This window comes from Mustela putorius, unplaced genomic scaffold (genome assembly GCF_011764305.1).
Source record: "Mustela putorius furo isolate JIRA1106 unplaced genomic scaffold, ASM1176430v1.1 tig00000873_pilon_pilon_pilon, whole genome shotgun sequence".
Lineage (NCBI taxonomy): Eukaryota > Metazoa > Chordata > Mammalia > Carnivora > Mustelidae > Mustela > Mustela putorius.
The window spans coordinates 4075423-4638301 of NW_025421504.1; the positions used below are offsets into that span (position 1 = coordinate 4075423).

The window sequence follows — 562879 nt, forward strand, 5'->3', positions numbered from 1 at the left end:
CAGGGACGCGCTGGCAGCTGGGGCACGCCCCGGACGAGCCATCCGTACGGGTGTAGGGGGAGCGAGGGAGAGACAGATGCTGGGAGCTGAGCCTGCCTCCAGCCGCGTTGCCTGAGCTCTCTGGTGCCTATTATTAAGGCACATTTGTTGAATAAGGATTTTCGTATGTACAAGACCTGCTTCTGAATCTGGATGCACCAGCATCGGGCAGCAGAGCTGGGAGGGAGTCGTCAGCCCTCCCCACTCAGACTTCTTTTGTGGCCCCCAGTATCCACCAGAAAGAGCCCAAGGTCGTGGTGTCCAAAGTCCCTAAGCTCAACTCCCAAGGAAAACACCTAGAAAGGACGCAGCGAGGTGAATTTGAAACGAGTGTGTCCAGGAACCTCACAGGCATATTTGAACTGCGGCGCTAGAGAAATAATCTGAACAGCTTCAGAGCGAAGAGACCACGTGCCAAGGACACAAAAGGCCCCAAGTTCACCCCCGCAGTAGCGGACTGGAAGACAAAAGCTCAATCCAGTCAGGGCGCTCCCAGAGCAGCGGTTTTCAGGGAGCGCTCGGCGTGCAGGCGAAGGATGAAGGCAGAGCAAAGACATTGTCAGGACGAAGCTCAGGAAACGCATCCCTCGGGCGTTTTCGGGAAGCCCCTGGGAGACACCTGATCTGGGAAACAGGTGCCGCACACCCCCGTGGGAAGGAAGCGTGTTCATGGACGGGGAGGGGGCTGGCACCCGGGGAGAGCAGAGCTCTGGGAGGAACGTGGGGGTCCATCAGGAGCTGCGGGAGAGACGCATGAAGCGCCTGCTGTAATAATCGTGGGGGACATAGAACCTAGTATGGTGTTAGAGAATTGAGGACGAAATCGTGACTGTGACCTCATCAGTCGTGTAACCAAATAACAGTATCTAATGAGGTATTATGAACAAATGTATATATTAACTCTAAGAAGATGGAGGACACGCGGAGGGACATGTAGACATAGTAACAGTATTTCCCTCGGTGCTGGGTTTTCCTAACGCCTCATGATACAATCCCAATAACCCAAACTCTAAATAATGATTTTAACCCACTGGATGCCATAATAGATGGACAGAGAGCAGGGAAGGGGGTGTCGGGGCGGGAGAGAAAGTGCGGGGACACGTCTTCATTCTCCGCCACGGGACGTTGAGGGCGACATCAAGGGAGATCACAGAAGCGCCTTACGGAGGGGTGAGCCAAAACCCAAATCAAAACGAGATGAAATAGGCTTGAAAAAGGGATCTCAGAGGCAAGGTGGGAAGAAATAGCGTTCAGACTGCTATAACAAAATACCAAAGAAGAGTAGCTTTTAAGCCACAGAGACAGACGTCTCATAGTTCTAGAGGCTGAAGTGTAAGACCACGCTGCCAGCAGATTTTGCTTCTTTCTGGTGACAGCTCACTGCGGGGTTCACAGACCTCCCTCTTAGCGTCTCCTCCAGCGGCAGAAAGGGTCTCTAACGGAAGAAACTAATATCATTCCTGTGGCTTTGCCCTCATGAGTTGGTCACCTCCCAAAGGCACCGTCCCTGGAGGGGCGTGGTTAGCCTTCCCACCTATGAATTTTGGGGGAGAGACAGGGTATGAAACTGGTGACTTTTTGCTACTTTCTTTTAAGATTATTTAACATTTAAAACAACACACATTCTTTAGTGTAATTAAAAGATAACTTCGAAAGTATATACATTTTAATGTTCTTAAGTATACAACTGGGGGGCTCCTCTGCCTTTGGCTCAGGTGCTGATCTCAGGGTCCTGGGATCGAGCCCCACGTCTGGCTCCCTGCTCAACAGGGAGCCTGCTTCTCCCTCTCCCTCTGTGCCTCACCCCTGTTCATGTTTTCTCCCTTTCTCCAATAAAAATAAATAGAATCTTTAAAAAAAAAAAACAATTAAATACAGAATTAACAAGAGGTAACTACCTTACAAATTATTCATAGATTATGCCAGGAAGGTAAAAATACAATCTGTAGAGAAAAATCCAGAGGACTTGGGACACACACACACACACACACACACACACAGAAAACAGAGAAACAAAGAAGACAAAAGCATTAAAACCAAATGTGTTTGTCATAACAATATAAGTAAATGAGTGTCTTCTTTTATTAAAAAAAAAAAACTTACAAGGATATGCTGTTTACCAGAGGTTCTTCCAAAACAAAAGAGAAATTAAATATTAAGGAGAGATTAAAATTTAAAACAGCAGGCAAACACGATCAGGAAAAGGCAAACAAACAGAAAACAGGGATTGGAACATTCTGACCGTCAGCACAGCACCAAGAGCGAAAGATACCAAAATGCGCCGCTATTTTATAATGATCAAAGGTAAGACCCACAGTGAAAAAATGGTTTCATTCGTCATACTGCAGATTAATATGGAATCAAAACCTATTAACAAAAAGTGTGCAAATACAAAAAAATTCAGAACAGCAGTGGTTGACAATATTTCTCTCCATTGATAGACGGATGGGAAAAAAATGGACAAAGTATTTTAATAACACAATTCATAAGGTTACAGAAATTTCTAGCCATGTCTATAAATAGATCAAGAAGAGCCCTGTGTCCTCCATTCCCGCTGGGCCCCGAGGGCGGTCTCTGTAACCCCTGGCATACACAGGAATAATGGTGCATCACTTCCAAGATTGGGGCCTGAAAGCCATCACGGCTTCTGGTCGGCTCCTGTTCTTTCTTTGTCCCTTACGTCACTCATTCCGGGGAAGCCGGCTGTAATGTGGCAAGGAGCCCACGTGGCTTCTGCCAACAGCCAGAGGAATGGAGCCATCGGAGAAGCGAATCCTCTGGCCCGAGTCATGCTTTCCCGTCACGGCAGCCTCGGCCAACATCGTCTCCTTGTCGAGAGACCCTGGGCATCACCTTCTCCCTTTGCTGGTCCTCAGTTCCTGAGCCACAGAAACTGGGAGTGAATGGTTGCCTGTCGTTGGACACTACTGTTTGCGGGTCAGTTGTTACAAAGCAGTAGAAGACTAAGAGATAGATGGGTAGAAAAATAGGATTTTCCATAATATTGCCTCTTTTCAAACATCCATGGAGAGGTCACCAAATTGATTATAGCTTAGGTCAGAAAGTGGGTCTTTTCAAACTGCTTTCTTTTCTACCCATGCACAGGTCACATCTGATAAGGAGTGTCTCTACCCAGATTAAAAAAAAAAAAAAGAAACTACTGGAGCGTGTGGGTGGCTCAGCTAGCTGGGCGTCTGCCTTTGGCTCGGGTCATGATCTGCAGGTCCTGAGATCGAGCCTCACGTCGGGCTCCCGGCTCAGCAGAGAGTCTGCTTCTCCATCTCCCTCTGCCTCTCCCCCTGCTTGGGCTTTCTCTGTTTTGTTTTGTTTTCAAATGAATAAATAAAATCTTCTTTTTTTTTTTTTTTTAGTATTAAAAAAAAATGAAAACTATTGCCAGACCCTGCGAGGAGGCATTATGATCGTCTGCAGGTCAAGACGATAACATCTGGCTCTCATATATAATATCCTTAATCTATTGGGATTTATCCTCTCATTAAGGATGGTTTTGTTTTAGAAAGATATGTGGCTTGACTTCACATTACTGCTGACGTAGCTTAAATATTCCGAATGCATAAAATTCTTTAACTCTTCCCATTCTTGCTACATCCAGTTTTCCGCCCAAGGGCACGACGGAGAGATGGTTATTTTTACCCTACTCCATCAGTATTAATGTGTTAAATCGATTTGTTAGCTGAAGCGAGCAATATATTTTTAAGGGTGCGTGTGATCTAGACACCCAACTATTTCCCAACAAATAGGAAGCTCTGCTCCGTTCATAGATGGAGACAAATCTGGGAACACGGCACAGAACCAAAGCTTATAGTAAAGCTCAGAATTACCGTCTATATGAATTTTGGACCATTACGTTGCTGGGGTTTACAATTGTATCAATTAGTTAAGGCACCCATTTTAATAGTTAATTTTTTATGTTCATTTTTGTTATTAATTCTCCGTCTTATTACACTGAAGTCCGATGTAGTCAGCAGTGCTTCCTCTTGGGGGGATCTTGTTGAGGTTTTCTTCATGGCATAGCCTAGAATCAGCTTTCGTAAATGTCCATGGTCGCTCGAAGAGAAAATACACCAGCCCCAGGGTATGGTTAACACACAGCTGTGGGCTCCGTCTAGAGCCGATTTTCAAACTCTGCTGCCTTACTTATTTCTGGTCTTACTTTTCCTGTGCTGTGGAGACGCAAGCCACAGTATGCTGACCGGCTTGCCCTCCCGGCCCCTGCCCCTGGCCCTCCAGATCTCACACCACGTTGTTCTACTCCCGTGGCCCCTTTGTGGCCCCTAAGGGCTTCTGCCCTTGAGCTGAATGCAAGCTGGTGTCAATATTATGACCCCTATATTTCTGGTTTTGTTAGGCTAATCTAGTATGCTTTTTCCTTCTTCTGTGTCTAACTTGACTGAATTGCTTTATTTCATATATGTCCCTTATAAATAGGTATAACTGAGTTTGTCTTCTGACCTGATTCTAGAGTCATTTCCTTTTAACCGGTGATTTATGTCATTTACATTACTTGGTGTAAATGAAATAGGCAGTCCTAACTACATTATTAAATTTCATTAGTCGGGGTGCCTGAGTGGCTCAGTGGGTTAAAGCCTCTGCCTTCAGCTCCAGTCATGATCTCAGGGTCCTGGGATTGAGCCCTGCATGGGGCTTTCTGCTCGGCGGGGAGTCTGCTTCCCCCCCCCCTCTGTCTGCATCTCTGCCTACTTGTGATCTCTGTCTGTCAAAATAAATAAATAAATAAATTTCATTAGTCTACCATTTTCAATGTTTTTCCTTTTTTTGGTTTTCTCTTTCTTACTCTAGGTCTGTTACAGTGTGTGTGTGTGTGTGTGTTTGTGTGTGATATATTTATATAGTGAGTATATATTTTATGTACATATAAAATATACCTATGCATATTTTATAAAATATATACAATATATTTTAATACATAATGAATTATAGTGGTATTAATAACATACAAAATACATTTGTGTGTGTATGTGTGTGTGTCCGGTTTTCTCTGTGACACAAGAACCACCCCCACCAGGGACACAGTAACAAATTCATACGTCATTTAAGATCCCCCCTCTCCCTCCAAGCCATAGCCAATGCCTGGCTCTTCAACATCTCTCTCAAATCTGTCATCTCCTCTTCAGTCTCTGCCTTATGCCAGATTCTTTTTATTTTTTTTTTTTTAAGATTTTATTGATTTATCTGACAGAGAGAGAGAACACAAGCAGGGGGTGTGGCAGCGGGAGAGGGAGAAGCAGGCTCCCCCCGAGCAAGGATCCTGATGCCAGGCTTTATCCCAGGACCCTGGATCATGCCCTGAGCCACCCAGGCACCCCCCCTTAAGCCAGATCCTTAATGCTTCTCACCTGGGTCATCACAGATCGTCCTAACCGGCTCATCTCCTGTCCTCATCCAGCATCAACACGGTCTTTGCGCAGCTTATAAAGAACGCTGTCTAAAACCATACTGTCCAATACAGTAGGCAAGTTTAAAGCAAAATTAAAAATGCAATTCTTCAGGGGCACCTGGGTGGCTCAGTGGGTTAAAGCCTCTGCCTTCGGCTCAGGTCATGATCTCAGGGTCCTGGGATCGAGCCCCGCATCGGGCTCTCTGCTCATTGGGGAGCTTGCTTCCTCCTCTCTCTCTGCCTGCCTCTCTGCCTACATGTGATCTCTGTCTGTCAAATAAATAAATAAAACCTTTAAAAAAAAATGCAATTCTTCAGATGCCCCAGCTATATTTCAAATTTTTAATAGGGTCTCACGGCTGCTGCGCTGGACATCTCCACCATAGAACACTGGAAAGGCTGCCGGAAGTTCCCTTGCACAGCACTGTTCTGGAAGCAGACTAACTGCATCATTTCCCTTCAGGAAAGTCTTCAGTAGCTCCGATGGTTTGCAAAAAGCAGCCAAATTCCTCACCATAACCCCCAAGGCCTTCCTAGCGTGGCCCTGCCTGCATTCTGAGCCATCTCCTGCCCATTTCCAGATTTCCTCCCAGCTCCACGGAATTATGTGCTTGTCTTTGACCACTGTGCACTGCTTCTCTCTCATGCCCTGATGCTCCCCACTGCCTCAGCCAAGTGCTGCCCCTTCCCCGGGCGCTGTCTCTCCGGCGTCCTTCCAACCTTCCCACCCCCGCTCCCACAGCCCCTGGGCCAGCTCTGCTCTGAACTAGACTTACGAGACGGTCATCTGTCTTCCCCACCACGTACAAACTCCCGAGAAGAGATCCTGCCTTTTATGACTTAGATTCCCCATAGGAAGCATATCACCGGCACGCAGAGGTTCTCCAAACAAACCTTCCTTAAATGAACAAACAGGTAATCACATGAATGGAGGCCAAGGAGCATGAGTGGCGCTCGAGCGTTCAGGGAGCAGTAAAGGGACTGGTTAATAACAGAGCCTGGGAGGTGGGCCGATTACACCTTGCGGCGGTTTTCAGTCTACACCGATGATCAAACTGGATGGATTCTGGGCTTTGAAGTCATGCACAATTGCAAAGAGCAAGTTCAATTTCCTTTGGGAGCTGCCGAACATTAAATTAACCTTTTTAATCCTTGAAAAGAAGCACAAACGCCGTCTGCACACTTTGTGGGCTCTGCAGCTGCCTGGGGTGGAGGGGGTGAACGCCAGGCTTTGGAGCATTAAAGAGAAAGCTATTAGAGCCGCGTATTTTTTAAAAGAGAGAGAGCGTACAAAGAAGAATTATGAGAAGCCCCCGAAATTACAAGTGTGGGTTACAGTAATTGCTAAATTACAGAGTTCCAGCTTTATTAGACACACACCCCCTCGGCTTCCACAGATTTCTAGGGCTGTCTTGAGCTGACAAAAGCCAAAAAGCTCTGTGGGAGATGTGGCAGGGAGCTGAGTGGGGCTAATGGGAGCCCCTCTTGTGGGCAAGAATGGGATGCAGAGATCTGGTCCAGGACCAGGCAGTTTGTGCTTTCTAGTGGTGAATTCCTTTGGTGGGGGGGGACAACGCACCATGCGCTGGGGTTTGGAGGGTGAACTAGGGTGTTCACATTTTCCTACTACGTGGAAGCAGACGTGGCCTGTGGCCAGTTAATTTGGAAGTCCTGAGATGTCTCCAAGGGTCTGTGAGGGGGCCGGTGTCAGCGGAGAAAGCCCATCATCATTTGCTCCAATCACAGCAGTCATGTCTAAGCTTCAAAGATATGTTCTGCCATCTTTGAGAACTACCACCCACCTCTGCACACCCAGACCCACTTGTTCAACAGCATTCCCCCTCCATACACCTGCCCCCTGCCACGCCAGCCACATATGAGCACACTCCGCCCACCTTTTACATAGAGACACACATTAACTTTATCATGCTGCCATCTTCTCTCCCAATCACTAAAGGGAAAGGCCTCATCTTACCCTGAAAGCCAGTAGTGAAATGGGTCTAATGAATGCAGCATCCAAGCCTAGAGCCGGCTCAGCTGTGTACTGGATGAGCTCAGCCCCTCCTGCTCATGACCTGAAAGAAGGGTCATATTCTTTTTCCAGGAGAAATATATTTATTTTGCACTCTCCTGGGTTTTTTACACATAACATTTGGGGTAAATAAAAAATTACATGCAAAGAAGCAGGAAAATGTGACCCATAATCAGGAGAAAAATTGTCAGTAGAAGTAGACCCAGAGATGGCTGAGAGGTTAGAATTACCAGACAAGGACTTCATGATAAAGATGTTAAAAAAATCTAGAGGGGGAGGTGGGCAGCATGTGTGAACAGGCCTGGGCAGCAGAATGGGCACCCGAAGGGGCTGCAAACACCTCACTTTCTCCTCTGCTGTCAGTTCTACCCTTCACCTTCTGGCTGGTTTTCATTCCTTTTTTTTTTTTTTTTTTAAATATTTTATTTTTAGGTAATCTCTCTGCCCAATGTGGGGCTTGAATTCACAATCCTGAGATCAAGAGTTACATGCTCCACTGACTGAGCCAGCCAGATGCCTCTGCTTTTCATTCCTCTTGACTCCAGGACAGAGAAGCAAGTTAAGGCCATCAGGTCAGCTTCAGCATGTTGGTGATAATGTTGGTGATGGTGATGATGGTGGTGACAGTGCTGAGGGTGATGATGGTGGTGATGACGATGGTGCTGGTTATGGTGGTGATGGTGATGGTGGTGACAGTGTGAAGGTGGTAATGGTGATGATAATGATGGTTGTGGTGATGGTGGTGATAATGGTGATGGTGGTGATAATGGTGGTGATGGTGATGGTGATGGTGGTGGTGATGGTGATGATGTGATGGTGGAGATGATGATGGGGGTATTGATGATGGTGACGGTGGTGATAATGGTGATGATGGTGATGATGGTGGTGATGGTGATGGTGGTGATGATGGTGATGGTGATGGTGATGGTGGTGTTGATGATGGTGATGGTGGTGATAATGGTGGTGATGGTGATGGTGGATGATGGTGATGATGGTTGTCTTCACCGGCTTGAGAAGATATAAGAAAATACCATAGACTGGGTGGCTTAAACAATAGAAACTTATTCCTTACACTTCTGGAGACTGGGAAGCCCAGGATCAAGGTGCTGATAGATTCTGCTCCTGGTGAGAGGGTTTTCATGGCTTGTGGGCAGCTGCCTTCTCACTGCTCCAATGGCCTCTCCTCAGTGCGCACACAGGCAGAGAGAGAGCTATCTTGCCCCTTCTTGTAAAACATGAATCACATCCTGAAGAAACCTAGTCACTGGCCAAGGGCCCCACCTCCAACTTCCATCACAATGGACATGTGAAATTGGGCAGGACACTGATTGCAATCCCAAACCAGGGGGCTCTCTCAATCCCGTTGCTTCCCTGTATCCTGTGCTATGGGGCACACGTGCTTGCTGGAGTACTCACCTGTGCACACGCAGACGCATGCTTCTTGCTCTGAGACCACAGGCAGCCCAGCGCGGTGACATCGAATATGGCTGTGTTGAGCCCCACTCCTCCCACGGAGGGTGGCAGCAGAGGAAGGGCTGCCCAAAGCAGCTTCCAGAGTGCAGGGCCCCCAGAGGAGGAACCCTGGGAGCAGGCCTCCACCACCGCCCTGCTGCACGAGCTGTCTCCTCATCGGGACAGTGGCACTGGCAGCCCCTGATGGGCCTTCTCCAAAGGCACCATGGAAGTGGGATGCTCTGTAAGCCCTGAAGGGCTGGACAAAGAAAGAGCAGGGCCTCTGCTACAGGGAAAGACTTTTCTCTCCCCTACAGATCCGGCTGCCCGGGGGAGCTGGAGCTCCAGACAGGACCGTGAGGAGGAGGGGTGGGGAAAGGCAGCAGTTGGGGAGCAGGAGGGGAAGGGAACTTCCTGCAGGATTCTGACCTGCCCCAGAGCCAGAGCAGGGATCCAGTGCCCCCCTTGGGTTAATCTGGTTGCAAATCCCAAGACTCAGCAACGCCCCCTTGAGGCCATGTCCGCAAAGCCCACAGCTGACCCTCTGGGAGGCACTGCTGGTCGTACCCCCACCCAGCGCTCAAAGCCCCAGTTGCAGCTGGCCGGAGGGCAGAGTGTTCGCTTCTCCTGGCAGAGGCCCCCCCGCAGCCCCAAGGCCCCGTTCTCCAGCGGGAGACGCAGAGATGCACCCTCTGTCATGCCGGAACATGCTGGAACCCTATCTTCCGCCATGAGACCAGCCTGTCCCAGACCCAGTGGGCCCAAGACACAGACAGCCTTTTTTTTTACATACTTATTTTTAAAATTGTGGTAAAATAGAACATAAAATAACCATTTTAGCCTTTTTTAAGTGCACAGTTTGGAGGCGTTCACATTCACACTGTTGTACGGCCGCCATCGTCATCCACCTCCAGAACGTTCTCTTTGCCCAAACTGAAGCTCTGTCCCCATAAACACTCCCTCCCAACCCTCTACCCCAACTCCTGACACACAAAGACGTTCTGAGGGCCATGTGTCCAGGAGCCACCCAGCCAGGGGCACCACCTGGGGCCACACCTCCCCCAGCCCCCTCAAGGGGCTCTGAGCAGGCTGCAGAGGCCAGGTCTGAGCCGTGCCCAACCCGGCCTGGCTGGTGAGGCTGCCCCTGGGGTCTCCCGAGTGCTCCAGCTCCAGACTCAGCTCTGCCTGCGTGGGTCCTCGACGCCTCCCCAATGTGGTCCCCCCCATGTGGCTGTTTCCTTCAGGGGACTTGGGTATTTTCGGGGGGCAGGCTCTACTGAAGTCATTACTCAGGGAGATGGAGGGGCCATGGAGGTTTCCCTGGGCCGGGTCTGGCTGATCAGCCTGATGCTGTTGTCCCCCCTACCAAGCACCTCTGGAGCGGGGAGGAGGGGGGAGAGAGGAGGGAGGGGGGAGGAGGGGGAGGAGGGAGGGGGGGGGGAGGCGGGCATGGTGGAAAACGGGCCGCCGTTCCCTGCCAGTGACACTCTCCAAGTAATTAGTTTTTAAATCAGGCAGACGGTTCAAGACCCACTCACTCTGGGCAGCTTTAATTATTCATACTCCCTCTTTATTCTCATTATTTACAGCCGTCCTCGCTGACGGGAAGGAAGACGCTTTCTCCCTGGGCTCGGGGCATCCATTCTGCCGCTCTCTTCTGTCGGGATCCGCCCCTCGGCCGGGAAACCGCGGCTGAGCGGCTGCCCGGGGCTCTCCACAGAACCGCGGAGGGCTGGCCAGGGACCCCTGCGTGGGGGACTTCGGGGATCAGCTGTCCCTGGAGGAGCCCGGCTGCCCTGGGGGGCGGCGCCAGGCAGGGGTGCGGCGGGAGAGTGGCTGGGGCTCACCCGGATGGGAGAAGGGAGGGTGCTGAGGCCAGCCTTGCAGGGGTGCAGGGAGGGACTTGGCTTGGGGCAGAATCAGCCCCCCCCCCGCCCTCTGCCACTTCCAGCTCCTCGGCCTCCTGATCCCCTCCAACCCCATGCCCCCCCCCCCCGAGGAAGGAGGCCCCTTCTGATGCCTACCCCATCCCGGGCCAGGTCCCCCATTATCCGACCTTTCAGGCCTGGAACTTCTCCCTCGGCACGTAAACCACGGTGACCGATGATCACGAGACTGTTTGGGCCTTCCTGTCCCTCCCAAAGCTGAGGGACTGATCAGGGTCATCTCAGACCATGAGTGACCCAGGGCAGGGCCCAGGGGCCATTGCCCCCTACCCCCCCTCCCCAATCCACCCCCTCTGGCCTCTGGGGCGTCCCCAATATATGATCAGCGAGAGGTGACCTGCCGGCGTCTCCCTGGCGGACCCAGTCTGGAGACACACAGCTGCGTACTTGAATCTACGTGGAAAAGGAGCTCAGAAATGAGCATTTCGGTAACGGGGTCCAAGCCGTGCTCTGTGCATGAGCCCTGAACTCCATGAGACCCTGACGGCCGGTGTGCACGACCTCACGGGGACGCTCTGCCCTCCCACGTGCCAAACGGCAGTAACGAGAGCCTCGAGGGGAACAGGCAGGAGGGTGAAGGATGGGTCAACGCGATCCCGGAGCCCCTCCTGGCTCTGCGTCTACACAGACCCTGACAGCGTGGGCTTCAGAACCGTCTCCAGCAGCTTCCTGCCACCAGGCACCGCTTTCATCTCTGAGGAGGACAGGGATGGCTTGACCCTCGGGCCCTCCCAGCGCGGCCCACGGACGGGGGTGAACCCGTAGCCGTCCACAGTGAGGCAGGGGTATGGGATGGGCTAATGTACTGCCACGAAAACCGCAGTCTCCAAGAAAACATAATGAAGTAGGAAAACCCTCCCTGATCGTGAAAACACCGGTTACAAAGGGGAGGGCTCGGTCTGAACTCAGTTTCGGAAAGACAGACACAACGAAGTTCGCCGATGCATTTATTTATTAATTAATTATTATTATTATTTTCCCCAATATGTTTTAAAGCACTTCTGTATCTCCTATCCATTAGCTGGTGGACTGGCATCAGGGGGTTTGTGTTCGCTGTTAGGGTGGTTGTTTTCTGGCTTCTGTCTGTTTTCACACTTTCGACAGGGAGCAGGTAGGGCCAATATGATCAGAGAGAAGCTGGGACGTCTTACTTTCTGGAAAAGGCCAGCGCCCTCGGAGTGCAGGCAGGGCAGGGGGTCTGCGGCCTGCCTGGGTGGGCGGAGGGGACCACAGCCTCCCTGGGGCTCTCCAACGACAGGCTCTCAGGTCTGGGCTCCTCACGGGGACAGCCCCACGTGCTGGCGTGACGCTGACGCCCGCAACCCTGAAACAGCTGCCTCTGCTTCCCCGGGCCCCTCCCGACTGGGGTTGGGGCCGTGCACACACCTGCAGTGTTCCAGGTGCTAAGGCAGGAAATGCATCTGGTCTGCCCAGAGTCCCAATTTCCACCGTCTGGGACACCCGAGCTGGGCCGGACCTTCTTAGAGGCCTGTCCCCCTTCTCCTTCCTCAGGGGGTTGGTGTGGGGGCGAGCGGGGGAAAGGGGGAAGGAGAGGGCCGGGGACAGAGGGCTCCTGCCTGGACCAGGCAGTCTCCTCTGGGAAGGATCCGGCCACCTGCTAGGGGTGCGTGGGAGCTGGGGACCCCTGCAGGGTGGTCCCCAAGACAGGATGCCTCCAAACCCCTCAGCTGTTGACATGGGGGTCTGGCCTGGTCGGCATGGCACCCCCTCGCCCTCCTGCCCCCCCCCACTTCCTCTTCCCAGTGCCCCTGAAACCAAATCAAGCAGGACACGAGGCAAAGCAGAGGAACCAAGATGAGAATGACGCCAGCCCCGCCCCCAGAACGGGCTCTAGGAAGGATGGTAGGTTTTTCATTTCCTTGTGGGTTTGTTTTTTCCTGGCATCTCCCACATTGCACATCTTCTGCTTGGTTCATGTCACGTTGAACAATAAGGGGGCACATCCCTAAATACAGATCTGAAGAGAGACCCTTTAGCTGATTTCCATCTGGTTTCTCCCCCTGGTGGGGGCCACCCGCATGGTTCCCCCGGGATGCAAGGGCATACACAAGGGAGGGTCTGGAAAAGCACCCCCTCCCCCTCAAAAACTGCCCCTTCACTGAATCCTTCTCCTGGCTTGGTCAAACCCTGCAGCCCAGAGCAGGGAATGTGGGACCACGGGACACCTGGTCACAGCCCCCTGGGGACATCCCACCCCCACAGGTGCTCAGAGCCAGTCTGACGCTCTGGCTGGCCGTGGAGGCCCCTGCTCACCCCAGGATATCTTGGCACCAGCCCAACTCCTTAAGAGCCCCTTGGGCGGAGGAGTCCAAGACCATGACCTTGATCGGTGGGAGGGGGCAGGGTGGTGTGGGGTCTCCACAGGGTAAGCAACTTGTCCGGCTCACCCAGGACCTTCTAGGTTTTAGCACTGAAAGTTCCAGATGCCTGGAAACCCCACGTGTCCAGGTAGACTGGGACAGCTGGTCACCCAGATGGAGAGCAGGGGATTTGCTTGCTTGGGTGGGAGAGCCCCCATCGCCACCGGCATTCCTGGGCTGCCCTTGGAGGGACGTGCAGGTGGGCTGGGCAGAGCCCATGTCCTGGTCCCCGTCAGCCTGGTGAGTGAGGGACCAGCAGCGCCAGGGACGGGGAACTGGCCAGACCCAGTAAGCCAGCCCCTGGGGGAAGAAGCCAGATTCCGGAACGGAGATCAAGGCTTGGAGAGGGCGTTGGGCCCTGGGGGGGGGGGGGGGAATCAGGCCCAAGAAAGCAGCTGCCGGACACGGGTGTCCAGCAGGTGTGAAAATGGGGGTGGTTTCAGTCTGGAGGAGGGAGAGGAGGGGAAGCCTCAGCGTCAAGAAGTTCAAGAGCGTCGCTGAGAGCTGGGAAGAGCCCTGAGATGAAGGTCCCACAGCTCCGCCCTGGTCTGATTCTGTCCTCCCGTGCCCCCCGCAGGGGTCGGCAGTGCCGGACAGACCCCAGACCCCAGAAGCCCGCGGTTCATGGGGCCTCCGCCCACTGATTCATTTGCACACGAAACCCACTGACCTTCCGCAGAACAAGCCGACCTTGAACCCACATCCGAGCCCTGCTGCGGGGCCCTCTGCAGCCACCTTGTCCCTGGGGCCCAGCGACGGAGGGGGGTTACTGGATGCCCTGGGTTGAAGAGCACTTGCCCCTGCCCCCAGTTCATGTCCTCAGACAGAACCTCAGAACTCGGCCTTATTTGGAGACAGGGTCTTTGCCGATGGAACTGAGGAGACGAACCCATCCTGAAGAGGGGCCCCCAAACCAACAGGGGTGCCTTCCGCAAAATCGGTTTCTCGTCTACAAGGAGGAAAGCCGGCGCAGGCCGGGGCAAAGGACAGCCTGCCGCACGCCCGCCACGGACATTCAGCCTCAGGAACCAGGACAGAATGATTTCCGCCGTTTGAGACGGCCCGGCTCAGGGTAGCGTGTTATGCCCAGAAAAGGGCTCCGGCCCCCAACACCCCGGGGCAAGGGGGAGGGCTGTCGTGCAGAGCCAGGCGCCCATGGCAGCCTCCGGAACCTCTCCCTCTCTTCGGGGCCGCGTTCTCCAGGAACAAGCCACTGGTAGGGAATTACTGTCAAATTCTGACCAGTTTCTACGGTTCGATCTGATAGGACAAAACTGAACTAGAGAAACTTTATTTCCGACAATACAGGAACGGAAGAGGCTTGCGGGGCCTCGCGGTGGGAAACTTCCCGCCTCCTTATCCATTCGGAAAGCTTTGCCCTTGGCTTTCCACATACCCGCGGGCTTCTGACCTCCCCGACACCGGCTTCCCCATCACGAGGTTGAAGAGCCCCCCGCAAGCACGCCAGGCCGGCTTTCTCCCGCGGGGAACCGCGCCTCTGGGATCAGGAAGAGGAGCACGTGCCCCCCCCCCGGCAGGTTTGCGTTTGGACATTTATTTCAGGAAATACAGTCTCAAGACCTTGTTATTTATACAAAAAGATGAATTTCTCAGGAGGCACATAGCAAAAGGCCACTGTGGAAACAGGTGCCGGTGAAACACCATTTGCCGAGATCTGGCTACAGAGAAGGAAAGCGAGTCCGGCCCGCCCGAGGCTGCCCCCTGCGCCCTCGCCCCGCCGCCAAAGGTGGAGGTTTCCTTCGCAGTCTGGGTTTTGGCAAAAACGTGGCAATTCGGCAAGTACACGGTTTCGCTAAGGGGTCCTTCCTGTCTTAGGTGGGGAGGGAACACACAATGCAAGGACATCGTACACACGCACACACGTGTGCGCACACGCACACACACACACTCCCCCGCACAGGCCTGTCTGCATCCCCTTCCCTCCCCTTGCAAGAAGCCAGCCTGGGCTGCAGCCCAGTGAGGGCCCACGCACACCTGCCTCCTGACCTCTCCCTCCTTGGGGCGGGGCGTATTTACGATGGGCTCTGGGGTGCGGGAACCCAGGCATATTTAGGGTGACAAAAGCTCCCGGGGTCAAGGTGTCAGAGCAAAGCCTGGCCCAGGAGGGCTGAATGGGTGTACCCCGGGCGGAGCATCTTAGGCCAGAGATATCCAGACAGACAGACAGACAGACAGAAACACTCTCGCAGTCACGTGGGGCGGTGCAGGCAGGCGCTGGGGTCACCTGGGCCGCTCTGAACGGCCCAGCCCCCTCCTTCCCACATGGTCACATCCTCTCCCTCAGCACCTCCACCGGATTTCACCTGCTGGGACCTTCCCCCAAATCACGGGGCGGGGCTGGAGTGGGGGGTATCTGTTCCCTTCCCCTGCATGCTCAATCAAAGTGGGGGGGGGTGGAGAGATGAAGACACACCTCCCTCTCTCCGATGTGTCCCCAGTGCCGGCGGCGGGGACAGCGGGGGAGAGAAGGCGGGCTCGTGGACGGCTGAGATAAAGGCACTTTCTGCTGCAGGACGGGCTCGCGGGCGGGCACTGCCGGGCCTCCCCGCTTCTAAGCAATTGGCAACTTGCATCTCATGGAATTAACTAGTCTCCCCTGGGGCGGGAGGCCAGGGGGGAGGATGTCTGAGTTACGGGTCTGAGTTATGGCCTGGGCCGGGTAGGGAGAGCAGGCAGGAAGGGGCTCCAGGCCGGCCAGGCCGCCCCCCCCCACCGACCCGCCCCGCCCAGGCCTGCCTTGCTCAGAGACTGGGGCCTGGCGCTGGGCCAGAGGCCCCTCTCCTGCCCCTCCCGTCCCGGGACCAGGTCCAGGCCCCGCACGGAGCGGCTAAGGACGCACACACGCAGGAGGGCGCATGTGACCTCGTTACTGGGCGGCGTGTGAAGGGGCGGAGAGCGACGCAAGTGGAGGAAATTATATAAAATAAAACGGGGCACGTGGGCGGGCCTGGGGGCGGTGCTGGAAAGGGCGGGGGAGGGGCGGGTCCCAGGGCAGGGTGGGTCTACATCTCCTGGGCCTCGGGCCCCTTTTCCTCGACGCCGTTGGCCATGGCGTTGCTGCCCTCGTGCAGACGCTTCACACGGTAGGCTTCGAAGTGGATGCTGCTGGTGATGTCCTTGATGTTCTGCATGTGCGTCCTGGGGGGGCATGGGGGGACACGGGCACTGACCCCACAGGGCCGGAGCCGGACTCCCACTGCCTGCTCCCCCAGCACCCCATCCCTCCTGCCTGGTTTTCAGGGGCCCCCCAGGAGGGCTTGTAAGGCCCAGCCAAGTGGGCCCAGGCTGGGGTACGGCAGGGGGCGTGGGGGAAAGCAGTTTCCACAGTGACCCAGACCCTCTCGGAACACCTATGTTCTAACGCACACGGCCCCCTTCTCTCCGTGCCAAGCCTGTGGCCAGTCCAAGGGTAGGGGCTGGGTGCACACTCAGAGGGAACAGCGTTCAAATGTCCTTGCTGCCACCAAGAAGCACCAGGTCCTGGGGCTACACCCTGAGCTGGAGTGCGGGTCGACCCTGCTCATCAGTCCTATGCCCAGGTTCCCCCTCTCTCACAGCCCAACAGGAGACTCGGAAGGGCCTAGTGGGTGTCTTGGGCAGTCAGGCTGTCCAACACAGTGGGGTCACTCCCAGAAGCCACAGTCCACCCCCCAAACCAAGAGCCGCCCCCACCCAGGGACGGCCACTTAATGCCTAGAATGCACCCATCTGCTAACAGAGAAGCCAGGAGCTCCTGGTACCACGGCAGATGCCCCCACTGTCTCATCACCCGCCCAGACCCAGCCACAAAGCACCTTCTCTAACGACTTAAGGGCGGCCACTCCCTATCTGAGCTCAAGGAAAACTAAGGGAAAGCCTCAGCCAGGTCAGAGTGGTGGGGTCAGAAGACACTGGGATGGGGATGGGGGACACGATCTCCATGCCCGGCACGAGAGACCCCCGGGGCCCAAGGCTGCACTGCCGAGAACCAAGCCTCTTCCCTCCCGGGGGCGGGGGGGTCTTCACACAGATTAAGAAGGATTTTAACTTCTGCTTCATTTCCACGGAGCTGTTTTAGACAATGGGCTTCCGAGGTCCTCCTGGGGGAGGACGGGTCAGCTACTGTCCAGCACCTCTGGCTGCTCCCCCACTGCCCGGACACCTGACTTCAGGCCCTCTCAGGGCCTTCGGGGGGCCAAGACCAACACCCCACAGCCCTCTCTCACCTGATGAGGAGGTCCCGAAGGTACGCAAACTCACAGTGGGTGGTGTTCTCGACTGAGGAGACAAAAAGAGCTTTAAGGTCACTCGAAGCCCCTCCCCCGCCCTGCCTCTCCCCTCCCCCCAGTAGTTCAGGAGCCAAGAGAAGCCTGGGTGGGTGGGTGGGTGGGCTGGTGGGGGTGGGAGTCCCCACCCCACAGGGGAGCACTGGGCTCCCACAGGCACCGGACTCTGCAGACACCCTGAGGCAGGCCCTGCCAGGCGCCCACCCCCCAGAGGGTTCCCGTCCAGCAGGGCCACTAGGGCCACTGCTCCTCACTGGGAGCTGGGGGAGGGGCATCTCCTGAGAAGAGCAGCACGTCCCAGGGGACCCTGAAAACAGGGAGTGGTGACAATGGAACCAGGCAGGGACCAAAGGTGGCATTTAGGGAACCTGGGCCCTGCTGGGCCTTCTCCCATGCTGGTCACCACTGCCACTGAGCTCAGGAACCCTACGCTGCCCGGCTACATGCCGATGCCCAAAGCACGGGCTGCAGGACAGCAGTCAGCTCTGTGGACGTGGGAGGACCGGCCCCCCAGATGCCTCCAGGTCCCCCCGAGAGGCAGTGTCCCCGCGCCCCCGAGGGCTCTGCTGCATGACTCATGTGTGTCATCAAACCTTCATGCACCCAACACACCACCAGGCCTCCCCGTCTGTGGTCTTGGGGCATCGGGGCTCAGAGCGCAGGGAATGGGCCTGTCTCCCCCATCGCCCCCAGGAAGCTGGGGAGAAAAAGCCCCGAAGCCCCAGGGTCCCCCCCTTGCCAAGCCCTGCGATTTTCTTCCCATGGCGGCCTGCCCACCACAGCCCGGCCCTCCTCCCACCGGCACGGGGCTGTGCCCGCACTAGAACCTTCTGCCGACAGACTCACACGCAGCATTGCTACTGACGTGAAGTGGAAAGAGCTGGCGGGAAGATGGGAGCCCCATGGCTGGGAGTGTGCGCGTGGGGCTGCTGCCTCTCCTGGCCTCTCTGACCCTCAGTTTCCTCCTCTGTAAGGTGGGACTCCAACGCCACCCACCTCCCGATGAGCTAACCACGAGCTCTCTCCCACCCCACCCTCCTCCTGAACACGCCAGGCAGTTTCCGAGGATGGGTGCACCGTCTCAGGACGGCGAAAACCAGGATCAAAGAAACAGGACCAGGGACTGAGGGACGAGGAGGACAGCGGGCACGTTCACCAGGCTGGCCGGGGAAGAGCACAGGGCGGCCCGGCCTCGGGTCAGTTAGAGCAGGCAAGGCCCAGGAGAGGAAGAGCCGCTAGCTCAGTGCGGGGTCCGGCTGGATGGACGCGGAGGGGGGGGGGAGGCAGAAATCTCCGGGGTGCTCACGAAGGCTGCGGGAGACCCACCACCCTGCAACGGTCCCTACAGGGGCCACAGGGCCATTTCTCACAACCCCAAGGTGAGCCTGTGGGCCGGAGTTGGCCACCAGGGGGCAGCAGAGGTGGATCCAGCCCTGGGCAGCTGTGTCCCCAGTCCCCCCCCATGGGCCCTTCTGATCCCACACTTCTCCACCCCCCAGAACAGGCACCTGCGCCAAGAGTTCCTGAAGAGCATGGGGTAGAGATGAAGAGCATGGGGTAGAGATGAGGTAAGCCTGACAGAGAGACCGCCCACGTGGCCGGGACCTGAGCGGCCGCAGAGACACCCCTAGAGGAGGGGAGGGCTGCGGAAGCGCAGATCAGAGGACGCTGGAAAACACCCTGCAGCGGGTCTGTGGGCCGCTCCACGCCTTGCCCAGGCTTTGGCAGGGCAGGGGCGAACCCTTGGGTGCCACAGCCTGGTCCTCTCTGCAGGAGGGTGCAGGGTCAGCCGCAGGGGTGGGAGCGGGAGGGGGAGTTAAGCAGGCATCGGGATAACGTATGTAAAATGAGCAGGCACAGAGGGAGGGAGCTCCCTGTCCCGTGTCGCAAGGATCCCTTTCTTAAGGGCGTTTGCTGCCCCAAAGTTTCACAAGTCTGAGACAGTCCGTCATTTTGCTAAGGTCCTGACACACAGCACCCATCTTAAGGATGGTGAAGATGAAGACTGAGGCCTGGGGGATCGAGGGACTCGCCCGGTGTCACGGGGGTGGGGGGTGGGAGACAGGGGCCCGGCGGCTGGTGAGCACCTTCCAGACCTGTCCACGCCGGGCCCTCAGCCACGGGAACAAAGACAACGTGGACCTTCGAACCTGTCCATTCTGCATCCTCTAATCTACAGAGGGAGACGGACAGAGCGGAGGGTGAAGTGGTGCCCAGAGCAGCCTGCCGCGGGCACCACCACCCAAAGGGGGTTCAACTGTGTCCCCCAAACCATGTCCAACAGCCGACGCCCTCGGCACCTATGAATGGGGACTACTTGGAGAGTTTTTTTTTGAAGATGTAATTAAGGTAAAGACCCTAAGAGGGGATCACCATGGATTTCAGGGGAAGCTAAGCCAATGACAGGCAGATGGCCTCCTGAGCAAGAAACAGAGACACAGTCCGAAGGCTGAGTGGGGACTGCCGACCGCCCAAGGGACACGGAGGATGGCTGACAGCCACCAGGAGAGGGGCCTGGAGCACGTTCTCCCTCAGGGGCTCTGAAAGGAACCAGCCATACTGATGCCTTAACTTCTGGCCTCCAGAACCAGGAGAAGACGTTTCCGTTTCAAGCCACCCAGTCTCAGTCATCCGTTACAGCAGCCGCAGGACAACAAGATGTGGGGTCCCGGAAACCTTGGCAGGGGGCGCGCCATTTGGTTCTCACAGCTGTTCTCACAGCGCTATTCCCAGCACTGTCCTAGGCCCAGAGAGGTGGAGCAACTTGCCCAAGGTCACACAGCATGGCTATGAAACACCAAAACCCAGAACTCAGCAGGACCCCTCAGGGCTCCTTCCTTTTCTCTCTGGATACTTCCCTGTCCCCTGGGAGATCGGGGTGAAGGCACAGCTCCATCAGCTAACGGCCATGGGCCCCAGACAAGCCACTGGCCCCCTCCCGGCGGCTGAGTGTGGCGATGCCACAGATGAGGCCCCGGGAGCACCCGGCTGGGGCCTGGGTGCCCAAGCTCCAGGCTGGCAGAAGAGGCTTGAGTTTTCTGATCTGGAGACCCCAGCAGCTTGACAATTACCTTCGATGGTGCCCCATTTGGTTTTCCTGCCAAGGATCCTCTTCCCGTTCACTTGGTACTCGTGGTCACTGCCCACCACGGCGAACGGGATCATCTCCTAGGGAAGGACAGGCAGCACAGGTCACGTGTGTGCGAAGGCCAGTGAGCTTCCTGGGCCCCGGGGAGGAGCTGCCCTGAGCCCGGGGCCCCCAAGAACGGAGACCCTTGGCCCGAGAGAGCCCCATGTGAACACTTGGGCTCTGACTCCTTCCGGCCCAGAGAACACGTTCCCATGGCTCAGGCCCATCCCACTCGCTTCCCCAGTCCCACTGGAGCAGTACGAAGACCCTGCCGTGGCCTCTAGCAGGAATCGGGGGCCTCCGGGAACGGCCAATGCACTCACTCGGAACTTCTCATTCACCAGCCGGTCCTCCGGGTCCTCGTCAAACTCCTTCTGGGGGTACACGTCGATGCCGTTGGACAGCAGGTCCGCGGTGATCTGGGGATCCGGAGGGGAGAGATGTGGGTGCCGTCCGCACAGCAGGCTGGACTGACCCACTGGGATTGGCCCACACTGTGACCTCCAGAAAGTGAGGGGGCCCAGCCTGGGGCCAAGGGCAGGCTCTACGGGGCTGGTGACCCTCATACTCCAGTTCTCAAGCCTCCCGAGTGGAGGAGGGGGAGCTGCAGGCCCGCCGGGAGCCAGGTGCAGCCGCCGGAGTCCCAAGCCGTCTCCCTGTCCTCCCTCTGTAGGCTGGCACACCCCGGAGACAGCAGCTCTGGGATGGCGAGTTGTCCCTCGAGCTCCACCTGGAAACCCTCTGTCACGGCGGGGCCTGGGTGCTGCCCGGGACCCCGCAGCCCGGCGTGCACCTGCCTGTGTCCGACTGTCCCCACCGTTTGCTGCCCCGGCTCCCCCACGCGCGGATGCGCCGCACACACCCGTCATTTCTGCCCCCGGCACCGACCCCCAGTGGCCCGCTCCCTCCGGCAGACGCGCCCACGGCGAGGGCACAGTCCTCCCCTCAGCCTGCTGGGAAAATCCCCGCACCCGGGGCCACGGCTGAGCACGGCCAGCGCTCTGGGGATGAGACCTAGGGGCCTCCCCGCTCATGCCCACCGGGGGTGGAGGCTCCGTGGGGCCCAGCGGCCTCGTCCTCCCGGCTCCCCAGGTGGCTCTGACGTGCGGCCTGTCGGGAAGCCGCAGGCCCGGGCGCACCTTCCTGCGGAGACGGCGGCCTGGAGTGGGACTGCGGCGGCGGAGGACGCGGCCACCTAACCCCGCCCGCTCTGGGCTTGCTCGCGCCCGAGGAAGGCTGGCGGGTTGCGTCCGACAGCCTGGCTGGAGGTGGAGAGCCCTACCCGCTGTTTGAAGTAGACCCTCTCCTCCAGGGTCAGCGTGTCGGCCTTGGCGATGACAGGGACGATGTTGACGACTTTGCTGAGGCGCTTCATGAACTCGATGTCCAGGGGCCTGAGGCTGAAGCAGAATGGTGTGGGTGAGCGACAAGCTGAGGGGGACGGACGGACGGCGACAGAACGAGGCAGGCAGGGCTGCCTCCAGCTGAGAAAGGGCCCTCAGGTGTCCGCGGGGGCTCCCAGGTGTGGACACACGGGTAAGGCCATGGCTGGCCAAACCCTAAGCAAGGGACAGGAAAGAAGAAGGGACATTCGCCAGAAAGAAGGGACACAAGGGACAAGAAGGAGGAAGAGGGCATTTACCAGACAGAAGCCCCGTCCTGGGCGAGGGGTCCCCTCGGAGGGGAGAGGAGGGAGTGGGGGAAGGAAGCCCCCAGCAGCTCTGGGCCCACCCAGCCAGGGCTCCAGGACAGGCCACTGCCCAGGGTGCCCCCCAGAGCCTGGCCCACTGGCTCCAGTGTGCCACCGCCCCCAACCGGAAGCCCGTCCTGGGAAGGCATGGGGACAGCACTGCAGGGACCCCGAGTGGCGGCCACCGTCTTCCACCGGGAGCAGAGCTGTAACCGCTCTTCCCGCACAGCGACAGGGGCCATCACGGACACGGCCCGGGCTCCGCGGGGGACTCACGAGTGGCCGGTGGCGGGGATGAAGTAGAGGCAGCAGTGCACGCGCGTGTCCGGGATGCGCTTCTTCCGGTTGATGTTGACCTCCTCCTGCAGGTACTTCTCGTACTGGTCGTTGATGAACTTCATGATCGGCTGCCAGCTGCCAGCACAGGCCCCGTCAGCCCGCCCCGGGGCACGGCTCCGGGCACGGCTCCTGCCCGTTCTCCCCCAACGTCCCAGCCCCATCCTCGGCCTGCCAGTGTGAGGACCCGGGCTGCGGGGCCGTCTGAGCAGAGACCACAGCCTCCCCGAGAGCTCCCCAGCCAGCCTCCCGTGCTGACCCTTGACCCCAGCAGGTGCGGGGGTCACGAGTCTCAGGGGAACCGCACGCTGGCCCAGGATCTGGGGGCCGCGGAGGGTTCAGCAGAGGAGCAGGCCGCGAGACAGGCCCCGGCGGCCGTCAGGGCGCTCCTCCAGCAGTGGCAACCCCAGGGGTCCTCACCAGTTCTCATTGTTGATGTGGTCCCCAAAGCCCGGCGTGTCGATGACCGTGAGCTTCATGCGGACGCCCTTCTCCTCAATATCTGCAGAATCACAGAGCCCACCAAGCTCAGGGGGAAACCCTGGACCCCCACAGACAACCTGGGGTAGGCTGGGTCCTGCCTGGGAGGAACCTGACCAGCCCGGCCCCACCAAGGCCCGTTTGGGGTGCCCCCCCGGGGACCTGCGACGATCCCCCAGGTGATGCACAGGGAGGACCGCCTCCGGCAGGGCCTGGTGACTGCTGACTTGGGCAGCTCCTACCCATGGGTTTTGCTGTAAAACTCAGTTGTCTCCAGGGGGCTCCCTCCAACCAGGGCCTACAGGGCTCCCGGAGACCATCCCTGACCCGGACTTTCAACCTGGCCACTCAGGATGCAGCACCCCACACCCCGTGTCAACACCCCCAGCCCCACCCCGGCACTCACCGTGCGTGATGGACTTGATCTCAATGGTCTTGGGGATGCGTTCCTCCGAGGTGGGCTGCACCGACTTCCGGCTGATTTTGGACTTGAAAAGGGTATTGATCAAGGTGGACTTCCCCAAGCCGCTCTGCCCTGGGGAGAGGATGAGAGCCGGTCAGTGGGCCCGGTGGTTCGGCAGTACCTGGGCGCTGCGCTGTCCCTCGGCCCCGCTCAGTGGGGCCCCAAGTCAGGGAAGGACGAGAGGCGGGAAGGGCTGGGATGCCCAGGCAGTGGGGCCTTGTCCTGGGGCAGGACCCAGAGGGCCCCCCAGAGGAGCTGAGAGGCAGAGCAGCAGCACCGGGGAGGCCACGTGGGGGAGCTGGGCCCCCTGATGCAGCTTTCCTCTTCACAGCTGGACACACTGAGGTCATGAGGTTTGAAGGAAAAGCTCCACAGAGCCCCAGGACCACAAGAGGGAGGCTCTGCAAACCTGCCACAGTCTAACCGCGCTAGGCCGCTGCACTGCAGGGTTCTGCCTGGTTTCCGGGGTCATCTAGGTTAGAACCGCCAGCACACTCAGCATTCAAGCCTGTAGCTGAGCGACCACGGGGCTCAGTGAGAAGCCACCTGGTCAGTTCTTGCTGGGGCAGGACGGGGCGGGGGGGCAGCCAGATGGGGGGCAGCTGGGTCTCGCCACCAGGAACAGGAACAGCCACTGGCCAGTGCCCATGTCCACAGATCCTGGCAGTCGAGGGAGCCCCCGGGGCTTCAGGCCGCCCCCTATGGGGCTCCCAGACCCCTGGGCCCCAGAAACACTCCTGGCCTCACTGTTTCCAATCCTCACATCACCTGAGGCCCGCCTACAGCAGGAGGGCAGAAGGCAGAGGGCATGGTGGGGGGAGGGGGGCTGGCCCTGCAGCCGCTGCCGCAGACCCCGGGCTCTGCTCACAGTGCTCCCCCGTCATGCGCCAGCCGCTGTCCTCAGGGAGGCTGTGTAACGCCCTTGCCTGCCCGGGGGGCCATCGTCATCCCGCCCGACGGAGGAGGAAACAGGCACAGAGCCCAGTGCGGGGATGGGAACCCCACAGCCTGATCCAGGGCCCCGAAACAACCTTCCACCTCAGGATCCACACCGGGAGCACCTCACAGGCACGACCCCGCACGTGGAGCCCCAGCACCTCACCCCTTCCCTGAGCTGCTCTATGCCACACTAGCCCATGGATTTTATAGAATTAAATTATACCGATTTTCCGACTTTGATAACCTGTCAAGAAAAAGCGTGAGCTCCCAGGATGCCGTAGGTGGACGTCGGGAACCCCTGGGCCCGGCTGTCCACGCCCCCCCCCCCAGCCCACTTGTCTGCGCCCCTGCCAGGTCAGGCCGGAGCTACGTCAGAGAGCCCGGCCACCGTGCCTGGTGTCTGGGAGACGCCAAACCGTCTGGGATTATCGTCCTCCGCTCCCCCCGGCCCCCGCTGCTGCTTCTGCGACTGCCACTCCTCTAGCGCCCATGGCCATGCAGGAGCCGCACACGGCATCGGATCTGCCCCTCCCGGGGGTCCCATCTTACAGATGAGTAAGCCCCGGGAAAGGGAGGACCAGCACCACACCACTGAGTGGGCAGGTGAGGCCGGGATTCCACGCTGGGTCCGCAGACCCCCAAACAGATGCCCGCCTGGCCCAGGCAGCAGAGCTCTGGTCTCCCCGCCCTGTGAGCAGAGACCGTGCCAGGCCCCCTCTGGGCCTCACTGCCGCCTGCAGAATGGGACACCCTTTTGACAGGGCGTCTGCGAGGACCGAATGGGGCCCCAAGGACTTCAGGAACAAGAGGTGGCCCAGTGCACCCCCACGTCTGGCCCCCAACCCGGATCAGGCCGGGCTTATCAGTGACCTGCCCTGGGGCCCATCCGGCTCTCCCGGGGCCACCAGGAAGCCTCTAGCAAGGCCTCCTGGCCGTGGGGGGGCTGGCCCCGTCACTGGAAGTCCAGGACGGAGCCCCGGAGAGGGCAGGGGGTGAGGCTGCTGGTCAGTGAGCTGCCGCCCTCCCGGCAGGCACACGGGCGCACGCAGGAGCACACACGGGCTCACGCTCGGTGCCACGTGCCATCCGCCCTGCGGGCCAGGTGCGCCCACCCCCGTCTTCCGAGGAGCGGACTGAGCCCCAAAGCCCGCGGTGTGGGGTCCCAGCGTGGGGCGCACACTCACCGACCACCATGATGTTGAACTCGAAGCCCTGCTTCATGGCCTTCCTGCGCATCTGCTCCAGGATGGAGTCGATGCCCACATAGCCGAAGTCCGCGGGGGCCTTCTCGTTGCGGGGCGCGGGCGCCTGCTTCAGCCCGGCGTCTCTGGGGGTCTCAGCCATGTCGCCAACACAGCCAGGAGCCGCCTCGGGGGCTGTGGGCAGAACGGGGGGAGTCAGGGGGTCTGACACAGGCATCTGCAAAGCACCGACCACCACCCCATTTCTCAAGCGGGGAAACTGAGGCTCAATTGCCCAGGAGACCCTTACAGGAGACCCCAGACCTAAAGGCCCCCCCCACCACAGCACCGGCAGAGCCCCACCCCTCCCCAGCAGCTGCCTACTAGCAGGTTCCTTCCCTCAGCTCCAAGGCAGAGCTGACCCCAGCCCTCCTCTTCCCAGCCTCCACCCTGCCCCAGGGCACCCACCTCCATCACAGGCTCAAACAGGCTCCCACAGGCCTCAGGACCCTCAGGGCCAAAGAGCTGAATGGTGGGGCCAGCGCGTGAGCCAGGATGAAGAACACCCGGCTATCATCCTGCAGCTCCCAGGTGAGGTGTGTTCAGTCCTGGGTCCCCGTAAAAAGACGGGGACAGAGTATGCCCCTCCTGGGCTCTGCGGTTCCCAGGCAACAGCAGGGAAGATGGGGCTCTGGGGCTCTGGGGCAGCTCCCGACCCCCACCCAGGGGAGGGGTCCTTCTCTCTGCCTGGCACCTGTGTGCCCCACACCTCCAGTTTTTGCTTCCAGGTCTGTGGACAGGCAGGCAGGACTGAGCTTCTAGAAATAACTCAAGCCTCTGCAGTTTGCAGATCAGAACCTCCCTCCCTTCCTGCCCTGAAGAGTCTGTACACCCAGGTCAGAGGCCTGGAGAAGGAGTGGCCAGAGGCACCCAGTGGGGACCTGAGGGCCACTCCCCCGGTGGAGCTGGTCAGGGTGCTCAGAACAGCATGGGTCCCTCCCAGGGTCTACCAGGAGCACATCGGCCATGTCCTGGAGTACCCCTAGATACACCACACGCGCCTATCCACACTTCTCCTTGGCCAGCCTCTCAGTCCCCCTGTGGCCTTCCCAGCCCCCAACCACTGAGGAGGACGGTGAGCTCCCTCCCCCTCCCAGGAACACACACGGTGCATCCTAACATCTTCCAGGGTCCCCCCCAGGGAGGGGCTGGCTGGTTCCCTGGGCATCAGCCTCGGAACCCCGCTCCCAAGTGTGCGCTGGGGCGGGGTGGGGGCGGGCGGGGGTTCATGCACAGGACACGGGGACATGGGGGTTTCCACTTCCTGGGGAAGCGACCAGACTCTCCCAGACAACCAAACCCCAGTGCCAAACCCCAGTGGGCCCAACCGGCTCGCACCTAGGTGGCCGCACCTCTGCTTTGTGGAAGTGTCAGAGGGAGGTGACCGCGGGGGGGCCCAGCACCCTCTCCTTCCGCGGCCGGGATGATGAGCTGACAGACTCCAGAAATCAGAGCGTGGGTGGTTTCTCTGCACAACGTCGCTCGACTTCCCCGTTTTCTCAGCCGGACCAAGCGCCGTGACTCCCCCTTCCCGGAATCGGGGACCGAGCAGTAACAGAGCCCACGGGTCCCTGCTGCCCACCGCACTCCCAGGCCAGGGGAAAGGCGAGCGCGACCCAGGAGACAGCAAGGACAGCCACGGGGCCTCCTCCCAGCAGCACCCGGAAGGCATCTGCCACTGCCCCCTCTTCAGAAAGACTGTCCCCAGCTCCAGCATCTTTAAATAAACAAAGACCAGCGCAGCAGCTGGCCTTGAACATGTGGCCGTGCGGCTGCTTCCTGGACACAGACATGGGGCCTTGTCTTGCAGGCCAGCGGCTGGGCCCGGCCCCACGTGACCGAAAATTGCTTCCAGCTGCCCCTGGGTCTGGTCGGGGGGGCCTGCACTGGCCCCGCCCACCCCCACATGCAGCCCTCATCCCCTGCCTCCGGGGCTCCAGCGACCCGCCCCCTGCCCAGGCAGAAACTCAAACCACAAAGCAAACATCCTGCCACCAGCGCCTGCTTCAGAAATTATCACAAAAACGCGACGAGCCCCATTCTTCCCCCAACCCCCACCCCATCACCGATGGAAGGGCCTGGCCTTTGCACAGGTGAGGGTTCCCTCCCGCAAGCCCCTTCTCTCCCGGCCAGTGGAGATACCAGCACAACTGCTCTGCGGGGCCAGAAGGCAGGACCCCGCCCGCCCAACCACGGGAGAAGCAGAGGCCCCATCAGGGCAACCTGCCCCGGACGATTTCTCTGAACCCTTGCTTTCCACGGAGAGCCACCCGGGACCCGGCTGCTCCGGCCACCTGGCAGGGACAGCAGAGACCGTCTCCCCCAGCGCCGTCCCAGAGGACTTCCAGGATGGAAGGACCCCAGGCCCGCGCCGCCTGATACGGCAGCCATGGGGGGCTACAGTGTTAACTGTGCTAAAATACACGGAACATGAAATTCACCATCACCTACGTTAAGTGCTCAGTCCCGTGGCATGAAGGACATTCACGCTGTTGTACAACCCGTCTCCAGAATGCTGTCTTGCAAAAGTGAAACTCTCTCCCCATTAAACACCAACTCCCCACCCCCCCACCCCATTCTACCTTCTAATCTGCAGGCCCAGGGAGCCCCGTGTAGAGGAATCTTACAGTGTTTATCCTTTCGGGGGCTGGCTTATCTCACCTAACATCACGTCCTCAGGGCTCGTGCACACTGTAGCGAGTGTCAGAACGTCCTATTAAGGTTCAGAGTCCCTTCTGCCTATCCGTCCCTCCATCAACACCTGGGGCGCTTCTGCGTTTCAGCTCTGGTGACTAGCACCGCTGGGAACACAGGTGTGCGAGATCTGGAAACCCTGCTTCCAGTTCTTCCGGGATTACGGGGTCACGTGGCATTAGTATTTTTAATTTTTTGAGGAACTGCCACCTGTTTTCACATGTGACTTCCCAGCACTGGGAATGCAGCCGGTCCCGCTAAGGAACCAAATTTTTCATTTTATTATTTCAATTACTTTACATTTAAAAAGCGACCCAGGGCAAAGGGCAAAAAGACACTGGATAGCAAAGAATTCTAGTTCCCATCTACTTCTTTCACAAATGGGGAAACTGAAGTCTGCAGAGTGATTTATTTTTTCCCTGAAACACCATCAGAAATAGCCAGGCCAACCTGTGACGACCGTCACTTCATTTACTCAATACGAAAGCTTCCTATTCACTGCTGGGCCATGTGCTACCATCCGTGTTCCCCATCACACACACGCCGTGAGCCCCAGGGAGCACGGCAGCCAGCCTGGGTGGACCCCCACGTCCGTCCAGAGCTGTACAGGGAGGGGACCCCCTAACAACACTCGTGGAATGACTGGGGTCTTGGGAGTTGTCCCCCTGGTGCGGGCTCGGGGGAGGAGGGCTCTGCGGCCCCAGCCTGGCCCACAGCCCCGCCGCGACAATGGTCAGACCTGCATCCGACCCACGTCCCCCAGCGACCCCTCCCTGGGGCCAGGGCCGCATCCTCTGTCCCGTGGCCCCGGCACCTGAATTTCTGTTTCATACCCGAACTTTGTGAAATGCTACAAACAGCAAAGGGATGTTCTTCACATGAAAGAAGTTTCACATTTATGTCCCAGAGGACCCCCTCTGCACCGTCATCAGCTAAACAGAACCAGGGGGAGTCCTGCTTTTTTAAAGATGTATTTATCCGAGAGAGAGAGACAGACCGCGCGCGTATGAGCAGGAGGAGCAGAGGGAGGTGGGGGGGGGGGATCCCAAGGAGACTCCACTCCGGGCGCAGAGCCCAACACAGCTCTATTCCCTGACCCTGAGATCACGACCAGACCTGAAACCAAGAGTCAGAGGCCCAACCCAGGTGCCCTGAGCCCCATTTTTTAAAAAAAAGGCCCCATCTTTAAGTGACTGCTACGCTCAGCATGGGGCTCGAACTCACAACCCTGAGATGGAAAGGGTCAGCCAGATGCCCCCAAAGAGCCCTATTTTTTAAAAGTGGAAAAGCCAGGTTCAGAGAGGTTAAGTCACTGACTCGTGGTCACACAGCACCACCTGCCTTTGCTCACTGTTCCTGCCTGCTTCTCGGACAAGGCAATGTGGAAAGACAGCAAACTGCTAGGACTTTCCTTCCCCTCCTCCAAGAAGGGGATGCCCGTTTTATCTCAGGGCCTGGGTCCTGGTGCAGCCTCATTCCCACCCCAGCGGCCCGGGGTCTACCTCCTCCCCTCGCCCCCCACCGCCCCTGTCGGCAGCTCTCTGGCCCCGGGTGACGTCACTGCCCGCCAGGCCACCAACCTTCACCGTGGAAAGAAGGCTCGAGACCACCCAGGCTGGGGTGACCCTACACACTGGCTTATCCCTTCCTCCAGCCTAATTATCCTCTTGGTTGTGGTAACATTTATATAACATCAAGTTTCAGGCATTTAAACCATGTTTCGGTGTCTGCTTCTGGGCCCCATGCCTGCTGCTGCGCACCATCACCGCCAGCCACCTCCAGAATGCGTCCATCACCCTCCCCAGGGACCGCGCCCACGGACCTCTCACTTCCCCTGCCACACCCCGGTGGCCTCGCATCCACCTTCCGACTGTGGATTTCAAAGGCCTACGGACCTCGCGCAGCCCCGTCCCCTGCACCCGGCTTCTCTCGCGGAGCCTGCGTGTTGCCGCAGGGGCAGGAATGGCCTCCCTTTCCACGTCTGCCTGACACTCCACTGTTTATCGGTTCATCCATCCCCCGACGCCTGCGCCGTCTCCCCCGTCTGTAAATAACGCTGCTGTGAGCACGGCCGTGCAAGAGCCAGAGTCCCTGCTCTGGGCCCCCGCAGGCATCCAGCCTAACTACTCACAGAACCCAGGGGACCCTCGGCGAGGCACGGTCACTGGACAGTCATCCGACCGTCAGAGCAATATAGCACTTCTCTGTGGCCTGCGTGGTGCTTGCCTCGGGCCTCGGGTACCGGCCATGGCTCCCCGTGGCTCTTAGCAGGGTCCCCACCCTGCCACAGTGGCACTGTCTACCTGGGCAGAAAACAGGCCCTGTGGCTCCTGACCACCGCCCGCCCACCGCTGCTCCCTTCTCCTTGAACCTGACACCGTGGCCTGCTCAGTGATGCCCCCCAACCCCTCGCCCAGAGAGTGGCCCTCGAGAAGTACCTACGACCTCCAGCAACAGAACGGACGGACGACCCACGGAACGTGAGCCATCAAGAGCAGTGGCATTGGCCACCGGTCCCAATCTGGAGGAACCCTGCCACCAAGAGGCTCCGTGTGTGACTCAGCCTGTGGCAGAAGGTCACCTACGTAGGGAGGAGTGCAGGACTCCCCCCGCCCCCACCCGGTGACCCCGCTCCTCTCTGCCTGCAGCCTGGAGCCAACCCCCTCCATGGCCTCCTGCCCGGCGCCACCAAGTCTCCCCTGGCTGAAAGGCAGCCCCCGGAAAGGAGCCCGCTATTGGGGTGGGATGCCTCTGAGGCCGCTCACACTGCAGCCCAGCTCCTGGGCGGCGGCTGCGGAGAGCGCACCAGTGCAGGCCTGCAAGGCCTGACTTGGAAGCCAACACCCAGGGGTTGCCCCAGCAGCCTGCCGCCTCCCTGGGGGTCTTGTTGCCTTGTTCTGCATCCCAGCAACGTCCCCCCAAGTTCCATCCTCCCCAGCACCAGACTCCTCTGCCCTGGGCTGCTGCCTGACTCTGCTCCCGGCAGAAGCAGCAGCCACGGGGGCCGGTCCCGTATCGCACGCAGCTGGCCCCGGGACAGCGCCCTCGGGGTCAGGCCCATGCCATCCGCCCAGCTCACCCCAATCCTCTCCATGCCTGGCTCTTAGAGCCCGGGGACTCTGCCACTGTTGTCTGAACAGGCCTCACTCAATCACCACCCGCCCACAGTGCCTGAACAGAGAGCGAGGCCAACCGGTCCGAAGACACCTAGAAGGCTACCGGACGGGCCCAGGCAGGGAACCAGGGTCACCAAGCAGATCCAGGTAGGCGCACTAGGGGGTCAGAGGATGGGCTCCTGGGGATACCAGGGCCCACCAGGGCCTCTTCTCTTCCCGCCCCAAGGCCTCTCCCAGAGAAGACTGCCCTCTAGCCGGTAACCTCCAGGCTCAGTGGCTGCTCCCACTCCCCACCCAGGTGCCTGGAGTCTACCCTCTGGGACCGCGCACAGCTCTGCAGTGCAGGCCGAGGGGACACGGGCAGACGCCTCTGGAGTACCCAAGCCCGTGGCCACGACACGGATGGCTGATGCTCCTCGTCCCCAGCAACGAGGCCCGGATGCAGGGCGGAGGGACGGGAGCTGCTCCTGCCCTCTGCCCAACCTCCCCCGGTGCCTGCAGCCCTGCAGGCCCTGGCCTGGGCACCTCGAGTCCCCGCAGTCCCCTACTGAGCCCACACCCTGCATTTGAGCAGTCTCCACAGGGACTGCGTTAGGATGACGTGCTCCCTCCCACGCCCCCCTCCACGGGACCCCGAGCCAGGGCCCTCAGCCGCCACATTCAGAGCGGCGCCGGCGCACACGGCAGGTCCAAGACTCGCTGTCTGGCATGAACGAGAACAAATGCAGGCCTGACGCTGATCACAATGGCCAAGGTCTCCTGGGGGCTCCCGGCGCCCCAAGCGCTGTTCCAGCCGTGGTCCTTCACGCACCGCAGCGAGCCTGCTCAGAGCAGGGCGACTCCACAGGCCAAGTCCTCCAGCAAAGACCCAGGCAGCATCTGCCGCGGGGGCAGGGATGGGAGGCCCGGAGCTCTCGCCCCCTTTCCCCAGCAGCTGCTGGGAGATGCCCACCCGATTGGGAAGGGAGTTCCCTGTAGGGAAGCCCCAGGCCTATCAAGGGGCACAGCATTTGAGCCCCCACAACCTGGGAGAAAACCACCTAAAGGCTAAGCCTGGCTGGTCAAGCTCCTTTAAAGTAATCGCAGGGCCCAGTATAGGAGTCCCAGAGTCCAGGGGCCTTCTCCAGGCCGCAGAACTCCCAGGGAAGGCGGGGGGCGCGGGGGGGCAAAGAACACAAGCCCTGACACAGCAGAGGCCCCACACAGAGGCCTGGGACGCTGCTGCTCTGCAAGCTCCCCATGGAGCCATCCCAGCAGAGAGCAAAATGCCCCTTCCCATCCCCAAACTCCACTTCCTGGAGGTCGCCCCAGGCTGAGCTGACCAATTCACAGGGGCCTCAAAGAGGCCTCCCCACTCCTGGCTGTGAGGGGCAGGGGAGGGAGAGGTGCTTGTTAGCCAACCTGGGGAAGTCAGTGGGGCTGGGGACCGGACAGACGGACCGGACACACGGACACACACACACACACACACACACACACACACACACGGAACTGCTTTGCATCTTAAAAAAATGGCTACAAACAATAATTGTGGAAGAAGATCCTGGACTCCTCGGGTCCAGCCCCTGGTCAGGCTCCCTGCACAGGGGGTGGCCTGCTTCTCCCTCTCCCTCTGCTGCTCCCCCTGCTTGTGCTCTCTGTCAAAAATAAATAAAAACTTGGGGGTGGGGAGATCACAGGGTCCTAGGGGACCAGAACCACAATACAGATTCATTCAACAAATGATTCAAGGCCAGGGGTCTCCCTCCCAGAGCTGCAGCGAGAGGGCCAGTGAGAACCAGCCATGTGCAGGGGGTGGGCAGGGAGTGTAGGGGCCTCGCCCCCTGCAGGGCTTTGGAAACAGGACCTCCTCCATTTCCTCTGCTCCTTGCTCCTTTCTCCTTGTCCCCCATTCACCCACCCAAGCCGCTACAAGCTCCCCATAAACGTCGCAGGGGAACTTCCTGTTCCCTTCTAAAGATGGAAAACACTGAATATAAATGACCAAATTTTGCAGATTTGTGCGGGCGGGGATCGAGGGCTGAATTTCAAAAGCACACACGCCTCATCTAATTCGATAAGTAATTCCAAATCAAATTACACTTCACACGTTGTACGAGGCAGGAAGTGCCTCGTCGTCGGGAGTCTGGTCGGGAACCGGGATGCCAGAAACCGGAGACTTCGCCCTCCGGCCTGAAACTCAGGCTTAGAACAGGAGCACAAAGGCTCGCGCCTCCGCAAGAAAAAAGGGATTTGCATATGCAAAGGGCTGCATTTTTCTCCTGCTCCGGAGCTCCTTCCCTTTTCCGAGGAGGAGGAGGAGGAGGAGGAGGAGGAGGAGGAAGAGGAGGAGGAGGAGGAGGCGGCGGCGGCGGCGGCCCCCGACTGCCGACTGCCGAAGACAAAGTTGCAGTCTCTGGTTCCCGTGTGGGGAGAGCCGGTGGGGGTGTGCATCCATCAAGGAAGATCTTCCAGGACGCCCTAGCCTCTGCGGACCTGGGAGAGGACCCGGCAGTGACCGTGCCATCCCCTTCTGACTCATTCGTTTCATTCATTCCTTCAAGGACCAGAGACGCCCCAAAGGCGGAGAAGGCGGGGAGGGGGTTCCCCCGCTCCTACCGTCCACCAAGGCTCCCGGGCTTCGCTCCCGCCGGACGCGTGGAAGCAAGCTTCTCCGCCGTCGTGCAGGCAGGAGTCTCAAATCTCGAGAAGCTCTTCGCTTCAGTTGGCCCGAGTCCGGCAGAGTCCGAGTTGGACAGCGGCCACCTCTCACCAGGCCACCCCACCCCCTTCTGGAAGAGGCCCTCTTCTGTTCCTGATTTGCAGGCCCGCCTCCCCCTCCCAGGGACTCTCGGCCGGGCGAGACATCCGTCTTTCTCCGCTCAGAGCAGGCTCCGACCTGCAAGCCGCCTGAGCTCCCTTCCTACAAGGCAGCCTGGAGAACTGACAGGCAGCCAGGGCTGGGATGAGCCCTCCGACTTCCTGTGTCAAGGATTTATTAGCCCATTTTCCAGCACCCACTGGCCTTGCAGGATCAGGGACTGTGCCCCCTGGCCCACCCACCCACCGGAGCCTCCTCCCACCCCAGAGAACCTTCCAGCATGACCGGGACCCCCGCCCCCAAGCTAACCCAGAATCCAGCCCCAGCCAGCCCGCCCACCGGGTCCGAAGGGGCCGGCTGACCACAGAGATTCCGTTAGTTCTTGGCAAATATTTGCCAAGTTAAAAAGAGAAAGAAAAGGTCCCACCCGCCCCCGTGGATGGATGGAAACCGGCCATTTGTCACAGCGTGGAATTTCCTCTTATCAGGGATGTCCCCCTAAAGAGGGAGGCTTCTGCCTCCCCTGCCCCTGCCCCCCCCCCTCCTATCAGCAGCACTGTCAGCAGATGCTCCCCAGAGCTGGGGGGAGACCGGACAGAGGCTGGGGGTGCTGCCTCCTCCAGCTGATGAAGTCATCTGAGAAAACAGAAAGTAGACAGGGCTCTCGGGCTACGAGGGGGCAGCCTCCCCACCCCCAGGGGCTACGTGGAAAAAGACATCAAAATTCACCTCCCCCTCCCCCAAAAAGTTACGAAACAAACCATGCCTGTGCAGTTCTGGTCAGGCCTGGGGTGAGTGGGGTGATGGGGGCGCTGGCCAAGGCGACCCCGTGCCCAGAGCCCCCTCCGGGAAGGCGGGCCGAGCAGGGAGGGGCACATTCCTGGGCCGGAAGAGAAGCCCAGCCAGATGACCCCTGAGGCAGGGGGAGGGACCGCTCATACCACAGGCCCAGGGGCTGAGGGTCCAGGAAGGGTGGGGGAAAGCAGGGGCGGGGTCGGCAGCCCCAGACCCTCTCGCACCAGGGCACCCATCCCTCTGTGGCTCCAGCTTCAGGCTGACAGGGGGCCGGTGGGGGGCGGGGGGGGCTGGACGCATCCCCCCTCCCACCCAGGGTCCTTCCTGCTCAGGAGGACGGGGGCTCTGCACACAGCGTGCTCAGGGCCCAGGGATCAGCAAGGACCCTTCCACGGCCCTCAGCCTACAACCCCGCGGGGCTGCTCAGACCCTCCACGCCTCCCCACCCCTGCCCCCTCCAGCCCCCGCTCGCCCACAGGAGCCCCTCACCCAGTGAATAAACCAAAGGAGGACGCTGTGATACTGGAGGGCCCACCCCTACGGTCACACGCTCTCCAGCCGGAGCGCGGGACCGGCTGCCAGCCCATCCCAGGAGTCCTGGAAACACACCCGACCCTTTAGGCCAGGCCCTTCCCAGGAAAAAGCCCGCTGCCCACCCTCTGGACAGACATGTCCATCCGCCCCGACACACCAGCAGGGGGTGGGATGCTGGCCGTGGGCGGAGTGCAGACACCCCTGTGCCCAGGTGCCGGGTCACACAGCAGAGGGGAAGCAGCAGGTCCGGTCCATCTTCCTGCCTGCGCTGTGGCACAAAGTCTGGGTACACTCTGGACCTGGCGTTTTAAGCAGACACAGCCGCTGGGCCTCTGCAGAGCCAAGTGCCTGGGGTACCTCCTCACCCCAAGTTGTAGGGAATGAGCTCTGACCAGTCCCCTTTCCTTTCCCTAAGTGCTCTCTTCTCTGGGCTTCCATGCCGGCCTCTGCTGCTTTGTCTCCTCTGTCTGAGCTGCTGGGGCTAAGGCTGCCCACCAGCCCCTCCTCCACCAGCAGAATCCGTCCTGGTCCCGGGCTGGATGCTCTCCCCCGTAGACTGCCTGTCCTCTGGACATTAAATGCCAACCTCTGTCCACTCACTGGTAGCCCTCACCACACTTACTGTGTGACCCTGAGCAAGTAACCTAACCTCTCTGTGCCTCCATTTCCTTATGCGTACACTGGAACAGTAACACTGGCCTCCCAAGAACATTGTAAGAATCAAAGATTACTGCCGAGGCAGAAACATGCGAGGCACCGACAACGCTCTAAGTCGCTGTCCGCGAAGTACAGGCCCCGCTCAGCTCCCCAGCTTCGGTACGTGGCCAGTCTCCGGAGCTCCTATCAGCTCTGCAAACAAGGCTCCTCAGAGCGGTTCTCCCCGCCCCCTGCTCCCAGAGAACCCCCCCTTCCCCTAGGGTGCTGAATGAATGAGCGGGGAGCTACTGCTCTTCCTCCAGCCTTCCTCTCTTCCCAGAACATCGTGGGGGGCCGGCCACTGCTCCCTGGCCAATCCAGGTGGCACCTCTCCCGCCCTGGCCCCCGAGGTGCTGGCCTGCATCCTTTCCCACGGGCTCCCCGGCGGCTTTCAGTGTGCGGCAGCGTGTGAGCTGGACGTTAACCATGTCATCCTCTAGAGGCACCAAACCCCCAAGAGGAAGGATGGATGGATGGATGTGCTTCCGGGGGTGGCTCCTGCCTGGTCAGGAAATTTCGCTCAGGAAATGGGGGTAGGGCGCCCACGGAGAAGGAAACCAGGCAGACACTTGGTGGCCTGTGACGGGGCCAGGGGCAGGCAGGCCCAGCAGATGGGCAGGGGCTCGGAGCAGAACACCTGGGACCACCCTGAGGCACTACCCTGAGTGGCTTCCCCAGCTACAGGCAGCCTGACAGGTGCCACAGAGTCAAGTGGGTCTCCTGTGTGCAGGGGACCAGGCCACCAGTCACTGGGCAACCCTGAAGACACGCCCCCTGGGAGCTGGCATCTGTCGGTGAGTTGCAGAACTCCAGGGGGACTTTTCCTGCTGTCCCTGAATCTGCCATCCAGCTGTTCTATGTGACACACCTCCAGCCCAAACTTAAGAGTGGCTGAACAACGGACAGAGCCCGGGGCTCAGACACAAGAGGCTGCTGGGCCACCAGAGCAGCAGGGACCCCAGGGCTTGGCTGTGCAAGGGCACTTCAGTCTAAACGCGCTCAAACTTGCTATCCCGCCCCCCACCCGGCCGCCGGTTTCTCCCTGGAGCCCGCGTTTACTGCGGTAACTAGCGGTGACTCTTGAAATGAGACCAACAGAACCAACACCACGGAAACCTGTCCTTACACAAGTCAGGACGGAAGAAAGCCCAGCCTGAAGCGTGCTGTCGGTGGGGTGTCCCGCTCACCCCGCACCCTCTGTGCCCCGGGGGTACCTGCCGAGGGATCGGAAACGAGTCAAAGAGTCAAAGTCAGCCTCCTCCGCTAGGTCGGCCGCCAGCACAGAACAAGGAGGCCTGGGGGTGGGAGCCTGTGCCCTCCCAGGTCCCTCAGCTCCAGGATCCGGGAAGGAGCCACATTCATATGGTAATTTCTGCCTGCGAACTGGCGAGAGGTGGAGGCCCCTCCAGCTGCGGCCCGGAGGAGGAGGGAAGCCGGCCCAGGGCCTCGCCGCCCCCTCCTGGCTTCCGCCCCCTCCTGGCTTCCCAGCCCCGTCAGGCCCTTCCGGGGCTCTCAGCTCGGGCTGTGGGCTGCGGGGGGAGCAGGCGCACCGGGCACAGGGCAAACGGACTTTGCGTTTTGCGCTCCTGTGCTGGTTTCACATGACAAAGGACACGTGTTTGTTTGAGCCTAACTTTTCTGTGTGTGGCACGGGGGCAGATGCTCCGGCTGCCTGCGCCCCCTCCCGGGGTCCCCGAGTCCCCCGCACCTCCACCCTCCCTGGAAGGAAGCGTCTGCCTGGGGCCACGGCTGGTGAGGTCAGGGGGAGCCTGATCTTCCAGGAAGAGGCCGCTCCCACACCCCATCCATTCCGTCCACTCCCCCAGCTTCCTACGATGGAGGGGGTCTGCGCAGCCCAGCCGCTCCCTCCACCCACTTCCTCCCGCTCAGGGGCTCCACTGCAGCTTCCCCATCGCCCCAGCGGGAGGACCCGCAGACCTTCTTCCATTTCCCCACGGGTGAAGAGAACCAGAAGCCAGCGGCAGCACTTGGCTACAGACCCGAATGGCTCTTCTGTGCCCCCACGCGGACCCCCAAACCGATCCCCAAACCCATCCCCAGGCCCAGCCACCATATCCCACGAGGCTGGCCCTGCACCTCTGGAAAATTGTCCAGACGTAGATTCAACATGTCACGGGGGAAAGTGCAAGAAACACGCAGGGACTGGGGGCAGGAGGCCCAGTGCGCCCCCACCACCTACCACGGGACGGGCAGGTCCCCAAGAGAAACGAAAACACATGCACACCAAGACCTGGGCACCTGTGTTCACGGCGGCGTGAGTCATGACAGAATGCAGGGCACCCCTGACGCCCACCCACAGATGAACAGGTAAACGGAGCACGGCGTGGCCGTCGTGTGGAGTACTGTTCAGTCACGAAAAGGAACGAAGCTTTGGCACCTGCCACAGTGCAAACCTTGAAGACACCACACCCCGTGAAAAGCCAGATGCGTTGGATTCCAGTCCTGCAGAATACGCAGAACAGGAGAATTTACACAGACCGACGCAGTTCCGTGCTGCCCGGGCCTGCGGAGAGCCTGGCTACAGATGGATAGAGTCTCTTCGGAGATGATGAGAATGTTCTGGAATCAGTGGCGATAACCGTAGGACGTTGCAAATGCATGAAACACCGCTGAACGGCACGCTCTGGGAGAGTGACCTTCATGGTGTACGGATGCCATCTCAACAAAGCTATTAACAACGTAACGGGGGCCCCGTGAGGGATCCCTAGTACACGAGCGCGGGGGCTGTGTCCACGTCCATGGGCGGCTCCCAGCACCACTCTGAGTCTGCAGCCCTGGGAGTGGGACGCTGGCGGGCTCCTCCGGGACCTCCCGCTGTGTGCTCCTCTCACCAGCAGTGCTCATGAGGACTCGCCTTTCATCTCGGTGTCCCAGCCTTGAACCTGTCAGCCACAGTGAACTAGGAGCACTAGGAGCAGGTCCCTTTAATACCAAAGGAGGCCCTAAGCCTCACCAGGAAGGGCAGGATGGCAGCAGTAAACGTGCAGCAACCGGGGGCCACAAAGGGACCACAAAGGGTACACTCGGCTCATCCCAGGTCTCTGGGCAGGAAGGACAAGGGAGAGCCCACTCAGCATCCCGGCTGTGGGGACACCGGTACCAGAACCAGCTGTGTGCGGGAGCAGCCGGACCTGGCACCGCCCCCCACCCTCTGCCCGACACACACACATCGGGCAGGTGCTCAGTCTCGCCTGCCGGGTCGGGCAGAGGAAGTGACTGCGGGAGCCCGCAGCTGCTGGGGCCCCCGGACTTCCGGAGCCATCTCCGCAGCATCCACCCCAGATGTGTGAGAGGCTCTCGGCCACTCCCTCCAGATCCCAAGCCCTAGGGACTCTGCTGGGAGGGAGACGCCATAAAAACAAGTCAGAGAGAGAATTCACTGAAGCCCCACTTTTATGGGGTGGCCCAGGCCCCCGAAGGAGAGGGGCCTGTGGTGGCTCAAGGTTTAATTATAACTTTAGTACTGAGTCTCCCGAAGCCCCGTGGTGTTAACTAGCTCTTTACTCCCCAGCTGTCCTTAGAGAGCCCCGTGGGGAGGAGGCAGTCCAGACCAGCCCCCACGGAAGGGCTTCTTCTACCCCCAACCCACCCAGCAAACCCTGGGACCCACAGAGAACCCGCCTCCCAGCCCTGACTCAGTCTCCCCCACAGCCCCGTGAATGAGCAGCAGATGCAAGTTTCTGCTCTTGAGCCAGAGGCAGAAAGCAAGGTACGGAGAGAGGCCGCTGGCTCATCCTCCCCGGGCTCCAGCTGCAACCCAGGAGCTGGCGGCATGAGGCTCCGGAGGACCAGGCCTGGGTCTCAGGCCGGGAAGTCTCTCTGCACGTTCCTGCTGAGCAGCGTCCAAGGCACAGCAGGAAGTGACAGAGACAGAGGTGGCTGCTGGCCCACACGCAAGGACCCAGGGAGACGGACCAGGCACGCCGGTTCCACCGTGAGCCCTGGGGGAGGCTGGGGATGCAGCCAAGACCTCTGGAAGGACGGCACAGGTCAGCTGAGGAACCTGTGCCAGGCGAGCATAAAGCAGGAAGCAGGCATCTGCGGAGAGGTGCGGTGTGGAGGGCGTGCACGGAGCCGGGCGGCCTGAGAACAGCACAGGGGACTGGCCCCACACCCCCTGCGCCCCTCCTCTGCCCTCCTGTCCCGTTTCTCTGGCTGCCCCGATTCTCAGCTGCTCTCCTCTGTGTCCAGGGAGCCCAGGACGACCGGTACAACACTTCCGGGCCCTGAAGGCTTTGCTGAGTCCCCACTGCCAACGAGCTGCCTTCCTGGGGACGCCCGAGGGTCCCAGGGCATCTCATCTTGGAGTGTACATACCACCAACCTAACTGGACTGGAAGCTTCTGGAAGGCCCGACTTGTGTGTCTCCCTACCCTGCTGGTCCCAGGGCGGCCACGTTGTTGGAACTCATGACAGTGGCTGTCACAGGCTAACGTACATCTCCGTGGCCAGGGTCACACGTTCTCTGATTTATGTCCGTTCACCCTCACGCCAACCCCGTGAGGCGGTGACTGTTATGATGCCTTCTGGATGCTGGAGCGCGGCTCAGAGGCGGCGAGCCACGTGTGTAAGGCCACAGCGTCCTCCAGAGGTGCACAGGGGGTGATGCAGGTCACTGGCCCCGCGAGGGAAACCACCTCCCTGAACATCCATCTCCTCCTGGAATTTGGGGCGCGAGCAGCCAGGCCGTCCCAGCGCATGAGCAGGGCAAGAAGAGGGGTGCAGTGGGGAGCCTTGGGAAACAGAGTACCCCCTAGTCCTTGGGAGCCGGCCGACGCCAAGTTAGCAGAGGTGGACACCCAGTTAGCCCCAGTGTCCACCAAATCCGGCCACCCCATCCCGTCCGACCCTCCCCTCGGCTGGGACACAAGGCCCGCTGGACCCAACCAGACTCCGCGCTGTTCCCTGCCTTCCACCTAGAGTCACCACATCAAGGGACGGCAGGCCTCACGCAGGGGGCTGTGCTCTCTTGGATCCAGCCTCCAAGGGTCCTCAGCCTGCTGGGGCCCTCGGGGTGGAGGGGGCTAAGAGGGGCTCACACTAAACCTGAGTAGGGGACACATGGGAAGGAGTCCCAGCTCCACTGCCTCCAATTTGGCCTCAGTGGGCCAAGCTACTGAACCCAAGGGGCCCAGTGACCAGCTTCTCGGGCCTGGGCCCTGGCGTCCGCCTGCAAGGGGGGGGGAGGACGGGTTTGTGCCCTGAGCTCTAACATCCCTGGCGTGCAGGAAGACCGACGGGGAGGCGCTCGCACAGTCCGTGCTGGGCACTGTTCAGATGCACAGTCCTGACCCGCAGGAAGCAGCGCCTCGGCCAGCCCGATGGGCTCCAGAGAGTTCCAGGGAGCAGAGGCTGCAGGAGGGCTGGGAGGGGGCATCAGCATCCACAAAGGCCACACCGGCCTTGGGGTAAGGGGGTCCCTGGGGTCATCTTGAAGTTCCTTTCTTCTGTAATAAATAAACTTATTCCTACTAAGCAACCCTACCTAAGGAAAGAAACTCTTACCCACCTAAAAATGCTTCCAGGATGACTTTATTGTTTCGCCTCAGTTTCCAGGTAGGGAACCTGGCGTTCTCGTTACTTAAGTAAACTCCCTAAGATGAAGACCGAGGGCCCCGGGGACCAGGCCCAGAGGTGACCGTCCGTGATCAGCAGGACGGCACCGGCCACAGGGACCGGCCCCAGCAGACGGACTGCCAAGTCCCGGAGCGACGGGTACCAGCCCCCGATCAGCAGAGCGTGGGGTCTGCAAACCGACCGCGGCCTCCCAGCCTCCCTCCACCCCGTGGCCTGGGTCCGCAGGGCTAGGCCAGCCCCCAGCCCACCTGCGCAGGAGAGTGAGGCCAAGAGGGAGAGAATTCCTGGAAGCGCGCGTGGCCCTGCCACGGATGTGCCGCCTCCCTCCACGGCTCTCCGCGCCACGCTGCCCACCCGCGGCCCCCCACCCACAACCAGCAGCCGTTCTCCCTCAGACTCCGTGGAGCCACTGTCACCGTCTTTAGTCTTTGGAGCCCACCACGGACAGCCAGTGACAGGGACACGACATGGATCCCTTCTCTGGTCCCCTACTTCCCCGGAACCAGGGCGCGGAGCGGTGCCAGGGTCATCTGGCCCAGTGCCCGGCCCTGGGGAGAATGCATTTGGGGCCTAAAAAAACGCTCCAAGAAGAGCTCACATAAGGACAGCAGGACTCGCCGCTGCTCGTGTGAGGCCCCCGGAGCTCGCTGCATGGAAACCGCGGAGTCCCGGGTGGACAGATGAACCGCTGCGGTCCCCCCGCGCTGACAGGAGTGCGTTCGTGAACTGAGCATCGTGAACTAAGCAAGACCTGGAGGCCGAGACCAAGGAAGCGCCCTCTCTCCACAGGCCCACGGTCTAAGAGACCCTAGACCGGACACCAACCTCCCGACCTGATGTGGCTGGATCCTTCCTCCACGAGGGAGGGTGAATTCACCTCCTGCTCTGAGCTAGGAAAATCTTATCTGCTGCCAGAGGCCTGGTGACAGGCACCTAGAACCGGGCCTGCGGGGTCGGGGGAGGTCTGCATTCCACTGGGGACACCAGCAAGGACACTATCCTGATGACCGGCCACTCCGTGCCTGGCACTCGCAGGGCAGGGCCGGGGCTGGCAGGCCTCTGGGGACACAGGTCCGGGAAGGGGAGGGCCTAAGCCAGGTGTGACAGAGCCCAGCAAGGAGCACCACAGGGGAACCAGCGGAGCCTCCCTGCCCAAGGCCAAGTGCGGGTCAGTGTTGGTGACTCACCCTGACCCAGAGCTGGGGCTCCAGGTGCAGCCATGGGTGGTCAGGAGCCAGCCTCTCAGGAGCTGTCCCCCGTCCCCAGGTTCAGGAGAGGGACAAGAAATGTCAGGGTGCCCTTGCCATGATCCAGCTACCGAACCCAAATCAAAACATTGAAAATTCGGCTGAGGTTGGAACAGCCAGGACGAGGGAGGGAGCGGACAGGCTGGCCTTCACCTTGCACACCCTCTGCACCGTGCTGCTGCCCCAAACCGAGGCCCAGGCCCTCCTCCCCGAAACCAGCTCCCGCCAGCTGAGCATGAACTCTGCTCCGCCCGGAGGCCCAGCGGCAGCTCAGGCCCCTCCACAAAGTCAGAATCAGAACTCAGAACCTCTGGGCCTGGCAGGGCTGCTCTTCTGCCCCCACAGGCCTAGTGGCCCCACACTTCCCAGAGGTGGTAACAGAGAAGGAGATGAGGGTAGCATGTAAACCCCACTCCTGCACCCACGGTCCAGGGACAGGCCACCGCAAGCAAGATATGCACCCCCAACCGCCCCGTCCCTCCGCCAACCCTGAAAAAGGGTCCAGATGAGCCGGCTGGGAGGGGGTGGGCTGGCGGGCCTGTGACTAGCCCTGGGCCTCCCCGCTCGCCCGCAGAGCCGGCTGCACAGCCCACCACCCTCGCAGCGGTTCTGGGCAGGCCTCCTAAGGCTCCACCGAGCTCCTGAGAACAGGCCCCGACCTGTCCAAGGAACCAGGCTGGCGCTCAACAGAGAAATCAAAGCTTGCCGCTGGAGGCAGAAGCCTGCGGATGGCGTCTTCGCCGAGGGCTGTGATCTGTGCTAGAAGCATTTCCCCAGAGCCTGGCTGCGGGGCGCGGGGCTCTCCCCACATCACCAGCCCTGAAATACAGTCCTTCTTCCTGTGCTCTCAGCCAAGCAGAGGAGGAGGGCGCCCAGAACCCTCGGGCCGTAAGGAAAAGCCACCCGAGATCCCGGTGGGCAGCGGGCCTGGGATAACGGAAGCTCCCCAGTGAACCAACAGCTTCCGAAAAAGGCACTGAGCTCTTTGACAACACAGGAAGCTGGGCCCGGCTCGAGCTGCCGGCGGCTCTCATAAGGATGGGGTCTTCCCCTTCTCTGAACACCCCCAGGGAATGCTGCTGTCCTATCTGACAATGACAAGGGCAGCTCAGGCAGTGGCGGAACAGGAAGTGGGGACAGTACGTGGCCAGGGAGGTGGGGAGGGGTGGTCACCCAAGCGGGTACAGGGCTTCTGGGGAGAAAGCCCAGGGTAAGCCCTGTCCTCCAGACTTGGGGAGGACAAGCTGGGCCAGGTGCACAGGGGATGGCCCAACGGGCCCCAACCAGAGCTGTCTTTGGCCTGGCTGGGTGTCGCCTTGTGGATGTCCCCTTCCCATCCAGAAGGGTGCTGACTCCTCGGTCCTGGAGCGCCCAGGGCCCCACACAGAGCAGGCCCCTCCCCACAGAGCAGCCAACCGTCGTCCCACAAGGTGCCATCTGGAGGAAATAAACACACAAACCGGTAGACACGATGGTGTCGCAGGTGCCACAACACAGAAATGATGGGGTGGGGGGTGGGCATGGGGACGCCTGGGAGGGGGTCGGCCTCGGAAGAGGTCTCCTTCCGCAGTCACACCTTAGCCCAAAGGAGATCCAAAGGAGGGAAGCAAGAATCCTACCCTAGGCACGAGGTCTCAGGCGTCTGAGGTCTCAGGCAGACGCCGGCTCTCAGGCCCCAAATGGTTAAACAAACTCAATCTTCTTCCTATTTCCTGAAAAGGGGCCCCCTGGGTTGCGGGGAGAGGCCCAAGAGGACTGACATTTATGTAAACACCCACAGTGAATGAAGTGGGGACTCCGCACGCACTTATAAGGGGTTATAAGGGAATAGAAAGGATCGTGAGCACATGGGGGCTCTTTCTCCCTCTCCCTCGTCCCCTAACAGGATTTTCCATGAGGGATCCAAACCAAATTCCGATCGGGGCGCTGTCTCTACAGCCAGAAACACACTGGCTGGGCGGCACATTTTTCTCCAGGAAAGGAATTTCAAACTGCTCTTTGGTGAGCAGAGATGCTCCCCAAACCTCTGACAAAAGCTGGGAAGACTCCCCAGCAGAGAGGAAGCGGAGGGACCAGGATGGAGTGCCTGGAGGCAGAGGGAGCGAGAGGCGGAGAACGACGTTTCAGCAACAGATGGCGTGGCCCCAGAGCACCTCGGCCCTCCCAGCACTGGGGCCCTCCGGACGCGCTGGGCCGGCCTGGGATCTGAGTCTGGGGCATTCCCCAGCGTCTCGGCTGGAAGGCTCTTCGGATGGCAGGTCCCCGGGTCCCCGTGGGGCTGCTTCCTCACCCCTGCTCCTTGACAAGGGGTGGCGGACCGCCCCACTCCCCCTCCAGCGCGGTGCACCCGTCCCAGCCCCCACCCGCTCGGGGAGCAAGCCGCACCCCCCACAGCGCCCGGAACCCAGACAAGCCGCCGCCGACTCCCCGACCCACAATACCACGTCGGATCCCGTGTTTCCAGCATCTGCCGAAGCCAGTCTCCCGCCCAGCCTCGGCCCCAACGGCTGACAATTGGTGCGGAACAGTTTTAGGAGGCGGCGGCCAACCCGAGCCCCCCCTCTCCAGCCCGGGGCCTCCTAGAAGTCAGGGAAGCCCCCTGCGAACGGGAAACGGGCTCCAAGAAACTCCCTGCCGGAGGAGGACCTAACCACTCAGCCAAGCTGGCCAAATATTTACAAAGAGATAGCTGTGGCCGCACAAAGCCCCTTTCTTCTGCTCCGCGGCCGAAAATCTGGGCCCCGCGTGGAGACCGAGCTCCCACCACCCCTCTCCCGGGGACCCGGGGCGGTCCGCCGGCCGCAGGCAGGGGGCCCGGGGAGGCGCCGCTCTGGGCCCCCGTTGCCCTGCCCTCGGGGAACCCTGGGGCGGCCGCACCACCTGAGGCCCCCAGCCACCGGTGCGAGGCTGCAAGGAACAAAGGGAGCGGAGAACTCACCCCAGCCGCGGCGACGGGCTGCGCTGGCCGCCTGAGAGCGCGGCCCGCCCACCGGGTCACATGGCTCCGAGCCGAGCAGAGGATCAAAGGGGCTTTGTGGCCGCGGAACAAGGAGCCTCCCAGAGCGCCGTAGAGGTAGGAGGGACCGCCTGAGAACCGAGGCTCGGAGGCAGGGCGAGGGAGAAGGCCCCCCCCCCCACCCCCGGAGGAGGCCAGGGGCGCCTGGCTGCAGGCCTGAAGCCAACCGGGCCGTGCGGGGTGCATTCCGTGCCTGAGAAACGCCAAGGAGCTGAGCCCCCCAGAGGGCTTGAGTCATCCCCAAAAGGAAAGGGCCATGGGGTCCGGGAAGGAGAGAGGGCAGGAGGCACTCACCTGGACACCCAGTCCAGCTGCCCTGGCCAAGAAGTTTGTGGGCCCGAGAAGCCTCCAGTCCCTCTCCTCCGACTGTCCTCCTGCCCAGGTAAGATAGGACGGGCGTGCAGGGCAGTGCCAGGAATCGGACACGGCCCGGGGGTGCCCCCTCTCCCTGCTGCCCCGCCCAGCACCCTTTCTGCCAGGTGAGCCCCTGATGGGTCCCAACCCCATCCAGCTCAGATGGCACAGCAGGCTATCGGGCAGGCCTCCCCCCAGGGCTGCAGACCTCCCCAGGAAAGCTGTCAAAAACCAAAGCTGGGGCTGTTCCAGGGTCTGGGCATGGGGGCCAGAGCACAGCGGGCCCTGTGTGCCACCTACTGCCCAAGGCCACGGTGACAGAATCACCCCCACGGGAGAAGCAGCACAAGGGGACCACGGGCCGGGGCTCGGGAGGGAAAGGTGGGGCCAGCCCAGCTTACCCCAAGCTCTGTCTTCTTCCTGGAGCCTAAGGACTCGGTTTCGGGGAGCTGGGCTGCAGCTTCTACAGCCTAAGGGCCCAGGCAGTGAGTCACCCCCCTACAGACCCTAGGGATGGGCTAGGTGGTCCCCAGAAGGAGGAGCTTGGGAGCCACCCTGTTTGGGGTGGGGCCTGGGCGCTGGGATCTGCCAGACCCATCCTATGCCACGACCTCTGACCCTGACTGAGTCACTCCCAGGCTCAGGGGGGGCCAAGGCAGCCAGCCCCAGACCTACTCCCCACTAGGGGAAAGCTCTTGCTGGTGTTGGGAAGTTGCAGGGGCAGAGGGCGAGAAGTTCAAGTGCAAAGGAGTCCTGAGTGACACCTGAGCAGGTGGCCACCCGCGGGAGGAACAACTCGAGCCCGGCCCCTCCCCCCCGAGGCATTCTCTCCTTCCCCGTCCACACTCGCCCCCATGGCTGGTGGGTGAGCCCCACCCCACCTTCCAAGCACCCGGCCCACTGGCCACACTGGCAGGCTGATCATGTCCAGCGGCTCCTCCCTCCAGTTCTCAGAAGCCAGATCTCCGTAGCAGCAGCCACTGGCAGTCCAGCCTGGCCGCTCCCACTCCAGATGGCCAATTTCCTCCCCAAGGCCTCCCGAGTCTCCAGGTTTGCCATAATGGCCTCAGGGAGGCTGGCCTCCCACTCCCTTCCCCTCCCCTCAGAGTGCAGAGCTGCTGCCCTGGGTCTCTGGGCCGGGGGCCAAACACAGGCCGCTTCCAGGGGAGGGACCCCGTGTCCAGAGTCCTTGCTCCCATCTCAGTGCTAGGGAGGGCGGTGCGGCCCTGAGCTGAGGGCCTCGGAGACACACCAGGCTCAAGGTCCCCCTCACTCACATCAGCTCTGGCTCATTACCCAACCCTGTGGGACCTGACCTTCCCCACCTGTGAAATGGACACGATCACCTTACAGGAACTAAAGCAGGACGCGACGTTCAAGCTGGGAAGACTGGCCACTCGGAACCTAGGCTTCTCTTTCCTCCAACAAGGTGGTTTCCGAGGACAGGGAAGAGGGAGGGCCCAGCCCCTCCAACCACCCCCTGCCCCGCCTGCTGGGCCCTTGCCACTGGGCCTTGAAGGACAGCTCCAAATGACAGCAGGAGCGACTCCTGTCCCACCCGGCGTCAAGGCTGACGCGGAACCATGGAGATGCCACCTCCCGGCTCCGCCTGTCCTGTGAGCGGGGCCCCTGCTTCCCAGCGTTCCCCTTGGAACCTCTCACCTAGACTTGTCCCCCAGGACCCACCACCCCCTTTCCTGGGCACCACATGGGCAACCTGCCAGCTCTCCAAGGCCACTGCCTGCCCTTCCTCTTCCTCTCATCCCTACAGACTGCTGGCCCGGGACGTGGCCTGGGGGCTTCCCACGTGTTTCTGGGTGCATCGCCCATGGGATGGGGGTCTCCAGAGCGCAGGAGAGGGAACCCCTGGGCCTCACAAGACGCTCAGCCCAGGGGTGGGGGGTGCTTTTCTGATGAATTAGTTCTGCCCCTGGGGCCGGCCCACACACAGCATCTACCAGAATGGCCTGGAGCCCACACAGCCGCCCACTGAATCCCCAGCAGAAACAGAAAGCGAGGCCCCATAAGCACAGCACATCTGTCACTGGCAGTAGCCACGTTTAAAAACGTAAGAAGAAACAGGCGACACTTAATGTATTTTACTTAATACAGCCCAAACAGTATCAACTCAACAGGTCACTTAAACCCTTTCTATTTTTTTATTTTTAAATTTTTTAAAAAGAATCTGTTCATTTGAGAGAGAGCGCGCGCACAAGCAGGGGGAGGGGCTGAGGGAGGGAAAAGCAGGCTGTGTGTGCAGCAGGGAGCTCGATCCCACGACCCCGGGATCATGACCTGAGCCGAAAGCAGACACTTCACAACAGAGCCACCTGGGGTCCCAAAAACTTTTTAGACATTTTACACTCTTCTTCTCCTTTCTGTACTGAGCCTCAGAAATTCAGTGTGCCTCGTGCACTCCCAGCAGCCCCCTGGTTTGGACCGGGCACATTTCTTTTTTTCTTCTTTTCAGGGTTTATTTATTTATGCTATTTCTACACCGCATGTGGGGCTCAGACTCACAACCCTGTGATCCAGGGTTGCACGCTGTCCCGACGCAGCCAGCTGGGCACCACCAGTCAAGGCACACTTCACGCGGTCAGCGGCTGCTGCGGCTACTGTGCCGGCAGTCATTGGAGTTTCTCAATCAACCCAGGGCTCCAGGTCCTTGGGGGGCAGCTCACGGAGACCCGTTATCTGAGCGCTACACCTTGATCTCCATGGTGCATGCGCAGCCACGTTTGGGGGTGCTAAGGGATACAGCTTGATGGGAGCCACAGTAGCCTCTACTGGATCTCGAGGACCGCTGATCCCTACCTCACACCGCCCCCCTGCCGGGGACATACTGGGGATGTGTCTCCCAGATTCTACTACCACAAAGAATACAACTTCTCCAAAGAAGTTACTCTGCTGTATTTGTGCTAAGCGTCAGTGAGACCACCACCGGTTTCTGGGGTTCTTTGTCTCATCTGGCTCACAGGTGCTCAGGCCAGGGTGAACTCCTGCTTCAAAGGAAGACCACCGCCCAGCCTCGCACCTGTCTCAAGCAAGTGATGAGCTGGACCGTTTGAGCGTACCCCCCTGCAGCCCGGACCCAGCAGCTTTTCTGGTGGAGGCTCCAGAAAGCCCGAGGTCATGCAGACTTCAGGGAGGAGAGAAGTTGTCTGGGGCCAACTGCAAAGGGAGACAGGGCAGCGTAGGGGGAAGCGCAGGCAGAGACCCCAAGAACGGAGAGCGTGGGCCGGCGGAGCTCCCGCAGGCCTCTCCCCTTCCGAGCTGGGGCATTCCACACTCTGACTTCCGTGCACCTTCGTCCTTCCAGTAACCAACTCGTCCTGCCTCTGTTTACCAGCTGCAAAGTCACACACAGGCACGCAGATCAGAAAAAAAAGTCTATAAAGAGCAGACTGGGGGCCGCCAGGATGGGTGGGGGGATGGGAATGGACCGCTTAATGGACATGGGGTTTCCTTTTGAGGGGATGGGAATGTTCTGGAACTAGATCATGGTGATGCTGCCCAACCCTGTGAATGTGCTAAGTGTTACTGATGGTGAATTTCTTGTTCTGGGCGCCATAAAAACAGACAGACCATGAAAACTATACTTAAAGGAAAAAGTCTAATGAGTCCTTTCCTCTCCGCAGGGCACTTTATCGTTTTATTTTGTACCTGGAGACCACAAGGGCCCCGAGACAAAGCAGGGGCGCTGGGGCACAGTGTCCCCTGCCTGGAGCCTGGAGAGGTCCCCTGACGTGGCAGGAGGGACTCGAGACGCAGAGACTATCCTGGGTGTCCTGTGGGACAGTTGAAGACTACGGGGAAGGTGACCACGTGACGATGGGGGCAGGGACTGGGTGCCGTGGCCACGAGCCAAGGCCCACGGGTATGAGGACATACCCTCCTGGGGCCTGCCCACGGCACGCCGTCCGTAGCCCAGTGACCTGATCCCAGACCAGGGCCTCTGGAACTGCAGGACAGTAGGTTTTCCTGTTGCCTAAGGCCACGGTAATTTGTGGTACTCTGTCACAGTGGCCCCAGGACCCTCACACAGCCCTGTAGTCCTGACTTGAGCCAGAGTAAGGTAGGAACTTCCACCTTCAATCGAGGAAACAAATACTTAGAGCTGGAGGAAACCTGCTCCTGGCCAAGGCAGTTCAGAAGCACGAACAGGATCCCTCCCAGCCCTTTGGAGGGGGGTCTAGCTCGGGTTTTCCAAGGCTGTCACTTTCAGGACATTCTGGCCCCCTTGCTGGACAACAGGCTGCCATGTGGGGCGGGGGAGGGGAAGGGGTGCCACGGTGTCCCTGACAAGGATGCCTGCCGGGGGCCCAGAGTGAGCAGCACCCGCCGCCCTCCCTGGGGACCCCCCGCCAGAACAGTCATCAGGGAGAGGCGGCAGCACAGGACAGGTGGCCTGCAACAGGTTTCTACTCTGAAAGGGGAAGGGGGACAGTTAGGGCAGGCTCCCACCTCCAAAGGGGCCACCTGGGAGGAAAGCACAGTCTGGGGGTGCCACCCACCCCGCCGCGCAGGGACACCCACGTGATGATGCCCGAGACCACCCCCTCGGGTGCAGGGCAGCGGACAGGAAAGGAAGTGGTCACGTGGCAGCCTCTCTTCCCCCCACCCCCACAAGCACGCATGCCCCAGCGCACCCCCGCCCCTGCTTTCTCCTGCCGAGCCCAAAGCGGGGTTGTAAACACGACACCCAGCCCTCCCACGACCTCTTTTCCAACCCGCCCTGGATGAACCCCCATGGGATGCACAGATACGGGCCATCAAAGGCCAAGGAATAAACACCCTTCCCTTGGCTCTGCAGGCGGTTGCTGGGCTGCCCTGCACACAGGGGCCAGGGAAGGGCTGGGTGGCGGGTCAGCAGCGTGGGGCCCCTGGGGTGGGCAGCCAGCAGATGCAGCCACACACCCCCAGGGGGCAGGGAGCCCACACACGCTCTTGCTGTCCTAGGGTGGGCTCCCAAGGGGCCCAGAGCGAGGTCTCAGGCAGGCCTGGGGGTCCGGGGCCTGCAAAGTCTCTCTCGCCACAGAGCAATGCTTAGCAGGCTGGCGGTTCGGTCATATCTGGTTGACATCTCTCTTCCGGTTCCTTTGCAACGCGACCGAGGACGGACAGTCAGGCTGCCTCCGATCTCAAAAACCAGGCCCCTCCCTTGGGCCCAGCTACGATCTCCTCCAGCTGCTGGCCTTCTCCCCACCTCTTGACAGTTTGTCTGCACTGCGGTCCCATCTTCCCAACACCTGCTCGCATCTTAACCTCTGCCGTCTGGCGCCCGCCCATCTCACTATTTAAACCAGCCTCCTGAGAAAATGCTCAGCACCAACATCCAGCTCCACCAGGCTGGCACAGATGAACGGCCCCTCCTTCTGGAAAGGCACTGCTCAGGGCGCTATCCTCCCCTTGTCCCCCAAGGCAGGGCTTTCCACAGCACAGAGGGGTCTCTTCTCCATCCCCAGACTCAGCCAAAGACGGTGTTCCCAGCTCAACCACCTCTCACAGCACAGGCCCTGCAGTCTCCCAAACCCCTCCTAAAAACCCCACCCCTGTTAAAAATCACCGCCTCTAGGAAGCCCTCCAGATGCCCTCCCTCAGACTCGACCACCCTTCCGTGCTTCTGGAGTCACACCCTGATCTGGAGCACTTGCCAGAGGGACTTACTCACCCCTCCTGGTCTCCTAGGTAGCAGAGGCGTGTTTGTGGAGCTCCGTGGCAGGAAGGCCCCATTTCCTCCTTTCTAAGAAGCCTGCGCCTCCCACCTCCGCTGTCAGGTTGCCTCTTCCCCTCCAGGGCACCTTAATACACATTTATTTCTCCCCTTGAAGAGCTAACATGTCAACAGGGTGTCTTGGAAATTATGTGATGATATCTCAACTCTCGGCAGCCAGCTCTGCTCCGCCTGCGGGCATGAGGGCCACTGGGGCGGATCCGGGAAGCCCCAGGCCCACTTCCAACCTCGCCCACCCTCCCTCGGGAACCCACGAGCCCCGGGGCCGCCCCGGTGACAGCCAGCCAGAATTCTAGATGCCTGGCCACGGAACAACCGGAACCCAAACCCTGCGCCAGTTTCAAAGACCAAGAGACCCCCAGCGGGCTCTCTCCGGGTGCCAGGAGGGCGGGCTGCCGGGTGGGGGCGCTCCAGGTTGGTGATATGTGCAGCGGCCTCCACGCCCGCCCTCCCCGAAACAAGGACGGAAACCAAAGCTCAGCAGCTGAGACAGTGGGATTGGGGGCGGGGGTGGGGTGGGCGGGGGCGGGGTGGGGGATCAGGGTTGCGCAAGGCTCTGAGACCCTGGCTGTTTGACCTCTGGAAACAGGTTCTCCATCCTAGCAACACATCACTACTCTAAAGAGGAACTTCCAAAAAATACAGAGGCGGGGTCTCACCCCAGCCATTGAGTCCACTAATCCAGGGTTGGTATTTTCTGAAAACTTCTCAGGGGACTCCACCGAGCATTCTGGGTTGAAAAGCACCGTGTGCGGAGCCTGGTCACTCCATCTGCCTTTGGCTCAGGGTCCTGGGATCCAGTCCCGCCCCCTCTGCCCCCCTTCCCTGGCCTGTGCGTTCATTCTCTCTCTCAAATAAATAAGTAAAATCTTAAAAAATTAAAAAAAAAAAAAAAGGCACCATGTGGGTCTGACAGGTGCAGACACATGTCTGGAATCTGGTGAGATCCCGGGGTCTCTGCCGAGAGCATTCTGAGCCAAATGTACAAGCGGCACGCACAGGATGAGGGGGAAGCTGGGGGGTCAGCAGCTCCTTCCACTGTCCAGAGAAGGCCACCCAATGGACAAGGCTCTTTGATTTCCATTAAGCTTTTCCACGCTGCCCGCTGTCCGGCTGGGACTTGGAAAAGAACAAGACAAAAAGGAGACCTTGGGAGGGGTCCAGGGGACATCACTGTGGCATAGTGATTCTGAGGAGCCATTTGAGCTCCTGAAATCTCTTAACAGTCTAAAAGCAGAACTTCCCAGAAGGACTTGGCTGTCACCAATCCCCTGCTCTCAGCAACCAGGCAACACAGACTTCATCACAGAAGACGGGAAAGTCTTCACACCAGACCTAAATAGACATTCACAGAACTATCTACTTCCCATCTATTCTCCTAAGGGCCACTTATCTTTCCAAAACGTGATTTGTTTTCCAGTAAGTGTTCTTACCCCTCTGGTGATAGCATATAAGCTTCATTCTAACTGCCCCTTTGCATCACATTTTTTCTGTAAACTCCCATACCTATGTGATTAAAGCTGTCTTTTCTTTCCATACTGTGGCTCTTGATATTTAATTGCCCCGGGGGGGGGGGGGGGCTCCTGCAGTTTAATTTGCAGACCTCTGGTACTGAACCTAAGAGGATAGAGAGAAAGTTTTTCCTTACCAGCACTCACAAAACAAAAACAAAAGCAACCCCTCTCTTCACTACAAATCCATGTTTCCCCACCCACAGCCAACAATTCAGACCCGTTTCTCAAAGTCTGTTAAAGCAAGAAAATTTGTTCTGCAGGATGCTTCCGTCCGAAAAGGTTTCCACAAATATATCCATTAATTGCTCCCCTCTTTTAATGTTCACAAGTATTTATTAGCACACTAAAAACTATATTCTGTAGAGTTTTGGGTTTTCTGGTTTTTTTTTTTTTTTTAAGTTTAAACTCTTTATTTCCTAAACTTGTCGGGCCATGGAACCACTTTGCACCTTTAATACTGATTCGTGGTCCCAGACAGAACATAGTTTGGGAAACACTGGTTTAGACTTCTCAGCCTGCCAGCCCTCTGCTCTGGTTCCAGGCCAGACATCAGATCGGTTCCAGACTCCTGGACAAAGATGGGGTGGGGCAGAGATCACAAGCCCCACAGGTTGGACGGCTTGCCCGAGATCTTGGAATAACAGTTTTAAACCCAAATTCCAAAGTTACCAGAGAACACAAAGTTACCAGAGAACACGTGTCACAGCAGCAGCATGTTTAAAGGCAAAAACTGAAAATGACGCGTGTCCGTGGAGGAGAGCACAGCGGATCGTGGTTCGGGGCCACCCGCCCGCGACCCTCCGGCAGTGAATATACACCCAAAACTACAGGCCCGGGGGGGGCGGGGGGGGGGCAATGACCTCACATTTCCAAACACAAAAAGCCGCGCAAGGATGCTAATACTTCATACCCCCAGTTGTCCAACGTGCACAAGACCACACCACGGTGCACAACTGAGAGGAACGCAGCAAGCTACATGCGGACATTCTAAGGCCCACGTGGGAAGGATGCGGGCGTGTCAGGTGGCAGGAAACACGGCTGGTTCCTGCGGCCGCTCGGGCCGGGCGGAGGCACACGGGTGTTCATGGTCCTTGATGGTTTATTAAAAGCTAAAGAACTCTTTGGAGGACCCCGGGGAATAACAAGGCGTGAGCTTCTCTGTGACTGACTGGCTCAAGGCCTGATAATGTCCCTGAGCCTCAGTTTACTCACCTGTAAACAGAGGCAACAAACCCATTTGCTCATCACCTGCTTGCAAGGTGCCTGCTCGAATTTCCTGCCCTCCCTTATGGGGTTCTGGGCAGGATGATAATGAGTTTACAGCCTCAAAGGGCTTTGGAAACCACATGAAGTGCCTTGCCGGGAGAGGGGGAGCCCCCCACTCCAGGCCTGTTTTCGTGACCTGGCAGAAAGCATCCCAGCCAAAGGAAACCTTGTTTTTTCCTTCAGGGCAGAGGCCTTGGTCTTGGGCCTGAGGTCTGCCGGCTGCTCAGGCTGACATGAGGCTTCCGTCAGCCCGGACCCACTGTTCGGGGGGGGGCCCTGAAGCCCCCCACCCCTTTAGCACCGACAGGGGCACAGGTGAAACCACCATTCGCAGCCACGGAGAAGCCTGTCTGAACTGGGCACGAGCCAGCCCTGCTCTTTCCTCTCTCCCCCCAGAAGCAGGAGCTCAGGAAATTCGAGGCTGTGAAGCAGCCCACACATCACCTCCGGCTGTTTATTCAGAGAGAGGACGCTGACCCTCCCGGGCTCACGCCACAAGCCCCAGCACCCCGTAGTGCTAGACCCTCCCCTTGCAGGGGGGCTGGGGGGGCCAGTGATCCCTCCCTCAGAGGAGCCTGTGGTCTCAGGCACCCCTCCCTTTGTATTCAACCCCCCCCCCCAACTGAGCAGCTGAGAGACTCTGGGCCAATTTCTCAAGCTCCTGGCAGGGGTCTTCCCAGCCACAGAAAGGGGAAAGGGTCCTCCCATCCCTGGAACCCGAGAAAGAGGCAGACAGAACGTGCACAGACCAGCACCAGCAGGTGCTCCAGCACCACGGACCGCCCACCTCTTCCCGGCACGGGCGCGGGCGTGGGGCCGGGAACAGCCCGGAGTGAGCATCTGTGGTCAAGATGCACGGGGCTGTGAGCTGGAGATATAAACAGGAATAAGCAGAAACTGCCGGTGCAGAGAGGCCGGAGCATCTGTGCTTTCCAACCCTAACGGGGCGCCCGCAGGATCTCTTGGGGGAATTTCTCTTTTAAAGGTACATTTAAAAAAGACAAGAAAAAAGGATGAATACACAATAGTCAGTGAAAGAAGGCAAAATAAAATACATTAAAAAGAAATAATGAAAGCATGCCGTCTAGTGCCCTTGGGTAAGCGCAAAACCAGGCACCATTCTTTGGGGAACAGAACATTTCTGTTCCCCGACTGTGACGGAGAGCACACGAATCCACACACGTGGTAGAAGTTCGTGGAACCACAGGTCAAAAAACAACGAAGTGCCCATGAAGCTGGTGAAAGCTGAAGGTCTGCAGCTGAGTTCACACTAGCTCACACTGAGTTCACACTAGCTCACGCTGAGTTCACACTAGCTCACGCTGAGTTCACACTAGCTCACACTGAGTTCACACTGGACCCCCGTCATTTCCTGGCTTTGATAATGACACGTCACGAGGGAAGACACTGGGTAAAGAGCACGGGACCTCCTTTCTATGACTTTTGCAACGTCCTGTGAGCCTAGAGTCTAAGACAATTTCAAAATAAAGTTTTTAAAAAGTACATCAAAAATGTAACAGGCTGTGAACACGGACCACGATAGACAAGTCGGAAACGGGGTACTGGACGCAGTCTTCCTTCGTCTCCTCGTGCAGTGCGTGTCGCCACAGTGCCCGGAGCCCAGGCTCTGTCCTGGGTGCACGGACCTTGGTGGCTCAGATCTCCATCAGGGAGGATGGCGAAGCCCAGCGAAGGGTCTGGCAACACCTGAGAACGGTTCACCCAGGTTGTTCCCAATGGATCCTAAAAGCAGCCCAAGCCTCATGAGAGGAGAAGGCAGGTGTCCCCGGCAGGGACACCTGCACACAGATGTCAAGAGAGGCCGAGGGGCAAGTGATGAGGCCGGAGGTCCCCACTGTGCTAAAGTGTCACTCCCAGCTGTTTTTCTTCTTCCGGGTCCCAGGATTGGATGATCATAGGGACTTGCTCAGCAGGTCTCCACTCTGCTCAGAAAGGGATGGTGTTTTGTGGCCAGAAAGAGTTTGACTCTTTCAAGCTGCTGGCCTCAGGGTGCCGATGGGGAAAGGCGAGCGTGGCAAGGCCAGTCAACGAGGTCTCCGGGAGCCCCGGGCAGTCTGGAGGCACCTGCAGGAGGTGAAGGGCAGCGGCGGTGTACAGGGGAGGCCCCCCTCGCCCATGCAGGGCACCTGGCCCTTCCCCAGCCTCAGCCAAGGCATGGGCTCCCGGCACTGTAAGGCGGAGGCCGGTGGCTCAGGCAGGGCTGTGGGGAAGGGAGCAGAGGCAGCAGGGGCGGCTCTTCCAGCTCCCCCAGGCCCACCAAGTCTGCTCCCTGACGTCCCCACGGAGGACAGTGCTGGAGGCGGCGAGCGGAAAGCCTGGTTTGAACTCCCTGCGTGCCCCTGACCCTGGCACTGAGCTGCCCTGGGGTCTCCCCTTTCCTCACATGCACACCAGGCAGATGAGCCCGAGTCCTTTTCAGCTACAGAACGTTCAGGGGGTTAAAAAAAGGCCACAAGAATGAGGCAGGCAAGCCAGCTCACACCCCTGCCTTCACCTGGAAAGGGGAACCCACTGCTCCACTGGATCCCCTCCGGCCCGGCCTGGCGGAGCCGTCCCGCCCACTCCGGAGCAGGGAGAGGCTGGGGGAGCCCAGCGTCTTCCGGGGCTCGGGACACATAGAGAATTCGCCCGGAATCTTTCCAGAAGAAGATTACCACTTCCTGACTGTATCAGCTTCCTGTTGCTGCTGTAACAAACCGTCACAAACTCTGTGACCTCCAACACGTATTTGTCATCTGACAAGGTTCCGCCTCTCTGGGCCTCTCCCTTCCTCCTCCCTACACTGAGGGAGTGGGACACTCCCGCAGACGCCGTTCTGGAGCCCAGCGGCAACCCCGGCCTAAGGAACACTTGGCTGGGGACATTCTCGACGTGCCATCCCACGCCGCGGCACCCTGGCCTTCTCCCTGGTGTCCGCCCACCCTGCAGGGGCATCAGCCGACTTCAGCGGCTTCCCGGGCCAAGGCGGCGGCCCGGAAGTGGCTTCTGCCCACACCCACCCCAGCCTCTGCGAGAGAGGCCGCCGAGCATCCGCCGAACCGCAGCAGCACAAAACAGGAGGCCGTAGGTGGCAGGGGCCAGGGAGGCCGGGCCTTTCCCTCCAGCAGAAGCCAGGGGAACAGAGGCACGTGACCCCAGCCCCGGGTTCTCAGGGCAAGGGGAGCCCAGGGCCAGGGAAGCGGCAGCCCCCCAGCTCAGCCATGGGGGGATGGGCAGGGGCTCTGGCCCAACAGCCCCCACCCCAACTCCCCATGGCTCCAGCCCAGGGCCTCCCCGCCCCCGTCCCCGCTCCGCCCTCCAGGGAGAAAGTGAGGCCCTCACATTGCCAAACCCCAGTAATGAATCCCACACTCATTCCATCCTCTGCTCCCTCCACCTTCCGGGCTGACTCCGAACAGCTGGCCAGCAGAAGTCAGGGGCCGGGGTGCCTGTGCCTGTGCGGAAGAGCTCGTTCTCACTGCCTCCCCCACCCACCCCTTCCTCTGAAGAGGCCTCCGGTCCTGCCCTTTCCCTGGGAAAAGCTGGAGCAGGAGCCCCAGCCCTGGGATTCATCATTAACCCTTTCCTGCCCGCCAACTTCCTGCGGCCCCACCCCCTCCCACCACGCTGGGAACCGGAGGTGGACAGCAGAGGCCGACCAGCCAGTGCCCGCACCTCGTACATAAAAACATACACAGTCAAAGCCAAGAATACACACCATCGGCCCGTACAGTGCTGGCTTTCCTGCGGCCAGGCCTCCCTCCAGGCTCTCAGCCCTGCCCTGGGGAAGCCGTGTGCGGATTCCGCAGGACACGGAGGGGCCCCAAGAGGTTCCTGCCTCACCGAGGACATGAAGGCAGGGCTCTGATGCCAACGTGTGCAGATTCCCACACCTGTGCTGGAGGCAAGCCTCAGACTGAAGGCAGGACAGGTATGCGGCCAAGGGAAGCCGTACCCAAAGGAGCCGACCGTGACTGATTGTGGTCATCAGCCCAAAGGCTGTCTGCACCCCTCAGACACCCCATCGTGCACTGATGTCTTTCTGGAACGACATGTGGGAGACCAGGCCACACTGACCAGGGACCCCTGCACCCTCCAGTCCCACTCCAAGGATGGGCTGTTCCACCTGCAGACAGGCCTGTTCGCTGGCCTGGGAGACAGGATTCCAGCTCTGCCACGAACCTGCTGGGTGACCCTGGCCAAGTCACTGCATCTCTTTTGGCCTTGGGTTCTCCGCAAGGTCAGAGGTCCAAGGAGGGTAGGGACAGGGGCTCTGGAGTCAGGCTTCCTGAATTCAAACCTTCTCTCTGTCGCCCTCACTAGCTGTGTGGCCTTGGGCAGGTTACATAACCTCTCTGTGCCTTGACTTCCTCCTCTGTGAAATGAGAATCACAGAATTGACTTCCCAGTGCAGTAGATGAGATGAAAGGAGATACACCAGGTAAAGCGTCCTATGGCCATGCAGAGTCCCCAGGAAGCCCAAGTCACCACGAAGGGACACCAAGACCACTGTGCCAGTCTTTGGGGGCCCTGTGCAGCCTTGGCAGCTCGAGGCCGCGGTCCACAGAAGGTGCTACCCACCCGCCTGCCTTCTCTCCCCTCTGACAGCAGCTGAGATGCTAGAGCCCAGCCCTTGTTCCCGGTAGGCCACAACCCTCAAAAGGTGAACAATGACCTCATCTTCAAAATCGTGTTCGTTCCTTCCTCCCTCCTCCCAACAAGCCTTAGCCTCAAGTGGAAGAGAGAACACCGACCCCTCCAGGCCAGGGTGGGGAGTCCAGGAATTATCTTCCAGAAACCAGGGGCTTGGCAGGGCTTCCGGCCTTCCCTGGGGGCTACCCCCCCCCCCACCCTGCCCCTCACACCACCTCCAGGTTGGGGGAAGGACAGGGCCCCCAGCCACAGCCCCCCCCCCCACTGTGTGGCCTTGTTCTAGGGAAGCGAAGAGAAGCTGCCCAGAGAGGCTGGGGACCTGGCCTGGGAACCCCAAGCTGAGGGGCCTTCCCCCAGCAGAAAAGGGAGAAACTCAGACACACGGAACAGCATCAATTCGGTGTTCTACGGCACCAAAACCTACACGCACAGGCAAAATGTCTGGTTTCTGAAGGCCAGCAGGCTGGGGGGGGCGGGAGGGGGATGTGGCGGGGGGAACCCGGGGGGGGGGGGGAGGTGGTTGGGGGGTGTTTGCGGGGAAGACCCAGGGTCGGGGGAGGCCCCACACAAGCTCTGCTCTCCTCCACTGAGCTGCAGGCGGAAGGACTTAATTAGTACCAGACGCGGAGCAGAGCGGAGGGAGAGCCGGGGGGAGGGGCAGGAAAGGAAACCAACCATGGGGGGCAGGGGGGGACCAGGAAAGAGCAGGGTGCACTCCCAGCCAAACCTGCAGGGAGGAGCAGCCAGGCCTCCCTGACCCCCCCCCCACCCGCCGCAGATTCCCCCCCCGCCCCCCGCGTTTTTGTATCTACAGCCTGTCCCCAGGACAGCTGGATCCGGCTTGGAGGGCCAGCTCAGCCAGCCCTCTGCAGCCTCAAGAAAGCCTGGTCAGTGCCTAGGGCCACAACTGCTGTTTTTCCAGCACGGATGGAGGGTGGGGGGTGGGGCTGGGGGGAAGGGGGACCACAGCAAGGTCCCCCTGGGCGGGCAAAACCGGGTCCTGCCTCACACGGATGACCCGGGTCGCCCCATCAGGAAGGAATGGCCCCGAGGTGCCCCGCGTCTACGCGGACACCAGCAAGAGTCAGGGGCCTCCTCCCTGCTCCCTCTGCTGAAGGAGGATCTCTCAGTTCAACCTCCCTTTCCCAGCCAACCCTCATTTAGTTCAGGGATGCACCTTCCTCTCTGTTCAGCCCTGAAAACCCCTCCTGCTACAGGGGACAGGAGCCACGGCGTCTCAGCTGGAGGTCAGGGGCTGGGAGACAAACCCTGGGATGAGGGGGGCACGAGGGAGCACACAGAGGGGCTTTGAAGCCGGGCCCCAGCTGCTAGCAGGGGTGGGGGGCAGGGCTCACAGGAGGGGGCCCTCCTGCCTCTGAACGCTGGGGCATCTGTGACCATGGGGCTGACAGCTGACAGCACAGTCACACCAGAGGACAAGGACGGCTGATGGGGCACCCTCTGGAGTATCCCAGAGCTGCCCGGTTTCTGGGCTTCCCACTTTGCGCTAAAGTACATTTTCGGGCCATGTGGTTTGGGGTTTCTGCCTCACGGCCCCAAAAGCACTGTGGGAGCAGCTGAGAACGCAGTGGGCCCATGAGGGGAGGGAGGGAGGACCCTCGGCGTCAGAGCAGGGAGGGTCTAAACTTGGGAGAACCAGGTCCCTGGCAAAGGGCCATCAGACACACAGCCTTCCCCACCCCACCCCACTGCCCCCTCTCAGAGCCAGGACTCCAGGGCAGGCTGCCTCCCCCTGCAGAACGGGGACTGAGCTCTGGGGACAGGCTCCCAGTCAGTCGATGTTCCTACAGTCCCTCCTCGACGGCTCCCAGAGAAAGCATTTCATCTACAGTCGTCAGCGTCCGGAGATCCAGAACATTCCCAGGACCGCAACTACGAGAAGAGGGAAGACTGAGAGCTTACGAATGGCAGCACGGTTCCCAGAGCTCCACACGCAAGCCCCTCGGGTCCTCACAGCAACCCGACTGGAACCCTCCTGTGGCTCTCCTCCTTCAACAGGTTAGGAAATGGGGCACAGAGGAGCTCAGCCACCTGTCCCAGGTCACACAGCGAGAAGGGGTAGGTAGGAGCCGGCCCCGTTCCCTGCTGGCCTCGTGGGGACCGGCTGAGGAGGGAGTGGTGGGGCAGCTGGGGCCGTCCCTGAGACCCTCGTGCTCTCCCCGGAAACCCCAGGATCTACCCCTAGTCCTCAGCTCCACGCCTGGCACCTCCAAAGGTGAATGAATGAAAGACAGCCTGACAGTGGACAATGGACAGTGGACGTCACAGATCACAATGGCAGGGCTCCTCGAAGCCCTCTGTGCGGATGGACAAAACCTTCTCTCACGGAGATCTCTGGAGTGTTGGTTTCCATAAGCCCATTTCACAGATGGGAACAAAGTACTTTGGCCATGCTGCCGAGGTCATGCTTCCAGAAGGTCGTCCCCGCCCAGCATTGTGCCTACACTCCTGACCACACCACTCACAGAAAATCCCACAGAATAAAAAGAGGAAGCATCCAGGGGGGCTCAGCCCTGGTCTGCCACCCCCCTCTGCTGAAAGCTCCCCAGCCTGTTTCCAAGTCCCCGTGGCCCCAAGATGGTCCTCTGACTTTGCACACTGTCCTAGAACAAGTGGGCCCAGTCTTTACAAGGCCAGATGCAGGCAGGAGGAGGAAAACCCCCCCAGGAGGGAGCACACTTACGTGTGGCAGAAAGAAGTGTCCGATCCCATTTTTGTGTTTTTTGGGTTTTTTTTTTTAACTCATTTGTATTAAGCATATGTTTAGAAAGACAGCTTAGGGGGCGCCTGGGGGGCACAGTGGGTTGAGCCTCTGCCTTCCGCTCGGGTCATGATCTCAGGGTCCTGGGATCGAGCCCCGCATCGGACTCTCTGCTCGGCTGGGAGCCTGCTTCCTCCTCTTTCTCTCTGCCTACTTGTGATCTCTGTCAAATAAATAAATTTAAAAAAAAAAAAAAAAAGACACAGCTTGGAAGAGATGCAACTATCAGTGAGCATATTCTCTTGAGTTTTCAGATTTAATTTTCTCTGCCATGAGTTGGCATAATTTTTAAATCACAAAAGATAAGGGTTGTTTTCAACCAGGAAAACAGATGCTTCACAGCTTCTCACCAGCCCCTATGAGGACATGCTGGCTCGACTGGCCAAGCGGGCGGAATGTTCCAAAGAGCTGTCAGCCAGGCCCGGGGTCCCCTCGCCTCCACGGGCAGGAGCAGGTCCAGGAGCCACCGACGAGACACACAGTGGGGGCTCCACAGGCCCTACCTCGAGGCCCCGTCCCGCTGGACTGCACAGAGGATGTGGGTTCAGCTGGAGTTTGTGTCAACACAACTCTGCTCCGTCCCCAGCCTGGTGGGGACCCCCCACCCCACCCGGTGTGACAACCCCAGGAAAAATGTTAGCAGGGAGGGAAGCCACTGTGGGCGAGATCGGAGACTTTCCAGGGAGAGACAGATCAAAAGCGCTGTGCCCACTCCTCTCCAAGGACCTGCAACCTCCACTGCCCCCTACTGACCAGTAGTGACTCAGGGAGGAAGATGGGGCAGCGTGCCCAGCCCAGGGAGGCTGCGGGCACACGGAGGCAGGGAGTGGGGCTGGGAGCACAGGGACAGGGCAGGAGGGGAGCCTCTTACCCAGGGCAGTTCCCATCTCCAAAAACCTCATGGCCCCCAATTCCTCTATGACGAAATGAGGCCACACGGGACTGGACACCCACTTCCCAGGTGGGCAAGTGGCTCTGCCCGCACAGCACACCCCACAGACTTCAGGTCTGTCTCCAAGCAGAGGAGACCGTGGCCACCAGCAAAACCCAGAAGCACCCTCCCCCAAGCCCAATCTCCGGATATGACGACCATGAGCAGCGGACAGTGGGCGAGGTCGGGGGGTGGGGCTCCATCCTGGGCTAGTGAGCTAGTGAGCCTCCCACGCAAGGCCAGCGCGGGGCCACCTCCGACGGGCTAGCCCCGGCAAGGCACAGCCACGGTCTGCCGGGCAAGCCTGGGGAGGCAAGCTGCGAGCCAAGGGGGAAGGAGGGGCGGCACACTCGGACCTGCCGAGGGCTTGGCCCCACGTCCACCCCAGGCAGGTGCCGGGACGTCGGAGGCGCCCTTTCCTCCTGTAGAACAGGGGACGGCATTTATGTCACAGGGCAAAGCCGGTCAGTGGCTGGCTCCATCAGATCACCCACAACTCCGCAGGCAAATGCCCACAGAGTGGGTGTCTGAAGCCTGGCCCCAAGGCTGCCCCGTCTGCTGTGTGGCCCTGAGGTCCATCAGCTCTCAGCGGCCCCAGGAATGACCTCCCTACCCACCAGGCACTGGCACGAAGCAGGCGAGTGAGTGGGTGAGGGCCCCTCCCAACCCCACCGCCCACCCCGCAGCTGGAAAGCACACCCCACCGCCCTCCCTCCTGTGCTCAGGCCGCCCCTCCCATACTGCTCTTTTGTCCTGTGAGCTCTTGCTGTGGGACTTGGGACAGTTCCCTAACCTCTCTGGGCTGTCCCTTCAAAACCAAGACAGCAACACTGGCCTGCTCCAAAAGGTCACTGAGGGGTCACCTGCGCAGCCAATGTCAACCATGCACCTGGGACACAGGCCAGCTTTCCCCGAATCTTGTGCCTGCTGCCCCCACCTGCCTTAGGGGTAGGGACTATTAGTCCTCCTCTTCCTGGATAAGGAGGCCAAAAGGTTCTGGAAAGCACCCAAGGTCACCCACCAGAGTGGGTGCATGTAGCTCAGAGCCTACGCTTTTATCTACTATGCTCATCTCCCCCAAAGACAAGGCACACATCGTGGTTATGCTTTGTCAACAGCCCCGCCCACACAGGCCACTGAGTCCGGTGGGCCGGCTGGGCCATCCTGCGTGAGCTCTGAGGCGAGGCCAGCCCACGTACCTTGTTTCCTTGCCAATGTCCCACCCTGGCCATGCAAAGGCCCTGGGGTCAGAGGTCCAGCTTAATCGCCAGTACCTGCAGTGTGACTACAGACAAGTGACTCAGCCTCTCTCTGCCTCCTGGGTTGCTGCGAAGGCCACCGGAAAGGCAAGGAGCACTCTGAGCCCAGTGGCCGCCGTGCCAGAATGGCTGGATAGCTGGCAGCCAGTCGTGGGGTGGGGAGGACAACAGTGGCAATGAACAGATCAAGCCAAAATGGCGAAGGAGCCCAGGGATGGGGTGCTGATCCGACAAATGAGTGCTGCTGGCATGACGAGCAGAGCTCCAGGCGCAACTGGGGCAGGTGCCTTCCTGGTCCCCCCCGCCAGCCTGTGCCCCTGGCCCTCCCCGTGTCCTGGTGCTGCCTGCCCCAGCAGGTATGAGTGGGTCTCCTGCCAGGACTGGGGCAGAGGCAGGTACGCACAGAGTGGGGACCCCCGCAGCCGGAGGCGGACACCGCCAGTGTAGAGCAGACATCTTCCCTGTGGCCTCAGAATCCTCAACACAGCGCTTCAAGCAGCCATGACCGCCGGGCCAGAGACAGCCCCATAACCAAAGCACACTCACGGTACCAGCCCAAAAGCTAGAGCCAGGTGGGCCAGGGAGGTGGGGCAGCCCGACTCGGTGGACGAGAGCCCCGGGCCCTTCTGCCCCTTCTCCACCTGTCAGTCCACCCACCCACGCTGGACTTGGTGCTCTGGAAACACCTCCACTCACCCTCTGCTTGGTGGGCTTAGGGCTGCCCCTCCTGGGATCCACCAGACAGCAAGCCACACCCACAGGTGTCATTCCCACCTGGGGCCTCTGCTCCGGGAGCTCTGCCTCCCTAGGCATGCCGGCCCGCGGGCATGTGGGACTCCCGCTAGGCACCAGCCGGAGGCAATCCACTTCCCGGCACTGTCTTCCTTGCTCCCGGCTTCGGCTTCGCTGCTTGGCAGCTGTCTGCGGAGGTCTGACAATACCCCTTGGCCTTCTACCCTAATCTCTGCCCCAAACAAACTTTTCACTTTTCCCAGGCCCACCAAACACCACTCCCTCCAGGAAGTCTTCCATGACTAGCTCCAGCTAGAGGGAACCTCCTTTCCTGCACTCCCCTACTGCTCAGTGCCCAACAGGCTCAACTGAGCATGGAGGACGAGCCTGTCCCGGGGACACGAGCCGCTTTCTCCTGCCCTCGTGCAGTGTGTACGCTGCATGTGGGCAGCAAGTGACAGATGTGTGCACACCCCCCCCCACTCACGCTCACAGCAAGTGACCCACTGCTGTGAGAGAGCCACTTTAGCTGGGGTGGCAGGGGATGCACCTCTCAGGTGGTGGCATTTAGGCAGGGACCCAAATGAGGCAGCCAGGAGAAGAATCAGAAAAAAGATGGCCCAGAAAAGAACAGAGTGAAATGTCCGTGGGGACAAGCCTTTGTGTCCTAGGGGCAGCCAGGACCGGGGGGGCAAGACGCCAACAACCGGGGAAGGGGGATGAGTGTCCCATGGACAAGGGGTGCCCACTGGGGAGGTCTGAGGCACAAAGTGATCTGAACCATCCGGGAACATCACTACGGACCGCCAGAATCACAGTGTCAAGCATCACGCAGTGACCCGTGGGAAGGCACAGGAGCCCTGCCCTGCAGGACGGGGGGGCGGCAGGGGACAGCAGGGGGCAGCGCGGGGTCGACGGTCATTTCCAGATGCAGCAAACTGCCTGGGACGTTTTGGAGACAGCAGTGGGGGGCAGATGATTCCACTTTCTCAGGCCCAGGCAGCTCTCCCAGGGTGTCACTGTTTCCTGACCAGGAGGCCTGAGGTGTGGGCCCTGAAGGAAATGGCCAATTGTGCTGGAGAGTGTTGTTGGGCTGGAAGGGGTGCCCTCCCCAGCCCAGGACCCTCCGCTCAGCCTGATTCACTGGTCCAGGTTCCCTGTGTGAACACAGAGCTTAACTTCTCAGCGGGGACTGCCCCGGCACGACCCAGAACCATCACGTCCCAGCTCCTCCTCCCGCAGATTCAGACCATCATGCAGGGACACCTGGCTCTGCCCAGGATCAAGTGGCCGGTGGCCAGTGGCCAGCAGACCCGGGATCGCCCCCGCAACTTCTGGCTCTGAGCCAGACAGACAGTCTCTCTCCTCCCACGGGCCACAAGTACAGTATAAATGCCTACCGGAGGACTAGGGGGGATGGTGGGTGGACAGATGGACAGGCGGTCAGGGAACTGACAGGGCCTGTGCAGAGCTGGGCCACATGGAGGGACCCCCACACACCGCACCTCCCCCCGTTGAAAGTGGAGGCCGCCCCTGTGTCAAGTGGGCGCTGGGCCAAAGTGAGCTCTGACTCCATTCCAGGGGAGTGGGGCCCCTCCCTGCAGGCTGTTCCTGGCACCCCGCCCTCCCCCAGAGCAGCGCCGGGCCTGCACCACATGACCCAGCCTGGGAAGACTGTCCCAGATGTGGGAGGTCGTACGGTGCGGACTGGGGACTGAGGACTGAGTGTGTGCGGGAGAAACCAGCTGCACAGGGAGCTGGTCTGGCGGCCTCCGGAAGCCTCCAGGCTTCGCAGACCAGACTCCAAGAGTTTGCTGCCATAGGCCCTCTCCCACTAGGAAGCAGACAGCCCCGACCCCGTACCTGTGGGCTCCAGAGCTCCAGGAGAGGACATGTGGCCTCGTCCTCGGGGTGGCTGCCCACTGGGAGTAAGACTCCAGCTGCAGCCCCTTCCTCTCCTGGCCCCAGTTTAGCGATGGGGACACTGCGCTGGGGCTGCCCGGACGTGCCAGGGACCTCGGCACAGCTGGCCAACCAGAGGCTGGCAAAGGGGCAGAGAAAGCAGGCCCCGAGTTACAAACCTGCTGGGGCTCTGGAGTCCAACAGCTGCGTGTTCAAACTCCAAGCCAGCATCTGCCACTTCCAGCTGTGTGGCCTGGGTAAGTTTTTCAACCTCTCTGTGCCCTGCTTCCTTCTCTACAACACCTAACAGTCAGTGAGTGTTTGCTAAGGTTGCTGCGCAGATGCGTCCCATGAAGCAGTTGGAGGAGAAGCTTGGAGTCCAGCACTTGGAGCGATCATGGTGATTAATGGAATCTTAATAAGGGCTACGAGGAGAATGACAGCCTCCCCACTGTGTCCCTAAAATGGAAACAACTCTGCTCCCAAAGCAGCAGAGAGCCAGCCAAGGGCAAGCTCCCAGGTCTGGCTTCGAGCCGCGATCCCCTTTCCGAACACTGCCCCCCTCCCCCCCCCCTGCCCCCAACCCCAGTCTCTGCTTGCTCGTCCGTGGGCAGGCCCCACCCTCCAGAGTAGCTCATGGTTGGCACCTGCTTCCAAAGCACATGTTGGGACTTTCCAGATCTTTCCTCCCCTCTCTCTGACCTTCCCCTACTCAGTTACCCCCCCACACACACACTTTCTTACTCACTCTCTCCTTTCAGGCCTGTTCAAAAACAAACGACGCAGGCCAAGTGTGTCAGCTGGCTCCCTGGAGAAGTTTCTGGGCAGAAGGAAACGCAGCCGCTCCAGGGGGAGTGGCGCTCAGAAGGGTTACTCACTGCAGAGCCACGATCTCACAGGCCGCGGGGTCATAGGGCAATGATCCAGGCCAGTCTGGCCCCCAACTCCCCATGAGGCACTAGCTAGGGGCCCCGGCACTCCAGTCTCTGGGGCAGGAGCCTTTGTCCCCACCTGGTCACATGGTCCCAAACACTATATCCAGGGGACCCCCCTGCCGAGGGCCCCCCCCAAACACCATGTGTACGACATGCTCAGAGGGGCTACAGCTCCTCACAGGCAACCACAGCCCAGTCCAGAGGCCGGTGAGGTCTCAGATCCTACAGCCGTTACTCGGGGTTGACCCTGGAGTGGGGTCCTGACCGAGACCCCAGGGGCACAGGTTGAGAACTGGAAGCCACAGGAAGGCGGTTCACAGCAGCGTCGGCGAGCTCCCCTCCCTCCCCAGGAGCCTGGGTCCGAAGGGCTGGGCTTGGGCCTAGGAAGCTGCATTTCAGACTCAGAACTCTCCAGAGCCTGGACAGAGAACTTGGGCCCAGAAGGCGAGGGAGCCGCGATCTGACAAGGAGCAGCCTTCTGCGATGGAGAAGCCTCATGCGCCATCAGCCTCCCCGTGGCTGCGTGCGGCCAGGGGCCTGCTCGTGAGTGGTGAGGATGGATGGTTTTCTGGGGGGGCCCCAGCACCCCCTGGGCCCTGCTCTCACCCCAGCTTCCCCACCTCGCATCCCCAGGCAGAACTCTGGGGGCCGGCTCCCAAAGCCCAGAGACCAGGAATGAGGACACCCAAGGACAGAAGCTCCCCTCCCAACCCCGGGGCCATGCTGACCCGCTGGCCCCCCAGAACGCCATGTGGCCTCACTCCTGTCCTGGTTCCCAGGCCGGGCGCTGACAGGAGTGCAGATCTGCGTTTCTGCCGGCTTCCCCACCTGACTCACTAACAATCCCGATGGCCTGGGCCACGGTGTGCAGGGAACAGGGACAGGGCCTGTGCTGTTGCTGGTAACACCCGCCAAGACCTGAGCCGGCTACCCACACACCGGCATGCAGGCCTCTGAAGCAAGCATGGAAGCTGCCAGTCCCAGGGAAGAAGACCCACCGCTCTCCCCTTCACCCTGGGGGGGGAGGGGCAGGAAAGCTCCGACCTGGCCCAAGTCGGCGCCTTGCTCAGCCCCATCAGGAGGGTTGGAGAAGTACCCCAAGCTCCAGGTACATCCGTGACCCAGGCGAGCCTGTGGAAGCCATCAGTGTCTGGGACAGACGACCCGCTCTGGGACCTGCAGGGCAGGGAGGGACCTGCTGCAAGGCCTGGGGTCAGAGCTGGCAGGAGGGACGCCAGCGTGACATCCAGTTTTAACTCAGCCTCTCCCCAACCAAGAAGGCGCAGCCCCACCTGAGCCCAGCAAAACCTCCCCCACTCCCAGCAGCACTAGTTGCAATTGTGAAGTCATTATCAATCCTCCCGGCAGAGCAGAAAGACGGAAGCGAGCAGTGGGGCGGGGCAAGAGCCGGGAGGGGCTGGGCTGCATGTAGGGTGGGCGGGGCGGGGCAAGGGCGGGAGGGGCTGGGCTGCATGTAGGGTGGGCGGGGCGGGGGCGGGGCTGCGCGGCCGCCCCGAGCTAGGGGGGCTGGCTGGAGCCGCGGAGAGCAGCCACGCGGGGCTCCCCGCAGCTGTGATCCAACGAAGAGGAATGGGGCTTCCAATCTGTTCCCACTCAAGCCCCTGACAAGCGGTATCTTATTTCAAAACCAAGCGCAGCGAAGGGGCTGGAGGAGGACGGGGAGAGTACCAGAGTCTCTCCTTTCCAAACGGGGTTTTCTTTCATCATCTCCTGGCGCCTCGCGAAAGAAAGCAGCAGAGGGAGGGTGCCAGCCCGGGCTCCTCCGCATCCCAGCCAAAGCTTGGGGCAGGGGCGCGGCTTCACGCACTGGCCCGGGTCCCCACGCAGCTCCACCCCCACCCCTGCTGCCCGCCTCCCGGGCCAGCTCAGAACCCACGCACTCCTGGGATGCTCTCCTGGGAATCGAATCCGACTGCGAGCAGTTGCCGGGCCTCTGGCCAGAGGCTGGGTGTCTCCCGGACTTACTTTCCTAATCCAGCAAATGGGATAACTAGAGAAACCTTGGCCAGAGGCTAGCCTTGTCACGTTGCAATTGTGAAGTTATTATCAATCCTCCGGGCTGAGATAAAGGTTTCTCTAACTGCAGTGACTCTGGATGGAGAGTCTTCCAACACCCGAGTCCCATCAGTTGCAATTGTGAAGTTATTATCAATCCTCCGGGCTGAGATAAAGGTTTCTCTAACTGCAGTGACTCTGGATGGAGAGTCTTCCAACACCCGAGTCCCATCAGTCCCACCCAGAAAGCGAGGTGCCTGGGCCAGATAAAGTGCCTGGGGGGAAGGGAAGAGGGAAGGAAAAGCGAGGCCGGAGGGGCGGGAATGTGCCAGAGGGAGAGGGAAGAGAAGCGAGAGGGAAGGGGAGGACCCTCCGGGAACAGTGCCGGTGACCGTGCGACAGGAGGAGCGCTCAGACTGCACGCCCCCCCAAGACTCCTCTGGATACTGAGGGTCTGAACAAAATCTCCATCACTGGAGCCAAGTGTCTCAGCGGTTTGCCCGCACTGGTGTGAGGGATGCAACCCAGGCTTCTGTTTAACATGGGGGCACCGCCAAGGCCAAGGTGGCTGGGCGCCCTCCCCTCCCACAGAGAGCAGAGTGCTAAGAACTGCCAAGAACAGGCACGCATGATAAGCAAGGCTTTGGGCAGAGGGAGACTTGCTGCCGAATTAAATCTCAGGGCATTCGGCTTCTCACTCACTGAGCTGGGCTGCCTCCCCAAAATGGAACGTCCACTTCTAGCGTCGGCCCTGGTAAGCCACAGGCAACGGTGTGGATGCAAGGTGGGCCCCTGCCCCACAGTGCCTGCACCCGCCTAACCAACTGCTAAGACCCCCACCCAGCACCCGCCACAGAAGAAGGTGGGGCCCAGCTAGGAGGCTTATCTCCTGCCCCCGGGGACAGGGGAGGAGCCGCCCTCCTCCACCAGCCCTGCCCCACCCCAGAAACCCACCACCCCTTGACCCTCCCTCCGCCCCCAGTCTGAACTCACCCGGGGCAGGTGTCAGGGCCTGAAATCCAGGCAGCCGAGGAGGGTCAGTGGCTTGGGGGCCTTGTTTTAGGAGATGCCTCAACCCTCAGTAACCTGAGCCCCTGTGCCGGGGGCCTGCTGCCTCACCGTGCTGTCCTTCCTATCAGGCACCAAGCGGACATTAGTCAGCAGGCAGGCAGGGAGCCACAGACCTAAGGGAGGCCCAACGGATTAAGGCGGGGGTTGGGGGGGATCACCCTGTGGAGGAAGACGGAGGCCCTCTTCTCCCTCTCGGGCTGGGATACTGGACCATGCAGAGACAAAGACACTGCCCACCAGGCAGGAGTCACACCGTGCCTCAGGCATAGCTCTGGGGTCACCAGTGACAAGTGGAGCCCGTGGGTGTCGCCTCCCTTCTAGCTCAGTTCCCCGATGATAACAGGCTCCCCAACCTGCTCCCCAGCGCCATGCACAAGAGGAAGCTGACACCCCAAATTCTGCCAGACCCACCTCAGGGGAGGAACAGAGGGAAAAACCAGTGTAGACCTCACACCCTCTGGGGCCCCACAGGGTCTCCTGTGTCTGCCCGACCACAAGGGAGGCAAGGGCTGAAGTCCCGGTGCCCACAGATGGACAAAAGTGGTTCTTTTGTCGGCGGTGTCACTGTCGGTGACAGTGACTGAGAACAGAGGCTTCCCGGCTGGACCCTGGAGTGCAGGGTTTTAGGGACGGAAGGCCTGGGAAGCAGGGAGCGGCTGCCCGGCCTCATGGTCTGGGGTTGGGGGGCGGAGGGGGAGGTGCTGGCCTTGGCCCACACAGGCCCCAGGGCAACCCAGCACGGGACATAGGGCCCACGAGTCTCAAATGATGGTGGAGCCGGGCTGAGCCAGGGCTGCCTGGAAAGCGAATGTGCCATTTCGCCAGCTCGAGATGTCCCTCTGCTCCTGGCAAAGCATCTGGAGACTGCTGGGGCAGTGAGGGAAGGGGGAGTGGCTGCCTCCCCACCATCAGCAGGAGGGGCCGGCCCAGGCCCAAGCTCTGCACCTGCAGCAGAACTTCCAGGGGAGGCCAGGCTCTGCCATCACCACGGCATCCAGCCATCCTCTCCAGGAACTCAGCCTGGCCCACCAAGCCGGCCAAACGGCCTCGAGGTGTCGTGGGGGCTCCAGCACCTGTGGTCTCGCTGGTGCAGCACACCATCTTCCTTAACCTTCACGGCCAACACCTCAACACCTGGGCAGCAGGTGCTCTCACAGGAGCGGGGCGGGGGGGAGCCCCACTCAGGGGGGGGGCTCAGGTGACCCGGGGATGGGAGGATTTGAGCCTGAGATTGAGATTATTTCAGAGTAGAGAATAAAGCCTAGGGACATCCCAAAAAAGCCCCCAAATGAAAATGAATATACACACACGTTTTAAAGGAGTACGTTTCATAAGGGCTCGAACCCACCACCCCGAGATCAAGCCCTGAGCTGAGATCAGGAGTCAGAGGCTTCACCGGCTGAGCCACCCAGGTGACCCTGACCCTATTTCTAAGCAAGGTTCTGAACGGGCACATCTAGAATGACCTGGCACCGTTTAGGGCTGGAGGAAACGGTGGCAGGGGTGGGGGGCGGCAGCTAAAGGGTACGGGGCTCCGTCTGAGGTGATGGAAATAGTCTAGAACTGGACACAGCCATGCCTGCACCAGTCTGCGCGGGCGTGCCCTTCCCATGAGCCCTTCTGATGAGCGCACCCCATGGTCTGTAACGTGGATCTTGATAACCTGCTTTGAAAGAAATCAGCGAAGCTCCTGCCGGGAAAGTGAAAGGCACCGGAGAGCTAAGGCTCACTCCGGGAGATGCCGTTTTTCGCACACACCCATCCATTCCCCCAAACACATGCCTCGATCTACACAATCCTGTGCCCCGGTGTGTGCTGTAAAATGTGTTTCTTACCAGGAGCTGCAGCCCAGCAAAGCGTGAAAGGCGCTCACTGGGCCACAGCAAACTCAGGATTCCTGGAACACACCTTCACCTGCCTGGACCACTCTGCCCCCTCCGAGCCCGGGGTCCCCCAGCACAGCCACCAAGAGGGCTCGGCCGGCGTGGTGGAAGCTCTCTCCCCGGGGGGCTGTGACCTCTGGACTGGTCACTCTCAGAACCCGTCAAACAGCACTGCTCACGGGTCGGAGGGAGCACCCCAGCCAGCGGCCATATCCATGCGTCTCTGCGCCTGACCCAGGGCAGTAGCCAAGGAGCACGGAGCGATGCGGCCCACACTATCACCCCCGAACCCTCGGGGAGGGTTTAAGTGGCTTAAAGGATGATCTGGAAAAAACCTTGTTGAGGTTTTAAAAAGGAGGAGGGCCCCTCTGAAAGTATCAGGCTCAGACGGTTTCACTACGAAATTCTCTAAAAGTTGTAACGGGAAGAACACTGTGCTGCTGTTACAACGTTCCAGGACACAGAGAAGAAAGACACACAAATTATTTTTCCGAAGCCAGTGGGATGCTGACACCAAAACTGATAAAAATAGCACGCACGCAGGGCGCCTGGGTGGCTCGGTCGGGGAAACGTCTGCCTTGGGTTCAGATCACGTTCCCAGAATCTTAGGATCAAGCCCCACATGGGGCTCCCTGCTCCGGGGAGAGCCTGCTTTCCCCACCTCCCCTCTCTCTGCCTGACTCTCTGCCTACTTGTGATCGCTGTCAAATAAATAAGTAAATCTTTAAAAAAAATTATATAGATATATCTATTTATCTATCTATCTATATATCTATCTATCTATATATCTATCTATCTATCTATATATATATATATAGATAGCAGGCACAAGCACACCCCACACATGTCGGGTCAGGCCCACGTGTGTGTATCTGTGCAAAACCACACGTCCCCACCTCGCTGTTTAAACCCCAATAAATTCCAGTAGATTAATGACTGCAGTGCGTAAAGCACGAAACCAGAGAAGTGCTAGAAGCAAACCTGGAAGGCGTGTTTTCTATAATCCTGGAACGCAGAAGGCCTCCAAGCAGAGCACAGATCCCAACAGAGGGGGAAAAAAAGGAATGCGCTTGACAGCCTTCGGATTATTTAAAACCCTCTGTTTGGAAGTCCACACTATAAATAGAATCCAAAGTCAACAACCGGGAAGAAGCACTTGTACCAGCGACAGAAAACAAAGGTGCACGAGGGACTCTTTGGAAGAAAAGTCAACAGCACAAGGACAAACAGCCCAAGTCGGGCTAAGAAGGGCAGGAAGGAGCCGCTCAGGGAGAAACCAGGACCTGTAAACGTGGGAGAAGATACTCCCCTTCCCACCCAGGAAGACAGAGGAGATTAAGTCCCCGTCGGACAGCTGGCCGGGGCCGGGACCACGGTGCACAAGCCCCAAAATCTGGTGTGACTACTCCGAGGTTGGTGTGGCGCCACACACAATTTAAATGCACTGGCCCCGTGGTGCAGACGTCCCCCCTCCTGAAGTCAGGCAGTCCCGGGCACACGAAGAGGAACACGGGGCAGATCATCGAAGCCTCACATATCCCGGTGACCAGCAGGGCAGGACAGAAGGACCAGAGGGACCCGCTGGGCACGAAGACAGCCCCAGGATAATGGAGAAGTAATTGTAGGGTCTGATTTCACTTGAAACTTAACATAGACTCCTCTCCAGGGGCACCGAAGGACAGTCCCACATGCAAACCCCAGAAGGCCACACGACGCGCCCCGCTGCTAACACGGGCTGCCCCGGGGAAGAAGGGGGAGGGGGGTGTCCAGAAGACAGTCTTCCTTTCCAAAGTTCCTGGGATCATTATTTCTTCTCTTTGAACACTGGCCGCGCGGCTCTTTGGAGCAAGAGTGGAAAAGCTGACCAGGGCTCCGGAGCGGACAGGCCTGCGGAGGGAGGGGCACCGCGCTCCCCGGCGGGGCCCGCGCTGGTCGGCTTCACCCAACAGCGCTTTCATTCTAAGAGGCTGCGCGGGAGGAACCTGCCCAGTGCACAACCGAGAAACCAGCCACAGGGGCCGAAGTGATCGGACGTGCGTGGGGCAGCCGGCAGGAGCCCAGGTGGCCTGAGGACGATCCCACACACAGGTGGGCAAGGCCTCCCGAGGACTCCTGCCTCTTCACCTTCTATGCTTCCACGCTGGAAACCCTGGGCGTCCTTTGGAAACGAGGGAGGTGGCAGTAGAGGGAACGCGCAGGGGAGATCGCCGCGTGGGTTCCGTGCCCCCTCTTTAAAAAAGCGCGTCCCCTTTTGTCCCTGTCCCACCGCTCAGGGAACTGGAAGCTCAGTCCCAGGCACTAGCGGCCTCTGCTCCCCCGCTACATCTGGAATTGCAGGGGAGGGGCACCTGTGATGCCCACAGAAAGCCCCGGGGTTGGGGAAAATCGACCAGGGGAGAGGAAGGCACATCGAACCCAGAGGAAAGCCTCCGGGCCTGCTTCCCTGCAACCTCCCATCCCCGCCACGGCACTCGGGCAGGCCCCCACAGGTCCCCGCTGGGCCACAGCAGACCAGTGTGGACCAAGGGGCATCCTCCAGGCCAACCATGAGGACCCAGAGTCTGGCCAGGGCTGCCCACCCTCCCGGGCACCAGGTGGGGGTCTGAGTGTGCTCCTCCAGCACTGAATGTGTCCTCTGTCCGTGCCGCACGGAGCGTGGCTGTCTGGCACGGGCACATCCCACAGACAGCGGCCCCATTGTGCAGACCCGGGCTCCCAGCAGCTGTCCCGGAATGAGCCCGCAGGAGGCCTCACCCAGCGCCATGTGTCGGGAGCCTGGGTTCCGTCCTGGGGCCAGGCTGGGTGGTCAGGACCAGAGTCCCCGAAGCTGAGAAGCGCTGAGACCCGCCTCCAGCGCCTGCCTCCCTGCCCTGCCCTCCCCCGCAGCTGTGCTGAGCTCCTGGAAGGCATTCGGGCGGTCCGCAGCTGCTGGCGCTGCATTCCCTGCACGGGTCCTTCTCACCCCTGGGCTGGGCTGGGCTGGCCTGGGCTGGGCCGACAGCCGGCCGGGGAGGCGGGGCCTGTGTCCAGGCAGCAGAGGCAAGTTCTGTCCTTGCTGCCCCCCTTCTCTGCCTCACCTCAAAGGTCAGACCCCTGATCCTGGCCTCCTGCACCCCCGTGCGCGGGGACGTCCCGCCTCAGACCGGGAGGGGCCGGCTGCTCACTCCTACTGGAGGAAGGGGGAAGAGACCCAATCCCGAAAAGTACGGGGGCGCCTGGACGCTCTCTAGGGCTGAGTCAGGAACGGGGGAGCTCGGAGCACAGGGATCCTTCCAGGTAAGACCGCCTGCGGGGGGCACATCCCTGCTGGAGGCGTGGCCTTGTTCTGCCAGAAGAGAAACACTCAGGGACCGCTGGGCGGCTCCGTCAGTTAACAGGCTCACTCTTGATTTCGGCTCAGGTCCTGATCTCGGGGTCCTCGGATCGAGTCCCACATCGGGCTCCCTGCTCAGCAGGGAGGCTGCTTCTCCCTCTCCCTCGCCCTCTGCCCCCTCACCCCCTGCATGCAGACATGCATGTGCTCTCTCTCTCTCAAATAAATAAATAAAGCTTTAAAAAAAAAAAAAAAAGAAAGAAAGAAAGAAAAGAAGCGTTTAGCTCCACACAGAGGAAATCCTGCCGGCCAAGGGCCCAGGGCTCGGTGAGGTACGACCCCACTGCTCTGCTTGCTTGATCACACACAAATGAGTCCCTCAGCATTTATCAAGCTCCTGCTGTATGCCATGTGCTGGAGGAAATGTCACCAGGGAGTTCATGGCCCAGTGTCAGGCCCAGCGTGGACCCTAGTTAGAGGGGTGTCCTATAAACAGGGCGGGGGGTGTCTCGGGAGGCTTTGCAGAGCCTGGGCCTTTCCTCCCCAACCGCACAGTGGTCACCCTCTCACCCGCCTCCCCACTCGGGGCCTGGCACATTCCCGCGCATGTCACTGGCCAGCCCCCCTCCCCCTTCACACTCAGTACACACCTGACTCTCTCTGCCGCCTCTGCCAGCCCCCTCCATCCCCGCATCCCTGCCGGGGGCCCCAAGAGCCCCGTGCTTGCAGCCCTCCATGTGCCCCGCAGAGCTGACACCTTCTCCCTTCTGCCTCAGCCCCTAATGCAGGCCTGGGGCACCCGGCACCCGGGTCCTCCCGGGAAGGAAGGCAGGTGCCCCCTGTGTGCGCAGACACCGCGCCCAACGCCACAAGCTTGGGGAGCCCGCGGCCCCTGCCTCAATGTTCCGCCCCCAGCCAAGACCATTTCTAGACGCTTAGTCAGAGAGAAACCCTACTGAGACACCTAGCGAGTCCGCCTCCCCCCAATTCACACCCACCATCCCCAGCCACGCCCAGCCGCCCCGGGGGACAGGGTTCCCACCCCACCTCCTCAGGACAGAGGCCCCAACCGCTCTCGTGGGACAGATCAAGAAACTGAGGCTGGGGGCAGGTGAAGGGATGGCTCAGAACCAGCAGGCCTGTGGGGCGGAACCAGGACCGGGGCAAGAACTCAGCGGGAGCCGGTCCAGGGCGCTGGGATCCCCACCCTGCCCAGGCAGCCCCCGCCTCCCCCAGGGCTCCCAATTAGCATCCCGAGATGGCAAAGCAGCAGCCCAGGGACTGAGCAGCCTCTGCCCGCCTTATAAGGCAGCCTCGGGGGAAACTTGGCCGTTGTCAGCCACGGAGCCAGAGGTGGGTGGTTCCCAGGGGGAGCAGAGCCAGCAGCTCACGGCGTGCAGACATGGTTCTGGGTCCCGGGGCCCAGCCCCACCCAGAGCCACCCGTGCAGGGGCAGCGGGAAGGCAGGGACCTGGGCGAGGGGACAAGGCCGTACTCAACCAGAGCCTGAGAGAAGCGGGGACGACCAAAAGGTGACAAAGAGGGTTGGGGGCCAGGGTCAGGGGTCAGGGGGTCAGCAGCCTCAGAAAACACAGACCCCAACATGCCAGGATGGAGGTCAGACCTGTGGGTTCTTGGTTGACCAGGAAAGGATCTGCTTGGTCCCTGCAAGGTCCCGTGGGGATCCTGGGGTCCCTGTGTCTGCCTGCAGGGGCCACAAAAAGCCATCGCACCTCTCCAACCCTACATCTGGGTTAGTCAAACCCGTTTTTAAAAGAATCAAACCACCAAAACAAACAAACAAACCCTGAAAAAAAAGCAAACAACAGCTTTACCTTTAAATATCCCAGAACCTAGTGGGGGGCATGGAGGGAATTCTAAGAAACACCGAGCAAATGCTGGGAGTGGGTATCGCTGGCTATAGGTGAACTGTAGATTCTAGCTCCTAGATTTTCTGAATTTGAAAGAAAAGGTATTGCTAAGAAACTATTTTCACGTTAGAAGTTTAGCGGAGGAGGGGCACTGGGAGGCTCCAGCCTTTGGCCGGAGTCATGATCCCAGGGTCCTGGGATCCAGCTCCCTCTGCCCCTCACCCTGCACAAGCTCGTGCAAGCACACACCTCTCTCTGTCACCGAAATAAATAAAATATTTATAAAAAGAAAAAAAGGAAAAAGAAATCTAGCATAGGAAAAATTTTTCTTGCAACACAATCAACATTCCAAACCAAACACAAGATACCACACACACAAACATACATGCGCACACACACACGCACACGCACACATACACGCATAGGCAAAAAGACACAGGAGTCAAAAAAAGTGAGGCTACTTTTGGCTAGTAAGAGGGCTTTAGGGAAGAGGTGCCATTTGAGCCGGGCTCTGAAGGATGCATAGGAGTTCAAAAAGCAGTGCGGTGTAAAGGAAGAAAGTCAGGGGTCAGGGGTGGTCAGGAGATCAGAGGTGAGAAAAGTGGGCCTATGGAGGCTGTGACAAAACCAGAGCAGGAAGAGCCCAGGGAGCAGGGGTGAATCCACTGTGGAGGGCCCCACAGAAGCGGAAAAGGAAGACTCTTGGATGCAGATTTCATCAGTGCTGTGCCGTAGGGGGCTCCATCTGGGAGCAACTCGGCTGCGGTCCCCGAGACCCTGTCCTGCACCAGCCCAGAAGGCAGAGGAGACACAGAGTTCCTGCCCTCCCGGATCCTTTACCCCTACGATGCAGCTGGCCTTGGGTGCCAGGGACAGCGTGCCCACGGGGGGGGGGGGCAGTCGGGGTGGGGCGCATCTGTGAGGGGGCGGAAGGGGATGGGAGAGCTAGTGGAGCAGGAAAGACGGATGCAAAGCGAGGCTGAGGAACAACCTGAGGGTCCCTGAGGACAACCTGAGGGTCTGTGGCTGGATGGACAAGACAGGCTGTGACCAGAGGAGGGGCAGGGGCAGGGGAGAAGATGCAGCCTCCGAGCAGGGGGCCCCCGGATGCTGCTGAGACAGATTCCAGAACCACACCTCCATGGGGGAGGCCCTGCCCACCACTGGGCTTGCCCGGGACTCTAAGACTGGACATCCAAGGCCCAGGCCATCAGGGCCAAGTCCTCCGGCCCACAGTGGGCACGGCTTCCTTCTCCTCACCCGACGCCTAACCCCGCCTTACTCGGGGGCTCAAGGACCAGAGTCACCCGCAGTGCTGCCCGAAGGGAACAGAATCCCCCCCAACTGAGTCATCTGAGCCCCCCACTTCCTCCAGCGCCCCCCTCATCGCCCCACCAGCATCCCGCCCCTCGGCAGCCATCTAACCAGATCTGTCCAGCCTGAAGGTTCTCAACCTGTGAGCACGGGTCTTAGAGAGCCCCTTCCCCACCCAGCCGATGAGACGCAGCAGGTCACGGCACAAGCTTGTGCTCCTTGGCAGGATAGCCCCCGGAGCCCTGTCTGCTGGGCCCACCAGCTGCTTTCGGAGGGGCACCAGGGCTGCTGACTGCAGAGCTCTGGCGCTGGGTTTGTGTTAAACATTCTTCCATGGAGAAACTCTATAGTTTCTCTGAGCTCCAGGGTCCCGGGCACCTCGGGACAGCTGCCTCAGCTCCCCTTCTTGGCCTGGTTAAATCCTACTTTCTCCAAGGCTGGCTCACAGGGCTTGGGCTCTGGGAAGACCTCCACTGCCCCCCTGATGGCTCCTGGTGGCGGTAGCCAGCCTGGCTAGCCCCAGCAGCCCCGGCTCCCAGCATAGTCTCTGGGCCAAGTGGGGCCCGAGCCACATCAGTGCTGGAGAAAGACATTCTTGCACTTCTGAGGCCGTGCCCCGCCTGTCCTGCTGACCCAGGGCAGTACCACCCTGGGCAGACCCCCTCCTGCCCCTCTCCCAGAGCCAGACCGCCTCCTCACACATCCAGCATAGGCCACCATCAAGATCTGGACACAGACGGGGGCACCAACACCTCACCCCCAGGAGGGGGTCATACCTGGTGGCAAAGGCCCTGGTCAACAGAAGACCCCTCCCCACACACTGGACATGCCTTCATGCCAGCACCACAGCATCTGAGTGGGTGGGCGTGGCTCTGCAGGGTCATGTCTGGGGAGACAGGAAAGTGGGCTGAGGCCCAGCACTGCAGGCAACGCGGAGTCTCGGCCCGTACCCCCATCCCCAGCTGCTCCCACCAAAGCGTGAGGAGCACGCGGAGCCTCCATCCAATGCGCCGCCCCGTCCAACGCCAAAAGCCATCCCGGTCCCTAAGCCCGTGGAGCACGAGAAAACTTGCATTCACAAAGGAAAACCAAGAAAAACTGAAAACAGGATGCAGACGGGCTAGCATGCACCCACGTTCACAGCATCGTTCCTAATAGCCGAGGAGCAGCAGCAAGATGGGGTCCACCCACACGATGGGCTAGTAGCTCAGCCGTAGAAAGTACAGAAGTGCCAACACGTGCGACACTGCAGATGGCCAGCAAGGACACAGTGCTCGGCGAAGTCGGCCAGACACAGAAGGACGAACACGGTCGGATCCCACGTCCAGGAGGTTTGCGGGGACGGAAGGTAGATGACCGGGCGGGGGGTGCCCAGGGCTGGCGGAGCGGGGCGGGGAGTTATGCTTGCTGGGGAAACAGCTTCAGCTGGGGAAGGTTCTGGAGGCAGATGGCAGAGTCGGCTGTGTGACGGCGTGAGTGGGCTCGATGCCGCTAAGCCGCTCACTTCACGACAGCTCAAGTAGTCAATTCACGCTACGTTTATTTTACCAAAATGAAAAGTAATAATCAAAAGCCTAGAATGTTCTGTTTATCCGACCCAAAGAATACTTACTGGACGTTTACTGGGTCCTGTGCTTGGAAAGGGTTTGCAGCCCTGCCGGTTCCTGACCGCTGAGGGGCACAGAACACCGTGTCCCAAGGCCAGATGTTCCCAAGCAGGCCCCAGCGAGCTCCAACTTCCCACGGAAGCACAACTCCAAGTTTGGGCCCTTGGAGGACAGCAGCACCCAAGCCCCTGGCTTCCCTCCCTCACTGGAGGAGAACCCCATGCGGAGCTGCGCGCAAGTATCACGGGGCTCCCTGGCCCAAGGACCCCTTCCCAGCGGCCCCAAGAATCAGGGCACAGAGATCAGGCGTTCTTGTTTCCCAGGCCTCCGGTCACGACCCTCCCTCCCTAAGAGCTGGAGGAGGACCCTCCAGGACAAAACCTCGGGAGGGAACGAACTCCCTCCTGCCACGCACGGCAGCCCACAGTCCCTCCTGAGCAGGAGCCTGCCTCCCCGTGGCCCGGGAACCAGCAGCACGTGAGAGCCCATCCTTGGGTCCAAACCCATTCTACCCATGTCCCGACGAGAGCCTGCCGCTGCCCCATTTCCCAAACTTTGGGATCCCTGCCATTCGCAACTCTCCCAGCAGAAGCTCTACACCATGGTGCATTCTGACCAGTACAGGGGGCCCCTTGAGCCCCCAAGATTCTGCCTGAAGTCCAACACAAGCCAAGCTTCTGCCGCATTCTGGTCCAACCCCCACGCACGGAAAAGGCCGCCAGTGCCCCCGTCGGGCTTGGGACCCCTGCCCTGGTGTATTCTTGGCCCCCCCGGAATCCTGTCTCCACCACCTGCTACCCATCCCTCCCCCCACAGCCAGACTCCAGGCGAAGCCAGCTCCCACCCCCACGCACCGGAGCACAGAGGACACGCTTTTGCTACTCACCCTCTTGGCTCTTCGGGAGGGCCTCGACCACGGGGGGCTGGGGCTTGGGCTCCAGCCGGCTCTGCAGCTGAGACACCAAGGCGTGTTCTGAATTCTCCAGGGTCTGGGGTGGGAGCGGGGAGGCTGGCCCCTCGGCCGGTTTGGGCACCTGGATCTCGACCCTCTTGGGGGCCGCATCCACAGCAGGAGCTGTGGGCATCTCGGGGATCTTGGAGGCAGGGCTCTCCATCCTCCTGTGGGCTGACTCCTGGGGCTTGACTATGGTGATCTCCGTCCTCCGAGGGGCAGGCTCCGGTGTCTTGTGGCCCAGCGCCTCCGCTCGTTTGAGCCCGAAGCGGGACGGCCCGGCAGCGCCGGCGCTCTCCACCTGCTTGGACGAGATGTCGATGGAGATCTCTGTGCGCCGGGACACGGGCTCGGCCTTAGGCCCTGAGAGCTCGACCCTCCGCAGGGCAGCCTTGGGGGATCGCTGGCTGAGGGAGTCTACATGGCGGGCTGCGGGCTCGGAGTTCTTCACCCCCAGGTCCTGGAACTTCTGGGTGGAGCTGGCCACAGTGGCCCGGAGCACGGGGGTCTGGACCCTCCGGTGCGGAGTGGAGTTGGGCGTCTCGGCCTCCTCGACCTCAAAAGATCTCTTCAGGGCTGGAAAATAGAGAGGGGGGATGTGAGGATCGGGCGGTTGGGGAACACGCTGCTAAGGTAGTGGGCAGGGGTGCTGGGCAAGGGGCCTGGGAGACTCCCGCAACCTCTTGGGAAGAAAGGGAACAGCCCCACTGTCCTAGGGGACCCGGGCACCAGCAATCGCGCCCACTGGAGGAGAGGGAGCAAGAAGGCTGGAGTCTGCAGGACACCAGCCTCTCTGTCCCCCATGGCCACGGTGTCCACATGCCAACCATGTTTTCTATAAAGATGTTCTGGCTCAAGGGGAGCTTTGATGTCTTCCTTGTCGTCCTTCACTTGTCCTCACCTCCACCCAACACAGACACCACCAGACAGCAACTGGGCAGGGCAGTGCGGGCAGGGAGGGGGTGTCCTCAGTCACACCAGCCACAGCCATAACCTGCAGAATCGTGACGGCAAGGACACCACCGCAACCCGCCACCAACAGCGGCACGGAAGCCCTAACACAGGCACCGGGTTTACTGTGTACATTGATGCCTTCCGCGACCCTTTGCTATAAACACTGCCGTTAGCTCCCAGTAGAGATGGGGGAACTGAGGCCCCAATGCTTAGGAAATGTGCCAAAAGGTAAGGAGATAGAGCAGCGGGGCCAGAAGACGCGTCTGTCCAGCTGCGAGGCCCGGGGTTCCGTCCGCTTGGCTGTCCCGTTTCAGATGGCGTAACGGAGCCTTGGCATGGTCCGCAGCAGCCCACTCTCTCTGTCCTCACCCCTGGCTGCATCGGATCCCGCACTCGGCTACCTGCCCCAGCCAGACCTCGGCCCCCGGGGGGGAACCTGGCCATCTGACTCCCACTATGCAGCCCCATGCTCCTGCCCGGCCACCCGCCACCTCCGCCAAGACCTGTTCTAAGGCCAGGGGACAATGCCTGGGAAGCCACCAGCCATCCCCACAGTCCTGGGAGCTACCCTCCCAACAAGAACCAGTCGCTCCCGTTACCACGATCAGAGCAGGAAGGGCCCACGTGGCAGGAACACTTGCCCGCGTCTTCCCGGCCCGGCCCCCAGCAGGCTCGGCAGCCCATAGTGTCTCTCCTACCCCTCGCCCCACCTCGCCAACACAGCTCCCTGAGCCCGGATTTCCTGGGACCCCACGAAGCTCCTCCCTGGGCCCCCAGCTGGCCTGGGTCCCAACAACGACAATCTGGGGCCATTCTCACCGCCGTTCCCCCAACCCTGTGTCTTCCCTCCGCCAATTTCCAGCATAGTCTTGTCTCTTCCCAGGGACGGTGTTTCCTCCAGAGACCAGGGCCGGGCAGGTGGCTGAGTGGGTGGGTGGCCTGGGAAGCACGTGCTCATAAGCACAGATAGAGCGAGAGAGCGAAGGACGCCCTCGTCCCCAGCGTCTGGCTGCCGTGCTCCCCCACCGCAGCACCCAGCCACACCGCTCTCCGCCCTGGGCACACCTCCTTCTCGGGACACAAAGGGCACAAAATCCCAAGTTGCAAAGCTCAGCCATCCCAGAGGTCCCGCGGGGACAGACATGTCACTGGTCCGAGGAACCTAGCCGATCACTGAGCGCTCTGTCCGGGGATCTGCCTCCCGCTCAGCTCTGCTGCCACCGGGCGACCCGGGCTCCCCACGCGCCCCACGTGGCCAGAGCTTCAGACTCGGCCGGAGAATCTGGAAATCTGCTTTCCTGTCTGGGCCATCCGATCTGTGTATGCGGGCGCAGAGGAAAACCACGCTCTTCAAACACAGAGCGGGTCAAACGGAATCCCACCCAGGTTGCAACTGGCCTGGGGCCCCAGTGAGTGACCTCCGGTAGAGAGCGTGGCCAAGGGCACTGGGGTCCCGTGCCGGGTGGCAGGGGTGTGTCTGAGATGCCACAGCTCTTCCCGGGGGTCTAGCCCCTAAGAGAACCACGGGGTGCAAACTGCTCGTTCCAAAGGTGGCTGAGGTGACAAAGGACGGGCCAGAGTGTCTTAAACTGGACAGAAGTCCAGAGCTGAACACCTGGAATCGGGACCTTTGGGGTTCCCTGGGGCCTCAAGACATCTGGTCCACCCCCCGCCTTGAGAGCACTGTCCAAACTGCCCCCCCAAATGTCTGTGAGCTCCCTAGAGGAGGGGTCTGCACTCCCCCCACCTCAGCACAGGCATTTCCAGTTGTCCCTGGGGTTAATCTCTGGGGCCCGAGATGGAGAACAGGAATCAGGTGGGGGGGGCCTTTGCCCAGGTTTGCCCCAGAACGGGATGACCTCCGCGGGAAGCCCACTGGAGGTGTGAGAATAAATTTCTCTGTGAGAAACTGTGAGAATAAATTTCCATGGTTTGAGCCCCATAGTCCGTGCTAATTTCTTACGGCTGCCCCAAGAAGTGACCACAGGGACCGCTGGAGAGCTGAGACCTCTGGGCTCTCCCGATGGTGCTGCCACCTCGTCCTGCACCCCAGCCCACCCCCACCCCCATCAGGGACCCAGGAGAAAAAGCCACCTCCTTTTCCTCTTCTGGAATCACACAAACCCTAGATGGTAGGAGCCATCGTCGGGAGTGACCCCGCTCCAGATTTACACTGGGAAATTTGGTGATGGAACAAGGTCATCTTTCAGGGCAGGCTTCCCAAGGGACGCCCTGTACAAAGCTGCCTCCCCACGGAGGATGTCCTGACACAGGCAGCACCCAGCTGGGAAAAATTAGCAGACTGCCCTGAAGCTTCCTGCCTTGGAATCCTAAAAACACAGTCTGGGTCCCAGGCACACACATACAGTCCCCCGTCCTTGGGAGCCTCTCCACCAGCTCCAAGGGAGACAGGTGTGACGTCCCCCAGTGGCAGGTCCCTCTCCCCTTCCCATTGTCGGGGAGGGAGCGATCCTGCCATCCATCCCCACGGGGCAGGAGGCGCCCCCGCCCCCCTGCTTACACAGTTCCCAAAACAAGACTGCTCCCTTTCTCCCTCTTCGGTATTCAAGTCCCCCCCAAGGCCAGGCTCAAACCTCAGCTGCTCCCTAAGGCCCCCCCGCCAATGGGCACCAGGAGCCTGGAGATGGTGGTCCGTGCACCTTGGCCTGCTGCTGGGAATTCACCCCCAGGAAATAATCCGAAGCAGATTTACACATGGGGACGTTCGCATCAGCGTTAAAACAGCAAACACTGGAAACAATCCGGGTTTACGTAGATGTTCTAAACCCATATGCCGAAGTCCTGCGCAGTCATCAAAATCACGGTTTTGCAGATGAGAGATGTTGAGAATATCAAGTAAAAATAGCAGACACGTGCCCAGATCAGGCTGCGTCGCACACACACACACGTGTGGTGCACACGCACGCTCGCGGAGGACGCCCGCTCTGGAGGGGGCTCTCGTGGGGGCTTTTCTCCACAAGGCCTCCTGCCTTTTCCCAGCACGCCTGCCCCACGTGTGGGCGGCTTAACACTTTCAGGAAGTAAGACCATCAACACTGTTTTTAAAAAACAGCCCTTGCTGCGAACAGGGGAGGCTGTGGGTCATCACACGCCGGCCCAGCCCCACTCCTCCTGCCCCGAAGCCCAGCCCTCTCCAGCCCACTAACCACCTCCAGGCCCGGCCGGCGCAGAGGCCGGGCCGCCTCTCCAGATGCTCGGGCGTCCGTGCCCGTGGGGGTCGAGGCAGGAGCAGCCCGGATCTGGGCCTGTTTAAGGAGGAATGCGGGGCACACAAGGAGCCATTGTGCAGGCCCCTTCCGACCACAGGCTGCGGCGAAGCTTTCCCGCTTCCGGGTGCACAGAGCAGCCCGTGTGGGGAGGGGGCATCGGGGCGATCATGGAGCCCTGATCCAGCGGGGGGGGGGGGGGGGGGACAAATGTTATGCAAGGAATGTCAGAGAACAAGGTCAACCCTCAAACCCGAACCCAACTCCCAGGGGCCAGAGCGCTGGGGACGCCATGGATCGTTGGGTCCCGTTCTGGGCTCCGGCCCCAGGACCGTCGCCCCGGCCAAGGGAGCCTCTTCAAGGTAGTGGTGGAGCAGGTTCTGTCCCTGAACCGGTGGCCACCCAGAAGCCCCGGCCGCGGCCCAGGGAACCAGGCAGGGAGTACTGCCCTCGTCCCTGACCCGAGCCTGTAGGGCAAGGCCACAGGGAAACGCCACCCCGGAGGTGACAGCTCGGCATCAGGACACCCAGGGCTAGCCGAGAAGCCCTGGTTCTCCTGTGGGGGCCGGGCCCTGGCAGAGGCCCCTGGCTCTGGGTCAAGAACTTCAGCGGAGCCTTGGGGAAGGACAGAACGGGGTCTCGCCGCAGGGCAGAGGGCCCGGGTCGCCGTACTGTGCGGGACCGACAGCGCTCACGCAGACTGTCACATCAGGGCCTTGGGGAGAAGGAGCCCACAGGGAGTGCACGACCTCCGTCATCGCGGAGTCTCTGCTTCCTCGGCTGTCCTCCTGCGGCTGTGACAGGATGACGCGATGGTGCCTGTGACCTAACCATCCCTGTTGATCACGTGTGCACTGTGGGTGGGTGTGTGTGCACGCAGGCACGTGGGGTGCGGTCCCCCCATGTGCTGCCAAGGCTGCAGGGCCCTTACCAATGTCCCGCAGCCCGAGGGCCTGTCCTGGTGGCCTCCTGGTGCCCATGCCCAGAAGGCAGGATGGGGTTAACACCGCTCTCCTGGCCGGCAGCCTTTAGGCAGTAAATGGAGGGCAAATACCCCAGCTGTCCCCCTTGGGACAACTCTGGGGTGCACGTGGCAGGGTCCCCCAGCACCCCCAGTGGGAACCACCTGCCTAACATGTGCTTGGGGCTGCCCCCTGCAGGCCATGCCCTGCCCGGCCTCCTCTGCCAGGAAGGCACCTGGGATTACCCCCACTTGGACCCCGGTCTCGGGAGCCGCCTCCAGGCACCTGGTGGAGGGGAGACGGCGAAGGGGGCACGTGGGGAAGGGGAGAGGAGTGTGTCCTCAGGAAGCCAGCCAGGCCAAAAGGAAAAGTCAGGGTTACAGCAGCCCAGGAAATGAACACGGAAGAGAAGGGGAGCTCTTGCAACCGCCGTGGCCACCTTCTGCAGATGCTGAAGCCACCTCCCGCCATTTCTCCCCTGCTCTGAGAAGGGGAACACGGGTTCCCTGGAATCGTCTGGCCTGGGGAGAAGGAGCCCCTCCTCCTGTATGAGGCCAGCGGCTCACCCCGGGCCCCTCCTGCTGCTTGCTCTCCCTCCCCGGCCTCAGAGCCTCGCTGACGTCCCCCTGGGGCCAGGGCCCATGCATCCCGCCCACCTAGGACATCCCAGCTCACACCTGCTGTCCCAGTGTCACCAGAGAGGACACCTGTTCGCTCCCAACACCGTGCCCCTTGGGGCAGAAAGTTCTCTGGACGGCCTCCCTTCGGAGGGCTCATGACTGGTTTCACCCCTCCTCCACCAGGCAGGGGCCTTGGGGTGACAGCTGTCCAGTCCGGGAGACCCAGCAGGCAGCCGGGGACAGCCGTGGAGCAACTCCTCCTGCGGGAAATCTCTCTACACGGAGCAGAATGATGACACAGGGGCATGGGGCCTCTTCTCCCGGAGGAAGGCCTCTCCGTGCACGCTCCTGCCATCTAGGCCAGTACCCCCTGTCCCCCTGGGCCCGGTGACACCAATGGCATTCCAGGCAGGTCTAAAAGTCCTCTAAGACGCTGGACCACCTTTCTATCTTGACTAAAGTTACAGGAACACGTGCACACGCAAACGATTCTTGCAGACGGCGGGCGCTGCAAACCAGACCTTGCTCTCAAACCCAGGGAGCGCAGAGCCAGGGGACCCAGCGGAGCAGATGAGATAGGGCAAGAATGTCCTGCCCCGGGGTGGGGAGAGGGGACGCCAGAGCTCCCTGGGCGGAGGAGGGGCCCAGCCTGGAGGCGGGGAGCGGACACATGACCTCTCAGGCCTCCTCGGGTCAAAGGTTCTCAAATAAATGGCAGCCGGGGAGGGCAGGAGGGAGCCCCGGGGAGGAGACCAACTTCAAAACCCGAAAACCACGGGCCACAGCTTCCAGGGCCTCAGAGGTCACAGAGCCCAGAGCCCTTCAGCCCCGTAACCTTCCCACGCACCCCAGACATCCTGCAGGGGTCTCCAGGGGGTCCTGTCCCAAAAAGAGACCGAGCTGCTGGTTCCAGGTCAGAGCATGGCCCCTCTCCCCGCAAGACGGTCCCCGCCACGGACTCAGCCCTCCCCCCTCCTTTCTACCCGCACCTTCCAACCGCCCACCGCTCCCCCAAACACACCTTCCTCCCAACCCGCAGGCCCACGGAGGCCCCCAAGTGCTACCTGGGATGCAGTGCTGGCCCGGCAGCCCCTGACCACAGAGCAAGGACAGTCCACGAAAATCACTCTGCAAACAAGCCCTCCCGCAGGGCCCGGCCGTACCCCTGGGAGCGTCTCTCCCGTGAGCCACCCGCGCCGCAGACCAAGACCCTCGCCGCACCGAAGACATCTGGGTTCCACGGGGGAGGCCGAGCTGCCGGACGACGGTCAGGGCGGGGGGGCCAGCAGCCTAGGGGTGCTACTCCTCTGTTCACGGCGCTCAGCCCAGCAACCTGGCACCCAGGGGAGCTGGCTGTTCCCAATCTGCTGGGGTGGAGGAACCCCCTCCCCTTCCTCAACTCGCTGACTACTGGTGGAGATGGTAAATGTGCTTTAAAAAAGAAAATGAAGGAAAAAACCCCAGCTCACTACCAGGAGCCACCCAGCCCAGGTGGAGCCCTCCATTAATCACGCAGGCAGTTGAGGGACGCCAGGGGGACAGATGGAGCCCTCGGGGCGGGTGGTAAGCGGGTGCTGCCCAGGCCAATGGGAGCTGCGGCCTAATTACAGGGGACGGTGACCCCAGGGAGCAGGGGTCAGGCGCCGGTCAGAGTGGCACCCAGGAGTCCAGCTGCTCCCCAGGCCTCCGGAGGAATGGCGGGGGGCGGAGGGGGGAGGGCGCAGCCACCACAAAGCCCTACCTGCGCTAACACGGGCTTGTGGGTTCACGCTCTGTCACACAGAGCGGGGAGCGGACTTGGTCTCTATCCTCGAGGACAGGAGGGGTCTGGAAGGGGAGGGGCACAGCAAATGAAAAGAAGAGGTGAGTCCACAGCGTGGAAGAGACCAGAGCTGGACACTGAGAAGATTCTGGAAGGGGCCCCCGGGAGCAGGGAGCACTCTCCCGGGGGGGGTGGGGTGGGGGGTGCTGAGTCAGGCAGCCTCCAGGGCCCCTCCTGCTCCGGGCCTCACTGGGCTCTCACCAGGGACGGCAAGCTCCTGGTCAACTCTACACATGCATCAAGAACGTGGGGAGACCCCTGGGCAGGTCCAGCAGGCAGGCCATGGGCAGCGGTTCGGGAGGATGGCAGACGGGACACCACACGCTCCTGATGCCTGGACACGGACGGCCCTTGGGGCCTGATCTCCGGCTCCCCACCCACCCATCCCACAGCAAGCCTAGACCACTGTGCTGCCCTTCAGATGGGTCACTGGTGGGCTGAAGAGGGGTCCCCAAAAGGCACGTCTGTGTCCCAGCCCCCAGGACCCATGAAGGGGGACCTGATTTGGAAATAAGGTCTTTGCAGATGTGACTAAAAATCTCAAGATGTGGTCACTGTGGGTACTGGGTAGGTCCTCAAATTCATACTGAGTGCGCTCCTAAGAGACAGGAGAGATCCCGCTCCGGGCAGAGCAGGCCCCAGCATGCCCAGGCAGCTGGCACGGGACCCTGCGGGATGTCCTCCCTTTGCTGCCTCTGGGGCAGGTGGTGCGTGACCCACATCTACCTGCCTGCTGGGCTGCGAGTGGGCCAAGAAATGACCCCCTCCAGGGCCGCACCCCATAAAGAGACACCCCTCCATTCTGCTTCTGGCCTGCAGGAGCAGGAGAAACAGAAGCGTGGCCTACAGCGAGCTCTAAATCCTGTGCCAGAGCCCCTGGCAGACCACAGCCACTGCCCAAAAGAGAGAATTTTAGCTCCACTGTCAACCAGCAGCTCAGTGTGGGAAGGGCAGGGGCAGTTCCACTGAACCCGGGGCTGGGAAGGCGGCCTGGGCTGCACAGATGACCCCTGAGGCCTCAGTGTCCTGGTGACAGACCTGGAAAAGGGCAGGCTGAAGAGTCCCTTCCAGCTCCGGCACCCGAGGACCCGAGGACCATTCTGAAGTCGGCCACCAGCTCCGGCCACTCTGCTGCTCCCGGACCGACCAGCCAACTCCACCATCAGCAGAGCCAGAGGGGCCCGGCCGGGGACAGACAGGGAGGGCCAGCCCACCTCCTCCCCAGGGCTGAGGTTGAGGACTGAGGCGTGGCTACATTCCTCTGGGGCCAAAACCACAGCTGGCAGCTATGCCGGTGAAGCTGGCCTTCCCTCAACCCAGCGGCCCAACCGGGAGCAGGAGAAGCCAGTGGGCACCCATCTTGCGAGCCACCGTGGGAGACGGTATGGAGTGATTTTTTTCTTTTTGATAATAACTTGCAGAGGTAACAACATCCATCGCTCTTTTCCTGACCCTAAAAACAATTCATAGACAATGTCGAAAATTGGCCAGACACAAAGGAAACAGAAGAAAAGAACATCGATAAACCCATGACCCAGAGAACCACGGTCAATATCTTGGCCAAGGTCCTTCCAATCCTCCTGCTGCGCACATCTGTGTGTGTGTCTCGTGGGCAGGCTCGTGCAGGGGCACGCTCTGAGCAGCACACGGGTCAAATCCCTACTCATTCCAGCACCACGCTCTGAATTCTTTTGTACTTGCAAGGTCCTGGTATCTGATCATTCTCCATGCAGACCTCGGTCAGAATCGTTTCTGGAGCTTATTAAGAAGTCAACTGCCAGTCCTGGCCTCCTGGAGGTTCTGAGTCAGGAGGGCTGGGTGGGCCTCGTGCCCCAGCGTGCATCACAGGGGAAGGGGAGGGACCTTACAAGCTTCCTCTCTACCACCGCCCCCTGCTGAGAATCCTGCAAAAATCTTAAGAACCAACCATCAGGGCGCCCACTGCCCACTCCTCCCCACAGCCGGTCACCCTCCTGGGGACAGGAGTAAAGCACGCTGGTGTTTGCTGTGCCCCCTTCCAAATTCCTCCATTGAATGCTACCCCGGTGTGATGGTATGAGGCCGCGGGGCCTTTGCATGTGCTCAGGATGTGGGAGCGGACCCCTGGGGAACAGATCAGTGTCCCTGTAAGAGAGCCCTCCACCCGGTGAGGACACGGGGAAGACGGCCGTCTGTGAGCACGGACCTGGCAGCATGGTGATCCTGGATCCCCAGCCTCCGGAATGGCAAGAGATGGACGCACGGTTTAAGTCCCCACCCTTGGGCTTTCACGACAGAGGCCCAAACAGACCAGCACAGTCCCCATCTCCACCAGGGCCTCGGACACTGCCTGGCACGTCCTACACAAACCCACAAAGGCCCATCACTCTGAATTTCTACCAGCCGATGTCGCAGAGTGCTTACTGTAGGCCGGGCACGGCTCTGAGGCCCATTCAATCCTCGTGGTCACACCAAGACCCAGCAACTTTATTCCCCCCCAGTTTCACCAATGATGGACAGCCAAGGCCCGGAGAAGCAAGCAACTGGCCCAGCATCCAGGCAGGGCGCCAGGGAAGCCAGACTCCAGCCAGCATGCTAATCGGCACACCACCACCACCACTCTGACTCCAAACCCCACCAGCCCCCATCCCAAGAGCCACACCCTCAAGGGGGGAGAGCGCCTGCCAGCCCCCCACGGGCACTGCACTGAGCCCCCAAACCCTCACCACCTCTCCCAAGCTCCCCCTCACCCTGTAACGTGGGCACTAGGAATCCCATCTCACAGGAAGCGGTCACAGAGCTGCAGGGCAGCGAGGCCAGGACTGGAGGAGGGGCGCCCCCCACCCCAGCCCAGACTGCCGGCTCTAGACGCCCAGCTGTCCCATCTTCCGCTGATGTGTGGCCTGGGATTTCCATCACAGCCTGGCAGGGTCAGCCCGTGGGTAGGGTGGTGCCAGGGAGGGCCAGAGGACGGGACTCAGCAGTAGGGAACGCTGGCGCAGAGGCAGGTACAGGTCAGGAGGGCCTGGGTCGGCCGTCCAGGGTGGCCTGGGGCCAGGGGTGACCCGAGTGAGCCTCAGCAGCCCGTCCACCTTGCTGGACTCGGGGAAGCCTGGAAGACTGAGTGTAGGAAGTGCCCAGCCCCCAGTGCCGGGCATGTAGTAGGCGCTGGATAAAGGAGATGGTTATGGAAACTAACAAGAAACGGGCACGGTCAGAGGAAGTGCCTGTGAGCAAAGGGGGAACAGCTGGAAGGGCCGGGACTTGGGTCAGAAACAAAGAATGCGGCAGGGCGGGAAGGAGGGACAGAGGGAGCCCGACAGCCGGCTCTGGGACAGCTGTTTGCCGGAGCCTGGCTTCATCACCTAAGTATTAGGAGAGAGGTACATATCTGAGTGCAGGGCAGGGGAGGACTTCCTCCCTCACCAGGGTCCCCGTCCCCCGGCTGCCCCGAGACTCCGTGTCCCCCAGGGCCAGGGGCTGTGGTGGGGACAGCCACCCAGGAGGGAGAGGACGCGACTCCACCTCCCTCCTCCGAAGACGCGAACGAATGACGGCCTTCCCCCATCTCGCTCCCGAGGGGCCCCAGCCCTGCCAAGGCTTTCTCTCGCAGCTTCGCAGAAAAGCCAAGCAGGCCTCCCTGAGGGTTTGTGGAGCAGGACTCCGACAAAGCTCGCCACCCAGCCTGCGCCCCTGTGAGGCGAACGACTCAGCTACCTCGCTGCTCCCAGCGGGATCCCTCACCACCCACGTCCCTCGTGGCTCACCCAGCCTCCTGACCAGGAGCAAAGACGGAGCCCGGGTCCTCCTTGTGAGCACGGCCCCGAGGGCACCCCCGTCCCATGCCAGCACCTCTGCCAGGTGTGGGCACCACAGGATCCCCCAAACTATGAGCTGGGAGAATCACAAGAGAAGCCGGCCCAGCGCCCTGTGCCTGGAGACCCTACCTGGTGACCTCCCACCCGGGACTCTGGTGACATCCTCCTTCCTCCAGGAAGCCTTCCTGAACCTACCCCTCTCTTGGGCTCACGCCTGGACCCCCAGAACCTAGAACAAAAAGGGCGCCCGCAGACAGCTGTTGAATCAAAGGAATGAGCCAACGGCTTCTCCCACCCCATAGATCCTACCCCCCGCCCCGCCACCCACCCCAGCACTTCTCAAGCTGAAGGAAAGCCAAAACCCAGCCCCTTCCCAGAGCGTGCCTTCCCCTGACTTTTTATTGGGGACAGGAGGCAGGGGACAGCAGAGAAGACCACCCCTCCATGCCTGGCTAGGAGCCAAGAAAACTTGTATGCTTTTACTGTAGATAATCTCGGTCTCCAGGGGACATGGGGCAGGGGCCCAGCCTACCACTCACAGGGAAACTGCCCACCCACATGGAAAGGAGGCCCAAATATCCCGGCTCAGAACCAACTGCCTGCACGGAGGGAGGGAGCCAACCCAGACCCAGAATGAGACCCTGCCTGGGACAGTATAGAAATCCACCAGGTTGCTGCCCACCAACGGTCAGAGCAACAAACATCTCCAGGTCAGTGTCTGGGGGAGGGGAGACGGCCTGGGAGGGGGCAGACGGCCAGGTGGCCCATACTGGAGACATCTCTCTCTTCCCACCAAAAAGAATGATGCTGTCTGTTGCCTAACCTCCCACGGGCAGAGAGGGGGCGGTCTGTGGCCCAGGTGGCTCCCTTCCTCAATTCCAGGGGATCCTCAGCTGTAGCCTCCCATGGGGAGGTGCCAGGACCCCCAGACCCTGCCCCAGGGAACAGCCTAAAGCCTATCAGCAAAGGGAGCCCACGCTCCTCGAAGGGCCAGGGAAGGCTGTGGCCTTGGCTAGGAGACCAGATACACAATCATCAAAAAAGACCTGACAAGGCCTGCAAAAGAGCTCTGTGTTCCAGCCCCTCCTTGGAAAACTGAGGAAGTGGGGCCCAGAGGGGAAGGAACCCCCCCTTAATCCAAATAAGCCCCAGGCTGCAAACCCCCACCTCCCCATGCTCCCCCCCCATTTGTACCCAGGGAACAATCATTAAACCCCAGCCAGCCAGATGGGCCCTTGGAGACCAAAGGAGGAGTGGAAAGGCCAGGAGGTGGGGGTGAGGTCGCCGCTCTGCTTCCCCTTCCCCATTTCCCCTGGCTTTCCCAGGAGGCTGTTCCAAGTGTTTGAAGGCAAAGGCTCCCCACCTTCGGGCCAGGGCACAGGAAGCTCTAAGCCATGGGTGGGGAGCACACGTTTATGCATTAAGGCCAGCGCCCTGGGTTTTCTGGATTTTGCAACTTGGCCCAGGGGAGGGAGAGGGCCAGAGTCCGTAGAGGCTCACCCTCCAGGGAAGGGCTATTAAACTCAGGAACATGGGAAAGAGACGAAGACAAGGAAAAACACCAAAGGCAAGCAAGAAAAGAAGTAGGCTAGAGCCTCCTGCCAGGCTCGCCAGCCCTGGTTCCTGAGAGAGCCCTGGGCTGGGCGTGGGCACTCCACAGACATCAGACATCAGAGCCGTCCTCTCGTCCCTCCGCCTGAATTTCTGGGCACTGGCAGCACTTTTAAAAATGACAACAAGCTTGGGAGCTTCCAGAACGTCTCCTGGTCCAGGCTGACCGGAGTCTCCAGGATCTGTCCCAACCGAATGACACAGCCCCAGCCCAGAACTGCCCCCAGGCGCCAGGGGTGTCTAGGGGCCCGTGGCTGGGTCTGTTTGGCTGGAGATTACAAATCCTCAGGCTTCTGGGACCATGTTCCAGAGAGTTCCGGACCGTTTGGTCTCATTAGCAACTCAGAGAGCCTCCAAATTTGGGAAAAACAGAGAGGGCTTTGGAAAGAAAGCCACCGTTTGACCATTCCTCCTCAGTGCCTTTGAAAGCACAAAAGCTCGTTTCCTGACTGAGTCTCGGGGATGAATAAAAAAAAAAAAAAATGAAATCTCCCGGGGCCTCCACCCTCTGAAGAATCTCCCACGGGAGCCCCCCGCGGACCTGCCCCTCACCACCCCCCCATTCTGCACACCCCAGCCCCATCTTTGAGGATACTCAGCACGTAGCCCACTGTTCCGGCCACAGAACAGTGAGCAAAGGGGGCTCTGAGCCCAGCACGAAGGCCTTGGTCTAGCCAGGCAGGCAGGTGGGACTCCTTCCTGGGTTTTGGGGCCACCACGGGTCCCTGAGTCTGGTCCCCAGGTCCTTGCTGCCAAACCAGGGTACACTCCTATCTGCACCCCAAGGACTCTTCCGAGCAGCAAACTGGCCCCACAACAGGGTTGCCAGGCCGGTAAACCCAGCATGGTGCCAGTGATGGTCCCGACTGGACTGAGGGGGTCCTGGAGGTCAGATCTCTGACTGGGACCTCCCACGACCTCTAGGCACTCCAGGAGAGAGAGGACAAGGGAGTCCTGCTCTGCTTGGCCAGCGTCTGTGGCCCACAGCACCAAGTGGCAGGCTGAGGCCACCGGCATGGGGCAGAGAAATCCCTGACTCCAGTGGGGCAGGCCCACCATCTGCCATCCATGTGGCCCTTGGTGTCACTGCGTCACACATGGGCCACCGTGTCACTGCCCCCACCGGCAAGATGGCCACCTCCGGAAGTGTGGCCTGAGCAAGTGCCCCCGACGTGCCAGACACCGGGCTGGCTGTGCCCACGACTGGCGCTGGAAGCCTGAGCTCCAGGCAGGGAAGCTCCAGAGCCCCCACCCCCTGCCCAGGTTCCCTGGGCCCTTGGCAGGCAGGGGGGGCAGAGCGCACAGGCTCCCGGGGCCCAGGCAGGGCACCTGGCTTGCCCCTGCTGCCCCCTCGTCTCTAAGCTCACAGCCCACACACATGGAGGACTTGCCAAAGGGCCGCTGGACCAGGAGGCAGCCCCATGTGTCCACCGTCCCCTGACCCAGGCTCCCGCCTCACTCACCTTTCAGGGAGGTGGGCCGCCTGAGCCCACCACCCGACTTCAGTCAGGCCGTCCAGCGCCAGCCCGTGGCCCCACATCGCTGATGCTCTGGGTTGGGGAATGGCAGGGGAGGTGGGGTGACCTCTCCAGGGAAGCAGCCCCACAGCCCTCATGAGCCCAGCTCTGCCGTGACAGGGACAGGTCTGTGGCACCTCGGGAGAACTCTGCCAGGCTGGGGGACTGGGGGGTCCTTTGGCTTGGCCGGCAGCCTGAGCATCTGCTGACCTCAGAGGGGGCCCGGGAGCTCCGCAGAAGCTACAAACCTCACTGTCAGCCTCACCCAGGGTGAACACACAGGGCCTTGCCTGTGGCCCTGGAACACCTTCCATCCCCCAGACCCCGACATCTCCGCGTCTGCCCGTGGCCACCCATCCCTTGCAAACACTCCCCCAACTCCACGAGTGGCAACAGCACCCCCCCACCCGCCCTCCCAGGAGCAGGCCCTGTGCTCGGTGCTGCCAGCCACATCCACCTAAATCCCAGGACAATCCTTGCAGAGAGGGTCAACTCTGGCTCGAGCTCAGAGACTTCCCGTGCGCCACACAGTGTTCAATGGCAGCGGGCTCACCCTCCTGAGCCCTGCACCAAGGGGGCTCTCGGCTGCCCCAGCCCTCAGCTTCTGGAAGGCCCTCCCGCTCTGGAAGCAAGCTCTGCCCACCTGCCTTGGTCCAAACCCTCCCGGAGATCCCTGTCCTCCAGAAGCCCTTCCAGATGGACACCCTGCAGCGTGAGACAGGCCCCCACCTCCCCGGCCCAGGTGGGACACTCTGCCCAGGATCCCACGACACAGGTGCTCCTGCCACCCCGAGCATGCACCCCAGCTGTCCTACCTGCACCGAAGCCCAGGCTGTGCTCGGTCCCCTGCTCAGGCCACCCAGAGCACCGGGCCCCTGCTGTGGGGGCAGCTGGATCCTAAGGAAGCTGCCCCGTCATCACTGCGGAAGAGGCATCAGCCGAATCCCCAAGGCCCGGCTCCTCCAGTCTGGCCGAGGGACCTCACCACCGTCTGGCTTCCCCCTCCTGCCTCCAAGGTGCCACCAACAGGGAGGAAGTACTCCCGGGGCTCTGCGTGTGGCTGAAAAGCAGGAGGCATCACTCGAGAGGCCCACTGGCATTAATTAGGGACAAGTCTGTACCCATCACCAAGCAACAGGCCTTGTCCTTCTGGGAGGAACGGGGGCCCTGCATCTAGCAGGCGAGGGAGCGCCCGTCCCAGAGGTGTCTGGGCTCCCAGATGAGTGGGCTTGTCTGTGTGGCCCCATCCCTGCCCCCAGGAGACCCGCTCCCTGCCCCCGACCCCAGGCCCACCAGCCTGCTCTCTGGGGCGCAGAGCCTCCAGGACCCCTCTAGAAGGGTCCTCCAAACAGACAGCAGAGGGTCTGGAAGAACAGGCAACACCTGTATGCAACAGAGCTCAGGTGTGGGACCGGAGTGCCGAGGTTCTGGGCCAGACGGCGTTCCCACACACATCAAGGACTTTCAGGATTCTTTCACCGCAGGCAAACAGGGTTCCAGCAAACAGCGCCGAGGAAGGCAGGCCCGCAGCTGGCACTTGGAAGGGCTTTGTTACACAAAGACCAGACTTGTAATAGCCTTTGCGATAACAGATCTGGCCTGCTCTTACCCAAGAACACGCCGTCCAACGGCTCCATGCCTGCACCGACCAGGGGTGGGATCAGGGAAGGAGTCATCTGTCCCAGGCCCATCTTCCCAGGGGGTATGGGGGGGGGGAATCAAAACTCTAAAAAATTCAAATGAGCAAAAATACAAAACTCTCTTCTCTCCCCTACACAAGGATTCGCCACAGAGCCCCAAGGTCATCCTTCAAGGGAAGGCCAAGGCCAGTGTGGGACGTTCAGGCCCATCAAGACCACTGCCACCCTCTCAATGCCTGGTGGGAGATGTGAACCTGACAGACCCCCATGCCTCCCCGACGATGGGACAGAGCCAAAACAAGAACAGCGCCCCCCAAGGCAGGGGACAGATGTGCCCAGGAGTGGGGCATTGGTAGATCCATCCACACACCCACACACACATCCACCTGGGGCAGCTTCCTGTCGGCCCTGCAGGGCCGCGCAGCTCCGGCTGGGACACCCACCCTGCACCCCACCCCAGGTGCCTTCCCCTCTGCCCCGCAGGGCATGCCACCCTGACCTGGATACTCCCATTTGCTCCAAACCTCCCAAGACCCCCAGGGAGGGCCCTCTGGGCCCCTGCAGGGTTCCACTCTGCGAGCACTGCAAACCGCCCCCAACAACGCTGTGGCTGGGAACCTGCCGGGCTTTGGTGGTGGCCCGGGGGTGGGGGGGCGCTTCTGTTCCACAACAGTGAGTACACACGTCACCAGGCCCCAGGACTCTGGGGGTACAGCAGCAGCTGTGAGGCTGGCCGGCTCCTTCCTAACCCTTTTTTTCGTCCTACCTTTCAGAAACCTGGAGAAACCCCACGGACCCAGACCAGAGCTCCTCCAACTCTGCTCTCGACACTCCGGCTGCCGCCCCAGCAGAGTCCCAACCCCGGGCAGGCGCGCCTGGCCTGGTCCTCTGCTCCGCTCCAACTGGCCCCTCCCTGTGCCCCATTCTCCCGTGGACCAGCTCATTCCGGCCTCCCCCGCTTCTGCCTGCTGCGCGGGACCTGCGTGCTTCCCCCTCCCTCCTGCAATTGATTCCGACTTTCCTAAGTTCTGCCTCCTCCATGGTGACCTTTCTCTGCCTGGGCCCTGCCACACTGTATCTGTCACCGCAGCTTTGGGTCACGCCCTGTCCTCCCTTGCGGACGGCCCCTTCCCCACCTCTGAACAATCCAGGCCCAGCACCCAACACCCAATACCCAACTCCACCCCGAGCTCCTGGGGCACGTCAGGGAGGCCCTTCCGGTCCCTGAGCTGGATGAGCAGGGCCCTTACACACCCTTCCAGCCAAAAGCCTGGGGGGGGCTCGAACCCCCGACCTGTTGCCCTTCAGGACCCTTTCAGCTTGTCAGAGCACACAACAGAGCGACTGGCGACCACAGGGAACTAGAGGGTCCCAAAGAGTGAGAAATCTCCCCCTGGAGTCACAAGGCTGCCCACTGTCGCACCAAGCTGGTCTCAATGCGGCCATTGTCTCAGACCAAATGAGAGGGTCAAGAAGCCGCCTGGGAGAGCGGGTGGAGGCGGCCAGCATCTCCAGATGGGGCCCGCTGGGGTCAGGATGGAGTTACACACGGGGACCTGGAAGCAGAGGTGCGAACAGGGCCGGCTACAGGACCACGCCATCCCCAAATCTCCACTCCCCCTCCTGCCTCAGGGCTACCCCGGAATCCTGTTCTTCCCACCTCCCAACCCCGGCTTCCCGCAGGACGCTTCCGGGCCAGGGACTGCAGGCCAAGCTTGCTGGCACGGGCCCCAGGGAGGGTGTGACACAGCGCGCGACCTGGAGAGGGCAGTCGCCTCCAGCCCCGCGGGTTTTCGCACTGGGACACTTTGGAGAGGAGAGGCCCCGAGAGCAACTGTGGGAGTCTCAAAAGAGAGCCACACGGGGCCCGCAGAAGGCGAAACACAACGAAGGAGACGCAGGGACACTCCAGCAGAAGCACGTTACCCAAAAGGTCCCAAGAGCAGAGCAGAAGCCGTCACAGTCCTGCAGACCACAGCCTCCCTTGTTTGGCGCTCAGGGTCACAATCACAGAAGTGCAGCCGCCAGCAAGCCAGGCGACCGCAGGCCCGTCCCCTGCCTGGGTGTGCCGGCGCACTAGACCCCAAACACTCTCGTCTCTTCACACCCCTGCCTGGGCCAGCCTATGCCCAGCCCAGAATCACGGCTGCCCCGGCTCTGCTTGGGATCCAGCCAGACTCTGGTCCCCAGAAGGCCCCAGAGATGCTGCCGACCCCAGCAGACCATGTGTGCCTCAGAGCTCAGGGACACACACATCCTGTGTGTGGGGACGGGGGTGGGGGCGTGGGGGTGTTAGAGGACCTCCTGGCTCGGCCTGGCACCTGGACACCTAAAACTTCTTCCAGCCTAGCAGCCCCAAGGCCAGGCCCACCAGACGGCTCGGCCCAAGGCTGCCTGGGAGCCCCCTGCAGGGGCGGGGGCTCCAGGTCCCAGCAGAGGCAGGCCCGCCCCTCAGAATTCCGGGCCCAGAAGCGCAGCGTACTATTGTGTGCGCTTCCCTCCCGACCGCTTTATTTACTCCCCAGGACGCCAGGACCAAAAGCCACGGGCCGCCGCGAGGGCGCACGAAGGCGCGCGCACACACACGCACACACACGCACACACAGGGCTGGGGAGCCCGGCGCACTCGGAGGGAAGAGCCCCCAAGTCCCGGCACACTCCGTAAACCCCGAAGGGGGGAGGGGACCCAAACGCGCTCCCCACCCGCACGCAGGCCCCTCCTCCCCCGCGCCGCCCGACTCCGGGAGACGGAAGGGGGTGTCCCCGGGCTTGGACTGGGGGGCCAAAGGGCGCCCCCCTCTAGACCCCACCGGCCCCGAGCCGTGTCCGCTCAGCGGCCTCCCCGGCGAGGATTCGGCTCGGTCCGGCCCCGAAACGGGTGTGGGGGAGGGCGGCCGCGCTCCGGGCAGGACGCAGAGGCGGGTGACCCGCTCCCCGCCCCGCCGCAGGGCCGCGGGGGCCCGAGGGCCGACGGGCAGCGCCGCAGGGAGGGGAACGAGCGACGGCCCCGAGAGAGCAGCGAGCCCCGGCCAGTACCGCGGGCGCCCCGCGAGCCCTCGAGGGGGCTGTCGCCGTTCGGCAAATACAATAAAAGGAAGGAAGCCGGGAGGCAGCGCGGGAGCCGCCGAGGCGCGCGGGCCCCCGAACCGGGTCCTCCACGTAGGCGGCGCGGGACAAGGGGCGCGCGGCGGGAGGGCGCCCCTTCGGGGGGTCCCGCCCGCCCCTCCTCGCGCCCGCGGCGCGCCCGGCACCCACCTTCGAAGTCCGAGATGATCCCGTCCAGCTGCGCGTTGACCGCGGGGTCGGACATGGTGGCTGGCGGGCGGGGCGGCGCGGCGCGCGGAGGGCGGCGGCGAGGAAGCGCCCCGGCGGCCCGGGCCCTGCGCCCGCGCTCCCGCCGAGCAGAGCTGGCCGCCGAGCCCCTCGGCCCCCGGGCTCCGCTGAATGAATGGGGGAGGCGGGCGGGCGCCGGGCCTCGGCTCCCCGCGCCCCCGCCCCGCCCCGCCCCCGCCGCCCGAGCGGATCAGGTTCCCGCACCCGGCCCGGCCTCCCCGGCTCGCACTGGCTGCTCCGCCCGCCCGTCAAGGCCCGGGCCTGGGGGTGGGGTGGGGGGGCGGGTGCTGGGGCCCGCGCCGCCGCCGCCGCCGCCGCCGCCTCCGCGGGGACAGGCCGAGTCCTGGGCGCCCGACCCGGCGCCCCGCTCCTCCCCGCCTGGCCCGCGCCGGGGGACGGCGACCGACGCGGCTCGGCCCCTCCCCCCCGGACGCCCCGCCGCGGCCAGATGTGGGCGGATGTGGGGGCCGGGCGGCGGCGCGGGGGCGGCGCCGAATGTGGGGGGGAGAGATTCCTCCCCTTCCCTGGGGCGCAGGGTTCCTCCAGCGGGAGGTTTTATTTACGCAGCCAAACAAAGTTCACCGCCGCCGCCGCCGCCGCCTGCGCGCGCTCAGCGCCTGCAAGGGTTAAGCGCCCGAGCTGGCGGGCCGCGGGACCCCCGCCTGTGGGCCGGGAGCCGCGGAGCGAGGGGCGAGCGCCGGAGTCACATGGCCCGGGGGCGGGGGGGGGCCCTCCAGCGACTCCCCCCACCCACACCCGTATACCCCCGGGGTCCCTTGCTGCACCCTCTGAGCCAGGTGACAGAAAAAGTGCCAGCAAGGAGCAAGGAAGGAGCACCCCTACCCGAACAGCCAGCGGAATGTGCCACCCGCAGCTTCCACAATAAGGTGGGGGGGGGCTGCTTGGTGGCAGCGGGCGTCAACCTCGGCCTTTCCCCCTGTAAGGCGGCGATGTTTGAAGGAAGGAGTTCGGAATGGGGAGAAGGGGGGCTTGCCGTCTCCCCTGTACCTCGGGCCTGGTCTTGCCCTCCAAGACAGCCGTTTCTACAGGTGCCCATGGGTTGGCAAACACTGATTAAATTCTGTCATCTACAAGGGAGGCAGGCAGGTCCTCCAGGCTGGGTTGGAACCGTCGAAGCAAAAGGACCGAGCCCCCAGGAAGGGCTCTCCAGGGCTGGCCCCCACAGCGGAGGGGCCTTCCTGTCCCTTCCGGGGCTCGTCAGTTAGGCTGTCTGCTCTGGCCCGCTGTCCCGCTCATTACCTTAGACCCAGAACATCTGCCCCAAATCAGGCCCTCAAGCCCAGTGAGAGTCCCCGGCAGGGACTAGACCCTCCTGGTGAGGCTGGCAGGAGCTGGAGGGCTGTCCTGGGTCTCAGGTTGATGACTGCCACTCCCCTCTCAGCCTCCACACCCCTAGTCTGGAAAGATCCCGAAAGGGCAGGGGATGCAGAGGCCTGACTGACATCCCAGTCCCTCCCCATCTCTTCTGAGAACACAGGGTTGGGTGGCTTTATCAAGCAGCTGAAACCGAGTACTTTCTTTAAAAAAAAAAAAAAAGTGGTCACTCCCTCCCTCATGCTTTGGATATTTTGAACTATTTTCAACTAAGTGAGTTTGTGGACATGGAACTGCAAAACCACAGACACTTCGGATGCGCACACACCCTCCTCTGCCTGGAGCCCGGGTTTCAGCCAGGGAGTCAGCGCTGCCATCGCGGGCACCCCAACAGCCTTTCCAGCGGCCCCGGCACATCCTGCTGCAAAGCCAGCACCGGGCCTGCTGAACAGCCAAGCTCTCTGGGCCACCTGTTCCGCCCAGTACTGGGCAGCTGGGTGGTCCACTGCCCCTGCAAAGAGGCCTAACTACACAGGCCCCTGGGAAGGTGCTGGTCCATGGCATAATTCTCCCGTGTGCTTATACAAAGCCCCTGGGGAGTGCAGACACACCCATGCGATTGTTCCAAAGAGCTGGCCTGGAGCTCCCCCAGATTAGCATAGAGTCAGCTTCTATGCATTCTTCGTGTCCCCTTCTTAGAGCTGAACAGATGTGTGCTTATCTCCTCGGGGAGCCCAGCCCTGGTGCACGCCTCCTCGCCAAAGGCTCCCCTGTGGGAACCCAAAGGACAATGGGCAGGAGGGAGCCAACTTCCACGGCCAGAAAGTGCCCATCCGGTCCACACCCCTGCCTTCGGCTTAACCACCACGGGCCACCGCTGCCCCTGGGCCTTGACACCTCCAGGTAAGGAGCGGTCCCCAAGCTCCCTCGGGAAACCATACCCAGCACTTGGCCACACTCCCAGCCAGGAAGTTCACCCTTGTATCTAACCAACTGCTCTAATTGTACATCATTTATTTCCTCCTTTTTGTCTGTCTTCAGAGGCGATGGCAAACAGCTGAGCACCACCCTTCACATAATAATCACCTTCTCCAAACCCGAAAACAATCTGGCCGTGCTCCGGCCTTCACTTTCCCCGCAGAAATCCTGCACCCAGTTCTGTCTCAGCCCGACCTTCCATCACCTCCGATGGCTCCGTCCAGTCTGCAAAGTAGGCCTTATGGGGAGGTGAGGGGTTCCCAGCCCCCTTCTCAGGGCAGAACAGTCAGGGCAAAGGGTGGGGAGGCGGAGGGCAGGCTGGGCTGGGGTGCTGGGCAGATCAAGGGAGCCATAGCAGAGAGAGGAAAGGGAGCTTAAATTTGGCCAGAAAAACAGAATAAGGCGTCCGCATTCTGTGATGGCCACGGAGAAGGCAAGACTATAAGCCTGGCCCAAGGGGAAAGAGTGATTAGAGGGGACACCGGAGGGGACACCCACCTCCCAGATTCCCCCAGGAGAACTGCGGTGGGTGCTTCAAAAACACACACATCCTCACGAACTTCAGAATGGGACCCGATTCGGTATGAGGATCTCTGCAGATGTGATCACCCTGCAGAGAAGATCACCCTGGATTAGGACGGCCCCTAAATCCAAGGACAAGTGTCCCTGTAAGAGGTCAAAAGGAGGAGATGCAGAGCAGCCATGTGAAGTTGGGGGCAGAGATTGGAGGGTGTGGTCACAAGCTGGGGACACTTGGGACCCCAGAGGCTGGAAGAGGTGAGGAAGGATTCTTCCCTCGAGGCTTCAGAGGGAGTGCGGCCCTGCTGACACCTTGATTTCAGGGTGTAGCCTCTAGAACCACGAGAGAAGACATTTCTGCTGTGTGAAGCCCCAAACCCGCTGTAGATGAGGAACGCTGTTGTGCAGGTGGTCATCCTGAGGGGATTGTGGGGCTGGGGACATCCCAACAGCAAGCAGCAAGTTTTAATAATCCTTGACGGGCCAGGGGTAGATAAGAAAGGTCTAATATGAAGTCCAGTTTTAGACTTTTCTGGAAATGGGCAAGACCAGGCCTGGAGAGAAACCCCATGGGTCAGGCCCCGGTGGGATGAGCCTTGGGAAAGAGGGAGTTAGGAAGTGGATGGGCGGAAACAGCCGTTTGGCTCAACCCCTGCATCCATGACCCGGGACTCCATGCGGGGACAGGAGAGCAAGGGGAGGACAGTGGCTCTTTGCCCGGCTGCTCTGAGCCTTTGGACAGGACACCCTGTTAAGTGGACCATCTGTTTCCTCAAAGACCAGGACAGGCGCCCATGGCCTCAGCCCAACCCACGCATGGCGCACAGTAGAGCCTCCATGAGCTCCAGAGCCTTGGATCCGTCGGCTGCCCGACCCTCCACAGCCCCCAAGCTCCCTCTGTCCGCCACCTTTGTAAACAGTCCCTCCATCAACCTAACGGCTCAGTCCAAGGGCCTAGGCATCAGCCTTGGGTCCCCTCACTCCTCACCCCACGGTCAGGCCATCAGTGACTTTCCATCTCCAAAGTGGAAATCTGTGGGTCCGGCTGCTTCTGACCTCAAGTGCCCCCACCCCGGGTCCAACACCCTCCAGGGGTGCATGCTGCCTAATGTCTAAAGGAATTTATATAAATGGAGCAGATAACTTAGTTTTATAATGTGATTTGTTTCTCATCTAACATGATTTGTTTCTAATAGGGTGATGCCAAAATGCACACAGAACATGAGGCGTAGCACTCAAACCGGACCTCGGCCCACAGCGACATGCACTGAACACATCAATCCCGGCCATTCCCAGGACTGTGGCTGTCCCCCTGACTGACACTTCTTTCCACCCACCCCTGTCTCCCCGTGTGCCCCCCCAGCCCCCGCAGTCTCCCCTCTACTTTGTGTCTCTGTGAACTCTGCAGCTCGAGGGAACCTCACACGAGTGAGATCATAGTGTTTATCCTTCTGGGTCGGGCTTAGCTCACCGAGCTCACGGTCCTCAAGGTTCGTCCGTGTGGCCAAGTGTGTCAGGATTTCCTTCCTTTTTAAGGCTGATGTTCTGCCGTAGGCCCACTGCACATTTTGTGTACCCATCCAGCCGTCGATGGACACTTGGGTTGCTTCCACTTTTTGGCTGTGGGGAATAAGCGGCTGGGAACCCGGGCGTGGGCCGGTCTCGGAGGCCTGCGCCCCCGCCCTCGCGCATCTACCCGGAACCCCAACTGCTGGACTGTACGGTAATTCCACAGCACTTAATTTTAAGCAATAATTTACATATAACTTACTTTTTATTGTATATACATTCCCCAAAATATGAATTACGTGTTCGTATGCTACGTGATTACATTTCTCACGACGGCTGTGTTTAACAGCCGGCTCACAGGGTACCCCGGAACTGAACAACGGGCTGCCGCTCCCAGCCCCCCTCTCCCGCTGGTGGTCCGGCACAGCCTCCCCAGCCGGGAGCTTGCTTCCACGCTGGCCCCCTCCATCCGGATCTCAGTGACGCTTCAAGATCACATTATGTCACCTCCCGTGCCCTCGATCCTGCTCAGAATCAACTGCAGACGCCTTCCCTTGGCTGCCAAGGTCCCACGCGCCCGCGTCCATCTCCACCTGGTCTGCTCACGGCCCGCTCCTTCACACCGTCCTCTGCCTCAGGACCTTTTCCTCTGCGGCTCCCACTGCCTGGGCAGCGTCCCTAAGGTGCCCCCCGGCTGGCTTCCTGTCTGTCGTTTCCATCTTAAATACCAGTGCGACCATCCCAGGGTCTCCCAGGAGACCTGAGACAGTTGCTTCCTCGCCTCCCGGCGCGCAGAGGACTCCTCAAGAACCTGTCAAATCCCTGGGGAATGACAGCTCAGTTTCCTTCAGAGGACGGCCGGGTCACGGGGACTCCTGACAGAGGATCAGCTCACAGGGGCACGGGGCGCATTCAGGATGCGTGCAGACTCCCCGAATGCCCGCCAGCCACCAGGCAGCCCCAGCATTTGGGACGACAAGCAGGGTGCCCTCCGCACCCCAACCAAGGCACCGGGAACCCCTCTCCCTTCCCACGGCCCTGGGACGCCATCAGGGTCCGACCACCGCGTCTCTCGAGCTGCCGGGGTGTGAAGCTTCCCGTGAAGCCCGTCTGTGGGTACAGCTGACATTTCACGAGCCCGCATGCCACAGAACACCCTTCCTCCATCTGCCCGGCTGCTTAAATGCAACCATAAGGTTTCACTTCAAAGGGGAATGCCGTTTTCTTAGCACATGATTAATCTGTTCCCCAGACTCCCCAGCCATCACCCCAGCCTGCTTTGTTCAGAAAATTTACAGCAAACTCTGACCACAGCAGCCCTGGCCTTATCTCAGAGGCAGGGAGCTTTTTAAACAAAGTATTACTCCTCTAAATTCATGCTTTCGGGTCACAGAAGGAAGCTGCTGGCCAGCAGGACCCGCGCAAGCTCCTGCTCCCTGCTGCCTGGCTGCCGGCCTCCGGCCCGTGACCCGCCCAAGCCATCCAGCCCCAGGGACAGATGCTCGGGACCCCAGCAGCTCGCCACTCCCATGGCCACAGCCGGCTCCCAGGGGGCTGGCAGCCCTGCCTGGCCTCCCATTTTCTGTTTCAGTTGTAAACTTTCCTGCAGGGACATGAAAGCCACTGGGACCACCTTGCAAGGTGGGGGCAGCGGCTGTGAACCTGGGGATGGGGCTGGGGTGGGGGGCGGGGACAGAAAACTGCTTGGAAGTTGTAACCCCCCAAGGTGATTTCAGGGGTTCTGGCTTGGGGTCCCGCAGCTGGAAAGGGGGAGGAGGAGAGCGGGGGCTCACGCCGTATCCCTGACTCGTGCCCTCTTCCCGCAGTCCATTCCTGCTGAGTCTGCTCCTACTCCAGCCCCCAGAACAAGGCTTCGGAAGGGTCTGGAGTGCCCAGCCCGCTGGCAGCGAGCTGAGGCCAGAGGTACAGAGGGGGGCCAGGGCCACACTGCATCCCGTCCAGAGTCATGCAGGGGGCAGGAAGGAGGGGCCGGCCTGGTATCCACCCAGCCTTGAAGCAGCCAGTGGCTGGGCCTTACCCCGTGGCTGCCAGGACACCTGGCTGGGCCACATACCCGAGAGGACAGGCTGTCCCCTCGGTGTCCTGCCCTCCTCGCTGCCTTTCCAGAGCAGGCACCCTGGGCTCCAAGGGCTCAGGAGCTGGCAGCGGCTCACACCGCCGCAGCGTGGGGACAAGAGCTGAGTCACCAGCCTTCCCCCAGCTCCACGTCAGCAAGAACAGCAGCATCTGAGCGGGATCCGAGCGGAGAAGAAAGGCCAACAGGCCCTCTGTGGCCGAACTTATTTTTAAAGTCGCCGCAGTAACCGAGGTGACGTTGGCCCCAGGGAGCTGCCCGTCCGCCTGCCCCTTTGGACTCGGGACATGTGCCCGAACAGTGCTCCTGGCCCCGCCCCCGCCCAGGAGACAGCCAGTGAGCAGGTGGGAGGAAGAGCCATGGAGGCTCTGGGCGGCAGCCTCAGTGGGGGGGCAGGAAAGGGGGAAACCCCACCCCGCACCCTCTCACAAGAGTCTTCAGGGCTTACGGGGGCACATACAGCCCTTGCTGGGATCTCCCTTCAATGCCTGCCCCCTACATGCCCTTTCGCCTTACCCTTGAACACCTCTGGTGACGGGGAGCTCAGTGTCTTTCAATGTTGCTTACTCTGTCTTTGTTCAGTTTGGGCTGTTTTTGTTTTTGTTTTTTTAAGATTTTATTTATTTACTTGACAGAGAGAGATCACAAGTAGGCAGAGAGGCAGGCAGAGAGAGAGGAGGAAGCGGGCTCCGTGCTGAGCAGAGAGCCCGATGCGGGGCTTGATCCCAGGACCCTGAGATCATGACCTGAGCTGAAGGCAGAGGCTTTAACCCACTGAGCCACCCAGGCACCCCTGTTTTTATTTTTTAAGATTTTATTTATTTGAGAGAGAGAGAGAGAGAGAGAATGAGCGAGAGAGGACTGGGTAGCGGGTCAGAGTGAGCAGAGAGCCCAGTCTGGGACTCAGCCCCAGGATTCTGAGATCATGACCTGAAGGCAGTCGCTTAACCAACTGAGCCACCCAGGCCCCCTAGTTTGGGCTGTTTAAAAGAGAGAGAATGGTAGAGACAGAGGTAGAAAGAGGGCAGGGGGAGGAAGAGACTATAGCTTTTGCCCATGGAAGAAGGTTATCAACTTTACTCTTTTCAATCATAGAAAAGTGAGGGGCGCCGGGGTGACTCTGTCGGTTAAGTGTCTGTCGTCTGCTCAGGTCATGATCCCAGGGTCCTGGGATCGAGCCCCGCATCAGGCTCCTTTCTCATCGGGGAGCCTGCTTCTCCCTCTCCCACTCGCCCTGTTTGTGTTCCCTCTCTCACTGTGTCTATCTCTGTCAAATAAATAAAATCTTAATAAAAATCTTAAAAAAAAATTTAAAAGTAGAAAAGCAAGCAAAAACCCTCAGAAGAGCGGAAAGAAGATGCCGAAGTAGGGATTCCCAACAGCCTTTACAGCAGCCTGGAACTCGGGCATGTGCCCCTCCATTTTGAGGAAGGGGCTGCGCCACAGACCCCCCAGGGAAGGCTTGGAGGAGGGGCCCCCAGGGAGACATCAGCTCCCAGGCGTCCCTAGCAACGGCAGAAACCTGACTACCGAAGCTTACACGGGAAAGCTCTGGGGCCTGGAGGAGAACTGGTTTCCCATCAACGGGCCTCTGTGGGGAAATGTCCCCAGAAGCTAGTCTGTAAGGCCGGGGCGGGGGTAGGGGGGTGCTCCAGAGCCGGAGACAGGCCCTAGAAACGGGAGCCAGGGGAGGAGCAAGTGTCTAGGCACACCTGGGCTCCGTGCCCCTTCTCATCCGGCAACCCCAGGATCGCGGGTGCTACGGAACTCTGCTCAGGGTTCAAACCCAGGCTCAGGGTGGGGGGGGGGGGAGGCTGGGTGCCTCGGCCTCTGTTTGGGCCAGGCCTCTAAGGGCTCAGCGGGAAGCCACCCATATGTGGGGACAGTCCTGAGCAGGCAGGTCCCCAGGCCCCTCTCCTCCCCCACTTGGCCCTCATCCTCATTTCTACTGAGCAACTTGGGCCGTGCCTCGCCTGCCCCACACCTCCGGGGAACGATGGGGAAGAAAGAAGAGGAGCCGGTCAGCTCACTCCAGAGACCTCGGGAGCACGACATCTGGGGACAAAGGGCCTGACATCAGTAGCCAAAATGCAGAGGGGGGCGGGGGGGGCTCCCTGTGGCCTGGATTCTTCTGCCCGTCCCTGCCCGCCATGCACCGAGAAGAGGCTGTGTACCGCCGGGTGCATCCCTCAGCCCGGCGTGGCCCCTGGGGGAGGGCACCCACGTTGCCTCACTCTACCTGAGATGCAGCCTCTGGGTCTGGGCCCAGAGCCTTGGGAACAGATGCTCTGCGCTGGAGGGAGGCTGGCCAGGCCCCCTCCCCGTGAGCCAGCACTGCTTTCCCGGGTAATGACATGTCCCCACGACCAGGGCTGCCGGGGCCAGCAGGCAGCCAAACCAACCTCAATGAACCATTTGTCCCTCGTGTGAAGTGACCTCAGGGACGGGGACGTCATGGGTTTGCTATTACCACAGCCCGCCTGGCGCTCGGGGCCCCCCACCCCCAGCATGAGTCACTCGCCGAGATGACAAGGCTGGGCTGAGGGCCCTGACCAGGGGGATGCCAGCTCTGGCCAGGCTGTGAGGAGAGAGACCAGCCCCAAGGACAAAGGCCTCCCAGTGCCAAGGCCCCAGTGGGGGGTGGGGGTGGGGGGTGCAGAGGCTTCCCCTAGACCGTCTGCATCCGGGGCCCACAGAAGGCCTCTGTGTGTCTCTTTGGTTCGCTGGGCACCTGGGCAGCCATGCTCCTCCTGCCCATGTCGGGACAGAAAGTCTTCCAGGAGACTCCTGCAGACGGGGAGCTGAGGGGGAGGACTGACCTGGAAAATGGCCAGAGGGAAGAGGAACAAGACAGCCCACGGCCTTTAAGAGCCAGCGCCCCACGCCCCCAGCATCGCTGGAGTGGCCCCAAGTCAGAGACAGGTTTGGGGTGTCTTTCATCACTGCTGAACGCCCAGCCTCCCTCACGCGCTTGGCTGCAGGCTCCAGGAAGAACCGTTCGGGCCCCAAGCGGGCCTCCCTGCCCAGGGCGTCTGCTCCTCCCAGCCTAACCCAGAGTTGCTGACGGGACCCCATTTCTAGGATGCACATCCGACCTTCACCTGCAAAGGTGCTGAGAGCCGAGCAAGGCCCCCAAGGCTGTCCTAGGCCCTCCATCCCCAGGCCCTCTGCCCCTGCCTCGCTGCCCCTCGTTCCCGGACAAGCCAGTGTCGCGCTCCGCCTGGTAGCCATCCCCCTCCTCCCCCCGACCTTGGCTGCCCCATCCTTTTTTTTTTTTTTAATTTTTTTAAACAGGCTCCATGCCCAGTGTGGAGCCCAATGTGGGGTTTCAACTCACAACCCTGAGACCATAACCGGAGCCGAGATCAAGAGTCGGATGCTTCACGGACTGAGCCGCCCAGGCGTCCTTTGGCTGCCTCACTCTGGAGCCCTCAGGTCCTCGGCTCGGACGCCACTTCTGAGAAGCCCCCCAGGAGCCCGTGGGAGGAGGGACTCTCTCCCGGACCCTCCGGTGGGTTTCCCAGGGACCAGGGCAGCCTCTGACCCAGACCATTCACTGGAGAGGGAAGCCAGCAATCAGCCTGCGGGGGGGACAGTCCTCTCCTGCCGCAGGGAAAGACACAGCCAGAGAAAGAAGGAGGCGCAGAGCACCCCCAGTCCGTCCGCCTACTGTCCTGCTGGCCAGATGGGCTCCCTCGTCAGAACAGCTGTTCTCCAGCAGAGGGAAACTTCCCACCCCGGGGGGCAGGGCGGAGGCGTGCCAGAGGGGGCCACGTCAACACGGGTCTCAGAGACCGTGGAGTCTGGGTCTCTGCAGCTTGTTCCATCCACATGCCCGCAGACCTGGCCCCGGGCCGGCCGACCTTGCCCAAGTGAGCGCACATCTGGAGCAGCACGGCCCCCCGGGACTGGAGGGGGGGGGGGGCAGGCGAGCCGAAGCCGCAGCACCCGCGGTGCACAGACCAGCACACAAACCCAAGCGGAGCCTTTGGTACCAGGGGCGTCGTGTTCACAGAGGTAAACGCGGACATTCCAGGCCCGTGAATCACCCGATGTCAGCCCGTCTCACAAGCCCGAGGCCCACCCCGCGGCTGGAGTGAAGGGAACGGATGGAGCCCACGTGGCACATGTGGTCTTCTGGGCGAGCAGGCTGGGCAAGGCCCAGGACTGAGTGGTTCCCACTCGATGATGAATGATCTAGATCATCTGTCTAGGAAAAGTCCAGCACGGTCCTGTCGGGGACCTCCGACCTCCAAACACACATCCGCTTTCTGCAGAACCACGTGGCTTCCCTGGCGCCCATCCCCCATCCAGCCAAGCCGCAGGTGCCCGGGACACAGCAGCACCACACAACCACTGTCAGTCCCGCCGGGCTCCCGAATCTCCCCACTCAGACCCGCGACCTTAGTTCTGCGTGGGAGGCGCTGACATCCCGAACGGTGACCCCAAGGCAGAGCAAGACCTTCAAAAGGAGGGAAACGCTGTGCAGCAGGAACCCCCTATTAAGACAGAGATCTGCACTCAGACCTTTCAGGAAGACTTTGCTTAAGAAAGGATGAAAGAGGAGTGCCTGGGTGGCTCAGTGGGTTAAGCCTCTGCCTTCGGCTCAGGTCAAGATCTCAGGGTCCTGGGATCGAGTCCCGCATCAGGCTCTCTGCTCAGCAAGGAGCCTGCTTCCTCCTCTCTCTGCCTCTCTGCCTATTTGTGATCTCTGTCGAATACATAAATAAAATCTTTTTAAAAAAAAAAAGAAAGATAGAAAGAAAGGATGGAAGATAGGGCAGAGGCCGCGTCCGGAGGGCTGGTGAATGTCTAGCAACCCACCCAGAGGCGGGGAAATGCCTGATCGATCACATTTGCCAACTGCGGTGATGGAAATGACCCCACCGTGACCAAGTTCAAGCCACCAAGAGGACATGACTGGATGCAGAGTGGGTACGGGGCGCACCCACCGCTAGCTGACGTGGTCGGACAGCCGCAGCGGATTCATTCTGGGGGGACGGGTGAGATGCGGGGGCCGGTGGGGTTCAACAGGCAGGCCCTAGCCAATCGCCTGCCCACTGTGGGGATGCGGAGCAGGTCTCCGGGGCTGCTCGGTGCTCAGGGAGAAAGACAGCTGTAATGATCGACCGACCATGTCTGCCCTGACCTCAGGACAGGCGGCACGTGTGCCAAGACACTTGCCATTCTCTTGCCCCTCAAGCTCAGCGCAAATGTCACCTCCTTGATGAGCTGTCTCCCAGTCTCACCTTTCCCGGGAATGATCCCTGCCACAAGGCTGGCCGTCACCCTACATACCAAGTGTGGCACGACCCTCGGTGCCCTCCGTAATATCTACTCTCCCTTTCTTCCACGGTGACAAAGTATCAGCTGGACATATCGGTGCCCATTGAAAGAATACATTTCCCAGGTGCCCTTGCTGCCAAGAGTACGCATGTGCCTAGTTCTGTCCAGCGAGAGGGGATCTGAAGTGTTTAACTTTCAGGACACTCCTGCCCTTTCCCTCCCCCAGCAGGAGTGCAGATGTGATGGCAGGAGCCACAGCAACCATCTTATTTCACAGGATGGACGTGTTGGGCCGCCCTGATTGCTTACATCTGGATGGGGAAGTGGAAGAGAAATTAATTTCTCTCTTGTGTCGGCCTCTGTTATTTCAGTCTTTGTTACACAGCCAGACAGCTCCCTGGCTGATAGGGCATCTGTCCCTCATCCTGCCAGTCTGAGAGCTCCTTTGAAGGGAAGGCAGAGACCTGAGCTTTACGCACTAGCCCCGGGCGGAGTCTGATACAATCACAGCAGAATGAAGAGTCTGGGCCCCCCCCCGGGTTCGTTTTGTTTGCTTGTTTGGGCATTTGAAATTGGAAAATAAAGGTTTGAGCTTGACAGAGCACATACACTAACATAAGTCAGAGAGGTCACCAAATCAATACATGCCCAGAGTAGGCTTGGACCGTTCTGGAAAGTTCTGTGTTGAGATAGACCTGGAGAAAGAGAGTTCTGTTCACCAACACCAACAGACAGAACAGACAGAGCAGAACTGGCCACTCCAGGGATGAATCACAGCCTAAGACCATCAGCAGGAGCCGAGGCCTGGGCTCTGGGTCGGACTGCAGGGCGCAGACCCAGGGTGACCACTCACCAGGCGGCAGGGCCGCTGGCCAGTTGCTCTACCTTTCTGAACTGTCCCTGATCCCCCCAAATATTAGGAATGACAATCCCTACATCGAAGGGATTCGTGACAGCAAGTGTCAGGCACGAAACAGGAGTTGGTCATTGGTAGTGCTCGTCACCTCTAACACACAGGCGAACGCCGTTCATCCCTGAACCCAGAGAAGCAAGATGGTTCCACACAGCTGTTAACGACAGAGCCGGGACTGGAACCCAGGCTCCATCCAGCTCCGCCCACCGTGCTCTTGCTGGGGAAGGAGCAGCCCTGGACGAGTATTCGGATTGGGCAGGTGGTCAGAAATTCTGCAGGTGACTCTGGGAGCGTCTGGCAATGATTCTGTAGGTCATCAGGACATTCGTGACTTCCTCGGAAATGCACCAGGAGTAACAACAAAGTGGACCTACGGGCGGATGGAAGGACGGGCAGGCGGACAAAGAGGTGACAAAGCAAAGTTCGGTATCGGGGCGGAATCGGAGGGACGGGCACGTGGGTATGGACCGTAAAGTGCTCCCCACTGCGCTCCATGGGGACCACTCCACAGTCCGTGGAGGGAGGAGAGAGCTGCAGAGAACCACAGCAGCTGCCGGGGCAGGGGCAGACCCCCACGCAGAGTCCGCGCAGGAACGCAGCCCTGTAAGCGCGGACGCGCCTTCTCTCTCCTCCTGAAGACCGCCAGAGGGATGCTTATTGAGCACGATTGTGCCTTGGGAGTTCAAAGGCTCTTGCTCAGTCCTGACCTGCACCTGGAAGGTTCTGCAGGGAGGTGTGGGCCGGCCCAGATGACCACGCTCCTTATGCCCTTCTGCACCCAGTGCCTGGTGTGGGACAGATGCTAAGCGAACGTCAGCCCCTGCCCCCACGCCTTATCTGCCTGCCCAGAGTTCCCCCAGCGGCTGGGTCCAGCCACGCAGTGGACAATCCTGGACTTCTGGCCAGCAACGTCTCCAGCTCTGCTCCAGTCACCCCACAAACATCCTAAGTCATAAATAAAGCACTAGCGCATGTCACAATAGCTTCCCCTCCATGGCGCCTACCCCTCTCCCCCACAGCGCTCTGTCCTGACGGCCAACCCTTGGTCCAAGAGCCCCTTTCCGGGGTTGCGTCTCCGGCGGCTGCGCCCAGCCCCCGGCAGGCCAGAGGTGGATGGAGAAGCAGGCTGGAGACTGCAAACCGTCCTGCTCAGTGCCTGGCCGGCAGGAGCCCCCCAGGAGGGGCAGCCCCTCTCTGCCCTCCAGTCCCCACTCAGAGAACCAGAGAAAGGACTGGAACGGAGGTGGCCCCTGGGGACGTAGTCCTGGCGGTAGTGCATGGCAGAGCGGGGAGGAAAATGGAGGGGGGAGGGCGAGGGAGGGGGAGGGGGGGCAACAGCCAGAGGAGAAGAAACAAGAACAGGAGAGAAGCAGGAGGGCCAGCACTTCCCCAGGGCGGCCCCAGCGCCTGCAGCCCACGGCGTTCGTCAGGTTCATGATTACTGTGGCATCCCCCTTTGGCCTCGGAGAAGCTGCCGAGACGTAGCCTGCCCATCCCCCCATCTCCCCACGGGCAGCAGAGAGGCAAGGAAGGCAGGAGCCTGTCCAGGCCCCGGGGATCGGGGCAGTTGCTGGGAGACATGAACTAGGCCTGTCCAATGCCCACGTCCATCCGTGTGGGTGATCAACAGGATCAAGGGCAGCAGGAGCTGTGGCTCTGAGTCCCTGCAGAAGGCTCTCGAGGCCAGGGGACCGGGTGCACAGTACGTGTGATGCTGGGGTCGGGGGCAGGGGAAGCGGGCGTTCACTAACTCCAGCGGAGCGGGGGTGCTAACGGGGCAGGGACGCTACCCACTTCTGCAGAGCGAAGCCGCCCGGGCAGCGCCAGCTCGCTCGCCTAAGCCCAGAGTCCCTGTTTGGCGCAGTGTTGCATCTGCGTCCAGGAACGCCCCCACCAGCAGGGAGACCCACCCCACCCTGTATTACTCTTACTCCAAGACCCAGACACTGGCTCTCCCCTGAAGACGGATACTCAGAGCCCTGGCACAGAAGGAAGGGGCCCGAGAGCTTCTAAACACACCCCCCGTCCCCCAGGGCCGGTGTTTATACGGGTCCCCCACCAGCCCTCCACCATGGAAGGCCCTTCAGAGGCCGCAGCCCCTGGGCAAGCAGCGGTGGTCTCCACCCACAACAGCACAGGTAGAAGGCGCACAGGACACACACAGGACCCATGATCCACGGGCAGGCTCTTTCCACCACCGTGACCACCCTGAACAACCGCCACAGCCAGGACAGCAGGCAGGACCCCCTCATTGGCCAACGTTCCAGAGCAGAGTCTTGGCAGCCCCCCAGGGGGCTCGTGCTGGAGGGCAGGGGCAGGCCTGTGCGTGAGCCGTACGTGGGCAGCTCTCCCCACACATGTGGCTGACAACCGCCCGCGCGTCCCTGCCAGGAATGTGGCGGCCAGCCGGCCAGCCACGGGGCGCTGGTAATCCCCAGCTGCTCCCCTGACGCCACTCAGAGTCGCCGTCCAAGGCGGAATGGAGAGGGTCACTGTTTTCAAGGTCACACACCCCAAAGGGAGGCACTGGGCCAGGGAACGGAGGCAGACACTTGGGCCAAAGCCATCGACTCTCAGTCATGACGGTCCAGGGGAGGGGGGCACCCATTCATTGGGCATTTTATTGAGCAACTATAATGAACTGAGCAGCACAGCCCAGCCAAAGAATCAGCTCATGGAAACACACCCAACCCTTCCCTGCGTCTGATGTCATAGGAGGAACTTGGGTTTTTGGAGGCACAGGGCCCTGGACAGAAACCCCAGCTCAGCTAAGTTATCAGCTGGTAGAATCTCGACATCTCCGGGCTTCAGTCTCCTTGCGAAATAGCAAGTCTCAGCAAGACCATGGACGGTGTCTGCAGGCTGCCCTGGGCTGGGCGGGTGAGTGGGCAGCACACAGGACTAGGGCAAGTCCTCGTGAGCACGTGTGACAAGCAGGCATCATGCCTGTGCCACCCTGTGCCCCACTGGGAACGTCCACACAGTGATCCATTCATGCCCGTCCTCGGGGGCGGGGGAACGACAGCAGGAGGCCACACGTCCCTGCAGCTGCTTCTCCCAAAGCTTTCCAGAGGCTCAAGTGTCATTTCCTTCCCGGACAGCTGCTGGGTCCCCGGATCCAGGGGCAAGCCTAGTGGGCCCCACAGCCCACAGAGCAGTGAGCGGAGGGGCTGGCAGGAGGGGGACTGAGCCTGACCAGTCACCTCCAGGCAGTGAGGGGTCATTCAGGTCTCCCTCTGGGCTGGGCAGGGGCTCTAGGGGAAATCCAGTTCCTGGGAGACAGGCCAGACAGAGGCGTGAGGCTACAGGAATGTCCTTCAGTGTCTGCAGCAGAACAAGGCCAGAGAGAGACTCGGACCCGACCAGGACCCTGGCCACTCCGAGACCCGCTTCACATCCGAGGAGAACAGCTGCCATCGAGTACATGTGTGCGAGTGTGTCTGGACGGGTTTGTGTGTGTGTGTGTGCACGAGGGAGCGAGGCAGGCCTCGGGCAGGTCCCTGTAACCCCATGCCTCAGTTTCTTTATCTTTAAAACGGGGATAACATTACCTACTGCAAAGGGTTATCATGAAATTGAAATGTGTTCATGCTTATAAAGCGCTTAGAATAGTACAAGTGTTACAGGTTTACTAAACAAGTCAAAAACTAAGACACGTGTTATTCCGTGCTTACACAGAGCTTGGCATGCGGCCAGCTTCCGTAGCTGGTGTTCTCGACGGATCTCGGACCCGGCGGGGGCGGGTGGGCGGCAGAGGGGGGGGCTCTGCACCAGGGACCCTCGGCCGGGGGTGGGGTGTGTGTGTTCACACGTGCAACACCAAAGCATGTGTTCATCCGCATATGTGACAATCCGCACACGTCTCCCCAGGCCCCTCTGACACCCCGCTTAATTACGACATGTGGGATCAGGCAGGTAGGCCACAGGGCGGAGACTCCGTTGCCATAGGAACCAGAGACCGCCAAAGACAAAGAGCCGGGCTGGAAGCGTGGCAGGATCAAGCCTGGCCTGATCCCCAACTGTAAAGACAAAGCAGAATGTGTGGGGCCTGAGCAGAAGGCCCCTCCCGATTCCAGCATGTTCCCCACATCGCCACACCTTGAGCGTTAAGTTCCCATCAAGGAACAGACACCTTGGTAGGAGCCTCAGACGCCCCTTCTACAGCTTTCCTGAACAATCTCCACACAGTCCCCGCTTGAATACTTCTAGGCATGGGGAACTCACTACTTTGTGAACTGGCCTGCTCCATTGTCAGAAAATCCAGCTTGTGGGCAAAATGCCTCTGTATGTGACGAGTCAAACTACACTTTCTGGGACCTGTCAGGCCTCCAGTCCTGAGGGTACATTTTGGAGGAACTCAGACTAAGTCCTTTCAGACCAGTGACTGTAGCTCTTTTTTTGTCCCCCCAAGTAATCTGTACACCCAAGGCGGGGCTCAAACTCATGATCCAAAGATCAAGAGCCACACACTTGGCTAAGCCAGCCAGGCGTCCCGGCAGCTCTTCTCTTTCTGTGCCTCCTGTCCAGACAAACCCGCAGCACCCTCCCCTCCCCTGCCCTGACCCCCTTCAAGCCCCCCCACAGCATCCAGGTACCCACACCCCACACTAGGGCCCTCTCTTGTCCTACACATCCTCCTTCACGACTGAGGCCCAGAGAGGCCCCCTCTGCAGAGAGCCTGTGGGAAGCTGAGCTGTATTCCCCAAAAAGGTACGTGGAAACCCTAATGCCCAGAACCCCGAAAGCGACCTTATTTGTAAATGAGGGTTTGCAAATGTGATGGAGTTAAGAGGAGGGAATCCTGGATTGTGGGGGGGGGGTGCTAAACCCCTAAACCCACGAGCTGGTGTCTCTGTAAAAGAAAGGAATGGCTTCTCTGAACACACAGACGCTCGGGGGAGACAGCCCTAGGGAGCCGGAGGCAGAGACGACCGTGGGGTACCGGCCGTGGGAGGCGGGCGGCCACCGGAGCCCGGAGAGAAGCTGGGAGAGGCTCCCGATTCTCCCCAGGGTCTCCAGAAGGAGCCAGCCCGGCCGGCGCACTCCCAGCCTCTGCAACCATGAGAGGAGTGTGTCCGCTGTGTGAGACCGGGTCTGTGGTCCTTTGTTATGACAGGGACTGAGCAGGAATGGCCCGGTGGCCGGTGTCCCTCCCTCCTGCAGCTGGTTTGTCCCGACTGCCAGGTCACACGGCTGCTCGCCCCGAGCTCCATCGGTCAGTGGGTTCATGCAGACCTTCCCACGCCCCACAGGCCAGGCGGCCCCGCGCCCCCAGAGCATCTGTGGCGGGGGCCCCCCTTTCCCACTCACAGTCAGCCGGGGTTGGCGGGGTGGCCTGGACCCTGTATTCGCACAGGCTGCCCAGAGCACCAACTCAGCCGCCTGCCCTCCGCCAGTGTGGGGAGCCCCTGGGCAGCGGGGTGGGGGGCGTGTTCTGGCCGAGGTTCCTCTCAGGGGCAACCCCGTGATCCTGGCCTAGAACCCCCAAGCCCCCCAAAGCTTGGGACAAGAGCCCCCCGAACAGGCCCGCAGCTGCTCTGGACGCCCAGGGCCGGACCTGCTCTTTTGCGCACCGACGGGCCCCACCCCCACTTTCTGCTCAGCAACAAAAAGCACAGTTTTGTGCCAAAGGTGGGGCCTGAAGTTTCCCAGAGCCCGGTTTCCTGCCAGGCCTAGGTACAATCTGTAGGACTGCTCGCCCCTGCCTGTCTGTGTGCGTGTGTGTGTGTGTGTGTGTGTATACACACCCGTGTGCCCACGTCCACACGTCCCACCACACGCAGCACAGGGCCGGGCGGTGGGGGCAGGTTCGCAGACATTCTTCCTGGTGATCAGGAAGATAGCGAAATGGAAATGAAGGCGGAGCACACACACACACAGACAGACACACACACACACACACACACACACACACACGACCCCCACGGGACGTCTTTTTCCTTCCTTTCCGGTCACCTCCAAGGATCCCAGGCCTCTTGAAACAAGGGTAAACTTCAGATGTGATGGAACCGGTGTCCCGGGCATTGCGGAAACCTCCCCCGGGCCTTCTAGGTGTGGACGGCGCGTCTCCCGGTATCTGTCACATCTCCTGTCCCCACCCCCGTTTCCTCCTCTGGGCTCCCCAAACCCTAGGGCTGCCTGCTCTGAGCCCCACCTTCGCACTTGGGTGTGAATCATTTCCTCCGCACGCACACAGACACAAAGGTCGTGGGGGGGCCGGGGGGGGAACAAGGGACAGGCTCCCTTGGGCAGCACAAGGGAAGGGGCTCCTCTTCCCGGCTCCCGGGGCCCTGAGCAGTCCGGTGCTCGCCCTTCATGGCCTTTCTCTGGCACCCAGGGGGCCCCTTCCCGTGCACCTGCTCTAGCTCCCAGCCCACCGCCCAGAAACTTCCTGTGGACCAGCTCCGACCTGCCCATGCCCTCCAGAAGCTTCTCTGCCACCCATGAGCTGCTTCCACAGACCAGCTCCAACCACACTCTCTGGGAAGAGCGTTTCACCCCCAGGAGACCACAGGTGTGTGCGGCAGCCACACTTTCTCCAGCAAGGCCTGAACCCCAGACCCCGTGAGGCAGGGCAGCCGGGGCTCCTGGGTCTCCCTGTCCTCTCACATACTGCTCCCCAGCTCCAGGGCCACAGCGGCCCCCTGAGCGCGTGCACCTGTGTGTGTGTGTGTGCGCGCGCGCACGTGCGCAATGAAATCTCCCTAACACAAAATTCACCGTTTTAACAATATTTAGGCCTGGGTTTCTGGGACGTGGCCTCTGCCTCGTCACTGTGCAGCTATCAACTTGCCCATCTCTAGAACATTTTGTCTTATCAAACTGAAACTCTGTGCCCTTCAGACATGAACTTCCCATTCCCCTGGCCCCAGCCCCCCAGCCGCTGCCCCTGACACATGCGTATCTGCAGGAGACCCGGCCCTTGGTTCTTTGGGGGATCCCACAAGAAGTGGCTGTGCTGAAGCACGTGGGAATCCTGGGTTTCATTTTTTGAGGACCTTCCACACTGTTTTCCACAGCAGCCAGCGGCGGAGCACGAGGGCTCCGATTTCCCCACATCCTGGTCACCGAGTGTTACTCTGTTTTTTGGATAACGTGAGTATAAAGTAGCAGCTCCCTGATGTTCTGATTGGCATTTCTGTAACTTTTAAGGACACTGAGCATCCTTTCCTGGGCCTGTTGGCATCTGTGTGTCTTCTCTGGAGAAAGGGCCACGCCAGTCCTTTTGTCCGTTTTTTTAAAAATTGGGCTGTTTGGGTTTTTGTTGTTGGATTGTATGAGTTCTTTATATATTCTAATTATTAATCCCTTATGGATATATGGTTTGCAAATATTTCCACCCACCCTGCTTCCATGGATTGTCCTTGCTCTCAGTCAAGGTGTCCTGTGAGGCACAGAAGGGTTTTTTTTTAATTTTGATGAAATACAACTTATCTGTTTTTTCCTTGGTTGCCTGTTGCTTTTGGTGTCCTAGCCAAGAAACTGGGACCAAACCCAACGTCACACTGTGTTTCCTTCGAAACTAGCTGCTGCTGCTTCTGCTGCTCTGTGTTCTCCAGAGTCTTGTTCTTTTTTTTTTTTTTAATATTTTATTTATTCATTGGACAGACAGAGATCACAAGTAGGCAGAGAAGCAGGCAGAGAGAGGAGGAAGCAGGCTCCCTGCTGAGCAGAGAACCCGATGCAGGGCTCGATCCCAGGACCCTGGGATCATGACCCGAGCGGAAGGCAGAGGCTTAACCCACTAAACCACCCAGATGCCCCTCCAGAGTCTTGTTCTATTCTTTTAGCAGCTAACCAGCTTTTACCTGCTAATAATGCTGTAGGTTACATTTTGCTGTTCAAATTACTGGTGTGGTATGGTTTCTGTTTCCTGCCTGGGACCTGACACATACATCAAAGTGAGTAGAAGGAAGGAAGTCATGAAGATAAGGATAGAAATAAAGGGAAAAAAAAAAGAAGAAGAAGAAGAAAGCATTCCTTGAAAAGATCTATAGATCAGGGCACCTGGGTGGCTCAGTGGGTCAAGTCTCTGCCTTCAGCTCGGGTCTTGATCTCAGGATCCTGGGATTGAGCCCCGCATCATATCAGGCTCTCTGCTCAGCAGGGAGCCTGCTTCCCTCCCTCTCTCTGCCTGCTGCCTGCCTACTTGTGTTCTCCCTCTGTCAAATAAACAATATAATCTTTTTTTTTTAAACAAATATAATCTTTTAAAAAAAAGATCTACAGACCAATAAGCTCATAGCTAGACTCATGAGAGAGAGAAAGAAAGAAAGATAGAGAACGTAAATTACCGGTATTAAGACTGAAGGGTTATCCCTAGGAGCCTACACTGAAATGATAATAAGGGAAAATTACGAACTTTATATGAATAAGTGCAACAACTTGAAATGGACAGATTCCTTCAAAATACAACTTACCAAAACTGACACAAGAGGAAGTAAAAACCTTGAATAGCTCTCTCTACATATCAAATGCATTTAATATATCCAATTAAATATTAAATTCATTTAACATATTTAATACAAGTATTTAATTTATCATTAAAAAAAAAAAAACTTTCCAAGAAGAAAACTCTAGGGACAGATGGCTTCCTTGCTGACTTCCATCAAACACTTAAGAAAGAAATAACACCGGGGTGCCTGGATGGCTCAGTCATTAAGCATCTGCCTCAGGCTCAGGTCATGATCCCAGGTCCTGGGATCAAGCCCCATATGGGCTCCCTGCTCAGTGGGGAGTCTGCTTCTCCCTCTCCCATTCCCCCTGCTTGTGTCCCCTCTTTTGCTATCTTTCTCTCTGTCAAATATACAAATAAAATCTCTTAAAGAAAGAGAGAAAGAAAACCAATCTTACGCAAACTTTTACAAAAAATGGAGAGGTGGGTACACTTCTGAACTCATTTCATGAGGCTGAAAGAACACGGACAACGGCATTACCAAAACAAACTAACCAAAAAAACACCAAACCAATAATATCCCTCATGATCTACATAAAAAATCCTTCACAAAAAATTAGGCAAATCAAATCCAGCAATGTATGAGAAGGATTGCATACTGTAACCAAATAGGACTTATGCCAGGAATGCAAGCTTGGTTTAATATTCAAAAATCGATCATTGTAATTCACCCTATTAGTAGAACAAAGGAGAAAATAATGATCTTTTCAATAGATACAGAAAGAGTACTTATCAAAGTCAACATCCATCCATGCTAAAAACTCCAGCAAATTAGGAACAAAAGGGAATCTCCTCAGTCTGACAAAGAGCATATTTGGGGAAAATCTATAGTTAACATTCTAAGCTCCGGCACAAGACAATGAAGCCTACCCGCTCATATTCAATATGGTACTGGCCAGTCTAGCTAGTATAATAAGGCAAGAAAAACAATTAAAAGAATCAAGATCAGGAAGAAATAAGTAAAACAAATACTGGGATAAAAAATGACTTTGAGGGGCACCTGGGTGGCTCAGTGGGTTAAAGCCTCTGCCTTCAGCTCAGGTCATGATCCCAGGGTCCTGGGATGGAGTCCCACATCGGACTCTCTGCTCAGCAGGGAGCCTGCTTCCTCCTCTCTCTCTCTGCCTGCCTCTCTGCCTGCTTGTGATCTCTCTCTGTCAAATAAATGAAATAAAATCTTTTAAAAAAATGACTCTGACAAGGTCACAGGATATAAAATGTATATACAAAAATCAACTGCATCTTATTATATATCAGCAGCAAACAATTGGAAATGAAACTTAAAATATATACTCAATTGACAACAGCACCAAAAAAGTAAAATTGTTAGAAATAAATTTAACAACTGACATGAAGATCTTTTCACTGACAACTACAGTACAGTATAATTCTATAGAGACTGAAGAAAAGTGCCTTTAAAAATGGAGACAGACTTGAAAGAAATAATACATTATATGTTGGTTTACAAAATAAATAAATAATAAAAATGGAGACATACCACGTTTATAAGATTAGAAGAGCTGGTGTCATTAAAATATCAATTCTCTCTAAATTGACCTATAGATTCAATGCAACCTCAAAATCCACACAGCATTTTTTAATAGATATTGACTAATTCTAAAATTTATAAGGAAATTTAATAGACTGAGAACATCTACGGGCACTGGGCAGACTCAGTCAGTAGAGTGTGCAACTTTTGATATCTAGGTCGTGAGTTCAAGTCCCACGTTGGGGGTAGAGATTACTTAAAAATAAAATCTTTTAAAAGGGTGCTCAGGGTTAGGGCCTGGGTTAGGCCGCTGCCTTCGACTTGGGTCATGACCTCAGGGTTCTGGGATCGAGTCCCACATCGGGCTCTCTGCTCAGCAGGGAGCCTGCTTCCTCCTCTCTCTCTCTGCCTGCCTCTCTGCCTACTTGTGATCTCTCTCTGTCAAATAAATAAATAAAATCTTTAAAAAAAATAAAATAAAAAATAAAAATTTAATAAGAACATCGAAAGCAGTGGTTTGGATATACTAGGAGGGCTTATCTCAAGGCTTATTATAAAGCCGCATTAATCAAGACACAGTGGTCTTGGCCAAAGCATAGACAGAATATCAATACAATAGGATAGACTCCAGAAATAGAACCACATGTACAAAGTCAATTGATTTTCAACAAAGGCACCAAGGTACTCCAATGTCTTTTTAAAAATGGTGCTAGAACAACCAGGTATCCATACTGAAAAAATAAACCAGCTAGCAAAACCCAACATAATGAACCTTAACCCCCTACCTCACACCACACACAAAAGATAATTTCTAAACCAAATATAAAAGCTATAACATAAAGCTTCTAGAAGAAAACACCGAAAATACCTTTGCCACTTGGGAGCTGGCAAGGCCTTCTTATAAAGAACACAGAAAGCCATAACCACAAAGAAAGAAATTTGTTACATTAGATTACATCAAAATTAAAATGATAAACTTTTGCTCATCAGAAGAGATCTTCAAGAAATGAATATTCAAGGCACAGAGCAGGAAAAACATATTTATAATACACATATCTGACAAAAGACCAGTATCCAGAAAGAATAAAAGTCAAGCAATGCGCTTTTAATATATTTTTAAAGCTTTTATGTATTTAATTGCCCCCTGGGGGTGGAGAAAGAGAGAGCATCTGGCAGAGGGAGAAGCAGGCTCCCCACTGAGCAGGGAGCCCCATGCGGGACTCAATCCTAGGACCCCAAGATCATGACCTGATCTGAAGGCAGATGCTTAACCGACCGAGCCAGCCAGATGCCCCCACACAACCACTTTTAAAATTGGCAAGGGGTACCTGGGTGGCTCGGTGGGTTAAGCCTCTGCCTTCGGCTCAGGTCATGATCCCAGGGTCCTGGGATCGAGTCCCGCATCATGCTCTTTGCTCAGCGGGGAGCCTGCTTCCCCTGCTCTCTCTGCCTGCCTCTCTGCCTACTTGTGATCTCTTTCTCTCTGTCAAATAAATAAAAAGTAAAAAATAAAAATAAATAAAATAGGCAACAGATTTGAAAAGGCACTTCACAAAGAGAAAATGGATGAGTCCCCTGTAAGCACACGAAAACGTGCTCTCTGGCACTAGTCGTCAAGAAAATGCAAACTGCAGCCCTAACGAAACACCACAACACGCCCACGCCCCCCCAAAGGACGGAGTCGTAGAGTGACAGCACCAAATGCTGGCAGGGATGTGGAGCCATGGGAACTCTGACAGGGAGGCGTGTAAAAGCCACCTTAGGAAAAGATCTGGCAGTTTCCTGTAAAACTAAACTCATACCAACCCACCCTTTGGTCCAATAATTCTTTTTTTTTTTTTTTGTAGATTTTTATTTATTTGACAGAAAGAGACAGAGAGAGGGGGAACACAAGCAGGGGAAGTGAGAGAGGGAGAAGCAGGCTTCCTGCTGAGCAGGGAGCCCAATATGGGGCTCGATTCCAGGACCCTGGGATCGTGACCTGAGCTAAAGGCAGACGCTTAATGACTGAGCCACAGGCGCCCCTGGTCCAATAATTCTACTTGGTATTTAGACAAGACAAATGGAAGCTTATATCCCCCCCCCCCCGTATAAGATCGCTCAGAGAAGGGGTGCCCAGCGGGCTCAGTCGGTGGAGCATGCAACGTCTGATCTCAGGGTGGTGAGTTCAAGTCCCACGCTAGGGGTAGAGATTACTTAAAATTTTTTTTTAAATATTTAAAAAAGAAAAAAAAAGGAATGCTCATCGCAGCTTTATTTATAAGAGCCTCACACGGGAAACATTAAATGAACACCACGTAGCAATCATGGGACAAACCACGGCAAAAACATAGATAGATGGAAAACAACACACAAACTGGCAAAATTAATCGATAGTGGAAAAAGCCAGAATTTTGGCAGCCCTTAGGCAGGTGGAGGTAGAGACAGACTGGCAAAGAGCGTGGAGGGTGACGCCCCGCAGCCCGAAAGCAGTTCGGACGCACCATGGACGTCTCGGTCCAATCTCAGAGGGGTCCACCGAACTTCTGGGCGTTTGGCGATGCATCAGTTTTACCTCCAAGAGAGAAACAGAAACTTCAACCAATACTGGAGTCTAGCTAGGGAGACGCAAGCTGAGGTGTCTGAAGGGTCACGTGTGCGGGTATCGGCAACTTACTCCGACGTGGAGCCCCCAAATCGCAGGGGTTTTTGGGGACACGGTTGATTTGCATCACAGCATCCCGCGGTGGACGCAGGGGGATGCTAGAATTCTCTCATCTTTTCTGTGTGTTTGAAATCTTTCGCAGTCAAAAGTCGGAAACATGTCGAAGAGACTGAGCCGTCTCAACCACAAACAGGGAAGAAGGATGTGGCCAGAGCCCCTCCCCCCCCCCCAGGCAGGAAGACCTCAAAGTCCATGGCCTCGGCGGGTCTCTTTCTCCGCGGGGGTCCTGGTTCCCACACCGGCGCCTCCCCGGCCTCCCCGGCCTCCCCGTGATTCGCATTCTCTCCACCCGCGGAGAGCAGCCCCGGGAAGAGGAATGAAGGCAGGGGTAGCCTCATCCCGCAAATCGGGTGAGCGCAGAGACCGGGCAGGCGCTGGCGCTGGAGGGCCTGCACCGCCACCTTCTGGGGGAAAGGCTTTCCGCAGCCCAGTCCGGCTCCTCCCCAGGTTTGCAGCCTCCTCCTTCCCCGGGCCCCGCCCGCCCCCTCACTGCAGTAATGGGGGCACCCATGCCCAGACAATGCACGTTTCCAGAACCCAGGCCCCACTGTCCACTCCTCCCCAGAGAGGTGCGAGCTGGGGCGGGGGTGAGGGGGACACTATGGGGCGTTCCCTGGAGTATCCCCCCCACCCCCTGAACCTTCAACACACAGAGCAGAGGCACAGCCCAAGCCCCCGGTCCACGGTCGCCCCCCAGCCCCATCCTCTCCCTCGGACATGGTGCCATAGGGATCAGGACACGCTCGCTGAACGAGGATCCTGGAGCTTGGCAACGTGCAGATGTCCACCATCTGAAAGCCGTACCTGGCTTCTTACCAGATAATGACATCCTGGGCCATCTCCCCCAGCCCCACAGCCCAGAGCCCTGCATCTTTGAACAGAAATGCCACCTGGAAAGGGCCCCATGGCCCCTGGCAGGCCAGCCAGGCGGATGGCGGGGGGGCCACCCGCGTGCTCTGCAGGAGCAGCAGGGCCAGAGAGGGACGCGGGCCCAAAGCGAAGCCCCGGGAAGGTGAGGTCTTGGGCCTGGGAGAGCCTCCTGCACTCACCCACCATGCCTGTGCCGCCCCTGCTCGGGCAGCCCGGGGATGGTCCCGGGGCACACAAAGTAGCAAGCAGGGCTTGACCGAAATGTTCCCCGTGTGGACCAAGGACACACAGGCACCCACTGTCCACCGTCCTGTGCGAGCAGCTCTTGAGTCTCCATCCCCTCCCAAGCCCTTGCCAGGTGAGCTGGAGAGACAGCTGCTCAGTCCCTGCCAGCAGGAGGGGTGCTGGTCCCCAGCGGGCACGTGGCGCCAAGCGGGGCTCCCAATAACTCTGCCCAGGGACACGGGAGCTGGCGGGACGGGAAGGAGCGCGCTGCCCCTCCCACACCTGCTACCGCGCGGGGTCACCTTCCCAGGACTCAGGCGGCCAAGCCTCCCCGCAAGCAGACACCAGGCCACAGCTGGCGTCCTCCTAGCTGAGACAGCGCAAGCCTCCCTACTCAAGTCAGCGGCCGCTGGGGCAGGGCTGGGCAGCGGGTCAGGGCATCTGAAGCCTCATCAGCCACCCGGGTCCCCCCACGAATCGGAAGCCCTCCCTCTCCCACCGTGAAGACCAGCTCTCCCCCTCCAGGCCTCCGGCTTCCGCTCCCAGCCCGCCGCAGGGGACATAGCAGCCACCGGGCATCCAGGGCCCGTAGCTCCTTCCACGGGGCACCCCACAGGCCTCCCCGGCACCATCTGACCCGGCCCCTCCCCTCACCTTGATGACCCAACCTCAGGGTCTTTGCATTTTCTGTTGTCTTTGCCTGGAAGCTCTTCCTCTGAACGCTGGCCTGGTGGAGTCCTTCTGGTCACACCAATTTCAGCTCAGTGTCACCTCCTCATGGGGGGCCTCCACTAATCCCCCAACACACACACACACACACACACACATACACACAGCCTTTGTCTAGAATCATCTGTCGGTGGGCTCACTGGCTAGCTGCTTGGCATCTGGTTCAGACAGAGTCCCACGGGAGCAAGGGCAGTAACCTCCTCGCTCCCAGAGGCGGAGAACCTAGGCAAGCACCTGCACATCACGGGACCTCAAGAAATATTCAAAAAGTGGGCTGGTATGAACAGGGCTTCACGGCACTGCAAGCGGGACCCCCACTAGGGGTGACAGGAGGGGACCTCCACAGATTGTTGGCGGGAGGGGGTAGGAGAGCAGGCGGGAAGCACAGGGCGCGGGTTCCCGCCACCCGCACCCCGCGGCCCGCCACACCCAGCTGCTCCCACAGACCCACCCAGCCCCGAAGCATGTAGTTTCAGAGCTGGTGCCTCTTTGCTAATTTCCTAGGGGTGTGTTGGTTTGTTTACTCAGCTTTGCTCAAGTCAGAGGTTCCTCATTTGTTAAAGGGGAAAAAAAGAAAAAAAGGAAGAAGGATCTGAAAGGTCTAAAGGCAGAAGTGTTGTCCACTGCGAGCTGGAATCCGCGTCGCTATCTGTCCAGAGTTCAAGCTGTGGCCAAGACACTTCTCCAAGCTCAGGCCACTTGTCAGGAGGAAATCTCCCCTGTTTCTCGGTCGGGTCCCACCCTGCCCTTTGCCCGGTCACATGCCCAGCCCCAAAAGGAGCTGAATCCACAGCCAACCCTGTCAGCGGAATCCGTGTGTGGCTGGTGAAGGCGTGCCCGGTGCTGGAGGGCCTTCGGGCAAAGGGGTTTGAGCAGCAGCCTCAGGATGGAAGTTTCTGTCGGCTTGGGAAGGGAAGACAAGAGGGGTGACCAGCTCTGAGCAGGAGGCGTAAGTTCGGATGGCAGAGGCCACATGAGAGGATGTGGGTGGACAGGCTTCCTGAGGAGCATGGGGACAGACCAATGGACACTGAGCCCCACACCCTGCCACACAGACAGCCAGTGTCACATGCAGGCTGGGCAGGGGAACCACAGAGAATTACAGAAACATCCATACCGGTGGAACCCAGAACACCCCAGGCTGGCCTCCCCTGTCAGCCCAGAAGGGCCGGGCTTGGGCTGCCCCGGGACGTAGCACATGTCCAGCCATGTTCCAGGCCAGAGCTGAGGCTCTGATGGCCAGCCTGGGGCGGGGAGGGATTCAAGGCCTGGCCCAGCCCAGGATTTCCCCACTCCCTGCCACCAAGAGGAGCCAGCCTGGGTGTGAGAAAAGAAAAGGAATGAATCGGGAGCCTTACCTCACACCATATACAGAAATTAATTCAAAACAGATCAAAGGTCTCAACGCCAGAGCCAAAATTATACAACTCTTAGGAAAAGTCACAGGAGAAAAGCTTTGTGACAATGGGTATGATACCACAAGCACTGACAACAAAAGGATGAATAAAAAAATGGGATTTCATCAAACTTAAAAACTTCTACACATCAAAGAACGCCATCAACGGTGTGAGAAGGTAATTGACAGGATGGGAGAAAATACTTGCAAATCGAGTATCAGGTAAGGGATTAATATGCAAGATATATAAAGAACTCCTATGACCACCAACAACAAAAAACAAATGACCCAATTAAAAACTTAACAAAGGACTCAAAGAAACAGTTCTCCAAAGACACACAGACGCCAACAAGCACCGGAAAGGGCGCTCACCGTCTCTAAGCAGTTAGGGAAGCGCACGTCAAACCCACAGGGAGATACCACTTGCCATTCATGAGGATGGCTATTACCCAAAGTAATAAACAAGTCAATAAAATAGCAATGTCGTGGAGGGGGTGGGGGATTTGGAACCCTGGTGCCCTGCTGGTGGCAATGGGAAGTGGTGCAGCCACGGGGCAAGCCGTACAGAGCTTCCCACCAAAATTAAACATAGAATTCCCACATGATCCAGCAACGCCAGCAACGCCGTGTCTGCGTGTGGATCCAGTATGTCTGAAAGCAGAGCCTGGAGCGGATATCTGCACGCCCCTGTTCACAGCAGTAACTGTCACAACAGCCCCAACGTGGAAACAGTGTAAAGGTCTAGCCAAAGATAAAAGACGACACGCAATGTGGTCCATCCATCGAGTGAACCTCATTCTGTCTTACACTAGGAAGGAAACTGACACCTGCTACAACACCACAACCTCCAAGAGATGATACTAAGTGAAATAAGCCAGGCACAGATGGACAAATAGTGCACGATTCCATGTCTATGAGGCACCTGGAATCAAGTCAAGCTCACGGACACGGAGAGTAGGGTGGTGGCGGCCAAGGGCAGAGGGAAGGGAGAACGGAAAGCTGATGTTCCGTGAGAGCAGAGTTTCACGCTGGAAGGTGAAGTTCTGCAGACGGATGGATGGTGGCCCAAGTCTGTGCATCTCATTAAATGCCACTGGGCTGTAGGCCCCCAAATTGTTAAAACAGCAGTTTGTGTGTTATGCATATTTTCCCCCAATCTTTAAAAAGAGTTCAGAGTCCAGCACAGAGTTCCGGGGATCCCGGGCCCCTGGCAGGCAGGACCAGGGAGCTCCAGGGAGGAAGCAGGGGCCGTCTCCAGGCTCTTGGAATTCCAACAAGCCTGAGCCCTCCACACCCCACCAGGTGCACATGACACAGTGGCAAAGGCTAGCGGCCACACCAAAATGTCCAGAGGGGGACGACAAGGAATCTGGGACATGGAGTCTTCCGTGGATCCAGGACACCTCAGGATCAGAGTGGGCTGAATGGTGACCCCTCCCCCCAAAAAACACATGCTCACTTGGAACCCCTGAACATTGTCCCATTTGGAAATAGGGTCTTGCTGATATAATTAAGTTTAAGATCTGGAGATTCAATCACCTAGGATTATGCAGGGACCCAAGTCCAGGGATGAGTGTCCTCAAAAGAGAGCAGCAGGAGAGCTTGGGGACACAGAAGGCTCTGTGACAACAGGCAGAGACTGCATGATGTCCTACAGGCCAAGGACCACCGGGGAGCGCAGCAATTCCCAGAAGCCAGGAGAGGGGTACAGAGCAGCAGCTCCTTCACGGCGTCCAGAAGGAACGAGCCCTGCCGACACCTTGAATTTGTACTTCCAGCCCCCAGAACTATGGGAGAGTCCGTGGCTGCTGTTTCCGGCCACTCGGTCTGTGGCACTTGCTTTCAGCAGCCCTGAGAAACTCCTCCAGGGGCCAAGTCCCTTGCAGGTCAGAGCCAGAAGAGGAAGGGGCCCAGGAAAGCTGCTGGCCACACTTCTCATCTTGGAGATGAGGGAAATAAACCTGGAGAGGACACAGCGGGGCCAGGCAGCTTGGGACCTGCAGTGTCTGTCCAGGACCAGGGTGACAAGTACCTGGGGGAGGGACAGGTGAGGGGTATCCAGCCCCCTGCCCTCCTCATGACAGCGGATACCCGTGAGAAGAGCAGACCCCCACCTCCTAGATGAGCGTGCTGTGCCTCACTGTGCCGGGCAGACGCCCAACCAAGGACCAGCGCTCCAGTGACAGCGCAGCCCTCCCAGGACCCCCGCCGACGACCGATCAGGAGCCTTCCACACTCCCTGCCTGCAACTCACCCATGAGGCCTGTTCCCACCCTCCCTGAGACCCAGCTGAGCTAAGTTACAGCTCCCCAGTGGAAAGTTCCCTTCTTGGAGATTCTCTCCCTGCTGAAATACAAGCGCTTGGAATGAGATAAAACTGCTTAATTTGTAAAAGCCACAGAGCCGGTCCAGAACAAGGAAAAAAACCCGACCCTTGGCTGGAAGGAGCGGCCTTCTGTGTCTCAGTGTCTCAGCGGCCAGTCGCTGCTCCATGACTCATCCCTGCCCTGCTGACAAGCCCTCTGGCATCTTCCCGGGGTGGTGGGGGGAGGGGCAGGCTCCAAGAGGGCCGGGGCTACCCCACTGCCCAGGAGGAACCCAGATCCCAGACTCACAAACCTGGCAGGAGCCCAGCGCTGCCAAGAGAAGGAGCGAGCAGATGGAAGGGTCCTGCGGCTGCCTGCACCTGCCTTCCCCGCCCCCCAGCTCCTCCTGGACAGCACTGGGCAGTGACTGAGAACCGGCCACTTGCGTCTCAAATACCAGCCCAGTGAGGCCTGGGCAATGGAAGGCCTGTCTGGAAGCGGTTGGGGGGGTGGGTGCTGGGCCAAGTGGGACATCGTGGCCCCCAGCCCCGCCTCTGCCCGCTGCACAGGCGGGGACAAATAAAGTAGTCACAGCGCCTTACAGCAAGACAAGGGGAGAAGGAAGGAGCCTCCGGGAACCCCGCAGAGCAGGCTCAGAGGCCCACGGGCTGTGGGGTGCTGCCTGGGGTCATACCGGTCCAACCCCTTTACATTTGAGACTAGGAAACTGAGGCCCCGGGCCACAGAGGGACAGGATGGAACGCATTTCCCGGGGCGGGGTGGGGGGCTGCTTAAGAGCCAAGTTACAATCAAAGACCACGGCCAAGGTCTGAGCAGTTCTGAGGAACATGTAGGGTAAGGACTTGAGGCTTTCCATCATCAACAAAGCTTGGAAAGAAATAAGCAATTTTCAGCGACAACACATCCCTACAAGAATTTCACCGAGAGTACCCATTCCTCCTCAGGCACGTCCTGAGAGAAAGTCCTCTTTCCGTCCCTCACGGGCAGTCCAGCCGAGGGCAGCGGTGCCTAGTGTGGCCATGAAGGCGCAGAGCTGACCGTTTTCCAAGGCAGTTTGGTTCAGCTCATGAAAAGCTGCTGGGGTCGGGCTAGCCCAGAAGGTTCCAAGAGGGCTGTCACTTCCCAAGGGTCCCCTCCCCCACTGTGTGTCCTGGCTCTCCGCTTCCCTGGGTCACCCATCAGGGCCATGCCTTGGTCAACTGGGAAGTGAAGGCTGGACCCACGGCCACCGGGGCCCTGTGAGCCAGGCTGGTGAAGCGACCATCCTCCCGAGCCGCACAGGGACCCCGTGAATGTCCCTCTGCACAGGGAACTCAGGCTCCACAGCCCTGAACCAGCTGGCCCGTGTCGCTGAGTCCACACCTTGCCTCCCGCGGGTCTCTATGGCTGCCCCACATCCTGTGGCGGTCCCAGTGGCACAAATACACACACACACACACGCACACGCACACGCACACACACACACACACACGGCCACTCAGCAGCTCTCTTCCCATCAGGATCTGCTCAGCATACAGAAGGAGCCTCACGACGGGCCACCCTTCCCTCTGGTCTCTTGGGGAGCTCCTAACACACACAGTGGCAAGCAACAGACGAGGGCTACGGCATCTGTGGGGTGACATCCTGAGGCTCACCAGGGTCAGCACAGACTACCTGAAGCCCAAGGAGAGCCCAGACCTCCCCAGGGGACCCAGGACCCTCACGGGGGCCCGCAGCAGGCAGCGGGCGCAGTAATGAAGGGGAACCGACTCATGATGTCAGACACTGATCGAGTCACAGCGTGTGCCATCGCCGGCTGAGGGGCTGACCCAGGACAGGGGGCCATCAAACCGGGATGACTCAAGCCAGAGCAGCCGCCTTTTTCTTCAGATAGGCTCTCACACCGCCCCCGATGGCTCTGTGCCCACTCCTTGGGGGCCGCCAGTGAGAATGGCTCATCTAGAAGAGGCTGGATGCCCCAGGAGAGCAGGGATGGGTCCAGACCCTCGAGGCCCCTCCAGCCCAAGGACCAGCCATCTGCCCTCGCTCCATGCCCTGAGGTGACACCAAGATGTTTTAAACAGTTATTCTGCTCCAGAATCTGAGTAGAGCCCACATCTGCTGGTCATCCTGGCCTAGAGCGTCCCTCAGTGACCCTAGAAGATGTCACTCCCCCTCCCCGCTGCAGGGTTCCCAGGTGACTGAGGACTGAAGTGACACACCCAGCTCCAAGGGGGACTCGCTGCTGCTAATGACCCAAGCCTCTGGGCGAATGGGACCAGCTGTGTGTGCTGTGCGTGGGCATACACACGCGCACACACGTTTGCACATCTCTGAGCACCGGGAGCTCCACCCCTGCAATCGGCTCCTGGGAAGGCACCAAAATGCTGTTTCAGGGAGGAGACCCAGGCGGCCTTGAAGACGGACTTTGGCTGGCAGCTGAAACACAGCCCACACAGTGGGTAAAGCCACCAGCCAGGGCCCACATGCCATCAGCCCAGACCCCAGCAGGCCGCCCGCCCCCAACCCCCCGCCCTTTCCTGGAGCCGCCACCGGTCTGGGCATTTACAGCGCCTGGAGCAGCAGAAGCGGCCGGCTGGGGACCGAGCTGGGGACCGAGCGGAACGGCGAGGGTTAGGAAGGCAGAGCCTCAGTGAGAGCCAGACCTGGTGGGGCTCCGCTCTGGGCAGACGGCATCCCACGGCCTCAGAACAGTCCAAAGGAACAGAAGTACGTCCACACGAATGAATAAAAGTGACCCCCGGGGGCTGATTTCCCGAAGCAGCGATATAGCTCTGAGTTAGGGGAGGGGGCTGCGGGGGGCCTACCTGTGATCCGGTCTCTCTCCATGACTACGGGTCTATTTAGCAGCAGGCGGGAGTCCCGGCGCCTTTCCAGAGGCGTCTTCCCCTTCTCACCCCCGACGCCCTCCCTCCTCCGGCCTCCTCCTCCTCCTCCTCCAAAAACACTCTTTGTCTGGTCTAATTTCTTCAATCTGTTGCAATCACGAACGCATCCAAATTACCACATTTCCATGTGCTGATCATATGTTTGTGCCCCAAACTGAGGTAGCATTGTCTCTGTGGATCGGGAGGGAGAAGAGCCGGAGGCCGCGCGGGACAGGAGGCGGGACGGGGGGCGGCCGCGAGGCTCCCGCAGCCCCGGTCCGGCCGGCCCGTCTGGGCTTTGTGCGCGCGCGGGCAGGCTCCGGAGGCGCAGGGTGCAGCGGGCGGCTTCCGGCCTTCTCTCCACCCCCTCCAGCCCCTCCGCCAGGCCTGCTGCTCCTTTTTAATATCCACTTGGAGAAGCTTAACTTAGCCTCTTGGAAACCAGCTCGCAGTCAAATTCCTGGCGACTTCCAAAGTCTTTCATTTTCCCCGGCCCGCGAGGCGACGTTTCCTCTGGCCGAAGCGTTTGAGAAAAGCCCCGTCGCGGCCTCGCCTTCCCTTGCGGCCCGGCCCGACCCCTCTCCCTGCTGGGCCCCCCGAGGAGGCAGGCGGCCAGGGAGGGCTCCAGAGCACCTGCCCCAACGAGCCCCGTGGAGTTGTCCCTGGGGCTGCCGGGTGACACAGGCCACAGGCTTGTCCCCGCCCAAGCTGGTGGGGGTGGGGAGATGGCCCGAAGGAGACTTCCTGGAAGGTCCCAGTTACTCATGAGTCAGTGAGTCCCCAGCGGTCCCCGGGGAGGGAGCCTGGCTCCACAGCGCGGTTCCCCATACTCAGCACTTCTCTGGGAGGGGCCCCCCAAGGCCTGGGGGGGGGGCTCAGCTGTTTCCTACTCTTCCCCTGGACTGGGGAGTGGGTGCTGCTCACCTGGCAAACTCGGGGTAGGGGGGACCAGCACCTGGTCAGAGTTGGGGGGTGCTGTGCACGCACATCAGCTGGATGGTGGGGACAAAGTTCCGTCCCCTCCTGCCCGGGACAGGACCTCAGTCGCAGTCTCCTATGTAGCAAGGGTGTCTCCTTGGTAGCAGGGGACACCAAACAGGGACCACCTCCCCATTCCCACCCCCTCCAAGCAGAGCCTGGAGGACAGCCCCAAAAGTGGCCTGCCTGCCGAGGGAATGTGCGGACAGTGTCTTAGCCCAGGGAGGTCCCACGAGCTCAAAAATGGCCCCCAAAGATGTCACACACCCTAATCTCTGCAAATGGGACTTTATCTGGAGAGTCTTTGCAGGACCCAACAAAGGGTCCTGATTAGCCTGGGTTAGGAGGGGGAGCCCGCGGTGCAGTTGGGTGCCTTCGTCTCATGCAGGAGGGAGACAGAGAGAGGTCTACAGAGAAACGGACGGGAAGACAGAGCAGAAACCTGATGCCCCCACCTTTGAAGGCTGGATGCAGCCCCCAGAAGCAAGAGGCCAGGAAATGATCCTTTCCTGGAGCCTTAGGACGGTGGGGGGGGGGGGCGGGGGCGCAGCCCAGCCACACCTGGATCTCAGACTCCAGCTCTAGAATGTCGCAAGAACACACTTCTGTTGTTGCGACCCACCGGATCTGTGGCGATGGGTTCAGGGCCCCCAGGGAACACAGACAGGCCCTGTAAACCCGAGAGCCCACCAACAGCTAACAATCCTTGAGCTAGGACAATGGCAATCACGGAGAATTTGGGGGGGTTATCCATTCAAATCTCTTCCCCGATTTTGAAAAAAATATTCCTCACTGGTTTTCTTGAATATAAACATAATATGTGTTCACTGTATTGAATTTAGACACGACAGAAAAGATACAAAGAAGAAACCCCTTTAATACGCGTGGGACGGGGCACGCCACAGGGCAAGCCAGCCCAGGAGGGCCCCACAGACAGGTCCGCTGGTGGGAATCCGGGGTAGGCCAGGCTTCGGGCTGGCCATGGGCCGCCCCCCACTTCCTGCAGGCGCCCAGGGCTCTGTCGTCGTCCTCACGGCTGAGCACAGCTCTGACCCTCGGTGCTTCCCCGGCAGTTTGGCTCAGTGTCCATCCGCTCCCCACCCCCGCCCCATGCCTAAAAATCCAAGCATTCTGGCCCAAGCAGGGGAGCGTTTGAAACCAAAAACCTGGCAGCACCAATTGGCTCCAGTGAGGCCCGTGTTAGTCAGGAGCCAGCTCAGAGGCCAGGCGCAGAGGTAGGGTGAGGCCAAGCCGTGGGAGAAGGCAGCAGCCAACCCCCCAGTGCTCATCGAGGCTGCGTCTAGGCACCAGCACTGTTCACACCCAGCGGGGGAGGGGAGCAACGGGCCTGGCCAGGCCGGGGGACCTGCATCCCCCAAAGTGGGTTCCCCACGTGGCTCTCTCCTCCCCTGACGAGGCTCTGTGGTTACATAAACTAGATGCAGGCCTTAGATGCCTCCGGCGCATTTGCATAGTAAATGCGAGAGCCCAGCCGTCCCTGTGGGGGGCTGGCTTCCTTCCACCCAGCACTTTCCAAATTGGACCAACACCTGCCACCTGGGGGAGGCAGGACCCCCTCCCCCCACCGTGGCCACAGCCTTGGGAAATTGCCCCCACACCCAGCCAGCCTGTGTCCTGGGGTGGGCACTGTTGCCCCACAGCCTCTTCTAGACAGTTTCTAAGATGGTATCTCTGTCCTTTACCCCCCCAACAGATCTGCACACACCTCCCCCACCCCCCCACACACCCACCCACCCCCGCCCCCCCGCCTGCAGACTCCTGACCACCATCCATGTCCCCATCCCCTGCGAGGGGTGTGTAGGGGAGAGGGGGAAGAGTTGGGGGATGGCTTGGGGGATGGCTTTCTCGTTAAAGGCAGGACTTGGGGGGCCCTCCAGGAAGCACAGCCACAAGCCCCCCGCACCCCATGGGGGGGTACACACAGCTACGAGGCATCCCCGGGTGCCCCGAACTGCCCCCACCAGGCCAGGAGGACGACTCCCATGATGCGCACAGCAGGGGCCCCTGGACCAAGGTGGCCTCGTTCCCGGGGTGTGCGTTCTGAGGAGGGGCCGTGAGGACACGGGGACAGAGGAGCCCGGCGGAAAGGAGACTTCCTGAGGCCCTGGGCTCGGGCTTCCCACCCGCTCTCGCCGCCCCCTGCTCCACGCAGACGCTCTCGAATCCTCCGTAATCTGCTCCAAGCTACGGGAGCTCTCACTCTAAGAAATGACTTTTCCGTTCGTTTCCTGCTCAGCCCTGACTCCAGCACCGAGGTCGGCTTCCCTGAGTCGACGACGAAGGCGCTCCATCCGGCGGCCTCCCACGGCCCCTCCCGCGGCCCCCCTGTCCCCACCGTACCTGCCAGCAGAGCGGGCACCCCCCCCCCCAGCCTGGCCCAGCAAGCCAGGCCCAGCGCGAGGTTCCGGGCTGGGGCTGGCTACCTTCCTCTCAGGAACCCTCTCTCCACTCTTTCCTGAGCAGCAAGGTTCAGCTGTTCCTAAATAAATACGACCCAGCTACTCTCTGCCTTGGGAACGGCTGCGGGGTTTACAGGTGCGAACAGCCCGGGCCGGCCCCGTGGCTGTGGGAGTTCTTCCAGAACGGTGTGGAAGGGGAACCAAGACCATGGAGAGGGGCGGCCCAGGCCCGGCTGAATTCCGCCACAAACAGGTCTCGTGCTCTGTCACCCATCCTGGGCAGGGCCGGGCCGGAGCCAGAACCTTGTGCCTCCAGGAGAACCCGCAGCCCCTAAGGCACGAGGGGACGGCGGAGCGCCGAAGCCCGGATCGGGAGCATCTGCCCCGCAGCCCCTCTCCCCAGATCACTGAGAAAGCCCACGAAGGGCTAGTGTCTTCCCCTTCCTGCCGAGAGCCCAACGCTCTGCCCGCTCGCTCACTCGGTGCCCAACACGTGCTCGCAGGAAGAACAATGAACCTGAAGAGCCAACGGGTCGGCTCTCCCGGCCAGCTCGGCCCGACAGAACGTTCTAGGATGACGTCAACGTGCTCGATCTACCGCCTGCAATGTGGGGGCCACGTGTGCCCACGGCCGCCGGGCTGCGCTGCTCCTAAATCCTCCTCCCCAGAGACGCTGCATTCTCAGTGAATTTCTTCACCGGAACACGAAGAGAAAAGCTACTTTTCAGCCAACGCAAAAGAAGGCTGACTTTTCTATTTTAAACTCATTCTTGGGCCCATCACCCCAAGCTTGTCCTTCCCAGTTGAATGCAACAGTATTTGCGGCCTGCGAGCCACGTGCCGTAAGAACATGCAGCCCTGTGGGCCGGAGGACAAAGAAACCCCCAAGGCCAACGCTGGGGATGAACAGGTTGGGTCAAAGTCAAGACCTTCAGAAGTACGAAGGTACAGGGACTGTCCCGGCACCGTGGCCGGGGGGAAGCCGGGACGGCCTCCCCGTCTAGGAGGGAGGACGGGGCAGCGAGAGCCTGGAAGGAGAGACAGGTCAGGCTGGGAAGCGCCTTGAACACCGTCCTGTGCTTTAGTTCATCCCGCGCTTTGGAAAAGGCAACTAGGGGTCCTTTAAGTAAGAGGCCATGACCAGGTCTGTTTCGGGTAATCACACGGATGGAGCCTGTGCGCGCAGGCGGGTCTCGGTAAATGCCACTGACCGCCGACGGGGCCAGGGGAGCGTCCGTGGGGAGAAGGGCGAGGACGCGGGGGGCACTGATGCCTGACCGCACCCAGGTCACTCGAGGGCAGGGGCAGTTGAGAAGGTCTCGGTGACCTGCTGACCTGACGGTGCTGGGGGGGCAGCGGTCAAGGTCGACGGCTGAGATTTCCTGCTTGAGGACCTCCGTGCACGGCCAGGCTGAGACCCGAGAGACACCGAGGAGGAGCGGGTGTCCGTGGGTGGGAAGAGCGGCACCAGCGAGGGGTGCCTGTGGGAGCCTCGGGCAAGGCCCACGGGCAGCCAGACTCTGGCGGTGTCTTCCTTGACCGCCGCCAAGCCACACTCTCCCCGCCCCGGCCCACATGGCTGGGACGCCGGCAGCCGGGCCCTGCGTACAGCCGGGCGTCCTGAGCGCGAGGCGGAGAGCTCCCCGGAGCCGGGAGCAAGGAGACGTGTGCGAGGCTGCACGGAAAGACTGGGGGAGGGCGGGAACCCGCACCAGGGATGCCGTGGGGCCACCACTCGTGAGGCGTAAGGGCAGAGACACGGCCCAGACAGCAGCGTTTCAGGGAGACCCTTCTGCGGGGAGCGTGCCGTCCACCCAGCCGGACCCAGAGGATGTGCACGGGCTTCCTGGGGCTGCTGTCACAGATCGCTATGACAGAGAGGCTTAAAACAACAGAAGTGGATTGTCTCCCCGTTCGGGAGATGGAAGCCCAAAATCAAGGTTAGCAGCGGAGGCCGAGCTTCCTCCAGCGGCTGCGGGAAAAACGCTTCCTGCGTCTTCGAGCGTCCCTGGGCTTGCGGCCACCTCCCTCCATCTCTGCCTGGGTCCTCACGTGGCCTGCTCCCCTGTACCTCTCCCCTTCCCGTAAGGCCCCCCGCCATCGGCCTTAAGAACCACCCTAAGTCCAGCAGGATCTCATCTCCGGGGCCTTCACTGACCGCGCTTCTAAGAGATGCATTTCCCAGTCGGGCCACTTTCTGAGGTTCCGGGTGAACAAGAATTCTGGGGGGACGTTAGTCAACCCCCTACAGCAGGGATGAGGCCACCCATCTCAGAGGCACTGGGAGGAGGAAGAGCGGGATACGGAACACACCGGATGTCCGGGCACAAAGAGAGGCTCTGAGGAGTCCCAGGGGGACAGTCGGGCAAGGCTGGAGGGGCCGGCCGCGGGAGGTGAGGAAGCCGGCCGAGGGGAAACACTGTGCAAGCTGTGGGAACCAGGACAAAGGTTGGCCAGAGACAGTGGCCTAGAGGCAGCGACCCACAGAGGCCGCTCGAGGCTTGTGGGAGAACACACCGGAAGGCCACTTGGGAGGTCAGAGTGTGGGCATCCGCCTGGGGACACACACGGGTGCATGGGGACACGTGAGGATGTTTCCAGCGGCGCCTAGGACAGAGGAAGGCTTCCGCCGACCTCCAACAGCAGGCCCACACCAAGGAGCCATCGCCCACGGGCAGTACACACGAACAGGGCTACACGTGCCGGCGAGGACGATCTCAGAGACATCGTGTCGCCTGAAAAAGCAAAGAGCACCTTCGAGCCGACGCCCCTCGGACGGCCGACAGGCAGCTGCCGGTCCGCAGGGGGAGACACATGTCGTCCAGACACACAGCACACGTGCGCTGGCAGTGACCAGGGAGTCACCCTGGCAGGAAAGGGCATGGGGAGGGTCCCCCGGGTGCTCACACCGCACCTAGAACATCTTATTTCTCAAGAGGGCTGGTGGGCACACGACTGGCTTATTTCCTTCTTTCCAGTGTTTTTACAGGGTCTACCAATCCCATTTTTCCAAGAAGGGCAGAAAGTAAGGTCATAGGAGGGTGGACCGTGGGCACGGCTTGAGCTGGTGGCCTGTGGCTTCTGCCAGCATCAACCTCGTGAAGAGCCTGAGCTCACAGAGGTTGTGCTGGGATACCGCCCCTGGCCCTCTGGAAGGACTAGGGGTCTGGGGTCCCGGACGCAGGAGGCCAGGCCGAGTGTGCGACAAGAGGGGAGGGCGGGTGGCGGCTCCAAACAGGGATCCTGCAAGGGTCAGAGGGACCAGGGCACTGAGAGGCTGGGGGTCCAGCGAAGACCCCCATCGGGACCCCGGTCTTAGCCGCGGGACGGCTGGGATTAGAGAAGGAGCCAGGAAGACAAGGAAAGGGTGTCCCGAGGCAGAGCCCAGGCAGGCCCCCCCAGAGAGGATTTCGTGTGTCAGCAGGCGCTCCCAAGAAAACCCAGATCGCGGGCGCACAGCTCTGGGCTGCAGCAAATTATGCCTTAGGCTTCCAAGCGGACCGTGGCAGCGGCTGCCAAGTGCTGACAGCACAGAACTGGCCAGTCTGAGCCCAGGGAAGCAATGGCCAGAGGAGACTGTGTCCACATGGCCCAGGGCGCCAGTCTCCGGACACCTCAACCCCAGAGCTCAGCAACCTGGCCCTGGCCCCGGCACCAGGCGAGGCCCTTAGACCTGGCCTGGCTGCTGGAAGAGCAAAGAAGCAGACCAGCTGCGGGGCCCCAGAGGAAAGTTCCCCAGAAAGACAGGCCGGGCCGTCCAGTGGTTAGTAGCCCGACGTGGCTACAGGGGGCGGAGCTCTTGCGTAACCGCGGATGTGAATCACTCAGACGCCCGGAGACCTCCAGCCGGGCGTCACCCTTCCCTTCCCACACCCAGCCCCGTCCTGCACCACAAGGGGCCTCAGACACAGCCGGGGGGACATCGCGGCCTGTGCATCCACAGGCCCCTGATACTCCCACCCCCGTTCCCTGCCAGGCTGCCCCTCGGCTGCCCCACAAGCCCGGGGGTGCCCAGCCCGTGGGCAGGTGACACCTCAGACGGACAACCCTCGCGGAGGTTTGTTGCCGGAGCCCCCTCAGTTCTGCAGGGCGTGGGAAGCAGCAGGGGTCCGTGGCTGCTCAGAGTCAAAGCCTCCCACCCCTGGGCTGCCCGTCCGTCCCTCCGCGCCTCCGCGGGGCAGCCCAACAGCATCCACACCCGCCTCGGTCCTCTGTCCTCTGTCCCCCACACACACGTGGCCTGCTCCCTGGGCCAGGGCTGCCTCCCTACAGAGAGGCGCCCCCGCTCCCACGAGGCCCACCTCTGGCAGACTGTGCTCAGCAGGCCTGAAAGCCACCTGAGTCGGAGCCATCAACGACCAGGCCTCCCTGGGCGGCAGGCAAGCCCCCCCCCGCCCTCCGCTCACCTCAGAAGGCCAGGTGGGCTAGAGGGCTGGGCCAGAAGAACCAGGGGGGGGGGGTCACGGCTGAACAAGCTACTCACCTGGGCCGGTGGGGTCGCCGAGCTTCCGGAGACGGTTGCTGGAGGTCCGCGTGACTCCTAGAGACAGGGGCAGAGGGCAAAGGTCACACCGGGCCGCTGGAGGGCGGTTCGCACGGGAGATAACCTCACCCATGCTCTGCAGGGGGCTCCAGGACCAGGAACCAGTGGCCCTGGTCCTCCCCCCGTGACACCCTGACCCAGCTGCCACCCTCAAGGACAGCCACTGCCTTCCGGACGCCGGCGGCTGGCGGGCACCAGGCCGAGCCTTTGGCGCAACGTTTCCCGCCCAGCTCTCACTCCCCGTCTCACCGCTGCCTTTCAGCTGGGCTGAGCCACGTGCCTGGGGCCGCACAGCTACTAGCAATTGAGCCCATCAACCTCCAAAACCCAGGCTTGGCCAAGTGGCTCCTCCACCCCGACTGTCCGCAGGACGGTGAGAGTGCCGGCGCCCAGTCAGGCTCCAGCCACCCCCGGGATAAAGCTGGTCGACCCGCATCGTGAACTGAGATTTCCCTGCACCCGGGGCCCTGACCCAGCCCCTCTGCTCTGGGGCGGGGCAGAGCCGGACTGGATTCAGGAGCGTGAAGGATGAGCGGGTCCCTCCCACCACCGCAGGAGGGGACGAGGACAGAGCCCCAGGGGAACGCGGCCCCGTGCTGCAGGCGCCGGGTCCCGACACGCAACCCCCGGGTCCGGCGCGTGCTCTCCGGAGAGGTTTACAGCAGGCAAGTCTGGACTCGAGGGGATTTGGGGAGCTGCTAAGCCAAGCAAACCCGGGGCTGCCAGGAAGGGGATCCACGGGAGGGACAGGGAGCGCGACTGCTGCTCCAGAAGCGGGCTCCCTGGGCAACCAAGCCATCTCTTGGAGCTGTAGGGACACCCCACTTTGGCCAGCAGAGGCCCTCCCTACACACAGCAAGAGGAGCAGAGAAGGGGCCTGGGGCTAACCCAGAAACCTCCCGGACCCCCACCCAGAACGCCGGCCTCAGAGGTGCCGTCCTCCAGAGAGGCCCTTGGAACATTCATTCATTCCACAAACCCACTCCTCAACGACGGGCCACGGAGAGGGGATGCAGCCGGCATTGTTCCTAGCGGTTCCAGAGCTCCCGGCGGGCCAACCTGCACGGCGGGCTTCGTGCCCAGCTCCCCGGGGACTCACATGCTCTCCACGTCCGGAGGACAGGGATGGACTGAGCACCAAGAACAGAACGTGTGCGGCTCGTCCTGCAGGGTCTAGTGTTGACAGACACCAGCCGCCAAGCCCAGGTCTCTTTCCAGGGCTGGGGAGGACCCCAAGATGCGTCCCAAATGTTGAACCCAGACGCCGTGAAACAAGGCCAAGGAAGGCATGCGGCAGGAGACCCAAGAGCCTGAAGCGACCAGCGAGGCTTTGAGGAGGCAGGGAGGGCCATGCGGACCCTTGCAGAAGGCTCGGGGGACGCTGGGCGGTCATAGCCACGTCCAAGCACCGAGGCTCTGGGATGGTCACGAACTCATATCCGTTCCCCACACACCCCCACCGGGCAAATGCTACCACTGCCACTTCAGAGCAGGGAGGCTCGGACATCCCCCGTCTCCGACAGAGCCCCCCCCACCCCACCCCAACACCCCATGTCATCTGACTGCAGCCAATGGCATTCCTCGGCCTCCAGGATGACACAAGCCCGTCCCCCACTGGTCTGTTTCTCTGGTGAACCCCGACGATCACAGTGACCTCACCCGGCAGACACACAGGCCTCCCTCCACCGTCCCCGCCTACTCGGACGCACGTCTGCTCACGGCCGAGCGGTGACTGTGATCCCTCCTCGGACGTCCAACCAGAGCACAGGGACTCCAGGCCAGCCCTGCCGGACAGGAAGCCTGGGCCACGGCCTCAGGTCTGCTCGGGCAGGTCCCACCTTGGACTTCCAGAACAGACAGCTCTCTTAAGAAAGGGAGAGGTTGGGCCTGAAGTGGCTTTGGTGGGCTTCCCAGGGCAGGGAGGGGCGGGAGGGGACAGGCCCTGCTCCTACGGCTGCTGAGGCCTGAGCACGGGCATCCCCGGCCTCCGCAGGCCTCCCTTCCACGATGGCTGTCACCTCTCCCCTGAGCGGAAGCAACACAGCAGGAGAATCACCATCTCATCATCACGCCCTCACACACACACACACACACACACACACACACACACACGAGCCACTCAGAGGTCCCACTGCCGGGCTAAGAGCGGCACCAGTGAGCCACGCCATGCCCGTGAATCCAGCGAGTCCCCAATATGGAAACCGTACGGGGCGAGGAACGGACAAGGAACGGGCCCAGCATTCCTGTGGACTGACTCACTTCCGGCTGCGACTCCCCCTGGGCCGGCGGGACGCCCACCCGTGCCCCTGCCTCTGTCTCTGGCAAAGGGGTAAAAAAGGTCCCATTCTGGTTCCACAGCCCCCCCCCGCCCCCCAAGCTCCCTTCTGGGCTCTCTGCTCCCCAAACCTGGGCTGAGGCTGGAGCCATGGCCAGGAGGAAAACAGCATCTGTCTCAGATTTCTTGGGTGGAGTTTTGTTTTATTTGTGCTGTTTATTTTTCCAATTTCCCAAAACACATGGCTGGTGCCAGGCAGCCCCTGGCGCGGAGAAGACACCGGGCACGTTGGTTCCCAAGCCGGGTTGGTGGCGGCCTGAGGTTCCCACCCTCGCACAACATCCCCGCCCAGCGCAGCCAGCCCACTCCGCCCGGCCTCCGCCGGGGAGGGACACACGGCCAAGAGCTACCGAAGCCCAGCTCCGTGGACCTCATCGCTCAGGCCCGCGTCGGAGTCCAGTGAAGAGGGAGCTGGAGAAGCCTCCAAGCCGTCTAAGCGCTCAGTTGCTCCAGTGGAGAATTGAGTTATTTTCATGTGATTTTAAAATAAAACATATTCTGAAGGAAAGGAGGCGATTTGCAATTTGGCTGTCTGGAGGGAGTTCCCAGAGGCCCGGGAGGCAGGGAAGCCAGCAGTCCGAGGAGGAGCAGGGTTCAAATCTGGGGTTCGCCAGGGACTAGCTGCCACCCTGCACCCCAGGAAATACGGTCCCCGTGCCAGCGCCGGCTGCCTGACCCGCCGCCCGCAGACAGAACGGAGCGCACGCGCACGGGTGACCGAGGTTAAATAGGGCCACACGCCGTGGGCACTCGGCACAGCACCTCGCGTGAAGTAAGCACTCAATAAATTATATGATTATCACTAGTAGCATATTAATCATAATCATAATTTTAAAATGGTTTTCACGGTTATCATTCCCCAGCCACACACGCCAGCCTGAACCCCGGGATCTACAAATTGGAATCGACAAAGCCTGGCTGCCCCGAGCCGATGCGTTTAAACAAACTGAGTTTGTGTAAGACCCGGAGGGAACAGTCATGCTTGAGGAACCCAGGATCTGGGCGCTCTCCGAGACCCGGGCACCCCAGAAACTCCAAGGCTGGGCACAAAGGCCATTTCACAGACAGTCACGAACTGCGCACCCATGACACACACCGGTGAATTGTAACGTGTTAAGCCCCGAGCCCTGGAATCTGAAACACCCTTCAGGTGAGTTGGGTCAGCGGGAGCAGGGGGCAGAAAGCAGGACTCACGCCTGGCCGGTGTCTTTCTTTTTTAAGATTTTTTTTTCTTTTTTTTAAGATTTTGTTTATTTATTTGACAGACAGAGATCACAAGTAGGCAGAGAGGCAGACAGAGAGAGAGAGAGGGGGAAGCAGGCTCCCCGCTGAGCAGAGAGCCCGATGCGGAGCTCGATCCCGGGACCCTGGGATCAGGACCTGAGCCGAAGGCAGAGGCTTAACCCACTGAGCCACCCAGGCGCCCCCCCCCGCCCCCCGCCGGCCGGCATCTTAAAGGGGATGACAGCGCGGCATTCAGGAGCGGGAGAGAAGATGCCAGACCAGGAGCGGTGGCTCCTCGGTCCTCGGTCCTCGAGAAAAAGGCCGTGATCCCGGGCAGGGCTGGGCGAAGGGGGATGGCCTGGGAGGCGTTTTCCCATAGAAACAGCCTGTGGGGAGGGCCGGCAGAGCCACCGTGGCAGCAGCCCAGGGGCAGAGCCCACCTCCAGGGCAGACACCCTCACGCAGGGGGAAACCGCCCAACTCCCCTTCGCCACGTGGCCCCAGGGCATCCCTACACCGCCCCCGCCCCCGCATAGCAGCCCCGCCCCCCCGTCTGGTGGGCATCCCCCTGGGCCTGCAACCTGGGGAGCGTGCACAGGGGAGACAGGGAGGGGGTGCAGTGGGCACGAAAGCCCTGCATGTCCTCCTTCCAGCCAAGTTTTTATGATGGGTCGGACCCAGTAAATTCTAAGTTCGAGATGCTTAAACAGGCCCTGAGACATCTAAGCACACTCCCGAGGTCATGGGTCATTATTAGCTGTGAGTTTAATAACCACGCACAGCCTCGGGGCCACAGTGTCTCTGCCCAGGATCCGGCGGCTGTCCCCAGCCCCTCTGGGGTCATGCACAGCCGAGACGTCCTGACCCCGGTGGACGATGACACACACACACGCACACCCCGTTCTGCTCTGTGCCAACAACAAATGAAGTCTGGCCAGTACCTTCCTCCAGTCAAGAAGACACCGTGTTGCAGGCAGAGGCCGCTATGAAAATTCACACCAACGTCCATTTTCAGTAAAGAACAGAAGAATCCATTTTCAACTTTTGTCTTCGAACCTCTGAGTCCGAGTCTCTCAGGAAAGGACAGGGAGGTCCCAGCGACCTTGGCCCGGAGCCGCGTGTGCCTCCACCTCTGAGCCCAGGATGGGGGCCCCCGGGACGTACAGTCTTCACCCCCCTTTCTCCACGGCTCACGTGCCCACAGGAGCTGGGAGGGGCTCCCCCAAAGTCAAGGGTCGCAGTGGGAGAGTCAAACTCGAGGCTCATCGTGCAAAGAGCCTAAGATGAGGCCATGAGCTCCTCCGTCTTCTCCCAGCCGCCGCCCTCGGCCTTTGCTGCCCGCAGAGGCGAGCGCCGGACGGACGCACTGGGGAGGTGGGGACGCCCTCCTGATCACGTCCCAAGCGCTGACCGCGTCCCTGGGCAAGCGCTGTCTCTCTGATCCTGAGTGTCCGCGTCTACGCGGAGCAGACTCCTGAGTGTGTGTCACCGAGTTTCCACTGCCCCGGGCACTGGTCAAGGACTACGGAATACAACAGTGACCCGAGGGGACCTAGGCTCTCCCGGCGGTGCTCACGGCCTCCTCAGGAGCCACCCCGGGTGTCCAGCTCACGCGTCGGGAAGGTGCCGGCAGTTTAGGCACATGGCGGGGGGTGGGGGGCTCTGCTCTGCCCAATCCAGACAGCAGCCAGGGACCTCCCCCACGACATGGTGCTGACCAAGGTCCCACAGAGCCCTTTCCACAGAGCTTCACCAGCTGGGCATCCGGACTCTGGGCCCCACCCCTATAAACTACACGGCCATATAAAATACACTCAGCTGAAAAAAAAAAAAGAAAAGAAAATACACTCGGCTAAACCTGAATTTCAGGTAAACAACAGATGATCTTTAAGCAGGAGGCTATCCCTCCATTCCTCACCCCTCCGAGGCTCTCCTTGGCGTGGCAGAAGAGCTATGGTCCACGGGACGACCTGGTCCCCAGGTCTGCCACCCAGTGCGGGGGGGGGGGGCTTGGAAGGAGCCTGGAAGGTGGGAGCAAGGGAGAAATGGGGTAGATCCTGCCCGCCTCTCTGCCTTGGAAGGTTTCTCTGGCCCCTGATCTTGTCTCTGCTGAGTGCGGCAGCTTGGGCCGGGCAGGCCCACCTTTGCCCCACTACTATCAGGTGACAAAGGACTAGGGACACCACCTCCTCCCTCTGACCCTCTGACCTGGGGGGGGGGGGTGGCTTCCTGCGGCTAATCTGTAGCTTGTCTCCAGGAAGCCAAGGAACCTTAAGCTCCAGGCCCTTGGCTGACAGGAGAAGGGCCCTAACAACACAGCCACGGGGTGAAACGCTTTTGTAAAATTTGCAAAATAGAAAATATCTTAAATCCGATCTGGCAAAATCACTGTCTGGGTCCACTCTGCGTTCCTGCCCATCACACTTCTCCTGCGTAAGTACCAGTGGAGGGTGGGGCTCCCACCCAGGACAGGTTGGATGGAAAAATATGTCGAGTTTGGACCCGGCTGGGGTATACTGACGTGGTTCACCGCCATGTCTGTGTTTGCTCAGGGGACTGCTGACCACCCCAGGGTGGCCGTCCAGCTACACGCCCTCCGATCTGTGTGCTCTGCGGAATCAGAAGGGGTAAGATGTGAGCACGACCTGAGCGCCTGGTGGAAAGATGCGGGCAGTGGGGGGAAGCGAGATGTGGCATGTGTGAGGCCAGGAACGAGGCCGCGGAAAAGTCCACGGAAAATCATTGTTTTAAGCGGAGAATTCGATTCTCTTCCACGGTGAGTCAAAGCGAAAAGCATCTCTGGTTAGTAATAAACATACAGTTACAAATGCTCCACAGTTTCCTATTTCATTCCTAAAAGGATGTCTCTAAGGAGACATTATCTTCAAGATAGACTTGATCAGAATCCTTGTGTTTGTAGGACAAGAATGGGGGCGGGGCCACAAACTGTGTGAGGTCACACTTCTTTTAAAAAGGGGAGCAATATTCTTTCTTTCTTTCTTTCTTTTAGGATTATATTTATTTATTTGCCAGGGAGAGAGAGAGCACAGCAGGCAAAGGGAGCAGAAGAAGAGGGAGAAGCAGGCTCTCCACCGAGCAGGGAGCCTGACGTGGGACTCGATCCCAGGGCCCAGGGATTGTGACCTGAGCCGAAGGCAGAGGCTTCACCAACTGAGCCACCCAGGCACCCCACAAGTATTCTTTTAAAGACTTTTTTGGGGGACGCCTGGGTGGCTCAGTTGGTTGAGCAGCTGCCTTCGGCTCAGGTCATGATCTCAGCGTCCTGGGATCGAGTCCCACATCGGGCTCCTTGCTCGGCAGGGAGCCTGCTTCTCCCTCTGCCTCTGCCTGCCACTCTGTCTGCCTGTGCTCGCTCTCTCCCCCCCTCTCTCTCTGATAAATAAATAAAATCTTTAAAAAAAAAAAAAAAGACTTCTTTTTTTTTTTTTTTTCAATCTGAGAGTGTGTGCGCTTGAGCCAGGTTGGGAGGGCGGAGCACAGAGGGAGAGGGAGAAGCAGACTCGGATCTGAGCAGGGAGCCCCACTCGGGCTCCATCCCACGACCCTGAGATCACGACCTGAGCTGAAACCAAGAGTCAGATGCTCAACCGACTGAGCCACCCAGACGCCCCTGAAGTCCCACTTTTTCATGCATCCCAACTACCAAAAGGAAAAGAACAAACTTTGATTAACCAAAAAATGAATGACCTTTCCACTCCCCCATGAGAAAGTGATGTTACCCAGTCATCGTGTAAAGAAGCGATCAGAGTTCGTAGCCAAAACTACAATAGGAAAAAAACCAGGGCTTTGGGGAAAGCATTGGTAGGTGATTGGTAAAAGCATTCCTATTTTTTAAAATTTTCTGGTACTTATTGGATTTGCCAGCTGTTTAAAATTTACGATTCGGGGGCACCTGGTAGGCTCAGTCGGGGGAGTGTGTGACTCTTGACCTCGAGGTTGTGAGTTCGGCACCACGGTGGGGGCAAAGCTGACTTTAAAAAGAAAATCCTTAAAAAAAAAAAAATAAAATCTACAATCAGGTGTTCTTTCTTTCCTCAGTCTCAATGAGGAATCACGTGCATGCTTTTCAAGGGCTGTAGAGACACCACGCAAGCCGGATCTGCCCCCAGCTGCTGCTCTCCGTCCTCCGTGTTAGCAAAGACCCGACACTGAAGTCCTGTTCCAAGTCCTCGAGCGGTTTCTGAGTCCCGGTCAGACCCCAAAACACACGCCGGGAACGAGCCGTGCCCGTGACAAAGATGAGATTAAGCACAGGCCAGGGGACCTGCAGTCTCGAGAACGGAGAAGAAGCCATCACAAACTGCTGACCGCCGCAGGAAGGAGAAGGAGGAAGGGCCCCCAGAATGCGCAGAAGGCTTTGCCGGTCTCTGGGTCCCGCCGCTGACCGTGCCCCAAGTCACCGAAGAGCCAGACGTGCTTCACTCTGGCTTCGGATGGTGGCGGGAGTGGAACAGCAGGACACGCCTTGGGGAGGGGTAGGGCCGGGGTACAGAGGCCCTGGCGGCGCGGGCTGTGCAGGCAGCACTGCTGACTGACCCCTGGAGCCTGGAGTTCCAGAAGGAGTCGCCGCACAAGTCACCAGGTAGCAGAGGGAATGGTCACCAGGAGAGGCGGTCAGTCACCTGGGGCGACTGGCCCCAAGATTGGGGCATTCAGGCTGGCTCAAGGAAGTCGGGGGCCACCTCCAAGGTACAGATACGTCCACCTGCAGGGGACCACAGAAGGGACGAAGGGAAGGAGAGCCCCAGGGTGGGAACCCTGACCTCGCGCACCAGCCTGAGGCAGGAAGCAAGCCCTGTAGGCAAGACGGTTGATCTTTCATTGATTTTTAATTAAAAAAAAAAAAAAAGTTTATCCTCATAGAGCAGGTAGGGGGAGCCCCAGAGTCTCCTCCTCCCCTTAGGGGGACACCGATGGGGGCCCCCACCCTCAAGACTGTCTAAACAGATTCACTTCCCAAAGGCCCCACTTCCACATCCCAACCCCCTTGGTGGGGGCCTGGCTCCACCGCAGGGATCTGGGGCCGATCTCCGGAACGAGTCAGTCCTCCAAGCGGACTGATGCGAGCAAACGGCATTTTCTGTTCATCCAGCCTCCCTACAGAACGCCGCGGGAAGAACACTTGTCTGGCCCTGGAGGCCATCCCAGGAATGAGGGGAACAAGGAGTCATCGTGTGCAATGTTTCATTCAGCTAATTACCTGGCGACGTCCTGGTCTCCCAGCAGCCCGCGTCCCCCAGCCGGGAGCGCGGCTGCTGTCACACCTGCAGGTCAGCTCAGAACCCTCGGTTCGAGGGACGGGGACCCTCCCTCCCCATCCCAGCTGGCAACAGAGGGTCCGTGTCTTACGAGGGTGGTTAAGTCCGTTAAGGAACTCCGAAGAGCCAGGAACGGAGCCGTCCACGCATGAGATCTGATTCCAGGTGGAAAGAGCAGAACCAGAACCGGGGGTGCGGGGTGGGGGGGGTAGCGCATACCTCTGGGGAAATACGTGCCACCCCTCCGAGGATCAGACGCTGTGCCCGTGGCCGAGGGCGCACAGAAAGCAAGGTCACGACTGATGGGACTGAAGAATTCACTTTCCTGTTCACACGGGCAGCAAGCAATGAACAAAACGACCCAGGGGGGCGGGGGGGGGGGCGGACAAAAGAGAAAAAAGAGAGGCACAGTGTATAGAAAGCTCTTCTTTACGAAAGCAGACCCCCCAAACGGATGCGAAGGTCTGGCAGCTGGAGCGGCGCCCGCTGGGGGGCTGCCCCACCTCGGCCCCTTGTGCCAGAGGTGACGGGACACTGCAGCCGCCAGCAGTCGGCCACCGCCCCCTCCCCAGCCCCACACGGCCGCTGCCGTGTGCCCCGGGAGGTCACGCCACTCCCTGTGTCCCCCGCGGCGTCTACACTGGCTCTCCTGTATGCAGCCATCCGACCCCGGCTCCCCGACACCCACCCATTTGAACCTGCGGCCACAGAGCCAAAGTCACGGTTCTCTTAGTGCGTTTTGTGAACCCCAAATCCCACCCCCCCCCCGGTGGATTAGCCCAGTCCTTGACAGGCTGGAAGACAACAGGGGTTGGAGTTAACCCACTTCCAAGTGGCTTGGGTTACAGGAACATTCTTCTCCCACTGGGCTTGGGTCCTGGGGGGTGGGGGGGGAGCGCGGTCCCTGGGAAGTCTGTGAAAGCCCCAGGACGCGGGTCAGATGGAGGTGCGGGCCCAGCCCGAGGCAACCTGCCAGCCTGCCCCTGCCTGGCCCCTCCTGGTAACCACACTGCCCAGGAGCAATCTCCAGTCCCGGCAGACAGTCACTGCCGCCTGCCTTTCAGCCGCTGCCCCAACATGCCTGGCCGGGCCGGGCCGAGGGGCCCTGGCTCAGCTCTCAGGGACTCGCACGGCTGCAGGACCATCCCCTGGTTCCCAGGTGCAGCCCGGAGGGCCCACGAAGGCCGGGGCACCACCCAGGTGTCACTGCACGTCCCTCAAGAGCAAGGCCTCTCCGGGAGGCAGAAGGAGGACCGTGGACGACCCCCGGCCCCGTCATCCTGTCTCGGCCCCACTGTGAAACCCCAGGCCAGCAGAAGACCGACTCTCCAAGGGGCATGAGCCAGCAGGACAGAGGTCTCCCCAGCCCTCCCCTCCCCACCCAGCACTTGGTGGGGTCCGCACACGCCACGTGGGGCCTGGAGCCAGCAGCCCTTGGAGGATGACCGGTGATGTGCGTTCCTGCCAGAGAAGGCAGGTAGCCTGGGCCCGAGGGCCACCCTGGGACCCAGATCGTCTTCCTCTCCCTGCTGCTGCTCACCTTCCTGTCCCGGGGGGCCTGCAGGCCGCAGGCAGTCACACTTCAGAGAACCAGGTCAGATTAGGCCGGGAACAAAGCTCAGTTGTTGCGAAGCTTCCAAAAGGCCACTGACAGCAAGATGCCCGGGGGCCACCGCCCCCTCCGCCGCCAGCAGCTCAATGCCCCCCTTCACGCAAGCTGCAATGGACCTGGGCCCCGGCGGGGACAGGGAGATAAGGCGGAGAGAAACTGGGCTGGGACCAGAGGGCCACACTCAACCTAGAGACCCAAGGCCAGGCCACCCCTCCAGAGCGGCAGCGAGAGCCGCCAGAGGGCCGGAAGGACGCTCAGGGCCTGGCACTCAGTGGCACTCTGGGAATGAGTGACTGAACCCACAGGGAGAGTCCGAACAGGCCCGGAAGCTTGGGGAGACAGGCACCCCACAGCTCAGCCCCCGGTCCCTCCGGGAGGCTGGGTCCCTCGTGTGCTCTGCGCTGGTCCCCAGGGGGCTGCACCACCACTCACACCCACGGATCCCCGCCCAAACCCAGACCCCCAGACCACACCTCAAGCTGGGCATTCCACGATAATAGTTCCAACAGAGAGAGCCAGGAACCCAGCAATCACCTCCAGCCCTCCCTCCCCCAAGGCCACTGGCCGGTCCGCCCAGGAACTGGCGCTCCTCGCCCCAGGCTGGGCCCTGGCCGGGCGCGGAGGCTTCCTTATCGAGCACATCTTAGACAAACAGCACAGCCCACGCAACACTGCGCACGGACAAACAGCAGTGCAGAAACAAGGTCCCACCCCCAGGTCCCATCCACGAGGGGGGCCTGTGTCCGAGGGCTACCCCGGGGGGGTTGGGTGGGGGGTGGGGGACAGACTTCCTCCCGCTAGCGGGGTCCCTGGGTCCTCAGGTGAGATGCCCCCTGCTGATGCCCTCCTGGGAGGTGGAGCACGTGCACCTGGTGCGCGGGCTCTAGGCCTCTGCTCCCGAGGGGCAACCTCCTGTCCCCTCTGCACCTGTCCTGGCTCCAACCGGCTACTTGGAAGGGGGTGGATCTCCAGGAAGCAGGGGGGCGGCCCCCAACTCAGGTGCATGCCCCTGGACTCTCAGAACCCTCTGCGCTGGCGGGGGCGATGCTGCCGGGCAGGTGACCGCGAGCCGGGGTGAGCCACAAGGGCGGGTAGGCGGACCCCCCGCGCCTGAGCGTGTGTCCCCGCCTCGGCACCAGGCCAGCAAGAGCGATGGCCCCGGGTCTCAGGCTCGGCCAGCTTGCTCACGACTCGGGAGGCTTCCGGGGTCCACGAGTCCCACGGTCCTGGGCACAAGCCCACAGCGCCACAGACTAACTGCTGCACAAAGCTGCTCTTTCTCGCTGAGACCCCGAATGAGCCAGAGACAAGGGGCAGCGAGGATGGGGGGGGGCAGAGAAGAGGAAGAACCTGCCTCAGCACCCCTGCCCACGCTCACCCGGCAACCCGGGGTTAGCTCACTGGGGAAGTGTTCTCGGAGGTTCCTCTCCCTTCCTGTAAGTCAGGTCCTAGGGCACTGGGTGTGAGCGAGGCCACACTTTTCCAGGGGCAGCCGCAGACGCAGTCTCTGTCAGGCCCTTCCCCTGGGGTCCAGCCTCCTCCCCAGGCCTCTGGAGCTACCCAGGTCTCTGGAACCTCTGGTCGGCCAGGCACCCCTCTGGGAATATCCCGAAAGCCGACCTCTGACTAATTCCCAAGTGCACCCATAGACCAACCCCCACGCCCTGCTCTGCATTTCTGTGGTTCGAGGGTCTCAGGGAAGCGCCTGTGCCCATGAGAACTCCCGGGGGAGCCAGCGACACTGAAAGGCCAGGGCCCCGTGACCCGGCGTGCAGAGAGAAGCTCAGAACACCAGGAAGCAGAGGGGGTCGGACCGCGGCTGGCTCTGACGCCGAGGGGCCGAGGGAGAAGCCCGGGCCTGGGTCTCTGAAGCCGCACGGGACGCAGGGAAGATGGGGAGCTGCTGGGCTTCAGACGGCCTTCTCGGCCTTCCTGGAGTGGGGACGAATGAATGATGAAGACAGTCACAGCCGCCGAGGTACCTGGCAGACATTTCTAGGCCTATCACCCGCAGGGGCTCATGCAATCGTCACAAGTCAGCATCAGCCCCAAGCGAGATCAAGCACCTGCCCCACGGCGGGGAGGTGCAGCCTGCCTTCCAAGGACCCCACAGTCGGCCCCAGGCCACACTGCCTGCCCCCGACACCCGCCCTGCCCCCCACAGAACAGCAGGGGAAGTGGGTCCAGGGAAAGCTTGCCGACCGCAGCCCCCCACCCGGAAAGCCCTTTGCTATTCTCCCCCTACTCTCCACCTCTCGCTTCTCAAGGCCCAGGTCTCAATCTGGCCTCCCGGCACGCCCACGGTCCCTCCTTCCAGGGCATTCGGTGGCATCTGGAGCCCGTGGCTCAGATCGGGGTGGGGTGGGGTGTGTCCCCCCGCTGGCGTCTCCCCTGTGAGCAGGCAGCGAGGACCCCCGTCTTTTCAGCATCTTTGTACCCTCGCAGTACGTGCCCCACACACGGCACGAGTTCAGTGAACGCGTCCAGAACCAAGACACTTGGGATCCACCCAAAGCAGAGCTTAAAAATTCTTCCCGTTTCAGGGACTCATGAGTGCTCAAACCCAGCTCTACAAAGGACCCCCTTACAATCATTCCATTTCTTTCCGAGCCCATAAATAGGTCCAGAAGCAATAATCCCATTCAGTCCAGGCAGAAAAGAAAAGCCTTCTTGGCTGTCCTTGGATGTTCAACCCTTGGCGGCGGGGTTGGGGGGATTTTTAACACCCTCTGGGCTCTCCTTAATTTCAGAGCACAGATGCTACATAGGGGTCAGTCTGACTTCTGCAGAGCACCCCTCCGGAAAAGGGCGCGCCAAGAGAACGCATGCTCAAAATGAGGCCAAGAGGCCAGCCCGCCCCTGGGCCAGGCCCCTCCAGTCCACCCCACACAAGCGCAACCGAGGGACCCAGCCCGCCTTGGACTACTGCCAGCAGGGAAACAAACTGGAAGGGGTCCAAGCCCTCGCTGCTCCCATCCTCCAGGGTCCCGCCCCGTTAGGTAAACACAGGAGCCGAACAGGCCGCCTTTACAAGAGCTGGTTCCTACTCACCCCATTAAACCCTACTTCATCTTTCTTTTTTAAACTTACCTGGGGGGAGGGGGAGAAGGCGGAAGGAGAGGAGCTCAAGCCTGCTTTGGGGGCCCCCTGGCATCCACAGAGGATGGTCTCAAAGTCTCCCCAGGAAGAGGCCAAGGACCTATGACCTGGCAGGACCCACCTCGCCCCCGCTGTCCAGACCCACCAGCAGGAGGTCAAGCGCAATGAGCCCAGGGCGAGAGCCAGCAGAGGTCCCTGGGCTGCCGCTGGGCCAGCGATCCCAGGGAGAGGGCCGCACACAGCAGCAGTGCCCACAACCATCTCAAGTATTTGGAGCATGCTAGGGAGGAAGGGAGGCCAAGTGCCAAACCCCAGCATATGCCACCTGGAAGCCCCCCCACCCCCCCGCTCCATCAACGCGCCCACGCTCCTCAGATAGAGCTGCGCTGGGGGTGTCGGGAGGGCCGTGCTGTTTGCAGCTACGGGGTAAAAGTTGAAATTCTAAGCCACTGATCCAGAAGGGTATTTTCAGGGAAGTTCTGAGTAACCCTCTTTGAAACAAGTTATTCTTTATTACTCATTTCAGTTCCTGAATGTGGAAAGCAGGCAACTGAGAAATGGCCCAAAGGCAGGGGGGTGGCCCGAATGGCCGCCTCAGCGCCAGCTAAGTCCCATGATGCTGTCCTCTTATCAAGAAAAATCAGTTCCTGAGTCCTTGGCAGAAAACTTCATGTCCAAATAGATTACGGGGAGGGACACAGTTTGCAAGGTGAGCAAAAGAGAAGATTCCACTTATTATCTGAGAACTGAGGAGGACACGGATCCTGCCAGGATCCCTTGGTGGGGGGTGGAAGGGGGGGAACCACAAAGGGGAAAAAAAAAGGAGAGAGATCTGGGTTACCCTTGTCTGTCCTCCCGTGCTTGTGACCTCCGTTTACCCATCTGTGAAATGGAACTTCAGCCTGACCTGTGCGAGGGCACACCAGCCGGTGAAGTTAGGGTACCAGCACCTGTTGGGGGGATTGCCCCCAGACCCACCGGATGAACCCCGGGTACTAAGCCCGAGCCTTGCTGGACGGTCCCCTTTGGCAAACTTCCCGTACTCCCGCGGGTACAGGGGTAACAAACAGTTCCTCTGAAGAAAGGATGCTGCCGCCTGGACCACCACCAGCCCTGGAGGCTGAGCCCCAGGAAATCCTCCACGCCACCACTCCCTGCAAACACACGCATCCGCACACCGCACGCCGAGGCCCGCACACCGGGACCCGCACCCCGGGATCCGCACGCCTGGACCCGCACACTGGGAGGGGCGGCGCCTGGAGGGGCCCACGCAAGGGCCAGGAGGGCGAGCAGGAAGTCCGGCCGGCCTGGGGCAGCGGCCCCCAGGCGGCCCCTCCAGACACCTGAGCGAGCAGTGGCCGACGGCGGCGAGGGACCCCGAGCCAGGCCGGGAGCGGGGCCAGCGTGCGGGGTCAGAGGCCTCGAGCGCCGGGACTCTCCCCCGCCCCCCGCACGGGTGGTCCCGGACAGGCGCGCGGGTCCCGCGGCCTCGCAGCAAGGGGCAGCACCGAGTCCGCCGAGGGGCTCAGCGCGCGGAGGTCCCTGGATCGGGTCCCGTGTGGGGGCTGCGGACACCTGCCCCGTGCGGACGCCCCCACCCCACGCCGCGGAAAGCCTGAGCGGGAGCGCAGCGGCCCGCGACGTCCCCCCCGCCCGCCGCCCGCTCGGCTCAGGTGGGGAGCGATGGTCCCGGGACACCGACGCCCCCCCGCTCCGGCCGCGGCGCCCACCTGAGTACGACTTCTTCATGGTGTCGCCGCTCCCAGGAAAGTGTGGCTGCGAGGCCGCGGGGCGCGGGCTCCCGGGTCGCTAATCCCGGGCCCGGAGCGCGCGGGAGGCAGGGGCGGGAGGAGGGGAGGCCCCGCCCCCGGCCCCGGCCCCGCCCCCGGCCGTGGAGGTGCAAGCCCGGCCCCGCCCCGCGCTGCACCTGGCGCTGCCCCGCGGCCCCCGCCCTGCGCCGGCTCCCCGCAGCACGTCGGAGGGTGGAGGCACCCTCGGGCCCCGCCGCCCGCACCGCCCACCCCCACCCCCGGTGCGAAGGGCTGGTCCCAGGCAGCTCCTTCCCTGCCCCGAGTCCGGGCGCTGGGGCCCCAGGTGGCCGCGGGGGCGGGGCGGTGCCCGGTGGGCCAGCCCCGGGGGGCACAGCCGGCCTCCCGCTTCGTCGCCCGGAGCAGGGCAGAGTGGGCCGGGTACCTGTCTGTCCATCTAGTGGTCAAAAGGACAGCCTGGACTCCTCTGATGAGCCCGGGGGGGGGGGCTCGGTTTCTGCGTCTGTAAAATGGGCGCGTGTGTCAGCTCATGTCTGTTGCCTCTGGGACACATTTATCCGCTCTGTGCCGGGTACCGTGTGGCGCTCTGAAGAGCAGACGCCGGGACACGCAGCTCTCCGACCCGTGCAATACAGGCCGCGGCGACCGCGCGCGCTCCCTGGCAAAAGTTGTACGGAAGAATTCTCTGCTTTTGTATCCTTAAGGAAATTTTCCGTAATCATTTTTTTTTTAAACGTACAGAGGAGAAAGTGTTGCATTTTGTCTAGAGGGTGATGCCAAAGCAAGGTTTTAAAGAATGAGTAGGAATCTGCCAGGGAGCCAAGGCTCGCGGAGGCGCGCTGTTCCAGGCAGAGGGAAGGGCGGGGCGCAGCCGGAGGCGCGATGCATCAGGATCACAAACTCACTCAGCTAGGCGCGCGGGGCCCGCCCTTCCAGGTTTGCCAGCCCCGGCCCCAAGGTGAAGACCGGAGCGGGGGAGGAGATCCGGGCAAACTCTCCGTGAGGTCTCAACGCTGCCTGCTCCTGGCCGCCTTCCCCAGCAGCCCACAGGAGCAAGTATGCTTAGCGTCACCAGCGCTCTCTTCCCTCCTCTCCTTGATGTTCCGTGGGGGTCCAAGAAGCATTTTTATTTCCTGCCAGAGAGTGGGAAACTCGTATAAATGAGAACTCAGGTCCGTGCGGCTGAGAGGGTGAGTCCTACCCACCTGCTCCCCTTCTTCAGAAATCTGTCCCGTCCAGCCAGGTGACCTTCCCCAACCCCTCATTAGAGCCGACTGGACCAGAGTGGACCCCGGACTCTTGCCCCGGCCAAGCTCCCACTCCTTGTCTACAGAGGGGAGGCTGAGGCAGGGCTGGGGCGTGAAGGACGGAGCAGCCCCAGGCCAGGGCGGATGGAGGGACGAGCAGCGGCTGCCGCACACCCCACACACCGCCCCCAGTCGTCACTTGCGCTAGCACAACACCCCTAATTGCCACGTGTGCAAATTCCACTCTGGTCCAGCTTCGTTCGGATCCAGCCCCTATGCACGATACGACCCGGACACTGAGGCCTCTGGTTCCCAGAGCCCAAGGACCTCTCAGGAGTCCGTCCAGTTGTTGGCTTGGTTCATTTTACTTAGCGATGCCCAGACGCACCTCCATCCTCAGGACAGATGGATCCTGGAGTCAGGCGGGACCTTCGAGGGTCTGTCGCGCTAGCCTCTTTCTCGACACTCACCTTCCTGCCTGTGGGTCATCGTTCACATGGACCTGGGCACCCAGGAACTGGGAACACCTGTGTTGTCGTGCTGCTGGACATCTCACATTCCCCAGACTCTGAAGGAAGTGAGGTGTTCTCGATACGCGCTGATATTCGAGATGCATGAAGGTTAATTGTTAAGCACAGAAATTTTATTTTCATTCTTTTGATGTACAGCTCTCTGATAAAACGTATAACAAAATTACCTGCCTTACTAGAGTATTCCGAACTTTCTCGTGGCTCAAGACTATCTTCAATGACACCTTTAACGGTTACTAACTCATATACTGCTCTGTGGCTTCTTCAAGAAACGTCCCCAGACCCCCGTGCCCGCCACCTTTTAAAAATTCTTTTCCAGGGCACCTGGGTGGCTCAGTGGGTTGAGCCACTGCCTTCGGCTCAGGTCATGGTCTCAGGATCCTGGGATTGAGTCCCGCATCGGGCTCTCTGCTCAGCAGGGGGCCTGCTTCCTCCTCTCTCTCTCTGCCTGTCTCTCTGCCTACTTGTGACCTCTCTCTGTCAAATAAATAAATAAAATCTTTAAAAAAATAATAATAAAAGTAAAAATTCTTTTCCAACGCTCAGCTCCCGTGTCACCCAGGGTGTGGCTTATGACAAGCCATAGGACTCTGAGTCCCAGTTTCTCCTCCTATAAATGTAATGACAGTATCTTACGTAGCTTGCGAGGCAGATGTATTGATTAGAAAAGCAACCTAAAGGGCTACCTTGGGGGCTAAGTTGATTAAGAGGCTGACTCTTCATTTCGGCTTAGGTCATGATCTCAGGGGCCTGAGATTGAGCCCTGTGTCAGGCTCCACGCTGGGCTGGGAGCCCACTTCAGAGTCTCCCTTTCAGGGCACCTGGATGGCTCAGTGGGTTAAGCCTCTGCCTTCGGCTCAGGTCATGATCCCAGGGTCCTGGGATCGAGGCCCACATCGGGCTCCCTGCTCAGTGGAGAGCCTGCTTTCCCTTCTCTCTCTGCCTGCCTCTCTGCGTACTTGTGATCTCTGTCAAATAAATAAATAAAATCTTTTAAAAAAGAGAGAGAGAGAGTCTCCCTTTCCCTCTGCCCCTCCCACATAAAAAAATAAAAGAATATTTTATTTATATTAAGTGCCTCACTTGCTACTGTCACTAAACCTAAAATGTGTGGCACTGGCTGGGAGTGGGCAGTGGGCAGAAGCCGGAGAGACCCTGGGGGGAGTAAAGAAAGTGCTACTGGGGGCGCCTGGGGGGCTCAGTTGGTGAAGCATCTGTTTTTGGCTCCGGTCATGATCACAAGGTCCTGGGATTGAGCCCTGCATGGGGCTCCCTGCTCAGGTGGGAATCTGCTTCCCCCTCTGCCTCTCCCCTCCCACTAGCACATGCTCTTGCTCTCGCTCTCTCTCTCTCTCAATAAATAAAATCTTAAAAAAAAAAAAGGGGGGGGAGTGCTATTGCCCCCTGGGGGACAGGAAGTCTTCACGAAGTGGCGGCAGAAAGCTTAGCGAAGTCGGCGCCTGCAGTGGTGGACAAAACAGACGGAAAGTGCGCTCGTGAACTTGACGGTCTAGGTAAGGGGCTTTCCGGGTGGAGGCAGACGTCTCTGCCTATAATAAAAAGAAAAAGGGGGACAAACTAGGAGCAAACGACTTGTTTCCAGTGGAACTGGGAGGGAACGGGAAAAGCCAGAACCGTGTCCGCCGCCAGAGAAAGGTCTGCAGAGTAGGAAAGGACCTGAGAACAAACCAGTCCGGATGGGACGGTCAGATCCTCCGGGAAGACCTCGGGAAAAATGTAAAGGTGCTTCCTAAACTGCTTCCCGCTACAGAGGCACTCGGAGGGTCTTGCCTTGGCAGACCCTCTCGTAAAGAGATGGTCTTCCACGGGCTTCTCCCACCGCATCCCCACAGGAGGACAGGGACAGGCGTATCTAAGTGGCGCTAAGGGAAGGCAGCCGACTGAAAAGTCTCCGTGCTGTCTGACTCCATTCTAGGACATTCTGGAAGAGGCAGAACGACAGAGGCAGTAATGAGGGGCTGCCATGGGGTAGACGGGAGGGGATGGGGGTGCAGGTGGAGCCCAGGGGATTTTTAGGGCCGTGAGACTTGTGCATGCGGTGCTGCCGTGGGCTGTCCTGTTCATCCCGTGTTTGTCCAGACCCGCAGAGAGCGCGACAAGAGGCCTAATGGGAACTGCGGCCTTTGGTTACTAATCGTGTGTCAGTATTGGCTCAACAGTTGTAACCCAGGTGACGAGGGGATGCTGGGGGTGCGGTGGGGGCAGGGCGGGGCCCTTGGGAACGCTCCCCTTTCCTCTAATCTAACAACTCTTTACACACAAAGTCTGTTCTTTTTTTTTTTTTTTAAGTTTTGTGGCTGGGGTTTTTAATGCAAGGAGCCAATTTTTTTTTTTTAAAGATTTTATTTATTTATTTGCCAGAGAGAAATCACAAGTAGATGGAGAGGCAGGCAGAGAGAGAGAGAGAGAGAGGGAAGCAGGCTCCCCGCTGAGCAGAGAGCCCGATGGGGGGACTCGATCCCAGGACCCTGAGATCATGACCTGAGCTGAAGGCAGCGGCTTAACCCACTGAGCTACCCAGGCGCCCAAGGAGCCAATTTTAAATGAACACACAGGCAGCCCCCAAGCTTTTAAAGGAATTAGGCTTGGACTGACCAGGGATAAAGACTAGACAAAATGAAAAGAGGCCTTTGCATTCTCAGCCTTTTAGAAGAAGAAGTGGGGGGCGGGGGAGCAGCTATTCAGTTGCAAACTCTGCTTTCTTAGAAAGGAGGAAGCATGACTCTGAGAACTGCCCCAGGTCGGGAGAGCCCCGGAGCAGCCCTCCCCTCTCCCAGGCCCATCCGTACCAGGTGGCCGGAGCAACGGGACTGAAGCCTGCACCTGGAATCTGGCCCACAGCACGTGGAGCAGATGTCCGGGAGACGTCTTGGCACGTGGGAGCACGCGAGCTGCTGCGGCCCAAGGTCGGGCTGTGTCCGAGAGTATTTCCCCCAAACCGGCCACAGTCCGGTCCCCATCCCCGCTGCACACTGGGACCTTGGCGTTCCTCCCTGCGTTCCTTCCGTCTGAACGTGGGAGGGCTTGTTGTACAATTGTAACCCTTGAACTTGAGCCACTCCAGACTTCCGTGAGATGCAGAAACCAAGGCACACGGGAGAGTACTGGTCACCTGCTCGTGCAAACAAATCGTAACAAACTTAGTGGCTTAAAATGACACATGTTTAACATCCTACGGATGGATTCTGTGCGTCAGGACTGGGTGCGTGGCTCAGCTGGGCTCTGGGCTCCAGAGGGTCTCACAGGTGGCTGTCAAGGGGCTGATTGTGTGGGGGGGTCTCCTCTAAAGCTCCCACTAGGGAAGGATCCCCCTCCAAGTTCATGGGATGGTTGCCAGAACTGAGCTCCTTGGAGGCTCTTGGAAGGTCTCAGTTTGGCACCAGCTGGTGCTACCTTGACACGTGGGACTCCCCGACACAGCAACTTGTCCATCAGCAGAAGACAGTCTGTGGGGAAGACGGAAACGGTGACCCCGTGCTCTGGTCACGGAGGTGGCCGTCCTGAATACCAGGAGGGAGGCAGACGTCTTGGGGACCATCACAGGAGCAGCCTGCCCCCAAGAAGGCCACAAGGAGAGATCTGGCCGGCAGACCTGGTCTCTGGGTCTTGCCAGCCCGGGTCCCAGCGAGGTGAGCGTCCCCTCGCAGCCCGTCCCACGCCATCGGCGGGCCTGAGACCTCCAGCTCCAGCCACCGCCCAATGCCAGCCGCCTCCGCTTCCAAACCCACAGCCCCTACTCACCTTTTCTTCTCTGCCTTCTGTCAATGTCTTGCCAGTCCTTTTCCTGGACATCCCACCCAGGTTTCCAGGCCCGAGGGGCCAGCCTCGGGTCCGATAAGCCGTCCAGGGGCATCACTCTTGTCCTCTGTCCTGAGTGGATCCCGGTCACACCAGGTGTGTGGCCATCTTGGCTTCCTCAGCGCAGCTCAGCGTATCTGCTGCTGACTGTTCTCCTACTTGCGCCATCCCTGAGCTTGAACTTGTCAGATGACTGAGGCTCTGCCGCACGGGCAGAATTTACGGTCAAGGTGTGGCTATTCTGACACTAGCATATGCAATGTGGGAGTGTACCCTGCTCGCACCTGTCCGGAAAGCACTGTGGCAAATACGTGTCAGGAGCTTTGTCCTCTTAAGTACATTGTTTTTTCGTTGGCTGATGCAATGTATAGTTCTTGATTACTCACTATGGCCCCTTCCCTCTAATGCTTCGAGCTGGGTCAGGAAAACCGACATTAGCCAAACCAACACAGAAGATGATGCAATCAGGGTAGACACTGAAAGCTTCACATCTGGTCTGGGGTCAGGGAGGGCTTCTTGTAGGAGGGGAGACTGGGCTGAGATCAGAAAGATGAGCAAGGATTAACCAGGAGCAATGGAGGGTAAGGAGACGACAGGCAGAGAACAGCCTGTGCAAAGGTCCTGTGGTGGGCAGAAATGTGGTCCTTGCAAGGAACTGGAGGACGACACAGGAGGCTTGAGCCCAGAGAAGCTGGAAAAATGGTGAGGAAGCAGGCCTTCCAGGCACAATAACAACATGGATCTTTATCCTAAAAAAGAATGGGAGGTCATGGGACAGTTCCAAGAACGAAGGAGTGGGGCTGGCGTGAGCAGACCGGCCCTCTGAAACAGCAGCTCTAGATGGACTGCAAGTGACAGGAGGGGGGGCCAGAGTCCAGGGGGAGCCTAAGGCAGGGTCCCAGGCGAGGACGATGATGGGGGCAGGGGAAGGGGATGGCAAGACTCAAAGAGAGAAACTGCAGCGTATCAGGAAGGAGCCCCGGAGGTAAAGTCACCTGGGCCTGGGGTTGGGCTGCATCAGGACGGCTAAGAGAGAGGAAAGAGAGACGGACGACAGGCTGGGCTTCAGGCACGTCGTGTTGGGGAGGCTTTTAGGCATCCAAGGGGAGCCGTCAGCTGGGCCGTGGTGTCTGCGTCTGGGCCTCAGAGGCAGGTCTCGGCTGTCAAGTTCCCTCCCAGAGTCCGCTGGACGGTGGAGGAGAACAGACAGACACATGGACAGCAGGTGCAGGCTGGACCTTCTCGGCAGCTGCCGGCAGTGCAGGCAATTAAAGCCAGTATTCAGTAACAGCTTTAGTGTTCGAGAAGTCACAGCCCCCTTCTTTGGTGGAGGAGTACACACAGCCTCGGTCAGACTCCAGAAAAGTTCTGGAACTAGATAGGGGGCTGGTCGCACGCCGTGAAAGCGTCCAATGCCACCGACTTGCTCGCCTTATGTGGTCTTTTTATTTTATGTGATTTTCATCTCAATAAGTTATTTTTAAGAAATGATGGTCACGGGCTGGGCTCAGTCGTTGGAGGGGAGCATGCGACACTTGACCTCGGGGTCATGAGGTCAAGCCCTAAGTCAGGCACAGACTTTACTAAAAAATAAAAAGAAGGCTTCAGGGCTGTAGCTACACAGAGATCTTGTCTGGAAAACAGAAACGTGACGTGTATAGTAGGAGAAGAACATTAAAATATAGGAAATGCCGCACCGGAGGCTAACATTAGTGCCCGCCCATCGTGGGATTATGGGTAACTTGGTTTCTTCCTTGTATTTTTCTGTGTTTTCCATGACAAAGGCACTTTGCTCTCTCATCTGAGAAAACAGCCATCCACGCCGTGGGCGCCCATGGACAGGCTCGTGTCAATGGATATCCTTAGCTGTGTCCACAGACACCTGTCTTTGAGGCCGGCCTTGGTACACTTTCCCAGCTTTGCCTGACTGTCAGATCTTTTACACTCAAACTCATCATTATCAGGACCTCAAGCAAGGTTTTTTCTACCTTGCGGCAGTCTGGACGGCTGACTTTCAAAGCAACTTTAACCTTCATTTCCAGGGAGGTTTTCTCGTGAGCCCATTCTGCAGGACATGCGACACAGAGTCCGAGGTCACCCAGGGCCCCCATGCTGGGATTTCCCTCCCCACAAAACACGGCTTCTCCTGAGGCCGCAAAAGCCAGCGCTGGGCCCGCAGATTCTCAGTCTGAATCCGCCTCTCGTCCAGGTCGGGCTGCAAACAGCAACTGAGGCTCCGCAAGGCAGATCCGTCCTGGCCCCGGGCTCAGCCACTCCTCAGAGAAGGCGTTTCCCTCCTCACCGGCACCCGAGGAAGGGGGGCCCTTCTGGAAGACTGACCTGGCACCACGGACGCCTCCACTTCCCACCCCTCTCTCAAGACCCATTCTTGGGGCGCTAGGGAGCAGCCACTGTCCATCCCCAGGATGCATTCCACGATGCTCTCGGGGCTCCTCGTTATATGGAGAAGGGCTCTGAGGTCACTAAGCGTCCACACTTACATCAAACAAAATTAATAGGGCACAGGGCGCCTGGGTGGCTCAGTGGGTTAAGCTGCTGCCTTCAGCTCAGGTCATGATCCCAGGGTCCTGGGATCGAGTCCCGCATCGGGCTCTCTGCTCAGTGGGGGGCCTGCTTCCTCCTCTCTCTCTGCCTCTCTGCCTGCTTGTGATCTCTGTCTGTCAAATAAATAAATAAAATCTTAAAAAAAAAACAAAAAACTAACGGGCAGCATTTTGCTGTAGGACTTCTCAGAGCCTTTAATGTGCTCATGGATGTTGTGAGGCTCTGACCAGAGTTACAGTACATAGCGTTTCCCAAACTTAGGACACCAGGACTCCTTTGTTACAAGTGCCTTGCGGGTTCCCCGGGACATGCTCTGGGAAAGGATGCTCATGGGAGGGCCATTGGTCCGTGGGGGCGGGGCGGGCCAGACTCCGCCGCCAGCTGCGCGTGAAGGCCCGCTGACCCTGGGCCTGCTCTCCCTTGCCCTTGTCACTTCCGGCCGGCCTTGCCCGCTCCTCCTCTCCCCGCCACTGCCCTCCAGGAGGAGGAGCCAGGATGAGCTTTCCGATGGGAAAATCGCCAGGCCCCGTGGCAAGGCGGGAAAGAGCCTGGCACCCTCGCCGACACCGCACCCATGCTTTCGGCGGGGGCTGGGGGGTGGAGGTAACGGGAATCCCCAGCAAGGTGGAGAGGAAAGCCAGAGGCAAGCCCGCCTTTGGAGCTCAGCCCTCTACTGGCCCAGGAGCACAGCCCACACCTCTGTGCCTCTGCTCATGCCCCCCTGTGCCCCACCTCGCCCTCGGGCCTCAGCACCCCGGAGTTCCTCCTCCTCCTTCTCCACGGGGCGGGAGGACCTGCGGGAAGATGCTAGATTCGTCTCTGTCCCCTGGCATCGCCCAGCGAGCTTTCAGAGCTCCCCACCAGGCCCTGGGCCAGGCCCGTTGGGTCAGGAGGTCTGGCTGTGGAGCTTTCCCAAGTGCTCCCTGGGCTCAAGCCACCGGCCTGCTGCAGGGAAACCCCAGGGCCCGGGTGGACATCCCAGAGCTCCACGTATCACCGGGATGGGCCCCTGCAGGAGCGAAGTCTGTGCTTCTGTTTCCTCCCCGTCGCATGGCGAGAACGTCTGCTCCAGGCTGTGGTGGGGCTGCGGTGTGACAGGGGGCTCCTCCGTCCCCAGGTGGACGGTGAGTGAGTGAGGGCAGGAGCGGCCTTCCCTCCCCCGGTGCCATAAACATGGGACCGCGGAACCCCACGCGGGACACGCCAGGCAGAGAAAAGCCAGGTGTCTCCACTTCTCATAAGAGCCATCATGTCACAGTTCTCCAGAGTAAGTGAATCTTAATTCGCTCTCATTAAAAGCATAAGTAAATACAAGGCCTGCCAGGGGCTGCGGTGCAGGTGCCGCGGGTCACAGAGCTGGGGCGGGGGGATGGGGGCAGGCACCCTCCGGCGCTCTGGGCACACTCCGCTCAGCCCTTGTGCTCTGCGGGTGTCCCTCGGTCAAGTTGCAGGACCGAACACAGAACGCCCCGTGAGATCTGAACATCCAGCTGAGCAGCAAATATTTTCTGTAGTATGACTACATCCCAAGTAGTTTTTAAGACATAAAGGCATACCTGAAAAAAATTATTGTTTATCTGAAATTAGTATGTAACTGGGCATCCTGTACTTTTGCTTGCTAAATCTGGAAACTCGGGCCTCAGCCCCAGGACCTAGGCTGGCAGTCCTGGAGAGGAGCTTTGACCATCCCCCAATCGGGTCCCAGACACCAGGCTGGGGGCTGGGGCCATCGGAAGCAAAATGAGACAGATAAGAACAATGCAGAGATGTGGCTTTCTTGTTTCTGTTTGCTTTTTTTTTTCTTTTGTAAAAGCCTAAGATGTTCAAAGGACTGGTATTTCTTCTGAAATTTTCCTTTCCTGTGTAGATGCTCCCCTCCCCTGCCCAGCCGCAGCCTGGACCTCTCAGAGCTATTCCCTGAGGCCTGGCTGTGCCCTCCCTGTTATGGCTCTTCCTAGCTGGGAACCTTGGAAAAAGCACTTAACCTCTCTGATCTTTCATTTCCTTACCCACGGAATGGAGACCATGACCTTCCCGAGGCCACAGGCTTGCCCAGGATTGGATGGAGGCCACCCTGCTAAGTCCCTGTACAGAGGCTCATCACGTGATCACGTAGGATGTGTGCACTTTGCCGTGTCGTGCTGTAATTCAATAAAATAATTTCTAAAAAAATTAAGTTCAGTTAGCAAAGAGGCTTCCAACAGAAAGAAGCTTACCCCATTTACCTTACAAGGAGATATTATTGCCTCCAACTTTGAAATGGGAACACTAATTTATTTTCTGTTGCCTGCACTCAGCTGGAAGGGTCCGCCACTATGGAGGGGGGAAAATGTGCAGCTGAGCTCACATTTGGGTCATCTTGATGAGGTTTCATTTTTAAAAGTGAACCTCCAAACCCATTATATTCCAGGAAACTGAAAATTTACACTGGTTTTCTATTTTTTATGGATTTATAGTAAAAGGAAATATTTAAAGCTTAAAAAAGTAGATGGCACTTCAAATTCAATTTTCCAAGTTATCTCCTATAGCAAAGGCAGATAAACTGTAAAAAGAGAAACTTAAGAGACATAACCGGAAGAAAACCGAAGATCCCCATCCCCAAGGAACAGACACTGAAAGGAGGCGGGGGCTGCGTCCGGGCTCCCAGCTGTGTGCCCAGAGAAGTGGAAGGGAGTAACCATAGTTTCTGAGTCATGACACCCATGGACTCAGCAGCTGCGTCCGCAACATCCCCCCAGGAAACGGGCACTCTGAGCCAACAACACATGGCTTTATTGTTCTGCACTGGGGCCCCCCAGCAGGCCAGGTGGAGGCAGCTGAACAATGGGGGATGGCTGGGTAGTGGAAGAGATTGGAGAGACAGAAGCATCGGCTCGAGATTAACCTACAAACCTGATCCCCAAGACATGCGCAAAGTTAATACTGATAAAGACAATCAAGAAGATCACCCAAGCAGATATAAAGATCCTCCCGGTGAAGTGGAAATAATAGAGGAACCTGAAAATGACCTGAGCCGAAATCACGAGTCTGATGCTTAACCAACTGAGCCACCCAGATGCCTCTGAAAATGATTTTCAAATGAAGTGTTTAAGAACATCAAAGAAACATCAAAGAAGAGAAAAAATTATGAAAGCAAAACCAGCTTAAATGAAACAGAACCGAACCGTCATGATAAAGAATCAACTGGCCCTCCTGGAAATGAGAAGTAGGAAAGTTAAAGCTCGACAGACAGGACGTATGTTTTGGACACACTGAGGAATGAGGTAGTTGGCAGACATCATGCAGAACGTGACCCAGAAATAGACAAACGAAGCAGATAAGAACAAGAAGTTACAGGCAAGAAATGCAGGAGCACAGAGCAGAAGTCCCAGAATACATCTCACAGGGGGTTCAGAAGAAGAGAATGGAAGGAAGGATACAAAAAATCATGTTCTAAAACATAACTGCTGAAAACTCTTAGAAACTAAAAAAGAAACGTGCTGTACCAGATAAATAAATACCCATTCATAATTAGAGACGCCTTAGCAAACCTGCAGCCCATCTGAGGACACGGAGAAAAGTCTGGAATGCTATCAGAGACAAAAAGATCATCCACAGAGAAATGAGAATTCAGCAGGTTTCTTGCAGTCTGGAGCAATCGGTCCAAGGGCTGCAGGAACCCAGCTCCCATCCTAGAATCCTGGAGCCAGCTAAGCTCTTACTCAGCAGTGAGAACAAAGCCCATTTTCAACATGCAAACTGTAAGGAGAGAGTTCCCTAACCACAAACCGTCCCCGAAAATTTACCGAAGGGTGAACTTCGGCGGGAAAGAAAGTCAAGCCAGGAGGGAAGAGAAGGCAGCAAGAAACAAGGGTGAACACAGAACCCGTGCCGGTTAATTTAATTGTGATCGATAATGAAAATCCAGTAACTGATTCGGCGTGTTAAAGAGTGGAACTGAAATTCTAAAAGTAAGAATGAAGCCTGGGGTCGGTGGTGGGGGGTTATGTTCAGTGGGAAGCTCAAACTCCCAGAGGAGAGAAATAACGAGTAACTTTCAACGTTGCTATAAAAATTTATAGTGAGGGACGCCTGGGGGGCTCAGTGGGTAAAGCATCTGCCTTCAGCTCGCGTCATGCTCCCAGGGTCCTGGGATCGAGGTCCCCGTTGGGCTCCCAGCTCCCTGCTTCTCTCCTTCCCTCTGCCCGCTGCTGCCCCTGCTTGTGGACGTGCGCTTGGTCTCTCTCTCTCTGTCAAATGAATAAAATCTTTAAAAAAAAGTTTTAATAAAAAAAAAAAGAAAATCTTAAAAAGAGAGAGAGAGAATGCGAAAACCTTCTCAATCCAACCGAAGAGAAGAAGAGGGGACAGACATGGAAAATAAAACCACGAAACGGAACGGCCGAGGGAAGTCCCACAGCCAACCCTGCCGCATGATGGGAACAGGAAGGTTAGCACACACGATTCTGGGTGTTGCTTACAAATACGTCTACAAGGAAAAAAAAGTATAAAATTATAAAAGCAAAGACATTAGGACAACAGTTAGCTCTGAGGAAGGAGAAAGAATGGGGTCCCAGTGGATACAGAGGGGCCTTCAATTTAATGTTGTAGCATCGTGTTGTTAACACTTATGGGGAGAGAGGGTTAGGAGGGTGTGACTCCCATGTGACAGACGCTCACCTTTGCTAACGTAGGCGGTGTGACAGGTCTCTGCTCTATGGCTCTCCATTTTTCTGATGCTTGAAATAGTTCATCTTTTTTTTAAGATTCATCTATTTGAGAGAGAGAGAGAGAGTGGCGGGGAGGGGCAGAGGGAGAGAAATCCTGTATCAGGCTCCCCGCTGAGCGCAGAGCCCCACGAAGGGCCTGATCCCACGACCCCGAGATCATGACCCAAGCCGAAATCAAGAGTCAGACCTTAACCAACTGAGCCGCCCAGGTGCCCTGAAGTATTTCATCTTTCCGGTGTACATTCAGGAGCCCCGAAATATACCCTCTTCCCTGAGTCCTACCTGCACAATTCCGTGACCCTGTCAGGCTCCAGTCTGGGGCCTGGGGGGCCAGTGTTCTTCCTGTCATGGCTCTCGGGAAGGGGCTTCCAGCCAGTGAGTGAGAAGTCAGGAAGATGGAATTGGGAACCACACACAGGAAGCCCACGTCTAAAAGGACCACAAAGACAGACCCTGTAGGCTTCGCCTTCTCTGATGTCCCTAGAGCAGTCGGATTCCTTGAGACAGCAGAGTGGGGGCCGGGGGCTGGGGGTTCATGTGTCATGGGGACGGAATTTCAGTTCTGCAAGATGGAAGAGCTCTGGAGACTGACGCGGGGACAGCTAGACAACAGAGTCAGTGCCCCGGAGCAGGGTGCTGAGAAGGGGCTACTGTGGTAAATTTCGCATTATGTGTATTTTACCACAATAGAATAAAAGGACCCCGATTCACTGTCCAGCCCTGGGAGCAGTCGGAGACGGCCAGCACCATCCTCCTCCCACACCAGCTTCTGGGGCTCCCAGGACGTCCCGCAGACTCACCGGCCGCGGGTCAGGACCTGCGCCCGGGGGTGGGTGACGGTGGCGGCAGCTGTCTGCAGTGACGGCTCATTTTTCTAAATGCCCGTTCAACGTTAAAAGAGATGAGATCTGCTTGTCCCCCCCACTCCTGAGATCAACCTGGGCCTCCCTTCCCCGCCCCCGGGCAGCCCCTTCCAGCACCGGGACAAACACGGATGCAGCAGAGGGACCAACTCAGGCAATCCTGTAACTGGACTAAATCGCCTTGCGCCATCCTCCTGTCCTGGAATGGGGACAGTCCAACAGCCCCCAGAGACCACAGGGCTGCCAAAGGGTCCCTGCGTGGGGCAGATTTTGCAAGACCTTAATTCACACATCTTCTCTCTGTATTTCCCCAAACCCCGATTCTAAGGTGTCAGGGATTTGGGGCAGGGCATGAAGCAGACAGAAGATGGTGTCCCCTCCTGCCTTCCAGGAAGAGTTCTTCTGGCTCTGGGTAGGGGGAGCGGCAGGCAGAAGGAGAGCAGGAAGCAGGCTCCTCGAGGAGGAGGGAGCCCAACGAGGGGTGTGATCCCAGGACCCTGGGATCATGACCTGCCCCTGGGGTCTCTCTGCACTGATTCACCGCAGCCCCATCACAGTCCCATCCACAGGTGGGGAACGTAAGCACAGAGAGGTGAAGTCACCTGGGGAAGGTCACACAGCCGCTCAGTGGGTGAGCCTCAACTCCATCGCAGGCTCTCCAGTAGCCCTCTACTGGACTGTTCTGCATGGCATGCCCAGCACCCTCCCTGAAATGTGCAGGCTTCCTCCCAAACCCCAGAGCATCAGAGAGAGCCCGCTGGACGTGCTGGAACCCAGTCACAGGGAGCCCGGCGGCTCCTGACTCGGGTCGGGGGAGGGAACAAAGGTGCAGTTACTCTGCCTGGCTCTTTGCATTTGAAGACTTACTCACAGGCCGGGCTTCCTGGAAATCGGTCCCTGGGCACCTCACCTCAGGGCACAGGTCCCGGTAGCTCACCTCACGGCCCCGGGCCGGGCAGCACGCTGAACTGTCTAGCCAGCCAGCGGTGACTCAGCCCTCGGAAATTACAGGCTTCCGTGGAACGGTGGGTGCCTGTCGGGGAAGGCCGCCCATGTTGAAGAGGCCAGCAGGACCCAGCTGGCAACAAAGCCTGCGGCCTGGGGGTGGGAGCAGGGCCCGTGCCTGGGGAGCCACAGACAGGTCCCAGCAGGAAAGATGCGGGGGGTGGCGGGAGGCAGCCACCAGGACTGGGGGTGGGATCAACCCTCCTGGCCCAGTCAGGTGCCGCCTGAGAGAGAGAGAGACCAGCCCTGTGCAAACACCCAGGCTTCAGAAACCTTCCAGGGCTCTGCCTCGCTGCAGCCCGGGGCAGGACTGGACAAGGGGCTCTCGTAGTCCTGGGCCCCCCCAGCTCATCCCAGGGCCCGGCCGGTGGAACTCACCTGTGTGCGACCCGGGCCTCCCACTGCCCCCTTCCCCTTCCTCACAGCACACGGAGGGATGCGGAAAGGCGATTTCTAGGGAAAGTCAGAGAACAGGAAGGGAGAGAACTGGCCCCTTCCTTCTTGCCCTCATCCCCCAGGGCTGCCCCGGCAGAGGGGCGAGAAGGCAGGGGTAGGGGATCGGGGAGTGCTGATGGGTTCCTCCGGAACTGGGACGTGCACTGAGTCCGTCCGAATTGCCTAGGCCTCCAGCTTACGGCGGGAAGACAGCGGCCCGTGGTGCCCGCAGCGCCCCTGGAGGTGTGCGGTCCCCACCCCACTCGCTGCTGAAGGAGGCTCAGCTCCCGGGCCACAGGGAACGGCGGTCTGGGCGGGAGAGGAAGGGGCTCCTGTCTCGAGAGGCCGCTCAGAAAGGCTGGCGCGTGCATCCCCACAAACCCCTCCAGTCCCCGGGGAGACCGGCTGCGGGGCGTGGGGTGTGTCTTCCAGGTGTCTCTGCTGGGGCTTCTCCCCTGTCCCCGTCTCTCGGCGGCTGTAGCTGGGCCGCGGTCGGCTGTCGGCCGGTCCCCCAGCCAACAGCGGAGAGCAGATGCGCGGCGGTCCCGCTGGACGCCGTGGGGACGGCCACTCCTGAGTTCCCCGGCTGCAGGGCTGTGACGGGAGCTGGCTGACCTGCCGTCCAGCCCGGACCTCGTGACTCTGGCGTGAGGCACTCACCCTGCTGTTCACAGGGGCCTGTGGTCACCGCTTCCTTCCAACAGACCCTCTGTCACTCAGTCTTCGTATCAAGGGACGTCGAGTCTGGAAAAGAGGATGTGGACGTGTCTCTTCCCGCCTCTCTGCTAAGGACCCTACGTGCCCTAGGGGTGATACCAGAGGCAACCCACAAGGGATCCCGAAGAGCAGAAGGGGAAGCTGAGGTGGCTGGGAGCCCGAGACCGATCAGGAACAATGAGCCGCCAGGCGCCGTAGGACCTCCTGCCTGCACCGCACCCCAGACCCAGACACGTGCTTCCCAAGCCCCAACCCAGCAACAGAAGGCCGCACGTAGGCTCATTTTGTCCTGGGCCCAGGGAGAGGCCCCTAAAACGGCAGGCATGCCGGGCACAACCCCAACCATATTTGGCCAGGCAAGGGCTCCCCTTACTCACCCAGAGACACCCAGAGCCCAGGGAAGGCGCCCCACCAGAAGCACGGGCCCAGAGGTGCTCTCTGGTTCCCTCCCACCGAGCGGCATGGGGCGGGCAGGCGGGCGGCCCTGTGTCCCCGCCCGGCCCTGGCTGTGAACCAGCCCCGGTGCTGGGAGCGCGGCCCACAGAGGTGCTGCAGGAACCAGAGCCGTGAGCCATCCGCCTTCAGTCTGGCCCAAGTCCCCTTCAGGAGCGACGGGGGGAAAAGACATCCTGTGACGGAGGAGACCAGAGGAATTCTGGCGAGCAGGCATATCCACGGAGAATGGCTTAGAGGAAGTTCTTCCAGCAGAAGGAAATAATAAAAGAAGGTATCTTGAGCCTCAGGAAGGAATCGGGGATGATGGAAAGAGCAGAAACGCGCTTCAGGACGACAGATGTCCGTCCTCGGGAGGCTTCCGAAGCGGATGTGTGGGAGGTTAGGGCCGACCCGGACTCCGACACTGAAGAGGGGAGGGTCACGGCCCCCACGGGTGCAGCTGCGTAAGTTTCCACGCGAAATGCTAACGCACCCGTGTCGGCCCTGGGCGGTTCGCCGTGGGGGGGGGCATGCCCACGTGTGTGCGGAAACGCACACAGAACCTCAGAAACACCCTAAAACCCCAACACGGGGTCCTAAAATATTGCCTCGGGTGGGCAACGAAAGAGAAGCGAAGGAAGGAGACCCTGATGCCCAGAAAACACAGCAAAAAACCCTCAGACCCTCTAACGGCGGCGCTAAGCCTTAAACGGGGGCGCGGTCTCGACCCACTCACGAAAGGCAGAGGCCGTGGACCGGAGGGAAAACGCGGGACCGGCCAGACACCACTCGCAGCCGCTCTTCAAGCCGGGTGAGCCTGGAGACCAGAGGTAAGAGTGGGAAAAAGACGCGCCGTGCCCACGATTCTTTTAAAGCACGCATGGCTGTATTCATATGAAATAAAGTCGGCTTCAGAGCCGACAAAATTACCAGAGACCAACAGGGACGTCACATGACGACAGAAAGACGAATGGACAGAGACACAGTCATCCTTCCGATGCCCCTGCGTGCGCCAAGCAGCGCAGCCTCACAGCTCACGGACCGCGGCGAGCGGGGCTGAACGCACCAACGGGCCCACGGGCACATGCGGGGACTCCCGCCCCCGTCCCAGTCTGCGACCGATGGGGCGAACCCACTGAATGCCGGCCAGGCCGAGGGGGATCTGACGGCTCCATCCGTCCTGGGGTCCCACCTACAGACCTGGGAGACTCCACCCAACAGGAGAAGACAAATTTTTAAAAAAGATTTTATTTACTTATTTGAGATGGAGAGAGAGAAAGAGCGCACGAGCAGGGGCAGAGAGGGAGGGAGACGCAGGCTCCCCGCGGAGCAGCGAGCCCAATGCGGGGCTCCATCCCAGGACCCCGAGATCATGACCTGAGCCGAAGGCAGACGCGGAGCGACGGAGCCCCACAGGCGCCCCAGGAGAAGACACATGGTGATCAAGTGCCCAGGGAACATTCTCCAAGACCTGCAGGTCCTGAGCCACCAAAGAAACCTCAACACGTTTTTTACCACGGAACTCACGCCGGACACATTCTCTGACTGTCACAGTGTCCAACTGGAAAATGAACAACACACAGACACGAGGAAAATCTCTAAACGCTTGGAAATGAAACAACACGCTTCTAGATAATCCAGGCTCAAAGAGGAAGTCTTGAAGGAAATGTAAGCACGGAGCCGAGTGAAAATAAATACACGGCGGGCCGAGGCGTCCGTGCCGGCGTCCAGGGGGCACTGCACGCGAGCCGGAAGGAGGAGGCCTCAGGTCAAGTAGAGACGCGGGCAGACGCGGCACAGGGTGCTGAGACGACCATGGTGACGGCCTCCCTACCCCAGGGGCTTCCGGCCCAGATGGACACAGAAGCAGAGACACAAAGACCACACGTGCAGTGACGTCGGGGGCTTCCGTGGGGGATAATGACAGGAAGCCAGGAGAGCACCGGCAGCATCAAATCCAGACTCGGGAACCAAGGAAGGCTTCCTGGAGGAGGCAACAGTGACCTGAGTCCTGGCAGCCGAGGGGAGAGCCTCACTGGGGTGATGGCACTCTGTGCTTGGGCGGGGGGGATTCCTCCCAGTGTGCTGAGAAGAAGAAGAATGTGGCCCATGAGGGCACAGTCGGTGAGGGGCCAGGCAGGAGGGGCCTTCCGAGACCTGGATGGAGTTTGGGCTCAACCCTGAGGTGACTGTGTTTGCAAATACTTCCTCCCCTTCCACAGGCTGCTTTCACTCCATCAATTGCTTTCTGAGCTATGGAACCCCAGATGGGAAAGCGTTCTGTGCTTAGGTGTGGCCCACCATGATAATCTCCCCATTTCAAGGTGAGCTCCCTGGCGCCCCCGAGGGCACCTGCTAACCTGTTGGAGCCATGTCTAGACTGGCACTTGGCAGCACAACCAGGAGCAGCTGACGGCACGGCAGGGCTGGGAGTCAGGACACCTTGGGACTCTGCCCCCGCGCACTGAGTGGAGGAGGCTGATGTCATTCAGCCGAGGCCATCGGCTGAGCCGTCCTACCGCAGTTAGACGTCCTACCGCATTCTCTTGGCCATAATACAAGGTAAGTTCTGGGCTGAAAGAGCACAGTGGGTCTGTCCAGAGCCCTGGGGAGGTGCTGGAGCCTGAGTCCGATGGGGAGCTCTGGCCTCTGGGAGCAGAAGGGCAGGATCCGACCTGGGAGCGGCGCAGGAGCCCAGGCGTGCGGCCGATCCCTGGGATCCCGGCACCTGGGGGCGTCAGTGGGGGCCACCTCAGAGGGCCATGGTGCAGCTGGTCCCACATGGTTTAGGAAGAGGGTGGGGGAGGGCTGGGGATGGGAAGCGCCGGGTGACAAGTCAGTGGCCTTGCTACAAGGGACATGCGACCAGCTTCCAGGGCTGCCCCCAAGCTGACAGACAAGGCTTCTGGCCACCATCTGTGAGCACAGCGGATGTGGGTCCTGCCACTGTGCTACTCAGAGCCTGACCCAGCATCTTCCCAGGAGGAGCACTTCTTGAAGAGTCCAGGGAAACACAGTAAGAAAAAGGCTTTTGGTACATCCTCTGACCTCAACCCTTCTTCATAGCTCTCAGACCCTCATAATTAACTCAAAGTTATGCAGTTAAAGGTTTGGGTCATTACACTAGGCAGGCAAACAAGATACAAGTGACAAGGAGCTCACAAACTGGGGGTGGAGGTCGGGGGGAAGGTCAATCTGGTCCAGGTAAGCAAGCTGGCGTAAGCAACTAAAATGGGGAATACAGGTTGCTAGCTGAGCACAGAGCAGGAGCACCCACCCGAATGTGGAGGGGTCAGAGAAGGCTTCCTGGAGGAGGTGGCCTCTAAGTAACGGTCCTCAGGTTAGGCAAAGCAGAGAGAGCCATAGGGGACTGGAGCCAACTAACCTGGGCCAGAATCTCAGGTCCTCTACCTACTGGTGGCAACTTCTCTGGGCCTCAGTCTCCCATCTTTAAGCTGGGGAAGGAACAGCCCTGGGTGCCTGCAGGAGGACTGCTGGGCAGTGACCCCCTATTTGGTGGAATGAGGCTCGGGAAGATCAGTCCTGGAGGGAGCGTCCTACTGAACATTTCTGAGCGTCCACTGAACATCCAAGCCCAACTCGGGGGGTTGGATGCCTATGCATGCTGCCCAGGACTCCAGGCCTCTGTCTTTCCTCAGGGATTCCCAGGATGTCACAAGACAACCCACCCCCACCGTGGGTCCGGGCGGGGGCGGGGGTGGGGACGGACCAGGTCTAGACAGCCCTCCCTCCTCGGGCCAGGTCTGGATGGCTGACCGCGTGCGTTCCAGCAGGTGGCGCTGTGGCCCATGGGAACTTGGTCGGGCTCCTCCGGAGGGCGGAGCTGAGACCTCCAAGAGGAGGCAGAGACAGGGGGTGGGGACACACAGGCCCACACGTGCACAGACGCACGTGCACATGTGCACATGCACACACACACACATGGCATACAGACACATGTGCACCTGCACACACTACACACGTACATATACATGTGCACATGCACACACTACACACGTACACACACGTGTGCATGTGCACACACACTACACACATGCATACAGACACGTGCATATGTGCACACGTGCATGCACATACTGGTGGTGGCACCAGGGAAGCCTGGGGTGGCAAGCGAGGTTTCTGGGTATGCAAGTGCCCTATGGCTGGCTCCTGCACCAGGCACATGGGCAGGCGAGAGCTGGACGTCTGTGAGCAGCTTTCTAAGACCAGGGCTCTCCCACCGAGCGAGGGCCGCTGGAGAGGGGAGCTTGGGACCGAGTTAGACACCCTGGAAGAGCCCTTCCAGCCCGGTTCTGCTTGGGGGCTGCAATCCTGCCCTCCACAGACAGGAGCAATGGGTGAGGCGCCCCCGGCCGCCCTCCCGTCCCGCCTGGGCCGTAGACCATCCGCTGCGGCCTGCTCATGAGTCTCGCTGGAGGTCGGGAGGCTCTCTGCCCTGCACAGCTGGGCAGTGCGGTCTCTGGGCTCCTAGGACCACAGGTGCCCTCACCACCACCTCCCCTCCCTTTCTGGCCCCGACAATGACGCCTACAAGCAGCCTGGCCTGCAGGACCGCACGGGACCCCAAGAGGCATTCATTCATGAGCCGCCCCAAATGCCGTACGTCCCGAGGGGTGTGCCGGGCAGAATGACGACCAGCCCTGGGGGGGCCCCCTGGTGCCAGCAGTCCGCAGCCTACACTTCAGGGCTCCAGTAGGCCCAGGGAAGCGGCAACTCCTGGCGGCTCATCTGTCCCCGCCACACACACCGTCTCATGCCGCCTTGGGGGACAGGGTGTGCGCTGCTCAGCTGGGAGCCCTCCCGTTCCCAGGCACTGGCCTTTCTGCAGGCACCACCCAAACGCGCTGTTTCTGGGCTTTTCTTTTCTATGTCCTGCAGCGAGCTACCCTACGGGCACCAGTGTCACACGGTGCGTCACCTCCCAGCGCCTCCCGACTGGCCTTTGCTCTCCCTGCCCCCCCCCCACCCCGTGTCCTTCCTGCCAGGCCAATCTGTCCCTCTAGTGTCCTCCTGCTGCTGGAGACCACGAGCTTCAGTCCAACTTGGTGAGAGCTGGCGGCAGAAGCCTGGGCTGGGGGTCCCGGGGGCCCGGCCCGAGCAGCCCGCCGATTGGCCCCATCACCGTCCATTCTCACTGCTCTGATTAAGTCAAATCCCCAGGGACGCAAAGGCCTGAAGTCGCTTTTAAGGAACCACGTTGACAGAACATCATTCACGTGTGACATGTCAGCCATAAGCCATTCCCGCCAAAGGTCTTCTACTCACGCCTCCTTCAGATCTAACAGCCTATTCCCAGCAGCACTGCTGGGAAGGATCGGACAAACCCCACAGGGGGACACTCTGCAAGTCACCGGGCCCAGTCTCTTCCGAGGTCCATGTCATTAAAAACCCAAGGGGGGGTGGGACTTGCTCTGGATGACAAGTGACATGAGACACTTGATCAAGGGCCGGGCACTGTCCTTTATCGGGTCCTGGTTTGAAGAGCCAGCTGTGAGGACATCTGGGGGTGACGGACAGACCTGAATACAGACCAGGCGTTAAGTGACCTCAGGGAATTATGGTGGATTTTGTTGGTTGTGATAATGGCCTTATCTGAAGAAGAAAAATGTCTCTGTTCTGGAGACATGTATATTCAGATACTTTAGATGGAAATGTCACAAAGACAGTAATTTATTTTAAAATGATTTCGATTTTTCCAGAATGAAGCAAGCGCGTCAGAGCGTTAGCGCCTGCTAAACACAGGTGCGGACACGGGGGCATTCAGAATGTTACTCTGTGCTTTTCCTTGTGTTTGAGATTTCACATAATGGTTCTCAAACTTAATAAAAACCAAGTACAGATCACCCGGAGGACGCAGGACCCAGGATAAACGCACAGTGGCAGCAGTAAAGAGAACTTTGTGGCTCTTACCCAGGGGGAAGGGGAGTGGCTGTGTTGGAAACGGCACATGGGTGCTCATCTGAGGACAGAGCCCTTGAGGCCCCCGGGGGGGCCTTTCACTCTCTCAGATGCACATGTCCCACCAGAGAAGCTGCCCAGGGTGACCCAGGCCTTACACCGGCCCAGAGGATTCTGGAACCGTGGGGAGGCCGCTGTCCTCGGGAAACAGCTCCTCACCCCAAGACCTTGGCTTTCTTCATCCCTTTGCTGCACCTGCTGGAAGGCCAGGCAGCCGTCCACCTGCCGAGGCTTCTGGCCCAGGTCAAGGCAATCCTTGAATCACATGCCCCTACAGACCAGGCCTGTGCCCCAACTCCCCTGCAGTGAGTTTGTTCTGTTTCTGGAAGGAAGCTGTCCTTTGAGGCAGGTGGAATCTTCTGGAGCACAGTGCCATACACCGTGGGCTGCCTCCTGAGCGGTTTCTGTCGAAGAGCCTCTCAGTCGGTTCCCAAAGGTCTGGAGGGGCGGGAGCCTTGCATGGGGAGGTTCCTGGTGATGGCGGCAAATGCAGCGGGCTGGCCGGTCAGTGGGTTCTCCCAGGCCACCCTGCTGTGGCTGCAAGGCAGTCCTTGTCCACAGAGCAGGCATGGTGACTTATCCCCACGACAGCCACCCCTGAAACCAGACATAAGGACAGAAGGGTCGCGGGTGTCTGTGTTAGGACCGTGCGTCCACCAGAAGGCCCAGAAATGCTGGACCGTGCATGAGCCCGGAGCGGCCCTTCGGAAAGGCGGGGGCTACCGCAAGATCCCCAGTCAAGGTCATGTCTCCAGGGGGCAGTGCTGAGTCTGAGGGCCAAGTTCACAGGCTGTTCCCCATCTAACGTAATTCAGAGACAGACGTCAGAGGGTGCCGACCTCTACACGGTGGCTGTGCTCGTTAGCTTCTCTCTCAAACATCGGGTGACCCCCCCGAGGTAGCCTGCGCCCCTTGCTGGGAGGAGCCCCAGGTTTGGGGTCCCTTTCCCCTCCTGGGGCGCATCCAGGCCGCAGCTGTAGGGCCGGCTGCCCGTTCTCACTGGGTGTCTTCCCTCGGACACCAGACCCGTCTCCATCCGCTGGGAGAGCATGTGCAGGACAGCGTGGCACAGCGGAGAGCCCGCGACCACACCGGGCCGGGCTGGGTCCCAGCTGCAGTCGAGAGCTCTGGAGGTTTCAGGCCGGTTGTGATCACCTCCGAGTGTGCAACTGTGAGACCTCGAGTCAGCCTGCCATCACTATTATTATCTGCCTCCTCATCGCGGCTAATAGTTCTAGAACCTTCCCACAGATGGCCAGGCCCGATGCATGCGAGCTCATTTCACCTGGAGACCAACCCTCCCGAGGTACAGAGGTCTGGGAGCCTCCCCAGGGCTGACGACCGGGACCCTGGGTTTCGCTGGCTCCCTGCAGGAAAATGGGCCACAGCGGGGCCATCTGTCTCTCGGTCGGTGGACGTGTGGCCAGTGGTGCAGGAAGGCTGCAGTCAAGGGGCAGGTCCCACGCCGCAGAGCCCGGGGCTCTCAGAGGTGCTGGGACAGAGACAAGACGCCCCCTGCCCCGCCAGGTGGCTCTGTCAGGTGGCATCCCAAGGGAGGCAGGAGACTGGCTGAAAACAAAACGATGTTTGCCCCTTTGAGAGTTAACATCCCTCCAAGCTGCCTGTTGCGGGTAGGAAGGCTGTGTTCTCTGCGCAGGATCGGGTGGGAGCGGGTCTGGGTCAGGGCCCCACATTCAAACGCTCTCGGCTCTCTGCACCGCCAGCGAGGTTCATTCATGATCTCCGCGATTTCCAGGGGAGAGCCGGACCCTAGATGAAGTCCCATTACACCGTTTGCTAAAGACGCGCTCATCACGTCTGCCACTGCGTTTGCGATGGACCAAGCACCAACCAGGAGCCCAGGGCACGAGGTCAAACCCCCGTTCCACCACCACGGACTTGCTGTGTCACTTTGAGCAAACGTCTTAAACTCTCTGGGCCTCAGCTTCTTCCTCCCAGTCGTCAGAGTGTTGGATTAGAACTGTGATTCTCACCAGGGACGGTTTGACCCACCCAGAGGACAACGAGCAACATCTAGCACCGTAGTCGGCTGTCCAAGGAGGGGGTGCCCGTGGCATCTAGAGGGAAGAGGCCAGGGAGACCACCGGACACCCCGCAGTGCACCGGGCGGCTCGCACAGCAGGGGACTGTCCCGCCCAGGACATCCACAGCGCAGACATCGGGAGACCCCGGAGCAGACAAAGCCCCGCCCATGCCAGGTCCAGACTGGGCTACGGGGGCGACGGACGGACATGCCTTATTGGGCTGGATGCAAACTGGGGGAGTGGAGAAGGTCCACTGTCCTTTCTCCATGGTCCTTCCAGAGAGTCGGGTGACACCTCTCAGGAGCTTCCCCTGCTCTGGGAAGAGCAGAGAGCTGGTCAGGGCTGACGGCCGCGAGGCCAGAACGTCCCATTCAGGGATCCCCGGAGCGTCGGTGACGGAGGCCCCGCGCCCTGCTTCGGTTTGTGCATCTCCTTCACGGCGGCGGCCGCCGGCTACCTGGAGACGGGCTGGGGTCCCTGCAGGCGGCCCCTGCGACGCTCCTGAAACGGAGCCGCGTCCACTGGGTGCTTCCAGAGGCAGAGAGAGCGACAGTCCGCCTTTTCTCCTAACGACAACCTGGGTGCCTCGTTCCGACGCGCGCTGGGAGCCAGAGCCGGCGCCCCGACGCCCGTCCGCAGCGGGGCCGGCTGGCGTCCGGGCACAGGAGGGCCGAGAAGCGTTCCCCGCGTGCAGCTGGCCTCCTCTCTTGTGACTTCCCAAACCAAGCAGCTTCTTGGGAGGCACGCTGGAGTGTTTAAAAATGAGGCAATAAAATAAATCACTTGTTCTCGGAAGACAGCCTGTTGGCCATTAGGCTGCGCGTTTGTGCTGCGTGCATGCCGGCCTGGAATGCTGACGGCGGGGCCGGGGCTGCCCGCCATGTGCACCGGCAGCAGGGTCACCCCCCACCCTCGGCCCTGCCCCGGGGACGCGGGCCATGCGAGGGCGCTCTCGGCCAGCAGGGAAGGTGTGCAGAGACGCCCGGCGCCGAGCACTGCAATTTGATCCTGCAATATTTCAACACTCGGCACAGTCTCACCGCCTGCAGGCAGCTGCCCAGCTGGCCCTAGGGCTCCCGACCACCTCCGCCTTCCTGCCTGCAACAGCCAGTCCCTAAGCATTTCTAAAGAGAGTTTTTGTGGTTTTTTTTTTTAACATTTTATTTTTAAGTCATTTCCGCACCCAGCTGGGGACTCGAACTCAGAACCCTGAGACCAAGAGTCGCAAGCTCCACCGTCGGAGCCTGTCGGGCGCCCCCAAGAGGGCTCTAAAGAGCTGGAAGTGAGGGTGCCTGGGGGGCTCAGTCGGTGGAGCGTCTGCCTTCGGCTCAGATCAGGATCCTGGGTGCAGGGATCGAGTCCCACATCCGGCTCCTCCCCGCTCTCATGTTCTCTCACTTTCTCTGCCTCCCTCTCAAAAAAATAAGTAAATAAATATTCTTTAGGGGCACCTGTGTGGCTCAGTGGGTTAAAGCCTCTGCCTTCGGCTTGGGTCTGATCCCAGGGTCCTGGGATCGAGCCCCGCATCGGGCTCTCTGCTCAGCAGGGAGCCTGCTTCCTCCTCTCTCTCTGCCTGCCTCTCTGCCTACTTGTGATCTCTGTCTGTCAAATGGATAAATAAAATCATATATATATATATATATATATATATATTTTCTTTAAAAAAAAAAAAAAAGCTGAACGTAAGTTTTGTTCTATGGCTACCAAGTCTGGAGAACCAATTAGGCCTAATCCAGTCCTCACGTCGCTCCTCACACAGAACCAACATTGGACGCGTCAGGGGTGTGAAGGTAAAAAAACTAAAACCATCGAAGTACTGAAGAAAATGAAGGAGAATTTCACATGGGGAGGTCCTTTCCGAGCAGGGTGTAAAACCCAGATGCTCTCAAGGAAAGGAAGAGAAATCTGACGTCACAGAGATTAAAATTTTCTCCTTGAAAACAAGCAAACAGCCCAAGCCCCGTGACAAACAAGACAGCTGCTCCCAGCACAGTCGGAGCTAGAGCCGCCAGCCGGTGGCCTCGAGGGACCCACGGGGCCTTTGGGGCCTGGCCGCCCCACCCCCACCGCTGGCCTCACACCTCTGTCAGGACGAGCTCCTTCCCTCAGGGGTGACTCAAACCCTGACATCACGGAGGCGATTCCCTCCCACTCGCATGAGGTTCCTGAGGCTCAGGCAGCTCCGCAAGGCAGCACCACACCCCAAGGTGACACCGACCCAGGCTGACCTGGGGAAGTGTGTCCCCTGCCCCCGCCAGAGGGGACATTGTCTGTTGGCCGGAGCATCCTCGGGGGCTCCTGAAGGTACGGGCGGTCCCGGCACCTGGTGGACTGAGGTTTCCCTGCCACAGCCGTCCTGCTGAACACGTGCCTGTCCCACGGCCTCTGCGTCAGTGCCTCTCTCGTTCTAGAACCTTTCCCTGGAAATCTGCCAGGCTGGCTCCCTCACCTTTGGGTGGGGCCTTTCCTGCTCACCCAGCTGAGGACGGCGACCCCCATCGCACCCCATCACCCTGTCCGTCGTGACGCTTACACTCCCCTGGCACAGGTCACCCTGCGAGACGACAGGAGAACGGAGATCACCTTCGTGGTTTCGAGCAGGACGTAATAGAGGTGGCGGCCGCTCATGGCTGGAAGTGGAAAGGGACCCACTGGGACTCCCACGTGCAGGCAGTGGCCGCTCGCCCGGCAGCAGTGGGCCTTCTGGCAGCTGGCGCTGCGGGGTGAGGCCTGGGAGCGGGACACAGTGGGCGGTCATCCCACCAAGCCAGCCCCCGCCCCAACCTCACGAAGAAGCTTCCAGTCAGAGGCCATGAGGAAAGGGAACAAGTGAGGGTCCGGCCCGTAGGTCTGCCCGCTGCGCCCCCAGGACCAGGCGGGGAGGGCCCCGGCGCCATCCTGAGCCTGCTCTCCCTGGCCAGCCCTTTCTGCCTAGCTTCGAGGTACCCCATCCAAGCCCCCCTCAGGCTGGGGGCCACCGGGAGGGCTGAAGCCGGAGACTCTGTGGCGTATGGGGAGTGGTACTTAGGCAGGAAAGTAAAGATAAGGAGAGACGTGCTGGAGACAGAAGGATATGGAGAGGAAGACCCCCAAGGGGCCACGGGGCAGCTCAGAAACAGTACGGCTGGGCACAAGCCCCAGGCGCCTCCCTGGCACCGGCGCAGGGACCCCTTTGCCAGATGCTTCTCCAGAGCAGAGGGTGTGGGCCGGGCCAGGCATGGGCTGTCGCAATGCCTGACACCCCCCAGCTCTGAGCCTCTGCGAGCTAAGCTAAGGTAGGCAGGTCCAAGGGCTAGGAGGAGACTCTGACTCACTGAAGAACTCCAGGGGTCTCTGCACATACGGCCATGGAGCCTTCTAGAAGCAGAGCATACTGTGTTCCTCTGAGGCTTGGCGTGAACAGACGGCCGGCACATCCCACCTGGGGGCAATCAGACAGTGAGTGCGGCCCGAGGGGCAAGCACCCCACAGACTGGCCAGAGCCCCCAGGCCCAAGGAAGCATCAGCTCCCAGGACTGAGCGCACCGACCAGGACGTCCCTTCCACACATCTCCGAAGGGCGCAGAGCTCTGTACCGTTCCTGGCGTGCAGAGCGTCAGCACAGACCCAGCATACCCGCCCACCAGCGCCAACCCTGGGGGCACGTGAGGGCAGCGACACCCCTGCAGGAAGAGCTTGGGAGCGGCTCCCGGGACAGGGGGCCGGGTGGGGCTCAGGATTCACGCGGTGGGGAGGGTCCCTCCCCCGGCCTCCTTCTGGGGTGGGGCAAGGCAGTCCGCAGAGGCTTTCCGGCCTCTAGGAGCAGGGCCCAGCATCCACCATTCTTTTAGGGGTCCACAAAAACGTTTTAATTTTAATTTCTTCTAAAAGAAGAAGAAAACAATGAGTCCCTCCATGCTGGGTCTGTAAGGAATCCAGGCTGGGTCACACCCACCTTTAGACCAGCCCACTCGGGAGTCTACTCCTCCCACGTCCGCTCCCCTGACGCTCTGGGGGCTCCCGCCCTGTGCCAGGCACTGTCCCGGGCCCTGACGGCACAGACCCACGAGAACAGCAAACATCCCACCTCATGAGCCCGCGGAGCTGCGCCTCCCTTGCCTTCTGGCTGGGAGAGACCCTGACAGAGGTGACGCATGGGGCATGGGAAAGAGAAGGTGCCGGAAGGGGCCCGCGACCCCCTCCACAGCCCCTGGCTCCAACAGACGTTCAACCCACCAAGTCATCCGTCCCACTCCACAGGCGTCGGAGCAGAGGGGCAGTCAGGGGACATGCTCGCCCCCACGACACCCTGCCATCCTGTGGCCATCGCATTCCTTCTCGGGAAGAGGAAGAGAGCCGGCCGTCAAGCTTTCTTATTTCGCTTCTAACTGCAAGCTGTTCCTCCTGGCGTCTCCTTTAGGGGCGCGTCTTCCACCCGATGTCCAGTGTGCTCCCTTCCCAGAGGACCCTGGTAGGCAAGGCACAGGCACTGATGTGTCCTTGGCGTGGGCACGGAACTCTGCACCCTTGCCCTAAGCAAGACCAGGACTGTACGGAACATGCCGTGTTTGCAGAGCACTTGGGATTGAACAACACGGTCTCATCATCATTTGCTTGTTGTGTCTTCAGGGACCCCGATGAGACGGGCCTGCCTCTTCCCATTTCACGGTAAGCGACGGCAGCAAGATGGAGGTCTCCGGACTTGGCCTTCACGGTGAGAAGTGGCGCTCGGGGAGGCTGAGTGGCTTGCCCAGCGTCCCCCAGCCTGCTGGACTCGTAGCCACCTGCTCAGACACAGCCCTGTCCCCCCTCCAGGCTTGACCATCCGCAAGCAGCAAGAGCTGAAAACAGACTATTCTAGACTTTGCCGCCTCCGCTTGAACAGCCCACGATTCTATTCTACATTCAGAAAATAAGCCTATTGATGGAAAAAGAAAAACCCCAAACCAAAACACATAGACATAAACCAGAGAAAGAGGATTCCAGATTAACCAGCTTTTTTGTTTTTTTTTTTTTAAGATTTTATTTATTTGACAAAGAGAGATTACAAGTAGGCAGAGAGGCAGGCAGAGAGAGAGGAAGGGAAGCAGGCTCCCTACCGAACAAAGAGCCCGATGCGGGGCTTGATCCCAGGACCCTGGGATCATGACCTGAGCCGAAAGCAGAGGCTTAACCCACTGAGCCACTCAGGGCGCCCCAACCAGCTTTTTTTGTAAATGTCAAAGGCTTTGCAATTCTGGGGGTGTGGAGCACAGTTCCTGTATTAGTGGGGGTTCTCCAGAGAGCAGGAATCAAGGGAACGCATTCGTAGAAGGAGATCTGAAGTAGGGAATAGGCTCGCATGATTAGAGAGACTGACCAGTCCCAAGACCAGCAGTTGGCACCTGGACACTGGAGGGCTTCGTGGTGTTTTCTGGTCCAAAGGCCAGCAGGTTTGAGATCCAGGAGACAACTTTTTAGCCCAAAGGCAAGTTTAGCTGATATCCCAGTTTGAAGACATTAGGCAGGAGGAATCCTCTCTTCCCTTGGAGGGGGCAGCCTTTTGTTCTATTCGGGCCTTCAACTGATTGGGTAAGGCCCACCTGCATTAGGGAGCGCAGTCCGCTTCAGTCAGTCCAGCCATCTAACTGTTACTCTCATCCGAAAAAGCACATCCCCAGAAACACCCACGATAGCATTTGACCAAGTATCTGGGTACCGCCTGGCCCAGCTAAACTGACCCATGAACTACGGCTCCCCTTCTGAGAGATTTCAGGAGCCATGAGGGCTGGAGAATGTCCAGCCTCGGCCCTGACTTGCAGGATGGAGCTGGAGAAAAGTTGTCGCCACCACCCCACATGGGGACAGAGAATGCACGTCTGCTATGAGGCCACAAGGTGGCAGCGGGGGAGGCCCTTCCCTGGCCTGAGGAGCTGGGAAGGCCCTCGGCTTCATCCGGCTGGAAGGCAAGGCTCCCCTTGGGGGCTGACCTTGGGTGTGACTCTGGCTGCGGCACCAGGACTGTCAGATCATGGGTGTAGATGGGGTTCAAGTCCATGGAGACCCACACTGCTCTACAGCCGGAGCTGGGGGCGCCCTCCTCCCTGCAGACGGGCCGCCTGCCCCTCGCTGGTTCCCAGAAACAGCCCGAAGAGCAGGCAGCACACGCTCTGTCCTTCACGGGTCATAGGACACAGGGCGGTTGGGCTGGTGCGCAGATTCCCAGTGATTTGCATACCCGAGGCTCGTGACTGTTTCTCTGTGGGTGTCAACATGGGTCCTGGAGACGGAGTTCTTAAACCCAAAGGCAAGGTCAGAGCAGGACACTAGTCTAGCTGCTTCTACTGAAGAAGCACGGGCAAGGGGCAGGGCTCTCGGGGACCAGCCTGACACCATGAGAACAGCTGTGCGGTCCCCTGCCACCAGGGAGAGGGCTCCGTTTCGCTGTCCCACGCACACAAGCCCGAGATCAGACGGGAGCTGCTGTCCCCAGCTGCTCCAGCCACGGCTCCGGTGACGAGGACAAAGGAAAGAAAGCCCGAGTCCCAGCAAGAGAGCCGCTGTGACTCCCCCCTCAAGGCAAATTACCTGTCTGAAGTCCTAACCCGAAAATACCACCACCCACAAACCTGTTTTCTAAAACAAAACACGGAGCCAGAGAAGCGCCTGAGTCCGACCAATGACTCACGCCCAGGAGCTGCGCGATGGCCCCACGTCCATGGGCCTGTTGAGACACCATGGGGATCTGGGGGGGTTCTCACTGCGATGGTTGGGTCCCAGCCAGACACATCCTTATCACTGGCCGAGACTCCCGGATCAACCACGCGGACGACGCGGTTGATATGGTGACGGAGAACAGAATCCTCCGCATACGTTGACCGTTTCCTGCCCCTTTTAAAAAGTCTGATTCAGGGCGCCTGCGTGGCTCAGTGGGTTAAGCCTCTGCCTTCGGCTCAGGTCATGGTCTCAGGGTCCTGGGATTGAGCCCCACATCGGGCTCTCTGCTCAGCGGGGAGCCTGCTTCTCCCTCTCTCTCTGCCTGCCTCTCTGCCTACTTGTGATCTTTGTCAAATAATAAAATTATTTTTTAAAAAATAGTTTTCTGATTCAGACACAGTGGTAGCAAGCATGTACCACCCCATCTGCGGGCTCGCTGGCCTCGCCTTCAAGCAACACACTCCCAGGACCCCGGGATCATGACCTGAGCTGAAGGCAGAGGCTTTAACCCACTGAGCCACCCAGGTGCCCTGAACCCCCCATCTGCGGTCTCCCCCCGCACCCTGGCAGCCCCACCCAAGGGGGTGCAGCCCCCCGACTCAAACGTACCGCACGGACACCCACAAGCAGTGCTGCTGGCTAGAAATTTCCCGGCTTCCTTTCTTCCCCTAAAAATCCCAATTAGTCTATTTCTTCCCCCGTAAAGCTCAGCCTTTGGAAAGCCTGATTTCGGCCCGGCTGCCTCCGTCTCGCCGAAGTGACCCCCGGTGCTGTCCTGCTTCGCCCACCTTCAAGCCGTGTCCCCTTGGACGTTCCTTCACCTCTGTCCTTCCTGATTTGTACGATTTTCCCCTTCTGTGCTTTTCTCTTAGAGCCTTATCTGCTGCATCTTTCACTGCGTCCTAGTTCTGTCTGAATTTCTGAAGTGATTTCATTCATTTCTAATTCTTGTCACTTCGTTTCTGGGCTTTTCTAATGCATTCTTTCCTGTCTTGTCAATTCTCTTAATGTCGTTTAGTTCCTTAAAAAAAAAAAACAGAAACAAACGCAGACGCACACCCAGAGGACTGGTGGTTGCCAGAGGGGCGGGGGTGACGAGGGACAGACTTCCAGTCACACAGTCGGGCGGTCCCAGAGACCAGAGGCCCGGCCCGGGGATGTCGATGAGGCCGTGGCGACAGGGCCTGCACCAGCAGCGGCCACCCCGGCCGCGGCGAGCACGGAGGCAGGCACAGAACCGTTGAGTGGGTAGCTGTGTCCCCGACGCTAGCGCAACATCGTGCGTTCAGAGGAAACCTTTGACGTTTGTCTCTCTTGCAGGAGCATTTTTCTGGCCTTTCCTGGTCTATAGGATGCTCTGCGCCCGCTCCACTTCGCATGGACTTGACTTGGACGCTTTTCTGATGCTTATTTTTATGTGAAAGTGGATCGTAAACTTCCAGAATTGAAAGGGGCTTCAAGAAAGCGTCTGAGATCTCCAGAGCTCCCTCTCCTGCTGTTCTGGGCAAGGTCACAAGAAAACCCTCCCTTCGAGGCTGCCGGAGCTGCCGGCGCCCGCCCAGCTTCAGCCTCCTCTCCCTCCCTCACACCCTGTCCCTAGGTTTCATCCCACTCCTGGCGGGTTTCCCTCAGTGCGGGGCCCTTCCCAGGGAGCCCCGCAGGCCGCACTGGAAGCTCCACGGACTGATAGCTGCGCCGCACACACCGGCCGCGGGGACCCGGGCTTCCACACCAGGAGGAGGGCTTCGCAGGGCCCTGCTCCCCTGTGTCCCCCCCCCCCCCAAACGACGAAACGCTGATGAACACGGGGGCTCGGGACTGTGCTGCTCTGGGCCGATGCTCAGGGTTTGCGCAGGGGTCTCAGCACCTGGTCGGGCAGTGAATGCTGCCCATACAGGGCAGGAGGGTCGTGGTAGAAAATAAATAACAAATGTTGCCATTTTAACCCTTTCTAAGCCCGCAGTTCAGACGGCTGCTGCGGTCCTGTTCCCAGAAACGCTGCTTTCCGAAGCCCTTTCATCAAACCAACCCAATTCACTGGGGGGGCACCTGGGCAGCTCAGTAGGCTGAACGTCTGCCTTCGGCTCAGGTCACGATCCCAGAGTTCTGGGATCGAGTCCTGCGTCCGGCTCCCTACTTGGCGGGGGTCTGCTTCTCTCTGTCTCCCTCTGCCACTGTCCCTACTTGTGCTCACTAGCTGTCCCTCACATAAATAAAATCTTTAAAATAAAATAAAACAGATTCATTGGTGTGTCATGACATTTTACTGAGATCACCTCTGCCTAGACCGGAGACCTGAGAGGCGCCCGACGCTTGTGCTCAGGTATGAAAGGGCGTGACGCGTTTAAGCAGAACTACATATTGGAGGTTCGGCGACCCAGAACACTGACCTTTGTTCAGGACGCCCCACTTGTTGCCTCGCTCTGAGACAGCCAAGAGACAGCAGCAGGCCACCCAGGCTCACCCGTTTCTCATGCCGTCCTGGTCAGAGCCCGAATGACACCCACTGGCCGGCAGGCACATGCCCGACCCGAGGGCCGGCGGAGGCCTCCGCGCCGAGAGGGGCTGCTGTGCGCCCTGCCCTCCCCCCAGCAACACGCTGCGGTGGGAGGCACGCGGGGGCCCCTGCGGTGGGAAGGATGCGGGTCACCTCCCTGGGCTGCTGGCAAACGCACCGCTCACGTGCGGCCACGGACGTGCGGCCACGTCACGCCCCTGCTCCGTCCCCTCGGCCGGCTCCCACACACCCTGACCAGGAAAGCAGACGACGACGGGGCAGGTCGGCACGGTGTCTGTCCCGGGCTCTTCTGGCCTTGCCACCCCTACACACAACCGGCAAGCAGCGGGCGACAAGGGGGCCCAGGTCCCGAAGGTCCACACCTGTCCATTTTCTTTTTTCTGAAGCCACGTGATTCGAGGATCCGTGTCATTACTGAAGAAACAGTGTCTCGGGGAGCCTGCCACCAGCCATGTGTGGGCTCACAGAGTCCAAGGAACACTTGTCACAGGAGCGAGCGAACCGTCGGCTCGGGGTGGCATCTGCGGGCCGGCTGCTCACAGCCGCCATCGGTCTGCAGGACCGCCCACGCGGCTACAAATGGTCCCGCACACGTGGGGCTCCACTCTGGAGCTTCTAGAACCCAGCCCCCCGGATCCAGATCTGTCCTCCACCTCTCCCATCTCCAAGGGTCCCATTCTCCAAAGGACGCTACGGCGTCACGTCCTACAGGAAGAAAGAGACATGCTCGTCTTTAAACAGTTCACATTTATTATCGATAACAGTAAAAAAATCTTTTAAAGACTATCAATATTGTATTACCAAAGGTGAGGTAATATGTTTACAAAACATTTACAGAATTTGATATGCAAATAATGGATTGAGGAAGAGAAGTGAGTTAAGACACTAGTAACATTGGGGAAACCAAAAGAACCCTTAGAGCAGAAGCAAGGCGGAGAGGAAGAAATGCAGGGCCGGGTCCACGAGCCGCGGCCCCCTCGGAGGAGAAGCAGGCGCCCGTCACTCGTGAGCAACCCTGCTGGCGTCTGCGCAGTGATGTGCTTTGAACTCTTAGAGACGCGTTCGACTCTCTGGGGACAAGAGAGGGCCACTTCTGAGTCAACTTAAAACGGACACGTCTTCGGACTGGGGGAGGGAGGGATGGCTGCGACTCAGACAGTTCTACAAACATCCCTGGGCTGAGCTGGCCTGTGGAGGGAAGCGTGTTCTTGGCAGCTGTCAGCAAAACCGCCGTCTGAGACACACACAGAGAGAGAGGGAGAGAGAGGGAAGGCACCACCTTCAGGTCCTTACAATTCAGAAGCAGGAAGCACTGATCAGAAGCAGCACAGGGGCGCTACCTAACCCTAACGTGCTTTCTGGAAACAAGGCTTTAGGCGCCGTGCTGAACCTATCTTTTCAAACAAAGGGAACAACTCCAGGCCAGCAACGACGGAGAAGCCCCGGCTTCGGTGCGCGGGCGCCTCACGGGCCTCACCGCCTGGGCGCTCCTCCAGAGCCCGCTGGGGCTCACCCACGGGGCACCCACGCCCTCCACACACTTGTCCACACCGTGGCCACCCGCCGCAGGCCCCGGGAGCAGATGGGAAGCAACGCGGCCCAGGCTTCCGTGCCTCACGTGCTGCTAACAGCCACGCGGCTTTGGGCTCGTATCTTTTAAAAACACAAACTCTTCCGGTAACACCCCCACCACGTCACATCCTTATCACAAACACTAACCCGACGCAACATCCAGACAGATTCGTAAATGACCTGCTTTTCCCATAAAAAGCTGAAAAAAACACAGACCAACACGAGAACACCGTGCTTGGGAACTGGGAATCCAAAACAGAACACAAAAGGCAAACCAGCTCATATTCTGATCTGCTTCTACGAAGACTCCCTTGTAACTAGACCCCACTCTCCACCCGCCCCACTTCTCACCAACACCCCCCCGACGTCCACCCCACATCCCCCTCCACCCCAGCCACACACACATGTGCCCCCCACGCACGGACACCCACTCCAAAACCCCCCACTGTCACACTTGCACACGTGCCCCGCACTGCCGCACTCGCACCCACATGCCCCCCACACACTGCCACACTCACACACAAACCCTGGCACACTCACACATGCATCCCGCACCACTGCCACACCCACCCGCCACGCCTGCACATGCAGACACAGCCCCGCACGCCGGCGGTTTCCGTCTATGCGGGAGGGGGTCCCCGTCAGCCCCTCGCTCTCCCGAGGCGGCCACGCAGCGAGAACACTCATCAGCTCAGACGGACACTGGACAACTTCAAACAGCCTTCTAGTGACTAGGAAAACCACGTGGGCCCTGATGCTACCGAGCCAAGAGGAGGCCGAGGGCACGCAAGTCTCGAGTGAGCTTAGAATGAGCAGTTGCGGGAAGAGCGACACCAGAAGGAAAAGGGAAAGGACCCTCCCGCGCGAGGTCACACACAGGACCACCCTGCTCTGGAAGTACAAAAAGATGTGGAAAGGAGGAAAGAGAAGCTGTTTAATGGTGGCGGTGCTCTCCTGCGGCTGTGGGGGCCCCCGAGAGCCCCGGGCCCCACCCGCACCCACCACAGGACAGCGGGGCACCCGCCCAAGGGACCCGAGTGGGCTGCTCCCACAGGCTGTCCACGAGCGCTCCCCACGGGAGCAGTGCTGCTCGGAGGACAGGGGCCTGGTGGGTCCCTCGAGCCGCGGGCCGTGCCAGGGACAGCGGGGGGCAACACCGTGGCGCGGTGCAGGGACAGGCCAGCAGTTCCTGCTCCGTGTAGGAAGGAGGGCCAGCGCCGGAGCACGGATGGTGCAGCGATTCATCCGCTAATGGACAGGGTGTGGAGGTGGCTGGAAACATTTTTTGCATCAACATTTGATACGAAGTCAACCTCTTAATTGTATACAAACTACTTTTCTTTCGAAAGAGCCCTTGTGCTCTGGTTTGCTTTTGCGCACACTGTGTACAAAATCTATGGCTAAAGAGTGCGAGTTAAAATGACCCGTCGAGACGGTCTGGGCTCAAGGCCTACGCCTGCCATCTGGAGAGCTATCTGCTACCTAGAGGGTGAGGAGTCTGCACAGTGTGGCCGCCGGGCGGGTGGCGGGGCGCGGCGGGCTGTCCGAGGAGGCGCGCTGTCCCCTCCGCGCCCTGGGCACGGGCGCCGCGGCACTACCTGGAAATCATGGAGCTGGACTGAGACTGGCTGGAGGAGGTGGTGGCGGCACTCAGCTGCGAGAACCCACTGTGGCTGGACTCCAGGCTGGTCATAGAGCCTCTGCGGACGGCACAGGGAGGGGAGAGGCGTGAGGAGCCCACGGCAGGCTGCCCCGCGGGGCACCCCCAGCACTCACGCGGCAGGCCCTCCCGGAACCGCGGCTGCCTGCCGGCTGGGCCCACGGGTCCCCCGAGCCCCCACCCCCCAACCCCCTGTGCTGCTGCGGCCCGGGCGTGGGGAGCCCGTACCGGAAGTCCTCGGAGCCGATCACCTCGGTGTAGTACATCACTTTGCACTTGTGGGACGACACCTGCAGGGAAGCCAGCACGTCGTCCACCCGCGGCAGGTTGGTGGCGGCGCACGCGGGCATGCTGTGGAACCTCCACTGCAGGATGTAGAAGCCCGGCCACCTGGTCACGTGCGAGCCCTGGAACGAGTCGGGGGGCGCGGGCTGAGAACTCCCTCCCGAGACCCTGCCTGGCCCCAACCCCAGCGCGCACCGCCCGCAGCCCTCCCCGAGCACGAGCTCGCTGGACACAGCCGGCCGGCTGGCCCAGTGGCTGGAGAGTCAACTATGTGCTCCTAGGCTGGTTCCACTCGGGGTCCGCGGGACCTAGGCCAGGCCCCTCCCAGGTGCTGCGTGGCCTCGGGGAGGGACTCCCGGTGGGCGTCTGTCCACCCCCAGGACTTGCAGCTTCGGGGGAAGGAAGCCACCACAGCAGCAGGGGCCGGTGGGATGCGATGAGGGAGTGTGGGCGGGGACCCCTCGTGCCGCCTTCAGAGGCTCCAAACACATCATCTGACCTGGCAGTGCTCTCTCGGACCGGCTTCCGATGATATTACTAGAGCATTCTGGCTAACAGAATGCAATCTAGGGCAGAATGTCAACCTCTGAAAATTATCTTCTTCACTAATTCTGGAGCTTAAACTGTTTATTATTTTTAAAACCCAATAAAATACTCTCTTTTCCTCTACTTCTCGGCCCCCCACTGACAGGCTCCTCCCTGAGAACTGTAAAGGCAGCAGAATTATGCATCTATCACACAGGCCAGAGCACCTGAGAACCACTGCTCTTTGCATAAGGACTCAACATGACCAGCCACGATTTGAAGAATGAGCTGACAGAGCATTTCCAAAGGAATGCGAGGGCTCAGTGATGACAGCTCCCCCTCCCCCAGCACGTGCTGGGCTCCCTGCTGTTTAGGGTGACTGTCCTCTCGGGGAAGGCTGGATCCCAGCTGTCCACGGGCACAGAACGGCTTTCCCTGCCTTCCACATCACTTCTGTGAAATTAATTTCTCAAGAAAACTCAGGCACTTGAGCTAAAAGTCATGAATTCATCCCAGAACCCTTGCTCAGGTCTGAGCTCCCTGTCTTCGGAGCCTCCCTGGGCTTCCCAGGTCATTGTGACCGTAACCAGCACTGCACACAGCCACAGGCGCTCCCGCAGACCGACAGCGCCAGCCACGCAGGATGGCAAGGCGGCAGCAGACCCCTCCCTTTAGAAGACAAAACCCCGAGCTGTGGAGGGCCTCGGACGGCCTACCTGCACGCTCTCCCCTTCTCTGCAGATCAGAGGCGACTCCACCATGCTGTAGTCGCGGCCCAGCTGCCAGACTCGGTCTATCAGCTGCACATTGTTCCCTCCCGGGGAAGTGATGCTGTGCGCCCCCAGGGAGTCCTTCTTGGGGGGCTGGGGCGACCTCTTGGAGTGGTAGATGTTGAAGACGATGTCTCCTTTGCACACGTCAAAATCCCAAGTGATCACTGAAGAGGCATCCACGATCTGAATGAGAATCTGAAAGCAGAGTGCGCGTTCAGCACGAGCCCCTGAGCCCTGGGCCGACACAGTGCTCGTCTCTGCGGGGAGCTTCTGGACGCAGCCGTGTGTGTCGTAGGAGGGAGGGAGGCCTGTCCCGTCAGCCCATCGGCCATCTCTTCACCCGCACCCACCGTGCTGCCCACCGTGCTGCCCCCAGCTTCCCCTGCTCTCCCTCCTCCCAGCCCTCCTGCTCCATGGCACAGGCCGAGCTCCGTGCCCCCCTCAGCTGCACCCGCAGCCCAGACTCCCCGCTGCACGACTCTTAGCACCGACATGCCGGCTCCCGGCCGTAGAAATGCTGTAACAACACAGAGCAGACGTGACTCAAGGTGGTTCAGAAGTGGTTCCACGGACTGTTCTAGGCTGGCGAGCACGAGGATGTCCCAGAGAAGGTGGGAGCTGAGTAAAGGGCACGTGGAGGAACAGAAGGAAGCGCTCCAGGCAGGGGCAGGGGACAGACTCACAAGGAACAGTGGCAGCCAGGGCCCGCCAAGTGGCCTGGGGCAGGGGAGGGCTGTGGGGACTGAGCACCCACCTCAAACTCCAACCTCCTCACTGCGCCCCAGGCAAGGTTCCCAGCAGGGACTGATCAGAGTCAGACCTGAGCACGTTACTGGGGGGGCAATGGGAGGACTGAGCGCGGCGGTGAGAGCTCAGGCGGTGGCGTCCCCTCCTCCCAGGGCCACCCGGCTGGCGCTTTGCCCATCAGGCAGACCCCACGATTCCACCACTGCAGCTTCTCAGCACAGAGCCACTCCCTCAGGATCTCCCTAAACAGAAGATTCCACGGGGCACGACAGTCCTGTCTGGGTGCCGTGACGGTCCTTGCGCAGCACAGTGGCTCCCCCCGCGCCAAGCTTTCCCCAGACACGGCCCCCTCTGCGGATCCCCCCAACCTTCACCGCGGGGACAGAGTTCAGCCCTTATTTCAGGGCTCTTATGGCCTTCACTCGTGTTTTACTTAACCCCCAGAGCAGGGCTTCGCATTCCGATGTAGAAAACTTCCACCTGCCATATGCCCCACGACGCAGGAGAACCGACCCCGCCAGGGAGCTCCCTGCCACAGACCACAGACCACAGACAGAGCGAGTTACCTAAGACAAAGAAGAACTCCGCCCGCGCCAGGCCTCTGAATACGGAATTACCAGAAATAATCCTCAAAAGACACAGCCATGAAAAATCTGAGATTTCCCCACCGAACCCACGCGTGCGGCAGACTGGATCTGCCCCTGCCTGTTCCAACACGGCAACAGCAGCTGCCTGCGCCACACGCAGCCGCGCGGGGACAGACGCCAGCAAGGACGGATGGCAGGTGGCAGTAAGGGGTCAGCCTGAGCGCAGGGCCCCGGTGCGCTGAGCCCTGGCTCGGTGCCCCGCACCGCAGTCCGGAGCAACCACCCCCAAGGCACAAAGGGCGCCACCCAGAGCTCAGGAAAGGCACTCGGTCGTGAGCCCTGAGAGCCCAGACCGCCCGCCACATCCCAGGACACACAGCATCAGCCGGACACACAGTCCTCTTGCTTCCGTCCCTAACGTGGCCGTAAGAAGGGAAAACAGAGAAGTGCTACTTCTCCGGACCCTGCCCAACTTACAAAAAACGGGCAAATTCTTCCACAAACAGAAATAACTGAAGCCCGGTCACGAAGAGACAGACACGGAAAGCAGCCCTGCAGAGTCGTTAGCTGGCCTCAGGTGCAGAGTCCGCGTCCCACAGGGAAGCCTCCCCCACCAGCCACCCGCCCCGCGCCCGCGAGACCCTGGCAGAGCAGAGGTCAGGAGGCCTCGCCGCCTTCTGGGCGCAGGTCCCTCGAGAGACGCCTGTCCCTCAACGCAGACTTTCACCACAACTAAAGGTTTGGGAAAAAAAATAATAAACCCTAAAGGCCAAGACCAGAAAAAGCATCTGATGCTTCTGAAGGCGCTCTTGCTGGGAAGACGCGCTGAGGAAGGTCCCTGGGGAGACAGGGTGGGTCCCCGGCCCCCGGCGCGGACGGCGCACCTCGTGTGGGGCTCCTTTGAAGACGCTTGCAGACTGGTAGATGGTCTCGGTCCAGAGCCGGAGGTCCTCGTTCTCCAGCTCCTCCGCAGTCCTGTACAGAGACTTGGGGACCAGTCCGCCCTCAGGCACCTCACACTGCAAACACAAACACAGCAGTGAACACTGTGCACATGGAAGGGGCCCTCTGAGAACCAATGCTCCGTGGCGGGCCACGTCCCGGCAGGTGCAATGACCCTGGCCGCTTGGGAACGGAACACGCTGGCACCGTCCCAATGCCAGCTGCAGGGCTGAGCAACGTGACTTTCTAAAACCTCTTAGATCTACGTGTACAGGCTGACGCCAATCTCCCAGAGAATTTACATTACTACGTAAGAGGGACGGGACTCCATTACTAATGCTGCTTCGTGGAAAAATGACAAGCAGTTACACAGCACTGTAAAGAGAAAACACGATGCTAAGAAATGTTTTGTTATCGGGGCGCCTGGGTGGCTCAGTGGGTTAAGCCTCTGCCTTCGGCTCAGGTCATGATCTCAGGGTCACAGGATGGATGGAGCCCCACATCAGGCTCTCTGCTCAGCGGGGAGCCTGCTTTCCCCCTCTCTCTCTGTCTGCCTCTCTGTCTACTTGTGATCTCTGTCAAATAAATAAAGAAAATCTTTAAAAAAAAAAAAAGCTTTACTCTCAGCAACTACAGGCAGGTGTTTATTATAAACTTTGACCACTAATATATAATCAACAACGAAAGCTTTGTTGCATAACCCAAGTCAGATCAGTCCACGACACGAGACAGAAAGTAATTAAGCAGAGCCTCTTCTGAGTCCGCTTACACTGGGCTAGGTTAATTAGAATCTCTATACTTCACGTATTTCCTAGCTGACCTTGATCTAGTGACTCAACACTGAGGTTCAGAGAATCTCAGCACCTCCTACACGGCCTGGGAGGCGGTGAGCCAGAGGCAGCCTCTGTCAGATGGACCCGCAGGGAGTGCGGGAGAGCCCGGCCCCCTGCATGGGCGAGGACGACTCTGACCGTGGGGAGCGCATCACAGTCGGTCCGGCGCGCCGTGAGTGAGGTCTCCCTCTGCTCCAGCTCACAGTCAGAAGGACCAACCACTTCTGGACTGTTCCTAATGTAAGTCGTCTGGGGGGGGGTCTCTCCACAGCTGACCTCCTAGGTTAATCTCCCGGCCCTCGGTCAGGGAGGGTCCTGAGGCTCCCCAGCCCCTTGCACCGTGCTGTGCCGATGTCTGCCATTCCTGACGCGGGACCGAGGCCCTGAAAGCTGAATCCAAACTCCTCTAACCAACCCGAAGACTCCCCTGAAAACCCGGTTTGTTAGCTAAATACGCGTATCCAAGCTAGTGTGTACACCTCTCAAAAGGACAACTTTATTTTCCATAGGCTGATAGAGATCCTTTCTCTAAGGACAACCAGGCTGCCCTCTGGCTTTAGCTGTCAACAGAGGAAGCCACCTGGGCCCCTGCAGCCTTCGGTCTCCCTCACCCTCACGGGAGTCGGTCACGCCCCGGGGGCTGTGGTGCTCAAGGACCCTCATCACAGTCCAGGGCAGAGAGGCGGATGTGGCCACCCGATAGCCACGCCACGCCACAAATCCAAGCCCCCAGATGACAGGAGTAGTTCTCTTAGCGTGTCCCCTTCAAAATGTCCTCCATATTTAATGTCAAGGGGGTGATCTGGCAGAACCACGTGGAGCTTTTCAAAGTGTTTTTATAAAACGCACAGCTCCTTAGAACAGTTGTAAGAGTCTGAGCTGCACAGAACTGAGCAAATAAAGGTGCGATTACATTAGGCTCTAAAACACATTCTCATTATATTTAACAATGAAGAAATACACATGTTGCCAACAATTACCAAAACGGGTCTATGTGGTTTAGCCCTGGGTCAGAGAAATGTCAGCCAAACAAAGAAAAACAAAACAGAACAAAAAACAATAATCCAAACTGAAAGTCTGAAAATCGTTTATACCAACCAACAGCCACCTTTCCCACCCCCGTAAAGCCGCCGAACGCAGACCGGCTTGCCCCGATCCGTACCATGCACTCCCCGCTCAGGAAATCTGGGATGATCTCTTTATCGATGTAGTCCAGCAGGCCTCCGGGGCCCTGGTAGTCATTTCCTGCATAAATCAGGAATTTCCTTCTGGTGTTGTCATCAATGAATGGACTAACCTGCAGGTAATGAGAAAAGACCGTGCAGGCATTTCGCTCTGCTGTGTGATTTCCAAAGATTAAAATCACCCTGCGACAGTATGAGTGGGGGGCGGGCAGGGAGCCCGACACACTTTTTCCGTAACGTCTATTTGTGTGACAAAAGGGCTCTCAGGAGCTCTTCGCCCCCTTCAGCGGTTTGAGAGGGCCTGCATGTTTCCACATTTGCTATTTCCTGACTAGTTAAGAAGAACAGACACAGGGACAGGAAAGCCAGCCCAGGCGCCTCGTAAGTGGCTCCCGGCTTGGGCCGCGGCGCAGCCACACTCACCAGCGTCCAGAGGACCGGGAAGACGCGGGGAGCGCGCAGGATGAGGAGGCGGCCGAGCGTTTCGGGGTAGTTGGCCTCTACCACCTCTATGATGCGCAGCAGGGCCTTGACGCCGGGTCTCCACAGGTGGCGCATGTTGAGCCCCTCCAGGTCCACCAGGCAGGTCCACGAGCTGTGGGGGTGCAGATGTGTGAGCCACGCACTAGACACGCACACGTGCAAAACCCATCCTAAGCGAACTTCTTGACAGTACGAAACCGCCGTTTAGAGCCGTTGCCAAAACCAGACCAGTTTCTAAAACATCAAGCGCCAGGAACTGCGCTTCCAGCCCGAGGCCCGCAGCGCACGGACCCATGGGGGAGCCCCGTCCCGGAGCAGCAGCAGGTCCGCGGCTCGCTCACCGCAAGGACCCACCTGGACCCACGCGCGACCCCGTAGACAAGGCACCCGATGCACTGGGCCCAACTCGCCGGGCCACGACAGACCGAGCAGGCCACGAGTCTGGCTTCTGACGCCCGGCATGCCTGAAGCGCCAGCAGCTCTGCCCTGGCAGACACGACGTACTGGAGCCAACGCTGCAGCCGGGACAGGAACCTCGAGACTCCCTCCTGCCAGGCGGCACCACCCTCGCAGGTCCCCCGCTGGGCCTTCCTATGTCCACCCCCACGCCGCCACCGCACATTTCCCAAACAGTTCACCGTAGCAACAAGTGCGGCCCAGAAATGCAGATCCTCGCAGCCCGCAGCTTAAAGACAGAGCCGACCTGCGGCCTGGGGCTCCCAAGGACCCGCGGAAACCGGACAGGCCGACCCACTCAGACTGAGGGGACAGCAGTGCCTCACTCAGGGCAACAGATATCAAAATCCAGCACCCACCCCTCCCAACCGACCCAACTGCATGTATGGCTTTCGGTCTCCCCACCTTCTGGAATACTGCAGACAACGGGAAGCCATTTAGATTTGGTTCTAGAAATCTAAAAGCCTAAAAATCAAACCAGATTTTGGCCCCACAGTCAACTAGAGATATTTACCCCACATTCTCAATAAGCTGGAAGGGAAAACGAAATCAGCATCTACCTGATGGGCCGACCGAAGACTTCTGTATTTTCTTCACACCGCCTCAGCCCCTCTTCGTTTATGGAGAGAACCTGTGTGTGAAATGGCCACAAAAGCCCACGATGAGTCTAAGTAACAGCACTGAGTCAAGCTATGAAACAAAGTGACAATCACACCGCCTGCTGAGCAGAGAGCCCGATGCAGGGCTCGATCCTAGGACCCTGGGACCATGGGCTGAGCCGACGGCAGACGCTTAACCCACTGAGCCGCCCAAGCGCCCCTGGTTGTTTCGTCTTTAATTTAAGCACATCCTTCTCTTCGTAACTGCCCGCGCTGCAGAGGCTGAAATGGGCGGGGAGCCTGGAGCTCGGGGGGCAGGAAGGAAGCATTTATAATCGTCCAGGTAAGAGATGTGAAGACCTGCGGGTAAGGCGGCGCCGGGCAAACACTGCGAGAGGCTTGACCTGAGAGACAGCTCAGGAGGGGAGGGGAGGGGTAGGACCAGGAGGACCCCAAACTCAAGTCATCTTGAGTGGCTCTACAGATTTTGTGTTGATGCTTCCCTATGAAAAACATTTTTATAACTTCCATGCCCTCTTTTGAAATTTTAAAAATATATTAACAGATTGGCCTGTTTTTAAATGGGAATTTTATGTTTTAATTATCATTGCTTTGAAAACATACAGTTTTTACTACATCAGTCACCGCACAGTGCTTGATTCGTTTTTGCTGTGCTGTTCCACGGCTCACGGCCTGCGCCTAACGCCCGGTGCCCCATGCAGCCCGAGCCTCCTTAATACCCATCACCGGCCTCACCCATCCCCACTGCCCCCCCCAGAAAGCCCGTTTTTTCCCCGGAGTCCACAGTCTTTCGTGGTTCACCTCCCCCTGTGATTCCCCCCCTCACTCCCCCCTCTGATCTCCTAATGTCCTCCACGCTGTTCCTCACGCTCCACAGATGAGCGACTGGCCTAATGGCGACGCTCTCCATGCTCGCTATCGCGGTGAGGTCAGCTCGCTGCTGGCGGGGGGGGGGGGCGACCTCCCCAGCAGGCACTTACGTAGCGCAGCAGAGCCTCCTCCCCGAGGGCTCGCACCAGGCCCTTGGTGTCCATCTGCCCCAGCCGGAGCACGTACAGCGGCCGCCCGTCTGCAGGGGGAGAGCAAGGGAGCATCAGCCGCGTTGCTGAAGAGAAGCGGACAGGGCCACCCTAGGAGCCTTACTGAGGAGCCCGCCTTCCCACTCAGAAGCCGCGGCTGGCTGTGTGTGGACAGGAGCGCCCCCGCCGCTGCCCCTGTGCCCAGGATAAGACACACCAGTCCCATCTCAGCCTCTCATCCGGCTCTAGCGACAGGTACTGACGGGGTGGCCGCTAGGCCTCCTCACTTCAACACCAGACGGCGGAGCAGAGCGGACTTTCAGTGCGGGGGTGGGGGGGCGTCCACCTCCGAATATCCACAGAAACTTTTTTTTGTGATAATGGAGTATTTTAAAATTTTGTTTCTTAAAGAAAACACTTTTTTTTTTTTTTTTCCATTTCACGAGTTAACAAAACGTTAACGTCTAGATCTTTTTTAAAAAAGCCAGCGTCCCCTGATTCCCACCCACAGGATCAGGACCAATGAGGACTTCCAGGACATTTTTAAATCCGCCCCAAGTAGCACACGTTGGCTCTACGTGTTTACAGCCCGGAGGTGTAGCAGATGAAACCCGAGAGGAACCCCCTCACTTATACAAATGCTCTGTCTTCACGGGCTAGTGACACAGAGGGAGAAAGATCTCGGTGGCCACAGTGTCCCCTGGAGTCCACTGAGACTCCCGACACTCAGTGCCACAGGGGAGTGGCAGAAAGGCCAGGAACGGCATCTGCTACTGACAAGCCACTGCGACTTGTCTTCTGAGACTGGAGGGTCAGCCCTGTCATCTTGACAAAGAAGTCCAAATTTTCCTTGTATTTATCACTCGGCCTGGGTCTAGATCTGTTCTACTTAAAACAGAAAGGTCTTTGTGCTCCTAAATCTTGTTGAAAGGAAGATTTATAAAAGGTGTCTTTATAAAATCTATAAAAGGTGTATTTATAAAATACATTTGTTAATGTTTCACTATCAAACTTTAATCTTTGAAGGGTGGGCAAGTAGAATAAACATATGTCGCTAGGATAAACAAAGAGCTACAATTAATCTGGGACAGTACAGAAGATGAGGTCCGGAGAACAGACAAATGCGAGCTGCTCTGTTTTGGAAGAATCTGCTGGGGGGGGGGCGGCAGTTCCAGGGCCATCCGTGTGCCTGCTCTACACCCCGATTCCATTCTGTCCAGCTCCGAACCAGCGAAGAGTGAGCATGACCCTGGCAAACGCCGGCTTTCCTGCGAGGCGCGCCATGGAACGCGATCCCAGAGAACTGCGCTCGGCTTAACCCACCCTTCGTTTTAGGGGCATCGCTTCCTTGGCTTGTGTTTTGCTTCCTGCCCAAAGCACAGCTGAAGTGCCTCACTGTTTTGATATAGAAAATCTGGCTACATACTGTCCTAGGTCTTGTAGGGACTGCAGTTAGTTAACGTCCCTTTACTAGCACTGTGCTCCTGAAAGCGCTGCCCTCCAACACGCCAGTTTTTTAAATGAGTCAAAACAAAGTCAGAGGAGGTGAAGAAACTTGGTGGCCAAGGGGCCACGAGCCAACGGAAGGAGCAGACCGCCCGCACCTGCTGCTCTATGGGGGGCTTCGGGGGGCTTCCGAGGGGGGGGTGGAAGGGCTAGACGTATGGATGGACCCCACTCTGTTCCCGAGACGGGCCCCTTCGACCGCACGCAGTGTGGCCTTGAAGCACGTCCAGGACACCCAGCCCACCTTTGTCGTGGTGGTGCCAGCCCCCCGCGTAGTAGTCCTGCAGGACCTGCGGGGGCCTCCAGGTCTCCAGAATGTAGTCCACCTGGTGCTGCTTTCGCCAAGTCAAGGACTGACACAGGATCTCTCTGGCTTTGTCGATATTGAAGTCCCGGGCACGTAGGAACCGGAGAATATGCTCGTCTTTCGGGATCTAGTGAGAGGAAAGATGTTTCTAAGCAGTGTTAAAAGTTGCTAAGGGGAAAAAAAAGAAACCAAGTTACTAAGGGAATAACACTCTAAAACTGTCACTTTTCACCAGAGGGAGCTGCATTATCACACTACTTAAAATTAACCGTTACTAGAGAAAACCTTCCTCAATGCTTTAGAAAATCGGTATCGTTAATCGGAATAATCTTTATCGTGGCCCATTTCAGTTTTGGCCAAGTAGAGCATAACTCGTTAAACATCAGAGGCTTCAATCCACAGGACTGACGGAGGGTTACGAGCCGGGCGCACTTCTCCACACTTTCAGGCCACTAGAACAAGCGTGACGATACACAGTGCTGATGGTGGTCGGGCTGGTGACATTCGTAACGCACTCCTCCTCTAAAGTCTGCTACCGTGCAAGGTGGCCAAAACCACGTCGGAGTCTCCTCTGGCCTGGCCGTCTTCCTCTGCGGCCACACGCTCGCCGCTGGTCCACAGGGGACAGGAGGGCGGCGGGAGGGGAGCCTGCCAAGGGCCGCACTGCCGGGAGAGCACGAGGCACGGAGGGGACGTCGCTGCCGCCCACACCAGGCTTCAAAGCCTCACCCCAGTGCTCACTCGCCTCAGGCAAGTGACTTCACTGCTCCGTGCCTTAGGTCCCTCCTAGGACAGAAACGCCACCACCTCAGGGAGGACCTCATTGAGATCGTGAGAGCACCTGGGCCAGGCTGAGCGCACCACAACTGACAGCTGTGATGACAGGTGCTGTGGTCTCGACAAGTGACCCTGAACAGTCCTCAGAACATGGCTCTTGTAACCTGGGCTGATGGCTCACAGAACCCGAGCGCAGGCCCGCTCCGCGCAACCCCAGCTTCCCTTCACTACGGGACGCCAGCCCCCAGCCGGACACGCCAGTCTGCCTGTGCTGGCCACCAGCCCCCTATCGGTATGAAGCTTGATAGAAAAACCGGATTTCTTAACAAGGCTAAAATTCTACCAAAAACCTCAAAATGAAAGCTCAAACACTTCTGGTCTTGGAACCATCTGTGAAATCCTTCCAAAGCTTCTGAAAATTAAACCATCTGAATCCTTGGGGGCGCCTGGATGGCTCGGTCGGTTGAGTGTCTGGCTCTTGGTTTCAGCTCAGGTTGTGATCTCAGGGTTGCGGGACGGAGCCCCAGGTCGCGCTCCTCGCTCAGCTATTCTCTCCCTCTTCCCCCCCATCCCTCCCCTACTCTATCGAAAATAAATAAATACATAATCTTTTAAAAACCTGAATATTTGGAATATAATATTGCCTTGTAACTTGACCTATAATTGTTTTTAAGGGAGACCCTCCTCTGGTAAACCTCGAAAAGCTCAGCTGATCGTACACAGCAGGGCTTCTCAACTCGCCAGGAGGGACTCGGATGCCACATCCAGAAATACAGATCCCCTGACACTGGGACTGAGAGGGACAGCCCCAGCTACGGCAACTGGGAACGTGTACTCTACGAAACTATGAGCAGGACCAGGTCCAGAGCAACAAAGACAGCACCGTGCACAGGGGGTGTGGGTTCTCACTTTGCCCTTATGGGTCTCCTGGAGCCACTGGCGAAGTCGGATCAGGCAGCTCTCCTGTAGCGGGGTCAAATCACCCAGGTACCTCTTGATGTAGTCCGCATCTAGTTTGTCTGCAACAGAAGTTATGGACAACACTTACATAGAGAACACTGGAGCGTGGAGGCTTCCAGACTGGTCCTGCTCAGCAAAGTTAAGTGTGGTTCCTTGAGTCGCAGAACTCAACACCACCCCAGGGACTACAGAGCCAAGCCGGCATCCTGGAGACCCTCGGGGAGAGTCTATAAGATCAAATCACTGACCGAGCCCCGGGTCCAGCTAGTGATTCAGTTACATTCCCTGATCACTACATGGTCAACTCTCTTTGCAAAATTACAACACTACTCACGACAGGAGAAAATCTGTAACAGATGATGAGTGACTATTTTAATTCAAACTTATATAAAGAAGACCTACGTGACATAGAAGTATGAAATAAACCAAGCATGTAGACTTAAACCTATTCTGAAAAGAGCTACTGCGCTCAAGAATACAAGAGGGGCGCCGGGGTGGCTCAGTGGGCTAAAGCTGCTGCCTTCAGCTCGGGTCATGATCTCAGGGTCCTGGGATCGAGGCCTGAGTCAGGCTCTGCTCAGCAGGAGCCTGCTTCCCCCTCTCTCCGCCTGCCTCTCTGCCTACTTGTGATCTCTGCCTGTCAAATAAATAAAATCTTGAAAAAAAAAAAAAAGAATACAAGAAATCTTCTTCATGATCGGGTACCTAAAATACAGCAAACGCTCATGAGGTGGAAAAATAAAATGTGTCCCCAAACCAATTTAAGTCTCCGCCACCTGCGACCTACTGAATGGCAAACAAATCGCACAGTTTCGCTATAGAGAAGAAAGCGTGGAAAGAGAAACCAATACTTCAACAAAACTTAGGAGTGGTAGAATTTTCTTGGGCGGTTTCACAGTGGGCATCACTCTGAGAAATAAACAGGTGTGTGCGCATGCACGTGTTGTGTGTGTACACGTGTTTAGCACAGCACACCGGCTACGTGCAGACCCCAGAGCCAGCCACCTCAGCTCAGTCCCAGTGCCACCACCCGCCAGGTGTGTGACTCTGTGCAAGTTACTCAGCATCTCTGGGCCTCAGTTCACTCATGCAGAAAATGAGGGTAATATGCACTTTGTAGTAAGACGAAACCACGGTCAAGTGCGTAAATTTTCATTCAGTGCTGACCACAGGTTCTAGCACAGAGTATAAGGTGTTTGATGGTGACACAGCTGTGAAAAGGATTAGTTGCTACCTTTCATTCACTAAAGATGCCCTCAAAATAAACACATTTCCTGGTATCAAGAAAAGAATAACGTGATATAACCCTTCCTGCCCATTAAAAAACATTAAAATGTTTCTTCATTCTAGGAAAAAAATAAAAGGTGGCCAAGGGACTAATTATCTCCACGCGACCTCAGGAAACAAGCATGGCTGGAGGAAGCCGAGGGGAAAGGACTCGGCGGAGTCCCCTGGCCTGGCTCGCGGGACGACCCTCTCTCCAACGCACCGTCCGGGGTCCCCGCCGTGGGCTCGGGCGGCCCGCTGGGGCTGCTGAGGGCCTCGCTGCCCAGCCCCTCTGCCTGGGCAGCGTCTGGAACCACAACAGCTAAGGACGCTGCCTGCTTCTTGCACGACGAGGAGGCCTCGGAGGACGGGGCAATGGAAGGCGGAGTCCAGCGGGGCACGAACGTTATGCCTTCTTCTTCCAGCTGACGAAGATAGTATTCGATGATTTCTTTTCCCTTTAAACAAAACCAATTTTAAGGTTAGCGTATATTCGACATTCAAATCTTTCCATCTCCTTCAGGTTTTTAAAACACTAATAAAAACTGAATTGCTACAGAATAAATCTATAAAAAGAAAAGTGAAATGCCTTTGTGTTTTTTGTTTTTCATAATTGTTTTACTTCCTTTCTCCAAAGGTCTAGAAAATCATATCTAAAGATACAGAATTTCTTTTTAGGACGAGTTAGAAGCACTGATTTATCACACTTGTACTCAGCGTATGCTTTGTGTCTCCATCCAAATTCGAACACCTTGAGAAGAAAGCAGGCCTTCCAGAAGCTCTCAGAACCCCACATGGATACACTTCACAACCATATTACACAGCAACACTGAGCAGCGGGATAAAAACGAGAAGGAAATGGGGGTGCCTGGTGGCCCAGTTGGTTAAGCATCCGACTCTTGATTTTAGCTCAGGTCGTGGTCTCAGGGTTGTGAGATCAAGCCCCACATCAGGCTTTGGGCTCAGCGGGGAGCCTGCTTGAGATTCTCTTTCCTTCTCCCTCTGTACCTTCCCACTGCGCTCATACACTCCCCCAACCCAATCAAATAAATAAATCTTTACAAAAAAATGAGAAGGAAAGTTTTACCACACAGATAATAATAATCCGACGGCTGGGGACCCTCAGGAGATTCCCCGGCAAGCGTCCCCTCGAGCAGTGTCTCCTTGAGCAGTGTCTCCTGCCCACAGACCCAAAGGCGGCAGCTGGGGGTGCTGCACGCCGGCGGCTCTGCCTCACCCAGCCCAACTTGACTCCACTGGCTGCCAGCATCATCCGAGCCCCCACCCTACCCTACACTGCCCTGGAACACAAGGCTCAGGGAAAAGCCAAGTACTTCCTTGTCTTGAAACAGCGGGGATCCCTGAACGTCCATTTCCAGCCTTCTGAAAGCACTGCCAGCTCGGAGCACCTCAGAGGCTCTTGCCTCCGCTTTCCATAAAATCCCAATGTGGACTCACTTTTTTAATGTTACTGGTGTACTGTTTCATTGCAATTTTTTCCACTGTACTTTCAAAACCAAAGAAAGATTTAATATCTAAACTTGCAGACTGTTCAAAACAAGTCCAATCTTCATTTTCCGGGTGAACCTGTAGATAAAGGAGAGACAGTCCCATGAGAGACAGTCCCGTTAACTATGCTGACAACTGACAAGGTCATCTGCTCTTCAATCAACTGGCAAACAAAAGAAAACATTTTATTTGACCAATAATGTTATTATCATGAAAGCACTAGATGGAAAAATGTACAGAAAGCTTCAAAATCATGAAAAGACTTAAATAATATTCTAAAATACTCTAAAAAAATTCTTAAAATGACTGTTCAAAGGAAAGCTTCAGGAGCGCCTGGGTGGCTCAGTGGATTAAAGCCTCTGCCTTTGGTGCAGGTCATGATCCCAGGGTCCTGGGATCGAGCCCAGCATTGAGCTCTCTGCTCGGCAGGGAGCCTGCTTCCGCCACCCCCACCGCCTCCTTGTGATCTGTCAAATAAATAAATAAAATCTAAAAAAAAAAAAAAAAACCAAAAAAAGGAGAGCTTCCTTTTCATTCTTGGTTCACCCGCCACCGTATTTACTGAGCAGTGTTCTCCATCATAAACAAACCAAAGATCCCGGCCTTATGAAGCTGACGGTCTGGAGGGGGGGAATGGCAATTAGCCGTAAACGTACGAGGTAAGAAATTCTGTCATTGTTGGAAGACAAGCGCCAAGGGAGAAAGGAACAGGTGAAGCAGGCTAAAAGGACCGGGGTGTGTGTTGGGTTGGGGGGTGTGCAGGGAGGCAGCAGAATTAAACAGGGTGTTCAGACTGGCTTCATCCAGAAGGGCAGACGGAGCACAGACTGAAGGGGGGGCGCGTGTCAAGCAGAGACGGGGGCAGAGTGCTCCCAGCAGAGGGCGCGCTTGCAGCAAAGGTCCTTAGGGAAGCACGCCTAGGAGATGGGAGCCCCAAGACTGTGCGTAGGCCTGTGCACAAGGCAGGCAAGATGGTAGATGTGTGATTAAAAGAAAATGCAAGGCCTTATAAGCCACTGGAAGGTCCCTGGGCTCCTCCTCTGAGGGAAATTCAGTAACACTGTACAAAGTATGCCATGATCTGATATATGTTAAAAGGATCATTTTAAAAGGATGATTCAGCGCTACAGATATGCTGTAGGAAGGTTTGAGAGAAACAGACAGACCCTAGATCTTCTAATAATCTGGTAACAGAAGTTATTGAAGACCGGGCGGCAGATAAAAGCCCTCAGCCTCATCCTAGAGGAATGCATTACAGGTACCCCCTCCCCAGAGTCTGCATTCCACCACTTTGCTTTTCTGAAAGATCTACATATTTACCTAGTTTTGATAACCAAAAGAAATCCAAAGAGGATTTCCGCTTTTAGGAAAAAGGGCAAAAAGCAAAAACAGCATTCACTGTTTGCTTTGCAAAAGCTACTAGAGAGCAGCTCACACCCCAAGCCCAAGCCGTGAGATGGTCGCCAAGGTCGCTCCTGGAGAGCCACACTCGGCATCCCAGCATCAGGACCCCGGAGCCTAGAGCCGAGTCTCTGAGCATCTGGGCTTTATCTGCATTTACTTAGTGCATTTGTTAGCAAGATGTGTCCTAAGGTCTCAGAAAACCTTAAAGAGGTTATTTTTTTTGAGTCTAGGAATGCTAACAAAGTTTTCCATACAAACTCATGGTGATTTGCTGTTTCGCTTTGCCCCATTTCGGCGTACGTTCACAGGAACACTCTACTTTCAGAAAGCGGAGGAAAACTAGCTCGGGCCCTTCCACATATACTTCTAGAGTGTCAGAGTGGCGCCCGAGGGAAAGGGACACATTAAGGTAACATTTAAAGACAAATCAAGGCATCACCAGGCTCCCTTAACTGCTACGATAACGTAGTCCATTCTGCAATAAAGCACACCCGCCACCTTGCTGATCCCACCAACAAAAAATGAGGGACCACAGCTGCTGCGGAGCCACCCTCCGAGACGAGGCAGCGGATGGCGGTGACAAGTGGGGGCCAAGCAACCCTCTACCCAGAGTGTGGCGGCCGCATTCGTGTCTGTCCCCGAAGGCCAGTTACTCACGGTGTAGCAGCAGTGCTCATTGATGATGACCCGATTAGAAAATGTTTCATTGTGAGCCTCAATGTGCAAAGTTCGTTCCCGAGAATTCAGTGAGTTTTTCTGGACAAAATAAACATAATCAACTCCCGCAATCTTTAGAGAAAACAAAATGAAGAGAGAAAGGGCTTATTAATAACACCAAATGCAACACGGGCTTTGAATATAAGTTCCTCTAGTTTGGGGAATGGCCTAAGGTGTCCCCACAGGCACCTTTTTAAGCAGCCTCGGTGCGTCTATGTCCAGCTTACAGCGCCGTTCTATAACGTGAATAGCCCCATCTTCACTCTTGAACTCATTCACAGTGTCACTGTCCACAAACATCGGGATCAAAGGACATGTAGGAAACCTCCTTTCATAGGCCTGTAAAAGAATTTTTTAAAAAAGAAATTGAACAGAGACGCAACACTGATACTCTCCCTGGGAAAAAAAGCATCTCTTAATACATGTCAACATGTTACATCAGAGCCATCTTCCTTTTTACATTATTAACCTCTGTTCAAAAAGAAAAAAAGACATTCTATGTTCATGGATTGGGAGAATCAACACAGTAAAGATGTCAACTCTCCCCATATGGATATAGAGGTTTAACGTAATTCCTACAAAATCCCGGAAAGGCTTTTTATTTTTTAAGCTACAGACAAGATTATTTTAAAACTGTTAAGGAAAAGCAGAAAAACTGAAATAGCTATAACGATAGAAGACTATATTGGGAGGAGCCACTTTTCATGATATGGTATCAGCGCCAACTACACAGCTACAGTGATCCAGCTCTTGGCACTGGCTCTAGAGGGATAGACCCAGAGATCGATGGACAGAGCAGAGAGCCGTAAACCAACACACAAATATGCCCAACTGACTTTTGACAAAGGTGCAAAAGCAATTCAATCGAAGAAGTATAGCCTTTTTTCCCAACAAATATTACTGGAAAAATTGCACACCGATAGGCAAGAAAAAAAAAAATGGACCTCGGGACTAAAAGTGGACCTAAACCACATACATGCCTTATATAAAAATTAAGTCAAAATGGATCAAGGACTTAAGCATTTTTGTAACCTTCTTGAAATGACACCACCATAAGGGCACCTGGGGGGCTCAGTCAGTTGAGTGTCCGGCTCTTAGTTTCAGTTCAGCTCCTGATCTCAGGGTCATGGGATTGAGCCCCATGTTGGGTTCCACACTTAGCACTGAGTCTGCTTGAGATTCTCTCTCTCTCCCCCTCTGCCTCTCCTCCCATAAAATAAATTAAATAAACTCTTAAAAAAAGAAAGAAATGACACTACTGGAGAAATGGAGAACAGATGAGTGGTTGCTGTGGGGTAAGGGCAGGGGGTGGGGTGTGACCAGAACAGGATAACAAAGAAAGCTGCTTGGAAACTGTTCTGTATCTTCACTGCATCAACATCAAGCCCTGGTTCCCACGATGTACCAGAGTTTACTAAAATGCTACCGGTGGGGGAAAATGGTTGAAGAGCAGACAGCATCTCTCCGTCTTATTCCTTATGAATAATGTATTATCAATATATCGTGAATCTTCAATTATCACAAAATTAAAAACTTAATTAAGAAAGAAAAGAAAATTTTACTTGTTATATAATTCATCCAAGCTTTCAGAACATGCACTCAGGCATCTGAGTTTGCCGTGTGTGTGTGTGTGTGTGTGTGTGTGTGTGTTTATTCATCTGTGAAGGTATCTTCGCTGAAGACCTTGCTACATTCACACTAAAACCTAAGCCGCCCAGCATCTCACAGGGGTGTGTGGGCGGGAAACCACTGGACTCAGGATGACAAGTGCGGGGCTGTAAGAAGGAGAATAAAAAAGAAGCCCAGGGCCCGGGCATCACTCCTCCAGCAGGCGGCCTAAAAATGTGGGGGAGGAGAGGCTGACTTCCCACCTCAATCACAACCAAGCACAGACTTAAGAACTGTACGGTATTAAAAAGATGAATGAAAATCTGAAGGCAACACAGACTGCTCTGATCTCCCTTGGACTAGGCGCGAGTGGTCTGGGGCATCAGCAAACTAACGAGAGTGCTGTTTCTGCAGAAGTTTCCTGATGGGCCCCATGAAGACGCCTGATGTGTGAACAGAAGTAATACTCTGATCACACCTTTGCTAAAACTCCGTAAAGCACCAGAGCCACCCGCTAACCCTCCTCCAGCTGGTTTTCACTAGTCCTGCTGCAGGTGACCCGCAAGCCCTGTCACCTCTCCTCCCCCTCCGTAACACCGCAGGGTTACAGCAGCCGAAACCTTCGGGCTGTGCTGCCGCCATCTCTGTATTCAGCAGATCCCATGCTAGCGGGTGTGGGAGGGAGGAGAAATGGAAGCAGCCGGTTCAGGAAAGGGAGTCAGGGTAACGCAAAAGCATGTCCTAAGAATAAGCAAGTGCATAAAAGGCTTCAGGAGAAAGAGAATGCCCTCAAGCTTTGGAGAGTTCGTGGTCTGGGAAGGCTGCACGGAAGAGGAAGCGCTGACACTGGTCTGTTCATAATCAGCAAGGAGGGGAGAGATTTCCAGGAAAGAGAACCCAGGAGCGCACCTCAAGGGAATGTCGGGATGCAAAGAGGCACCTAAAGCTGGCGGGGGGCGGGGGGGGGGGAGACGGTGGGCTGCAGTGACACTGTGACAATGCAGGTCTCTACTGGGACTGACCACATGGCCAGGCCTGGGGGTGCAGTGCTGGTCGCCCTGGAGCTGACCGCCTCTGCACGGGATAGAGAAGGAAGGAACTGGACCATGTGATGAGAGTTGCCTTCTCAGAAAATTAATGACAGTCTTGCGTAGGGCAGTCTGGAAGGGAGGCCAAATTTATGTGGCCACCAGTTGTATTTGGTTTTTTGGATGTTTTTACTTTTTTTTTTTTTTTTTTTTTTTAAAGATTTTATTTATTTATTTGACAGAGAGAAATTACAAGTACACTGAGAGGCAGGCAGAGAGAGAGAGAAGGAAGCAGGCTCCCTGCCGAGCAGAGAGCCCGATGTGGGACTCGATCCCAGGACCCTGAGATCATGACCTGAGCCGAAGGCAGCGGCTTAACCCACTGAGCCACCCAGGCGCCCCTGGATGTTTTTACTTTGAGAGTCAGAAACATTCTTCGTATTTATCTACTTCCCTCCTCCACTCAAATACGTTCTGAATCCCACTACTACTATAGTCTTGATAAATCACACAGTATTTGTCTCTTAATGCATTTTAAATAAACAACATTTAAGAAGTTTATCCAAGTGTTCAGATAACACCACAGAAAAGTCTCAAGGAGGCCCTAAAATTTGTTAAAGCACTACAGACATGAATTCTAGAAAAAAAATTTGTTATCATTTGTTCTACAGCCACTGAAAACCATCTAAACCGACTTCCAAACTGTAATGCATCAAACAAACAAATAAATCTGGCTTTGTACACTGCAACACCCTGACATACTGAAAACCCAAGAACACTAGGGCTTCAAACAAAACAATTCTCTTTAACCCACTGAGCCACCCAGGAGCCCCAAAACAATTCTCTTTAGGTTACATAAAAAAGCAAGCACTCGCCAAGAAACGGCATAAGCTAGGGTCTCTCCTACCCAAAGGCCTATTAGATCACTTTCCAAATACCCACAACAGCTTTTAAACTCCTGAAAGAGAGTGGCCGGCGCAGGGCATTTCCCACACAGCTTGGCCCATGATTCAAAACACAGTACAAACGCTGCGTTCCAGGTAAAGCCATCCGGCCGCGGAGATGCCTGTGCACAGACGCTCACGCGCACCTTAGGCGGCAGCCCTGCAAGCACAGGCCGGAAGCACCCACCTCCCTCCCTCCACGTGCTCCTGCTCGCTCGTCTGCCCCTGTCTGCCCCGGTCACCCTGCCCCAGACCCGTTCCTCAGCCACAGAGCAGACACCAAACGCCATTTCTCTTGGCATTGCCTAAAACAACGTCACTGTTGGATAAACGTTCTTTGACTTATGGAATAAAACCTTACTAAATAAACCAACGAATCCAGCTTTTTGTTTCTGTGCTCACCTAACCTGGGCCTATCTTTCAAGAGATATATATAAGATTAAGGAATTCTGTATACCATTGGCACAGAAAACCCTAACTTTCTAGAAGCCTGCAGAAAGCCTTTAAGTCTCTGAAATTGCTTACAGATCCCAGATTCCAGGTTTCCAGTACCAATTAAAACCTACTAAGCTGCTACAACCTCTGAAAAATAGCAGCGCTCCAATTTAATTACAAACATTAATACATGTTCTAGTTTTAGCCACAGAAGGGCCTAGAAGCAATGACATCTCAGCAGCCACGAGAAACATGGCATCTAGATTGTGGTTTCTAAATACCACCCCTACCACGGAGGAACGCACACACCGTGAAGTGGCCGATGACAGGTCTGGAGGAAGGGAAGGTCAAGGTGAATCTGCAGAACTTATCAGAAATCAAGGATGTGCTCGGGGAGACAGGACAAAAGGACACAAAACCAACCTGCAGGGGTTCCCCTCCCCCAACCCTGGGGTCATTTGAGCACCAGAAAGAGAAAAGACAGTGAAGCTTTATAAGCCTCAGAGTAATACTCAAGAAAAACGGGCAGGGGAGGAAATCATGCGGGAAATTGTCACCCAATAACCACCAGAGCAAACGACACAACTGGAGAATCCCAGCTGTGCAAGCACCAATCCTCGGTCACGGGTGCAGACAAGGACCCTCAAATGGCACTGCCGGGGGTGGCTGTCAGATGGGGCATCGCAGTCTCACACAATCGTCCCAATCGTCCCGCAGTCTCACTCGCGAGGGGACAAAGGGGCCTTTATGCAGAGAGATCGAGCAGACGCCACCTGGACTGAACAGTTCAACTCAGGACCCACAAGCTGACAGGCCAGGTGGGGAGCACGCACAGCAGGTGTGGTCCTCACAATGAAATGGTGAGCCTGGAGCTCATCGCGAGGAACCAACCAGACGGGGCCAGGCTACAGAACACTGCGCAGAACCACCAGCCTGCACTCTTAAAAATAAATGGAAAAAAAAAATTAAATGAAAAATGCTAATGTTTGAAAGATAAACAAAAAAAAAGCAGAGAACGATCTAGAATAAAGGCAACTAAAGAGACAAGACCACTGAACACACTGGCTCTTTGATTAGAATAAAATAGCTGTACAGAGAACTTAAGGAAATGTGACCACGCATCACACATGAAACAGTATCACTCTGTCGCTGTTAAACCTCTCCTTGTGATGATGGCGACTGTCAGGCAGAAGTTCTCTTCTTAGGCAATACGTGCATTAGCATTTAGGTCAACAGTGTTACCATATACACAACTTGACTTTCAGATGGTTCTGCAAACATATGCCGTGTGTGTGCATCTGTATGTGAGTGTGTGTGTGTAAGAAAGCAAGCAAATGTGCTAACTGATCTAAGTGGAAATGTATACAGGTATTCACTATACTTCCTCAAGTTTTTTAAAAATGGAAATTTCTCGAAAGGAAAAGTTGGGAAAAATGTTAACAGGAGAAGGCACCTTGGGGGGGCCATGTGGAAACCAGCAATGCTTCTGTACATAACTGACTGAGGACGACACCGTCATACCTGAGACGTGGAACTGCACAAACCTGAGGTTTGCTCAGGCCCCGGCCCAAGAGCGGCCGGGTGTGCAGCCCACCAGGGACCCGTGCCCAGGGTCCGTACGGGGGCCCCCTGCCCAGCCCTGCCACCAGAGCTCTGAGACCCAGAGAGCTCCAGCTTCTGGCTGTTTAAGAGAAGACAGCAGTGGGAATGTCTGTGTGAAGCTTCCCTATTTTTAAAACCTTGTTTGGGCCAATGAGCCCAAGCAAACAGGCCGGCAAGTCTTCTCTCGGCGCTCAGAAGTCTCTCCGGGAGAACGGAGCGAGAACCCAGGCTTCCGCTCGCACTGGGTTCAGATGACTACCCGAGGGGAGCCGCAGGGATTTCCAAAAGTCTTCTCTCTCGAGACTGTCCGCAGTATCAAGTCACTTCCTCGCACTCAGCATTTATCAAACACAAAAATCAAGAAAGGCTGAACAGGATTAACTCTTCCAGAGGGAACTTCTCCAGAGAGCGAGAGAAATGTTCTTCGCTATCTCTTAAAAAGGAAAAGTTGCTTTTGCCAGAGAACTGTTACCATCATTCGCTCAAGCTTTTCGTTTAACACAGCGATTGTCTCACTAACAAAACAAACCCAGGGCCCGGCCCATTCGCCCCTGGAGGAACGCGGCCTTCTGGGTGCCTCAGCTGCCTCCCGCCTTCCTACACCCACTCTTCCTCTTGCCGAAGGGATTTCTGAGCCTGTAACTCGGGAGCCTGGCAACAGTACTTTCAGTTTTTAACCAACCTTTGGATGCAATTTGGAGATGTGAGAAGCTTGTACTGTGCTGAAGAAAACCATATTTTAGTGAAGACATTTCAACTTGAGAATTAATGAGCTTAACAGCACTACTCTGCCAGGAAAACCCATTTAAAAGAAATTCCATTTAAAGAATCTAGCCTTAAATTGAACTACGTCCGTACACAATCTAGCCAACAAACTAAGCCAGCTGCTGTCCGTGTAACGACTTGGATATTCTACGGCACTGGACACGACCATCAAACTCACTTAGACACATACCTGGTTCTACCCCACGAAGACTCCATAAGGGAAAAAAATTAAATAAACGTGGCTGAAGTGTGTGTCAGAAGTCACTAGGGCTCAAGGAAGCAAATATAAAAGCAAAGTGACCCAGGTCCCTCGGAGTTGGGATTCCACACTTCACAGACTGTGGGACGGGCAGGGGCAGGGACAGGCAGGGCCCACCATCGAAGCCCCGCGTTACGACCCCAGCAAACACAACAGCGCAGGGCACGGGGATGGGGCTGCTTGAGAGACGAGACAGGAACACACATCCTGTAGACAGCAGCGGGAGAGAAGACAGGGAGGAGGGGACAAGTGTCTAGGAACTGTACTGGCGCTGCGCCGCCTGAGAGAGCCCGGGGGAGGGGCTCCGGCCCGTGGTGAAAGGCCCGCCCCGCGTGCACCTGCAGAGCGGAGCAGAGCGCGCACGGCCCGGGGCGGCCTTACAGACCTGCTTACAGAAGGGAGGTTTCTCAGAAGCGGGCCGGGCCCAGGCCCAGGAGGACCCTCCGAGAAGCGCTCCAAGCCCTAGGTCTGGTGCTGAAACTCAAAAGCATACCAACAGCTCGGCGAACTATAGATACGGAAAGTGTCCACTGCCCGGGAGCCTGGGGCCCGACCCTCTCTCCTCACAAGCCAGAGCTCAGGTGGGTGGTGGGCTCCGCTACCTCCACGACTGCTTCTGTTTCGTCCACAGAAGGGGTTCCGAGTTATGGGCTACTTGGAAATGCACGTGTTCATACTTAACAGGATATTTACAAACGTACATTTTTGAAAGGGTGAGCCCTTTTAAAGAAAAGCTGTGGTCCTGGTTGTCTACGTTATACTTTATTCATCCAAATTCATTTTTGATTTTTCAAAGGAGCCCAAGGGCATGAGCAAGTGCACGAGGGTAGCACAGAGCGCACAACCAGGGGAAGGAAGCGCTGCGTTTACAGCCAAATCCTTGTCCCCAACCACTGTTTTCAGTGAGAGCCACGTGTCCAGCCACGGCAGACTGGAACACCGACCGGGAACCTCAAACGAGAACACACCATGGCTCCACTAAAGCTAAAAAGAAATCTGTAAAAATCTGGTCAATCCAAGCCATCTCCCTCTGAGATCAAACACATTTGAAGTTTAAATTATGGATTTCATCTGAGAAAACCTCAAATCCCATGGTTCTGATCACACCTTCTTTCCAGGGACCATTTAGTGTGAAGGCGTGACTTCAGCCTCCAGGGCTGTGAGCTCTAAGGATGAGGAGGGCAGGGAGATGAAAGCCCCAGTAATCAGGCGAAAGCACTTGGATTCTCTCCCAGGGCCTCCCCGTTGGAGTAGGAGTGCGCTGCACTGCGGAAGGCACAGCTACAGCAAAGAACAGATGGCAGGCGCGCCGCTCCCAAGTGCAAATGGTGGAGACCGTTTCCACCAGAAGCACCTTCTTTTTGCCATGCCTCTCTCCAACACGCGCCCTCACCGCCACCACACCGTGACGGAAACCAGCCATATTACTGTGAAAACACACATGCCATGCGGCGCTCCGGAGAAGTGTGCAAATACTGCGAGGGCGCGTGTGCGTCACCGGTGCCCTCGCTCACATCTCCACTCTTGGGCTCCAAGAGTTCTTCGCAGGAAACAGTATTGTGAAAGGACAGAAGAATTTCAGAATTTCTTTTAAAATCCATGTATTTTCAGTTAGAAAACAGCACATGGACGCAGGGCATGGAGCCACTGAGCGCGCCAGGCCTCCAACAGGGAGCAGTCACTGCGCAGTGCCCATCCATGTCCCCTGCCCGCAGCCCGCACCGGGCTCCGCTACACCTGCCCTTTCACTGGCCTTCAGACGACCAGCAGTGACAGCAGCGGCACAGTTCTCCGCGGCCTGGCAAAGAACTGCGTGGTAAAAATTACCCACAATATTAAAAAGACTTCTCATGTAGGAAGTTTCATTCCAGAGAAGTCATTAATCTTATTTAACCATACTATGATCATTTTAAATAGCGTCAAAAAACCACACAATGGTAGGGTATTTTCTGTCCTCTTAAAGTATCTGGGGCAAGGGAGACCCAACCGGAGCTTAACGCCACTCCAAGAGACAGTGCTCTTTGTCACAGACCTGAACAAAAGGTGGCATGGGAGGGCCCTCACCAAGGTGCCTGGCAAAGGAGGAGTGACACGAATTAGCGCTGCAGGAAGTTCTGCCCATTTTAAGATTTTCTACCATAAATTTTCCTAACACTTTGGGTCCTAGAAATAAACGCTAGCACATGATCCGCCCCCCCCAAAAAAAATTTAGTGAGGAAAGGACCAAGGAGCAGGAACAACCCCAGCAAGAGCTGGGCACCCCCAAGTGCCCCTGCCCTGCCCCGCCCCACAAAGGCCAGTGAGCCCCAGGCTGGATTTTATCCTGCACACACAGCACTAAGGATCCCACTAACCAGCTGTTCCTGGTTCACAGCGCAGAAATGACTAGAAGTCACTATTACACAACAGGCAGCAAAAGTCCCAGAACTTCTCAGCATCTGAACCATTGCTCTAAGAACAAAACAAGCAGGAAGACAAAGAATTATCCTTAGAAGAAAAGTAATCATGTAAATCTATTAAAAACTTAGCATGTTTGGGGCACCTGGCTGGCTCAGTCAGTAGAGCATGTGACTCTTGATCTCAGGGTCACGAGTACAAGTTCCATGCTCAATGTAGAGCTTACTTAATTTAAAAAAAAAAAAAAAAATGAGAGGGGCACCTGGGTGGCTTAGTCAGTTAAGTGTCTGCCTTCGGCTCGGGTCATGATCTCAGGGTCCTGGGACCGAGCCCCGGATCGGGCTCCCTGCTCAGTGGGGAGTCTGCTTCTCCCTGTGCCTCTGTCCCTCCCCCAGCTCACAAACACGTGCGCATGTGCTCTCTCTCTCAGAGAAACAGATAAAATCTTAAAAAAAAAAAAAATAGCATATTTACATTTGGCTAAAGCAAAGTCATCAACTCATAACAGCAGGATAGTTTCAGGTGTTCCTGGTTAAAGACAAACATCAAACCATTTCTTCTCTCCATGAGGTGTGCAGCCAATCGTACAGCGGAAGTCTTGATTTAGTAAGGTCTTCTAGAATCCTCTATCTTACAGTATTCGTAAAGTATTCCTTTTAAGAATTTCCAAGTAAGGCTACCTGGAAACTTTTAATAATGCAATTTAACAGACTGACACGGAGCTCTCGAGCTTTCAAACCCAAACTCCAAGTACGATCTAGCGGTCCAGCCTGCTTGATTAACTGCGCCTTCTGCTTTCTGGCCTGGATGAGAAAACTGGGGCCCGCCCGCGTTCAACTGTGTCCGGTTCCTGCAAAGCCCTCAAGACTGACATCTCCCACAATAGCCCGGGGTGATTTCAGTTTGTTTGCTGTCTTAAAGATCATCACTGATGCCATTTCTGATTCTTGGTACTTAGGCTTGGTCACAGGGAGCTCGACGTCAGAGGTTTTCCCAAACTTCCCTTCACAGCATCCTTAAAATCGCAGTAACTTCTCCACGGTGCCCCAAAGCCAAACGAAATACCATTTATTATAAGGGCCAAACAACTTAAAAAGCATGTGCGTCCTAAGAACTCAGTAACCATCTGAAACAATAACACATTTAAGTTGAGGGAAAACGTGTTTTTGCTTCCTTCCTAAATACCAAGGATTACCTGGGAGCCTGTGTACTTGGAATCACAGTGGACACTCGTTCTCGGATTTCCTGCTGCTCACTGTTCTCAGGTGGCAATGGCTTTTTAGCACAGCAGCCAGCGAAAACCCGGCTCCACAAAGATCATCACACCATTAAAAGAAATTCAAGGGGCACCTGCGTGGCTCAGTGGGTTAAAGCCTCTGCCTTCGGCTCAGGTCATGATCCCAGGGTCCTGGGATCAAGCCCTGCATCAGGCTCTCTGCTCAGCAGAGAGCCTGCTTCCTCCTGCCTCTCTGCCTACTTGTGATCTCTCTCTGTGTCAAATAAATAAATTTTTAAAAATCTTAAAAAAAAAAAAAAATTCAAAGGTGCCCGGGAGTCAGTTGGGTAGCTGCCTTCAGTTCAGAGCGTGATCCCTGGGACCGAGTCCCACGCCAGGCTCCTGGCTCAGCGGGGAGTCTGCTTCTCCCTCTCTTTCTTGTTCCCCCTCCAAATGTGCATGTGCTCTCTCTCTCTCTCTCTCTCTCTCAAATAAATAAAATTTTAAAAAAGAAAAAAAATGCAGTGTGATCTAATCTTAAAATGTGAGCCACCGTGGGCTGGAAGCTGGCACAGTGTCCAAGAAATGATGACTATCCCCGTGTTTCCTCCAAAATTAAAAATATCTTACAGCCCTGTGGTGCTCTGGGGGCCTCAGAACAGTGAGAGAACCGTGGCTCCCAGTGCTCTGAACTGTACCCATCCGCTCACAGATTCTTCTGCCTGTGTAAAGAGGCGGCATTCAAAATCTAAACAAACGAGCTCCATCCAATTCATCATCCTCCACTGTCACACTTTCTATCAAAAACAAAGGGCCAGTGTTTCTAGTAAGTTTCCAGTGTCTGCACAGAGACCTTTAAAAATCGGAGAGAGGGGCAAGAAAGCTTTCCCGGGAAGTGAAGGGCCAGATAACAAATATTTCCAGCTTCACAGGCCAGACAGGCTCCGTCGAGAACACGGCGCCGCCACCAACACAGGAACGAACGAGCACAGCTGTGCACCGATGAGACTTGACTTACAGACACCAAGAAATGAACTTCATACACTTTTTACATGTGAGGAAACGTTATTCTTTGGGATTTTCCCTAACCATTAAAAAATGTAAAAAACTATTTTCCCTAACCATTAAAAAATGTAAAAACTATTTTCTAGCTTTCTATTTTAGAAAATAGGCAGCGGGACATCGTCTGCCCACTCCTGATCAGAGATTGTAACAGGTTCCAGTTAATTATTTTCTCACAAAAATTCAAGAGCTATTTAAAATGCCAATCAGTCCAAACTGTGAAGGACAAAAAAACTTTACATAAAACAGGAAGAACTGTAAAGCCAATAGATTACCACTTACCATATCTGTATTTATATTCATCTAAACCATTCTCCATTTGATGACAGAATTCCAACAAATACTCATCTAACTTAAATACACAAATTTGACTACATACATTTCACCCAAAAAACAAGTGGGGAGCAGGGGGGAAGAGGGAATGAGTTTGAATAGCAAGGAAAACACCCACCATTCCAATCACTGAACAGAGGACTCCAAAACCATCCCAGGAACCAGCAGCCCTAACCACACATGGCTATGTTCCTCGGGACACCTGGGTGGCTCAGTCGGTTAAGTACTTGCCTTGGGCTCAGGTCATGATCTCAGGGTCCTGGGATCGAGCCCCACATGGGGCTCCCTGCTCAGCGAGGATCTGCTTTTCCCAGTCCCTCTGCCCCTCCCCACTGCTAATGTGTGCTGATAAATAAAATAAATCTTAAAAAAAAAAAACACACAGTTCCTCAGTCTCAAAAGCCACATTTAAAGTTTAAGAAGTTGCTCTGCTATTCTTGGCTGACTTTCAATGCATAACTGAATCCTGTAACAAACGTTTTGACCTGACTATTCCACCCCTTTGGCCTAGTTAAAGTCCTGAGAATGTCTGCAGGGCTGTGTGGCAGATGCCCCAAATCCCAAGTCTTATGATAAATTTCTTCTCTCCACAAAACCCAGAGAGTCATTCATACTTATTGATAAGCTAATTATATTAGTCTGAGTTCCAAATCTGTTTTATTAATTAGGCTTTGTTATTTAAAGCCTTTTGTCCAGGTGCAGACCAGAAGGCTGTAACCCTATTTAACAACCTCTGGCAGCAGAGGGAATTTCTTAGAAAACAGGCAACCTCTGAACCCACACACTGATCACAAAGGTAACTTAATATCCGTTAACTCCTTCAAGGACAGCCTATTGGGGCGGCTCAAAGCTCTCTTCAACCCCGCTGAGGCTGCCCCCCCGCCCTCAGCCCCCCCAATCTTGCTCTACTCTCCCCCAGCTTGATCCCTGGTATTCCTTCCCTCTCTAGGTCCCAAGAGTCTTAGACCTAGTTTTGTTTTCTGCCTAGAATGTGACTTTAGTAACTGCTTCTCTTTTTTCCTTTTGTGGACACCCTAAAAAGTATCCCTTTTATTTTCTAGTTCATGAACATTAACCCAGAGTTTTAAGATAAATTATAGGAAAAATAAAAAATAAATAAACTACAGGTTTTACTCTTGATTCTAACAGATCCAAAAAGCTCAGAAAAGCCCTACAGAATTAAAAAGTGTTCTTTTTTTTTAATGCCAATGTTTTCGGCTGCAATATATAAAAATAAACAAATTGTGCTATGCCCACCCAATGAAACACTTTTCAGCAATACAATGTAAAGAACTATTTATTTATGCACGCATGAATGAATCCAAAATAATTATGGTGAATCAAAGAAAACAGACCAAAAAAAGTACATGTGAATCTATTTCTGTAAAATTCTAGGAAATGCAAAGCAATTTATACTAACAGAAAGTAAATCAGTGGTTGCCTGGCCGTAGGAAAAAGGAGAAATTACAAAGGAACAAAGGACTTCTGGGGTGATGGACATATTAATTATCTTAATTAAGCGATGGTTTCAAAGGTATATATACATGACAAAACTTATCCAACTGTACATCTTTAAAATGCACAGTTCAGTATTCATCATTTTTACCTCAGTAAAGCTAAAAAAATAAAAATAAAAACACAAGTATATATAGGTTTAATTGACAGGCCAACTTAGGGAAGCATTTTCTAGCAGTGCCCAGGATTTCCTGATAAAGAAACCCGATTCCATCAGCCAGCACCGAGCAGGCGCAGCTCAAGGGCATCCGAAAGGGAAGCAGCGTGGAAGGCTTTGTTCGTATTCGTCAAACACTGGAAGCAGACACGATGTCCCATAAATGGTGGATAAACAGACTGGGCACATCCACACGATGGACTATTATTTAGCAATAAAGAAAGATCAGCTATCAACCCACAGAAATACATGGAAGAAACTCCAATGACTATTGTTTAATGAAACAGCCGCATCCCCTAGGATTCCAACCACATGACACTCTAGTAAAGGACAAGGAAGGCCACAGCCAAAAGCTCAGTGGCTCCCAGGTACTGGAGCCGAGAAGGGAGAGCGGAGTGCGTGGAGCACAGAGGGTTTTTTGGGCAGTGAAACTGCTCCATCCGATACTGTAATGTGGACACATGACATTCTACACGTGTCCACACCCACAGAATGTACAACACAGACAGGGAATCCTAATGTGAATTACAGACTTCAGTTAATAACAATGTCTTACTATCGGTAATACATCAATCAAAACAAACACACCATACAGGATGTCAATAATGGGGAAGGGGCGCCAGAACGGCTTCGTGGGTTCAAGGTCAGACTCTTGATTTCAGCTCAGGTCCTGATCTCAGAGCTGTGAGATCAAGCCCAGCGTTGGACTCCACGTCACTGCTTGGGATTCTGTCTCTCCCTCTGTCATATCTCCTGCTCACGTGAGCATGTGCGCCCGCCCTCTCTCTCAAATAAATAAATGGGAAATTATAAAGGGGTATATAGAAACTTGGTAGTATCTGCTCAGTTCTCTGTAAACCTTAAACTATTCTTTTTTTTTTTTTTTTAAAGATTTTATTTATTTGTCAGAGAGAGAGCGAGCGAGAGCGAGCACAGGCAGACAGTGTGGAAGGCAGAGTCAGAGGGAGAAGCAGGTTCCCTGCAGAGCAAGGAGCCCGATGCGGGACTCGATCCCAGGACGCTGGGATCATGACCTGAGCCGAAGGCAGCTGCTTAACCAACTGAGCCACCCAGGCATCCCAACCTTAAACTATTCTTAAAAAAAAAAAAAAAAAATACCTATTAAATATGAAGAAAAGGAGCAAACACCTATTAACTGTGCTCTAAGAAAACAAAAAAGACGAACTTCTTTTCAGAAGGACCTGGAGAAATTCACACAAAACACTCTCTCCCTTCCCGAGGGCAGGTGCTGAGGGGGCACGGACAGAAGGCAAAGACCTGTGCCAACACCACACACCATGGGGGAAATGAGCTTGAGAACAGACTCCCAAACCCCGGCCTGCGTATGCACCATAAAAGGTTACCGAGATTAATGCGTTCACTAGACAGGATCTTTCTATGAAATGTTTCTCTCTATTCTGAAATGAGGAAACGGGAGCCCAAGAGGAGCAAATGTTCCCGGATTTGAACCCAGGTCCGCCCCACTCCTGACGCAGATGGCCTGTCTCAGAGCACAGACCCTGGGAAGAGAGACTGGATTCAAATCCCAGCTCTGCCCTCAGCTGGAAGATGGCCTTGGGAGGTTACTAAATGTCCTCGTCTTCTCTACTGTACAGAACTGTGGCCGGCGAGCCCCGCAAAGACGCAGAGAGTGACAAACCACGGGGAAGGACTCGGCCGCCCCACAGTCGCAAGCAACAAACTCGGCGATGCACACGGAGAGGAAGGATACCTTTCTAACACGAAATTTGTTGACATTTAACTTTTCTATCATACTTCGAAAATGCACCCCTCAAAAAAATCCATGTGTTCACCAGACTAAAATGATAAATATGTCCCCAGTGGCCCTAGAAACACAAGATGCAAATCTCATGAGGCTCTGGTGGAAACCAACTGTGTCAAGTTTATAAATAGCCAACATTAAAAAAAAACAAAAAAAACCTCTTGGTATAAATACTATCATACATGTCTCCCACTTTCTATAAGGAAAAGAAAAGTCAAACAGAAGCTAAACAGAAATAATCTTTATTTCATTTAGACATTGCAGATAAAATACTCCCTCTGTAATATGAAATAAATGTAAGACATAAATGGGTTTAGCTAGTTAAACCACCAATTAATTAGCTAAATATACAACATTCAGTTACTGGGAGCAGAAAACACAGCGCTGAAAGTAAACATAACCGGAGCCGGGAAGAGACTTTTTTGTAAAATGCACAGGGGCTGGCGGGGGCCAGGTAACAAGATGTTCCCTGAAAAGGTTTCGGTTACAGGCAGCCCTGAATCCGGCCTGCTGTCAACGGTATTAACGTTTTCCACAGAATTAGGAAAAACAATACACCCGGAAGGGAAAGGACGCATATTGGGAAACTAATTGCCCAGCTCCTGCGGCCAGAATAACTGTAAACATTGCCCTGCTGTTCCCCGGGGTGAGGGAGAGCCATCCCCGACCCCTGCCCCACTGTCCCCAGACGAAGTCTTCCCTGAGGCATCTCGCACAACCGCTGACCAAAGACAGGAGGCCACACCTGTGCTTATGGACTCAGATGGACTGCTCTGTTTTATTTATTTTTTTTTTTATTTTTCAAATGGTCTACTTCAAACTCAGAGCACCAGCAACTTCCAACCCACCCCGCACCCCGGCCACGTCCATTACCGAGTGTCTGACTCCGCGACTCCCCAGGGTCCTTTCCCTCCACTCCGCCAGCACGTCCCCCCAGGACTGCGGCACAAACCAGGGAGCCCCAGCAAGAACCAACGCAGAGCTTTGGCTCCGGAGTCAACAGACCTTGATTTGAATGCCACTGGTGCCCACCCACGAGCAAGAGGCTTCTGTTAAAGAGAAAAGCTGGGGAGACAGGGCACTGGGGAGAGAAGTTTTCCTGCCCAGCAGGGAACTGGGTCAGACAAAGATCAAAGGGAGAACCCAGAGGAGAAAGGAAGAGGAATTTTAAAGCAAAGGCCATACGCCCCTGGCCCTGTCCAGAAGCAGGAAAGGCAAGGGTGGGGCGTGGGCGGCTGGCTGGTGGGATCCAGATTGGTCTAGAGGTGAGCCAGCACCAGCCGGGCCACCCCTACATGCTGGCGAGTGGTCCCACAGTCACTGGGCCAGGCAGCCCGGTCAAAGACTACCACTGGAGGAACAAATTCAACCTCAGTTTTCTCCTTTGTACAATGGAATCAGAGAACACCTACTCCAAAAAATACACCCTTCCAGTTGTAAGTCAGTCAGTTGGTGGTGCGTGCGACTGCTGACCTCAGGGCCAGGAGTTAAAGTCCCACGGTGGACCTAGAGCTTACTTAAAAGGGTGGGGGGGGGGAGCACCCAGGTGGCTCAGTCAGTCATTCGGTTAAGCGTCCAGGTCAGGTTCTCAGGTCCATGAGATCAAGCCCTGAATTGGGCTCCACGTTCAGTGGGGAGTCTGCTTGGGATTTTCTCTCTCTCTCTTTCTCTCTACCGACCCCACCACCCCCATTCACCAGCGCCTGGTCTCTCTCTCTCTCTCTATAAAATAAATAGATAAATAAATAGCTCTTTAAAAAGAAAAAAAACTGGTAATTCCTGGGGCTGTAATGCACAGCACAGCGATTATAATTAATAATACTGCACTGCACATCTGAAAGCTACTAAGAGTACATCTTAAATGTTATCACCAGAAAAATGTGTAACCATGTGAGGTGATGGATATTAAATTAACTTATTGTAATGATCATTTCACAAATATGTACATATATCAAAGCACTGCAGTTCACCTTAAACTAATACAATGTTGAATGTCAATTATATCCAAAGAAAGCTGGTGGGGGCCCTACCCAAAGAGTAAGTGTAAGCAGTAAATGAGATACTGGCAGCATCCTCCATTTCTTCTGGGTCTAACTTAGATCTGTGGAATTAACACAGTGCATACATTATTTTTTAAGATTTTATTTTTAAGTAATCTCTGAACGTAGCGCAGCGTGGGCCTTAAACTTACAACCCTGAGATCAAGAATCACATGCCCTTCCAACTGTTTAAAACTTTTAAAGTTAAAAATTCGATACAGTTGTATTTGAGGACCATTTACAAAACAATAAAAAATTCCTTTCATGAAAAACAAACATGACTTTAAGAATCACGAACATATAAAAGGACCCCCCCCCACACCTTTCCACAGTAAGGTGACACTGTCACAGTGTGTACACGATGTAAATTTCCACGGCTCTAAGTCAGACCGAGGTCGCGACCATCCCTCTTTTGCACTCTCGGCCGCGCCGATCCAACTAAAGGACAGTCAAATGCACAAACTACCACTACGGGCTCAGTTCGCCGCACAGAAGGGCCGCACGCAGGGGTCAACAAGCCATCCGCTGAACCCCCGCCCCGCCTCGGGCTATTTTCAGCCTTAGGCTGGGTTTTGAACAAACCCAACTTAAGGGGCCGGCTGCCATGGATTCAGGCCAAGTGAGCAAAATCGAACTCCAGGTAAGTGCGTACCAAGCCTGAATAACACATGGGCGCCTTTTGAGAGAGAAAAGGTTTTTGGACCTCTGGTGTTGACCAGTTATTTTTATTATTATGTTACTTAAACATGTACAAACTAGGTAAAAGCTCATACAATTATAAAGCCCACGACATACGTTTACTAGGAAGGACGATCACTTGTTGGAGCCGACGTCTCCTTCAGCGCAGACACGAACTGATGGCCGGGCACGGTGCGTTCAGACCTGCGGGCCCGCCGGGAGGGGCTGCACATCCACCCACCATGCCCGCTGCTTTCTTCAGTTAAATCTTTATTTGTACAGCTCCCTGTCTGCAAGGTACCTTAGCCTACACTTGGCTCAAATACATCTACGTATTAATTCCACCGCAATTCTTTTCGCATTTGCTTTCAACCGTTAAAACAGTATTACTGGGGGCACCTGGGTGGCTCAGTGGGTTGAGCTTCTGCCTTCAGCTCAGGTCATGATTCCCAGGGTTCTGGGATCCAGCCCCGTGTGGGGCTCTCTGCTCAGTGGGGAGCCTGCTTCCTCCTCTCTCTCTGCCTGCCTCTCCGCCTACTTGTGATCTCTGTCAAATAAATAAATAAAATCTTAAAAAAAAAAACAGTATTATTGGGCACCCCCAAATAACCCTAGCAGGAAACCACGTTCTGTCCAATAGCACTTAGCTATGTCAGGCACCCAGGTGATCTTGGCCTTTTTTTTGACCGTCAAAATAAAAAGCATATTAGCCAATCCCGGATAGAAAATTAAAGGACACGACAATGGACCCTTGAACACAAGTCTGAACCATGCAGGTCCACAAATACACAGATTTTTTTCAATAAATAAGCTACAGTAAGGTAAATGTATTTTTTATGACTTTCTTAACATTTTTTCTTTACCTCATTTGATTGTAGGAATATGGTATATGACAGACACAAAATCTACATTAGTCAACTGCTTATGTGACTATAAGGCTCCAGCCAACAGCGGGCTATTACTGGTTAAGTTTCTGGACTAGCAAAAGTTATATGCAGGTACGCCTGGCTGGCTCAGTGGCTGGCTGAGCATGTGCCTTTGGCTCAGGTCGTGATCCCAGTGTCCTAGGACGGAGCCCCGCCTCAGGCTCCCTGCTCGGCGGGAAGCATGCTTCTCCCACTCCCCGTTTGTGTTCCCTCTCTCATTGTGTGTCTCTCTCTCTGTCAAATAAATAAATAAATAAAATCTTTTTTTAAAAAAAGTTATATGCAGGGGCGCCTGGGTGGCTCAGTGGGTTAAAGCCTCTGCCTTCGGCTCAGGTCATGATCCCAGGTGGGATCGAGCCCCACATCGGGCTCTCTGCTCAGAGGGGAGCCTGCTTCCCTTCCTCTCTCTCTCTCTCTCTCTCTCTGCCTGCCTCTCTGCCTACTTGTGATCTCTGTCAAATAAATAAATAAATAAAAAGTTATATGCAGATTTCTGGGGTGCCTGGGTGGCTCAGTCAGTTAAACAGCTGCCTTCAGCTCAGGTCATGATCTCAGGGTCCTGGGATCAAGCCCCATGTCCGGCTCCCTGCTCAGCTAGGAGACTGCTTCTCTCTCTCCTTCAGCCTGCTGCTCTGCCTACTTGTGCTCTCTCTCTCTGTATCAAACATATAAATAAAATCTTTAAAAGAAAGTTATAAGCAGATTTTTAACTGCACTGGTGGGAGAGGAGGGTCCAGGCCCCTAACCCCTGTGTTCAAGGGTCAACTGTGGATAGAAAAAAACCAGGGTAGGCACATCTTTTAAGTAGATCTTTATACTTAAGATAACCGCCGTCAATAAATCTTGAAGGTCGAATGTTTCACAGGCCACAATTACTAAAGCCCCAGGCAAATAAGAGTGTCTGGAGTGCTATGAAAGGTTTCTCTTCTCTCAGGTTTCATGTGCAATCACATGACTGAGCCACGCAAGATCCAATGGCCTCCGCAACACACCACGACTTACCAAAACCATTCCTAATCCATAAACTGTTCTGTCTTATCAATGGCAAAAAGAGTCTATAGGTGGCAACAAAAATAGCAATTTTGCATATTCCTCCTCAAATCAAGCTGGATTTGGCAGAGTACTGTTTGACTTTCCAGAGTGTAAAAAATAAACCCATGGACTTCAGAAAAGCATCTGGTGTTCCAGGGAATCGCAGCTGTCAGCTTTGGAAGACGCCATGTGTTTGCCCACATAAAAGAATGTAATGGGCTGCGGAAATATTATCCGGCTTCATGAACCAGAATAAAAACTCCATCATCAGGAGGCCGGAAGCAGGAGCTGTATCAGCCCGACGGGAACATATCTGTCGCGCGCTCTTTATTGGAGGCCTGATGTGCAAGTCACACCGCCGAGGCCTTCCAGCGCCCGCTTCCCTGCTCTCTCTGCCACTTCTTACCCCTGACGATGGGAGCCACCATTGTACTTTGGGGGCTCTACCCCTGCTGTTAGGTGCTGGTCTTTCTTCAGAACCCAATAGCAACGGCAGCCACGAGACATAAATTACAGATATACTTTGAATAGACGGGACCAAAATCAGGGGTAGAATTCTTCAAGGATCTAGAATCCATTAATACAAAGGACAGGGGTGCCTGGGTGGCTCAGCGGGTTAAAGCCTCTGCCTTCGGCTCAGGTCATGATCTCAGGGTCCTGGGATCGAGCCCCACATCGGGCTCTCAGCTCAGCAGGGAGCCTGCTTCCTCCTCTCTCTCTGCCTGCCTCTCTACCTACTTGTGATCTCTCTCTCTCTCTCTCTCTCTGTCAAATAAATAAATAAAACCTTTTATAAAAAAATACAAAGGACAAAAAACCTAGAGAGAGCCACTTTTTTTTTCTTGACATTATAGTCAAAAACTTATAAAGATCTTAAAAGTGCACAGTAAACACAACAGCCAAAAAGTAGAAGCAACCCAAGTGTCCGCTGATGGATGAACAGAGAAACAAAACATGGTATCTACATAAAATAGACTATCCAGCCTTAAAAAGGAAATTCTGACACCTGCTACAACATGGATGACCCGTGAAGAAATGATGTTGGGTAAAAAGCAAATCACTACAGGACAAAGGCAGGATTCCGCTCACATAAGGAACAGTCCTAGTTCTATTCAGAAACAGAAAGTACAAAGAGAGGCAGGGTGTCTGCCAGGGGGTGGGGGATGGGGAGCTGGTGTGTAAGGGGCACAAAGTTTCCGTGTGGAAAGGTGAAAAAGTCCCACGGATGAATGGCAGTGACAGGTGCATAACGCCGTGCACACACTTAGCTGAACCGCACACTCAGAAATGGCTCACATGGCAGATTTTATACAACTGTCTATTTACCACAATAAAATAGAGTCCAAACCTCCTCCTCCTGAAAATTAGGGAAGTCACACAAATAATTAGATTAAGACGAGTGCAAAGAGACGCATGCTGTAACTTTGGGATCACAGTACAAACTCAAGAACAGCGGCCTGGAGAAGCACAAAAAGCAAACCAACAGTCTTTTTCTTGGCACACCGAATCCTTCAGAAGAAAACAGAATGTAACAAGGATCTCTATGAAAGACAGCCTGTCGCAGGATCTAGTCCTTTCCAAAAATGTAAAAGTTATAACTGAAACCAACTTCCTTCCTCCTATTCCATTTGCTACAAATTCTAATTAAGGAGCGCTAGGCCCGTGCTTCTCCAACCTGCGGCAGTATCAGAACCGGCCACGCCGCTGAGCCGGCTCTCAGAAGATCCTGATTCGGTAGAGAATCAGAACTTAGAAATGTCAGAATTTGCATTCTACACCAACTTTGTGTTAAAAGTAAAATGAAGACAACAGGTGTTTGGCGAAGAGTTCTAAATATTAATAGCATAAATCCTGCAATACAACCAACGATTTCTTAAAGAAGTAAATGAATTTACTTCTTAGAATTTACTTCTTAAAATCTGTACCTTACAGGGCGCCTGGGTGGCTCAGTGGGTTAACCCTCTGCCTTCAGCTCAGGTCATGGTCTCAGGGTCCTGGGATCGAGCCCCGCATCGGGCTCTCTGCTCAGCAGGAAGCCTGCTTTCCCCCCACCTCTCTCTCCCTGCCTGCCTCTCTGCCTACCTGTGATCTCGGTCTGTCAAATAAATAAATAAAATCTTAAAAAAAAAAAAAACCTAAAAAAAAAATCTGTACCTTACAACTTTTAGGCTGGACTTGGTTTTTAAGACATACACTGGGATAAAGCTACGAAAAAGAAGAGAAACACACACATTTATGATTAGGACTACCTAATATTACTGAATAACTTATTCCTAAAGGAAAGAGAGTCATATAATAATCAACCTTTCAGGTTTAAACCTGAAGATATCTAAAAAAAAAGAAAAAAAAACACACACACACAAACTAGACTACCATATTACCAGAGTCAACAATTTTTTTTCCTTTTTTTAAGGATTGTATCTATTTATTTGACACAGAGAAAGATCACAAGCAGGCAGAGAGTGAGGCAGAGAGAAAGGAAGCAGGCTCCCTGCCGAGCAAAGAGCCCGATGCGGGGCTCCATCTCAGGAGCCTGAAATCATGACCCAAGCCGAAAGCAGAGGCTTAATCCACTGAGCCACCCAGGCACCCCAGAGTCAATAATTTTTTTTTAAAGATTTTATTTATTTATTTGATAGACAGCGATCACAAGTAGGCAGAGAGGCAGGCAGAGAGAGAGGAAGAAGCAGGCTCCCCGCTGAGCAGAGAGCCCAATGCAGGGCTTGATCCCAGGACCCTGAAATCATGACCCAAGCCGAAGGCAGAAGCTTAATCCTGAGCCACCCAGGTGCCCCAGAGTCAATAATTTTTAAGTGAATTTTATGTTCTATAGGAGAACCAGAGAAATGAAATTCTTTTATATTTGGTATTCATCACTATGGGAGAAAAGTCACTCAAAACCCCAAATGATACAGAAACCAGGACACATTTTTTAGTCAACTATAGCGATTGTAAACTTCACTGAATATGGACGCTGTTTTACCCACAAATTGTGATCTGAGTCAAATTCCTTCAAAACATAATTCGAGTATAAATAGTAAATACGTCCAACCAAAAGAATATGACCCAATGTGACCTTCCATCAAAATGTTCACTACCAGAAGCAGAAGGATCACAGGAACACAAGCGCGGATCCAAGCCTGGTTCTTCAGACAAGTCTGCTTCAGAGAGCTCCCTCCACGCTCGCGTTACAAGCTGCAGGTAGAGAGACCGGTGAGGTGACAGCAGCCCATGAGAGCAAAGAGAGGGAATCCCACCTGGAAGAAGTGAGTCCGACCAGCTAGAGCCCACCAGGTGGGAAAGAGCGAGGGGGACACCCCCGGGCAGTTCACAGAAAGGCCCAGAGGCCGCGGGCAATAGCAGCACGCTGACCGAACTCCAACTGGTCCGACAGAGCTGGCCCTGCGGCAGCCGTGGGGGGCTCCTGCGGGGAGGTGAGGCTGGGGAGAGAGGCAGGAGGAGACGGGGAAGGGCCCCGGGCACCAGGCTGGGTACCAACTGCAGCCTTGCTTCGAAGGTGCGGGGCAGACACTTCAGAACTCCAGCACGGAACATGCTCGGGTTTGCAAGCCCCTGGCGGCAGCCCAGGCAAAGAGCAGGTGCGTGAGCTGGGGTCAGGAGTGCGAGTCCAGAGGCCCTGAGGACGCCAGGAACTGTCGTCGGAGAGGAGCCCACGTGACTGGAGACGGGCCGATTCAGAAACAGTTCGGGTGGGGTGGCTGGCTGGCTGGGTCCGAGGAGCCAGCACGCGTGACTCCTGACCCTGACCTCGGGGTCGTGAGTTCAAGCCCCACCTGGGGTGTAAAGATGACTTAAATAAATAAAACTTTAAAAAAACAAAGGGTGGGAGGGAGGGAGGGAGAAAAAGAAAGACGAAAGGTTCAGGAGACATTCTGAACAGGGAGGGTCTGGTCAGCGCTGAGCCTGAAGCGTGAGCCGGGAAGGCAGCCAGGGACGCCTGAGGTTTCTGGTCTGAGGGCAGAGCAGGCCACGTGGCAGTGGCACTCGTCAGAAGCAGATCACAGGAAAAGGCAGAGCTTCCGAGTAGCATTTTACTGGGGTTTTTTTGGTTTGCTTTTTTGTGTATTTGTTTTCTGTTAGGCTGTGTTCTTTGCACAGGCAGGAGGAGGGAGTGGATTCTGTTTCAGAGACACTAAATTTGTCTATAGTCAAATGGAGATGTCCTAGCAGGCAGCTGGCTGGGAATCTGGAAGCTCCTGAGTGGGAGTCTAGGCTGAAGATAAACTTTGAGAGCTTCTGTTTATAAAGTAACAGCTGAAGCTATGGGTTTAACTGAGGCTGCTCAGGTGAGAGGGAACTGGATGGTTCTAAGACAGCATTAACTACCAATTAAAACACCATGATGTTTATGAGGCCCAGAAAACACGAAATATATAACTGGTGGTCCCCAAATAGCAAAACAAGTATCATCAGAGGAGTCATCTGTCTGCCCCTAGAAAGGCATGGAAATCGGGAGAGAGAGGCGAGATGGGTCAGAGGCGCAGGCCGGAGAGTCCCACATGCAGCCTCTAATCAAATATCCAAGATACTGGGGCACTTGGGTGGCTCAGTGGGTTAAGCCTCTGCCTTCGGCTCAGGTCATGATACCAGGGTCCTGGGATCAAGCCCCGCATCAGGCTCTCTGCTCAGCAGGGAACCTGCTTCCCCTCTCTCTTTGCCGGTCTCTCTGCCTACTTGTGATCTCTATCTCTGTCAAATAAATAAATAAAATCTTTACAAAAAAAATATTCAAGACACTGACACACCGCGTGCTTATCAGCAACTCCAACTGTGCTCTGAACATTGCCGGTGTGGAAACACGCAAGAGGGCCGTGCAACAGATGGCAAGATTTCTGAATGGAAAAGGAATTCAGCACGCATCAAGACACATAAAACAGTTACCTTATAGAGAGTAATAATGATATATACATAAACTTTTCATTTTTTTTTTTTTTTAAAAAGGCCAGTTCACCTAACATCGGATTGGACCCAGCAAAAGAATCTGAATGCGGCACATGGTCTCGGTTTCAACATGTAAGTCACCGAGAACTACACAAGACTGTTTCCCTCAGACACGCCCCCTCCGCCCCGACCTCACTAGCCCCCAGCCAGGCCTCCACCAGCACCCTCTGCTCTCAGTCAGACCTGCCAGGAGATGAACTCCTTTCAAGTGCTTTCTGTGTGAAAAATTAGAACCAATGAAGTAGGTTAAAAAGTAACTATGGATAGACCCAGTTTAATGGGAAAGAATATTCTGCATCTTATTTGCAATTCCACATTCTTGAAGAGGGTCCCTGGGGCCAAAGAGGAGCAGCAGGTTTTCACCACTGAATCAGTAAGGCCGATCGCCATCACCAAGCATTTCAGCCGGAGCTGCTACGAGTCGCTGACCTGATTCGAGGCTCCATCTGCTCCTATCCGCTACCGCGAACAATTAAGTCAGCCAAAGGTCAGGGGGACGGACTGGACGATGACCCAGTTTCTCTTACAGAGTGAGGGCATGAACGGAAACAAAGGGAAGGGAGAATGTGGGAGAAGCGTGGAGAGTGAAGACGCAGAAACCAAGATTGATGGCTGACCTGGAGCAGGAGCCAAACAATTTCTGAAAAGACATCGTCCCAGACAGTCAAGGTAAGTCTGAACACAGTGTTTTTGTTAAATATCATGAGGACATGGTAATCGTGTTTACAAAAGAAAAAGGTTCTTATTGGTTAGAGACACATGCTTCAGGAGTTAGCGATGAGTTCACAAGATGTCTGAAATCTACCTGAAACACACCAGGCAAAGAAAGGGGGGGGCACAGATGATACCGTAGTCAGGGCAAAGTGCTGTTCCCGCTGGCACGGGGTCATGGGCCCGTGGCACTAACTGGACACTCCATCCTCTCTACTCAGATATGCTTGAAAATGTCCATAATAGGTTTCGGGGGTTTTGTCTGGTATTTTGTGTTTTCAGGAAAACAGGTAAATCAAAGAGGCAAGGAGCTGAGTCAGATCCTGCTTTATTTCTCCTTAGGATATTTCCTACCGAACCACAACTATCTTCACCCTAGCACATTAAAAATAATCTGAAATGCATAATGTGTCGGCAAGTGGGTGTAAGAGAAGGAAAAATGCCTAGTTCCATACAAAGTAGCATGTAATGAAAGTGTACTATAATTGTCCATTTCCAAAACTAAGTGAGCCTGACTAATTACACCCCAGCTTGTATTAAATGCAACAGGACTCACACTATGGCACTCCAACAGCCTATAAATGAGAAGACTCCAATATCTCCCCACTGAAAACTGACCTTAATACGCCATCAAGGAAACTGGATCATTTCCCTCCACTCCTGGACTTGAATAAATTGCTGAAAGTCAGCTACCCAAAATACAGGACACTGATTATTCACCTCAGAGTAAAAACAAAGCCCACTGCCCATCAGGCTGCCTGAAGATACAACCCCGCCCGGATCAATGAGAGCACGTATTTCAGTGTCACCACGAGAAAATGGGAAACCAGAGTCAGGGATGCTGAAAGGCCCAGGGATGAAATCTAGGATGCGAGGAAGAAGATGTGCTTCAAGAAGAACAATGAGAGGCACCTGGGTGGCTCAGTGGGTTAAAGCCTCTGCCTTCGGCTCAGATCATGATCTCAGGATCCTGGGATCGAGCCCCGCATGGGGCTCTCTGCTCAGCGGGGAGCCTGCTTCCCTCTCTCTCTGCCTGCCTCCCTGCCTACTTGTGATCTCTGTCTGTCAAATAAATAAATAAAATCCTTAAACAACAACAACAACAACAACAACAACGAGAGAAGGGCCGATGACACTTAAATCTAAAATGCCGCTCAAAGCCCTGACCTGACCCTGACCTGATTCAGGTCAGAGGGAGAAATGGTCAAAGTGGGACAGGTGGCTCAAAATTTCTTCAGGAGGATGCACAGGGCTTCAGGAGGCAGGCGGCTGCCAGGAAGAGTGAGCAAGGACAAACCAAGTCTGGTTCCAGCGAACTTGTACCCACCCCTCCGCCCCAGCCAACCTGAGCAATGAAGGAAGTGGGGTGGCTCGTGTGGCGGGCCACCTCCCCAGAAAGCACTCCATTTCTAGGATTTCTACACACCTCGCTCTCACCCCAAAAAGACCAGCCTCGGTTCAACTCAACATGGGGCTCTTCTCACTGTAGCTGCCCATACAAGTCTACCTGGGGTCCCCAGGCATCCCCTGCTGTTTTGATACAGGAAACTTGAATGGACAGAATAAAGTCTAAATATAAGTAGGAATTCCTGTTTAATCTAAAAGAAATCTTAAAAATAAAAGAAATATACACATTCAGAGAAGTCATTTACTTACGGATTCATTTCACTTCGCGTCTGGAGGTAGGGAAGAGGGGAGGCCGCGGGAATCGCTAGGCCCGGTCTTCCCTACTCTCCTTTCTGGGGGCCAATTCCTCGGCACCACAGCCCGACACCAGGTAACCGGCCTAGTTACTGGGCCCCGAGCTGGTCTGTGGCAGGACTAGATGGGAACCCAACTCACAGCAAATGTCTCTCATCATCTAGTCTCAGCGGGAAGCCAGGAGACGCCCGGGGAAAGGGGCTAAAAACACCAAGGATGAAACAAACAAAAACACGAGAGAAAAGAGCCCGAGCAAATGGAGTGGGGGTGGGACACTCAGTGGCGACTGCTCACCGCTCACCGGCAAACGCCTTTTCTGTTTGTTCAACCTACAAAAGTGCGTCACTCGAGCTACCAGTGGGGTGCCAGTCAACAGCAAACCCCGGGGAGCAGGGGAAGCAGCTGACCCCGACGAGCCCGATGACAAGACGTGGGAAGAACAGGAGAGAGGCCCGGGCCACTCCTCAGAGGCCGGGGAGGTGGACGAGGTCAGCAGGACCGGGACTCCCACAAGCGAGATGGGGAGAAGCAGGCAGGGAAGGGGAGGAGCGAACTGTCAAGAGGGTGCGCGGGCCGGAAGAACACCGGGAGGCAGCCGGAACAGCACGGGCCGTATTTAAAAATCCATGTTTGTGAAGTAAGGTTAAGCAGAGAAAGGAGGGCAGGGCGGCCTCGAGGAAGAGCACGGGACTTTACAGCAGGTGAGACAGTAAGAGGTCACTCAAACGGGACTGCCAAGTGGACACAGCGTCTGGCAGGAGAACACGGGGTGACCTGAAGGCATACACGATGGAACAAGCAGGAGACAAAGGGACAGAAATGCGGGACCCGAGAACACAATTGGAGGCTGTGTCTGCTAGGCCACAGATGGCAGGGGACAGGGGACCCTGGAAGGCGGCTGGTGCTCCTGAAAGCGGAGCCCCGGGCACACCGTGCTGGCATGGGGGATGGGCTCCACCAGGGCAGAACAATAGCTGTCCTGGGGCCTGGGGCCGACAGGGATAAGGGGCCGTCCTCACTCCACTTGTGCGCGCTGGCGCCGAGCTCCCTGGGCCACGAAAGACAGAGGGCAGGCCTTTTCCCAGCAACCCAGAGGTGCGGGGCCCTCTCCCAGCCACCCTCCCACACCCTCTTCCACCTGCTCCCAGCTCCTTCACCCCTCCCGAGTTGGCAATAAGAGGCCTGCAACATCAGAGGAGGAAAGCTGTGCTTGAAAATGTTTTGTTTCAAAACTGTGTTTTCCGGGGCACCTGGGTGGCTCAGTGGGTTAAGCCTCTGCCTTCAACTCAGGTCATGATCTCAGGGTCCTGGGATCGAGTCCCGTGCTTCCTCCTCTCTCTCTCTCTCTCTGCCTCTCTGCCTACTTGTGATCTCTCTCTGTCAAATAAATAAATAAAATCTTTAAAAAACAAAACAAAACAAAACAAAGGGGCGCCTGGGTGGCTCAGTGGATTAAAGCCTCTGCCTTCGGCTCAGGTCATGATCCCAGGGTCCTGGGATCGAGCCCCGCATCGGGCTCTCTGCTTAGAAGGGAGCCTGTTTCCTCCTCTCTCTCTCTCCCTGCCTCTCTGCCCACTGGTGATCTGTCTGTAAAATAAATAAATAAAATATTAAAAACAAACAAACAAAAAAACCCCACTAAAAACAAAAAAAGCTGTGTTTTCCCCCAGAAATGTCAACATGAAACTCACCTGTGAGTGCATGAGAGTCCTCCCTGCCATGCTAAGCTCCTGCTCTGTGGGATCCCCTCACTCTGCCCGGGTGAGGCCCCAAATCTTCATTGTCCTTCAGGGATTCACTATGCCTCCCAGCAGTCCAGGAAGAGACTGGACAAGCCAGAGGCAGGCTGGGGAAGACGAACCTTCCGAAGCCCCTGCAGGCTGCCGGACGACGGACTCAGGAGCAGATCTCGGCCACTACGTGTGCCTTGGGCTCCTCACCCTCCAAGGTGAGACAGGGGCTCTCAGGCCATTTCTCCACTCACTAAAGCACTAACACGTTATTTCTGGGCAAACGTCTCACAAAAGCAAGCCCTTAAAATGCCCTAAGGGCCCGGGGGGGAAACTACCCTCCATCCTGCTTGTTTGCCATCTAACTCAAGAGTCAGTGAAAACATCAACATGATTTCTTCACGCTACGGGTACACTGATCCCAAAAGATAAATTTTTCATTAAATCAATCAAATGCAATTAACAAATAGGAGGCCCCCCTATCGCTAGTTACACTGGGCAATTTCCACCTAAGCCATTTTCTGGCAATACGGAACTTAGTCACTCTCCCTGCTGACAGCCAAGGCCATGGGTCAACTGACTGGCATTTTCCCCAACCGTCTCCTCCCCCCAGGGGCCCCCCAAAGCCAGACTTTGGAGGCTCAAATCCATTCCCCAGGCCGACCACCTGCCCAGCACTCCCACCACTACCCAGCCCTCACTGTGGTGCTCTCTCAAATCCCCTTCCCTGGAGGGGCGTCTGGCTCAGTCAGAAGGGCATGGGACTCTTGGATCTCTGGGTTGAAGGTTCGAGCCCCACACTGGGTATGTTTAAGCTTTAAGTATATTTAAGCTTACTTAAAAATAAAATCTTTTAAAAAAAAATTTTTTTTTGTTCCTGCTTGAACTCTCTCCACCCTGAAGAACTGCACAGAATATTTCCAGACTAAATCTATTATACTACTGTTCCTCCTCACTGAAAAAATAATAATAAAGCAAGGTAAATAAAGAAAATTTTATGACATACAATTCCAGTCCAAAAAGAGGCCAATGACACCATACAAAAATCACTAAGGACTTAAAACATTCTAGCTCCTGTCTAATTCCGGAAGGAGAATATATTTCATTTTCAGATTATAAAATATTTTCCAAACCCAAAAGAAAATGACTACTTGCCTCAAAACAAAAGCAATTAAAAAATGAGTTAATTTTAAAAGCCTATGGGGATGGTTCAGAACTTCAATTTCAAATTCTCCCGTAAATCCACGCATAAGATGGGCAGGACAAACGTCACCATTTTGAAAATAGTCAAGTAAGGAAAATAAGGAAGTTGATCATTAGACAGTTGAAACTCCTCTTTATGAATCTAATGTCTGCAGAAGACACAAAAAAAAACTTTGCCTCCCACAGTCAGAGTTACACTGAGCTTTTAAGATCTACTGAAAGTTTTGGGGCGCTTGGGTGGCTCAGAGTGTTAAAGCCTCTGCCTTCGGCTCAAGTCGTAATCCCAGTGTCATGGGATCGAGCCCCACATCAGGCTCTCGCCTTGGTGGAGCCTGCTTCCTCCTCTGTCTCTCTGCCTGACTCTCTGCCTACTTGTGATCTCTCTCTGTCGAATAAATAAATAAAATCTTCAAAAAAAAAAAAAAATGAAAAAAAAAAAAAAAAGATCTCCTGAAAGTTTTACAAAACAGAATGCACTACTCCTGGCTCCTGTGCCCCCTGTGGACCTGGCCCAGCCCAGCCCCTGGAGCAGTTCACAGCCTCACCGGGGCCACTGGGCCCCCGCTGCTCCCCACACCTCTCCCCCAACTCCACCAGCTTCTGCCACCACCCCGGGCGAATAACCCACAGGCTGGCCAATAACCTACAGCCTCACTCCGGGGTAGGGGGGATGCCCAGATCAAGCCTCTCTAGAATCTGAACTGGGAAACATGACAAGACTCGGTCACTTAGAAACTGAAAGAATGCAGTGTTCGAGAACTTGCGACCAGGCCGAGCTAGGGCTGGAGGGGCTCTGAATAGCTAAAAGGACAGAAGAGCTGAAGCACAGGGGAGGGAAAACCAGGAGTGGGCCAAGCAGCCGACTGGCAGGAGAAGAAGAGAGGCTCCCCACTATAGAGCAAGGCCGAGTCCCGCGGGGTGAAGTTGCAGGGACAAGTGCAGCCGAGGTTCCCAGAGCTGCCAGGAACCACCTTCCAAGGCAGGGTTCTTGGAGCTCTGCCCAGCCAGTTTGCATTCCTGCATTTCCGTGCGATTCCCATCACCCCATCACACCCCATGTGTTCCCACGAACAATACCCCTTCTCAGGCTCTCTGGAGTGGGTCTTTGCTGCATACGACCAAAAGCCAAAGCAGCACGCACAACATGCAAACAGGAAACAAGCCTTTCTGATAAGCCAGTCACAGAAAATACTGAACAGTCCTAGTATTTAAGGGAAACGCGGAGGCGCCTGGCTGGCTCCATCAGTCAAACACAGGACGCTTGATCTCGGGGTTGTGAGTTCGAGCCCCGCACAGGGTGTAGAGATTATGTAAAAAATGAAATCTTCAAGGAAAAAAGAAAGGAAATGCAGAACTAAAAACTCCACCCCCATGCCAAAAGAAACCCCCCCCAAAAAACCTCACACAGACCGAGAAAAGGCACAAGGGAACTTTCCGAGGTAATGGGTGGAAAGGTGCTATATCCTGACAGAGGTGTGGGTCACTCGGCCATCAAAACTGATCAAACTGGTCACCTAACGTGACCATTTCACTGCATGTAAATTACGTCTCAGTTTTTAAAAATTCTCTAAATCTAAATCCTTGCGAGGGCTTGCGTTTTGGGGGTTATTTTTCAGAACTATATTGCTCTGGATAGATCTCACCAACGAGGCTGCCCAGAAGCAGCCAGATGCAAAAACACCTGAGTTTCTAGTTAAATATAGAACAGAAACAGCCAACACTCATCAATGGCGTTCCGGGTCAGAGCAGCAGCTAACTCTGAGGTGGGAGGGTGGGGGCAAGCGGGACTCCTCGCTGGGCTGGTACGTTCTGGATCTTGATCTTGGTCCAGTTGGGCATTTCCACCCTTACATTCAAGACCAAAGCATTTCCTGTACTTAGGCTGTATTACACCTTAACAGTAACACAGAAAAGAAAGAATACCCAAGAATAGTCTAAAAGTGAGTGAAAAAAATTTGTTTTGCTTCTAGTGAAATGCTTATTTTCAGCCAAACTCTTCAGATGAATAACAAAGAAAATTAAGACATGAGTTAACCCGTTGGTGGAGTTCTGCTATCCCACATGAACTTGACTTCAGGGGGAAAAACTCATTCAGCAGAGTCGTTAGAATCATCAAATTAAACCCCATCCCATAGTGCTCATTGTTATATAACTGAATTCCGACAACCAGAACAGGCTTCTGAACAAGCAGCAGAAGGAAGAAAAGCCAATCTCCACATCCCTTTTCTACTTCAATGAACAAACAAAAAGAGCAAAATCCAGAAGAAGTCAGAAACCCACTTCTGTGTTTTCAGAGAGAATTAACTCAAATTCACATATTAACCAGAGGTGCATTTAAAAAAAAAACAAAACACGCGGGTTTTCATTTTTAGAGATTAACGGTTTAAAAACATTTCAAGAACTCTAGATCCGGATCATAAGCATAAAAACAGAGTAAGTAACAGCAGAGCAATGAAAACAAATTATAAAATTAACACCTGTTTACAGATCATCCCATTTGAATACTTAAAAAAAAAGCCAAAGACTAAATTAAAATGTCAAGTACTTACAGCCATAATTAATTCAAAGGGGTGTTTATAGACCCTCACCGGTGACTGGTATTTCTGCACCATGATTGTAACACAATAGCAATCCTCTCACACCTGCAAAACACAAATATATATGATTTAAAAAGCCATGATTAAGTCTGGAAAAAATTACATGTGCATTTACTCATCATACCAGTCTAACTGTAGAAAGGGATCTCAATAGGTCACATAATTCCCGACACACAAAATCCCGAAGAGGACGCGTGGACTGTACAAGGAAGGAGAAGGTGAAAAAACAGTAAGAAAGGGCGAAGGAGTCCAAGCATCACGAGGGAAACGGCTCTGCTCCGCCTGCCCACCCCTCCCCCCGGGGCTTCTCCAGGGTCTGGGCTGGGTGCAGGATCCCGGATCTTTCCAGCACTGAAACGTTACGATCCAATAATTAGTTCCTGAATCATTTTCCCCTGCCACAACTTCTACAAGAAGCTAAATAAAAGTGAGGGCACTTCAAGATATTAAGTCTGGTGACACACAAAAATAAAAATGGGGGAAAAAATCCTACAGTATCTCAAATTATGGAATACTCCTCAAAAGCTAGCTTCAAAGTAAACTTGTCAATCCCTGTTTTTTAACTGCGTAGACTACAATTTCAGAGGCCTGTCTTCAAACGGACAGCAACACCAAGCACTCCGGCTGAGCGTACCTCCAGCCTCAGCCTCCAGCCTCGCTGATGACTGTCAATAATCACTCAATGCTGCCTACTTCCCAGAGAAAGGACTCCTCCTACAAGATAACCTATTCCCACTTTGGTGCCAGTCTACATGTATTTTTCTGAAAAACACACGTTTTTTGGAGTCCTCTGTGTGACTTGACTTTCCTTTTTTTAAAAGTGAGGAAAAAGGGGCACCTGGGTGGCTCAGTGGGTTAAGTCTCTGCCTTCAGCTCAGGTCATGATCTCAGGGTCCTGGGATCGAGTCCCGCATCGGGCTCTCTGCTCAGCAGGGAGCCTGCTTCCTCCTCTCTCTCTCTCTCTCTCTGCCTGCCTCTCTGCCTACTTGTGATCTCTCCTCCCTGTCAAAGATAAATAAATAAAATCTTCTTTAAAAAAAAAAAAAAAGTGAGGAAGAAAAACTAAATCCAAAGAGCCTACCTGTCCTGCTGAGAATAATCATTAAGGATGTCACTTCATGCTGAATCCGGTCAGAGAATATTCGAACCTACAAAACGGAATATCCTCAAGGCGCCCAAAGGCTAGCTGTAATAAAAAAAAAAAAAGGAAGTAAATTTTATTTCAGAAGATTCTTATCTCTATCACCAGGTCTGGCACTCTCCGGCGTGTTTGTTCAGCGTCTGTCTCCCGGCAGGAACAGGTTATGTTGGACAACCCCGGCAGTCTGAAAGCTGCTACACAACTACTCCCCATGACCTCAAAGCAGTCGTTTGACTTCCTTCGGACTGGGTTTCACCTCTGTAAAATGAGGTTTCGGGTGAGATAATCTCGAAGAACGTCCAACTCTGAAATCACCGCGTTCAGAGCCAAACTCCGGAGTCCTGCGCCTCCCTCCGCCCCGCACGAATACGGGGTCTGGGACTGGCCGGTCCCGATGCGCCGGGACCGCGTTCTACTCCGTTCTGCAAACCGGAGCAGGCTGGTGCACGGTTCTGAAATGGGGAAAATTAACTTCAGGGCATCTCCCGGAGACGGGGAGGCTGGTTACGGGGTGTAAAAAGGCATGCGGGGGTTGGGGGCGACTTGAAAAGCAGATCGCTCGGTGGAGACGCTCTGGCACCCGTTCAGGATTCCACCGCCCGGAAGGACCCAGACTGACTACGCCGGGGAACCTGCCAGTTCCCGCGCTTCTCGACTCCTGCCGGCGCCCGGCTTCGGATGCTCGGGTCCGGAGAAACGTCCTACGTGGGACTCCGGAGTTACCGCGGCCGGGTGGCATCCCGGACCTGGGCGGCCTCTATTGCATGACAATCGGGGCTTAAAAATGAACCAATGCCCGGAACCGGGGGGTCCGCCGCGCGCACGCGGAGGGGCGGCCGGGCCCTCGGGCCGGTCCGGAGGGTCCAGCGCCGCGGCTCCCGCGGGCCCCCAGCTCCGGCCAACCCGGGGGTGGGAAGCCGAGGGCGGGCGTGGACCCCAAAGTCCGCTTCCCCCAGGGAGGGCTCCCGGAGTGCGACCGCGGGGGCGAGGGTGGGGGCCTCCGGGGCAGCGGGGGCGGTGGGGCCCGCTCCAGCCCCGGCCGAGGAAGCAAAGGGGCCGCGGAGAGCCTCGCGGCGCTGGGAGGGGCCGGGCCGGGGGCGCGCTCGGAGCCCGCCGCGGAGACGCGCGCCTACCTCCTGTCAGAAAGGCCGGGCCCGGGGCGCGGGGCGGCGGGGGGCGCTCATGCTGGCGGCTCCTTAGTGCCGTCGCCGTTCCACTGCCGGCGGCCGCAGCTCCGCCGCCGGTTCCGGGGAGTGGACCGGGGCGGGGGGGGGGCGGCGCGGGAGGGGCGCGGCGAGGCTCGAGTGGTTGTTACGGGTGACGGGGAGGGCGGGGCCGGGCGGCCGGAAGGAGCGCGCGTGCGCGAGCGCGGCCGACGGACGGAGGCGGGCGCGACGACCGTTGCTAGGGGAGGGGAAGGAGGGCACCACCCGGGCTGAGCCGCGTTGCGCAGGCGCCATCTCGGGGGCCGGCGGGCGTGGGAGGAGCTCGGAGCGGGCGCCGGCCCTGACGCACCGGCTGGTCTCCCTAGAGGCCGCTGGCTCCGCCCTGTTTGCGTCACGGGGCGGGGCGAGGGCGAGGGGCGGAGCGAGATGCCAAAGGAGGTCGCGGGCCCGGGTCCCCGCCCGGCATTCTGGTTTTGCGGCTTCCCGGGGGCCGGGGCCAGGGCGCTGCCCCGAGGTCTGGCCGGCGCCTCCTCATTTTTTGTGCACTGCTCCGGAGCGGCAGGCCTCCCCCTGCGGTGCCCTGACCACATTCTCGCCGAGTGAGGCCGCCGAGGCGGGTGCCCGGGCTCGGGAGGGGCAGGGTGGAGCCGAGCGTCGTCCTGTCCACGCGTCCGGACCCCGCGGTGGAGCCGACGTGGGGCCAGGCCGGCCCCCCGAGACCAGGGGGGCGGCGTTCCGGCGGGACAGCGCCGTTCCAGCCGCAGCTCCGAAGCGCGAGTGTGATGCACGCGGAGACGCGGTCCCGGAGGGGCGAAGGACCAGGGAGGGCCGCCGCGCTCGTCCGCCGCACAGCCAGGCTGGCTCTGCCGCCCACGGCGAGTTCCCCGGCGGTGTCCCCGCTGCGCCCTCCGCATGAGTCACCCTGGGCGGCCGCACGTCGGATGCACAGCCCATTTCCGGAGCGGCTGCGGGATTTCCTTCGGGGCCAGTTGAGCCGCCGCACGGGAACGTCGAGGACGTCGCTGACGACTTGGTCACGCCTCGTTTTTCGCAAACCATCATTTTCCAGCTGGAGCACCCACACCCCTCGCGGCGCTCAGCTCCGACCGGCTTTCGCCTGTTTGTGAAGATCCCACCCACCTTCGAAAGATGCTTTCAAAAAAGAGACATCCCGGGAATGACGAGCCTCCTGGTGGGAGTGAACCGCAGCTCCTAGGAAGTGGTCTTGGTGAAAACTGACCGGATCTGATAAGCCTATAGGTGTAACCACCAATGTACAGGACACAGAGGACAGAGGAACAGGCCAAATGATACCATAGGGAAAACAACTGCCGGAGCGTCAACCCTGCAAGACAGACATATTCTTTATCAGATAAATTCCAAAGTTGGGAAAGGGGGAAGGGCCTACAAGGGGCTGGGAGATCACCAAGCTGTACGCTTAGGACTCCTACACTTTTGTCCGTATATAGTACACTTCAGTTAAAACTTTTAAAGAAAAAAACAGACCTGAGACATCAGCCTATTGCAGTATATGAACTTGATTTCCATCCTGATTTTCACGAAGTGCTATGAAACCAGGGACCTTAAACACTTTGAACATACAGTGATACTAAAAAATTACTAATTTTTAAGGTGGGATATGATATTATGGCTAACATTTTTCAAAGAAGCCCTGTCTTTTAGGGACACGCTGAAATATTTTGGAGCAAAATGATGTATTATCCAGGATTACCTCCCCTCCCAGGGGAGGGAGTAAAGGCTCAGATGAAATAAGACTGGTCCTAAGTTGGTAATTGATCATTGTGGGATTGTGTCCACATCTGTATATGTTTGTAATCACCAATAACAAAACATTTTTTACCCCTGAGGCTGGCAAATCAAGACATAATTACAAAAGAGGTATTTGAAGATGTCTCAAGAAATAGTAGTATCAATCCTACAAGAACAGACTCCCAAGGAATCTAATTTGAAGGAAACAACCCTTGTTTAGATGTATAAATTATGGTATGTTTGTTTTTAAATCAGTCTTACTGTGCAAGTGTCCGAAACCCGTAAGAAAGTCTACTGAGGGACATACTACAGAGTTCAGTGAAAAGGACCAGTCCCCGTCTTGTTAGCACATGTACGCAGAGCTCTTACTGTATGGCAGATCCTGATGAGTACGGTATGGCATAACGATGAGTACAGTGTGGAAGAGCAAGCAGAGAAGTGAGGGGACCAGGGTTGGCGGTCGGTGACCAGAACCCCCAAAGTAAAAGTGTCATGACAAAATAGAAGTGTATGTCCCCCACCTGTGAACTCAGCCCAAGTCTGGTATGGTGCCTCCATCACCAATATCAATGGCCAGCTCCCACAAAGGACCATCATCATAACGGGTTGATGAACCAAACCAAGGCAAAAGTGACTGAAGCAACAACAGCAGGGGAGAGCTCCACTGGACCAGAGTCAGCCCGGAGACACTCTTGGTCCATCAGCTAGGGGAGGTCAGGGGTACATTTCAGGGTGTAAGGGTCTTGGCTTAAGTGTTCAAGGCAGGCCTCTCAAAGCTGAGACCTCAGAAGGACCGGGCCATTTTGTGATGTAGTTGTTAAGGCCTGGTGGACACAACCAGCAGAAGGTCTCAAAGATTCTAGTCTTGATAAGGGAACAGTTGTCTGATAAACAAGCCGTTTGCCCTGCTGAGCAAACTATCCTCCTGAGGGGGTCATTTGCCAAGATGAGCCACCTTTTGTTAGAAGATCTTTTTTTTCATGAGTATCCTGAAGCAAATGGTGAAGCTCTTTATTGGTTACTTATCTGCCCAGGCAAGAATTCTCTAGATAAATAGTCCGTGTTGACACAGGCATCCTGAGTTAAGCTATATGGATTCCTGTGGTCTCATTCCTCATCATCAGGACCATGGGTCCCTTCTGTCTTGCTGCCCTGCCCTTATCTCAACGTCAGCTCGGCCCCCAGCCAGCAGGTAGGAGGAGAGGGCAAAGAGGACCAGACCCCTTTCCTCAAAAGATACCTCGTCGATGCAGTGTGTGTGCAAACACAGAGCAAAGGGCAGGACTGATGGGCTGGCACGACACTAGTGGGGATGACAGGGTGTGGCCTCCCCCGTCTACAGCAGCACCCCTGCTCTCTTCCTCAGGCTCTCTTGAAAGTCGTACTACGAGAGTGTTCTAAGACACCCTGAGTGAGGCCCCAGGTCAATGGGCATTTTTACTAGTAAATCCTTGCCTATCCATCGTCACCTCTCATTTGGTAGCTGGAAGCCTTGATGGGTGCCCTGGGATGGAGACCGAAGATTCCCAAGTTCTCGCATCCACAGAGTGACCCTCTGGTTCCTTTGGTTTCTCAGCTGAGTTACCACGGGGCCGCCCCTGGCTGATGTGGTCAGGACATGGTATCAGTGGCCTGTTCACATCTGCCTGGGCACCGACACTGAGCCAACAGGATTAACCAGAGTTGGGGACACTGTCCCTGCTCCCTACAGCCACATCTTCTCCATTGCTCTTAGTGCACTTTCAGGAATCAGCCCAAGGAAAGCATGGGAAGTTGGTGACACTGAGAGGATTGGGGGTATAGGTTAAGGGGAGGGTCATGGCAGGAGAGACACTGGGAGGCAGGTGACAGTCCTAGCTCAAATTTCAGCCTGCAGAGCCCAACCTCTTCCCCACCACAGACACAGCAACGGGAAATAAGGTCTGAAAGATCTCTTTGAACGTAACTAAGAGTCAGGGTCAATTAAACATCAAGGCTGTGTGAGAGGCCCAGTGGCTCTTAATCTTATTCTCCAGTGGCTCGCCCCACCCTGGCATTTGCCCCTTGAATGTCATCGATCTGTCCCAGGGACATGTCGGCTCTCCTCCTCGTCTGGAAGAGTTCACCTTCTCATTTGATGGTAAAAGACAGCCTCGCGAAACATGACAGATTCTCCTGACATGGGCCATCTGGCAAAGTTTCCAGCCTGGAAAAGTATGGACAATGTAGCTCACCCTACAGGCACAATTTCCTGATGGGAGTTCTGGCAGTCTTCCCGTGGCCTTGAGCTAATACCATTGCATCATTCGCAACCTGGGAAAACTTCCGGCCGAGAAGCCAGAACTGCAAAAGTTATCATCTGACCTTACACATTTCTGAAATACCTCATTTCAATCTGGAGAAGGAATGTTCCCCTTTCCTTAATTGGTTTCGCTGCCAAAAAAGCCTTCCTTCTTCCAGGGCCCTCTTCGTGCTGCTGGCAGAGTTCCGTTTCCAAACAACACAAACACAAAACTCACACTTGGGCTCGAAAACTACACTGATGACAGAAATAAATGAAGCATCAAACGCTGCCATCTGAGATCTTCTATAAACCCTGTCCCCAGCTTTCCTTTGTCCAGAATGATTTTTCTTTCCATCTCCACTCTGTCTGTTCATTTATTCATCCCTTTGTTAACTCGGCAAACATTTATTCAGCTCTGTAATTTATTCCGACACCACATTAAGCACAGGAGTGTGGGAAGATACAGTATATAAAAGCAGATTTGCCTTGCAAGTGCTCAGCCTGCTGCATAGGGCAGACATGGAAACAGGGACGCTGTAGCTGGTAAGTTCTGCAGCCTTCCCTGAAGCCTTTCCTGTCACCTGTTCTTTTTCTATAATGCCTATGAACTTGGCACTTCCACTTAAGGCATACCGCCTTCAATGAGACTGGAAAAGAATCGGATCTCATCAGATTGTGAGTCGCTTGGGTCCTGGGACTGTATCCACTCATTTTCTTCTCCTTGTCATGGTACCTGCCATTTTCCAGAACCCTATTAAATACTGGATGGGCTGAAGTCACGAGCCTTACATTAGATCTGCATTCTGAGTGCATTAAACACACCTCTCTGTCCCATGGACTGAGCGGAAGCATCCTTGGGGGTGGTGCTCTCCCCACCCCGTTCTGTCCTCTCTGTCACCGAGCTAGGACACTGAGCCTAGGGAAGCAGCCGAGCGAGAGAATTGCTACCCTGTGGCGAAGCTTGGCGCTCATCCGATGAGATTTAGGGCGACAGAGGATGTGACCTGAGGCCTTGCGGCTTCCAGCTCAGAGACCCACAAATAGCCAAACCAATCATACTTCTTTGTAGTTTGTTTGTTTCGCAAAATAGAGTCCTCGCTTCTGCGACCCCGATGCAGCTGCGTGGCACTTCTCTGGCAGGCCAGATCAGGACTTAGCAAGTCAGCGATCGCTCCCAGACTGCTCCTTGCTGGTTGTACAAGATGGAGGTGGGGTTGGCCTGGCAGGTGCAACAGAGTGCCAACAAGGGACAGGCCGAAGGTCACACAGCAAGATGACGCCGAGTTAGGGACAGAAGCTGAGCATCCTAAATGAGATCCACAGTGCATTTTCCCCAAGGCTACAGAGGGAAGAGAAAGGCCTGCTCCACTGTCAGTCCTGTGAGCAGAGAGTGGACCTCACAGAGAAGAGACAGAGAGGGCCCAGATCTCTCCCACTTTCTCTTTGACATGGATGAGAGACAGAGCCACTTCGGACCCCGAAATCTCCTGACACCCCAAAGGCTTTTGGCCATAGTCTGGGGGAAAGGGGTGTGTGTTTCCGTTTGATTCCTTATTGGGAGTGCAACGCCCAGCCAGACATCCCGCAGCTCTGCCTCCAGAATGTTCTGTGACCTCCCGCCGAGAGCCACACATCTGCTCATTTCACACCACGCTGAAAACCCCGTCTCTCAGCCCTTCCCACCTTGGCAGTGCCTGACTGGACCATCTCTGTAGCCCAGAGCACCTTTTGAGATCTTTCTCTTCCAAAGGAGAAAAAAAAAATTTTTTTTTAGATTGGATGTTCATGGGATTTGATGTCAGAAAATGCATCTCCCAGGGTTGTAAGGCTCAGATAAGACAGTGTTCGTGAAAACACTTTGTAAATAGTTAGCCTCTGTGTACATGCTTCCCGTAGCCAGGCATCTCACAGCTCTGCCTCCGGAACATTCTGTAACCATAGATTATTTTTACTCTGACTACCCCTTCGGTTGGTTACTAGTATCATCCTCTGTTTATTTAGATTAGTCCTTCCCCATCTGAAATTTCCCCCAAACAGAAGAGTAAAACAGAGAGTGCTGATCAAAAGACCAGTCCTCATGTGAACGGCTGGAAGCAGACTTACCCCTTTCTTGGGGAACCACCTTCTCCTACATAGCGCTTGAAGGTGTCAAGGAACGTAGGCGGACACAGTTGTCTTGCTTAGCAGGGCACGAGAGCCCCGGCCACCCGCCTAGTTCAGAGAGAGCCCACCCCACTCCAAAACACTAAGGTGTGAATGCATAACCTTTCCTAAAAGGGACCTCGCCTCCCAACCCTGCCTCACATGGTGGCCTCTGTCAGGTATGGTGCTCTTTTGAGGCACGACCCGAAGCTGCCCCGGGACACTGGTGGGGGGTTTCCTGCAAACCCAAAACCAAGAGCCCGTGCAACCTTCCTCCATACCCCCAGGGACACAAGTTACACCTTTGAACTTGACTCAGCAGGGAGAACAGACTTTTTAACTACCAGGCTCAGGAAGCGCCCGCAGTCTGAGGACAAAGACGTCACTGTCCTTGGTAACCAAGGCTGGCCTCTGTGTTCGGGCTGACCTTGTTCAAAAGTTTGGCACATGCACCTGTCACAGGCAGATGTGCAAAGGACTTCTCTGGGGACCAGCCTCTTGGCTGCTCAGGAGAGTCTTCTAGGAATCCCTGTGATGCGGGCAACCTGAGTTTATTCCATACTCAGGGAAACCGAGGCACAAGGAGGCCAGGTTGTTCAATCGCTACAAAGAATTGAGAACTTCGGAGCCAACCGTGTGTCTCCTCCCATACAACATCTAAATACAGCTCCTCGGCCGCCGACCAACTATATTAGGCAAGCACACCTCCTCATCAATCCTCAAAAGAGCCCATTTTATAGATGGGGACACCGAGGTACACTCGGGAGAAGTAAGTTCCAGGGCAGAGACCCTAAACCCAGCCCTGACTCCAAGGCTCGTGGGGGTGTTCCCACTGCCTTAACTTCTCTCTGCGGCCCTCAGTTTCTTTGCACCTTGTTCTTTCCTCCAGGTCCCCAGCTTCGAGATTTGTCTGCCCGGGTGTGCCACATGAGAAGTCCATCAGCCGTCAGCACATCAGGCTGTGGAACGCTGGACTCACAAACACCCGACCGGTGCAGAGGCGCGGACATTCTCGGACATTCCGCCTAGCAAGCGAACCAAAAACGTCTCTGGCCCTCAGGTCTTTCCATATGGGCCCTCAGTAGCAGTTCAAACTATCTTGACTTATAAATTCTTTAAATAACAAGTGGCAAGACCCTGTACGACTTTTTAATGTCCATTTATTCTTCCAACCGTCTGTTCTGAAATTTACAATCGTGGAGCTCCTTGAGTGCCTAACACACGACATAGTGGAGGGAAGGGAAACTTCCCAACTTTGCAAGCAAGGGATTTCGTTCAAGCTTTAGAATGCTGAGTGAAGGGGCACCTGGGTGGCTCAGTGGGTTAAAGCCTCCGCCTTCGGCTCGGGTCATGATCCCAGGGTCCTGAGATCGAGCCCCGCATCGGGCTCTCTGCTCAGCCGGGAGCCTGCTTCCTCCTCTCTCTCCCTGCCTGCCTCTCTGCCTACTTGAGATCTCTGTCTGTCAAATAAATAAAAACAAGATCTTAAGAAAAAAAAAAAAAAGAATGCTGAGTGAAGTTAAAGGCACCCTTAACTCGGCCCCCCAAAATGGGGAAATGTCTTTCTTTTCCTTTCATTCCCCCCTCCCTTTTTTTAGTAATCTCTACCTAGTGTGGGGCTTGAACTCATAACCCCGGGATCAAGAGTTGTGTCCTCTCCCGACTGAGTCAGCCGGGCATCCTAAGAATAAGTGGATTTAAAGAAAAAGTTGGGGGACGCCTGGGTGGCTCAGTGGGTTAAAGCCTCCGCCTTCGGCTCAGGTCATGATCTCAGGGTCCTGGGATCGAGTCCCGCATCGGGCTCTCTGCTCTGCAGGGGGCCTGCTTCCTCCCTCTCACTCTGCCTGCCTCTCTGCCTACTTGTGATCTCACTCTCTCTCTGTCAAATAAATAAAATCTTAAAAAAAAAAAAAAAGAAAGAAAGAAAAAGTGGGGCTCCCGGATGGCTCAGTCGGGAGAGTATGTAACTCTTGATCTCAGGGTTGTGAGTTTGAGCCCCATCCTAGGTATAGAGATTACTTGGGGGAAAAAAAAATAAACTTACAAAAAAATAAATCCACTTCTTTTTACATTCTAGCAGCCAAGACTGCAAGGACAATTCTAACCTTAATGCAGAAGTAAAGCTTCTTCTCTGACGGAAGACGTTGAAACCATTGGCTTAACTTCCGCATCTCTTGCTTTCAACAGTTGAGAAACTCTGCCCGTGGAAAGGGAACAAGGACTTCCCAGCAGCTGAGTCAGCCCCCCTGAAAACAAAAACAAAAACAAAAACACAACCCTGAGGAAGTTTATGAAAGCAGGAAAACCCGAGGGGCCTCCAAGTGGTTTCGGCTACCTCGACCCTCAGATTTGCAGCGCTGGGACCTGGACCCCTTCCAAGACCCGTTCACTCACCTTGGCCAAGTCTTCAACATTGAAGGAGGCTGCGTCAGGTAATGTCTGCTGAAAGCTTGGCACTCTTCATGGCCAAGGACAAAATTTAAAGTTGAGCCTTGACGCCCTGAGACTGGGACCTTCTTAGCCAAGCCTGGGAGCCCCCATCAGTGGTCTGGCTCACGTGACCCAAGTGAAAGTTGTACCTACAGAATTTCGGGCCCCACAACTGCCAGGTAGGTCCCGTTCAGTGCCTGGTGTTCCCAGAGGTCAAACAATTCCCTGGAGTAGACCCAGCATGGGCTTTTTGTTGCTGTTGAAGCCATGATGATCTCCTGTTATGAGCAGCCAGGTTTCCTAAACACAGGGACCCAGCAACACAGTTGATACCAAAGCCCTCCACAGCGGGTCCAACCACACAGGGTAATTTTATTTTATTTTATTTTTTATTATTATTTTTTAATATATTTTTTTAAGATTTTGTTTATTTATTTGACAGAGAGAGATCACAAGCAGGCAGAGAGGCAGGCAGAGAGAGGGAGAAGCAGGCTCCCTGCTGAGCAGAGAGCCCGATGTGGGACTCGATCCCAGGACCCTGAGATCAGGACCTGAGCCGAAGGCAGAGGCTTAACCCACTGAGCCACCCAGGCGCCCACATTAACTTTTAAAAAATTTTAAATTACCCTTGTGGGGCGCCTGGGTGGCTCAGTGGGTTAAGCCTCTGCCTTCGGCTCAGGTCCTGATCTCAGGGTCCTGGGATCAAGTCCCACATCGGGCTCTCTGCTCAGCAGGGAGCCTGCTTCCTCCTCTTTCTCTACCTGCCTCTCTGCCTGCTTGTGATCTCTCTCTGTCAAATAAATAAATAAAATCTTTAAAAAAAGAATAAATAAAAGTTAATGTAGTGTTTTAAATAATCAAATAATATCTGCCTTCGGAGACTCTCCACATGGCACCCATGTCCCCAAGTCTTCACTCCTAAAGCCCGCTTTGTTCAGGCTTTTGCCCTTGTCCACATTCTCGGGCTCCCAGGGGAAACTGGGTGCTGCCCCAACGAAGGCATCCCTTCTGCCAGGGACTGTCACCCAGTCCTGACCAATGAGACCCACAGGACAGTCTGCCAGGAGGTTCTGGAAAGGTCCCTGCACTGTGACAACGGAGATGCACAAACAGAAGTCCCCTATTTCTGTCTGTGGACACTGTTGTGTCCAGGGCCGGCTCCACGGGTGCTGTGTGCCCGAGGGGAGCCAGCGTGTGCTGGGGAGGATGCTGGGACCACAGGGAGGAGAGGAGGAAGAAGCAGAGGGAGTCTTTGGTGACAAGCCCTGGTCATGTGCGGGGCCCTCCCTTGTGTGCTAGACATCAGGTCCTACAAACACATCAGCGTTGTCACTGGGCCATCCAGCTGGATGAAGGGTTTTCTGGTCCTTGTGGCTAAAAGCAACCTGAGCCCATTCTCATTTTCAAAACATGTTTAAATGCACAAACACATTTAAAATTAAAAACCACGGGACGCCTGGGTGGCTCAGTTGGTTAAGCAGCTGCCTTCGGCTCAGGTCGTGATCCCAGCGTCCTGGGATCGAGTCCCACATCGGGCTCCTTGCTCGGCAGGGAGCCTGCTTCTCCTTCTGCCTCTGCCTGCCATTCTGTCTGCCTGTGCTCGCTCTCGCTCTCTCTCTCTCTGATAAATAAATAAAAATCTTTTTTAAAAAATTAAATTAAATTAAAAACCACCTATAATCCCACCACACCGTAATGACCACAGTTTATGTCCTGGTGCTTCTCCATCACTCTTGGGCAGTGTTAATTCTGATGTCTAATTACATAAGGAATCCACTTGCTTCTGGTAAAAAATTCCAACAGTGCAATTGCCTTATGCAGAAAGGAAAAAAAGCTGCTGGGAACCCTCTGCCCCCTCATCCCACCACCACCGCAGTGGTAGACCCTTTGCAGTGTGTTTTCTGAAGGGCGCTCTGCTCCTGACTGATGAAGGCCCGCACGTACATAAACTGTAGAGTGCCTCAGATGCGGGCAGGAGAAGGAGAAGTTAAGAGGAGAAAAGAGAACAGGATGGGAGCTTCCACTCCCTTCTGCACCTAGGGCCGGCCTGGGCAGAGTAATAGAGTGGAGAGATCCTGGGTTTTGAGCAAAAGAATCTGGGTTCAAATTCATGAGTCACCGTCGAAGGCTGTGTGGCCTTGGGCAGGTCCCTTAACCATTCTGAGACTACGTGCTCATCTGGAAAACGGGAACAATTATGCCTAACAGAGTTTTTGTGAGGGTTGGAGATCATGCACAAGGTAGAACCATTATTCAAAATATTTGTCAATGTCCTATATCTTTTTCTCGACACTTCTACCTTATGCTGAACATGCCTTCCCCTGCCCTCTGCTGTCCTTGCTCCATCTGTATGGGCCGGGGGTTCTCAGCTATAGACAGCAGAGTCTGCCACAGGTGGCTCAAGCCGAAGGGATTTCTGGAGGGGCAGAGAGCTCACAGAACTGTTGAGATGGCCAGAGATGCAGGCCCTGGGCCGGCTTCCGGGAACAACCGACTCCCCGGATCATACTGAAGAACCAGCCCCCAGCGTCACCTCCCCAGGATCGGGAAGCTGCCAAGGGAGGAGGATGTTGCTGCCTTGGCTCCCGCCTCCAGAACCGGGCTGGCCCTGCCAACGATCCATGCCAGCAAAACGATGCCCTGTCCCCTGTCTCCGTGTAAGTCAGTTCTAAACCCAAGTCTCCTGCAGGAGCACACAATTAGTGGAATCGAAATCACACCTCTGAGCCCCAGCGGGGTTTATGTGTCTACACTGGAAAAGGGATACCTACAATCTGGAAATCTGAGTACAATCAGGGCATGGAGACAAGGTTCGAAACCCTTCGGGCAGCCTCACAGTATGGTGGGGAGTAGATCAAGGATACGTGCTTGGGAGTCATGCACCTGTGTCCTGGTCCGTTGGAAATGGCTTTGCATGTGACCCAGTTAGACCGCAGCTGAGCTCGGCCGCAGGCGAGGCAAAGCCAGGAGATGGATGGATCGGGCCATGCCTAGGGGCACAGGTTTTGATGGGTCCTTCACATTCACACTTTTAAAAACAGGCTCAGGACGGGGTTCAGGACATACTACCCCCAATAACGGCACCTTGGCACGTTAAATAGTGCATCCTGAAGGGACTTGAGAAGACAGCTGAAGCAGAAAGTCCGTTCCAACCTTTCCCTGCTTCTCCCCTGACTCAGGTCCTAAAATCCTGCCACGAGAGGTGCCCTCCCTATACCCGGGGCCACAGAGCATCCTTCACTTCGATGACGGGGGCATGCCAGGAGAAATGCCAACCAACAGGCCTTGCTGAGCTTCCCCCAGATTACCACCCCTACCTCAGATTCTCTGACCTGTCCCATCCCTCCACGAATGTCCACTCAGCGTCAAACCCCGCACAAAAATGCTCAGGTTTGGGGCACCCAGCTGGCTTGGTCAGTGGAGTGTGCAACTCCTAATCTCAGGGTCCTGAGTTTGAGCCCCACGTTGGGGGTGGAGATGTCTTAAAAATCAAATCTTAAAAAAAATAAAACTACTCAGGGCACCTCGGTGGCTCAGTGGGTTAAAGCCTGTCTTCAGCTCAGGTCATGATTCCAGGGTCCTGGGATCGAGCCCCGCATCGGGCTTTCTGCCCAGCAGGGAGCCTGCTTCCTCCTCTCTCTCACTCTGCCTGCATCTCTGTCTACTTGATCTCTGTCTGTCAAATAAATAAGTAAAATTTTAAAAAAGACTTGTTTTGGGGCACCTGGGTGGCTCAGTGGGTTAAAGCCTCTGCCTTCGGCTCAGATTATGATCCCAGGGTTCTGGGATCAAGCCCCGCTAAGCAGAAAGCCTGCTTCCTCCTCTCTCTCTCTGCCTGCCTCTCTGCCTACTTATGATCTCTGTCTGTCAAATAAGTAAATAAAATCTTTAAAAAAAAATAAAACTCAGATTTAACTGTTTCTTCAAGCCTTCACTTCCCATCCCACAAAACTTCTATTAAATAACTAAGTGTGTTTCTCTCCTGTGACTATCTTTGTTAGTTTCATTTTCAGACCTAGCCGGGGACCCTCTGGGAGTCCAGGAAAGCTTCCTCCTCCCTATGTTTGTCCATTCCAATCTCCAGTTGATGGACTCTGGGGCAGGGTCACAAATGAGCCAACATCATTTTCAGTGCAATAAAAGAAAATATTGTCGGTAAGGGGCAAATGGAGTCCGAGGGTCAGTGAGGCCTGGGAAAAGTCCCCACAGTCACGTTCCTGAAACTGTTCCTGTTTTTCTAAGCGGTGGCCTCTTCTCTGGCATGGGATCGGAACATGTCTGCATAGGCGTGAATTTGTCTGATACTCCTGCCTTTGCACCACGGCGAGGGGCCCGGCAGGTGTGGCTGATGTCGTCCAGGGATCACACACTCAGCACAAGGACGGACCGTTACTGTGGAAAGGGCCCCCCCCCCCAGGACCAGCCGGACCGGCCCTCTTCTTCAGGGTGATGTTCTTAAGGACCGGCCCGTGCAGATTTTTGCACCCCCTCAGCGTGAATGAGTTCATCAAACCCTCCTTCATTCCGCAGGTGGACACAAGAGAGGCTGATTCGAGTTGCGCCAGGGAGCTGGCGTCCCTGTCCACCGCTGCCCGCCGTCCCGCAGGGCGTGGGCTTCGTCGAGAGCTTCTCCAGTGAAGACGCTGATGTGAGCCTCATCGTTTCAACTCCTGAAAGCAGCTGCTGTTTGGGGCGTCTGGCTGGCTCAGTCGGGGGAGCATCCGACTCCTGATTTTGGCTCAGGTCAGGATCATAGGGTGTCGGGCCCCATGCTTGGCGTAGAGTCTGCTTGAGATTCTCTCTTTCTGCCCCCCCCATACACAACACACACACACACACACTCTCTCTCTCTCTCTCTCTCTGTGTCTATGTCTCAATAAATAAGTAAATAATCTTAAAAAACAAACAAACAAACGAAATGGAAGCTGTTCATTCCGGGGTAGGACAGAAGCCTGGAATCCAGCCATAACCCCTAAGGAGAGGTGCCTAAGTGACCTTCTAGACTCTTTTCCTTCCCCCATCGCTGCACGCAGAGGCTCATTTTCCTGGATGTCACTCTAGCTCTTGGGACTCTACACAGGAAGACGGCACCACCAGCGCTGCCTTCCTGTTGTGGAAGGGGACGGGACGGTTACTGGAAGGTACTAGTTATTGTTTTCCTGTTCTAAAGCCCCCGGGAGTACCTGGCCCGCCAAAGCCTGTGCTCCCTGCACATCATGCTGCGTGCTACGACCGGGGCAAGGCCGACGGCAGGAAGCAGGGACCGGAGCTTCTAGATGCGCCGCCCGCATGCAGGTACATACACGTTAAAACAATCAGACGGAAGAGGTTCCCACGCCTGCGCAATGATACCTTGACTGAGGAAAGGTGACCTGCCCTGGCTGGGGCCAGGGCTCTCCTTAGATCAAATGCCATTTCTGGAAGAGCAGCTGGAAATACCCTGTGCTTTGTTACCTTTGGGATTGTCTTCCATAACAGAAAAGTGTTCATTGTCCCTTGGAATGTGCAGGGCTCAAAGGGACAGTCCAACACGGGTGACAGACGGTCGGGTTGGCGCCTATCTCTGCGTACGCCTGTGACTCAAGGTAATTATTCATAAGGCCCCCCTGTCACTCTCAGAAGTGACCCGGTTGGATGGTAAATTTTAAGATCATCGATTTGTAATTGTTGAGAAAGGGGGAGACAACGCCTCTCTGTGGGGACAGACCCCCTGGAGAGCCCGCCTGGGTCCGAGGCATTAGGTTGATGGAAGAAGCAGCTTTTCTAAACCCTTCCGAAGAGCTGTCTGCTGCACCCACCCTTCATGGCTCTGAGCAGCCAGATACCCCAGCTCCCGAGGCCCCGGGATGCCCTACCAAAGCCAGGTGGACCTGTTGGCCTTCTCAGCACTCCTGGATTGGAAACACCACCTTATGCCTGCCCTCCAGTTGACCCTGAGCTGACCAAGATTAAACGCTGGTCTTGCTTCTTGGCCTCCAGGCCTCAGGCCTTCTGGTCGTAGGTTCCAGAAAGCATCAGTGCCCCATGCTGGTGCAGTGACAGCTCCTAGGGAGGCCCATTCCACCATCCTATGCAGATTCTCGCCTAGGGAGATGGGACTGAGAGGAAGTGGCTGGGCAGGGGACTTCGGGGAGTCTCAAAGACCTGACACCCCCAAACTTAGTCCTTTGCCTCCAGCTCCATGGTCATGAAGGCTGGTCTAACCCCTCAGCCCTACAAGGTTTCTTCCCGCAGGAGGTAGCCAGGACCAACAGGAGGATGGGTTTTCCTGAGCAATCACTGGGGACAGGCCAGCTCTGTGGAGAACATTCTCATCTAGGGCCTGATCTGTGAAGTGACTCTGTAACTCAGCAGCTCTGCCTAAACGCTGTAGAACACACCGATCACCATGAGGCTGTCAAAACATTCATTTAGCTGATGAGAAGAGCTTATTAGGGCTTTTAAAAATACCAGTCAGGGGCGCCTGGGTGGCTCAGTTGGTTAAGCAGCTGCCTTCGGCTCAGGTCATGATCCCAGCGTCCTGGGATCGAGTCCCACATCGGGCTCCTTGCTCCGCAGGGAGCCTGCTTCTCCCTCTGACTCTGCCTTCTACTCTGTCTGCCTATGCTCGCTCTCGCTCACTCTCTCTCTGACAAATAAATAAAATCTTTAAAAAAAAAAAAAATACCAGTCTTTCTGGGCGCCTGGGTGGCTCAGTGGGTTAGGCCGCTGCCTTCAGCTCAGGTTAGGATCTCAGGGTCCTGGGATCGAGTCCCGCATCGGGCTCTCTGCTCAGCAGGGAGCCTGCTTCCCTATCTCTCTCTCTCTCTCTGGCTGCCTCTCCATCTACTTGTGATTTCTGTCAAATTAATAAATAAAATCTTTAAAAAATTAAAAAATAAATAAATAAAAATACCAGTCTTTCACAAAGATGTTGGTTGGGTTTCTTCATGCACCCAAAATTGTCTTTGCGCACAGACTCGTTCACTAGCATTTACTGCAAAGAGGAGAGAGGTGAGAGAGAAACAGAGGGGTCAGCGGTGTTCAAAGGACCCAGAGATCGCCAAGTGTGGCATGAAAAGGACGCTGACCATTTAATTTTGTAAAGATGGGGTGTCGGCCTGAAGTCACGGTCCCCAAACTCTCCCTACCCGCAGCCTCATCCCCACTCACACCCACACTGTCCATGTGGGTGAATTCTACAGTGAAAGACTGAGTATCCTGCCAGGCGGGTCATCAGAGGAGCCAGAGGGTAGGTCGTGGAAAAGTCTGGAATTCCACAGTTGTTGAAACGTGCTGTCGCTGTTAAAAAAGCGACAAAACAAACAAACAAAAAACCCCAAGCTCGTAGCAAATTTACGTCCCTGTCAGTTCTCAGACTTATAAAACACAATACAAAAATAGCGGAAAAAAAAATACCCGATTTTGGGGCACCTGGGTGGCTCAGCTCATGATCCCAGAGTCCTGGGATCAAGTCCCACATGGGGCTCCCACCTCCAAGGGGAGTCTGCCTCTCCCTCTGACCTTCTCCCCTCTCATGCTCTCTCTCTCTCTCTCTCTCAAATAAATAAAAAAAAAATCTTTAAAAAAAAAAAATACCGAATTTCGGTTTAACTCTGCCCCAAGAGCCCAGTCCTCACGCTGCTGCTTGAGGATGTCGTCTGTCCCAGGAGCACGCGCCTTTCTCCTTGCTGCCTCCTCGGGAACTTTGAGCCTCTCCTGCCTGGGAAGGCTTTTGTCCCAGGATCTGCTCTACCAAATCCGGCCCCATCCCTCAGGGCTCAGTTCCCCCATGAAACACCCCGATGTAATGGTCAGAATTCACTCCTCCTTCCTCCGGATTCTGGGTCGGCTTTTGCTCATACTGTTAGTCAAGCTCTCAGAAGATTCTTCCTTGGGCGGCAGTCCCCAGGCTCACCAATCCCTCCTCCGGCAGCACGAGCTCCCCAAAATGAGCTCTTGTGCATCTTTACAGCTTTGTGAATTTCTGTAGGGTTTGTAAAGCCGCGGAAGTCCAACTCTTCCATTTCTTTCATTTCCCATCCTGCACAACGATCTGGCTTCAAAGCAGCCCTTAATGGAGAGGATTTTACATATAAGTGCTCCTGCTTTATTCTGCCAAGCACTCTCAGATACTTGGAAAACATCTCCCACGACCTCTCCCAGTGCTAATTTTGTTCCCTTTCATTTAGGAAACAGTGACTTGCTTTCTGGGTTTTGGAAAGCAAGAGAACACGCTGCTTTGGTGGCCACAACTTGCAGGCTAGTCAGAGCTCACAACGTCCCTCTTTGGGGAGGGGGGCAGCATTCCAGAAGGGCTGTAGCCACAGAGTAAAGGGCCTGAGAGCCGTTCCCACCCAGCCATCATACACAGAGTCCAGGGTCTGGTTCCCAAAAGGGTCTGAAACAGGTGGAGTCCTTGAGGGAAACCCCCTCGCCCAACCGCAGCTGCCAAAGGCAAACCCAGAGGACTTGGGGCGTTAGGCAGACCATACAACCACGGAAATGCTCTGCCTGACATTCCCCACGTGAAAAACCCACATTTGGATTTAGCAGTTTATTGGTAGCTGGTGGACATCGGACCCAGGAAAGAGCCAGAAGGCCATAGTGTTCTGGAGTGACCGATTACGGACGAAACAAAAAAGCTGGGACTTACTTCATGCTTTGAAGATGGTTCCTAACTCCTGGATCAGAAGTGGGGATGGAAGGGTGCCTGGGTGGCTCAGTCCTTACGCCTCTGCCTTTGGCTCAGGTTCTGATTGAGCCCCACATCGGGGCTCCCTGCTCTACAGGGTGCCTGCTTCCCCCTCTCCCACTCCCTCTGCTTGTGTTCCCTCTCCCTCTCTCTGTGCCAAATAAATAAATCTAAAAAGAAGAAGAAGAAAAGGGAGAAGGGGGAGGAGGAGGAGAAGTAAGAGAACACGGTGGATCCGCTCCCAGGACCCCAGGATAATGTCACTTATCACAGATACCCAGTGGGGCCACACAGTATTGTAAAAAAAGGTGTCACTTGGGACGTCTTGGTGGCTCAGTCGGTTGGCCGGTGTGCCTTCGGCTCAGGTCATGATCCCAGGGTCCTGGGACTGAGTCTGGAGTCGGGCTCCCGGCTCAGTGGGGAGCCTGCTTCTCCCTCTCCCACTCCCCCTGCTTGTGTTCCCCTATCGCTGTCTCTCTTTTTCAAATAAACAAATAAAATCTTTTAAAAAATAAAGTAGCATCGGGACGCCTGGGTGGCTCAGTTGGTTGAGCAGCTGCCTTCGGCTCGGGTCATGATCCCAGCGTCCTGGGATCGAGTCCCACATCAGGCTCCTTGCTCAGCAGGGAGCCTGCTTCTCCCTCTGCCTCTGCCTGCCATTCTGTCTGCCTGTGCTCGCTCTCTCCCCCCCTCTCTCTCTGATAAATAAATAAAATCTTTAAAAGAAAATAAAAAATAAAGTAGCATCAAAATTTTAAGCAGAAAAATCTGTTTTTCTGGATAAGAAGAAGATTGTTCTACAAGCCTGGAAGGAGCATGTGAGTTTCCAGGGGGAGTGATGACTGGTGGTGGGTCTGCTCAAGGCTCAGGTGCTTAAAAAAAAAAAAGAAAAGAAAAGAAAAGAAAAAGATTGATTTATTTGAGAGAAAGAGAGTGAGAGAGACAGAGCATGAGTGGGGGAAGGGCAGAAGAAGTAGCAAACAGCAAACTCCCCACTAAGCAGGGAGCCCGAGCTGGGGCTCCAATCCAGGACCCCTAGATCATGATCTGAGCCGAAGGCAGATGCCCAACCAACTGAGCTGCCCAGATGCCCCCTAAGTGCTTTTAATTCATCTTTTTTGAACTTACACCATCCGGTGCTCAACACGGGGCTCGATCCCATGACCCTGAGATCAGGACCTGAGCCACAAGCAAGAGACTGACGCTCAACCAGCAGAGCCACCCCGGGGCCCTTGCACACACGTTTCCAACTGAGAAAACAGGACCGAACTGTACATAAGATTTTAAAGTAATTTCCACCGAAGTATAGCATTCAAACAAAAATCACAGACCCTCAGGTAGTAAGTGGGTATCATGAAGAGACATGCCTGTGTGGCCACAGCCCCAGCCAAGAGCTCTTCCAGGACTGCGCCTCCCAGATGCCCCTCACCCCCTGCCTGGTCTCCTTTCCCACGGAGCTCTCACTCACGCCCAGCGAGGAGCACAAACTCTAGGCGTGTTTTCACATTTGCAGCCACTGATGACCTGCCCCGAGAAGGTAAAGATAAGGACCAGGTCCCACAAGCCCCCCCCCCCGCCTCCCCAGAATAACGGGCTTTCTGACTTCCGTCACCACAGAGTGACTTTTGTCTGAGTTGGGACTTGGTGTCGGTGGAACCAGCCAGTGTGCAGAGAACTTTTCGCTCACTCACCACAATACCAGGAGCCCTTTCCATGCACAGCCCTCCCACAGTCTGTTTACTCGGTCCCCCCCTTTCTGTCTCTGGTCGCCTGCAATTTCTGGTTGAATTTGAGAACAAAGGAGCGGAGACACATCAGGCTTCTCTGAGTCACAGAGGCGGGCCTGCCGGTGGTCAAAATCCACTCACAGGGCCCCGGTCCTCGTGCCTGGTTATCACACCCCCGCCTACCCCCACCCCCAGCAAGTGGCCCTTCCAGCCACTTCCACTTCCGGCACTGATGGAAAGGACACTGTCCCCTGATGAAACAATTGTTTTCTCACAGTCCCACGACCCACAATACGGCCCCTGCCGGTCCCTGCCGCCAGGCAACCGAGGAGGCATTTCCTCCCGGAGCTCCGGCAGCCGATCTAATTACCCCAGCGGGTAAATCACCGTGCAGAGCTCCGTGTCCCCAGACAGGAACTTTTCTCTCATGGGTGCTTTGGGAAACAAAGAATGTTCCTGAATGCAAACCAAGTAAACAAGCCCACACCTCTATTCTGGGTAACCGGACAAAAGTTAAAAGCAAAGCAGTTTGCCTGCAGTGGGTTCCCACTACTGTGTTTGCAGGGAGTTAGGAAGCACGGGGTGGGGGTGTGGGTGGTGGGGTGGTGTGGGGGTCGGTGGTGGGAGGGGTTGAGGGGGAGCCCAGCATATCCCAGGGAAAATGTTCGCAAGCCGACAAATCACTATGAAGGATGACTCTGCTTTCCAATAATGTGCATATTAGGAGATCGGCATTTCATGCCTTGGGGGAACACAGTGGAGACGGGTCCGCTGGGCAGGGGTGAAATGGGGAGCCAGAAGCAGGTAGCGGGTGAGGTCCTCGTGGATCATCTCGGTCCTCGTGGAGCATGCACAGCAAGCGGTACATGCTTCCAGGGCCGGACAAAGAATATAATCACCACAGAAAGTGAATGGAAGGTAGAGCTTTGGACAGGGAGTTTGAGTTCACTCTCCTTCAAAGGGAAGCAGGTAGAAACTCTGATCGAACACCCTTTGCAACTGTGTCCCAGAATTTTTTTTCTCGGGATGACCGCAGTTCTAACAGAACCGAGATGACAAGTCATTTGGGACAGAAGAGGCCACTCGTGCACACGACGATCTATAAAACCTGCGTCCCCTCTGTCTGGCCCTGTGTCATGTCCGGGGCCGAGAGTGGGGGTAGGGGGCAGTGAGAGCCGCCTGGTCCCAGGACACCCTCCCTGCCTGTCCCTGAGATGCACAAGTGACCCGGATGCGGACCTCGGGCTGTGCTGACACTTTGACTGGGCAGCTGGGGACTCGGGCTGAGGGAGCTGGGACAGCTGACTGTGTGGGCCACGTCACCCCCAGACCCCAATGCATGTCGACCTGACCTGTGTGCCGCTGTTGCCAGAGGTCAGGAAGAACCCCTCTCGCTGGCTCTCGGTGCTGCCGGGCCACTGGGGCTGTGGGATCAGGGGTAAGGGGTCCTGAGGTGGCAGGTACTTTCTGCCTGTTCTCTCCCCTGGGGGTCTACAGGGTGCTGGGCCGAATGAAGGCATGGATGCTCCCCCATGGGCAGCCGGGTTTCCCCAGGACAGAAGGGACTCCTCCCTGGTAGATGACAGCTCCGGGGCATAAATGAGCGTGGGTGGCAGGTGCAGAGGCTCACAGGAAGTTAGCTGTGGGGTGAGGCGAGGGCACGGGGGAAGCTGGGAGGGACTGGAGGCCGGGGCTGGCTTCTTGCCCGACTGGAGAGTGGACCTGAGTAATTTCAACTTCCCCTCACTTGGGAGGAGGGAAGCAGAGGATTTCCTTGACGCCCAGCAAAATTAGATAAGAAGAAAGCCAGGGAAGACGCGCAGAATAAGAGGCATTTTTTGTTTTTGTTTTTGTTTTTTGGTACTGTCCGATTTTCTGAGTTCCCTTATCTGCCTCAATGCAGAGCCCCCGGAAAGAGTCCAAGTGTCAGGGCGCCTGGGAGGCTCAAGTGGTCAAGTGTTTGACTTCCTCTCAGGTCATGATCTCAGGGTCCTCGGATCGAGTCCCACATGGGGCTCCCTGCTCAGCAGGAAGTCTGCTTCTCTCTCTCTCTCCCTCTGCCCCTCCCCACCACTTGTTCTCTCTCTCTCTCTCTCTGTCAAATAAATAAATAGAATCTCTAAAGAAAGATTACAAGTGTCATAAATGCCCTTCCCATGCTAGGATCACAACCGGAGAAGACTGACTCCTAGCAGCTGAGGAGAGCAGTCCACACCCAGAGGAGAAATCAGCCTTGTCACAGGACTCTCACATCTACCACCTAAAGGCTCACTCACCTTTCCTAAAAGTCTTGCTTTCCTGCAAGTGGCCTTCTCCCCTCCTCTCCCCCTCGCAAGATGGTAGATGAGCTCTGGATTCTAAGCCTCCTCCAGGCACAGGCTTCTGTGAACTCCACTACAAATTTGCCTTTTTCTTGTGAAACTGTCTTTGTCCGTTTAATTTGCAGGACTCCAAAGACAGCACCTAAGAGGATAGAGGAGTTCATATCTCTTTACTACTGGAAAAGAAAAACAGTGCAAGGACAGTTGTTAAGGATGGTGAGGCAGGCGTGCTTGGGTGGCTCAGTGGGTTAAAGCCTCTGCCTTCGGCTCGGGTCATGATCTCAGGATCCTGGGATCAATCCCCACATCCGGCTCTCTGCTTGGCGGGGAGCCTGCTTTCCTCTCCCCTCTCTGCCTGCCTCTCTGCCTACTTGTGATCTCTCTCTCTCTCTGTCTGTCAAATAAATAAATAAAATATTAAAAAAAAAAAAAAAAGGATGGTGAGGCAGCTCCATCCGGGACCCTCATGATAGGCTGATGGGAGTGGGGACCAGGCGCTGGGATTTACAGCAGGGGAGAGAGACTGGGCAGGGACAGGTGGGGATTTAAAACCAGGGAGTGGGGCACCTGGGTGGCTCAGTGGGTTAAAGCCTCTGCCTTCAGCTCAGGTCATGATCCCAGGGCATCTTTTGCTCAGCAGGGAGCCTGCTTCCCTTCCTCTCTCTGCGCCTGTCTCTCTGCTTACTTGTGATCTGTCAAATAAATAAATAAAATCTTAAAAAAAATGTTTAAAAAGTAAAAAAATAAATAAAACCAGGGAGCACAGGAGCGGAGCAGCAAGCAGAAAACCACTACGAGGCAACGTCAAAGGTGAGGCGGCTTCTGGCTAAACCGACCCAGCAGGATTCTGGCTAAAGACAGGCCAAGGGCCGGTGGAGGATGCGGAACCGGGTCAGACATCCAGAAAGTACAGGGGGGTGGGTCTGGTGAAACTGACTTAGCACGGTTCCTGCTAAAATTGGATTTTATACGGAAGTCCATGGACGGGCCTAGGAGCCTGACTGAAGTTTGCTCAGCAGCCTTGGGTAAGAAAGCTGTCCATGAAGGTAGAAGAAAGCAACGTTAGGCATTCGACCACACTGTGAGGAACCCCCACGCAACCCACTGAAGGAACCAAAACACAGAAAACACCATCTGTGATAAAGCCAAGCAGTTGCAAGACAATGGGTCCTCCTGTGCGTTTGCTATTAGGTGACAAGTGGGACTGTCCCCTCCCGGGACACTGAGAGCATTATCCTTCTCGCATTTAAAAGAGGAGGCTCTCTGGTCCTAGGGAAGACATTCCTGACTTGTGAGATGGGCCAGAGACTAATTTAGCCCTGACACATATTAGCATATCTGTGAGAAGAGCCAAGAAAGAAAGGGAGAGAGGGTGGGGAGGTTCATCCCCTGTTTCCTACTTTTAAACAATGGCTTATTTTTACAGGATCTCAGATCTTTTTTTTCTTAATTGAGATATAATTGGCATATAACATTATAGGAGTTTCAGGTGCCCGGCACCATGATTCAATGTTTGTATAGACCGCAAAATGATCACCACGCCCGTCCCCCTTCCCCGGTTTCCACGGGGAGGAGACCTCCAAATTCCTGTTTGCATTTCGCCCTTCCCCACAGTATAGGATTCCTGAAGCCAGACTCCGGAACACCAGGAATGTCCTGGAATTCTTCCTTTTTCCAGCTGCTTTTCATCACCCAGGTTCTCTGAGACTAGGGAACGAGGACCACCGACAGCAGCCTGGGGTGCAGCAAAGAAGGTGCCCTTCTTGGCCCGAGAGTCCGAGACCTCGCTCGTGTGCCCGGCCCTCCGGAAGGGACAGAACCAACCGTCCAACTGCGACCCGGGGCTCCTGCTTTTCCCATGGGAAGCCGAGGTCCCAAATGTGACACATTTGGCATCGGCTCTGGATTAGACAGATCGAATCATATCCAAGAAGGAAGAAAAGAACAATTCACTGACGATGCACCTAGTTCCTTCACCAGGAAGAGCAGGGGGAGCCTCACTGCACCGTTGATCACTGCCAGGGAGAGGCTGTGCACAGGACCCACCCATCCATCTATGCCAAATTTTTTGTAAATTGGGATGGACTCTGCAAACTTACACATGGAGGTCAAATCTTAGTGAGTGTGTGTGGGTTTTTTAAGATTTCATTTATTTATTCGACACAGAGAGACATAGTGAGGGAGGGAACACGAGCAGGGGGAGTGGGAGAGGGAGAAGCAGGCTTCCCAAGGAGCAGGGAGCCCAACGCAGGGCTCCATCCCAGAACCCTGGGATCACGACCTGAGCCAAAGGCAGATGCTTAATGAGTGAGCCACCCAGGTGTCCCCAAATCTTGTTTTTTTGGCTCCAGAACCTGGTGGGAGACCTTGAACAAGTTGTCGATCTGAGCACCTGCTTTGGGGCTTCCCGTCTACCTCCTGCTGTTACCAAGAGCGAAATAAAATCAAAGTCTTAGGATGTTCACCAAAAGGCATGGGCTGCGTTCGCTCCCTGAGCAGCACCTGGAAGTGTTTCCACGGGAAGGAAGCACCAGTCCACAGGCGTGAGTCTGCCTCCCGTGGCCTGTGGGCCCAGCCTCTGCTCAGAGAATGTGTGTTGACACGAGTCAAAACAGCTACGGAGGAGAACAGACCCCCCCCAAATACGCCTCTTTGGCATATTACTTTAAACTGGCTCTTTTTAAGAAACTGCGTCACAGGAGAAGTTCTTACCCTTTTGAAAGAGACATTTCATTCTGAGGGAAAGCTCCATGTGTGCGGGCGTCTCCTGAGGTCTCCGGAAACTCATCAGTGGGAAAGGCGTGGGCCTAAACCCTCACAAGACCCTCACCCTGTCCTCAGTGCTTTTGCCGATCGCTTCCCACCACAGACCCCCACCCCCACCCCCACATTCCCTATGCCTTTAGCGGGAGGTGGTATTTAAGGGGATGGCTTTGGCCATTTTGGGGAGTAACTCTGTATTTCCTGTCATGTATATAGGAGGTGTGCCTGTTATTAAGCAACTGTTTTTCTCCCACTAACCTGTCTCATGTCAGTTTAATTATCAGCCCCGCTGAAGAACCACAAGGGGCAGAAGGAAACCTCTTCCGCCCCCACAGCCTCACAGGGTGACCTCAGCTGACACCTTCTGCGGCCAACTCCCTCCTGCAGCCACCCTTCCCACCCCCTCCAACACATGCACTCCTCCCATGAAGGAAGTTTCCTTTGTGCTGAACTCTTCGGGACAGGACCCTGGTCACCGTATCCCACCTGGGGGGGGTGTGGCTCCCCCCACCCCAACAATCATCCTTAGTAAGATGGTCTGTTCCCTAAGTCTGGATTTGTTTTTTATTTAACACTGGGCGACAACATGGCAGAGGCCTCCGTGGGGAGTCCATGGACGTCGGAGTCAGGCAGCATCAGGTTCCGGTCCCGGCCCACCTTCAGTTGCGTCCTGCCACATGGCCTTTGCACTTGCTTTTCCTGCCACCGAGAATGCCCTGCCCTCTTTCCTCCTGGCCCACGGCCTCCCGTGATTCAGCTTTCAGTGCAGATACCACCCATGAGGCCTGCCCCCTCTGCCAAGCCAAAGAAGGAGCCCCAGCAGCCCTCAGAGCAGGGACCGTCCCTGAAGGCTCTTTGTGTGTTCTATGTGATGTTTTGGTTTTATGGGGGGAAGGGGCCTTCCCTCAACTAGAAAGCCGGCTCCAGGGCTGTGGTGATGGTCTTGTTTCTCCCCTATCCCCAGGGCTTAGCGTGGTATCCAAGTGTGTGACCCACATCTGTGACTGAGAAAGTAGATACTAGCCTGTGACCCCGGGCCGTCCTCAATGAGCCCACGACCCCACACAAAGTGAGAGGTTCAACGAGGTAACATTTGCAAATTACTTGGCACCTCCTCGACCTGTCATAAATTTTGCTTACTATTCTCAGTTATACAATATTTCCTTTTCTCTCAAATTTTAGAGAACGTTCAAATTAACCTCAAAAGGACTAATGAAGGTCAGGTTAGGACAAAGATTCTTTGTCAGACTCCTGGACCGTCTCCTAGGCCTGTCTGTGCACTTCCTTATAAAATCCAGTTTTAGCAAGAACTGTGCTAAGTCAATTTCATCAGAACCGCTTGCCCCCCCTGAGCTTCCTGGATGTCTGACCAGGTTCCTCATCCTCCACCGGCCCCGGGGTGATGTCTGATGCCCTGGCCTGCCTTCAGCCAGAATCCTGCTGGGTCGGTTTAGCCAGAATGCCCCTCACCCGTGACATTTCCTCCTAGTGATTTTCCGTCTGCTGTCCCACTCCTGCTCCCTATCCCTGCCACATTTGGGACGGAACCCCATCCTATCCTGAGCTCTCTTTTCCTTTACTGCACTAGTTCTGAATAAAAATCTGTTTTTACCACTTTAATCCAGCTCTGGTTTTTGATAGCTGGGAGGTTTTTAAATGACCTTTCATGTGACTTTAGTTTTATTAGACAAACAGTAAAGAGATGCTTACCGTCTCACAGACCCCCCACCGTACCGATGTATGGAACGGCCTCACTGAATGCAGCTTAGATACTAGAGAGGCCTCGGTGCACAGAAGGTAAGAAATCATTACCACCCCATGCCGTGCCGTGTCGGGAAATTCTTCCCTAATATAGGAAGCCGGCTCATGAATACGTGTAGCTACCGCTAACAACCACAATTTGGGATGTGTCAGACAAATTAAACCTGCACCCAAGTCTACCGCCAATGGGAGGTGCACCAGGCCACCAAAAATGCCCTCCCTTACTCCTTAAAGTGTGGTCCCTGGACCAGCAGCACCAGGGAACTGGTGAGAAATGCAGAATCCCAGGCCCCACCTCAGCCCCACTGTACCAAGATCTGCATTTAACAAATCTGCCAGGGATCTGCCCGTGCTCGTTGTTTGGAAAGTGCTGAACTAGGCAATGCTTTCCTTTATAGTTTTTTTTTTTAAAGATTTTATTTATTTATTTGAGAGAGACAGAATGAGAGCGAGCGAGCATGAGGGGGAAGGTCTGAGCAGGGAGCCTGACATGGGGCTCCATCCCAGGACTCCAGGATCATGACCTGAGCTAAAGGCAGTCCCTCGACCAACTGAGCCATCCAGGAGCCCCTTGTTTATATTCTTAAAACCAAAATGCAACAAGATGCATTCTTAAGCAAGTCAGATAGGATGTCGAGGTCAAAGAGAGGATATAAAAAACTGATCTAGGGGCACCCTGGCTGGCTCAGTTGGTGCAGGATGCGACTCTGGACTTTGGGCTTCTGAGTTTGAGCCCTATGTTGGGTAAAGATTACTTAAAAATCAAATCTCCAGGGATGCCTTGGTGGCTCACTGGGTTAAGCGTCTGCCTTCAGCTCAGGTCATGATCCCAGGGTCCTGAGATCAAGCCCCGCAGGGCTCCCTGCTCAGTGTAGAGCCTGCTTCTCCGAACTCTGTCTGCTGCTCTGCCTACTTGTGCTCTCTGTCAAATAAATAAATAAAATCTTAAAGAAAAAAGTTTGGTGGGCACCTGGTGGTGTTGTTAAATGTCTGCCTTTGGCTCAGGTCATAATCATGGGGTCCTGGGATCCAGCCCCGCATCGGGCTCCCTGCTCAGCAGCGAGTCTGCTTCTCCCTCTGCCTCTCCCACTCCCCCATTCGTGTTCCAGCTCTTGCTGTCTCTCTGTCAAATAAATGGATAAAATATTTTTTTAAAGATTTATTTATTTATTTGACAGAGATCACAAGTAGGCAGAGAGGCAGGCAGGAGGGGTGGAGGGGAAGCAGGCTCCCCACTGAGCAGAAAGTCCTACACGGGGCTCGATCCCAGGACCCTGGGACCACAGCCCGAGCCGCAGGCAGAAGCTTTAACCCACTGAGCCACCCAGGCACCCTAAAGAATAAACTCTTAAAAAAAAATTGGGGGCACCTGGGTGGCTCAGTGAGTTAAAACCTCTGCCTTCAGCTCAGGTCATGATCTCTCTGCTCCGCAGGGAGCCTGCTTTCTCCCCTCTCTCTCTGCCTGCCTCTCTGTCAAATAAATCAAATCTTAAAAAAAAAAAAAAAAAATTGGCCTAAACTTGTCTTGGGACAGAGCCTTTTTCTGCCTGATTAAAATTCTGGGGAAATTGGCATCCTTTGACATAATTTTTAAGGAATTTCCCGGGAAACCAGTTACCTACCCACCCAGCTCACTGTCAGACCTTCAGCCAGGATTCTTTTTCTCCTTGCCCTGACAATAATCCAACCTTCATATTTTCCTGTAAAATATAAAACTCCTAACTAAAACTGAACTTCTGAATTGGCTTCTCCCCTCACGCAGGTGATTTTAACAAAACCCAACAACATTCTCCTGACGACACTGTCTGAAGTCTTCTTTCACACATCTAAGGACAAGCAGAATGGACACATGACGCCATGTGGTTGCCCTTGTGTAAAGTCAGGCCGAGAAGCTCCGGGGCCCGGCCCGTGGGGACAAGAGCTGGTGACCAAAGAATGCTCAGCCAGAGAAACAGCAGGAACGAGGGGAGAACAAGAAGGAGACGAAGAGGGTCTCGCAGGGCGAAGCCGGGAGGACGGGAAGCATCGTTTCCTGCAAGACAACACAATGCGGAGCCGAACAGAATTCACACAGGATGACTGTACTGGAGGAAGGGGAAACAGAGGGGGTCTGTGAGCACGTGGCCCGAGTCCCCCAGAATGGAAGTCGACGGGCGAGGCTTAAGACGATGAGCCAAAAGCAGCAGCACAAACACGATGGTGGGAAGCGGGAGTCGAGCGCGCCTGGAAGACCGAGCGAGGGGAAAGGCTGTCCGAGAGCAGGCCCGCAGGAGCCGGGCAGGGAGCCGCTGTTGGGGCCAGCGGTTTAACCCTGAGCTTTCAAACTCGTGCATCGTGGGGGCACCCGGGTGGTGCAGTCGGCTAAGCATCCGACTCCTGATTTTGGTTCGTCATGACCTCGGGGTTGTGAGATCAAGCCCGGTGTCGGGCTCCAGGCTGGGCTCCAGGCTGGGCTCCAGGCTGGTCGTGGAGCCGCTTAGCTTCGCTCCCTGCCCCTCCCCCACATCTCTCAAAACAAAAGAACTTGTGTAGTTACTTTAGGAAAAAAATTAAAAATGAAAACAAACACCAAGCAGTGCTTACGTGTATGTTAAAGCAAACGGAGGAAGGAACCCCTCTATTTCATTTAGACTTCTTTTTTTTTTTTTAGAGATTTTATTTATTTATTTGACAGAGATCACAAGTAGGCAGAGAGGCAGGCAGAGAGGGAGAACCAGGCTCTCCTCGGAGCAGAGAGCCCGATGCAGGACTCGATACCAGGATCATGACCTGAGCCAAAGGCAGAGGCTTAACCCACTGAGCCACCAGGCGCCCCTCATTTAGACTTCCTACGATTTTTTATCTCCTCCGTTAACTTTCAAAGGGGTGTGGCAATTTGGAACAGAGACCGCACAGGAGTGATGGGGATTTGGGGACGCTTTGCCCATAAGTCTTCGTGACGGATGACAACCAAGTCAAGGTTTCAAAGGGGCACGAAAGTGGGGAGTTTGACTTTAAGAAATGCGTTCCGCGGGGACAGCCCAGGGAATGGAATACGGAGCCTCTAGTGGAAGTCAGTATTAAAAGCCCAAGTCTGGTTTTAACAAAGAACATGTTGTTCAAAGAAAGTTAAAGTCTTATTTTAATTCCATACGATCATCTGAAGGTTTTGCTGACGGGCCGCAGGTCGAAAACAGTGTTGCATAACTGGGACACGCTGGCACAGCTGCCAAGCCTGAGACACGTGACCTTCCCCTGACTCACTTGGCTCCATCTTTAATTACACTTGCAAGAAAAGAACTGGTTTTCTGCTGCAGTTGCATAATTGATCTGAAAAAAATATTGGAACGAAGAATCACTTTTAAACACAGTCATTATGTGTAACCACGTAAAACCAAAACAGACCCCTGCCCTGTGAAGGTTAGAGGAGAGTATACTTTGTTGTCTTCTTGGTAGTAATTTAAATGACACAGATCTACTCTTTGTTGGAAAAAAAAAATACAAAAAACAAGAAGTACATGGTTTCTAGAAGTGGAAGAGGCCAGAGAACAGACAGTGGGTGAGACAGGACGTCCAGGCGGTCTCTGGCTTCATCTACAAGAAGAAAGGCAACAGGCTGTCCCAGGAACTTCTATCCAAATGTCTCTTCCCAAGTCCAGGTTAGTTCCCTGAGGAACAACATGGTTACGGTTCAACAGAGGTGAGAGGGCGCCTCCCACAGCTGCACACTCCCTCTGCATCGATCACGGGTCCCCGCACTGGGCCAGTCTGTTAGCCCAAGAACAGGAAAGACTTCGAAGGCCAATACTCGGACAGCAGGGGAAAATGGTCCCTAAAAGAGGAGAGAAAACTGTGAGCTACTGACTCCTATCTGGGAGTAAAAGTGAGACTTTGCTACGAGGCCCTGCAAGACCAGACACCCAGCCACCTCCAACCCTCCCTAGAAAGCCGCCTTGGTCACCCGCTTTGCCCGCTCCCCCTGCCGGGACGCGCTGCCAGACTTGGCGTGACTTCCTCTCTTCCTTTAGGATGCGGGCCCTTCCCCGAGCAACCTGATCTGAAGCGGCAACTCCACAGCTGGCTGCATGCTGGCCCCATCTTCCTTTCCTCCAGAGCCCATCCCACGCCTCTCCCCTTCCCTCGTGACCTCTCGGAGGGTGACCTCTCAGAGGGTGGCGGAGTTGCCCGTGCCTGGCTCCCCAGCCCAGCCTAACTCGCCAGGGGTCGGTGCTCAGTTAAGCACGTTGAATGCATCAGAGGGCGGTCAACGAGGTTCCCAGACCCGGGGACATTTAGTACTCCACCTAAAAAGACACTTTGAGATCGTAACTTTTTCCAATCCAACAGCACCTTTCGAGCAGACGAGGATCGGCAGCCTGAACCACAGGGGCTCTGCACAGATCTGGTTCCGTGTTGCTATATACCTTTCAAGGGCAAGTATAAGTGACGTCCTCCCGAGAGGCGCTTCTAAACCCTTACCATGCTGTCTGAGGCCTCGAGGACTGGTATACATTGCACCCAAGTCCTTACCAAGAAAGATCTCTCACGCTGACTAGAACTGGTCCCCCGGAGGGAGTGTGGACGGAAGGTTGCGTTAGGACATGCTCTCGTGCTCTTCTCCCCAAGTGCATGCCCTGTGCCTGGGCGGGGGCTTGGCTCGTCTGCGACATGACGAATGCTTCCCAGGAGCTGTGTGCAGTGGGGACCTCTTGGCAGAGTCCTAACAAGGAGCCCAACCCTGCAGATTGAACTTCTGGTTCAATCTGAATTTCTGGTAAAATAAGGGCTTGGCGAAATTAAAAAACTAAAAGTGGACCAAGTTACAAAAGCGAACACAGTGGCGCATCAGAACTGCGTCCTCTAGTGGACAAAGAGAGAAGTTCAAGACCATGCAGCGGGTAACTGTTTTCTTAGTCCCTTTGCTGCAACAGGCCTTTTGTGTTCCATGTTTTAACATCAAAAAACATTGCCTCTTAGGGACTGTGCATTTCATTACCCACTGCTATTATTAAAAGGCCCAGTTCTTCGAAAAGACTGGACTCCTGCCGGCCTCAACCCTCTTACATAAACCAGAGGAACAAAACCCGGAAACGCTGAAGCCTGTCCGTGTCCTATGGGCAGCCTATTTTAGCTGCGTGTTCTGTGGGGGAAGCAAGTACACCATCGCCGCGCCCAGGCCAGCTGCAACCGAGTGACCGAGCAGGAGACAGCTGGGGAATATTCTCAGGTAGGGCCTCAGCCAAACGCAATCCCGAGCCCCTCTGGTGGATTCGGGCTTCCCTCCCATCACCGACAGAGCCGCGCGCACCGCACCAAGGTACAGGATGGATGGAGGCTGTCGTCTTGGGGTGCGGCCCCAGAGGAAAGGGGCAGAAATTCAGTGTGAAGCACCCACACTGGGGAAGCATCCGGAGGGGTGAATAGAAGAGGGGCTGCGGGGAAGACTGCAGGATCTCAGCCCACATCCCTCGGAATCAGCGGCTCTCTTCGTCCTTCTCCTGTTCTCCCAGGCTCTCCTGCCCTAGAGGTCTCAGAGCCACATGGACGCACCGGGGACACGCGGGCACCCTCCTCTGTTGTCGCCAACACCAAACGAGAACGAGAGGCCCCTGTACACCACAGCTGACCCCACCGACATGAAGCACTCCCGTGCCATCATTTTCCGTGCTAGAAACACGATGTTCCTGCGGGGGGTGTGAGGGGCGGGCAGCGAACGCTTCTGATTCATCTATCGGACCAAAAGTTGAAGAACCTCACTGAGTCAGTCTACAGAGCCCCGCCGCTGCTCCACGACACACTGAGGCCATGAGGCCCCGTCCATGGCCGCTGTGCCCGAGTGGACGCTCACATTCCAGAGACACCCAGGAACAAGGCAGTGACCCGGATCCAACCTGTTTTTTCCAGAAATACCAATACGTATGATTTCCCCCAGTTCACGTATCCCAACACAATGTTAATTTGGGCAATTATCACGCTTCCTCTAAGGTCCAGCATGCAGAGGAGGGCAGGGCCCGCCCTGGAATTATGTGCTCTCGTGAGTGGCCCAATCGTGAACACGGACCGGGTGAAAAAGCCAAGAGGCTGTAGCAAACCCGCCCTAGCTCCCAGGGACCCTCCTGCGACAGACGGCATCTTGGCTGCTGGGACCCACTGCATACCAGCGCTCTGGAAGCTCGCGGCCGGAAACACCATGAAACGCCCTGAAAATCCGAGAGTGGGCAACAGCCAGTCTGTCAGTCTGCCGTGCTCACAGGTGCCCACCTTTGGGAGTCACTGTCCCGTGGTCCCCATTTTACTAAGAAACAGGGAAGCGACCGGCCTAAGGGGACACAGTGGGCCGGGGGCGGAGCCAGGATGGGAAAGGCCCCTTTATGCCCAGCAGGTACTTCTGCCCCTCAGGGCTGACAGGCCAGCTGCTGTCCCCCCGGGGGGGGGGGGCTCTCAGACTAGGGGTCTGTGTGACAAAGACCACCAACGGCTTCCCTGGCAAGGTCTGATGTTACCGTCTTGGCTCTGCAGGCACTCGTGGGGCAGCCCCTCCCCTCCCAGAGTTGAGCCGGACCAGAAGAGGGTTGGGCCAGGGGATGCTGAGGCAAGATTATTCACTAAGTGCGGCAAGAACAGACACCAAGAGGTCGACAGGCAGGAACTCTGGGTGTGGCACTAGGCCTGAAGGTCAGGATAACCTTCCCAGACTACATAAAACCCGTGCAGGTCATACCCTGTCACGTGAAGACAGCAGGAAATAGAGGAAAGGCTTTTCCTTTCCTCACATCGATGCGTGGTGAGCATTCAGAGAGGAAGGCCGATACGTGGTGAGCATTCAGAGAGGAAGGCCGGGAGAATCCTCCGGGGAAGACGGCGCCCGCATGGGGCTCGAGACCCAGCTGAGGAAGCAGAGGTGGGCAGCGCCCAGCAGCTACCGGCAACCAGTTCTGAGGCCAGCAGCCACTTTCTGGAAACCTCTATCCAAAGTGAAGTCTGCACAAGGTGAACACGACCCTAAACTACGCTGGCCACCCCTTCCTCCTAGACCACGGAGACAGAGGTCACCTCCCTCCACGTGCCCCCCCTTCTAGACAGCCCAAGCTCCTCCAGGATGAGCAGTGCCCCCAGCGCCCACACTTCCTACAGAGAAGCGCGAACAGCTCAGTCTCCTCAGCTGGGAACCGTGCTGCCGACTGCATCTCAGCAGCAGAGGTGACACACTGCGGGCAAGGTCGGTGGGGGCAAAGACCATAGAGTACACGAGAAAGTCTCCTTGGGGACGGACCCCTTTTATTTGTATCCATACAAAACAGGGTCTTCAGCAGGTCGGCATGCAGAAGCTACATGGCTAAGTTAAATGAAACCCAAGAAAGCTGGAAAGTTCAAGCCCCCAACAATTACACTTCAGGTACGTGGAAGCAGGCCGGAAAGAAACCATTCACCCCGCACACAGATCTTCCCGCGAACTCACCTGCAAAGAAAGTACACTCTGTCAGTTTTCATTCTACCTTCGTAGGCTGTTAGCACCACAGAACACCCCCCCCATCTTACCACCCAGAACACACTGCAGAAGATGCCCTGCAGTGACCCCACCTCTACCGGCCCCTCCTCCTTCCAGGTCTGCGGGCTCCGTGCGGGGCTGGCCACCTCCTCGGTAGGTCAGTGGAGGCAACCACAGGGATTTCCTACCCCCCCGCCGCGATCATCCCGCCTCAGACACCTGCCTGCATGGAAGCCACAATGAAGTTGGGCTCTGACAACGCCCCGAAACCCCACCCCAGCCTCTGTGTTCCTACATTCTCTTCCCTACCCACAGCCACATGCTTCCCCAGATTGGCCTCAACTCACAAGCTGCCCACATACTCAGGCACGTCCACCCCTCCTGCCCTTTGCCACATGTCATCAGCAGGTAACAGCCTTTATGTCCCCACGGGGTCACATGCCTTTATGTCCTATTGGCTATGTCCCTTCCTGTGGCTCCACAGCACTTACCATGCCCACCTCTCTAGATTCTAAGCCCCCTCTCCCTGCCCCGGGTCACAGAGAGCATGCCCGGGCCACTGCAGGCACTCCTCCATCCGTGTGCTCAGGACCACCCAGGAGGCCAAGGGATGGAGTCACTTCGCGAAGAGCACACCGCCTTCCAGCCAAGAGCACAAAGGCACTGGTAGGTATGAGCTCGCCAGAAGACGGGAGGAATCTCTGAAAGGCAGAAGCCCTCCGCCTTTACCCGGGAGGGCATGAGGTGCAGGAGACGGGAGTCTCTGTGCGTCTGGATTCCAATAAAGGGGCTCCTACGTCTCCGATACCCGCTAGACCTGTGTTCTCTAACACCATGGCCACTGGCCACACGGGGTTACATACATTTAAACTAAAATGAAAACCCTAGTCCCTCGGCAGCACCCGCCACCCTGCCAAGTGTCCGACAGCCACACGTGGCTTGTGGCTGCTCTAGGGGACAGGGCAGACCTCGACCATTTCCAACACTGCAGAAGCTCCACTGGACGGCACTGTGTTGTACCTAGCGTTCTTGTGAGATTCCAGACGTTAGCGCCTCATCCTCTTGAAAAGCAGAAACGTTTACGACCCAGAATGGCCCCCGTGTAACTAGGAAAGACTAAAATGCTCCTGTGAGGGGCGCCTGGATGGCTCGGTGGATTAAGCCGCTGCCTTCAGCTCAGGTCATGATCTCAGGGTCCTGGGATCGAGTCCCGCATCGGGCTCTCTGCTCGGCAGGGAGCCTGCTTCCTCCTCTCCCTCTCTCTGCCTGCCTCTCTGCCTGCTTGTGATCTCTGACAAATAAATAAATAAAATCTTTAAAAAAAAAATAAAAATAAAAAAAATAAATAAAATGCTCCAGTGAGCCACAGGCCCTGCAGGGTCCGGCCCCTCCCCAGTTTTCGGCTTCACCCCACACCATTCCCCTTGCTGTTGGGGTTACAATGGCCCTCCTCCGGTTCCAACACTGGCCACGTTTGCTAGCTCGCTGGGCCTTGGCCCGTGCGGCGCCCCGGCCTTCCAGAGAACTCCGGCTCGTCCTTCAGAGTCCAGCTCGGGAAGGCCGCCATCAGCTCCTCGTGATGCAGCCGCTAACTGGACTGCCCTTTCCTTCGGGGTCTTGGCCTCAGCCTGAATTACGCCCTCTGCAGGGCCATCCTCTGATCTCATCTCCCCAGCGGGGCCGACGCTCCCCGAGCACGGTGGCCTGGGCTGCCCCGGCCGTCTCCGCGCGCGCGAACCCCGGGATTGGCGCGGGGCCGGGGGCTCCACCGCGCGCCGCGGGACCAGCGCTCAGGCTCCCGGCGTGCGTCTGTCTGCAGTATCATACATGACCACCAAGCTGCTGCTAGAGTGCTCACACCTGTTACTGCAAAGCCACACCCGGGGGACACCGCTCCCGGGAGTTTTCTCTAGGTCAGGCTCGGGCTGCCTGCTACAAGGCTGCACCCACTGCCGCGCGGGTTCAGCAACGCAGGAGCCTTTCCCCAGACCGCCGGCCTCGAGACCCTCCGTCCCGCCGCGTGACCCCCGCCCCGGGACTCCCGCCCCGCCCGCGGCCTGCCTGCGTCTCGCCGCCGGGGGCTGGAAGCTCTCGTTTTCTGACGAACCCCGGGGAGAGAGAGCCGCACGGCGGGCTCCACGAACCGGGGGCTCACCCGCGGCCCCCGCGCCCCGCAGAGCCCCCGCTCGGCCCCCGGTCCGGCCGCTCCCGGCCGCAGCCCCGGCCCGGCCGCCCCCGGCCGCAGCCCCGCCCCGGCGTCGGAGCCTGAGTGTGGCCCAAGCCCCCTCCGCCTCCCCCGTCCGGGGCCCTGCGACCCAGGCTGGGGCCGGTGGCGGCGGAGCCCCCCGCGTCACCCCGCGGGCCGGGGCCGACCGCCAGCCCCGCGCCCGGACTCGCCTTCCTTACCCGCGAGGAAGCGCGCGCCTGCGCTCCCTCCACGCCCCCTGCGCCGAAGCCGCGCGGCACACGCACTTCCGGCCGGAAGTGACGGCGCACCATAGAGGCGGGGGCCAGAGAGTCGCCCGGGCTTGGAAAACGGGTCCTCCAAGGTCGTCTTAAAGGGGCTGAAGCCGGCGGGTCCTACCCAGCCGCGATGGGGCCCCTGCTTTCGAGCTCGTCCAGGTTGTGACACGTATCGGTGCTTCGCTTCTGGTTAGGGCTGAATGGCATCCCACGCTAAAAGACCGGGGTTTTGTGTTCCAGTCAAGAGGCCTGTGGAGGTGCCAAAGGCGGCCCCACTTGGGGCACATGGTGACTTGCTCCAGTCACTTGCTCCAAAAGGCAAAAGCCGCCCGCCCTCTGCTTTCCTTCTGGCCTCTCCAGCAGGGATGGCCCGAGCAGCCCGCACAGGGGTCGCACGCGTCCCGAGTCTCCAGACAGAGTGTGTGGTCTCGCGGGTACAGGTGACAGAAACCCAGCCCGAGTCGCAGTAGAAAGTGCACTTACTCCTTCGGGTGCCCGGTGTCCCCCGGGGGCTCCAGAGCCCCATCGAGCGAGCGACGGGGTCGGGGTCGAGCCTCTGGAACTCTGGCTCCACCCCCCGCCCCGCCCCCCTGCTCTCTGGTGCAGGGGGTGGGGGTGAGGAGGGGCACAGAGGGGACAGCTCCCACAGGATGTCCTCTGCGTGGGTGAGGTCAGAGGGACAGGGTGTAGTAGGGCTGGGATGGAAAGCACAGTTGCTCCCGTGGCTGTGCGTGCCCTAGTCCCCGGACCCCGCATGTGTCACCTCACAGTGCAGAAGGGCCCCTGCAGATGAGATGAAGCTGGGAACCCCGGGATGGGGATATGGTCCTGGACTGTCCGGGTGGGCCCGACGTCATCACAAGGGTCCTTGTAAGACGGAAGCGGGAGAGTGAGACAGAGAGGAGACGTGACCCTGGAAGCTGCTGGACTTGAAGGTGGGGAAAAGGGGCCACGAGCCAAGGAACGCAGTAGCCTCTAGAAGCTGGAAAGAGCAAGGAAGGTCTCCTCCGGAGCCTCCGGAGCCTCCGGCAAGAATCAGTCCTGCAGGCAAATGTGATTTGTCACAATTGGCTACAAGGGAGTTTGCAAAATGTACGGTCTTTTAACTGTGTGCTCCTGTTGCCCGAGGGAAGGGGGAGGTGACTCTGGTCTCTGCCCCCTGGTGCTGTGCAGGGGGTTTGGAGGCTGGAGGAGCAAAGCGCCAGGTGACAGCTGGTGCCCAGGAAGCCTTGCTTTCGGAAATCACAGATGTGCTTCTCTGTGTCCTTCTTTTCCTCAAAATGTCCCCTTCGAACACCGGGCACATTTGTACCTGTAACAGGAACTCTGCAAATTGGCTGTGATTCACTGATTTGCAAGACCCGCTGTCACTTTGATGTAGCAAACGAGCTCTTAGAGTAGTGGCTTGTCTTACAAGAGTCACGATGGTGGGACAGGAGCAGTGCCCAGGCTTGGAGCGCTGCCTAGTAGTTCAGAGTGACTCCCACAGCTCATCTTAATGAGGACTCTTCAGTCTGGTGGCTCAGAGAGGCCCAGGAGGACCTGGCTAAGCCCTGTCACCACTCAATGGCTCTCAGTGTCCTTGCTCAGAGGCCAAGGGATGGCAGCAAGCCCGGGGTTCAGCAGACAAGGGCTGCCTTCTGTACCCACCTTAGGAGACTTCCCTTTGGGGCCCAGGGAGTCCTGGGTACTGTTCGCCTTTGAACCTGATGCCCCCCCAGCACACCCCTTTTCTGAGGAATGAGCATCCTGCCCCGGATTTGCAGCTCTCCCAGGGCTGAAAACATGTTCTGGAAGCTGACACTAGATTTATTTGCTCATTCTGCCTTCTGTGAAAGCAGCCAGTGGGAGCTGGGCCCCCACATGTGCCCAGATTTATGCCCTTGCCAAGCAGATATGGGCAGCCCCACAGCCCACCCATCTTGGGGTACATGCTTTCCTGCAGCAGCTGGTGCATTAGTTTTAAACCTATTTATTTAGCCGGGCACTCAAAGGGCTTCTGATTACTGCCGCTCTGCGGGGCTGCCGGAACCAATTTCCTGAGGGTGATGGATTTCTTCTCATTTGCTGCTCTCAAGCTGGGGGTTCCTTCTGGGTGTTGGAGGAAAACATTTTCAAAAGATGCCATCTTCCCGGACCATCCCCCAGGGTGGGGTTGCAAGGGGGTTGTCCTGGGCTGCCACCACCTGGTGCTTTCTGCACAAAAGTAGGCAAGTTTCAGGACCCCTCACCCCCCGAAGCCCCACCCCCCAGAAGCACTGTGGAAGCCAGGCTGGGCCTGGGTGAGGAGCGGAGAGGGAGGATGGGGCAGAGCTGGGGAGGGCAGGGGTGGGGCCCAGGGGTAAGTGGAGTGTGGGGGTGGGGGGGGGAGGAGCCGGTCTTCTGCTCCTGCTTGTTTGTCTTCCAGACAGGGGTTCTTTGGAAGTACAGCAGAATCACCTAAGAGCTTTAAGGAGCCTGACACCAGAGACCGCCCCCCACAAATACTGATTTTGTGGATCTGGGGTGTGGCCTGGGAATCAGAATGTTTAAAAGCTCCCCGTGGATGGGGCAGCCTGGGTGGCTCCGTTGTTAAGTGTCTGCCTTGGGCTCAGGTCATGACCAGGGGACCTGGGATCGAGCCTGGTCCGGGCTCCCTGCTCTGCAGGGAGAGTCGGCTTCTCTTTCTCCCTCTGCCTGCCACTAGAGCTCTCTCTCTGTCAAATACATACAATCTTAAAAACATAAAAAGTGAAAGCTCCCGGGTCGTAGTTTGCTAGATTGAGATCCTCTAATGATGAAGTTCTAGAACCTAGGTGAGGTTCGGTGGGCTGAGGTCCGGAGCCGATGACCAAGAAAGAATTCTTGAGACATCTTTTGTGCGAAATGATGGTTTATTAAAGCAGGGGGACAAGACCCGTGGGCAGAAAGAGCGGCTGCCTCGGGTGGTGAGAGATGGCAGGTTCTGTACCTTGCGGTGGGGGGAAGGGGAGGGGAAGGGAGCTTTCAATGGAGCTTTCATATGCTAAAGAGGGTCTACAAGGTGCCGGGATACCGGAGGCCCTGCTGCTTGATCCATGTTGTCTTTTGGCCGGCCAATAACATCAAGATAGTTGGGAGATTCCTGGTGGGATGTCACAATCCTGCTATCAAGCGTCTTTGTTAGTGAGATTTAGGTTTAGAAGAGATTTAACTCTATTTACCTTTCCTTCTAGCTCAGCCTTGTTCAGTTTTGTTTATGGAGGAAGGGTGACGTTAGGGCTTGAGAACTGAGTTATTTGCCTCTGGAAATTGTGCTATTGATAAGGTAACTTCTTTGTTTGTAGATCTCTAGGACATTTGTAAACCAAGGGAGACTCCTCTCTTGTAGGATTGTGATCTCTGCAAGTTAACTCTTTGTTTCTCGCTTCTGGCAGTCAGGGGTGCCTGAGGAATGTCACACACATTACCGAGGGGAGCTGGTGGAGCTTTCCGTAGGGTGTGGGCGCAGCCCCCTCCCCAGGGCCCACCTGGCTCTGGAGGAGTATGTACGGGAGGCTAGTTTACACCTCGGAAAAGGAGGGAAGTTAAGTCGTGAAAAATGGAGATAATTTTTGTCCATACAATGCAAATGCATTTTGTCCCACAGAGTTACAAGCGGTGTCTGTCCTCGGGAGAAGATGCCATCAAACCTTCTGCGTTGGCGCCCTGTAGAGCACTGAGCGCTGTGGCTCCAGCCAGTGAAGCCGTCCTGGCATTCCTGATTGCCTGCACGCGAGGCCGACTTTCACAGTCTCTTTTCAAGTGGTCTTAACATCTTAGTGGTTTCTTCATTAATTAACACGTTGGAAAAATTACTTCTGCAAACTCATTTTAGATGGGATACTCCTGTTTTTAACTTGTTTGGGAAATTATCATTTAGCCCCCCTCAGAGATTGTGGGGTGCCCCCTTCCTCTCGGGTACCTTACCCGCCACCCCACTATGGCTCCATCCTGTTACATGATCTGTCTCCACGTGCTTGTTTCCCTGAATGCATCAGGCCCATGAGGGCCTACATTTTGCCCTGCTGGTTAGATCCTATGATATTTGTGTGCCCTGCCCCTGGCACGGGTCAAGTGCACTCAGGATGTTCAGTACAAGGTTATTTATTTGACAGAGAGAAATTACAAGTACACTGAGAGGCAGGCAGAGAGAGAGAGAGAGAGAGAGAGAGAGAGAAGGAAGCAGGCTCCCTGCTGAGCAGAGAGCCCGATGCAGGACTCGATCCCAGGACCCCGAGATCATGACCCGAGCCGAAGGCAGCGACTTAACCCACTGAGCCACCCAGGCGCCCCCCCCTTTCTATTCTTGATACTGTTTGTCTTTTTTCTTGCTTCAGTTGGCTACAGTTTTCTTTTTTTTTTTTCCTTTTAAGATTTTATTTATTTATCTGAGAGCGTGTGCTCGGGCCTGCACCTGGCGATGAGGGAGCAGGCGGCCGGCTGAGGACAGGGCAAAAGCTGGCACCTCGCACCCCCTCTCCACCCGCTCCCCTCCGTAGTATGTGTAGCGTTCCTCGGGCACCCCTGACTGCCATAAAACGATAAATAGTTAACTTGCAGGGATCGCAATCCTGCAGAACAGGAATCTCCCTTGCTCTACAGATGTCCTAGAGACCTAAACAGGGAGTTTATCTTATCAATAGCACAAATTTCCAGAGGCAAATAACTCTCAGTTCCTGAAGCCCTGATGTCCCCCTCCCCACCATAAACTGGAGGAGACTGGGGTAGAAGGGAAGGTAAATGACAGCGGGATCAGAGCACCCCACCGAGAGTCTCCCTTCCCTTCACACCCCCCCAACGGCAAGGTACAGAACCTGCCATCCCTCAAAAGCCGGGGCAGCATCTCTGTCTGCCCACGGGTCCTGTCCCCGTGCTTTAATAAACCACCATTTTGCACCAAAGATGTCTCAAGAATTCTTTCTTGGTCATCGGCTCCAGACCTCAGCCCACCGAACCTCACCTAGGTTCTAGAACTTCATCAATGGCAGGGGGTGGTGTGGGGCAAAAGGAGAGGGAGAAGCAGACTCCCCGTGAGCAGGGAGCCTTATGGGGGGCTCAATCCCAGGACCCCAAGATCATGACCTGAGTCACCCAGGATTTCCTGAGATACCAGTTTTGAAAGCAAAGAAAGTTTTGTTATTGGAAGGGCAGCTGGACGGACCAGAAGTCAGGGAGTTGTTCCCAAAGCTGCCTTGCTTGCCTTGCTGAGTCTAGGACAGCTTATCTACATCAGAGGTGGGTAAGGGGACTCTTGAAAGCTTAAAGGAGGGGGTTCTAGAAACTCTTCTGGACAACGAGGCCCTATTTGGGACCTGGTATGAGCAAATACATCAAGACGAATGTCACCTTCTGGTCCCCATTAGGTTTCTACAACCAGTGCGTAAACAGGGAGTTAAGGGTAAAAAGGCAAAGTTAATGATTGACCATGCATGAGGTTAACAGGTGCATAAAACATAATTAAGTAGGGACCAAAACAGAACGTGGAGCTGAGTTAATAATGCAACTAATACGGCTTAGGGTCTCAAGACAGGTCTAGGAGCCAAGCGTCTGGCCCCAGGGATAGATAGATAACAGCACCAGAGCAGTTACGCGTTCAAGGTAGAATCCAGATGGTCTGTGCGTCTTTACGTCAATGTCCTCAGCTCTGCTGCATATTTCAGGATGTTCATAGCAAATGTAGGGGGAAAAGGGTAGGAAACAGCTGGGGGAGAGCCCCCTGGGTGTGGGTCCCCCAAGGCCACGCCTGCCTCGTGAGGCTCATCCTGGTAGTAAACAGAGCCGGACAAACTGGGGGGGGGGGTGGTTCGACAGATGCTGATTTTGACCTGTAGTGAGTCAGAGCTGCCGGAGCTCACAGCTGGGAGGCTTTTAATCTTGCAAAACAATTTTGCAGTGACATAAATTGTCTCAATTCTGTCCACTTAGAGGGAAAGTGTTTTAACCTCATGTCTTAGGAGGCTGGGTCATAAATGAAAAACACTGGTCTGGACTCCGGCAAATCCGATTTTTAACATTGGGTCCTATTACCCGTGAGCTGGGCTGCCTTGGGCCAGTCACTGAACCTTTCTGTTTCAGTCCGTTCCCCCGTGTGTCGTGTGGCGTAGTTACGTCTCCCTCACACGTAGGGTTAACGGGAACCCGGGCTTGAAAACCTGCTGTGCCTGGCACAGATGAGTTCCCAGGAAGGGGTAGTTTTTATTCCTCTCCGTATGGAAGTATTTGATTGTATTCGATTGTATCCGGACCCAGAAGGACAGCGTATGTCGGGAATTGAGCCCCGAAGACCTCTCATCAAGTCCAGTATCTCTGATATGTGGCTGTTCATGGGTCCTCTCTGTCCACCCCTTCTCAGCATCTTTGATTTTCACGGGAGCTTGACAAGAAAATCGGCTCTGTCTCCCGGTGTTCCACAACATGTCAGCATCGCGCTGTGATTTGCTACATGTCTTGTCTCCTGGCGTCTTTCTTTCAAAACAGCAGCCAAGGGCGTGAGGAGCATGTACGTGTTTTATAAATTCTCGCTGCCTCCTGTCGATGGCTTGGCAAGCTTCCGATTCCGTGAACGGGCCTGCGGCGATGCCTGCGCCCATTCATCACCCTCTCCCGTGCCCACGGCCGAGACTTCCCGGCTCCGACTTCCACCCACTTCCAGCCGGCCCCATCTCTCACAGCAGCAGGCTCCGGAGAGGGTCTGCTCCTTCCTGCTTCCCTGAGGAACTGGCAGGGGGTGGGGGAGGTGGACAGTAGAGTTCCCTCCCCCCTCCCTTCCCCTCTGGCCTGTAAGTGCTTCCAGACACACGCGACCTGTTTCTAGTCTGACTCCGCAAGCAGTTTGTTCGGAAGGATGCCTGGCTGGGGAATGGAAAGGAATGGTCTTGGGGATTTTTCTTTGGGATTTTTCTTATCCACGATGGAATTCCTAAGGAATGAGTGCTCTGGCCAGCTCTGGCCCCAGGCTTTCTGCTTGTCCCCAGGCACTGACTTGTTGTGTGGCTCCTTGAGACGGTGCCCAGCAGTGCTCAGGCATAAATAACCCTTGTGGCTGGAGAGCGCTGGGAAAATCGTCCTGCCTTCTTCCCCCTCGAAGGTTTTCCCACGCTTTCTTGTCTTTACTGCACCTGCGACAGTTTGCCCAGGGTAGAACTCAGTGAGGCAGGAGGACAAACACAGACTCGTGAGTCAGAGGGCCCTGAGTTCGAATCCAGGGTCCCCACCTGTGGTCCATGAAGGAGATCTTGGCTTCCCACTCTCCACGCACTCCCTGTATCAGATTCAGACCCTGCTGTTCCTGGGCCTGTGGGTTTGGAGTCCCGCCTGCTGGAATGGGCAGCGCAGGTGACTGTGGGGGAAGGGACCCTGTGGCCCCAGGTGAGGCCTTCAGCTGATGGAGGAGACAAAAGTAGAAAGAAATGTAGGGAAAATGAGGTGACCTTAGCACCTGCAGCCCGTGGACAACTTCCTGAGGCAAGCAGCGTGTCACATTCCTCCAGAAAACTCCCACCTGTTTTAACTTTACTTATTTATTTTTAAAGATTTTATTTATTTATTTGACAGAGAGAGAGCACAAGCAGGGAACTACAGGGAGAGGGAGAAGCAGACTCCGATGTGGGGCTGGATCCCAGGACCCTGAGCCGAAGCTGGAAGCTTACCCTACTGAACCACCCAGGTGCCCCCCACCCCCCCGCCAAGTGTTTTCATATCTGTGCCTTGCTAGAAGGAAAAACAACCTTAGCTTGGCAGTAGCCAGGCCTCCGGGGTCCTGGGAGTCTTGTTTAGCAGATCAAAGTCCGTTTGAAACTTTGCTTTGTCTTGATGTCCCCCAACCCCAAAGTTCCGGGGCAGCACACGGCAGCAGCCCTTTCTGCCCACAGATCCTGTCCACTGGCTTTTATAAAAATCACCCTTTTGGTGCCAAAGACATCACAAGAATTCTTTCCGGGCCCTTGGCTCTGGACCTCACCAACGTTCCAAAACATTATTTCTGCTGTATTTCCTCTGCCCGCCCCAAGATGGACGTGCCCTGGCTCCTGCTGGCCCCAGACGGGTGCAGACAGAGCCCCCCCCCACCCCAGCCAGCCTGCAGCCCAGAAACAGCCCTCTCCAACCCAGAGAACTGCGAGTGAGAAAAATCAACGTTGGCAGGGTTTGGCTAACTTCTTCTTTAAAGGACCGGCTGCTAATTATTTTAGACTGTGAAGGCCAGATGGTCTCTGTTGCAGCCCCCTCAGTCCGAAGGTGTAGGGCATAGCAGCCACGGACAATCCGTACACAAATGAGGGTGGCCGTGTCTATAATAACATTTTATTTATGGACATGGACATTTGGAATATTCATAGATCTCTCATGTCACAAAATAGTCCTCCTGCAAATTTTTTTTTTGACCACTTAAAAATATAAAAAACATTTTTAGCTTGTGGGTCTTAGGGAAATTGGTGTTGGACGGGACCTGGCCCTCTCTTTTTTTTTTTTTTTTTTAAAGATTTTATTTATTTATTTGACAGAGAGAGATCACAAGCAGGCAGAGAGGCAGGCAGAGAGAGAGGGGGAACCAGGCTCCCCGCTGAGCAGAGAGCCCGGTGTGGGGCTTGATCCCAGGACCCTGGGATCATGACCTGAGCCGAAAGCAGAGGCTTTAAACCACTGAGCCACCCAGGCGCCCCGACCTGGCCCTCTCTTGCCATCCTTTGCCTACCCGCCCCCTGCCCCCAGCAGGTCACTGAGATCCGTAAGATTTCTTTGATATACAGAGAAACAGATTCATACACCATCCTAACGACGCGATCTTAGACACCCTCCCCAAATCTCAACTTTTCCATCGTAAAATGGAGGCAAAAGTAGACTATTTCTCTCAGAGTAAATGAAATAATATGGGAATTGCTTGATTATAAGTGTTTAATCTATTGTGATTTTATTCTGTGTTCCAGTGGTTTGGGGTGGGGAGGGCGCCAAGTGAAGGAGGGTTTCCACCCCCAGCAGAGCACACAGTGGGACTCCAGGGGCTAACTCTCAGCATGGACGGTCTGTGAGAGACGGATGGGGGCCAGGCTCCTAGCTGGGGGCTTGCCGAGCCCCAGTCTTCCTGTTCTGCTCTGAGGACAGACCAGGGCGTGGAGAAGGCGTCCCCGGGAGAGCCCAGCTCGCGTCCTCTGGAGCAGTGTGCAGGCAAACGTAGGAGCTGCCGTCCACGTCCCACCACTCCGGCTGGGGCAGCTGGTGATGCTGGGCAAGTGGGTTCTGGGATGCCGCTGCCCAGAAAGAAAGGATGGGGGTTCCCCCAGCCCACATCTTCCCAGGACTTAGGACGCACTCTAGAGCTCCTCACTGATTCGTCCGGTTTTTGTGACTGACCATGACACAGAGGACAGGCAACAATCGTGAACCGCCTGGGGCTGCCCCACAAAGGGCTACGGGCCCAGACCGTTGGCATGGCCTGGGGGACATGCGCATCGTTTTGGAGGGTGTTCTCAGCCATGGAGATGTCCAGTAGGAGTCTGGACATCCCTCTAGGGAGGTGGACAGATAAGGGACCTGCCATCTCCATGGAGACCACCTTGTGGGGCTGGCGCTCCCTGGGGGGTGCACGGAACCAGACCAAGTTCAGAGAGAGCCAAGCAGCCGGCTACCTTGGGGTGGGGGATGGGACCCAGGGTTCCGAACTGGGCGGAGGCTGTGGTTTGAAGCCAGAGGGAGTTTCTAGTAACTGTGAGGGAGCAGGAAGCAGTGGGACCTGCCTGAAATGTCAACAGGAGACGGAAAGCAGAATTTAACAGAGTACGGCTGGTGGCATTGATCAGAGAACATGTAACACCATTCTGTGTTTTTATGTTTATTCCCTGAGGCTGCTCCATAAACCAGTTACGCATCTGACTGCCGTCCTCACGGCTCCTCTCCACCCCGTCTCCCTACTCCCCGCCAGTGGGAAAATCTTGCACAGGGCTTCAGCCTCTTGCTGGAGGAGGGAAAGAGAGGCAGAGACAGGAGCCAGATAGGGCCGGTGGCTATCGGCCAGGACGCACTTGGGCTCAGCATGTGCTACTGATTTCCATCTCCCCTGAGCTGGTGAGTGCGGCTCTCTGACCGCCAACGAGATTTTACTCCAGGTTATAACCTACGTGGGTGATAAAACGTGGAAACCCAGCTCAAAAGACAGTTCACACTTCTGAGCCCAAAGGAGCCAAACGTTTGCAGGGCTAAGCAGAGAGGGCAGGACAGAGTACACGGGAGGGCAGCGTCCTCCAAGGCCAGTGGCAGGAAGAGAAGAGCAGGTGTAAAGACATGAACGAAGGGGCACTGTCAAGCCTAGGAAGAGCCCTCGCGACGACGGAGGGAATGGAGAGCTAAGGGAAGAGGGGACAAGGTTCGTGTAGTAGGCAGAGGCCTCGCAGGACAGCGTGCGGTTGGAACTGCTTCTGCTACAGCCAGGATCAGCGTCCGAGGGGCGGCTTGTTGTAGAAGCAGGATCATGGGCTTTGGGGTCTGACATCCTGCCTCCCGCTCAGTCTAGCTGTGTCACCTTGACCTGGATACCTACCCTCCTGCAAAAGTCTTCATCTCCTCCTCCACGAGCTGGAAACGACACCTGTCTCTGGGCTTGTTCTAAGGATGAGATGAGAATTCCGTGAGCTCCCAGGACGGTGCCCTGTGCCAGGGAGAGGCCAAGGCGCCTCATTTCTCTTTCCCCCCTTTTCCTTTGAATTCCACAAGAAGGTAGCTGCGGCCGGGAACCCAAGGATACATTATTTCTTCAGGTAAAAAGGTTTAAAGTCCTTGTTGGCGGGTTGCTTTGGAGGCCAGAGATGGTGTGGCAAGATCGTGGGTGTGGGCGTTGTAAAGCAGAGATTCCCTGTCACGCCCACCCTGGAGGGGAACGGAGCCCCAGGGGGGCTGTGCCCTTCCCACGGTGCCACATCCAGCCCTCGTGCATCTGTTTGCTTGGAGGAAGGAACGATGGGGTCAGGACCGTGGGGACTTTGGGAACCAACGTGGCACCAGCTGGTTGGAACAAAATAATTTCCACGTGGACCCATCTCCTGTAAAACGGACACACAGGGCCCCCCACCCCCGGCTAGCTCAGTCCATGGAGCATGTGACTCCTGACCTTGGGGTCCTGAGTTCGAGCCCTACGCTGGGTGTAGAGATTACTAAAAATAAATTAAAATTTAATACAGTAAAATGAAATATGGGGTGCCTGGGTGACTCAGTCAGGTGGGTGTCTGACTCTTGGTTTCAGCTCAGGTCATGATCTTGGGGTCGTGAGATCGAGCCCCGTGTCCAGCTCTGTGCTAGGCTGGGAGTCTGCTTGAAATTCTCTCTCTCCCTCTGACCTCTGCCCACCTCCCCACTCAAATGAATAAATAAATCTTTAAAATAAAATAAAATAAAACAAAAATGAAATAAAACAAGACACACCAGCAAAGCTGATTTCTAAAGGGTTATGAGTGAGCCAGGTTTTCTGGAACGCCTCCTCAGCTCTCGAAAGTGTCGCTCGCTGTCCGCTTGAATCTGAATCACCTAGAGCAGCTATGAATGGCCCGTAGGTGTCTAAGAGCCCGATCTTGAAATCATCTCCTCAAGCTGCAAGGACATCCGTCGCCTCTCCTTCCGTGTTTCGTGGTTACAGCCAGAGAGACAGAGACAGAGAGAGACAGACAGGAGGAAAGGAGAGACAGACAGATGGCCGGGGAGGGAGAGGGAGAGAGCGAGTGTGCGCGCTAAGGAAGGATTCTCCAGATAACAAAATACAGATTTTTGCCCTTGTGCGGGTTCCCATGTCTCAGGCTGCCATGGATGTCGGTGCAAACACGGTCATCCTGTGTGCCCAGCGCCAGCCCGAGTATGGTCACCTGTCACCGCTTTGTGTTGACCAGCTTTCTGCCGCATGCTGTCCTTTAGTCGCCGTTGGAGGGAGCGGCATGTTGAAACCCACACCTGCGTACGTGATCGCTCTCCTTCCTGCTGGAAACGCTCCTGCAGACAGAAGGCAGTGGGACCAGGGGGAGGACCAGTACGTCCCAACACGGTCCCTCCGCCTAAGTGCCCTGACGGAGCGGTCCTGGAGCAATGATGCTAGGCGATCCTGTGACGTGGGGGGACCATGGTACCACCTGCTGGAGGCAGAGGGAGGAGATGCAGCCACAGAGACCGTGGGTGCTGCCAAGGCTCGGCCATGGCCTCGTGGACACACTTCTAATCCACCGGCCACGCCTTGCTGATGGGTCACCAAGCATCAGAACAAGCCCAGGGACAGCGGTCTACAAACATGACTGTAAATGTTTGGTCTACTGTCTGTTCACGCCATAGAGCTTGGGTTCCATGAGTATGGGGAAAGATTTGTTTTGCATTATTATATCCTCAGTAATTAGAGCAGGGCACAGAGTGGTACGGAAGCTTTGGGGAATGAAGGAAGGAAGGAATCAGCAGGGAAGAAAGTGAATGCTCCTGAAGGTCCACAAGACGCTGTTACTCCCACGTTTCCTCCGTAGATGCCAGAGTTTGAGAACCACGTGCCCAGGGATCGTGGCCCATTTGGACACGTTCCTTCATCAGCTCCGATGGCTTGGGTGGTGTCTGAAGTCTCCAGGGCTCAGACCGTCCTGAGGCTGCCTGCTTCCTCCATCCCCACCCCCCCAAATTGTTCTGGAAATCTCCTTTTTCTCATTTTTGGGGGCAGAGATGAAAAAGGACAGGGGAAGTTTAGCCTCCAGGTCCTCTGATTGGCTTGACGGGTTCAGAGGAAAAGGCACTTCTCCAGCGGAGTGCTAAGGCTGGCTTGCAGTCCCGTTGGTGAAGGAAAACACAAAAGCAGCCCTTGGCATTGAGAGAGTCTGCAGGGCCTGAGGAGGGAGTGGGGTACATGCTTACGGATAAAGTATGCTTGGGGCAGTCACCACTTCCCCGCCCCTTGGCCCCTCAGCTTTTAGGGGGGAGCATGGGGACAGGGTGGCAGTCCCCTGCCTCCCCCCCACCTCGCCCAACCTCGTGGGTCCCCCACGCCAGCTCTGCACAGTGTCTGTGACAGCCTGTGTCCCGGAGCCCCCTGGCGGGCCGAGAGAGGGGTTTATCAGCACAAAACACTCCAGCCGCTGGTGGGTTTTATGGGATTCCCAAACCGTAGCAAGTGGAAGAATGCGTTTCCCCCACGTTTCCCTCAGGAGAGAGAGAGAGAGAGAGAGAAAATGAGGTTGGGAGAGATGAAAGGCTTTCTTTTTTTTCTTCCAAAAATTGGAACCTCACTTCAGATGAAAATAATACGTCTTGAAGGCGGTGATAAGATAGAGGTGAAAATCTCCCTGCCTGTGTTTAAGACAGTGCCTCCTGTCATCTCCCGGCGCCCCCCGTCAAGTGGGGACCGTGTTCCCTGCTGATTGAGAAAACCCCGAGTCAGAACAGAAGCTATCTTTAAAACATGGTCTCTGAGAACATTCACCTATTTTTAAAAGTGCTTCATTTCAAGGCTTCAACACATCTCCTTCCTTCCTTCCTTCTTCTTCTTTTTTTTTTTTTAATAATCCGTGAGGCAGTTGTGGGGAGCAGATAAAATACGGCTGCCAATTAGTGCTGTGTCTTCCTCGCTCGTCCAACGGCTCCATCTTTTGTTAAGCTGTAAATGCATTTTTCCGAGCCACTTGGCTTCTCGGATGCTGTGTATTTCATTTCCCTGGAACATTCTCGTAGATCAGGCGCTTTTAAACTAGCACGTCATCAGAGCCCCGTGCAACGGCTCAGGGAGTGGGGCCACGGGGCCAGGACCCCAGGTAGGGGTGAGGGCAGCCCGCTGTCTGGCTCCGTTGTCGGCTCGTACCGGCTCCTCCAGGCTGGTCCTGGAGGGACTGGAGGTCTCAAACATCTTCCCCTGGTCAGCACAGCCCTGACCACTGCCTTTCATCTTCCCCGAGGCTCTCGGCCCAAATATGTCGTTAGCATACAAAAGTGGCTCACCACTTGACCCAGAAAAGCCTGACTTTCTAGAACATTCCTTCACACTCAGAACAATCGTATGGACGCTTGCCCCTCCAAGGTCTGCCAGGATGAGTCTGGAGTGCGGACATCTTCCGAGCCCTGCTGACCATGGGGGATAGCCCGTGGCTCAGGGGCTTGAACTCTGTTGTGTTGACCCTAACGCGAGCTTGACAGCCGTCCAAGGGATGACAGCTGGTGCACGACGACCTGCAGGGCTTGGGGGATGGCGAGAGAGGGTGGCGAAGCCTGGGGACGGATCTGGGGACACTTCACGGGCTAGGGACATCTCCGTGGCCTTGTAAAGACGGGGAACAAGGGAGCCGAATGTGGGAGGTGAGCAAGCCGGATGTGAATGATATTTTGCGGCAGGAGCGGGCAAACCCAGCGTGGAGGGCCCCAGGTAGGAGTGCAAAGAAGGGGACCTCGGACACACGGAGCTTGTTCTTGACCCCAGGGTAAGGGGGGAACCCAATGGTATGCGACCTGCCAGAGGCTTACTGCGGAATGAATGGTGTCCCCCCCCCAAAAGACATGTTTAAGCCCTAATCCCCAGTGAATGTGGGTCATTGCATTATTTGGAAAGAGGGTCACTGCAAATGTGACCGAATCAAGAGGAAGATGTGCTTGGTGAGCGTGGTCTAGAGCTCTGTTCCAGTGTGACTGGTGTTCCTGTAAGAAGGGGAGACGCACACACGCACGTGCAGACGCACATGCACACACAGACACAGGGGCAATGCCGTGTGGACTGCCGGAGCTCCCGGGAGCCAGGAGAGCGGAGGCACGGACCAGTCTCTCTCAGGGCCGCCGGACGGAAGCCAGCCCGCTGACTCCTTGGTTTGGGACGTGTGGCCTCCAGAACGGGGAGAGAATTTCTGTTGCTTTCACCACCCCATTGCGGTCATCTGGTACGGCAGCCGCAGGAAGCTGACACGCCGGCCTTCCAGAGTCTAACCACAGCTGGGAGGTGGATGCTGGCTCCTTTCCCAAGACGCTCCGAGCGAGCACCAGGGTCGGGATGGGAACCCTGGCCACCCGACTCCCCAGAGGGCCAGCCCAGGGCAGAGATGGCTCCGTGCCTCTCCTCTCCTGCGGCGACACAGACCCGTGCCAGCGCGTCCACCTCTGCGACGCCTTCCTCCCCTGTGGGGCCAACCTCTCCCTTCCCCATCCCGCTGCCTTTGGCCACACTGGCCTCCGGCGGGCGGAGGGGTGCAGCCCTCCACCCGAGGCTGAAAACCCTCCCACAGAGGGGATGGGTCAGGCTCCCGCCACCCCCTATTCCTCGCGCAGCCCCCTCTGCCACCGGTCACACCAGGCCTATTGCTTTCCAGAGAGCTGGCCCTGGGTTTGCCCAGCGGAGACTGAGTCGTTTAAAGGTACCTAGAGTTCTGGTCTCTGTTCTGGAACACTCCTCCCTGCGGTAAGCCTGGGAGCCACTAGATGGCAGGAAAGACCAAGCCTGGACTAGTCTCACAGCCAGGGGATGGGGGGGGGGGGCAGGGGAGACCCAGAAAACCCACTGCAGGAGAAGGAAGGGCACTCCAGCCACCTGTGCTCATGAGGGACCCAGGAAAGGAGCTCAAAGAATCAATGGTGGTGAGCTGGGGCCTTGGATTGGGAAGGAGGTCTTTGGGGGTCCACCTGGTTCCTCCATTTTGAAGCAGGTGGCTTTCCAGAGCCCCAGGCGTTCTTCGCAGGAATTATGGAGTCCGGGGCCGCTCGCCAGACTGTGCGCATCTGTGTGTCAGGCAAGGAGACCCAGGGAGATGGGGGGAGCACGGCCGGGCAGAGCAGAGGCTGCCGGGGTGCACGGGCCTGGGGGAGAAGCCTGGCACCTCTATCTACCCGCTGTGACCCCAAAACAGGCCACTTACCCTTTCCTCACCTGTGAATTGGGGAAACGGTGACAGCGTCGCCCCGGACAGTGTAAGGAAGAGAAGCCCAGTACTTGATGCCCTGTTTAGCTCAGAGACGTTAGTGACACCGCCAACTCCATAATGCTTGCTCTCCTTGTTTTGGTTTTTTATTTTTATTTATTTATTTATTTTTAAAGCCATCTCTACCCTGAATGTGGGGCTTGAACTCACAACCCCAGAGATCAAGAGTGATGCGCTCCCCGCCTGAGCCAGCCAGGCGCCCTCATGTGTGTCATTCTTCATGGCACAAGGTTATCTTCGCAGAGGAGTCGGGTGTACGAAAAGCAAACCGCACTGAAACCGACTCACACAGGAAGTCCGGCTTTGAACTGTAGTGGGGTCAGCCCGGCCTCTTCCTAGAACTTCCCATGGGTGGCTCAGCATTATCTGAGGATGTGCTCAGGCTCCCTCCCTGAATGTCAAGGAGGAAGGACCCTGGGTACTGGGGCCCCCGGGGAGGTGTCTCCACCCGCCTTTATCTTCCCTAACTGTAAGGAGTTGTGTCCTGAAGGGGCCCCCCAAGGTCAAAGCCAAGAGAACAAGCCTCAAACCAGACATTGGTCTAAGGACCAAGCTGAGAGTGGGAGCCATTGCGTGGAGCCCCGTGGGAAACGAATGAGGCCAGGCGGAAGGTCTGGAAGGTCACGGGGCTCGGAGCTCGGAGGGCCGACTGGCTGGGGAGCAAGCCTAGAGAGGAAACATGGGGAGCGGCCGCCTTATAGGTCCTTCTGTGGCTGGTTTGGGTAGCTGGTTAACGAGGCTGGGCGGATGTGGGGGTCAGGGGCTCGAGAGTCTGGTCGGAGGCCTCTGTGTCCCTTCCAGGAGCAAATCTGCCCAGAGCGCGGACTTTCAATGAACGCTCTAGGAGAGAAAGAGCCAACAAGTAAAAGCCCGAGGCATCCTGGCCTTCATTCACTTCCCCCACGGCAGGCAGGACGCCTGCGGGTTAATTAGCTCCTCGGATCCTTGCAAACCTCGGGGGCAGAACCACTTACAATCGCCAGCATGTGTCACCACCTTCGGGGTCCCTGGGCCCAAATCATGACCAGCCCATAAGAGGCTTCGCGGGCTCTTTGGACCCGGGGTTGACAGTGAGGAAGAAGCAACAGGGAAGGTTAGCGAAGACATTTTAGTTCCTAAAAATAAGTACGACCATAATAGCTACCATCTGTCAGATGTCTACGACGAACCAAGCATTTTGTGTATGTTACCTAATTTAATTCACAATGACCTGCTCGGTGGGACAAGCAACAGCGACTCTCATCCCTGCAGATGAAGAAATTGAGGTACGGAGGGTTGGTGGCAAGGTTTTAAGTTGCAAAGATTGCTTCAGGCACAGTTCCACTTCCCCTGAGTATCTTCGAGGGGCCTTAGGGGAGATCCCATGAGCATGGCTCCACAGGTAAGACGGTTTGGGCAACACTGGGTTAAGCGCCGTGAAACGGGGCTCCGTGCGGCAGGATTTTCCCTTCCACTGAGCCCAAGCGGATCTCTGAGAAAGGAGGGTACGGAGGCATAACAGTTCCAAAAGCTGGTGGGACTTGGGTTCCAAAGGACACACTTTGGGTGACGCTGCTCCCTTGGAATCGGGAAGACTGACACTCACAAGGCGTTAGCAGAATAAAGGCTCCCCAGAGACATCCTCCCTACCCTGGAACCCGTGGAAATGTTAGTTTTGTGGTGCGCAGGGAGAGACTGACCTTGCCCAAAGAGAGATGTGGCCTTCGGCTTTCGCCCTCAGCTCCCAGGACATTACCTCTGAGCTCTTGGAAGGTCCTGTCTGCTAAGAGTGTCTTTGTTTTCTGGGGACCTCGGGCCAGCCAGACAGTGTATGATAACAACAAGTTTTAGGGTTGGGGCCTTGGGCCACATGGTACTAACTTGACCTCTGGAGAGGCTGCAGACTGAGGCCAGCCCTGTGGACAGTCAGCTATATTGACATGACCAAGACCCACTGAAAACTGTGCACACCGAGACTCAGGGGAGGGTCCCTGGCTAGCAGTACTCCACGGGTGCCGGGAGAACGCAGGGCTGTCCACGTGCCGCTGTTGGATGGACACCTGGAAACTCACCTCTCCCAGGCCCCACCCCACCAGCCTCGTCCCATTTTTTTTTTTTTTAAAGATTTTATTTATTTATTTGACAGGCAGAGATCACAAGTAGGCAGAGAGGCAAGCAGAGAGAGAGAGAGAGGAGGAAGCAGGCTCCCTGCTGAGCAGAGAGCCCGATGCGGGACTCGATCCCAGGACCCTGAGATCATGACCTGAGCCGAAGGCAGAGGCTTAACCCACTGAGCCACCCAGGAGCCCCCCATTTTTTTTTTAACCTGTGTCTTCTCACTGCAAAAAACCATAACCGTGCGTATAACAGATTTTTTTTTTCTAAGTTCTGTGAGTCTTTCTAGTGAATTATCAAGCCAGAAGGTGGTCTTGGGGACTCCCAAACTTTGCACATGGCAAAAAGGACTTTGTAGGTATAATAATAATTGGAAATATTTTTTTAGTTTTTAAAATTTAATTTTTATTGATTTTTAAGCTTATTTATTTATTTGTTTATTTATTTTTTTACAAAATTGGAGATCTTAACATAGATCAGTTTGGATTAGTGGGGGGGGCGGAGGGAATCTAATCCCACGAACCCTTCAAATTGGAGAACTCTTTCCAGCTGAAGTCAGAAAAGGAAGCAGAGAGAGTTTGTGGATGGTAAAGACTCGACCTGCCATGGCTGGGGGCAAGGGGGGCACAGGAGGAAGAAAACGAGCATCCTCGAGGAACCAAGACTGGCCCCAGCTGACAGCCAGCAAGGAAGGGGGACCCTCAGTCCTACAAGTCCCAGAACTGAACTTGGCAATTACCCGAACGACCTTGGAAATGATTCTTCCCGAAACTTCCTGATCAGAGCCCAGCCTGACTGACACCTTGATTTTGCCCTTGTAAAACCTAGAGCAGAGAAGCGAGGGGAGCCTGAACATTTGGCCTGCGACCTACTCCATTTCTTTCCTTTTAAAGTGCCAAGTTTGTGGCAATTTGTTACAGTAGCCATAGGAAAATTAACACACTCACCCAACATGGATTCTTTCTGTTCCTGTTTTCTGGACTGACTTGCAGGATCTTTGGTCGCCCTGCCGTCATGCCCCATCTGTAGTGTCTCCAGGGTCTGTCTCGCTCTGTCCTGGCTCCAAGGGTGAGGCGGGAGAGCCAAAGCTCAGAGGGCCTTTTGAAGTTGTCTGTATAAAATAGGGTCTTTGAAGTCTGGAGGGAGAGGCAGGGAGGCAGGGAAGATATGCTTGGCCCCACAAAAGCTATTTTGGATTCCAACACAAAGATTCCAAATCTAGAATCCTTCTCTAGCGCACAGACTGCATGGAAAATTAAAGTTGCTTAAATATAATTATCTGGCTTTATGCTGAGTTAAAGAAGCCAGACACAAAAGAACTCATTCTGTGTGATTCCATTTCTGTGAGGTTCTAGAAGAGGCACAACTAATCTTTGGTGACAGAAATCAGAACAGTGTTTGTCTTGGGAGGTAGGGGGGTGGGGATGTTTGGGGGGGGTGGGGATGGACTGGCACGGGGCAGGAGGGAACTTTCTGGAGGAGAGAAATGTTCTGTATTTTGGTAAGACTGTGGGATACACTGTATTTGTCAAAAGTTACCCAGTTGTATACTTAAGATAGACACATTTCAATGTACGTAAATTATACTTGGATTTAGAAATTAGGAAAAATTAAAATAGTTGCTTAGAAAAAAAATTAGTCTTGTGAACAAACCTATGTCATTTAGAGGAGAGATGCTATAGCCTTACAGACAAGGAAAACACATTTCTCTCCGGGATCTAAATAATACACTTCAGCAGGCAGGATTGGCTCTGGGGTCCAAGGGCGACTGACAGATGGTCTGTTTCTGCTGCTCCGTCCCCAGTGGGTCCAACTGGGTGGGAAGTTCATCAACGTGTCATGGGCTGAGAGAGAATGGGAGATTCTGGTGTGTGGTTTAGGTCTGCCCGAAGCAGGGGCTGGAGCACAGGATGTTCTGAGGTGCCTGTCAGGTGGGTTTGGGGACACCCTCCACCACCCAGCTGCCATCTGTGTGCAGGAGACCCTGGGAGAGTGTTTGGGGTTCAGAGGAGTCCCCTGGTGTTGAGAAAACACTTCCTTAAGCACCAGGGTGTTAGAGTGTTGGGTGATCCCTACTGACGTTAAAGGTTGGGTTTGACCTGGCAATGCCTGCTGACCTTGGTGGGGGAGGGCAGTGTCCTTGGGAGGGGGCGGGTGGAGGCAAAGAGCTCTGGTGGTCCAGCCTGCAGCTCCTCAGAGTGCTGGTTCTAACCACAGGAAGGGGAAGGGGTATATCTGACCTCTCTTGCCAGGAGGTGGGGTCCCGGGCTCTGGCAGGGCTGAGGAGGGTTTGGTAGGGTTGCTGTGTGGATGCCAGGAAAGTCTGGGTCAAGGCTGCAGGCTGTGTGCCTAGACGAAGCCCAGCCCCCACAGGCAGACCTGGGGAGCAGGACCATTCCCATCATCAGTCCTCAGGGGTGGATGGGCAGAACTCCAGAGGGGGAGTCAAATTGGAGGTTCGTGCTGACAACTAGCAGGAAGGAGTCAGGGAGGCAGAGTCTGGACAGGTCCTGAGACATCAGAGCCTTTCACAGGTGCCGGCAGCCATGGCAGGCGGGCAGGGTCTGGCAGGAGCGCTTGAATCTTTCCAAATGCGCGTCCTACTGAGAGCAGCTGGTTTCCGTGTAAACTCATTCCACTTCCCTTTTTTAACCTTTAGATCTAGGGGTGCATTCGTAAATTTTAATTACCGACTCTTTGGACCCAAAGTTAAAACAGCCATGATTTATAGACCTCGCAATTTCTGCGGCGTAAATACTCCCCCTGTGGCTGATTCCAATCTATCAGCATGAACAGAGTTAGGCGATACAATTCACCTAGTGTTTCCACCTCATGGATACAGCAGACTTAAATAACCTCAGGAGCACCGAGAACGGTAAAATGGGGTAGTTAAGAAGGTGATGAGCTTGAGCTTTTGTGATCTCTTTATAGAACCCAGGTCACTGTCAGTTTGCATAATTTATATTTTTTGATAATGGCTTCATTTAACAATGGCTTTGCCAGAGTCCTGAACATTTCAGTCTTGTGAGCAAGTAGGAGCTGACTCCAGGACCGCACCGTTAGACCAAATCCCAGAGACATACAAGCCAGAGGAGCTCCAAGCTGGGAGTCTGGGCAGTAGCTAAGCCACTGAGAAGTGTGACAGGAAGAATGCGGTTTTCAGCAAGGCTCTCCGCCCCGGGAGCACACAGCCCTGGGAGAGGCAGGAATGGAACAGGCAGACCCTCAGCAGGGCATTGGTCTGGGAAATGCGAGCTTACTTTCCCTCGGGGCCCTCCCACTCATTCTCTGTGCATGATTTAATGCTTTGTATCTTTGTGCCCTGACTTAGGATTTCTGTCCGCCTTCCGGCCCGCCATGTGAATCTCAGTGTCTGAGCGTTAGTTGGAGGTTTTTAAGCTCCTGGATGTCTGGTTATTGATTCTTGGCCTCAGCTGGACACTGACATCATGCGCAAGACTTTAAAAAATTTGGAGGCCTGGGTTATAGGCTATCCCTAGTAGATTCAGAATTTTTGGCTCTTGGGTGTATCCAACAATGGCTGGTTTAAAGACTCCTTGGGCGGTTTAGTGTGCGATGATGTCGAGTGTGGCTCGTATCCGTCAGTGCACTCAGACACTGGTGTCCTCTGTGCGTCAAGTCCCTGATATGACCCAGACACTGGGGAAATAGGTGAAGAACCCCTCAGCTGAGGAACTTATAGTGCAAGTCCCGAGGGGGAGAACAGGCCACCGAGTGGAACAGTCCTGGTGTCTATTCTCCAACACCCACTGTGTCTGCAGCAGAGATGCAAAAATCGGCCACAGGTTCCTTCCATCCCTGCCTGAGTATCTATCCCTTTGCAACGTGACTTTGCCAACCCTTCCATTCAGAAGGGTCCTTGACTTGGTCTAGACTTGTGATTTGCTTTGACTGACAGAATGTTCCAGAAGCAGCATGTGATGGAGTTTAAGCAAACCACAGGGTTTGCAGGTGCTGTCTTCCACATGACTGCCCTCAATTCAGACACCAGCTGCAAGTTCAGGGGCTGGCTATGAACTTGACGGCCCCCACAAGCAACCTCCAGTTGGACAATTCACTTAGAATGACTCACAGAGCTCGAGAAATTGTTATCCTAGGATTACGGTATTATAAAAACAAAAGCATACAAATTAGAACCAACCAAAGGACAAGGTGAACAGCAGTAGGGGTCCAAACATGAAGCTTCCGGTCATCCTCCCCATGGAGTCCTGGATGGTGTAACCCCTCCTGGTTATGATTTATGAGCGCACATGAGAGTATTGCCAATGGGGGAAGCTCGCAGAGCTTTGGCTTCCAGAGTCTCACTGGAGCTTGACTTCCCACCACTATACGCTGACCTTCAGTCACCAGCTCCTCTGGGCATTCTAAGTGCTATGGCATGTCCCCAAACCCACCATGAACCACATGGTCAACTCCCAGGGACCAAAGCCCCATCAAGCAAGTGTCCAGAGATCACCTCCCAGTAGCTGAGGGCAGAGGCCAGACCTCTCTCTGGGTGAGGTTTTTCTGAGCTTAGACCTCAAGGGACCATCAATTTCCACTTGTGCCTTCTTGGAATGTTCCTGTCACCAGGCTGGCCTCCCTGAGGGTGGGAGACCATGTGGAGAGAGATGCCACGGGACTGCCAGCACCCAGTGCCAGACGGGATGAGCGATGTCCTGGCTCTGTCGGCCACCAGATGACCGCACCCACGGAAGTGACCCTAGGCTAGGCTGCCAAAGAAGGTGTAGGATACACCGTTCGATTTGAAATGTATGTAAACAATGAATTTTTTTTAGCATTAATTATTACCCAAGACATACTGATCCTAAAAAAAAATTATTTGTTGTTTCTTTGAAATTAAACTTTAATGTGGCATCATGCATTTTTATCTACTAAATCTGGCAGTCCTGTCAAAGGTGAGACTGTAGAAGACCCAGCCAGCGGAGCCCAGCCTGAACTGTTAACCTGTGGAGTCACGAGCAAATCAATGGTAACTGTGTAGGATGCTATGTTTTGGGGTGGGGGGGTGTTTGTTCATCCCCACCAGGATTCTCAAACTTCACCACGTGCTAGCATCATCTGGAAAGCCTATTAAGATGCCACTTGAAGAAATTAGTAGCATGTTCAGGTCTCACCTAGATAAAATGTTTTTACATAAAAACACGTGCTTCTCACGTATACAATCTTAGAGATTTGTATTTAAGGCATCTTCACTTCCTTAGGAAATTGGAAGTTCATCTTGTGTTGAACGGTGGCTAAACCCTGGGAATTAGACTAAGTATAGCTAATGAAATAGAGTTTTAAAAAGTGCAGCCTGCTGAGAGGTCCACCCCCACAGCTTCTGATTCAGCGGCTCCGGGATGGGGTCCAAGAATCTGCATCTCTACCAAGTTCTCCCTCAGTACTGAGGCGGCTGGGCTGGGTACCACTCCTGGACCACCAGGCAACCCTGCTTCTGTGGCCGGTGATTGGCCCAGGGAGGAGCATGTGACTCTGTCCTGACCAATGAGTGCTGAGGAAGTCTGTGGATGTGCTTCTAAGAAAGGGTTTCCTGCCTCTTTTCTTCCTTTGGATGCTGTTCTCTGGATTTGGTGCCTGGAGCTGCCTCAGCCGTCTAGTACCCCTGGGGTGGGGGTCCCAGCCTGGGGCCAAGGCCAGCACCCCGGGGGAGAGGGCTGCGGGAGAAAGGGGCCGAGACCTTGTAACATTGTTGATCCGCTGACATGAACCTGCTCCCTGCCCTTCCCCCGCTGCTCTTGCTCTGGACACAGCAAGGTCCCTCATGGATAAAACCAGGTGGAGTTAGGGCCCCTGTGACTGCAGCTAGAACACCCAAGCGGACCTACCTACCTGCAAGCAATTGCCAAACGGCGAGGCAGATGCCAGAAGGAAGCTATACCCTGTATCTGGGGCGGCTCACTTAGGTGCTTCGTGAAGATTCTCATGGACAGAGCTGGACGTGATGTGGGGGTCAGATGCTGGCCTGTGAGGTGGGAGAGAACGCTGGTCTTTCTCCCTGGGCCCAAGGTCAGAATGGCCGGGACCACCTGGCAGCCGGTGTTAGGAGTGCTGTGTGCACCTGCCCGGGGCAACCAACCCTGGGATCAACCTAAGGTTTCAGTCGCCGATGCCCCAGGATAGCAAGAGGTTGAAGAGGAGGGGAGGAGGGCGAGGGGGGGCTCTTCCGGCTCTTCGAAGCTCCCGTGGAGTGGGATGGAGGCGGTGGGGCTGCTTCCCCACTAATTTCATGTGGGGGAACAGCTTTACAGAACGTGAGGAGAATTAAAAGGGATTTGCACTCCTGGGTATGCCTTAAGGAGACCAATAAACCCTCGGTTATTGGATTAGCATCGCTGGGGCAGCGGCTGATCCAACTTTGCTTGGGGTGCTCAGGAGCAGGACACTAGAACTGCAAAAGCGCTTGGCCACTGGCCAAACCCTACCTCGGGGCTGCGAGATTTTTTGTTTTCTTTAGCACGTGATCTAAAAATAAGAGAAGTAAGATCCAAAGTCCCCAGCAAAGGCCATTCAGATGCCGCAGCTTGACTGAAGTCCTTTCTCTGGCAGATACAGGTCCTGGAACCAAGCGAGGGAAGGGGGAGCAGAGGACGATGAGCTGGGTGCCTGGGTCGCACGAGGTCAGAACCTCGGTTGCGGGGCTCCGGGAAACGGGAGGTGAAACAGGAAGAAGTCATTTGACCATAAAGGGGTCATTTGTGTGAAAGCCAAGCTTGAAGTCGTTACTCATCAGTGAATCAGGAGTCACGAGTGTGACTGTTTTTTTGTTTAAAAATCGAGCTAAAACTCACATCATGTCAAATAACCAGCTTAAAAGCAAACAGTTCGGCGGCATGGCCTACACTCACAATGTTGGGTGACCACCGCCTCTAACCAGTTCCAGGACATCGCAGTCGCCCCAAAAGGGCGCTCCAGACCCACTAGGCTAGTCGCTCTCCCTTCCCCTCCCTAGCCACCACCAATCTTCTGTCTCCATGGATTTACTTGTCCTGGAGATTTCATAAGAATGGGATCTTACAACATGTGACCTTTAATGTCTGGCTCCCTTCACTTAGAATTCCGTTTTCAAGACTCGTCTATATATTACACATCAGTATCTCAATCCTGAATACGATTATACCGGAATAATATTCCATTGGATGGATATTCCACATTTTGCTTTTCTTTGTTTGTTTGTTTTGGATATGCCACATTTTAAAAAAAGAGTATTTATTCATTTGAGAGAGAGAGAACACGAGTGGGGGGGAGGGGCAGAGGAAGAAGCAGACTCCCCGCGGAGCAGGGAGCCCGACGTGGGGCTGGATCTCAGGACCCTGGGATCACGACCTGAGCCAAAGTCAGACGCTTAACCAGCTGAGGCACCGAGGCACCCCTGGATAGACTACATTTCGATTATCCGTTCACCTGTCAATGGACATCTGGGTTGTGTCCACCTGTTGGCTCTTACGAATAATAATGATTGCACATTCTTATTCACGTATTTGTTTGAATACCTGGCTTTAATTCTGTGGGACGTGTTTTCCTTTATTTTAGGACATGTTTCTAGGAACTTCTTCGAGGCTAAGTCTAAGCGTACAGGCACACACACACGCTCACACATGGGCCCGCTCCTGCTCGTGCCCACACACACATCTGTGACGCCAGAATGTTAGCGCTCTTACACTCTCAAGTTGCTACACAAGCAGTTTAGGGACTGGAATGAAATGAACCCTGTGCGTCGGCATCGTGCAGGCTCCACACTTAGTAGAAACAGAATTTCTTCCTTGGGAATGGCCAAGTAAGTGCTAGTACAATTGGAATATGGAATACAATGCAGCCATTAAGACAATCTTGCAAGACGGATGCCCCTGGGTCACGAGACTCTGTTCCGCAGAAAAGGCAGGAAGCCAGAGTCTAATATGCGATGTGATCATTATTTGGTTAAAAATCCCCGTGCACAGATGAAAAGCTGCAAGAAAATGCATGATGGGACTCTGGGTTTTATTTCCTTTCCTTGTAATTTTGTATTTTACAAATTTTCTGCATTGAAAACGTTAGGAGGATTAAATGAGTTAATGTATCTAAAAGACTTAGAATCGGGCTCACCGCAGAAGAACTGTAATAGAACTCTGCTCTCGTTATAATGATTTCTGCTTAGAAATAGACCGTCTTTAAAGACAAAATTATTCTTTCCACCCTTCCTGAGGATTGGAGTGTGCACCTCAGAGAGGGCAGGGCGGGTCTGGGGGTCCCTGGGGGGCGGGCGGCGGCTGGCCCCACAGATGTGGGAAGGAAGGCAACCCTTTCTGTCCTGGGCAGTTGTCCCGGGACAGGGGGAGAGCCTCACCCCGTTCCATGGCACCTCTGAGATCCCGTATCCATTCTAGAAACTCTGCAAAGAGGTCTCTCAGCAGATTGTTGCTGTGAAAGGTGTACAGTTGCATCGGGCTGGAGTCCAAGGGGACACCTGAGGGTGGCTTTGGTCCCAGGGGAGGTATCGTTTCCAGGTATCCATGGGGCCCCAAGACAGGTTTCATCCTCGAATACCTGGGATTCTGGGAGGAAGGGGGGCCAGCCGGGGACAGGAGGGGATGTGCTTTAGCCCTGGCCTCCCACCACCCCCGTCAGGTGCCCGCAGGGCGCCCCCCCAGGCGTCCAGCCGCTGTGCCTGCACGGCTCTGCCACAAGGCGGAGCTCCGGAGCTTGGATGTGCTCGCGCTGAAGAAGGAAAATCCTCTTTTTAAGGCGAGGGGCGATGCTTTAGCCGCAGCCACAGATCCTTCCCAACACCGGGCGCTGCAAGCAGGGGTGCCGAGCGGCTGAGGGGGCGCTGAGGAGTGGGTTTGGAGTAATTTCTCTGCCTGGCCTCAGGGCAGGGCCTGAAGGCGCAAGGCCATCGGCAGAGGATGTGTGCTCTCCCCAGAGAGCAGCGGCCCGTGAAGGGGGCTGGGAGGCGGCAGGCAGAGGCTTCGGACGCCCAGCGAGGCCCGCGGGCCGAGGGGGTCAGGGCTGGCCCCTCCCAGCCCATCTGTGGGGGTGGGGGCCGGCGGGGCAGCAGCTTCTGCGGTGAGCAGTGTGGTTGGGGCCCCTGAGGAACATCTGCTCCAAGTTAAGGCCTGGCTGCTGGGGCTCCCCAGGGCCTCTGCCGCGCTGTAGCTGAAGACCCAAGTGTGTGTGGGAACGTGTGTGAGAAGGTGTGCACGAGTGGGCCCTGCGCGTGACTGCGCATCCCGCGTCCGGACACCTGCAGGGCACCGGGCTGGGGCCCGCGGGACGTTTCCGCCTCCGGCTTAATGAGCTGAAACTGGATCTCATCCCGGCCAGCGGAGAACCGGAGGACGGCCCAGAGCTGGTGACACACGCGCGCGCACGGTCACACACACAGTCCACTCACAGACGCACGCACAGACACACGCGCTTGCGTACACGGGCGTGCGCAGACACACTCAGATGTGCACACACGAGTGCATACACAGGCACACACAGACACGCACACACGCTCACCGGCGGTCCACTCACAGACACATGCACACACACGCAGGTGCACAGGTACACACACACCTGTCTCTGGTAGGAAATAACGCAACAAGACACTCCAGGATGAACAAAAAAATGTCGAGGCTCCTACAAGCCAAACCTGCCGGCTCCTGGTTCCCCGTAATCAGCCCCATGGAGCGAGTCGTGACTGAAGCAGAAACCCACTGATTTGCCTGCTGACAGGCCACGGAAGGGCCCTAAAGTCAATCGCTCTTGGTGGCTGTGCTTTTCTGGCCACTCACCGAGTTGGGGAGCCGGGTCCCTGGGAGGAAAGAAGCAGAGCTGGCCTTGGCCAGGCTGAAACCCGCCCCCCCCACCTCTCGCCTGCCTCCCGGGGCCAGTGACAGAGAGTGGGGGCGATGTCCCCCTCCTGCCGGCTTGCAGAGCTGTCTCCTCAGCCGAGCTCTGCTCAGTGGTCTGCAGAACCTTGAAAATAGAGCTGGGAGCTATCTGTTTCCACCCTGGGTGCTGGGGGCACCCCCCCCCCCAACACACACATACCCGCTGGCCCCCAGCCCGGAGGCTCCTCTGACTTCGGGCTGAGACATCTCCCACCCTGGATCCACCTTCCTCTTTGTTAAATTCTGGGACCCCCACCCCCGAGGTCCGTCTTCTCTGGTCCCTCCTTCTTGCACACTTCTTTTTAAGGAACTTTTTTTTTTTTTTTCTCATGAGATTTGCCGCTTCTCTCTCTGCACCCACCTCGTGCGGGGAGGAGGCTTTCTGCAGAGAGGAGGAAGGAGAGCTTCCTTTGCGTGATTCCAGCCGGAGCCGGCGTAGAAGAGACGAGCATCCACCCTGCAGAGGTTTGTAGGAACCAGGTGTCCTCTCGGGTCTGACTCCAGGACGGAGCTGGGACCCTGGGGTGGAGAAGGGGTGCGGAGGCAGAGAAGCCAGAGAGCTAGGAAGAGACAGGGGGGTGTTGGGGAGAGAGGGGGGAGGCCGGGGAGAGAAGGGCTTCCCAGTTAGATGTTAGCCCAGGGGAGTGAAGGAGTATTTGCACTGGGCCTTCGGGACACCATGAGGGCCAGCACGCCCCAACCCCGAGACCTTCTCTCCTTAGAGCTTCTTCACACCACCTGGGCCCCGATGCTGCAGGGACAGCATGCAGGTGACCCGCAGGCAAAAGTGATGCTGCTGGACACGGTCGGGGACTCTGAGACCCCAATCCCAGACCAGTGTCCAGATGCACCAGGTGCCCCCTGTCCAGGGTAAGGGGCGAGGTGCGGATGGCAGCATCATGTCAGTGACAGGGGCCAGAGTGGGCAGAAAGGGAGAGATGGACGGGGCCACCCAGGGCCGTGGGGAGGGCAGGACAGCACAGCTTCCAGTATATCTGCTCTGGGCAGCCCTTGGGAGGGTGAGAAGGGGTCCCGGCCCTTCAGCAATAGGCCTGGTACCCACCGGAAGGGGTGGCCCGGACCTGTCCCATGGACAGCTCAAGCCCTCCTCTTTAGGTTTTCCTCAGCACTCAGGATAAAGCCTGAACTTCAAATACTTGGCCCCGAGACTGTCCTTCCTCGTGACGCTGCTGCCCGAGCAGCCCATGTGTTCAGGCCCGCGGCTCAAGTTCCCAGAGCCCGAAAGAACAGAGTCAGAATTTGAATGCGGGCCTCTCTGACTCTGAAGCACTGTGATCGTGACCTTGTCGATGGTGGTGGTAGCTGAGGGCTAGGGGGACACTTCCCAGAGCCAGACTCTGCTCCTCGCTCCTCTGGCCCTCACACAGCCAGTGAGCCCAGGGCCATTTGAACCACTGTTTGTTTGTTTGTTTGTTTAAGTTTTATTTATTTATTTGACAACGAGAACCCGCGAGAGACATGAGTGCACAAGCCAGAAGCAGCAGGCAGAGGGAGAAGCAGGGTTCCCGCTAAGTAGGGATCCCCTGAGGCAGGACTTGATCCCAGGACCCTGAGATCATGACCTGAGCCAAAGGCAGAAGCTTAACAGACTGAGCCACCCAGGCCCCACCGAACCACTGTTTTATGGGCAAGGAAATGGAGTTAGGGCTCTAAATGAGGACTGGACAGTAAGTATTTCAGGGAGAGGGAAGGGCATGAGAAGCCATGATGGTATTCTGTTGGGAGATATTGTCCAAGCAGCAGCATGCCGGGGGCCATGCCGGCTCAGCTCTATGGAGCGACCCCTCCCACAGTCATCCCTCACTCCAAGAACTCCCGACGCAGTAGGGCACAGGGTAGCTGGCGCACTATGAAGGTGGTGGGGGTGGGAGCTGCCGGTGGGGTAACTCACGGGTCATTTTGAGGAATTTGGACATTCTCCAGAAGCCCTAGGACCCCTCGAACCAGGGGAGGGACGATCAGCAGATGGACAACTTCTCCCGTGCCCCTCCCACTCCGGCGCGCTGGGGAGCGCTTGTTCCTTCTGTAGTAGGAAGAACAAAATTGGCATTTAAGACAACACTAAATGAAACCCAAGCACTCCCATTTCTGTCCATCCCCGAGGAGGGTTCTGGTATAAAGCCCATGTACGGCCCTTAGACAAACACCTGTTCTTCCTGTCCTGCGCATCCCTAAGTAGTTGGCTTTAGCTTTCTACTGGTCCATGGAATTACTCAAACAAACAAATTACATCCTACCAGGTCACCTCAGCCTTTCAATATTACAGTGTCTGTCTCCCACAGCCCATCGCCACGCTCACTCTGATCCTGAAGGCAGCCTCTGTGTGGTGTGCGGTCCCACATGGCCTGCAGGGTCCTCTCCCCAGGCTCGGAGTACACGTGACTAATAAACTGCGGATAATCATCTGTCCAGGGCTGGGTGCTGTGTGTTTAGTCCTCCCTCCCCGACAGGGTCAGGAGGAGGTGATGCAACATGTGTGTTTGGTTTTGCAAAGATGCCTTGATGGGCCTTTGCGGTGAAGACAGCAGGTGGGGGCTCTGAATGAGGCGGGGCTGCACCGAGAGAGGAGAGTGTCCCTGGGACTCTGGCCTGAGCAAAGGGCAGAGAGTCCCGGGGAAGCAGAGCCGTGGGCGAAGGGTCCTGATGGGCCCCGAGTACGCTGAAGGAGGGGCTGGAAGAAGGAGGGCGGGTGGAGGGGGGAGCGGTGTAGACATTTCTCGAGTGGGTTCTCCAAGGAATTCAAGAAGAATAGGGGATATTCACTAGCCATAATAATCAGAGCTTTTATAGTGCATGGCCGTGTCAGATGTTTTGTTTTGTTTTGTTTGCAGGAAGAAGTGCATCTAATTTTCAACTTTGCGCTCAGAGTCAAGTGTTTTTCCCATTTTGTGGATGAGGAAAACAGAGGCTGGAGAGGCCAGTCCTTGGTCCACAGACACAGACTAGTGGGTGGTGGAGTCTGTCTTCAAACCCATGTCTGTGAGGCTCGACCCCTCACCGCTGGCTGTGCTGCCTGCCGCAGGCGACAGGGGAACAATGCCATGTGGCCAAGGCTGACCCAGGGTCCCAGCTGGCCCACTCTCTGGATCTCCTCTGGCTCTTTGTTCTTCATTTGCATAGACTGGGGAGTAGCCCTGGAGAGATGCTCCTCGTCAGGGATCCTGAAGTGGAGTCTCCTGGAGAGGAGACCCTGCCTTGAGCAGTTGGAATGGGCATTATGCTTGGGTCCCTGGGCCCCTGGACTGCCTGCCTGGCTCCTTTTCAGGGACAGCAGGTAGTATTCAAAGTGACAGTTTAAACCAACAGGACTGGCAAGACAGGGAGGCAGGCTGCAGCTCTGGCTGCAAAGCTGCTTCTTCTGTTCAGCTGACAGGGTATGTGGGGAGGTGGAGGAGGCTGGAATTTAGCTTTTGTCACTGCCTTTTGGATAAGCTTAGCCTTGACGTGGCTGACATCACAGCACAACTGAGGGAGTTTTCTATTTGCACAGTTTTCAATTTATCTTCTGCTTTTTTTTTTTTCCTAATGCTTTGAAGAGGTTTTAAGTGCCCATCAATAATACTTTCCAAATGTTCACAGATGTTGGGTAATTGATTGGGGCTGGCATCAGAGCGTGAACAAGGGAGGAAGGAGAATGCCTGTGAGGCATCCTTAGCATAGTCAAGCATGCTCTAACTCCCTCTTCACCCCACTAATGGGTTAATGTGGTTAACCAGGGCCAGAGTTGGGGTCCCTGGTGGAGTAGACTAAGCACCTACTTCTCTGTTCTTGGTTGTCTTAGCAAATGTTCTTTTTTCTGCTTTACTTTTAAGTGAAATCCAATGTGAATGTTATTGTGCCTGTAGTTGAAAAGATCAATAATAACAAAAAATCGCAGCCCCAACCCTCGGTTCTAGGACAGCCAATTACAGTGTTTTCATCTCTCATTTCTGCATTTTGTCTCCAAGATTCTAAATGCTATGCTTACATTGTTATTTTTTATTTATTAAGTTTAGATATTGTCTATTTATTTCCTACTCTGGTAGGTGAGGATTTAGCTCTTTTATACTTGAATTTCCACCCCTTATTCTTTCCCAAACTTTCCCAATATGGTTATATTGCTTTTTTTTTTTTTTTTTTAGTTAAATAGTGTTTGTATTATTATGCCTATCTAAATATTGCTGTTTTCTTTCTTCTACAGCCTTTTGTTTTTCCCGGTGTTAATCATTGCCTCAGGTTTTTTATTTGTATAGTTTTCAATTTCTCTTTGATAATATTTTCCCAAATGCTTTGAAAAAAATCTCAGATGGTTATCAATAATATCTTCCAAATGTTCACAGGCATTAGGTAATATATCTGTTCCATTCTTTTCTTGGAGACTTCTCTTTTTGCTCTAATCTGGATCCATCCTTTCCACCACTGTCCCCCTCTCCATAATTCTGAGACTTCAACATTTTCCTGTGCTTAGTTTCCTGTTACTTGGATCCCAAGTTTTTGTCTAACTTGATTTATGTCTTCGTTTTGCTGGAGCACATCCTCTGAAGCTTTCATAGAAAGGGTAAGTGGGGGTAAGTGTCCTAGTGACTCTGAAATCCTTCTATATAGAAAGTCCTACTCTGCTCAGTCCTCCCACTAACTCCTTCCATAATCCAAAGAGACAAAGTCACTTAGAACCAAATGTCAGGCCAGAGTCAGGTGAGTTCCATGTGTCACAAGAGGAGGACAAGCTATGGGTCCTTAGCCTCCAGGGGAGTCTGCGTCCTGCATCTGCCCAGGATTCACCCCAGCTGATCTGGCCTTGCAGATAAATTCCTGTCCTCCCAACCAGACTACTCAAGTGTTAACCTATCACATGATTTATATCCTCTCTAAGATCATATGGAGTGAGCTCCTGTCTTGGACACCAACTTAGAGGTCCAGTTTTGGGTGGGCCTTACATACTCAGCAGCCACAGGCTTTTCTCTATAGCCTGATGTTCTTTTTCTGCAGAAAAGAATACTCCCTCCCACCCCTACACAGCCTACTTCCCTTCCTAGGCCTGTATTTACTGTGTGTCATAAGGCAGTTCAGGTGGCAAGGCCTTGAGCTCAGAGTCAGAGACCTGTAAACCCAGCAATCATGAATAAGTCATTCAACTCCATTTTATAGATGGGGAAATAGAAATTCAAAAATTCATACTTCCCCATGGTCAAATAAGAACATATGCAAAGGGGTTTTTATGGTGTTTAAGCATTACACAGAGTTTGGGATTATTATTATTATTCTTGAAAGAAATCAAGTTATTCCCAGGGGTCCAGTCTATCAGTTAATTTGTCAAGTTACTGGGATTTTCAAGGTCAATTTTACCTGTGGGCAGAGTCTATGCAGAATTGAGTGACTTTCGGGACACCTGAGTGGCTCAGTCAGTTAAGTGGTTGCCTTCAGCTCAGATCATGATCCTGGGGTCCTGGGATCAATCCTTGTGTCAGGCTCCTGCTCAGTGGGGAGTCTCCTTTTCCCTCTGTCTCTACCTGGCACTCCCCCTGCTTGTATACTCACTCTGTCAAATAAATAAATAAAATCTTAAAAAAAAAAAATAAAAAGAGTGACTTTCTTAAAGCCAGAGGGACCCAGAGTTTCTAGGAACTCATTTTAAAGCACAAGGATAAAAGTATTTAGAGCAGCAGCACAATGACCGCTGAGCATTAGGCTTACCTGGGGAGTTTGAAAAATGCTGCTGCCTAGGCTGTGCCCCAGCCCCATTAAGTCAGAGTCTCTGGAGCAGAGTCCTGACATCAGTGTTATTTAAAGCTCCCAAAGAGTTCCAGGACACCTGGGTGGCTCAGTTGGTTAAATGTCTGCCTCTTGATCTCAGCTCAGGTCTTGATCTCAGGGTCGTGAGTTTAAGCCCCACACTGGGCTCCATGCTGGGTATGGAGACTACTTTAAAAAAAAAAAAAAGAAAGAAAGAGGGCGCCTGAGTGGCTCAGTGGATTAAGCCTCTGCCTTCAGCCCAGGTCATGATCTCAGGGTCCTGGGACCGAGCCACACATTCGGCTCTCTGCTTTGCAGGGAGCCTGTTTCCACAGCCGCCCCCCCCCCCAACTGCCTGCCTCTCTGCCAGCTTATATCTCTCTCTCTGTCAAATAAAGAAAATCTTTGGAAGGAAGGAAGGAAGGAAGGAAGCAAGGGAAGAAGAAAGAGAGAAAGAAAGAGAAAAAAAGCTCCCAGAGAGTTCTAAATGCAGTCAGAGTTAAGAAACCCTTATATCAAAGGTTCCCTTAAGGTAGTGATTCTCAGCTCTGGCCGGACATTCAAATAAGGGGCAATTAGAAACACTGATGCCTGCTGGAAACTCACCCTGGAGAGTGACTGACTTGCTGTGGGGCAAAAGCAGCCGGGTGATTCAAATATGAAGGCAGACAGAGGAACTTTGCTCTAAGGTGGTTATCACCCTCCCCTTCTCTGAGACCCCCAGGAATTAGAGGGCAGAGGCTGAGTGTGGGTGTCTTGTGATCCACGGAGCTTTCAGATGTAAAATTTGCTTTGCCCAGAGGAGCCACGGGGAGCTGACGTTACCTCTCTACTGCTTGTTCTGCCTCCACAACTGCCACTGGCATTTCTTTCCAAACCATTTCTTCTGCTGTAGTCCCTGCCAGTGCACCAGACCTTGCAAACCCAGAGGTGATATACTACACAGCCTTCCAGCCCAGGAGGGAAATGCTCTGTTGGCAAAGTGGGAGGAGTCAGGGCTGGGGGGGATGCCTCCCAAATGTGTGCCTGCAGAAGAGTCCTGGGTTGGTTCCTTGGTTCCTTTACCCACTGTAGTGGAGAGATCAGCCTGGAATCTGAGGATGCTCAGAGATCACACACAGAACATCTCACCCCATGAGCATAGCATGATGGGGGCTGGTGGTTATTGAGAGTGGAAGACACCATTTCAGATTAAGGAATCTGGCTTTGTCTTCTTGCGGAGAACTTTCTTACTCTCTGAGCCATAACTTGCTTATTGCTTCAAGGTACATGGAGGACCCTCACAAAGGGTGTGGAAATCCATTCATCTCCTGGTCCACAGAGGACTGAAGCTTGCTGCAAAACAGGAGGATTTGGGTTCCTCTTCCTGGTCATTAAGACAACAATATCCCGGGGTGGTCCTTGCAAACTGTTGAATTCACCATCCCCGAATTAATGGCTAAGTGTCAGGCACTGTTGGGCTGCTAGAATTCCTAGATGAAGGGTACCGTCTTTGTCTTTAGGACCTTCCCCAGGTGCCATGCTGGCTGGAGCCTGGACCCAGTTCAGCACAGAAGCAGGTGGGTTCTCTGTTGGCATTTTCACTCCCTCACTCTTGACCTCAGACTTTGGACAGCAGTTTTTCTCCCCTGTCGAATGGGGTAATATTTTTTTGACTTAACAAGATTTTGTGAGGCTCACACATGATAGTGTGAGTGAACTGGCTTTGAAAAGCCTTTCCGAGGCACATAAACACAAGGGATTATAGGGCGAGGTCCCACGGGCTCGGTGGTGCTATGAAGCTGTGTGCACAGCCCACGATCCCCCATGGAACTGGAGACTGTAGAATCCATCGCCTTTGGAGGTTCACTTTGTTGTGTGTGCACAGAGAAGAGGAACAGAGGTGGGGGGGCTGGCCTTTGCCTTTCATGGCAGTCTGGGAATTTGAAACACTCAAATCCATCATTCTTAAAAAGCTTTTTATAGTCTTTCACAGGCTTACGTCTCTGCAGATCCGCACATCACAGGTACGCAGCTAGACAGGGCTCGTTAAATCATGAGCTAATGCAGGGGCTAATTAAATGCTTCTGACACTTGTTACCATCTGCCGAGCTGGAGTGAAGTCTGAAAGTTCTGTGTGTTTTATTAAAGCCTCAAGTCACCACCACCCCGTGGGGCTGCGCTCTCGTGGTTTGAGCCCCAGCACGAGGGAAACAATATCAGAAGACGGATTCGATCCTTAGCTGATTTCCATTTTAAGACACAAGCTGTGGGGATTATTACAAAATTACTTCAGTTAATTAAAAAAAAGAAAAGCTTTGAAGTAATTTACTTGTGTTTATGCATTTTGTCCCAGAGTGGTCTCTGCGGATATACTAAATTCCGGGACTGTGTGGCTTTCTCTTACTGCCGACTGCAACCGGAGAATCTGTGAGATTAATTATTAACATTGATTTTTCTTGATCTTTCAGTAACTCAGAAGAACCCTGGTTAGTTGGCCTTGGTAAACTGATTGGTTTCTACAAAGTAGCCCCTCTACTGCTCCCCTAGACATGCAAAATGTTCATTTCCACGGATGAAGGGAGGAGTATGGGCTGTCATCACGTCCCCACAAACTGCCACGCTCCCTCTCTGCCCAAGCCTGTTTTGTTCATTGACTTTCAGGTTCAGATTCAGTTCTAGGAGAAAGGAATAAGGAGCCTTTTACTTAAAAAGAGGGCGTTGTCTACTCTCTCCTTAATGATTTGTAAGGGTTCTTGATATATTCCGGACACGACTCCCTTGTCAAATATACGTGTGCACACCTCTCCCTCCACTCTGTGGGTTGTCAGTCCTTAATAAGCAATCAGTGCCTGCCAGCCTCACAAAAAGGAGAGAGAACCACACATTACAGAGCAGTGGTAAAGGCTACTTGTAAAGTAGTCTTACCAGCCCGTCAAACCTGAGTCTGACCAAGCTGCTTGATCTAACAACTGATCTACAGGAAACATGGGGGATGGGGGGAAGCTGGCAAACCACAGCATGGACGGGGTGTAAGACTCAGCTCCTGGGAATCTCTACAAGACAGGTGATCCTCTTTTTCAGCTAATAAACAAAAAGGGTGGATTATAAGAAACTGAAGAACCATACCAACCAATTACAATGTTCAGAACTTATTTGGATCCTGATTACAATAAAGCTGCACAAAAAAATATTAAGACACTTGGAGACATTTGAACACTGGATATTTGATATCATGAAGAAATGAAGGTTATTTCTCAGAGGCGTTGTCATGAGGCAGTGGTCTTTTTCCTTTGGTTTTGGGAGTCCTTGCCTTTCAGAGATGCCTCCTGAGGTACCCATGGATGAGGTTGAGGATTTGCTTAAATAGAATCTCACAGGAGGGCAGTGAGTGGGGGATAGGATGAAAGTAAATTCACCAAGGGTTGATCATTATTGAAGCTGGGTGACAGGTCCACGGATATCCACTGCAATGTCTCTGTGGGTGTATATTTGAAATTTTCTACAGTAAAAAGGATTTTTAAACAAGTGGTTTGCTTAAGCCAGGGTATGAAGTGAGACATCACTAAAGTTTTGAGAGCAGTGAGTCCCTCCTCACCCTGTGATGTGATTCTCTGGCTTCACGTGCTGCTGATCCTTAAGAGCCAGCCCCATGTGCTGCCCCACTTTTGACAGCTCCCTTCACTGCATGAGGATGGTGTGAAGGCTTCCAGTTGCCTAGCAATAGCTGGCAGCAAATCGATCCCCCACTCGGCAGCACAGCAGTTGAATATTGATTATCTGGGTGATTTGGAGATTTGACTCTCGGGATGAACAAATTTTTTTCCTGGGTAATTGATCAGGGCCATGACAGGGGGTGAGCAAGAGACATGGAAGAGGAGGGTTGCAATCAGGTGGAGAGACTGGCAAGAAAGGAGTGTTTAGGGCAGAGAGTGGAGAGCCTAATGTCAGTAAAGTCAGTGATGTCCGCGAGCACTCCACCCTTGAGCTCTGCTCTCCAAGACCCGCCAGAAGGGACCACCGTGGATTCAGCACCTCCACTGCTGGACAGAGCCTCAGGGAGTCCAGGTTTCTGAAGGTCAGCCTCAACGCGGCACATTCCCTGAGTGCTGGGATGGACCCTGTTACAGCTGGCTAACTCAGATGGTTAGCACACAATGTTACGGAGGCCAAAGTCCCAGCCTGGAGCCTGGCATTGACCAATGACTTGAGCAGTTGAACTAGGTTTGCTCTGCTTGTAGCCATATTGATAAACAATAGGAGGTAGCTGTTTTCTGGGAAGCCTGGTAAGATAATGGGCCTGACACCATGTAATGGGACCCTCATTCTTGGCAAAGCTACTGCAAGTTTATGCTCTTCTTTGGGGATGATCAGCAATGCCAACTGCTGCCAATTTCATATTCAAAAGAACAGCTGGGGAGAATGTGGAAGGAGAGGAAGCCTGCCCCCTTGAATTAGCCGACTATTCTTGTCTAACAACCAATTGCAAAACTCAAAGGCTTACAACAATAAGCATTTATTTTCCCCCATTTTTCTGTAGGTCAGTGGGGGATTTGGCTGAACTCGTTTGGGCTCAGCTGGACTCGGTTCCAGGATTTGAGTGGGGTCTAGACCTGCTCTGTGCGTTCCTGTCCTCACCGGACCTGGAGTTACTCAGGGCACATCCTAGTCATAAGAGAAGGCAGATGACCTAAAGGGCAAACCTATGCTCATCAGTTTACTTCTACCCTTTGCGCATATCATGTCTGCTAACATTTCATCGGTCAGAGCAAGTCCCAAGGTCAAGCTCAATAACAGTGAGGCAGGAAAGTGTGCTCTGCCCACAGTGTGCACAGTGAATACTTCCCGAACAGTAATTTAATTTACCTGAAAGGTGGTCTGTGTTATAGCTAGGACAGTCCTGAGAAAGACAGTGATGGGAGGGGGAAATCAACAGGATCCATTCCAGTTAGCAATGGCTTAGGCAGGGTCTGTCTCTGGACCTCTTGCCCTCCATGGGTCCCTGAAAGAGGTAGAAGCAGGTAACTAACATGGGAGTCCAGCAGCTGTTGACTGCCCACATGGGGACCCAGGGAAACTTGGAGGCTGGGAAAATGTGCCTGCAGCCTTTCTGAGCTGAGCAGTCTTGCAGCATTAAAAGTTCTCCTGTGTGTGTGCGCGTGCGCACGCGTGTGTGTGCATCTCTCTATTTATAGACTCCTGAGGGGGGCAGGGATAAGTAAGGCCTCCATCAACATCAGGCAACGAAGGCAAAGGGATTGTCAAGTCTGCCAAAGATGTATCAAAGACGCAGTGGTGTTTGCACAGAAATCTCTGGCGTGTAATAAAGGCTGGAAGAGCAAGGAGACTGGAATTAAAACACAGGCTGGCTAGTTACTAAACACAGTGTTCCCTGGGAGGTGTTAGCAGCTGTTTAAATTCCAGAACACGGAATGGCGTGTAATTCTGTCTTATTCACCTAGCAACTACACGGCACCCCGGCTGGGCACTGACAAGGAGCAACCGGACAGGCAGACCCATCTGCCTCCGACAGATTCCCAGGCTGCAGCAAACAGCAGGCGGGCCCAGAGAGCCCCTGGCTGGCTCCCATGGCTGAACCTCAGAGAGCGGGAGACGAAGCGAGGGGAACGGCCTGCACACAGAGGAAGCGGCCGGATGCTTTTCCTGCAGGTGGAGGATCAGGGACGAACGCGGCGTCGCCCCTGGGAATGGTGGAGGCGGCTCCCCGCAGCACGGAACGCGAGCTAAGTCTGGAAATACATTTAGGCCAACGAGAGAGTAGGAGGGTGAAGACGAAGCGAGCGGCCGCAGGGAGTCCGTCGAGGCCGCGCAGGACGCAGCGCGCGCCGTCCACATCAGCCCGCCGAGACACCGCAGAGGCTGCGGACAGGAATCATCGACTCGCGCTGGGGTCTGTGCGGAGGGCTGGAGGCAGGGCGCTGGACTCCACCGGCATTCATCCGGGGCCGCCCGCGCAGCAGCCACCCCCACGAAGCCCTTCCCTGGAGACGGCAGACACGCAAGGGCAAGCTCAAGGGCACGGCTCTTGGCACAGCCGCCTGTGTCACGCCTGCTTGCTTCCCGTTGGCCAAAGCAAGTCACACGGCCAGCCTTAGGTCGAGGCCCTGGAAGTACATCTTCGCTTGGGCGGGAAGAGCCACCGAGGCACGTCGCAGAAAGGGCGGATCCGGAGACCGGGACATGCGTGGGCCGCAGCGTCGGAGGGACGTCTGCAAGCAGCTGGACCATTCGCCGGAGCGCCGCTCGCGCTACGGGGTCCAAGGAGAGGGCACTGCGGAGACGGGGAGGATGTCCCGGCTGGGACCTCGGGGGCCGGGCAGGGAGCCGGGTCTGTCCGCGTGGGCAGCGGGGGCCCGCCCTGGCCCACACGGGCTGCTGCGCCAGCGCTCCGCAGCCTGCCGGCTCCAACGATGGACAGTTCTCTCTCTCAGCTCTGGAGGCCGGGAAGGCCACGGTGAACAGACTCGGTTCCTGGGAAGAGCCCGGTCTCCGGCTCGCGGACAGCCGCGTCCTCACGGGAGGGACAGAGGGGGACAGAGCCGGCTCTCCGGGGTCGCTTCTTTTAGGAGCCCTACTCCGCCCGGAGAGCCCCGCCCTGCTGACCCCATCTAAACCCGGCCTCCTCCCAGAGTCGCCATGCGCAGACAGCAGCACACTGGGGGTTCGGGCTTCAGAATATGAATTCGGAGGGGAGGGGACCCCAGGGGAACCACAGCAGAACCTGTGGAGGGCTTCAGGCTTCCGTGAGACGACCAGGTCTGTGTTTTGAGAAGTTGCCCCAGGGACCGGGCAGGAGAGATGTGAAGCGGAAAGACTAGTCGTGATACACGGTGTGTGTGTGTGTGTGTACCTGTGAGTCTGTGTGCACACGCACCCGTGCATTCCGTCCTGTTTGAACACGTCCGGACCAGCCTGTGGTCGTAAGAAAAAAACCAGGAAGGCAGCAGACGCGATTTTGAGAAATCCGTTAGCAGTTCTGAAGGCAGGACAGGGCGACTGGTGGGGCGCGGGGTGTCAGGTGATGGGAGTGGTCAGGGCAGAGCCTCCGGGCTCCAGCCGGGGACTGTGGGCACCAAATCTCTCCTGAGACATCAGGAGATGCTGATGTGAGGAGGAGGAACACGAATGTCTGGGCATCTCCATCATCCTTCTGGGGAGCAAAAGTGTTGGAAGGGGGGTGCACAGTTAGGGCTCTCTGTGCCCCAAACGTGCCCAGTCCCCCATAGGCACTCGGGAAATGCACAGTTGATTGGGATTGGCCTGGGCATTTGAATCTGGATTCTAGGGAAAGCGCTGGCCTGGAGTCACAGTTTGGGGGGAGGCGGGGGGTCATCCAGATCCAGGTGGCCACATGACACCTAGAGACCCAACTTCTCTGCAATATTCCTTCATGGTCTGGTTGATCGGAACAGCCATTATGCTGGTTGTTGTTTTCTTTTCCTTTTCCTTTTTAAATAAGCTCACACTGGGCTTGAGCCCACCACCCTGTGATCAAGACGTGAGTTGAGATCAAGAGACCACAGGTGTCCCATGATGGTGGTTGTTTTTTTTCTACATGTTCTCCCCAGTGTCGAGGACTTCCCATCCCCCAGCGTGGCCCTCCAATCCTGCTGCAGGCTGTTCCGTCCAGCCCTCCAGCCTGGCACCCCTGCCACCTCCCACCTCGCTGTGACTCCGTTCCTCCTTTAGGCTGTGCCTCCTCCTACCCCCTCCGGGGCTTTACTCACAGCTCTACATGCCCATTTTCTCACTTTCCATGTGCTGGAATGTCCTCCTCATTCAAGGCAACCTTCAATGCCACCTACTCCAGGAAGCCTTCCATGTCTCACCACTCAAAGGCCACCCTGCCTCCTCACCCATGAGATGTAAGACCTGTGATTACGACCCAATAGTAAGGTGTGTATTAGATGCTGCCTTGATACTTTGAGCCTCACAAGATCACGATGGCCTGAGTTTGGTTCCTCGCACCAGGTACCCCCTCCCACCTCCCCCAGTAGCTCCCCAACAAGCCCCACCAACTGCACTTCCCACGGTCCTCAGCCTCATGGGTTCCCTCTCCCTGCTGCCTGCAGAATCACGCAAACAAGCCAATTACATCCTCCATGGGAACCAGGGGCCACCTCACCCTCTCGTTACTATAAAACCAGCCACCCACGGCCCCTGGATCTTCACTGCTCCTGAGTGTGGGCCCCCGTGAGTCCCTCCATAGTGGGCAAGGCCCTTCCCTAGCCCAGACCATGCATCTGTCCAGTGTCAGGTGTCCTGTGCTTGGCCATCTCGCACTGCTTATTGTGGGGTTCCCTCTGTCACCATGGGGTGCATAGGAACGGTCAGAATCTCTCCCTCCCTGCTCTGGTGGGTCAGGTTGATTAGGCACATTTGGCCCTTCCCACTCTTTCCCTCGAGGTCAGGGACAGTCTGGCTCCATCTTGGCGGCCCCAGGACCATGCTTGGCCCCTGGAGTCAGCTCCAGGAATGTGCGTGGACCAGATGCTTCCTTCCCTCCCCTGTTCCATCCCCAGCTCTCCCAAAGCCTCTCCTCCAAGTCCTCCTCCCTCCAAGACTCATTGGACCAAGCCAACCCTTATAACCTGATCTGTCTTGCTTTCTCAGTGTTCTTTGTCCACACCTAGGCTGAGCCTGGGAATTCTGGACAAACGCTGATAGACCCCACAGCAGCCCTTACAAAGACCGCCTCCAGAATCAATACCCCAGGGCCATTTAAATATTGTCTGAAACCAAGCCAGTCCCCGGCTCATCTCCCTCGCTCGCCTCCAAATGATGTTTAATTTCTCTCAAAATGAACTTGCACAGTGTCACACCACATTACGGCACCTTGGAACATCCCCATCCCGATCTGCAAGCAGCTGACACGCCGAGCTATGGCCCTGCTTCCTCTAAGGACATTTTCCCGTAATGTAGCTGATTAAAATACAGCTGACTGCGGGAGAGGCAGCGGCGCTCCAGCCCGCCGGGGTGAGCCGGCGAAACGCAGAGATAATGAATAATGGTTTGTGGCAAAACTGATAACGTTCCCGCTATTATATCGACTGGGGCTGCGGCTTCAGTTAATCGTGCTAAATTGCAGGGCCGGAGCTGTGTTCTGCCGGGGGGCCGGGCCGCTGCCCTTCCTCTTTTGAAAATGTCCATTTGTCTGAAGTTGGGTTCTTGTTGCTTCCTCCTGTCACTCCATTCAAATGAGCCGGCTATTTTTGCCGCTGGCCGCCGTGGGAGTGTGAGTTTGGAACGCAGTAGAGCTGTGCGTTCCATCTGCTGGCGTGTGCGCCTACCTCTCGCGGGGGTGCGCGCCACGTGCGCTGGGTGCCCCGCACATGAACCGGCAGCCTGTGGTCCAGAGGAGGAGACACAGCCCCTTGAGGGCTGTGGCTCTGCGGTCGGGCTAAGGGTCGGTTTGAAGCTGGCCTCCTGCCCTTTGTAGCCATGAGACCTTGAACCCGAGATCCCCTTGACTATAAAGGGGCGATACCCCTGTACACACGTTAGGATGTCGTGGCGTTAAATGGGCTGCACAAGGGGACTGCTGAGCACTGTGCTTGGTACCGAGTGAGCTCCTGCTACGTGGGCTTTGTCGCCGGGAGGCCTGTACAAGGGCCGCGGGGAGCAGAGGAGCAATGACTGCTGCCTCAAAGATCAGGGCGCGGCTTCACGGAGGAGGTGACCCGGAGCTCAGTTTTGTAGGGGAGAGTGAGACTGTGGGGCCAAGTCCTCGTGGATGGCCAGGGGCTACCTGGACCCGTCTCCTCCACCCGCTCACGCCCAGAGCAGCCCTAAAATACAGAGGTGCCCACACCCCCAGAGACAGCTTCTGGCCCCCGACGGGAGTCGCAGCCTCCTGCCCAGTGGTCAGTGAGTCTGGGGCTTAGTCCATGTGGCTCCTGGGGCCCCAGCAGGATTGAGTCGGAGTCCCGGACACATCCCTCGCTGGTTTGTCTTGTGCTCCTGCCTCTTGGGCTGTCCCCGGATAAATGACACACATCTACGTTCCGGGCTCGTGTTCTGCTTTCGAGGGAACCCAAAGGAGGGAGAGAAACACACTCCTCGCCATCCTACCCCCACGAGTCCACTCTTCGCCCGGCCAAACCTCGAGAAGAGAAAGGTGGACACAGAGCTTTCTCTGAGACACACACGGTGAGCAGGAGCTGTGCGTAGAGGAGCAATTCCAGCCCCCCCTTCCACTCCCACCCTGCAGAAAAGCCGGGGCTCCGAGCTCCCTGGAGTTGTAACCGGGGTAACTCCCCAGTCACAGTAAGCCGCCCTCTGCCTCACCACAGACGTCAGCAGCAGGGGGATGAGAAGGCTGGCAGCTGGCCCTCTGTCCCCAGGGCCCTTTATCAGCTCCAAACCCACCAGAAAGCGCCCCATGGGCCTTCTAGATGGGCTGACTCACCCAATGCAGATTCTGGTTGGAATCCAAGTGTATCCACTAGCTACTGCTGCAGGAAGCCTGAGTGAAATCCAGCCCTCCATGGCACTCCACGCGGAGCACTTACTTTGGCTCCCAAGGAATCTGTGTTTGGTGGGATGTCTCTGCTGCCAGGGGCTGGGCTTGGCGGACGGCAGCTGGACCTGTGTACACCTGCTGTCAGTTGGCAGGTGCCTGGAGGCTGACAGGTCAAGGACAGCCATGGCCGGTCTCCTCATCACCGCCGTGCTCCCCCAGGGTTGGCCCGGGCTTGTGCTCAAGATGCCGGCAGTGTCCCAGGAGAGAGCAGAGGCCGAGGTTCGGAGCTGACATTAACTTGGCCCCAACCTTGCGGCTGAAGCAAGTCAGGCAGCCAGCCCAGATTCAAGGGGTGGGGAAGGCAGTAGACTCCCACATTTTCACAAAGAATGTGGGTAGGAGGGGAGGGTGGAGGAGATCTGTCTACCCACCAAAGGGGTGAAAAGCCGGGTCCAGTCCCTGCTCTGCTCCTCTTAGCTGTGTGTCACTGGGCTGGGTGCCAAACTTCATCAGCAAAAGGAGATGAAGGCCACCATGGGGCTTGCTGGATACTAGGGACAATTCATTCATCAAACCAGTGTTTACTGAGTGTATACTATGTGCTAAGCATTCTCCAGGTATGGGGATGGTGCTGTGAATGAAACAAAGATATGTGTAACTTGCTCTGCAGCTGAGGAGACAAACCTCAAACAAGCGGAACAGCAAGTAAGCTGAACAGAACATTACAAGGTGCTAAGCGGTGTGGCAAAGCAGGGCGGAGAGGAGTGGGGGGTTGGGGAAAATGGAAAGGACATACCCTGAAACAGGCTGTCAGAGCAGGCTTCCCTGAAATGGTGACACTTGATCCCAAGGCACAAAGGCGATGAGGATGTTAGCCATGTGGGCAAGAGCATTCCAGGCAGAAGAATGAGCCAGTGCAAAGGCCCTGAGGCAGGAGTGTGGCCGGTGTGTTTGAAGAATGAGAAGGAGATCGGTGTGGCTGAAGCAGAGTGAGGGAGGAGACAAGAGCACAGAGGTGACAGGGCACGATTGTGAAGAGCTTGGAAGCCTCCAGAAGGACATTTACTGGGTGACATGGGAGCCCCTAGAGAGTTTGGCTGCTGTATGTGAGAAAGCTCCTGTTCTCTGTGCTAAGAGTGCACCATGAGGGCTGTCACGAGGTGGCATCCAGGACCCATGACAGTGACAGCCAGGTGGGGCCGTGGTGGGAGCTGGGGGGCCTGGGAGGAGCGCTGGTCCCCCTCTGAGTGTGTTTTGAAGTGGGGAGCCACGGAATTCCTGTGCATTGGCTAAGGCATGGGAGGGGAAAGGGAGTCAGGAAGAGAAGAGTACCCTGCCCGGAGTCCTTGAACCTGCGAGCCCAGACAGAGAGGAAGCAGAAGATGTGCTCAACAGGTGCCCCGCAGCAGGGGGAGGGGCCTGGGTTTGAGTCCCACCGTTACCACCACCCCTCCGCCTACTGGCTGTGTGTCCTCTAGCAAGCCACTGGCTTCTCTGTGCCTTTTGTAAAGTGAGCTGTTAATGATGCCCTCGTCGATGGGGCACCACGAGCACACGGGGCTGATGCCTGCAACACTGAGCAGAGGCCTCACTGAGAACTTGGAAATGGAATCTGGAATTCCAACAGGGAGGGCCCCAGGGTCCCAACTGGCCCTTCTCCTGGCCTGGCAGGGGCCCCGGGAGTGGGAGTCCCTCTGAGCTGCCAGCAGGCTCTCTGCCACTCTCTCCCAGGTTCCCTGGGGGGCAGGGTCCTACTTTGGGTCAAGGGACCGCTGAGGAGGCACAGAAATTTCCCTGGGTCTCTACCAAGTACTTACCACCGCCAGGCCTAGACTAAGCCGCTCTGTGCACCTTGCAAATCGTGCCGGGACCTGGGGACCCCAGCCCTGGCATCGCCCCTCTCTGAAGACTCCCTCCCGTTCTCCACACCCCCTTGGTCCCCTGCCCAGGCCAGACAGTCTCCCCCAGTGGTCGAGGCTCAGTCCTGCTCCTGTAAGGTGACTCATTAAATGGACAGTCGAATGCAAATTGGCGTGCATGCTTTTTCGTAAGGCTTTTTATATAAGTAAGTGGCTAAATCAGGAAAACATCTCTGGGCAGACCATCTGTCTCAATTTGAGCTTTGAGAAATATGGTCACCTAGCAATGTTCCCGTGTCAGACACTAAAAACGCGAGCCCAGGCAGGCAAGGGAACATCACTTCTGCTCTGAAAGTGGGTGGCTGCCCTCGGCTTCATGGAGCACGAAGACCCCCCCCCCCCAACACACACCTCAGGCCATAGCAGCTGGGGCTGGGGCTGCGGCTGCCCGGGTGGGGGCCAGCTCCAGTGGGGCAGCACCTGGGCTGGGCCCTCGTGTCCGCAGTGGGCTACACGGGCATGTGCAGACACGAGTTTAACTGCCCTAGTCTCTTTTCCACATCTCTGTGGCTCTCGTGGGCGCCCCTTCCACACCCCACTGGGCCCTTATGAGGCAGCAATCGGGGGCCGCTGCTAGAATGGCACCTAGAGACGATGCAGGCAGCTGGGGGGTGTGAGAGGGGTGGGGTGGGCGGGGTGCGGTGGTGAGAGCCCGGTGTGGAGGTACGGAAGGGCCCCCACAGGCGGCCCCTCCTGGGAATGCCACAGAAGAGGTTCTCTGGGCCGAATACTCATCATTGTTTGACTTTTGTGACCTTTTTCTTCTGCTTGTTCTATTATTTGAATATCGATGAGGGCCCAGCAGGGAGCTGGAAAACACGCAGGTGTGCAAATTGGAAGGAGCGCTGGTCACCATGTGCCTTCTTTCCACCCCTGCTCGGTCGCAGAGAAGGCGGCCTCGGGCCCAAGTGTGTCCTCACAGGGAGACAGAGCTCCCAGGACCTAGGCAGGTGGCTCTCTGCGTTTCGGGATCTTTCCCTGTTCTGGGCTTGAATGCGCGGCTTGGTTCTGCGTGTGTGTGGCCCCCCCTAGTGTGCGACCCCCCTGCTGTGTCGGCTCGTGGCTGGAACAAGAGAGGGGTATGTGCCAATGGCGGGCCAGACCTGTAGCCACGGGGACCGGGGACCGATACTCACTCCCGAGGCTGCTCTTCCGCGGCCGGTTCTCTGCGTGACTGACGCCCAGCTCCACGCCATGCCTGTGAGAGTCCGACACCTGCAAACGGTGCTGAGCCCTGGAGCTGCAGCTGCCCATGGCGGGTCCTCCAGCTGTGGGCTCCCCCCGGGGGACAGGGACAGGTGTCACCAACGTTAACCGGTGCAGGGATGGTGGAGGAGTTGAGGATCCAAAGCGGGCGGTGAGGTGACCTGGAGGGACCGGCTACCACACTTGGGCCTGGAGGGACGGAGGACAGACATGGAGCTCCCAGGACCTCAGGACCAGGGTCAGTGGTGGGGCCACGTGGAGAATTAGAGCCACTCCAAGTCGGGGTGGCTGGAGGAAGGGGGCGGGGGAGGCTCTCCCATACTCCCACCCTCCCCTTGGCCACCAGTGGCCTGAAACCAGTCGGAAGCCCACGGGTAGGGCAGCCCCGGCAAAGCCGGTGGGGGCTCAGACCCCCAGAGCTCAGCACCCAGAAGGCGAGGAATGGCTCTGAGGGTGCACAGCCAAGACTGACCTGGCCAGACATGGGTAGACTCATGACAAAACTCAGAAGGTCCCAGGACAGCTTCCTAAGGCGGCTTCCTAAGGCTGTGGGGGGAAAAGTGCCACGAGCCTGGGGATTTAAAGCCATACACGTTTCATGTCTTCATCGGGAGGTCGGGGATCCAGCACCAGTCCCACTGAGCTGGGACCGAGCAGTCCGCAGGGCGGCAGTCCCACAGGAGTCGGCCTTCTTGCTTTCTCGGCTTCTAGAACTGCATCCCCTGTGACCCTTCTCCTGTCTTCAGAGCAACAGAGCGGCCTCTTCTCACCTCGGTCTCTGCCGAGGTTCCCCACGCCTTGTCTTTCCCCTGTGGTCGAATCTCCCTCTGCCTCCGTCTCAGGAGGGCTCTCGGGATTATACTTAAGGCCCATCCAGAAAATCCCGGATAATCTGCTCATCTCAAGATCATTAACTCTGGGGCGTCTGGGTGGCTCAGTCGTTCAGCGTCTGCCTCCTGCTCAGGTCATGATCCCGGGGTCTGGGATCGGGTCCCGTGTCAGGCTCCCTGATTAGTGGGGAGTCTGCTTCTCCCTCTCCCCCACTCCCTGCTTGTGTTCTCTCTCTCAAATAAAATACATAAAATAAAAAAAAAATAGATCATTAACTTCATCCATTGGCCCAATCCCTTTTGCCACAGAAGGTCATGTTCACTAGACCCGGGGATTAGGAACTGGGTATTTTGGGAGCCATAACTCAGACTTTCCCCGGTACCAGAGCGGACAGCCCCCGTGACGGTGACCTGCTGCTGGGTAACAAGTTAGCCCACCCGTGGCAGCTCCCAACTGCGGATCTTCATTATCTCGGGTTTGGGCAGGTCCGACGTTTGGGAGGAGCTTAGCAGGGTGGTTGGGTCTCACGGTCTCTCCGGAAGTTGTGGTCAGGCTGTCAGATGGGGCGGTCAAAGGCACTCCAAGGTGCCTCGGTCACGAGGCTGCTGGCGGGAGGGGGCTTCTCCGGAAGGCTGCCCGAGTGTCCTCCCCCACACCCAGTGTTCCGAGACCGGGAGCACAGGCCGGGAGCCTCAGTGCCTCTTGGAGCTGGCCTGTGTTCCTGTGCTGTCTCCCACTGTGACAGCACTGCCGAAGAGGGGCCACCTCAGAAATAACCCTTCCTGACAGCTGCGGAGGCTGGAAATCTGAGATCTGGGGGCCACAAGCCCAGTTCCACCTGAGACCTCGCTCCTCGGCATGCAGACCTTGCCCTTGTCTTCACACGGTCTTTCTTCCTTCCGTGCTTTCCTGGTCCGGATTTTCTCTTCTTATAAAGACACACGTTCTAGAGGGTAAGGACTGCCCTTGTGGCCTCATATTGCCTGATCTTAAAGGCTTCTCTCCAAATACAGTCACATTCTGCTGTGCTGAGGGGTCAGGAGGTCAACATGTGAAGTGAGGAGGGGACCCCACTCGGCTCTCAACATAGCCTCGGAGGTTCTGTTTCCAGAAAGGGAACGTCTTCTCTTGGGCACACGGACTGATCCCCCTGCAGGGAGGGCTGGGGGGGCACCAGACAAGGTGTGAAGACCAGAAGTGGGTCTCCCTGGGGACATCTCAGAGGGGAACTCTTAGTAGTTCTTGAATGTGTCTCTAGGGCTGCTGTGTGTGTGTGTGTGTGTACAGGCACGTGCACGCATGTTCTTTGCCCACGTTGTATAGAACGTATGAAGCCGTGGTTCTGCACCTTGCTCTCCTCACCGAGCCGGTCTCCAGGAGCTAGAACTCGTCGGCACGAGCTGCTGCCATTTATTTAACTCTGGACATTCACATTGTTTCCACTGTTTTGCCATTGCACAAATGGTACAAATATTCGTGTACCGTGTCATCCCCTGCACGCTGGCGGACTTACAGGGGACGTGCCTGCTGCTGGAGCCCTGGGCTGGAGGCTCCAAGCCCGAGACTGATGCTCTCCGATCGCAGAGTCGTTCTCCTGGATCTGCTCCCATCTGTCCTCCTGCAAACCCCCCGCCGCACGACCCGCTCGCCCACTGCCTTGCTGACAGACACGGGCTGCCGCAGCCATCACCCGACTCCCTCTGGCTAGTCGGGTTGGTAAAAAAAACTGGTATCTTGGCATCGATTTTTTCTTTTTTCTTTTAAAGATTTTATTTATTTATTTGACAGATCACAAGTAGGCAGAGAGGCAGGCAGAGAGAGAGAGGAGGAAGCAGGCTCCCCGCTGAGCAGAGAGCCCGATGCGGGGCTTGATCCCAGGACCCTGAGATCATGACCTGAGCCAAAGGCAGAGGCTTAACCCACTGAGCCACCCAGGGCCCCCGGGCATCATTTTTTTTCAATGGAGGTAAAAATCATGCAACAGAAAGTTGACCATTTAAAAAAAGGGGGGGGCTTCATTTTTTGGAGTAAAATAGAGCAGAAGGTACAGGGGTACAGTTGTACAGAAGGTACAGCTGGGCATCCCCCCACGTGCACAGGCCCCCCCCATCAGAAGGCACGTGGGTCACGCTGGACAAAAGCTGCCTGAAATATTGTCCCCCAGGGTCCGGGGGTACGTGACGGTTCCTCTTGGCGTTTGGACAAATATGACACGGTGGCATCACAGTGTCAGGCGACACTCTCACTGCTCAGAGCGGCCTCCGTGCTCCCCACCTGTTCGTCCCTCTCTCCCTGCCCTCCCTGGCCCCCAACGACTGATCTTTTCACTGTCTCTTTGTTTTGCCTGAATTGGCCATTTTGAAGTGAACAACTCTGTGGGATTTCATACAATCTCAGTGTCATGCGACCCCCGCCTCCATCTAGTTCCAAAACATTGTCATCACCCCCAAATAAACCTGCGCACGCATCAGCCCTCGCTCCCCATGCCCCCTCCCCACTGGCCCTGGCAACCAGCCGTCTGCCTGCTGTCACTATGGATTTGTCTTTGCTGGGCATTTCGTATCAACGAATCATACGATATGTGGCCCTTTCTAAATGAGTTCCTCCACTCAGCACCCAGTTTTTGAGGTTCATCCCTATTGCCGTGTGGACGGCGATCGCCTCCTTCCTGGGGCGGAGGGCTTGTCCGTCTCACGACAGGCCACATTTTGTTGGTCCGTCCATCCACTCACTGCTGGACATCCTGGTTGTTCCCACTTTGGTGCAGTTTTGGCTGGCCTGTCCCCAGCCGGCGGTGAGGCTGGATCTCTTCTCCCGTGTTGGCTGCTCTTCAGGGTGACCTCCAAACCCCGGGGAAGGACGACGGGGGACAGGACGAAGGGACGGAGCTGGAGCCACACTCGTGTGTCTCATTCCCACACTGGTGCCCCCTTGGGGGCCAGGACCTTCTGGGTGTCAGAGGAGAGTGGGCTTCTCTTGGGGACGTCATGCCTGGGGGGGTCTGACCTGATGTGGGGAGCCGGGAATTCACCATGAAGAGCGACCATTTATTTATTTATTTTTAAGATTTTCTTTATTTATTTGACAGACAGAGATCACAAGTAGGCAGAGAAACAGGCAGAGAGAGAGGAAGGGAAGCAGGATCCACGCTAAGCAGAAAGCCCGATGCGGGGCTCGATCCCAGGACCCTGAGATCATGACACGAGCCGAAGGCAGAGGCTTTAACCCACTGAGCCACCCAGGCGCCCAAGAGCAACCATTTATTGAGCGGCTGCTGTGCGCCTGGTACTCTCCTCTGGATCATGGCCTTCCCCCGCTGTGGTGGCTGCAAGTTGGCTCGTGACTCTAAAAGGGACTGACCTGGGAGGTGTCATACCGTGTGTCAGCGGGTGCCCCGCAGGTGCAGGACCCATCAGCAGCCCGGGTCAACATACCCCTTGAGCGCCCTCCATGCACCCTCAAGACGGCTGCCTCGGGGAAGTCATTCCTGCCCCCCCTTCCCCAGCATCTCAGCCCCCAGCCCTCTGGAGAGGATCAGAATTTCTCTCTCATACTTTTTGGAGTCGTCATCTACTGCAACTTAACAAAATACTCCAAAACGTAGCCGCTGAAAACAACACGCATTTCCTATCTCACAGCATTGGAGCATCAAGATCTGGAGGTGGCTTAGCGGGGCTGGGTTCTGGCTCTGCATCCCCGGGGAGGCTATGGGCAAGCCATCAGCCAAGGCCTCGGTCATCCCAAGGTTTGACCGGGGCTGGAAGGCCGGGTTCCAAGATGGCCCCTCACACAGCTGTTGCCCGGAGGCCCTGATTGCTCCCTGGTCATTGGCAGGATGCCCGGGTCCCTTGGCCTGGGCAGCTCCGTGCGGGGCTGTAAGGATCCTGCCTTCCCCAGAGTGAGGGATCCCGGGGAGAATCAGAAAGGAGCCACAGTACCTTTTATGACTCATCTTGAAGGTGACACATTAACCCTTTTACCACATTCTGTCTGTTAGAAGTGAGTCTCCCAAGCCCAGCCCATGTTATACTCAAGAGGAAGAGACAAAGGTCCGTTTCCGGAAGGGAGGGCTATCAGAGGATTTGTGGGCATACTGGAAAGTCGCACACCTCTCTGTCCCGTGGTCTGGCTCTGGGTCTTGGGTCTTTGGGCAGGTATCTAGGTTCGTTTACGTGCCCGTGTAGTGGCCATACCCATGTGAGCCTCAGACTCCGGGGTGGGCTGAGACAGTTACCTCTCAGTTACCTGGAATCTGGGGTGGTTGACAAACCTTCCTCCATCTTAACACACCTTGTTTCCTGGGAAAGGAAGCGGCAGATCACGCGGGACGGACGGAGTCACTGCCCCTGTTCTAGGCTCCGTCTCCAAGGACCGCTGGTGAGAGTCACAGGCAAGGGTAGGGAGGGGGGTTCATTGTGCCAAGCTGGGGTTTTGCTCCTGGTGGTCAGGGATCCCAAGAGGTTTGTGGATAGAATTTAAGGAGTCTGTGGATTTGGCTGGGGGAAAAATTTCTTCTTTATTTTCATAAAACTCCACCTGAAATTTCACACCTCCTTCCCTTAAAATGCCGTCAATAGGACCACAGTGTTAGAAGTGCCTTTGCCTTTGTCACCAAAGCCGATCACACGTATTTTCCTACCCCATTCCAGCTGTGGCAGGAATCTTGAAACACCATGTACACTTACTACTATACCAAGTTACTGTCACAAATGACTGGTTATTAAGCCATCCACTGGGCAGCGCTATTTAATGCACCAGTAAAACTATATATATATATTTTTTCTAGTGCTTTGTAAATATTTTGATAACTGTATTTCAACCTAATTGAAAGTTATCTGCGTTGGGGGCCCGTGGCAAATAGTTCATTCCTACTATCCTTGAGGATGGGTCCAATGTCCATTTCCCTATCACTGCTCCCACCCCCTCTGTGGGCATGATGTCCGAGGAACTCAACTCACCTCCCATCACCCCTTGCCCCCAGCCCGGCCCCCTCCATATGTTCTCTTTCCCAGCCATGACCTTTTCACCTTGCCTTCCAGGAAACTCATGGTCATCCTTCAAAACACAGCTCACATATGACTAATGATGCCCCCAGAGAGCAGCGGTCCCTCCCGTGACTCACTCCTCTGTGGGCATGTCCTGCTGGTTGTTTCATGGTCACTCCCCCCATGGGCTGGGAGCTCCCCGGGTGCCTCAGTCTTCTCAAGTTTGAAATTCTAATTCTTGGCCATCTGACACCCACAGAATACACGTTATAAGTGAAGCGAGTTGAGTGAATCATAAGCGAACACATTCCAGCCTGCAGGAACCAAGCGGTCTGCTCTTCCCCTGCCCCAGATAATTGTACCTTCTTTGATTCAAGCGTAACTCATTTGGAATTTGGGGGAAATAAGGCTAGGCAGGCCGTGGCTTGAGCACTGTCCATGATAAGTGACTTACCCTTTTGAATCTCCATCGGTAGAACCGGAGGTGGTCCAGGGCTTAAAAGGGATAATGTGTGCAGGGCACGCAGGAGAGAGGAATTCGTACAAATCCTACAAGACCACAACAAATCACTGACCGAAAGGGGACGTAAGCGAGCTTCATGAGTTCGGAGAAGGGAGACGTTGTTTCTGATGAGGCGTGGGAAGACATGAGAACAGGTGTTGTTGGATCCTGGTCCTGGAAGGTGCCTGGTGGACCCAGCAAGGCCGTTTCTGGGAAGGATGGAGCTCTCAGTCGGGCCTGGCTGGTGGGATGGTACCACGAGAGGAATGAGTGTTCATTTTTCCATCATCCTCAAGCATCTCACTCGTACATGATGGCAGTGCTGATTGCAAATTGTCTCTTTCCATTCACTCAAGAATTCAGCAAGAAATATGACGAGGCAGATTCTATTTTGTTAGCTATGCTGCCGTGTGGGTTTTAAAAGTTCCTTTAAAGATTGTCCAACAGTCTATAATTCACCCTTTTTCCTAAATAGGGCAGAGCTCGACCCCAGGGAGTCCAAATCAGGGCTGCTCTTGGAAGATAAAAGCCCACAGTTACTGAGGGGACCACCTACTGTCCCACCTGCTGTCCTGGTCCCCTCCCTCTGAAGTTATCTTGGAGCTTGAGGGGTGATGCCAGCTCCTCTCCAGACATAGAGGTTGGGACCCCATGAAGAGCACTGGCTTCTCCAGACAATTGCCTACCCTTCGACCTCAATTATTTGTTTTTGTTCCTTTGATGAACCTTGGAGAGCCATGATTCCAGGTACCAGGGGCACAAACATGGGACAGTTTGGACCTTGCCCCCGGGCTGGAGATCTGGGACTGGACTCAGCCCCCAGTGAGCCGCTTCTTCACCCCGGCCCCTCCATGCCCACTGCCTTCATCCACATTCCCTCGCCCTGCTCCCAGGGCTGGAGAGCTGCAGCCTCCCTAAGCCGCTCTGGGCAGTGGGGTCCGGTGGTAAGCGTGCTGATCAGCCGGCTTCCGGTCCTGGCATCTGCCTCCTTCCAGCTGTGGGGCCTTGAACAAGTCCTGTACCCTCGGGGCCTCAGTTTCCCCATCTATCAAATGGACACCATATTGGCACCAGCTTTGCAAGGTGGTTAGAAGCATTTGGTGAAGGAATAATTGTGAAGTTCTTAGAGTAATGCCTGGCCCCGAGGAAGCGCTAACCTAAATGTTTGCTAGATTGTGTTTGGTCGCTCTCTCAGTGTTTATGTAGTATGCCCCCTCGTTCATTATTATAACTCTTTCTCTTATTATTCACGCAGTTATGAGTCCCATTTATCCCACGGGCCCTGGGTGTCTGCTGAAGTCCAGGCACTCATTATGACCTCAGTGATAGGCTCCTGCCCTGGGGAACTTGACCAGGGGCCCCATGGCCCACACACCTTGCACAAAGCATCACTGCACGTTTTCACACTCCAGAACACTCGGTCTTGTCAAGGTGAAGAGTCAGGCTTTGATTTCACAGCTGGCAGGTAGCGGAGAAGGGGCTGATTCCCCAGGACAGTCTATCTCATTAGCCTCCCGCAGACTCTTGGAGGCCCCCACCGGCCAGCTGTTGGCAGGGGGCGTCTGGATGGAACGGACATGCTCCTATCAAATGCAGGTGGTGCCGACGGCGCTCAACCAGGCTCCTGCCCTGCCCCCCACCACACCTTCGGGGCTGCCCAGGGGGCCCGTGGAAACCCTGGGAAGGAGAGTGGTTAGAGGGAGGCTGGATTGGCCCAGCTTCTGGCTCCAGAACAGCGGCTGAAGCCATCCGCGGGCACACTTTTGGAGCAGCCCTGCTGAGCGTCAATGGTAGAAGCCCTGGAGGTGTCGGGAAGATTAGCCACCCTGCCTTTGGGGTTCAACACCGTAACTGCTTTGCACAATCTTCCCTTTGGTGCCGAGCAGGGGAGCCAACCACCCTGAGAATCCTCCAAACCCGCAATAAGCGGTCAGTCCTCACGGAGGATTCCAGGTCCCCGAATCCCCCCCCTCAACCAAACTGGCCGGAGTCCCTGGTTTCCCAACGACTCTGTCCTGGGTGGATACAGATGTCGCTGGGACGCAGAACTTCTCAGTCTCTGAGTTGTGTGGGTGGGGAGTGTGCTCGGCCCTGCCTGGGAGGCAGGTGTGTGGGTGGGGGCAGGGAGGGTGGGGGAGGGGAGAGCCTGCGGGCCCTGGGGGTCTGCAGAGGAGGGGTGGAAGGGTCAGGTTGCGGACTCGGGGCAGGGAGTCTGGTCCCCCAGGCCGCTGGCTCTGGACTGTTCTTAGTTGGGGTCCCTGAGTCCTGGCTGAGTCGCAGGGTCCTGGGGAACACGAGCCCACATCCCACGGAACACCATGGCTTTGGGTACTACCTCACTTCTCTCCATACTGACCAGAGGAGGCAGACGATCTTATGGACCCCATTTTGCAGACAGGGAAAATGTAAGGAAAAAGGTAAGTAACAACCCCAAGGAGACGCAGCCGGCAAGGCTCAGGGGCAGGGCTAGAGGCCCTGCTCTCCCGCCCCCCCCCCCGCCCGCCGACCGTGTGCTGAGCCCTGCAGGAGGTGCTCCTTGCCCCCCACAAACTCCACTCCCGTGTTAAGCTTGGGGCAAGCGTTACCTCAGCAGGGATGAGGGTAAGATACTATTTAAGGGAGAAATGGCGTAGGAAAGCCAGAGGTAAAGAAGCTCAGAGAAGTGCAGCGCGGACCTGGTTTCAGCCGTGGTTTCCAGCTGGGTGTTGGGCCGACAGCTGGGGACAGCGGGAGTGGTGACGGGGGAGACGGTACCCTCGGTCCTCTTCACTCCTCCAGAGGATCCAATAGTGTCTACCTCACCCTAAAGTTGTGTCTACTCAGACTATGACTGTTAGAGACTAAACTGTGTCCCCTCAAAGTTCATCCATTGAGGCCCTCGCCGCCACCGTGCCTGTGTTTGGAGATGGGGCCTTTAGGGCGGTAATTCAGGTTAAATGGCATCAAGGGCGGGCCCCCATCTCTGAGGATACCTGTCCTTTGAAGCTGAGGAAGAACACTAGAGTGCTCCCTCCACGCCCAGTGGGAAAGCCACGTGGGGACACGGCTAGAGGGCAGCCACCTACAAGCCAGAGAAACCAAGCCTGCTGGCACTCATCTCTGACTCCTGTCCTCTAGAACCGCAGAAAAAAGACCTGTCCTTGGTCTAAACCACCCAGCTGAGATGGACGGATTCAACCACCTCGTTTGGAAATAGGATCTTTGTGGATGGAATGAACTTCCCAGTGATGCCGTCCCGGATTCGAGTGAGCCATAATCCAAGGGGACTGATGTGCTTATAAGAAGAGGGGAGGAGGGGCTCCTGGGTGGCTCAGTGGGTTAGGCCTCTGCCTTCTTCGGCTCAGGTCATGGTTTTGGGGTCCTGGGATCGAGCCCCGCATCGGGCTCTCTGCTCAGCGGGGAGCCTGCTTCCTCCTCTCTCTCTGCCTGCCTCTCTGCCTACTTGGGATCTCTCTCTGTCAAATAAATAAAATCCTAAAAGAAAAAAAGAGGGGAGGGCACCCGGACAAACAGAGGAGAAAGAACGTCGCGTAACAACAGAGATCGGAATGACGCCAAGGCTCGCAGGCAGCCCTCCCCCGCTTGGAGAGAGGCCTGGGAGGGACTCTCCCCCTAGCCTCCGACAGGACCAACTCTGCTGACACTTTGATTTCCAGAAGCGTGAGGGAAGAAATCGGTATGGTGTTAAGCCCCGGGGTCTGTGGGCGCCCCGTATGCAGCCCCAGGAGCTCGGCTCCTTGTCCCTCCGACCTCTCCCAGCGGGAAGCTGTTCTGCGGAGGCCAGCGCTGTTGGCCAGAGAGGGACCCGTGTGTCCTGTGGATGCCCTGCTCTGAAGAATGAGTCTTTCAGAGCAGACCAGTCCTGCAGCCCTGTGCACAGGGCCTTGTTGGGGGGGAGGCGGTGAGTAGGAACAGGAGGCAACCCTCTGGGTGCTTCCAGAGAATCTGGCTGGTTCTCTCTGGCCCTGGACAGAGCCTGTGCCCTCCACACATCGTGGGCCTCAGCACAGGTACCAGATCTGGGGGCCGTTGGAGACGAGGTGGCTCATTCTGGAGGAGGGCTGGAGGCTGGAGCTGCCACAGATTGGGGAAACATAGGATTCTGTCCACCCCACATCCCGAAGCAAGGATATCTGTTTTGAAATCCTGCAAAGATGAGAGAGGTCTCGAATCTGTCCTGGCCAGAGTCCCTCCTCCCTCTGGGTATGTCTTTCTGCAAATTTGGTACTTACTTCCATTAACTCCTGAACAAATATAAGAACTCGATCAGCACGGATTCCTACATGATTTAAATGACTCCAAATTCTTGCAAATTTGATTGATGTGCATTTATCCACTTTGGAAATATGTGAGATTAGCCGACGCGCATGGCTGGTACGTCAATAAACATGGAGTCTGTATTATTTCACCTACACATTCGCGCGTGTGTGTTTGGATGTTTGATCTGTGCGCCTCCTTCCACCCCGAGAACATACCAGCATCCACTCGGGGGGGCCCACATTCAGGTTAACGCTTTGTTGCGAAGGCCCTCCTGAGGTCAAGGTCTAGGACACGAGTTCTGGAGGAACAAGCACAGTGACAGTGGCGCGGGAAGCACTGCCGGCTGAGACTGGTCTGGAACTGCCTTAACCAGTGCGCGCCCAGAGAGCAGTTCCACTGGGAAATGGCAGAATGTGCTTCCCAGGAGTGGCCAGCGGCGGCCTCATTGTCACAGAGCGTTCTGTGCAGGAGCTAGCACGCGCTGGCCAGTTACCCCACACCGCCCGCCATTTCCGCTTGTCCTGACTTAGCCCACCCAGCCGCTCACCTGGCCTCGGGCACCTGCAGACCACGGTCAGTGGAGGGCCGTCATGGCCCCCAGGGGACTGAGCAGCGGGCCTGGGGGCTCTACCATCAAAGCCCCAGTCCCCCTTCAAGGCCACGACCTAGAAGGGGGACAGACTTCGGTAAAGCACCCGAAGTGAGTGTGGATGGTTCAAGTGGTCTCTGGGAGGGAGCCTGGGGCGAGAGGGGGGAAGCCACTGAAAGTCAGGAAAGTTTGGGGGGCTTCTCTGCAGCCTAGAACCCAGCTGCTAGAGAAGCCCCAGCGTTGGTGAATCCGACGGCATGAACCCCTTGCTCGAAACATCCATCAGGGTCTGCCCAGCCATTTAAACGTGCAGATTCCCAGGATCCCCCCCAGACCGGCCTCTCTCGGGAATCTGCGCTCAGTGCTCCCTTTCCAGGGTGAGGCCGACGCCCACGAGTGTTGACGGCCATGCCTGAAAGATGGTGCCCGTCTGGGCAGGCCCGAGGCCCCATTCTCCGTCCCATTCGCTCTTTGACCTCGTGCCCTCCCATGTCCACCACCCGCCAGCTCCAGCTCCCGGTCTCCATCCCGTAGGTGCCAAACCAGCGGGGACACTTCCTCGTTAGACCACGTGTTTGAACGTTCCTCTCCTGTTGCTGCTGCGACGGGTGACCATGAACTTAGTGGCTTAAACAACCAAATGTGTCGCCCGAGAGTTCTGTAGGTCATAAGTCAGATAGATACAGGTCTCACTGGGCTCCAGTCAGGGCGGGTCCCGTTCTGGAGGCTCCGGGGAGGACCCCTGCCCTTGCTCATTCTTGCCTCTGTCCCTTGTGGTTACAGGACTGAGGTGCCTCTCTACTTGCCGGCTGTAAACGGAGGCTTGTTCTCGTCTGCCGGAGCCACCACATTCCCTGGCTCATTCCTCCATCTTCAAAGCCCACGATGGGTGTCACTCTGAGCCTTCTTTCCCAGCACAGAAGGGAAAGGGTCTCCACCTGTGAGGGTCTCAGGGGAGGAGAAGCTTCCCTCTACCCGCAGGTTCCATGACCAGGGCGGGGCAGCCGGGCTGACAGAGGCATAGCATGGACAGAAGGGCACTGAGGTTGGGTTTGCGCGGCCTCATCTTGGCCAACCCTTCTCCAGGGATAAGCGCTCTTCTTCCCTTCTGGGGGCAAGAGGGCAGGCTCCTTCCCGGGGCGGCTTCCTGGGAGGCCCCTGTGTCTTTGATGCCCCCCTGGTGCCTCCTGAAATCCTTAATACCATTTGGACAAGGGACCCCACATTTTCATGTGGCACCAGGGAGGCTGAGAATTATGTAGCTGGTCCTGCTCCTTCCATATCAGAATTTTCGGCTTTCTTGGCTGTCTCTCCTGCAGACGCGTGACCCTCCAGTGTCTGTTTTATCTACCGCCAGCTTCCCAGGACGTAGCTAGTCTATTACAGAAACCAGTAAGTGTGGCCGAATGGATGAGCTTTCCAAGCAGCAGAGACGGGGGAGGTCTCCGGCAGATTCAAAGCCAGAGCCCTCCCACCCCAAACAGACCTGAGGGGAACCCCTTCTTCTGGTTCCAAGTCAGCGCCCCTCCCAGTGACTGCTGGGGAGCGGGGGATGCGGGCGGGGGGAGGGGACAGGACCAGCTGGTAGCCAGTCTGGGACCAGTTGCGTGGGCAGCTAGAGTGAGCATCTCGTTCTGGCTCCAGCCCTGGGGGAGAGTTCCACAGCTGGGTTCACATTTAAATATCCTAAGTCGATACTATGAGATTCATCTAGGGTTGATTTTCACTCATGCAAATGAAACATTGCTTTGCTCCTCTAGGGAGCTCAGCAAGAAAGCGTTTGGGGAACAGAGTGGGCTGGGTGCGTGAGGCGTGTGGGCAACACAGCGAGCCGATCCAAACAGCGGGGCCTGTCCCAGAAGGGCCGGCCGCGTGTCCCTCCTCCGGCAGATGCAGCGAGGCCTCCCCTTGCCATCAGACGAAGCCGGTGAAGGTAAGAAACCAGCGCTTCGGCACGTCTGCCAGGCCCTGTGTGCCAGGCGCCAAAAATAAGGCACAAAGAAGAATAAATTTTTGGTTCTGACACTTTAATTTCATCCTTTTCTCCCGAAGCTCCAGGCTGAGCAGCTGTTTACCAGGAAAGGAAATTCAGAGCGAGGTGATGAAAGAGGTCGGACGATGGGAGCGGTAACTGGTGTGTAACGGCAGCCGCCGCATTTGCAGTTTCTGGAGGCTCGAGGCTCCCAACGTGGGCACCAGGCGCATATGCCGGGCACGCCTCCTTCTGGGCCACCTGCGCGCCCTTGCCTTGGCCTCCTGCTCCCTTGCCCGCTTCTGCCTTCCTTCCTTACACCTCACCCCCTGGTCAGAGGGGAGGCCTCCTCCCGAGGGACACGCTTTTCTAATACACATCAATCAATCCAGAATCCCCCACCCCAAAGCTCCTTCTCTCTCTTTTAAGATTTTATTTATTTATTTGACAGAGACACAGAGAGCAGGTGCACAAGCAGGGGGAGGGGCAGAAGGAGAAGCAGACTGACTGCTGAACAAGGAGCCCGACACAGGGCTCCATCCCGGGACCCTGGGATCACGACCTGAGCCGAAGGCCGGTGCTGAACCAACTGAGCCACCCAGGCGCCCCTGCAAAGCTCCTTCTCTATCAGGCTCATGCTCCAGGCCACTATGCCCTTGCCCTAATCATTCTAGGACCAACCATCAGACAACTCCAGAAAGCTCCTATGCCCTCGAGCCTGCTAAGATCAGTCCCAAACCTGCTTTTACCCTGCTGCGCCCATTCCTTCCCGGGGTAACCACAACAAAGGTTCTTGCTCTCAGTTCCCTCCTCCTCCTGTGCCTCCTGCCCGGAACCCTTGTGACCTCCCTGCCCTGGCGTGTCCCTCCTCTCCCAGGAACGGTGACTAATGAACTATCTTTTCAGCGGGGGTCATCAGAACGGTTTCCTTACCATAACTCAAATTTTCTATCAGTACACGATGTTTTAAACCAGTAACAAACACTCAGGCTCCTCGCCCCCTGCGTGGACAGGCAGGAGAAGTAAACAAATGACTCTTTTCCACGGTCCATCCGTGCACGTCTTTATCCAAAATTTATTGAGCAATACGGGGCTTGTAAAACACCTCCCAGATCGAAGCTTGTCCTTTTAATCCGTTCCACGGTCCTTAAATGTCCACGTAGTCAAATACATTTCTCTTGATTCTGTATAATTTGTGCCTCGGGGATCGGAGGTCCTTCTCTATCTGGGCATCATAAAGATTGTTCTGTATTTTCTCCAAAAAGACTTAAAGTTTTGCTTTTTTTCCCCCCACATTTAGGTCTTTAATTCATCTGGATCTCATTTTCATGTGTCGCATAAGGTCAGTTCTCACGTTACGCTTGACCGCACCCCTTACTGTAGGTACCGCCCATTCTTCCCCTCCCCCATTCCTACTGCCATCTGCCCAGTTCCCACAAACCGGTCACCTGCTCCTGGCTTCCGTTCCGCCCTGTGGGTCTGTGTGTCTTAGGTCCAGATCGCACTGCTTTATTATCACGGATCCCTTTTAGCAAGTATGTACTTCTGGAAGGGACAGAGTCTCATTGGTCTTTTTCAAAATAGTGTTGGCAGGTCTTGGACCTTCATCTGCATACACGGAGCATGGGGGTGGGGGGCTGCACTCCAGGGACAGTGAAGCCCCAAGATCAACGGGACCGGGGTGGGTCCCAGGACAACCTCATGGCTCATCAGGGTTGGCCCTGGAGCACCTGCAGAAGGTCACACGAGGAGGAAACATCCATTTGGTTGAAGTCACTATGAATTTGCATTGATACCAATTAAATGCCACCAAATATTTACCCGAAGTAATTTTTTTCTTTTCCTTTTTTTTTTTTTTAAAGATTTTATTTATTTGACAGACAGAGATCACTAGTAGGCAGAGAAGCAGGCAGAGAGAGGAGGGAAGTAGGCTCCCTGCCGAGCAGAGAACCTGAGGTGGGTCTCCATTCCAGGACCCTGAGATCATGACCTGAGCTGAAGGCAGAGGCCCAACCCACTGAGCCACCCAGGCGCCCTGTAATTCTTTTTTTTCTTACGTGTTAACTTAGCTGAAGATCCTGGCAGAATACGGAATCAAAATCGCAGGACAGGAATCCTCATCTCGTTCTTGGCTTTAAGGAAGATAACTCTAATGGTTCATCATTAAGTACGATGCTTTTTGGTAGGTGTTTCTTATCAGTTTAAGAAAAATGCTGTCTATTCTCAGTTCTTTAAGAAATCATGAGTGGATATTGCATTTTATCAAAGGCCTTTTCTGCATCCAATAAGGTGATTATATATATGGACTTTCTCCTTTAATCTTTTAATGTGGTGAATTACTTTAACAGATATTTCGGTGTTAAACTCTCTTATATCCCTGAGTTAAAGACTGTGCACTCATGATAAAGTATTTATATATAGACTACTGGATTTGGCTTGCTAATTTTGATAGAGGATTTGCACATCTGTGTTCCTATTTTCCTTGTAGGTACTGTTTCTGCCTGTTTTAGGCATCAAAATTCTGCAACCCTTATAAAAGGACCTGGGGAGCCCCTCCTCTGTCCCTGTCCAGTATTTCCCCAAAGGAAATTTCTGTGGAACAATTTGTATCAAATAGGGGTTCTGTGTTCCTTGAAGGCTTAGTAAAACTTGCTTGTAATATTGTCTGGTCTGATTTTTTTTTTTTTTTGCAAGTAGATTTATGACTGCTGACTTAATGTCTTTAATGTACATCTAGATCAAGCTTGTTAATTATGAGGTTCACATTAAGCTATGGTTTTCTGACGGAGACATGCTCAGATTTTCCCTGTGGATGTCTCCTTGGTTTCTTCAGCTGTTTTACTTTCTATATTTGAGAACAAATAGTTAGAGGCACAGAATTTCAGAACTGGCATATTTTTCTTAAAGAATTATTTGGGGGAGGGTGCCTGGATGGCTCAGTTGTTAGGCATCTGCCTTTCACTCACGTTGTGATCCCCAGAGTTCTGGGATGGAGCCCCGCATGGCTTCCTGCTCAGCGGGGAGCCTGCTTCTCCCTCTCTGCTCCCCCTGCTTGTGTTCCTTCTCTTGCTGTGTCTCTCTCTGTCAAACTAATAAATAAAATCTTTTTTTTTTAAGGGGGTGCTTGGGTGGCTCAGTCGTTAAGTGTCTGCCTTCCTCTCACGTCATGATCCCAGCGTCCTGGGATGGAGCTCCACCTCCCGCTCCCTGTTCAGCTGGAAGCCTGCTTCTCCCACTCCCACTCCTGCTGCTTATGTTCCTTCTCCTGCTGTGTCTCTCTCTGTCAAATAAATAAAATCTTTAAAAAAATTTTTTTATTAGTGAGTAAACAATTCTTGTCTTAATGACTCCTTTGTTAGTAATATCGCTATTTCTTTTGTATATATTTTAGTGTATATATTTTATGCATACATGAAAACTTTTTTATACATGGTTTTTTAAAAGATTTTACTTATTTGACAGAGAGAGAGAGAGAGCCGATATCTTCCCAGATATGGAAGTAAAAGAAGGGATTTTTAAAAAATATTTTATTTATTTATTCGACAGAGACGTCAAGAAAGAGAAAAGAAGCAGTGGGAGTGGGTGAGGGAGAAGCAGGCTTCCCACTGTGTGGGGAGCCTGATGTGGGGCATAGGACCTTGAGATCATGACCTGAGCCAAAGGCAGACACTTAAGGACTGAACCACCCAGGCGCCCCATGCTTGATTATTTTTTATGTCCACTTATTCTTTTCAAAATGTCAGATTTTAATTCCTTCTTTCATTTTCCGTATCTTTTAAAATACATTTTAATTATACTTCAGATGTTCGGACTGTGAAAATTAATAAAAGGAAACCTCATTTCGAACGGAGCCCAGAGGCCACAGGGAAAGCTCTCACTTTCTATCTTTCTTGTCCGTTGCGGTCCCAACGGGAAAAGACCAGGTGCACAAACCCTTACTACCTGAGCTACTACTTTGAGATCCCAGCAAGAAGTTTTTCTCTTGCCCTAGCAATAGCCCAGCCAATGAGAGACAGTCACAGTCCAGCCAATGAGAGACTGTCATAGTTCAACTAATGGGGGGGGGTGGTCACAGCCCAGCCAATGAGAGAGTCACCGCCTAGCCAATGAGAGACTGTCATAGCTCAGCCAATGAGAAGCCCCCACACTTCCAATTCCCAGTGTACTCCAGGCCTTAGTCTACAGCATCCCTCCCAGCATCCTCTTCGTTCTGCAGACCTGCGGGTGGTTCTGCCGTGACTTCCACGTCCTGGAATGCAGTTCTCTGCTATTTCAGAATAAACCCATCTCTGCTGGTAAAATGACAGGCAGTTTTATGTTTTAAGGTTCATAAGATGTTCTATGAATTCCAGCTATTGGATAGCTAATTCTTGTTTTGTTACTTCTAATGTCTCCTTTTTTGGGGTGGTTTATATATGCATTCCATAATTTTTCCTCCGTGGGTTCATAAGAGAGTGTTTGCCCCAGGCCCGTGGGAGTCTGATACACTTTAGGTCGCAAAATTGTCCCCGTGGAGCAATTTCATATCTGCTTCTGCCAGGGCTCAGGTGTTTAAATGGTTCAGGAACAGTTTTTATGTTGCTCTTGTGACTTGGGTTTTATCCACCTCTCAGTGTAACATCAAGAACGTTGTTCCTGTTTTGGGGACAGGCCCAGGGTTTTGATTCCTGACAAGCTAGTTATTTTCTATCCAAATCCCCAAATCCCTGGCCCGGCAGGTGGAGTTTTGCTAGCCCCCTTTGTGCCAGCAGCTCTGGAAGACTCCAGGCTTTAAGCCGCTTCACCTTGAGGGAGCTCCAGATGTCACCTGGGGTCCTCGTGTTCGAACCTCAGCCCCCGCCAGATCTGAGGAGTGTCAGGGTGCTGCTGGCTTCTGCTTTCCGGCTCCAACCTTTAATTCTCAATTCCCCATCCTCAGGACCTTCCTTTGTTTCTTTCGAGTGTGAATAGTCAGTATGAAAACCAGTTGGTGCTGGTGGTATATTTTGCTCTACTTCTCTTTGCACTAGGAGAGAGGCGAGAAAAGCCCCAGTGCATTAGTCTGCCATGTGGCTGGAAGCCCTTCTGTCCCCCACTCACCTGTCCTCCACCTGTTTTAAAATAGACACACACTTTTCGAAGAGCCCTTAGATGGAGGAGCTTGGAGGGAGGGACGAGGACCAGCCAGTGGGGAGGAGGGGAGATAATGAGGGAGCGACTCCTGGGCTGAGTGGCGAAAGGGGCCATGTCTATAGGGGTGGATTTGGGAAGGCCCAGTCTGGGTCAGAGAAGGGCCTGCTGACACAGGCAACTCAAGCAGAGACTCTGGAGAGACCCATGCAAAGAGCAGAGGCCCTGTTTCTGTTATCTTTTCAACTACAGCACGACATCATGGGAGTCAGAATTGAGCTCACCTTGGGTCAGCCCCATGTCTGGCCAGGAGGAGATCCAGCCTATAGACCCTCCTGGCCCCCAGGGAGCACACTGCGACCCACGGTTCTAGAATTCCAGCCGGAAAGAGGTGACCGGAGGGAGAGCCTCACAAAGAGCTGGAAAAGCCCTAGGGAGAAGGCATCAGTCTCTCCTAAAATGGAAAGCTGCCCACTGCCGATCCCCAGTCAAACAGAGGAGACAGTCGAGGTGGCTGTCCCCAAGCTGCCACAGCCCCAGAATCACTGCTGAGTGATTGTTGGGTACTTCAAGTCCGGGATGGGGGCTCTTGAAGCAATATTTCATGGGCAAGCTATTGAGCTCTCATCAGGACAAGAAATATGGTTGTTCAGCAGGCCGATCACGGTATAGCTTTCATCTGGTGGCAGATCTGTGAGGTTCGTTAAGCTGACCAGCGCAGCCTCCCAAGGGGGAGGTGAAATCAGCCAGAGGAGGGATGAGGTAAGAGAACGATGGAGGGAGCTGGGGTAGAAGCAGCTTGACTTCCTGGGGGGTGATTCTGGAACATGGAAGGGAAGCAATGGGAAGTTCGTCTTCTTCCCTGCTCCTTACAAAGAATGTTCTGACTCCGCCGCACAGGTGCCGAGAAGGAACCCCCCAGTCAGTGCATCTGACCAGCACGCCCCGAAGATCTCCCGACCTCCATCCTTAAATTCCCACCGGTGCCACCTTCCCCCAAACCCAGAAGGCCTCTCGGCAAAAACCTGCACCGTCATCCTGACCTGTGGGTAATCAGGAAATCAAAAACAAACTCGCCTCATCAGGAAAACGCTGGGCACCTACCTGCCCTGGGAAATCTGTATGCAAATTCAGGCAGATCTGCAGCCTTTGGCGCTTCCGGCTTGGTCTCAAGCCAGGTCCCGAGCTCCGGTAAGACTAAGCTGGCGGCAGACTGCGGTTCAGAGCCGGGAACTGTCAGGTCGAGGGGTTTCTGTTTGGGTGGGAAGGGGTGGGAGGGAAGGAGGTCACGGTTTCTTCCCAAAGCCACGTCAAACGGGCTCTGCTTTGTCCTGGAGAGCCCCAACTTACAGCTCACTTTTTGACTCTTAAAATTGTAAATGACCCTTGGGGGAAAAAAAAAAAAAATCAAAGAACGCTGGAGAAAAAAAATCAGATATTGCAAAATTGTTTCAGATATTGCGAAGCAAAGCTTCTCACAGCCAGGGCACTCCTCCGTGGTCTCCGTGTAAGTCGCCTGGTCTCTGGCCACACCCAGTGCCTATGTGCGTGGGGACATGAAGCCCACATCATGCTGTCACTTCACGCTTAGCGTCACTCCACAAGGCCGGCTTGTGTTACGGTGCAAACCACCCCTGACTCTGGGGGGCTCGCTGTGAGCCGCGGTGTCCTTAGCTCGTGCTGAGTGCCCGTCGCGTCCGCTCCAGCCCTGCCCCAGGAGGTGACCCAGGCAGAGTCTAGCGTCAGGGAACACCAGAAGCTGGAAGGGGCAGGGAAGGGGGGAGCTTCGGAGCGGGGTGCAGCCCTGTGACACCCTGATTGCTGACTTCGGGCTTCCAGAACTGTGAGAAAATAAATTCTGTTGTTTTAAGTTGTGGTACTTCCTTATGGCAGCCACCGGGAAACGAATACAGATTGACCTTCGCTCTAGGACTCTACCCAGACCACTGGGGGGTTTCATCAGAGGAAAAGAAAACAAGGCACAAAGTTTGAGCCGTTTCTCAAAGTTCCCACACAAAGGGACCCCAGTCATTCTGCTCCCATTTCTTTGGCTGGAGCAGGTTGCCTGGATGCCTTTGGCTTCCAAAGGCAGGGAAATGTAATCCCCTACCTCAGAATTTGGCAAACTTCTGTATAGGGCCACGTGGTAAATATTTCATGCTGCGGGCTGCGTGGTCTCTGTTACAGACACTCAACTCTGCCGTCTTAGCGAGAAAACAGGCACGGACGAATGTAAATGAATGTGCGCTCCAATAAAACTTTATTTATAAGACCAGACAGTGGGCCATATTCTGCCGAAGAAAGGAGCAGGGGATATTGCTGAGTAATGGGATAGTCTCGCAAACAATCTTCAGTGATTTTAACCTCGTCTTCTGGTCATCTATTGTTGCATAGCAAATCACCCCAAAACCCAGTGGCTCAGAACAACAACTATAGTTAGTGTTGTCTCGCACAGTCCTGGGGGTTGACTGGGCTCAGTTGAGGGGCTCTTCTTGGGATCCTTCATATGGTTGCTGTCAGGCGGTGGCTGGAGTTGCAAGCACCCGAAAGCTCACTCGTGTTCACATGTCCAGACTAGCCGCTGGCAGCTGGGGCTCCCCAGTGTCCTTATCTTTTTGTGTCTCTCCACGTGGTTGGTTCCTTCCTTCCTTCCTTCCTTTCTTTTTCTATCTTTCTTTCTTCTAAGATTTTATTTACTTGACAGAGAGCAAAGCAGGGGGGTGGCAGACAGAGGGAGAGGGAGAAGCTGGTTCCCTGCTGAGCAAGGATCCCCATGCGGGGCTCCATCCCCAGACCATGGGATCATGACCTGAGCTAAAGGCAAATGCTTAACTGACTGAGCCATCCAGGCGCCCCCCTCCACATGGTTTCCACAGCATGGCCTCTCTCACCTGGCAGCTCAGGGCTCCATAGACCAATGGAGAGAGAGTTCAAGAAAGCACCATATGTGGCTATTTCAGTGAAACTCAATTAAAATGAAATAAAATTTAAAATTCAGTTGCTGGGGCATCTGGGTGGCTCAGTCAGCTAAGCACCTATGTTTCGCTCAGGTCATGATCCCGGGGTCCTGGGATCAAGACCAGCATCTGGCTCCTTGCTCAGTGTGGAACTTGCTTCGCCCTCTGCCTGCCCCTCTCCCTGCTGGTGTTCTCTCTGGCTTTCAAACGAATAAATACAATCTTTAATAAATAAATAAATAAATAAATAAATAAATAAATAAAGTTCCGTCGCTGAGTCACATGAGCCACATTTCAAGTTTTCATGGTGGCCACTGTGACTGACAAAGCGTGCGCCAAGCCGAGTGGGCGCCACGCAGCCTTGCACCGTCTGGTCTCAGAAGTCACACAGCATCATTTTGGACTCATTCTGTTCACAGCCCTGCCCAGGCTCAAGGGGAGGGGAGCTAGATCTTGCCTCCTGATGTGGGGTGGCCGGATTCTGGAAGGGCACACGGGGCCATACATATTGCTGGGGCCATCTTTAGGAAGAGTAGGTCCATGAGGCGGGACTTGGAGGGGCCTAGAGATCACCTCTCCGGAGCTGAGGGCAGAGGCCAGACCCCTTCTCTACACAGTTTAATTCCTGGGTCGTGAGGAGGCAACGAGCTAACCCTAGAGTGTTTGTCACAGTACTTGACACGTAGTGAGCGCTCGGTAGACGTGGCCACCATCGCGTCCCAGTTTTTTGCTGTGCGGGAACTGCTATAAACGGAATGCTTGTGTCTCTCCAAAACTCATCTCTTGACAGCCCCCCTCCCCCGCAAGGTGATGGCATTTGAGGGTGGGGCCTCTGAGGGCTGAGTAGGTCATCACAGTGGAGTCCCCGTGAATGGGATTCATGGGCTCAGAGAACAGACTCCAGAGAGGTCCCTGGAACCTTCTACTGTGTGGGCCAGCCCCCACCCCAAACCCAACCCCTTCCCCATAGCAGGCCTCTCGAAGTGTGAGCTGGGGGCGGGGAAGACAGCCAAGTTCAGTTGGGGCATGTGACTAACATGGTGGGCTGTGTCAGTGACCCAAAGTGGTTGCGGAGCTGTCACCTGAGAGAGGTTGCCGAGAAGCCATGGCATCTGCCAGCCTTTTTCTCCCGGGGTGAGGGAAGGTGGCTGAGGGGCGGAGAGAGGCACAGAGGGGACGGGCTGCACTGACAAGAGTCAGCGAGGACATTATGTCTAGGAGCCAGACCAGGGATATTCTCCGAAGCACGAACAGTGTTTATTCGTGTGGGGGTAGGTCTGATAATTGGCTTTGCTTTATTCTGTGTGTTTTTCTCTATTTTGCCATTTTTCTACTGGTGATCTGAATTACATAATTGCAAAAAAAAAACTTCCTCTTTTTTAAATTGTGAAAAAGTATGCACGCGGAATCAGGAGGTTGTCTCTGCGGGCCGATCCTGGAGTGTTGTGACCAATCCTGCCAAGCTTGTTTACTGTCCTGCCTGCTTGAACGGGTCTCCACGGGCCCGTCAGGCAGCCTCCGGTTCCGGGCTCCTGCCTTTTCTCCTTTTGAGCTACATTTGCTCAGCACACGGGGTCCCTCCCAAGGACAGGAGTCCAGTAAGGCAATTCGAGGTGGGACATATTGAAGTCAAGGCCCAGATTATGGGATCGTAGGAGAGGAAGAAAACCTCATTGTCTCTGGGTTAATTGCGGTGCCGGGAACTGTGTGTGGCATCTACAAAGCCCCTTCCTCTGCTGTGGCCGGGGCAACTTCTGGAACATTCCTTAATTAATATCTGTCCTTTCCTGCCGTGGTTTCCGGGCCCCTCATCGGCCAGTTGAAATGTTCTCCTGGAAACAAAGACTCTGTTTGGAGGCCCTGGGCTTCCAGTAGTTTCTTTCCAAGATCTGTTTGTCTGGAGAAGAGCTCACTGAATGGTACATCCATAAATTCCTTTTCGAGAGATCACAAAAACACTGGCTTGGGGGGGGAGTGGTTGCTACGGCGACAGGGAGGGGCCACACTATTAATCTGTAGGGAAGGATGGTGGATGTCGCTGACCCTCGGCAGGAAGTCTCCGGTTGGAATGACCGTGGTCTCTCCCGTTCTCGGCCCCCTGTTTCCGGGTGAGGGGGAGATGGGCGCACGCAGACTGTGCAGAAAATTACCCAGGACCTTTGGGTTCCCTGCTCCCGGTTCTCTGCAGACGTGTTTGCACAGTGCACCCCGTTTCCAGCTCCCGGGAGGCTGCGTACACGTGTGGGCTGTGCATTTAAACAAATAAACATCCACCGACTCCGAAGAACAAACTGGGGAGGGGGGCAGCTCCCTAAGGCTGAGAGGAGGGGGATAGAAGGCCTCAGAGGGATTTTCTAGCAACTGCGGAGCCTTCACAGTTATGCAAAACGGATGGTGATTTCCCTTTGATCGGAGGAAGATGCAAAGCAGAAAGGGAAAGCGAAGCTGCAGGGAAAGGCGGGAGGGAGCCGGCCTCCGTGGGGCCCCGAGGCAAGACTGTAGCCGCAGACCCCAAAGCGGCCTTCCCCTCCCACTTGGCGGTCTCCGGCACCCCCGTCTCGGCACCTGGTGCTGGAGGTTCAGTCTTCCAGCCCAAATGGGGTGCACGGCCTGTGCTCTCCATCCCCAGAGCACGGAGAACGTGAGTCCCGGTTCAGGAGAGGCCGGGAAGGCAGGCGCAGGGCGTCGGGGGTAGAATGAGGCCGCAGAGAGGTCCGCGCCAATTTCCACCCTGCCCCTCCTGAAGCCGACGGCCCGGAGCACCTCCCCGCAGCACCCCCTGGGTGGCAGGGGGGCTCCCAGACCTGGGAGAGCCGGTCTGGGAGCTGGGGGGCGACGTGAGCAAGCTGGGAAGCTCTGGTATCTTGGTACTTTGGGGAAGTTGCCAGACGAGGGGTAAGGCTGAAGCCCAGGGCAGGAGCTGGGGGTGGCAGAGGAGGCAAGAGACGAGACACAGGAAAGAAACGCTGGAGTGTTGTGCCCGAGTTTTCACATCTGAGAGACCACCAAGGAGCCAACACCGATGCAATCACACCAGGGTTTATTCAACAAGTTTAAGCTTGGGCCCAAGTCTACCTGACACAGCGGAGTAGGGACTTGAACCCCGAACCAGATTACAGTCAGAGCTTTGAAAGGCAGAGTAGGGGTGGACTCGGCAGTAGGTGATTGGGCCACAACTACTGGCCTTATGTTCCTGGTTTTTTGGTTTTTCTGATATGATTTATTACAACATTAAGCTATCCTATTCCTGATTGTTCTTTGTTTTCGAAACCTTCGGTCAGTCTTCCTGGAACCAGGGGTCATTTACCGGCCATGGAGACCTAAGATGGCTGCTGGGGCCAACATGTCTGCACTTATGTCAAGGTTAGACTTGAGGTGGGTACAGCCTTGTTTTTCTTGGCCTCCACAGGAGCTCGGTGCACCCCCAGAGCTTAGACTCAAGCTTGGGGCAAAGGGAACTACCACAGGGTTTGCCAGGCTGAGCTCGAACTTTGGGGGGACCCAGGCCCAGAGCGTAGAGGAAGGTACACGTACTATGTGTCAGGTCTGAGCATTTACAAATTATAAGTCAAGCCAATCAACTCTCAATAAAATAGGCTCTGTCTTTCTATTTTCTTACCTTGCAGATAGGCCTTTAGAGCACCTCAAAGGCCAGATTCAAGTTCAGAATTTTCAGACTGTGCTGGAACATGATGTGGGAAACAGAGGCAGGAGAAAAATTATTAAATTTCCTTACTTACTGACAAGCCCTTAAAACAGGCAGAGTGACTCTCCTCTAGGGACTCAACTACCCCCACCTTAAGGCTTTGCTAAGGACAAAGGACAATCCTAGCCTGACTGACCCCCTACCCCCAACCAGGATCCTGTAAGTCTACTTTAACAATTCCTTTGGAAATTTGATCTCTAAACCTCCAAGATAGAGTCGACAATCATTCCCAAGCATATGGCCCACTGATAGACATCTAAAGGGTCACATGAGAAGGTTTTATTACTGGTAATGAATAACCTTTACCCCAGACAATAGCTGGACCCTCAAGGTCCTAGAAACCTTGCTTCCAAAATTCCTTAGAGACTTAAGCCATCCCTAATTCCCTCCTCAACTTACAAGTATACAATAGACCACCCCTCACATCCCTGGGGCAGCAGCTCTTCCTGCCCAGGGGTCTTGTCCCTGTGCTTTAATAAACCACCATTTTGCACCAAAGACGTCTCAAGAATTCTTTCTTGGTCATGGGCTCCGGACCTCACCCCGCCAAACCTCACCTATGTTCTAGAACTTCATCAGGAGAGGCGGCCAGGTCTTCCCCCTTTTCCTTCCCACCCCCAGCCCCCCACAACTAGGGCTGTGTGCACCCAGCCCAGCTGCACAAGGACAGACCTGGGGGTGGGCAGACCTTCTGGAGCCCTGAGTTCCAGAGTATGGTCTAGATGGGGGGCAGCGGCCTGTCCTCTAGGTCCCATGGACTGAGTGTAATCAAGAATTATCTGGCCTTGGGGCACCTGGGTGGCTCAGTGGGTCTGCCTTCAGCTCAGGTCGTGATCCCAGGGTTCTGGGATGGAGCCCCCACATCGGGCTCTCTGCTCAGCGGGGAGCCTGCTTCCCCCCACCCCTCTCTGCCTACTTGTGATCTCTGTCAAATAAATAAATAAATCTTTAAAAAAAAAAAAAAAAGAAAAAGAATTATCTGGCCTTTGTCCCCGGTTCTTGGGAGGTCACCTATAAAACCCTGCACTTTTCTTTTTTTTTTTTCAAGACTTTTTTTCCTTTTTAGATTTTATTTATTGATTGATTGATTTGACAGACAGAGATCACAAGTAGGCAGAGAGGCAGGCAGAGAGAGGGGAGGGGGCAGCAGGCTGCTGAGCAGGGAGCCCGATGCAGAGATCCCAGGACCCTGAGATCATGACCTGTGCTGAAGGCAGAGGTTTTAACCCACTGAGCCCCCCAGGTGCCCCATAAACCCTGGACTTTTCTGAGTGATGGACATGTCTCTGTGACTCGTGGCTGGTCCCTCCCGCTGAAGCTGGTCATGTTACTGAGACCCACCACAAGACTAGAGCCCAGCTTCTGGGGAGGGGAGGAGGGGCTGGAGACCGAGCTCTCCCTCTGTAGTGGAATTGTGATAGAATTTTGGACCCTGAGGCACAAGTGAGCTTTCCCCAGCTGGCAGTGTTCTCCAAATGGCTGTCGCATGTCCCTGCACGGGGAGGGCACGGGAGCTTCACATTTGGGACCTCACAGACTTTGCCCTAAGTGTTTCTCCCTGTGGCCTGTTCCAATTGGCGTCCTTGGGCTGTGATTAGACGATACACAGAAGTTGGGCGCTTTCCTGAGTTCTGTAAGCCATTCTAGGGAATTATTAAACATTAGGGTATTGGAGCCCCCAAGCCGGCAGCCAGCTAATTAGAAGTGAAGGTGGGCATGGGGTTTGGGGGGACCTCCGCTGGTTGAGCGCCAACTCTCGGTTTCCACTCGGGTCGTGATCTCAGGGTCGTGAGATTGTGCTGGAGACTCTCCCTCTGCCTCTGCCCTGCACCCCACACCCTCGCTTACTCTCTCTTACATAAGTCTCGAAAAAAGGGGGGGCGTCTGGGGGGCTCAGGTCATGATCTCAGGGTCCTGGGATGGAGCCCCGCACAGGGCTCCCTGCTCAGCAGGGAGTCTGCTTCTCCCTCTCCCTCTGCCCCTCCCCCACAAATACATAAATAAACTCTTAAAAAAAAAAAAGGATGAAGTGAGGGTGGCCTGGTGACCTTCAAAGCTGCCACTGGTGTCTGAAGGGAGGGAGACTTGTGGAAGACGGGTCCCTAACCTGTAAAATTTGGCACAACTCTGGGTGGACTCCCTGCCCTAGGGGAAGGGTTTCCCCGCAGGGGGATCAGAATGGGGCCTGCTAAAATGGGGACCCAGGGAAGGGGTCCCTCTTGCCAAGACTAAGTGTGGTCCTGAGTTGCAGGGGCTTGCTTGTTTGGGGTAACGCCCAGTGGGACAGTGCACAGGTGGAACTGGGAGGGAGCAAGCTGGTCCCCAAGGCCAGGAGGGCTCTGGACAAGGACAGTCACGGTAGGCAGGAGGAACGCTGAGGGAACACGGAGGCTCTGCTAAACCATCCCTCAGGGGTCATGGGGCAAAGGCCACGCCATCTTCTTGATGAAGTCCCAGAACCTAAGTCAGGTTCGGTGGGGTGAGGAGGTTCGGAGCCGACAATTAAAGAAAGAATTCTTAAGACGTCGCTGGTGCAAAATGGTGGTTTACTAAAGCACGGGGACAGGACCCGTGGGCAGGAAGAGCTGCTGTGCTGGGTTGTGAAGGTGGGCATGTTATATACCCCACGGTTGGGGGGAGGTGGTGAAGGAATGGGAGGTTTCAACAGAGTTCTCACATGTTAGGGAGGGTCTACAAGGTGCCGGGGGGAGTCTTTGCCCTTATGGCTTGATCAATGTCATCTTTAGGTCAGGCACTGACATCAAGATAATTGGGGGATTCTTGGTGGGGCATTATGATCCGGCTATCATTTACCTTCCCTTCTACCTCAGTCTCCTCCAGTTTATGGTGGGGAAGGGGACATTAGGGCTTCAGGAACCAAGAGTTATTTGCCTCTGGAAATTTGTGCTATTGATAAGGTAACCTCCCTGTTTAGGTCTCTACGACATCTTGTAGAGCAAGGGAGATTCCTGTTCTGCAGGATTGCGATCCCTGCAAGTTAACTATTTATCGTTTTATGGCGATCAGGGGTGCCTGAGGAATGCTACACATATAGAGGGGAGCGGGTGAAGAGGGGGTGCAAGGCGCCAGCTTTTGCTTTGTCCTCAGCCAGCCTCCTGCTCCCTCATCATTCTGAGTGACCATCTGGTTCCCTTGACCTGAGGGCTTCCAGATCTGAAAATCCCCACCACAGTATCTTCCCCCACAGAAGTGCATAGAAGGTGCTGCCTGTCACACACCCCCCACCCCCACGCATTCAGCTGGATGGTGGCCGGCCCAGGCCCCTGCTTTCCCTCAGGGACACTCTTCCCAGCTCTCAACACACAGAAAAGCAAAAATCAGATTAAAAAAAAAAAAAAAAGATAGCCTGGAGAGGGCTTATTTGCATTATAATTTCTTTTTACCATGCCTAAGTTTTCCCTGTTAAATAGCAAGCACCCTGGGGCATTGGAAATTGAATTCAATTCACAAAATCCTGACTCACTCCTGGATTTCAGGGACCACCCCCCCTTCTGCCCTGGTGCAGTCGACCTGGACTCGAAGTTATTTTGGGGGGAGTGGGGAGGGGAGCTGTGTGTGTCTGACCCATCAGACCGCAGCCCTGACGCACGGTTCCCAGGATGACATCGTTCTGCCTAGGTTTTTGAAACCCTTGCAATTTCAACTATTATATTAACGGAAATATATTTTTGCAGCACTTTCTATTTGTGCTCATGAGCTTTTATTCTATTCAATAGAGGAGAGGTGTTAAATGCGTAACAGAATGTGACTTAACGTTTACAGCCCTCTCGGCAATGCTCCAGAGATGCGCTGTGGTTGAGGCAAGTCACGGGGGCGTGGCTAGTAGAAGGACGGGGCTGGGGGCGTGGCTAGTAGAAGGACGGGACGGGGGGCGTGGCTAGTAGAAGGACGGGGCTGGGGGCGTGGCTAGTAGAAGGACGGGGCTGGGGCGTGGCTAGTAGAAGGACGGGGCTGGGGGCGTGGCTAGTAGAAGGACGGGGCTGGGGGCGTGGCTAGTAGAAGGACCCTCGACCAAGGACCCGGGAAGAGCGGAGCCCCCAGGCTGGGGAGAGCTGGCAGGGCCGGGCCCTGGGATCCAGACTCCTTCATCTTTTTCATTTAAATGCATTCTCAAGTAGAAGGGGGAATCCAGGGCCATAATTTTTGGTTCAGAAAGTACAGGGATTTGAGGGTTTGTTTTTCCTGCCTGTTCTCTGCCTTCCTCAAGATGGACTTGTCTTGACTTCTCTTTACAGCCGGCATCAGACTGGTCCCACACATCTGGGATCCGACCTGCTGTTGCCCCTGAGAGCTGAGTGTCCCTTAGTGGCCTGGTCACTGCGGGTGTCCCGCGTCCTGGTACGGCCAGGTGGCCAGGGGGTCTTTTTTCCTGCCTTCTCAGGAAAGCCGTTTGCCAAAGTCTGTGCTTTTTGCAGAAGTCTGGTGCTTCAGAGAAGAGCTTTTCGGACCACTCGGTTGTGAGCACATGTCAAAGTTTAGCGCCCGCAAGGGGCGTTCCCTGCGCCACTCGGGCGTCCAGTCTTCCGGCCGACACTCAGGGCATGAAGTGCTGAGGGCAGAGCCGTGATTTCTCCCTGAGCTTGGGCTGGGGTCTCCTGCGTGGATGTGGGTGGGGGTTGGCCTCCCACCCGTGCACCCCACCCAGCCTGGGTACGGGAACACCAGGCACACGCTCTCCCTGCTCACACAGGCCTTGCCCTGAGCGCACACACCAGTGTACACCATGTGACAAGTGTTCTGGGGACAGGGACAGACTGTTTGCAGGAAGCCCCCACCTGCTGTGTGTTATCCGACAGCCCCTGGGTGTGCTCTCAGCTGGGGTTCTTTGCCAACAATCAAGGCCAACGCCTCCTCCCCAGAGCCGTGCATCCTCCTCCATCCTGAGAGGGGCCCCACGCTGAGTCCTCTGGGCTGACCCCTATAGTCTGTTCTAGCTGCTGTAACAAATTTCCAGAGCCTGGGTGGCTTAGCCACAAAATTTATTCTCAGGGTTCTGGAGGCTGGAGGTCAGAGATCAGGGCTCCAGCTGGGAGGGGGGGCTCTGGTGAGGACCCTTTTGCAGATGGCAAAAGGCCTCTTTCTTGTGTCCTCACAATGCAGAAAGAGAGGGAGATCTTTGGCCTTCCTCTTAGGAGGCTGCTAATCCCACGCACGAGGCCCCACCTTCGTGACCTGATGACTTCCCAAAGACCCCGCCTCCAAATACCATCACCTTGGGCGATATCCTAAGAGCACCACAGATGCCCCACGCAATGCTAATCTCTGACTCAAAGTCTGCCCCCTGGGAAGCCAACGTGTGACAACGGGCACCAGGAGTGGTCCAAAAAATGCCCGTGCTTGATTGGATTTTGGAGCTTGGTCCCCTACCATCTGGTTGGCAACATGGACCCCCATGGTGGTAGCGTCTGGAGCACAGACAGATCTTGGCACAGGTAACAAAACTTGTTAAAATTTTACCCATGGTAAACGGCATAGCGGGGGGCAGAGAATGCACCACTGGTGTCCTAGATCTGCCACTGGATAAACGTGGAGGAGACGCTTGTCGAACACAGACGGTGATGCTTTGGGGGGAAAAAAAGCAGAGAAAATCCAAGGGTAAACAGTGGAGGGCCTTCTTGGGGAGACCCTAAGAGGCTCTTATCTCTTGGATTAAGACCTCAGAAAACCCAAGACTTAACCCTAAGAGCAGCAGAACTCCATAGAAAGCTCAACTCTCAACCCAGAAGGATCTACCATGCCAAGCTCAGGGCCCTGGTTGGGAAGAATGGAACCCTGATACACAGGACAGACCATGGAGAGGCTTCTCCCCGGTGAAACAACACGGATTGCTTTCGGAAGCTGCCCCCACCGCCCCTTCTGGCCACCAGCAGGCACGGTCAAGTAGCGGTACTGCCCAGCTAAGGACACAGAAGCAAAGGATCCCACCCCAGAGGAAGTAGGGGGTGCAGCATACCTGTCCCTGTGGGAGCCAGGCAGGAGCACAGGGAACGGTGTGCTGCAGGAGTCTGACCAAGCCGGGGTGGGGGTTGGGGGGCGGCACAGCTGGGGAGGGAGCCCTCCTCCAGGACTTGGAAATCAGCCCCACAACAAGGAGTCCAGGAGAGGTAGACACTACTGGGACAGCCCTGGAAACACGGGAAGGTGATGTCTAGCTAGATTTTAGCGAGCTAGAAATGCCAGAATTCCACGCAGACAAGGGAAGGACAGGTTAAAAGGCCAGGGACGTGGGTGTGTTCGAGGAGATAACACCCAGTAAGGACAGAAACCCACCAGGGGAGCGTGATCCACATCAGGGCCCGGAAGACGCACAGTTTCCCAGAGTGGGAGGAAGGTGCCGGTAAGAGGACATCGGAGTCACCAGAGAATGCGGTGGTGACTTCTCAGTGAGCCAGGGCTGGCGGTGGGACCCCACCCTCCACTCCGCATCTCCACCTTCCCCAAAACGACAGAGGGATCCCCTTGGATGCTATCACCCCAGGGAAGCCACAAGATCCAGATTGCAGGGACAGCCTGTCTGGTACAAGCTCCAGGCGGTATCTATGGAAATCATAAACGCACGCGCCCGGGGCCCTAGCGAGGTCCCTGGCAATGTGTCCCATGGCTGTCCTACATTAAGAAAAATAATCCGCCACTGGGAAGGGTCCTTTCAGTTCCCGCTGGGATGCTCTGTGCCACACCCACACCACGCGGGGACCGTCTAATTACACAGAATGTTTGCACCTTGATTTGACCTACTTTTTACTACTGATGAGGCTATTTTGCAACTCTGAAGGGCAGATGTCAGTTTGTAGAAAACTGTTAGCTGTGCAAATGATTCTTGTCTAATAACAATTCAAATGAATTTTGTCTGGAAGAGATGCAAATGATTTCTGTCCCATAGAAAAGCTAATCCCAAAGGTTACCGTTTCATTGCTCCAAAGGATGTTAGCCAGCTTTGTACTTAACACAGCTGTCTTATTCCAGATTTCTCTCCGGGCCTATATGTATCCAGGCTCTTGAACTCTCTTTGAACCGACTGTACCAGCCGGCTGGTTCCTTCGTTAATGAATTCAGTAAGTCTTAGATATTTAATCACTTAAAAAATATTTTATTTATTTATTTGAGAGTAAAAGAAAGTGAAAGAGCACAAGTGGGGTGAGGGGCAGAGAGAGAAGCAGACTCCCCAGTGAGCAGGGAGGCCGGCCGAGAACTCAATCCCAGGACTCAGGAACCATGACCCGAGCGGAGGGCAGATGCTTAACTGACTGAGCCGCCCAGGTGCGCCAACACATAATCACTTTATACTGGTATAAGCATCACGCTTTTCCCTTTTCAAAAATTAAACTTTGGGTGGCAAGGGAGAAGGCTGCTCAGAACTGAACACAGCAGTCTACATGTACTAGGACAGGGCGAAGCGCTAGAGCCCAGAGTCCTCGAGGACCAGATTTCTCTAGATGTGGGGCCAAGTCTACAACAGCTTTTTTCCTAAGACAGATTCTTGAAGCGTAACGAAATATGGTAAAATTCACGCTGTTTACTTGTCCTGTTCTGTGAGTTCTGACAAGGATATGCAGTCACGTAGCTACCATCATGACCGCGACATAGAGCAGAGAGCGTCCGGGGCTCACACACGTTACTGTGCAGCAGGCGCATCTGCCTTTCCGTTGCTGCGGATGACTCCATTGCGTGACTCTGCCACACTGCGTTGCCTGTTCTCCACGTGATGGGCTTTGGCATTGTTTCCTTTTTTTGGTGATTATGAATGAAAGGTGCTTGTAAACATTCCCATACAAGCATCTAAGCCAACGTAGATTTTGATTTTTCTTGAATAGACACCTCAGGGTGGGATGCCGGGTTTCTGCTAAACACGCGCTTAGCTCTGTAAGAAATGTCCGGATGGATGGTTTCCAGAGCCACGGTATCTTCCCACCCTCCTGCCAGCCCCACATGAGAGTTCCCACTGCTGTGTCCTCATGAAAACCTGGTCTTGTCATTACTGTTCACTTCAGCCGTTCTAATAGGCGTGTAAGTGTACGTCCTTGTTGTCTTCATCTGAATGCCTGTGTTGAGTGTCTTCATGTGCTTGTTGGCCATCTGCCTCTCTTCTTTGGTGAAGTGTCTGTTCAAAACTTTTGCGATTTTTTATTGTCCCAATTCATTGCTTATTATGAGTTACAAGAGCTCTTTGTATATATCCTAGATACAAGTTCTTTATCAGATATGAGCTTCATGGAGATTTTCTGTTTCATGACTTCTTTGAAGACTTCATTTCTGCAATGAGCAGGAGGGATCTGGCTCACCTCCTTCTCAACCTCCTCTGCCTCTCAGAGTCTGAAAGTGATCGTTGTTGCTCTTATATTGCTATCATCGTCTTTACTTTGGTTCTGTTGAGCACCTTCTAGCTCTGACATGCGGACCTGTTTCATGTTGTCAACAGTATCTCTCGACCCTACTTTATCATAAGGCTATGTGCACACCACCCCCCTCCTCCCCATAATCTTTCCCACTCCTTCTGACAGCCACATTTTAATTTTTACAAAGGTCTTAACATGTATAATCTGTCTCTGAACTGCAGTTGAGTGTTGTCTGCTTTATCAATAGTTTGACTTTAATCATGTCTGTATCATACTATAAATTCTACAGAACACCCCTTCTCCCAGGAGACCTCCATCTCAGAATCTTTGTTCCTTGAGTGGCAATCTTGACTGACTTTCTCTGGGTCTAGGGTGACCAGTCATCCTAGTTTCCAGGCTTAAAAGTCATAAGCCTTTAAGTGTTGAAAACAAGAAAGCTACCTGGAGTGAGTTGGTCACCCTAACCTTGAAACTTCCCTTGACTCCTCTTCTTTTTTTTTTTTTTTTAAGATTTTATTTATTTATTTGACAGAGAGAGATCACAAGTAGGCAGAGAGGCAGGCAGAGAGAGAGAGAGAGAGGAGGAAGCAGGCTCCCTGCTGAGCAGAGAGCCCAATGTGGGACTCGATCCCAGGACCCTGAGATCATGACCTGAGCCTAAGGCAGCGGCTTAACCCACTGAGCCACCCAGGCGCCCAACCCTTGACTCCTTCTTGATTGGATCCAGTGTTCTGGATCCTGTATGTTCCTATTTATTTTTATTTATTTATTTATTTATTTTTAAAAGGTTTTATCTATTTCTTTGACAGAGAGAGACATAGTGAGAGAGGGAACACATGCAGGGGGAGTGGGGGACGGAGAAGCAGACTTCCCGCTGAGCAGGAAGCCCAATGCGGGGCTCCATCCCTAGACCCTGAGATCATGACCTGAGCCAAAGGCAGACGCTTAATGACTGAGCCACCCACACGTCTCATTCTTCTTTATTCATTTCCTGATTTCTCTGAATTATATCATCCAGCAACTTTCGAAGAAAGGATATGTTGAAGATCGACTGTGTCCTTCCACGTATGAAATGTCTTTATTTTGCTCTAAGGTTTATTGACAGACAGTTTAGCTAGGTATAGAATTCTAGGTTGGGGACGATTTTCCCTTATAACTTGGAAGGAGTATTCCATTTTCTTTTTTCTTTTTTTTTTTTTTTTTAAAGATTTTATTTATTTATTTGACAGAGAGAAATCACAAGTAGATGGAGAGGCAGGCAGAGAGAGAGAGAGGGAAGCAGGCTCCCTGCTGAGCAGAGAGCCCGATGCGGGACTCGATCCCAGGACCCTGAGATCATGACCTGAGCCGAAGGCAGCGGCTTAACCCACTGAGCCACCCAGGCACCCAGGAGTATTCCATTTTCTCCAAGCGTCTGGTTCCATGGACAGGTAGTGAGGTGCTAGTCTGACTCACCTTACTTTCTCCAGGCTGTTTCTCTTTGCTTTTATATTCCCCACCTGCTTCTGCTAGTTCCGCATTTTGAAATAATTTATTTTCTAGCGCTTCTATTAGACTTTAAATTTTAGCAGCATATGTATATATTTTAATCTCAAGAGCAAATAGAACATCTTCTCTAATCCCTCTGAATATATTCAGCAGAGGTTTTGAATGCTATCTGCCCTCGCAAGAATCATCTCCGCTTCCTCCAGCCAGTGTCTTTGCTGTTTTCCTGAGTCTCCCTCCAACCTAGTGGCCTTCCTCAAATGGCCTGGTGATCTTCTGTGGTTCATCGTGTGTAACAGAAGAGGACTGGGTAGCAAATTGGTGTTTCTTCGGCTATTGGGTCACTGGGCCTCCCTGTCCCCTCTGGAGTGAGAATTCTGTACAGGCCAGGGTAAGGACAGGTTTTATTAATTAAAGCCCCATCACCACCTCCCCGTATTGGATGGGAGAGTTTTGCAGTATCCCCCCGGGTGCCACCAGCCACTGGTGGCCTTGCGGCTCAGTGGCCTTATATTCTCCAACAGTTGTTTCAACAACTTTTTTTTTTTAAAGATTTTATTAATTTCTTTGACAGAGAGAGACACAGCAAGAGAGGGAACACAAGCAGGGGGTGGTGGGAGAGGGAGAAGCAGGCTTCCTGCCGAACCGGGAGCCCAATGAGGGGCTCCATTCCAGGACCCCGGGATCATGACCTGAGTGGAAAGCAGATGCCTAACGACCGAGCCACTCAGGCGCCCCGTGTTTCGACTTCCTCATTGAGGAGGCTTCTAGGTTTGGGTTGGGTGTAAGGTAGAGGAGGTGGGAGGGTCAGCTATCACTGGGGCAGAATCTCTTCTTAAAGGGACCTTCTGCAACTCCTGTCTTTAGCAACCAAGTTCTCTTGTGTTTTACAACATCTGTCTGCCTGGGCCCACAGTCTCTGGGGGGCTCTGTCTGAGGCCAGCTGCTCCCCCCTCGCTCTGTAGCTCCAAAACCGTGTAGTCCGGGCTGCAGGGACTTCCACCAACTTGGCCCAGCTACGTCATCTCTGTCACAGACATGTGACCCCCAGCCCCCAAGGCTCTTTGCTGCTGTGGGTATATTTGCATTTCAGTGAGGACTTGGAGGATGCTCACAGGCGCGGCCCTCAAAATGGAAACCTCACCCCAGGATTGGCAGGCAATGAGCTCTCATAACACAAATGAAACAACATTTTTTTTAAAAGACTTTATTTATTTATTTGACAGAGATCACAAGCAGGCAGAGAGGCAGGCAGGGAGAGAGAGGAGGAAGCAGGCTCCCCGCCGAGCAGAGAGCCCCATGCAGGGCTCGATCCCAGGACCCTGGGATAATAACCTGAGCTTAAGGCAGAGGCTTTAACCCACTGAGCCACCCAGGGGCCCCAAACTGAACCTTTACTGATGCTTGCAACACCAGGCCCTGTTATCCGTATGCCTTATCTATTTATTTTTTGTTATTTCTCATATCCCCACCTTATAGTTTAAAACTGAGACCTAGAAAAATTAAGTGACTTGCTCCCATTCGTGTGGCTAGGGAAAGGCGGAATCAGAATTCCAACTTCCCGTCCTTTCGACTGGAGGCTTCAGATGTAACGGCTCTGCAGCGTTCCCGGGGCCCTGCAGGACCGTCATTTTTGGGCAACACGGCCCGGCCTTCAGAAACGAGCCACATCCACACCAGGCAGCTGGGCGGATGCAGCGCCCAGGCTCCGTGTCCTCAATCCCCACCAATGTTTGTGGCTGCAGCCACCTCATTCCTGTCTTCCCTGGTCATGGATACACCATCAAAGCCTCACTTGGGGCTGGAGGGGGAAGGAGATGAGATCTCCCGCAGGTGTGGGTCCCCCACCCCCCACCCCATTCCCCACCCGGTCCACAGGAAACCCCATCTGCTGGCGTCAGAGCGGTAGCTACTGTGTCCGGAAGACCCCTGGTGGTCACGTGCACCTGCTAGGTCATCTCTACTTTCCCAATAACCCTCTCAGGTAGGGTGGATCATCCCCCCTCTTTTTTTTTTTTTTTTTTTTTTTTTTTTTAAGATTCTTTTAGGGGCACCTGAGTGGCTCCGTCGTTAAGCGTCTGTCTTCAGCTCAGGTCATGATCCTGGGATCAAGCACCACATTGGGCTCCCTGCTCCTCGGGAAGCCTGCTTCTCCCTCTCCCACGCCCCCTGCTTCTGTTCCTGCTCTGGCTGTCTCTCTCTTTCTCTCTCTCTGTCAAACAAATAAATAAAATCTTTAAAGAAAAAAAAAATTTAATTTATTAGAGAGACAGAGACAGTGCATGAATAGTGGGGAGGGACAGAGGGAGAGAGAGAGAGAGAGAGAGAGAGAGAAGCAGACTCCCCGCTGAGCAGGGAGCCCAATGCAGGGCTCAATCCCAGGACCTTGAGATCATGACCTGAGCCAAAGGCAGACGCTCAACGACTGAGCCACCCAGATGGCCCCATCCCCAATCTTCTGATGAGAAAACTGTCTCAGAGGTTAGGGAACTTGTCCGAGACCACCAACTGGTAAGTGACAGAGCCGGACTGTCACCCAGGTCTGAGAGGGGCTCACGGCAGGGTGTCCTGCACACAGAGACGGGATTCCCACCTCCACCAGCTGAGGGGCAGCTGAGCCCCAGAGGCTGAGCTCATGAGACCCCCCAGCCTGGGCGTTCCCAAGGCCAATGTTGTGATCCTCAGGAATTTCGGAGGGTGAATCCTGGGCACACACAGCCCACCCCCACCCTGCCCATACCCATAGTCCTGAGACACAGAGACACAGCCACACCGCTGTCTGTCAAGCTTCTGGATCAGTCCTCCCTCCCCCAACTGGCCTCCCCCTGGGCTGCTGCCCCAGCCAGGCCAGCAGCCTCCGGCCGGGCCGGCAGCACAGAGCAGAGCTTCCCCGCAGCATTTTATCACATTTGCAGAGCAGGGGGTCTAGCGCAGCCCTGCAGAAGGTGGAAAAACCCCGAGGAAGGTGGGGGAGGCATGTGAAAGAAAAGGACCAAAAAGTAATTTTCAACTTTTAAAAGGACATCGTCCCTCCAAGTGGTCCGAGAGATCACTCTTTTTGTTTTGTTTTGTTTAAGGTTTTATTTATTGATTTGTCAGAGAGACAGAGAGAGGGAACACAAGCAGGGGGAGTGGGAGAGGGAGACGCAGGCTTCGACGCTCAACGACTGAGCCGCCCAGGCGCCCCGAGAGGTCACTTTTGACAAGCACCGAGCTCAGTGCCCCCATCTCCCTCGCTTTCCCAGCAGAGATGCTTCCCCCGTGCTCCAAGGGGGTGGTCTGGGTCAGAGGGAGCACACGGAGGGCCTGGGGGCCGTGGAAGGGCCAGGAGGTCTGGGGGAGGGGGGTTTGGGACTTCCATGGAGTCGCTGGGCCGGTGCCCAGCACCAGAAATCATCCCCTGCTCCAAGCCAGGCACCTCCACGCTGAGCTCATTAAATTCCCGCAAAGCCTCAGGACGGAGATCTTGTAGTTCCCGCTTCCCAGACAAGCAGGGGGAAGCCTTGCTCTGGGAAATTTCCATCCTCACCAAGGGACGCTCCTCGGGGAAGCCTCCCGCCCTGACCGCTCTGCTCCTCACCACCCCTCGCCCCCTCCTGGGAGGGAGAGAAGAAGCGGGTAGGGGGGTTGGAGGGTGGGTGGGAGAGGGCCTCGGGGGCCCCGGGCGCCCAGCACAGCGCCTCATGCATAAAACAGGAGGGACCTTTTCCTCAGCCGCTAATCAAAACCTCAGAGCCCAGAGATTGCAAATGAAGGGCCCCTGTCAAGCCATTTCCCTTGCAAACGAAGCCGCTCGGGTGTTTTTCCCTCGTTAATACCTCAGAACACCGCCGCCTGCGGGGGAGCCTGGCTGTTCAGCCCGCCCTGGCCCCCACCTCTGCAGCTGGTCGGCTCGTGTCAATTAGCTCCAGAGTCCCCCGTAAACAGAGGAAGCCAGAAGCCCCTCGGATCCCTGACCCTGCGCCTCCCCTCACGGGGCGCAGGAGACTGGACTCCTGCCCCCTCAGGATAATTAGCTGATTTTCAAGGCTTGGGGGGAGGGCGGGGGGCCCCAAAGCTCAGCCGAGCTGGGGAGGTCAGGCTGGGCGAGGTCTCCAGCCTTTATCAAGTCTTTGTGGTGGAGGTGGGGAGGCCTGGCCTGGACGATGGACATCAGGGAGCCCAGGGACACACACACCAGGTCTGAAGGCAGACCCCAGTGAGGCCCTGGCAGAGGCCTCTCAGCCTGCAGATCGCGGCCCCAAGGAAACCCAGAGATGAAGACAGACCCAAATTTACTCCCTCCAAGTGTCCTGATCTGTAAAATGGGATAATAAAATTATCTGCCTTTGCAACTCTTCATCTTGGGGTCGTGTGTTCAAGCCCCATGTTGGGTATAGAGATGACTCAAAAAAAATTTTTTTAATTTAATTTAATTTAAATTTTTTTTAAAGATTTTATTTATTTGAGAGAGCCAGAGAGCAGGAGCAGGGGGAGGAGCAGAGGGAGAAGGAGAAGCAGACTCCCCGCTGAGCAGGGAGCCCCATGTGGGGCTTGATCCCAGGACCCCAAGATCATGACCTGAGTAGAAGGCAGACGCTTAATGACTGAGCCACACAAGTGCCCCTAAAGTAAGTATTTTTTAAAAAAATTATCTGCCTTGGGGCACCTGGGTGGCCCAGTGGGTTGAGGTCTCTTCCTTTGGTTCAGGTCATGATCTCAGGGTCCTGGAATCAAGCCCCGCATCGGGCTCTCTGCTCAGCGGGGAGCCTGCTTCCCCCTCTCTCTCTGCCTGCCTTTCTGCCTACCTGTGATCTCTGTCTGTCAAATAAATAAATAAAATCTTTTAAAAAAATTATCTGCCTTGTAGGGCTGTTGTGAGGGATAAATGACATGATCTGGGCATAGCTCTTGGTTCAGGATCTGGCGCTTAGAAAGCACTCCCCAAATATGAGCCCCCCTCTGTACTAATATTCGGCCAGTGCTTCCCCCAGGACCCTTACCTCAGCATCCCTGGGGACAGCTGTTCTGTTGTAGAATCAGCTACTTAGTAACCACAAGGCCTGGGATGAATTGCTTAACCACTCTGTGCTTCCCTGTTCTCATCTGTAAATATTGTACCCATTTTGTGGGGTCGGCTAATAGAGAACAGCGCTCCAGTGTTCTTAGAGGCACACAGATTTAAAGCCAGATTCCTACGGCCAAATCCTGGTCCCAGCTGTGTGCCCTTCTGCAAACTCTTTAAACTCTCTGTGCCTCAGGCACTTCCCCTTTAACCTGAGGGATTATAACAGTACCCACCTCAAAAACTGTGAGACACGGTTAAGGACAATTCTTAGAAAAGCAAAATGACAGCTCCATCAATTAGAAAATGAATGTGTGTGCAAGAATTTCTTGAGGTCATTCATTCACAAGGGAACCAAGATGTTACAACCGTTTCAAAAGAGAATTTAAAAAGCGTAGGTACGCGGACGGTCAGGGAGGCCGCAGCGAACGGACCGGCGCAACAAAACCAGCCACCGGGAAATAATCCACTTCGGGCCACCAAACTCAGGCATGTGCATTTTTACCGACAAGGATGATTTGGATTCTTATCCGTTTTCTCCAATACACAGAGTTGTGACATAGCTCAAAGATAACAAAAAGCCGAGATGAGCCCACAGCCACGCTGGACAGGACACTTAGTTCTAGCGGGGGATGCGGGTTCGGGGGTGGCCTTTGTCGCTCATTCCAAGACCTTTCTCTGCGGGAAGGAGTTCATCTACACAGAGTGACTGTGTATCAGGTAAATGTCATCTAAGTGTTCGTAGAAAATAACGCGGAGCAAGATGGAGACCAGCCACACGAGAGCCGGCAAGTGCTGCGGGGTCTGTTCGCCGGAGCCCCATCGCTTTGTCTTGGCAGAAATGTGAGGCAGGCGTTGGGGGGGGCGGGGGGCGGGGAACGCTTCCTGGTGGAACAGAAGGAAGGTGTCCGGCGCACCTGGCGGAGGCTGGCGGAGGCTGGCGGTGGGCAAACCAGGCCTGGGCTTCCCATGAGACACATTAGAGGTCCTTCTCTGGCTGGTCCTAAGTTGGGAGAGGGCACAAAAACCAGGGAAGCCGACGGGGGCCTGGGAGGGGCAGGGCAGGAACTTCTCATCTGCTTTGGGTCATGGGTCGCCAAGAAGGCCCAGCAAGGGGGGGCGGTGTCTTCCCAAGAGAAACAGGGATGCTGCTGCCACAGAAACAAAACTTAGACCCTGGGCCCCCGGGAAGACCTGGTGTCCACTCAGCAGCAACCCTGCACATGGGCACCACGGAAATGCTCACATTTCCGGCCCGAGCATGGAGGCGCTCGGAAGGCCGGAGTCCGGCTCAGGTCTGCCCGTCCTCAGAGCCCGGCTTCTTCCCCCCATGGCACCGAGCGTCGGTGTGCAAGGAACGGGGCGGCCCTCTCCCTTGGGCACAGCATGGGTCCCAGCTGCCCTGCCCAGCACAGCCCGCAGAGCTCTCTCCTGCCTCCAGACTCAGGAGTCTCTGCCTCGGCGCCCTTTGACCCATCCATGTCCCTCTCCACCTCGTGCGTGGCCTCCTCGAGCCGGGACCAGCTCTTGGAGGTCATCTCCCTGTAAACCCCCCAGAGGGGGTGAAAATGGGGAATTTTATCGTAACTGACTTCCCTGGAGAGCGGGACATTCTATAACTATTGGAAATAATATCAGCCATCGGGACGCCTGGCTGGGTCAGTTGGCGAAGCATCTGAGTTTGGCTCGGGTCATGGACTTGGGGTCCTGGGATCCAGTCCCACGTCGGGCTTCCTGCTCGGTGGGGAGTCTGCTTGTCCCTCTCCCCCTGCCTCTCCCGCTCCCACCCCCACTCATGCTCTCTCTCTCAAATAAATAAAATCTTTACAAAAGAAAATAACATCAACCAACGCTTTCTAAGGACAAAACAAAATGCTTGTGATAGGCTATTGAAGAACGCAGGGGAGAAAAACTGCCTCCGTCTCCAGCTGGGGTCTGTATGTTAGGCTGATGATAGAAGGCAGATTCACAGGGAGAACAAACCAGAGTTTATTAGCTTGTGCAAGTACCCAGTGAGGAGTAGCTCAAAGGGGTTGGAACTCAGGCTTATACAGCATTTTAACAAAACAAGGAATCGAAGAGAAATGACAAGACCAAGGAGTCCAGGCTTCTAAGGGCAGTAAATTGTGGGAACCAGAGGAAGACAGGGCCTGGCTTCAGCGACATTAGCTGGACCCTCTGGTGCCTCTCTGGGCTGGTTGCGATCTAGAGTGTCTCTGGTGATTCACTTCCGTCCCCTTTCTGGGGGGTGGGGGACAACTTCGCACATTCGGGTCCTGCTTTCAGGCAGAGAGGGAGGGAGCAGAGAGGTCTTCTTGCCTGTGCTGCTGCTCGGTGGCCTCAGCTCACAATACCCCTTGCGCCAGAGTGGCTATTTTGGAATGCCATGCTCTGCCACGCATCGGGAAGAAGGACCAGAACCCAAACCGCAGACGGCAGGCAGGTTACCGGCTACACAAACGTATCCACATCCGCACAGACTATTTGGGAGGAAATATGCTAAAATGAGCAGTAGAGGGAATGTAGGTGGTTTTCACTCGTTTGTCTGTACTGGTCTAGATTTTCCGAAGTTTTCCTGTGAAGTGCTGTAGACATTCGTCATCGTTTTTGGCTGCCCAGCGTCTGACCCCATCCTGGGAACGTCCCACCGAGGGCAGAAGTGGGCGGTGCCCTGGTGGATTTCCCCGCCATCCTTGGAGCTGGAACTCGGGCTCCTGATGCCTTTCCACCAATCAGAGAGGAGACTCCTCTGAGGATCCACCAACCAGAGAAGAGAGTCCCTGAAGGCTCCACCAATCCGAGAAGAGATGCCCTTCTTGGGAAGAAGAAGGACCACTGATGGGTCTTGATGGTAATAATTCCAGGGCGGGACATTTGTTATTTGCATCTAAAAACGCTGATTTAAAACGAAACAAAACAAAAACCTTTAAAAGGCAATCTTGAAATCCAATATCCTGTGAGCAAGGAACGGCTACTTACAGTCACTGCAGAGAGCAAAGGACAAGGAGGAAGGTGTGTGGAGCCAGTTCCTAGGGTTGTTCATATTCTTATTGTTGAATGTTAAGAGTTCTTTGTATATTTTGGATCACAGTCTTTTTTCACACGTGCCTTTTGCAAATATTTTCTTCCAGCCTATGACTTGGCTGCTCATACTCTTTGATATAGACAGCGTTTTGCTACATCAAGTTCAAGTTTGCTCCCAACCCTGCTTCTGAGCGTGAGGTTTGGACTTGATCTCTTTTTTGTGCCCCCTCCCCTTCTCAGGGGTCACATGAGAATGGGAAAGCCCCTATCCCCACGTGGTTCCCATGGAGATGCTCATCATCCAAGATCCTCATGGTCCATTCAGAGACAGGCAGCGGTATGCCCGGAGCTAAGCTTGGGTGTGGGCACTCCTTTGCCAGGGCTCCCAAGGCCAGGGCTCTGGGGTTCCATCCTCACATCTGTGTGCCGTCCCTTCTGGGAGCCTGTCCTATGTCTGGCACCCAGTTTCTCCATCCTCAGAATCATCCTCTTACGGTAGCTACTCTCCTAATTTTCCCTCGCCCTGGGCTGCCCACCCCTCAATAATTCAGTCTTCTGGACTCAACAAATACCCCTGCTCTATGTTGTCCTCACACCAGGGCTGTAGCTCTTACGGTGAATGGGAAAGCCACTCATCTGTCCCTCCCTGAGGGCAGGGCTGGGTCTCATCTCCCCAACTCCTGGCATAGCACCTGGCCCAGGTGGGGGCACAGTGCATTCCCTGTCACTCACCCCCAAAGGAATGGGCAAATGCCAACTCGGGTTGGTGCAGGAGGGTCCCCACCCTTGGGAAGCTCACAGCCTGTCTGGGTAGCAGATAGGTGATGGCGCCCTTGGCTTTTGAGTTCACCCAATTCCCTAGACTCCACTTTGTACAACTTGTCTCTCTCCCTCGGCCCACGCCCGTGGGTTAGAGGCTCCTTGGAGATTCCGCTCACATTTTCATTAATTTCTATTGAATAATTAAAACCAGGAAATTAATACTTTCAGCCTAAACCTGAATTGCAGTGTGCGCTTTTCATAATTGTAATTCTGCTGGAGCTTTAAACATTCGAGTGAGCTCCCCTTCTCCAGAGACAGAGGGGACAAAACCACGTCTTTTTTTTTTTTTTTTTTTTTTTAAAGATTTTATTTATTTATTTAACAGAGATCACAAGTAGGCAGAGAAACAGGCAGAGAGAGATGAGGAAGCAGGCTCCCTGCTGAGCAGAGAGCCCGATGCGGGGCTCGATCCCAGGACCCTGGGATCATGACCTGGGCTGAAGGCAGAGGCTTTAACCCACTGAGCCACCCAGGCGCCCCACAAAACCACGTCTTGAGGGCTTAACACATAGTGGTCAGCTCCGGCTGTGCACTCCGGCTTTGCTTTTTAAATAATGAAAGGATGAATGGGTGGATGGGTGGGTAGAAGCAAAGACCCCAAAGGCCAAGCCAGCTGTTTGGGAGCTTCCAAAACTAGAGACGACCCTTACCACTTTCTGGGCTAGAGCCAACTTCATTTCTTTTATCAAAAGCTAATTGAAATTGTAGGACACCAAGGGGCTGAGAACCCAGCCAAAAAGGTTTTGCTTTTCCTTTATTTCCCGTCCAATGCCACGCCACCTCCCAGCTAGAGGCCGCCTGTCCTGCTGCCAGCCTTCCCCTGGAGGTAGGTTTTGTTTTTTCAAAGAGAGAGAGTGGGAAGTGGGAGGTGGAGGTGGGGGAGCAGGAGAGGGACAAGTAGGCTGCACTGAGCAAGGAGCCCTCTGTGCGGCTCATCTCAGGGCCCTTGGGTCATGACCTGAGCAGAAACCAAGAGTAAGACACTTAACTGACTGAGCTGCCCAGCCCCCCCCCCCCCCCCCCCCCCCCCGAGGTAGGATTCTTAAAACAACAGCTCTGTCCTGGGCGCAGCAGTGTGCTTACTCATGGGGTGGGGAGGAAGCACGGCGGTTGGGTCTGTAGCCCTCTACCCAGCCCCCTTTGGGGACAGCCAAGGGACCACTCTAGCAGGTGTGGACACCCTTCTAATCCCTTTTACTACTTCTCCTGCTCCTGGCAGAACTTGGGGGTCCTCGGAGTCATCCCAACAAGCTTTCGTGAGCTTTATATGGGGCTCAGAGGGATAAGCATCTCCTGACTTTAGAGAGAGAGTGAGCGAGTGAGCAGGGCAGCTGCGGATGTCCACAGCCTCGTGGCTGATGCCAGGGAGGGGCCCTGGTATCCTCACGTCTCCTGCGAATTCCATCCTTTCCCCTGAGAGAAGGGAAGGGGTGCAGACATCATCCTGAGTGACTCACGGCCTCCTGTAGCAGGTTTTCCCCAGAGGCCTCGACAGGAGAAGAATAAGACTGATATAGCCAGGAAAGCGGGCCGAGGACCCGGCTGGAGAGAGATGGAGGCAATCCCCAGGGGAAGGTGCCTCCCAGACTGACCGTGGGGGCTGCTGGAGAGGTAGGAGATGTAGAGGGGAGGGTTCTCTAGGCCCCACCTGTCCTTGTTCAAGCCTGGGATGCCCAGGATCGTAGGGCGCGGCCCCCCAACTGACCGGTCATCAGAAGCCTTGGCGAGGGTTCTATCACAGCATTTCTCGCTGCCATTCAAATGCCTCTCCATACAGGACTCCATCTCTGTATCTCAAGGGTCTAGTCCAGGGCCAGCACGCGGCTGGGATTTCAGGTGGTCTGTAGAGACAACGGGGTCTGATCACTCTTCTCCCTCTCTCTGGCTCTGCTGCAAGCACGCTAGTTTCTTTCCACTATCTTGCAATTAACTGCCTCAGGGCCTTTGCACAGGCTGTTCCTTCTACTTGGGATGCTCTTCTTTTTGGCTCACTTCCTTGAGCTTCTGGCCCAAATGTCATCCCAGTGGGAGGTCTTCTCATAACCCTATACCCATGCCCCTCTCCTCCTTGCTAGAGATTTTCCCTGAAACAGATCTTAACTATCAGTTTATTGTCTGTGTTCTACCATCAGGCACCTTGTTCTGTGCACAGTCGTATTCCCAGAACAGTGCTCGATGCCTAGTAGGTTCTCAATAAACATTTGCTCAATGAGTGAAGGAATCACCGTCACTGGCTAGAGAAGGAGCACAGGGCGTTGGCTCTAAGATGGGAAAACATCCCGTTGTCCTCAGTGTCCTCAGCGCGCACAGAGACCACGTGTCTGAACTTGGCACCAGGGGCTTTGTCCTGCCCCTTCGTGGAGGAGACATTTGACATTTGAATTGGTAGATGGAGTAATTCAAATGGCTCTCTCCCAATGCAGGGGGGCCTCATCTAATCGGTTGAGGACCCGAAAAGAACAGAAAGGCTGAGCCTTCTGTGAGTTAGTGGGGAACCCCTCCTGATTGACTGCCTTGAGCTGGGAGGCTGGTCTGTTTCTGCCTTCAGACTTGAACCGAAATGTTGCCTCTTCTTGGGTCTTGAGTCTATTGGGTTTTGGATCAAACTTACACTCACATGGTTGTCAGGCCTTTGGACTCAGACACTATACCATTGGCCCTCCTGGAAGTCCCCTCAATCACGGGAGTCAGTTACAATAAATACATATATTCTACGTATAATAAATTACGTATATATTTTTTCCTATTTTATTAGTTCTGTTTCTCTAGAGAACCTAGTACAGGGGTAGTTATGGTCATCAGAATAATGCCCCCCTCCCCATGCCCAAAGATGTCCATATCCTAATTCCTGGAACCTGTGAATATGTTATGTTAGATTATGCAATGGTTAATTTTGTGGGTCAATTTTACTGGGCCACAGTGTCCAGACAGGCAGTCAAACTTTAATCTGGATGTTTCTATGAGGCTGTTTTTGGATGAGATTAACATTTCAACAGGTAGACTTTGAGTAAAGCTGATTGCCCTCCAGGGTGTGGGTGGGCCTAGTCCAATCAGTTGAAGACTTGAGTAGAGCAAAAGACTGATCTCCCCCGAGACAAGAAATCCTGCCAGCGGATGACCTTCAGACTTGAACTACAACATCAACTCTTCCCTGGGTCTCCAGCTGTAGATTTTTGTACGTTCTCTGTAAGCACATGAGCCAATTTCTTAAAATAAATCTTTCTCTTTCTATGTATGTGTAGTCATCTATATGTATACACACCTGTTTCTCTGGAGAACCCAGACTGATACACATGGTAGGGAAGAATTGGGGTTGCAGAATTTAAGTTGTTCATCAGCTGACCTGAAAGTAGGGAGGTCATCCAGGATTACCTGGTGGTATGATGTAACCACGGGGGTCTTGTATGTAGAAGGAGGAGGCAGGAGGGTCAGCGTCAGAGTGACGAGATGTGAGAAAGAGTCGACCCGCCACTGTCAGCTTTGAAGATGGAGGAAGGGGCCACAAGCCAAGGCAAGCAGGTGGCCCCTAGCAGGTGGAATAGGCAGGACATGGAGTCTCCCCCAGAGTTTCCAGAAGGGTCGCTGCTGACATCTTGTTTTATACCTGAGGCCTGTTTTGGACTTGGACTGAAAATTAATATATAATCCTAATAAAATAATATATTCATGTTGTTTTATGACACTGAGTTTGTGTCCACTTGTTATACAGCGATAGGAAGTTAGTACTCATACGTATTTTCTGCACTTACCTACCTGATGGGCTAAAACCCAGACCGGTTGACTGCTCAGGGTCACAGCTAGTGACCAGTGCCAAAAACAGGGTTTGACCCCAGGGCTGGCTAATTCCAAAGCCCAAGTTAGTGTGTGTGTGTGCATGTGTTTGCCTTTTTTCCACTTTTTATATGTAAGCGCCACCCCCCCTCCGTGGAAGGTTGCCAGCTTAATCCCCGCTCAGCCTAGGTAACTGGAAAGCTTTTTTTCTTTCTTTCTCTCTCTCTCTCTTTCTTTTTTTTTTTTTTTTTTAAGATTTTATTTTTAAGTAATCCCTACCCCCAACATGGGGCTCGAACTCACAACCCTGAGATCGAGAGTCATATACTCTACCAACCGAGCCAGCCACGTGCCCCACGGAAAGTTCTTCTTTACAAAACACCGGAAAATAAACACCACAAATGGTAGTGTCCAGGTGAAGGCGGAGCTGGGCTTTCAGGCAGGAGGGGCACCCCCAGAGGCCCTACCGAAACCAGATACTTGAAAGCCAGGTGGTGAGCATGTGAACCCGGCCGTGGAGGCCCTGGGACCAGGCGTTTGGATGTTGATTCTTCCATGGGGATGAGGGGTGTGGCCTTGAGATGGGGACAGAGAACCAAGACCCTTGCGGACTACAGCCTTGTGGAACCAGAAAGCAGAAGACATACTGAGTTCCTGAACAGTGAGGCGAGGAGGCTGCTCCGTTTTGGTGGAAGAGGAGAAATACGGAGATGTGCAGATGTGCAGGCCAAGGGGTTTCCAGAACTGGTAAATAAGAAAGGTCCTCAGATTCAGGAGGCCCAGTGAACCCCAGCAGGCCCAGGCTGGCCACTGGCGCTCAAAACAGAGGCTCTGGATGGGAGACTTTGCACCCCCTGGGTCAAGCGTCACAGCAAACCCTTGTGCTGGGGGAATGTTTGCTGAATGACTGAATGACTGAATGACTGATGGGGAGAAAGAACCAGATGGGAAATGAGACCCAGATCCGGCTGTAGATAAGCCTGGGAAGTCACAACCTCTACCTGCCCCTCCTCTCCTATCTTCTGAGGATCCCAGAATGGGGTGGGCACAGGTGAGGGATCCTAAGGGATCGAGGGGGACCTCAGGCAAGGGTAGGGGGTATCCTGGGGTATCCAGTGCACTCCCGGGGAGCTGTCACCACCTTGCCCCAGCCTGAAACTCCCAAAGCCAAATAAATGCCCAAGCCCACGCCGGCCCTGAGGACCCCGCCAGGGAGTCTGCAAGAAGGAAGTGGCTGGTGGCGGGGCCTGCGCGGCCAGGGCCGGTGCTGGCAGCAGAGAGTTGACCGGGGAAGCACGTGGCCTCTGCTCACTTCATCCTCAACATGGGAAGAACCAGCCGCACTGTTTCTCCAGCGTCACGAGCCTCTTGAGCCCAATATTCAGATATGTGCGGAAATCGGGGCTGGGCTATTTTTAGCCGAGTCAGAGGGAGGTGATCTAAGGCTGAATCAGCGGGAGGGTGACCGTCCCAGAATCCACCTGGGAAGTCGGGCTCCAGGCCCATCCCCGGGGGGGGGGGGGGCAACAGCCTGGCAGGGGCGGGGAGCGGGGGGCAGGGGAGGCATTCAGCTCACGACCCTGGGGACGCTCAGCTCAGGCCTCTGGGCTGGTGGTTGGTTCCCTCCTTCTTCTGATGATCCTTAAAGGCAGCAGAAATCTGATCCCTTCCGTATTGGTTCCAGGCGTGGGGGGTCAGAATATCTGGCGTTGGGTCTGGGCAGCGGCTGGGAGCCTGTTGCCCACCTGCCGGGAAGGGGTGAGGAGCTCCTCGAACCTGGAGGGGGCCCCAACCCCACAGCCCAGCCTCCCCCAGCCCCTCACGCCTGCTTCATCTCCCTCCGTGCACTCGGGCCAGGACCTGCCTCGCCCGGTTTCCTCCTCAACTCCACGGTGGCTGAGGGTTGGTTCCCTCATTTCACACAGCAGAACCGCAGCTGCAGTTGGGCGGCCCCGCAGCAGCAGGCGGGGGCTGGAGGTAGCCAAAGAGAAGCAGGGCAGCGGCGGTGCCAGGACACAGGGGGCGCGAATCCACCCGGTCCTGGCCCCTCTGCTCCAGCCCTGCCCGGCACAGCCCCAGCTAAGAGGGTATCTTGGTGACCAAGAGAAGAAACCAAATTGGCAATGCCTCCCAGGTCTCCACAGAGACCAGAGGGGACCCGGGGTTACAGGATTTCTGCCCCCCGAGTGCTCATGGTTCTTGGTCACACTGCTCCAAGAACGAAGAGGCAGACCGGACGAAGAGCGGTGGGCGGCTAAGCAGGGTTTATCGAGCGGAGAGGACAAAGCTCCCAGAGAGGGAGGGGGACCCGAGTGGGTTGCCCCCGAGTTTCTAAGTTTAGGGGTTTTTATGAACTCTTTTGCAGAACTTTCTTAAGCAATTGGCTGAGTCGTGCCAGTCAGGGCTCTGGTCACGTTATTTCTCTACGTATTAGGTTCGCGTCCACGTGCTAATGGTCTTTTTTTTGCTAACATCTGGGGGCTTAGGTCTTACCTGCTCCTTGCCTGTGATATTGAAAAATGGTTTTGTGCTTAATGGTCTTATTTTAGGATGTTTTGCAGAAGTCATTTCTGCAAAGGCTGCAAAGCAGAACGTCAGCGCGGTCCCCACTAAGCTGTAAAGCAGGACGTCCGTGCTGTTCCTTCCGAGCTGTCCTGACTCCGCATTTCCTAGTTGGGACCCTGGCCCTGACTCCCTAACTGTCCGACTCACTCCTAACACCTGCCTCCTCCGCCGCCCTCCAGCCTCCCCAGTTCCGGGGAAGGATTATAGTCAACAGCCTCCCAGCCCCAGCACTGTCTCCTCCCCTTGAACTGGGGACTGTCTTTGGAGTCCGCTGAGGCCTCTGTGCCTGCTTTGCCTCAGGCTAGACCCGGCCTCCTCCCTTCTCATTCCCGGCTGGTGGGTCCAGGGCCAGAGAGGCGGAGGGAGGGGCAGGGTTTCAAATGCTAGCAGGTCCTCACCCTGATCAGACCCTCTGAGAGCTGAGCCGGGAGGTTGGGGAGCAGCGAGAAGCTACCCCGTCTGGATGTCAGCCCAGAAGCTCGTATGGATGCTCAGCAGAAACACCTGGAGGAGAGCTTTTTAAAACCTCAGCAGCCCGGCCTTGCTCTGAGCTGTCGGTTTCACGGGACTGGGGGCAGGCTGGATGTGGGGGTGCCAGAGCTCCCCAGATGATTCCAGAGGCTAACCCCAACCGCAGGCTGGTGAGGGGCTTCATGGGACCTGTTATGTCCCCTGTAAGCCGGGGGGGGGGGTGTGACGTCACCTTGCAAGGTGGGCGAGAGGCCGGCCTGGGCCTGTTCTCTCCTCCGCTGTTCCGCGGTAGGCGGGGGGGCAGCGCGCTGAAGAAGCGGGGACTGGCGCCGGTGCAGGAGGTCAGGACAGAGAACCCACAGCCTCCCCCAGGCATCTGGGGTCTGCTTCTGCTTCTCCCCCTACCAGCCCCCACCCCAGCTGAGTTCAAAGCCCGCCAGGATTCAGAAGTAGGCCCCTATGCCAAGAACACTGAAAACCCAACAATAAGAAACCAGCAGCTCATTAAGAGCTGCGGGGAAGACCGGCAGAGACCCCTCACAGGGGACTTGCAGATGGCAAGTAAGCCTGTGACAAGATGCTCGGCGTCAGATGCCGTCAGGGAGCTGCAGATGAAAAATCAATTAAAAATAGATGCAACACCGAGTGGTGTCACGTGCTCCAGACCCCGGGCTGCAGGGGCATCGCGCGCAGGAGCCCAGACTGAAGGAAGTCCCGGCTCACAGAGGGTCCCAGGGCACTGTCCGTGAGGCTGCAGGTGGGACCCTAGGCTGGGCTGTCACCCTGTCGGGTCATTTGATTCTCACGGCAACTCCGAAATGACCCCCTACCCCACCTCACTGCTTATAAGCTGTGTGTTCTCGGGCAAGTTGTTTAAACTCTCTGTGCCTCCGTTTTCTCCACTGTAGAGGGGATACAACAGTGCCTACCTGATAGGACGGCCGAACGCATAAAATGACACATTGTGTGTCCAGCTCTCAGCCCGGTGTCCGAAGGACAGTCAGCGCCCGGTAAGTGTTGGCGAGGATTCATCCTGACCTAGCTCAGGCTCTTATCAAAATGCATTTGTGCTCTCTGACCTCACAGAGGCCAGCCTGAAGGGAACAGAACGGGGGACAGCCCAGCTTGTCCAGCAGGGTCCCTGGAACCATGGCGCCAGGGGTGGGTGGTGGCTCGCAGGCACAGCCCTTGGGCAGCCTGACCCAGGCATTCCGTGCATGCCAAGGGACAATATGCAGCAGGGACCAGGGTCCCCAAGATAGCCGCCCCCCAACCCGCGGCGGCCCAGGAAAAGATAGAAAACAGCACACATGTCCTCTGCACCTCACATCCCAATAAAATATTTATTATTTCAAGAAATAAATCTTTAAAAAAAGAGAGAGAGAAAAGAGTGTCTCTATTGCTTTCCCCCAACAGGTCAGGTCCTTGGTGACCACTGAGTTTCTGCGGCCGAAGGGGCCACCCAGGCCCAGAGAGGGGTCTTGGGTGGGAGGGTCCCTGCCTCAGCCCTGCGAGGGCCGGCGCCCCTCGCCCAGCTCTCAGGGCCTGCGCTGTCTCCCTGGCAGGGCGGAGGGGCAGGCCTGGGGGAGGGGGTTGCCTGGGGAGGGCGATGGGATTATAAGACAGGATGGGGTGGCAGTGTCTCTGAAGGCCTGACCCGCTGAGTCAGGCGGGGCTCTGGGCATGGGGAGCAGGGGAGGGGGGCCTCCTGGGGCCGGGGCAGGCATGCCACAGAGAGATGATGGTTTGAGGCTGGAGGAAGCTGGAGGTGGGGACGGGCAGCATCGAGGGGGTGGGGGCTACCTGGGGGCTAGTGGGTCTGGGATGCCAGGACCTGGGCTGGGCAGGCCATGGGGCCGAAGCTCCATCCCAAGCCTTTGCCTACACGGGATGCCTGGGGGGATGGGGGCAGCGTCCAGAGCCTGCTGGGGCGGGGACGGAGGTTCCGGGGACAAATCCTGGAATCGCGGTCATGCCAAGATGTTTCGGGAGCAGCCCGAGTGGAGAGAGCTGGACCAAGCAGGGGAGGAAAGAGTTCAACCCAGGGGCTAGGTGGCCCCCCACTCCCACTGTGCCCCCCCCAAGTATGGAAGGGAGGGGGAGACTGCGAAGGCAGGAGGGGTGGGGCTGAGAGGGTCCTCCAGTCCCTGTCCCTTTTGTCCATACCCGAACAACCACAGAGGGACAAGACTGACCCCCACGCATCACTCCCCACTCCCTGGACCCTTCGGTGAGCCATCGGGCACCTTGCCCTGCTCCCTCTACAGACATTCTGAGTCCCCATCCCCAGGGCCCTCAGTCTGGTCCAGAATTGGCCTTGCACAAAGCAAGGGGCCTCCAACCACCTGCTCCTGCCCCAGGGCTCTCTGACCAATCCCACAGCTGCCTGGCCACGATGCTGCCGTGAGTCCCGGGACGACGTCGAGGAGCCTGCCTGGGGTGGGCACGTGGCCCGCCCCTAGCCCCATGCACGAGTCCGCTCTGCCCGCTTCTCGGCCAAGGAACGAAGCCCCAGTGCCGGGGTGTCGCGGGGAGGGCCCGTCGCTGGAGCTCAGAATCTGCTGGTGCTTCCTCCTGCGGCCGGGAGCCAGGCAGCCGGGCGGCCTCACAGACAGTCCCGGCACAAGGCCACCTGGCCCTTGCGGAAGTCTCGGCAGGGACACAGCCGGTGGTACTTGGTGCTGGAGCCCGCGCAGCTGAAGAGCAGGGGCTCCTTCTGCAGGAAGCACTCGCGGCCGGGCTGGGCGAAGGCCGGGTACAGATGGTTCATCTCCGACTCGGTGCTGTCACAGGGCACCTGCAGCCTGGACGGGCGCCGTGGGCATCGGTCATGGCCGCAGCCTGGGGCCGCCCCCTGCCCTCCCTGGCCCATCCCATCCCCAAGCAGGGAAGAAGCTTCTAGGAGGCACCAGGGCGAACTCTGGACTGCAGCTCCTTCTCCCGGCTGTGAGGGAGGAGGCCTGGCCTGGGCTGCAGGCTGACCCGCTGGGAGGAGCCCTGGGCCTAGAAGATGCGGGGACAGGCTAGGCAGAGGCTCAGGGAGGGACCAGCGAGGGCTGAGTCCGTGACACGGACTCCTGCCCACAGGGTTCCTTCTGGGTTCTTCCTGACTCCTGGGGGAGCGTGAAGCCCCCACCGCCGGCAGGGCTGTAGGCAGGGCAGCAGCAGGGTGAGAGGCTGCGGGTGGGTAAGGCTGGGCCGGCCCAGGTAGGCGGGCGGGGGGGCAGGGGGGTCTCACTTACTTCTGGAAGGCGTCCTGGCTGTTGAGGAAGGGGAAGAAGGTCGGCTCGCAAATCAGCCCGTGGTCCAGGCACGCGTCCGTGCACGCCCTCCCAGCAGCGGCCAGCCAGGCCCGGAGGGAGTGTGCGGGGGGCCAGGCCCCGGGGGCCGAGCTGGCATTCTGGGCCCACTCCAGATGGGTGGCGTTGGGGGCCAGAACGAAGGGGCTGGGTGGGGCTTGGGCCGCTGCTGGGGCAGGCCCTGAGGCCGCACAGAAGTCCTGGCAGGAGGAAAGCCACGTCAGCCGGGAAAGGGGGCCCGGACGCCACTGGCTGACGGGGGCCACGAGAGCAGTCATGACGCGCTGGGAGCCGACCGAAAGCCGGGAAGCCTGCCGCGCGTGATGCCGTCTGTTCCTCGAAGCAGCCCCCCGGGAGTGCACTAGTGTGTCTCCAGCTACCTTACGGGGCGGGGGGCTGGGAGGAAGCGGAGGCTCAGAGAGGCCACCTGCGCAGGGCCTCACCGCTGGAGGGCAGAGGCAGGATTTGAACTCAGGCCAGCCCAAGAGCCACCTGCCCTGCACGGCCTCGCTGTGGATCCCGCTAAGTCAGGCGCAGAGTTTCTACACGGAGGCCCCCATGCCCTAGCTGCAGAGGGGCGCCCGGGCCGGCTGGAGGGGCTCTCCTTGCAGGGGTCAGCTCCAGGAAGCACCTGTGGGGCCCGGCAAGTGTATCCGGGGGCTTCACGATGGCATCCCTGCGGCTGGCGGGGGGCTCAGATCCCGGGTTCTGGCTCTGATCCCACCCAGACCTCCCTGCCGGGGGCTTCAGTTTTCCTGACTGTAAAGCAATGGTCTAGAACAGCTCTCCAGCCCTTGAGGTTGGGGACAAGGTACAGACACAGGCCACAGGCTGAATATCAAGTAGTTAGGAAACAGCCCACACCGAGTCCCGTGGCCCAGCCATCAGCCCCAGAAGCCCCAGGCCTGGAAGAGCCTGAGATCCCCTGGCAGGGAGGGGCAGGGGGGGCTTCTCCGGCGGCCCCTCCCCCTGGGTTCCCAGCGGAGCCCTCACCCCACCCCGGTCTCTCTGCTCATCCCTGGAGGTGGAAGGAACCGGGGCCTCCCATACCTACTGGTCACTCAATCCCATACCAAACTTCTAAGCAACTTCTTTATCAAAATAAGTCTTGTCGTTTCCGTGCTGTGGTTGGGGCTGCTCCTAGATTAGTGACCCAGCGCCCTCCCCACCCCCTAGGCCTGGTCTCCAAGCAGGAGCAGAGCAGGACCGCCCTCCACCTCCAGCCCCACCGCCAGGCCAGGCGTCTCCAGGGGAATGGAAACAGGTGGAGGGGAGCGGGAGTTTATGGGGCACAGAGCCCCGGGGGAGAGCGCTTCCTCGGACAGTGGAGTTGGCTAGGCCCCCTCCTCTGGTCTGATGGGGCTGGGGGTACCCCCCGTCATTCCTCGAGCAGAGAGCAGAGGGCCCACCTACTTGGTGCTGTATGTAGGCGTGGATTCGTTCCAGCATCCCCTCACAGGTGTACTCGTAGGGCAGGTAGGGGTCTACCTGTAGGAGAGATGGGCAGACACATGGGACGGGAGGCGCCCCGGGCCCCCCTCGACCTGGCTGTTGGGGGCCGGTCATGCTCAGCATTGGAGGCAGAAATCTGGTGTGCCTAGGGAGTCTGTCACCCCTACCCGGCCCCTCCACTTGGACCCCTGGTACACCCTCCAGTGGCCCTGGGGGTCATCCCACTCCCTCCTGCCCCCTTCCTAGCCACCCTCTGCTTCCCCTAAAGCTCAGCTCCCATCCCCCCCCCCTCCCCGGGGCTATGATGCCTGCTCTTCCCACAGCCAACCAGATGGATTCCCCCCGCCCCCCACTTAGGTGACACCTCCTCCAGGAAGCCGTCCCTGAGCCCCAGCCACACCCCTGTTACTGGATCACTTTCCTTCGTGGCACCCGAGAACTCCTCCAGCACCTGAGCACCTGTGTCACTGTTTCTGATTTAACCCTCGTGTCTCCCGGGTTACAGGTCCCTTGAGAACTGGACTTTGGCTCATCTACCATTGAGCCCACTGCCAGGCATAGTGTCTGCTAGAGTAGGTGCTCAGGAAGCAGCATCTCCAGCTCTGCCCATGAGCTGCCCAGAACGTAGACTCTTCATGAAAAGGAACACATGGGCATCTCCCCGCGGATTGAATGAGATGAATCTGTAAGTCTTCCTGCCCAGGCCAGGCACCGGGCAGGACCCGAGACATGTGCCCCCAGCAGAGGCCACAGACAGTTACACGGCCAACGGCGCTGGGGATGGCTGGGAGCCACAGGCCGCCTCGTGGAGCCGGTGGCTGGAGGAGCTGGGGGGAGACGTGTGAGCGGCTACCCCACCTCCTCTGCACTCTTCTTACCCGACCAACCCCTCCCCGTTTACCCCGCCCGGCACACAGCCACCGGGGAGGAAACCCGCAGCTGGACAGGGACGCAGGGGTGACCCGCCCCAGACTCGGACTGGGCCTTTGCCCTCCCTTCTCCCCAGAGCACGGGCGTGTGTGTGTGTATACACGTGTGCACGTGTGTACATGTGCGAACGTGTTGTGCATGCATGTGCCTTTATACCCTGTATCTATGTCTGTGTGTAGGGATGTGCTGTGTGTACGTATCTGTGTGCACGTGCTATGCGTGGGGGCGCCCCCCCCCCGCCCCGGTCCAGCCCGATCCCGACTCATGCCCTTTTCCTACCAGCAGCCCAGGGGGTGTGACTAACACTTGTGCCCAAGTGGGCATGGCCGCCCTCCCCCTCTGCAGAGCCCGCAGCATCAGAGGCCCAGCCAGGTGTGCCGGGCAGGTCCTGCTTCTTGCAGACCCCACTTTGAAGGGCTGGAGGCCCATCCTAGGCCCATCCTAGGCCCATCCTATGCCTAGGGGCATCCCTGACCCTCAGGCTGGGGAGAGGCTCCCCTTGAAATGGGTTCCGGCCACCAGAAGATTCTTAGGATGAGAGCCTAGCCCCGTGGCTTTGTCCCCAGTTCCCACTGTGAGCGGCCATTCTTAACCCGAGGGCGGGTCCCCCTTCCCAGAGAACCCCAGGTCCTGCATCCGGCCACCACTGCTCATCCCAGCCCGTGGGTGGCCTTTCCAGCCCTGCACTGTGCACCGCTGGCTCCCGACCTCGGTGCCCTTGAGCCTTGAACACCTCTGGGGTACACGACTTCCAGGCCTGGTTATAGATAACCCCTCAGAGGAGAGAGTGTCCCTCCAAATGTCACTCTGCCTGCTCCACGGCACCTCCCCAGCCCACTGACTGCCTCCCCCATGTCCCCCTCCGGGCTTTGAAGCCCACATCCCATCAGCCAGCCGCAACCCACCTGCCATGAATCCCAGCCGGAGGAGCCAGCCTGCCTGGAAATTAGCCTCATCAGGCCCAGTTACAGGTGTGCACAGTAATCAGTCTTGCTGGGCTGGCAGGTGCCGGCCCCGCGCTGTCATGAGTCGGGGCGGGGGGGGGGCGGGGGCTGGCCTAACCCCTCTCCAGCAGAGACGTTCAGCGGCAAAGCCACCGACCCCTGAGCGGGGGACAGCGGGTCTCTCCCAGCTCCTCTCTGTGCCTCGTCCTTCTCCTCCCTCTCCCCACTGAAAGGCCCCAGGACTTGCAGAGCGAGCCGTGACCCCTGACGGGGGCCCTCAATCAGTTCTCTAAAATAGGATTAAGAGAGCAGCCCAGGCTGCTTGTTGAAAATGCAGATGCCAAGGCCACACCCGTCCTTTAAGATCAGAAGACAGGAAGGGCCGGCGCTTGCGTGGCTCAGTTGGTTAAGCATCTGCCTTCGGTTCAGGTCATAATCCCGGGGTCCTGGAATCGAGTCCCGCATGGGGCTCCTTGCTCAGCGGGGAAACTGCTTCTCCCCCTCCCCCTCTCGTGCTCTCTCTTTCAGAAAAAAATCTTTAAAAATCAGAAGACGGGCCCAGGACCCGCATTTTAATGACCTCCTAGGTGACTCTTGGGTAACGGGGTAAACTGCCCAGGAGGAAGCGTGGGACCCCTGAAGGGGCTGAAGGCAGCGGGCGGTCAGGTTGGGGGCCCATCTACACGTCTCAGCCTGGCAGACTTGCAAAACCTTGGTTCCTTGACCCTTTCGTTACTGTCATTTTTAGAGTAACTAATGAACAAAATTAAACAGATGTTCATGGAGAAAAAAAATCAGAAGGAAAACCAATGAAAAGTACGTTTCTTCCCACCCAGACACCCAGGCCTGTCCCCAGGGCAGCCACTGTCAGTAACTTCTCGTGCATCAGACCAGAAAGAATGAGCGAAGGCACACGTACTCTCCCCTGCAGCCCCTCCGCAGCCCCGTTGTGTTCTGAGGCTGGAACATGCTCCCCATGGGACCAGGTATCTTGCTCCTTTAGCTCAGGGACAGATCTTGCTGAGATCTGTTGGGCCAGACCTGAGCTTTGGGGGTGGGCAGAAGCCTTGCTAGTCTCCCATCCACCCCCCAACCCTCCACCCCATCCTGGTCCCCTGGGACAGAAGCTTCGGATGTTTGCTCTTCAGTGGGGGGCAGAAGGAGCCAGAGCAGCATATGGGGTGGGGGGGGGTCCCTCCCAGTAGCCATCTGCCTTGCTGGGGGCCTTCCGATGCAGTGTCCACCTGGGACGTTCAGTGCTGTGTGCTTGGGGCTCAGCAAGGGTCCCCAAGCTGGGGATGGTGACTTCTTTCTCCTGGACCAAGGCCACCCGGAGAGCCCCTTGTTCAGCTCAGCAAGGGTCCCCAGGTGCAGCCCTCTGCCAGTGATGGATGGAGCTGAGGATAAATGCCTGGGTTTACTCGATCCTCAGGTAGGACAATCTGGGATGTGACCGGCCCCATCTGTCCCCGCCAGCCCTGAGCGCCAGGTGCCACCGGCCAGGGTGACCTACTCTGTAACACAGCATCTCACTTTGTCACTCCAGGACCCTCCTAGCTGGGATCACTTCCCAAATAAATGGCTTGTGCCTCGGGGTCACCGCCGGCAGAAACCCAGTCTAAGACAGTCGGTGACCTGGAGGAACTCACGGTAGAGATTTGCTTAAGCTGATGCTGAAGGAGTGGAGGGCACCCCCCCACCGCTCGGGGGGGGGTTCCAGGGGGCTCAGCCACTCCGCAGGCCAACCTGGCCATGTTCCCTGTCCATCACAGCTAAAGACGGGGGGAGGCTGGGACACAGCAATGTTCTTCTGGGCACTTAGCTAGACAAACCCTCAGCCCGGACAGAAGGACGGAAGGATGAGGGTGTGGTCAGGGCAGGAAGGGAGCAGACGAGGTAGGTCCGGATTTTCTGGGGACATCTGCAGGGGTGGGGGCCCAGGCTGGGGGTTCCGAGTGGGACTGAGTGATAGAGAATGCAGGGGAGCTGTTAGGAACAAATGCAAGCCTGCCTCAGGGTCAGGACAACCAGGCAGGGGCTCTGGGCTCAAAGTGAAGCCCATAAGTCCCCCTGCAGGGTGTCTATCCCTGCTAGTCTCTGCCTGTGAGCCTGACAGTGCCCCCAGCTCCCCTGGGGCAGCAGACACGCTGGCTAGCTGTGGCCTCCCCCAGGGCGTGGGCTCTCCCTTGCAGAAGGAGCCTATCAGGTCACTCACGTGTGGCAGCCCAGCCGAGACCAAGGCTCTCCAGGTCTGCCCCAGACCCAGAAGTTCACCCTGAGCGGTGCATACCCCCCCTCCCCGGGAGGACACACTCCCTGAACATGGGCTTGGGCAAGGAAGGGGGCACCCGCAGGGCTGGTTATTTTTGTTCAGCCTCATGTCCGAGCTACAGCAAGAGGCAGGTCCAGAGGGATTGTGGCAAGCAGAGCACCGTCTGCATGGTCTGTCCCCTTTCCCAAATGAAGGAGCCGGAAGAGCACAAGGGGCCATCAGAAGCCACAGAAGGGCCTGCCGAGGAGACAAGCTGCACCAGCCCCTCCTCACCCTCTCCCCACCCACACACCTGCACCTGCCGACGCTCACATACCTGCTTAAGGAAACCCAGGAAGTTCTTCCCCTTGCTACTCAAAGGGTGGTCCTAGGCCTGGTACCACCCCAGAGCTACAGAGAAACGCAGGATTTCAGCCGCACCCCAGACCTGCTGAATTCTGAGCCTTCATTTTAACAAGATCGCCAGATGACCTGTACGCACACACATGGTTTGAGATACGCAGCCAAAAGGCCACAGACGCACACCAGCAGCAGAGTCCCAAGAACCTCCACGCACTAATTCTGGATACATTTACTCAGCATCTAACTTGTGCTAAGGAGTGCCCATGGGGCTTAGCCTCCAAAGGTGCTTAATAAATGATTCTGGATCCAGGGCTGCCATGTAAGGTTGTGCAGGTCGCTCACGGCACAAAGGTATTTCCCTGCCTCTCCCTCCCCCCACCCCCACACGCAAGCTGGTAAGTGGGGCCCCCCTGTCAAGTATGCCAACCCAGGCCTGAGAATCTGAATTCACCGAGAGAGGCCTCTTTTTCTAATTATAGCTAAGATCCCCAGCAGTGGCTTATACCACTCCTGACTGGATCTGAGCCTCACCTGCGTTCTCATGATGGCCTTGATGGCTGCTTCGAACTCCTCTGAGTTATTGTAGTCGACAGTCCACACGTGGGGCTTGCCAATGAAGTTCTCTGCATACGGGTGCTGGGAGAACACCTGGCCGGGCGGAGAGAGCAGCAGCTTCTCCCTGTGCCTGCCAGGCCGGCCCGCGCTCAGGGCAGGCGCCCCCACCCACCTCGTCTCCCCCTTCCATGGACTCAGACCCTCCCCACTCACCTCTCTGGAGGTGGGCTTGCCTCGGAAGAACTCGTGGTTGAGGGAGCTGTGGGGTGGGCTGAAGCGGGACTGGAGGAAGACACAGCCGTTGGCGATGGCCTCCAGGGGCGCGGGGCCCTCGTAAGGGAAGCCGAAGCCTATGAAGAGCTGAGGAAGGAAAATGGCGCGACGGTCGGGGAAGGCTGGCGCCAGAGCCCCAGGAAGCCAGGCCTGGGACATTCACAAGAGGCAGCCAGGGCAGGATAGACTGCCCAGACCGGCAGGGTGCCATGGCAGGCCCCTCCTCTCTCGGGCCTCAGTTTCCCCATTTGTGAAATGAAAAGGTCTGATTAAGTAATATCAGGGGCCTCTGCCTGCTCCAGCCGACTGTGATTCTGGAGCGGAAGGGAGAAGAGTGAGGGTCTCAAGCTCAGAAGGCTTCAGACCCACACCTACCGCTGAACTCAGAGGACTTTACTCATCCTAAAAACGGTTATTCAGCACCAAACTCGTGCCAGAAGTGCTCGCAGGGCTGGCACCTGGAAAGCAGTCAGGAAATGACTCCGAATGCCGGGCTGCTACGTCAGGTGGTTCAGATCGCTCACTGCACAAAGCCTCTCCCCCTGCCCCAACACCCATACGCACGCACCCAGGAAGCCGGAGGAAAGGGCTAGGGCTGGATCAGGAGTGGACCTGAACGCTGGCCGCAGGCCTCTCCAGCCTCAGCTGACCCCTCGGGGCCCCGCAGCAGAGTCACGCCCCACCATGCCCGGAGCTGCAGCTCCAGGAACACCGCGGAGGTCTTCCAGAAGCAGAACTAGCAGCCCCGTGCAACTCCAGGTGAGACACGCCCTCAGCCGGCCCTGCCAGCCCTTCAGCGGTTCTGAAAGCTGGGCCTGGCCCAGGAGTCCACCGGGCGGCCCGCTTCCTCTTCCCTACCGCTGAGCCTCGGCTCTGCTGGCCCTGCCCAGGTCCCTCCTGGGTGAGCAACTCCAGATCTGCTCCAGCCCCAGGAGGGCTGGGTGTGAGGCTCAGGGTAGGAGAACATGCTGGAGCAGGTCTGCCTGTGGAAGGGGCCACGAGCCTCAGTGGCAGGCATTGGCGGGGGGGGGGGGCACATAGGGCGACCTCCTTGGCATCTGGCACCAGGCTTGGGGAGGACGGTGAGGGCGCGGGGCTCACTTTGGCCTTGCGCAGCAGCTGCTGGAACTCGGGCTGTGGCAAGAGGCCGTGGTTCTTCACGAAGGCCGGGACCTCGGGGGGCCGCTGGCTCTCATAGTACACGGTGCCATGGATCTCCATGTATTTGTTCAGTATGCCCAGGAACTTCTCCTTCCCCTGCAAGAGGACGGGGAGCAGTGGGAGCCTCGCCCCAACCGTGGGAGGCAGAGCTGCCCGCGGAAACACCCCGGTCTGGAAGTCGGAAAACGCGGGGCGGTCCTTGGGTCGGCCTTCAGCCAGCTGCGTGACCCCAGGCAAGGCCCCTCCCCTCTCTGGTCCTCATTCTCTTCATCTGCGAGTTGCAGAGGTCGGACTAGACAATTTTTAGCCATGGAAATGTCTTCTTTGTAAAGAAACCCTAGGGGGACCCATATGCAAATGCCTCCAAAAGGGGCTTTTCCACCCGCTGAAGCGCTGGTGATCTCCAAGGCCACCCGAGGAGCTGTGGGGCGAGATCATCTCATCCATGCCTCCGTCCCTCCGTCCATCGTCCCTTCTCCCCCTCCCCCCATCCATGTAGCACATTTTTATTAACCACTTGCCAGGTGCTGGCACTGAGCTCACGGCTGGGAGCAGAGCTGGGACAAGACGGAGTCCTGGTCTTTAAGAAGGACACCCGTGAGCGAAAACCCCCCAAAGTAGAAAAGGCTCAGCCCCTCCAGACTCTAGTCCCACATCCAGACTCGGGGACAATGGGAGGCAGAGCGTAGACGAAGAGACCGCTCCGCCTGGGGCACCCGTCTGACCCCATGGCCAGAGCCCTGAGCCAGGAGCTGTGGGCAGTGTAGGTCCTCATTAGGGGTAAGCATGGGGTCTGCCACTGGGTTCTACTTTTGGGGGCCTTTTGAGACTCACAGGAGAGAGGAAGGGATACACGGACAAGAAAGGAACTTCAAGATCCCAGAGGAGGCTGGGGCGGGGAGCGGTTTTCTCAGGGCTAGTCCGGAGCAGACCAACAGGTCAGGAAAAAAGCAGCCAGGTTCTCCCCGTTCTGCTGGCTAGCCATGAGGTTGGATAACAAGGAGCTTCGGCCCAGGTTCAGTCTATAAATCACAGCTTTGGAAGAACCTTATCCATGGACATGAAAGTAAGGACCAATTCCCATGCTGAAATTCCAACTGTATACGTTTTTCACAAGGAGGCCTTCCTCTGTGGGTAAGGGTGTACTGGGTACTGCAGATGGGTCCTGCCTCTGAGAACCACCAGCAGCGATGGGGAAACAGCACAATTTCTGTGAAGGTAGTGCACATCTAACAAAGCTGGAAGAATTACAAGGCCGAGATCTGGGAGAAGGGAAGAGATCGCGGAGGCCGGTGCTGGGGTCAGCGCTTCCCCCCTGCGAGGCACCTGCTGGGTCCTGGGTCAGCATCACGGAGACTGAGCTTCTGGTCGCCTCGTAGAGCTGGAGGACAAGTGAGGGTTCAGGGTCTGCCGAGGGGGGGACCCTGATGAAAACCACACGCTGTGGGTTGGAACTCTGAGGAAACCCACGCTGGAAGAGAAAGGCTGAGCCAGACCTAGAGAAGCCCAGACAGAGGCTGAATCTGTGTGTTTGTGTGTGTGTGTGTGGGGGGGGGTGTCTTGTTTTTATCTGTTCATTTTGGAGAGTGAGCGGCAGCACAAGCAGGAGGGGCAGAGGGAGAGAGAGACTCAAGCAGACTCCGCACTGAGTGCAGAGCCTGACATGAAGCTAGATCCCAGGACCCTGAGAACAGGACTTGAGCCGAAACTAAGAGACAGAGGCTTGACGGAGCCATCCAGTCGCCCCAGGGGCTTTTTAATAGGCTTTTTAATCGGTTTTAAGTAGTCTTAATCCCTATCACTGACTCTGATCCAAGAATGCTGAAGCCCCAAACACAGGCTAAGAGTGAAAGTGAAATCCTCGCCAGAGGAAGAAGGCATCGGCCCCAAACTATTTTACACTTTTTTTTTTTTTTAAAGATTTTATTTATTTATTTGACAGAGAGATCACAAGTAGGCCGAGAGGCAGGCAGAGAGGGTAGGGGGAGGTAGCAGGCTCCCCGCTGAACAGAGAGCCGAATGTGGGGCTCGATCCCAGGAGCCTGAAATCATGACCTGAGCCAAAGGCAGAGGCTTTAACCCACTGAGCCACTCAAGTGCCCCTATTTTACACCTTCTTATATTCATTTTCCAGAAGTCCAAAACACAACAAAAAAACAATGAAATCCCAATCAAAACCCCAGCAGGCTTAGAAGAAACAACTTTGAAAAAGAAGAAAGCAGGCAGATTTATATTACCTGATTTCAAGACTTATTTTAAAACTACAGGAATCAAGCCGGTGTGCGACTGCCATCAAGACAGGCAGAGAGATCAATGCAGAAGAACAGAGTCCAGAAATAGACCCACACGTGCACGGTCAATTGATTTTTGACAAAGGTGCAAAGACATTTCAGTGGAGAAAGGGTAGTTTTTTCAACCGACGGTCACAGAACATTGCGTACCCATGTGCAAAAAAGGGAAAAAAATTAGAACTTCAATCTCTACCATATCATACATAAAAGTTAATTCAAAATGGACCATAGACTTAAATGTGAAATGTAAAACCATAAAAATTACAGAAGAAAGCACAGGGGAAAAATCCTTAGTGAGCTTGGGTTACACAAAGATTTCTTAGATGCAACACCAGAAGCATAATCCTTAAGACCTTAAGACAGTGGACTTCATTAAAATGAAGAACTTTGCTCTTTGAACGAAGCTATTAAGAAAAAGACAAGGGGCGCCTTGGGTGGCTCAGTCAGTTAAGTGGCTGCCTTCAGCTCAGGTCATGATCCCAGAGTCCTGGGATCGAGCCCCGCTTCAGGCTCCCTGCTCGGTGGGGAGCCTGCTTCCCCCTCTCTCTCTGCCTGCCGCTCTGCCTACTTGTGATCTCTCTCTCTCTGTGCCAAATAAATGAATAAAATCTTTAAAAAAAAAAAAGAGAGAGAGAGAAAGACAAGCCACAGACAGAATATATTTGCCAAGCATATATTTGATAAAAAACTGATAGAATATGTAAAAAACTCTAACAACTCAATACTAAGAAAACAAACAACCCCCATTCTTCAAATGGGCCAACATTCCGAAAAGACACTTTACCCCAAAAAAGATATAAGGAAGACAAATAAGCACACACAAATACCTTCGCCATCATTAGTCAGAGGGAACTACCAGTTGAAACCCGAAGATGTCACCGCACGTCTGTAAGACGGCTCAAACTGGAAAGACCGACCAAGTATTGATGACTCTGTAACAAACTGGAACTCTCACGCATTGCTGGCAGAATCGTAAAATGGTGCAACCACTTTGCCTGGGATGTTAAGCCTAGTTCTACCATATGCTCCAGCCATTCCACGCCTAGGTGTTTACCCGGGAGAAATGAAAGCATATGTCTGTGCAAACGCTTGTACATGAATGTTCATAACAGCTTTATTTGTAGCGGACAAACACTGCAAACAACCCCAGCATCCACTAATAGGAGAACAGATTAAAAAAGGCACGGTAGGATACGATGGAAGTCCGTGCGACGGGACAACTATTCAGCCACACACAGAAATCAGCGACTGATCCGCGCGACGACACGGGGGAATCTGGAAATAATTATACTCTGAGAAAATTCGGACCAAAAAAGAAGTCCGTACTATATGAGTCCGTTTATGTGAAATTGCAGAAAACAGAGACTGTGTTAACAGAAAGCAGATCGCGGGCTGCCTGGCAGGGAGGAGGGGAGAGGTGGGAAGAGGGAACCTGGAAGCAGGGGACGCACCCTCCGGACCGGGGCGACGGTTTCCCAGGTATACGTGTAGATCGCAACTTCTAAGTCATCTATTTGAATCATGTGCGGTACAATGTATGTCAGTTATACCTCAGGAAAGCCTATTAAAAATAGATTTTTTTAAAGATTTTTTTATTTTTAATTTGAAAGACGGAGATCACAAGCAGGCAGCAAGGCAGGCAAAAAGAGAAGAAGTAGCAGGCTCCCACCGAGCAGAGAAGCAGATGCGGGGCTTGATCCCAGGACCCTGGGATCATGACCTGAGCCGAAGGCAGAGGCTTTAGCCCACTGAGCCATCCAGGCACCACTAAAAATAGATTTTTAAAGAAAAATTTAAACACCTTGATTTTTAAACAAATCAGATACATGACAATGTGATTAAAACCCAAGAGACAAAGGGGCACCTGGGTCACTCCATTGGCTGAGCAGCCAACTCTTGGTTTCTGCTCAGGTCATGATCTTGGGTCAGGAGATCAACCCCTCCATCAGGCTCTACGCTTGTGGATTCTCTCTCTTCCTCTCCCACTGTTCTTCACCCAGTCTATACTCTCTGTCTCTCCCTCTCTCTCAAATAAATACATAAATCTTAAAAAAAAAAAAAAAACGGAAGAGATAGACAATAAAAATAGACTCGCAGAAGACCTAGAAACTGGAGTTACCAGATACAGGTTTCAAGAAAAATCTGCTGAATGTAGTCAAGGAAATAGAAGATAAGGGCTGAAACCAAATGGAAGAGCTGGAAGTGAGAAACCCAGTGGCTGAAATGAAGAATTGAACAGACAGATTCCACAGCAGGTTGGACCCCGCTGAGGACAGAATTCATTTAGTGAAGGAATGAAAGAAAACATCCAGAATGAAGCATAGAGGAAGGGTGGAAATCACAGAAAAGAATGTAAGAGACAATGGGAAGTGTTGGAGTCTAATGTATGCAGAAACAGAGTCCAGAAGCACAGGAGAGAGACTGGAGCAGAAGCAATATTTAGAGACAAACTGAAAATTTTCTAAGACTCATGACAGATCAGACCAAGGTTCAAAAAGATCTACAAATGCCACCCACGTAGGGTAAATCCAGAGAAAACCACATGGAGGCACACTGCCGTAAGTCTACTGAAAACCAAATACACAGAGGTCCTAAAAGCAAGCAGAGAAAGAAGACAAATTACCTTTAAAGGAACAACGAGGCTCACAGAAGCCAAAAGACAACAGAGTATTGTCGTAACGCTGAAAGAAAGTAACCATCAAGCTAGAATTTCGTACACAGCGAACATATCCACTAAGCATAAGGATGGAGTAAGGGTGTTCTCAGGAAATCAAAATAAAAGGAGAGTACACAAGCTGGGGGAATGTATTTAAAGCATTTTAAGGTTCTTTTATTATCCGATAAAAGGGAAAGGTATTATTTACATGAGACTTGGTAAGTCAAGGATGCATGTTGTCATCTTTATTGAAGCAACCACAAGACTGGGAGAGAATATAATGAGTCCGCTAAAAAGGGGGTGAATTTCAAAATACAGATCAGTATAAAAGAATGCCTGAGAGGGAAAAGAACATGGAATGAGGCAAGAAAAAGTTATAGAGATCAGCTAGTGAAATGGAAATGCTAGATTCTAAGCCAAATCTATTAGAAATCACACTAAGGGACGCCTGGGTGGCTCAGTTGGTTAAGCAGCTGCCTTCGGCTCAGGTCATGATCCCAGCGTCCTGGGATCGAGTCCCACATCGGGCTCCTTGCTCCGCAGGGAACCTGCTTCTCCCTCTGACTCTGCCTTCCACTTTGTCTGCCTGTGCTCGCTCTCGCTCGCTCTCTCTCTGACAAATAAATAAGTAAAATCTTTAAAAAAAAAAAAAAAGAAAGAAAGAAATCACACTAAATGTAAAAGGACTACATCGTGTAAAACTAAACAGACTCCCAGAAGAAAAATCAAACCAAGAAAGTGAAGTGTGGGGAGAATGGCTCCATACCCCATCAACATCAGCTTCCTTATCCCCTTGTGTACCTTCTCAGAACTTTAATGCATTCAAAGCATATTTGCATTTTCCTTAAAACACATACACAAATAGGTTCATGTTAGATATACTGTTCAGCAACCTTTCTTACCCATACACACGAGAATCCATGCATGTAGGTATGCGTGTATGCACATGTATGTGTGTACGTATGCATGTATGCATATATGTAAACTTCAAATTTCACAAAACAATATTTACTCTTGGGGCGTCCAGTGGGCTCAGTCGGTGGAGCACTCAACTCTTGATCTTGGGGTTGTGAGTTCAAGCCCCATGTTGGGTGTAGAGATTATTTAAGAAAAATAAAATCTTAGAACAATATTTACTCTTAATACATGTGAGGTCTTCTGATGTTCCCTCTGATATTTTGCTTCCTTTTAAAAGGCTTACCGAGACTCCCTAAGTTAGAAAAAGACAAATATGGCATGATCCCACTTCTAGGTGGGATCTGAAAGATTGGAACTTGTAGAAACAGCAGAACGGGGCTCAGAGTGTGGAAATGGGGAGAGGTTGGTCAAAAGGACAAACTTTCAGTCATATGAAGATTAAGTTCAGGGATACCATGAATGGCACAGTGATTGTGGTCAGCAGTACTGTACTGTATACTTGAAACTTGCTGAGAGAATAATAGGTCTTCAGTGTTCTCTGCACACACACGTGTGCATGTTTGCCCGCACATGCAGGGGTGACTGCGTGAGGTGATGGTGTGTTAAGACAGCTTGATCACGATAGTCATTTCACAATATACGTGTGTCTTGGGCCACCATGCTGCATACCCTAAGAATACACCACTTTCCCTGTCAACTGTACCTCAGCAAGGTTAGGAAAAAAACCCCAGAGCTCTGAGCTCATCTCACGATTTATCCACAGGCTGCGACGCGCCAACTGAGAAGTCCCACATGACACCCCCCCCCCCCCGTGGCCCTTCTGATGTCTGGCCTATTTCCTCCAGCAGCAAGGGTGGGTCTGCCTCTCTCCCGTCCCGCACTCCTGCCCCCTGGGCCACATGCTCTCACAAAATAGCACCCAGGCCTGAGCTTCGAGGCCTCTGTTCTGGGGACCCAGAATAAGACAGGCCTCCATTGGCACAAAATTCACCCAAACGCTCGCTCTCATCCCAGCTCCTGCTCCCAGGAAGACCCCCACCATCCTGCCTCCTCTGTTTCTCTGCCACCTGGTCCCCTGAACACTGGGGTGCTCGGTCCCAGGAGGTTCCCCTCATCCTTTTCATCCGGCCACCTCCGACTTCCTCCAGTTGCCAAGACCAGAGCAAAGATGTCTTTTTTTGGAAGGACTTTCTTTCAGGTCTCTTGCAGAAAAGTGTTGCTCCCGGCTGTCACAGAGACGCCTGAGCTAGAGATAAAGCCTTTCTCTTCCCAGACTTTGTAACCTCTCGCTCTCTCGGGGCAGTGCCTTAGCCTTCTAGTAAAAGCAGACACAGTCCGTGCCACACCTTCCCCAGTGCCCTGGGCTCCTGCGGCAGCCTGCTCCTTTCGCTTCACAGGAGAATGACCTCTCATCCCTCACCCTGCAGCCCGTGGGGTCAGGGGACAGCCTACCAAGAGCAGAGGGGAGCAGGAGGAGCGCATGGCCAGCAGGCACCTTACCTGGAGCTGCCTCGTTCCCGGGAAGGCACAGAGGAAAGAGGAGAGAGAATAGGTCAGTGAGCAGTGAGCACACAACCTCCCACACGGGCACCGCTTCTCCAGGGAGCCCGCCCCGAAAGTGGGGTTCTGCCTCCTGCACTACCTCTCAGCCCTCAGAGGCCCCAAGTCTAGCCCAACCCCCTTGCCGGGCTCTCAGTGTTTATCGATGCGGCCCTAGGGAGGGTGGCACGTTAGGTCACAGTCCTTGCTAAAGGACATCTGGGCTTGTTGCGGGGGGGGGGGCAGGTTAGCAGCCCCCTGGCTGGGTCTCTTCAGTGGCAATTAGGGACCTCTCTTTTCTGACCCGTCAGTGGGCACATTTCGGAATCGGGAGCCGGGGGTGGTGGACAGAGCCAGGTCTTGGAGGTGGGGGCTCCCGGGGCCCGTGCTTACCTTCCAGATACTCGCTTCCTTGCCGTACACCACGGCCATGTTGCTGGCCTTGCTGCCTTTGATGAGCTGCTTCTCCGTCTCGTTGAGCTCCTCCGACACGAAACCCATGAAGGAGTTGTCCGGGGTGTGAGCTACAGCCAGACCACGGGGTCAGGAAGGGGGCTGCCGCACAGCCAAGGCCATGCCCCGGGTCTCCCTGGACCGGCCCTGTCAGAGGGGGCCCCATTTGGCAGGGATGGGGACAGGGGGCTGGCACAGGAGGGGGAAACTCATATTCTCAGTGTCCCCAGCCCGGGCATCTCCTGCTCCCAGAGACTGTCACAAAGCCTCAAGCCGAGGGAAAGCCTGGAGGTCATCAGGCCCCCTTGCTTGTAAGCGGACAGGCACAGTCAGGGCCCTGCCTCCATCAGAATCCTCTGAGACTGGCTCAGGCCTTTGGCTTCTCCCCTCTTCTCTCACTGCCGACACCCATCGGCAGAGCCTGTGTTACCCAGGTGGGACTTCTCCCATCACGATGTCCCGGCCCAGGGACCACCCGCTCTGTCCTGGCCCCCATGATCTGCTGCCTGCCCCTATTTCTGCCATTCTCTTGGCCTTGCCTTTTCTCCTGGGCAAGGCTTTCAGATTGAGGTCAGACCAGGTCCTTCTGCACAAAACCCTGCCGTGGTCCCCAGAAGCTAAGGTCCCCGCAAGTCTACAGGATCTGCCCCCACCTCCCCTCTGACAGCCTCTCTTCCTCCCTCCTGAGACCCTGCTGGGTGCACTCCCTCTGCAGATTGCTTGCTTTCAGGGTCCTGCCAAGAGGTCCTCCCTGGGTCTGTCACCCTCTGTCCCTCACCTGCCATTCACCGGCCAGACATGGTATCACATATCTAATTGATCATTCACTGGTGTCGGAATATAAGCCCCAGGAGGGCAGGGCCCGTGATTCGCTCACTTCTGTGTCCCCAGCACTGGGGAGAGCCTGGTGTGCCAGCTCATGAATGGGTGGACACATCCTTCCTTCCCTACCTCCAAGTTTTTGCCCCTGCTGTTCCCTCTGCCTGGAGGGCTCTCCTCCCTTTCCCTAGATGAGAAAATGCCCTGCACGGGGTCTGTGCCCTCCCTCTGTGGCTCCGCTCCCGTGCTTCTGTCTCGGCCGCAGGAGAGCCCACACTGGGTAGACGGGGAAGCAGGTCTGCTCATGGCTTCCTTCCTGGACTTGTGTATCGTTAAAACTGGCAAGCCTCTCTCTTCCTTTTTTGTTCTGTTTCTTTACTTTATTCAATCAATTAAAATTTTCTGAGCACCCTGATAGGTTCCAGGGAGATAAGGGTAAATCAATCAGTGCCCCCTTCTGAGTGGTTCATAATATCTCAGGGTGGAATTAACGTATAAGCAAATAACTTCAACACACTTCAACATACATCTTTATAGAATTAGATTTAAAAGGTATAAAAATAGAGGCGAAGGAGCAACAGCAAATGAAGGAATCTGTGGAAGTGGCAGGAAATGAAGGAGATCTTTGGACTGGGGTTTTGGAGGATGAGTAGGAGTTTGCCAGTTTGGAACTCCACATCCAGTGGGCCCTACTCCACGTAAGTGCTCATTTTCTCAGTGTAGATTACTGCAGAAGTCTCTTACCCCTTTTCCTGCTTCCCCCACCTCTACCACTGCCCCTTTGGCCATCTGTAATCTCCCAGAATAATGTGCCTCAAAAACCTTTCTCTCGGGGCACCTGGCTGGCTCAGTCGGTTGAGCATCCGACTCTAGATTTCAGCTCAGGTTGTGATCTCAGGGTCAGGAGATCGAGCCCTGCATCGGGTCCCACGCTCAGCATGGAGTCTGCTTGTCCCTTTCCCTCTGCCCCTCTGCTCCTCCCCGCCCCCCATTGCCTCTCAAATTGATAAATAAAATCTTAAAAATAAACAAACAAAAAAACCCATTTTCCTCCATGACATTCCCCAGCTCAAGAACCTACAGTGATTCTTGAATTACGGTATTTGGCATAAATTGAGGAACCGGTGCTCGAAGACCCCTACCCTCTGCCCCGGGTCCTCCATGTCCCTCTTGCCAGCCTCATAGCTCGATGCTCGCCTTGCAAGTTGGATAACTGCTAAGCTCTGTGCCCACCTCTACTCTCTGCTGTCACATAAGCTGCTTCCATAGCCTGGAGCATCGCCCCCCCAACTGACCGCACCTCCTTCCCTCCAGAGTCGGGTCCCCCAGAGAGCCATGTGACCTCCGTCCTCTGGGACTCAGTGCCTTCCCTGGGCTCCAAAGAACCTGCCCACCTCCCCAACCTTCTGGAATCCAATCAAGCCATTACTTATGGGTCCAGAAATGGTATCTGCCTCTAAGAGGTCCTAGAACCTGCGGAGTAAGACAAAGCAGGACCCTAAGCATCCCGCAGAGGCACATTAATTTGACAGGCTAAATAAAGACCAGATTCTTTACTTCTGAGCAAGTTCCTCAGGACCCTGCTTTGTTGGCTTCATTTAGACACATCCTAACAAAAGGTGCTTATCTGGCTTTCTGACCCAGAGCCTTCAAAGAGCCACAAATTAGATATGCAGGACGCTGCTGGAGGCAGATATACTGTCGGCAATTAAATGTGACAGCTGACAGCCTCCCGACGAGGAGAAAAAGCACCACATCAAACAGTGACAGGAGAAGGGGCCACTTAGCAAGGGCACCCGGCTCCGCACACCTCTGCTGTCCCCAAAGGCCAGGCTCGCGCACCACGGAGAGAGCGAGAACTGACCCTTGGCTGCCAAGAAAGGATTAAACCATTTGCAGCGCACTGCACGTGCGGGTCAAGTCAGCGCACGTGTGCGTTTTAGAGACTCGTGAAAAACAGCTAAAGCTCAGCTCTAAATGGCATTCCTTGCCTGACGCCCATGGTCAGAGGGTTTCCGCAGGGGCCCCAGCCCCCAGCCTCACTCCTCAGCAACCCCAGTGTTGGTGCCTGCTGGAGCTCGTGCATTTCCAGAACCTTCCAGTTCTTTCTGCATCTATCTCCACTTATCTGTTCCCTCCACTTAGAAGAGCCTGGCCGTCCTGCCCCTTTGCTGCTCCCTCGAGCTCTCCAGTGTACCTCTGGCCTCTCTTGCTATAAGGTCACCGAAACCTTTTTGTCCTGGAAGGTGCACTCAGCAGCTCTCTGAGCAGTGTGAGATGCTGGAGGCCAAGGCCACGTCCTTCCATTGGCGGAAAGGTCACCACGTTCCTCCTAAGCCGGGCTGGAAGCCCCACCACCCCAGCTGCTCCCCAGACACCGCAAGAGACTTCCTTTCTGGCTCACACACTTGCCGAAGGGCAAGCCAGACTTTCCTGGAGTGGGTAGATGCCTGGGCCAGCCCAGGAAGGAAAGCAAGGAGACTCCGCCTCCTCCCAGGCTTGAGGGAGAACCTGAGAACCACGAGGACACCCCGTCTGCCTCTGACCCCACCCATGCCCTGTGGCCAGGACTCACGGAACATGGTCATGAACTGCTTGGGGTTGAGGTTCCAGTAGCCCCAGTTGGTCCGGTAGCCATGCAGCGTGGCGTACTCCTCGTGGTTGTATGCGGGCTCTGTCCCGAAGGTGTCAATGACCCGGATTCGGCACCTGCTCCCCGCCCGGGGGTGGGCGGTGCATGAGGAACCAGGGTCAGTAACCTCTCGTGTGTCTCTGGGCTGGGTTGCCCCAGCGAGGGCGCGGTTGCCAGCCACGGGCCCGGTACTGCAGTGTGTGGTCAGAGCCAGGGCCCAGACTACCTAGCTGTGTGACCACAGGCAAGTGCCTTAACCTCTCTGAGTCAGCTTCAGCGTCTGTCACGTGAGGACGACAACAGCTCAGCTGTCTCGGGGTTGGGTGGTGATGCCTGAACCATGGACTCCTCACTCAGAAACTTATTATTATGGCTGCCCCAAGAGTGCCTAAGAGGGGGCAGTGCCTGGAGCGGGGGTCCTTCCCCATGCAGGATTTGCACTTTTCTGAGCACGCTGCAGCAGTAATTCAAGTTCACAGCCCCCCTGCCCAAGAACTTGGTACCTCCAGGATGCCCCTGGCCTATCTGGGCTGTGACGCAGAAGGGCAGGGCCCTGGGGGACCAGCCACTGCCATCTCTGGGCAGGCAGTGCTTTGACGTGTCCTCTGGGATGAAAGCTCCGCCATCTCAGAGGCACCTGCCAGCTGGACAGAGGCTCTGTCTCTGCCCCCAAACCTCTCCCTCTATCCATCTCACCCCCGGGTGCAGGGGCCCGAAGGGAATGGCGGAGACTCGAAGAGCCCCCCGCCCCAAGCAGCCCCAAGCAGCCTCACGTCCTTCCCGGTGACCCAGAATTGTCCACAGACTGCTGAGGTCAGCACTATTCCCCTGGAGAAGGGGTGGGGGTGGGAGGCGGCGGCCCCGCGTGCGTGAGGAACACGCATTAATAATAAAACCAAGAATACCGCCTGTCATTTTTTTACCTAATGAAATCGTGCAGGGTAGTCACTGGGGCTGGAGCGAATGTAGGAAAGAGGAGGGCTCTCTTTGCTACATTAAACCCCACATCCTGCTGACTGCAGAGACCGGGAGAGATGGCACTGGCCTTCCTGCAACCCGGGGAGGGGGGAGGGGCACTGAAGAGACTCCCACTCTGAGCCAGCCAGGAGGCAGAGCTCCTTGGGGAAGGACACTAATGTGGGGGGGGGGGAATAGAGGCAGGGAGAGCCTCCTGCCCCCCCCCCCCACCGCAGCACCTAGGATAAGGCAGTTCCCCCATCCCGGGGGGCTAGCCAGCAGGGTGTGAAGGAAGGCCTCCTACGGACATGGGGCAGGGCACCACCCGCCCGCACCCTCCTACCGGTACTTCTTGAAGGACAGTCCCATGTGCTGCTTCATCTGCTGGAGGCCATGGTAGTCGGTGTAGATGAGGTCGAAAGGCAGGGGCATGGTGAGCGGGCAGTTCCCCCGGCCTGGCGGCACCCCTAAGTTACTGAGAGAAGAGCCCTTCAGAATCTGAGCCCCAGGAGGACAGCAGAAACCCACCTTCCCCAACCATCCCTGAGTCTGGGGCTCCTGGAGCCACCCCAGTTCTTATAGCCCAGGATAAACATGGGGGAGGGGGCACTGTAAAGGAACGTGAGGATAACACATGAGTGTTGGCAAACTTGGAAAGGAAGTGAATGGGGTGGCCACGTCCAGTTGCCTAGGTTTCTCACTGCACAACAAACTCCAATAAGAACAAGTAGGACTGAGATCCAGCCTGGGCTAGTTTCCCAAGCTGTACCCCTGGCCTGGGCTACCTGCCAGGTGGAAGGAGCACCTTCTGTAAATTTGCACAAACGTGCTCCCTGCAGGGCTGGGTCCGCCCAGTAGGGGGAACCTTTATCTAGGGTTCCCAAATTGCCATAAATGCTCGCTATGGTCCTTAGAGCAGTTTCAGTGTCTGGAGCAGAAAGCCCTGCATCAGAAGACAAAATTCTGCTCTGCTGACTGGCTTGTGGCCCAGGGAGATGCCCAGTCCTGCCCCACAGGGTCACGCTGCTGGCCAGACCATGTACGCAAAGGTTTTCCTCTGGTGACCCAGTGCCATAACCCCCATCCAGGAACCCAGGCTCGGAGCAACCAACCCTTCTGAGGGGATGGAGGCATTCAGACTGCCTGAGCCCCTGAGCCGGGCAGGGAGTAGAAAAGCCCGCCTTTCTTTCGGGACCCCACAGCAGCCACCCACCTCCCCTGAGTTCTTATCTCCCTTGGATTTGTGGTCCAGATGCCTGCGCTGGATGGCGTCCCAGAGACCTCCCAGTGAGCCCCTTCAGGATCCATGTGAAGAGCAGACTCAGGCCGGGTAGGTGAGGAGCTCGGACAAAATCATGGGCTCATCAACAGCAAAGGGCCACGATGGGTAAGCTAGCTGGGTCACATCTTGGGCTCCTGGAGCCCGTTCAAGCCAGGTGGAAAACTACCAGCCTGGACGTCTATGTGCTCTGTTTGCTCACGCTCTGCAGGTCATGACCAGGGGCTGGGGTGGGGGGTGCTGCACACACTGTCCCCCGAGCACAGCGAAGTTTATGGGAACCGGATGGCAAGGCTATGATGGAAAGACGGCAGGGGAGGCTGCATGTGATGTGTGATGGGGACTGAGGTATCAAGGGTCTGTGCCCTTGAAGGGTACAGGGGGCAGGGGCTGTCCCTGTGCCTGTTCCCCACCAGCCAGCGTACCCCAGACTCAACCCAGCTCCCCCCGCCATGTTAGAACCTTGGCTGCTAAGTGCCTAGAGGAGAATGAAAAATCCTAATAACCAGAGTCTCCCATTTCTCATCTGTATAGAGAACCCTGGCCAAGGGCGCCCTCCCAGCTCGTCCAGCTCTCATACATCCCCTCTCTCCAACCAGACCACCCCACGGGAGGCTCAAAACCAGGACTTCTAAGGCAGGGCAGGCTTCGTGAGATTTTTTTTTTTTTTTCCCCTGTGGAAATACCCAGAAAGCAAAGGAGAATGAGCAGACCGCAGGGGTCTGGAGCCATCACAGGAAACAGCTCCCACAGCCTGGAGACTCATGAAATATTTGGTGGCATTTTCAAGTGGAACAGACTTTGCCTTCTACTCTGTAGGACAACCCTACATCCGTATTCGAGCCTGGGCTTTCTCTCGCCCCCACAAACTCCTCTGGTAAGGCTGATGCCCTACAAAGAAGCCACATTTTTGCTCTGAGCTACAAAAGCTCCGGTTATAGACAGACACTATCCCCTTCTCCCCACTCAACGGAGAGCCATGGGCAGAAGGACAAATGATTTGCTGTCCCTTCCTTGCAGGAACCAGGAGGACGGTGGCTGCCCCTCCCACGGGGAACTGGGGCCTGGGAAAACTGGCCAACAATTCCGAAAGCACCAGCCGTTAGGTGGGTCCGCTTGCTGCCACCTGCACGGAAACAGGCCTACTTTCCCACGTTACATGTCAGGCCACGTGTCCTGGTGTGGTGCCGACAATATCGTGCAGGCTTCCTCCTGCTGCTCCGTTACTGCCCACAGCCCTGGCCTCTGCCCCAAACCCCAGGACCACTGAGAGGCCAGACGAGCAGCTCTCGCCTGGGACAGAGTCTGCCCAGATGTTCTAAAGTATCTGCCATCATCTTCGCCACCCTGGGGGCTAAAATGTTGAACCCGGGAGCCAGGCTACAGGCTTTCGGTTTAGTGACTTGCTCAATCCTTCCATCTGAGCGACCACCCTATAAGATGAGACCCATTCTTATTCTGTTCCACTCTTTTCAGACGAGGAAACAGAGAGTTGGTAATTTACCAGGATTGCACAGCCAGGAAGCCGCGGAGCGGGGACTGGAAACCAGGCAGCCGGGCTCTGGAGCCCACACTCCCGTCCGCTAGGTTCTCCTGCTTCCCTGGGCTGGCCAGGCGGCAGACAGTGGGACGGTGGGTGGTGGGACCTTAGTGCCATCCCCGGAATCCGAGCCCCAGCTGCCAGCAGAGCCTGGGCTGCGGTCCCAGTTCTGTGGCTAACCCCTGAGGGCTCACAAGCTTCCTGGAGTTTCATCTTCCTCCTCAGCCACAGACCAATAAAAACAGCTCCTGCAAAGGGTTCCCGGTAGGATCGACTGAGGCAAGGTGAGTGAAAGTCCCACTAAATATCATTTCCTCTTGTCATCCGTTCGGCCTCCTGACCCTCTGGGCCCGGCCACGCCTTCCTGACCCCCTCCCCCCACGCCACCTGCGCACACATCCCCCTCACGTAAGGTCCTGTCATCTGTCACCTCGAATCTTGAGATCATTTCCTCTCTGCTCTGTGTCCCTCCAGTTTTGTCTCTTTCCTAGAGAGATCTTTCCACAACGTAAACGTGGTTTTCATCCCTCTCAGATGACTCCGCACCTCCTGGACCTTCTTCCTCCTCTGGGAAGCCTTCCTTGGTCTCCTGGGCAGAGAGACACGCAGCCTCTGCGCCCACCCACCGCTGGCTTCAGCCCCCGCCCCGCGCCCTCCAGAGTCACCTCCTTACTACTGGGGGCCGATGAGGACAGGGCCAGGGCATCTTTGAAAGGCCAGGGTTGGGACACGCCTTGTCCCAACAAACACCTGCTGTGTTCAGGAATGAATGAACAAACCAACGAAGCAGGTGAACCCCCTTAGGAAGGACTGGTTAAAGGCGGACGATGTGGCCAAGGACAGCATATCCAGAGAGAGACAGCGGGTAAGGGATGCTCAGGGCTGATGGCTGTCTCAGCTCTTGGCTCTTCGGGGGTGGGGGGGCAGTCTCCTGGGACACCTCGGGACAGGGACACCAGTGCTCCCGCGTGCCCTGCAAAGCCATCCCGCAGGAAGGAGAGGAGACAGAACACAGCACCCTTCCCAGGGAGAGTTAGGGAGGGGGCGCCTGGGGTACCCAGCTCTAGAAAACTAGGGTTTTCCATTTAAGGCGACGTCAGTGGGGAGAAGCACCCCCGCAGCCACCGCATCCCTCTGGTCACAGGGACACGGAGCCTGCTGGGAGGGTGGCGGACAGGGTCGGCCGCGAGGAGGGGAATGTGGTTTCCTCGCTGGTGATTTCAGCTCGCATTTACGGGCCATTTTATGCTGAGTGGTTGGTTGCAGCCGCAACATGAGCTGAAAAACGCCGTCTCCCGACAGCCTTCAGCCAAGGGTGCCCATGGAAGGCTCGGCTGGACATGTCCGCCTTCTGTGCGGACGTCTCAAGAGGTCCCCTCTGGATGGTTCCTTCTTTCCAATGCCAAGTTCCTCATTCCCCTTTGGACTCTTCGCCCAGGGCTGGGTTGGGGGCAGAGGGGACATCGGGGGGCCTCCCCAGCCCCAGCACACCACAGGGCCACCGGGTAGGTGAGTGTGGCAGGGAGAACCAGCGGCTCGCCAGGCAGGGACCTCACACGCATCCACCTGGCGCCGCCCACTACCCTACACCGTGCTTGGGAAGGACGGGGGTCTACGTGGAATTGCCAAACTGAGTGGCTGGAATGTATCTCTAAATGTCCCCAGGCCACCTGCGCGGGAGCCTGAATATAGGATGAAAGGGGTGGGGGAGGGGGGTGACCTCAGGAAACCGGGCTTTTCTACAACACACCTGGTTATCATGGGTCGGCCACACCCAACCCCAAAATGCACCCACAGCAAGCACCCTGGGGTGAGGGGCAACGGGGGGTTCGTGTTTAAGGGGGACAGAGTTCCAGTGTAGGAGGAGGAGAAAGTCCGGGAGAGGGATGATCGCGATGGCTGCACAGCCTCGTGAATGTACTTGATACCACTGAACCGTACACGTAAACGTGGTTAGGAGAGTAAATTTTGTTATGTGTATTTGACTATATATGTTTTAAAAAGCCAAACTGTTCACACGCAGGGGCCCGTGCCCCGTCCCACAGGACATGCCGTGTCCCTAAGGAGCCCCTGGACTCCCAGCTGGCCAGAATGTAGGGGGCCCAGCACATAGCCAGAGACGGGGAAACTCAGATACTCTTTGCTAAAAGATCAAAAGGTAGGATGGTAGATAGGACGAGAGGGAAACCACAGTCTGTGATCAGTTGAAAGAAAGAAAAAATTCTTCAGAGCCCCCTGGGCTGCTCAGTCAGTTGAACGAATGTCCGACTCTTGATTTCGGCTCAGGTCCTGATCTCAGGGTTGTGAGATCAAGCCCCGCATTGGGCTCTATGCTCAGCAGGGAGTCTGCTTGGGATTCTCTCTCTCCCTCTGCTCTTCCCCCTGCTCGCTGGCTCTAACAGAAATAAATAAATTGTCAAAGAAAAAAGAAAAAGAATCCTAAGCAGGGAATCAAAATGCTGGGTTTTGGCACAACGGAAATCACTCCTGGGCTCCAGCACGAACTTGCTGGGTGGCCTTGGCCAGACGTCAGACTGTTCTGGTGTCCGCCTCCACTCCCATAACATGACGCTTGGACGGATCTCCATGGTCCCTTCCAGGCTAAAAATGCTCTGATTCTATTTCTCCCTGTACCTTTGGTCTGTGGCTGGAAATAATCTCTCCAGGTAGTGCTCAAATTCTGGAACAAATTATTCTCTCTCTCCCTCCCTCTCCTCTCTGTGTGGGAAGGACCTAATTAAAAAGAATTCTCACCAAGTGCTCAGAGATCCTTGGCTCCAGGTGCTAAGGGCATACCGGGATCCTCTGCTTTCCTTGGCCCGTCTCATTGCTGGGAGCACACTGGCTGCAGCAGCCCAGGACGTTTCGGCCTCCGCGGGCGCCCGTTATCCCTCCGACCCTGTCCAGCACGCATCTCCTGAGCACGGAAATAGCCCCCATCTCTCTCCCATGGCCTGTTTCTGGAGCAGACCCTGCCTCTGCCCAAGAGCAAAGGGCACAGAAAGAAAGAGGCCCAGAGAGTTAACTGGGCATCTCAGGAAATGCTCCGGAAGGGCAGCCGGGATCACCAAAGAGAGAGGAATTCCGCTGTCCTGCAGTAGTTTCTTCCCTCCCCTCGATGCACTCTTGCTCTCCAGCAGCCAGGCAGCCAGAAGGTGCTCCATACTCAAAGGCCACAAAGGAGCAAGGGCCGGAGGTTTCTAAAAGAGAAACACAAGGAGCAGCCTCCCTCCCAGCCTACACTGGGACCAGTGTCCAAAGCTGACACTTTCTTCCCCAGCATTCCTTCCTACAAAGCAAACTCAGGTCTAAGAATAGGGCCGCCGCTCCCAGGAGAGCTGGATGAAACCACAGATTCCCTCCAGCTCCCGGCACAGCGAGGATGTGGTCAGAGAAACAGGAACACATCCCTTTGGCTGTTCTCGGCCTCCTTCCTTGCAGACTGGCCCCAATTTACATAACGAATATCCAGGGAAGGGAAGCCTGAGCGCAAAGCAAGCTTCTGTCATCTAAGCTACGCCTTAAAGGTAGCTGGACGGTGCAGGTTACCATCCAGAGAGCTGATGGCTTCCGATGCCCAGGCCGGCCCGGAGGGGCTGCCTTGTCACTCCGCTGGGGCCTGGGCATGGGGATGTTAATTTCTAGGTCCTCAGGTGATTCTCAGCCCCAGCGGCTCTCCCGATTCTATCCAGTTTCACACAAACCTTCCTCCTGGAGGGCCCAAGAAGGGGAAGGTGCTGCTCTCGATGCCACTAGAACACGCCCCGTGGGAGATGTGGGCTGAGAGAGAGACACAGCGCTGGGGTGCTGGACACCTACTTCGGGGGGCCCGGGGGCCTCTGGGGGAAAGCTTAGGAAAGAGGGGTCTGGCTCCCAGGAAAAGACCTTCCTTTCACCAAAGCCCCTTTAGGAGTTCAGAGAGGGATGGAAGGAGCCCTGGGGGCTCACGGGTACCACCCTGTGCCTCTGCCAACTTCCCCGAAATAAATAAGCCCCAGGCCAGTCCATCTGGGGCCAAGCAGCCGGGCTTTGCCCATTCTGCTGGGGCTTCAGGCTCCAGGAAGCCCATCCCACTGTCCACCCACGAGCCGCCACCTGACACGATCTCCCCTTGTCAGCAGACTGACGAACACTGGAACCCACCCCCATCGTGGGAACCCATCGCTCCCAGGCCTCGGAGACAGGTTCTTGCTTCCTCCCAGAACAAATCCCACCTTGTTACCTTCAAGGGCCTCAGAAAGCCGCTTGTGCCTCGTTTCTTCCCTCACTCCCCACGGTCCTGCCCACCCCACCTGGGTCTCCTTTAAACATCTTTTCCTCTGCAGCCCTCTGGCCCCGGTGTGGACCAGGCCGGAGCTGGGAATGGTGCCCGGGGCCGCGGCATCAGTACAGTCCCGTCTGCTGGCCAAGGTCAAGCTTTGGTCAGACTTGTCACAAACAGATTCCCGCTCCCTGTGGCTCAGCGCAGCACGGGGGAGAGGCCAGCACGGCGCGGGGGGGGGCCCACCGCAGAGGTCCCCCACCTTCCGTGGCGTTCAGCCACGCAGACCCTGATGCCACTACACAGGAGATTAAAGCACCTCCCTGGATTCCAAGGAAGAAGAGGAAAAAAGGAGTCGGGTGAGGGGGCAGAGAGATTTTTTTTTTAGCATAAATTAAGCATTTGCCTCTCCTGCTGCTGCTTGGAGTGGGTGGCTGGGATGTGCGGCAGGGACGCCCAGCGCCGTGTGCAGAGTCAGCAAAGCGCCAAAGCATGCCGGATGGGCTCGTTCTCCCTTCTGCTCACCCGGGTACTTCGTGTTATAAAATGTTAAGAGCACCCAGAGAATTACGGAAAATAATATGAGGATAAATGAATACCTCGTAGTCCACTTCCCAGCCTTGTCAAATCTTACCGTTTTGCCATACCTGGTTCAATTCTCCCCCCGCCCACTGGGTGACACACTACAAATCCGGGTGGAAGCCTGGGGCTGTGTCTGTCTTGTCTCCGCCCTCCGCCTCACTCCCGGCAGATGCTGGGCGCCCGCCACACCCGCACAGGGCTCTGTTCTTTGTCCTCTGCGGCCGCCAGGCATCATCGCGCTACCCCAGTTCTGAAACCTCAGCAGCTCCCTTCTCAGGCTCCCGCGAGCATGTAAACACGCCCCGCACTCTCCCACCTTGAAAGGTAAACAAGAACTGAGTCCCCCCCCCCCCCAAGTCCTGACCCCAGCACCTGGGAGTGTGACCTTACTTGGAAAGAAGGTCTTTGCAGATGATGAAGTTAGGATGAGGTCATTTAGGGCGGGTTCTAATCCAGCATGGGGGTGTCCCCACGTGGGAGGGATTAGACACCGAGACAGACACACAGGGGGGACGGTGGCCCCCTCCTCAAGCCCCGGCCCGTGAGAAGCTAGGAGAGGCGTGGCGCCCGCAGGCTCTCGGCACCGCTGCAGCCAGAGCAGCAAGCCAAGGCAGGCATCTGGGGTCCACAACCCTGAGACCATAAATCACACGACTTTGCCCTGTGCTTCTGCTGTCACCTGCCTCCAGGCCTCTGCTCCCCTCACAGCCAGGTTCCCCCGAGGCCGAGGACTCTCATCAGCTTTGCTCCTACCTCAGAGGCCCTGCTACTACCAAGGGCACTGGCCTCCCCCTCAGCCCACAACCCACCCATCTCTGGTGTGTGTCTCTACAACTCAGCCAAGATGGGTCTTTCTAGGGTCAACAATGACTTCCACGTGGCCTAATTCGCTGGGCAGTTTTCAGTCCCCTTCTTGCTTCTGGTCAGCAACTAACATCACAACCACACTCGCCTTCTAGAAGCGTCCTCTCCATTGGTGCCCATGGCTCCAAGCTCTCCTGGAGAAAAAGGTCCTGGAAGAGGAGACTGGGGAGTAGCCAGGAGGGCTTGGAGCCTGGTTCAGGCCGGTCTAAGCCAGTCCCAGCCAGTCGCACCCTGAGGGCCCCTGCCTGGCTCTCAGAGGGCTGGGCTGCACAGAAGACAGGGATGCGATCTCCGCCTCCCTCATTCCCCAGGGACCCTCCCCAGTATTTCCCTCGGACAAACAACAACACTGATCACATCAAAAGGCCAGAGGACCGATTTCTACCCGGTCCCCATGCTGACAGGCATGAGTTTTCCCTCCTCGTCCTCTTATTTAAACACCCTCCTCTCAAGCTTTCATCATTTGCCAGTTAAGTCAACTAATTTTCTACTAAACCCAATTTCACTCATGGATGGAGGAAGAACTCAGTAATTTTTTCCTCATGCCATGTACTAGTAATGATGCTTGAAATTATGCAAATAAAATTAATGAGCACCGCTGGTTCCGGCCAGGCAGGAAGGGAAAGGCTTCATTTAAAATGCCCACTGTGGATGGGGCATTCAGAGGACCCAGTACGGGAGCAGCCGACAGAGGCTCCTGCCGAGCCTCCCCTTCCCCCAGCGAGTGCGGTGGGCGGGGGCAGGGCTGTGACTGCCCGCCCCCAGCCCCGCCCCACACGCCCCGCCCCCTGCAGCCCCGCCCCTGCAGTCCCGTCACTGAGCGCATTGCTCTCGCCGAAACACCTTGCAGCAGCAAAGCCAGATGGGGGCTCTGTGCATTGCCCCAAACATCACTCCAGTGAGCTGGTTAATTGAAACACCAGAACACGAGGAGCAGAGAAAAGCGGCTCATGCGTCCAGCCTTGTTGCTTAGTCAGTGGCAGAGACATCTGCCGTGAACATCTGTGACAAACGACAGCACAAGTCCGAGCGGCAGCATCTCCGTCCCACTGCCTTCCCCTGTACAGGTCATTTAGCCAGACCAGGGAGAGGCTTGTCACGGAAGCCACGCTGCGACTCGGAACTGGGCTCGCCTTCATGTCTCATTGACCTATTTTCCAGTTAACCTGGTGCTGCCCGCAGGAAACGGCTTCCTAAGGCTGGGAGGGGGGCTCCAGGATGATTCTCTTCTTCCTGCAGAGCCCACAGCAACGCGATGAGTGCTCAGCGGGATTTCTGCCCGTGACCCCTTTGCAAGCTCAGAAGGTCACTGTCTTTTTGTAGGGTGCCTTGTGTCCCCCCAGAATTCATGTCAAGAGTCCTAACGCCTAGTGTCTCAGGAGTGTCTTTATCTGGAGACGGGGCTGTTAAAGAGGCAATCAGATTGAAATAAGGTCTAATGACCTGATCCATTACGACCCACATGCGCGTAAGAGGAGAGTTGGCTACGCACGTACACGGAGAAAAGGCCACGTGAAGACGAAGGCAGAGATAGGGATGACGCTTCACAAGCCAGTGAGCACCAAAGGTCACCAGCAAACCACCAGAAGCCATGGAAGAGTCTGTGACAGACCCTCCCTCACCGCCTCGGGAGGACAACCCTGCTGACACCTTGACCTTGAACCTCCAGCCCCCAGACTGTGAGACCAGAGTGTGTCAGACCTGTGTGCGGTGCTCCATCGCAGCGGCCCTAGCTAACTGATACACAACTGTGTCGACATCTCAGCTGGCCCTGGCAGAAGGAGCCCGAGGAGCTCACAGCCCTGGCCTCCGTCTGTCACAGGGGAGAAGGGCATCCGAGAAAGGGCATGGGACACAGTGCATTCCGGGTCAGCAGGTTCCCACCTGATGCCCTGGGTGAGGCATGAGAAGCCCACTATCTGGGCCACTTCCAAGGGGTGCCTCCTCAGCCCACCCCCTGCAACCGAGGGGATCGTGGGGGCTTTCAGGTATGCAAATGCGCGCTTGGGAGGAATCTACACACGCTTTCTACGAGTCTTCTAGGGACCTGAGCCTTAACCCCAGGCCCCAATCCTGCACTCAGGACCTGCACTAGGGACACAGACGACAGCTCTTGTAAACAAGCCAAGAAGGCCGATGTCCCGACCCCACAACAGCCCAGACGCTGGGGGTGGGGGATCCCAGGGGAGACTTAGAAAGGCCACAGCCCCAACTTTTCCACTTGTCAACCTTCACTGCTCATTAGATCACATGGGGAGCTTTGAGAACTGGATACTTGGGCCCCCACTGCAGACCAGTTAAACAGAGACACCAAGGGTGGGCCCCAGTGTCAGTAAGTTTTCTAAGGCTGCTCTGCAGCTGGAGGGGTGAGGGGAAGGGGTAAAAATCCCCACCTGAAATGTATCCCAACCACAGCAGATGCTGTTAATTTTGGAGACACAACTGTATTATGTCTCCTGGGGAAGGTGGTTTCTCTTTTGTTTTTATTTTTTAGTTGTCTTGAAATTGTTTCTGATAAGAGATTTAGAAAGCCCCTTCAGGAGGCTGTTCCCTGAGGTCTGTGGGCTGTTTACAACACCCCTGCCCTGTCTGAGCAAGAGCAATTTGCCCGCACTTACACCCCACCGGGGACCAAGGATGGAGCTGTCCGGACACAGCCCGGGGCCTGCCCATGTGAGAGCGCAAGTCAGAGATGAGGTAACGTCTCCCCGGAGCCCCTGCTTCTGGGCATTTCAGATCTGTGTGAGCCTGGCATGAAGTGACGTGTTGGCGGGAAGATATGGAGTCTCTGTGGGTGTGTGAGTGTGTGTGAGTGTGTGCTGGCCTTTGTGTGGTGGTGTAGGCCTGTGCACAGGGATGCACGTGTGTGTGCGTGCATGAGCCGCGCACACGTGCGTGGGTGTGCATGTGTGGTCATACATGGGGGCATGCACGCATGTGCACGTGTGTATATGTGGGTACCCGTGTGTTCAGTAAAAGAAAAGCAGCAGGAGGGATTTCAGATCTTGGTCCTTTCCACAAGGGCCTCGCCATCCTCACTGCTCTGGCCCCATTATGAGCAATGGCTGCCTCAGTAAACACAAGCTCGGGGCCACACCCCAGAAATGGCCAGAGGAGGAAGTGCCCTTGGCAGGGAAGGACCTGCAGTGAAAGCCGAAACAGGAGACACCCCAGCATGGGTTGGGAAGCTGGGAAACTGAGTTAATTCCCATCTCTTCAGGAGACTTGTCGAAAACCTGCCCTCACAGAGGGACGGTTCTCTCCGTGTGGTTGTTGGGCTGTCACAAATGCGTGGGAGAGGCCTTCCCTCAGGGAGCAGTGAAGGAAGGAAGTTCTCACGTCTCTGGGCCCAGAAGATGCATGGCCAGAAGGGAGCAATCAAGCTGAACGCTGATGGACAAGCATGATTTCCTCTAACCTTAAGGCAGGTCAAGGTGTCAGCAGTGCCGATAAGATGCTCCACACCCATGGGGGTCTTTGTGTATGGCAGAGCCTTGGATGAGGAGTCCAGACAGCCCTAACCCCCCAGGAGTCTTCCCACTGCATCCTGGGGGCTCTGGTGACCTAGAGGACATGTGCCCCTGGACCCTTGCTTGCTGCTCTGCCCTAGGCAGGTCTGGTTCATGGCTACCCACAGCCCCTGACTGTGCCATCCACAAACTGCCCAAGACTTCTTTGACTTCCCCGACACTGGTCCCTCTTCTCTTTCCTCCTCCTCACCCCCACCCTATCTGACTTTCCTGTAGGAAGCTTCAAGGCCAGGCAAAGATGCTTCTTTTCATCATTTGCAAACACTGGCAGCATTCTGCTCCACAGTGTTGGTGCATCTGCATCCTCTGTTCAGAGGGAGCTGGGGGAGAGCAGCAGTGTGTGCTGGCGGGTGACGAGTGGGCACACTCAGCTCTGATGTGGCCTGCACAATGTGAAAAGCTTGGTCTGAGGACAATATGCCACCAGGGTAAGACCCAGAGCAAGGGACATGCAAGTTCCCTCTCCCAACGCTGAGCTGCTCATCTACAGGTTCAGCACCAGCACATGGGGACAGCGCCCTGCCCAGTTCCTTCCCACTCAGGGAGGGGCCTTTCAGCCAGATTTTGTAGGACCCACCACGGGCAGTTGCTATTCCCAGGTATCACCTCGTCCCCCAGAACCTGCTACCCCCAACCTGGGATTGTGCTTCCCAACACTGCTGCAATGGAGCAGCCCCCTTGTTAGTCCCTGTCGCCTTTGCCCCCTTCAAAGTGGATCCTCTATATACACTGTTCCTCTCTGAAGACACTTTGCAACTTTCCTAGTTCTACTGGAGAAGTGCATCAACCTAAAAGAAGGGCTCCAGTGGTGTGAATTGCAAGCCACAGGAATAAAAATCTTCAAACCATAAGGTCATTTAGCGGCCTCCCCTAATACAATACAGTGGGTCCTAGTACTGCCTTCTGATCGAGGTCATGAGAAGCACTACTCGAGTTACTGGCAGACTCCAACTCGCAGGGGGAAACTGCAGAGGCTGAGTAGCTGCCCAAGACCAAGTTGTCAATGGCTTTGTCCCCACCAACATCCTCCTCTCTCCAACATTCCTATGCTACAGAGCATTAGCATTTGTGGCCAGGACAAAATGCTGATCAGAGAGAGACATCTAGAACCAATAGACCATCAAGATGATGGGTGGGCTCTGGACAAGAATCACATTTTAGCTTGAAATCCACCCTTAGAGTAAGTTAATGGACTGATGAAAAAAAGTCAATTTGTAGGTGACAATTCTGGGGCCTTCCTTAGTCATGCCCAATGAGAAAGAGGCGGTAAAACACAAAGCACAAACCCCTAACCATGAAGAAAAAGAAAAAGAAAAAGATCAATAACTTTGATTACATTAAATTAAGGCCTTCTATTCCTTGGTTGGCGGGGGCTAGAAAACAAAGACAAGCCACAAATTAGGAGAAGATTCTTAAACAGGTAAAAGTTGCATGGGGCTTATAACCATTGTATATAAAGAACACCTACAACTCAACAAGAAAAACAAACCACCCAGCAGAAAGGTGGGCAAAGGACATGAATGGGCATTTCATCAAGAGTAAAGGACAAGTATATAGCAGACTGCTCGGCCTCACTAGCTGTCAGGGAAATGCAAGTTCAGAACATAACAGATCATGACATGACTTGACACCTTCAGTTAAGAAGTATAATGATCCTACATGTGGGAGACAACATAGCCACTGGGAACCTCCAAGTGGTGAGGCTAAATTGGTGCCGTGACTCTGGCAAACAATTAGCATTATCTTATAAAGCTGGATTTTCACACACCATTAGTCCCAGAATTTGGTAACTTAGTCTATACTGAAAAGCAACTCAGTCTCTACCCAAGAGAAATCGTGACACAGGTATCCCATGTACAGGCGTGTCTACCACAGCATCACTCAAAATAACTTACAAAAAGCACGGGGGAAATATACACAGTCAGGAAAAACTGAAAAATAATGATGGACCATCCAAATAATGAAATCTCAAACAGCAGTGAAAATGAATAAAAGAGTTACATGAACAACAACAATGAAACTCTGAAATGTAGGAATGGGTGAAGAAAGCATGTCTCAAACATCACATACAGCAGGTGCCATTTATACAAAGCTCAAAGCAAACCAAAATGAAACAAAACCATATACTGTTTATGGATACCTGAGTATGTAAAACACACCCACACCCACACCCACACCCCCCCCACACACACAATCTTACCCCCCTCATCACCATCTCCTACCCCCAAGAACATCAGGGGGACTCTGGAAAGGCAAGTTTCGGGGATGGGACAGGCATTACAGCCCACTTCACCACCCCCCAAGTCTTATCAGCTCCCAAAATAGGTCCAGGAAGGAGCCCAATTTCAGAGGGAAACCCCGAGGCTGTACCACGCCCACCGAGATGACAGAGAGGACGCCTTCTACATGACATGGCTCCATTCCACAAACCAGTATTTGTCAGTCGCTGAGTGCAAACACTGGGGCACCTATTCGCCCAAGTGGAGAAAAGGACCTTTGAACAGCGCTGGGCAAACATGCTTCCTTGGTGCCTCCCAAACACGACGAGGCATCAACATGGAGGAGAAGGGAAAGAGGAATGTCACTATCCCCAGTACACTAGGAAGCCTCCCAGGGACCTGCGGGTGGAACAGGGGCTCCCGGAGGACAGGTCCCTCTTCCTCTCCTCCCCTCCCCCGGCACTCACCTCTGCAGCTCCTTCAGGGACACTGTGATCCGCAGGCCATGGCCCAGGACGTAGAGAGTGGCCAAGATGTCTGCCCACTGCACCATCTCTCCCAGTGGCCCGCCCTTTAGCACCCTTGGGCTGAACACATCACCAGACTCCTCCGTCAGGAAGCCGATGTGAACAAGGATCTGGGGAAAACACAGGGTCAGCGTGAAGGAGCAGCAGCATTGCCCTGCCACCCCCAGGGGGACCCAGCCAGCAGCGGTCACTGTCTCCAGGCTGTGCCTGGGCAGGTGCTTCCTGGCACCAGCAGGGGGACCAAGAGGCAGAGTGACCATACTGGGCGCTGGGGGTCAAAGTGAACAAGATGGTCACATCCCGCCCTCAAGGCGCTTACGTTCCAGATGGAAGAGGTAGACAACAGTAAACACAGACAAGAGATAGTTTCATGAAATGATAGGAACTCTGAAAGAAATAAACAGGGTGATGTGAGAGTCAGGTAAACATTTATCGGATGGATGAATGTGGAGGAATACATGGGTAGATGGAGGGTTGGGTGGCTGGACAGGTGGATGGATGGACCTGCAAACCCCCCCAAACAGGCTCTGTTATTCCCAATATCCCAGGCAAATGACATGACTTTTCTGCCTGAAAAGAACAAGATGTCTACAGAATGCAGAACTCCTACGTGGTGGAGGGGAGGGTTTGTCATTCTACCCCAAACCTAAAAAGGGCCAGGGGCCACCACATGCATCTATCCTGACTCTGCCTCCCTCACCCCAGCTGAAACTCAAACTCAATAAAACCTTTTCAAGGGCAGACCTGGTGCTCACTTGAAGGCCTGGGGCCCTGAGCTCACTCTAAGCTCTCTGAGTGAGGCTCCCTGAATGCACAGAGAAGCAGTACCTGCTTCTGGTCCCTCCAGACGCTTCCCAGCTTCCGTGCCAGCCGCTGGGCAGCCAGCGCCCACTGGGCCGTGAGCCGCTTGGTCCGTTTCTTCATGAAGATTAGAGACTCCTTCCCACTGCCCATCAGCTCCAGGAGGTGGGACAGGTTGCTCCGGAAAACTGCCTGGAGGGGGGCCCAGACCTGGGTTCTTCAGCCCTCAGACCCAAAGCCACAATACCCCCATCATCTGCTGCTCTGGGAACAGGGGCTGGCACGCTCCCGGGAGGGTGCGGCCTACTCTAGCTTCTCCTGCCATTTATAAAGGCCCACAGACCCCCACAGTTGGGGAGCCCTGCTCTCACCACCCAACACGAGCCGCCCGGCCAAGCCGGTCTGTCCCAGTCCAGCTCTGGTCATCCTCCTGTCCCGAGCCCTTTGGGGGTGGCCAGTAATGACAGTCCCCAGGCATCTCAGCTGCTACATAGAGACAGCAAGGGGGGTGGTCAGAGCTGGCCCTCGGACAGCAGGGAGGCCGGGCCACCTCTCAGTGGAGCTGGAGTAACAGGACGCCTTGAACTAACTGCACTCCCCAGATCTCAGACCTGCCACCTGTTCAGTGTGGTTGCATAAGGGACTGCTGGGCAGTTTCAGTACAGATAAAGCATCTGGAAGCCTTCCAGGAGCAACACTATTGTTACTATTATCCTAGCCTGTTTAGCGGTGCCTCCAGGGCCCCAGCTTGGCCCTTAAGCTGGCCAAGCTTTGCAACATCCCCAGAAGGCTGGCAGGCTGGGACGCACCCCCCACCAGGCACGGCTGGCCGGCCTCATTTTACCGGGGTCCAAGAGCTCCTCCTGTTGTCCCTTAAGGATGTCCCACCCAAGCAGGCCCGTTTGACCTGTCCACCAGCCTTCACAGGCCTACCCACTTCCCAGGCCTACCTGGACTTTGGGGAGGGGCTTGGGGGCCATCTGGGCGGCCGTCTGGTTCCTCCAGGGCAGCGGGGGGCAGAACCACTCAACCTCACTGAGGTAGATGAGGAAGGAGCACTCGGTGCCGTCCACCCCAAAGAAGGCATAGCAGGGGTCAGAGGTCCAGCGGGCACGCATCCACTGCGGAGAGGGCCAGCCTAGGCGAGGGTGCTGGCAAAGCCCCACCCACGTCCTTGACAGACTCTTTGGGGGCATGTCCTTGGGGACCCATGGTCCCTCAGGACAGGGCCTCTGGGACACACATTAAGAATGCAGCAAGGCCAGAGCAGAAAGGAAAGGAAAGACCAGAGCCCCACGACCCGGCCCTGAGTCCTGGCCACTGAGAACCCCGAGAAAGCCTGAGCAGGACCACTGTCCCCCAGGCCCAGAAAGAGAAGGGCCTCGGAAGTGTAAGGCCAGGTGGTGACAGACTCAGGGAACGCTCCGGGGCGAACAGTGGGAGATGCAGCAGCTCGGGGCCTGGCTGGTCTCCGAGAGTAGGATCCGGTTGAGGCCAAGGTCAGGAGCCCACCCACGGGGATCCCCACATGTCAGCGAGGAAGGGGGGCCCAGGGCCGCTGCCCCACCCTCTTGGGGAGTTCGGAACGGGAGAGGAGCTGGCTTTCATGCCACGGACTGCATTCCCAGATGGACAGACTTCACGCAGCCATGGGCCCCTGGAAGTGAGCCCCTGGGAGAGGGGCCGGGGGCCTTTCTCAGTCCAGCTGGTCGCAAGGATGGGGAGGGATGGGGAGACAGGGCCACTCAAGAGATCCAGTCTGGGTCTGAACTGGCGGGGATGCAGGCCACTGGAGGTGTTACTAACAGTTTGTTTGCTGTAACAAAATACCGGGAACCCTGAAACGTGATCGTAGTAGGCAGTGCGGGTTGGTGGGCCCCGCAGACAGCCCATGCAGAGAAGCCCTAAGGCTGGCCTCTGCCAGGGTCAGGGGCTGGGGGCTGGGCAGACATCGCTGCCAGGAGCAGGATCTCAGAGCTGGTCTGGGGCCAGGGCCCCCCAGTCCCCTCTACCCCATCCTCAGCCCGAGCCTCACCTCCACCTTCCCTGAGCAGTCAGGGAACTTGGGGTCACTGGGTGCCTCACACTGGTCCCGCCGGCCTTCAGACACTGTGTGGGGAGAAGGTCAGCATGCTGGGGGCCTCGGAGGAGCCCAGGTCTGGGGGGAAGGGGTTAGCCCAGGAGCACACACAGCCCTCCCTCCCCTGGGTTTCCTCACCTGAGGCCACCTGCCAGGGGGTGCCCACGCCCGGGTTTCCCCCTCTGCCCCAGGCCCCCTACCTCTCATACGGGCTTTGGAACCAGTGAGGAGCCAGCTTGAATGGCCCAGTGTCTGGATAGGCAGACCTCACGCACCCAGCCAAATGTAACCCTCTTGGGGGGCCCCCGCCTGCTGCTCCCCACATCAAGAAAAATGGAGGGGGCCCCCAGGGACTCCAGGACCTCTGTTCTCACACCAGTCCCAGTGGGGTGAACCCCAAGTCACCCCACCCAGAGCCTGAGGCCGGAGGCGGGAGAGCTGCGGTGGGGGGAGGGTCAGGGCCGCCCAACACACTGGCCTCCTGGGGCCAAAGGAGTGCCCTGGGCCGCACCCTTGCTGTGCAGGACCAGGCTGTGACGCAGGATCTGGTCCACCTTCGCGGCGATGTCCGACACGTTCTGGGCGATGGCCTGGATCCGCTCCATGAGGCCAGCCCCAGGGGGAAACCTAGTAAGAGAAGCCAGGGGTGAGCGCACACAGCCCGCCACGGGCGCCTTCCTGGGATGAGGGACGAGCGAGGGCAGCCGGTGTGAGCGCTCCTGGCACCCCCACGCCCCCACCGGAGCGCAGCGACGGCCAATGCTGGGCCTGGAGGTGGAGGCGTATGCCCCCCACCCCCACCCAGCTGGAGGGGCTCTCTAGCACCCGCTGCACACACACGTGCACGTGTCCCAGGCGTGTGTGCACACTCACCCCCACGTGCGTGTGTCCCGCGTGCTGAGGGGCAGCGACTGAAGCTAAAGCGGGCGGAGGAACTCTCTGGGAGAGCCTGGGGGACCGGCCCGGGACATCCAGGCAACAGAGGCCCTTTCCCGGGCACGGCCAGCTGCCCTGAGCCTGCATCTCCATTTCCTCCCAGAGGGGCTCCGTCGTGCCAAAATAAATTCCACGCAAAGCCGCCTGGGGACGTGCCAACTATTAAGCCTCTAGTAAATTACTGTTGCGCTCCCGAGTCTGAATTCTCCCCAGGATCTTAAACACATTTACCGCCACAAACATCACAGCCCTCCGCCCACCACCAAGACTCGCGTTGCCTTTATTTTTGGAGAATTTACTTCCTGGCGTTGATTACTACTCAGCTCTCAGAGACGTTTCTGAGACATCACATGCAGGATTTATCTCATCGCGGGGGCCTGTGTCGAGACGGACCCCGCTCCCCCGGGGGTGGGGCTGTCTAAGCGGCCTGCCCTTTCCGACACACGAACTCCGTTCCTTTGACTCGCACTTCACCGTCTGGTTCTGCGCACCTTGTCTGAGCTCCGTCTATCCCCCTACGAGGACGGGGACTTCACTGTTGCACAAAGTGGGAAGCACAGAAGGAAGGACACCTCTTGGGTGGCCTGTCGTCTAGAGGAGGCACAATGGTGACGGCTGCCTGCCCCCTCAGGCCGCCCTCCCCTCCCACCGCTGCCTTCCGCACGGAGAGGTCAGGCAGTGGCCCCGTCCACAGAGGGTGCTGGAGACAGGAGGTCGGGGGGCGAGGCAGTCATGGGGTGAGGTGGCAACAGAAGGCAGTGGTAGGAAGGGGCATACAAGCCCTTGAGACACACTTGCGTGTCCACACACACACACACACACACACACACAATCCCATAACCATCTCAAAAAGAAATGAAAAACCAGAAGAAGCCGGTATGCCATGACCACAAATTTATTCCCTCGCAGTCCTGGAGGCCGGGAGTCCGAACCCAAGATGTCGCAGGGCGCATTCCTGCTGGGAAGAAGGGAAGAAGCCTCTCCCCAGCTTCGGGAGGGGCCGGCGGTGGCTAGTGGGACACATCCCCCAGCCTCTGCCCCTGCTGTCCCTTGGCCTTCTGTGTGTCCACATTCCCTCTTTCTACAGGGACGCCGTCACTGGATGAGGGCCCCTGATCCAGTGTGACTGCATATTAATCTGACCGCACCTGCCAAGGCCCACTTCCGGGGAAGACCAGGTTCATGAGCACTGGAGATTCAGACGGTGACATGTCTTTTTGGAGGGACAGCTCAGCTGCAGCAGCCTTCTACGAGATTACAAAGAAGGAGAGCACTCAGAGATGATGCTGCTTTTGCTCAAAACATCCTCAGACAGGAGGAAGTAGGGGTAATTCTCCTTGGTCTTCGGGTGGCTGAGGAACACCGGGGGAGCTCCCAGGCGGGGAAGGAGCGCATACTCCTCCCAACTTCTAGTCAGAGACCCCAGAGCACAAACAACCCTTGTCAGGGACAAGTGGGAGGTCCTGCCCGGTCCCTGGAGACTTGGGAAGGGACCCTGCTTCAAGCCTTCCTGAAGGGGTCTCTCGCTCGAGGGTCTGCTCTGGCCACCCTTTGGGAGCGAGGTCACTCCTCTGAGTCCCCCATATGCTGGGACATGGTTGTGAGTGGCCGGCTTGAAACCCCCCAGTGGAGGTTGGGGTGGGGGGCGGCTGGCTGAGTCGGTGGAGCATGGCACTCTCTATCTTGGGGTTGTAGATGTGAGCCCTACACCTCTGGTTGGGTGTACAGATGACTTAAAAAATCTTTTTTAAAAAATATTTTATATATTTATTTGAGAGTAAGTGAGAGAGAGAAAGCACACAAGCAGGGGCAGAGGGAGATGGAGAAGCAGATTCCCTGCTGAGCAAGAAGCCTGATGGGGGGGCTCGATCCCAGGATCCCAGGATCATGACGTGAGCTGAAGGCAGACACTTAACTGACTGAGCCACTCAGGCACCCCAAAAACAAAACCTTAAAAAAAAAAAAAGGAAATAAAGGAAAAAAGAAGAAGTCCCAGTGGAGTCCTGAGCCCTCAAGGACAGGAATGTGCTTTTGAACAGAGCCTGGCACTAATGCCCAGCATGGGACATGTGCCCAGAGCTCCATCCCCGTGCGGGGCTGAGTAACATCCCCCCTCCCTGTGGTAGATTCACATCTACCCAGAACCACAAAAAATGTCACCTTATTTGGAATAGGGTCTTTACAAATGTAATTAGTTGAGATGAGGTCATGCTGAATCAGGTTGGACCTCGGTGTCCTGAGGAGGAGGCCATGTGAAGACCGCCAGGAGCCAGGGGAAGCCTGGGCCACCAGGAACCAAGAGACAGAGGGAAGAGAAGGATCCGCGGGGTTTAGGAAGGAATGAGGCCTTGCTCATACCTGGATTTCAGACTTCAGCCCCCAGAACCCAGAGAGAAAATCATTTTTATTGTTTTAAACCATCCGGTTTGCCGTCATTTTTTATGGCAGCCCAAGGAAACAAATGCATCACGGTCTGCAAAACTGAGGGAAAATGGTTTTTAGTCCATCACAAAAAGAGAGTCTGCGGGGTGCCTGGGTGGTGGCTCCGTCAGTGAACCGTCTGCCTTTGGCTCAGGGGTCCTGGGATGGGGCCCCATGCTGGGCTCCCTGCTCAGCGGGGGTCTGCTTCTCCCTCTGCCTCGTGTTCTCTCTTTCTCTCTCTCAAGTAAATAAATAAAATGCTTTGGAAAAAAAAAAACAAAACAAAAAAACTAACAAAAGAAATTCAAAAAAATAAAGGAAGAGTCCAGGTCCTCGCGGGCCCCCGCTGTCAGAAACCCCTCTAACGGCTCTGCCTGCTGAAGCCCAAGCGTCCCCTGCTGCTACTTTCAGCGGAGACGAGAACGGCCAGACACGCCGCCCTTGACCTCTCCAGTGTGGAGCGGCTGATTCTCCACATTAGGCAGAGACTGGGAAGATGGAGGGCCTCAGAGTCAGAGGTCCAGGCTTCAAATCCTGACTCCAACGGGCAGCTGTGTGACCTTGAGCAAGTTACCTGACCTCTCTGAACTCCGGTCAGCTCCTATAACAGCTGGATAATCTCGACTAGCTCAGAGGGACTTCCAGGATTCGACGTAAGGCTGAAGAGCCCGGCTCAGCGTGGAGCAGAGGCTCAGCAAACGCTCGGGTTGCGTACGTTCCCTACCTACAGCAGTCCACTGTCCCCAAAAAGAACTTTCAAATGTCCGACCGCAGAACAAAGCACATCCCTTTTTGGAGGATTTTCACCCGATAAGCGTTTCCCGGGAGCATCACCCGTGAGGGCTCTAAATAGCGCAGGTGGCATCTGTCTGATTCCACGAGCTCAGCTTGTTTAAATCGGAATGACTTGGCGTCTCTGTTATTCAACCGGGCTTAGCATTTGGGCAGCGCTGCCTATTGTCAAATAATCTACGATCCGTCCTCTCTCCCTGGGATGCTCTTTTATAAAATGGACAGCGAAAGCAGATGCCTTGAGACCACAGACCACAACAGGACAGCAGCCTGGGACACACAAAGAAGGGGAATAAACTGGGAAGTCAGGGCTGGGCGGCCTCCAGCCGACGGGGCCCCCGATAGTTGTCCCGACAACGTCATGGTTCTTTCTAAGGGCCCCATTGTGCAGAGGAGGAAACCAAGGCACAGCCAAGCTGAGTCACTCACTCAGGGCCACAGCTTTAATGTGGAAAAATCAGGTACCAGTTCACCTGCAAGGGGTCTGTGCCTAAGGGTGGGCACAGAGGCAGGAGAGCAGGACCAAGGCCCTGAGCTAGGGACTGACATCGTGGGGGCGGAGCCCTCAGTACCCCCGGCAGGTGGTGAAGGCTAGAAGAGCTCTAGCAGAAGGCATCTCCCCGTCAACACCACTCCTAACCCTGTAGGGCCTGCTACCAGGGTAGAGAGCTGGAATTGTGTCTACAAGGCAGGGAGTTCGCAGGGACGAGGCACCCAGCCTCACCCATGCTGGTGCAGGTGACCGGGGGCCCTTTATCCTTCCTACTTGATGCTTATTTTTATTCCTCCCTGTTTTATCGTTGGTGCATGCTTTGGTGGGTAAACCAGAAGAGCCTGAAGGGGTCTACTGAGAGGGTGGCCTGAGCGGGAGTAGCGGAGACCCAGGGCCACGTCAGGGAGAGGTGGGCAGAGGGCAGGCTGGAGGTTAAAGAGAGGGCCCCGAAGGAGGCGCCTTTGCTGTTCACCCTGGAGCAGCAGATAATCCCCGAGGCGGCGGCTCCCTGCGGCACAGTCAGCAAGAGGAGAGTGAGGTTCTCAGCCCCAGCCTGCAAACTGTGGGTGCCAGGTAGGGGCAGAGAAGGGGCTTCTGCATTATCAGGAAGCTCTTAGGACCACTGGGGCATCGGCTCCGATGGGTCCCACCGTCCCCCCGCAGCTGGGCAGATACTCCACCAAGAATCCTGGGACCTTTTCACACGCCACCTCCGACAAATGTGGTGGTCCCGTGGCTGCCGCGGCTCTCGGGGCCATAGGGCTGTGCAGGCCCTGGGGAGCCTCCTGGAGAATTCTCCAGTATCCACAGTACTCCACGTTCTCTGGCCCAAGCATCCCTCACCTCATGCCCACAGACCGCCAGCCCCTCCTGCCTAGCACGGGCAGCCTCCTGGAGCCAGACGGCCCCCCACGGCCACCCCTGCTGCAGCCAGCCACTGCCCCCGGAGATGCTCTGCTCCTTCCGCCACCCAGGGCTGGGGCACAGTGGCTCCTTCCCCTGGGGCCCAGCTCCAGTCACCCCCTCGTGTCAGGCCCCCAAGAGGCCCCCCAGATGCCCCATTCCCTCCTCTCAGCCCCTGAGACCATCACCCACTTGGCCCTCATTCCCAGGCCCCTTGAACAGGCTCTCCTGGACGCCTGGGGAAGGAGGTTTAATTTCGTGTTCCTCCCATGATTTATGAAGGTTGCATTCAATTAACAGAGTATCGATTTCCGGCAGCTGGCCAGCATGCTTGCTGGGAGTTGTTATTTTATCATGAAACCAGTCAGTTTCCTTTTAAAACCCGGAGACTCTGCACCCAGGTGCCCACAGCCACACTTATCAGGAAACACAGACACGAGTGTCGTGGACAGGGAGACATGTTCTCTGTGACTGTCTGTCTGTCCCCTCTCACACACACCATACGGGACATAAGGAGCTCCAGCCCCAGCGTCCAGCCTTCCCCCCAATTTCTCGGTGCCCCTCCGCAGCTTCTTCGGCTCCCTCTGCCCCCATCCGGGTTGCCGGATGCTGTGGGGGGCTCTGAACGCCCCAGAGGATCTGCCAGCCCCTCCCCGAGCAAGAACAGAGAGCACTTCTCTCTCTTGCACCGAGAAATGCACACACACATCCCTACATCTACGTTTATATTAGATAAATAGACAGACAGACAGAAGGATGGATCGTCTCCCGCTGTTGACAGGAACACAGCCAGAGCTGAGCCATGTGTGGTTTCAGCACTTGGGAGAGTGATCAGTGCCCCTGAGTGGGACAGAGCCAGGATGCTGAGGCTGGGCAGGGGGACACAAGAGCTGGATGCCAGCCCCCACATCTCAGGGCCTGGCTTTCCCCTGGAGGATTTTCTAAAATATCTCCTATGTATATTTTATTAAAGACACACTGAGAGCCTAAGAGCAGGTGCACCCTGTCTTTCGAACGGCAAATACTTGGGATGTTGAGAGTCTCTGTCTTTGTTAGGACGCATAACCCATTCACACCCGTCACAGTGGCTAGGTTTCCACCCTGCAGGGCTGACTGATCCTGACCCCGTCACCCAGCTAACCCAGTCCCTCGCCACCAGTCTGGCCTCTTTCCAGCAATGGGGCCAGAGCAGTGCCCTGACCTCCAGCCAGAGGCTGTTCTGGGAGGGAGGGCCCTGCATGGGGTGTGACAACATTGAGGCAAGCCTTTGAAAGCAGCCCCCAGAGTTGCCTTTCTGGGTCACTTGTTCTCTGCCCTGCCCCCCCACCCACATTCCCACGCAGACCCCAGAGGCTCTTGGCTCGGGCCACAGGTGGCCAAGAATGTCTAGAAGCATTTTTTGAGGTTTTTTTTTCATAAGGAAATTGGGAAAAACCCTCATCCCCTTACCCAGGGACAGGGATCGTGACGTGCTGCACTGAGTATCAGTACTTGGGCTCTTGCTGAACTCTGTGCACTCGCAGTCCAACTCTGTTCGTAACTGTGAAACCTGCCCTTCACGCTGTCCCCTACCCCCAGAATCCCTGCCGGTCCCTGTCCACATCCCATCTGACGGCGGCACAAGCAGCGCCCAGCAGAGCCGCCACGGCCCGCGTACTGCCTCCTCGCTGGGGGACGTTCCAATGGTTGCTCCAACTCTTGAGGTTTTTTAAAATTTAAGATTTTATTTCAAGTCATCTCTACACCCAACACGGGGTTTGAACTCACAGCCCCGGGATCAAGAGTTGCACACGCCACCGACGAAGCCAGCCAGGTGCCCCACTGCTCACACTTTTTGACAGCGTAAAAAAGGCCTCAAGGACCAAGCTGCTCATACGCCTGTTCCTAAGTTAGGATTCTCTTCCTAAGACAGATTCCCAGTGGGGTATGAGCAGGTCGTTACAGGCCACGCGGCAGTAACCGGGCCCTCCCAGATGGGCCGACCTCCTCGGCTTCCAGAACGGGAACTCGTCCGGGGTGGCTGGTGGTGGCCACAGCGCCCCTGGCTTCTGTCTTGCTGTCCCGCCGCGCCCAGTGGCACAGGCACAACCCCCCAGGGCACCCGAGGGCGCGGGCTGCCGCTCTTCTCTGCCTCCCCGTCTCCCTCCCTTCCCCCGACGGTTGCTGACTGACCTCTGGGATCCAGAAGTGACAGAGGCAGGAAACTCTGCCCTCACAGGGCATCTGTTCCAGCTCTGGAGGCAGTGGACAAGCAAAGCATGGAAATACACGGGGTGAGATGGGAATGTGGGAGGCGGGGCGCGGTTCGAAACAGGTCCTCGGGGAAGGGCCCGCTGGTGGTACATGAGCCAAAACTGAAGGAAGTCAGGGGAGAAATCCGCGGGAGGAAGAAATTGGATTCTTTCACCCGGCCAGATCGGAGACAAGAGCATTCCAGGCAGAGGCACAGCCTGTGCAAAGGCCCAGAGGGAGATGGCTGTGCTGCAGGAACAGTGCCGAGGCTGGTGGGCTGCAGCCCAGGGAGCAAGTGGGAAGACAGCAGGGGAGGAGCCAGATAGACAAGGGGGCTGGGGGCATGGGGGTCATGGGCCACTGGGTGGGACAGGGAGCTACGGGGGAGGTGGGGAACAGAGGAGGCTCCTGATGGAATTGGTATTTTAAAATCATCTCTCTGGCTGCTGAGTTGGGAATCAGTGGGAGGAGGGCGGGGTGGTGGGCAGTGGAGAGAGGTGGGATTCTGGGCACCTTCTGAAGGTGGGGACAGTTTGCTGACGAACGGGACACAAGTGACAGAGAGAAGGGTCGAGGCTGACGCCAAGGCTGGGGGTCCAGACGATGGAAAGGCTGGGCCTGGCATGGCCTGAGGGAGAGGGCTGGGGAGAAGTGGGGTTCAGGTGTGTCCAGAACACGCCGCATCTGAGTTGTTCCCGGGACACCCAGCTGGGCAGGCATGCGGATATTTGAGACCGAAGACATAAACCGGGGAGTATAGAGTCTGTAGACGGTTTTCGCAGCCCTCAATCTCAGGGTTTGCTCCCCCACCCCGCCACCAGGTCCTCTAGCCCCTCCTCCCACATGGGAGCCTTACGGGTGGTTTTGCTCACTGCCTCCGTCTGGAACACCTGGCTCCTGCTACTTTGTTGAAACGCCCGCCCCCACTTCCAGCAGACTCACCCCAAACCTCCTTGGGGATTCTAGGCCCTCCCAAATGTGATCAGCTCGCCCCTTCTCTCTCTGCTCACCCAGCGGGGAAGGGAGAGAAACCACAGGGCTGGGGAGGGGGAGGGGGCTGGAGGGGGAGGCAGGGTCTCCCCCCTGCCCCCCGCCCACCCAGCATTCTCTCTCATGGACAGATGAGGACAGGGACGAGGAGGGCTCAGAGCAGTCACATGTCCTGCTGCCGGCCCGGCCCCCCCAGCCAGGCAGCAGCCAGGATGCAGCCCCGAGTCTGCCCCTCACTGCAGTGAGCTTCGGACTCTCCAACACAGCCCTGCTGAGCCTCTCGCTGTGCACACGGCCGGGTGCGGCCGCCCCTCCCCAGCAGGGTCCCTCTGAGAACAGAGTCTAGAAACCCCAGCCCAGACACCACACACACAAGCGTCCAGCAGATACGGACTCCTATTTGACTCGAATAACAACAGCCTAAGATGCTGGTCGTCTCTGCTACTGCAGAGAAGCCTTATGGGAAATTCGGAGATCATTACTGTTTGGCTTTAGGATACATAATATGATGCCACTCGCAGCAAATCTGCAAATAACCCCTAATTAGGTTTTCCTAGGCTAAAAAAGCAAATTTGCTTTCCCCGAGGACATACCAACCATGGGTAGGAGGCAACAGTCCAGAAGCTTCCAGTAGGGCCGGGGGAGGACTGTGGGGGTTGTTCAGGCCACGGATCATTTCGAAGTGAGGACTCCAAGTGCAGGTGAACAGTTTGCTGGAAACACAGCAGCGCGCGTCTGCCGGACTCCCTCCTGCCTAGCCCGGATAGGTCAGTCCAGGGGCTTTAGATGGGGCAGGAGCTGGAGTGTCTGTGCACAGGCGAGGCATGAGCAAGCAGCATCCCCCCATGCCCTGAACACACCCACCATTTCTCTCCCTGCAACCAGAAGCAACAATGTCCCTGCAATTTATGGCTGTGCCTGTGGGGTTTGATGGGCTCCGCTGGTCTTGATGGATGGTTGCTATTTTCCGGGACGGAGCTAGGAGGTGGCGCGGGCTCTACTCTGAAGGGGATGAAGGGCAGGGCAGGGGCGGGAGGAGGGAGGCAGAGGCCGGGACTGGAAGAAACCAGAGACGGCGCTGAACCAGCTGACAGTAGGTCCCCCGCCCAAAAAGACAGGCCGCCTGACCCTGGTCTCTGCCCCCCACAGCAGGATGCTCGTGGAGGCAGAGCGGCCTGGTGTTCTGCCCTCAGCCTGGTGAGCAGCCCTGTGGGCAGAGGCTGAGCCAGCAGCCCAGAGAGGTGGCAGCACAGCTGGGGGCAGGCAGGAGAGGGCAAAAGATGCCATGAGGGTAAGGAGCTGGATTAGAGCGGCACAGGCAGCGAGAGGAAAGTGGCCTCTCTGCACAGAGGAGAAAATGATCTCGTGCCCCAGAAGGAGCTCCAGGGGAGCCCAATCCTTTTACCTCCTCCCCATTTCTGCCACCAGCTCCCGGGCTTCCCTTCTTCACACTGGTTGGAGCTCTTTTTTAAAAAGAAGTCAGGTCCCAGCACTTCCTGGTGGTAAGCCCTCTGGCAAATTCCCACACCTCTCAGAATAGTGTCCCAGGGTCTCACCACAGCTGTCAAAGCCACTGCCCCATGCCCTGTGGGCCTCTCCTGTCCCTCATGCTGCTCTGCCATATTGGCTTTCACGTTGGCTCTTTTCCTCCAACATACCAAGCTTATGCCTACCCCAGGGCCTTTGTACCTGTTGCCCACTCTACTTCAAATTCTCCCAGCTCCTCCCGTAGCTGGCTCCTTCCCAAAGCTGGCTGCTTGATTCCCACAGAATCAAGCTTAAGTACCACCAGCTCAGAAAGGGCTTCCCAGACCTCCCCGTGGGACTAGTGCCTTCTGTCCCTGACCCTTCAGAGCAGGCACAGTGACTACACTTGTGTTCCTTATTCCTGTTTCTTGGCTCCTGCCAGTCTTCTCCACAGAAGTATGGACGAGGCTCATCTCTGGGCCCCAACACCGCTGGCCAAGCCTGGCACTTAGTAGGTCCAAGACATACTTCATGAGCCGATCAGTTCAGTTTGCTGTCAGATCCTTGTCCAGGATGCTGAGAGAGCACCCGCCCGGCACCCGGTCACGCAGCCCGCTCAGGAGCCACGCACGCCCTGGGAGAGGCACCCAACGCTATCACCACGTGGCCCCCGGACTGTCATTGCAGTGCCTACGTTTTCCAAACCAAAACAAATCAAGGCAAAGAGCTAACAAAGGGTATCTTGTCCCTGGGCTGTGAATTCTTTGATCTGAAACGTCTTGCAAAGGAATAAAAACTAACCCCCACACAGCCGCATATTTCGTGAATGGCTATCAAGAGCTCAGTGGGGGAAACACAGGCTCTGGGGTTGCTGGACCAGGCCCAGAGCCAGGTCAGCCCCTTAGCAGCTGTGCAGCTCTGGGCGAGATCCTGACCTTCTCTGGACCTCAGTTCCCCCCTCACTGTGGCAGAAAAGGAAGCACCCGTAAAGCGGGCCTGGGACCAATGACTGAGGTACGACACAGTAAGGGTGAAGCCAGGCCCTGGGTGAGCTTCTGGTAAATGCCACCTCATATGAAAGCAGCCACGCCGACATACAGTGACCCAAATGGGCCTCCAGAACATTCCATCGGCAGGGCCTTTGTGAGATGGTGTCATGGCCAAGAGCCCAACCTAGGCAGACTATGGGGCAGAGGAACCCCAGTCCACAGGAGGGGTCCGCCACCCACACCCCCTGCCTCAGGCCAGCCAGGGTCCCGCCGTGACCAGGACCGGCCCACCGACACTTTAACCGACTGAGCCAAACTCCAAACAGGAAATGCCTGGAGCCTTGGCTTTTCCATCACACATACCGACTGGGCCACAGCTTTCCTACAGATTGTCTGGAAGTGTGGATTTCAATGATATTTTTCAGCAGTAGAACAATTTTAGCAAGTCACACTGGCCAAAGTACAGCTTTTGCTAAATCGTGTAAAGTGTGGGTTTCAAACTTACTTTTTAGCAGTTAGAACACACGGAGCAAATCCACCCCACGAGGAACCCCAGTGTTGAAAAGAGGTCAAGTGCAGGTCATCTCCCTGCGGTGTGGGCGGCAAGCCCCGCCCTCCACAGCCGAGCCTGAGGGCCAAGGCGCCCCATCAGGATGGCCCTGACCTCACACGTCCTCCTTCTCGGGGGTCCCAGATCACTCACACACCCAAGACACATGATTTGGTTTCACACAGGGGCTCTGGGGCCACTGCTGAGGCACAGGGATCACAGCACCAACTCTCAGAGACCTCTGGATGTTCCAGACTCAGTAGGGGAATATTTAGAATGAAAAAAGCAAGAAATTCTTTCTGGCAAAAATGGCCCAGGCCCATTGGTAGACGACAACCGCGGGGCCACGTTACTCATACGCCCATCCCACACGTGACCGTCAACGTGGACAGAGCCCCAGGCTATCGTGTTGAAAACGCAGGTGCAGGAAACGTGCTGTGGGATCCACTCACATGGGGCCAGCAAACACCCCACACCCCGTGTGTGTGTGTGTGTGTGTGTGGCGTGTGCGTATAAAGGAGGCATATGCCAATGGTTACCGCGGACTCGAAGAACGGACGCCTAACTCAGGAAGCCCCTTGTCCCCCCCGTGCCCCCCCCCAAAGGGCCCTCGAGCTTTTGTCTGCGATTTTTAGGAAAAAGGAAAAAAGGACACGTCAGGCCACTAACATGACAAAAGGGTAACAGCTGTTAAGTATGGCGGCGGGCGTGTGCTCGGGGTTGTAACACCGGTTGCTTCTGCATTCTTAAACGTTTCCACACGGCTAGCCGAAAGGCAGGCGGCTGCCCGACAGGGCCCCCCCACCCTGCTCTGGGAGCACATTTTGATACGGTGCCCACCAGCACCCAGGGTGACCCCCTCCTCCACCCTGACGGCCCCTCCCCCTCCACGTACCCCTTACCTGTCCGCGGCCAAGCGCCCGGCAGCCCGGTGCGGCTCACTGCCGTTCTCCAGCCGGGCCAGCGCGTCCATGCGCTTCGCCATGAGCTCCAGCAGCTCGCTCATCTTGCGCAGGACGCCGCGCGACTCCGGCCCTCCCAGCACTGCGGACAGAGTGCGGGCACACGGTCAGGCTCGGCTGCGGCCTGCGGGCCACCTGAAGCCACCTGGTGGCTCTATGACTCCAACCCCAGTCCCGCTTTTGCAGGCTAAGGAGGCGTCAGGAGAGTGAGCCCACCCCACCCCTCACCCCTGCAGGACAGGGGCTCCCCCACTGGCCCCACCCCAGGCCAACCCTGCTCTCTACTAGCTGGGTGGCACTGAGATCATCTTAACGTCTCTGGGCTTCTGTTTCAGCGCCTGCAGAACGGAGCGGTACACCTACTCTCAGTCAAATCATGTGAAGGTTTTTTGTTTTCTCTTCAAGATTTTATTTATTTATTTTTGCAAGAGAGAGAGAGAGCACAAGGCAGGGGGCCAGGGGAGAAGCAGACTCTCCACTGAGCAGGGAGGCCCATGTAGGGCTCCATCTCAGGACCCTGGGATCATGACCTGAGCCAAAGGCAGATGCTTAACCGACTGAGCCACCCAGGCACCCTCATGTGAAGGTTTTAACCCCCTCCTAACGGTCCATGGATCCTCAGGTCCAGGCACCGCCATCCCCAGTTTGGTTCCCTGCAAAGCCCAAGAGCCAGCTCTGAACCTCCCACACCAAACGAGCCAAGTCATGGCGACCTGAGTGCTTCCAGGGGTTTGCGGGGGGGGGAGGGGGGAGGGCCTGAGGTTGGGTACCCCAAAAGCAAACCCTGGGACAAGGATGTAAGGACAAGTCATGCATTTGGGAGGTAAAGGAAACCCCAGTGAGGGAGTGAAGAGGTGACACAGGGAAGGGGAGACAGCCCAGAGAGGGAGAGTCACCAGCCTGGGGAGACCAGCAGATGTCAAGTCTGCCCCAGAGTCCTCTGCCCAGCGGTGAGGGACCTGGGCCATGTGCAGCCCGTCTCCTGCCGGTCACTGCTTGAGGGTGGCTTGCAGAGACAGCCAACTCCTGCTACTCCCAACCTGCTGGAGGGCAGCCAGCCAGCGGCAGTGGCTACAAGAAGCCCTGGGCAAAGACTGGCCGTCACCAGCAGCCATGAGTCAGCCTGAGCGCTCGGAGACAGCAGGAGCCAAGGGCTGGGGCACCCGCAGCATACGCTGCTCCAGAAAGAAGGGGCCAGGCCTGGTGAGCTCAGAGAGGCTCTCGCCTGCCTCTGCCATCACGCACCCACTGCCCCCACCCCCCGCAGTGGGGCTCTGTGGCCAAGGGACATTCATAGCAGCATTATCAGCCTCTGGGGCCCCAACTCAAGTCAGTACTACCAAGTCCTATCTGCTGTCTGCTGTCACAGTGCCAGGAGGGGGCAGAAGAGAGCATGGCAGGCCACAGGGACCCGGGGGCAGAGATGGGGAAAAGAGAAGAGGCCAGAGGGGCTGGTCTCCCCTGCTCCAAGTTTAGGACTGAACTGAGAGCAGGGGGCTAAGACAAGCTTCAGCTACCAAGGCTGCCTGTGACATTTCCACTTTGCTTGTCCCCCATACCCCCTGGCTCTGGGCCCGGCCAGGTCTAGTGGTGTTCGCCGCTTTCTCTCTTGACTAAGTCACCTCCTGTGTTCCCCAGAGGACTGGGTCCACCTGAGTTCAGAAAGAAGGCCACCAGGAGCCGGGGAGCCATCACTCGCATGCCATGCAATCTGGAGCATCAGGGAGCTGGTTTCCTTACGAAAGCTAGGGTCCCTGACTCCAGCACCACACACACACACACACACACACACACACACACACAGAGAGCTGCCCAAGAATGAAAATGGGTGAGTTCGGGTGTTGATAAAAAAAAAATGCATATCTAGAGGAAGAAAGGAAAGAAACACAGTCTCCAGCCCATCTCTGCACCGGCAGCTGAAATAACTAGCGATCTTCCCACTTTCACTTCTCAGAAACCTGGGTGGATTTTTAACGAACCGGTCGGGATTGGGCAATGTCACCACTGTGCTAAGTGAAGCAAGCTTCTCCACCCCTCCGTCCCAGCACACTCGCTCAGTCCTCAGCCAGTTAGTCAATCAGTCCAAGAAGATATAAATAGCTCCCCCTCTCTTTCAACTCCACAGAGCTAGGGGTGATGGTTAGTCTTTCAAACCATTCTCACCCCTGGAACCCCCACCCAAGTCCATCATCCATCCAAACGTAGTATGTGGCTTTCAACTGGTGCTTGGAGCACAGAGTAAAACAAGGTGGAGGTGGGGGTTCCTATCGTCTCAGCTAGAAAAATAGGGAACATCAGAAGATCTGACCGGGCCGCTTGGTACCACTCCTGGAGCTATGCAGTGCACAGCCTGCCCACCCTCCCTGGGCAGCCCTGATGAGCCAATGCTACAGCACAGTCTCCGGTGGTCCTTTCCTCAAAGGTATGGCATGAGAAAACGAGAGCAAGACTGCAGCTGGGGACACCCTAAGTCGGAGCTTGTTAACCAAGGCCCCCCGACCATGACCTGGTCAGAGCACACAGGCCCAGCGGGACCACAGAGCCTGGGCAGCAGCTCGCTCCTGCAGGTACGGCCCCTTGACAATGCCGAACCCACATCACTGCTTCTGGAGCAGTGCTAAGCTCCCCAGAATGTCTCAGGCATGGCACTCTGCCCTGTCACACTGCTGTCCCTCTGTCCTAGCTCATCTCCTAGCTACCCTGGCTCCTCCTCACTGCCTGAGCTCCTCCCTGGAACCTCAGTGACACTGCCCCCCTCCCCCACACATGCACCCAGCCCCACAGCACAGGCAGCAGAAGAGAGGCCTCATCTGGCCCAGAGCTGCCCCAGAAGCCAAGCAGAGCCGGGGCAGCACCACGGCGGGGGACAGGCTGGGGTGGGAGTGACAATGCCTGCACGCCACCTGCTCTGTCACCCGCCACATGGGTGCAGGATGGATGGACATGCCACTTTCCTTCTCTGGGCCTCAGTTTCTCCTCCTATAAATGAGGTACTGGACTACAGAACCCTGAGTTTCTATGGACCGGGACTCCTGTTTTGGCTCTTGCCTTATCTGCCCCTCTCGAGATTAGGGTAACAGAAAAGGAAAGACTGTTCCTATAAAAGCCAGCAGAATCCCCTTAGAGAGAAAGCTCAGTTTTGTTTTACTAACCCCTGGGTGGGCCAGAGCAGAGTCTAGGAGTCTAAATGTCCAGAGCAGTGAGACAGAGAGAAAGCAAAATGATGGCATATCGAGTCATAAGACTGGAGATTTCTGGTTCAGCCTGGGTGAAGAGGAGCAAGAAAAGGCACAGGGGCTCAGAGGCAGGGGAGGCAGGGCGGCCAGAGGGCAATGTGGGGTCGGGTGGGGGGTTCCAGCTGCGGGGACACAGGAGGGACCTGTCATCCGCTTGCTGTGCGTCCCAGTGGTCCCAGCCCCCAAGCCATCATCCCTACTCTGTGCCAGGAATTGGGGGGAAAGGTGCCCTTCCCAGTAGGTCAATGTCAGGGACACAGACGACACAGGAGGGGACAAAGTGAGCAGGATAACTCACAGCAGCAGAAGCTCAGAGAGGAGGTGAGCAGGGACACATAAGCCCCCCCGGGGAGTCCTTGGAGATCTGTGGGGCTCTGTATGGCCCCAAATAGGAGAGATTAAGCCAATTCTTTAAATACGTCAACAGAAAGAGTGACCCCAGAAGACCCAAGGGCTTAGGGACGCCTCTAGGGAGACGCACTGCGGCTCTCAGATGGGTCTGTAAGGGCACCTCCATCAGACTGGACCAAGACCACGAGACCCTCCCCCACCGCTGGGGCTTGGATGGCGCAGACTGGAAGCTGCCCACCGCTTCCGGGGAGCTTCCGGTGGCATCTGCTCCCTGGCTGGCTCCCTGGAGGCCACCGCCCATCCCCGACTGTCAGCGGAGCCTGAGTCCCGGCTGGCCCTGAGTCACCTTACCGCTCCCGGTGTCAGCTAAATTGAAATGTATTTAATGTGAAGCCCTAGGAACACATCTCGGGACTCACACGCACTCCCTCCATATTTCCATATAAATAAGGAAAGCCGGCACCGAGAGATACAGACGGCTCCTTCTGGTTACAGACTTAGGTGTTTTATGACCCATCCAGGCCCAGCCCCTCCCCGCCCCTCCCCACCCCTCCAGACACAGACAAGCTCCTCTGTCCCTCCAAACCTCCCTTGTCCCCTGCCTTGTCCTCACCTCAACCCTTTCTTGCTGGTTCCTAGAAACTGAAGGAGCCCCCACTCACCAGATGAGAGAGACCTCCCTGGCCCTTGAGATAGGGGCTGCGACTTAAGTGTTTGCCCAGCTGGAGAAATGAGCACATGTGTCCCTCAGCACACAGCCACCACGGATGCCAGCTGAGGTCACTGAGGCTTGGGGCTCTGGGCAGCACAGGAGACAAGGGCAGGCCCTGCGCCCTGGCCCACCCGCCCATCACCAGCCTCTGAGGAGATGAGCTCCCTAACAACAAGGTCCAAGGCCAGAGACAGCTACAGAGCAAGGAAATATTTTTCTGCTATTCCCCAGATTCGAATCCCAGCTGGGAGTAGGAAGGTCTGGCAGGGCCCTGCCCCCGGGGAACCTCAGGGCAGCCACATACAGCTGAGCCAAGCTCCCCCCCCCCCCCCCCGCCTGCAGGCCTCTCCCCAGCGATGGCCTCTAGCCACTACCTCTTCTAGACAAGACAGAGACCGGGAAGAGCCAGCCACACATGCTCGGGGAATCCACGGCAACATCAGGAGAGAGGCCTGAGACACAAGCTCACATCCCACCGCCTGCCCCTGAGAGGAGAGCAAGTTCCTCCTCAGGACAAGAGAGGGGAAGTGCAGCCAGGAGGCAGGGAGAAGGCACCGGGGTCTGTTTTGCACAGGCAAAACCCCCTCCTTCTCTGGGAAAGAAAGCCCCCAGGGCCCAAGGCAGGCCCACCTACAGCAAGAGGGAATCAGGTCAGACTTGGAGTCACGCTTCCTGCTAGCCTCCCTCCCCCTCCTAAATCTTAAGACGAGTATGCAGAATATAGAAGATGCCTCTTACATTTTTATCCCCAAACTAGAGAACTTTATCATAAAATACAACCTGGCTTAGAAGGGAATCCAGAGCCTCCGCTGGGAGACCACCGTCCACGGAGGCTATGGCAGGCCCCCCTCCTTTTAGAGAACACCCTGCTTCTCCCAGCGCTCCCCAGCCTCGTCCTGGGGGCCCACTTCCCTGCCAGGCTTGACGGGCCAGGACACGACAGATTGTTTCCCCCATTTGTGCTCAGACGGTTTGCCGATTTGTGCAAGGATTTCTGCCCCCCTAAACAGCAGTGCCTTCCAGAGGTTCCCTCTCCCAATTCTGTCCTGGGGCTGCACAGACAGGGGAACCAATGCAACGCCACAACCCAACCGCCACCCTTGACCTCCAGTCTCCCCTTCCACCTGACCACCCTCCAGCCCCAGGCCTCCGCTTGTGTGGCTCCTCGGCAGAAAAGCTCGCACCTCCCAGGCGGGGTTCCTGCAGGGCTGCTCCAGGCACAGCGTGTGGGTGTCCTTGGAGGAGGCGTGTTTTGCATGATCAGGATTTTAAACCCACAATGTAAACTTGGGGCTCTTCCAAGTCCCTGCTTTTGGGTCTCTCCAAAAAAATCCACTTCATCCCATGGCATGAAAGAAACCAGGGGGACAAAGATAATCGGGAAAGGGACCGAGCCAGGGTCAGGTCTCCAGAAGGGTGAGGCCTCCCTCCCCATGTGTCTCCCCCTCCCCACCTTTAGTTCCACATTCTAGGCACTTAGCCTCCAGCCCAGGGACCCAGGAAATGTGAAAAGCCTTTGAGTCGGCTGAACCTGCTCTGAGAACTGATGTCACGAGAGAGGAGACCCGGCAACTTCAGCCTTCTGCGTACGCAAGAGAAATGTGTGTGTGCCCCGGAAGACAGGGACCAGGATGTTCCTAGCATCACCAGCCACATGCCCCAAACTGGGAGCAATGTCCACTGCCAGTAGAGTGGGTAAACACCATGCGGGCCCTTCACACAACGGAGTTCACACGACAGCAGCGGGGACAGACGTCCACGGCCACACAGAGGGGACGGCCCTCTCAGGTGCAGTACGGAGAGCAAACAGCACACACGAAAGAACAGCCACCATGCAATTCCTTCCTCACGGCGTCTGAAGAACAGGCGAAGCCCTGTGCTGTGAGAAGTCGGGGTCCTGACACCCATAGGGAAGCACTGGGTGCGCGGAGCCGGGAGGGCACCCCGGGGGCTGCTCACGCGCCGTTTCCTGGTCGTGGTTGCCGGCTGCTGGCTGCGCGATGCGTCCATCTTGTGGATATTACGCTCTGATGGAAAGCCTGAGCATGTACGCGGGCACACACGTGTGCACATACACACACATGCCTCTCATCTAACTGGGTGACCTTGGGCAAGTGCTCTCCCCTCCAGGGCTCTGCCCACCCCTCAGACACAGATCTGGTCGGGGTTGGCCTCTCACCTCCCCTACCAGGCAAAGGTGCACAGTACACGGCTCGGCAGGGCTCCCACAGGCCCTCTGTACTCTGGGCCACTGGTTCCATCCCCTGCCAGAGAAACGAGCAGAAGGACTGGAGCCCAGCCACACGCCCCTCCTCCCCCAGCCCCCGATCCCCACTCCTGGATCCCTCACCTTCCTGGCGGTCCCGCTTCCTCAAGCCCCCGTAGCAGCCCCCCAGGCAGGCGTGACCCTCTCCAGGAGTGGATTGAGCACCTCTCCCTAGACACTGTCTCCTCAAACTCCACGGCCCCCACGATCGACCCGAGACCTCCAGTACCTCTCTCCAAGCCGCCCCTCAAGTGCGCCTTCACAACCCGCCCCTGCCCCCTTTTCCAGCCTCAATCTCCTTCACGCCTGTCTCCTGGGCGGAAACCCCAGCATCCCCTCACCCCTACCCGTTCCCCTCAACAACCTTTTCTGCAGTGTCCCCGTCTCGGACCGAACACAATAAGTATTGACGGCGCTTGGACTATTTGCCAGATGCTGCTCGAGCCCCTTGCCACGTGCTATCTCAGCACGACTCACGTCAACCCTGGGCACACAGGGCTCGTCCCCATTTATCGGAGAAAACGGGGGCTCAGAAGAGACTGGCGCAACTCTGATACACTCATTTACATTCAGGCTTGAATGACTAATAAAGGTGGAACTCCTGCCAGGAGCTTTGCAAGTTTAAAGAAGTACATGTTACACCAAAGGAACAAATCTAATGATGAGACACCAGATGGCATACCAAGTGCCCCTCAGAGCGCCCCCCGAGACAACAGCCATGCTCCTGGAGGATGTACTTGCCGTTGGGAATAGGGCAGCCACACAGCTGGGCCCTGGGGCTTTGCGAAAGCGGGCTGCAGACAGAGACAAGCCCAGAGCCCACTGAGCCAACCTGCTGAAGAGTTCCAGAAAACCTACTTGCCCCGGCTGCCCCAACACCTGTGCTCCTCCCTCCCGCAGTGACCAGAAGAGCCCCTGGGACCCATGAAGCTGGACTCTGCACTGTTCGCCATTCTTCACTGAGTAGAAAGAGAAAGGGGGAGGGCCCGTCTTCAGGAGGTCTCCCAGGTCTGGAGCCCATCACACCCCCATGCCATGGGCTCACTCAATCCCATAGGCGAGTTAAGTGACTTGGCCAATGGCACATAGCTGGGAAATAATGCGCCAGGGTACATACCAGGTCCATCGGATCCCCAAAGCCCGTGCTCTGAACCTCTGCTCCACTGCCTCACAAGTGTCACATGGGCAAGGAGCCACAAAGGTCTGGACAATGTGGCACATCTCAGAGATAAGACACCTGAGCTCAGGGCCTGGCCTGCCCTCCGCCTCTCCCCACCCCCACCCCCGTCCCAGCCCCGGCCCCCTCGGCTGTGGCCACAGCCTGGGTCAAAAGCACAGAGTGTATGTGTCTCAAAGGAACAGGGATCATATTCAGAACACGCCCCTCCACACACACACTAAGGAAGCAACTCCAGCAGCCTCTTCTGATGCCTGGGAAGCCGTGACTCAAAGGTCCTTCCCTGGCCGGAGAGTCTGGGTCAGAAGAAGCCCGATGATCACAGCCAGGACCAAAGCCAAAGCAGTGTGCGGGGTCAGAGAGCCTAGGCCAAGGTCCCGATCCATTCCCACGTCCCTAGATGAGGTGGCCTGGATCCCTGGGACAGAGCCCCAGAGAGTCCCTTGAGTTGCTTGGTTCAAAGGCCTCCTTCCCCTCCATCCACAAACACCGGCACCCACTGCTGACTCCCCTTTCCCCACCAAGATACCTTCTGTGCGGATGGTGAAGGGGGAGTCCCCCGGGCGCCGGGCCGAGAGCTGGCCTCCCAGAGACGTCATCAGGAAGCAGAGTGAGAAGAAGCCGATGCCCAGGACAAAGAGCCTGCAGAGAGCAAGAGGACAGGTCGGAAACAGGCCAGTGGGAAGCACCCCCACCCAGCAAGGGCTCTGCACGAATGAGTGGGTGAGGGAGCGAGCATGGAACGATGGATGGGGACAGAAGATCCAGGGCTGAGCTCAGAATGAAGAGCTTTACAAGGAGATGGCTGAGAACCTCGCATGAAACCCCAAGGGACAATGATACAGGCAGAGTTCGGGCAAGTTCCAGCCTCCAGATAGAGCCTGGCTCATTAGCGCGGCCTCGGTGCGTGATCCCCAGACCAGCAGCACTGGCATCACCTTGGGATTGTTAGAAATGCAAAATCTGGGGCTCCACTCCTGGGCTTACCAAATCACACTCTGGGGGTGGTGCAAGCAACGTGTTTGAACAAGCTCTCTGGGCAATCCTGATCCTTGCTCAAGTTTGAGAACCGCTGGTACAGATGCAAACAGCAGGTGCTGATGCCAGCCAGAGGGCAAGTTATCGGTCCAGACGAAACCCACCTGGATCCCATCAGTCACCCGGGCCCGGCTCTGCACTATGTACACGGGTCTTGCCACAGCCATCAGTCATGAGCTGGCTTGAACATCTCCTTATCACGTTCGAGGGGGATGGCGTGTGCCCCCATCCCTACCAGAGGGGAAGATTTACAAGGGCAGGGCCCAGATTCTCCCTAACCCACATCTTTAACAGGCAGGCACGTGGTAGTTGTGTGCACTGACCGGTCAGAGCGAGTGGACACCTATGCACAAGTTCAAAGGGCGCAGGTCAGGAGAGCCACCCAAAACAGGACAATTGTTCATTCCTTCAACACACATCTGATTGTTTCTCAGGTGTGGGGCACTGGGGGGGCCCCAGGGGGAGAGCAGGGAACTCCCGTCTCCTGCTGCTTCCACACCAGGTGCTGGGTCCCAAACGGGAGAACTGAACTAACCAGCACTGGGGAGGCCAGAGATGGAGGTGTTCTGGGACCTTGAATGGATCAGAGGGACTTATAACACTGATAGAGATGAAAGGGGAGCCCCCCCCCCCAGTCAGGATGAGGAAGCCCATCTCGTGTGAAGCCAGGCTCATGCAGGGGAGGCCCCACAAGTCATGCTAGAGGCCTCCAGCCCTCTCCCCTCCACCAGCCAGCCTCAACCCCACGTTCGTTTGTATCTCCATGCAAGACTTGCTTTATGCATTTTAATCTTCATTATTCGAAGCTGGCAGAGCGGTATTTAATTAAAACTTAGCCCATTAAAGAAAACACACAATTGCAGAAGAAAATAAAAGCGCGACAAAATTCCCACCCCATATTTAAATGAAGCTGTTAGAGGTTAAACCAGAGAGGGTGCAGAACCCCCACGGCAGAGAAAGCGTTGAGGGCTTCACCTGGGAGAGGACAAGGACAAGCAGACAGCATAATGGACACTGCCCCTCACCTCTGAGGGCCCCCTCACTGAATTCCACCACACTTGGGGATGGGGCTCTGCGAACCCAAGATGAAGCCAGGCTGCTCTCAAGACAGCAGCCAGAGAAAGAGTGGAGGAGGTCGGTGGTTGCACACCCAGGAAGATCCTGAAGGAATCAGCTCTTCGTCCTCCCAGCCTGAGGACAAGGACAGGCTCCTCGAGTTTATGGGCCCTTCCTTCCCCAAACCCCCTCCACAGCTGTGGGACTGTATTTAGAGCTAGGGACCTGGGCTGCAGGTCCTGCTGTGAAAAAGGAGTCTCAACTTTTCGCCCAGAATCTGAAGTCCCCAGCACACCTCATCTGCCTCTCTCTCTGCCAGACCTCAATCCTAGGGCCATTCACAGTAGATTCAAGTTAAAATGGTTTCGTCCACTCATGTATCTATTCAAGCAACATGCCAGGAGCAACTACAGAATAAGGGTCCTGCCAGAAGGAGACAGAGGAGACAGGGCCTCCAGTCTGTCCTTAAAGAGCCAAGACCCCAGAAGGAAGCAGCTCCCGGGAGTGGGCGCTGTCCGTGGTGCTGGCTCCTGCAGCCGCCTCCAATTGCACCAGAAATTACCCAGCCAGAGATTGACACCCCAGTTGGCTGGCCCTCCCATGACTTGTAGGGCGGGGTCGACATGGGGCGGCAGACTTGGGAAGAGGACCCTCTAAACAGTCAGCGTCAGCCAGGGATTTGAGGATTTCCCTGGAGGAGTAAGGCTCTTTCCAGACAGCCGCTTCCCGCCCTGCTTTGCCCTGCTTCTCATGGGAACCTTCTGTCAGAGCTCCAGCTGCCTCCCTGTCTGCTGCCCAAGACCATACCCTCAGCATCACCAGCTCTACGATCCTCCCCTCCTGTATCCTCCAGACAGGGGTGGTCCATCATGATCCTTGCCATCCCCAAAGCGGTCTCCTCAGCTCCACAAAACAGGGCCGGCCCACCCAGGAGGAGCTGGGGAGGCCACAGACACCTCAGCCATGATCTTCCCGTCAGGGGCTGAGAAGGAGACCAACCGGGGCCCTGGCAGGGGCGGGGATTCAAACCCCCCCTCCTCACGACCCAAATCCACCTGCCCAGTTCCTGCCCCTGCAGGGTGGATGGTACCCACACCCCACCTGTGGCCTCTGGAGTTCGACCCCCACCCCTCCCTTGGCGCCCTCTGCTGCCCAGCCTCCCCTGAGCAAGGTGGTTCTCCCATCCCGCTGGGCACCCATCACTTAGCATCTCCTCCCAGACCTGGGCAGCAGGCAGGCTCCACAGGCTCCAGAGAGAGGAAGGAACTGCCCCTTCCCTGACAGGCTCTGGGGGCCCCTGGGATGGGTTCAACAGGGACCAGCCAGCCCCACGTGGCCCCAGCCCTGCCTAGCCTTGGCCGTGGAAGATTGGGGTGGGGGCATTGGTCTTCCCCTTCTCCTGCCTTCGGAGGTCCCCGGAGGTCTGGGTTCCGCTGCCCTTGGGCTCCGCAGCGCCTCCCCTGCCACCAACTCTCGGCTGCTGCCGATCCAGGGTCGAATTCCCAGCTGAACGGCCGGCCCGGGAGAGGTCCTTGCTCCAATCTCGGGAACCTTCCCGTTGGAGACAGACCCGCACCCCGCCGCGAGAAGGGGAGTGCGAGCAGGAGGCCGGGGCAGAGGAGTGGCACAGGTGGAGGACTCAACCCAGGGCTCCACGCGCAGGCGGGCGGTGGGGGGCGGGGGGAGTGCCGCCCTGCGCAGCGCACTAACTTCGCCGCCGGGTGGGGCCGTCTGCAAAGTGGGAAGGACCCCAAGGAGCAGGAAAGAGGCACCCTGGGCCGAGGCCCAGGACCACAACCTGGGTGCTTTCTGCCCTCATGCCCACCCTCGCATCCCGAGTCCTCTCCAACCTAGACCAACTCGAGACACGTCTCAGATTGCCCACCCCTCCCCACCCGAACCCGAACCTCGGCTCCATCCCTGTCACAGCCCCGCTGGCCATCACAAGGGTAGAAGCACGAACAGCCCCCTCTGCCACTGGGACAGGCACCCTCTCGGGGAACGACCTCGCCCACCCCTACCCAGCGCCCCCTCGGAGAAAAAGACCTCCCCGCGCCATCCGGGAGAGAACTTTACCGAAAGGGTCTCAGGGTGACCAGGCATCTTCTGACCATTATCTTCCCATCGGGGTTGACTGTGATCATTGTTCAAACTTGTCTGGGCGAGGAGCCGCGGGCGAGGCCGGACGCACCGTCCCGGGCCCTGCTCCCGCCGCGTCCGGGCCGCGAACCCGCTGCGGGCCGAAGCCGGGTCCGAGGGAGGCGGGGGTCGGGGGTGGGGGCGCGGGAGCTCGGCGGCTTCGCTGCTCCGGCGGCGGCCGGCGGAGTCGGCGCGGCCTCGGCGGGCGGGGAAGCGGAACGGCGCGGCTGCCGGAGGGCGGCGAGGGCGCCCAGCCCGGCCGTCTCTGCGTCTCCGCCCTCCCCGCTTCACATTTTTGGGGCCGGGAGGCGGCGCGCCCCCCGACCGCCGGCCGCGCGTCTGCCTGCTCGGGCTCGCTCGCTGGGCGGGACGGCGCCGCGGCGCGCAGACGGGCTCCCCGCCGCGGGCGCCCTCATGCCCGGGCCCGCGCCCTCGGTGCCGGCTAGAGGCGGCCCCGGCCCCGCGCTCCGGGCCCCCGCGCCTCCGGGCCGCGCCGCACCCCCGCCCGGCACCGCGCCGCGCCCATGGCTCTCGACGAGGGCACCCCACGCCCGCTCTGCCGCCCGCTCGCTCGGTGGCCCGCGCTCGGGTGTCGGGTGTCCGGCGTCCGGCCCCGCGCCGCGCTACGCGGGGAGGCGCCGCATTGTTTCCTCCGAGGAGGCGGCGGAGCCGCTGCTGGGGCGGCCCAGAAGCGGCCGCCGCGCTTCCTCGGCGCGCCGGCGCCACCTCGTGGCCGCCTCTCGGCAGTGCGCCCTCCCGGCCCCGGTACGGGGGAGGGGGTCGGGGGGGTCCCTACGCCACCCTCCAGCTGTGAACCGTCCTCCGCCCCGCTTTCGAGAGCAACCCGCATGCCAGCAGCCCCAAGGGTCGAGGGCCGCTTTGAAAAGGTTGGTGCTGAGAGAGGCCCCCCTCCTGTTGCTTCTGTACCCCGCCTCCACACCCCTCACTCCTACCCCCACCCCTACACCCTACCCAGGGGCTTCTGCCCTGGTCCCAGCAGCTGTGAGGTCACTTCGCAGCCCTCACCCATCCTCTGACCCTCTCTGGAAGACACTGCCCTTGGCTCCCCTTTACTCACTGCGCTGGGTTCAAACTCCGCCTCTTGCACGGGTAGGGTTCTTCCACGGAGCCCAGCAGCCAGAGCGCGGGGCAGACCTGGGTTCTGGTCTCAGAGCCTCCACTACCCAGTGGCTGATGCCTGCAAGTCAGGGAGACTCCAAAGCCTCGGTTTCTCCACGATGAAATGAGAGTGACCAAAGTCAGCTAAGGCTCTTTCCAGCTCTAGGAAGCATGTGCGTGCCCTCTCCCCCAACCTCCTCCACCTCTTGACTTTGGAGATGCGTCTGCCACAGCGGAGGGGGGTCGGTGGCTTCTCCCAGCGCAACCAAGCGGGGCAGCTGCCAAAGCCAGACCCGCATTCACATTCGAGAAAGCACTCAGGCAGAAACAGCACTTTGCCCGACCAGACCTCGGCCAAGCACAGACAGGGAGGCACCTTGCTAAGAAGAGCCCAAGGCCTCAGACCACGTGTTACAGGACGTGGATGACCCTGAGGGTCTTGCCATCCCAGCCGTGATTCTAAAGCCTGGCTTTGAAGAGGAGAAAACCTTCACTTCCCATCTCCCCAGCCTGGGGCCCATCCAGCAGGGGCCTCGCCTCCATCCCCTCTGCTAGCCCCCCCCCCAGCCCCACCTCTGAGCCGTTTCTCACCAGCAATGACTCATGCTCCAGCTTTTCCTGCTCCTTCTTCATCAAAATTCACCTGTCCCGCATTCCATTATCTCGCCTTGCTCTCTGCTAATGTGAAAACTGATGATGAATTGGTGTTGGCGGATTAACGTGTTACTCCAGCTAGGTAGCAAATTTGCATTGAACAAGGACATGCTGACCGTGCCTCTGTGCAGGGGAGCGACAAACAGCAGCGGGAAGCGGGCCTCATGGTAGGCCGGCCCAGGTGCTAGCTAAGGGAAGGGGTCTCTGCCCGGCCCACACCTGCCACATGCCCAGGCACCGATTTACACCCCGGATGTCAAGGTGAACTCCACATCTACACTCAGGAATGAAATGGCCCTTCCAATTGTCTTGCGTAAGCTCAGGGTGGGGCGTGGTGGGAGGGGGGCGTTCATGCTTTTGGCACTTCAGGCCAAAGGGGAAGAAAGGCACAGCCGTGTCTGGTTTGGCTCAGAAGGTGGGAGTGGGTCTTCCCCATCCCCTCTGGGCCTTGCCCTCTAGCACGTGGCCTCTGAGGTAGGCAGGGAAGGTGCCTTCCTGCAGCCAGGGAGGGAGGCATGGGGCAGACACCGTCCGAGCCAGACCACCCAGCCGCCTCTTTTCAGACTGTTCCCCTCTTGCCGCACCCCCCCGACCCCCCCGTCTATGGTAAAGATCAGTGTAAATGGTCCTGCCTGCTGTCTGCTGTAGACATCAGGAGGAAGTCTGTGCACCCTTAGTCATGCAACCTTGTGGACACTCTCTTGGTGCCTCAGTTTCCCTAGCCGTTGATTGAGCTCTTTAGAGCCTGCCTCCCAGGGGGACATGAAAATGCAGCGGCTAGTGCCTATGAGCCCTCGCGGTGTGGCCGTTATGATTTTTCCCGCTCCTGTCTACCTGCATGGACGCTGTCGGTGCCCCTACCCTTTCCCCGGGCGTCCGCCTCCACAGGCCAAAGGGCAGACTACTGATGACACATGCGACACTGCCTGAGGCTTTATTTCTGGCTGTGGGAATATGCTCGAACGTGCAAGGGCAGGACAGCAGCTCCAGGGCACTGACGCCCCGGAAGCAGCCGTCGAGGAATGGACAGATACCCCTCCTCAGGCGGGATGCTCCAGCACATTCCACACTGGCTCCCATCTCCGAGTTCCTGCAGAGAGAGCGCGCTCTAGCTGCCCGTGGTGGCGGCCGGCTCCCATGCACATCCCGAGCTCGCTTTCTTCTCCTTGCCTCATGCTCCCGGGGTCACCTCCTAAATAAACTACAGGCACTAGCATCCTTGTCTGAGAACCTACTTCCAGGGAACCCAAGCCAAGCCCCTACCCTCCAGGCCAGAGTTTCCAGCCCAGATCCAGCAGAGTCCTCTGTGGAACCTAACGGAACAGAAGCTCCCTACCTCGATTTCGGACCAAAGTTGGGGCCTGGGCACATTGGCTTTTTTAATGCCATGGATTATGCTGACATAACTGGCCAAGATGGGGAACCATGGTTCTAGTTAAATAGCCATGGCCTTCTGAGAAGGAACCAGAGCCACCCTAAGCAAGCTAGAAGAGATTAGCAGAGCAAGAACTGGGGGCACATCCAAGGACTGACACAGAGGTCACACCAGATTCCAAAAACATCCCCTTTTCACTCTTTCTCTCTTGAGGCTACAAACAGAACCACAGGCTAGCCCATCGTGGGCATCAGGGCATAGACTGCTACAGCCTGGGCAGTTCAACTATGGTACTTCCTGGCTCTCCCCCACTGCCCTCCCCATACACCCCAAAGCAGTAGGAGGCCCTGGCCAGGCTGGAGGGCCTCTGTCCAGAGAAGGGAAGCAGGACTCTGGGGAAGGGATTTGGAGGAAGCAGGTGATGTATACTGTGCAGGACTACCATACTCAAGACCCCTGGGGGTGAGCCAGGCAAAGAAGGGAAGGTGCTCGAAGTTGTCTCCTAGGCCTTTGATAACAAACTAGCATGTCGGGGGGCTTAAAACAAGAGCAAGTGATTCTCCCACAGTTCTGGCAGCCAGAAGTCCTAAATCAAGGGTTTGGCCGAGGGGGTCCCTTGTGGAGGCCCTGAGGGAGAGTCTGGCCCAGGCCTCTCTGCTGGCATCCAGCGGGGGCCTGCGACCCCCAGCACTTCTTGGCTGCCAAGTGCATTCCCCAGTCTCTCCCCCAGCACCACAAGGGCTTCTCTCTGTCTGTGTCCCTCCATGTCCTCTCCTCTTCTTAGAAGGACACCAGTCATTGGATTGGGGCCCACCCTACTCCAATCTGACCTCATCTTAATAAATTATATTCTGCACAGATCCTCTTTCCAAACAAGATTATGTTCCAAGGTTCCAGGTGAATCTGAATTTGGGGGGGCACACTGTTCAGCCTACTGCAGGGACCTAGTGGGAAGTGGCCACGGCGGTTAGGCAGTGCCAAGGACCAGAGGTCCCCAAAGGGGACATGCACTGTTGTTTTGTGTGGGCCCAGTTATTTCAAGAGTCAGAAATCTGGACTTCCCACGTGCAGTCGCATAATTGTAAAATGTGGACTCAATATTTTTAGAACATTATGCAAGACCAATAAAATTCACTGGAGGTCTGGCATCCGGGTCCTCTGGGGTGTCAGCCGAGGGCAAAGCAGGGAGCCCACCAGCCCTGCCCGCCCAGCAGGCCTAGCTTCTCTGGGACCAGCCCCCACAGCGAACACCCCACTGCCCCCGAAAAGAGGTCAACACTCCTGGGTGCACTCAAGGGTTCCCCGCAGGCCCCCGCAAGCCCCCGCCCGATTATTCCCCGGAAGCCTCTTGGGGATCAGAGCCTAGATTGCCACCGCCACCTTCTCCAGGCTTCAAGGTTGCTTCTGAAGCTCACAGACAGGGCCTGGGCGGGAAGAAGAAAGAAGGAAACCAACAGTTGACGGTGTTTAAAATCCTCACTTAATGCTCTGTGACCGCAGCCGCAGACAGCACATTAAGAGGCAACAGGCCATTGTCCTTCGCCAGAGTGCGGAGCATTAATAATGTCATAACAGCATTTACTGACACTGTGCACAAATCATCCACGGCCTCACCGGGTGGGAACAAGCAGCCCCACGCAGACGCCAGCCGCCTGGAGCCACGCAAGAGGCCGAGGAGTGGGGAGAGCGGTTTCTCCAATGCGTATCTCATGCTTTCTGTTTCACAACATTTAGGCTAATCCTCTGATTGAAAAGCAGCGTCTGGGGTTTATTTTTATTTATGCCAGAAGGCCATTCTGCCACACAGCTTGTGGGAGCTGGAAGCAGAGCTAGAGGACTTTCCTTGTTCTGCAGGGAAGTTAGTTGCTACGTCTGTGTCCACGTCTGTGTTTTTGTGTGTGTGTGTGTGTGTGTCTGTGTGTGTGTGCGTGCGTGTACATGTGCGCGTGCCCATGGGGGCTGGGAGGCGGAGAAGCTGGGGACGGACGAGAAGGGACCCTCCCCCATCAGCCCCATCCCAGCACTGGGGACAGAGGCGAGCCCTTCACTGAACATAATCATGAGATCTCATGTACTGAACACCTACTGGGTGCCAGAAATGACTTGGGGATTTTAAATACGTTACCATGTTTATGTCACTATTTTACTTAAATTTGTTCCAAGGACAGCTTGAAAAAAAATGGCCCCTTTCTCTCTGGATAGTTGTTCTGGCTCCACAGAGCAGCGGAGCCGACAAGCGGTGTTAACAGAATCAGGGTCTTCCAAACACAGTCCCGTCCTGATCCCTGGAATCTGTGTTATGTCATATAGCATGGCAAAAGGGGATTCAAGTTGCACACAGGACTGAGGTTGTTAAGGGCGCCTGGGTAGCTCTGTCGGTTAAGCGTCTGCCTCTGGCTCAGGTCACGATCCCAGGGTCCTGGGATCGAGTCTCTCAGCGATCAGCAGGGGCTCGTTGCTCAGCAGGGAGCAAGGAGCCTGTTTCTCCTTTTGCCTGTGGCTCCCCCTGTTTAAGTGTTCTCTCTCTCAAATAAATAAAATCTTAAAAAAAAAAAAAAAAGATTGCTAATGAACGGACCATAAAATAGGGAGATCATTCTGGATCATCTGCATGGACCTAATGTGACCAAAAGGGTCCCTAAACATGGAAGTCGGAGTCAGTGTCAGAGGGGTGAGACAAGATAAACACTGCACCGGCCATGGCTGGTTTTGAAGCTGGAGGAGGGACCGTGAGCCAAGGACGGCTTCTTGAAGCTGAAAAAAAGGAAATGGACTCCCTCTAGAACCTTCACAAAAGAGGCAGCCCTGTCCCAGGGTGTCCTCAGGGTACTGCTGTCCTTGACCAAGGGAGGAATCAACACAATTGTGGGACCCAGGACTCTCCCTTGAACAGCTAAAACCTAACCCTGGATGGTAGGAAGCCCGCCCGTGGCCAGCAGGGTCTGTCCACCTGGCCCTGATGCCCTGTTACTCCTGAGTTTGTCAACCAGGTTCAATGTCATCCTCAAACCTCACCAATGGAGACAAATATACTCTTTCCTCGTCTCTTAGAGAAAGCAGGCACGTTGCTGAAGGACCTGAGGTAGGCTCAGACTTGCAGTGGGCTCCCTGTGCAATGCTGGCATCCCCCCGACACACACCATGCATCTGCAAGCCACCCAGCCTGAAGATGTTGCAAGCCTGACGTTAATGACCTTGTCATTTCCTTGTCCATTTGGGGAAATAGTTATTTGTAGGGCACTGTTTAGAGTTTCCCCCTCAGCGCTACTTTGGTTGACTGTGGTGTAACCACTACATTTAACTCGCTCTGTAGAGGCGTCCTGTGGACATAACCCACTTTGCCTGTGGAACCCAGGAGAGCCAGATGCCCAAGGGGCAAGGAGCAGAAACACCAGACGAGTGTCTGCTTGGCCAGGGCACCTAGGGCTCCTGTCCCTCCGGAATCCACGGTATATGGACAGAGCCCTTCCTGCTGAGCTGGGTCTTTCTGGCTTATGTTCTCTTCTCTTTGAAATCAAAGTCACAATCACATAATATTAAATGAGCCACTTATAGCTGTATCCAATATACAACCCAGTGGCATTTGGTACATGTACTTTGTGGTATAGACACCACCTCTGTCTTGCTCCTAAACACTGCATCACCCCAAGAGGACCGCCCGTATCCACCCAGCAGTCACTTTCCATGCTCTCCTCCCCCAGCCCTTGAGACCCCCTCGCCTGCTTTCTGTCTCTGTGGATTTGCCTCTTCTGGATATTTTATACGTGCAGAATCCTACAAGATATGGCCTTTTGTGACTGCAGTCTTACACTTAGCAGGTTTTCAAGGTTCATCCATATTGTAACATGTGTCAAAATTCCATTCCTTTTGATGGCCAGATAAGATTCCATTGTACATTGTGCGGATGGACCACGCTCGCTTGTCCCTCCTTTGCTGGCGCATGCGTGGGAACAGTGTGGTTCCTCCTCCTCCTCTTTTTTTAACGTTTATTTATTTATTTATTTATGTGTCAGAAAGCGCACAAGCAAGGAGAGTGGCAGGCAGAGGGAGAAGCGGGCTCCTCGCTGAGCAGGGAGTCCCACGCTGGACTCGATCCCGTGACCTTTGGATTATGACCTGAGCCAAAGGCAGACACACTTGCCTGACCGAGGCGGCCAAGGGTCCCATCTCCGCCCCTCCCCCTCCTCCTCCTCCTTCCTCATCTTCTTCCTCTTCTCCTTCCCCTCCACCTCCACCTCTTCTCCCTCTTCCGCTTCCCCGTCTCCCTCTCCCACTCATTCTTTGCTTTTCCCTCCTCCTGGTCCTCTTTTTTGTTTGGAAAAGTGCATTTGCATATGGCATAAAATTTAGAAGGATCTCAAAGGGTGTACAGTACATTGTCTTCTTTCCACCCCTGCCCCCCAGCCATCCTGTACCTTCCGTGGAGACAACGTGCAGCCCTAGTTTCTTGTGTCTCCTCCTGCGCACTGTTTGTAACACACAGCAACAGAGAAGTGCTACGGGCACCTACAACCCCGTCACCTGAAGGCTTGAGGAAGACATCTGGAAAAGGTACCCAGCCAGAAAGGAGTCATTCTCTCACAGGCTAGAACCTCCCTCAAGAAAGACTCCAATGGGGCACCTGGGTGGCTCAGTCAGTTAAGCATCTCCTTTTGGCTCAGATCATGATCTCAGGGTCCTGGGATCAAGTCCCACATCAGGTCCCTTGCTCAGCGGGGAGTCTGCTTCTCCCTCTGCCTGCCCCTCTCCCTGCTTATGAGCACTCGCTTACTCTCTCTCTCTAATGAATAAATAAAATCTTTAAAAAAAAAGAAAGAAAGAAAGAAAGAAAGACTCCAAGCCTCCAAAGCAAAGACCCTGTTACGGAGGTACTAGTTAGGAACATGTGTCCAGTGTGGTAGAAATGGTATGAAAACCACTGTAAATTAACAGCCGGCAGTGAAGACCCAAGAATGACTAGGAGAAGGGAACTTTCTGAGGCAGAGTCTGCCATCCCCACTCGACAGCTGTGTCTACAGAACGATGAAGTCTCCCGGCAGAGAGCGGGGCAGCTGGGGGCACGGCTGGAGGAGGAAGAGAGGGAGCTGAGGTTCGGTCGGCTGCTGTTAGGGAAAGAAGACTGGTCAGGGGGATCCGCTGCCGGAGAGGCCTGACCTGGTCCCGGCTGCTGTCTGTAGAAGACGCTGCTGGCAAAGCTGGTGTAGAGCCGGTGTCTGGGCACTGAGCCCTGGAACCATTCCTGCCCTTCCCTGACCGGTAAGGACGGCTTACGGCGCCTACACTGTACGAACAATGTGGTTAGCATAAACACCTGCTTGGTTTAAAGGAGTCAGGAACTGGGGCAGCTGCTGAGCAGAGATGCCTACATGACCAGCCCCCACTCAAAATCCCGGGAGCTGAGTCCCCCGTGGGCAGACCTGTCACATCCATTCTTGGGTCTTTTGCTGCCCTGCGCCCTCTCTCAGGAGCACGGGAGCATCAGAAGCCTGGGCTCACGTCTCTTCGGGTTCTGCCTGGGCCGTTTTTCCCTCTGCCGATGCTTCTGCATCGGCTAATAAACCTTAGCCATGGGTACAACTACACGCCAAGTCCTTCCAGGGAGTTGCCAAATGTGAGGGTGGTCTCAGGGACCCCCAACCCCAGAGGAGCCCAGGAGAAAGGAAGAGACTAAATGGGAATCCAATACAAATTGTCCAGATTCAAACCAGGAATCGGTCTGTGCTGTAGTTATGGGCTGACTTGGCTGCCAGTGGTCTGAAAACTTAAGACCCCCTTTAGCAGAACAGTCATGGGAGACTAGAAGGGGCTGTCCAGGTGAGGGCTGCAGGGACAGAAGGCAGAAGAGCACCTCAGGGAGGCCTAGTAGGGAATCAAGCCCTTGCAGAACTGCTCAACACGCCAGTGACCAGTTGGTCAGGGGGTAGACAGCCCACTCTTTGGGGGCCACCCAACCAATCTCCATTGTCAGGACAGGAATCGGGGCACTGGGGCAAAAATCGTACTCCTCATGCATGGTAATCCCGTGGGGCCTGGCCACACCCATTCTCTGTAGCCCTTCCCTGTTCACACCATCACCCTCCTCCAGACCCTCTTCCGGGTCTTCCTGGTGAACTGTCCACGCGTCCACACCCCCTCCCTCCTCTGTCACACACTCGTTGCCTGTGATTCCTCTTGAGGGCGACTGCGCCAGGGAGTCCACTGTCAAGGGCGAGACTCCCTCCCTCTCCTCTTGAACCACAATGCACACAGGAGCATCACAGTTTGGCAGTGACCTCCAGAAGGTCTCCAAGAAAGACAGTACCCAGCAGGCATGACTGTAACTGTGGGGAATGGTGACAACAATATGACTCCAAGTCCCAGAGGGCACCTGGTCTCCCCAGTGCTGGGACTCGTCCCCCAGCTCCACGCAATCTCTGCTCCTCATTTTCTCATCACAGGACAGATGGTCTGGGACAGTCACATTCAAGGAAACGCAGGGAACACCAGCCAAGCTCGGCTGCTCCTGCCTGACCAGACACCGATTGATTTTCTGACATCCTTGCTGAAAGGCGTGCTGTGAGGGCGAAGGCAGCAGAAGCAAAAATAAGCAGGGGTGACCAGAGCAATCGAAACAGCTTCTGCTCGGCCAAGGAAACTGCCAGCCCTGGGGAAACTCAACCTACAAAATGGAAGAGAGTGTTTGCAAACCACGTATCTGATAAGGGGTTCATATCCACGATACACGAGGGACTCCTACACCTCGACAGCAAAGGAGAAAATGTTTCCATTCAATTTTAAAATAACACAATTCTAAAAGGGGCCAAGGCCCCAAACAGACATTTTTCCAAAGAAGACACAAATGGCCGACAGACACATGAGAAGAGGCTTTGCATCCCTCACCGTCAGGGAAATGACGATCAAAACCGCAAGGAGACATCACCTCAGGCCTATCAGGATGGCCATCATCAAGGAGACAAGAGACCACCAACCCTGGCTGGACTGTGGAGAAAGGGATCCTTCGTGCCCTGCTGGCGGGAATGCAGATGGTGGAGAACGGTCCAGGAAGTCCCCAAGAAATTAAACATCTGTCCTGTGATCCCGCAATTCCACTTCCGGGTGTATATCCACGGGAACGGCTCCCTGGAGCTAAACTCCCATGCTCGCTGCAGCGCTAATCACAACAGCCAAGTTAGGCCAAGGGACGAATGGGAAGATAACGGCGTTCTACAAACACACATACAGTGGAGTACTGTCCGGGCTTTAAAAAGGAGGAAAGCCAGCCATTCGCAATGATACCGAGGCACCTGCAGGACACGACGCGACGTGACATAAGCAGAGAAAGACACGCACTGCATGGGCTCATTTACATGTAGCGTCTGGAAGAGAAGACGGAAGAAGTCGAATGCACAGACACGTAGAACAGACGGGTGGGTACCGGAGCCTGGGGCTGGGGGAGATCAGGAGAAGTTGGCCAAAGGTACAAACCTGCAGTTAGCAGGTGAGTTAAGTCGTAAGGTCTGAGGATAACATGGCGATGCCAGTCGACGATGCCGTCTCCTGTAGTTGAAATTGGCTATGACAGTGTAAGAACTTACGTGTTCTTACGCAGAAATGGGAAGCACGTGGGGCGCCGGGGCGGCTCAGTCATTAAGTGTCTGCCTTCGGCTCAGGCCATGATCCCGGGACCTGCTTCTCCCTCTCCCACTCTTCCTGCTTGTGTTCCCTCTCTCGCTGTGTCTGTCAAATAAATAAAATCTTTAAAAAAAAAAAAAAGAGAGAGAGAGAGACTGTGATTTCTACTGGGTGTTTTTTTCTGGGACCATTAAGATGGCTAGAGTTTTTTTTTTTTTTTAATATTTTATTTATTTATTTGACAGAGAGAGAGAGAGATCACAAGTAGGCAGAGAGGCAGGCAGAGAGAGAATGGGGAAGCAGGCTCCCCACTGAGCAGAGAGCCCATGCAGGGCTCAATCCCAGGACCCTGGGATCATGACCTGAACCGAAGGCAGAGGCTTAAGCCACTGAGCCACCCAGGCACCCGAGAGTTGTTCTTTTTTAACCTGAACGGCTCTAAGAGAGTTTGTGATTTTATTATTTTTACATGCCTAGAATAAAACACAACCAATTTTGTTAAATTTGCTGTTATTTAATTTCTGAATAAAATCTTTAAAAAAATGGTAAACATGCGAGGGGATGAATTTGTGAATTAACAGACTGGGAAGTCTTTCACGATGTACAAGTACATCAAATCACTATACCACACACTTAAAAAATATAATTTTATTTGCCAATTTTACCTCAATGAGGCTGGAAAAAAAATCTATCTCGATTATGCTGCTGGTGACAAGGTGAATACATTGGTTGACACGCCTCAGGTCAGCCCAGGGCCCACCCCACTCACACCCCTGTTCCCACAGAGGGGATCAGACCCAGGGTGTTCGTTTGCTGGGGCTGCCACACAAGGTACGGGGGACTGGGGGCCTAACCAGACTTTTATTCTCTCGTACTCCTGGAGGCCCCAAGTCTGAGCATTTTCTTTTCTTTTTTTTTTTTTTTTTTTAAGATTTTTAAAAAATTTGACAGAGAGAGAGAGATCACAAGTAGACAGAGCAGCAGGCAGAGAGGGAGGAAGCAGGCTCCCCACTGAGCAGAGAGCCGGATGTGGGGCTCGATCCCAGGAACCTGAGATCATGACCTTAGCCGAAGGCAGAGCCACCCAGTGAGCCACCCAGGTGCCCCTGAGCATTTCCATTTTGAAAGTTATAATTCAATAAAGGTGTTTATTTGTTTTTAAGGAAGCAAGCAGGGGCACCCTGCGTGGTCTGTGGTGTGGAAGCGGGGAATATGGTCGTTTAAGGCTAAGCTTGTCCGGTCCTTTCCATTTGTAAAGACGCCAACACACTAGGGGCATGCCTCACCCCTAGCTGAATCTCCCCCCCAAATGGCACTTCAGGCCAGGCCAGAGGAGAAGGCCCGGCTCCCTCTGACCAACTGGCCACAGGTGGGTCCTGAAGCCCCGCCCGTCCTGGGCGACCTCTCCCAGGAGGAGGAAGCTTCTCAGGCAGTGGGCTCAGTTGCCGAATAGGTCCCCCGGGGCTGCCGTAAAAAGGACAGCAGACGGGGCGGCTTAAAAAACAGAAGTCTATTTTCTCACAGTTCTGGAGGCCAGAAGTCTGAAATCAAGGTGTGGGTGGTTTCTCCTGAGGCCTCAGTCCTCAAGTCTGTGGGATCTTCACAGGGTCCGCGTCCGTCTTTGTCCCAATTTCTCTGCTTACTAGGATATCAGTCATATCGCATTAGGGCCCATCCTGACTACCTCATCTTCACTTAACCTCCTCTTTAATAACCCATCTCCAAACATAGTCACACCGCGAGATGCTGCGGGTTAGGGCTTCGATGTGTGAGTCCAGGGACGGGGGCACCCTTCAGCCCACGGCAGGTGCCCACTCGGGAAACTGCCCCCCAGCTGCAAAGGGGCTGACGTTAGAAGCCCAGGATGGGGGCGGGGGAGAGGGGAGTGTGTGCCTGCATTAAGCAGATTAGAGGGGTAATAGTGCTCAGAGGCTCAGCTATAATTAGAGAAAATTAAAGTCAGAGCTGACAAGAGCAGCGCTCTCCTGCCTTATAATTAGGGTGGGGCCGTGCTCGCAGAGAAGTTTGGGTTTGCCACTAAGGGGCTCCATAATGAGGGGAGGGGGCAGTGGAAGTAGGCGGATTCCTCCCAAAGTGCTCAGATCTGACTCAGGACAGACCTGGGTTGAAGGCCTGGATGACCCCTGACCAGGCCACACCCGCTCGGCTGTCTAACAGAGGAGATCTGGCTGCCAGCCCCAGCCTGGCGAGGGCAAGTCAGCCCTGCCCCCCAAGAACAGCTGGATTTGCTCCCCGAGCTACAGGGGTGTCTGAAACCCAGAGAGACCAAGGACTGATCCAGGCACCCTGGACCCACTGGATCTAAGAGGAAATCCTCCCAGTCACGAGCCCAGCAGGGGTGGGGCTAAGTAACGGAGCTGAGGGCACCCCCTTGCAGGAGCCAGCATGGCCAGCAAGTCCCAACTTCAGCTTGGGACCGATGACGTGATGCGGACTTCTCTCACTCAGGAATCTCAGTCTCCCTGCTTCCTTCCACCCCCTGCCCGAAGGAGGGAAACCAGGGAGAAATGGGGGCAGGGTGCCAGGGCAGTGAGAGCGGGGGCCCAGCCAGCAGGGGGGCAGAGAGGGGGACAGAGTGGGAACCGGACCCAGGGCCGCACAAGTATGCTTACTGGGAGCCCAAAGATGAGCCAGACAGAGCAGGCTGTTTCCCCGAGGGCAGCCAGGCACTCGTCCCAGCTCGGAGCCTGTGTGCTCTCTAAAGGAGGCCGCAGAATGCCTTTGGGAGAGAAGACCTCCCTGAGCACGGGACCTCAGACTGACATTCGGGGGGAGACCACACACAGGTGGGGAGAGGGTCCTGAGCAGCAGGAGTCCCAGCACAAAGAAAGGACACAGCACCCACAGGGGTAGTAAAAGGAGGTGGGGGTGGGTTGAGAAGCAGGCAGGCCAGACTCCAGGGGGGCTTGTAAGCCATGGTCCGAAGGTGTGGACTTTTCTGGGGCCTTTGTAATTGTGGGAGCCCGGTGCTAGGGTTCCTGCCCGAGACGGATGGCTCGGGCTGCTGGGCAGAGAGGGACCCAGCGGAGGCGGGGACACAGGGAGGCCAGCTGGGTGTGCAGAAGTGTTGGTCGGGGATATGTCTGGAGGGAAGAGCCCATCTCAGGGCTGAGATGTTAAGAGCAAGAGAAAGAAGGAGGCGAATAGGCCTCCTGAGCGTGGGGGTAAGCAGTGTGGGGCTCGGGGCGGCTTATCTGAGAAGGGGGCGGTGAGGTCAAGGGTTCTGGCACGGTAAACCCGGTGTGCCTGCCAGGCAGCCTGAGATGGTTCTGGAGCCCAGGGCAGGCGTCAGTGCAGGGAGTCGAGATCTGGAAGACAGCAGCAGACGGTACAAGACCCCTGGGGTAGCGCTGTCCATACCGAGGGGAGCCACAGCCACTGCGGCTGGTTACATGATGTCAGCGCAAATGACCTGGGAAGGAAACCTCAGTTGCGGCCGCTCGCGAGCCTACACATGGCTCGTGGCTCCCACATACACAGTGGAAAGGGAAGACATCTCCCCCCGAGCCCCATCATAGAAAGTTCTATGGGGCAGTGCTGGGGGGCAGAGGGGACAGCCAGGGGCCAAGAGTCTGGGGCAGCCAGCACTGGGGACCACAGAAGGAGGGTGTGGCCAGCAAGGAAACCCAGAAAACGTGGAGCTCTAGAGTCCAAGCGTGAGACGGCACTGTGAGGACCAGCCGCTGAAGGCTGAAGCCCACAGGAGCGGGTTGAGGGAACGGGAGGCACGAAGTATTGACCGTAAGAGGGAAGAAACAGGCAGTAGCTCAAAGCAATAACCAGAAGGCAGGAAGGACACTCAGGTCAATGTGGTCATTAAGGAGGCAGGACCAGGAGCCAGGGACAATGCCCAGCAGCCACTTAGCGGGCGGCCTGCCTGCGCCTTTTCCCCCAGCGTCCTTGAGTCAGCAAGGGGAGGGGGTACCCTGTCCCTCCCTGCCCCAGCCGGCTGCCTGGACAGAGTGAGAGCCACACTGCTCTCCACGGATTCCAGATCCAGGTCTTACTGGCGCTGGCCCACTGCCAAGGCCAGCTGAACTCTTCACTGGTGCTCTCAGGGGTCTGGGCCAGCAGGGCCATTTCCACAGGGTCAGAGCTTTCTCGCTGGGGAGGACCCGCTCCCAGGCCCCATGCCTGGAAGGCTGAGCTCCTTCCTGGCACCTTGAGCTCAGGGCTAAGGCAGCGGCCCCAGCCCCAAGCAGGTGGAGCAGAGCCCAGGAGCAGGCACTGGCAGGGGGTCTAAGGCCTGCCCCTGCTGCGTCTTGTGACGTCATAGCCACCACCCCACAAATCCCCCACAGGAAAACAGCCCAGGTCAGCCCAGGGTCCCGCCCCACTCAGACCCCTGTTCCCACAGAGGGGATCAGACCCAGGGTGTCCGTTTGCTGGGGCTGCCGCACAAGGTACGGTGGACCCGGGGCCCAACCAGACATTTATTCTCTCACACTCCTGGAAGCCCCAAGTCCAAGGTCCTGGCGAGGGCAGGGTGGCTCTCTCCAGAGGCCTCTGTCCCTGGTGTCCCAGTGACACCTTGTCACCGTGTTCTCTGGAGCTTTCCTGTGAGCATGTGCACCCCTGGTGTCTCCCAGACTCCCCTCCAGCAGGGACCCCAGTCAGAAGGCAGGAACCGCCCCCAACCCTCTCCAAGGGCTTTGTTTTAGCGGGGTCACCTCCTCAAGACCCCATCTCCAGCCACAGTCTGAGGCCCTGGGCACTGGGGCTTCCGCATATGAATCTTGGAGGGACAGAGCTCTGCCTGTAACACAGTCAGCGGGTCCTGTTCCTGGACACTCTGGAGACAGGGGGAGGCACAGGCAGACGCCCCTTCCTCACAAGGAACCGCCCTCCGCCGCCACCAGGAGACACAACCTCAGCCTGTCGCTGTGACCCAGCTCTGGGTTCAATCCTCCACCCACCATAATGATCGAAACAATGTAAATTAAGTTTGGGGACAAAGGAAGTATTCCAAATGACAGACTTATAAATAGGATCAATTTTTTCCTTTTCCTTTTTTTTTACAGTTTGTATGTATTAACTGTTGTCTTTAATGAGTATTCTTTTCTTTTCTTTTCTTTTCTTTTTTTTTAAAGATTTTATTTATTTATTTGACAGAGAGAGATTACAAGTAGGCAGAGAGAGAGAGGAGGAAGCAGGCTCCCTGCTGAGCAGAGAGCCCGATGCGGGACTCGATCCCAGGACCCTGAGATCATGACCTGAGCTGAAGGCAGCGGCTTAACCCACTGAGCCACCCAGGCACCCGATGAGTATTCTTTTCAAACCCTGTTCAGCCACTTCCTGTGAAACCAGGAGTGAATACCTTGTCAGGGTTTCAGTTTTCCGTCTGTGGAATCAGACTATTACTGCCTGCCAGATACATGGCTGAATGATTCTACATTACTTCTCTCTGCAGTTCTCAAACGTTTGTCCCAGAATCCTTTTAACCTTCTTAAAAATTACCAAAGATCCCAAAGAGCTTTTGTTGATACCCATGGTTTTGATCAATACTTACTGTATTAGAAAATAAAATGCAGAAATTGTACATTTTTGTTCAGCTCACTTCACAATATTAAACGCAAAGCAAAAAACTATCACACGTTACCATAAGTCTCATTTTTTTAGGGGGGAAACTCTAGTTTCTAAAACCACACAATTTTAGGGAAAAGAAAGGTATTGTGCTACGTTAGTGAGAGGCTTAATCGAATCCAGCTGGATTCTGGTGTCTCTGCATTTGGCCAGTTTCGAGAGAAGCGTGGGAAGAACTCCTGGAGCCTCGTGGGGCCCCCAGCTGAGAAGCACTAGTGCATGTGCTCGCTCTGAAACCCAGGGTCCGGCGCGACCGGGAGCTGTGAATTGGGCGGGTGGGTGGGTGCGCTGGGTTTGGGCCCCCCAGGGACACTGTGAGGAGCACAGGGATGGCCTTCAACCAGGTCCCAGAGATACTGGGAAGAGAAGAGATGAGAGACAACAAGTCGGGAGACTGATGAGAGAGGACAGAATAAACCCAGAAAAGCAAACTTTGATTTGCTAAAAATATCCATCAGTTAGGCAGCTGCCCCAACCCCCGCTACTACCCCTCCCCCTTCAAATCCACAAAACCCAAATGCGAGGCACCAAGCCAGGACTGAGATGGCGCAATTAGACCACGTAAGCCAAGCTTTCAAAGCTCCGACTCCCAGACCTCTCACGCACACAGAGAAAATGCGCGCTCCGCGGACACAGTGAGAAAGACTCCTCTTCCCTTTTTTTGTCCCCCTCCTTGTCTCTGTTCAGAGGCCAGTGAGGGAAAAAACAAGCACAGTTCAGCAAAGACAAGACAAAAGTTGAACAACAAAGAGAACACCTTTTCGGGAGACACTCAGACACCTGGGGGTGGGGAACAACTCCCCCCAGAGACCAGCATGCTGGGGGGCCATCTGGCCCCCGAGTCCACAGAGGCCATGGGATGACAGGGGCCAGATTTTGGGGGGGGAGGGGTGGACCTGAAGGCAACCAAGGGGAATCCACCCACTCTGGGGGGTGGGGTGGGGATGTCCTTGCTGAAGCTGCCAGGATTGGTGGGTGCCCCCTCCAGACTAGAAAAGACCCCTTTCCGGCCAAGGATGGGTGACTCTCCTCCTCCCTAAGACTCCAAGAGGTCTCTCAGGGTCTCTGCAGGAACAGAATTTGCAACTGGCTATTGGAGGAGGAGAATCCAATCACTGCCCAAAGACACTCAGACTTGCCCTAACTCAGAATGGACCCCGTGCCTTGCTCTTGATCATAAGAGGCCACCAAATACCAATCAGTTACTGACCACCACCTCCAACCTCTGCTGAACGACACACAACTTCCTCTTAAGGAGGGTGCTTCTCAGGGCACCTGGGTGGCTGAGTCGGTCCGGTCTGCCTTCGGGTCAGGGTCCTCGGATGGATCCCCGCATTGGGCTCTGCTCAGCAGGGAGCCTGCTTCTCCCTCTGCCCCCCCGCTCCCCCACTTGTGCGCTCTCTCACGCACTCTCTGTCAAATACGATCTTTAAAATTTTTAAAAAACAACAACAAAAAGAAGGGTGTTTCTCTTCCATCCAAGGGTTCTGGGCCCCAGCCTCCAGCATAAAGGGACGTCCTATAACTACACTGAATGGTAGCTCCCCCCGTGCAAGGCAGAAGCTTCCAGAGGGACAGAGCAGAAGGCAGTCTGCTCAGCTATCATAACAAAATACCGCACACTGCGCGGCTGAAACAGAAATGTGTGGTCTCATAGCTCTAGAGGCTGAAGTCTGGGGTCAGGGCACCAGCATGGTCAGGTTGATGGAAGTCGTCGTCCTGGCTTCTCCCTGTCTACACCCCCCCCCCCCGCCCCATACAGAGAGAAAGCAAGCACTCCAGGATCTCCATTACAAGGACATTAACCCCATCACAGAGGGCTCCATCATCATGACTTCATCTAACCTATTACCTCCCAAAACCCCATCTCCAAATGCTACCGCACTGGGGATTAGCGCTTCCCTGAGAATTTGGGGAACACAAACAGTCCATTTCACTCTGTAAGGCTCCTTCTCTGCTATCCCCCCACGAGAGACCAGGGGGCTGCTCTGCCCTAAAACTCACTGCAGAGAAATGGACCAGTGCTGTCCCTGGGAAAGGGGTTCCATCAATGCAGCATGCTTGGTCATGCTTGGGAGGTCCCCTTCAGCTAACTGGGATGTAGCATGCCCTGTGAAGTCCCCTGGATTCTGAGTTGCTTTACAATGGGTACTTAGGAAAGAGAAGAGAGTGGCCCGATTCCTGCTCACCCTGACTCAGCGGCCTAAGGGACTGGCGTGCTCTGCTCAGTGAGGGTGCCCCCTTTAACCAGAGCTGACCAGAGCTTGCCACATCATCTTCCCCTTGGTGGAGGGCACACTATGTCCAAGGACCTTGATCCCTGTCGGGTAAGCATGATCATGAGGATGCACTCATGCTGGTCTGGCCCTGCCGCCACAGAGGTGGTCTCGCGCAGCTTACCTCTCGGCCAGAGGCCCCGTCTGGAAACTACAACCCTTGGCAAAACACCTTTCCTTGCTGACACGTGATAGCTGGCATTTTCATACACACAGTGACCCGCTGTAACATACGGTATGCTCTGTGGATTTTAACTGGGTGCTCTATCATAGACAGAAGCAAGTTGTTGGCAAAGGGCAAAACTTGATAAAGTCAAATAAATTAATAGATGGCAGTGGGGGCCTATCCCTTCCAGACAGCCAGAGAGAGTGTTCCCGCTCTACGAATGTGGGGCTGTTACTAGCTCTCCCAACACACGCAGATTCCCATAGGCAGTGCAGACTGTAGGAGGCCTCCAAGGTGGCCCAGCAATCTTCACCTCTGTGTGCTTGTGGAATCCCTTCTGCTCGAGTGTAGGTTGGACCTGGTGACCTGCTTCTAACATCTCGAATTTACAGATATGGTGGGTTACAAGAAATCTGTGGCTTCTGTCTTGCTTGATCCTTTCTTGCTCTCTGAGGGAAGCCAGCTGCCGTGTGGAAACCCGCTCTCTGAAGAGGCCCTCATGTCAGAAAACTGAGGGCAACTTCAGACCAGTAAGGAGTGGAACTTGCAGACAACCTTGTGAGTGAGGCTGGAAGTGGATCCTCCCCCGGGTCTAGCTGTCTGCCGAGAACCCAGCCCCAGCCAGCACCCTGACTGCAGGCTTTGGGAGCTAAAAGCTGTGCCCAGATTTCTGACCCACGGAAACTACAAGACACCACTTGTCGTTGTAGACCTCTACGTTTTGGGAGTAGTCTGTTACACAGCAACAGCTAAGACACAGATCCACGCACATGCACGTGATTCAGGGGTAAGTACGGAGTGACAAGCAAGACATACATCCAAAAACACCCACGTATGAGTACAGATGTCTACAGCAAATCTGCAGGGTTAGCTGTTGCTGTTAATGTTAAAACTTTCCAAATTCATCCAAAGTCAGAGGAATCACTTGGCCTGAGGCAAGAGGAAAGGAAGAGTTTAAGGCAGACAGCCTTCACTCTTGTAGATTTCTGAAACCAGGAAGCTTGGCTTGTCCAACTCACCTCCGATGACTCTCCCTCTCCTCCCTAAAATGCACCTGTCTGGGAGAACTTTAAGTGGCAGCTGAAGAGGTCTCTACCCTGCTTTACTGTAGGACATGTTATTTCTATTTCTAATTTCAGCTTTTAAGGATAATCTGAATTTGACTATCTTAAATGCATGAGAAGAATCAGCCCACAAAACACAGTCTTCAATACCTCATTAACTCGGATCCAAGCCCAATGACCCTGGACAACACTGGTCTCCCCTTGGCTTGGCAGTTGCAGGCGACAACGCGGGATGGGGAGGGCTGGCCTCACCTGCTATGCCCAGACCCAGAGCGATCACCCTGCATCAGGTCCCACCGGCTTTAGGGTTAACTCCTTACTTCTGCTGTTACGTGTGAGTGTTCATCATCCTGAAAGCAATAATTTTTCTTTTAAAGAAAAGAAGAGCACTGGAGGCCTGGGGGGCTCAGTTCATTAGGCGACTGCCTTCAGCTCAGGTCATGATCCTGGGGTTCTGGAATCGAGTCCCACATTGGGCTCCCCTTGCTCTGTGGGGAGCCTGCTTCTCCCTCTGCCTGCCGCTCCCCCTGCTTGTGCTTCCGCTCTCACTGTCTCCCTGTCAAATAAATTAATTAAATCTTAGAGAGAGAGAGCGCGCGAAGAGCATTAACATAACTACAGTCTGTCTTAAAAAGAGCTCCACCATCCAAGGAAAAGCCCAGAGGGGTGCTTGTTCACACATATGTACCTGGGCTCATCTTGGCTAAGTGTGGATCTCAGATGCAGCCTGGAAATGGGCCCAAGGGGATGGGAAAGCGAGCAAGAAAACAGGAGACCGCTGAAGGGAAGACAGGCAGCCTCAAAAGAGAAACTGGACTCGGCAGGCCTAAGGGTCTGCAAACCCTGGGAGAAGCCAAAGGGGTGAATGGAGGGGCCTGGTCAGGAGCCACCCACATAGGGGAGGGCAGCCCAGCTCATCTCGAGAATCGGGACTAGTTTTGGTACTTAAGGGCCATCCCAGAGACTCAGAATGGTGCCCCTGGCCCTTGAAGGTAGACAACATTGTTGGGGAGGGGCCTACACAGCAGAGCAGCACTCTGGGAACGTGCACTTAGGCAACAGTTGTGTAAACTCACGCCAACCCTCCCCAGCCAGACAACGGAACAGTCCACAAATACCCCCGAGCGCCCACACACTATACAGAAGCCCTTGGGGCCCGCACTCGTACCCAGACCTGAGCCAGGCCCAGGTAAGTCACTGCCCCAGAGCATGGCTGGGGGGACAGCTGGGCCTGGGCAGGAGGGCCCTCTCAGACTAAAAAAGAAAGCAAGATGAGGCTCCGTGGGAGGGACTTTCTACAGAGCTCCCCCACAGTCTGTCCCCATAAAGGGCATTTCCCTTCCGGCGTTAAGAATGAAGCACGCCTGTGACCATGCCCCTGAGCGGCCCTGAGCTTCCTGAAATGAAGTTGTTCAAAGCCACAGAAAGGACCAGCTCCCGCCTCCGCCCGACCCCAAACCCCAGGCTTGGAGCAGCACCCCCAAAAGAGAGGCTCCGGCACATCAATAATAAGATGCCGCAATGATTGTTTGCTCCCCTGGAAGCTGGTAAATAATTCAGGAGAAATGCTTTCTCCCATTTTAATTAATCCACACAGAATTCCATCAGCAGACACGCACATCCACCCCGGCCAGGAAACAGCAGGTGCCGCGCCTCATTACCCAGTGCCTGATGCCAGGGCTGCAAATAGAGACTTCACAGGAAGAAACCCTCGAATGCACTGGAAGGATGAGGCTGCCCTGAGCAGATGTGGGGGCTTCAGAAACATTGGGCCTCGTTTCTCCCCTGCCCCGGCCCCCCGCCACTGTCTCACCCCCAGAGCAGAGTGGGGAGAGAAGGAAAGTCCTGCTCACCTTCCGTTGGGAGGACACCCTGCCTGCGGAAGAGACACACAGTGCCCCTGCCGGTCCATCGTCCCGTTCCACGCCCCCAGTCTGTGATCGTGGTGCAGCTGAGCCTGCCAAGGCCCAGAGAAGACATGCCTCACTCAGCGTCGTTAGGCAGCTGGCGAGGAGCAGAGCTGAGACCCACCAGGTCTGTTTATGATCACAGATGTGAGAAAGGATGCCAGGCCCTCAGACAGGCCACCTTTTAGGGAGTCCTGGTGATAGGAGAAACAAAGGCAGAAGAGAAATAACTGTATTTCCTTACTACCTACAGCTCACTGACAAGTCCTTGAAACAGGCAGAGTGAACTTTCTCTAGGGATTCAGCTGCCTTGATGTTGATACTTTGTTAAGGTTAAAACGGATTCTTACTCCAACCCCCAAGATCCTGTAAATCTACTTGAACATTTAAAAATTCCTTCGGAAACTTTATCTCTTCCCACCCCCCCAACCGAGATACGTGTTGGCAATCGTCCCCCAACCATATGACCCACTGATATACATCTGAAAAGTCTCGTAACTAAAGTGTTGTTAGATGGTAATAAATGACATTTTCCCAATAACAACTACATCCTCATGGTCCTGCAACCTTGCTTCCAAAATTCCTTAGAGACTTAGGCTATCCCTAACCACTGCCCAACTTGAAAGTATATAATGGGCCACTCCTCATGACCCCAGGGCAGCTCTTTCTGCCTACAGGCCCTGTCCCTGTGCTTTAATAAAAACACCCTTTTGTACCAAAGGCATCTCAAGAATTCTTTCTTGGCCATTGGCTTTGAACCCTAACATCTCTTCCCTATATCACTGGGAAAGCGCTGGGCAAGGTCATCAAAAAAAACATGACTGCCAGGCACGTTTGAAGTGAACCCAGGCACTCAAAAGCTCCTTATCCCTACTCCTGTCCTTAAAATGTGGGTTCTGCTTGCCTTTCTTGCTCCCAGAGGCTGCTCCAAGGACACAGTCTTGCGATCGTGATGTGGTGTTGAGAACACCTGCACACTATATATGACTGAACCCAGGTACGTATGGCAGGTGGGTCCAGGGACCCATTCATCTTGCTGCTGCTTAAGACAAGCCTCTTAGGAAGTTCTCTTTGCTTACTGAAACTGCCACCTACCAAGCAGGAGTGGCTTGTCTCCTTCTTCAGGCTCTCCCTGCCCTCTGCCTCTGGGACAATCTGATTATACCCAGCAAGCTCCCTGGAGGGTTTCAGATCAACAGAGGGAAGGGCAGCCCAGAAACATCAGCGGTTGCTCACGGAGCACACTCGCGTCCGGAAAGGTGACCTCCCACTAATTTGTTCACTTCCTGGAACCCGTGCGTCCGTCCTTACCCGGAAAGAGTCTATGCAGATGTCATTAAGTCAGGGGCTCAAGATAATCCTAAATTACCCCGTTGGGCTTAGATCCAATGACAGGTGTCCTTAGAAGAGAAAGGCCCAGGGTGATTTGGGAGGAAGAAGCCACGTGAAGATGGAGGCAGAGACTAGAGGGACTCGGCCGCAGTCCGAGGACCGCCTGGAGCCCCCGGGGGCTGGAAGAGGCAGGAAAGATGCCCCACTGAAGGCTTCGGGTGCAGCGCGGCTCACGGGCATGCCGACTTTGAGGGCTGCCTTCCAGAACGCTGAGAAAACAAACTGCTGTTCTTCAGGCCACGCAGTCTGGAGTACTTCGAGGACACCAGTGCGTCGCCCAGGCCACGCGAGAGGCCAGGAACTGCTGGACCGAGGGCCATCAATGGCCGGAGAAGGGGCCCGCCTCCACTGGCCAGCACCGAGAGAGAGGAGCCCACGAAGGCACGGCAGGCTGGTGCTGAGCTCGGGACACAAGACGGGGGGGACCCCTTGGAGGGGGTGTCAGGAGGCTGGAGGCAATGCTGCAGGGAACCGACAGGGACCCATGGTGAGACGGTGCAATGGAAAGCCAGGGAAGCTGGGTAAGACGTAGAAAGGGCTGGAGCAAATCAGCTCTATTTCAGGAGCGGCGGCAGCCATGCTTGATCTTCTAAGAACGCCGGAGACAGGAAGATGTGCGCATGCGTGCGTGCGTGCACGCGTGCGTCCATGCGGCTACGTACGTGCGCGCATCCGCGTGCGTGCGTGCATACCCAGGGAGGGCGGGGTACAGAATATCAAACCTATTAGGGGAGAGTTACCGAAGGAATGATTTGACCTTTTTCTTTCTGGCACTTTGTCATACGTACTTTACTTTTTTCATACATTTTTACTGTAAAAATTCAGTCTCGGAAAACATTGTGACCTTTCACCCCTAAATAGAACAGCTTAAGTCTTCAAAATAGAACAATTTCATATATGTGTAATCAATTCTAAAGGCAACTTTGTATATAATCAAAAAATTGGAATCATGCATTAGAGAGTTAACAATAATTTCGTGATTGTCCAATGATCTACCTAATCATCTAATATCTAGTCCATAGCCAAATGTTTAAAATTCCCTGAGAATGTCTAACTACCTATTTTCAAACTGGCGTCGGTTTCGGGTTGATGAATTTCATTTGATGACTCTTTCATTTTCTTTAGTCTGTAATAACACCCCCATGTTTAAAAAAAGTGTTCCTGTTGATACGAGATTCACACGGCATTAACAATGTTCCATCCAGTAGCATTTAGTACATTTACAATGCTGTGCAATCACTTGACTTTTTAAATAAAATAAAATAAATTATTTTTAAATAAAATAAAATAATTTTAATTGAGGGTTTTTTTCCATCGTGAAATTACTACGAACTCCTTTAAAAATACAATGTATGCAAGGAGCATCAAGGGCAGAGTATTAGACCCTGAAATCACTCTGACCAGCAGCGCCTGGAGCCCTCAGAAGCTCAGTCCCAGAATGCAAACAGCACGGTGCCCTGATCCTTCCCTCTTCCTCTCTGGAAAACCCAATATCCTTGTTCCATTGAGTTACAGATAAAACTGAGTCCCCCAAAAGTTAAACCATTTGCCCAGGATATCATTTAGGAAGCACCAGAATATAATTTGAAGACAGGTTTGCTTGTCCCTGAGTCTCTTCAGCCAAGTGGAAGTCAACCTCCATTCTGACTTCAGCCTGTACTTTTTTTTTTTTTAAGTTTTTATTTATTTACTTGACAGACAGAGATCACAAGTAGGCAGAGAAGCAGGCAGAGAGAGGAGGAAGCAGCTCCCCGCTGAGCATAGAGCCAGGACCCAGAGATCCCAGGACCCTGGGATCATGACCCAAGTGGAAGGCAGGGGCTTCAACCCACTGAGCTACCCAGGCACTCCCAGTCCGTACTTTTTTAAAAAGATTTTATTCATTTATTTATTTATTTGAGAGAGAGAAAGCATAGGAGCACAAGCCAGTGGAGGGGCAGACGTCCCGCTGAAGGGACCCCGATGGGGCTCAATTCCAGGATCCTGTATTTTTTTTTTAAGTTCTCCTTTCTAGCTTATCTCCTAAATCAGGCAAAAGACCCTACCAGCAAAGTATCCAGTGGTGGGAACCAAAACTCAAGCCAGAGGGACAGCCCTGAGCCAGCAAAACCCTGCATAACTGACCCCAAGACAACGGTCAACTTGACCTTCACTGCCCACTGCCCACTGCCCATACCCACCCACCCTTGTCCCACACTGTCCTCATATAAACCTTGAAGTGTCTCCAGCACTTTGGAGACAGTCTTTGAGAAGCTGTCTTCCCCTGGCCTTACTGAAATAAATTCCCTTCTCGTTCCCCACCACTCATCTCTCTGCCTCTGGATTTTGTGAGCGCCGAGAGGCCGAGCCTGGTCTGTTCGGGACCCCCGGAGCCAGGTGCTCCTGCATGTGCGCCCCGCTATAGGGGCACGGGTAAGGATCATCCCCTCGGCAGCCCCAACAGGCCACAGCACGTATGTTCCTGCCCTGTTCCTGAAGGAGGGGCCCTCCACACAGCTGTTCCCAGCAGCAGATGCCCCAGGAAAGGTGGTCCGCTGGTGCGCCCAGGACTAAAGGCAGAATGGTTTCTGCTGGAGAAGCAGGCCTGGAGTGATTGCAGACGGAGGTGAGCAAGCTGACCCGCTCAGCTTACTGCTGTTTGCGTTCTGGGCTCATATCCTTCCCGGCACCCCACGGCTACCCAGGTAGCAGGAGCCTGCCCTCCACCTTAATGAAACCAATCCCAGTCCTACCAGGTGAGAGATTAGAGAGAGACCCTATCCAAGGGGAGAGTTAATCTTACAACCTTGGGTAAGAAGAGTCCACTGCAGGGACAGTGCCCTGTCATACCCACTCACCCACCTAAGGGCAGACACTGGATTTTGTTCAGGAAGTAAGTGGTTTTCTCTCACTGCAAAGAGAGGAAGAGAGGGGTGCCTGGGTGGCTCAGTCGGTTAAGCATCTGCCTTCAGGTTGGGTCATGATCCCAGGATCCAGGGATCGAGCCCCACATTGGGTTCCCTGCTCAGCAGGGAGCCTGCTTCTCCCTCTCCCTCTGCTATTCCCCCTGCTTGTGCTCTCTTACTCTGCAAATAAATTAATTAATTAAAAAAAAAAAAAAGAGGAAGAGAGAGACTTTGGGGCACCTTCATCTTTCCCATGTGGAGCTCCCAGAAGAAGCTTGGGAGACAAGGAGGGCTGTGAGCCTCCCAAGATCCCTACCTGGCGCTTTTCAATCCCCTCCATTCAGACCTGGCATTTTCCACCCAGAGGAGGCAACTCAGAGCAGAAGGGATCCCTGTTAGCTCAGAGCTCAGCCCCAGGTCAGAACAGAAGCACGGAAGTCTCTCCTTCAGAGTGGGGCTCATCTGTGCCAGAGGACCCCCGCCAGAAGCCAGCACCCTCTGGGATAAAGCTGCAGTAGTCACCCTCTCCCACAGGAGGAACTAGGATCTCCCAGCCTCTCTCCTGAACAGTCTGGAACCAAGCAGTTATGCAATTATGCCAAGCTGAGAAGTTATCAAAAGATAGAGTCTATTCTCAGGAAATCAACAGAGAACTGAGGACAAAGCGGGAGAAAACAACACAGACCCTCTGAGACTTTCCAGCTAATGACATACGCCATCAGCCATCTGGGCATAAAGAGCCCACCCCAGCGAAGGCAGGAAGAAAGGTGCACAGCGGGCCCCAGGGACAATCACCAGGGCAAAGCCGGGCGGAGTGACCCACTGTAGGGCTCAGGGAGAGCTGTATTCATTTTTCCAGGTCTACCACAACAAAATGTCACAAACCGGGGAGTTTAAAACAACAGAAATGTGTTCTCACACAGTTCTGGAAGCCAGAAGTCTGAGATCGAAGTGTCGCCAGGACTTGGTTCCTTTGAAAGCTGTGAGAGAGAATCTGTTCCAGGCCTCTCGCCTGGTTTCTAGAATGAACTGGCAATCCTTGGCATTCTGTGGCTTGTAGCTACATCACTCCTGTCCCTGCCTCTGTTTTCACACACCTTTCCTGCTGTTTCCCTCCTTTCTCGTAGAAGAAACCAACCATCAGACACAGAGCCCTAAATCCCCAGTGACCTGACCCTGAGATCCTCTAGTTCATCGGCCAAGACCCTATTTCCAGATAAGGTCACATTCACAGCTTCCAGGGGCTGGGATGTGGAATATCTTGGGGAGGGTGGAAGTACAGTTCAACCCACTACAGAAGAATCACTGGCTCATCGCAAAAACAACAGGGAAATTCACTTAAGTCCCAACAAGGGCAGCTCAAGCTGGTTGGCGGCCAAGTCCTCCTGTGGCCAAGTGTTGAAGGATGCCGTCGCGGCAGATGTGGGGAGGGACGAAGGACCCCGAAGTCAGACTGTGGGTTCCCATGCTGTGCTCATGGAAAGAAAGCCCAGGGGCCCTCGGAGAACACTGAGGGCCAGGAAAAGCCACTGAATTCCTCCTCTGCCGTAAGGATAAGGGCAGTGACCATGGATCAGAACCCCTCCCGTGAGCCTGCATTTAGCCCTGCAGCCCCCTCGTGGCGACGTGCAGCAGTATGAAACATTCAGGGGCAAAATACACACATTCCTGTTCTCTAGTACTTTCTAGGAACTGTGGAGCTGGAGGAAAAACACAGACGCTTTGTTTAAAATGAGCTCATACATTGGTTTCAACTGTTACTTTCCAGCCCTCCCGTTTATGTTTTCTTCTTAGGTCAAGGGCAACAAGAGCTAAATGAATCACCCCTGCTGGAGCTTGTACGTTGTTATGTTCTTAGGCAAAACCACTTTCGAAAGAGTAATATCTGGAAAGGTTTTCAATTTTCCACAAATTGAGTTACCAGAGCCTTCCAAGGAGGGAATGAAAGATATGGACAATCTGTGAACTTGGGGACTTAAACAGGAACAGCAGAAAACAGCCGGAAGCCACAGGCTAGTGAGGGATGCCTCCTACCAACCCAGAGGAGATCGTGCAGAGCAGGCCAGAAGCTTCCTGTGAAGCAGAAGCTTCCTGTGAGGGCCGAGTGGAAACTCGAAGTGTGTTTGCATCTCCCACACCAGCTTATTCCTCTTCCGTCCCGGCCCTCGGCATTCGCCACACCAAAGGGGACACCTGCCTCCAGAAGCACGCCAGCCAAAGGCAAGAGAGGACCATCCAAGCCAGGGCACCAAAGGACAGGAGCCCCACTGCTGCACCTGCACATTTCTTTCCTGCAGTATCTCCAGCTGGCACAGTAATCCCTCCACACCCCCTGGCTGGCAAGGGACGCGGTCCACCCTCCACCCAGCTCTTGTTAATTCTGCAAGGACTGCAGGATTTGAGGGCTGGGGGGAGCCTCTGCTGAAACTTCTGCCTATGCATTGGGATCTAATCCGGAGCTACTAGTTAAGGGCTGGTGGGGTTTGGTGACCAGAGGCGGACCTGGTCCCATGGGGGCCTCCACCTGCATACCTATCAGAGGGGTTCCTGGCTCACAGAAATCCTCCACGCCATTGTGTTCATTCACACCCTATTTTCAGATGAAGAAATTCGGCTTCACGGAGTCCATGAGCTGCTTCCAGCCCCCCGGCAGGGACCAGAATCCTGGTTCTTCATCTGCCTGGAAGAGTCAGCAAAAACCCCAGGAGGAAAGAATGACTTAGGAAGAGAGTCCCTGGCCGGTGCTCCAGCATCGGAGCTTTGCCTGGCCTTGGGTGATGGAGGACCTGCTCCGTAGCACCGGCATCCCAACTCTGTCCTCTCCTACATCCTGCTGGGCTTTTAGGTAGATGCCCTCTTATTCCCGCTGAGCAGACCTTGTTTGTATCCAACATTTGCCAAGCTCCCTGAAGTTCCGGGAGGGCAGATCCTTCCCTATCACCTTTGCTCCCTAACCTATGGCGGCCGATTGATTGGTACTTGCTGAATTCATCGCAATAAGAAGGCTTGCCTCAAGCATATATTCATAAAGCAGAGAGGATCTTCCGCTGACCTGGTTGCACTCCCTCACCCGATCCCCCCTTATAACAAACAACATACATTTAGCAGGCAACTGTCCAGAGTTACAGGTGTCGTGTGGGGCTATATGGGAATGACACCGGATATCCACCGGGCAGCATGTCCATTCTGCAGTCCGCGTTGCAGAGGAACCGTACCATGCCCTAGTGATGGACACGTGCCAGCGTGATTTGTCCAGACCCGCAAATCCTGCAGCACCCAGTGAACCCTCATGTTAGCTGTGGGCTCGCGGCGGCGATGACCAGTCAGTGCTCATTCTTTGATCGCAGCAAATGCACCCCTGGTGGGGATGGTGATAGGGGGACAGGTGGTGCGGGGCGAGGGCAGGGCAAGGGGCATCTAAGAACTCTGTACGTCCCGCTCAATTTTTCTGTCAACCTCAAACTGCTCTAAATAATTACATCCATTAAAACATTTTTCTCATTTTAAAGTGAAACTTAAGGAATTTATGAAATCAGTGAATTTTTGCACAGCCTGGTTCCTATGGTAGCTGGGAGAAGGACCCCCGATGCGTGCTGTCCAGCCTGCATTGGGCAGAGCCCTGTAGTGCCAATTCCGGGACGGAGAAGCCCAAGAAGCTCCAAGAAAGATGCTAGCTGATGGACACTTGTGGCCAAGGCATCAGGGAGAGGATGCGGGTCCAAGGCAGACCCGTAGGGCCACGCAAGGCTTGCATTACTCTGCAGCCTGACTTCCGGTACCACAGTCCTATCAGCCAACGGATTAGAGGTTCCATCAAAACCCAGGCCATCAGCTTTGCGTGAGCCCCTCAGAGGAAAGAGTTTATGGAAGACTCTGGCTCCTCAGGACGTAAGTACCCTCGCAAACAAACCAATGCGAAGGGTACAGAAAACCAGGGCGCGCTCCCACCCTCAGAGCCCACAGCCCATGGGACGCCTGGGTGGCTCAGGCATTAGGTGTCTGCCTTCGGCTCGGGTCATGATCCCAGGGTCCCTGCTTGGCGGGACGTCTGCTTCCTACCTTGCCTTCTGCCCCCCCTGCTTGTGCGCTCTCTCTTCTCTCTCTGAAAAATAAATAAATAAAATATTTTTTTTAAAAAAAGAAAAGAAAAGAAAAAGAAGCCACAGCCCAGCTGAGAAAGAGCAAGGACTACCCACTAGGTTCATTTCGAGGGCGGCTGCGACAAATTCAGTGGCTTCGCTGGCAAACTCAGCGGCTTCTGACAACACACGTTTATTCTCTCAGAGCTCCGGTGGTCAGCGGTCTGCACTGGGTCTCCCTGGGCCCCCATCAAGGTGTTGGCCGTGCTGCGTTCCTCCTGGAGGCGTGGAGGAGAGGGTGTGTTCCCTTGCCTTTTCCAGCTGCTAGAGGCATTTCTTGGCCCGTGGTCCCTTCCAGCATCTTCAGGATGGGCAGTGAGGAACCGCCCCTTCCTCTCCGGCCGCTGCTTCAAACACCCTCTCCTTCCCTGTGTCTGAGCCTCCTGCCTCCCTCTTCCAAGGACCGTGTGATTACAGAGGCCCCCCCCCCGGATCACCTGGGACGATCTTCCCATCTCAAGATCTTGAACTTCACCACAGCTACGGAATCTCTTTTGCTGGACAAAGTGACGCGTTCCCAGGCTCTGGGCATTAGGGCCGCGGACGAGTGCGCACCACACCCACCAACCTGTTAAGTGACCAATTATGTGGAGGTGATTTTACTCAAAGAGATGAGTTTGACCCATTCTCAGCAAGGCAGCCCCTCTCAATGCCAAAATGCCTCACAAGCCTTCAGCTTGGCTCATTTTTGCCACCTCCTAGAACAGGGACCATTTTGCCCCATAGGGGACATTTGGTGATGTCTGGAGATATTTTTGGTTGTCACAGCTTGGCTGGGGTGGAGTGGTTGGCGGTGCTACTGGGACCCAGCAGGAAGAGCCCAGGGAGGCTCTCCGTCCTGCATTACGCGGGTTGGACGGTTCCAGAACACAGAATGATACAGCCCAGGTGTCAAAGGGGCTAGGGCTGAGAAATCCTGCTTGGGGCCAAGCTCTCGGCTACGAGAGGGCAAGAGGCATGCCACGGCTCTCTCTGGAAGAGATGCGCCCTCAGATCTGCCAGCAGACTGAAGATGCAGGGTCAGGCATAGCCTAGATCCGGCTCCCAGCACTCCCCTACCCGAAAGGCACATGGCGTCTCTCTGTGACTCCCACCTCACCAGCATCCTGGGCACTGAACGCCACACAGCACAGACCCTGCTCTGCCTTCTCATTTCCCTCCCCACTCCTGGGACCGCTATGTCCCCTGCCCGTGCAGAAGACCCTTGAAGATATTTGTAATCTCATTCTTCTTGGCATGAAATGAAATCCACTCTGCCTCTGCAGGCAGCCCCAGCTCCCTCCCTGGAGCCCCAGGGGGGTCATTTGTCATCCTCACCGCCCCCTTCCCCCTGGGGACATTGGCAAAGAGGTAGTGAGATCTTCCTTCAGGAGCCTCTGTCATATTCACTCCCCCCCCCCCGCCCATTTCCAAGCCTGAGTTTTAATACTTGCAGGCTTGACTGGGTTTAAATTGGCTTTACTGTTTACCGGGGATAGCTTGCAGTTTCCAATAATGCAGAGAGACAAGTGGTAAAAAATCTGCACAGGAGAGCATAATTTGGGAGCTGAAGCTGAGCAAGACTGAGTCAGCAAATGCGGGACCCGAGGGCCCTCTGCCCCTGCTCACGCCTCAGCCCTACGCTTACTTTCAGAGGCACCTGGGAACTTGAAACAACGTACTCCTTCCCCGAGGCATCTGAAATCCCCCTAGCCCACTCTCCTCATCTGATGGTTAACATGAATCCCAAACTCCACGGGACCTTCCAAAAAACCGGGCTTCATGGGAGGGGGGGTGTGTGCGGCTGTGCTCCCCACATCCTGTTAAGGCAATGTTTCCGCAGGCTTCTCTGAGATGCCAAGTAACTAAATCCTCTTCGGTTGGATTGAAGAAAACAGGTGCCGTAGGCACCTTCTAGAATTCTAGCTGCCGTAGGCAGCTTCTAGAATTCCAGTGAGCCCAACAATGGAGTGGGCACCCAGGCAAAGGCTGTGTCGAGAGGCAGCCGGGCCAAGCCTAGTGGAGGCCACCTACCTGCCCTCCTAGGCCAGCCCCTATCTCTCTGCGCCCAGTTCTGAGCCCTGCTATAGGAATACCCAGCCCTCTCTCTGAACTCCTGTGCTAAGTTCTTGGGAGGCTCACATCAGAATGTACTTGAAAGCATTCTGCAAAGTCAGGGTGTATAGATGGGAAGCCTTATTCCACGGATAAGGCACAGGCGCACAGGCAACAGAAAGGGCCTTGGGCCTGACCCACACAGAATTCTTGGGAGAAAATACAACCCAAACCTGAACTTGACGGTGGAGCTGGCGAGTTGTGAACGCAATGCTGTGACTTGCTCTTGACCTGGTATACAACTTACCCTCACTGCTTTGCATTTTCACATGACAGAGGAGTAACATGATAAAGGAATAACCTTTGCTCCTGGTGATGAGGGAAACAAAGGCAGAAGAGAAATGGTTAAATTTGCTTACTCCTTACAGCTCCTTTATAAGTCCTTGAAACAGGCCGAGAGACCTTCCTCTAGGAACGCAGCTGCCTCAAAGTTAACACTTTGCTAAGGGCAAAAGGCAATCTTAGCCTGACCCTCCAGGAGCCTGTAAGTCTACTTTAACATATAAAAATTCCTTTGGAAACTTCCTTTATCTCTACCCCCAAGATATGTGTTACTGATCATCCCCAAAGAAGATGACCCACTGATAGACATCTCAAGAGTCTCATGACTTGAGTTCTAGGATCTTCTCCTAGCAACAGCTAGCCCGGGTGGCTCCGGTGTTAAGCCTCTGCTTTCGGCTCAGGTGGATCTCAGGGTCATGGGATCAAGCCCCACATAGGGCTCTCTGCTCAGCTGAAAGCCTGCTTCTTCCTCTCCCTCTCCCACCCCCCCTGCTTGTGTTCCCTCTCTCACTATGTCTCTCTCTCCTTCAAATAAATAAAAAAATATTAAAACAAAAAACAATAGCTAGCCCCCTCAGGATCCTGGAAACCTTGTCAAAATACCTGGAAGGCATAGTCGATCCCTAACACTTCCCAACTTGAAAGTATATCATGGGCCACTGCTCAGGACCCCAGGGCAGCTCTTTCTGCCCAAGGCGCCTGTCCCCGTGCTTTAATAAAACCACCTTTTTGCACCAAAGACGTCTCAAGAGTTTTTTCATGGCCAAAGGCTTTGAACCCTAATGCCTTTCCTCCATCACTTGCAGTGTTTGAGCAAAGATAAAGCCGAATGTCGTTAGCAGGAATGTCCCTTACATCGAACACAGTCAAAACCCAAGTTCTGCTACACTACCCTGTGGGTGTGTGGTGCTTACACTGCGAATGCAGGAAAGCCTTATGGTCCCTTCATTACTAATATCTACGTGAGTCAGTGGACACCCATATTTTCCCCAGGTTACTCTTGGTTGGGATCAGGAAGTGATGCATGTTTACAGGTCCGGGTTCAAACCAGCCACAGAAAAAAAGAAACCTGAGGCTAGGACAAAGGCTGGAGAGGCTTTTACTACCTTGAAAACAAGTCCCATCCTTATTCATAGATAAATACTTAATGGCCTGGCGTGAATTCCATCAATAAATTCCGTATTCATTTGCTCCCCACTGTGCTCCAGGGAACAGATCTTCTCCTGGTGTCCTGAATTCCGTTTCCCATGAACATTCTACCTTGGAAGACAGAGTCTGTCAGTATCTGAGTTCATCTCTTTTGCTCCTGGCTGTCCCACTGTCCCAGCGCCACTTGTGAAAAAGACTATCTTTCCCAGACGTGAATTGTATTGGTATCTTTGTCAGTTGACCAGAAATGTAAGGATTTTTGGACTCTCAGTTATTTATTTTATATGACTCCATCCTTAACACCAACACCGTACTGTCTTGATAACACTTTCTTCACGAGTAAGTCTGCAATAAAAAAGCGAAAATACCTCCTACTTTGTTCTTTTTCAAAATTGCTTTGCCAATTCCAGGGTCTTTGTATTTCCTTACAAGTCTTAAAGTCAGCGTGTTGATTTCTATTACAAAGGTCCAGCTGGGATTTTTGAGAGTGACTGCATTGAATTTCTTTATACATCAACATGGCGATTCTTTTTTTTTTTTTTTAATATTTTATTTATTTATTTGACAGAGAGAAATCACAAGTAGATGGAGAGGCAGGCGAGAGAGAGAGAGAGAGAGAGAGAGAAGCAGGCTCCCTGCCGAGCAGAGAGCCCGATGCGGGACTCGATCCCAGGACCCTGAGATCATGACCCGAGCCAAAGGCAGGGGCTTAACCCACTGAGCCACCCAGGCGCCCAACATGGCGATTCTTCAATGAGACTAAATTTCCCAACCCATGAACATGGAGATTTTCTCCATTTATTTATATTTTTAATTCCTTTAAGAAATGCTTAGTAGTTTTCAGTAAATAAAAATTACGTTTTTGTGGAATTTATTACTATTTTATTCTTTTTGATACTATTGTGAATCAAATTATAAAAGTTTCGTCAGCAAATAGTCCAATGTTAGTATATAAAATACAATTGGTTTCTGTATAATGATTTTGTATCCCAATCTTACTAAATACATTAGTTTTAGGAGGTTTATTCGTCTATGTGTGCATCCTTGGGATTATTAACATATAAGATTATGTTATCTGTGATTGACAGTTTTCTTTGACAAACTGGATGTCTTTCTTTTTTTTTTTTTTTTTGTCTTATTGCAGAAATGGCAAAAATGTACGTTTTGCTGTGAACCCAATCTTAGGAAAAGAGCATTCAATTTTTCAGCATTAAGCAGGATGTTAGCTGTGGATTTTTCCATTGATGACTCTATTTAGTTGAAGAAACTCTCTATTCCTACTTTAATGAAAGGTGCTTAGTTTTTGTTTAAGCATGGTATTGGATTTTGTCAAGTGCCTTTTCTGCAATGTGAATGACCATGAAGTTTTTGTCCTTTATTTTATTTATATGGTGTATTACTGAGGTATAATAAAAAATACATGGGGGGGGGCACCTGGCTGGCTCTTTTGGTGGAGCATGCGACCCTTGACCTTGGGGTTGTGAGTTCAAGTCACACAACAGGTTCGACAGCTTATTAAAAAATAAAATCTTTTTAAAAATATATATGCATACATACATACAGGGGCTCAGTTGGTTAAGCGTCTGCCTTCAGCTCAGGCCATGATCCCAGGGTCTTGGGTTGGAGCCCCACATTGGGCTCCCTGCTCAATGGGGAGTCTGCTTTTCCCTCTCCCTCTGCCCCTGTTCATGCTCTCTGTCTTGCTCATTCTCTCTCAAATAAGTAAATAAAATCTTACCAAAATAATATGTATACACACACACACACACACACACACACACACACAAACACGTATATAGTCTTTGTCCCTCGTTCCTGGCACAGAGCTCCTAAAACCGTTGAAATTTCCTGAGCGCTAAGAGTGTCTATCACCACCACAATGGGCCTCTTCAGATCGTACCTGAGTTTATGCTAATGAGGTGACTCTGGGTGGGCCCTTGTATAGCTTCGAGATTGGGGCTGGTTGCCAGAAGAACCAACCATGTGATTAGACAATGGAATTTCAGTCCTATCTCCTCCACCTCCAACAAGGGGAGACCAGCTGGAAGTTGCATTAACCACCAACACCAGTGACTTAATCAGTCATGCTAACATAATAAAATCTTGATAAAAACTCTTGAACAAAGTTCAGGGAACTTCCAGGTCAGTGAACTCATCGGATACCCCAGGAGGGTAGCATGCCCAGACAGGACATGGAAGCTCCATGCCTTCTGTCCCACCTCGCCCTTGTGTGTCTCTTCCATTTGGCTCTTCCTGAGATGGGTCCCTTATAAGACCATTGCAATATTAAGTATAGCATTTTCCTGATTTTATGAGTAGCTCTAGTGAATTATCAAATCTGAGGGAAAGGTTGTAGGAACCCCTGAATTTGTGCTTAGTGAGGCAGAAGTGAGGCAGCCTTGGGGACTTGTGGCTGGGACCTGAAGTGGGGACTGTCTGGGACTGAGGCTTCAACTTATGGGGTCTGTGCTAACTCTGGGTACTTAGGGTCGGAACTGAATTGACTTGTACGACATCCAGTTGCTGCTGGAAAATTATTAGCGTTTGGAAAATGACACAATTACATTGATTTTTTTGATACTAAACTAATCTCGCATTCCTGAGATAAGTTCCACTGGGTGGTGGTGTATAATCTTCCTTATATGTTTGTTTTATTCAGATTCAGTTTGTTCATATATTGGCCTCTATGTTCATGAGGAGTATTTGACTATAGTTTCTCTTGTGATATCTTTGGCTTTGGTATCAGGGACATACTGGTCTCATGGAATGAGTTGGGGACTCCTCCTCCTCTATGTTCTGAAACAATTTGATAATTTTTTAAAAATTTTATTTATTTATTCTACAGAGGGAGATCACAAGCAGGCAGAGAGGCAGGCAGAGAGAGAGGAGGAAGCAGGCTCCCTGCTGAGCAGAGAGCCCGATGACCCTGGATCCTCGATCCCAGGACCCTGAGATCATGACCCAAGCCGAAGGCAGCGGCTTAACCCACTGAGCCATCCAGGCACCCAACAATTTGATAATTTACTTTTTAATTCTTTTTAAGATTTTACTTATTTATTAGAGGGAGAGAGTGAGGGTGAGGGTCAGAGGGAGAAGCAGACTCCCTGCTGAGCAGGGATCCCAACGTGGGGTTAGATCCCAGGACCCTGGGATCACGACCTGAGCCCAAGGCAGACGCTTAACTGACTGACCCACCCAGATGCCCCAAGAGCTTTAACTACTAATTAAATTTCTTTATTCATTATAGGTCATTTCAGATTTCCTAATTCTTCTTGAGTCAGTTACAGTCTCTTTCTAGCAGTCTGTCCAGTTCACCTGAGTGGTCAAATTTCCCTTCTCCCTCTGAGGTTCACTGTCATCAATATGCCATGTATTTCATGTTGCAAGTTGCAACATTTCCTCATTGACCCTTGCTCACCACTACATTTACACCTACAATTACCACTGCAGAGCCTGACCATGCCTGTGGGAGGAAGATATGACCTCTTCCCTTCAAAATCCTTCTGGCTAGACTGAGAATCAAACTGACATAAGACAGAAGAACAAGAGAAAACCAAATCTAGTTTGGTACGTGTGGGGAATCCACATAGACATGAGATTCCAAAGACAGCCAGACACCATGAGGCTTAGACGACCTAAAGAGAAAGGTAGAATCTGGGCATACAAAGGGAAAGAATACCACTAGAGATGTTTGGAAAACAAGGATTGCCCTGTTATACAAATAAGTTTCTTAGGTAAAAAGGCATCTCTGTTAATGGCCCTCTTCCTGATACAGTCTTCTTTCTGATGGGAATTTAGGCAGCTGAGCAGAGGTAAGGAGCTTTTCCTGAATCTGCTGGGTTGTTGTTTTTTTTTTAAAGGTTTTATTTATTTATTTGTCAGAGAGAGAGAGAGAGAGAGAGAGTGCGCACAAGCAGGCAACATGGCAGGGAGTGGCAGAGAGAGAAGCAGGCTCCCCGCTGAGCAAGGAGCCCGATGTAGGACTCGATCCCAGGACTCTGGGATCATGACCTGAGCAGAAGGCAGCAGCTTAACCCGCTGAGCCACCCAGGTGCCCCATGAATCTGCTGGGTTTTGATTGTTTTTAAAATAATGATTGATTGCATTTCAAAATAATCTTCCTCCCAAAGTGGTCCATCTTGGGGAGACCTGCCCTTGGCCCCTATCATACACTTGAGATGGGTATGGTATTTATAGAGGTACAAATATAGGAAATTCAAGGTATGCATACCTTCCGCATTGGAACACAGAACACACTTCAGGTTACTTCACTGCCCCTAATCAGCTCGGTAGCTGTAAGAAAAGTTTACAGACACCTATACACTGCATTCATTGTTCTGCCACCAGAAAACAAATAATGATGTATCACTCGTGGGCTTTTTCAAACACATTATTATCTGTGTAATTTTCTCTCCTTCTCTCTCTCTCTCTTTTTTTTTTCACTGCAGAAACAGTTTTTATTTAAGAGGAAAAGAAGATCAAAATTAGCAAGGGCAAAAAGAGAAGCCAAACCTCTAAACTGCTAGACTCCAAGACTAATCGATTTCACAACATCACACTATCGACCGATCCATAGAATACTGAGCCCTCCTTTCCTTTTGTGCTTTCTTTTCATTTTTAATTTCTTTACCTCAGCCAAGGTCTAAAAAGGCAGTGGAATAGAAAGAGATTCAAAACCTCAAGTGAAATTGAAGCAACCTCAGAAGAGTCCCTTCACATATGAAGGCCTCAGTTTAGTTATCTGTAGAGAAGGTGTGACCTCTAAGGCCCTGGCAGATTTAAAGTTCCACAATTTCATAGAATAACATCTTATCTTAAATATGATAACTAAAAAGAAAATTGGTCACAGGAAATGATAGTTTGAGTTGGTATAACTCAAAGTTGAAGTTGGATATTTTGAGCTGATATAATTTCAGTGACAAAGCAGGTTTCATTCAGCTTGCTACAGATTTCAAACCCATATATAATATACTACTTTAACATGCCCCACGTGAAGACAGCACAACTTAAAACCTAGCATATGGCCTCTCATACAGAACAAAACAGAATCATAATGATTATCCAAAGAACATAGTTGATCATTTATAAAAATTTTCTCTCTTGGAAAAAAAAAAAAAAAGAGGGGCGCTCAGCTGGTTAAGCAACTGCCTTTGACTTGGGTCATGATCCCAGAGTCCTGGGATCCAGCCCCATGTCGGGCTCCTTGCTCAGAGGGGAGCCTGCTTCTCCCTCTCCCTCTGCCTGCTACTCCTCCAGCTTGTGCTCTGTGTGTGTGTGTGTGTCAAGTAACTACATAAAATTAAAAAAAAAAAATTGGGGGGCATCTGGCTGGTTCAGTCAATAGAGCACATGACTCTTGCTCTCGGGAGTTCAAGCCCCACACCGGGGGTAGAGATTACTTTAAAAAAAAATAATTATAGTGTGAAAATTAATAAAGGGAAACCTCACTAAAACGGAGCTGGGTTGTCCACTGCAGACCCAACAGGAAAAGACCAACAGTGCAAGTGCTCAGGAAGGTCAGCTACTACTTTACCATGCCAGCGGTAGGAAGGTAGGTTTTCTTCCTTACCAAGCAACAACCCAGCCAATGAGAGACAGTCATAGCCCAGCCAATGAGAGAGTCACAGGCCAGCCAATAAGAAACTGTCATAGTTCAGCCAATGAGAGAGTCACAGCCCAGCCAATGAGAGACCGTCATAACCCAGCCAATGAGACACCCCCATACTTCCATTCCCCAGTGTACTCCAATGGATTTGCTGTTTACAACAGCCTTCCCAGGCACAGTTCCTAAGGTTACCAGAAAAGGGAAAATTGCATCCGTCCCCGTACTCCCTGTGACAATGGTCCCTCACCACCGCGTCGTGGGGGACAGTCTCTCCTTTGCGGTCCTGCCCGCTCCGCCCTTACCCTGTATCCAATAAACTCTTGTCTACCTTGGGGGAATTTTTCCACCTGCACCACAGACCCCCGCCCCACGCCCCGCAATGACCTTCAGTCTAGAGCAAGTTCTGGATGCAAAACAAATCATTTTCGCAGACTAGAACGCACACAGTGTGGATTTGGGTCCAGCCACCTTCGGGAGGAAAGGGAGCCCAGATGCTCCTGCTTGGCTCCCTCTGACAGCCCCATCAATTCGACAGACTACTTACCCAACATGCCAGCTGACAGCATTTGCTGTACTCCTCTTTTATTTGAGTGGTTGTAACAACATAAAAGAAGTAGAGAAAAAAACATCTGCTTTTTTCTCAATATGCTCTCACAGTGTCTACAAGATGAGTCATCAAAAGACTTTGCTTTCAGTTCATGTGACAATTATCCCAAAAGATCCCTTTTAAAATATAAAATAGAAGGGGAGAAAAAAAGTCAAACAAGCTTAGAATATAAACAAAGAAGATTGAAGAATTGGGAATATCTGACAACATTTTAAGGAAGAAAAGAAAATAAGAGGACCTAGGAATTGAAATGCAGTCGAAAAGAAATGCCCAAATGAGTCTCTTTTGGATTTGACGTCTCTAAAATGGCAGTCAGTTTTTTCTTTAAATTATCTGTCTCGGTTCTCACGGAATTAGGGCAGAACTACTCCTGATAAAAACATCAAACCTTCCAGATTTAACAACAGCTCAGAACACCAGCAGTCACAACCAAACGCACCAGTGCTCACAGACTGATCAGACAATTTGTATACAAAGTAGAAAATAATGTCAAGTTTGAAAGCCACTGTAAAACATTATAGTTTCTTGGCTTACCAAATGAACAATAACAACAAAAAAATACTTCTTAGTATTAAAAAAATTTTTTTAAAGATTTTGTTTTACACACACAGAGAGAGAGAGAACACAAGCAGGGGGAACAGCAGGCAGATGAAGAGGGAGAAACAGACACCCCGCTGAGCAGGGAGCTGGCCACAGGGCTCGATACCAGGATCCTGGGACCATGACCTGAGCTGAAGGCAGATGCTCAACTGACTGAGTCACCCAGGCGTCCCATAAAATTTAATACATTATGGATCAACAAAAGGAAATCACACTCAAGAGAATAATAAAATAAGCCATAGACAATTGGGAGAAAATATTTGCAAAAGATGCATCTGATAGAGGGCTGTATTCAAAATACATGAGAAACAAAGACCCTAACAGACACTTCACCAAAGAAGATAACAGATGGCAAAGACAAAGATAAAAAGAGCTCCACACATTGTGTCTTCAGGGGAATGAAAATTAAGGCAACAATGAGATACTGCTGCACACCTATCAGAATGGCCAAAACCCACAACTGTCACCACTGAACGTGGCTGAGGATGTGGAGCAGGACAGGGACCTGCCTGCATTGCTGATAGAGAACGCAAAACGCTACAGCCGCTTTGGAGGGCAGCTTGTCAGTTTCCTACCAAACTAACATACTTGTACCAAACAACCCAGCCAGTTGTGCCTGTCGGTCTTTATCAAAGGAGCTGAAAACTTACGTCCACACAAAAAGCTACACAGAGATGTTTACGGGAGCTTTATTCCTAATGTCAAAACCTAAGATGTGTACATCATGCTAAAAGATAAACTGAGGCATCATAACCATGTTAAGAGGTTAACAACAATGTGTTTGAACCCAGCAGCATCCAATCTAGCAGGCGGAAAGGGGCTCCAAGGAGCTGTACAAAATGAAAGGCTTTTAAGGGCAGCAGGAAGCAGCAACCAGGGAGCTATACCAGGCCAAAAAAAAAAAAAAAAAAAAAGGCAGATTGGTTATTGCAAGGTTATTTTCCTTTAGGGAATGGCATAGGTCCATCAAGCGATTCCTGATCGACTGGTTTAAGATTCCATTTCTGAGAGAGCTGAAATGGTAATGGTGAAGGTGACTTGGGACTCAGCAGAAAGGAATTCATTTGGGGTCTGGTCTTGTCTTTTTAACAACTCAGACAAGGGAATATTATTCAGCGCTAAGAAGAAATGAGCTATCGAGCCACGAAAAGACATGGAGGAATCTTAAATGCATAGCACTAAGTGGAAGAAGCCAGTAATGAAAAGGCTCCAGACTGTGTGTTTCCAACTAACTACATGACATTCTGGAAAAGGCAGAACTATGGAAACAGTAAAAAGATCAGAGGTTGTCAGAAGGAAGAATAAATAGGAGGGCCACAGAGGGTCTTTTGGGCGGTGAAACTACACTGTATGTTTGTCCAAACCTGCAGAATGTGCTCGAAGAGGAACCCTCATGTAAACAATGGACTCTGGACGATGGTAATTTATCAGAGGCATGGTGGCGGGCATGAAGTATGAGTCGGGGCAGGGTGTAAGGGAAATCTCCGCACCTTCCTCTCAAGTATTTTTCCGAACCCCAATTGCATTAGAAATTGAAGTCTATTTTTTCCATCTAAAAATTAATAATAATAGTCTATTTTTTAACTCAAAAACTAAAAAGGTTTTAAAGAAACAAGCAAGAGAGGAACCACCCCAAATTTTAAGTCAGAGGATTTCTTGGAAATTGTTTCTGTATTCCTTAAGAAAATACAGACAGTTCCCTTCTTCAGAAATAGGACTTGTAGAGAATAGTTGTCTATATTTTACTTGCTGGGAACTAAACCAAAAGAACCCAATGAAACAAGCCAAAGTAGTTATAGTTTGATGAGACATTAACTTTTCAAAGCCATTTCTCTCTTCTGTAGTTCATCTGTCCCATTCTATGGCTGGAATCTGATCTGCTTTGCCCGAGACTTCCTTTTTCTTGGAGGACTAAAAGTAACCAAGTGGACACTTAGGTTATATTGATGAGGGAGCAAAAGGCAAGCTGAGGACAAAGCGTGAGGTGACCTCCAGCAGCCCCTCGCCCCCAGCTCCCAAATATACAATCAGTCAATTCATCACAACCCTGGTGCCCCACTCATTCTGCCCACCGGTCCTGTCCTGTCCCAGTGCTTTAATAAAATCGCTTTTTTGCACTAAAGATGTCTCAAGAATTCTTGCCTGGCCCTTGGCTCCAGACCTTACCAACATTCTGAAACTACAATATTATAAAAGAATATTTTGTTCAATTACAAAATGAGTGTCTCAAGGGGCTTCTGGCTGGCTTGGTTGGTAGAGCATGCCACTCTTGATCTCGGAGTCGTGACTTTGAGCCCCACATTGGGTGTAGAGTTTACTTTAAAAAGAAAAAGAAAGGTGTTGGGGCACCTGGGTGGCTCAGCTGGTTAAGCATCTGACTCAAGTTTGGCTCAGGTCATGATCTCAGGGTCCTGGGATCCAGGCCCGCGTGGGACTCTGTACTCAGTGCAGAATCTGCTTGGGATTTTCTCACTTCCTCTCCTGCCCCTCTCCCTGCTTGTGCTCTACTTCTCTGAAATAAATAAAATCTTTAAAAAACAAAATTTTAAAAAGGTATAAAAAAACCCAAAATGAGTGTCTCAATTTGAGGAAATAAGGAAAGACATACATATTCTAGTTAAATGATTTAACTTATAATAAAACTTGATTCAAGAACAGCAGTAACCGTTTCTAGAATCCTTCAAATCCTTGCTATCCCATTTTTGACATTTATTCAAATGAGGCATGCCTAGAAATGGGTTTAGGAGAGATCATCATTCTTGAGGACAATTCTAAAGTCCCCCGATACCTGGGAAGTCTCAAAATAGGGGAAATTAGAGATTTTTACCTATTAAAGTCAGGCATATAGTTCTCACGAACAATTCTTTTTTTTTTTTTTTATTTCATTTATTTGAGAGAGTGCACAAGCTGCAGAGGGAGAGGGAGAAGCAGACTCCCTGCTCAGCAGGGAGCCTAATGCAGGGCTTGATCCCAGGACCCGGAGATCACGACCTGAGCTGCAGACAGACGCTTACCCAACTGAGCCACCCAGGCACTCCAGGCAGAGCAAGGATTCCAAGGATTGTGGCCCTAAAGGCAATGTCTGACATTTAACCGAGAGCTAGTTCATTTCAAGACCTTTCCCTCGGTAGGCTTTTCCATATCATTGGTGATGAGGAAGAACTATCCCTACCTTTTATAAGACTATTCTTAAAATGGCTTTGGGCTTGCACAAGACGGGATTAACACAGTGGGCCTGAGACCACCACCCTTGGAAGGGGCTTGCAGACTGGGTCCTTGGCAGGCACGCAGGCTCTCAGAGCGTTTCTGGCCAACAGTTAACAGCTAAGCGTGGCTCGGCGAGCCCAGACTTTTGGGGCAAATGACAAGGTTTCTGCTACATAAATGCATGCTTCTCTCCAGGGTCTGGCATCCCCACTTACGCCAGGCAGAGAGCCCATAGGACCTGCGCCCAGTGCAAACCCTGCAGACTATGTCCCCGATGGGCTCTCCTGGGCAGGAACATGGTACATGTGTGCTGCCTTTTCCATTCTGGGGGAAGAGGGAGCTCTCTGTGTGATCTCCCAGGGTGAAGGACATGTCAACTACCTCCTTTCTGACTTGTCTGTAATTTCTAATTAAGTCCTCCTTTCCAGCTTATGTCCTATCTCAGGCAAATGATCCTGAAGGCAAAGTATCCCACAGGGGGACTGGAAATACCTCCTCAAACAATAAGGACTGCTCTGAGCCAGCAAGAGCCCATGTGATTGACCCAAGACCATGACCAGCCTGACCCTCACCACCCACCTGCGCGCATCCACCCACCTTGGTCCCACGCTGTCCTCATATAAACCTAGAATTTTTTTTCAGCACTTTGGAGACAATCTTTGAGACGCTGTCTTCCCATTGCTGGCCTCACCGAAATAGATTCCCTTCTCGTTTCTCCCCTACTCGTCTCTCTGCCTTTGGATTTTGTGAACAGCGAGTGGCTGACCCTGGTCTGCTTGGAAAACCCCGAACCACGTGCTCGTGTGTCCCAGCTGCAAGCAGGAGGAGAACTTAAGGAAGCCTGTGCCTCTGGATTTCTCCAGACTCTTCCTGGGTCTTTGTCCCCTGTGATCCAACTTTCCCAGGTCACCGTCATAAACCTTACCCATGGGTACACTGATAAGCGACATCCCATGATTCCTTCCAATAAATCTTCCAACTTAGGGGTGATCCTGGGATCCCTTGAAACACAATCACTTATGCTCCCCCCACTTTTTAATTTTTTAATTGTAGTGAAACATAAATGTGTATCTGAACCCTTTTGAAGCGTACAATTTAGGGGCATTAAGCACATTTATGAGGTACAACTATCACGACGCTCCCCCCACAGGACTCTTACCTTCCCCAGAGGACACACTATGTGCGGTCAAAAAATAAAATTCGGGCACCTGGGTGGCTCAGTTGGTTATGCAGACGTCTGCCTTTGGCTCAGGTCATGATCTCAGCGTCCTGGGATCAGTCCCACATGGGGTTCCCCATTCAGTGGGGAGTCTGCTTCTCCTCCACCCCTCTCCCCTGCTTGAGTGCACACTCACGCGCGTGCTCTCAGATAAATAAAATCTTTAGAAAACAAAAACAAAATTCATCTGAGTACATTTGAAGACCTACTTGGGTTTATTAAGAGATGCACAAAACAGGCAGCTTCTCACCTAGTAAGTAGAGGAGTTGAACAAAAAAGAAAGATTTGTACAGGAAGGAGCATAGGAAAAGAAAGTTATTAGAAAAAGGAAAAAAGAAAAGATTCTTTGTGGCAAGATCATCTTTCCCTATGGGAAGGGCAAGGGATCTGACCCCATACGTGTATCCCCTCATCTTCCCTTTGCGGTTTGGAGAAGGCCCATGGGACAGATTACCTCATCGATGCTGGCCAGAAAACTCCTCACTGACCAGTTCAGGCTACACTGCAAGGAGCAAAGGTATTACGGGATTTGGTGACTTGGTCGAAATGACGCCATTTTGGGCCCGTGGTTTTCTTTTGAACACCATTAAACACACTTCCGTGTTCCTCTGCCCACCCAGGCCCTGGCGACTACTACTCTACTTTCTGTCTCCATGAACGGGGCTGTGTTGGGTATTTGACGCATGTGGAATTGTAGCTTATTTGTTCTATTGTGACAGGCATGTCCCAGCGTCGTGTTTTCATGGTTCATCCATGTTGCAGGGGTCAGCACTTTGCACGGCTGAACGATACTCCATGGTATGGACCACCCAATTTCATTCACTTGTTCATCTGTCCGTGGAGACCTGGGTTGTTGCTACCTTTGGGCTACTGTAAATAATGCTGCTATCAACGGGTTCTACAGGTATCTGTTCTAGTTCCTGCTTTCAGCGATGTTGGGTACATATCCAGAAATGGGTATGTATGGTGTTCGTTTGGTGTTCATATGGTAATTCTAGATTTTTCTGGAACCGCCCTACCCGTAGAGGCTGCACGCATTATTTTCATAGTCCCACCAACAGTTTTCAAGCCTTTGTATGGGAGAACTCTAGGGAGGGGATGGGGAACTCTTCACACTAGTGGAGAAGACATCGTGATTCAATCAAGGCTGTTCAAGGTCTCGACCAAATTTCAATATATACCTTATTAAATTTTTGATAAAAGATCAGCACACCCATATCCACACACACACACCCCATGTGAAACCAAGCTAAGACTTTTACTACACACAGATGTGAAGATAAAATTATCTGACAGTGTACGAGACAAGTGTAAAAACTAAACTCTTTATTTCATGGTCACATTTCCTTAACTCAAGTATGAAAAAAAATTAAAAGACGCGCTAGTGTTACCCGTCATCTAAGGAGCCCACCAAAATCGATGCTATTTATAGACATTAAAAAACCAAATGAAAGCCAAAGCCCCGAAAACCCAACGTGAGTACAGAACTCCGAGTATGATTGCCCGGGTCAGTGGGACGCAGCCCGGGAGGGGTTTTCCCCGACGATGTACCACACCCGGTTTCGGTTTCTTCTTGACCCGAGTTACCAGGAATCCTCCCAGTGGGATGAGATGCTGCGGCTTTCTGGAGGGAAGCATTCTGTGTCACTTCCAGAAGCTACTTAACCTCTGCCAGCCTCGTTCTGTGGATCTGTTATGAGCACATGGAGCTAGAGCCCAGGAGGAGGTGGGATGTGGGAACGCAGCACCCATGCGAGCTTACATGCAAAGGAGTGTGAGCCTGGTGTGATAAGCAGCCTCGTAAGACGGTTCAGAGGCTCGCTGACTCCTGGTCCTCACCTCGTGTAGAATATCCCATCCGGGGCTACCGACTTGCATCCAACAAAGAGAACCATCCGGGGCTACCGACTTGCATCCAACAAAGAGAATATAGCACCAGTATTGGGATGTCCCTTTTGAGATTAAGTTACAAAAGACTGTGACTTCTGTCTTGCTACCATTCTCTGGCTTTTCTGACTCGCTTTCTCTGATGCAGACAGTTTCCGTGTTGTGAGCTGCCACGAGGACAGCCCCTTGTAACAAGGGACAGAGAGCGTGACCTTCAGCCCGCAGCCATGAGAAACGAAGACTCTTATCCAGCAGCTCGCAAGGAGCTGACTTTTGCCAACAGCCGCAGGAGGGAGCGGAGCAGGGGGTCTCTCCCCGGTGGAGCCCAACCCAGCCTTGTGACAGACTCTGAGCCGGCAACCTGGCCTAGCCACGCCGATTCCTGACCCATGGAAACCGTGAGATGGTAAGCGTGTGTCGTTTTAAGGGGTAAAGTTTTGGGGTAACCTATGATTAGACCATGATAGAAAACTAATACACCCAGGTAAGCAGTCCTGTGCTTAAAGAGACAATAAAATCACTTGTATTCATTGTGCAATCGCATTTACAAAATTATTTATATACGGTCAATAAACAACTGGGTTTATCGCAACGCTGAGAAAGAAAACCAGAACTTTACACAACCTGGAACAAGAGTTTAGTGCTTCACAGAAATGCCATTTCTCTGCGGAGTCGAGCTGACCACACAGCTTTCTGACTCCCTGCAGGACGTGTGCCATCAAGTCTGAAAACCACACTCCACTGAATTTCTTCAAATTTGTAAGCCAACTATAAAAATCTACAAAACTCTAGCAGGTTTAAAAAAAAAAAAAGAACAATAGAAAACAAAGTATTATCTGTCCTCCTGGCTGAATTTACCTTGCTGTAAAAGTCATCATTCGTACAGTTAAAATTCACAGGTAAACATGAGCTCTCCCATTCATAAGAAATGTCCAAACAGGCAAATCCACAGAGACAGAAAGCAAAGTAGTGCTTGCCAGCACGAGGCCAGACAATAGGGAATGACTGCTAAAAGGCATGGGGTTTCTTTCTGGGGTGATGAGAATGTTCTAGAATTACACCATGCTGCTTATCTGTACAACTTTGTGAATATACTAAAAACAAATATTAAATTGTACATTTTAAAATGGTGAGTTTCATGGTTTCTGAATTACATGTCAATTAGAAAGAATCTGTAGGCAAGCTCTTACGGAGGAAAGTGAGTCCCTTTAAACATCCCTCCCAGGGTGCCTGGGTGGCTCAGTGGGTTAAGCCACTGCCTTTGGCTCAGGTCATGATCTCGGGGTCCTGGGATAGAGTCCCGCATCGGGCTCTCTGCTCAGCAGGGGGCCTGCTTCCCTCTCTCTCTTTCTCTGCCTGCCTCTCCATCTACTTGTGATTTCTCTCTGTCAAATAAATAAATAAAATCTTTAAAAAAAAAAAAATAAACATCCCTCCCAGACAGTTACGCTACATCCCCAGAAGGACGTGCATCACCGCAGAACAGCTTACATGTCCCTTTTTCTTTCTTTCTTTTTTTGCATTGCGTCTTCTAGGAAAATGCTAGCAAAAATCCTTCTCCAGTAAATGTGTATTGTTGTTGTTGTTTAAATGTGTTTTGGGGGGCACCTGGGTGGCTCAGTGGATTCAGCATCTGCCTTTGGTTCAGGTCATGGTCTCCAGGTCATGGGATCGAGTCCCATATTGGGCTCCCCGCTCAGCGGGGGGTCTGTCTTTCCCTCTCCCTCTGCCCCTGCCCATGCACGCTCTCGCTCTCTCAAAGAAATAAAAATAAAATCTTAAAAAAAATATTGTTTTAAATGTGTTTTTGTTCATTTACATGTTAGATTCATTTTAAAAACTCTGGACAATTTTCACCTTGTTTTATAATAATTAGTTACTCCTTGCTACGCATGACAAGGTAGGGAAACTTACCAAAACAAAGCGTTTAAGGAGGAAGAAAGTGTAAATCTTTTCAAAGATTCCACTTCAGCATCTCACAGTTTATTTAAACATCACTCCCAGACACATACGGGGGCTGTATATGCTCCCCATCATCACACAGCAGCACACACTCCACACCAGGCAAGAATCTTCACTTGACAAACGGCCTAGTGTTCTGAATGGGGGCAGCATCTTTCAAGGAGAACAGGAGGGCAAGAAAACATTTACACTCTATAGCATGATGATAAGGAACTTGAGACAGAGGACTTGCAAAACAACATTTCTGAACGATTATAATTGACAGAACAAGTTTCCCTTATTCTGCTTATTTTAAGTAGCTAATGTCTGTAAACTTGAACACCAACCCTGACTGACTGAGCAGTCTTGATTCTCTGTGTTTCCTTCCAGAACAGCGTCCAGCACTCTGCGGACGCTGAAGGTGGCTTCTTCAGCCGAGCCGACGTCCCGCGCGTTGTCCGCCACAGTGCCGCACCTCGCTGGTGCCCCAGGTCAAATACTCCGGTAGTCAGAGCCCCGGGCCACGATGGCAGCGGCTGCCCACTCCACGGAGAAAAATGAAATGGTCCCAAAGAATCCAAATATCACCATGACCAGGAGTTGCCAGTGAAGGAGAAGGTAGTTACTGTAGAAAAATGCCACGGCTGCGCAGATGGACTGAGAGGAAACAGAACGGGTCAGAAGACGCCCTCAGGCGACCCCACTGCTCCCCAGCAAGCCCCGCCACCCTCTGCCCGGATGGGACTTTATCAGCCACCAGGTCACAGATGCGCACCCTACATTCCGGCGGAGAGCTGGCAGCTCAGGCAAGCGGAAATGTTATTCTAAATAGGATTTTGCAGGGTGCCTGCGTGGCTCAGTCAGTCAAACATCTGCCTCTGGCTCAGGTCATGATCCTGGGGGCCTGTGATTGAGCCCCACATCAGGCTCCCTGCTTGGCGGGGAGCCTGCTTCTCCCGCTGCCCCCCACCACACTCATGTGGGCCCACTTGCTCTCAGTCTCAAATAAAATCTTTTTTTTTCTTGAGATTTTATTTATTTATTTGTCAGAGAGAGAGACACACACACACACACACAGAGCACAAGCAGGAGGAGTGGCAGGCAGAGGGGGCGGGAGAAGCAGGCTTCCCACTGAGCAGGGAGCCCGATGTGGGACTCGATCCCAGGACCCCAGAATCATGACCCGAACCGAAGGCAGATGTTTAACTAACTGAGCCACCCAGACGTCCCTCAAATAAAATCTTTAAATAAATAAATAAAATAGTATTTTTGTGAGAAACTGAGTAATAAAATAACGTACACACCCAGTCAGAAATGCGCTCGTCTACAGGACAAAGGGACTCTGGTACCTAAGGCAGGAAGCCTCTAATCTGCACACTAAAACCAGAACAGCAAATCTCTTGCACTAGCGGGGGTGGGGGGGATCAGGCCCCGTCGCTGCTTCCACAGTCCAATCAGAAATACTTTCAAGGATGCCCCTGACTCTCGTTTCAGAACCATCGAGAAAACAATGTTAAAGCACTTTAAAAAAAAAAAAAAAAAAAAAAAAGGAGCCCAGGAACCTGGCATCAGCCCCGCCGGAAGGGGAGCTCACCTGCACAAATTTGAAGACGGCAAAGGCCGGCGCGCTGTCTTCGGAGTAGAGGAAGCCCAAGATACTAAGCAACTGGGTATTGAAGCAGCTGTCCCCAAGGCCCAGCAGGAAGCTGCAGAAGATGGCGACTTCTTTGCTGCACAAACGGGAAAATGAATTTCGAACGAGCACTCTTAACAGTATGTGTTAGAGCCCTTTCCAACGTCAGAGCATTCCCCTACAGGAGCATTTCGCTTTCAAGGCTTAAACACTATGAAATAAGAAGAAATCAACACTGGATGCTACAAAGTAAAAATTTATGCTCAAATGCACTCACCTGCACAGTCCAAGCCAAGTCTGGTCTATGAACTGGGTTGGGGCAGGGCCCCCCCACCTCGCCCCGGATGGTGTGTCTGGGCATTAAGGTATCCATCTATAATGGATTTGAGTTGAGTGCAGGGAAGTAAGATCCTCGAAATGGACATAACCAGCTGTGAATGAACAGGATGGCCTATCCCTTCCCCACTGTTCACTGCTCAGAGAGCAGCTACAGGATCACATCGGATACTTGTATGTCCTTTCACAGATCAAAAAAAGCATTTAGTGGGCCAAAAGGTTAAAACTAACAATTGCAGGGTGCCTGGGTGGCTCAGTGGGTTAAGCCGCTGCCTTCGGCTCAGGTCATGATCTCAGGGTCCCACATTGGGCTCTCTGCTCAGCAGGGAGCCTGCTTCCCCTTCTCTCTCTCTGCCTGCCTCTCTGCCTACTTGTGATCTCAGTCAAATAAATAAATGAAATCTTAAAAAAAAAAACAACAAAAAAAACTAACAATTGCAAAAATAACTTGGGATTCTCCATGAACTCTGATTTAAAATAATCAACATTTGCCAGAGGACCTTATAAAGAAAACAGAATTTCAGAAAATGATTAACTGCTCCATTATGAACATTTAGCCACCATTACCTCCCATCCTTCCTTAAATTACTAGAAAAATGACAGTCACTATACCTGGATTTGATGTAAGCGCTGCTATCGGTCCCTTCAACGGGAGCAATAGGAGCATCCCCAGGCATGTTGAGAAATATCAAATAAAAAGCTATAAAATGCACCAGGATGCCCAACAACACAACCGGATTTCTACCAAAACGATTATTCTTGCTCAGCAGACCAAAGAGGCTTCCACCTACAGAACCAATGAAGTAGAGAACAGAAAAACACAAGGCCAGATTAATAAATTGAAATTTTGGTTCTTTGAAAAAGATAAAGAAAACAGAGCATCCAACAACTAGTTTAATCAAGGGGAAAGCAAGCACAAATGTTAAAAATAAAAAATAACCACTGAAACAGAAGAAATTTCAAGAATCAGAATAGACTCCAAGGTCAGTGTGGTAACAGGGAGTGGATTCAGCCCCTGCCTGAAAAAAAATGTACAACAAATATGATGCAGTAGTTTTGAAGACACGAGACATCGGATGAGAAAGGGCAGTGATCTCTGCGACAGAAGGGAAGGAGGGGAGCCCGGCTACTGCCCAGCTGCTGGTCTACAGAGAAGCTGAGGCTGGGCTGCAGGGGTGGGGGACGTGGGAGAGTGTAGGTGGAGCCCACAGCCCTCCCTGAATGGAGGGATACCTAGGTGGCTACAAAGTTCCAGAACAGGCTATGAGAAAGGAAAGCTGCACAGAGAGACAATTCCAAAGATCTACAGAGGGTTCCTCTGAGTCTTCCCTAAGTGCTGATCAGCACAGACTGTGAGTAAATTAGCAGAGAGCTGCAAAAGAACTGTCTAGAAGGGTTAGCTATATTAGATGTATTAAGACCCTGCCCTGGGCTGGGGGCCTTGTCCCTCAAGCCAGACAGGACATCTCATGACTCAAAGGCACTGGGTGTGCACAGAAGGGTCTTTCCTCAAGAGTGAGGAATAATTAGCCCTCGTCTGAGCACTGCTTTGGTTCTGTGCAACAAACCTCAAAAGCCCCGAAAGAGTCCTACTGTTTCCAAGTAAGTGAACCACAGCCAAGAACAAAGCTGAAGAATATTTAGGGGCGCCTGGGTGGCTCAGTTGGTTAAGTGTCTGCTTTCAGCTCAGGTCATGATCCCAGGGACTGAGCCCCGCATCAGGCTCCCTGCTTAGCAGAGAGCCTGCTTCTCCCTCTCTCTCTGCATGCCGCTTTGCTTACTTGTGCTCTCTCCCTCTCTCTGTCAAATAAATAAATAAATAAATAAAATCTTAAAAAAAAAAAAAAAAAGAATATTTTTAAGAATACAAAACTATCCAGCGCCCCACCAGGCAGAGTCCACAAAGTCTGGTATCTCCAGTGCGACCAGGCAAAGCAGCAGGAAAGCATGACCCACCATGAGGAGAGAAAGCAGTCACACACGTGGAGGTGTCATAGGATCCAACAATTCCGGTGCTAGTTCCAGAACCCAAGGGAATGAAAACATAAATCCGGACAGCAACCGTACATACGTGTTCACAGCAGCATTAATTACACTGGCCGAAAAGTGGAAACAACCCAAATGTCCAGGGAATGACGAACAGCTAGGTAAAATGGGATAGATCCGTACAATTAAATATTATCTAGTCATAAGAAAGGATGCTGCTGGTATGTGCTAGAACGTGGAGGAACCTTGGAAACATTATGCTAAATGAAAGAAGCCAGAGCTAAGGGACCATGAGTCCTGTGACTCTGTTCATATGAAAAGTCCAGAGTAAGCAAATCCGGAGAGCAAGGACATTAGCAGTTGTCTGGGGAAGGGCAAGAAACAGTTTCTAAAATTAGACTGCAGGGATGACTCACAGCCCTGTGGGTGTGACGAAAAACACTGACCCGTACACTTTAAGTGGGTGACATACATGGCACGTGAGTGATAGTTCAATAAAGCTCTCCAAAGAAATTTAAAAACCCAGAACTGTCGCAGATATGAGAATGAGCAAAAACATTAAGACGATTACTCTAACTACATTCCACAGGTTCAGATACATATAAACAGCCGGTACAGATCGCGAGGTATGCGCAGTAAAGGAAGGAACAGAAACCACAGAATTCTGCTCTCCCGGTCGTGCTGACCACCACCGGCCATTCCAAGGGTCCTACGGGTTTTTAGCATCTGTCTTCTTCCCTCAGCCATAAGCTCCAGGTGGGCAGGGAGTCTCTTATTCATACAATGGATGCATAGTAAGTATCTGACAAACTGGAAAGTTCCTCCTACAGGACAATATCCAACACACACTCCCGGCATGGAACCCGCGTTGCTGACCGAGGGCTACCCGCAGCTGTGCCGGGCCCCGGGAGGGGTACGCAAGTGTTCAATCACTACCTCGTACACCGGAAACTCATATTACATTGTACATTAACTAGAATTTGAATAAAAAACATTAAAAAAAAAAAAAGAGGAATACCTACTGTGCTACAGAAAAAAAGATTGGTCTTTTTGCTTGTTGGGCCTCCTGCCCACTTCCTGGCACAGAGCTGCTCCTAGAACCCGGCGCACGTCCTCAGGGTCCGGTGTGTCTCCTGGTTGTTCTCCACTACTCCCTTCTGACCACACCAGAGTTTATACAAATGAGGTGATCCCTGAGGGGTGTGGGGTGGTGCAGCTAACTTCAGGATGGGGGCTGGTTGCCAGAAGGACCAAGGCATGCTTAGAGGATTGGAACCTTCAGCCCCGACCCCCAGACCTGGGGTAGGGGAAAGGGGTTGGAGATTGAGTTCAACTGTCATTAGCCAATGACCTCATCAACCCTTCCTCTGTAATGAAATGTCTGCACAAACCCCTAATGGATGGGTTTGGGAGAGCTACCCAGGTTGGCTGGGGAACACATCCACATACTGGGAAGGTACCATACGGGGCAGAGGTTCCTGCGCTCGGGACCCTCCTGGTCTCTACCCTGTGTGCTTCTTCACCTGCCTGTTCACCTGCATCCTTCATAAGCTTTAGTAGCACGTACAGCATTTTCCTGGGGGTCCATGGGAACCTCCAAACTTGCAACCACATCAGACAGAAGGTAGCCTGCGGACCCAGGACTTACGCGGGGCATCCAGCTTGCATCCAAGATTCAGAAGACACTTTCCCTAAGAATTTTAAGAGAAAAAGCTCGGAGAGACTACAAGCTTTCCTATGTATGGTTTTGACAGGGAATTAGATGGCAAACATCTCATAGTTATCTTAGAACAATGATAATTAAAAAAAAAAACAACCCCAAAGACCTACCTGTCTGGGTAAAAATAAGCAAGGAAATTAAAATTCAAGGACAGAGAGGTGAAGTACACTTACAATACGTATGATAACAACAATGAACTGATTTCACACAGGAACATTTTTTCAGACCAACCTAAGATTTCTCCAATGCCAATGAAAATGCCAGAAAGTCCAATAAGGCTTTTCTCTTCCGTTCCGAATTTATTTACAGCACCAATACACGTTCCATAGACACCAGAGAAGAAAGTCAATTCCAGACCTTTAGGAAAAAAGCGGATTCAATTACACATTCACAATCTCCATTCCTGGTTCCTCTTCATGGCTGGTGGTATTTGAGCTATATACACGTACACAGTAAAACTCACTCGGCCTGATGCGTTACTCCCCACAAGCAGAGGGGTCTTAATGCTGTGTGGCTGATGAAACGGAATTAGCCACAAGATGGCAGTTGCCATGTGTTTCAGATAAGAATACACAACTCAAATAAGCAAACCCTTTACACTTTCTGTTAGAAACCGTCCTTTGGGAGTGCCTGGGTGGCTCAGTCATTAAGCATCTGCCTTTGGCTCAGGTCATGACCCCCAGGGTCCTGGGATCCAGCCCGGCATTGGGGTTCCTGCTCCTCAGGAAGCAGTTTCTCCCTCCCCAACTCCCCCTGCTTCTGCTCCCTCTCTTACTGTGTCTCCCTCTGTCAAATAAATAAATAAAATCTTTTTTAAAAGAGAGAGAGAGAGAGAGAAACTGTCCTTTGGGGCACTGGGTGGCTCAGTCTGTTGAGCATCTGATTCCTGATTTCAGGTCAGGTCATGGTCTCAGGGCTGTGGGATCGAGCCCCAGGACGGGCTCGGTGCTCCGTGTGGATTCTCTCGCCCTCTGCCCCTCCCCCTTGCTCGTGCTTGTGTGCATACGCACGCATAAGCAGGCTCTCTCTCTCTCTCTCAAATAAATTAATCTTACAAACAAACAAAATGATCCTGTGTGGATATGGGACGGACAGAGGACGGTACACATGCAAGTCTGTAATGGTGATTTTTAAAGCACTGTGACCGTATTAGTTGCTCTCCAAGGTTAACCGGAAGTGGGTTTGGAAAACCAATGCATGCTATCCTCCTCTGCTTAAGGGCAAAATGTCTTCATTCAACTCTTTTTCCCAGAAAAGGAAGTTTTAAAAATTAGGGCTAAAAAAATTAAGGTCAATCAGTAGAGGACCTCATTCCTTAATGCTACCAAAACTTAAGTGAATTTTAAAGATGTCTGCCATTCATTCTATTTCTCAAAAAAAGATGTTTATACCTGAAAGGTAAATAAAGGCATAAGTAACATTGGCCCATTATAGCTTTTTTTTTAACATGACAGCACTTTTTTTTTTTTAAAGATTTTATTTCAGAGAGAGAGAGAGTGCACATGCACCCAAGTGTGAATGGGGGAGGGGCAGAGGGAGAAGCAAACTCCCTACGGAGCACAGAACCCTAGCGCCCTTGATCCCAGGACCTAAGCTGAAGGCAGATGCTTCACCGACTGAGCCACCCAGGCACCTCGACATAATAGCACTTTTTAAAAGGAAATTTCCTTATCATTCTGAAGATCCGAGAGTGCTCCAGAGCCACCAGGAAACCACAGAGCTCATTCCATTTCATTAGAAAGTGTATGAATCCACTCAGTTATTTTCTGCAGAGCTCCACTTTGCCCTAAAATCACTGGTTGTGGGGCACCTGGGTGGCTCAGTGGGTTAAAGCCTCTGCCTTTGGCTCAGGTCATGATCTCAGGGTCCTGGGATTGAGCCCCGCATCAGGCTCTCTGCTCAGGAGGGAGCCCGCTTCCCTTCCTCTCTCTCTGCCTACTTGAGATCTGTCAAATTAAAAAAAAAAAAATCACTGGTTGCAATGCCTCCCGGGGTCAACACTTTGGTAGAACCCTCCCACGCTGAATTTGCGCTGGCCCTATGACATGCTTCCACCACTGAAACGCAGTCCAAGTGACACCGGGCTCAAGCCTTCGGAAAGTCTGGTTGGTTCTCCTTTTGTTCTTTTTGGAGCCCCTAAGCAATCTGGCCTTCCTGCTGGATCGGAAGGAAGGGACCACTTGGGAGGGGGCCACGCAGCCACAGAGACTACTGTGAACAAAGACCCAGCCTTGAACTTGACCCCTTCAGACATGCAAAGGAAACTATCCAGAAGCTGTGACCCCAGCTGCCTCTACCAGCACCCAGAAGAGACCTCATTTAAGACCATCAGAAGAATCATTTAGCTGAGCCCCATCAGTGCGGAGAGCTGTGAGAAAGAATCACGTGGTGGTTGTTTTCAGTCCTCACAGTCATGACGCAGCCACAGAAAACCCAGGCCACTGTCAGCCCCGTTACCTGTATAGGCGGTCGTAATACTAAGGAGCAGCATCTCCTTGGTGACACATAACTTCAGAGACTTTTCTGTAAGAAAGAAAACAATGCAAGAGTGCTTAATGGGATTTTAATTGCCCCATGATTCTAAAACACTTACTCAACCCAGACACCTCTTGTCGGTAACACCAGCAGACAGATCCAGTGGGACCGAGGTTAAGGATTCAGACGCTGAAGGGAAGAACTTAATCCGGCCGGTGAATAAAACGCTCTCTCCACCTGCTTCGCTACATCCTACAGTGCTGTTTTGCCCCACACATTCCCCAGCTTGAATCTAAAAAAACAACAATGGAACGGAGAAAAGAAACAAGACTGTGTCAACAGACTTGAGTGAAGGTTGGGCTAAGGGCGACCATGGCCGGCAGGGAGCTAACATCCCGGGGGAAGGAGTGAGTGCAGAGCGGCTTGACGAGTGGACTCCAGAGGACAACTGCCACCCAGGGAGACTGCCGACTGCACTGAGGCTGCCACACCACTTCCTGCGATTCTCAGTTCTCTGGATCTGGGGACAAAGAGTTAGCTCGGTGTATTTGCTTAGGACTGCTTTAACGTCTGTTTTCATGCTGTTCAATGTGGTGGAGATCTGCAGTGGGAAATGCGGTCTAGAATCTGCATATATATATATTTTTAAAGATTTTATTTATTTATTTGACAGAAGAAATTACAAGTACACTGAGAGGCAGGCAGAGAGAGAGAGAAGGAAGCAGGCTCCCTGCTGAGCAGAGAGCCCGATGCAGGACTCGATCCCAAGACCCTGAGATCATGACCTGAGCCGAAGGCAGCGGCTTAACCCACTGAGCCACCCAGGCGCCCCTAACAATTGCATACTTTAACCATCTTTTTGAACCTGCTCCCATCTCATAGCTTAAGGTCACTTATCTAAACGAACAGTGGCTCCAGATTTTAGTTCTAACTCAACCACTCCCTACAAAAGTTACACAAGACACAAACGGTCTGTCCTGAATTTTGCCACATGCAGAACAGGGTATTTTTTTTCTCTAATCTCGTGGAAATACAGAGACTAAATGCAGTAAGACATTGTCACCATTTTCACGCATCTCCAGGAAAAAATATAGGATCAATATGAGGTTTAAAACAGTATTTTTCTTAAAGATTTTATTTATTTATTTGACAGAGAGAGATCACAAGTAGGCAGAGAGGCAGGCAGAGAGAGACGGGGAGGCAGGCCCCCCGCTGAGCAGAGAGCCCGATGCGGGGCTCGATCCCAAGATCCTGAGATCATGACCAGAGCTGAAGGCAGTGGCTTAACCCACTGAGCCACCCAGGTGCCCCTAAAACATTATTTTTAATAAAAAAAGTAATGACATTAGCAAAGTACATTTGCTTTTGAATAACCAGAAGATTAACAAAAAATTTTAAAATGTTGGGGCGCTTGGGTGGCTCAGTGGGTTAAGCCTCTGCCTTTGGCTCAGTGGGTTAAGCCTCTGCCTCTGCCTCATGATCTCAGGGTCCTAGGATTGAGCCCCGCATCAGGGTCTCTGCTCAGTGGGGAGCCTGCTTCCCCTCCTCTCTCTCTGCCTGCCTCTCTGCCTACCTGTGATCTCTCTGTGTCAAATAAATAAATAAATCTTTAAAAAAGATTTTTTTAAACATGATCTACAATGATACTATGACTGTGACCATATGTCATTACGTTTGTACAAAGCCACAGAATATACACCACCCGGAGTGCACCCCTGTGTGAACTGTGGACTCTAGGTGACGATGAAGTGTGAACGCAGCCTCAACCATATTGAAGGGGGACTTGGATAGTGGGGGAGGCTGCGTCTCTGTGAGGGTGAGGCGCACAGGGGAACTCTCCTCCTTCTCAATTTTGTTGTGACCCTAAAATAGCTCTAATGAGACGCTTGGGAGGCTCAGACAATTAAGTGTCTGTATAGGCGGTCGTAATACTAAGGAGCAGCACCTTCAGCTCGGGTGCTGATCCTGGAATCCTGGGATCAGACCCCACGTGGGGCACCCTGCTCAGTGGGGAGTCTGTTTCTCCTTCTCTCTTTGCCCCTCCCCCTTCTCCTTTTCTCTCTTGCTCACTCTCCCTCTCAAATAAATTTTTAAAAAAATCTAAAAAGATTCTAAAAAATGAAGTGCTTTAAAAACAATACGTCATCCATTTGCAGAAATAGATAAAGTGATCCTAAAATTCATTCAAGGGGCCCACTGTGGCCAAAATGATCTTGAAAAAGAACAAAGCTGGCGGGCTCACCCTTCCCAATGCCACAGCACGACGGTCATCAGCACAGCGTGCTACCAGAGTAAGGATAGACACGTGCATCCGGAAATGAACGCTCACATTTACTGTCAATTTTCGACCCGACACACTCCAGGGGGGTAAGAACAACAATCTTTTCAGCAGGACAAGCAGGTGGCCACATGCAGAGGAATGAAGTTGGACTCGCACCTCGCAACACACACAGCAAGGAACTTAGAAGAGATCCCAGACCTCAGTGTCGGGGCGGAGACTATAAAAGTCTTAGAAGACAACACAGGAGCAAATCTTTGTGACCTGGGCCAGTCAAAACCTTAGAACACCAAAAACACACGCAAAAGATAAAATGGATAAATCATGAGCCCTCGACAAAAATTCAGAACTTTTGAGCTTTAAGAGATACCACTGAGAAAATGAAAAGTCAACCTAAGAAATAGGAGAAAAGATTTGCAAATCATATGAGAGACTTTTATCTAGGGTACGAGAAGAATTTTTACAACTCGGCAATAAAAAAAGAACTCATAAAAAATGGGCAGAGGACCTGCGCAGACAGGTCTCCTGAGACGCAATACAAATGCCCCACGAGCATGTAGAAATAGGTTCCACGTCCTTAGCCATTCGCAAAACGCCAATCAAAACCACGAGACACCACTTTACACCCACAGGGACAGCTATCCTCTGAAAGACAGATAAGAGCTCAAGAAGTAGAGAACCTGGAGAAACTGGAACCTTCAGATACGGCTGATGGGACCGTAAAATGGTGCAACCACTCCAGAAGACATCTGGTGGTTCCCGGAGGGTGAAACACGGCGACCAGAACACACAGCAATCCTGCGGCTCCTAGGCGCCTACGGAGATGTGCAGATGTACAGCCACACAAAAACCCATGCACAGGGCGCCTGGGTGGCTCAGCTGGTTGAGTGACTGCCTCAGCTCAGGTCATGATCCTGGAGTCCTGGGATGGAGTCCTGCATGGCTGGAGAGGGTGTCCCCGCTCTGCAGGGGGTCTCCTTCTCCTGACCTTCCCCCTCTCATGCCCGTTCTCTCTCATTCTCTATCTCAAATAAATAAGTATTTAGAACAAAACAAAACAAAACAACCTGTCCACACATGTTCACAGCAGCATTATTCATGATGCCTACAAACAACCCATTCTGCAGAACATGCTAGAACACGGATGAGCCTCGAAACCGTGACTGTAAGTAAAACCAAAGCCAAGAAATAGGTCATAGAAAAGCACACAGAGTCCGACTCTATGTATACAAAATGACCTCCAGGATAGGCAAGTCCGGAGAAAGAAAGCGCATTAATGAGAGCCTGGGGTGCGGGATGGGGGGGGTGGGGAGGAAATGGGCAGTGAATGCTGACAGGGACATCAGTTCCTCCTGGGCTGAGGAGCAGGGCCTATAATGGACTGTGGTGACAGATGAAGAACCCCGTGTATGTACTAAAGGCCACTGAATTGTCTACTTTAAATGGGTGATCAGACAGCACGTGAATTATATTCAGTAAACCTGTTCTATTAGGAGAAAAAAATACCACCTAACAGCTTAATGGATCCCCTTGCAGACTTAAAACAATGTTCGACAGAAACAAATTTCATTACGTATACAATTTCAAAATTTGTTTTCACGTAAGAGAGCAAATATGTTCTAACATCATCGAGCTCATTTTAATGGCCAAGATAATCTACCGTACAGATGTACTGAGGCCTTATAGAGAAATATTTCAATTACTTTCAGTTTCTCCCTAATAGACACCTCTTAACCATTAAATCTTGATAAAAATTCTTAAATTATTCCCTGAGGATAGTCCTGTTAGTGGAATTGCCGGGGTAAAGGCACAGACATTTTAAGGCTCCTGAGAACTGGCCGACTAATGGCTCTTCAGAAAATAACACAAATATATATTCCCATCAGCAAGGTGGTCTTATGCATAGAAACACCTACTCCCCATAACACGGACCATTAATTTTTTATCTTTTGAAATTTGATGGAAAACTTTCAAACCTGTATTTCTTAGACTTAAACAAACACCTTCCCTGCCATTTCAGCTCTATTAAGTTGCTTTGACAAAGGTTCACAGTTTAAGCCACGAAAGGGCCTTCTTTTTCCTTATCGTCTGAGTGACCTGCCTTAGAAGCTTCTCCAGTTACTTTTCTAGTTGCATTTCTACGTTGAACCCACCCGGAATGCCAGGAGATACGACATTTGAGTCTCTCTTCCTACACAGTCCACTCCTTAACTTTGCTTATTTAAGAGTCTTTTATTGTATTTATTGTACTGTGGACGTGGGGCTGATTCTAGAATCCAGTTCCACGGCTCTTTCTATCCCAAAGTGTTCAAATGAACTCACAGTCGACTTTAATATTCATTAGGGAAAGTCCTCCTCCTTTTCAAAAAGTTCCTGGGCTATTCTGATTTATTCTTCCAGATCGACTTTAGGACTGCTTCAGGACCAAAAGATAAATTTTAAAGAATTCTAGAATCCCATGAAGCATACACACTCAGTTGAGGAATGAGGTGCTTTTCAGATAACCAGGAGCCTTTCCCATACAACACGCATCACAGCGTCGACAGAAGGAATGTGATGACTGAGAATAAATGAAACACAGCCCCCCACGCTGCCCCCCACCAAGACAGACGGTTTACTTAAAGCTTAGACAGTCTTCTTCCTTCCTGTCTTCTCTTTGACTTCCTTGGTACATCATTACCTTCCGTTGCTCCCCAGGGCCCAGCAACCAGCTCCTAAATCTGCCTGCCCTGTAACACCTTACACGCCCCTTATCTTTTTGGCTGCTCCTTCTTTCTCCCCATTCAGACGAGACAGCTCAACATCCTATCACTCCCACACCCTCCTGAGCAACCAACTAGTTCCGCGTGGAACTAGTTGGCCCCCATTGTGTTAGTGCCCCATTTTAATGACAGAGAAGTTGAGGCAAGGTCTGTACACTGGGGAAGGACATCATGAATCTGGTTACTATCCACAGCAGCCAGGCAGAGCAGGTTCCACAATGGTGCAGAGAGGCCGTATAAGCCTCACCAAGGCCGGATGGACCATTCCATAAGCCTGGGGTCATCAATCTCCCTTTTCCTTGACTCCATGGCTCACCGGTAAGCCAATGTTGCTTTCTAGGCCAAGAAGGGAACAATAAGAAGTGAGTATCTATGAAAGGACTCACTAAAAAATATTAAATGCCATCATATATGGTTAAATCGAGGGGCATCTGGGTGGCTCAGGTTGGTTAAGCGACTGCCTTTGGCTCAGGTCATGATCCCAGGGTCCTGGGAATGAGTCCTGCATTAGGGTCTCTGCTCAGTGGGGAGTCTGCTTCTCCCCCTGCTTGTTCTCTCTCTTTCAAATAAATAAAATCTTAAAAAAATTTTTTTTTTAATCTTAAAAAAATAATGGTTAGATGGAGACTTCCGTGGGTTTGTTTAGTTTGAGTCCTTTCCCATCTGGTCCCTCTGATCAATAAAGAGCCTGTGACAAACAAGTTTCTAGGCCCGTAAAGCTGAAAGACCTTCGACTGTGGTGACCTCCCGTCCTGCTGGGGGACAGTCAGGCTGCATCCTTTTTAATTACAGCATATCATTAAGAATGTGTTCCTAAGGGGGCGCCTGGATGGCTCAGTTGGTTAACCATCTGCCTTCAGCCCGGTTCTTGATCCCAGGGTCCTGGGATCGAGCCCCACGTGGGGCTCCCTGCTCAGCAGGGAGTCTGCTTCTCCCTCTGTCCCTCCACCGGCTCGTGCTCTTTCTCTCTCTCTCTCTCTCTCTCTCTCTCAAAAACAAATAAAATCTTAAAAAAAAACAAAAACAAAAAACTGGTCCTAGGGGCGCCTTTGTGGCTCAGTGGGTTAAACCTCTGCCTTCTGCTCAGGTCATGATTTCAGGGTCCTGAGATCGAGCCCCGCATCTGGCTCTCTGCTCAGCAGGGACCCTGCTTCCTCCTCTCTCTCTGCCTACCTCTCTGCCTACTTGTGATCGCTCTGTCAAATAAATAAATAAAATCTTAAAAAAAAAAAAAAAAAAAAACCTGGTCCTGAAACATAAGAAATACATGTAACAGAAGCCCGATTAAATAGCCTGAACGATAAGATGTTATATATTCGAAACTCAGACTACCACACCCATAGCCTTTTCTAAAAAAGGACCACAGGAATTCTTGGCTAGAAGTTGGGTGCTTTGTATCCTCTGACTCAGGCCATGGCTGATTAGATGAAGAATTTGCATCCAAGCCCAAGGCATCCTGTAGACTCCCCACAAGCACAGAGCGAATAAGGCCAAAGGGCTTAACTGAAACAACACGGGCCCTAAAAGGCTGTCCCCCACAAGACAGCGGTCAGATTCTCTCTCCTTGGGAGACAAAGAGGCCGAGAGAGCTGGGGCAGAAGCAGAGAACTGGCCCCCATCAGGCCCTACGAGAACCGGAAGCCATGTTTGCCGGTTTCTGAAGGAACCGCAAGATGGCCGTTATGGGACTCACTGGCTTTGCCAGTGACACAGTTTGGGCTGGAATCCCAGCTCAGCAATGTCCCAGCTACCTGACCTTGGGTAGGTAATTTCTCTAAGCCTCGATTCTCTCTTCTATAAAATGCAGAGAATGGCAGGTGCGTGTTCTAGGGATACACACCTTTAGAATAACACAAAAAGAACACTGAGGAAAGAGCCTCCTGCCGTCGAGCGCAACTGTTCTCCCAGACTCGGTTCTGAGGAGTCGGTCTGTGTGTCCTCACTGCCTTGTAAAGCGCAGTCCGTGAGCAACCCGCACCTCCCCGCGTGTCCCTGGCCGGGCAGTCGGGCGGCCGGCCGGCCCGCGCACCCCCAGTTACAGAGACGCCGGGAAGACAAGCGGACTGCGGGGCCGCAGACCTGGAGAAACGAAAACACCGCAGGACCGGCGACCCAAAGCCACCAGGGAAAGGGGGAAGGCACATGTTGTGGCTGTTCCCAAGTAGATGTTGTGGCTGTTCCCAAACAGCTCTTACATTTCAGACACAGAAAATACTTACTGAATGCATCCACTGCTTTTCCCATAGTGCTCTGGGCAGACCTGGAAAAATAAAACAAAATATCAAAGCGTTTTCCCCTGAAAAACTGAAGAGAGAACCAAAATGCTATCATACTTTCATGGATGTTCGTCAAAGCTCCGTCCTCTACGTGGTCTGGCAAACGCTGCCATTGCCCGAGACGCTCCTCGCTCCGGGGTGTCCTTCCAGGACCCCATCCTTGCCTCGGAGAACAAGGGCCACCTGGGTGACCCTTTATTCACAGCTGAACACCGTTCCCTCAAACTCGGCTGAGAGCACACACCCACACGTGTCCTCAGAAAGGCTACTTCAGGCAGGACAGAACTCTCCTCCACCCTGCTATTCCCATACGGTCAAGACCCCTTGGGAGAACTCGATCTCCCTCCACTCGGACTCCTTCAAAACGAAGTTGGGCGGCGTGAAAACTCTTCAAATGCACCACCAGCCCCTGGGCTGCCAGCCGGGTGCGGGAGAAGCTGGGGGTCAGAGACGTGGGCTTCAGGGGTTTGCCACTTCTTCCTCGTACGGTTTTAGAGAAGTTATTGCTTGCCTCCAAGTTTCACTTGCCTGTTTATAAAACAGGGGCGCCACCACTTCACTGGAACGATGTAACGGGACCGTGTAGCCAAAATCAAGAGTCTGACACTTAACCAACGGAGTCACCCAGGCACCTCGGAACCGTACACTCTGAATGGGTAAACTGTATAGCGTGTGAATTATATCTCAATAAAAACTGTTTTTTAAAAAAAGATTCCTACTTCTCTCTCACCTACTAGAAAGCTCTACGAATACACGAACCTCTCTCTGTTTGTTCAACGAAACACCCTCCGGACAGAGCCTGGAACAGACGCTCAGATACAGACCCAGGGAGGGGGCGGAGGAGGGAGGCCAAGGAGGCAAAACCGCCAATGAAGGAATTCCTGGAGGCCGCCCAGCTCCCAGGGCCTCACGTGGGCCAATTATGCCTAAGGGGACGGCTCAGGCAGGACACTGAGCTACCGTTCTGCATCCTCAAATCATCTTCCGTAAGGACGTTAGTGGAATCCTTTAAATTCAGATCCTATTTTTTTCCTTCAATGGCTTTTTTTTTTTTTTTTTTTTTTTTGAGGCAGGTCGGGGCAGAGGGAGAGACTCTCAAGCAGACACCGCCCCCAACCCTGCTGAGAGTAGAGCCTGACATTGGGCTTGATCTCAGGACCCTGAGATCATGACCTGAGCCCGAAATCAAGAGCTGGATGCTCAGCTAAGCCACCCAGGCACGGCCCCTCTTCAACCTCTTCAATGGCTTCCAGTCACACCGAGAACAGAACCTGCGTCCCTGCACGGCCTCCCGGGACGGACTCCCTGCCCACTGCAGACACTCCCGCTTCCACTCCCTCCCTCCGCCTCCCTGCGGCCCTGGCACCCACCGCACCCCTTCCCACCACCTGGCCTTGGCCGTGGCCATCAGCGGCTCCTCCCTGCTCATGGGTCAGGCCTCAGGGAGCCCCCAGCCCTCCACCACCTCCCCCTTGCACTGCCTTCTTCGCACACACTTTGTGGTTTTACACCAGGACCGTCTACACCCCCTCTAAAATTAAGCTGCACTAAAGCAGGGACTTATCTGTCTTGTTCGCTGCCGTACCCCTCAGCTTTATAGGGGGGCTGGCGCAGGGTCTGTGCTCCTTATAGAATAAAGACAAGGAAGCTTTAAGTTTGGGAGACAAAATGCTAAAAGGACTAAGCAACACTGCTTCCTCAGTACTGCATCCCAGCAGTTACACAATCCTCTGTCCACGAATTCCCTGAGAACAGGGATGGCCTGTATCTGTCTGCACGGCACCAACACCGGACGCTGGCTAAACGAACCAGGGTTTTAGTTTCTGCTGAATCTGTGGTATTCACCTTCACAGAATGCTTCTCCAATATCTGTTAGCTTATGATTAAAAATACACACACATAGTTCACATTATGTATATGGACCAGAAATATATACCCATAAGTACATACATATTCAAACCAAAGGTGACTCTTCTCCTTTGCTTTATTTTTATTTTTTAAAATATTTTGTTTATTTATGTATGAGGACAGAGAGAGAGAGAGAGCACAAGCAGGGGGAACAGCAGAGGGAGAGGGAGAAGCAGGCTCCCCACTGAGTAGAGAGCCTGATGTGGGTCTCGATCCCAGGACCCTGGGATCACGACCTGAGCTAAAGGGAGACACTTAAGTGACTAAGCCACCCGGGTGCCCCTCTCTTTTGCTTTTAACAAACTTAGTGAAATTTTGAATGCTTAGTGATCCTCTGACCGGAGAATTTTAGGCCTTTTTGGGATTAACAAGGGAGCACAGCCTGCCTCTCTGCCTGCTTGTGATCTCTCTCTGTGTCAAATAAATAAATAAAATATTTTTAAAAAGAAAGAAAAGGTTGGGAATCTCTAAACTACATCCACTCAAAATATATTTTCAAATAAAAAGGAACATTGCCAACTTCTTACTCGTTGACTTCCAGGTCCTGGTCATCAGAGGACTCATCTTCTCCCAGGACATTTTCAGAATCTGGCTGCCGAATGAGAAAGAAAAGAACTGTCCCCACAAGGCTAATCACTGTCAGGGCAATAAACACTGTTCTTCGGTCACTCTCTGGAGAAAAAAGAAAGAAGAAAGCAGATAGCACTGGCCATGCAAACAGTTCGAGTTAGTGTGGTGTTTAAAACCATCCAAACGTTTCCTTGTTACATGTTTACTTTACTGCATTAGTGAAAATCTCAAACAAGAAACTCAACAGAATACCTTCACCTTTGTCCTTCAGTTAAAGTACTAATAAGCCAAAAGAAAAATGGCACAAGAAATTAATCATATTCTTTTAACCAAAGAAGTGCACAGACAAAACAAGGGTTCAAAAGTCTAACAAGCGACTGGCAAGCTTGTACACGGCATGACTTCCCCTATACCTTGAGCTGCTGCTCAAAGCAGAGTCAAAAACTAAAATCCTAGCTTAATAATATAAGCAAACTGTGAAGTGTGTAAACCTGGCGATTCACAGACCTGTACCCCTGGGGCTAAAAATACATTCTATGTTTATTTAAAAAAATTTAAAAATTATAAAATGGAAAAAAATAATATAAGGAAAAAAGTTACTAACTACTAAAATCTGAGAGGACTTAAGGCAGCAAGGTTCATTGGAACAATGTGAACAGAGCAATAATGGATCTTTTTGTGAAATTCTTCTTCCTTTTCAAACATGTGTGCATAAAGCAAAGCAAAAAGCACAAACCTGATATCTGAGTTTTCCCTTGCCAAGCAAAATAGATGTAGAGGTTTCCAAAGAACAAGCTGAGGGAAGAAAAGGGAGGACAGGATGTTGAGAATTTATTTCCATATTTATAGTTTTTACAGCGGTTTTTCCATTATTTGTTAAAAAGAGAGAGAAAAAGAGATTTTTTTAAAAGCATATATAATTTTTAAAGTCTCTACCTGCCCTGGATCATTTGAAAGTATCAACTCCGCCCTGACTCCTTCTAAAAAACTAACTGGCCCAAATGGAATTCGGTCTCCTGCTACCTGACCTGAATCAGAGCTGCCCTTCAAAGGCTCGACTCTCTTGGAAACATGTGATTTATTGGGACTCCGGAAATGACTACTTGGAAACAAGCTTATGCTACTTCTCCAGTTCTCTATTTTAAAGACTCTATGGCGGGGGTTGGGGTGGGGGGAATCCACGATTCAGTTACCTGCATCTAATCAGACACTTTAGCATACTTTCCCAGAAAAGGGATCATTCACTTACAGTTTGGTTTCTTAATACACACCCCCTTACAACTAAACATCTGTATTTATGAAGACTTATCAACACCACAATTTGGGGCAATAACCACGAGGGTAAAGCCTCAGGACAGATTCCACGAAAGAATGACCATTTTTGCTTTTTTACTTAGGAAATATATAACATGCTAGATCATTCAGCACTGATATAGTCTCACTTTCAAATTTTTAAAAATTCATTTATTTTTAAGTAATCTCTACACCCAACGTGTGGCTCCAACTCATGACCCTGAAATCAAGAGTCATATGCACCCCCCCACAACTGAGCCAGCCAGGTGCCCCTCATTTTTGAATTTTAATATATTTGTTCATAGTTATCAAAAGCTGCTCAGTGGGAAGGATGTGGTCTTTGGAATCCAGATAAGGATGGTTTAAATCAGATCAGTTACTTCACGTTTTAAGCCCGTTTTCTCATCTGTAGCACACAGATAATACCTTCTGGTCTCCCTAGGTGGTGAGGATTACTGAGATTTACTAAGGAAGCCAACGGTCCCTGCCTGAAATACAGCAGATACTAAATACATTACGGTTAATATGATTTTCTCTTTACTAATCGTGACTGCCGATGAGGCAGGTGCATGCCTTTCATGCAATTCTCTAAAACATTAACTCCGTATCATATGCAGCTAGGAAGTCAGGTCCTGGAACATGGAAGGATGCAATTTTCAACACAACAAAGATCTAAAAAGATGGTGTGACAACAGAATTAAAGGAAAGACTGAGCTCCAGGAGGATTATTACCTAGATTGTAAGAGTGCCCAGAAAATTCCACTGTTTCTCCCAATAGTATGCTCATCTGAATTTATTGTCAGGCAATTTCCTTGTGCTGTCCAAAGCACTGAAATTCAAACCAAAAGTTTGTCAAGGGAATGAGATCACTTGGCTTCTTCCCCCACAAAACACACGATACGCTTAAGTAAATCCCAGAAGACAGAGAAAATAAACATCAAGATACTTACCGGCAGCTGCAATTCCAATGAAAACAGAAGCTGTGTAGAAGGACCACGGGAGAGGCTGGATAAAAACGGCAATGTACATGCTAAAATGTAACAGGTCAACGCATTACGGTCAAACAATACCGCATAGAGAATGCCAGTTATGCCTTCTAGGAATCGGTTCTGATGATTCTTTTGTTTTAAAAGTCAACCTGGGGACGCCTGGGTGGCTCAGTGGGTTAAGGCCTCTGCCTTAGGCTCAGGTCATGATCTCAGGGTCCTGGGATCGAGCCCCGCATTGGGCTCTCTGCCTGGCGGGGAGCCTGCTTCCCCTTCTCTCTCTGCCTGCTTCTATGCCTGCTTATGATCTCTCTCTCTGGCAAATAAATAAATAAAAAATCTTAAAAAAAAAACAAAAACCCACAAAAGTCAACCTGTAAAGGACTTCTCCAGTATTGCAAAAAAAAAAAAAAAAAAAAAAAGGGACAGATGCGACCTACTCATTTCTTAATGTATTATTTCGAATTGGGTCAGACACTGAATAAGGGTTTGCAATCGGTCTTTGCCAATAGCTCAGCTTGTGCTGGGACTGCAGTTCTACAACCCAGAAGAAAAGCTTAGTTATCTCGGGTTGAATTCCTGCTAATCAACGTGATATAAAATAAGAGTATTTCACAGGAAGTTCTTTCCAAATCCCACAGAAAGAGATGTGGGGATACTATTTTTATGAAGAGTAAAATGAAAGGAAGTGGGCACACATGCCATCACACTGAAACAACATGGCATCTCTGGGCATCAAGAAGAGAACAAATCCCTAAAATACTGCCTGTCAACTATTCAATCCAAGTAGGCAATTTTTTTTTTTTAAGTAATCTCTGCACCCAAAGTGCGGCGTGAACCTACAACTCGGAAATCGAGTGTCACATGCCTTTCTGACTGAACCAGCCACGCGCCCCCAAGTCAGCAATTTCTTGTGAAAAGTTTACTACGTGCTTGGAAGGTGCTGAGGGAGTTTGGATTAAATGAAAGAAAATCACACTACTCACCTGTAAAATAAACCACTTGCAAACATAGAGAGCTGAGGTCCTATAATGGCAACCACTGATGGTGTAATCAAATTTGAAGCGGAGAACACGCCATAAATAATTGCCATGCTGTACACACAACACATAAAAGGGAAAAACAAAACCCTTGAATCACTGTCTCCAAAGTGTGTTTTTCCAAATCTGCTTAGAGTCTATAGATTTTTCTGTCATAAACCTTCATTTCTCTAGTTGAACTTAACGATAAGTCTGTCATTAAGCTGAATCCTACAGTGAGGTTTTCACGTACACAGAATCTTGAAGTCTCATCAAATTTCCCTTGGACTCAGCCTGCCTTGGACAACATGCTTTTAATGGAATGGTAATGCATAAAACCAGCTAACATGTAACCTGCAACAGACATCAAACCAAGTATTTTATGGATGTTTTCTTTATTAAATCTGACAGCTCTATAAAGTATTATTATTATCCTCACTCTACAGAAAAGAAAACTGAAACACGGAGGGGTTAAGGTACTTGCCACAAGTCCAGCTGGACAGCTGGGGGAAGAGTGAAGCCAGAATCTCATCCCTGGTGGTCTCGCCCCCGAGGCCACAGTCAACCAGTCTGCTCTACAAGTCAACCGGTCTGCTCTACAAGTCAACCAGTCTGTTCTACAAGTCAACCAGTCTGCTCTACAAACTTAGTTTACAACTCCTGGCAACTGCGTGAAATTTCCTAGTTATAAACAGCAGGCACAGAGTTATCACTCGCTTAAACCAGAACTGATTTAACTCAATCTAATCATCTCACTTGAACATTATTCAGCTACTATAGACCCAGCCCTAGAACACATGTCTTGTAGCAGTGTGATAAAACCATTTTGAGGGTCCTCAATTCATTCCCCAGACACTATCCACAAACCCAAAGTAAATTATTCTCTGACTTTTATGATCCTTTCAAACAGTAAAGGTTTGCTGGAATTGGAAGACAAAATAAAAACTGTAGTATTGTTAATTGCTTAAAAAATGGACATTAGCACCCCTTTATTCTGAAACGTCATATGTAAGATCAGGTTTAGCATAGGGAATAACCAAATAAGATGAATTGGGGGGGGGGGTATTGGTCAGCATCTAATGGTTAATTGCAAAGAAATTAAGAACCCATATGTGCTTCTATTCAAGTGTTTATATCCATGTGTGCATTACACTCCCAGCTTCAATCACAATGTACTAGTGACTCATGAAGGTCTTTTCACTTTATTATTTGTCTGTAAAAGTGGGACTAAACACCTTAACAAAAATCTAAAAGCTCCCGATGACAGCACGTTCATCACAAAATTACAAAGACAGGAGGGCTGATTCAAGAATCATATAAAACATCCTCTGTTTAGGATTGAGAAGATGTACTTATGACAACACTTGAGTGTTTATTAAACGCCAGGCGCTGTGCCAAGAGCTTCACACCCATTTTCTGAGCGAGGAAACGGCTCGCAGAAGTAACCTACCTAACGTAACGCAGTGTTAAACCATGAAACCAGGATTTCAAACCCAGTATTTAATTCCACATGACACCGAAACTCGCCATGTTTATTATGTTCTGCCAAACAGACCAGACACAGAGAAAAGGCAACCACTACGAATTCAATCACGGTATCATGGCCGGAGATTCTGATAAGATTTCGGTTAACTACTGTAATACAGGAAGGAAAGTCACAGGGTACCATACCTGGTATAGCCACTGCCGTGAAAGTCTGTGCTATTTAAGCTCCTGATGACAGTTTGCTGCGTGAAAGATAAAGCTAATCAATGAAAACATTTTGCAGTCTCCCTCCCCATCCCCACCGAAGTTTGTCTCCAAGAACTGAAAATGAAGCCCCCGGCAAAAACTCTAAAGATACTCAGTACTTCATGTTGAAAGTCAACTAGGAGACAAGAAGACGGACGACAGGGAAGGGGGAAAGATCAGCTGTAGCTATGCCTGGCGGTTCTTTTCTCCTCAATTCTCCCAGGACTCATGGAGCCCTTAATGCCGACAAGAAATAATAACACGTCACCCCCCAGGTCAACCAGAGGAATAAGCCGCACGGTTGAACTCCCCATCCCGGTACAATATTAGCAAGACCCGTCCGACACACGACATTGACCTGAGGCATAAAAAAACGAGGAAGGGCAGGCGGGGAGATAGAAGGCGCGACCTAAGCGCGCGGTTCGGCGCAATTCCTGATTATTGTCATTTTCGGAACGCGTTAGGAGAGGCACGGCCAAGGAGGGAGAACAGATCCCGACTCACCGCCACGTTTCCGCAAGTTTGAAAGGCGGTGAACATGAACATAAAGGCAACTCCTAAAATTATAATGTTGAAGAGCTTTTTAGATTCCGGGGACATGGTGGCTCGACTCGGCCGGGGGCCCGCAGCGGCCCAGGGCGGTCAGCTCTCCTCGGGGCGAACCCACTGACAATCCTGGGGAAGGAAGCGAGACGGTGAGAAGAGGAGGCCGATCCGGGGGCAAGGCTGCCAAGCTGTCAACTTCCAGGTCTTGGATCAGAATCGCGGGTCAGAGTGAGGTCCTCCCCGCGGGCAGTCAGGACATTCCTAGGAGCCGATCCGAGCAGAGAAGGGCCCGACCCCCGGAGAGGCGCCAATAATGTCGTGGCTCACGTTGGGGGGCCCGCGAGGGGGATCGGGGGCCGAGACCGAGGTGCAGCGGCCGGCGCGGCCCCGCCCGCCCGGCCCTGACTCACCGCGGGTCAGGCGACCCGGTCACCTGACCGCAGCCGCGGCCGGCCGCTGGGCCGGCTGGGAAATGTAGTCCTGTACAGCCCGAGACGCGCAGGCGCGCCGTGAGGGGAGGGGCGTCGAACCCGCGCCCCACCCCCCCCACCAAGGAGGAGCTTCAAAGCGGAACCCCGCCGAGAAATCGGGAACTGCCGGAGGGAACCCGGAGACGTGGTAGCGGGGCCTGAGAAGGCCGGAGACCGCGGGGCAAACGGGAGGAGGAGGAGAAGTACTCGCTCTGATAGAAGCGGGAACCTCCTGCTGAGGTCCGAGCGGAAAAGCTGCGTGGGGCTCGGATATTGGCATGAAAAGAAGGCGTGGCCTGGAAGGGGAGCGCTTCCTGTTCCTCTTGCGGGAGAACGCCCGTACGGCCTCGCAGCCGGAAAGAGCTTTTCGCGGGCTTTCCAACTGCCCGAAAATTCCGCTCCCCCCTCCCAGCAACAGTGACTCCGCGCTTTTCGGCCCGCCCGCCGGACTCTGCGCAGGCGCGTCGGGCAGGGGTGGGGCGCGTGGCCGCGGCGTTGCGGGGCGGGGAGGGGCGAGCCAATCAGGGGATTCATTTCCGGGTGGCGCGGGCGCCATTTTGTGAGGAGGGATATAAACGGGCGCTAGGGCCGCCTGCCCGCCCAGTTGTTTCTTTGGTGGGGTCGGCTGCTTTCTCGCGTTTCCCCCCAACCCCGTCCGGCCTCGCCCAGCGTTTCCACGCGGAAGCCAACTGCCGGAGGCGCGGCGCGGCGTCGAGCCGGGCGAGTGTGAGGAAACCGCCGCCTCAGCCGAGCGCGCGGGCCCGCCCAGGGCGTTAGTTTTCGGCGCGCAGTCGCGGCCCCCGGCCGGCTCTCCAGGGCCATGAGTTACGGTCGCCCGCCTCCCGATGTGGAGGGCATGACCTCCCTCAAGGTGGACAACCTGACCTACCGCACCTCGCCCGACACCCTGAGGCGCGTGTTCGAGAAGTACGGGCGCGTCGGCGATGTGTACATCCCGCGGGACCGCTACACCAAGGAGTCCCGCGGCTTCGCCTTCGTCCGCTTCCACGACAAGCGCGACGCCGAGGACGCCATGGACGCCATGGACGGGGCGGTGCTGGACGGCCGCGAGCTGCGGGTGCAGATGGCGCGCTACGGCCGACCCCCGGACTCGCACCACAGCCGGCGGGGCCCGCCGCCCCGCCGGTACGGGGGCGGCGGCTACGGACGCCGGAGCCGCAGGTGAGCGGGCCGGGGGGCCGCGGGGGCGCGGGCGGGGGGCACAAAGGTCCGCGTGGACACGTGGCGGCGGCGGGCGGGCTCCGGGCCGCGGCGGGCGGCGGGGGAAATGGCGCCCGGGCGGCGGGCGGCGCGGTAATGGCGGCGGGGCGGGCGCAGCACGCGGGCGGGGCGCGGCCCTCGAGCCCCGATGGCCGCCCTGACGCCCGGCCCGTCCGCCCGCAGCCCTCGGCGGCGCCGCCGCAGCCGCTCCCGGAGTCGGAGCCGCTCCAGGTCCCGCAGTCGCTCCCGCTACAGCCGCTCCAAGTCTCGCTCCCGCACTCGCTCGAGGTCGCGATCCACGTCCAAGTCCAGGTCGGCGCGAAGGTCCAAGTCCAAGTCCTCGTCGGTGTCCAGATCTCGCTCGCGCTCCCGGTCCCGCTCCCGGTCCCGGAGTCCGCCGCCCGTGTCCAAGAGGGAGTCCAAGTCCAGGTCGCGCTCCAAGAGCCCCCCCAAGTCTCCCGAGGAGGAAGGAGCGGTGTCCTCTTAAGCGAATGGTAATGTCGGGGGGATCCGAGGCGCACGGCCCGAACTCAGAGCTGGGGTGTGTAGGAGCTTGTGGCGGTCCGTGTTAGTGTAAGTGCGGCTCCCGCTGTCGGGGAGCGGCTTTGGGAGAGATGCTGAAGAGAGGGGTCTGCAGAGAGGATGTGCGGAAAGCTTAGATAATAATGGCTGTTTCGTAAACTGTTTGAGACCTATTAATGAAAATGACTATTTCTTGCTGTTTTTATCCAACGTCTGCATTTTCCCCTTTAAAGCTGCGGTCTCCTGTTTGATAAAAGAATATTGGCCAGTATTGCAGATTTTAACTGATTTGGCTGATCCTCCAGGGACCAGTTTCTGTGGGCGTGTATTGGAGCAGGTTTGTCTTTAAATGTTAAAGATGCACTATCCTCTTAGAGAGAAGGATCAGTTCAACTATTGTTGTACTGACTGGGACTTCATATTCTAATGGATGTGGCAAACGAATTGCGAAAAGAAGCAATGACCTTTTGGAACCCCCAAAAAGTTTACAGGTATCGCACTGGGTGGGGAAAGGATAGTGTGTCTTTAACTCTCGAATTGTTTGGTCCTATTTTTTAAAAGGAAAGGGCCCTAAGTAGCTCAGATATTGAAGCTTTATTCTCAATTGCCAAATGTTTCATTTAAAGACTAAAAATTTATCTTAAAATAGACTGATTTTCTGATTTCAAGTTTTTCTTTGGATACCGTCCTTTTTGTTTTTTTTTTTTTCCCCCTTTTTTTTCTCCCCCCTTTTTCCTTTTTCTTTTTTCCCTCCCTTATATCATTTTTCACCTTGGTTATTTGGCCAAGATTACATAACCACAAATTTGTAAAAGCGGATGGTAGCCTTTGTGAAAATTTCCTAATTGGGCCTTTAAAAAACTGATAATGGCTGGGTGGAACCTTTCCGTAACCTACTTGTTTCACCAGAGCCTTAGTAAGTACATGCCTGAAACTGAAACCATGTGCTCTTTCGGTAGCTTCATTGTAATGGAAGGTAAACTGAACTTTTTTCTTTTCGAACCTAGATGGCTCAGCAAGCAACGTAAGGGAAGACCTGGGGGCAAAGGACCACGTACTCAGCCCGGCGAAGAGTCCCGTGGAACAAGCAACTGGCTATTGAAAAGGTTATTTTGTAACATTTTGTCTAACTTTTTACTTGTTTTAAGCTTTGCCTCAGGTGGCAAACTTCATTTTATGTGCCATTTTGTTGCTGTTATTCAAATTTCTTGTAATTTAGTGAGGTGAACGACTTCAGATTTCATTATTGGCTTGGATATTTGAGGTAAATTTTCCTTTTGTTTATATAGTGCTGACTTTTTTTGTTTGAAATTAAACAGATTGGTAACCTAATTTGTGGCCTCCTGACTTTTAAGGAAACGTGTGCAGCCATTACACACAGCCTAAAGCTGTCAAGAGATTGACTCAACATTGCCTTCATTCCTTAAAATTAAAAACCTACAAAAGTCGGTGTAAATTTGTTTGTATATGTTATTTACCTTCAGATCTAAATGGTAATCTGAACCCAAATTTGTATAAAGACTTTTCAGGTGAAAAGACTTGATTTTTTGAAAGGATTGTTTACCAAACACAATTCTAATCTCTTCTCTTGTGTATTTTTGTGCACTAGGCGCAGTTGTGTAGCAGTTGAGTAATGCTGGTTAGCTGTTAAGGTGGCGTGTTGCAGTGCAGAGTGCTTGGCTGTTTCCTGTTTTCTCCTGATTGCTCCTGTGTAAAGATGCCTTGTCGTGCAGAAACAAATGGCTGTCCAGTTTATTAAAATGCCTGACAACTGCACTTCCAGTCACCCGGGCCTTGCATATAAATAACGGAGCATACAGTGAGCACATCTAGCTGATGATAAATACACCTTTTTTCCCCCCCTTCTCCCAAAATGGTATATCTGATCATCTTCATGTATGAACTTAAAATATGGAAAATGTTAAGGAAGCAAAAATGGTTTGTAACTTTGTAAGTACTTATAACATGGTGTATCTTTTTGCTCATGAAAATTCTGTACCATAACCATTGTTTCTGTAGTTTAATTAAAACGTTTCCTTGGTGTTAGCTTTTCTCAGAATATGTCTTGGTGTTTTTTCCCTCCCCTTTATTTGAAAGACCTGTGCAATTACCTTGTGAATTGTTACTGACTGTACAGTATGAAAGTGATATGTGTAGTGTTGACTTTTTTTCCTAAGTTAAAGTGGAAATGCCATTTCAGCACCCATAACCCCTAAAATCAATGCTCTAAGGTAGCAGTCTCTTGAGGTTGTGGGTACCCCCTTCTCTCTGCCTAATTTATGCCGTTTTTGATGATTTCCCCCCCCAAAGAACAATCCAAGTCCCCCCCCCTTTAAAAAAAAAAACAGGTGTGTTAATTTTTGTTTTCATGACTTTGTAACCTGTGAGTATTGTCTAGGTGACCCATCACAATCTTAAAGGCCAACAGATCTGACCATCGTCAAATTCAATGCTTGTACTCCCAAGAAGCTAAAGTGGTCTTAGTTGGCATGGCAGGTTGCTAATTAGTATTGACATTGTCTGAAAACAGCCTGTTATGTAGGTGTAATTCAGAGACTGTCCTTTGCAAAGGAGATGACCAGCATTTCAACAGTATGTCTTCCTGGGAGGGCAGATTCTGCTATATCTTCCTTGTCTGCATCAAAAGACTCCAGAGGAATGTGGACACATTTCATATCCCACTTGTAGAGCAAAGCTTCAAGTGACCAGTCAGCACTAAAAAAAAATAAATTGTTTTTTAAAATCACGTTTTCCTGTTTTGCTTCAGATACATTTTCATTTTGTCCTTTCAGTAAATACTGCATGAGTAAGGATTTAAGTTTCAAAAAAATTGAGAGTGAACCAGGATTATTCAGGCTTACCTTCTGACCTGGTAAGTGGACCACAATTGGACTTCGGGGTTTTTTTGCATCAAAAAGTAGACTGTAGTTAAGATGTCTTCAAAGTCTGGGAAGAAAAGACTACTTAAATGGACTTAAACTTAGGTCATCTCTCCAGTCAAATTTACTACTGAAGACCAAAAAAGGTTTACCTTCTGGTTCAAAGAACACATCAGATGCAAGTATAATATCTTGTGATGGTAGAGCCAGAAGATCCTGAGACACATGGCCCCATGTCAGTCCTATGACGCGTACCTGTGGCAGGTCATTCATTTCACAGCTTTGCCGGCAGATTTCTAGACAGTGAGGCAGCTCTGAACTGTCTGACAAGATTACTTCAGCACCACATTTTGCAGCCATAATTCCTGGAAGGCTCACTCCAGCTCCAATCTAATACATTTAAAAAATAGCATTCCAAATTCTGCTTAACCATTGCAGGGAATTTGGGGGCGTAGTTTCCAGAAGTACAGAGTTGATTAGCTTGTCCTATCTACAAAAGGTGCTGCAACTACATTGTGTTCCCATATGAAGCTTTAAGCTTTTCAATTTGTAGAAAATACTTGAGATTCCTCTTCCAGGGTGGGAAGGTTAAGTCCCATACAGGGCCCTGCATTCTGCAACTGACTATGACTTCCAACCTTCATGGTACCTGGCAGCTCCATTGCTCAATGTGCCCTAGGCAGTTTGGGACACTGTCATTTTCAGTTCTCTTATAGTCTATAAAGGAACTCTTAATTATACAGAACATTGGGTCTCTAGAAGCCTGATGGGTGACTTCCATGCATACCTGGCCATTATGGTGGTTACTACCAATTTTTAGTGCTTTTATGTGGCTATAACCAGACAGGTCTGCAACATGACTTTCTGCAGAGGGGACTTTCCAGTTGGGCCTTCAAAGTGACAAGGTCTTTAGCGTGCTAAGTAAGGAATGACCAAGGAATGCCTTTATAAGTATTCTCCCTATTTAAAATGTAATTTCCGGGGTTCCTGGGTGGCTCAGTGGGTTAAGCCACTGCCTTCGGCTCGGGTCGTGATCTCGGGATCCTGGGATCGAGTCCCGCATCGGGCTCTCTGCTCGGCGGGGAGCCTGTTTCCCTTCCTCTCTCTCTCTCTCTCTCTCTGCCTGCCTCTCTGCCTACTTGTGATCTCTCTGTCAAATAAATAAATAAATACTTTAAAAATTAAAAAGATAAAATAAAATGTAATTTCCAGTTCTGAGCCTGAGCTTGGAGATTCTCAGTCTTTCCTGAATGTTTTCAAATTGCCACTGTTCAGGGTCAGAAGTATGCTAAGTACTCTCACACCCCTCACATGGTTTTGCAAAAGTTAAGAGGTTACTAAAGTTTTGGGTTTGTCCTCAGCCTTAAGATTTAAGCCTTGTACCATTTACGCAAACTTAACAAGTTTTTCTCCAAGCCTTTAGCAGTCTTAAGTCAGGTGGAGTGATGAGAAAGAGTTTAGGAAAGGACAAGTGTATGAGAAAAACGCATGTGTCACAGTAGACCCCAGATGACCCTGTTGGGACACCCTGAAAAGATAGTCTTAATGATTGCTTCCGTGCCAAGATTGTGTGGAATTAGTCAAAGGGCTTCACTTAGAATAAAGATCAGCATAATGTAAAGGGCCAAATGACATTTTCATCTCCGTGGGACTCCTGTGGTCTCTAGGGCACATGGTTTTTAAAAACAAAACAAAAAGCATTCCTAGCTCACATGACTTATAAGCTGGCAAATCACAGTGGGTTGAGCCGCTGCCTTTGGCTCAGGTCATGATCTCAGGGTCCTGGGATCGGGTCCCACATCAGGCTCTCTGCTCAGCAGGGAGCCTGCTTCCTCCTCTCTCTGCCTGCCTCTCTGCCTACCTGTGGTCTCTGCCTGTCAAATAAATAAATAAAATCTTAAAAAAAAAAAATCACTTGATTTAAAAATCTTTAACAAGTCAGTAACAAGCACATAGACAAATCTGAACACAGCATTTTTGAAGGCTCAAGAGCACTTGTACCTCTAGGACAGCCTTGCCTGGCAGAGATCTTCTGTGAAACCATAGGTACTGAGCCAAGACCACCGCACAGGGCCAAACGTACATTCCATATTCGAGATGCAGCACCTGAAAAGAATTTTTTGTATGCCAAAAATAACTCATCTGCCGACAGTTGTAATATTTATTTTCACAGCAATCAGAGTGCCCGACACCCGGCATCTATCACACAAATGACAATTCCCTGCTGTCCAGTTCACATCCCATGGGGTTTATAAAATTGCAATACCGTGTGATAAGCACTCTTCATACACTCATTCACTCAATAAGCATTTATCCAGGGACTGCGTTGCTTAGCAGGCTAAGGACGTAACTAGGTTATCACGGAATACATACAGACACATACATACCCTATGGGAAAAGATAAGCCACAAGTAAGCACATACATTTTTAGCTGGTGATAATGTTAACAACAAAACCTAGTGAGAAAGTAGTGGGGGCAGCGAGGGGTGGAGACAGCGACCACAGGTGGCTGTCCTAGATAGAATGAGTCTGGCAAGGGTCCTGAAGCAGGAACTAAAAAGTCTCTGGCTGGAGTACAGACAGCACTGCCGGCAGGGGCATGGGGGTTGGGAGGCAGGGTTGTGGTAGTACTGAGGTCAGTGGGATGGCATGGATCAGAACTGGGGGGTCTTGTAGGCCACGGGAAGATTAGCTTTTATTTTAAGTACAGTTAATATATCAGAGGGGGGTGCCTGGGTGGCTCAGTGGGTTAAAGCCTCTGCCTTCGGCTCAGGTCATGGTCTCTCTGCTCAGCGGGGAGCCTGCCTCTCTGCCTACTTGTGATCTGTCTGTGAAATAAATAAAATCTTAAAAAAAAAAAAAAAAGTTTCAGAGGGTTACAATCACAGGCATAATCTGGTATGCTAATGGAAAACAATGAGGCCAGAAAGACATTCCACAAGTTTGAGAGGAGCTCAATCCTGGAGTTGGGAAGGCAGGCAGCTTACACAGCCTTTGGAAAGATACAGAATTCTGAGACAGCACAGTATTTAGGGACGCAAAATAACGGCTCACACCTTTGGAATGAGCCTGCCTGAGTTCAAAAGCCAGATGTGTAACTGCTAGCCGTATGACTTCACCCATTACTTAACCTGTCTGTGCTGCAGTTTCCTCACCTGCAAAACACTATTTCATACCGTGACTTGTGAGACTCCATGCAAACTGCTTAGTACAGTGCCAGGCACAAAATAAGCAAAGCGAGCAGTTATTAAACTGCAAAACTGAGTATCTTTCTGTTTTCTAGAGCAGAGGGTGCTGCTAGTGGACTGGTTGGGAAGGGGGCTGAAGCCGTGTAAGTATCAAAGGTGAATTCACTCGAGAAAAATATCAGTGCCTTGCCACTGGTTCTAAGTGTAGGGAAGCAGCGTGAATAAAATGCCTGCCCTGGAAGAGCTGACGCAGGATACAGTAAAGGGTTTCTGAGCACAGCAGTGAGTTTGCAGATTTGGGTGTAAAGCGGTCTTTATTCTCACGTGGAGTCAGCTCCTGAACTTGGGAAGAAATCCCAGTGGGTATTCAACACGAAGGCATTTAAAAACTATCAGAAATGGGTTTCACTCGAGACTTTACCTCCTCTTGGGCGGGTTTTCATCTTCAAATTGTTTTTGCTAATACCCTCCTCACAGAATGCTGCTAAAATCTTAACACTGCAACGTCCAAGTGCTTTGCAAAACCGGACGCATAATGTATTACTGCTGCTATTACTGAGGGTTTGGGGACAGTCGTGAGCTGAAAAGAACAAGTGAGTGCCAGCCCAAGAAACTTTATTTGGAAAGTGAGGGTGGAATCCCCCGTCTTGGATAAAGCTGAATTAAGAAGCCCTTCAACAAGATCAAAGAAAATACTTGGGTGTCAAAAATGCCACCTTTCTGGCAGGAAATATTCGATGTGGAAGGCCCTTCTCGTGGCAGGGTCCCCAAGTTTCTTCCTTAAAGACTGCCAAGAGCTTCATGCCCCAAGCCTTCCCGCCCTGAGGTCCATCCTAAGGCAGGGTAGCCGCCAAACCTCGCTCCACCCCTCCCAGCACCTCCGGGCCGGCTGGGAGCGTCTCCTGCCCCGGGCGTCTCCGCAAAGGACCGGAGGCGCCTCCCGACGGGTGCCGACGCACGCACCTGCGGGACGCTGACCTCCAGCACGGCCCCCTCGGCCCCCAGGCCCGGCTCCTCCGAGAATCGAAAGCGCTGGGTCCGGACTTCATGCCCGCGGAGGCCACGCTTGTCCAGGGGGAAGTCGGGGGTCCCCCGACGGGCCGGGAACGGCGAAGAGAGCCGGGCTGCCAGGCTGCGCGCGCGCGCGGGAAACCCCTGGCCGACGGGGCCGCCTCACGGGCGCCACGCTGCCCTGCTGGGTCGCCGCAACTCGACTGCAAAGGCGGGGAAGGCACCGCTCCAGCGGGCGACGACGTGGCCGCGAGGTGAGAAGACACCGGACGCCAGGCAAAAGAGACACGGAAAACAGGTGGCCTCGGCGACTCGCACGCCGGAAACGGGCCGCCGGGTAAGCGACCCACGCCCGGAAGTGACGCGCACACCGGAAGCGGGCGCAGGAGGGGCGGGGCCGCAACGAGGCGGCTCCTCGATCGGCGCGACCTTCCCAACATGGCGGAGAGCCGGCGAGTGTGAGGGCGGACCCCGGAGGTGCCCGAGCCAATGGCTCACCGCGAGAGGCCGGGGGGCGGGGAAGACGGCAGCCGCGTGCCCAACCCGAGGCCCGGGAGGTGGTTGGGGAGTGAATTTTCTGGAAGGCGACTTTAAAGGCGCCGGGCCAGGGCGAAGGGCGTTTGGGTGCCGCCGCCGCAGCCGCTGCCCGGGCAGGGGAGGGGTGCGTTGGAAGCAGGAAGCGAGGCGCGCCGAGGTCGTCGCGGGAGCAGCTGGTGACCCCCGGAGGATGAACCACAAGAGCAAGAAGCGGATCCGCGAGGCCAAGCGTAGTGCGCGGCCGGAGCTCAAGGACTCGCTGGACTGGACCCGTCACAACTACTACGAAAGCTTCTCGCTGAACCCGGCGGCCGTGGCGGTGAGTGGGCCGGGGTCGCGGGCCGAGGCCGGGCACGGGCACCTCCGGGCGGCTGCGCGACTCCCCCGGCGTCCAGCGCGGCACCCCCGGGTTCCGATGGGCTCACCCGCACCCCGCGGAGGTCGGGGTCATCGGGGCCGGGTTCCAGGGCGGGCCTCCTTCCTCCCACGCCGCCGCCGCCGCCTGCCTGCTGGGCCACCTGGAGGCTGGCGCCTTCGGCGATCCCCGCAGGAAGGACGGTCGCCCCTTGACCCCTTTGGGCGGTGGGGCCCCGGGGACTCGACTGTGGAGGCCCACGAGTGGGAGATGCGAAGCCCCCTTCCCGTGGTGGGGCGGCGCTGGGTGCGACGTGTCAGTGCACACGCAGGTCCTTGTCCCTCCTCTCCCCACCCCCCCCCAAAACAAGCCAGAAAAAGAATCTGGCTCCTTAGGTATGTCGTTGCTAATTGGTCCTGGGGGACGCCCTTTGCTGCCGCTGGACTTTTTTTTTTTAACTGGATAGGTTTTTTCTGGTTCCTTCAGGATAACGTGGAAAGGGCAGATGCATTACAGCTGTCGGTGGAAGAATTCGTGGAGCGATACGAAAGACCGTACAAGCCCGTGGTTCTGCTGAATGCCCAAGAGGGTTGGTCGGCGCAGGAGAAGTGGACCCTGGAGCGCCTGAAAAGGAAGTACCGTAACCAGAAGTTCAAGTGCGGTGAGGATAATGACGGCTACTCGGTGAAGATGAAGATGAAGTACTACATCGAGTACATGGAGAGCACTCGGGATGACAGCCCCCTCTACATCTTTGACAGCAGCTATGGTGAACACCCCAAAAGAAGGAAACTTCTGGAAGATTACAAGGTGCCCAAGTTCTTCACCGATGACCTTTTCCAGTATGCTGGGGAGAAACGCAGGCCCCCTTACAGGTAAAGTACCTCGCGGTGAAGCCCTTACAGTCTCACGCAGGGCAGTATGTGGCACCTGAGCTCGGTCGGCTAACCTTTTTCCATAACAGTGAGTGGTTCTCTTTGGCTGCACATGGAACTTACTTAGTGAGTTATTGCTGTCTGCCCAGATCCTACAGCCACAGACTGGTTTCACTGGTCTGGATGGCCACCTGGGCATCAGGATTTCTGAAGGCGCCCCAGGTGACTCAGACACGCTACCACAGTTAAGCCACTGGTTTGTAGAGGAAATTTTAATAGTTAAAGCTCAGTAGTAGTAAGCCACATCAGTCTTTGTTTGTTTGTTTGTTTCCTTTCTGTTACAGAGCACTCCAGGCATGATTCATTTAGCGTTTCTGTGTAGCAGGGTTTATGTAGTCCTGAAATAAAGAGTATAAGACTAGAAACTCGCTCTTTGGTAGTATGTGTGTGTACAGTTGAATCACCTTTCATATCTCGGACGTTTCCATTCCATTAGATGGTTTGTGATGGGGCCACCGCGCTCTGGAACTGGAATTCACATCGACCCTCTGGGAACCAGTGCCTGGAATGCCTTAGTTCAGGGCCACAAGCGCTGGTGCCTGTTTCCTACCAGCACGCCCAGGGAACTCATCAAGGTGACCCGTGAAGAAGGAGGGAACCAGCAAGATGAAGCTATTACTTGGTTTAGTATCATTCATCCCCGGACACAGCTTCCCACCTGGCCACCTGAATTCAAACCCCTGGAAATCTTACAAAAACCGGGAGAGACTGTCTTTGTACCAGGTATAGACGAACTAAGGGGAAGTACATTCTTTGATTTCAGTTATTTGTCATTTTCGAGCACAAGTGTATCTAGGAGTCAGAGAAACCCGTCTGCTTGTCGACTGTAAATGAACTGACTGCTGCCCAGCTTGGACAGTGATGGGCTGCTGTCCACGTCTCTTATAACCTACATACATAATGCGTGTTGATAGATTCTTTGTATGTAAAGATTCTGCTCACCTTTTTTGCATTGTAGTAATCTTGTGTGTCTGTGGATAAACTGACTCGTTCTGTAAATTGGGTTTTTAATACAGTGTAACATTGGCTCACTTCAGACTTAAGCGTTGAAAGCGAGGGTGTTTAATGCTGGCGGTAGGTATTCTCCTCCAAGGAGCTGAAAAACTTGCTGCCTTTCCAGTTTCAACCCCAGGTTTGGACTCACAGGGGTCAACACACTTTTCCTGTAAAAGGCAGAGAATAAATATTTTAAGTGCTGTGGGCCGGACTGGGTCTATCCCGGCAGCTCAGCTCTGCCTATGGAGCAGGAAGGCAGCCACAGGCAATCTGGAAATGAACAGGCATGGGCTGTGCTCCAGTAGAACCTTCCACAAATAGGTTGTGATTTCTGAATCAGGGGACGCATTGACCAGTCGGGATCTGCTGTCTCTGAGTCTCTACCTGTCTCGCCTGTAGATCGGTAGATAGAAACTCTCTGTTCACCAAGCTTATGTTTGTGATCGTGCACAGAAGCAAACCCTGTTTAACTGTTTCTTTGTTGGGTTTCAGGAGGCTGGTGGCACGTTGTCCTTAACCTTGACACCACCATTGCCATCACGCAGAATTTTGCCAGCAGCACCAACTTCCCTGTTGTATGGCACAAGACGGTAAGAGGGAGACCAAAGTTATCGAGGAAATGGTATAGGTGAGAGCCTTTTTTTTTTTTTTTCCTTATTTTCACTTTGTTCCAATTCATACCCCAGAGGTGAAATGGAAAAGAGTTCACTGCTGCAGTGACGTGTGCTGATCTTAGGCCTGGGAGAGCTGGGGCAGAGGAGAGGGGGTCCCAGGTCAGGGCTAGTTCTCAGGATGCTTGCCAGCCTCCAGGTGACAGGGTAAGACTCTGCATGTTTGATCAGTCAGTCAAAACATGGCCATAATTGGGATTGGTTCTTGTTTTCTGTTTTTTGTTTTGTTTTATTTTCTGTTTTTTGGTCCCCCCCCCCCCGGCCTCCCCCGCCAAAGCCAGCGGTAGCAATGGAAGCCATTTTGTTTGGGTTGTATTTTGGTTCTTTCTTTTTCTTACTGAGAAGCATTATTCCCCTTTAAACTTAATACCTTCAGTTCTTGTGAGTGAGGTGACTGCCCTGGAGACTTAGCTCCTCTGTTTATCCACAGAACAGATACAGCACGGGCAGCGGCAGTGCAAGCCACCCCCAGCCACCCCGTGCCACTGTGTCCCAACCCTGACCTGGAGGGACCAGCTCTCGGGGTAAGAGAGGGATCCTGGCTTGGTCAGTGCTCAGCCTCCCTGCTGAGAGGGCCAGCAAGGGTGGTGGCTTCGTTCTCCCCGGACTCTCAGGCACCTAAGGCCCACTGACTCTGTTCCGTCGGCCTCTGTGTGCTGGGATTTGGTCATCTTAAAGGCCTGACCACGCGGCTGGTCTCTTGTCCCAGCTTAGAGTGGATGCTGAGATGAGGCCCCTGTGGGGAGGGCTGCTTCCTCCGAAAGTCTGGTCCAGTTTTATCTTCGAGTGAGGGGGACCCTCTCTGTGGCTTGCCTCGTCTTCTTTCTCGCAAACCTAATTGTTGCTCCTCTTACAAACGGAATGTAACCGAGCCCGACTGCGGTCGCTCAGTGCTGTGTCGTGGAAAGGAAGGGTTTGAAGGAAGTTAGCTAGGAACGGTTCAGGAAAAAACGGTAGAGAGACACTTTCTCCCAGGTGGAAAAAAATCAGTGGCTAACCCGGCCTCACGTCGGCAGCACGGCTGGCTCGTTGGCGTGCGAAGGTCACAGTAACTCGCGTGCAGCTAGTCCGCCTTTCAGAAAAGCCTGGGCAGCACTTTAGGGTTTCTGTTCCCAGCCTGCGGATCCGCGCGGCCTCACCACGGCCCAGCGCCCGTTCTGGGCCAAGGCGCCCACCCTTCGCAGGTGCCTCCGAGAGAGACAGGCCTCAGCTTTGAGTCCGGGTTACTGCGCGCGGTGTCGCTGCCGCTCCCAGCACTGGGAACGATGTTTCTTGTCTCCCAGGATCTTGAAGCAAGAGCACCCCGAGTTGGCGGTGCTGGCTGACTCCGTCGACCTGCAGGAGTCCACGGGGATCGCCTCTGACAGCTCTAGCGACTCCTCCAGCTCCTCCAGCTCCAGCTCCTCCGACTCGGACTCCGAGGTGAGGCCCCGCTTCCTGGAACCCAGGCCTGCAGGGCAGGTCCCCCCGGGAACCTCCTGCCCAGGACGGGGAAAGGGCTGAACATTCTCCCGCTTTGTTCCAAGAGCTACACCTGCCACCATTCCTGCCGGGTGGTGACTTTTGCCCATGTTACAGCCTGGAGCTTGTGCGTGTGCACTCACGTGTGTGCGCACGCGCGCGTGATCTCATGCGTTGTCGGCAGTAACTTGAAGAGATAAAAGGAGTATTGGGGGATTTCGTTAAGTGAATGGCCAAGGGCCGCCCAGCTCGTGAACAGCAGTGTGGGGCTCCAGACTTGGAGCGCTGTCACCTCACAGCCGGCGGTGACAGTTGTCCCTGTGGGTGTAAATTGTAAGCCTGGAAGCTCCCCGAATTCGGTGGCTTGTTAGAAGCTGCCATCATTTTGAGGAAGAGGAACCTGGGCCCGCACTGGATGGAATTTCTCTCGGAGCACTTTGCATAATCCGGGGATACGGTGTCTTGCGGGGGCCGGGGGCGTGGGGGAACAGTATCAGCGCCGGACTTCTTGTGTCCCTCTCGGGGTCTGCCTGGATGCAGCGAAATGGCGTCACGCAGTCTCAGGGTGCTGACGCATGTCTCGATTTCGAACAGCCCTCCCACTGGCAAGCCCTGGGGGGACACCTGGCATGTGAGGGAGGTCTAGCGTCCAGGGGGCCAGAAACCCCTGAGGGAGAAGGCGGTGCAGACCATGCTGCGGAGCTGTCGTCCGTGGCTGCTTCACTTCCTGGGGGACTCGGGTGACATTCGTGCTGCCTCTTGAGGCCGGAGGTTTACTCACAGACAGAAGGGGTTGCATCTGGTTGACTTCCTGGTTTTCCTCCTCCCGCCCCCGCGTGCAGTGCGAGTCGGGATCTGAAGGCGACGGGACGATGCACCGCAGGAAAAAGCGGAGAACGTGCGGCATGATGGGCAACGGGGACACCACCTCCCAGGACGACTGTGCGAGCAAAGAGCGCAGCTCCTCCAGGTGACCGCACGCGGCTGCTGTTTCTGTAGGAGGACGTGCGCGCGGCGAGGCCAGGGCCCCGGGGAGGGCTGCCTTTTGGATCTGCAGACAAGGGAGGGCCGGAGAAAGCCCGAGAACGAGCACGCCCTTGGAATAGGAGTCCATTCACTTAGCGTTTGCTTCAGTAGCTTCTGCCTCTGCTACTGACGCAAAGTCACGTGGCTTATTTTACGCGTAAAGGCAAGGATCTGTGCGGATGGTGCCAAGGAAACCCTTAACATTATTTAATAAAAATTAAAACCATTTTATATCTTCGCAACTTCTGTCCTTGGAGAATCCCAGGGCCTCCCCTTGTGGCAATTCCTGTGGTGTTGTGGGAAAGCAGCGACTCGACTGCCCCGGGCCCTCGATGGGGAAGAGATGGTTGCAGCAGTCGGGGCGGCCCGAGAGCAGGTCCCTGGTGTCTCCCAGGAGCCAGAGGGGTGGCCTCCTGCTTCCCCCACGCTTGCCCTTGTCACTTGGAGCGCTCACACCACGTGAGACAGCCGTGAAGAGCTTTGATTTTCTCGAAGGTCTTCATCACGTCTCCCATGTTTGTTTGTTTGAACTGGATGGGATCTAATTGAGCTCGGACTTAACTCAGAGTCAGTAAGGTGACCTCTGCCGGCTCGTGCCCTCACGGTGGACACGCTGTGGGCTAAACTGAGGTTCAGGTACAGAGCCTCTTCTCACGTGCGAGTCCTGATGTGTCAGACGGTGGCGGTAAGCGAGGGAGGGGGTTTCGGGGAGGTAGTTCAGGACGGAAGCTCGGGGGACCCTAAGCATCTGGGGGCCTGGCCTGCCATGGGTGATGTTGCTGTTGCGCTGTTCGTATCTGAGCAGCTGGGTGTTTCCTCAACGTGTGTTGTTAGCAGAGTGGCGGATCCACAGGCCTTGCTGTTTGTTCACGGCGGAATTCCAGAAGCTCAGGTGTCCTAGTGGCGTAAATTGATGAGCTAAACTCTGCGTTTCCCAACCAGGTTGCCCTCTTCACAGCCACCGTTCGATTTCTCTTCTTACTTTTCCGGGGTGTTCCTGTCGCTGTAGACCCCACCTGACCCCCCTGTTTAGCAGTTACTCAGAAAAAGCTTTAGGGTCAGCCCTGCGCTGACTTGCATGTGGGGTCTTAGGGTTCTGCTTTAACGTGTCCTTCCAGCTTCGTACCTGCCGCGCTGTCTCCACGCTGCTGACAGGCGGTTGTGCTTTCCTTGGCAGGATTAGGGACACTTGCGGAGGCCGGGCTCACCCCTGAGCCAGTGCAGAGACTCTCCCTGAGGTGGCTCCTGTGTGCGCTGTGGGCGGCCGCCCGACTCCGTTTTCACATCTCCTGCTCCCACCTTCTCCTTTGTCTCCTTTGAATTCGGATCATCCTTCTCTGGTCCAAGCTTCTGTCTTCGGTCAAATGCTGTTCTTACCACTTGCTAAGAGTAGAGGGTCGAGAAGTTTCAGAGCTCAGACCGGAAACACTGACGGCCGGCGCGCTGTGGGGTTGGGGGGGTCTGTGCTGTCCCCTCTAAGCCACGCTGCTCGACCTCGAGGCCGCAGGGCTGGGATCCCTCGAATGTCTCGCTGCGTCTGATTACTCAGCGACACGGGTGAGGAGCCTCTGCTCTCCGGGAGCCAGTGGTCACCAGCAGGCCCCGAGGGGCGAGTGGATTTGGATTTGCATCTGAGCCAATCACGCGTGAAAAGTGCCACTCCTGCGCCACCCCCAATGTGTCACCGACCCAGCCAGTGTGGGCGGCACCGCTCACCACCGCGAGCCCGGGCCTCAGACGCGGGACCTTCTCGCCACCGCCAGACGGGCTCAGGAATTCCAGCAGCGTTTTCATGCGGTGTGTTTTGGGGCAGGGATGACAGATCAGGGTTTCTGTTTAGAAACGGGAGAGGAATGGTCCAGTGTGTGCTCCCCGCAGAATTCAAGTTGTGCACAGGGCCCGCTTCTGGCAGATGGGTCTTTCTCCCCACGTGATCCGTAAAGGCAGAAGCTCTCGCTCTCTGAGAGACGTCACAGTCAGTGTCCCCGCTGGTTAGATCAGCGGGTGGGTGGCTTGGGCTGCAGGTCGGAATAAACGCACACGTGGCGCTTCTGGTCCTCGGGTATGTTGAGGCTTCTTAAGGCCTCTGGTATGAAGACTGGGGTGTTGAGCAGCAGGTTCCATCTCTTGCCCTCTCAGTTGACCTGCTTGCCTTAACCTGACCCTAAATTCAGCTAAATTTAAATAAAAGTGAGAGGGCGCTTGTCAAGGATGTGCCCAGTGAAAAGCACTGAGCAGCATGCCCTTTTCCGGGCGGGGTGTAGGTAAGGGCACGAACAGCCGGAGGCGGCAGGAGCTGGCCCTGTAGCATCCCAGGGGTGCGCAGGAGCGGGTGTGCAGGCGGCCTGGAACTGTGTGGTGTTGCCTCCCTGGATCCTCCCTGACCATGGGTATAATCTGGGGAATCCAGGTCTTCTGTGTGAAGGTTATATTTTTAACAGACTGATGATTGTTTCTGGACCCTGGGTTGGTCACATGGCTTGCCCCTAAGAGGCCCGTCCCCTACTTTGTCTGAGTTTTCTGCATTCTCAAATCCCGACCCAAAAACCTGGCTGGGTTGGATGGAGAACGTCCACCATGTTCCTCAGTGTTGGCGCCTGTCACCTGCCCTCCGTGCCGCTCCGCTTCCCCACCAGGCCCCCTGGGCTCAGACAGCCCTGCTTCCCTCCATTCCCAGGGTGTGTTTTGGGGGTGAGTGAAGTCAAACCCTGAACTCGACTCTTTGTGGTCACACCTGACTGGGGTTCCTCTGTCTCCTTTTTTAAAATGTTCACACTCTCTTCCAAAACACTTTTCTTCTGCACCCCAGTCTGGCTGTCGGGTATCACGCCTTCCTCTCATTCATATCGGCTTGTCTCTAAACGTCCGCGTAAAGAAAAGAAGCAAAACCAAAACTATTTGCCGCCAGGGGGCAGGATAGGACTCTTGCTGTGGCTGGGATGACACGGCGGAAGTTTGAATGGGAGAGACTAGCCTTCCTGAGAGGCCAAGGGTGATTCCTGTTGGACAAACAATACCCAGAAAGAAGGGATCCAGCCCACCTGACAGGCCCGCAGTCACCTCACCGGGAAGCGTCCGGATCACACCGCTTCTCTGCTGCCATTCGGTTCTTGCCATCCCACGAGTGACGGAGGGACAGTCCTTGTTTTAGCCGGGCCAGAGATTCCACACCTCGCACCCCGCCGCCATCCCCTGTTGCTGTGGGCCCCCCAAGCACACCGTTAGCGGAATGAAGCAGGGGGGAGGTGGGGAGCCGGAGGGAGAGGAGGGCAGGGATGGCGGGGTGCTGCAGACCAGGTAGAAAGGGGGAACCAGGTCTGTTCTAACGATAACCGTACACCCCACCTGGTCTGAGCCGCCTCCTCCCAGTGACATCAACAATAGTAGGGATTTTTCTCCAACTGAAAAACCAGCAATCTGGGTCCTGGAAGAAGGACTCTTGGGTCCGAAACTACTGACGGGGACAAGCAGGGTCAAAGAAGACGGTGTGTGGCTCCGGGGCTTTGAGAGCCAGCACCAAAGACTTGACCACCAGCCTGAAGGACCCGGTGCCGCGCACGGGTGTTTCTGGGCTCATTAGTAGTGCTGGGATATTCAGGGTGACACCTTTGAGGGGAGAGCCACCCCGCCCAGGGATGTTGTTCCAATTTGGCTTAGGCTTGCAAACGCCCGTTTATGAATCATCCAAGTGTTCAGTCCGCGTTTGAGAGGCAGGCCCTGCTCTGGGGGCTGGCCATCAGCTGGGACAAGCGCAGGTCCCTCCCCTCGTGCAGCTAAAAGGCTGTGTGCCGTGCACGCTTCCCAAGGGTCACTGCTCAGGCTAGGTGGTGTCACAGACATGCATTTCCATGACCAGAAAAGCAAGATGAGACCTTACTAAATACAAGTCTGTGAGATCTTCCTAAAAGAACGTAAGAACATCAAGTTATGGTCTCAGTATTTGGTTTTTCTCTATATCAGCTACAGATATTTAAGCATCGGCAAGAGAGTTGCTGGTGTGAATGCTTTATGAACTTATTAGAGGTTCAGTCTGGTCGTGACATAGGATTTTAGACAAGAGTGTGGGACAGAATAGGAGTTTTGCGGGAAGTGTTGTAAAAAGTGCTTTTAGGACGTAGGCATGTACGTGCACAGCTGTAGGTTCCTTGAATCGTGCATAGCGTTTCCATAAGGTGTTTGTCATGTGTGCCGGGTAGTGCGGATGGTTCCCTGTGTGGTTTCTCCTCATACGCCCTCCTCCCTCCCTGCCTTCTGTGAAGATGTTCCACTGATGTTACCTTAGGCCACAAAACTAGATGAACCTCGCGCCTTGGCACCCTCGGGTGGTGGCTCTCTACTCTTGTCTCATTGTTCAAAAACTTGAGGCATCTAGTCCTCACTGAAAGTCCCATGAGAACTGGCCCGGCCTGCTATCTTCAAGGTGACTGGACGGTGCTGAAGAACTGGGACCACACAGAGTCCTTGTGCCTCTGGCCGCTGCCACAGAGACACCCAGCAGCCCGCTCCGTCTGCTTCTGTCTCGCCGTGCGTGCGCTCCACCACGGGCTGCCTATGGCTCCGCCGTTTGTTGGGTGGTTTTAACTTTCACTTGGATGAAACTTGTTCATCATTTTAAATAAAGCAACTTGGTTTGGAGTTGGGTTTTTTGCATTGTTTTGTTCTTGTTTCTTCTCGTTATTCATCTGGTAGTAGATATAGAACGTAGCTAAGTTTGCACAATGGTCCCTCTTAAACTTAACTTAAACGTCTTGTACTTTCAAACAACGAAGGCAGGGACCAGAAAAGGAGGCCCGCTTTGGCTGAAGGTCCCCTGGGGGTCAAAAGCCAGATAGGAGCCCCAATCCACAGTTTATCGCTATGGGGCATTTTTCACCAGTCACCACTGAAATTCCTTTTGCTGGTACTCCTTACCATTATGTGAAGCACCAGGACTAAGCTCCCCCTCTTCCTGGAGGCCGCTGGTCGTAACTGGAGCCCAGGAAGAAGCCTGAGCACATTCTTCTGCCTCCCATGTAAGCCGCACTCCATCTAGCTCCTGGCCTGCACCAGATACCGGCTCAGGCACTGGAATTTTCCCCAAAAAGCAATAAATGTGTCCAAAGCAAAACCTGGCATCCTGTCTTTTCAACTGGTACCTGACAAACATTGTCGTGTTTACTGGGAGGGGTAAAGACACAACTTTTTGGTTATAGCGCATCTATCTCAAACAAGTACAACCGAAGGAAGGATCTGGGGAAAGAGAAACAGCAGAATTCCCTTCATTCCACCCTCCCTACACGGGAAATACTCCAAGAGGAAGAACTTGTTATCCCAAGGCGCCTGGAGCTGAATTCCAGAAAGCGGCCTTTGGGGGGCAGCCACGTTACAGTGAGGCTTGCGTTGAAGGCTGCCGGGTGTTAGGGCCGGGCATTCCCCGCCAGGAGCTCGGGTGCTCCCGGAAGATGCTGCAGACGGGTCTGGAAGCGGCCCGGAGCGAGCCGGCTAACGTTTGCCTTTCGTCGCCTCACGGGCAGTCCAGTGCCACGGTTTAGGCGAGCCTTCCGGGCCGTGGGGGGCCTCGGCATCTCCCAGCCTGCGGTGCCGAAGTGCTGGACCTTCTGTACAGAGCGGAAATGATGCCGAAAATGACAGTAATCTAAGGGCGCCTGAGGAAAGAGCGTTTCGAGCTGGGTTTTCAAAACAAATCTTAAGCGCAAGCGTCAGGCCTGCCCGGTGCAGGGAGGGACTGGCCCGCCTCGGGAGTGCCGCCGCAGGGGTCAGGGTCCCCCAGCACCCGTGTCCTCCCCAGCCCAACCCCCACCCCCACCCCCGCAAAGGGGGGTCCGAGAAGGCGGGGCACGGGCAGGGGCTCCGCCCTGGGGCGGGGCGCGGGCGGGGCGCGGCGGGCTCCCTCGGGGTCCCCGCGGGCGGGCACTCGGGCGGCCGCGGCGCGATGGAGGCGCCCGCCGAGCTGCTGGCTGCGCTGCCCGTGCTGGCCACGGTGCTGGCGCTACTGCTCGCCTGGCTGCTGGTGCGGCGCGGGGCGGCCGCGAGCCCAGAGCCCGTGACCCCGGCCAAGGCCCCCGGGACCCCCGCACCTCCCTGCGCCCCAGAGCCGGCGGCCGCGCCGGAGGGCCCCGGGGAGCTCCAGGGGCCGGGGGAGCGAGAGGCGGCGCCGGCGGAGGCGGAGGAGCAGGCCGCCGAGGCCAAGCAGGTACGGACCCGGCCCTCCTCGGTGCCCCTCCCCACCTCGGGCCCCGCCTCCCCCTCCCCCCAGCTCAGGCGGGGCCGGGGACCGGGCTCCCTGCCTGGGGCCGACTGTTCCCCAGGAGCGCAGATCCCGCCGAGCAAACTCGCCGTGGCCCTCCCCCTCCCAAGTGCCTGCGAGCGCCGAGCCTATGGGAGTTGTGTAGTGTGTGGTGCGGGCGCTCCACTTCCCGGTCCCGGCTCCCTCCTTCCCAGGCTCGGGTCACACCCACCCCTCGCCCCGCACCCCTCCGGCCCGCGGGTTCCCGGATCCACGTGCATGTTCACGATCTGCGGTGATGAGAGTTGTCTCCATCATGAAGAAATGGTCATACTTAGGGGAAAAAATGCTGATTTTTCCTGTTAAACCAATGTGAAATCCAGACTCCAGAGCCATTGAGGTCTCGGGGTGGGAAGCCACAGGGCGGGGCCGAAAGAAGAGGCGTTGAACAAACGCAGTCATTGTATGGTGCTTGTCAAACTGCACACGTGCTGTGGCACCTCTGCCCCGGACTTGCAGATAAGCCAGGCCTGGGGGGAGTGGAGGAGAAGGTGAAAGCTCCGCTGAGCACCCCCGAACCGGCCCTCCTGCTTCTGCCCCCTCCCAGTCCCTGCGGTCGGTCCCTGAGCTCTGTCCTGACCTCAGGCCTTGCTTCCTTGCTTCGGAACAGCAGGAGAGATGTGCGCCCATCCCCCGGCCCCGTACACTTTTTCCAGTGCTGATCTTTACATTGAAGCCTACTTGGCCACCATGAGACACACTGCCAGGATTTCAGCGCCCTCGACCCCGGCAGGCTACCACTTGGGGCCCTGAGTCTGCTGGACCAGAATGCCTTGCTCTTACTCCCGAGCCCCTCTTCTGCAGGGGAGGACGGCTGGGACAGTAGAAACCACGAGCAGGCTGCTTGGGGGCCCTGTCAGTAGAGTATCTGCAGCGCCCTTTAGAATTTTGCTGGACACTGTGGTTTACAGGGGAACGAACCCTTGAGGGGAGAAGGCCATGAGGCTGGGCCAAGGCGTGGCTTCTCTTTGCCAAGTTAAGCGTGCAGGGACCCCTCTGAGCAGGCGCTTTGTTTGACAAGTGGGTGACTAATTGTGTCATGAGAGCCGATTCTCACGCCTGAGGAGGGCTGTCATATTCCTCCCTCCCCCGTCCCCCCGGGGGCCAAGGACAGAGACTCTGCTTAATGGAGGCCCAGCTGCCCTTGCGAACCTCCCCGGCCAGTGGCAGGTAGGGTTTGGGGGACCTGTGCTGGTGTGTTAGGTGGGGCTTCTGCCTGCGCTCCCAGCCTTCTAGGCCTAGGAGAGATGTGGGGGCCCTTCTCAGCCAGCCCCAGTTCTCAACCAGCCCTGCTCCCACGGTTTACACAGGGCCCTCGAAACCCCAGCAGCAAATTCTAGACAGAAGTTTGCAACGCCGCCCTTAGTGGCGCTCAGTCAGCGTCTCGATCCCCTGGACAACACACTTCTGAGAGAGCTTTGCACAAGGCCTGTGGGGTCCTCAGCAGTTCCAGAGCTGGTGAGCAGGACTCAGCGTCCCCAGTCAGGAGCAGCCAGAGGACAGTTTTCCTCATTAGGAAAATGCTTGTCCTGTGGGGGTGAGTGGGTGCTCAGAGGACAAAGCCCATCACAGGGGTTCCCACGTAGGGCAGCTGCCACATGACTCTGAGAGTTGAGGCTTGGGTCTCCCCTCCCTGTGCGACAGCCGGTCCTGAGATTATCCCAGCGTAAGCGTTACGTTTAAGTCCGTTTCCCTGCCCTTGTGGGTTCAGACCCTGCTGAGTTGCTGAGCTTCCCCCAACTCCAGCTAGCAAACGGCTGTGGCTGTGCCTCAGGCCTGGGGTCAGGTGCTGGGGGGGACACATACCACTGTCCCCCACTGCTCTGCCTTCCCGGTGGTGGGATTAGCCCTGCAAGAAGCCGCTAAGAAATTGTCTGTATATGGACGTGGGGTGGGTGGGGGCATTTTTTGAGATCTCATTATCATATTGCTGGGCCTGGAAAGCGGGTAGAAGGGCCCTGGGGAAATGAGGGGGTGTGGGAGGGAGTGGGGCGGCTGCAGAGCAGCCACCTTGCCTAACTAATGGCACTTCTTCTGATCCAATCATCTTTCTGCCCTGCCAGGCCCCGGAGGCCCAGGGCAGCTGCTGCCTCTGACTCACAAAGCTGATTATTGCAAAGGATCTGGGGCCCAGGGAAGCAGCCTTCCAGCACGGCTCTGGATCACCGGGGAAGCGGCCCTGGGTCATCGGGGAAGCGGCCCCGCTGTGCTGGGAAGCAAAGTAGCGTAATGGACTGAGGCACTGGGCAGCCACTGAAGAAATGGGGGGTGATCCGCCGGCAGGGACAGGCAGGCCAAGCAGAGGGCAGAGCAGTATTGTTAGAAGGTCTTTCTTGTTATGTCTCCTAGGGGTGAGTGTAGGGGTGGGCAGCTGAGGAAGCATGATAGGCACGCCCCTCCCTCACAAAGAATCATGACCAACAATGTCACGAATAAGAGCTGGTCCCTTTTAAGGCCAGGAAACTGTGCCTTTGGGTGCTGATGTGTAGGCTGCAATCTTAGGATAGCCGGGCTTCTTGCGAACTGGAGGTGTGGATTCCAGCAAGGCAATGTCAGAGGATTCCCAAACCATGGTCAAGGTGAAGGTCAAGGGTCACTCGAATAGTGCTAGATTTACATCCGTGCCAGAACTCAGACTTCTTGGCGCTCCGGGTCCTCGCTCTGCTCAGCAACGGAGTAGGGACGTCACCACACACAGAGGAGGCAGGGAAACTCATCTAGATTCAAGACTAAAGAGACAAGACAGACAAACGCCATGCCTGATCCTTGATTGGATTCTGGATTGGGGCTGTGGTGAGGAGCTATCAAGAACATCTTGCAGGTAGCTGGGAGGTATTTCAAAGGAATGACTTATGAGATCATTTTATTGTATCGATGCTCAATTTCATGCATGTGGTGCTGGTGTTGTGATTAGAAACATGTCCTTGTTCTTAGGAAGATGCATGCCTAGGAGGCCGGAGTGGCTCAGTCTGTTAAGCAAGCATCTGCCTGCGGCTCAGGTCACCATCGCGGGGCGCTGGGATTGAACCCCTTGTGGCCGAGCTCCCAGCTCCGTCTGCTTCTCCCCCTGCCACTGCCTGCTGCTCCCTCCGCTTAGGATCTCTCTCTCTCTGACAAATAAGTAAACAAATAAAATCTCTAAAATAAAATAAAATAGATTTTAAAAAGGAAGGTGCATGCCCAAACATTGAGGGACAACATGTCACGATTCTAACAGTGACACATCTATGCACGCACGAGAGACTGGAAAGATGGCAAAACGTTAAGAGCTGGTGAATTTAGGTGAAGGGTGTCCGAGTGTTCATTGTTTCATTCTTCTGATTTTTCTGTAAGTTGGAATTTCCCAAAACACACTGCTGGAGAGTACACTTATCTTGATGAGCCCTGAGAAATGTAGAGTTGTTGAATCATCATATTGTACACCTAAAACTTCTATAACACTGTATGTGAATTATACGTGAAAAAAAAAATACAGTGTTGGAAAAAAGAAACCAGTGGGGGAATTTCTCAGGAAAGGGCTTGACTTTTCAGACACTCTGGTGGTGGTGGTCTGATTGAGCCTCCTTTGGCTGCCCTCACTATGCAGCTGGACCCTGGACCTTTTCCCAGGACCCCAAGATCATGACCCGAGCCAAAGGCAGACGTTTAACCAACTGAGCCACCCAAGCGCCCCCGTAGTTCACCTTCTGAAGTTATCCTGCTGTTGGGTCCATGCTGTGTCCCTTACCCTCACCATCGTCATCACCGCAGGCGTGTCCCTGTGCCCCCCACCCCCTGCAGAGGCCACGGAACGGTTTAGGAGACGGTGAATCCACTCCCGCATCATCTGTCCCGACCTTCGTGGTGTCCACATGGCCCCGCTCTCTGTTCTCTTAACAAAAGCGCAGAAGCCAGCTAGTCGAGGGCCAAATAGATATCTGGCAGTTGTTCATATCACTTTGGAATCTTGTCTCAGTCAGCTCGGGCTGCTATAACAAAATACCACAGACTGGGAGACTTAAAAAGTACAGATTTATTTCTCGCAGCTCTGGAGGTTGGCAAGTCCAAGATCAAGTACCAGCCAATTCAGTTCCCAGTAAGAGCCTGTTTCCTGGCTCACAAGACAACCGCTTTCTGGCTGTGTAGGCACGTGGTGGAGAGAGAGCTCTCTGGTCTCTTCCTCTTCTTATAAGGACAATAATCCCTTCCTGGGGACCTCACTCTTAGGACCTCATGCACCCTAGTTACCAACAAAGGCCCCGCCTCCAAATACCATCCCACTGGGGCTTAGGGCTTCAACATAGGAATTTGGGGAGGATATAGACACTCAATCTGTAGTAGGTCTAGTGATTTGCTGGGAAGGAAACTGGAAATACTCCAAATGTCCATTAATTAGGACGTTGAGTTAATTAGCAAGTTGGTAGAAATAAGTAAGGAAAAGTGCAGAACATAAAACAGTGTGTTCACAGTAATTACAGTCATAAACATCCCCGGACAGAGGACGATGCCCAGAGCTGCGAACAAGAGTTCAGTGTTTGGAAGCGCAAGAGGGTGCTTTATGCGAAGTCGTTCTGGCTCGTAATTTTTTTTTTTTCATGTGAGAAAGATGTCCAGGGACTTTCCTAATGGCTCAATTTTGTTCTTTCTTCCAGAGATAGTCTTGTTTGCACACAGAAAATGTAGCCGTCGGTTAGAATTTTCTAGAAGTAGTGAAGCTGCCTAGCTTCAGAGGGAGGGTTAGAAGGGAAACGTGGAGAGTGCGCCCTTTCAGACAGTCTGTCTGTAGCCCTGTTCTTTCCTGGATGGTCGGCCTCAGCCGCCGAGTGGGAGGGCTGAGAGGGCCCGAGACCAGCGGTAGCTGTGCTTCCTGAGCAATGTCCGATCCCTGGCGGCTCAGGCATTTCTGCAACAACCTGAGTCCGACCACGCTCGCTTGGCCGCCGTTAGGGACAGTGCACAAAGCAGGACTTTGCTGGGGTTCAGAAGCCTCCTCCTGGAAGGGGTGCTCTATGTGGACAGAGTAGTTTGCTGCTCGGTCCGAGCCACGAAGGAGGTCTGGGATGCTGTCTTCCTGCCCTCCAGCGTGGGAGGAAGAAGGATCGGTCACGTCCTCCTGGCCATGGGGGCTAAGGAACAACAGATGAGATTAACGGGTCCAGCGGAAACCCGGTGTGAGAAGTCACGGTACCCGTTCACCTAATATTTTTACCTCTGAAGGACTTGGGAGAAGAACCTCTGGGCCTCAGTTTCCTCAAGTAGAAGGGGTTGGACTCAAACCATCTCTGATTTGTCCTAGAGCTCTTAGCAGTCATGGGCTTTCCCATTACCACTCCTGTTTCGTGGCCTCTGTGTGTCTGGCAGGGGAGAGAGTGTGTGTGTGTGCGCACCTGTTTCCAGTATTTGCAAGGAAGAACTCCTTGCGTTCATTGTTAACTCTGGCCAACCTGACCTTCACTGGAGACAACCCTGGGCATGTTCTCAGCAAGAAGCTAGCTCTGTGACCTTGGTATTACTCATGTGTCTCCTGGCCGGAGGCTGATGTACTAACGGCTCAGATTCTGAGATCAATCCCGAGACAAGCAAATCCCTTCAGCGCAGTGGTGTCCTATGAAGATTAGTAAACCCAGCTCCAGGGTCAAATCATTCTTATCTTTATTCTTCCTGAAGTCTCACCAGTTCCTGTGCCCCTGGTTGAGGCTACCTTAGAGACTTTAAACCCTGGGCACCCGTCTTCTACTAAGATCCTTAAAGTTGGGGTGCCTGGGTGGCTCAGTGGGTTAAGCCTCTGCCTTCGGCTCAGGTCATGATCTCGGGGTCCTGGGATTGAGCCCCACATCGGGCTCTCTGCTCAGCGAGGAGCCTGCTTCCCCCCACCCCCTGCCTGCCTTTTGGCCTACTTTTGGTTTCTATCCCTCTCTTTGTCAAATAAATAAGTAAAGTCTTTTAAAAAAAAAAAAAAAAGGATCCTTAAAGTTGGTCCTGGTCAAAGTTCTTCAGCCTGGTTGGTCCCCAGCACAGCAGTTTCCTTTCCCTTCACCCCTCTTGTTCTGGTCTTGTCAGTCCACGGGCTCTTCTCCCTGTGCTCAGGCATCTCCGTTTATCCCCCGCCCCCCATGAAACCGTAGGCACAAAAATTCCACCTAATTCTTGCTGAGAAGGGGAGAAGGTATGTTTCTGCCCCTGGGTGGTTTTGTTTTTTGTTTTTTTGTGAAGCTTTCGATGCCCTCCAAATCCTCTTTTGTAGGAACAATGCCAAAAACCGTTAATCTGATAGGATTGGATCTGGCATGCTTGGCCATGGGAGCAAGAGAGCGTGTGTAGGGCTGGTGAATGTGCCCTCAATGGGGATAGGAGGTCGGAGTCCAGGATGGCCTTTTTAGTCTGGCTGGTTGAACTTGGCCCTGCAGCCCCACTCTTCCCTGCCCCCCGCACGTTGTGTGCTAGGCACAGGCTACACCCCATCCCCCAGCTCTGCCTCAGGAGTCAGCCTCTTCCCCAGAATTCCCCAGTATTCTTCCTTTGTTCTTTGCCCGTGCTGGAAGAGCTCCTGCCCGTATCAAGTGGACGGCTCATTTCTAGACCTGTCTTCTAGAACGCGCTGGCCACTGTCATCCTCCTGATCAGTGGCTGATGATGCCCAGGCTCTCCTTGAGCTTGACCTCACATGGCTGGCTGCCGGTGGTTGTCCAGTGAGCCCCTGAGGTCCCCTGAGACCATCATATCTGTTAAGGGTTCTTGACTTCTGCCCACCATGCATGCCCTTGGCTCTGCCCTGCCCACACCGTTCTTCACCATCTGCTTGGAGTTCCTCCGTGGCCCCCCCAAAGCTGCTTAGGCCGAAAGCCCACACAACATCCTTGTTTTCTTATTTTCTGGCCCAAAGTCCCTCCATCGGCGAGTCCCGTCACCTCCGTCTGCAGGCACCATCTTTATCACATGGAATCCGCATCCACGGTTCCTGCTCCATGCCCTGCGATGGCTCCCGTCACATGCAGAATAAGTTCCAAACTCTGAGTGTGGCCCCGGCGGCCAGCCCTGCCTCCAGTCCCCGTTGTCCTGTGCCCCCTCCGTCACTGATCAGGCTCTCAGACTCCCCAGGCCTGCACCTCAGCTGGAGCCCAGGGTTAGCTCTTCGCTCTGCCTGGCAGCCCCTTCCTGGCCTAGACTTCCACACGACTTTTCCTTCACCTTGCGAGCCTCTGTGTCCCTGAGCAGCTTCCAAACAAGAAGTGCGCCGACCCCTGCTCCAGCACGCCACCCTCTCTCTAGCTCTCTTCACAGCACTGAGGTCACCTTTTATGTTTGTCTCCATTGTCCGCTGCAGCAGGATGTCGGCTCTGGAGAACAGGTCTGCCATGTTCACGGCCACAGCCCCAGCTGCATTAGCAGGCTCAGCACACAGCAGGCTCAGCACACAGCAGGCTCAGCACACAGCAGAGCCCAGCCCCTGCTGGCGAGTGCATCAGCTGCGAGGACAGCAAAGAGAAGGAACAAGGCAGATGCTGCCTCCTCGTAGCACACCCTGGGCAGCAGGCCGAGGCCATTTCTCTTCACGCCCCAGGCCTCGTGCGTCTTGTCTGCACGCACTGGAGCTGTGTGTCGCGCCCCAGAGCGGCAGACTGCTCTGTAAGGTGGTGAGCTCCCCGAGGCTAGAAGTGTTCAAACAGAGACTGGATAACTGGCAATGCGTCAAAGGTTTTATCAGCTAGGGTTTTGTCTTGGGTCAAAGCCACATTAGATCAGTGGTTTTCTCATATTTTTAAAAGCACGAGATACCTTTCTTCTTCTTCAATCTTAGGTGGAAATCCAGGGCATAAAGCAAAAGCAGAACTGCCCTGTGTGTGTGTGTGTGTGTGCGCGTGCCAGGCCGAGGGTCTTGGCCCTTCTCTTCCCGCCTCCCTCCGTACAGCAGTTCCCTTCCATTCCACCCCCAGTGGAGCTGCCGAGGCAGCTTTTTAGCCTGCCGAGGCCAGGATAAAAACTGAACTCAAAACCATCCTTGCCGGGTCCTGTGGCCTCAGAGGAGCCTGTGCAGACAGAGGAAGGAGGAGCACCCAGAGGTGAATAGGGGAAGGCAGACCGTGTGCCCAAGGTGACCCCAAGTTTCCACCCACCACCCCACCCCCAACCGTGGATAGCACTTCCCAGTAGGCACTGGGGACTAAACTTCCTGAGGCAGGAGAACCTCAGAGCGGGGGATTATTTGAATTGAGCATGGCAATGGTCATTTTAGGGTTTTAGTAGGAAAAAAAGTCATAAAGCTGGCATTCGAAGATGTTCTCAGAGCCAGCGAGTTGGAGGAGAGTGAGGTCAAGGACATGGTGCCCTGTCGGGCCCTGAGGGACTGGCAGGAGCGTGGAGCGTGGGGGCAGTTGAGAAGTCCAAGTGGAGAAGAAGCAGCAGGCGTGGATCACCATTCCCAGGCCGTGACCAAGTGTCAACGATGCTGTGGCCACTGAGAAAGTCTGAGGAGTTGAGAGGGGCCACTTTAGGAGAAGAAGACATCAGTTCCTTGTCTTGGCGGGGGTGGGGGGTACCTTATCCAGCTGCAAATACGGATGTAGAGGGCTGGCCCACACGTCCTTGGCCTGGAGCTGTCACTTAGGCGCCAGTGGCTGAGCTGCTGAGACACACGGGTGGAGAGAGCCCGCCATGACCTCTGCTGGCCCGCCCTCCCCATCCAGCGCGGGCGGTGTGGGAGCTGGCACCAGCTCTGTGCCCTCTGCTCGCCCGCGGCGGCTGCCCTCTGAATGCAGAAGATGAACAGCCCGATTGCCTAATGGAATCTGTCTGGAAGGGGGGAGAGCGCCGTCAGACCCGCTGGGCCTGCGGTGGGAGCCAGGAGGGAGCCCCGTACCCGCACCCCGCCGCGGGCCCTGCAGTGGAGGGGCCTGACCCAGGCTGCGGAGGAGTGCACGGGCCCCTGAGAGCTCCCTGCTCTCTCTGCTGGCTGCGGCAGGGGAGCGAGGGACAGGCATCCCGTGCAAGTGGCCCCGCGGTCCTCTCATTTCATCCTGGATTAACCGGGTTGGGGGGGGGTGCCTGTATCCACAGCCCGAATCAGCTCTGGTGCCCAGTTCCAGGATCCCAGCGAGTCCTGAGTGCGAGACCCCAGGGCAGAAACATCTTCTCGGGCAGACACAAAGATGTCTGTTTCTCTCTCTCTGTCTGCCTCTTCCCCACCCCGGTCTCCGTCCCTCTCTCTGTCTCTCTGTCCCCCTCCTCTGCTTCAGCGCTGTGTTCCGGATCACGGGAGCAGCCATATGGCAATGTGCAGCTGCAGGTTCGCGCTGGCTCCGAGAAGCCTCCCTCCTTGGCCTCTGGGAGCCCCTGGCCCCCGTGCTTGGCCTCTCCCCGCCGAGCCATCCCCCCCACTGGGGGAAACGGCTGAATTGGAGACGTGTCCCGGGACATGTGAAGTCAAACTGTGGGCTCTGGTCAGTGAGATGAGGCGTTGGGTCCCAGCCCAAGACTGCCTTGGGGACCAGCCGGGATGAGACCGGCTGTCACTCCCAGAGGGCGTCGCCAATTCACGGTTTTCTCAAAACCGACGCACTTTCATTAGAGCTTGGTGTGTCGGTTTGCTAGGGCTGCCGGAACAACGAACCACACACTGGGCGGCTCGGAACACAGACATTTCTTTTCTCCAGAACTACAAGGTCCCGATGTGGGCAGGGCCGCTCTCCCCCGAAGCCTCTGTCCCTGGCACGCAGGTGCCGACTTCTCGCCGTGTCAAGGGGTCTTTCCATGAGCACACACACCCCTGGTGTCTCTCGCCTGGGTCCTTTCTTACAGATTTCCTCTTAAAAGGACACCAGTGAGATGGAGTTGGGACCTCCCCCGCTTACCCACGCCATCAGCCTCATTTTAACCGAATTCCTTCATCAAAGGCGCGCTCTCCAAACGTAGGCACAGTCTGAGATACTCGCAGGTTGGAGCTCAACCTGTGAGTGTGGGGAGGGACCCAGTTCAGCCCACAGCACAGGGTACTCTGCAGCACGCTCAGGACCGAGGGCACTGACCAGAAATCCACAGTGATCGAGTGTGGGGAAGCAAGCCAAGGGTGGGTGGGATTCAGACCTCGAGAGCCCCAGGGGCTCGCCTTCAGCCAGGCCAGCCAGTCCTTCGCTGATTCACTCAATAAACACTGAGCTGGAGGCCAGAGTCCCTTCACCTCCCAGTTGAGGCCTGACGTCTCTCGCCCGCGCTTTGATCCCCCTTCGTGGACTTCCTCCTGCCTCCCACCCTGCCCTCACCACGCCATTCCCCTTTCTGCTCCCACAAGGCTGGTCTCCTCCCATTTCTCCCCATTTTAAAGCTGCCGGCAGCCCCCCCCCAGGTGCCTTGTCCCTTGTAACATCTCCCTCCTCCGAGCCCTGCTTCCCAGCCCCCCGCAGTCCCCCGCAACCACACCAAACTCCAGCAAGTCACTGCGGAAGCCGCGAGGCTCCCTGCCCAGTGTCCCTTCTGCAGCCTCGCTTTTCCCTTCAGGCTCCCCGAGCTGCCCTCGGGGCCCCTCTCTTGTGTTGCTTAGACACACAGTGTGTTCCAGAAAACACATCTTCAGAACTGCCCGTGCTAGAGCAGAATGGAAGGCGGGACGTGTGGCAGGAGGGAAGGGCAGAGGTGCAGCCTTGCTGACGACCGGGTTGCCCCGCACCGCCCTCCTTCATGGTCATGAACACTGGTCACCGTCTGGAGGCAGAGCCCTGGAGGGAGGCCGATGGGCCGCACGTCCAGAAGCGCGACCATCTTTGTCCCAAGCGCGCTGGGTACCAGACTCGCCCACCCTATGACCGGTATCAGCACTTCCGTTTTGCTGTCGGGTACACATTTTTTATAAAATAAGGGCAAAATGCAATAAACAGTGTTTTGTTTAATCATGGACTCCGCTCCATTATGGTGATGTCATCTTAAAGTTCACCAAGTAACCCGGACAAGCCTGCGGTGCCCAGGGCCCAGCCCTCAGCCGCTGCGCTCTCCCGCAAGGACTTGACCTGTTCTGGCCTTGCAAAGCAGGCTGTGAGCAGTCTGTTGGGGGAGGGGGTCTGGCCGCCCTGAGGTAGCTGGTGCCCAGCGGGCCCACGGGCTTCAAGGGGCATCTTCCGAAGGAAGGGGTTTTCTGCACAGACAGAAACCAGTACATGGCCAACCCCACACTGCTTTCCAAACTTCATGAAGTCTCCAGTAAAAAATCTATTTTAAATTACATCCCTGTATATAAAGACACAGCGCACCAGAAACTTTATAAAACAGTATCTCCGTCTGCCACACACATTGCGCTATTTATCTGTCATTTAATTCCGGGATACAGGGGTACCCCCAAAGTCTTCATGCAGTTTTAGTTTTTAATAACTTGAGGAGTGTAAATGCTACAAAGTTACAGCACACATCCGTTGAATATTTACTTATTTAAATTCCTCTTATACTTAGCTTCCTGACATTTGAATGCCAAGTTTTTCATTTTAATCTTCGTGCGCGCCCGAAGCACTGGTGGAGGAGGCCTTTCCCACGGGCACCTTGGGGAGCTGGTCAGCCTCCCTTGAAGTCACGTCCAGGTCGTCAGGTGTGTGTCAGATTGTCGTAAGATCGAAAGGCTGGAATCACAAAAGCGATTCCTCAGTCGCCGAACCTCGGGCCGTGACTATTTTTTTTGAATTTTGTGAAAATCAGCTGGAGCCATATCTAGCCCCGGACTGTGGTAATTACACGAATTTGAATGAGCGATAGCAATATATTTAAAATGAAAATAACCTCTCCAATGTCATCTTCTGGTATGTTTGTAGCTTCTGAAATTCTTAAAGCTGAAAACCACACTAAGATGTGGGTTGCACATTTAAAAAAATATATATCAGAAGCTGGGTTCCTGGGGGGCTCAGTCGATGAAGCATCCGCCTTCAGCTCAGGTCATGGTCCCGGGGTCCTGGGATGGAGTCCTGCGCGTCAGGCTCCCTGCTCAGTGCGGAGCCTGCTTCTCCCTCTGCCTCTGCCTGCCGCTCTGCCTGCTTGTGCTCTCTCTCTCTCTGTCAAAACAAATAAATAAAATAAAATGTATCCATCAGTAGCGACCTCTGAATTGCTTTCCTAACCTGCCAACCTGCCAACGGGATCACAGCCACAGTTTAAGCAACAGCACACTTGACAAGTCAAGTGCAAGATTGAAATATAGACCAGCGTCTCCCCAGGAGAGTGTTGGCAGGTCTGCTTTCACCGTGTCCCTTTGGGGTGGTGGGGTTGGCCTCGGCTCTTGACGTTCTCACCTTGGATGGCAGTCACTGTGTAGCTGTCTTCCCACCTGCATCATGACATCCTTATGGAAGGGACTGCGTTTATTTCTCTTTTATCTCGGTGTCCCGCACACGTAATGGGAGAATCCACCTCCTCTCTTTATTAGCCCTGAATGGGTTAATGGCTGTTTGTCTCTTTTTTTTTCCTTTTCTGTTCCTTAAAAAAAAGAAATTAGATTTCATAGTCCAGCAGATTTCAAGTTCAGCTTGTGTAGTATTTTTAAAACATGTTAAAAATATGGGTGGCTCAGTGGGTTAAAGCCTCTGCTTTCGGCTCGGGTCATGATCTCAGGGTCCTGGGATCGAGCCCCACATCAGGCTCTCTGCTCCTCAGGGAGCCTGCTTCCTCCTCTCTCTCTACCTGCCTCTCTGCCTACTTGTGATTCTGTCAAATAAATAAAATAAAATCTTTAAAGAAAAAAAAACATGTTAGGAGTAATTAATGCATATTCGTGCATATTATTAGGAAATCCAAATATACAGAAATGTATCAGATGAACAGAGAAGGGCCGCCCCTCCCCCCTAGGTAGCCCCACCCCAAGGTGGCTCCACCCCCAATGGTAGCTCCGCCTCCCAAAGGTAGTGACTGCTAACAGTGCCTTGCCATCCTTCCAGAAAAACTTTCGTTAGCATTTAGGAGCATGTGTGTGCACTTCCATTTTTGTATTTACACCAAGAAGACTGTCCCCCTCACACCGTGCTGCTTCTTGCTTTTCCTCTTGGTAATTTACCTGATGCTTTTCTCACATCGGTTTGTACCGCCGCCTCCTTTTAAAGCACAGGGCTGCATGGCACAGGCACACTGTGATATATTCAGCCTGGTAATGTCGTGGTGAACACGTTAACCAAATATATTTACTGGTAAGACATTTCACTCTAAGGATGAACATTTCCTTGTTTCCAGTTTGCTGTGTTTTCTACTGCACACAATTAGAGCCCTTGTATAAAAACATGGACAGGTGGTTTCCCAGTCCAGAGCAGATACCCAGAAGTGAGTTTGCCGGGTCAAAGGGGTGTCTCCTTTTCCTGCCTCCCCCGGAGAGGCCTGACCCCCTCCCCGCAGCCACAAAGACGCTTTGCTGTGCAAAATCCGGGGGGGCATCACGGCGGCCCTCGTGGCAGCGTGGCTCTCCCATCTCACTGGTGCTGAGTTTGCTGGACACTGTTGCCAAGTACAAGTCCTGCTCCTGCCTCCTGCCCCGCTCCTCCCGGCTGCATTTTGTGGGGTCCAGAGAGCGAGAAAGTCCCAGAAAACTCAAGGCCTTTCAGGGTTTGCTACTTGTGACTGGCTGCTTCGCTCACTGTTTTGTGAGCGAGCCTGCTGCGGGCCACTCCAGGCTCCTGCTCTGGGAGCCGAGTCCCAAAGGCCCAGGCGTGCTGCTGTCTCCACCGGCTGTGGGCGGCTCCCTCCTGTGTGTGCTTCCCTCGCTGAACCTGCGGGTCTGTCCGTGTTTGCCCGCCCGCTTCCCATCACGGTTCCCTGGGCCGCGCGGACCCTAAATTCCCTATAGCTGGAGAATCCGTGCGTCCCTGTCCCGCCGCGCCCCCCCAGCATTCCTGCAGGTTGAAGTCACTCCTTCCTCCCAAGAAGGCCATCTTGGGACACTCCTTCCAGCCATCTGTTTATTGAGTCCTTTCGTGGGAGAGCGCCGGCCCTGAAGGAGGTGGAGCTCCAGTTTGGGGAAGATGGATGCTGAGCCTCTTAGGGGTACAAACGAGGTGCCAGGAGGCAGAGACGGAGTCTGCGCCCACGAGCGCCGCTCCCCTGTGATGGCCCAGCCTGGCCCCGGGCTGCAGATGGCCCGCCAGCCTTCCTCTGGTGCCTTTTGTTCTCACTGGCGCAGGGTCGGGGGCGGAGCGTGGGTGGGAGTCCCATCCCATGACCTGGACGGCCTCCAGACGCTTTGACAGGCACCCACGCAGAAAGGGCAGAGGGACTGAGGTTCAATGGTCAAAAGCGTAGCTCCTCCACCCACAGCCTCCCCGTCGTCATCTTGGCCACTCGGGGGGTGTTTACACAGAGATCGTGCGGATTCCACTGGTTCCTCTCCCCAAGGGTGACCGTTGCCACCCCCAACCCCGGTCAGGTGGCTTTCACCAAGGAATCAGGCACCTGCAGGACGCATCAGAGGGACCGTCTCCTGCTCCTCCGGGTGCCCGGGGCTGACTCTCTCCTTGCCTTGCAGGAGGAAGAGGAACCAGAGCAGGAGGAGGATGGCGGGGACAGCCCACCCCAAGCAGGGCCTGAGGAAGAAGAGGGTGAGTGGGACCCGGCCTGCAGGGCGTACCCACCCCCCACCCCGGCCCGGTCACCTTTCCTCTTTCTGTCCCCACCTTCCTGTCTCTGAACTGTGAGCTGTCTCAGGCTCTGGAAGGCCCATCTCGCCAGTAAACCAAGCACCCTGACCCTGCCCTGCCCCCCAGCGCCCGTCCCATCATTGCTCGAGCACTTCAGACGACAGACGTCTCCCCTTCCATCTGATGGAGGCGAAAGCCACTCACAGGGCCGCTGCCCACGCGTTCTGCCCCGTGACAAGCTGACTGGCAGGACCTCCCCACCATCAGACACCCGCCCGCCAGGAGAAGGGAGCGGGAGTGACCGGGAGCATTTAAAACACTGGCCAGATTCAAACCTGACTGGGTGGACGGCGGTGGGCTTGCCCTGGGCACCCCCGGGGGCCAGTCCCCCGGACAGACAGAGACACAACCACACATGGTCTGGGTCTCTGCTGGGCCGTCGTGTTTTGTTTCTTTAAAAACACACAAACGAACAATGAACAGAACCAACATGTCAACATTTGTTAAGTCTGGGGGACTTATTACTTGGCCTTTTGTGTACGTTTGTTTCTTTTTTCTTTTTTATTTGACAGAGAGAGACAGTGAGAGAGGGAACACACGCAGGGGAAAAAAAAGGGGGGGAAGCAGGCTTCCCGCAGAGCAGGGAGCCCCATGCGGGGCTTGATCCCAGCATCCGGGGATCATGACCACAGCTGAAGGCAGATGCTTAACAACTGAGCCACCCAGGCACCCCTTTTCTTTCTTTTTTTTCCTTTTCCTTTTATTTATTATTATTATTATTATTATTATTATTTATTTTTATTTTTTGTGTTTGAAATATTCATCATTTTTTTAAAAAGTGAGACTGTTGCTGTGACTTTCACTGCTGGCAGGGGCAGTGGAAAGAGAGGGTTGCAGGAATGCCCTGACCACGGCTGGCGTGGGCGTGTGGCCCGCAGCAGGGCAGTGCTGGGGGCCCCACAGCTCCCCCCTGAGGCCCCATGGGGCTGCGGCTTGTCAGTACTGCCTCAGAGGAGAACGGAAGGGCAGGCAGCTGCGCAGGCCGGTGGTGAGGGAGCCTGCTCTCCTGCTCTCCCCAGAGCTTTTGGTTCTCCTCCATCATCTGTAGGTTAGAGATGCGTGGGACTGTGGCCCTGGCGTCTGTCCCTGTCTGGGTGGCCGCAGGCACCTGCAGGGATGCCAAAAGTCGGCATCCTGTTAGTGACTTGGGGACACCAACAGGGACCAGAGCCAAGGCTGCCAGATGCCCCAGGCTAGAACGAGGGGAGGCTCACCAGCCTCACACCCAGCCCTGTGCCTCGTCAGGAGCCCTCCCCCTTCTCTGACTGCTGCCCCCAGGAGACCCCCCATCCCCCAGTGTCTTCCTGGCAGCTCTGACAAGGCGAGGGAGGGGCGGGAGGCGAGGTTTATGGCCGCAGCTGTCAGAGGAAAAGAGGACCAGCCCCCAGCCCCTCTGCAGTGAGCCGCTCAGCTCTCAGGCTAATTGATTAGTGCCGCTCAGAGGCCCTCCCTAAGCGACCTGGTGATTCACAGAAAGCTGCAGGAGGAAGTCCTGCTCCCAGGGGGCCCTCCCATCGAAACCTCTGGGCCAGCAAAATTGGATGTGACTGTTATCCCTGGGTCCACCACATACGATGTGATTAAGTGAAAGCCTTTTCTAGTTGTTTGTTCTGCCTGAGCCCGAAAACAGGAGACTAATCAGACCTGCCCCATAAATGGAAACCTTGAGTCGTACCCAGCTGGCAGAATTTTTTATGTTTTATGTTTCTAAAACATAGCAACACAATGACCTTGATGTTGAAGCTAATTGGTTTTCTTTCTCTGTTGCCTCTTTCTGAGATCCGGAATCTAGGGTCGGCTGTGAGCTCATTCTGAGACGGCAGCCTCTGTGGGATTACGCCCCTCAGGCAGGCTTTCGGGGGCTTTCCTGATCCTCAAGGACTCAGGCCCCTCAGACAGCAGCTCTGACTCACTCAGCAAAGTGCCCAGATCCCCAGATGCAGACAGCCCATACCGGTGCTGCTGGAAGCTCCCGGTTCTATGGACCCACAAGGAATGGAACTTTCCAGCCTTTACTTGTCAACCTGAGCAGAGCTCAGCCTGGAGGAAGAGCCGGCCAGCGGGGGGCTGGGGTCCCCAGTGGGGAGGGATGGGGAGAGAGTCCTCTGTTTCTGGGCCAGGCCCCTAATCCACCCAGAGGAAGAACCAAGCCCCTCCCCCAATGATGTCCTGGCCCCTCCCCTCCATGATGTCCTGCCCTGCCCACCCCCCCATGTCCTGGCCCCTCTCTCTGCCACCCAGTGCCATCGGCCTCCTTGCTTTGCTAGATCTGTCTCCCCAGACACCGCAGGCTTCAACTCATGGCACCCCCTCAACTACCTTCCATAAAACCTTTCCTGATGCCACCCCCGCCCCCAGAGAATCTTCCAGGCAGCCCCCTCCCTCCCACACCATGTCGTTTCTGCAGAGCACTCACGACCGACTTCCAACTGTATCTGACTTCTCTTTACTTGCTGTACGTTTTATTTGCTGCGAGCACAGCGCTCACTAAATATTTGCAGAAAGAACAAAGAGCAAAGGAATCCTTGTGCAAATGCAGTAACTTCTTCCCAAGGCAAGGCTTCAGCCTTGCTCTCTGGGCAGTTGGCCGGGATGAAGGGGCCGTGAGAGAGGACGGTGGAGCCGGCCAGCCTTCTCCTCCGCGAGGGTTTGGAGAGAACACGGTCCCCACCACGTAACATTTGGGTTCGGAATTTGCATCCAGAACCTTCCTCCCTCAGCCCAGAGAGCAGCTGAATCCGACGGGCCCAGGCATCCCCACCCCCACCCCCGTCAGCCTGCCTGATCAAGCCGGACAGCCGCCAGCAGGAGGCCAGGGTGAGATTTGAGATTTTCCAGCACTGGAGATTCCTGGCACTGGAGTGACAGAGCGGTAAACTCTCCAGAACAGAACTGAAAAGGTCTGCGCCTGCACGGGAGGGCGATTTGCTGGCCTCCGCATTTCCCATGCTCCTTTCTTTACACCTTCATGGGAATTAGACAAGACAGGTCATTCTGTGAGGGGCGGCTGGGGCTGTGTGCCCTACACCTGCCGGGCCTCGCTTCCAAGGGGCTGTCTCCTCCCTGATGCTCAGCCCAGGGCGATGCTCTGGGGGCACTTTCCTCTTCTGTCCTGCAGCCCGCGCCCGTGTGCCCAGCACTTGCCCTTGCTCCCTGTCTCACGGTCCTGCCTCCCTCTGCCCAGACCTCTGATGTGCCCTCATCAGGCCTCGAGATGGTTTGTTTGTTCTAAGGCAGCTAGGAGTCTGCCCTCAGGGGCTGGCAGATCCTAGCACACCCACCCAAAACCAGTTTTGATGCCCGAATTCAAGACGGTGTGGAAATGCCACAACACTCTCAGGTCCTACCGTGGGCTGGATGCGTTGTTCCAGATTTCTAATCACTGGCGGGCAGCCCCAGGCCCTGGAGCTGGAGGACCCCAGCAGGAGGCTTGGGAGTCCCTGTGCTGTCTGTCCCAGGCACCCTCCTGCTGGAGGAGAGGCAGGGAGCCCAGCACCCTGGCCCAGCCTGCTCCCTCTGGTGTGAGTCGCCCAGCAGTAGTGGGGGGGCCTCAAAGACGAGGGTGGACCATCCTCGCAGGCAGCAGCTCGGCGGGAGCCTTCGCTGGAGAGGGACAGCCAGACAGACCTGTGGACAGCTCAGGACGGTGTGTGGGAAAGGAGCCATCATTGGGAGGACGGAGCTGTGCTGTTTAAGGAGGGGGACTGGTTTCTCCCCAGCTGTTACAATTTTGTCTCCGGATCCCCATTTGGAGTTTCTCAGTGGCCGTGGGATTTCACAGAAAGGCTGTGGGAGGAAGCCCTGTCAGGCGAGAAGAAAAGTTGCCACCGCCCTCTCTGAGGCCTGGCAGCACCTGTGCGGGCACTGGGGTGGACGGGGCCGGGGCGGGGGGGAGGGCGGTGAGACCCCCTCTGGGCGAGATGGCCCTTTTGAAACTAACAAAAGGGGAAGGGGACCCTGAGTCTGGGGGAAGCCGCCTAGCACTCAGACCCTCCCGCTGCCTCTGACGCCATCTCCTCTCTGCAGGGGGAGAGGTCTTCTCCTTTAAATACAGCCCTGGGAAGCTGCGGGGAAACCAGTACAAGAAGATGATGACCAAAGAGGAGCTGGAGGAGGAGCAGAGGTAGGGCCGCCGAGCACTTTCCTCTTCGGTCACGGTCACGGTCACGCGGTGCAGGGGGAGAGCTGAGGGGGCGAGCCTGCAGCAAGCCGCTGCCCCAGCCGCTGCCATGCCCCCACTTTTGGTTTAGGGGTTCTTTCCTGTCCTGGCTGTCCTCAGATAGTCCCCTTGGGGTGCTCCGGGGGTGGGGGGAGGAGGGGAGGGCGGCTGAGCCCCTCTTCCGCCCGCCTCTCTCCCACTCAGAAGGGAAAATCGAGAGGCCGAGCGGCCGGCCCTTCCCTCCCAGGGCGAGTTCCTGACAAAACCCATCGATCACTTGAGACCGGGCGATTCTTCCCGCTCATCCACTTGGCAGCCCCCCTCCCCCTCCCTCCCACCCCTCCTGCCCAGCGTCTGAGGTCCGTCTGCATCTGTTCTGCTCCACGGGGCTCCCACACAATGGCAGCTGCCTAGCTTCTCAGTTTTAGAACTGGGGCCCCTCCGCCCCCGCCGGACACCCACTGCGCACCCGCGGGCCTCCCTCCATCCCGCCAGGGTGCTAAGGAACGCTCTGGAAGCAGCAGGACAGCTGGGGAGAGAAGCAGTGCTCAGACCCCCAGCCCAGCTGTCTCCTGCACGCTGCCAGCCGGCCTGGGGCCTGGTGCGCTTCGGTTCAAGCGGGAATCGAAACAGGAACCCAGGCTGGGCTGCCAGGGTCACAGGCGGCAGGAGGGCGTATTCGAATGCAGAACTCCAACAGCCGTTCATTGCGGCTGGCCACGGCACTCGGGGTCCCTCCAAGGTCAGAAGCCGTTCTGCCCACGAGAATCCCCATTCCCCTGTGCCAGCTGTCCCCAGCTCTTCCAAACCCGGCCTGGAAGGCTCTTCCCCTGGAGCAGAGGGGTGGTGGCGGCGTAGGCCCAGCCTGAGGAAGACCCGGAGCAGGAAAGGTGGCCTCCCGCGGATCCACGCCCCTCCCCTAGGTGCTGGTGACGCTGCTTCTGGGTGTGACCCGCTTTGCTGCCTTTATATTTCAGGATTGAGCTGACCTCTGACCTCACTTCCCTGTAGCAAGTTCCTTAGGTCCTGAGCCACACATATTCTTGCAAATCCTTTTGGTAAGGAGACTGAGGCCCTAGACCAGTGATGCTTCCCTCCCCCTGTCTGTTAACGTGTCCCCAACATGACTGACCGAGTCTAAACCTCCCCTCCTCCGCCACCTTCATTAACCAGTTGGTACATTCCGGGCACCAGCACGGGGTGGGGCGCCCTGTGACCCAGCCCCTGCTCCCAGGGCTGCAGGGTTCTGGGAGCCCAGGGGACCTAAGTCCCCCGTGGGCCTCGAGGACCCGCTGGTGGGGAGCTAGCGCCCCCTTGTGAGGCTGGGGCCGAACTGTCGTCCCCCTCGGGAACCTCTGGGTGTCGCCCTGCCGCTCTGTCCTGCCATAAGAAGAAAGACAAAAAAACAAAAAAGAACCCTGTGCTCCTGAGTGGTGGGACAGGCAGGTTTTCCGGGGCAGAGGAAGGGGTGGCCGGGTGCAGTCCTGGTCGGTAAGCTCAGTGTGACCGCAGCACGGCCACTCTTTCCGTTTCCTGTGGTCTGTGCAGGCTTCCACGCCCCTGTGGCCAGGGCGAGTCGTTGCAACAGAGACCACGTGAGCCACAGGGCCCAGAAGAGTCAGTATCGGGCCCTTTACAGGAAACGTGTGTGGCCCCTGGATTAAGAATAGGGAGGGCGGGGTGCACTTGAGGTCCCGCAGAGGTCCCCGTGGACGGAGCTGTGGCCGGGACAGGCCTGATTCCCAGGGCTCGGGCAGGTGCTCCCTGTGGCTGTGAGGAGCCACTGAAACAGGAAGGACAGGGAACGGATGCCAGGCCTTAGGCTGCGGGGTCGGATGCCGCCGACCCTGAGCTCTGAGCCAGGACTGCGGGAAGAGGGAGGGAAAGTCTGTCCTCTGTTGTGTTTAGACAGCAGACTCCATCAGCCACGGGGCTCTTTCCTGAGGGGTCCTGTGGGGAGGGCTTCTCACGCACCGATTGACATTTGGCTATTCCGTGAGGTGGAGACTGTGCCCCGGGGCTTCTCTCGGGGTGAAGGAGGCTGTGGCCCAAGTGGAGGAGGGGCCGGTGCACGCCATGGCCCTTAAACACAGTCCTCGCTCCGTGTGGTGCCATCCTCACCGGGTGCAGCTGGAGTTCATGTCCATCCTCATGCCTGCCCTTCCCAGCATGCTCCCCGCGGCTGTTGGACGCATCTGCCTGTGCCGCCTGCCTGCCTGCCTGCCGCCTCCTGCCCCTGCACGCGGCCAGCCCACGTGGCACTGCATGGGGCTGCTTGACCACACCTCTCCTGCAGCCGCTTCCGTCCCTCTTGTGGTGATGCTTGGGGTTGCAGAGGCTGGCGCCTGGGCTCCTTGTCTCCACTGACAGCACGCTCGTTCCCGTGTGGCCCGGGAGCGCCGGCGGCGGGTGCAAGTGCGTTCTGGTCCCAGCTGTGGGTAGGACACCGCCCTGGAATTCCAGTGTGGAAACAATCCGTCTGTTACCGTCCAACACTGAAACCACAGGCCAGCGAAGTGTGCTCTCTTCTTTGCCTGTCAGATTCTTTCCGACCAAACGCTGCCTGTTTCTAATTCCTCTCCTGGCATTCTGGGTCCCAGCTGAGTTGCAAGTAAATGCCGCAAATCCCTGACTTTAAAAACTTCTCAACTCAGCCAACAGAGCAGCAGTAGGCTGAGCCCGGGGACTCAGTGGTCACGTGATCCCGCATCCCCTAAAGCCTCACTTCATAAATTTTCAGGGCATAGCACTTAGGAAGCGGGACTAAAATCAAGACCCCAGATCGTTCCTCTGCGTGTTTAAATGGACATTCCCATCCTTGGACTCGCTCGCAGGTCAGCTTCCTTCTGCCCGAGGGGCTGAACACGGTCGGGTTTGCGAATCCAGAGCCTGTCGCCGCCCAGGGAAGAGCGTGTTCTGTCCCCTCCTTCGGGGCTTCTCCTGGGGCTCAGGGCCCCCTTCGCCTTGCCATGCCTGGCTGGCGGGGGTGTGCGTTCCCACCGCAGTCTCTCTGGGAGGGGCCACATCCAGCTTCCGAGCGTGGACGGGACAGTGGGCTTGCCGGCTGCTGACGGCTCCTCCGGCTCTCAGAGCTTGGGAAGCTAGTGAGCTTGGCAGGAAAAAGAAGAAGCTCCCCTGCCCACTCCTGTGCTTGTACGCCATCTGTTCTCCCCACCTTCTGGTCCAGAGGAAAGTGTAGACCAGGAAGGCTCTGATACGCAGGAACCTGGGACCCCAGCTCCCACTCCCATTCTGAAGGTCCTCAGAATGTCCTGACCTTTCTGGAGGGGGACATGACTGTGGTGGAGGTGTTTTGAACTGCATCACAGGCAGGGGGTGGGGAAGAGGCAGGGGGGGGGGGGAACCCAGGCTGTGGGATATCCTGGCCTCTGCAACCTGCTGAGTCGGCCA

General features: G+C 55.2%; 8 protein-coding genes, 3 long non-coding RNA genes and 1 other non-coding gene across 42 annotated transcripts in view; 4 read left to right on the forward strand and 8 right to left on the reverse strand.

Annotated features, from left to right (window-relative positions):
- Positions 1 to 14544: 14544 nt before the first annotated feature.
- Positions 14545 to 158947, reverse strand: SEPTIN9 (septin 9). 5 transcript variants are annotated; one of them, XM_004748818.3, is made up of 12 exons: positions 158820 to 158947; positions 143481 to 143537; positions 82354 to 82995; positions 25778 to 25969; positions 23598 to 23726; positions 23132 to 23213; positions 22652 to 22789; positions 21968 to 22085; positions 21009 to 21104; positions 20627 to 20723; positions 17496 to 17547; positions 14545 to 16428 (listed from the first exon to the last, which is right to left on the reverse strand). In XM_004748818.3, exons 1-12 carry the CDS (start codon positions 158836 to 158838, stop codon positions 16293 to 16295), a joined length of 1758 nt encoding a protein of 585 aa, XP_004748875.2. In that variant the 5' UTR covers positions 158839 to 158947; the 3' UTR covers positions 14545 to 16292. The 5 variants fall into 5 exon arrangements, with proteins under 5 accessions (XP_004748875.2, XP_004748876.2, XP_044941764.1 ...); XM_004748819.3 differs by lacking the exons at positions 143481 to 143537; positions 158820 to 158947 and adding an exon at positions 135540 to 136270; XM_045085829.1 differs by lacking the exons at positions 143481 to 143537; positions 158820 to 158947 and adding an exon at positions 101825 to 102028.
- On the reverse strand, positions 150547 to 158720 carry LOC101681492. The gene is made up of 3 exons (XR_006608334.1): positions 154464 to 158720; positions 153919 to 154106; positions 150547 to 152533 (listed from the first exon to the last, which is right to left on the reverse strand). It is a non-coding gene; the product is annotated as an uncharacterized LOC101681492 (long non-coding RNA).
- An 8240-nt stretch (positions 158948 to 167187) lies between the features above and the next one.
- SEC14L1 (SEC14 like lipid binding 1) lies at positions 167188 to 247616 on the reverse strand. 10 transcript variants are annotated; one of them, XM_045085836.1, is made up of 23 exons: positions 247490 to 247616; positions 246297 to 246401; positions 245340 to 245414; positions 245168 to 245260; positions 212722 to 212871; positions 212473 to 212604; positions 210361 to 210489; positions 209126 to 209360; positions 207586 to 207695; positions 205837 to 206026; positions 204048 to 204136; positions 203008 to 203078; positions 201932 to 202103; positions 201487 to 201621; positions 199434 to 199568; positions 197159 to 197410; positions 195861 to 196039; positions 195571 to 195672; positions 172529 to 174775; positions 172011 to 172157; positions 171679 to 171770; positions 169029 to 169160; positions 167188 to 168575 (listed from the first exon to the last, which is right to left on the reverse strand). In XM_045085836.1, exons 4-19 carry the CDS (start codon positions 245228 to 245230, stop codon positions 174760 to 174762), a joined length of 2160 nt encoding a protein of 719 aa, XP_044941771.1. In that variant the 5' UTR covers positions 245231 to 245260; positions 245340 to 245414; positions 246297 to 246401; positions 247490 to 247616; the 3' UTR covers positions 167188 to 168575; positions 169029 to 169160; positions 171679 to 171770; positions 172011 to 172157; positions 172529 to 174759. The 10 variants fall into 10 exon arrangements, with proteins under 10 accessions (XP_044941771.1, XP_044941770.1, XP_044941772.1 ...); XM_045085835.1 differs by lacking the exon at positions 245340 to 245414; XM_045085837.1 differs by lacking the exons at positions 245340 to 245414; positions 247490 to 247616 and adding an exon at positions 246613 to 247151.
- Positions 247617 to 255754: 8138 nt separating this feature from the next.
- Positions 255755 to 262637, forward strand: LOC123393525. The gene is made up of 3 exons (XR_006608335.1): positions 255755 to 256129; positions 260658 to 260870; positions 261298 to 262637. It is a non-coding gene; the product is annotated as an uncharacterized LOC123393525 (long non-coding RNA).
- A 17971-nt stretch (positions 262638 to 280608) lies between these two features.
- LOC123393526 lies at positions 280609 to 284275 on the reverse strand. 2 transcript variants are annotated; one of them, XR_006608337.1, is made up of 3 exons: positions 283788 to 284275; positions 283248 to 283517; positions 280609 to 280811 (listed from the first exon to the last, which is right to left on the reverse strand). It is a non-coding gene; the product is annotated as an uncharacterized LOC123393526 (long non-coding RNA). The 2 variants fall into 2 exon arrangements; XR_006608336.1 differs by lacking the exon at positions 283788 to 284275 and having other exon boundaries at positions 283248 to 283778.
- Positions 282649 to 282834, reverse strand: LOC123393548. The gene has a single exon (XR_006608378.1).
- Positions 284276 to 382262: 97987 nt separating the features above from the next.
- Positions 382263 to 446960, reverse strand: MGAT5B (alpha-1,6-mannosylglycoprotein 6-beta-N-acetylglucosaminyltransferase B). 2 transcript variants are annotated; one of them, XM_004748822.2, is made up of 18 exons: positions 446763 to 446960; positions 443122 to 443234; positions 434791 to 434932; positions 422627 to 422742; positions 422071 to 422144; positions 420986 to 421156; positions 420063 to 420227; positions 419175 to 419344; positions 404776 to 404907; positions 403419 to 403552; positions 399965 to 400095; positions 399533 to 399538; positions 392108 to 392263; positions 390947 to 391093; positions 390710 to 390826; positions 385652 to 385726; positions 384182 to 384438; positions 382263 to 383743 (listed from the first exon to the last, which is right to left on the reverse strand). In XM_004748822.2, the coding sequence occupies exons 1-18, from the start codon at positions 446828 to 446830 to the stop codon at positions 383545 to 383547; spliced, it is 2373 nt and encodes a 790-aa protein (XP_004748879.1). In that variant the 5' UTR covers positions 446831 to 446960; the 3' UTR covers positions 382263 to 383544. The 2 variants fall into 2 exon arrangements, with proteins under 2 accessions (XP_004748879.1, XP_044941775.1); XM_045085840.1 differs by lacking the exon at positions 399533 to 399538.
- A 48668-nt stretch (positions 446961 to 495628) lies between these two features.
- MFSD11 (major facilitator superfamily domain containing 11) lies at positions 495629 to 519654 on the reverse strand. 3 transcript variants are annotated; one of them, XM_004748835.3, is made up of 14 exons: positions 519538 to 519654; positions 519086 to 519256; positions 518522 to 518577; positions 516818 to 516925; positions 515796 to 515875; positions 515578 to 515674; positions 514289 to 514347; positions 513510 to 513654; positions 511018 to 511058; positions 503741 to 503806; positions 501515 to 501640; positions 498190 to 498364; positions 497203 to 497338; positions 495629 to 496265 (listed from the first exon to the last, which is right to left on the reverse strand). In XM_004748835.3, the coding sequence occupies exons 2-14, from the start codon at positions 519179 to 519181 to the stop codon at positions 496101 to 496103; spliced, it is 1350 nt and encodes a 449-aa protein (XP_004748892.1). In that variant the 5' UTR covers positions 519182 to 519256; positions 519538 to 519654; the 3' UTR covers positions 495629 to 496100. The 3 variants fall into 3 exon arrangements, with proteins under 3 accessions (XP_004748892.1, XP_004748891.1, XP_044941776.1); XM_004748834.3 differs by lacking the exon at positions 519538 to 519654 and having other exon boundaries at positions 519086 to 519531; XM_045085841.1 differs by lacking the exons at positions 497203 to 497338; positions 519538 to 519654 and having other exon boundaries at positions 519086 to 519531.
- A 451-nt stretch (positions 519655 to 520105) lies between these two features.
- Positions 520106 to 523399, forward strand: SRSF2 (serine and arginine rich splicing factor 2). 5 transcript variants are annotated; one of them, XR_006608342.1, is made up of 4 exons: positions 520106 to 520779; positions 521002 to 521677; positions 522348 to 522446; positions 522950 to 523399. XR_006608342.1 is itself a non-coding variant. In XM_045085842.1 (3 exons), the coding sequence occupies exons 1-2, from the start codon at positions 520418 to 520420 to the stop codon at positions 521303 to 521305; spliced, it is 666 nt and encodes a 221-aa protein (XP_044941777.1). In that variant the 5' UTR covers positions 520106 to 520417; the 3' UTR covers positions 521306 to 521312; positions 522348 to 523399. The 5 variants fall into 5 exon arrangements, 1 of the variants encoding a protein (XP_044941777.1); XR_006608340.1 differs by having other exon boundaries at positions 521002 to 521312; positions 521574 to 521677; positions 522348 to 523399; XR_006608341.1 differs by having other exon boundaries at positions 521002 to 521312.
- METTL23 (methyltransferase like 23) lies at positions 523069 to 528752 on the reverse strand. Of its 2 annotated transcripts, XM_004748832.3 has the most exons (5): positions 528371 to 528752; positions 526221 to 526325; positions 524372 to 524609; positions 524202 to 524286; positions 523069 to 524055 (listed from the first exon to the last, which is right to left on the reverse strand). In XM_004748832.3, the coding sequence occupies exons 2-5, from the start codon at positions 526302 to 526304 to the stop codon at positions 523890 to 523892; spliced, it is 573 nt and encodes a 190-aa protein (XP_004748889.1). In that variant the 5' UTR covers positions 526305 to 526325; positions 528371 to 528752; the 3' UTR covers positions 523069 to 523889. The 2 variants fall into 2 exon arrangements, with proteins under 2 accessions (XP_004748889.1, XP_012909848.1); XM_013054394.2 differs by lacking the exon at positions 528371 to 528752 and having other exon boundaries at positions 526238 to 526309.
- Positions 528753 to 528919: 167 nt separating this feature from the next.
- On the forward strand, positions 528920 to 539034 carry JMJD6 (jumonji domain containing 6, arginine demethylase and lysine hydroxylase). 5 transcript variants are annotated; one of them, XM_004748824.3, is made up of 8 exons: positions 528920 to 529274; positions 529797 to 530185; positions 530682 to 530968; positions 531734 to 531831; positions 532348 to 532436; positions 533196 to 533334; positions 534216 to 534343; positions 535577 to 539034. In XM_004748824.3, exons 1-8 carry the CDS (start codon positions 529146 to 529148, stop codon positions 535611 to 535613), a joined length of 1296 nt encoding a protein of 431 aa, XP_004748881.1. In that variant the 5' UTR covers positions 528920 to 529145; the 3' UTR covers positions 535614 to 539034. The 5 variants fall into 5 exon arrangements, 4 of the variants coding, with proteins under 4 accessions (XP_004748881.1, XP_004748883.1, XP_004748882.1 ...); XR_006608338.1 differs by lacking the exon at positions 535577 to 539034 and having other exon boundaries at positions 531734 to 531869; positions 532343 to 532436; XM_004748826.3 differs by lacking the exon at positions 532348 to 532436 and having other exon boundaries at positions 531734 to 531869.
- A 1233-nt stretch (positions 539035 to 540267) lies between these two features.
- The window catches only part of MXRA7 (matrix remodeling associated 7), a 26985-nt gene continuing 4373 nt past the window's right edge, over positions 540268 to 562879 (forward strand). For 2 of the 5 annotated variants that reach the window (XM_045085843.1, XM_045085845.1), the window contains exons 1-3: positions 540269 to 540592; positions 555138 to 555210; positions 559336 to 559432. In XM_045085843.1, the coding sequence (XP_044941778.1) occupies positions 540332 to 540592; positions 555138 to 555210; positions 559336 to 559432 (431 nt within the window). In that variant the 5' untranslated portion in view covers positions 540269 to 540331. Of the gene's footprint in view, positions 540593 to 555137; positions 555211 to 559335; positions 559433 to 560445; positions 560527 to 562208 lie in introns of all 5 variants that reach the window. The other 3 variants (XR_006608343.1, XM_045085844.1, XM_045085846.1) reach the window with 3 other exon arrangements.

Coding starts and splice junctions, on each gene's coding strand:
- MFSD11 (XM_004748835.3), bottom strand. CDS start 519,181: ATGTCCCCGGAATCTAAAAAGCTCTTCAACATTATAATTTTAGGAGTT. Junction 515,675..515,795: donor CATTGGAATTGCAGCTGCCG/GTAAGTATCTTG, acceptor TTTGAATTTCAG/TGCTTTGGACAGCACAAGGA. Junction 498,365..501,514: donor TGGCATTGGAGAAATCTTAG/GTTGGTCTGAAA, acceptor TTGGTTCTGTAG/GTGGAAGCCTCTTTGGTCTG.
- SEPTIN9 (XM_004748817.3), bottom strand. CDS start 99,513: ATGAGCTGGTCCACGGGAGAATGGGGCACAGGGAGGGGCCAGTTGGAG. Junction 23,727..25,777: donor GTTCAACATCATGGTGGTCG/GTGAGTGTGCGC, acceptor TCCTCTCCCCAG/GGCAGAGCGGCTTGGGGAAG. Junction 23,214..23,597: donor GATCAAGTCCATCACGCACG/GTGAGTGCCGGG, acceptor GTGATTCTGCAG/ATATTGAGGAGAAGGGCGTC.
- MGAT5B (XM_004748822.2), bottom strand. CDS start 446,830: ATGATCACAGTCAACCCCGATGGGAAGATAATGGTCAGAAGATGCCTG. Junction 434,933..443,121: donor CTTCACCATCCGCACAGAAG/GTATCTTGGTGG, acceptor CTCTGTCCGCAG/TGCTGGGAGGGCCGGAGTCG. Junction 385,727..390,709: donor AGGCCATCATGAGAACGCAG/GTGAGGCTCAGA, acceptor TCTCTCCTACAG/GTAGACCCCTACCTGCCCTA.
- SEC14L1 (XM_045085835.1), bottom strand. CDS start 245,230: ATGGTGCAGAAATACCAGTCACCGGTGAGGGTCTATAAACACCCCTTT. Junction 212,605..212,721: donor CACCGAGGCTGCTTAAAAAG/GTGCCTGTGGGG, acceptor TTTTCTCTAAAG/ATTGCGGGAGTTGATTATGT. Junction 199,569..201,486: donor TCCTGAGCGGGGAGTGCATG/GTACGGATCGGG, acceptor TTGTGTTTGCAG/TGTGAGGTGCCTGAGGGCGG.
- SRSF2 (XM_045085842.1), top strand. CDS start 520,418: ATGAGTTACGGTCGCCCGCCTCCCGATGTGGAGGGCATGACCTCCCTC. Junction 520,780..521,001: donor TACGGACGCCGGAGCCGCAG/GTGAGCGGGCCG, acceptor GTCCGCCCGCAG/CCCTCGGCGGCGCCGCCGCA.
- JMJD6 (XM_004748824.3), top strand. CDS start 529,146: ATGAACCACAAGAGCAAGAAGCGGATCCGCGAGGCCAAGCGTAGTGCG. Junction 530,969..531,733: donor AGAGACTGTCTTTGTACCAG/GTATAGACGAAC, acceptor GTTGGGTTTCAG/GAGGCTGGTGGCACGTTGTC. Junction 534,344..535,576: donor AAAGAGCGCAGCTCCTCCAG/GTGACCGCACGC, acceptor TTTCCTTGGCAG/GATTAGGGACACTTGCGGAG.
- METTL23 (XM_004748832.3), bottom strand. CDS start 526,304: ATGTACGTTTGGCCCTGTGCGGTGGTCTTGGCTCAGTACCTATGGTTT. Junction 524,610..526,220: donor CAGGCAAGGCTGTCCTAGAG/GTACAAGTGCTC, acceptor TAAATGTATTAG/ATTGGAGCTGGAGTGAGCCT. Junction 524,056..524,201: donor TCCACTTACCAGGTCAGAAG/GTAAGCCTGAAT, acceptor ATTTTTTTTTAG/TGCTGACTGGTCACTTGAAG.